At 41.0% G+C, this 455476-nt stretch overlaps 2 protein-coding genes across 22 annotated transcripts; both read right to left on the bottom strand.

Annotated features, from left to right (window-relative positions):
• Positions 1 to 13385: 13385 nt before the first annotated feature.
• Positions 13386 to 31214, bottom strand: Lamp5 (lysosomal associated membrane protein family member 5). 2 transcript variants are annotated; one of them, XM_028884527.2, is made up of 7 exons: positions 30818 to 31214; positions 25105 to 25393; positions 24412 to 24584; positions 23907 to 24038; positions 23677 to 23782; positions 22376 to 22564; positions 13386 to 14170 (listed from the first exon to the last, which is right to left on the bottom strand). In XM_028884527.2, exons 2-7 carry the CDS (start codon positions 25166 to 25168, stop codon positions 13992 to 13994), a joined length of 843 nt encoding a protein of 280 aa, XP_028740360.1. In that variant the 5' UTR covers positions 25169 to 25393; positions 30818 to 31214; the 3' UTR covers positions 13386 to 13991. The 2 variants fall into 2 exon arrangements, with proteins under 2 accessions (XP_028740360.1, XP_037061144.1); XM_037205249.1 differs by lacking the exon at positions 30818 to 31214 and having other exon boundaries at positions 25105 to 25654.
• Positions 31215 to 68367: 37153 nt separating this feature from the next.
• Positions 68368 to 453392, bottom strand: Plcb4 (phospholipase C beta 4). Of its 20 annotated transcripts, none has more exons than XM_028884514.2 (43): positions 452982 to 453175; positions 366112 to 366181; positions 357739 to 357784; positions 357477 to 357629; positions 340741 to 340826; positions 292712 to 292773; positions 212200 to 212298; positions 181079 to 181159; positions 180190 to 180249; positions 178350 to 178493; positions 157525 to 157604; positions 155222 to 155275; positions 149512 to 149593; positions 148523 to 148623; positions 147814 to 147871; positions 140953 to 141061; positions 137654 to 137864; positions 135285 to 135378; positions 132567 to 132646; positions 131977 to 132061; positions 129588 to 129678; positions 128570 to 128665; positions 125830 to 125930; positions 122494 to 122529; positions 120342 to 120483; positions 119551 to 119635; positions 119071 to 119195; positions 117223 to 117274; positions 115836 to 115938; positions 114642 to 114806; positions 110636 to 110840; positions 101218 to 101306; positions 100231 to 100381; positions 96721 to 96770; positions 96472 to 96537; positions 85849 to 85964; positions 82247 to 82322; positions 80387 to 80562; positions 77940 to 78041; positions 75400 to 75457; positions 74850 to 74936; positions 71915 to 71951; positions 69829 to 69917 (listed from the first exon to the last, which is right to left on the bottom strand). In XM_028884514.2, the coding sequence occupies exons 7-43, from the start codon at positions 212281 to 212283 to the stop codon at positions 69829 to 69831; spliced, it is 3621 nt and encodes a 1206-aa protein (XP_028740347.1). In that variant the 5' UTR covers positions 212284 to 212298; positions 292712 to 292773; positions 340741 to 340826; positions 357477 to 357629; positions 357739 to 357784; positions 366112 to 366181; positions 452982 to 453175. The 20 variants fall into 20 exon arrangements, with proteins under 20 accessions (XP_028740346.1, XP_037061142.1, XP_037061141.1 ...); XM_037205244.1 differs by lacking the exons at positions 366112 to 366181; positions 452982 to 453175 and adding exons at positions 274017 to 274076; positions 319463 to 319644; positions 320748 to 320871 and having other exon boundaries at positions 357477 to 359089; XM_037205240.1 differs by lacking the exon at positions 452982 to 453175 and adding an exon at positions 453260 to 453392 and having other exon boundaries at positions 357477 to 357784.
• Between the last annotated feature and the right edge of the window lie 2084 nt (positions 453393 to 455476).

Raw genomic sequence — 455476 nt, 5'->3', positions numbered from 1 at the left:
GGCATGGAGATTTATTATTAGTTATGAAAACGTGGCCTTTAGTTTAGGCTTGTTTCCAACTAGCTCTTATAGCTTAAATTAATTCATACTTTTTAATCTACATTGTACCGTGTGGTTCGTTACCTCATCTCCCTACTGCCCATCCTGCTTTCTCTATGTCTTGCTGGAGAATCTGCCTGTCTTCTTCTCAGAGTCCTCTCTGCCTAGAAGTCCCACATATTCTCTCCTGCCTAGCTATTGGCTATTCAGCTCTTTATTACTCCAAACACAGCAGTACATCTTCACACAGTGTACAAATATCCCATAACACTTAACAAATGTTAGCAAGGACCTTGGGGCTGGTATGGGGATTCAGTGACTTTGCTGAGCCCCGTGGTGGAATGTGATCTTTTTGAGGTAAGAAAGGCATGGGTGTAAATTGGGTTAATAAGTTGACAAAGCACTTAAGGGGGTGGAGAGGAAGAAGTTGGGGGGAACAGATGATGAGTTCTGTCTGTGTCACTCAAAAATAAATGTGAGGAAATTTCTGTTGAGCTAGAGTTCCTAAAGAAAAACTGACACAAGGCCAAATGTAGTGGTAAAAGGCCTCTAGATGGCTTCAAAGCCTAAGCAATGGTTCACCAAAGGAATGAAAAGGGGGATATTTTACAGAGAGACATAGGTAAAAAGATTAAGTTTGCCCTTGAGGCAAGCAATTATCCTCCTAAAGGATGATGTGTGATGGGTTGCAGGAAAGTATATGGGTAATAGAAATTGGCCACCCATCCCAGGGTCCTTTCAGAAGGCACATGTAGTCAGTGGAAAGGTAACAGCCACTGCTCACCTCACCTAGATTCCTATAAGTAACCTCCATAAACTCACATGGCTCATCAAGGTATCCTTTGCTCTGTCACTGGTACCATATCATTTGTTCACAAATGGCCTTGAACTCACAGAGATCCTCTTGCCTCTGCTTCCCAAGTGCCAGAATTAATGGTTTGTGTTACCACACTCAGCCTATTCTACATCTTACTATGAAAAGCCATACAACATCATAAAGGTTGGATGAATTAATTACCATTGTGGGCATTGTTTCTTTCCCATTGAAGAGCTAAGAGATACCTGGAAGTTGTCCTTCAGAGATGGGAGTGCCAGGGTATTTATCCACCATCTTCAATTCCTTTGTTGATTGACATTTGTCTCTGAACTATAAATGCCCAGACATTCCAGTTTACTCTGTACCTGGGTACAGCTGTTCAGGAGAGGGGCAAGAGGCTGTTGGAATTGTCAACAAATGACCCTCAAGAAGGATGAAACTGATGGAGTTCTGACACTATCTCATTCATAAGTAATCCTAATTAAGCAAAAACACAGACTTAAGGAAGTCTATGAGTTGCTGATATATGAATGAAAATGAACAGTGGCACCTTGTTCTGAAAGCTTTGCTCATGGAGCAAATGCTTTGATAGTTATGCCACATTGTTGTAAGAAGTGTTCTTTCTTTGTTTTTAAGACCCTCTCAGAATTTTATTTATTTATTTAACAAAATATTTTATTGATTCTTGGGAATTTCACGTTATGCACCCTAATCTGCTCAACTCCCAGTCTCCCCTTATCCTAACCTCACACCTGCAGTGCCTCCCCAAAAGAACATTTAAAAAAAATCAAAATGAAACAAAGCAAACAAACAAAAACAAGAATAAAACAACCCCCCCCAAAAAAAACCCTCTTCACTTCTTCTTTCCCATCTCTTCAGTACCTCTTCATTCATCCTGGTGGCATTAGGAGTGGTGTGCCACATATATACCCTTTTGTCCAATCAACTTGACTTGCAAATGCTCACTGCAATGAGTCACTGGTCTGGTTGAAGACCTCTGGTTTCTGGTACACCATCATCACTGGGTTCCTACTGAGACTCCTCTAGGATATCCAGTGGCTGCCCCAGTCATGGAGATCCTGTGAATATCCTTCCACAGGACCAGTCCCTTCCCCAGCTCCAGCAGGTCCTAGATAGGGCAGATGTTAGGGTGGGCCAAGCCAAGGCCTGGCTGTGAGCCTGGATAGTAGATGAACTGGTCACTGGGGTCACTCCCTTCAGGCGAGGGGACAGAGCCAGCTCCCCTAGGCCCATGCCATCAGGCTCAGCTCTCCCGTGCCTGTGGTGAGGGTGGACCATCTCTCCTGAGTGCAGGGGCCAGCTCTAGCAGTTTTCAAAACTCAGTTGTAAAGAAGTTCAGGATCTGTTTCTCGTGCTTGGTTACCTTGCCCAGCCTTGATGCAGGGGGAGGAACTCCATCCTACTTCAACTTGATGCGGCATGCTTTGTTCAAGCCCATGAGAGGTCTGCCCCTTTCTGAGTGGAGGTGGAGGAGGAGTGGATGCACGGGGGTTAGATGGAAGTAGGTGGGAGGGAATGGGAGGCAAGGAGAGAGAGAAAACTGTGGTCAGTAAGTAAAATAAATGAAAAAATATTAATCAAGTAAAAAAAATTTAAAAAAAACCTTCCCCTCAACCATAAAAAAGAGTTCAGGATTTTACTTGATCCCCTCTTAAATAACATGAACAAAGTCCCAAAGAGTTAGGTAATAATATACATTATATTGTATAATGTATAATTAATATATAATAAGTGTTATTTTATATCATATATAATGTATAATTAACAATCATTAATTATATTAATCATGATACCTACTTATACCATGTACACACACACACACACACACACACACACACACACACACACACCACATACTTTAGCCCTACAAAGGCAGGGGTGTTTCCCTTGTCCAGTGATAAGTCCTCCCATACAGGAAAGGACCTAGCATACACATAGTACCAATAAACACTGCCTTTATAAGCCCTTCCCTAATAGACAACCTAGAAGGTTTAGCTACTTGAAATGGCAGCTGAAGCAATCACTGGCTCTGCAGTTCCTTAGCATCTGGGTCCTCTTGGCTGTCTGAAACTTTCAGCTCTTTATCAGAAAAAAAAAAAAAGGTTTACATACACAAAGCAAAACATACATTGTTTACAAAGAAAGGCAATGAAAGTATGGTTATGCTTTCCATGATATGATTTTATAATGAGGTTACTAAATACCATAACTTCATTTTTAATTCTGTGTATGGGTGTGTGTCTGTGTAAGGGTGTGTACATTCGAGTGCAGTTGTCCATGTTGGATACCCTGGAGTTGGAGTTACAGGCAATTGTGTGATGCCTGATATAGGTGCTGGGAACCAAACTTGGGACTTCTGCAAGAGCCATCTCTTCATCGCCAGCTACCATAATTTCAAAGTAATTAATATGTTATTTTTGAAATATCATCAAAATGTAATATAATGATTTCTTTTATGATAGATTATAAGTTCTACAGTTGTTAGAAATCTGTATTCATAACTGAATTATATCCTTCTTTGAGTTTAGTAAATATTGGAGGGTTTTTTTTTCCTATCCAAATTTATAAGTTTGGACATTTCCCCTCACTACAAAAACACAACCCCATGATCAGTTTGCTTAGCTAAGGAAACCTTAGCATAGAAACATAATCTGAATTCAGAATAAGCTAGGAGAGAAAAACTGTGGATGCCTGTTTTTTTTAAATTAATTTTGCAAGATATTTGATTACACTGTGTAAAGATATGTCACGTGATTGGTTTAATAAAAAGCTAAACAGTCAATAGCTAGGCAGGAAATATGGACTGGACTTCCAGACAGAGAGAGCTCTGGGAAGAAGAAAGGGGGAGTCGTCAACTGAACTCAGAGGAAACAGAACATGCAGAAGGAGAGCTAAAAGTTGCCAGCCAGCTGAGGGGAAAGGTTAGGAGGGTTGCGGACAGGGTGGAGGGGAGTATAATGAGAGAGATGTCTTGATGTGAGGGTTTATTTCAGGGTTAGGAGAAAAACTGGTGCTAGGGAAACTCCCAGGAATCCACAAGGATGACCCCAGCTAAGACTCTTAGCAATTGTGGAGAGGGTGCCTGAACTGGCAGTCTCCTAAACAGGTTGGTGACTACCCTAGTCGTCATCAGAGTCTTCGTCCAGTAACTGATGAGAGCAGATACAGAGAGCCACAGCCAAGCCCTGGGCCATGCTCCGGAAGTCCTGTTGAAGTAAAAGAAGAGACTGGGTCATGACAGGGAGAACCCACAGAGATAGCTGACCTGAGCTCTGAGCTCGTGGGAGCTCACAGACTCTGGACTGACAGCTAGGGAGCCTGCATGGAACAGACGTACACCCTCTGTATGTTCATGACAGTTGTGTAGCTTGGTCTGTTTGTTTGGCTGTGGGATCAGGACCTGTCCCTGGCACTTGAACTGGCTTTAGGGAATCTATTCCTCATGCTGGATTGCCTCACCCAGCCTTGATGCAGGGGAAGAGCTTGGTCCTGCCTCAATTTCATGTGCTATGCTTTGTTGACTCCCATGGGAAGCCTGCCTCTTTCTGAAGGAGAAAGAAAAGTGAATTGGGGGGTGGGATAGATGGGAGATGGAGGGAGAGAATGGGAGGAGAGGAAAGAAGGGAAACTGTGGTCGGTATGTAAAATGAATGAAAAAAATTATTAAAAAAGAAAAATTAGCATGGAACTGAAACAGATAGTGCAAAATGAAATTAATTTTTGAAGAAATATATGAAATCCTGCCTATGTTCATTGTTAATCAAAGTACAATTTTTAAATAAAATATTCTCATTAATAAAAAGTAAAAAAAAAAGCCACCAGTCACACGACAGCACATGGATTAATAGAAATGGGTTAATTCAAGATTTAAGAGCTAGTTAGAAACAAGTCTAAGCTAAGGCTGAGCTTTCATAATTAATAAGAAGTCTCCATGTCATTATTTGAGAACTGGTGGTACAGAGAAAAACTTGCTACACATTAGTCCCTTTTGATCATGAATTCTTGTTTGTTAAGTAATATTGCAGTTGAGATGTTAAGGAATGTGCTAGAAACAAATGTCATTAACCACTCCTTTTATGGAACAACTGAGGGACCTTCCTGCATCCTCAAGTAACTTTGCAAGGATGAAGAAGTGAGCTCCATTTTCAAGTGAGAAAATGTACACATGCCTGCACAATAACTTGGATAATGTTACATCTTTATTAACATCTTCATAACTCAAAATTTTCACATTTCTGCATCAAATTACCTGGGAAACCACATAGAGGGTTTTATTGAGATTCACTGGGTGATGCCTTAGAGCTGGTGTTTTTCAATGCTAGGTTTCAATCTGCATTTTGAGATGACTTAAAGTTGTTTGTCTGGATGAGATTGTTCAATATTTGCAATGGTCAGAAATGATCTTTCAAGTGAAAAACTGTCTTTTTCAGTTGATAATTCCAGGAGAATGCTTCTGTCTAATGATAATTTGGACTTCCTCTGCAATAAACACTCCCATGCAAAAAGCACACTGCTGTCTACCAGAGGCGTCCAATACAGATGGGCATCTTAACATCTTTTCTCTCGTTTCCCCATTCATATTTCTTTGGTGTCTCCCACCTCTATGCAGCTTTGCCAAAGTTTTGGATAATAACTATATGTAGTTTGGAGAATATTCTCAAGCTTTTGGTGGGAAATAGCTGTCCTCTGCTCTCTGACACATTTTTCACTAGAAAGTGAAACTGTTTGTTTCAAGGAAGGGAATTCTGCAGAGCCATGCTCAAAATTTAAAGCAAAGTCACTCTTGGGGCTGTGAAGATGGGTAACATGATAAGACCACTTGTTCTGTACATATGAAGACCCGAGTTCTAATACCCACGGCCTGCTTTTTAAAAAGTTGGATATGGCCACAAACGTGTATAACCCTGGTGTTGAGCTGGGCAGTCAGAGACCAGCAGACTCCAGGAACTCACTGGCTGGCTAGTCTATCAGTAAGAGTAAAGTTCAAGTTTAGTGAGAAACTACTTCCTGTCTCAAGGAAATAAGGCAGATAACAAAAGAGGAAGATATCCAATGTCATTCTCTGGCATCTGTGTGTCTGCCCATGGGAAAACATATTTCCATACACATGTGAATGCATGTAACACAGACACAGACACATACACAACTTTAAAAGAAAAAAATCACTCCTTTCTCAAAAAAAAAAATATCTACATATACATCATCTGGTCTGGCATTTCCAGATAGGCAGATCCATCATCCATTTGTGCCCAGAGGCATTTAAGTTTCAATTCCCAGTAAAAAAGAAAGACAACAGTTAAAGAGGTAATTGAGCACCTGTGGCCTATCTGTTTGCTTTGTTGTCTTTCCTTTCTCTAAGAAATGTGAGCAGATGAGCCATTGCTTCTACTCCTTCTCCAATAGCATCGACAATGTAAGGCAATGGCAACAGGCATGAAAATAGCTCAGAGCTGGTCCAAGCTATACATTCAGAGACTTCAGGATAGAAATGCCCAGAGATCTGCATCCTGTGGCTCCCCTTTGTCTTGCTCAGTTCATGATCAAGACAGGGACATAGCTATAGGGTGTAATACTAGGTTCAAAAGAACTTATACTGAGTTTAAGATATGATCTTAGAATGGCTTGGTATAGATGGCATGGTGGGGAATGACCGTACTAGTAACACTAATGGTGAATAGTAATAATGACTTTGTATTTATTCCATGTGTTCCAGGTAGGAAAAAAAAGATACCTCTTAATTTTGAGAATTAAAAATTTAGATTCCAGAAACATTTAGTCAGTTCAGACACAGGAATTCAACTGTTGTTTTAAAGTAACACATTTGCATGTATTTGGTTTCCTGACAGTCCTCTCCCTATGGAGTCTAAATTGTCAAGATTATACATTCTGCCCAGCATTACTGTTTGACCCAGTAGGTGCTCAAAATGATTACAGATGTTCACACTCATTGTTTTTGAATGCACAAATGGATGCCAGTTCTAAACTAATAATGATCATATGTTTGATGAATACCAGTTGGAAAAAATAAAAGGGAATATTCAGAAGTTCAAATGTTTTGTTTGTTTGTTTTTGTTATTTCTGAAGAGACCACAGAAAGGAATGGTTGAAGTGTTTTATTACCCCAAATAAAACAGCAAGTCTTGTTAATTTAGTAAGAATTTCTGGGATAGGGAGAGGTTTCTGACTATAAGAGGTAAAACACTAGGACATGAACTAATGAGCTACCTCTTGTTTTGTTAAAGACTATAGGAGGAAGAGGAAATATTCTTACCCTAAAAGCCAGAGAACAGGGTTTCTTCTGCCTCTATTGTGTTTTAAAAATGGTGGCCTATGAAGTAGATATAATTCAAAACAGATACACTTCCCTAAGAAATTTTACTATATTATGTTTTTCAGCAAACAAAATTCAACATGCACTACTATACCACATCCAGCTTTTTAATCAAAAGCAAGTGAAAAATCCAAAAGCAAGAATCAGTGGCAGCAGAGGTGTCATTATCAAAGCTGTTTATGTCTGCCAAGATAAACCCTTGGCTTTCCACCTTAAGAATCTGTTTTCCCTGGATACGATGGATTTGCATCTTAAACATCCCCCAAAAACCCATGGGTTGAGGATGTGGTCCTAGGCCATGGTGCTACTGGGAGGTGGTGGAACCATTAGGAGGTAGTGCCTAGTAAAAGAATGTCATTTGAGAATACATCTGCATGCACTATTATGCATTATACATTGTTTATATGGCCTTTGCTGTGGACTGTAAGTCATACAACCAAGGCTCAGCCTCTCCCCAGGGAGAGGCATATAAGGAAAAAATTACAACAGGAAAAATACATATGGATGCTGCCCTCTGCCTTAGGTTCTGATTTGGTAGTAAGTAAGAAAAAGAAGAGGATGAAATGAAGGTGGAAGTTTGCCGTTTCCTACAGCTGGTGGGGTAGAAGGGATGAGGAGTACTAAAGAGACTTGTGCTATGCAGATGAGCCCTTCCTGGGACCCAAAAATTTAGGTTGTGTGGCAGGAATCAGTGAAGGAGGAGAAAGCGAGGTGCAAGTGACACCCTGCAGATCTGATTTTTAAGGAAAATCCATGATAATCAGGGGATACTCAGCATCTAATTAGGAAAGCATTTTGAACAAGAAAACAAAGAGCCTCTTACACCTGGCCACACCCCTGCCTGTATCCTTCTATTTGCCTTCCAGCTGTATGAGATGGAGACATCCTCTGCTCTAGATTTATACTGTGCCTTCATGGTTCCATTGTAACCAAGGACTGAAGCCTTTCACAATTGAACCAAAATAAACATTTCCTCTCTATAATGTGTTTGTATTTAGGTATTTATCACTGTTATTGTGGTGGCTTGAATAAGATTGGCCCCCATAGGCTCATATATTTGAATAATTAGGGAGCAGGATTAGGAGCTCTGTTGGAGTAGGTGTGGCCTTTTTGGAGGAAGTGTGTCACTGGGGGTAGGCTTTGACATTTCAAATGCTCAAGCCAGGTCCAGTGTTATTTTATTTTCTTTCTGCCTGTGGATCCAGACATAGAACTCTCAGATCCTTCTCCAGCACCATGTCAGCTTCCCACCAAGATGACAATGGCATTGCAGAATATTTGTTTAACTATGCAAAGGTGTGCTACAATTGTTTAACTATGTAAGGATGTGTTGCATTTGTTTAATTATGTGAAGATGTGTTGCTGTTTTACTTTGCCTATCTAAGGCACCTGATTGGTCCAACAAAAAGCTGAATGGCCAATAGTGAGGGAGGAGGTATAAGTGGGACCTCTGCATAGGAAGAGTAAGTAGGAGGAGGAATTTAGACTTGGGGAAGAAAGAAAAAGAGACACTAGGGAGATGTCACGGGTCAGACAGACAGAGATGGAGGAAGCAGGAAAGTAAGACACATAGAATGAAAAAAGCTCCAAGGCAAAATGTAGATGAATAGAAACAGGTCAAATTACGTTAAAAGAGCTATTTGGACAAGTCTAATCTAAGGTCAAGAATTCATAGTTAATAAGAAGTCTCTGTGTCTTTATTTGGAAAGCTGGTTGGTGGCCCAAAGAAAAACTTACAACTACAAATGGTGCCCAATGTGGGGACCAAATTTCCAGATAGGGACTGAGAAAGCTGAAGAAAAAATACAAATAAACAGATGTGGCTCCTGTAAGAGAAGCTGCTATGCAGCTGGTGTGCCAACTTGAGCAGCTGGCACACCAAGTAGAAACAACAAGCTAAGTAAAAATGCCTGCCACAGTGTGGCTATCAACTTCCTAGATCTGGGGCAGTTCAATGCAGCTCTTGGTTAAACACAGCTCCCAATTAAATGCAGCACTCAGACAGGCCTGTGAGCTTAAGGTTCAGCTCTCATGGACCCAACTTCCAGAACCCAGGGCAGAGGGCCTAGCTGCCACTTAACAGTTTAATGTTTGGCTCATGTGGTCAGAGAATGCTACAGGTATACAGTAAAACAAGAGCAGACTGAAAAAAACCTTAAACAGATTATAGTGTACATAGGTGCTTAAGAAAGAAAAGAAAATGAGTATAGACGGTCATAGGAAAAAATAAGTAGTTTAAAAATAATTAAGTAGAGTCTTTAAAGAAAGAGTAAAGTAATATAAAAAGAATAAGCCACATAAAGATGGGAAATGCATGAGGAGTTTGGATCCTATATGGTGCTTGATTGACTTTGAGTTTTTTGAATGCTGATGAGTGAACAGCAGCTGCTGAGAGACATGGGATTGTAAAAGAAACTGCCAAATTAAATCAGCCTAGACACTTTAAGGATGTCTTAACTTTAAAATAGAATTCAGAAAATTTGTTCCCTCAGGAAATAGAAAGCTATGGATTCCTTCAAAATTAATAGAGATCATATTTGATTACGGGAGACCCCCTCAAAATCTTGGCTAAAGAAATAAAGGTATAAACCTAGAAAAACGACAAGGCAGGTGACATATATGCTGATCTCTTGACATGGGAACATCTCAGACTAGATGAGACATGATAACTCTTGTTGGTTACAGAGTCCTTATGACTTATTATTACATGCATCCTTTCATGTGGCATAGATGGAGGTTTGATTATACAGTCCAAACAAAATTAAAAAGTTGACAGATATCTTTTACCTGCTCAAACATAAAACAAAAAAAAATCATCTTTGTCTGGCTTGTGTACAATGCACAGTCCATACTTGTGTTAGTGCAGATATGTATGTTACTTTTAGAAATTTATGTTTTCAAAGCAAAGGGACCAGATACCACAGGTGATCCAGTCTTTCAGAATACAGTTTCTGTTGCAGTTTCCTCAGAGTTCTGAATTCAGAACAACTTCAAAGCTGCTGGATGAGATGGTCCAGCCTCACAGACTACTCTAGCCAGGACTTCAGATAAGCCTTGTACTTTCCCATTACACAGAGACTGCACAACAAAAGATAAAGCTCGTTTTCTTAGGACTTGAACATTATCTCAATTTTCTCAAGGTACCCTTGGGATACTGTAACCCCCAGACAACACTGAGCAATCTAGAGAACACAACACAGATTCCCAAAAGGTGGAGTGGGTGGTTTTTGGTCATTTATGGGTGCTTGTCATTATTTAGTGGGGATATAGGATAAAAAGACAACTAATCATCTCAAATATTTTACATTGATATGGATTTTTGTATATTGATACAAATTTAAGGTTATTTTTGCTATATTGTATATATGTTTCTACTCTTATTTAAGATATTGTACTACCTATGCAGCTCATTTAAAAATGTAATATAAAGTTCTAAACTTTGAAACTTATTATTACAAACTGTTTAAGATAATTAAGAAATGCAGTTTAGTAGTTAGTCATCTATAACAATCAAACTTGTAGTCATGCTAGGTATGTTTTCAAGGTTAAATAGATATATTTTAGATAGATAGGTAATCTTCAAATGCTTCAGAAACCTACAGAATATGACACTTAAGATATTTAATAAGCTAAGGCTTTTCATGACAGTGAGAAATGTCTGTTTCTGACAGCACCAATCTACTTCAAAAAAGGATGATGAGCATGAAAGAACCTCCATTTGCAGTTTGCTTTAATTGTGGCAAAGATAGCCATTTGGGAAAGAAACTTCCCTTACCTTGACTGCTGACAGTTTACTGTACAAACTGGACACACAGGACATAAAGACTGCCAAACTTTGCCAAGACAAGGTGGGACAGTCTTTCAAAATTCCTGCTTCACAGAAAAGTCTGTCAGATATTCTAGGCCTGTAGGCTAAAGATGGATGCCTCAGTGTTGCAGAGGAACCTCAGGTGACTGTCCAGGCAGCTATATGTCTTTGTCATTTCTATAGTCTTGGAAGTTGCTTGTTCTATATTTCCTGTTTATTCACTCAGGTAATATTTTATCCTATTCAAGTCTCTGATGGAGTTGAAGATGAGATAGTTATAGTTATACCAAATTCAGAAAAGAAACTTACATAAAAGATGTAAAGTTTATAAGGTTGAGAAACATAAAAGTTTAAATTGTTTATCTAAGAAGATGTTTTGAAGTCTAAAAAGATAATTTTAGGTAGGTAATACAAGTTAGGATAGAAAGTAAATCAGGTACATAACTTTGGACTCATGAAGACAGGATATTTAATGAAATATTTTCTCTGAATTTGTCAAATGCAAATGGACTGAATATTGTAAATGTAATTTTTACCTGCTAATTGTTCTTAATGTATATTGTCTTATTATGTTAAAGCTAAAACCTTTCTTTTTATTTAGACAAAGAGGGGAAAATGTTGTGGAATATTTATTTAACTCTGCAAAGATGTATTGCAATTCCTTAACTGTATAAAGGTATGTTACATTTCTTTAATTGTGTAAAGATGTGTTGCTGTTTTACCTTGCCTGTCTAAGGCACCTGATTGGTCCAATAAAAAGCTGAATAGTCAATAGCAAGGAAGGAGGTGTAGGTAGTACTTCCGGGCAGGAAGAGTAACTAAGAAGAATAATTCAGTCTCAGGGAAGAAAGAAAAGGAGATGCCAGTGAGATACCAGGGACCAAACAGACAGACATAGAGGAAGTAGGAAAGTAAGACACACAGAATAAAATAAAAGTAAGAAGCCCTGAGGAAAAATGTAGATGAATAGAAACAGGTTGAATTAAGTTTAAAGAGCTGGTGGGACAAGCCTAAGCTAAGGCTGAGCATTCATAATTAATAAGAAGTCTCTGTGTCTTTATTTGGGAACAGGTTGGTGGCCCAAAGAAAAAAATTCTAACTATACAATGGACTAAACCTCTGAACTGTGAACCAGCTCCAATTAAATGTTTTCCTTTATAAAAGTTGCCATGGCCATGGTGTCTCTTTGTAAAAATTAAAACCCTAAGACAGCTAGGGAAAACCAACATTTTCTTTATTTCATTCCTGCCCCATCTTTGTTTATCCTCTTGCAAATATATATATATATATATATATATAAATCCAATCTGCTTCTCTGGTTACTAAACCATTGTAGTTTCATTTTCTTATTAAAAAACAAAAAACAAAAAACAAACAAACAAAAAAAAAAACAGCCAAAGACCAGAGTGTAGTGTTGTTGTTTTTTTTTAATTCATTTTCAAAAGCAAACTTACATGGATTGATTCTTTAGGTCCCCTCACTTGGACCTGACATATTATGAATTCCAAACAACTGTGCATAGTGACATTAGACAGATTCTTGTGCTGCAAAGTCACTGGACGCAGGTAGCAGTGAAACATTCCCAAACAACCACTAGACATGCAGAGTGCCAGCCAGAAGCATGGATCGTTCAGGGATCTTGCTGCAGGGAGCATGAGGTTGCATTTTGTGTGCATTGGAAACCATGTAAGTCCAACCCACGCTCAAAACCTTCAACCTACAATTTGTCCTGCCTACAAGAGGTGCTGTGGTAAAAGTGGCCAATCAATGTCCAGTCCAGCTTGAGACCCATGCCACAAGAGGGAGCCCAACCTTGACATTGCCTGAAGGGCCAGGAACCAGAGGCTAGGTAGCCCAGACACCTAGGATAGAACTAGACATGATAGGCCAAAAAAAAAAAAAAAAAAAAAAAAAAAAAAAAAAAATCAGTTAAGTGATTCCTAATAATATTCTGCTAAAAACTTATAGACAGGAGCTTAGAATAATCATCATCAGAGAGGCTGCATCTGTCAACTGATGAAAACAGATGCAGAGACCAGATGCAGAGACCCACAGCCAAACATTAGGTAGAGCTTGTGGAATCCTGCAGAAGAGGGGGAGGAAGGATTACAGGAGCCAGAGGAGTCATGACATCACAAGAAAACCCACAGAAACAACTAACCTGGGCTCATAGGGGCTCACAGAGACTGAACCAACAATCAGGGAGCCTGCATGGGTCTGACTTAGGCTCTGCATATATGTTACAGTTGTGTAGCTTGATCTTCTTGTGGAACCCCTAACAGTGGGCGTGGAAGCTGTCTCTGACTTTTTTGCCTGCTTTTGTGACCCTTTTCCTCCCACTGGGTTGCCTCATTCAGTCTAAATATAAGGGGAGGTGCCTAGTCTTATTGCAACTTCATATGCTGTGTTTGGTTAATATCCCTGGTAGAAGAGTGGATGGTGTGTGTGTGGGGGGGTACACTGGGAAGAAAGGAGGGAAGGGAAACTTCAGTAGGGATATAATATATGAGAGAAAAAAATTTAAATTTGTCCTATTAAATAAAAAGAAAGATAACAAAGAAAACCATATAAGTAAACCAGCTGAGGCCAAGGGAGCAAATAGAGGTCTCCCAAATGAAGGGTTTCCAGTTTCTAAATGTAAGGGCCATCTCTTCCTTTCTGGGCGATGTAGACTTACAAAGTCAGAGAGTCAAAGCTAAGCTACCATGAGCATGAAAGCTGTCTATTACCCAACCCACCCACCCCCACTTCCTCCCCAGCATGGAACAATAGTCACCATTCAACCCACAAATCCCAAGATCTGCCTGCCATCCCTGGGTTTAAGCGTGGACACAGGCCAGGCAAGACTCAAGTGCCCAGGCCTGTTGGAGTGTAGCTATGTTGGTGTATCCTGTATACAGGTGAAAAGTGCCATTGTTGTTCCAATTGATCCAGTTTGGGGGAGCAGGACCTGGAGGCTGTCTGCCTAATGGTCCTTAGCCCATGTGCTTATACTGGGATCGGTCTCTGGGGATCTGCACCTGGTTGGCAGTCATTTTATGGTGGATGTGGTAGATCACAAGTGTTATCACAATGACAAGGCCCAAGATGAGACCCAGAATCAGGGGCAAGGTCTCTTCCAACTGCTCTCGCTCATCCACTGGACATTTATGCTCTGAAATGAGAAAGAAAAAAAAAAAGCAGTGAGCTCTAGTGAAAATACTCTGAATCCTAGGCCCTCCTAGCAAAAGCAGGAAAGAAGCAGAGATGAAATAATCTCTCAGGAAAACCTTTACAGGTCATTTTTTTCTTTCACTTAGTCTTAATATTTCTACATAATATCAAGTAAGTATATACCAGTTTAGCAAGACCATATTCAGTTATTGGATTCCTAGCAGCCATCAAAATATCTGGGTAATTCATTCAATTTTAAATTTACTTGAATAATTTATTTAAATTTCTAATGTTTTAGAATTAGATATAGCCACTACCATTTTAATTTCCATATTTAACTTTTAATTAATATCTAGCATACACAAGAATACTTATAAGCGCAAAATGTTCAAGAAGACTGAAAATAACAAGTACTGGCAATGACTAGAATATGTGGAGCTCAGCACTTGCTGAAAACAAACTGTTAAAAGGGAAACTGTTAGACAACCTGGTTAAAGTGATAAATTGCTGAAGCATTCACCAGTCTGGTGATTCCTAGCAAAGACAAATGCACACTTGCCTTAGATCCCAGCACTACCTTTCTATACCATCCCAATAAAAATGAAAACATATGAACATGATGAGACTGAAATGAAAATATCCATAGACACTATGGAGAATAGTTCAATCCGGAAATGACCAAAATGTTTATCAAAACGGAATAAACTGCAGTCTATTCATAAAGTAGAATATTAGTCAACAATAAAGATGAATGAAATATGGCAACAAGTTACAAAATGAGTGAATTTCAGAATCCTTATGTTGGATAAAAATTGACGCAAAAAAAAGTACAGATTGTATTATCCCCATTTCTATGAAGTTCTTGAACAGGTAAAGTGAATTCCATGGTCCTAGAAACTAGAAATGTGTTCACACACAGGAAAAAGAACTCAAGAGAACTTTTGTTTCTCATGAGAATGGTTTGTAACTTAATGACTAGGTTTCAAGTATATGTAAAAATGTATTGAATTATATACCTTCCACTGTTCTTCACTTAAAACATGACACTTTAAACTTCATTACACATTTTAAAAGTTGAACATTTAGTACACTCAGATTGAACTATAATTTTAAATGAAGCACACCTTGATAAATATTTACATTTGAACAATCCATGTAGCTGACATTTAGACTGAGAGAGAACATGTCAGCAATACTTCACAACTGGGTCATATTTTCACTCTCTTAAAATCCAAAATAATATAATAGCCCTGTGTATCGAATGCTACCTAGAAAAGGGGGGAAGGGAACATGATGGGGAGGGAGGGAGGGAGAGAGGGAGAAGAAGGGAAGGAGGGGAATGGGAAATTCTGACCTTCTGATAGTCACACCTTTTAGATAACTGGGAATCTTTTCACCATATTTATGAGTCAGATGCACAGAAACTCAGCTTTTAATATCTCTTTCAGAGAACTGAGGTTTCAAGTCAGGATGCACCAGCAAGCATTTACTGGGTCACTACTATATGGTAGGCTCTTCCCGCTATACACAGGACAATTAGAAAGAACAGAGAATTCTCCTGAGTCCCAGAAACCATTCCTCTTGAATAATTGGGAACTTAACACTCCAGTATACAGCTTTTCAAAATTTTCCTGAGTCCTAAGTTTTTCTGCTTTCTTTTAAGATAGCCTCATTTGGGAACTCATAATCTTGTCGCCTCAGCCTCCTGGGATTAAAGGTATGCATTGGCACACCTAGATTATGATCCTTAAATTAGCATTCCATTTTAAATACAAAGGTGATCTCTTGTCTAGTGACATAACAACTGCACAAGGAAAATAACATTATTGTACCTTTTATACATGAAGCAATGGAGGCCCCAAGGGGCTAAGTACTGTGCCGGGGGTAAAGGAAGCCCCACTGGAAGGAAATGGACGGACTCAGCAGTGTAACTGCAGCACAGGGAAAGCACAGGGAGAGCGAAGGAGGCAAAGAGGCTGGGATGCTATTGCAGTTTCTCAAACATGTGTTCTTTGTTACTTTAGGAAAAACCCGAACTAAAGTGACAAGAAAGGGGAATATGAGACAATATCAAGCTATAGAGATGCCAAAAAAACATCATGGGAGGGCCAGCATGGTAGCTTAGACATGTAATCCCAGTCCTTGGGAGGCAAAGAAAAAAGAATATATGTATTTCTGGGGCCAGCCTGTGCTACATAGTGAGACCATGTCTCGAAATAGTAGGTTGTCTTGGGTATTTTGTTTCTGTAATAAAATGCTAACACATAATTTCTTCTGTTCTCATCACTTGAAAAAAATGGTGCTGCTTATGAGTCATTAAAGCACGTGTGATGAAACTGTGGGCATCTATTCAGAACAGTGCTTATAAATACAAAAATAAAATGCATGGAAGGCTGCAAAGACAATCATAATTCGTCTATCCAAGTATTTTTATTAATTTGAGATTCAGCAACGTATGTGTTTCTTTACTGACATATGCATGCTGGCTGTGATTGATACATGCACGTTGGCTATGATGATAAAGTGAAAATTATCAGTGTTATTCTACAAAGCCTGCACAGACTTCTGTGAGTAGAAAAACAATGGTTTCTATTGGTGACAAAGTCACAACTACTGCTAATAGCACTGTTTTTATGACATTAATTTATAACCAAAAGAAATGTTTAATGCTTAAAATATTACTCATTGGTTAGTGAAAGCAATACAGTTTTCCCATTGAATTTTACACACACACAATCAGAAACTCGCTATCCACAAACCCTGTGTGCTGCTGAGTTAAAATCCTGTGTAGTGATCTGATTATTAACTCAGAGATCACAGAGCAATATAGGCCCTAGCTCCCTCATAAAGGAAGAGAGAATCCTTTGGCTTAGCCCAAATTACATCTGGCTCTACATGGCCCAGGACCCTGCATCTCTGTCTAACTCACAAAATTTGGGATCCCTCACACTCTGACTGGACTAGACTTTAGAGTATACAAAATGCAGGACTGAATGTGTGACACATGACAAGAAAATGTGAACCGCAGCTCAGTGACTTGGGAAACAGACCAGACAATACAGGGCCCATCTGATGCCAGCTACAACAGTCAATTAGACTCCCCTCAACTTAACAATGTGCCCCCAAATCAGGTTCTAATTAGTGGGTGTGGCCTTTGTTTGTTGTGTTTCATTTTAAATCTGTATTCACTCCTTGAAAACATTACACTCTTCATTGTGCCCCAGCCGAGCAGTAGTAGGATAGGCAAAGTGCCAAAATGTCTGCCTGGGGCTCTCCTAACTTCCAGACTGTTTCTGAACAAATAGCAGGGTTGACTTTAGGTAGCTGGGTATCCCTCTCTTGTCTAACAGTGTCACTAGAGACAGGGCTTGGTCCTCTTTCATGTTGTGTGTGGGCTGCCTCTACACTCTAGCTTTGTTCACTGAGAAACTGTGACCTCGAATGGCAGGTTCATCAAGATTTATATATTATAGATGAAAAATAATGTGAGTATGATCATTAGTAGGATCCTCATGCTGGGAATGTGGTGTGTGCTGTATATACCATTTCTTACTAGACTGTATGCTCTCCCAACAGCAGGGAAGGTGTGTAAATTCCATCCCTAAGGATAGCAGACATGCACATGATCCATCCATTCTCCCCTTGGCCTTCACCACTTCCAATGGGCTTTAACTACAAGGCAGGCTATAAGTTCCAGAGAATAGATGTCCTCAAAGCACCTGTCAGTAATGGATAGCATTGGTGGGTAAATGCCAGATTCCCTCTACCCCCTTAGAGGGCAACTCGAAGGTATGCCCCACCTTAGCTTCAGAGAATATTGCCTGGAATACAGAACTCTATGACAGATTGCATGGCCCTGTGCACAGGTTCCACACAGAAGCCTTCAACATAGTTCTCAGTGGTAGCCTCTGGAATCACTTCCCATTGGCTGTTTACTCCAGAGGTACTGGCAAACAGTAATCCATGAGAGCAAGGCCACATTGAAAAATAACATGTCAAACACAAGTCTAAAATGTCTGGAATCTGCAGACTGTCGAAGTGCTTATAAGAAGGCATCTTGCCAATGTTTTCTTTGGGGAGGGTGACATAGAGAAAAGTTAAAGGTATCATCTCCAATATAGCATTAGCCCCCACAGGCAGCATCCCCTGGTCCAGCTGTTAGGGAAATGATACAAAAGTTCAGAGGTCAGTGGCGTAGAGTTACAGGGTAGAGCATTTGTCTAGCATGTCTCTGGACTCAATTTCCAGTACCGAAAATTGAAAATAAATAAGCAAAAAACAAAGTGTAAATGCTCATGAATTCAGGATTCTCTGGACCTCTGATACTCTGTGTATGTGGGGACCTTTGTGTCTTTTGTTTGACTGTTTTCCCCCTGAAAATTAAAAAATGCCCAGTTTTCTTGTAACCTGTTTTAAATATCTATAAATTTGAGTCTCTAATAAAGGAGACCAGAGACAAATTTCATAATCTACTATGTTTTCCTGACATTGCATGTCAAATTTTCCTTTCATTCAAACCATTAAAATACTCAGGATGATCCAATCCCTACCAGTGAAGAATCTCCTATCCCATCAGCCAGAAATACCCCAGACCCTCAAGGGGTTATACTGTGAATTAATTGCAGAAGGACAAGTTAATTAACCCCAACTGAGAAAGACGGGTGCTTTGAACAGCAGGTGACAGTGCTATACAAAGTGTGTTTGGTATACAAATGAGCCAATGGTCCCCTCTCCACTGGTTGTTTATTTCTTCCCTGCAGGCTGAGACCCTTTAGCTCAAAAGCCTGCTGGCACTAAACTCAAATTTTTACAAACCCAATCATTTTTAAAACAATCCATGTAGGCAAATGTTTAGCCATTTAGAGCCTGCTTGCTTTGTATAGTCCTTGAAACCTCACCCCACAGCTGCTTCCCATTGATAAGGGAGGACCTTGTTCCTATACAGCTCCAAGCCATGGCAGCCTCTACAGGATATCACACAGAGGGACCCCAAACCCTCCTCACTCCTGTTTTTGGTTGCTTACTGTTAATTTTTTACTAAGACACATAACAGTTGCTATCCTTCAGACCCACAGAAATGCTATTTCAATGAATACATGATCAATCCCTTTTTAGAAGGCAATTGTGCATTTAATCACACACAATCTCTTAATAGTTGAGTAATTTGAGTAACAAAACTATAGTACATTGAAATGGGTGGACCATACTAAATCATAATCAAATATATAAGCAGCAATAAAATATAAACTACAGTGAGCTCCAATATTTTCAGAAAAATACCCTGAGAACTGCTTACATTTCAGGACTTCACCAACATTGAAATAAGTCCAGAAACTATTTAATTTCACATTCTAAACTTTTTGAATTACGAAAAAAAATTTATCTTTCAAAACTTGTTTTGGACATCATCATTTTTTAATGCATTACCAATATTACTGATACCATTTTATAGTCCATGTAACCAGTGCATCTCACAGTGTGACATCTACCACTCAAAAGATGAAGATTGATCTCATTGCTGTAAATAGCATTAAAAGTTGGCTTGGGTTTAGACATTCATGAACTGCAATACACTCAAATTTTTCTGGTTTCACTAAAGCATTTGCCTATATCCCCTCATATTGCCAATCACTGCTATGCATGCTCCTACTCCTACACTGCTGCCACTAGACACATGGCCAGCCCTTTTCCTCAAGGAAATCTCATCCTCCTCCCCTCTCCTCTCCAGATGGAAGCTGATCTTCATATTATGAGTCTCTCCCCCTAGATGGGGTTAACCAAGGAGCTTCCCATCTCCTACAACCTCATCCATCTCCACTCACCAAAGCTTGTTGTATGTCTCAGCCTCTTATCCTACCAGCCCTCTATAGGATTCTGTAAATCAGCAGCAGCATCTGGAGCTTAGCATATGGGGCCCCACCTCAGGGTCTACAAGAAGCAGACTCTGCGTATTAATATCACAACTATATTCACTGCCATTCAAAAATCCTGTGTGCATTAAAATTAGGCTATGCTGGTGATTAAGATCAGTTCTGCAGCTAAGTCCAATGCATTTAAGTGGACATGTGTGATGAAGATGCCAACCCTCATCTGGCTGCTCTCAGCCCCAGTGATGGTCCTCTTACCCATTTCACCGATCCTTCTTTGCTTATCTCCTATAGTCAACTAAATAGGCAGCTGTGAAGACCATCAGGTAAAAACCCCCTGACACAAGAAATGGACTTTCACAACAAAGCCCTGGCCATTTTCAAACACACACACACACACACACACACACACACACACACACACACACACACCTGAAAGTGCATACAACAACCATAGTGGTTGTGTAGATATATATGACCAAACACTGTCCCCTCTAGCAGATCCAGTCCACACACACACAGAGAGAGAGAGAGAGAGAGAGAGAGAGAGAGAGAGAGAGAGAGAGAGAGAGAGAGAGAACACACTGGAAGCCCCTAGGTGCCCCAGTGCCATAACCTGAAAGGGCAATCCAAAAGGAAGCTTTCCAATTCCCTTAAATGGAATACAACAATCTCTCCCAAGACATTTGTGGGCAGATGCTAGGAAGCATAGGCAGGAGGCGCCAGGAACAAAAGAACATCTTCCACACAAAGGTGCAAGATCCAGTGAGTGATTTTGAATGATGCCTACCTCTTCCCAAGAGCACTAAAGCCTGAGCCTGGGGCACTACACAGGGAGACTATACTAATTACCAGCCTGAAGTGCCTGGGTAATACTGCAAATTGTCTACGCCTAATCTGTCTGTATTTAGGAAATTATGTGTGCTTAAAGTCTCCATGTGTGCCTAGTAATTTTCCCCATCTACAAATGAAATGGATAATAATTGTTTTTTAAACAAAATATGTACCTAATTCTATGCGATGAATTTCACTGATTTATAGTCAAGAGCTTTATTCTTTATTCAGTAGTTGTTTGTACTTTGTATACAAATAAACTTAAACATATACCAGGTGTGATTTCTCAGTCCACAGACAATGATCAACAACCTAGAAATGACCCAGAATGTATTTATTTGAGTGGGATAGTGTTGAAGAACTAGTAAAATCAACAATTGTAATACCAGAAGTGCCAAGAAACAAGGGAGAGTTAATAACAATTGACCAGCAGACAGCCAAGGCCACTGAACACCGCTAAAGATTCCCACTGGAACTCAAATGGGCTTGTAATGATAACTCTGTGGAAGGATAATACATAGTCCAGAATACTCATAATGAGTTCCTGGGTCTTCAACAACCATAATGTATCATATTAAATGTACTATTTCATCTCAAGAAAGACACTCACTGCTGCATTTTAGAAATGCTCCTATAAAAAGTAAATATTTGAAACTTTGGGATCCTGACCCCTCGATCTTAGTTTCTACTCCTAAAATAGGCTCATATGAAAGTCTCTGTAACTGAATATCAGGATATTATTTAGTCAGTTACCTGGACACCTAAACTGATCTAGTACTGTGTTAGATGTTAATAAAGCCAAAATGAATAATAACCAATGCCAAGATGAATAACTGGCCTGGGTCCTAGAATGCAGCACAGTGGAAAAGCACTAAGATGGGGGCCTGAATTCTATCCAAGAGCACCACGGAAAGCTAGACGGAAAGAGAGAGCAGGTGGAGGTGAGGTAGGGAGAGGAAAAAAGGAGAGAAGGAGGAGGAGGTGCACAAAAGAGTCAGGCCTTTCTCTCAAGAAAAAATTACCTTCAGAATTCTCAAGTGCTCTGGGGATGATTATTTAGCGGTGGTGGAGGCATTCTGTTGGGTATAGGGTGAGAGGAAGCTTGTTTGGGTGAATGAAAAATATCTTGGGAAATGGTGGCAGGTGACTCAAATGGGACTCTTCCAATATTATCATCATTTAAATAATTCCTTGTATTGACTTGGTAATTCCCAACCCAGTAAAAGTTCAAACAAACTAGAATCTGCCCATGGGAAATAAGCAGAGTATCAAACTGCCTTGAAATAATTTCTCCCATAGGAGTGAGTGAGAGAATAAAGAAATGGGGGCGGGGGACGCGCAGCGTGGACAGGGTGGGTATTGCAGAAAGTTGACACATTCACTGTGTAACCTCTACATCTTGTGAAAATTGCCTTTGCAGCATAGAAGAAATGCCAGTGAAAACATCCTGGGAGCCCATCTTTAAAACCAGCCCCTCTCCCTTTCCTAACACCAGTGTAACCTACCTTCACTGAAGACAAAATCAGAGATGATGTCAAAGGGTTGGATGTGCACTGCAGACAGAATCATGGTGACAGTTTTCTGAGGATCACTGGAGGCCAGAGAAATGGACTGTTGAGCCTGACATTCATAGGACATCCCAGATGGAGTTACCAAGGCAGCGAGGTGATGAGAGTTGGCCGTGTGCTTCCCAGCTGCGGGAAAACCAAAGTAGCAGTTGGGCTGAATGTGGCCTAGCCCAGGGTGATCTCTGCTAAGCCCAGAACCTATGCCTCCTATTGGTGCTGCAGTCCCAGGGCTGGAGCGCCAGGAAAGACACCAAGTGGGGATGAAGGACCAACTCCCCATCTTTTCTGAGACTGTCCTCATTAGATACTAATTTGGAATTCCATTTTGGAAGAAGTGTGCTGTCTGAAAACAAAACCCTTTTAACTAAAGCCTCAATCAGTAATTCCAAAGACAGAAAGAACAGTGATGCAGCTCTTCACAGTTGGCATTCCATTTTTTCTTCTTTCTCGTGCTTGCTGTTCTTTCTCGTTCCTTCTCTTTCTCCTCTCCTCTTATGAAAAATTCTAGATTATTTTGGTGAAAGAAAAAAAATAATTGTTTTACTGCAATTATCAAAACATAAAGAGGAAGAAATGATGCCAGCATTCTTTTGCAACCTCAGTAAAAATCCCTTTCCAACGCAGAGCTTGAGTGATGGTAGGCCTCCTTATGATGGAGACAGTGAATTTTGCTTTTGTTTTAAAATACATTTAAATGTATTTCTGGTCTTTGATAGTGCTTGCTGATAGGCACGTTTTTATTTCAGGTGTGGGTGCTCTTCTTCGAATGTTTTTGGAAGACTAGGGTGAGGCTAAGTGGGAAAAGCTAATGAATTAAGATACAAGATACAAATTCTGCCCTGAGGGGGCTGCAGTTAAAGTCCCAGAGAGCTATGCGGATGTGCACAGAAAGATCCTGCAGCCCACCCAACCCTGTCGCTGGTGTCTTCTTGCATTGTTTAATACATGAGAGCAAACCAATCCGTGATGAAAAAAAAAAAAAAGCAAAACTCATTGGTGCCCCTTCCATGGCAATGTCATGTTTCAGCTTGATTCTGAAGGATTTTTGGTCCAGGCTTTTCCTCGAGACACAGAGACCCTCCCACCTCATTGACCCTGGAGAGCAAGCAGGCCCTGGCTAGATTTGTACTCAGAGCACAAATCCCAGAGCTGTTCCCAAACCCCAGAGACAGGATGCATGTTTCTGGCTTGCTCTTACTCCTGTGCCCAAGCTTTCCCAGCCCCACTGGACTACTTACCACTCACTGGGTCTTTAAAGTGAGTCTTCTCTAAGGTATCATAGACAAACTGCACTTTGCTCAGCCTCCAAGTCGCCTCTGGTCCTTTGGAAGTGTTGTGACTTTCCTGCCAAGATGGGGAGGCTCCTGTGAACCGCTCCAACTGCTTTGTAATGGAAAACCCCAGAGGCCACTACCGCCCGCACCCACGCGGGCTTCACCATCCCTCTGCGTCCACCGCACCGAATTACCTTTACAAATAGCATTTTGAGTGTGTAGGCGCGATCTACCCAGAACACCTGAAGCTCCGACTCGTTGTGGCCACAGCGGCCATTCACCTCAGCTCCCCGGGTCAAGGCGATCTCAGCCTGTTCTGTGATCAGCTGGGAACACACACGCCCCGCGCCCCCTCAGCGCGTGGGGCCCTGGCGCAGATCGGGAAGGGCTGCGCGTCCAAACTCTAGCTTGCAGGTTTGGGCACTCCTGTGCACGCGCGCTCCGGGGGTCCAGTAACATGCGGGTAGACTCTTACGTGCATACCCCTCCAGGAGGGGAGTAGAGAGGGGGTTTACTTTTAAAGCAGGCAGGGCGAGCAGAAGGCGTTGCAAGCTGGAACCCCCATGCAGCATTCGGGAACAGCCTGCAGGGATTTGGGGGGAAGAGGCGGGCAACTGAGGTCTTGGCAGGGCCTGAAGGGAGGGTGCCCTTCGGCCCTGCAGCCCTAGGGGCAAGCTGGGGAGGAAAAAGGTTCCTTACATCCACGTAATTGTTGGCCCACACATCATAAGGTACAATAAATTTGGCTGCAAACTCTGCCATGAGACACGTCGTCCCATTTTCCCGCACCACAAATATGTCTTTCCCGGGGTTCGTGGAAAGGCCCGAAAGATTTTCCACTTCTTGTTCTGCCACGGTTTGGGCCATTGCATCTGCGGAGCAAGCAAAGCAATCCCATCGATTTCAGGCTCAACTAGCCCGAGGCTTTAGGACACCGGGAGACAGTTCTCTGCAGGCTTTGGAGTGGCAAAGTTCCCAGATAGAAGCTGTGTGCTCCGCAAGCCATTTCTCTAACTCAGCGTTACCAAATTCAGATTCACTGCCTCTGTTTTATAATGAAAACAGGATCTAAAACAAAATTAAATTCTTACTTACAATACGATTGGGCTTTAAAAAAAACACACTTGGGGATTAATCTTTCCTGCCAGTGCCATGCCCTCCCCTCCCCATCGTGAGTATGGTCTGTGTAGCGCGCTCTGTCTGGGTGATGCCACACAGGTGTGTGGCTCTTGGGGAGTTCTCAGAAGACACCGATGGGTCATCCCCACCGCCAACCCCAAATAACCACAACACATAAAGGCCAGTTTTAAACATAAAGCTACTAGGTTTACTCTGTGGATTGGATTCTCTGCAGAGTGCAACCCGCATTCCTGGTCCCCAGACGCTACTCACGGAAGAGCATCAGGAGAATCCGAAGTCTGTCTCCACTGAGAAGGGTTCTTCCTCGGAGATCCATGCTCGCAGTTGCCGCCAACCAGGCAGATGTGTTGCTGCTGCAAAGGCCGCCCCGGGAGGAAATCCCTCAAAGTGCCCGGTAGAGTGATCTAAGGCGGGGTGGGGGGAGCGCGGACAGGGAGGAGCGAGCGCGGGTCAGTCGCGTGCTGCGCCGGGCTCTGTGGCTCTCCCGCGGCTCACTGCAGAGGAAGCGCCCAGAATGCAGGAGCTGTCCACGCCGAGTGTGCTGGAAATGACGAGGTTGTGTTTCAGGACTTGTAATTTGGCTGTCTTAAGGGCCAATGGGATTGGGATGGTGTGTGGGAGGAAACGTCTCTCTAGGTCTGTTTTCTGTTCTGCAATGGTATCTGAAAGATGAGTCTGTCCTAGGAAACTTAATGCCACCCTCGGACTTACTAAACCCTCCCACCAGGTACAGTCAGTATGTAGTGTAGATATAACAGCACTGGAACCCTGGATCCTGGAGAGACATCTATCTGCTCCTAACAGAAAGCTCAGATTGTTCCTGCTTTGGAGAGGGAGGGTAGGCAGGAACAGAGATGGAAAATGCTATGGCAACAGTTTCTGGCTTTCAGAGACATCTTCTTTGTTCCCTCAAGAGGTTCTAAGTTTAAAATGACACCTCCTCAAAAGTGGAACCAAACAATGCAGTATATCCTTGTGGACCGAGGGGCTCGTGAATCCCACTCTCTGAGTGCCTGTGGCCTGAGCTAGCCTCGATCATTAAGTTGTGATCACTTTGTTAAGAGGGTTGCAAATAAACCCGAAGCTCTTGAGCATACAGGGTTATCTGGGGTCTGGTAGGACAGAAATTTTAGAACTATCCTGTAGGTGAAGACCCATAGTTATGTAATGAAAACACACGGGTATTACTCTAAAGCTTCTACTGGAGCAGAAAGGCAAATATTGCTGGATAATTCCTTTATTTGCTTTTGGTAGTTCGCTGAATTTTTTAATTCTTGCTCATAAATCAGAATGCACCTCTTCTGGGAGTAGACATGGTGCCCTCGTTAATTGTAATGATGTCCAAATATTTCTTTTATTAGAGGATATTGTGTTAGGTCAACAAATAATAATCACCTTAGATATACGTCATCACCAATGTCATGTTAAAGGACAAACTACAAAGCATTTTTACCTGTGTTGTCAGCTTGAACTGCCCCATGACGTTAGAAGCTGAGCAAGGGAAAATAGAGGTATTGTTATACCTACCCCAATGTGAAACACTGCAAAATTAAATGACCTTCTCAAATGTCATAGGCCCAGTTAGAATTAAAATAGAAAAAAAATCACGTGTTTTAACTTTATAGGGATCATATTCATTTCTCTTTACATAACACTTAGACTCTAAACACAGCACATTGTGATCGCCATTACAAATCTTTATTAAATAACAAACAGATTGAAACCTGAAACCTAAAAATATCAATAATCCACATTCTTGACATGTATAAAGTGCTGATTTAAGTATAGACATATTCTAACATAGTGTTTGCTTCAAACTGTCAATATATTTGGTTGCATTTAATTTTCTCCAAAAAAAAAAAAATACAAGAGTTAGATCACTAGCAGCTCAAATTATAAAGTAACACTTGAATTAATACTGAAGCTTTATATCTTTTTGTATATATCTGCATCTTGGTATTTCATCAAAAAATTCACAAGTCATATAAATGATTACATACACAAAAAATGAAGGCAAATTGTGACTAATATGATTTCAACTCTTATCATATATATATAACATATATCTTGTTATGTTAGCATGATTATATCACATTTATTTTCCTGTGATACCGTAAAACTTATAAAGCAAGGAAGCATTCATCCTCTCTGTGTGTCTTGTGTGTCTGTGTCTATGTTTGTCTCTCTCTCTCCCTTTCTCCCTCCCTCCTCCTCCTACTTTAATAAGGAAAGAAAAGATAAATTTATGAAGTATGTTGTACTTACATTTGTGACCTTCTAGAGAATTGATTTTTTCTTGTCTAAAAAATTGTAACATTTAAGGCAGTGGTTCTCAACCTTCCTAATGCTGTGACCCTTTATTACAGTTCCTCATTTTGTGGTGACCCTTGACCATAAAATTATTTTTGTTACTATTTCATAATTGTAATGTTGCTACTGTTATGAACATATTTATAATGTAAATATCTGTGTTTTCCAATGGTCTTAGGAGACTCCCATGAAAGGGTCCTTCAACCCCCTGAAGGGTCATGACTCACAGGTTGAGAACCATTGATTTAAGGGATGGTTGGTTAGGTCAATTGAGTCACTGAATTTAAAAACTATTCAAAATAAAATACAGATTGAAGCCATTCATAAACTTTAACTGAGTACCAACCACTTGCATTGTGTATAGTTGAGATAAACAAATAGCAATATAAAAGCAGGAGAAAGACTTGTTAAGGATTACAGTGATTTCTTTCATGGTGCATTATTGCAGATATGAATTGTTGAAAAATAAACTAAATTCATTCACAATGGTCTCCTTTCATAATAAGATAATAGATGTGAAATATTCTTGACCAATGATCTTAACCATTCTGTACAATTTGTGCAATGTGGTTCTTTGGTAATTATTTCTTTCCATTCCTTTTCGTTCCTGATAGAAATGATTCTTTGTTGACACCAAAGAGTATTTAAACAAGTTGAAAGGGGCAAGTGGAAGGAACAGTTTTAATTTTTTTCCTCCTGGGAGTATCTACACCTTCAAAGAATAATTAATTCAGTGTGTGTGTGTGTGTGTGTGTGTGTGTGTGTGTGTGTGTGTGTTTGATCTTAAACATGATAAACACGCATAAATATCTAGAAAGTCATTCAGCTTATCACTGATGATTCTTATTTGCAACACAAACTGGATTATTAAATCTCAAACTTGCAAATATATTTAATCTAACAACTGTTTAATCGTCTTAAAGAAAATATATTTAGGTCTTCACCGTAACCAGAAAAGTGACAAAAGAAAATTTAGCAATAAATCATACTTTGAGATATTGACAAATGGGGCTGGAAAGGTAACGTAGTAGTGGTTAAGAGCACTGGCTGATCTTCTAGAGGACCTAGTTCTATTCTAGGCATCCACATGGCAGCTCACAACCATCTGTGACTCCAGTCCCAAGGGACAGGATGCCATTTTCTCATTTCCATGGCATATACATGGTACATAGACATCCATGTAGACAAAACATCTATACCCATAAATAAAGATATTAACAAAGGTCTCCAGAATAAATTTGATCCATATCTCACCCCTGGAATACGAAAAGGTAGGAGAAATGGTGTAAATGTGTGCACTCTTATAGATAACGGATGTGTCTATTTTCAAACTCATTGCTACTGCTGGCCAACACTAAATGTCAGGTATAAGTATAATTCAAACACACTAGGTTTATGATTTCCAGTAGGTCTTCTGGGTCCTTTGATGGACTCACTCCAATTCATATACTTACTCATTGTATTAGTTTCTATGACTCTCCTGCCATCTGACAACCACTACATCATCCAAGTGGTAGAAATACCTCTCCAGTTTAGGTGGGAGAGAATAAGATCACATGTGAAAATATGATGGGGGTGGCATTAATGGGTGTGCAGTAATATATTGGAGCAAAGAGAAGAAGGCAGCCTCCATGAGAAGAAAGGCTGTAAATGACAAAAAAAAGGGGCAGGAGCCTCTTGGGAAAGAAGAGTCTTGACAGAAGACAAAGCAAGGCTATGCAGATGAGAGTATAACTTCATGTAAGCAAACAATGCAAAGATGTAACTCTTCATGTTTTCGTGTTCATGATTTTTCAATAAAAAGAAATTAGAACCCAAATCCATAGGGTTTTGTGTACAGTGACTCTCTGCATTGTTTCTCTGACAATCTGTGTACATATATATGCAAACAATGACATGTACAAAACTTGTTCCACATAAAATTAAAGTTGTCAACTTGCTGCATCTCTAAAATTTACCAGCATTGAATCATGACAAAATTATGAAAATTGGTAAACATTAATTTTTACAAAATCATGTTTATGTACTTCACAAAGGAAAGGCTGGTCTTTGTTCCAGCTGAAATTTGGGTATTGGGATTTCTATCCACCTTACAGTGAAATGTAAAAATGATTCTGCTGTACAACACCAATGTCATACCAGCCAAGTGGACACAAAAACACAACATGAATCACAGAAGCAGATTAAACTAAACTGAACTAGTCTCACACACATATTAAGCTAGAAATACTCTCACCCAAGCCTTTCCTTTGTTTAGCTCATCACAGAACAATTATCTCACAACATCAATCATTACAAACCTCAAATCCTTCCTAGGACAGAAAACAAGTGGAGATAAGGACCTAATTATAAGTTTTTATCAGAATATTTTGTTCATACGCTGTCAAACACCATGGTATTTTGAAAGGATCTGGAAATAGAGATTGGGTTTGAGCTGCACTCAGCTTTCCTGGTCTTGGTGTGATTACCTTTATCCTTTAATTTCGTTGATCCCTCACACATTTATTTCAACAAAAGCTGTTTTTACAAAGAGGGCAATCATTGAAAGAAACAATAAAAATAATGGCCCTTTCATTGGCTGCGTTCCTAGCAAGACCTGAAGAAATGTCATATGAGTTCATTTAAAACAAATGGCTTCACCATGGAGGGTTGAAGAGAAGAGACATGAGCATGCAAATCCTAGCAATGAACTCAAGCAAAGGAACAATTTTCATCTTTGTACCAGTCACTGGATAAGTGTTTTGGCTAGGTTTTAGTTGATTAGGTGGGGCTTCAGGTACCATCCGTGTAAGGTCTTAGCCCAAGGAGTACAGTCTACACTGCTTCAGTGTGTAAGGTCTCAGGCCATGGAGCACATTCTCACTGCTTCTTAGTAGCAAGGGAAACTTTGCTGAATTGGGGTAAAGTTAAAACAAGACATACAGGAGTTTGTGATTTTTGTTGTTTCATCCTTTAAGATATCTCTCCAAAAAATAGCTACATTAGGGACCTAAGTAAGATTTGGCAATCTGAGATTCATTTAAAAGAATTTGTTACCTGGCTTCTGAGATCATTTCAGTGCTTACAATCTCTTTTAGGAGGTATCAGTCCCTAGAGAATCTAGTCATTTTAGTTACTCTTAATTGTCTTATCTGAAATTATTTTCCTATTACCTTGAAGCTAGGCTAGAGTCAATAATGGCATTTGGGAGGGAGGACGACAGTGGAGACAGGAACCTTTTGTTCTCTAGTAGCCATTCAATCCCAGCAGCTGGGGTGTAATATGTAATATATGTCACACACACACACACACACACACACACACACACACACACACACACACAGTCAATCTATCGCCTGTAGTTTTGATGCCTTTACCCTAAGCTGATGAAGTCCTGAGCCTGCGAAAGACCGTGGCTCGTAGCACCGTATTGTTGGCTTCTCTACAGTCCTTTATACCCCAGGAAGACTTGCCAAATGAATAGATCTGGGAGAAAAGGGAATGAACCTTCTTAGCTCTCTGCTCTTGGTTCCTTAGGTTCCCTGTTCTGCCTGGGGTAGGTGAACAGGAGCCAGAGTAAGCCTTAAAGTATTGAAGTAGGAGAGAGATCAAGTTACAAAGATTTCACTTCTCCTTTCCTCCCCCACCCCAAACCCTCAGCTCCTTGCCTCCTCACCTCAAGGAAACTGCCCCAGCCATCCAGGTCCAGGTAAGAACTCCAATGCCAGAGGCGCTTGAGATCCTGACGGTGCTTGGATTTTTGTAGCACTCCAGGCTCCAAGTAAGGGTTTCAAAACAGACGATGGTTTCTGCTCAAAGACCTGGAAGCCGAGAGGGCCTAAAAGCGCGCCAGGAGCCAGGGTGGGGGTGGAAGCACAGAATCAGGTGGCTCAGACGTTAGGTGTTGTTCTGCTTCACTCCTTTTCTGGAAATCTGGGGATAAGGTATGGAGTTGGGGGGGGGGGGATTCCAGCTAGAAGAAAAATCCAGTCTTCCACTTTAAGAAGGGTGTCCAGGGACAAACCAGGGGACTGTCTTTGATCAAAAAGTCTTCAGCTCAGAGGCAGCTCCTGAGCTCAGAGACTGCAGAGCCCAGAGGGCTCTGAGCAGCTGATCTCTACACAGTTCTCCGGGTGTGCCGCCCTGCCCTACTGCAGGACGGGGACTGCGTTCCTGCAGACCCGCCAAAGAGCAACTTGTCCACCCGGACTCGCCCCTTCTGGATGGAGCAGATTATAACTCTGGGCTCTCACACTTGATACAAACCAAGGAGTCATTCTCCATATATCCTTGACATTTTATATATAAATTAGTACACATGGCTATGAACACATCGCGGTTTTGATTTGGTTTTCCCTGTGTGTTTACTGCTAGTTTGATTTTTTTTTTTTAATTTAAAAGCGAAGTTAATAACTTCTCAGGCTTTCCTCAGACTGTAAGACTCCCGAGGCCCCTGCCAGGAGAACTGAGTCTCTCAGAGGTTTTCTTCAGCCCTCCAGTCCAGGATGGGCATCTGTCAGTGCAGTCTCCAGGCTCAAATCTGTTTTCTCCCCAGGATTTCCCGAGCCCACTACCCTTCTGATGAAAATCCTAGACTGTGGATGTTTGGTAGCTGTCCACAGCCCCCCTGTCCCAAATGAAGTCAAACTGCCCTTGGATCCCAGACCAATGAAACCGCAGGCAGCTATGCACACCAACGCAGGTCACCCAGAGGTCCAGAGCCCCACAGCTATAGCCCTGCTATTCCCTGGTGACTTTGCCTAAGCGCACAGATGGGGCACGCCTCCTGCCTGGCGCTCCTAGCCAGAGACACTCCTGGGAGATGCAGGCTGATGGATCACCTCATTTCCCAATTTGATGGGCCGGAACCGGCTGGGGAAGTTGGGTCGCAAGCTGGAGGCGGGCTCCGGAGCACTCATCGCTGAATTTATCTGGGAGAATAGATAGGAACGTATCTAAAGATAAACCTGGAGTCCACAAAAAGTAGGCTTCAGTTTCTGTTCTCTCAGTACCGGTAAGGCACACGTGGGTGGTGTCTGTTAGCAAGGAAGCTGAGTGTGGAGGATGTTGCTAGGTGCTTAGGCATCCACTGGTACCCTGTGTCTCCCCTCTCCCTCCCCTCTCCCCCTACAGGCTGTGAAAGGAGGAGGCCTGGCTCTTAGGATGCAGGGAAAGAGGCACAGGGAGAGAATGAAATTAGTAAAAATCAAAGTAGAACAAAGATCTGGTCTACATCTCTCCAAAGATCAGAACTTGGTTCATCCTAGGCCCACGTATGTGCCACCACGCACATGTCATGACATTCAGTTTTAAGGAAAACAGCCTGAGGAGCCTATGTTGAGTTCAAGACGCCATTGGGATAGGTGCATAGAAGGCTAGAATCTTTTGTCTGACTCTCCCAAAAGATAAAGAAAGCTGTGCCCAGGGGACAGGGCAAAGCCGCTTATTGTCCTACCAATCAGAGCAACAAATTTTCACAGCATACAAAAAGACATTTCCCCACCAAGGATGGCAGCTCAAACAGGAGTTGGAAAGGGTGACTCCTAAGACTTCCATCCCCAAGATGGAGCTTAGGGGAGAGGAAAGTGCTAGGTTGGAGAAGAAATCAAGCCATTAGAGACTTCTGTTTCTGGAGTCTGGCTGTAGGGTTTGGGCTGTTTGGTTTTCTATAAGCTTTGGGGACTCTTCCTCCACATCCCTGGAGCTCCAATTCCTTCAAGGACGTTGTCCTAAATCCAAGGATTTAGCTTGGAGGATGCCAAGGGAATTAGCTTGGATTCTCCATGATTCCTAATCCAGGTCTACACACAACAGAATAAACTGTCCAGTCCTGACAACACAGCCTGAGAAGCTGCAACTCATTTAGGACCAGGGACCTCACCTGGCTCAGGGCATCTAAGTGAAACATTGCTCAAAATCTGGCTCCTGAACTGATAGCATCGCCTTTCCTGAGAGACTGCAGAAGAGCAAGGTCCAGCCAGAAGGATTACCTTCAAATGTGCCTTTTCAAATGATACCCAGGGAACTCCTGCACGTTGGCTTCACTCACAGAGCCTGTATTTAGCTGTTGCCAGCTTGTTGAGGTATTTCCCAGGATTCTCTTCATCTGTCCAGTGGGAATTGTTTTGAAAGTCCTGGGAGCTTCTATGCACACCAAGACAACATGTGGAACTAATGAAATTGAGATCTGTAGCTAGTGATACTCAAGGCAGGATTGTGTTTTTAAGCGTCCCAGGTAGTTTTCATGGAAGTCAGGAATTGCTAGCATGGAAATGCTTCAGGTTACTAGTTAGCTGAGACAAGAGACAGACACTGTGCAAGAGAATGTATGACACCCTGACTCATGCTCATTACAGAAGCATGACCTTGAACTAGTGAATTCACCTTCATAAGAATGCCTACCACAAAGGATATTGGGAGGATAGAGAATCAACCTCAATAAATGTTAGTTTATAAGGCTGCATTTCTGTTTCTATGCTGTGCTGTGCTGTGTGTGTGTGTATGTGTGCACGCACTTGTGAGCACTGTCCAGAGGAAAATAATGGGCATCTTCCTCTATCACTCTAGGCCTTTTTTATTCAAGTCAGGGTCTCTACCTGAATCTCAAGCTCAAGTTTTTCAGCTAGGCTTTTTGCCCTCCAGCCACAGCAATCCTCAAGTCCTGGGGTTCTGATATGGTGGAAACCATGCCTGACTTCTTGAGAATGCTGGGTTCCAAGCTGAAGCCCTCGTGGTCACATAGCAAGCACTCTCAACCACAGAGAGCCATTTCTCCAGATCTTCTGCTATGGTTTTGATATGGTTTGTTTCTACTCAAACTAGTGTTCAGGCTTGGTCTCCATTGTAATGGTGGTGAGAGGTGGTGGGGCCTATAAGAGGATTTGATATCATGAGAGATTCATGCACATGAAGGGATTACTGCATTTCCCATAAGGGAATAAAGGAGCCTTTCACTGTCCCTTGTTTTGTCTTGCATATGCACCATTTCCCATGGGTCTACTTCTCCTTTCTGTTTTCCCATTAGGAGTTGAACTGCCATGTGGCTCTGCAGAAGCTGAACACCATGGTTTTGGACCCCTATAACTGTACTTTACATAAACATCTATTCTTATAAATCACTCAGATTCAGGCATTGGGTTATACCAACAAAATAGATCAAGATATTAATTTTAAATCAAACGGTAGAGGGGGCCTGACTACCAACTTATTATACTCCATCCCATATTCTCATCCTTCAAGCAGCTCTCTTCCAGAGCACAGTATCTTATTTATGCTGAGGATTGATGGCATTCCTGTCCATCAGTTACAGAATACTGATGCGGAACATGTTCACAGCTTCAGAAGGCCCAACCTAGAGTTAGGGTTTGGGTGGGGCTCTTTGTATATCTAACAAGTACTCAGATGCTTCTGGTCAGAAGGGCCAAGCTGTAGCCAATTTTCTAAATGGCCTTATTAAATAAGAAACACAGAGCCAAATATAGGGTTGAGAGCCTTAGAGACTGGGGAAATAGTAAGAGCCACCAACCACCTTACCTCACCAGCTCTATCCTCTGCAAAATGTGACTACTTCCTGTCTAACCTGCACCTTTATTGCCTTGCTTTTCTGCCCTCTCATTGGCTCTTAGCTCAGCTACCTCTCTTCCTTGTAACTGCCTGTACAGACCTCTAGGTCTCTATAGTTGGTACTGAGATTTAAGGCGTGTGTCACCATACTTGGCTGTTCTCTAGCATGTCCTTGAACACACAGAGACCCTGACTGCCATGTGATTGGATTAAGGGCATGTGCTACCCCTGCCTGACTTCTATGTTTACTTAAAAATGGCTGGCCTTTTTTCCCTTGATCTCCAGGCATGTTTTATTTATTAACATACAAATAAAATATCACCACATTTCAGCACAAATAAAATATCACCACACCAAACCTTGAGAAACACATTGCCAAATGAATGAGGACGGGCTGCAACTATAACCCTCCAGCTTGGGAGATAGGGGAAACAGGTGGATCCATGGAGCTCATTGGCCAGCCAGGCAGCCAGCCCAGTGAGTTTTTGTTTGAAGTCTTTGAGATCTGGCCTCTCCAATATGGTTCAGTCACATTTGAAATGCACAAAAGCCACAAGTGTCTAGTGTCTTCTGTATTAGACAGAGCAGGTCTAGGAGGGGAAGCCTGGAGAATGAGAGGAGGGAAGATAGGTTGTGGTTGGTATGTAAAATAAATAAATAAAATGTTAAAAAAAAAAAAGGAAATTCCTTCAACTGGAAAAGAACACAGGATTGAATTTCCTTGTTCCCTTGGAAACTGTCTGGAAATGCACATAAGCCAGAATGCCGAAAACTTTGACTGTAAATAGTTACACAAAGATCAAGTGTCTGCATGGCTTGGCGATACAAAAGGCTCTTCCTGGCTTGTTGAAGAAACCACTGGTTGCCTCCTCCAGGGTGTATTCTCACATGACAGAGATAAGCATTTCTCTCTCTCTCTCTCTCTCTCTCTCTCTCTCTCTCTCTCTCTCTCTCTCTCTCTCTCTCAGAGCAAGAGTACCAATTCTTTCCCAAGGACCCCATCCACATGGCATCATCTGCATGGAACTATCTCTTTAAGACTCCACCTAAATACCTTTGCACTGGAGGCTAGGACTTCATTTGAATTGGAGGTATTATGAGCATATGGTTTTCATTTTCATGTGAAAGGCAAGGGAGATGTGAGAAGTGAAAGGACCCAGCAGGTAAGGCTATGTCAGTCCTGTAGGATAGAGACAGGAACTCCCCATGTTTCTCATATAATGATCAGCTGAATTCCTGTTTTGGAAGAGAGTTTAGTTGGCATCTTTTGTTTTGTTCTTGCTCCAACATGGACACTCACTGCCGTTTCCTTGAACTGTAACCTCTTCCTTCGGAGGAACTTACCCTTAACTCTCTCTTCATGAAATTCTGGTAATGTTAAATATGTCATTGATTCTTGGCTTAGGGATCAATTCCTGATGCTAGGAGGGAGGATAAGATATTTCGCAGTCTATGAGGAGGCATTCTTGCTCTTATTTGGTTTTGGTGAAGAGGATGTTGAGGTCTGGAACTGTTGGAAGATGACAGAAAGCTCAAACTAAGAGAGAATGGAAAAAGCAGATGGGTATTAACCATTGTGATACATTCTCAGACTCCATTATTACTTTGAAAATAACTATTGTAAAACATAACATTTAGGATAGAGCCCTGTGCTGGCTAATTTTATGTTAACTTGACACAAGCTGCAGTCATCTGAGAGGCAGGAACCTTAATTAAGAAAATGACTCCATAAGATCCAGCAGTAGGCAAGTCTGTAGAGCATCTTCTCCATTAGTGGCTGATGTGGGAGAGCTCAGCCCATTGTGGTTGGAGTCACTGTAGGCTGGTGGTCCTGGTTTCTGTAAAAATGTATACTGAGCAAGCCATGAAAGGCAAGTCAGTAATCAGTATTTCTCCATGGCCTCTGTGTCAGCTCCTGCCTCCAGGTTCCTGATCAGTTTGAGTTCTTGCCTTGGCTTTTCTCAGTGGATAAGCCAAATAAGCCCTTTCCTTCCCATGTGGCTTTTGGTCATGGTGTGTCACCACAGTACTGTAGGAATCTTTCTGGAATAAGCACTCCAGCATCAAATGAGAGTGAAAGAAAAGGAATACCACCAGTTGACCAAAGCAAAGGTGATTCCTTAAGAGCCTCAGTATAGGGTCCAGTTTTCATTATTTCATTTCCTACTTTAAAAGCACAAAGTGGGGCAGACAAGCAAGTAAGATTTTTACAGAAGCCTTTTTGACAGTCAATGGATTGTTAAGGACAACAACCCATTATTTCAGCTATTTCTCCAGGTCATTCTGTTCCAGGAACTTTGGCAAGTAGGCAGTACAAGCAGTGCTTTAAGTAAGTAAATCACTAAATAAACCAATAAACCAGTTCTAATAATTGGTCTCTTCTACCTTATTCTACTTCAACAGTCATAGCAACCCTAACTAAAACAAGTCAGTTTGGGGGGTATTATTTCTGTAAAATGTCCTGTGAACCACCTGCAATCTAAGGTACTTTTAAAATCAGAGATTAGGTTTAAAAAAAATCTAGTAGCTGACAACAGGATGCATTTGCTTCTCATAGCCAATAGTTTAACCCAGTTGCTAAAGGAGTCCTCCAAAAGAATGACATTTGAACTAGACCTTCACAGGAGTCTCAGTGAACACAGCTAATACTCCTTGTATGAGCAATACATTCTATACTTCCCTGTGTGGTGGTTATTTTCCCATTTGCTTTGCTAGTTAAGAAATCCTTGAGGGAAAAGACTGTATTTAGTTTATCTGCATCCTAAATACCTCTAAGAAGATCTAGAATACTGAAAATTAATTTATAAAAATGGTAAAAATATTTTATTAATTGGCACCTCTACAATATCCCTTTGTTACTTTCATAAGCTATATTAAGTCTGCATGGGCATGAAGTAAAAATACTCTGCAATCATGATCTTTTAAAAGTATCTGGTGCATTACCAATGGGTGAGGTCCTATTATATAATCACTTGTGGGTATTTATCAGAGATTGTCTTTGGTTTTTTTTTTTTTGTTTCTTTACAAAGAAAGCCAGGTAGAGGTGGTAAACACCTTTAATCCAAGCACTTGGAAGACAGAGCCAGGGGGAATCTCTGTGAGTTTGAAGCCAGCCTGATCTACAAAGTGAGCTCTGGGACACAGAGAAACCCCATTTTGAAAAACTAAAGTAAATAAATAAGAAAAAGAAAATATTTTGATTTGTGTATCAAGAACTCTAAGGCTAACAGTTGATGTCAACACACACAAAAAAAAGTTGGAGGATTTGTAGATAATCACTTTTCAACCTCCCTTTATTATTTTAGAGCATTTCTAGTATGCTTCCAACTGAATCTTAAAGCATCGTGTGTCCTGGTGACAGAGTTATTGTTTCCTCCCATCTGTCTTCGTTGTCATTCTTGTCTTTCTTTTTCTCTGGACAAGGACCTACTGGGCTGTGCTTGGCTCTTCCTCGGAGAGTGACTCTTCCTTATGTGTTTCTTTCTATGCTTTTTCTTTTTCTTTTTTTACGGATGTCCCCCTTCTATTATCCATTCTTACTTCTCTACTTTAGCTTTGATTTTAATCTTGGCTCTCTTTGCTGTCTTTTCAATAATTTCATCCTCTTCACCTGCCTCTTCTATTCTGCGTTTTATTAGAATAAGTTAGAAATGTGGAGTCACCAGAGGGGTTGTAAGTCTTCACGTCTCTTCTATGTTCCTTCTCTTCTGCTTTTTCTATTGTCTTTCCTGTTCCACTTACTTTTCTTGTTCCAGAGACTGTCTTGAGTGGTTCTAGGTTGATCAACAAGATGCTAGGTATTGACCTTGCCCTTGGGCCTTTGTCCTTGCTTTTTCCTTACCTGGAAAGTTCTTCCCACGCTGTTTCCTGTCCCATAACTACACCACTCCACTTTACCATCTGTCTTCAAATATTACCTTCTCGTGGAGCTTTTTTTCTAAGTATCCATTCCTGGTCAAACAACACTCCTGTCTCCCACAGCTACACTTTCCATCCTTCCAGATTTTCCTCTTTCCTTATCTCTTTCTGCACTTCATATTAACAGGGTCTGTGATGTTATAAAATACACTATTGATTTTGATACTATAAGAAAGGAAACATGCCATTAACTAAGCCATGGCAGGCCATTGATTAAGACTTCATTCAGATTGAATAAAAAACTGAAATTGTGGCTTGCAATCAATGGAATGTGTTCATTTATAGCATTTATTGTTATCTCATTCTGGGTAGAATGAAGATTTTATTTTTTTAACTACTACAGTGTGTTGAAAAAATAGACATTTAATCTTTTGTTTCTAAAATGATTTTTAATATTTGAAAATATTGGCATTTAATTTTTTGTTAAGTGTGAGAAAATAAAAATTCCTCTGTTTGGAAAGAAGATCAGAGCTAAGTAAACAGTTAGGAAACAATACTGTAAATGTTTCAATAGAGGATTGCAAGGAATGTTCTTTAGAAGCAGAAAAGAGTCACTCCCAAAGCCAGACTGCAGCCTCTGAGGGAGAAGCTGACCATGCTGGTGTAGCAGACTTGATAGACAACTGTTTGCATCTGGAGGCTTTTCAAGCATCAGAAAGAACTGCATCGAAGATTAGGAATGCAAGAGTAAGGTCAGAAGATGAGGGGGTTATTCCACATGAAAAACTGCATTGTATCTGAAGTGTACCTTCCAAAGCAGCAGTTCTCAGCCTAGAGTGGGCATTAGACCCTGGAGAACTTGTCATAATGGATTCTGTGGGCCTTGCCCCAGGGAATCTGATCTAGAAGGATGGGACAGGACAGCAATAGAATACATGCATTCTAACTGCTCCCTACCCGATGTGTAGAGAACCTGAGTTTCTAGTAAAGTCATGCTCTTACTCACTCACTCCCAAAAACTTTGCCTTGCCTTTCCATTTTACATATATATATATATATATATATATATATATATATATGTGTGTGTGTGTGTGTGTGTGTGTGTGTGTGTGTGTGTGTGTGTGTATATGCCTAGAAAATACTATCATGTGGCCTCTGCCGCCTTCCCTCCCTCAATCTCTTTACTCTGCTCCCATCTAAATATTCTCCTGCCTCAGGCCCTTTGCTCTTGCTCATCCTTTAGCTTAAAATGCCCATCATTAAAGATTATGGTTGGCTCTACAAGATGGAAAACTCAGTGGCTGTGGCTTAAGATTATCGGTGTACATCTGTCAAAGAAACATTTTCAGATGATTGTTAAATTTTTCCAGGGTTGCTCCCCATTCCCCAACCTGGCTTTCACAGCCTGTTCATTTGCCTTAATTTCATAAGGTTCAACAAGCACGAAAATAGCACAGAGAAAGAGAATGATCAAGACAGATGTTCTCAGGGGTGTGTGTGTGTGTGTGTGTGTGTGTGTGTGTGTGTGTGTGTGTGTGAGAGAGAGAGAGAGAGAGAGAGAGAGACAGAGAGAGAGAGAGACAGAGAGAGATGTTTGTGATAAAACCCAGGGCTCTGTGCATGATAGACAAGTACTTGTTCATTGAGCTAAGCTCTAGTCCTTGGTTCTTTGAGAACAGGTATTGCTATGTCATCTAGACTGGTCTGAAACTCATGGTTCTCTTGCCCCTGTCTCCTCCATGCTCAGCTGCTGTTTGTTAAGGAAATCCCCTTAAAGATTCCACTGGACACGTTCTATGATATTCCATTGCTCAGAAAGTAGTCATGAAATTATACTGCTTTCTAGAGAGTCTGGCAAATCTAGTATTTACTCAGAAAATCCACAATACCAGCTGCAGTTCAGTTCTATGAGCAGATGGCTACTGAGGGGGTTTTAGTAGATTTCATCACAACAGCAGCTTTTAAAATGGCAAAGATGCCCAGTGTAGCCAGAACAGAGTTCATGAAATGCAATCTGGCTTCAAATTAAACTATAGGATTATTGTGTAGATGTAACCAACTGCCTTATTAAATAAGACACACAGAACCAATGTAAAAGAGAAAGCCAAGAGGTCAGAGCTCAGAGCTAAAATCTTACTCTTCCTCCTGTTGTGCTCCTACCTCTCTGAAAGAGAGCTATTTCCTATGTGTATGTCTTTAAATAGTCTTTCTGTTCTGCCTTCTCATTGGTTGTAAACCCAAACACATGACTGCCTCGTCACTGCCTGTAAGTACAGCCCTCCAGGTCTTAAAGGCGTGTCTCTAATGCTGGCTGTATCCCTGAACACACAGAGATCTACCTAGCTCTATCTACCAAGTGCTGGGATTAAAGGCATGCGCCACCACTGCCAGCTCTTGCTCTGGCTCTAATAGCTCTGACCCCAGGCAACTTTATTTATTAACATACAATTAAAGTCACATTTCAGTACAAACAAAATACCACCATATTATTGTATATGGAAATTATTTCTGGATATTGATGTCACTAGATCTCTTCCTTTGCTGTACATTAATGTCTCTCCCATAATCAAGAGGAATGATGGGAGAATTGTATTTCTTGATCACATAAATACCAGTACAGGTGTTGAGATAGAATCTCCCTGCTAGATACCTCTGCTTTAGGCAATTGACTCCAGGATCCATGCTGTTCTATCTTATAGTTCTGCTGTCTTGTGACTTCAGTGTTTTACTGGTGTCATACACGGTCAGCAATTTTCAAGTTTCTGATTATTTGGTTCATTTCTTGGCCTGTGCTGAAAGATGTGCAAAAAGCCGAGCCTGAAAGATGCTATAATGTAGCCTCTTCTGCCACCATCCTGTAACCTCTTCATTTTGCTCACATCTGGCCATTATGCTGCCTCATACAAGACATCATGATGGGGTGTGTGTGGTAAAGCAAGGATGTTCACCTCATTAGAGCCAGGGAGGAGATGAAGGGAGGGATGGAGGAGGGAGGGAAAGAGGAGAAGTAGGGGGAGGGGAGAGAAGAAAGAGGAAGAGGGAAAGAGAGATTGAAAGATCTTTCTACGTCAGTCTTGACTGACTTTGTGTGTTGATTTGATCAATAGGATATGGTAGGAATGTTTTATAGTATAGCATTATCATAGCACTTTGGTTTTTGGTACTTAGCTTCCAGATCACCCCCCCCCCCAAAAAAAAAGAAACTGGAACTTGGACCTCTAAATGCTAGGAGATCATGTGGAGAGGGAGTGCCTAGGCATCTACTCCAACCACAGCTGACACATAAGTGTCATGGTACACATTCCTGCCCCAGCTGGGTTTGCAACCAAATGCAATCATGTAACTGAATGCAGTCCTGTGGATGAGCCCAGCCAAATGGGGCAGAAGAGTTGGCCAGCTGAGTCCAACCATGGTGTCATGAGAAATCATAAAATTTTGTTGTTTTAAGTTCTAAGCTTTGGGATATTGTGCTATGTTTACAACAATAAACAAATGAAGTAGCAGAGGATTTTATTCTTAACATATACAGAAGGATCACTACAGAGATTTGAGCAGATGAGTAACAAAATCCAACTTATTCTCTAAGAGAAGCATTTTTCTGCTGTATATGAGAAAGGTTTTGGATCCTTAAGAGTGACTAAAAATGCAAACAAGAAGTGGTTACAGTAGTCAAAATGAGAGATGACCACAAACACCAGATCTGAGTACTCGCTAGATACATAAAGAGTACCACCAAAACCCTAGTGTTCTATAACTGATGGAAAGGAATGGCACTAATTCTCAGCAAAAATGAAATGTTGTGCTCCACTCAAAGCACTGGGAAGAGGTTCCAGTCTGGACATGTTTTGGAGGAAGAGCTTTCACTGCTTACTTTTTAGACTATGCCAAAGATACGAGATGAGGTGCTTAGAATTTTAACCCTAGTCTGGGTTTAAACAGTAATGACTATAACATGGAACCATCCATAGCCCAAAATTCCATTGTGGATGAGTTTAAGGTGGCTATAATACATCATTGACAGCTGTGAGTATGTGAAGGTCAATGAGTAGGGCACCACAACCTACACATGCTGGTGAGTCTGATAATTAAAGAAGTTTCTTGCTACTTTTGGGGTGATGCTATGCTGCTTTGCCTTGCTCCAGTTTTGCAAACAAATGAAAAATATTAGTGAGCTCAAATGTTAGACTTCCACATTGAGAATTAAATTTAGAAAAAGCACATTGTCTCTGAGACAAAGCCCTGTGGCTTTCTTGGCACCCAGCATGCTTAGCTAGTGGACTTTGGGTGATTAATGGGCAAGATTGCTCATGACCCACTTATGGGCTATTTCTTCCATTATAAACCTGGAAGCATAGCTAGATTCAATCTCAACTGGGAATACAAGCATCAGCATTTAAAACTTGCAAATGAAAATAAACAGAAGCCATAAGCCAGACACCTCTGGAAGGTCTGTTGTCACTAGAGTGTGCCACATGTTATGGCACCTGCCTGGTAGCTCTGTTTTGTGTCCTAGTTCCTAAAATCTTCATAATGGAAAGTACATTTCTAGGGTGGACCAGATGGTTTTGGTGATCAATGACCATTGGTTGAAATCAAGTTGCCTTAGAGTATTCAAGACTTGTATTGACTTTTACAGTTCTTGCCAATATAATCCTTAGCATAGAATAGACAATGAAAGATGTTTGTTCTACTTTGATTTCTCCTGCTATTATGAAACACAGACCACAAGTGACCTGGGGAGGAAAGAGTTTGTTTGGCTGATAGGTTACAACTCATCATTAAGGGAAATCAAGGAAGGATCTTAGACAGAATACTGGCCACAGACATAAAGCAAAAGCCATGTAGGAATACTCCATACTGCTTTATGCCTCATGGCTTACTCAGCCTGCTTTTATGCAACTTAGAACTATCTGCCCAGAGGTGGCATCTCAGAGAGGGCTGGGTTTTCCACCTTAATCATTAATCAAGAAAATATCCCCATAGTCTTGCCACAGGCAAATAGCATAGAGGCAATTCTTTCTACCACTCCCTCCCTATGTAAATGTTACAGCTCTGGAGAGAAAGGTATCCTGGCTGTCAGAAGCCAAGCTATACCTGTAAGTGTTATAGTTCTGAAGAGAAAGGTATCCTGGCTATTAGAAGCTGGGCTATATCTACAGCTCTGAAGGGAAAGGTATCCTGGCTGTCAGAAGCCAGTCTATACCTGTAAGTATTATAGTTCTAAAGGTATCCTGTCTGTAGGAAGTCAGGCTATACCTCTATCTCAGAAGGGAAAGGTATCCTGGCAATTGGAAGCCAGGCAATACATATAGCTCTGTTCTGGTAGGGGATAGTTTCCCATGCATGAATGTAACAATCCTGGTCCTCTCCAAGAGAGCTGTTACAGCTCAGCTCTGCTCCACTCTGCTAAGGGGGCTTCACTGCAGAGATATCCATTACTTTTTTGATCCACTCTGCTAAAGGGGGTTCCCTGAAGTGTAGCATGTATCTTATCAGGCCTTATTAATAAAAACAAATCAGGGCTGGGTATTGGGGTGAATACTGAAAGATCAGAGAAGCAGAACAAGCCACAGCCACCTTACCTTGCCCCAATTCCTCAGCTGATTCTGTTTCCTCAGACTGGAAGCTTCTGTGTCCTCATCCAAATGGATCTCAGCTGAACTGCTTCTCAAAAGCCTGAATGCTTAACCAGCCTAGTTCCTGGTTTTCTTGCCTTATATACCTTTCTGCTTTCTGCCCTCACTTCCTGGGATTAAAGGCTCACTTCTTGGGATTAAAGGCATGAGTCACCATGCCTGGCTCTTTCCAGTGTGGCTTTAAACTCACAGAGATCCGAATGGATATCTGCCTCCCAAGTGATAGGATTAAAGGCGTGTGTGCCACCATTTTCTGGCCTCTATGTCTATCTGGTGGCTTTTCTGTCCTCTGACCCCAGTTAAGTTTATTAGGATACACAATATTTTGGGGAACACAATACCACCACACTGCAGAGATGTAGCAATTCTTCTCCTGCTCCTATGAGAGTTGTTACTTCTCTGTTCCTCTCTGCTGAATTTTGTGCTCAGGGATTGCTTGGTTTCATGCTCAGGAATTGGTTGGTTTTCATGCTGTTGGTCAGGTGTCGAATTTGTTTCTTTGGTTCTGTTTTCAGGGCCAAAGTGTGTTTCTTTCACCAACCCCTTTTAACCTTTTAGCTTTGGTTTTAGGGTCAGGGTGTGTTTCTTTCACTGACTCTGGTTTGGGAGTCAAAATATGGGGTTTTTGGCTCTGGTTTCAGGGTCAGAGTGGTTTTTTTTTTTTTTTTTTTTTTTTTTTTTTTTTTTTTTTGTTGTTGTTGTTGTTGTTTGGTTTTTTTTGGCTCTGATTTCAGGACCAAAGTGTGTTTCTTTCACTGACTCTGGTTACAGGGTCAGGGTGTGTTTCTTTGGCTGGCCCTTTTACATATATATGTATATACATAAATAGATAGATAGATAGATAGATAGATAGATAGATAGATAGATAGATATAGATATAGTTCTGCTGGTTATGTGTGTCTTATGTCAACTTGACACAAGCTGGAATTATCTGAAAGGAAGGAACCTCAATTGAGAAAATGTCTATATAAAATCCAGCTTTAAGACATTTTCTTAGTGATTACTGGAGGAGGGTCCAGCCCATTGTGGGTGATGCCATCCCTGAGATGGTGGAACTAGGTTCAATAAGAAAGCAGGCTAAGCAAATCCATGGAGAGCAAACCAGTAAGCAGCAACCCTCTATTGCTTCTGCATCAGCTATTGCCTCCAGGTGTCAGCTCTGTTTGAGTTTCTGTCCTGACTTACTACAATGATGGATTATAAATTCTTTCCTCTCCAACTTGCTTTTGAGCATGGTGCTTCATCACAGCAATAAAAACTCTAACTAAGACAAATTTGTAAGATAAAACAAAAGCCATCACACTGAATTTTGACAAGGCAAACCCACAAAAGGAATATTCAATTGAGGTACCTTTTTCTAAGCTGACTGTATTTGTTTCAAGTTGACAAATACTAACTAGCACAATATTATCAAAGAACTACTGAGGTTTCTTCACTAAATAATCCATTCTAAAAATTTCAGACTTAACTTTTTAAATTTACCTTTTAAAAATTTCTATACAGTGTATTTTGTTCATATTCTTTCTACTTCTCCCAGATACTCCCTTTATCTCTGTGGTGGCTTGGTTATCAACTTGACTACATCTAGAATTAACTAAAACCCCAAAATGGAGGCACAGCTGTGAGGGATTTCTGCTTAATTTGAAGTTGGAAGATCTACTTCTAATCTGTATCTTTGAAGTAGGAAGACATACCTTTAATCCAGATCTAATCTGGACCACAGCTTTATGCTGAAAGCTGATATAAGGACATGGAAGAAGGAAGCTTTTGTTCTTTGTTTGTTCTCACCTTGCTATCAAGTCCCTTCCTTCACTGACATTAGAGCCTATTCTGGCTTTTTTTTTTTTTAATTCCTCTTTAAGGACCTCTATCCTTTTCATGAAGTTAGTTTTATGGTCATTTTCTTGTGTTTCAACTGTGTTGGAATGTTCAGGTCTTGCTGTAGTAGGATAGCTTGGCTCTGGTGGTGCCATATTGCCCTTTCTGTTGTTGATTGTGTTCTCACACTGACATTAGGCATCTGGGTTTGGGATGATTGTAGTCTAGGTGTTGATTTCTGAGTTTGTCTTTGTTGGATGGGTGTTTAAGTCTTTGGTTTCTGTTTGTTCTTCTGGTCTAAGTGGCCAGGGATTCTGGTGATTCTTCTGGCTCCTTAGGGTATCTCTGCTGGGGTTTTTGTGTCCTGAAAGACCTCTGGTGTCTTGGGTGCCAACGCTGCCTCTCCAGTTCCAAGTACCTATGTTCCAAGTACCTCTGGGGTTCTGAATACCTGCTTGGTCTCTGGGAGTCCTAGTAGGGTGTGGCTTCCAGTACAGCAAAAGTTTTCTACTGAGATTTTAGGCTGGGATATGGAGCTCAGCAGAGTGGGTGTAGTTGTGGGTTGTTGGGTTAGCTTAAAGGGTGTTAATTGACTGTGGGCAGTGTCATACCTTGGATCCCTAGAATCAGCCTGGCCTCAGGTAAAGCAGTCTTCTGCCAAAGTTGTGAACCAGAATATGGAGCCTAGGGGATAGGGTGCAGTCTGGGCCTGCTGGGTGGTTTAAGGAGTATCAATGTACAGTGGGCAATGTCTTACCTGGGGTTCCTAGGACCTGCCTGGTCTTTGGTAAGGCAGCTGGAGTTGTGGCCAAAGCAATTTTAACTTGCATTTCTACAATGCCTAGGAATGTTAAACAATTTTAAGTGTTTATTTCTGCTGCTTGGGAGACCAGCCTCCAGCAGGGCAGAGCTCAAAGGGAACCCACAGTGTTAGCATACTAGTGCATGAATCCTAATTGGTCTTATAATAAAAACCCAGAGCCAGATATCAGGGTAAATGCTAAAAGATCAAAGGAAACAAGCCACAGCCACTTCTCCCCTCACCAACTCCTCACCCGAAAGGGTAAGATTCTGTCTCCAGGAATCCTCAGACCAAATTCTCCTGAGTCCTCAACCAAAGGGGGTTATGAAAGCGTATCTAGAAGTGTCTTAATTGAAATACTATTTGTTTAGTTTTTGTTTTTGTTCTTTGAGACAGGGTTTTTCTGTATAACAGCCCTGGCTCTCCTGGAACTCACTTTGTAGACCAAGCTGGCCTTGAACTCACAGAGATCAACCTGTCTCTACCTCCCAAATTCTGGGGTTAAAGGCAAGCACCACCACACCTTGCTGAGGTGAGAAGTGTTTGTGGCTTGTTTCCTTTGATCATTCAGCATTTGCCCTGATATTTGGCTCTGGGTTTTTATTATAAGACCAGCTAGGATTTATGCAACATCGGGCATCCAACTTGTGGGGCACAAATTCATGAAAAGCCACTTGCGTGTGGCTTTGCAGTCACCAGCTCATTCCAGAGCTGCACTCAGAGTCACTACCCTGCCAGCTAAGTTTCTGCTGCAGCCTATCTGCAGCAAACTCCATAGGCTTTGGGGCTCCAAAAGCCACAGGAGTTAGCCACTTTTGCATGTTCTCTCATGAAGACGGTTGGCTCTTTAGCTTCTTGGCTCTCCCAGTGGGTATGGCTTTCACTGGACCCCCTCCTCAGGCTGCTGCCATGCTAGGTAGCTGTCTCACTTCACCATCATCTGAATCATCATTGTCAGCAGATTTGGTGAGTCATTTGGGATTTCTTTCAAGTTAAAAAAAAAACAAACAAAACAGTTTTTTTTCCCACATTAAAAAATGCTAAGATAAAAGTTTTAGAAAAGACTTGCTAAAACAGATTATAGAGATATTGAGACCCAGACAAAGGAATTTAAAGGAGAACCAATCTCAACATTGCATTATAAGGTTACAGAGAGACAGCCTCAGGCTTTCAAACAGCCAACCTTAATTTATCCAGTAACCTTACAGGAAATATCAAATGATACATATCCCCATACTATGTAAGAGCTGAATGGACTCCTGTGCAAATGTTTGATTTGAGGAGACTTAAGGAATAGATAGTCTCATATGGCATGCACTCACCTTTTATGAAGCAAATGTTAAGCCCGTGGTCAACTTGTAAAAGAATTAGCCCTCGAGACTGGAGAGATTTGGTTAGGGCAGTCTTGGAGGCTGATCCCCAATTACAATGGAGGACCTGCCTGGTGGAAAGATGAGGCTAAGACCATTGAACAAGAAAATAGGGCTAGAGGTATTGAAATCTCCCAAGACCAACTTCTTGGGGAGGGAGATTATGCTAATGTAGAAAGACAATCTTTATACGATGACCACACCCTGGCTTTATGCTTGAATGCTTGAGACAGAATTGAAAAAGTAGGAAAGAAAATTGAGTCATTTACAAAAGCAAATTAACAAGTATTTTTTCCTAATTCTCTCATTCTTGATGTTTTCTTTCTCTTCTATATTCTCTCTCTTTATTTTCCCTCTACAGTTTATATACCCCAACAAAATCTTACAAGCAATATAGAAATTACAGTGTAGTTACATTCTATTTTTTCAAGTGAATGATTATAATGAATATAGTTTAAAACACATAACTCATCTCCCCTACATGATTAAAACAAAGTCATCCCAAGAACCCACATACATTTACATCTAAGTAGCTTGTTAAAGATTAACAGTATATGAGCAAGCAGGGCATTTTTCTCAGCCATTTATTTTGCTGGAAGGTGCATATTAAGGTTACATAGAAAGAATCCATCACTTTATTACTTATCTTGAAAGGTAATCTTATAAAGAATCTTAAAGGAATCACAAACCTAAACTTTTATACATGAAAAACAATCAACTTTATTTTAAATCTTTAGGGTGTATGCCCACTCATCAATAGTTTTATATATCAAGAGATTAAGGGCAAAAATAGGTTCAAGTAATTAATGATCATTTTTGATCACCAACCAATCCTAGCAAGGAAAGTATGTCAGCTAGTAACAATTGAACTGCTTTGTATTTTTGGCCCTAAATTAATGAATCTATAACTCAGTTGTGTGTCCTTGTGAACTTTAGATTGGTTTCTAGGGTTTTTCATCTCAAAACCATTATCAAAACATCTAATCTAACCTGAAGCTATTTTAAGGCTTTGTTTCAGCTATGATGCACACTGAAACCTGTGAATGCATTTTTCAACATTAAGATTAAAAGAATTAGAGCCAATTGGGTCCTGGACTCATTTGTTTCCTTAATCATTAACCTGAACTGTGATCTATACAGCACCTTAGGTGAAACTCATAGGTCCTAGCTGTGTGGCATTTTTTTTTGTATATATTTGTAATCATCAAAACTCTATTTAAACTAACACTATTATTATCAATTAGACAGTAGAGCTAAAGAAGAAATCATCTTTATAATAATCCACAGGTAAAAATGCCCAGTAGAACAGGATGTCTCCATGAGATAAATATACTTCATTACAGGCAGTGGGACTCTTCCCCACACCCAGTCACACCATGCCAGGTACCAGAAAAAGATGGCAGCAGCAAACATGTGAAGGCACAGTGGAAACAAAAGAAACTCTGGGGTCTGTGGTCCCAAGGCCTTGCCTATCCAAGATTACTTGTAGATGTGATTCTGAACAGTCTTATTAAATAAGAAACAAAGAGCCAAATAAAGAGTTAAGAGCCCATGAGGTCAGAGCACTAGCGAATTGTTTTTAGTTTATCAGCCGCTGCCATCCTTCCCCTGAGAAAAGAAACCTACTTCCTGTGTGTTTGTATTTTTTATTGACTTTCTGTTCTGACTTTTCATTGGTTCTAAACCCAACCACATGACTTCTTTGTCACTGCCTGTCTATACAGACCTACAGTTCTCTATGATTGGTATTGATATTAAAGGTGTGTGTCTCCATGCTGACCGTGTCCTTGAACATACAAAGATTCTGCCTGCTATGTGATTGGATTAAGGGTGTGTGCTACCACTGCCAGACTTCTGCTAAATGGCTTGCTATTAGCTCTGACCCCCAGGCAACTTTATTTATTAGCATACAAATAAAATATCACCATAATTACTCATTAGGGATTCACTTCCTGGTGAGCTGACACTCTGAAGTTAATTGCCATTTGCTGTTCTTCTGACATGGCCACCAGTAATAGACCTCTATTTAGTTCTATATCCTATTTTTAATTTTATTGTTTTCTTGGTGTTTAGGGTTATTTGTTTGATTGTTTATTATTTGTATACTCTACATACTAATCCTCTATCAGATGTATAATTGGAAAGATTATTTTCCCCATTCTGTGAGCTGATGCTTTGCTCAAATGATGATGTCCTCTGCCACATAGTCTTTCCATTGGTCTCGATGCCTGATCTATTAGGGTCCTATTCAGAAAGCGCTTTCCTGTGCTAACAAGTTTTAGTGTATCCTCGACTTTTTCTTCAATCAAATTCAATCCTCTACTTTTTCTTCTATCAAATTCAGGTTTTCTGGTCTTATTGTGAGATCCTTGATTCACGTGGAATTGAGTTTTGTTCAGGGTGAGATATATAGGTCTATTTGCATTCATCTGCATATGTTATCTAGTTTGTCCAGTACATATTGAAGATGTTGTCTTTTATCCAGTGTGTGTATTTGGCTTCTTTGTTAAAAGTCAACTGTCTATACATGTGTGGAATTAGTTATGTCCAGGTCTTCATTTTTATTCTATTGATTAATATGACCAGTTTTTGTCAATATCATGCTGTTTTTATTGTTATAACTTGAAATCAGGGATGTTGATACCTCCAGCAGTTCATCTATGTATTGCTTAGTCTTTATAATATTACTTATATGTTTCTTTTTCAGGGCTGACCATTTGGTATTGGATAACCAATTTGCCTACTCTTCCCTGGGGGAAACTATTTCTCCTATTCTAAGAGTTTCTTAGTTATTTTTAATTATACAAGTCTTTTGCTTGTATGGTTAGAGTTCATAGCATTTTTTAAAGTCTCTTGTGAAAGTTTTCCTGATTTCCTTCTCAGTGTGTTTGTAATTTATATACAGGAAAGTTTCTGATTTTATGTGTTAATTTTTTATCCTGATACTGTGCTGAAAGTATTTATTAGCTGTTGAACTTTTCTGGTGGAATCTTTACTGTCTTTTATATATAAAATCACATTGTCTGCAAATAAAGTTACTTCGCTTCTTCCTTTCTTATTGGAATCTCCTTGATGTTATTCAGTTGTCTTAAGGCTCTATCTAAGACTTCAAGGACTATAATGCACAGGTATGGAGAGAATATACATCCTTGTACCTGATTTTAGTGGAAGTGCTTTGAGTTTCTCTCAGTTTAGAATGATGTTGGTTGTGGACTTGCTGCAAGTTGCCTATCATGTTGAAATATGTCCCCTGTGTCATGAGTCACTTCAGTATTTTCATCATGAAGCGATGTTGGATTTTTGTCAAAGGTCTTTTCTGCATCTACGATCATGTGGGTTTTTTTCTTCAAGTATGCTTATATGGTGGATTCTTTTATTACTTTATATACATTGAACTATTTCATCTCTGAGATGAAGTCAATTTAATTGTGGTGAATGATCTTTATAATGTATTCTTTAATTCAGTTTGCAAGTATTTTGTTGAGATTTGTAATCTTTATACATGAGGGATATTGTTCTATAATTTCCTTTCTTTCTTTTTTATTTTGAGACTCTGTGTGGTTTTGGTATTGGGGTAATAGCAGCTTTGTAAGAAGAAGTAGGGCACTCCTCTCTCAGTTTCTATTGGGTAAAATATTTGATTACTTTTGTTACTTCTTTGAAAGTTTGGCTGTCCTTGGGTTTTTTTTCAGTTGGAGAGTTTTCATTACTGACTCTATTTCATGGGGGTTTATGGGTCATATATATCAAGAGTACTCCATTTCTTTAAGGTTTTCTAGTTTGGTGGAATACAGATTTTTTTTTAAATATGCCCTTATGATTCTCTGCATTTCCTTGGTGTCTGTTGTAATATCTCCCTTTCCATTTCTAATTTTATTAATTTCAACCCTCTCTTTTGTTTAGTTTGTCTAAAAATTTGTTGATCTTGTAGATTCTTTTAAACACTCAACTCATTTATTGATTATAGATGAATTTCTAAATGGTCTTAATAAATAAAAAACATGGAGCCAAATACAGGGGTGAAAACCTTAGAGAGATCAGGGAAATAGGGAAAACCACCAGCCAACCTCACCTCACCAACTTTGCAGCTTTCAAATTCGAGTTACTTCCGGTCTACCCACATTTATATTTTTGCTTTTCTGCCATCTGATTTGCTCTCTGTCCAGCTACATCACTTCCTCTTCCTGCCCAGCTCTGTCACTTCCTGTTTGTCTGTACAGACCTCCAGACCTCCATGGTTAACTAGTGCTGGAATTAAGGCATGTGCCACAACACCTGGCTCTGTTTCCAGTGTGGTCCTGAACACACAGAAGTCCTACCTGTTAAGTGATAGGATTAAGGGCATGTGCTACCATTGCCTGACTTCTTTGTTTACTTATAATGGCTGGCCTTTATCCTCTGATCTCCAGGCAAGCTTTATTTATTAAAGCACAAATAAAATATCGCCACAATTGATTCTTTGTATTTTGTTTGTTTCTATGTCATTAATTTAAGCCCTGAGTTTGATTATTTCTTCCCAACTACTTTTGTTAGATGTTCTTTCTCTTCTTTTCTAAAGCTTTCAAATGTATCATTGTTATTAATATGAAAACTCTGTTTTGTTTTTCTAATGTAGGTACATAGTGCTATGAACTTTCCTCTTAGAACTGCCTTCATTATGTCCCATAGATTTTGATATATTGTGTTCATATTCTCCTTTGATTCTAAAAAGGTTTTAATTTTATTCTTGATTTCTGTCTTGACCCAATTTTTATTCAGTAGCAAGTTGTTTAATGCTCATGAGTTTGTGTACTCTCCATTGTTCCTATTGTTGTTGATATCCAACTTTAATCCATCGTACTCAGATAGGATATGGGATGCATTTTCAATTTTCCTATATTGGTTAAGAATTGCCTTGTGTCTTAATATGTGGTCAATTCTGAAGAGGGTCCCATGGACTGCTGAGAAGAAGTTGCATTATTTAGTGTTTGGATGGAATATTCTGTAGATGTCAGACTTACCTTTTTGCATGGTGTTGAGGAGTCTGCAATCCCAGAGGGAAATTAAAACACAGGCAAAGGTATCTGATATATGCTGGAATAAGGAAGTACAATTTCTATATTTTAAAAGCATAATAAGTGTAATTTGTTCTCTTCTCCAATGCTATAAATTCTCCATGTTTGAGTAGAGTCAAATTTGGCATCGTTCTTGGTATACTTCTCATATTCCAATTTTGTCTCCTCTGTATTTGTTTGCTTTTCTGGTTGTGCTTGTGGCTTTCTAGAGAGTTTCTCTGATACCAGATGCTTGCTTTTCCCTCAGAAGTGTTGGGTAGTCACTACCCTCAAGAGCAACTTTCACCCACAGGAGGAGAAAGGTGGGATATGAATACCTCCTCTTTACCCTGGGTGGAACAATTCTCAGATGAATACACACTGTGCCTCACAGGATCCTTAATGGAACTGAACCCTCAGTAGTAATAACCTCCATGATTACATGTCTTTTAATCCCATGTTTCAACATCTCCTCATGATTCCTCCCTAACAAAACACTTGTGCTCTACTTCTTGGTAGTCAAATCTGAAGAAGCTACACTGACACACTCAGAGTCACTGATTTGTCTTTCTCAAAACCATATACTAGCATAAGGTCTTGGGCACCGAGGAGTGGAAGAATGCCTACATCTCAATCCCCAAGTGACTGTTGTCCTTGTCTCTAGTTCAATATGGCATGGACACACAGTCTATGTCCAAGTCAACCATCTGTATTGATGTTCCCTTCCTTCAATACTAACTTATAAAGCAGTAGAAATGAAGCTTTTTGGGTCATTAGTAGGCCTTTCCATCTCAGGTTCTGTTAGTGTGCTGGGCCTTAGAAGCCCGTGCCTTTGAGAACTCCCAGAAGCTTTTATGCTTCTGTTCTTCAAAAGCTAGAAAGCTGGTATGTTATGGCTCTGTTCCTCCATCTCATTGTCTAGTTTCCACCCCATGTCTTCTCTACTTCTGCTTAAGTGGACTGGGCCATGAGTTGGCAAAATCCTGTGTATATAGGAAAAGAGAGTAGATATGTTAGACTTTACCAGCATATTTAACACTGATGTGGCATGATAGAAATATGGATGAGTATGCTTTCATTCTGTTTTTTAGTAGATAAAAATCACACAAAAATGTAAAACACAGTCTTATTAAACATATGAAAGTAGGTGATAGACTGGATTTAGCTCATGGACCAGACCTTTTTGGCTTTTTGGTTAGGCTTCCAAAAGCAAACTTTTGTTTGGACCTTATTATCCTGCTGAAGTCCTTTCTAATAGGTGTTATTTAAGTCAAACCTAATTAATGTAGGGAGTGCATGGGTCATGTTCTGTATCATTAACAAATTCTTCAAGGATAGGTATAATATCACTTGAAGTTTCCTCATGTAGTAGTTTGCACAAATTAATTCATGATATCATGTAAAACAGGAAGAATTTTAGTTTTTCTTTGTTATGCCAAGTGCTGTATTGTAGAATTCATTCAATCATTTCCTCATCTGAAAAAGAAATGACAAAACCTATACTAATAGGTTGCCATGACAACTAAATGGCACCATGTTTTTAGCAAATGTTCATTGTTAATTATAATTATAAAATGTCAGGTGGCATTGTGATCATGGTTTTAAAACAATTTTTAAATTGGGCATTTCACTTGATTATATGATGTGTTTTGATCAAAGCCATCCTCTATTCCCTCCTCCCTCATTCTTCCTCTATTTCCCCAAATAGAGGCCCTTTGAACTCCATCTGTATTCCCCCTTCTCCACTGAGGCCACTAGGTACTACCTGTATGTGCAGAGGTATATAATCATCTGCTGGAGCATGGATAGACATTTAGGGGCTACATCTATAAAAATATTGCTCTGCTCCCTTCCAAAAACTATCCATTGCCTAGGGATGTAATTTCATGTGTCCTGCACTGTCCATGATAGAATTTTGGCTGGCTTGATCTTATTAATGCAGTCATAGATGACATAAGTTCATGTATGTGATGGCCCTGTAATGTCCAGTAAGTAAAGTTTTGCCACAGAGTCCACTATGCCTGTCTCTTATACTGTTCCTGTCCACTTCTTCTGAAATTATCTCTGATAATTATATCTGAGTGTGATATAAGTGTTTCATTTAGAGTTGAGCACTCCACAAAGTCCTTTATTCTCTGCATGCAACAGTTGTGAATCTTTCTGTTAGTTGCCAACTACTGTGAAAAAAAGCTACTGAGATTAGGATTGAGCAACACATTAGTCTATGGGAAGAGAGATAAAACCTAAGGGTGCACTTTAATACTATGTCCACTTAAGAGAATAATATTCATATATTCTCTCCTAGGGCCTAAGACCCAGCCAGTCACAAGTTTTAGGCCCAATTAAAAGTACCAGGCATGAGTTCTGTCTTGTAGAGTGGGCTCTGAATCCAATCATAAAGTGGTTGGTTACAAATATCATATTTGTGCTATTATGACACCAGTGGGCATATCTTTCTAGACTAGTTATTATTGGAGTTTGCAGAGTTCACAGCTGGGTGAGATGACTGAACACTCTTCTTGGTAGTGTGCATAGAATTTCTAGCACTATGAAAGGTAGCCACTAGGGATAAAACTTCCAGATCTGTACTTCTCCATGTGCTGTGACTCAAGTATGTGTTTTCCTGACCAATAAGGTCTTACCATCAGGTTCTGGAAGGTAAACAAGAGGAATGGTAACAGCCTGTAATATTTAAGAAGGATCTATGGGACCCCATTGACTAACAATACCAAAAGAGGTAGTCCATTCCTAGAACTGGGCATTTTATTGGATTGCCTGTGGTGTCTGGGAGAAGCATTGTCCTTTAAAGTTTAAGGTAACTCCTTTAAAACGCTTTTTGTAAGTGTATATTTTTAGAAATTTTCTCCAGTACTAGGTTTCCATGTGGCATTTTCAAAGGCTTTCAGTGATCAAGTCTCTATACACATGCCTTCCTCTACCCTACTGTCTTATCACCCACTGCATTTAAACCTTCCTGCTCTATTATTCCTTTACCCTTCATACCACCAGCAATCCATCTTCCTTCTTTTGAAATCCACCTATTGTCTTTTATGAGTTTCCTGACTTCTGTGGTGTCAGGGTCCTCCAAAGAAACAGAACAGACTATAGAATTATATATATTATAAATAGTTTTATTATATATGTTATATATGTATATATTTGTGTGTATATTTTATATATTTATATATTATATTATTAGAATATATAATATATATATATATAAATATGATTTATTAGAGTGGCTTACAGGCTGTAGTCTGAATATTTCAACAATGGCTGTCTACATTGTAATCTGAAAAGTAGGTTCTAATACCAGCAAGGAATACCATAGCAACAGGACAGGTGAACTTGACAGTAAGAATGACAACCAGCAGACAAAGCAGGAAAGCTTCCGACTTCTATGTGTGTTGCCACCAGAAGGTGGAGCTCAGATTTAGAATAGGTTTTCTGACCTCAAATGATCCAGATTTAGGGAGGGTCTTCCCACCTCAAATGATCCCATCAAGAAAATTCTCAGGCAGATGGTAGTGGTGCCCACCTTTAATCCCAGCACTCAGAGGCAGAGGCAGGCAGATCTCTGTGAGTTTGAGGTCAGCCTGGTCTACAGAGTGAGTTCCAGAACAGGCTCCAAAGCTAAACAGAGAAACTCTGTTTTGGAAGAAGAAGAAGAAAAAAAAAAAACAAAGAAAAGAAAATTCCCATAGGTGTGCCAAGCTGCTTGGTTCTTAGTTAGTTCCAGATGTTGTCAAATTGACAGCCAAGATCAACCATCACATATGGATACATCAATTTATATATATATATATATATATATATATATATATAAAATCAATTTATATATATATATATAAATCTAGCATTAAGAGCATGCGATGCTTGTCTTTCTGAGTCTAGGTTACCTCACTCAGAATGATTTCTAGCTCCATTAATTACCTGAAACTTTCATTTTTCTTAAAGCTGAATAATAGTCCATTGTGTATATCACCACAGTTTCGTCATTCATTCATCAGTTCAGTTGATAGACATCTTGGCTCTTTCACTTTGTGATTGCTGTGAATAAAGCATCAATGAATACAGACAAGCAAATATCTCTATAATAGGATACAGAGTCCTTTGGGAATATTTCTGAGTGGTATAGGTGGGTCATTTGGTAGACCTATTCCTAGCTTTTTGAGAAACCTCCACACTAATTTCCATAGTGTCTGCACAAATTTGCATTCCTATCAACAGTGAATAAATGTTTCCCTTTCCCACATCCATATCACCATAAGACTCAATGCAATCTCTGTCAAAATTCCAATGCAATTCTTCACAGAAGTTGGAAAAATAATCTTAAAGTTCATATGGAAACACAAAAGACTCATGATATATTCCAGAGCAACAGTCATAAAAACAGCATGGTACTGGCATAAAAACAGACTCATGGAGTCCCTCAGTCTTATCCACAGATTTGTAACAGACAATCTATTACAGCCTCTCTTTCTTCTATTACTGGGGTCTATTACTTCCATGACTGGGGTCTATGCAGATCTGATGCCACACCCAGCTTTCCTCCCTCCTGTGGACCCTCTCAACTTCCCTCCTTCTGACCCATTCCCATTCCTTAGTGTCAGTTCCCAATACCTAGAATCAAATTCTACCTGGGACCTGCAGTCGCCAAACCTTGCAGGGTCACATAACCATTCCCTACCAGGCAACTCACAGCCACCACACTCTCCAAAGAGAGAAACAGAAACTCATGCAACAAACACAAGACTAGGTATCAGTACCTAGAATTATAATCATCCCCAACCCAGATGCCTAGACACCAGCATATAAACACAATCAATAACAGCAGGACAATATGTCCTACTCTAGCCCAACAATCCTTCTAATGTAGGCCCTAAGAAATAAAATATAGCTAAGCACTAAATACGGACTTCAAAATAGCAATTATGAATATGATCTTAAAGAGAATATGAATAAATTGATTAATGAAATCTTTGAATACATAAACAGTGGAAGGAAATGAATAAAAACAACTCAAAACCTTTAAGTAGAAATAGAATTAATGAAGAAAACCTAAACTGAGCGAAATCTAGAAAAATGAAAAATTTAGGAACTCAAACAAGAACCTTACCAATAGAATACAAGAAATGGGAAAGAGACTCTCAGGTATTGAAGACAAGATAGAAGAAATAATTACCTCAGTTAAAGAAAATACTAAATCCAAAAACAATAAGGCACATGGGGTATGAACAGCCACCTAAGACCACGTTGGTGTACGAGGGCCTTACTGCTACCTGGGACCATGCTGATCTGGGTGGTCTGTGCTGCCACTGGGGCCATGGTGATGTCTGGCCCGAGCTGCTGGAGGGGGCATGTCTGGGTCCATGTTCCTGCTGTGGCCAGAAAATGTGATGATATCCATGGCCTGTGTTACCATAAGAGGTAATAGAACCACATGTGTTGAAGTCCAATGGCTGTATTAGGCCGGCCCCACACCTCAGTGGCCCTGACCCTCGCTGGACACTATAGCAGAGAGATGACCCTACACACCACCCTTGGGAGAACTACTCCCCATCCCCACACTTGGGAGAGGGTTTTACCCCTCATCACAGGCATGGGAAAGCTGGCTTCAATGACATGGGCCTAGAAGAGCTGGCTCTGCTCCTCATCTGAGGAGGAAGTCCCAGTGGCCTGGACTGACCAGTTCAACTACCACCAGACCCACATCCTGGGCCTTGGGTTGGTCCACCCTAACATCCACCCCATCTATGACCTGCTATAGTGCTTGAAGGGATTTGTCCTGCAGATTGATAACTGCAGGATCTCATGACTCAGGCCAACAGTAGGATATCCGAGAGGAGTTTCAGTGAGGATCTGGTGATGATGGTGTGCCAGAGGCCTTGAACCAGACCAATGACTCATTGCAATGAATATTTTACAGATGGGGCTAATCGGACAAAAGAATATACTCTATGATGCACTGAAGCTCCCGATGCCACAAGGATGAATGAAGAGGTGTTAGAAAGATGGAGGAGTAAGGTGGGTTTTGTTGATTGTTTGTTTGTTTGGGTTTGTTTTGTTTTAAATTAATTGGGGGGACATGTTGCATGGGTGAGGATTTGATATGGAGGGGCTAGGAAGTGAGTGGGAGTGGGGTACATGATGTGAAATTCCCAAAGAATCAGTAAAGAATGAAGCAGCTCCAAGAGACAAATTCATAGTACTATCTCCTACTAGTAACAACGGCACATATGAAAGCTCTAGATCAAAAATAAGAAATAATACCCAAGAGGAATAGACAACAAAATAATCAAATTCAGGGATTAAATCGATAACAGACAAACAAACAAACAATACTAAGAATCAATGAAACAAAAAGTTGGCTCTTTGAGAAAATCAATAAGATCAACAAACTCTTACTAAATTAAATAAAAGCCAGAGAGAGGAGATCTAAATTAACAAAATTAGAGATGAAAGGGGGACATAAGAACAGACACTGAGGAAATCCAGAAAATCATAAGAACATACTTTAAAATAACTGTACTCCACAAATTGGAAAACCTAAAAAAATGGGTTGTTTTCTTGATATATACCACTACCAAAGTTAAATCAAGAACAGATAAACACTTTCAACAGACCTATAATTCCTAGTGAAATAGAAGCAAAAATAAAACAAAATAAAAAGCCCAGGACCAGATGGTTTTAATACAAAATTCTACCAGGCTTTCAAAGAAGGACTGATGCTAACACTCTTCAATTAATCAAAAAAATAGAAATAGAAGGAACATTGCCCAATTCTTTTTATGAGGTCACACAGTTAACCCTAATATCTAAACTACATAAAGACCCAACAAAGAATTACAGATCAATTTCCCTTTTAACATAGATGCAAAAATTCTCAATAAAATAGTAGCAAACCAAATCCAAGAAAACATCAAAAAGATCATCCACCATGATCAAGTAGACTTCATCCCAGAGATGCAGAGATGGTTCAACATATGTAAATAGATCAATATAATCCAGGATATGAACATACTGAAAGACAAAAATCATATGATCATCTCATTTGTGCAGAAAAGGCATTTGACAAAATCCAATACTAGGGATACAATTTTTCCTCTGACCTACACAAGTGTGCCTTGGGACACATGCATCCTCACCCATACCCTCATGTAAATAAATAAAAAAGCTCTTAGAAGAAAATGGGCAATTTAGTAATGTTGAATTAAGTAATGATTGCTTAGATATGACCCACTCCAGAAACATAAAAATCAGCAAAAGAAACAAATTAAATGTCATTAATAAAAACCACAACATTTTTCTTCTTTTAGTTTTGGGACTAGATCTATGTAGCCTTGACTCTCTTGGAATTCACTATGTAGATCAGGCTAGCCTCAAATTCATGGAGATCTACTTGACTCTGTCTTCCAGGTTCTGGAATTCAAAGCATGAGCTACAGTGTTTGGCAAAACTTTTGTCCTTTAGAAGATACAACGTTATGAAAATGAATAGGAAGTAGAAAAGTCACAGAATGGGAAAATCATTTTTTTTTTTTTTTTGTTTTTTTTTCGAACAGGTTTTTCGTATTTTGCCTTTCTTTTATTTACCCTGCCTCGAACTCACACGATCCGCCTCTGCCTCCGAGCTGATAAAGTGCGCCACACGCCGCAGGGAAAATCATTTTTTAAATCACATATCTAAAAAGGTACTCAACCTGAAATGTATGAAGAATATCTGCAACTCAGCTATTAAATGAGTCAACCAATTTTAAAAAGACAAAGGTTCAGAAAACATATATCTGAAAAAGAAAAGAAAGGAGAAAATGAAAGACAAAAAAGCTATACAGGTATTGGATACGCACACTGAAGATGCTTAATACCAGTAGCCACTAGGGTAATGAAATCTCTCTCTCTCTCTCTCTCTCTCTCTCTCTCTCTCTCTCTCTCTCTCTCTCTCTCTCTCTCTCTCTCTCTCACACACACACACACACACACACACACACACACACACTCATTCACTTACTTACCCAGGGATAGCTATTACAAAATGGTAGTACTATGCTGCGTCACACTGATCTCTGAAAAATTCCATCTGTCCCAGTTGACAGGGCTTTTCCATTTCCTCTCTAGTGTTCCCATTACTGCACAGTCCCCTTAGGACTAGCTATGTCCAATCTGTTAACTCCTCAATTTCTCTTTAGCTGACAGCTGTCACCTCTATCAAGTAGTTATGTCTGTTCTTTCCTGAATGTCATTCTGTTGTTGTTGTTCCTTGTCAATCTCTCTTAGTTTTTCTTGGATTGGTTCAAATCATTTTCCATTGCTAACTTGGCAACTTGGCATGGGAAGCACTGGAACGAAGTGTTCTAGTTTCTGTTTCTGTAACAAATTCCATGACCAAAAGCAACTTTCAGAGGAGAAAAGATTTATTTTAACTCACAACTCCAGTTCACAGCCCACCATTGAGGGAAGTCAGGGCAGGAACTTGAAGTGGAAACTAGGGAGGAACACTGCTTGTAGTTTGCTTGTTACCCATGCTTAGCTAACTTTCTCAAACAGTCCAGGATCACCTACTTGCCCAGGGATTGTAGGGCAATTAACAATCAAGACAATGCCCTAGAGACACCTGCCCACAGGCTGATCTGATTTAGGCAATTCCCCAACTGAGTGTTTCCCTTGCCAAGTGATTCTAGCTAGGCTGTGTCAAGTTGACAATAAACTAACCAGCACAGAAAGAATAAAGAGAAAATACTCTTTTTAATACTCTGAACCAGACTCTCTGCCTCTCTCCCTTACCACTTCCTCACTCTATGCCTGCACCCCTAACCAAGGATTTCCTGCTCTTTCTAAAAGGGGGTGTGGACTAACCTCTCCATAAAGAAACGTTTTAATTTTGTGCTCCAAACTCTTAGATAAAGTAGGCCTCTTAGCTGGTGCCCACTTAGCATCAGACTTCAAGGAAGTTTTGTTATTTTGGCATAATTCCTAATGATCTTCAAAAAAATGTGTATTTCTGTATAATAAATTTATTCTGTCCAATTCATATTGTATCTTAAGCAGCTAACTGTTTTCCTATGTATATTTGAAACAGTTTTGGACTATGTACATGTAATGGGGCACATGAATCTGAAGTGCACACCCAGATCAGTATTACATCCACACAGCCTTCACTCAAGCCAAATCATAGTTCAACAACTCTTTTTTTTTTAAATCTTTTTTTTAGACTTATTTATTTATTATATGTGTACAGTATCCTGCCTGCATGCCAGAAGAGGGCAGCAGATCCCATTATAGATGGTTGTGAGCTACCCTGTGGTTGCTGGGAATTGAACTCAGGACCTCTGGAAGAGCAGTCAGTCCCCTTAACCTCTAAGCCATCTCTCCAGCCCCGTACAACTCTTAAAATCTTTAGTCTTGGGACTACTTCCCATGCTTATAGTTTGAAGAATTTGAGTTTTTGCATATATGACTTTTGTCTGTAAATATAACTCCTAGAAATTAAAATAGTAATTTTGAAATATTTTTCCAGTCCAATAAAAGTAACAATCAACCTTCCACATATTAACATGTAACTACTATGTGACTATTTTTAGTGAAAAAATGATATTACTAAACATTGGTAGAGTAGCACTGTTTACATCATCTCCCATCTTTCAACATCCAACTTCACAGAAATCACCTGCATTCTGGTGATTTTCCTTTCATTCTGTTGTGCTGTCATTTCAATTGGAATGTACACACACACACACACACACACACACTCACAAATCAGCTTTCCATAAAGATGAACTGGAAAACAGAGGTACTCCCAAGTCTTCATGCAGACTCTCGAGAACATGGGATGATTTAAGGGGTCTCTGTCACACATTCTGAGAACCACTTCTCCACAGCATTCCCATCACCCCAGGTCATCTCTTACGGAACCTTTTCTGACTGGTCCAAGATATCCTATGATTAGAATTATATGGAGTCCACATATGTTCATGCATTCTTCTTTTGATGCAATTGGTTTTTAGTTTAATATTAAGAGCATGTACCTTAGTGAACATGTAGACTCATTTCTTTGGAATGAAATTTCTTGGAACATAAGATGAGCAGGTGTTCAGCTGAACAGACTTTTGAGTCTTGGAAATCTTATTTGCTGAAGTTTATTTTCATTGCATTGTGATCGAGTCTAAAAACATCCAGGATGAAGCAGCTCAGGGACCCCACCTTTTATTTCTAAGAAAGTCAGTCAAGGAGAGGAAAGCAGAAGGGGCATTGCCTCTTTTATTGATACAGGTACATTGTTTTCTTTTTATGCAGAAACAATGATGTTGCCATTTAAAACTATCTTCTGTTCCCTCCTCTTAATAGTTTTCCTCATTCTGATGGAGCAGAATGCTTTTCACGAAATATTAGACAAAGGCTCATAAATTATTCATGCCAGAGGCATCACCTCAGATTTATGATATTAAAGGTACAATTATTAAAGTGTGCCTGGGATTCTCCAAAACTCTAAGTATCACAAAAATGTTCAAAGAAGTGTGGCCCTCTGTAAGACTTGCAGAAGTGATTACAAAGAAGCTTGCTGTGGGATGGTCTGTGTGTCAAATTGCTCTGATTGGTCAATAAATAAAACACTGATTGGCCAGTGGCTAGGCAGGAGAAAAGAAAGAACAGGAAGGCGGGAGGAGACACTGCTAGCCGCCGCCATGACAAGAAGCATGTGAAGACATTGGTAAGCCACGAGCCACATGGCAAGGTATAGATTTATGGAAATGGATTAATTTAAGATATAAGAACAGTTAGCAAGAAGCCTGCCATGGCCATACAGTTTGTAAGCAACATAAGTCTCTGTGTTTACTTGGTCGGGTCTGAGGGGCTGTGGGACTGGCAGGTGATAGAGATTTGTCCTGACTGTGGGCAAGGCAGGAAAACTCTAGCTACAGAAGCTATTTCTGGTTTGAAATGATGTATCCTTAAACAACACCAACAATAAAATGAGCATTCCCCTTTTCACTTTCCATAGCCCTCCTAATGTTGATAGTCACTTGTTAAGTTCCTGGTGGCTTTTATGATATGGTGGCTATTTTATTTTTTGCATTGCTGAAGATCATTGCACATCCTAGGTGTGTGTTTTATCACTGGACTACTTACCCAGCTCTGGACTACTTTGAAAGGGCACTAACATAATTGAGGTAGTTATTTTTTGCAGGGGGCGGGGGTGCAGAATTGAGAAGATATACCACAAAAAGCTTATTTTAAGATTTTCAGTCAGGTATTTGAAGGTATTTCCTGCTCATGAAGTTACATAATTATAAGTTGTAAATTTCACCTTACAGAAATACTTAATAATCGTATAATAGTTAAGAGCCATGTATTCTTTCAAAATCAAAGGCAACTTTGAGGAGGTGGCATTTGGGGGAGGTTGTTTCTTTTCTTTTCTTTCTCTTCTCCTTCTTCTTCTTCTTCTTCTTCTTCTTCTTCTTCTTCTTCTTCTTCTTCTTCTTCTTCTTCTTCTTCTTCTCTCTCTCTCTCTCTCTCTCTCTCTCTCTCTCTCTCTCTCTCTCTCTCTCTCTCTTCTCTCTTTTCTGAGACAGGGTTTCTCTGTGTAGTTTTGGTGCCTGTCCTGGATCTCGCTCTGTAGACTAGGCTGGCTTCAAACTCACAGAGATCTGCCTGGCTCTGCCTCCTGAGTGCTGGGATTAAAGATGTGGGCCACCACTGCCCGGCGGGAGTTGTTTCTTAAGGTTGTGCAGTGCACTAGAAAGGATGTGTGTTACCTATCTGTGAGCAAAGAATGCTAAATCGAATTGGGTTATGTGAGTAGACCAATTGAGATTAGAAATGGAATACTGTTTCCTGTTATTTGAATGTTATTCTTTAGTTGGTGGATAGGAATTCTTCACATCTGAATGGCATTGAAATCTGATTAGGACCATCTTTTGGTAAAAAGATTCTGTATATACAGAAGGGATCTGAAGGGAAAAGCTCAAACCCCTGGATGTCAAGGAAGCAGAGAAGCTCCAAGGGAGGAGAGAGAAGCTTCTCAGACAGGGAGGTGTGATTTGTTGATGGATCAGCAGTTGGGGATGGAAGCTGATGAAGCCAAGCAGAACAAGATTGCCCCAAGGTTCAGCACTGGCTATGGAATTGCTAAAACAAGTGGGGGAGGACAGATGGAGAACTGAGTTCTAATTTTTATTAATTATGCACAATGTGAACACTGTCTGTTTAACTCTTGAGGTCTGTAAGGGGGAAATCATGTAGAGGAGCAAAGCTCACCTCACTGGGGTAAGAGTCATCACACAAGTAGAACTGAAGGCATGTGATAGGATGAAACAACTAAGGGAAGACAGATTTCTTAACCTGTAAGAAATTATAGATTTCTTTCCTGTTTTGAATTACTTTTCAGGAAGCTCATTGCTGAACCTCAGACCCAGGTATAGACAGTTCTCTAAGTTTTCTGAAGGGTTATCTTGTGTCCTATAGTTGGAATTTCCTTCCTTCTTTAAGGCTTGGGGTTTGAAGATTGTGTATAAAATGTTTGAAATACTATGTTTGACACATTCTCTTGTGCATGTATTCTTGACATTTTACCATCTCTTAAATCAAGAAATGTCTTAATATTCACTGGATGGCATGTCATTTGACTGGCAGAGTATTTTCATTCTGTGAGATCTATAAATACATCCTGTGTCGATATGTGGTCATTCCTGATGTGCATGTAGCTTGGCAAGCTTCTTTCCCATAATGCTGTTCTTCATCTCTCGAAAATGGAAGATAAACCTACTTAGAGAAGAAGTATAACACTGTGTGGATATTCCAGTTTATCAAGAATGCCCACTGAGTAAAGGATAAAGATAAGAACCAGGCCCTACTCCACCAGACACTCTGGTTGAGAAACACTTTTGCAGGATACAAATTCAACACACATCTATAGCTTTCTATATACCAACTGTGAACAGGCTGAGAAAGAAAGCAGAGGGGAAAAAAAGGCCATTCATAATAGCTCAATGAATAAATAATATAGGAATAAATCCAACCAACAAGGTAAAAGACTTCTGCAAAGACTACTGAAGAAACTAAAGAAAGTACTGGAAGGTATATCTACCATGCTAATGGCTCAGCCCAGTGAATACTGAGAAATAGCTGTCTTGCCAAAAGTCACTTCCAGATTCAATACGATCTGCATTAACATTCTAATGACTTTAAAGGGAATAGAACAAACATTCTAAAATGCATATGGAAACACACATGCACACACACACACACAGAGACAGAGAAGGAGAGGAGAATCAATGGAATCTTGAGCGAAAGACAATGCTACAACTATCACAGTGTCTGATTTTAAATTATATTGCAGAGCCACATTAACACAAAAACACAAACAGTGCGGTACTTGTACAAAACAGACACGTGGATCAACGGAACAGTACAGACGACACAGACATATATCTGTAGACCTACAACCGCTTAATTTCTGAAAAAGATACACCCTTTCAAAAAAAGAATCAAGTGAAGTTTTCAGAGCCCTAAATTGGAAGTACATGTCCTAGATATAGAAGAAGCAAGATACAGTAGAAACTCAGGTAAGTCTTAGGGCTTTGTATAACCAGGCTCACTTTGTATGTCTTAGGGCATAGTTCCAGAAGACTTCAAGCCTCCTAGATTTGTGAGGATCCACTATATGGGAACAACATGGTACTATCGGTGACACTTTCAATGGTGGTGTTGTGATGAAAAAATCAGAGGTAAGATAGCCCAGATCCAAGAGGTCTGCACATCCCAGGAGAATGCCCAAATGAACAGATATGATGAGAGCCCTCTTCAAAGTGACAGCAGTCTTGAACCACTAGGTAGAATGGCCCACTTTCCAGAGCTTCAGAGGGCCGTGAGGACTGGCTGGTTGGATGATGGGAAGATCAGATGCTCCTCCCACCTGGCAGAAGACAGAAAGCTTCCTTTGTAGTCAGATCCTAGGGAAGGAAGTCATAGGAGATCCTAGAGGGCAGAGAGCTCTGAATGAAGACTGGGCACTTAGAGCAACATGCCCTGAATCACAGCAGTGATCTTAATGCTAGAAGAGAATGAGTCATTTTAATTGGCAAGGGTTTCTTTTTTTTTTCTTTAATAAGTATAGGATTTGGGTGCAATATAAACTTAAACAAATGTGTGTCTATGTGAATGTCTGCCACATGTATGTTGGTGCCAACAGAGGCAAGAGGGGATCATATCCCCTAGAGCTGGAGTTACAGGTAGTCGTGAGCCTGACATGGATGCTAGGAACCAAACTCTGTTCACCTGCAAGTACAGCAAGGACTCTTAGATGCTGAGCCACCTCTCCAGCCATGGGCAATATACATTTAATAACAAAACATCACAATTTTGCCATGTGATCTCAGTCATGCTTACTTACGTTGTTCCAATAGATCTTCTGTGGGTAAATATGTTTCAAATACTGAAAATAATCTGGGTTAAATAAAAAACTGTTTCAGACTCTAAAACTGCAAAACACAAATATTAATTATGGTATAGAAGGATGGAAACCCAGAGACGGCATGATCAGAAAAAAAAAATGGGGAAAATAGGAGCCTTCTTTATTTTTATTTTTTTATTTTACATCCTGATCGAAGTTTCTACTCCCTCCTCTCCTCCCATTTCCTCTCCCTACCTTCCCTTTAACCACCCCCCCTGATACCCCACAATCCACTCCTCCACTGGAACTCCTATCAATAGGAGCCTTAAAAGCAGAGGCAAGTGGCAAGTGGTGGCTTCAGTGCAGGGGACAGTGACAGCAGAGTGGAGCTCTTGGAAGGAAACCACTGGCTTGGAGGAAGAGAGCTATCAAAACCTTTGAAAACGGGAAACCCAAATGCGAAGACCTCTTACTAAATGGGATGTTGGTGCTAAACCCATGTGGTCTGATCCCACTCTTTTACAAAATAAGAAAGCCAAGAATTTGATGGTGTGTGTGTGAGAGCTACTCAAATCATAACCACGAGGAAGAAAAGAACCCATGACTTCTGTATGTGGAATCTGGGTGTTTTGTGTTGGGGAAAACCATAACGGGGATATGACATAAAGCCCCTTTTGAAATTCATGACAAGACCGTGTATGAAAAGGCAAAGGTTGTTTAGAAAGCATTGTGGAAGCAAATACTCTGACAACTCAGCATGTGTTTTCATTTTTTATTAGAGAAGTTGTAAGTTGAATTTCAGCCTTCATGGTATAATTCTCTCTGCTCTCTTCAGAGGAACACACAGAATTGATTTGTACAATCATATACAACCATTAAGTTGGCATTTTACATCCTACAATCAGGAATCTGATCCGTTCAAGGCCACCAGGTCTCTGCTGGCTCTTCTGGTCTTGGGTAGCGTGACTTGATCCCAGCATACCACTTTATGGGCCACCTGCACTGCAACTATAGCAGGCGAAAAGACCATGCAGATGAACACGGTAGCAAATCTTTTGGATATTCAACAGACATAAAAAGGTTATTTCCTGATATGAAAGTCTGAAAATCTGCATAAATATTTTTGTGTAAAATTAAATTAGTTATGTATTTTTTTCAAACTAGAACTTGAAGTATCAAGAATGCCCACATAATTCATATACACATATATATAGACTTTTTCATTATGCTAAAAGTCTTGATAGTCAAATAATATTCTGTGCCATACATTTACTTAACCAGTATTTATTTGGTGTTAGATTAACTGTGTCTGAACAGGTTAGTCATAATTGGTGCTTGTGCATCATGCAAAACATTAGGTCTATTTATTCCTGTTTACTAGTCTTGTCATGTGGTAATGTTTAGATGATTTCGCACTATAACCGTGAGAATTAAGGAGTATAAATACTTTGTACATGGTCACATTTACAAACATTTGCCAATAACCACTTCACAATCCTTATAGTGTATAGTGAATTGTAATATCTGGAATCTGCAGAAGCAATCCCTACAAAGCAGTGTCAGCTGTAAACTTTCTGAAACGAGCCTGCTGAGTTCCCCTTGGAGCTCTGATGAGCTTGGCACAGGTACACTCTTCTGGGTCTCTATTAGTCTAACAATTTCTGCAACATTTACAGGAAATTAGCATCTTATGGCATGGTAAAGACATGGCACTTACTGATGAGGTAACTTAGGTGTAGAAAATTCTGCAAAGTGATTTGTATAGCAGACCACCACTTCTGCTAATGAACTGTAGACAGAGTTGCTTCTTCTAGTGCATGCGCTTACTATTAAGTTACTAATGCACTATTTTTTTTTTGCAGCAGCTCAAACATGTCCTAATGCATCACAAAGCAGAGCTGTTAACACCAAGCCCACTGACTTGTGATGCTGTCTTATAGCAAACATGTTTAAGTTGTGTATCATGGTTCAACTCTGCCTGTCAGAAATAGATTCTTTTTTTTTTTTTTTTTAATTGTTGTAGATACATAGCTACTTTTGGTTGGCCAAAGAAATTCAATACTCAATTGTTAGTAGAAGAACATTTGGTCATCCCCAGTCTGTGGTTTCAGGTAACACCGTGTCTATACATAAAAGAAACACAAAAGGAAACAGCCTTTGTCCATGGAGTCTGTGTTTAGAAGCTGGCCATGAGCTCCTGATGGTCCATGGAACCAGCTTCAATTTGCACTCTGGAGTTTCATACTACTGTTGCTGGTCTGCGGTCCATCTCGGCTTCCAATTTCACCATCTGCTGCATCTCCTTGGCCTACAACACCAGAAACAGAGCCTTAAACATGGAAATCCCCTCGGAAGGCACCCACTGGCTCTCGTCTCTTTCCTCTCAACCTGTCCTTTTTACATAAATGTGACAAGTAGATGATAGCCTCAAAACTCCTTGGGCTCTTCTTGGAAATGCAGGATCTTGGAGTTTACTTAAGATCCACAGAATCTGAATCTGTATTCCAACAAGATCTTCTAGGAAATTTTAATGCACATAAAAGTCAGAGAAAAACTGGCCTACAAATTTCTGGGAAAATCACATGAAAAGAAGTTGAGCCAGATACTTAGATGATCAAACTGTTTGATTTAGTGTTGTGTGTTGCCAGGACTTTGTATAGATAATTCTATCATTTTTTTTCAGAATAGCATTGCTTATGTGCAACCAATTTCTCAAACAAGTAAAGCTTAATTAAAAGTAATTACCTAAGAGTCTTTTGATGGGGATAGGTAAGGTAAGCATATATACATTACACTGTTTTGACTAGAGTCCTATAACTATAACATTACAGGAGCATGTAGGATTCCAGAAATCTTACTATCCAAACTCTGGGACTCTTGTTTCTCTGGGGTAACTTACTTTTTATGGACCACCAGGATATAAGCCAGGATGAATTTAATATCATGAATGAAGATAGCCACTAAAGCAACCAGCTTATTGAAAAGGGACTACAGAAGCAGGTCACAGTAACAAGTAATTACTTGGGAACATGGGGAAACCAAGTGGTTCATTTCAACGTTGACTTTCCATCTGAAACCCAGAAGCCCAGCCCACATGCTTGCATGTTTTTATGTGGTAAGAAAACAGGTGCCCTTCCCGCTTTCAGTGACAGATCACTGAAACAGAGGACACGTAAGAGTGGAAACATGAAAAAATTCTATAAAGATATATTGTGGAAGGAAGATTCTGAAGTGCCCTGATGTTACTGTTCATGTCTTCTTTGATACTCCAGCTAAATCAGAAGTCAGAGGGAGGTGCTGGTCAACTCTAGATCATACTAGGAGTATCTACGTCTCCCAAATGAAGTTCCATAACAAAAATCGGTTTCGCACAGACAATGCAGTGCTTTTATTATTATGTTAACATTATGGCTTTCAGTTTCATTCTAGTGAGGGAAGATAAAACATCGCCAAAGAATTTTAGATCTGTGTAAATTTGAGGCTAATGATTCCCTCTCCCCATATAATTTTCAATGCCTGACATATAGTAATACAGGAGTATGGAGAAATGGAGAAAAATATACAAACATGAAATAATGACACAGACAGCATTATAAGAGATGGCCGTGAGACATTGTCAGTACTGGAAATTAAATGATTTGATGTTCAGTAAACAATAATAAAAGATTCCCTGTATTTTGGCCACTTTGCATTTAAGGATTCTACTGAACAGAGTATAGAATGCATAATTATATGCCATTGAAAGATTATCCTAAGAGCTAAATTCTTGCATGAGCAGGGTGACCATCCATTTCTATTGCCTGGGACAACTTAGCAGATGTCTGGCTATTATGAACAGACATCTTTCTCAAAAATATTTTATATCTGCTTCAAATAGTCAATTATATAGTCACCTTACAAGGGATGACTAGTTACAGGCAGGCCAGACTTAACAGATAACATAGCAAAAGGCATTGTATTATAACATTTCTGCACACAGACCACAATACTACATCACTGAAAAGCACCAACAGACATTATATATAAATAATGTTCTTACGTCTGGGTTTTCTTCAGGATAACAACCTGATTCCCAGGTTTACCACTGGAAATGCTGGCTAAAACACTACCACAAACAAATGTGACAGCATTTCAGATTAAGTAGGATGAGGAATTCAAGCATGAAATAGCCAGGGTTTTAAGTCTAACCCCTTCAGATATTACTTAGTTGTGCCAGATGGGAGTCATAAATGGAAATCAAACCAAGAATACTGATATAGGCAGAGGAAAGCAAGGTCTTGCTTATCATCAAAATTTTGGTCCTACCTTGTGTTTGGGACACTGCATGACAGGATTTCAAAAGCTGTTTGTACAAAAATAGTAATGTCAAAATTGAGTCATACATAGAAAACAAAATAAATGAATACTGAAGTGATTTTGAGAAATGAATGCAAAACCATACACAGAAAAGCAAAAAAAAGCTAAGAGTAAAACACATACACATCCATTAGCAACAACTTTCCCCAAGCTGAGCTCAACAAAGGAATAAAAATAACAAAACAAACAACCAATGCCTATTAGCCCAATGTGTTCCTCTCTCCTGTGAGGGGGCAGGTTGTCTGAGCCCTTACCTCACTTGAGTGAATGATAGGATTAATGACAGATATTAATTTTTAAGACTTGAATGTGACAGTAATGAAATCGTTAAATGTCTGAAATGGTACATGTCAAGACAGATGAAACACTGTGTAAGTCACACAAAAAAATTGCCCTGTCCCTTGGAAGTCTGAGTGAAGAAGTGGCTGATGAAGGAAGCAAGGCTAGGAAGTGTTGTACAAAGGACACAGGATCCAGAACCAAGACTGAGGGGAATTGTGTGAACCGGTTATCTGTTTCTCCCAGCGCCTCTGACAGTGGTCTAGTTACGTAGATCCACCAGGCTTTCTTATGGGTTGGTAGGGCATGGCTGGGAGGTCTACAAGAATAGGAAAAAAGAGTAAGAAACTACAAAGGGCAATACTGTATGGATGTTTAAATTAAGTCGTCTTTCGTCTACACATAGGGAAGAAATCTGGGGCTTAACCACGGTTTGGAAGACTGATTTAGACGTTGGGGTTTCATGAAGAATGCAAACTGCTTTGCTGAAGGAATGTTTGCTTGACTGTGAATGGAGTTCTATTACAGGGCTCCAGCCTTTGTCTTTATGAGGAAGCAAGTGGATATACACTGTACCCCCTGCACTGCGTCTAGGAGAGTGTTGTAACAGAGAAACTGAGTCTAGCACTGCTCGACCTTCGTGTTAAAAAAAAAAAAAACACTACAAAAACCTACTGTTTAATTTGCTATGGAGCAAGTGATATTTGCAAATTGAACCTTAATGTAGACATCAATTCCCAATTCTCTTTATTTGATATAATGAATGCCTTTTTCTTGAATATCACTACATTTTTACATCTGAGTATTTTTCATGTTCGGGGCTTTCTTAAGTTTCTGTGACTCAAAGTCTCAGCTGTGGGTGGTAGATGATACTTATGACATATTCATAGGCATTATATGAAGTTTAAGAACAAAAATCCAGCATCTTTACAACATGATCCAATCAATACAACTATCAGTAACCCCATCTTTTAATGCAAGTACTCTGGATTATCCATGGATAGTTCAATGCTCATAGTGATTTCTTCATTATGCTTTAAAAGTAGCAACACCTGAAAATTGTATTCTGTAGCTCTGATCTACACCACTATGTAGTGATGAGTAATTTTTAGCACATTTACATTCTTTAGTCAAACTTGTTGCTAAGCGACACGATAATTTCTAAATAGTTTCTTAATTTAGATAGTTAAAGCCTAACTGTGCCTTGCCTTTCATCATGCCCTTCTTTTAAAGCAGATTCTAAACCCTCTCAAAGATATCCTTTTCTTCTGCTTTCCTTGAACCCCTGAAGTGAGTTCTGAAGCTTTGGAAATGGTGGCTTTACCCTTTCTTACAGTATCATGTTGCCAGGGACACAGTCTGATAAGGGCTTTAAAAACAGAAAACATAAGTTGCATAATGTGTACCAAAATACGATGCATTTATGAGTTGGTCAGATGAACTAGACTTCTAGAACCAAACATATGTCCAGTCTTCTTGGGGATCAGGGCAAGTATTCATAACTAGAGTTGGTTAGATGAAAAGGAAACCAGAAACGTAATTCGGAACCATGAGAGGTCTGAGTTTTGTCCAACAGAGAGTGAGGGCTTGAAATCAGTGGCTAGGTTTGTTACCTAAGCTACAAGACAAAAATGACTATGGTTTTGTGTTCTTTTCTTAAGGGCCTTTTAAAATGTAATTCTTTCTGAAGCATTCTTCAGAGTGAGCTATTTACTCTGAAAAAAAAAAATCTAACATAGGATTGCTTTCTAGAGGGGAAGAAATTGAAAAGAAAAAATGCAGTAGTATTTCATCAAAAGCTCTTTATAGCTCCTAAATGATGTAAATTATCAACAAAGTACAATGTCCGAACCAAAAGTGAAATGAAACCAAGTGAGACGGAAATGTACACTTTGCTGTGAGCTACAGTGCCCTGTGAGCTAGAGGCTGAAAGGAAGGCTGGTGAGCTGTGACTCATATACTCCACTTCCGGGAAGCAGATTTGTCCTGGTGCAGGAGTTGGGCTAACCACCGTGTGCACACTTGAACTTCTCTAGTTGGTAATTTTCTTTTTTTTTTTTTTCAAGAAAAAAAATACAGTGAGAAGATGCAAAGCTGTTGCGTTGCTGTTGGGTTGCTTGTTGAGTTATGGAGGCAAGAATTTAGATCCCACTGTGAAGCTCTGGGAAGAATTTACAAGTTCACCTTTTAGACTGACACTGAAGAAAGATGGTCCTTCTAGTTTGCTTTTTGATATACTAACACCTACAGATTTTGCGCAAGCTGCACAGCTCCAAATGGAAATGAAGAGGTCATTTGTAACCTGTTTGCTCATATCCTCCCTTTTAGTAGTCACGCTTAGAATCCATCCCTGTAATAGATCCAAACGACAACTTTGCACCTGTGACACTCCATACCCACTTCCTTCTTCCACTCCACAAAAAGGCATTTCTGGTTGTTTTTGTTTTTGTTTTTTTATGAAAAGGAGGAAGTACAGTAAGTGTAGCAAGTCTCTCTACTGTCCACTGTACTCCCTGGCCACAGCCCTTCCCAGAGGGTTCCTGTGGGCCATGGCACCACCACCCTGAAGCTGACCTACGTCTGTTATGTGTATTGGGTGGAATACCTGCTCATTCTGTTTCTCTAGGAATTCTAGGTGCTCGAGTTGAACTTTTTTCAATTGATCCATTTCTTTTGACTGTTTCATTGCCAGCTGGGGGAAAAAAAAAAACAAAAAAAACAAAAAACATGATCAATTTCAAGTTGAAGTCTCAAAATTATAAACTATGGATGGCTTATTAAGCTTATCCTTTAACTGAGGGTGATCATACTTTTAAAAAAAGGAATGAAAAAGACCATGAAAACTGTTAAAGAGTTTAGACTCATATATTATATTGGGCATATCTTCCCTTTCCTAAATCTTAGAAAATAACTGAGCACTTCTGCATGACTGAAACTTGGCTTTGTAATCTACATAACATGCTGTCAGATAATTTCCATAATGATTGCAGTCAGAGATTGCTTTGGCTTTCAGGGAGGGGCAATGCTGGAATATTTCATGTACAGAAAAATAATGAAATTAAGCAAATTAGCTTGAAAGGTTGGGAGACAAGCACAAGTTATTATTCAGATTTTTTTTCCAAAGAGGAGTGCTGAGAAACGCATGAAATACTTACTCTCTTTCTTTCTTCTAGAAACTTTTTAGTGTTGCTGCTGTTCAACTCCCTGACTCGCCTAGAAACAGTGGAGACAATAATAGTGTGACATCATGTGGGACTCACTTATATCCATAAGAACCAGTCTTACCTCACTTCATTTTCTGGATAAGATTATTGCTTCCTTTCCCCTTAATTTTTATTGTAGCATTTTTTTTCCAAACATACAAAATACGTACAAAGATATAAAAAACTATGTACACAGCACTCAGACTAACCGACACTAATGTTTCTTTATGGTCTCCTACTTTTAAGATTTATTTTGTCCATGTAAATGTGTATTTTCCTGCCTGCGTTTATTTGCACCATGCATGTGCAGGAGCCCTCTGAGGATAAAGGAAGGTGCTGGAATTATAGGCAGTTGTGAACTTCCATGTGTTTGCTGGGAAGAGGACTGAGGTCCCCTCCAAGAACAGTAAGCACTCTTAACCAGAGAGCCATCTGTCTAGTCCCTGCTCTCTTATTTTTATAGAGAAGAGAATGTTACATATAAAATTTAAGCTTTTGCACTCCTCCAGATTCTATTTTCCCTTCTTCCTTTCCTTGGAGGAAGTCCTGGAGCTGCCAAAGGCTTACTTAGCCTTATTTTAATATTTTTAACTATATATGAAAGTGTCCATGTGAAATACATCTAAGTGTTCTCAAATTTTCTTGTTCATAAATCACATGGAGGATCTATCAAAGATAGACTGCTGGGCTCTCCGACCCAGAGGGGCTGAGGGGGCCCAAGCTTCAGCATTTCTAGTGAGATCCCACATAGCACGGGCATGCTAACATCATTCTGTGTGTTTTCAGGATTTAGTAGGGTATTTTTGGCTTCCTTCACAGACCCAAGTTCCCAGACTTGCTTGCTAGTAGGATATGGATAACGTCATCTTTATCCCATGGCTCTGTTTTTAACCCTAATTTTCATTTTTATATGTCGGAGCATTGGACTCTGCTTTCCCCATACAGCTGCCCAACCTTGCCTGGCCAGATACTGATGATTCTGCCCCATGGTTGGCGCATCATGATGTTTTAACGGTGTCCCTGGTTATAGGTGGGGCGTTTCACGACTACACAACATACAAACACGTGCACTTCTGCAATCATGATGTCTTCTCAGGCTTTTCCATCTGTAGTCCCTTCACATGTTTTCCTTTTCTCTTTTAAAATAATATTTATTCTTTGACAATTTATACATGCATACGTAATTCCCTATTTCCTTCCTCCAGGGTCCCCAGTGCCCTCAACCAGTCTTCTTCCAATTTCCTGTCTTCTCTTGTTATTATTAACATTATCAATAACCTCCAAATCCAATTAGTGCTGTTTGTATTCACATGGATGTGGGCTGTCCATGGGGGCACATGTATTTTCCTAAGTAATTCTCCACTCTATGCATATTTTCCAATTTACCATTAGCATTACAGTTGTCTTTAAAAATTATTTGCTTCTACTCATTTTTCAGTTTTCTTTCCACATGTCACTAGTTCATGCTGCTTCTCTCCTCCTGATCATTCTTGCCGACAGGCTAGGGAGCGGCTCATCTGTTCTCACAGGTTTTCAGATAAGCTATTACTTTTCCCGATGCTTTCTCTTGCTTCCCCACCACCACCACCACTTTAGTATTTCATGTATTTTGTTATTTATTTTGATCCAAGATCTTGGTATTCACTCTGGTTTCTACCTTCTTTGAGTGTTCATATCATTAATTTTGACATCTTTTAAGAAATACACATATTCTTCATGTTAAAAGTCACTGTAGTTTCTGTCCATGAGAAACAGTGCTTGCATTTTCATTTTATTATAAATATTGTACAATTTCTGTTCAAAAAGTCTTCTTGGCCGGGCGGTGGTGGCACATGCCTTTAACCCCAGCACTCGGGAGGCTGAGGCAGGCGGATCTCTGTGAGTTTGAGGCCAGCCTGGGCTACAGAGTGAGATCTAGGCCAGGCACCAAAACTACACAGAGAAACATCTTGAAAAACAAACAAACAAACAAACAAAAAACTTATTTGACTCAAGAATAGAATAACATTTTAGTTTCTATTTGTCTTGCTAAGTTCTATGATAACCCTTTAACTTTAGTCCTCAACAGTATGGTAAAACTGAAACCACAACCATATACATGTGCTACTTAGGGGTAATCGACTTTTTGGGACAGAGGTTATTATTATTTTAGAAACAGCTATTAGTTGATGCTTTAGAACCAGGTAATGGTAGATACGAAGTTTCATTCAATACATATACATCAAAATAAAGATAATTTTTTTGAGATGGGGTTTCTCTCTGTAGCCCTGGCTATCTTGGAAGTTGCTCTGTAGACAAGGCTGGCCTTGAACTCAGAGATCCACCTCTGCTACTTCCCCCTCCCCCCAGGGCTGGGATTAAAGGTGTGCTAACAGGACTCTTCAGAACATACCAGTGTTATATCTCAGACCCATGTTGAGTTTACACAGTCAAATGTTGCTTGATGGTGTCCCAGTAAACCAGACTGTCCCAGTGAGCATTCTCACACTTACCTTTCCCGTTCTGCCTTATTCTTGATAGATTTATCTTGACTGATGGCTTTACTATTTTCCATAGAAATCTTAGCCTGATGGGCTCGCATCTCCTTGCTTTCCCTGTGAAATAAAAATAAAAACAAATGAATGGAGAGGTATATAATGGAGGTGAAGAGTTCCATGAGGCTACAGTTGAAGGTTAGTGAGTATACAGATGGAGTTCTGGTGCTTACCATAATGTGATTGCTCTTTTTATCATATGCCGATAAAGAGTGCCTTTGGATATATAACACGAAAAACAAAAGACACAAAGGAGGTTCCTTCCCTCCTTTGCCAAAGTACACAGAACAACTCCATGAGCTCAGTCATGTAAAGAATGTGAACTTAGCCCTGCTGTTACACATCAGGAAGGAGAGTGATGACTAAGGAGAGCAGTGCCACCTAGTGGAGACATGTATTGTGGCTGGTCTATTCCAGCAAAGATGCTGTATTTACTCAAAAAAAAAAAAAAAAAAAAAAAAAAAAAAAAAAAAAAAAAAAAAAAAAAAAACCACAGATGTCCAACTTTACCATGCATTGTTTGGGACCCAGTGAGATGGAAGAGACAGGATGCGCTAACCTTCACAAGTGACCTTCCTGCTGACCAACAGCCCATGGGAATGAAAGGGACTAAATAGTTCCAAGTAAGAACAGGAAATAGCAGACCTGTATTTACAGCAGCCAGCTAATGACAGTGTAAGTACACACGTGTGCATGGCAGACATGTCTATTTTTGGATCACTCATGTAAAATAAAGGGATATAGTTTAGAGTACTAGAATGGATGCAATTACAAATAATTTTGAACTTCATAGTGATCTCCTTAGGTCTTTGCCCGGAATGTGCAGGCAAGGACGCTGGTTACCTAGGTCCAGTGGTTTACTCTGCATCAAGAGGGATGGGCAAGGCTAAGATGGAGTTTTAGTCAGCCACCTTGTATCCCATCAGCAGGACAATGAGAGAAACTTTGGACCCAAGGCAACATTGTCAGGGTTTTCCACAACTTGTTAGTAAAGTGATCTTTCCACCCCCTCACTTTCCCTTCCTGTCCTTCACTCAAGAACACTTATGAATGACCACATGTTGCTAACAAGTGCTCAATAAGCGAGAACAATTACAAAGCGAAAAAGAAACCATCCACCAGGCAGTGGAGGAAAAAAAAAAACACCTACTACTGCTGCTACTTTGATGGATGCTCTTACCACAGACTTATTTTTAAAGACAAATTAACAGCTGGTTTTATGGTTATTTTTTAATGGCTTTCTAAGCAATGAAAAATTAATTTTTTTATTTCTTTCAGGTAATATTTAACTTTGAGGCTAATAATTTTTCTCTATGTGGTTAGGAAAATGATGATTAGAAAGAGCCTCATACTCTTAACACATTTTGAAATAAGAGGAGGTGCCTACAAGCTGGCATTGTAGCAGAGATCCAAGGCAGGAGGCGATGCTGCAGAGACTTGCTGCATAGCACACATCCAACCAGCACTCCTGAAGGGAAAAGACAAGACAACCTCTAACCCTGTATAGGCAGACCAAGTACCCAGAACTCCACAGGGCACAGCACACTTTTTGACAGAACCAGACCATGTCAGATGCCATTTGGTTGCCTCACATGAGAAGCAGAAGCTATGGCAAACCACTTGATTTTCTCACAGCAGAATGTCTCGCCAAAGTAAGGTTGGGAATTTTCACATACAACCATATAATTTTTGCAGTTGCCATTTAAAAAAAAATGATCATTTTGCTTTATTGGTACCAAGTTTCTGTTTTGTATTATTCTGTGTATATCATCATATACTGTGGCATACAGTAAGTACTTGGTGAAGAGCAAGTAAGCTACATGCAAACCGGGATGAAAACATACAAGAAAAAGACACACTCTACTTCCCAGGGAGAAGTCCAGCTCAGCCTAGGCAGTATTTCAAGTACAATATGCACTTTGCTAAAGTAGGGATAGGCAAATGAACTGATAGACCTTTGCTACCTCTTGATCAAGTCTGTCTTCCTAAAATGTGAAGTCCTAACACCACACAGAAAGGAAGGAGGCTCTCCGAATGCATTGACACTGTGCCATGAGAGTCACCCTAGGAGTTCCACTGGCCAGGCCTCCTTTCATGTGTCTTATCTTCCTAAGAGAATACAGGTCTTTTTCACTTCCAGCTCTAATTTACTGCCGAGCCCCATAATACTTAGAGAAGGAAGACCATTTTTTAGTGTATAATATAAGCAACTTGCAATCTGAGCTCACTTTACATGATTGTAGTGTCTTCCTAACACATGTAAGCCATTGGCAGATGCTACTTCCTACAAATTAGCTTCCTCACACTAAGTGTGTGAGGTACACCGAACACATTTTTGCTTGTTTTGTACACACACACACACACACACACACACACACACAGAGTGGGGTGTTTGGCCCTCCCACCTGTCATGGGAGAGTTTCAGCTGCTGGGTCTGCTGCTCATGAGCATTGATGAGCAGCTTTCTCAGCAGCTCACACTGCTGGTTCAAGTGCAGATCCCGGATCTCTTGCTCCTCAGCACTATGGGTGTTGATCATTTCCGACCACTCCTTGGTGTGCTGGGCCACAATCTCTTTGACCTGTTTGGGGGAAATAGGATGGGGTCATCAGGAATCTCTGGGATCAGATACGCACTGAAAGAACACTATTCATGCAGGCCAGCTCACAATTTGTTTTGTGAATCAGTGGCCATCGGCAACCCACAAAAACAAACACTAGTCACTGTTTTACTGATAAATCTGTTGCTCTAGCTGGTAAGTATCTTACAATGGCCTGTTCTTCCACTGCCTGTCTCTTCCTCTGCTGTGTCAGTTTCAGCACATTTCATCATCTCATGCTTCTCTTCTATTAGGCCACAGGTCTGGACAGAGAGCTGAGTGTTCTCTTATTCCTGGATTATGGCTTACTCCATCACCCTTAATAGACACTAGGGTAGAAAGCCCTCCTCTTCTCATGGCCACACTTCATGCAACATGGTTTTTCAGTTCCCTGTCAATTGCTTGAGGCTTTTGCTCCAAATCCTGAAATCTGTCTGACTCTGTGACTTGCTCTAGTCAGTGAGGCAATAGTAAATGTGCCTAAAGCCGAGATCTACAAGATTTTCCCTTTTTTCTGTAGCTGGTGCCCTGTAAATGAGCCAGGACTGCCCTGCTGGAGGCTGAAGGTCACATAAGGCATACAACCATCCTGCAGGTGGCAGCCCATCAGATATACAAGTGAGGATAGCAACCCTCTGCTAACTGTAGATGCAGGAGTGAGCCCCAAAAAATCAGGGCCACCACCCATTTGTGGCCCACAGAATTATGAGCTAATAAATAATAGTTGTTTAAAGGCATTAAATTTTGGCAGCTTAGTACACAGCCAAAGCAAACTGATACCATTGCCAAGGCTTCTGTTTTATATGAGTAAAGTATCTAAAACTCATGGCATAGTACATAAAGCACTCATTCTCATATCCCAGCTAAAAAGAGACAGTGAGAATGGAGAACGGTGCACCGTCCCTGCCATACAAAATATACAACAAACAGGAGAACTCCATTTAGAACAGCTTGAGTGGTCCATATATGTGTTAGAGCCATGGGGCTGGATGATAAAGCTTTACATAGCCCTAGAAAGCTGCTGTTTTGAGCATGTGTTATAGTTGAGAGCCTTAACATTTTGTTTAATTTAAATTTTATTATTATTGAAATAATGTTTGTGTTCTTCCCGAGTCTTAGCATTGAGGTCTCCAAAGGCTCACAACCTTACTTAAGGTCTTTCAATATTCTAGTTTCATTTGACTTGGGGAAAATCGCCAGTAGTTACCAACTCTTAACTTGGGGGAAATCGCCAGTAGTTATCAATTCTTAAAATATCAACTTCATTTTTCTCACCCTAAAAGTCCTAGCAAAGATGCAGTAAAATGTAAGCCAGTACTCAGCCCACAGTCTGGCCACTCATGTGTCATAGTTGATGTTACCTCCGTAGGGAAGTACATTTGTATTTTTGTATTTGCAGTGTCTCCTCCCAGCCCATTTGCTCACTGTCTCATCAGGATCGTCAAACAACATATATATCTCATCAGTTTATTTCTACATGCAAGATAAAAAGATGCTCCGTGAAGTAGCCCCTCTCAAAGACAGTGAAACTGAGGCAAACACAGACCTCTGACCCATCTTCCCAGTCCAACTCCGCACTGCTCTTCCTGACCCCGGATGAATCCCGAGTGGCTCCTTCTAAAATAAACTTCCTCAGGTCACTGTGTGAAAATAGGTATTTTCTTACCTTAGATTTGTGATCTGATGTCAGGGTCTGAATTTTAATTTCTGTTTCTTTTTTCATTTCAAGACAATTACTCCCCCTGAAAATGGAGATGTGAAAATGCATGCCAGAAATTAGATATCTTTCAGCTCCCTTGGGCCTCTGTGACAACACTTTCTGATGAAGACAATACATTCATCAAATGTGTGATGCCATGGCCCATTGGGCAGCATCCATTTTTCCAGGAATACATTTATACCTTAGAAAATATTATCTGTGCCATGATTACTCAATTCAGCCGCACACAGAAATATTCCAGGCTTAGCAATTACTTCCTTGTATATCATCTGTTGTCGGAGTTTCCATTTTGGTTCATGTTTTTCTTCAAGCTGTGTTTTATTTGGTCTATAAAATGTTATTAGGGATGAAAACAGCCTGGAAGTGAATTTCTAATTCCTTCATTTTGGTCATAAAGCAAGATTTTTGTCTTTGAAACATGCCAGTGAGGAAGAAAATAGCATTTATTGGCACTACATGGCAGGGAAGGAGGTGACTTCTTATTCTCTTTTGAGCAGGAAATATATACCAGGCAACTGCCCAGAAGCCATTACTGCTTATTCCAGTGCTGGTATTTTCTGTTCCACATTATTGCTGAAACCAGAATGGACCTGGGCTTCTGTCTGCAGCACGAATGCTCTGGCTTATGATGATAGCCCAGCTCACAATGCATCAGTTTATTAACCACGCATCTTCTGAAAGAAACTCTCCCCTGCAAATGGGCTCTCTCATCCACCCATTGCTTCTCAATGACTGGTACTCAGCGTGTTTCTTCTCCAGTCTGTTATTCAGCAAGCTGAAATGTTCCTCTGGCTTCATTCCAGACAAACTTTCACAGTAAGTGCAATGGTGGGTTTTATTCCGCATTCTTAACCAGCTGGCATAAGCTAAGGATCCCTGTAATATTAAGAAGTCACGACTGCATAATTATTCCCCTTTGCACACTGCCTTATTCATTTTCTGCCCTTGTAGAAGCATTTATTTTGATTTCTCCAGCATTAGCTTTTTCTTTCTCTGCCTTCTCCAGTCACCATCTTCCTGCCACCTTAAACAAACTGAATGGAACATTCTTGAGAGATAGTTATCCCGTAGTTAGGCGGGAGCACTTCAGTAAAGCTCCTTTTTCCACTTGAATCATTCCCTTCAGTTGGGTACGAGGAGTAGGGAAAACTTCACTGATGATGGGAATGACGTCTGATTAACCCTCACCATAAGTTGAAGGTATCAAAAATGCAAGATGCATTTAGTCCAGCCAGCCTACCCAGTCTGTTGCAGAGGATCAACCATTCCCCTCTTTCATGTGGCTGACTGGGAGATGCTGATCAGAATCACAAAATTATCCTACCACCTACTAGAAATCCAGGCAAAGCCCAAGTTCACGTTCTTCTGGATGTGGGTAACGTCCTGCACCACTGTGAAGCTGGAAAATCGTAACTCAGACCATCTTCAGTCCAAAGTCACCTGCATGTGTTCTAGAAATGGATCTCCTTATGGAAATATCCAAACACATAATCAATTTCCCCTTTTATGGACATTTTGGGTACCTAGAAACACAAGGTCCAGGTAGTAACAGGAAGCTCTCCTTGTAGCTAGCTGTGTAGATGAAAACATGTGATAACTGGCTAAGAGGAAGCTTTCAATGAGTTTTTTTAGGTCTTGGATTTCAAGTACTGGGAAAATTCTCTCTGTAGCGCCTGGAGGCAGATCTGCATCTGGCAGCATGAACTCAGAAAGAAACCTACAGGCAGGCTTCTTCTGTCTCCTATAACTAGGGTGACATAAGGCGCTATGTACTGTGGGACCTCAACTCCTCCTCATGAGGATGGCTCCATGGCCAGTGTATCCTTTGGAACAACCAGTGATAAACATCACTTTCATTCTACTTTATGCTTGAGAATAAAAATAATGGAATAAAAGTGGGTTCTTATCTAATGTCTTGTTAGATAATAGAGACATTATTGTTATAAATTTAGGAGCCCAATATCATTCTTGGCAGAGAAACTATGTAGTTCTTGAGTTTGAAAACTTACAAGTAAAGTACAGAAAGAGCCCCTACCAACCCGTGCATATATGCACCATATTAATTGAACTTGATAGGCTAAAGAGAAAAAAAAGAAGAAGACATGAAATTGGGAGGGAGATGTGTTGAGAGGAATATGGCAGATTCAGAGGGAGAAAATAGAGGGTGGGTATGATTGTATTTCATTGGATACATGCATAACCTTCTCAAAGAAACAAATATTATTTAAAAAAAAAAGAAAATTTCAATACTGTAACCCATGGGGAAAATAGAACAGTTGTTAAAAGGTGATATATATATATATGTATGTATGTATGTATATATATATATATATTCTTGGAAAGAGCTGAAAATCTGTCAAAACTTCACCCCTTATAAACACAGTATTAGGGTCTACACCTCACATTCAACATTTTAAGATGTCATTAAAAATGAGAAAATGACTTTTTTTAAAGTTAATGGTGCTGATACGGTCAGAAGTATGTAAAAGTCATGCTTATGGTTTGAGTGTGACATGTCTTCAGAGGCTCGCATTCTACATCCCTTGTTTCCAGGTGGCATTATTCTGGAAGGCTAAGGACATTTAGGACCAGGACTTTGCTGGGGGAAGCAGGTCATTAGGGTCAGGACTTGATGGTTATGACTGCTGCTGGTGTCTGTTCTTCCCTCTGATTCCTGGTCCTGAGTGATGTGAACATGCTTTACCACGCTTCTGCTGATAAGAAAGACCTGCCTGCCTCCTCCACCACAACAGAGTGAATCCTGGAACCAGAAACACTCCTTCCTCCCATGTTTATGTCAGGTGGTGTTGCTGGACATCTTCACATTCACATTTACTCCCAATATTGCCATTAGTGCATAAGATGGGCTGCCGAACTTGTCCTGACTCACTTGAAAATATATCCAAATGCTTTGAAAGCAACAGGCCTTGGCTCTGCTTCAGTGAGACAAGAAAAACAATGGGATAAAAATGGAGGATTGCATGGACATTGTGCTTCCACATATACCACTTGGTTTGTGTTGTTCTGGAAAACATAACTGTAACAAAAATAAAGGGGCCTTCCAAAGTGAGCTCCCAGGTGAGTGTAGGCACATCACGACACAGAACGATCAACAAGGGATATGCTGTAAGAGAAATCATTTTTGGACTGTGGTGAATTGCAGTTAACTATATCGTTTGCAGCCTCTAAAAAATTACTTATAAAACAAAAAGTTAATAATCAATTCTTGGAGTGGAAGAGTTAATTTTGAAATTATTTTTGGATAAATCTACCTTTAATAAAAAAAAAAGCAGAACTAATTACCATGAACTAAAGGTTTTGGGAACTTAGCTGAGACCATCCTTACACCAGGACTAAGGTGATTGATGCCACACTCCACTGTGATGACACAGGGTTGGAGATGAATGGACCTCTTATTTTCTAGGAATACTTTTCAATGATGGAACCACACTACCACTAAGTTCCTCCGTGGTCGGAGGCAGCTGGGCTGTGCAAAGTCACACTACTCCAGGGAGGATGATGCCTCAGGAGTTAACCAGCAGTCTTACCCCTTCTTCTTCATCGCCTTCTCTAGGATTTTCTCATGAGTCGACTTCTCTTTGTCGTACTGGGCCACAATTTTGTCAACTTGTGTGCAGTGTAGCTTCTGCATGGTACTGTGCTCCTGAGCAGGAAAAATGGGCAGTTACGATCTGGCGTTCAATCGAATCTGAAAGGCTTTACATTGCCAGTCTGGCCTTGTGTCCATCAGCTTCCCCGGAGTGTTTGGGAAGCCAGTGTATAATGCAGTCTGAGAAGTAGGCAGACTTCTGGTCCCCGACCCAACATTAGTTTCCTACTCAAGAGCATCCCTAAAAGGAGAGTCCCCAGCCTTAGGCTAACAAACACACCACTTCAAAAGGGAGCCCTGGTTACAAATGGCAGCCCATATACAGTGCTGAAAATTAGCCATTTGGTCTCTTCCTGAACGAGGACAGTGTAGAGAAGTGGAATGTGGTGCCTAATGTGCCATCATCCCTCCAATCTCCTAGCAGAGGTAATGTTCTGAACACGGTGACTCATCATGAGTTACAACTGCTGAGTTCAGAAGCATCCTTCATGGTATTAATTACATTGCTTACAGAGCAAAGATAATTTTTTTCATTGGTAGCTTTACTAAAATGTTAGACTTTTGCAAGTTTCTGAGGTACTTTATTTGACTCATTTGATGTTGGTGACACAGCCTCAGGTCTACAGCTGCCATTCCAGCCCCCACAAGTTATTTAAAGAAAGGACTGAGCTGGAGGAGGGAAAAGCAGGTTAAGGTCTTATGGTTTTCCACAGAGCCTCATACTCTGGAGGTGTGGATACTGAGTCTCTCTTGACCTTGGACAGGAATAAGTGCTCCCACTTTTCTGACTATAGTCAAGCCTAGACAAGACCAATTCCCCCTAGTTACTTCCTTCTTAGTGGCTGAGGGTATCTGAATTCTCATTCTTCTATCATGTTACTAGTAGTATTTCTCTAACCTGGGGTTTAAAACATCTTTTAAGGATGTGAACAACATGGACAACTGAAAAGCATTCCTGTCTCTTAGTGAAAGTGACCCTAGATTTGGACCTTGAGACTTACATGCTAGATGGGGTTGCTGTTTACTTTTCCTGTGTCTAGTCTGATGGGCTCTTAAGAACCATGACCCTACTTTCCACTTCAAACTGAAAAAGTGGTTCTAGAAGTCCAGAGACAATTAGAAGGCGAATAACCAGCTGCATTCCGAGAGTCAAAAGCAATTGACCATAAACAGGCAAGGGCCGCTCCAATGGGCATTGCTCCTTTCTTCCCTGTCTTTTTGTCTCAATATCCTACCACTGGATCACAGGGCTATTTCCAGGGCTTTCTTTCACAAACACCAGCTTCTCATGTCCACACACTGTTTCACCTTGTAGCTAACCTTCATGTTTGGAAATGTACATAGGAGACATCCATGTTTAAAATGTATCTCCATGTTCAATGAGTTGTGTGGGCACTGTCTTCAGCAATATGGCTCTGCTGTCCGTTTGTGGAGAGTAACCTATAGTTTTGAAAACAGCCTTGGTTGTTTGGGGGGTCCCATGGGACTCCTTTGGACAATGACTCAATTAGATGTAACCCATTCTTGGTACTGGAAGCTTCATTTGGTGACAACAGATGTTCAGCTGGGGCTCTGTCTCCCCCATTATTTGGAGATTTCCTTCATATATGTATATATTTTAGGAAGCTTCTACTGTAATAGGTTTCCATACTATCCCTCCAATGGCCTTTAATTTTAGATGTCTTTCCTCGCAGTCCCGCCCTCACCCCCTTCTCCCTTTCCTTTCCTACTTGACCCTCCCACCACCTATAACTACCCATTCTATTTCCCTTTCTTAGGGAGATCTATCTGCCCCTCCCCACCACCACCCCCACCCAGTCCTTTACTCTATACCTAACTTCTGTGGCTGTAGATTGTAGCTTGCTTATTGAGTACTTTATAACTAACATGCACACATAAGTGAATAAATACCATATTTGTCTTTTGGGGTCTCAGTTATGACTTTTTTTTCTAGCTCCATCCTTTTACATGTGAATTTCATGACTTTCTTATTTTGTTTGTTTGGTTTGATTTGGTTTTTAACTGCTAAGTAATATTCCATTGTGCCTACAGAAAGGCTTCACCTCTATGTGCATTGGCACAGGAAGGTACTCTAAACACTGCCAAATGAGAAATGTAAACACAAGCCCAGTGGTCAGAGGTTTCACTCTGTCATGGCCTGGTAGTTCTCTCCGAGCTCAGCAACATGGAGGACTCCCTACTTCTTCCCATAAAGTGCCCTGTTCTCTACCTGACCTTATTTGGAGACTGTCTCTAGTTCCAGATGTCTGATTTATCTCTAGTATAATCCGTGATACATTTCCCTGTAGAAGCTTTCTCCCTGATGCTCAAATGGTAATTAGATATTGTGCTAGGAGCTTTATAATTGGATCATGCTTCCACAGTGCTGTGGAATATTCCTTCTATACACTGTGAATATGTATTACTCTCATTGGTTAATAAAAAGCTGACAGGCTGGTAGCCAGGCAGGAAATTAGGTGGAAAAGCCAAATTGAGAATGATGGGAAGAAGGAGGAAAGAGTTGGGAGAGATGCCAGCCAGCCACAGAGGAAACAGGACACGTTGGAAGACAGGTAAAGTCATGAGCCGTGTGGCAGATTATAGATTAATAAAAATGGGTTAATTTAAGTTGTAAGAGCTAGTTAGTAATAAGCTGAGCTATCAACCAAGCATTTATAAGTAATATAAGCCTCAGCGTGGTAATTTGGAAGCTGCTCCTAGGACAGAAAAACTCCGCCTATATTACAGGTGATAACTAAAACTTGTACTAGGAGCTTTATGATAGGAGCATGCTGTTTAATGCAAATTAGGTGATTCCTGAGCTACTGTCTCCAATCCTATATATCCCCTATACTCTGGAATAAAGCTGAGCTGTCTCCCTGAAGCAGCCTCCCCCAGGAAGGCTATTTCTATCATGTTCACAGGCTGCATACAAAGCTCTCTGTCACCGCTTCTACCACTTTGTCCTTGTGGACTGGTGGTCAACGGACCATGAGAAAAAAAGGGACCCCACAACGCAGCTACAAATTCTTTGATCTACAATGGTGTCCTGCCTGCAAGATATGTTAGGGCAATGGTGGTACAAGGCTTGTGGGAAAGGCCAATAAATATCTGATTTGACTTAAGACCACTCCACAAGATGGAACCCACACCCAAAGTTTCTTGAGTGACCAAGAACCTGACACTAGATAGCCCAGAAGGTAGGGTAAAAACCAAATATTACTGCTCTACTAAAAGCACATAGCAATAAAATGTCTCCTAATGACATTCTGCTATACTTAAAGATCAGTACTTTGCTCAGCCATTATCATAGAAGCTTCCTCCTGCAGCATATGAGGATACAGAGACCTTATAGCCAGACAGTATGTAGAGAGTGAGAGATTTTTGAAACACTCTGCCCTAAACCGAATGTCTCCATCAAATCCCTCCCTGCAGGGCTCAGAGAATCCTGCAGAAGAGGAGGTAGAAAGAGTGTAAGAACCAGAGGGGATGGAGAACACCAAGGAAACAAGGCCTTCTCAGTCAATGAGACTGACACACATATGACTCACAGAGACTGAGGCAGCATCCACAGGGCCTGCACTGTCCCTTAGGTATATATTGCAGCTTTCAGTTTAGTGTTTTTAATGGGATTCCTAAGTCTGTGATGAGTAGATCTCTGCATCTATGTCTATTTCTTGTGCCTTTTATTGTGCCTCTTTTCCTTCTGTGTGTTTGTTATATCCTATTTCAATGTATTAGTTTTGTCTTAATATATTTTATTTATCCTAATATATTTTATTATTATCAAATTGAAGCCTGTTTGTTTCTTAAAGAGAGACAGAAAGAGAATTAATCTGAATGGGGGGACTGGAAGAAGAAGAGGGATGGGAAATCATAATCAGGATATGTTCTGTGAGAATAACTTTTCAATAAAAGGGAAAAAAAGAAAAAAAATGGCCATGAGTAAAAAAAAAAAAAATGCATTCCCACACCTTGCTTGGAGACTTCAACCAAGTCTCAGCTGGCATAAGAAAACACATCTTTGTGAAGCCTTAGCCCAACAATTCTATGCTGAAAAATTAGTTCTGAAGAAAGACAGATATTGTGCCCTGACTGTCTCCATTATTCTAAAAACGTGTTCCTCAGACCATGCAGAAGACGAAGTATGGAAATAAAGGCCAATATGGGGGAAACTAGAGGCAGCTGGGTAAAGTAGCTAAGATCCTATATTTTCAAGTCAGGCTGAATTAGGTCCCATCCTGGCTCTACCATTTAAAAGCCAAGTGATTTAGTCAAGCTACACCCTCTATGAGGACAGATGATGCCATCTTTCGAGTAGTTGGATGAGTACCTGCAGCCACAGTTACATCTCTCTCTCTATTCACCCGGCTTTGTAATATGACTTGCTCAACTTTCTGATGGGAGAGCCTTTATCTCTTAATGAGGGTCAACCAGGGACTTTCTTTAGTCAACTCAATGAGGAGAAAGTGATGGAGAGCTAGGTCTGAGTTGGAAGCCCCAAGAGCCTGGTATGTTCCACTTGGTCTTAGGGATCTCTGCCATTTGAAGAGGTCTAGACTAGCCCAGAAGATGAGCAACTACATTACAGAATCAGAAAGTAGTTCAGGAGGGCCTCTCTAAGCCAGGCAGCCCCCCAACTGTCCACTGCTTGCTACACTGGCTGTGGCAGAATATATGAGAGAGTCCAGTAGAGATCAGAGGACGTTTCCAGCTGAAGCCATTCCAAATGGTCCTCAAAACTGTAAGCTAAACAGATGGTGTGTCAATATATTTCAGGATGGTTTGTTACCAAAGGAAAAGTTAACTAGTAAGCTAATATAATTATAGTGCCCCTTTACATACTTTCCTAAAGATGTCTAAAAATAAACATTTATATATACCTAGGTTGGCTCACCCACTACCCTCTTCTCTCCCCTATCTCCACACTCAGATGTTTGCTTTATTCTATAGCCCCCAAGTAACCCCTTCTTTCATATCACATGTAGTATTAAACTATTCCTCCAATTATATTTTTAATTGGGTTGTGAAATAATAGGCTTCACATAAGTTTTAACTAATAGCAAGCTAATCTCAAAATATTCCTTTAAAAAGTTCAAATCAAATTTCCTTGCATTGATATATAATATCATTCCCAGAAGACATGACTTATTAAATGGTAATTCCATTGTAAGGCATGATGTACCTCCCTAAGAGTTATTGGCCATGGAGTTCTCAGACATTTCCAAAACAACACAGATGATTGCTATTGACCTTGGTTACCAATCATAATTTCATGGTAAGACTCTGTTGCTGAAGGTACCACACATTTTGACTGGCTATAGGGCATAGAGAAATCAATCTCAAACTGATTGGGGAACTTCTTCCACATTGGGCTGCTTTCATAGTGCCAGAAAGTGCTATGTAGGCTGGTGGGAGATAACAGACATCCATACCTTACCCAGTTGGACCATGCATGATACAATACCAATCTGCTAGATAAAATGTGCCCATTGGTACAATCCTGGCATGACTGTTATAGGGTAGTTAGCCACTTTCTGACTGAATTTGAGGCGGGCTCCTCAAGAATGAATTTCATGCTAGTACTGTAATCCTTGTCAAAAGGCCAGGGCTTAGGAGATCACAGACCCCAGCATAAAACCTGCAATTGTTATTTTGTTAAATGGTCACCTTGTCAAATTGCCTTCTAAATATTTATGTTTACACCCATAGAACTGGGCTACTCTCAAACATGGTCAGAAAAAGTGGGCACCACTGTCAGTGGGCAGCATTCAATGCAGAGACTCATAATTGGTCAAAGTGCTGACTGAGCACGCAGCTTTAAATAGGGTGCATTGCTGTGGGATGTCTTTCTGTATGCTGTGAATATGTGTGGCTCCTGTTGGATAATCAATAAAGCTGCATAGGCCTATGGCAGGGCAAGATAAGGTTAGGTGGTACATTCAAACTGAAGACGAGATGAAGAAGGGTGGAGTCAGGGGAGATGTGAGCCCACAGCTCTAGGAGCAACAAGGTATCAGCAGACCAGTAACACCATGGCCATGTGGCAACATATAGATTTATAGAAATGGGTTAATTTAAGATGAAAGAGCTAGTAAGCAAGAAGCCTGAGCCATGGGCCATACAGTTTGTAATTAATATAAGCCTCTGAATAATTATTTTATAAGTGGCTATGGGACCATGGATGAGAGAGATTCATCCAGACTGCTGGGCAAGGCAGGACTGGAGAAAATTCTGTCTACAGTGCATCTCTCACAACTCTTGACTCCTTGCCAAGAAGAGGACAAGGAAAGAATATAAGAGGTAGAGGGTGTGGAAGAATGTTGTGAAATGCTATTTTCTAGACATGATATGGTCATCACTTTAATGAACTCATAGCAGCTGTGGTTACCTGCATAAGACCTGCACCATGATCAAGCCACCCAGGATTTTAGCATAGATGGAGGAGGTGCTTATCCTGGCCCCACCCCTTACTTAGGAGCTATTGGTAGTTGGTAGCATCATTCTTTTTGAGGTCTTCCCATTGGTGGGTTGTCCACATTCCAGTGGATGGCCCCACACCCAAGAACCTATTAGATTCAGTGGGCTGTTAAAAAAAAGACATGAAGCTAGGAGAGGGAGACGTTGGGAGAACTGGGGGAGATGGGATTAAATATGATCATATTTCATTATATACATATTTGGAGTTCTCAAGAATAAAGAAAGTTTATTTTTTTAAAAGAACTAATGTTTAAACATATGCATTGGCCAGTCATACTGTTGAAAATGTTTTGCAGATAGAAAAAACTTGTGAGCATTAAATAAGGTCAAATAGGATGAAGTACCAATATGCCCAGTGGCAACAGTCCATGCTCCTTCTGCGCTCTGTTAGTTTCCATTTGCCCATGTTAAAGACAAATGTGTTTGCAGACTAAGCCCAAATACATGTAAATATTCATATATTCTTTATCTGAAAAGCTGGCTAAGAGCATAGAAATATTAGTTATTATAGATAAAAAAATTATAGACTGTCTATAAACAAAAAGGTATAATTTTTAGAAAGCAATTCTTTGCAAAGCACTTGGGACAGTGCAAATAGTCCAGTAATATTCTTTATAAAAGTAGACAGTGTGATAAGTAGTAAAGGGTATGTAACCAGCACGTGACTAGTTACATTCCCCTCAGCAAGGAACACTCCTCTAAATTTCAGTTTATTTATGTCTAAACCTTGAAGAGTATTATTTAGGTTTTGGGTAATGCAAAGTGGCACTGCATAAATGTTAGTCTCATTTATCATACTAGCTTTATGGAAGACTCCCAAACTCAGACTTCATAAATATAATGCTTAGCAGACTGAGCAGCAAAGTACATATAATGGGAGAGAAGGAATTCATTCACAAGCTCTTAATGCACAGTAGGACTTCAGCTTCTGAAGTGTAAGAGAGCATGAGAAGGATGCAGAAAATGCAGTTTACTGCTCAGACAGGATCCCTGAAAAGCAGACATAAAGTGGAAAACATTTTATTATTCTTCAACTCTGTTACTTATTCCAGAGAATTCTGAAGGCTAATGTTTCCTCCAAAAAATGCACACTATCAAGCTATTATGGAAATCTATACAAAGTGAAACAGCAGGATTTAGGGAAATTTCAAATCTTTGTTTCCTGCTGAAGAGAGAGGGGAAGGATTGTAGGAGTCAGAGGGGACATCACAAGAAAACCCACAGAATTGACTAACGTGGGCTCACAGGAGCTCACAAGAGTCTGAACTGATGACCTAGGCTCTCTGCATGTATGGGACAGTTGTGCAGCTTGGTATTCTTGTTGGACCCCTAACAGTGGGAGTAGAGGCTGTCTCTAACTCTTTTGCTGGCTTTTGAGACCCTATTCCTTATACTTGCTTGCCTTGCCCAGCCTTAATACAAGGGGAGGTGATTAGTCTTACAGTAACTTGATATACCATGTTTTGTTGATATTCATGGGAGGCCTGCCTTTTACTGAACAGAAACAGAAACATGGATGGGGGAGGGGAGAAGTAGGGAAGATGGGGGAACTGGGAGAATAAGGGAGGGGAAACTATGGTTGGGGTGTAAAATAGATAAATTTAAAATAAAAAAAAAAACCCTTTGTTTACACCTTATTATAATGTAGGGGCTTTAAGAACTTTGAAGTTACTTTCTGTAAGGAAAGGTAACTTGGATTTATCTAGCCATATGGGGTCTAGTGATTAATAACTGAAAGGAATGTATTCCTGTCAACTAGAGAGGAAAAAATATATAGACTGAAACCCAGGGCATCCTGAAGTGGAAGAGAAGGTCTACTAGTATTTCTCAGTTTCACAGAGAAACAATTTACATTCTTTGCCTCTTTCCCATCAAGCAAATAGGCCAGACAAGGAAATCAACAGTTCTACATTTAGGGAGTAGATCCCATTTCAAAGAATTAAGAAAACCCTTATTATCTCATGTGTTGTCACTGTGTTTGACCCAAAGAAAAGGTCTTATTAACTTACCAAAGCGTCTAATGCCCTACATGATTAACATAAGAATGTCAGGCCTGGCCTCAGGTAGTTCGGGTTCAGTTACCAGCCCTGCTGCTCCCCAACTCTTGGACACTGGTTAAAGGGCTTGATTTAACTGATCCTTGGTTTCCTTGTGTGCAAAACAGCTCCTTGAGATGAACTCTTCCAGGAAGATACAATCAACGCAAATGAGCGGCGAGCTGGAAGAACTTTTAGCTGCTGCTCCCTTGATTGTTTTCACAGCCACAGTAGATTTCCTGCTTGTACGTTAAAGGATTGTTGAATGCACTCAAGGCACTTGTGTTTCTGACCAACACAGTGATGGCCAAGAGGCCACTGAAGGACAGAGGTTCAGTAAGGGAAATCTGTTGTATTATGCAGTGGTATGTGGGCACCAACTTCACTCCTACTGATTGAAGCAATTATTTCATTTTTCTCTTTCTGTGGCCTTTCCACAGTCCAAACTTTTACAAGTCAGCAATAAAAATAAAATCCAGACTTTAAACATCTCTGCCTTAAAAAAAAAAAATCTCTGCCCCACAGAAAAATTCTGTGTTGTCTCCTCTTTAGGCGATGAATTGAATCTCACAAATGGGGTACACCGGTTTGAAGGAAAAGTGACCCCATAGGCTCATATACATTTGAATGCTTGTTCTGCAGTTGATGGAACTGTTTGGGGAGGATTAGGTGGTGTGGTCTTGTGGGAGGAGATGTGTAACTGGGGGTGGGCAGTGAGGTTTTCAAAGCTCTCACCATTCCCAGTAAGTCTCTCTCTCTCTCTCTCTCTCTCTCTCTCTCTCTTCTCTCTCTCTCTCTCTCTGTCTCTCTCTGTCTCTCTCTTCTCTCTCTCTCTCTCTCTCTCTCTCTCTCTCTCTCTCTGCCTGGAGGTTGTTGTCCTAACATGTAAGCTCTCAGCTACTTCTCCAGCACCATGCCTGCCTGCTGCTGTGCTCCCCACCATAATGGTCATGGACTCACCCTCTGAAACTGTGAACCCCCAATTAAATGTTTTCATTTATAAGTTGCCTTGGTCATGGTGTTTTGTCACTCAATAGAAAAGTGACTAAGACATTGGTACTCATGAAAGTCTGTAACAATCTTTGAAGGCACCTGTCAGTAAACACGCTTAACTATCAATCCCACAGCACAGGGAACATTCACTGGCCAGGATAAGTTCTGGCCTCTCCATGGAGAACAAACTGAGGAGAAATAACAAGCTTTTCCACCAGGCCACTGGCACTTTAGCAAGTTTACCCCTGACTCCCAGCAGGAAGCACAAGTCTGTGTGGGGCCCCGGGGGCCTGGGAAGAATGGGAAGCAAGCATGCAATGTTGACATGAAAGAGCTTCAAAGTCCTTTCAGTCAAGGAGAGTTTCTCTGTCTCTCTTTGTGCCTTATGAGAAGGACACACAGGATCCTGACAACAGAGGCAGTTAGGCTTCTCAAGACAGAAAAGTAGTTCTGCATCTGCCCCCCCCACCTCAGTTCTGTATTACCCCACCCCGCCTCAGTTCTACATTACCCCACCCCGCCTCAGTTCTGTATTACCCACACCTGCCTCTGTAAGAGAAGACAGTAAGAAGCATGGTGTCTGAGAATTGAAAACCCTTTCAACTCATTGGGGAATTCCTAGGGCAACTTCGTGGTATTCTCTTAAACTTGTAACTACCTCTTAAGAATTCTTCTGATCCCTGTCTGACAGACTCCTTAGTGATGAAAAGTAGAAATACAGAAACTTCAGAAGTAGGTTATTAGTTAGGGTCTACACAACCGTGAGAAGAAAAGTGAGAGGTGTCCCCTGCGAGGCCCTCCCCACATACACGGATTTATAAACTATGGAGCGGTGACTGGGAACAAAGGCACCAGCAGTTAACAGTGAGGTAAGATGAGGGTCGTGCTTGCTTTCTAGCTGGCTAGAATTAGCTTCTAACTAGCATTCTGGGAAACCAATGGTTCACTGTACACAACACAAAACAGAAGTGGTAGGTCTTCATCAGATAGCTAAAAGTAAAATAAGAAAGTATCGACATAATGTACACTCATGTATGCGAAAACCACAGTACCTTTGCATGTTTCTTCTTTAAAGAGTTCAACTCTTTCTGTTGTTTCTTTAAATGCTTCAAGTAAGCCTGCAGGAGAGAAAAAGAGGATTCAAAATGAGATCTCTCTCTCCCATACCCCCCTTCTTTCCTATCCTCTCTTCTATCCTTTCTCCAGAGGTAGTCACAATAACTATATTTTGTGAGGAAAAAATACTTGTTTTATTAATGTGCATGTTACAAGGACATTTGAAAGTGGTCAAAACATTTTACCTTCATTTGCTTTAAATCTTCTATCCTCACTTGAGGGATAAGTTCAATACCTTAAAAAAAGTCACAAAAGGTCAATATGTATATTAGAAATTAGAGTGAATACCAGATAATATAAACTTCCATTCTAAAGCTGTACTTAAAGCTTCCAAAGCAGCGTACATGCTACAGACAAAAACATCTTACATTCTTTCAGCAACACACTGAGCTGGGCCATCATCAAGTTCTACAAACCCTGTTTCTCTAGCAGCATCTGACTCAGGCCCATGTAAGTTAGAGAGTGTAGATCACAAGAGAAAGCTCTAAGATAGCCCTCGGACAGGACATGGGAAGAAGGCAGGTAGGTGTACCCCAACCTTAGGCAGCCTCAGGCAGGTCCTCTGGAGTTCCCATGTGCAATGACGTAGGAGTTGCTCTATCTGAATGAAGGGAGCTTTGTGGTTTCACATGTGTCAGCAGAGAGTGTCGGAGGTTTCCTGAAACCTTTCAGGCACATCAGTGGGAAATTCCCAGTCTCAGGACAATTGTGCAGAAGTAGCTATAACTGCCAATCAACCAGCCTTCTTAGCACTGGGTATGGGCAAAGTGACCCCATAAAGAGATCAAGCACAATAGTTCTGTTGTAGCTATTTTTTTATTTCTGTATTTAAGGGTCACAGTATCAGTCAAGTAACTTTTGACTCTATTCCTAACTTAATCATCCATCACCAAAAAGCAAGACTTTGTGAGCTTCTTTTTGACAAATTTAACTTTGTATTTAAGCAGTATGCTATTGAGTATGGCAATGTCTTAAACACAGAGAAAACAATGAAATTGGACTCCCTATTTAAAGGATGCTACTTTGAGAACCTAGAGGAATACACTCGGCTTGCTTGCATGATGAGTAAAGGCTGGACTCAGAGTAGTCATGGTAAATACAATTGCAGAAGAATCACTAATGACTTCTGTTTGCAGATTTTCATCAGAGGCAAATACAATGAATGTGTACTTAAGCATAATTGATTTCTATTGGGATGCCAAAGGCAGGTAGGATGTACTTAAGAAAGACAGGTATGGATTCCCATGCTCTTGCCTTCAGGTCTTATTCATTTTAAGATTTACACAAATGGAGTCAGAGTCATTTTCTTACCAAGGTCATCCCTCCCTCAACTCTGCTGTTGCTCTTACCATCCACCCAGAGAGTGTGGCCCTGAAGTCTCTTGAAACACATCTGAGTTTTTTCTTGAAGCTCCACATCCAAACTACTAAGTCCTTTTTCCCTGGTTCTTTTCTCATGATTACTTCCAGCTTATCTGCTCAGTCATTTATTAGCCATGTGCTTCCTAAGAAAGGAACAATGCCAGATCTTTCCCAGCATGGTCCCAGGGACACAGTAATGGTGAAGGATGTGTCTGTATTAACCTCTTTCTCTGGTTAACTCTCTAATCATAGTAAGTGCTAGAAGATGGTCCGGAGTACCAGGGTTCTTGAAGACCTGTAGCATCTCTGCTGGTAATGAATCTTGATGTCAACAGTGTTGATGTTGTCCTCCATTGTCTTCTCAGTGGTCCCAGAGTTCTTTTCAGACCAGGACAAGTGAACAGCTTCCCCTTTCTACTGCCCACTCCCCTTCAGGTAACGGCCTTTCCTTGGTTTCCCTACCCATCTCCTTTTGGTTGAGCCAGACCTATGTTTCAAGGTCCAACTCAATGAGGATCTTATCTCTGACTTCTCTCTGGACCTTGCTGGCAGGGATATGGGGGGTCTGTCTCCTCTTCTGTTCTAACTAGTTAGTCCTCTTTGCACGTGCCTGGGCTGGCGATTGCGATGGAGGCTGTCCTTACCCTCCCCTGCTCATGCACATCCCCAAAGGAATACAGGCCTTTATCATTATTATCATCATCATTATTATTATTGGTAGAACCCAGTATGGTGGTGACGTCTTGTAGGTTCCCAAGTCTCCTCAATAAAGTACAAAAATGAAACAGCCTGTAAGTCCTACCTTTTGGGTGAACTGGGGAAAAACAAAACTGACAGCTGCTTGGTTCCTTTAAATGTAGCCTTGTTGAACAAAGATAAGGCAGCTGTAAACCCAAGTACAGACCCATTTAGAGCTTCAGACACCTTGAGCCTTGGAAGGCGGGTTATGCTGCACTGTTTTCAGGACTACTCTATACTATACTATCTACAGTCCCTCTGGCCTGGAGGGTGAGATAAGGGCTTTACCTCTTGCATTTTCCACTGTCTATCTTTGTAGGAGTATCAGTGCTAATCCTGACCAGGGCTGGAAAGGAAATTCCTTAGCTTGGCTCATTGCCTCACTCCAAGTTCTTTCCTGAGATGAACAGACACACAGCTGCAGGGCCAGTATAAACTGGGTTCTTTGTGCAGCTTCATTTTCTAATTTGTTTCACAAAGCTCAGTGCACACTTAAGTTTCCTGCTAAATAACCAGGCTGCTTCAGCTGGGAAAGACTGTCTCATCTTACCTTAAATTGTTAGCACTCTGTGTATGTACGTGTATGAACGACTTAATTTCCTTATATCATGGGCATTAATTTACTTGTAAATAGGGACTACATACATTAAGAAACCATTAGGAGAAAAAGAAACTACTATTCAAATGAATATAGTGAGTGTAGCAAATTATTTATGGTCAAGGGGATATTTTAAATATATAACTGCCAATATGAAATGGGGTTCAGTTAGAATGGATGCCTGGCCATCTTGAACTGAAGTCCACTATAAATACCCAGCATAGATTTTTCCCTATATACAGGCTGTCCAGTAGCACAGGGTCACATGATTCTGTATGATGACATTTCTTATGACAGTGGTTCTCACCCTTCCTAAAGCTGTAACCCTGTAATACAGTTCATCATGTTGTGGTGATCCCAAACCATAATTATTTTTGTTGCTGCTTCATAACTGTAATTGTGTTACTGTTATGAATCTTATTGTAAACATCTGATATATACAGAATATCAGATAGGTTATCCAACTCTCAAAGGGGCTGTGACCCACAGGTTGAGAACCACTGTCTTATGAGCTGTTATTTCACCCATAGAAACCCATTTGCAAATGGTCTTTAAATGCCTGTCTGATGGTTTTAAGAATAAACAGTCAAGCCAATCTCTACATATGGGGAAATTATCTATGATATTTGTGACTCTGCTGCTTTATCAGCCCCCTGTCTATTGTCGTCTGGAAGAAAGAGAGGGTGAGTTAGCAATCAGCACTGTCGCAGTAAGGGCTCCTCTATCTTGGCTGTAAAGTACACCAAAGTAAACACTGTACAGCTAAGGATAACACAGTGTTTAGTTAAGGTGCGTGAGCTCCAGCCCATGAAACACAAACGTTGATTCCCTAGTCAACTCCCAGGGAAGGAAATCAGGCAACTTGTCCACTAAGTCTGTTTTTGAGTCTCGTGTCGTAATGAAAGTTGGCAAAAGTGGCGATGCTAAATGCCTCACGAAGACTGTCTATAACGAGGCTAAAACTGCAAGGTTGATAAGGAGTCTCACAGCACACCTACCTTTCTTGGCTTCCTGGCCAGAGCCCAGGGCGGCTGTGGTGGTCGGTCTGAGCTCAGAGCTGCTCTGAGGGGTCACGTTCGTTTTGGCTGGGTTGGCCTTGCCTTTCTTGTCATTTTTGGAAGTGTCACTGGGCACATCTGCTATGTCACTCTGCAACAGAAACATCCCCAGTGACTGGAGTGCTTGACACTATAACTATTTTTACTTTAATGATAGACCCCTTGGCTTCCCAGACTTCTACTGTCTTTAAAGATCTTTACCTGAAGCTGGCCTAGGTGACCCACACTTTTAATCCCAGCACTAAGGAGTTGGAGGCAGGTAGATCTTTATGAGTTCAAGGCCAGCCTGGTCTACAGAGTGAGTTCTAGGTCAGCCAAGGCTACATAATATGACCTTGTCTCAAACAAAACAAAACAAGCTCTTTGTCTCAGGGGAGTAAGACTATGTGGTTTCCTTATGCTGGACAAAAAAATCCAGCCAAAGAAAAACAATCCAACTCCTTTTCAGGCAGGATATTTTCTAGTTCCTGGAGACTGGCTGATTGTGCTCCATCCTGAGCCGTCTAGCAAAGGAACAATGACAACAGAGAAACAGATGGACAGAGGGAATGTTGGAATGCAAGGACAAAGAAATGAGTATCTAGTAATAAATGCCACTTTAATTAACTCACTGAACTCAGATATTTGGCATTTCGGGGTTACAAAACATCCTTGATTAAAATTTCTAATGGACAGTCCCTATTTCATTTATTATGTAACAGATATGCCCAGATGTCTCACTGGTGACTAAGAGACTTTCTGATGGTGGGCATGTTTTACAAAACATGCTGCCTTTGTGTAGACCCTTCAAACTACTATTGAACTGATAAACTTGGTTTGGAAAACCATCTTTAAACTTCCTCCATCACCTTTCTCTTGCTTTTGCAGTCACTGTTTGGAAACCAACTCCCCTAACCAAACTGTCTTTAGCCCATGGTTTCTACTTACAGTTTCAATGCCCATAGCTCTCATTTGGTCTGCTCTCTTTTCTGTGATTGAAAGAAATTTCTTTGGATCGGATAAAGCATCCACAATATCTGAAAAAACAACCAGTAAACTATAAATGTTCTGTTGAAATGAACACAGCAAGAGAATGCAGCTACATTTTTAAGACATGGATGTGAAATACAGTTAGTTGTAGACAACAAAAACAAGGAAAAGCAAGAGTCAACACCTGGACAATGTTCTTTTTTTTCCCCACTAACAAGGACAAAAGTTATGGCTACCAGAGTGAATTGTTAGGGATCCTGTTTTTGGTTTTGGTTTTTTGAAGGAGAGTCTCACTCTGTAGCCCAGGCTGGTCTTGAACTGCATTGATCCTCCTAACTCACCTTCTAAGTGTTGGGATCATAGACATGAGTCACTGTGGCTAGCTGCCAGGGGTTGCTGACTCATTTTTTGTATAAGTTGAGCAAGCTGATCAATGTGACCAGCCCAAGTTTCTTCATCTGTAGGTTAGAGTTGCTATGGTTACTGGTGAACTTGATGTAATGATGAATATAAGGACATGAGATGTACAAGGGAGACACTGGATGTACAGCTTGGGATTGTATCATTCTAATATTAAAACCATATAAAGACACAATAAAAATGAAAAACTACAGGCCAATATATGATGAACATAAATTCAAAAATGCTCCATTAAATACTAACAAACAAAATACAGACATACACCAAAAAGATTATCCATCATGATCAAATTGGCTTTATCCTGAAATCCAGGGATGTTAACATATACAAGTCAATAAATGTAATAAACCACATAAATGGACTTAAAGACAAAAAATCACATGATAATCTCAAAAGATGCAGAAAGAGCCTTTGACAAAATCCAACATGCCTTCATGATAAAAGTCCTAGAGAATGTCAGGCTAGGTGGAACATAACTCAATATAATGAAACTATGTATCAGAAACCCCTTCCCTTCCTGTTCCCTCAATTCTCCTCTCTGTTAGCCCCACCTATACTTCCTGCCTGGCTACTGGCCAATCAGTGTTTTATTTATTAATACATTTGCCATACAGAACATCCCATAGCAAATCTCTACAATAAAAACTTTAAACTTCTTTATAAAGAGATAGAGAGTACAAAATAAAAACTTCCTATAATCATGGATTGGTAGAATTAAGTGTGAAAATGACCATTTTACCAACCGCTATTTTCAGATTCAATGCAATCCCAATAAATCCCCAGCTTATTCTTCATAGAAATACAAACTATATTAAAATGTATATAGAACCATCAAAGACCCTGGATAGCAAAAACAACCCTGAACAAAAAGAACAATGCTGGAGGGACTACCATTCTAGATCTTAGGACATATTACAGAGCCACACTGATAACAACAGTATGGCACTGTCACAAAAATAGACATGTAGACCAACGGAACAAAGCTAAAGACCCAAAACATCATTTCAGCCATGTAAGATTTGACAAGGATGTCAGAAACATAAGGGGGAAAGAGGAAAGCATCTTCAACAAGTGGTGCTGGGAAAACTGGATGCCCACATGTAGAAGAATGAAATTAGAACTATATCATCTTACATAAAAACTGAATAGCATAGCACTGCCCCCAACTCCCTGTCCACACAAGCGTTAGAATGTGATCTCACTTATAAGTAGGCTACTGGTATAAATTTCAGTTAAGGATAAAAATGGAATCATTCTGGATTGGGGGAGGGGTGTTCTAAACTCAATGCCAATGACAAGTGTCCTCCCATAAAGAGGAAAATCCAAAGACAAAGTAAAAGCCCTAAGCTGTATTGTTGATCTTTGCCATTCTGACTGGCATAAGATGAACTCTCAAAGTTGCTTTGATTTGCATTTCCTTAGGGACAATGGACAGGCATTTTTTCAGTTTTTTTTTTTTTCAGAACTGTCTATTCAGGTTCTGGGTCCATTTTTCAAATGGGCCATGTGTTTTTTTTGTGTCATGTTCTTTTGGTTAGAGACATGGCTGTGTATATGCATTGACTTTGGTGTGCTCTAAACAAGCATTGGTGGTGAGACATAGCTAAATGCTGATCAGCATTCATAGGCAAGTGTGACTACTGTCTGGCAGCCACACTGAGTGGCCAGCAGGATACAGAGCATACACACTAACTCTTGACCATGCAGAATCTGTCCAGTGAGCTAACATCTCCAGATACTAGAAGCCACAATGGGGTTCTAGAACCTTCCTTTTAAAAAAAAAGAAACCAATTTGCTTGCTTTCACTTGCTTTTTATCTTCTAGATTTAGCCAATGCTGTACTAAGCTATATTGAAAACAAAACAAACAAATAAAAACCCCACTATCTATTTCTGGGTTTGGTGTCATTTCCAAAAGGTTCAGTGAGGCTCTCCATTTTCCTCCCCCATTGCTCCCACCCTCCTCTCTCCCTTCCATGTAGCAATGAAAGCATTAATTTAGGCATTCCAAAGAGCTAAAGTTATAAGCAGACTTTCCAGGCGTCTCCCCTGGCCCCGCCTGGTAGGCGTGACAGTTGCCAGAGTCTCAATGGGGGTTGGAACTTCCAGATCCAAGCTGGAATGGCTACCCACTACACTTTCAGATATTAACTTTTAAGAGAACTCATGGAATTTTTGTTTGTACAATCACTGCAGTGGTGTGGTGCTGAGCACAAACTATGCCCTTTCTTTGTGTTTATTTTTGTTTGTTCCTGGCCAAGGTTCCCTCAGAATCCCCATTCTATTATCCCTGTTATCGGGAGATATGTACAGAAGTAAAATACATTGTTACCTGCTGCAAAGAAATGTAAATAAAGATTAAACAAGTCTTGTAACTATGATTTGGGTTAGCTCCTTCAACTTCTACCAAATTAAGCATGCCCTAAGCTGCAATACCCAGAAGATTCTATTGTACAGCAGCTACTCAGGGAAACAGGATCCAGGGCTAAACAAAATCCCCACATTACTTACTGCATCCACAGGGTAGCCTAACAATATGTGTAACAAGGGCCTGATAGATTTGCTGAAGCTAGCAACTTTCAATGTCTGTTTGCTTGTAGTGCTGAGCAAAGAACACAGGCTCTTCACTGCCCCCACTAAGCTACTTCTCGAGCCCTGCTGGCGTGCTTTCCATCATTCATACTGCTCCCTTCTTTTCCAGAGCTTGGAAGATGCCATAAGAGTGGGTACCACATACATATGGCCCTGGTTCAATCACCAGGATTCCAACCCTCACCCCACCTTAGGATGTTATGTATTGTATGTATATTGGTTTTTCAACAAACATTTAAGAGAGAAAACATGACATCTCAGCATCTATAAGGAGAGAGAGATAGGGCAACTCAAAATCGCATCAGGAAATCCCGAGATGACACTCCAAAAATGGCACCCTAATTGGGGATATTCCTCCTCTGGAAGTACGTGCTGTATGAAAACAGCTGACTCTGTGGAAGGTGGCTGAAGATGTGGGTTGAGGGAACAAGAAACACTTTTGTGCCTTCCTAGACACATCTTTAATCATAGGGCAGAAAGGAGAGATGGGCAAGCAAATAAAAGGTCATTGTATCTTTATTTACATGAAGCAGCAGAGGAGCTACAGAATTAAAGAAATAAATGTCCCTGTAGCACACATCTCAAGGTGACATTTAACTTAATGTGGATACTTCATATATACTAGACAAATCTCCTTTCTTCTACTCAGTAATAAAGGCAATTGCACATATAGGAAAAACCCTAAAAGCAACAGGGTAGTGATGGAGGATATAACATTACATCATTGTCTTTAGCACCAGAACTCTTTGCTGTCTCCAACAGTGATGGCTGATGTGGTGATGCTGTGTGATGAGTAAACATTAGCAGGACAGATGCACCCACGGATGAAGCAGCAATGACAACTGACGACTCAGCATCCCAGAATGAGGGATGAAACTTAGCATCAAACCCAGTAGTCTGCTTTGTGGCAGTAAAAGAGAGTGCTATTTTTCATTATGTTTAGGATTAGAATATTGGAAGACTTAGAATATTGGAAGGCTTAGACCTTGTTTCATTCCAGGGCATTTTTATTTTAAATGTTACTAGTTTTATTTAAGTAAAACTTTAGTTTCTAATAATTAAGATGGTCTAGTATTACTCTTCAAGACAGATACACTTTACATCTGGGTTGTGTAGAAACCCATCTTTTTTAGTCTCTGCACTCTGGTCCGTTGTGGGGTTGTGGTCTTTGTGTTAATTATCACCTGTTGCAAATAGAAGATTTTCAGGTAAGGGTTGACAGATGCACTGATCTATACACATAAGTATAAGTCATAACAAGTTCATTTAATACTATGTCCATTTGTCTGCATAATAATAGTAGGTTCTTTCCTGGGGCCTATGATCTGTCTAGCCATAGGTTCTTAGCCTGATATCAGTGCCAAGTATGGGTTGCATCTTGTGCCGCAGGACTTAAATATGAAATGCTCAGCTCTAAAGGGAACCACACCCCCCATCCAAGCAAGGCTCAAATCATTGCACAAGTGGGTGGGTACAGAAGGAGCCATAGATGGTGGATGATACAAGATAACATCTTCTAGACACAGTAGGGTGGCTGCTCATATAAACTTACTTGTACAAAACCTGTACAAGCTTGTGCCAAGCCAAATCCCAGCATGGAGAGGAGAGTTGGGCACACAGTATCACCCCTTGTCATGGAACAAAATCTAGTTGTTTGCTATTGGGAGAAGGCAAGACAGTTTTCTCTAAGATTGTAGCCTCTGATACGTTTGGTCATGCTCCCTTGGAAGCTCACACATCCGAGAATATTTGGACAGTACAAATTGGTTTTGAAGGGTTTTAATAAAAAGATGACCCAAAGTTGGATGAGTAGGGAAGGGGAGTAGTTCCAGAAGAGTTGGGCTGAGGTGGGTGAGTATGATCAAAATATACTATTTTTGAAAGTAAAAAAACAAAAACAAAAACAAAAAACCCAGATCATTCTCATGCCCATTATTATACATATCCTCCATTATAATCATGCATGGAGCTGCACAAGGACCTAAGCAGAAGGTGAGTGGAAGGAGCCATGCTGGCTGCTCATCTAGCTTTCAGAACTGTGAGTCAAAAACAAAAATAAAAACATCTCTTCTTGGGCTCAATGGTTAAGAGTACTTGTTCCTCTTGCAGAGAATCCAGGTTCAATTTCCAACTATCTATAACTCCAGTTCCAGGGGGTCTGATGCCTTCTTCTGACCAGGCCCAAGTGTTGTACACATACATACAAACAGGCAAAATATTCATACATATAAAATAAAACAAATCTTTAAAAACTACACCTTTTCTTTATAAGTGAGCCAATGCCAGATGTTTAGTTATAGTAAAAGGAAATAAACCAATAGGCCATCATTATTTCCCTACATCTGTTTCCTAAGGCTTGGAGTGGCAGGAAGATGAGGAGAGAAATAGGGATTCATGTGAATGCAAGAGGGTCAGGGTTAAAAGCAGAGCTGTTGACCTATCTTGTACAGAGAAGAGGCGGGGTCAGCCAGAGCGCAAAGTGTCTAAGAAACACTAGATGCATGTGTGGGTGGGTCGGAGAGGGGCAGGGCTAATTAGGAACAATTGCACACAGCAAAGTTTGTCATCTGTGAGAATCCACCACCATGGATAGGTGACTTTAAGAGCCTGAGTCTAAGCCTATGGAAGGGCGCTAGCTTGGAAAAGACTCAAGAACACTTTCCATATTTTTATAGAAAGGATTCCGCCCGCATGCTATGACTGCAAATGAAAATACATTTAAAAGTCAAGCAGAACACAGAGCTGTGGCACTGCCAACGCACCGGAGTTCAGAAACTTCTCAGTGGGTAGGAATTAAAATGATTTCCCCCCTGAGGATGATGAACTGCTTATGATATAGTTATTTCCTGTGCTGTTTTATGTAAAATACAGGGTAAGTTCAGGTGAAGATTCTACAACCAACAGATTTTTCTTTAGAATGTTAAAACTAAATAAAATACCTACAAGCAGGGTGTGATGGCACACACCTGCACTCTGAGCTACCCGGGATACTGAAGTTAGAGTGCACATGTTTAAGATCAGTTAAAGCAACTTAGTAAGACCCTAACTCCAAAACCTCAGTGGTGAAATGCTTGTCTAGCATGCATGGGTCCCTGGCTTAATCTTTAGAACTGGAAATAAATGGGGGAAAGAAAGAGAGGGTGAGGGAGGAGAATGAGCATGAGAAGGAGGGAAGGAGGGAGGGAGGGAAGGAAAGGAGGGAAGGAGGGCAAGCAGGGAAATATTAGAGTAGTTCACTGCTGTGGACATCACTCTGTATAAATAAACACTGATTGGCCAGTAGCCACACAGGAAGTATAGGCGGGACTAACAGAGAGGAGGCTTGAGGGAACAGGAAGGGAGAGGGAGAGACTGCCTGGAGCTGCCACCAGGACAAGCAAAATGTAAGGTACCAAGAAGCCATGAGCCATGTGGCAAAGTATAGATTAAAAGAAATGGGCTAAATATAAGAGTAAGAACTCGACAATGATCGGCCTGAGCTAATGGCCAAGCAGTTTAAATAATGTAAGAGTCTGTGTGTTTATTTTATAAGTGGGCTCCAGGACTGGTGGGACTTGGCGGGAGCTGGAGAGAAATTCTCCAGCTACAGTTCACTCAATGAGTGACGCTTATGCCTTGCATTGCAAGCATCTCTCTCTCTCTCTCTCTGACTTCCATTCTAGTATCTGATCTATTATGGAATAACCCTATTGTATATACTTGCAGAATGAACCAGTGAATTCACACGAACTTTCTTTAGCCAAATAAACTTCTAATGATGTGTATACAGCACTTTTCATTTCTGTGATGGTATAGTTTCATTTGAACTGGTCCTTATGGAGTCAAGAAGAACATCAACATTCTAGGGAACATGCCCTGACTACACAGGTAAACTCTTAGATGTGACTGTGGGAGGTTACCTAGACACCAAACATGAACTCTGTAAGTCAGGAGACTCAGGATCAGAGATTCAGGAGAAAGACAATCCTCATATTCACCCTGTGTTATCCTTTATGAAAACCGCTAAATCTCCAATGTCTTCCCCAGGTATCTCTACTTGTCTGTGAGATGACCAGAGGGCTGAGGATGTTGTTATTGAATATCAAATCTGAAGTTAAGACACTGACCACAGAACCTCAGTACAGAGGTTCCTAGAGACCTGACCGAAAGGCAGTGGGCGAAGCCACAGAGGAGACTACACGCAGGGCTGTCATGAGAGACCAGTTTGCATGCTATTAAATGCCGACCCTGGCAGAATGCCACATTACAAACATAAACATTTCTCAGCACAGACCTGCGCACACCCACATCCTTGCAGATCAATTCCACATTTTGAGGTTCTGTTAATGTAAGTGCTTGGCACAAACTAGGAGCTTAGCAAATGATTTCTTTTCCCTTTTCTAATCAAATGGCTCATTTCCCAGGATGAAATTATAGTTTCATTTGAAATGTGGCCCATTGCAAAGGAAAAACTTTAAAAAGTTTTTTTTTTTTTTTAACCAAATGGGTTTGTGTAACACTTTCCGTAATGTAATGTATTGATTACACTTTGATTTCTTGTGTTGTGTGTGTGTGTGTACAAGTGTGGGGCATGCTTGTGTGGTGTGTGCTCATGTGTGTGGATACCTCTGCTTGTCTTGAGGCCACAGGGAGAGCAGTGGGGCCGCCCCATCGCTCTCTACCTTACTCCTCTGGGGCAAGCTCTCTCATTGAGTCTGGAGCAAGGGTTCCTTTGTCTCCACCCTCCACAGAGAGTTCCAGAAGCACCCAGGGCCATGACCAGCTTGTTCTATGGACGCTGGGGCCTGAACTCAGGATCTGGCATGTGCGCAGCCAGCGCTTTTACCCACTGAGCCATCCCCACAGCCCGTACAGTCCCCGCTTTCTAACTCAAACACAGAACAGGGTTCTTTCCGGCCTTCAGTCCATCTCTGTGTCTGCGCTGCTGGTAGCTCTGGAGAGTGGTGTGGGCTAGACCGTGGCCTCCAATCACACCGGACAGACTCCTGTCTCACTCCGTGACCCACTGCCCAGCCCCAAGGCACTGCCCCAGCTGCTTTGATGGGTTCCTATGTGTGTTACGTTGCAGCCTCCAATTGCTACCTTTTTAAATGACAGGCAAAGGGTACAAATGAAGAAATAATTCCTACCCATTCTGATTGAAACTCTCCTGGCTTAGTTTACTTTTGAACCTTTAATCTATCATGATATTAAAATTGACGGTTAGTTGCACCAAAGCTGCCCACCAGAGAGGCATGAATTCCTAAGAACATTAAAACCACCTAGCCTTATTCCCTCAATAAAATAATGTATTTCAGTATAGTACAGGAATTTCATTCTATCAGTGGACACACACTCGTGTTCACAAACATTTGTGGGTGGGATGTTTCTATGTGTGTAGGCATATATGTGCATGTGCTTAAAGAGGCCAGAGGTTGACATGGGGGTATTTTCCTCAATCACTCTTGACCTCATATATTGAGACCTCATACTAACGGCTCTTTCATTTAAACACAGAGCTTGCCAAGCCGGCTGGTTTAGCTAGGCAGGATGCTTTGGTGAGTCCCAGTCTCCACATCTAGAGCACTAGGATTTCGGGAGGACTGCCACAACTACCTAGCATCACAAACACCCACATTTTTGAGCCCTGTGTATTTTTGTGTATTATTAGGATGAGAACGTTCCCAGAATGCTTAGAAGGAGAGAGGTAGTCATATTCCCTTCATTTTACTGGTGAAGAAAAGAGGGAAATGTTCTGTTAAGATTCCCAGGCTGCCAGCCAGCAGTGTGGAGCTGGGACTTGAACCCTTGGCTAATGTGATGCAGTCATACCGCGGCACTGTTTTCTGTGGTCCAAAGACATTGAAGCTAAGAAGCCTTTCCTTTCCTTATGATGTTACCGGCTGACTGGAAGCCACGGAGAGTCTACCTGTTTAGCTGTAAGCAAACCCCTATGACATGGCCTAGTGTGGCTTCCTACCATTGATTTTCTTAGTGAAGGAGCCTGAGATCTTTTTATGAAAATGAACTCTCTGATGGGTTTGCAAGAAAATTCCAGCATATTAGTAACTGAGTTCAACAAATCTTTCAGTGATAATAACTGATAAGATACAGTTTCTTAGAGTTGTTTCTTTCACTTTGACTGACAGTATAAATACTATTTTCATAAAGTATTTGTAAAATGTTAAATAATATAAAATTATGGTGTTTTGAAATTAATATCTATGGAAATATCACTTGCTTTCCTCAAAGCTACCAGGGTTCTCAGCACAGGCAGGAAAACATATGGTCATTTTTGCTCTTTTTAGGAATGGGCAAAATGATTCACACTCTTGTAATTTAGGACCTTATCTGCATTGTATTCTGGGCCCAAACATTTATCTTACCTCCAAATCCATCAGGCACATATGTTTTAAGAACAATATTGCAGAAAATGGTTGGCAGTGATAATGGTTTGTTCCCCTCATTTCTGAGGGAGATATGTCGGTAGCCCGCTTGGAGGCCATCCAAAGGAAGGATTCTCTGGCCAATCAGCTTGTTGTTGTCATCATACACTGCGATTCTCAGGACAGCCAGGTCGGGCAGGATCACCTGCAATTAAACGTTTGGGTATTTCATTGTTTATTGTAATAAGGATCCCCAGAACTATGACTCCAGGAATCTGGACCAAACCAATGCTGCTCCTTAAATGCCCCTTAATGATGAAAACAAACCAATGAGCCATTAGCATTCCTAAAGTGGTCAGCATAGGATGGTGCCCACAATACCAACAAGGCAATGGGTACAGGTTTCCTGAACATCATCTCCTCAAATATATTAAATGACCCTAGCTACTATTCATGTCATTTTCCCCCATGTACATCCAACACAAATACAGAGACCCTGAAAAACTGAATGACTTTGTTTATTTTAGAGATAATCAATGGAATCTGGGATGGGGACTCGTGACTTCTAGCCCGGTGTCTGTCTGCCACATGGGCTACTTGCTGCATTTAGTTCTGCTTGTTTTTAAGAACATGAAGAGTTTTGCTGAGGAAACACTTCATGTATAAAAGAAAATTTATGCTCTACTTTTCAGTCTCTTTGTTTCTTGTGCTCTAAATCATTGACACAATTTGGGATGTTAGGTAGCAGAAAGGAAGAAGTCCATGTGTCCTTATTTGTAGATGAAATGCTTTTATGTATGAGCAACCCTAATGACTATAGCAAAAAAAAAAAAAAAAAAAAAAAAAAAAAAAAAAAAAAAAAAAAAGGTAGCTTTGATGGATGGTTTCAACAATAGCCTTTGTCTATACCAGTAGTTCTTAACCTGTGGGTCCCAACTCCTTTGGCGTGCGTGTGTGTGTGTGTGTGTGTGTGTGTGTGTGTGTGTGTGTGTGTGTCAAATGACCTTTTCATAGGGGTTGCCTAAGACCATGGGAAAACACAGATATTTACGTTATAATTCACACTACTAGCAAAATTACAGCTATGAAGTAGTAGTGAGAATAATTTTATGACTGCGGGTCACCATAACATGAGGCACTGTATTACAGAGTCACAGCGTTAGGAAGGTTGCAAACTACTGGTCTGTACCAAAGACAAACACACTCAGGAAGAAATCAATGAAATAATCACATTCACAACCGCTCCAAAGGCAAAACAAAACAAAGCACTTTGAAATAAATGTAGTAGAAATAGAAAAATCTTAGCATTCATACAGTAGAAAAAAAGACACCAGGGAGCCAAAGCGGTCCTGAGCAAAACTAGTAACGGTGGTGGTGTCACTACACATGATTTCACGCTCTACTACAGAGCCATCTTAACAAAAGCAGCCTGATATTGGTACAAAATTACACATATGGATCAACAGAACAGAGCTGAGCATCCAGATATAAATCCAAACAGCTATAGCCACCTGGTTTGGGGGAACGATGTCAAAAGTATATATTGGAAACAAGAGAGTTTCATTAGCAAATAATTCTGAGAAAGCTAGATATACAGCTGAAGAATACTGAAACAATATCCCCAACTCTCACCCAGGACAAAAATCGATTCCAAACAAATCAAAGACTGTTATGTAAGATCTGCAACCCTGAAACTGTCAGAGGAAAATATAAAGAAAACTTCCAGATATTGGCACAGGGAAGGACTTTCCAAACAGAATTCCACTTGCTCAGGAAATAATGCCAACAACTGACAAAGGAGACCCATGGAATTAAAAAGGTTCTGAACTGTAGGGGAAACAGTAAAGAGCATTCAGAATGGGAGAGAAATCTTTGCTAGCTATAAGTCAGATGGAGGATTGATATAACTACAATATACAAAGAACAAGCAAAAACTAAACACAAACAGCAAGGAATCAAGCAACCTAGTCAATAAATTGCCCAGTGAAATGAGCAGGCAATTCTCAAAGAGTCACAAGTATATATGAGGGTTGGTGCGCTGACTCAGCAGTTAAGAGCACTGGCTGCTCTTCCAGAGGGACCCTGGTTAAATTTTTCGCATCCCAATGGCAGCTTACAAACCACCTGCAACTCTTGTTCCAAGGAATCCCACACCCGCTTCTGGCCTCCATCGGCATCAGGAATGTACAAGGTACACAGACATACATGCAAGTAAAACACTAATACACATAAGCTAAAAATAATTTTAAAGAGAGAGATACAAATGGCAGATAAACATGAAAAAATTTAAACTTCACAAGTCATCAGCAAAATGTAAATTAAACAATACTGAGATTCGATCCTACCTCAGTCAGAATGGCTATTTAAGAAAACAAATGCTGACAAAGATGTGAAGAAAACAGAATCCTTATAGAGTGTTGGTGGGAATGTAAACTAGTCCAGCCACTCTAGAAATCAGTATGGAGGTCCCTCAAAAAGCTAGATGCGTCATATGACCTAGACACACCACTCCTGGCACTTACCCAAATGCCTCCAAGTAAATATACTATGGAGGTACTTGCACATCCGTGTTCACTGTAGCACTATACATCACAGCTAAGTTACAAACCAACCTAGGTATCCAAAAGCAGAGGATCGAGCAAGAAAGCGTGATACACACCCACACACACACACACACACACACCCACACACACAATGGACGTTTTCTCAGACAGAAAGAGTTATGTTGTTTACAGGAAATGAGGCAACTGGTGATAATCATATGAAATGGAAAAAGCTCAGCACTAGACAGACAAATGTCATACACCCTTTCTCATGTGTGGTTTCTAGATTTTATACAGACACAGAGAATTATGAATATAACCTGAGAGGAGAAATGAAATTGTCTAGGGAGAGAAAGAGGACTATGGGGAGGGAACAGTGAGAAAGAGAGCAAAGGGGACCATAGTGTGAGCTGTATGTGTTCAATGCACATTACATGTTTGCATGAAAATGTCCTGAAATAACAGTCCACACTGACAATTTTTAAGAGTTAAAAAAAACAAGTTGGATATTTATTTATTAAAAAGTATAAGTCTGGGAAAATTTTCTGACTTTCTACAAACATCGGTAGGGATTATTCATCACATGAAAGAGTTCGTTTTCATGGCAGCAATTGAAAAATTGAAGGAAGAAAAAAGGCGGAACAAAACACAATACACACTGTGTCGGGAGTGAAAGGACGGGGGCAGGGGGTAAGGACAGTATTCTCATCACAGGGGGAAGCTCAAGTCAAAGGGACCTGTTTCATCAGCCCTACTTTGGTTCTCTCAGCCAATAAACAGTCCCTGTTTTGTTAGGAAAGACCAGAAGCTGATTCCCTTTGTTTCCTGACAAATGGATGAAGCAGAAACACCTGGAAAATCTGTGTCCAAAAAAGCAAGAAAACATTTTTGCTTGACAGCAAACCAGGCAAGGGAAATAATGGGCATTCTGCAGTGATCTTTGCCTGTGTGTGGATGTTTCCAAGCTCCTCAACTGGAGAGATGAAAGACTGATCGTGAGAGAGGATGTCTGCTTGCTTTCTGAACCCGACAGGCAGAACTGGGAAACAACACTGAGGCCCTGAACTGTGAACTTCACTGCATGTGAAACACAAAAATCCTGAGCAGTGGGCCTTCACTTCTGAACACAGGACCCACCCCATGTCACAACACTGACATTAGTTTTGGTGCAGCTTTTTGTCTGACCTCTGAACTATGAGAACAGAATGCAAACCCTTCGGTGCATAATGGTGGCCACCACAGCCTGAAAGTATGTTATACCCAACTGGATGTGGCCAAGGAGGGGGCAGAGCCAAAATAGCTAATTTGTTAAGCATAATCATAGGACAGGGACAGAAGTTTGCTATTAGATGATGGAAAGAAGCAAAGACAGTGTGGTGAATGGAGTTCCTCTATCTTGTGGGCTCCATGCAGAAAACCAGGCCCTCTGGTTACTGAGTAACAGTGACACACGGCTGTCTTACCTTCCGAAACACAAAGGATTCTTCATTGTAAACTGGGTTGAGTCCATTGTTCATAACCATGCGAGTCCGGAACTCCTTCCGTATGGTGTCGGTGGGCAGCCCGTACATATCTACTTCCACGTATGTGCCGATCTTCTTATCTGATAGGAACTGTCCTGATATAACCTGCAGTAACACAGACACAGGGTGGGTGAGCAATGGCCTCTGTAATGAAGAAATGAAAAATTTTATTTGGGGAATTTCAATTAATATAAATAGTTGATCTTTTCTAGAATTTTCTTTATTAAAACAAAGCATTGTTGAGTGGCTATTCTTTGAAGTACAAGTTCTTAGGTAATGTTCGATAAACATATCTTGAAAAAGAGCAAGGAAATAAACACACATAATATCTATGAAGAAATCGTGCCCTCAGCATGGTTTTATCACGCAGGTGTCCAGATCTGTGGAATGAAGCAATGGCTGTGGATATGCCCTAAGATCTCCTCTAGTTCTGGGGTTCTATAAGGCTATACACTAACTCCTAATTTTTTTTAGAAGTCTTGGAAAGAAATATAGCAGAAGATTAGTGCTAGACTCGGCCTCTGTGCTTTAGTGACATTAATACTGGTTAGCAGTGAGAGAGTTGTTTAATTGTAAACATCAGTATTAAATTTTATCTCCTATAAAGCTGGGAGTAACTCCATTTACATTTACTTTCGGAACAAGGATGCCCTTCATTTATTTATCATTTTATCCAATTCTGAAACAGCTTTTTGAAGTATAATCAACATACGCAAAACCAGATGCATTTAATTATACAGTAAGATCAATTTTTTCGGACATGTACGCATATCTTTAAAACTCTCCACAGAGTGAGGAAAGCAAGCACTTCTAGGAGCCCCTCCATTTCCAGCTTCTTTGCGACCTGTTATAATCCTGCCCCCTTCCATCTGTGTTCAGGCACAAGTGCTGTTTTGCTTCCTGTCATCAGAGCTTACATTTCCTTTAGAATTTTATATGCATGTAATTAGGTGGGGGATACTTTCTGGATGGTGGATTTCACTTAAAGTTGCTCATAATTTTAGTATTAAGTCCAAGTTGAGAGCTACATACAACTCTTACAATGTGATGCTAAGCATTTTGACTGTCATTTTCTTCTAGATGGACTTGTATATGTATGTGTGTTTACAGAGTCTGTGATGAGCAGGAGCATACCTGCACTGAGCATGTGGCTGCAATAACCCCATCCACAGGGGTTTCAGAGAAGGGATCAAATGTCCGATCAGGCCGCCTCATGAAATCTGGCTTGAGGAGATACCTGGCAGGACAGAAGTACAGGAGTTTATTCTAGGGTGACTTGTGCAATGACTTAAATACCAGATACTTCCTTTTCGTTCTTCCATAGCTTAGGAGTTAGACTTTCAGGTAGATTCTAAGGATTAAAGACAACGACCTTGCCCTTTGGAGACTCCTGAAGAGCATCAGACAGGCAACACAGGCCACACAGGATGTGCTGTGTCAAAGGAGAGACTGTTTTTTTTTGCTTGAACAAGGGGAAGAGAGTGTAGTGACAGAGCTGTCTCCTTTGACCACAGGCTTGGTTCCTGAGTCCTTTTACATTTGGCTAAATGTCAGTCTCTTTTCCTTATAGAATCCAAGCTGAACAAGAACCTTGCAAAGACTCCTTGGGGTAGGCAGGCTTTTGGTAATGTATGGGCACTCTGGCAGACAGCCATCTGTCATACAGGCACAGGTACAGAATATACAGACAGGAGAGTTGTTCTTAATGCATAACTGCTGAAAACCTTTTTATCTTGCCTTGTTTTCCATGGTGGAGATTAAGGTATCCCACTATGCAAGCCACCACAAAAAATTCCTAGACTGGACAGCACAGAACTCCACTGGACAGCACAGAATTCCTGTGCATCTACCTGGGAGCCACTGGGCTGTGGTCTCGGCAGAGTCTTTCATCGTTACATAATTTGAGTTCTGTACTTTGACTTAACTTCTCAGTATTTCAGAAGAATTAACATTTCCTATTTTGCTACTTGGTTCACAGATTTTTAAGTGTTATTTAAGTAAAATAGAACAACATTCACATCATTATATAACTGCTATTTATAAACATGCAAAAGAATCAAGAGAGGATGAAAGTTTATTTCCGGATGAATTAAATTCAACTTTACACCCACAGCTTCATTTAAAATGAAATTTACTTCATTCCTATACTCATCAGCAATAAGGCCATACATATTTGATGCCCACATCTCTAGCTAATGCCCAAATGAGCATGCCCCACTGCCTGTCTCAGACACAAAAACATCCACTACTGAAATTAGAGTGAAACGAACAAACTCTAGAGTATATATGATGAACTGCATAGTTTGTGGTTAAAAGAAAAGGAAATCTGCTTAACAAAATGATAAAAGATAAAAGTTGTGTAATTGCAAATATAATCTATCTAGAGACTTCAGTTACTTCTATCTATGCTTCAGAACCAGCATACATTCAGCTGTCGCTAATTAAAAATGACATGGTTTCATTAAAGCTGAAGTATGGTATCCGAAAACTAGGTAGTAACAGTTTAAATAATATTACTCACCCGCAGGATCCATTATACTCAAATTTTCCCTGATTCAATTGCATCGCTAAATCTGTCAAAAGACAAAATAATTTAGCATCTCATCCCTCTGAACAAAGAAGATCCTGACAGGGTGGCTGGAAACAATGGAAGCCATATTATTCCAGAGGTCTCTTTCATACCACAAACTAGTACTGGCTCAGTTTAGGGTCCATGACTCTCTTCCATGTTGAGATAACCTCATATTTAATTTATAGTAAACACTAAGTATGTTTTCATAAAGATTACCCTAGAACTGCGCTAAAAATTGGATTTGGTACATGAGTCATAGGATGTTTACTTGATGTTGAGAATAGAGATGTATAACCAGCTTTAGTTAGAGAATCCACGAGGGCATTGCCTCGGTGCCCATAGGGCAGGGATGCTTGGGCCACAGTAGAGCTATTAAGAACATAAAACATGATTAAAAGGAACATACAATAATCTGGGTAAGAGTCACATAAAAATTGATGGCTTATCTGTGTGAGACTTAGAATTCTTCTCAGAGGGCTACTCTGAGAGGGCCTAAATTATAATTTTTCTCTTGTAGGTACAGAAACTCTTTTCTTTCTTCTCATAAGCAAAGACAAAAATGGGCAAATGAATGTTTTTTCTACTCTTCTTCAGAATAAATTTAAGGATGCTCAAAACACGAACTGCTTTAGGATGCTTCTGTCCTTCATGGGCTTCTGAGAACACAGCTTGAATCACTGTTAAGTAAGAGCAGTGGCATCTTTTTGTTCCAACTGATCCTGCTTAAAAAAACACTAGATCCTACCAGAACCTGCATATAGACTCTTCTAGAAAGGACTGTTGGGATTCCAAGCAGTGATGCATATGTAAGGAACTCTGGGTACCAGGGAGGCTCCCCCAGAGGTGAGAAATACACCCAGCCCACGTTCATGCCAAACGGAGGCAGGTGAGTCCAGATCAAGGGCAGGAAGTTGGACAGGGGTCCTTGGGGTAGATGCATGAGAAAAGGAAAGAGTTCCACTGCTGGGAAGTGTTGGGAAGCATCCTCTTACAGCAAGGGACCAAAAAGAAAAGAGTTGGAACTTAACTATTTTACTTTTATTTTTCTTTCTACCAACGTTAGAAGCCATGCAGAAGAATGTATCCTATAAAGCTAAATGTAGTTTATGTCATTTGTCTATTGTTGTGCCTATTTTTATTTCACTATCTGTAGTCACAGAATTATGACCAGATGCTCCTAAGCAAACTTTGAACATTTGTACATTTATCAAAAGTTCTTCCTTTTAGGAAAGGAAGAAAAAGAATCACTGTATTTTGGAAAGCTGCCCGTGAATATACTTTGGAAGACACCTCTGACGACATCTCACTCCTCATGTAGCATCTTACAGAGTTGATGCCGTAAGTCTGTGCTTTTATGGCGAAGTGCTGTTGCCATCAGTGTTTGCTGAAGGGCCACAGTGGTCAGGGTATTTCCCAAAGGGGAAAGAGTCTCAGTTATCACACAGACATACTCAACTCTTCTCACTAAATTCCATCTAGAAACAAAGACATAACCTTGATCTAGAAGGAAGAAAATTTAGAAATATTTTAGAATAGGAACTACTGTTTGACAGCCTAGTCATGACATTGATGAAAGAGATTAAAACTGAAATATTATCTTCCACGATGGCTTCATTGGGGTTTTAATCTTTTACCATTATATAAAGTCAAGAAAACCATGCTCTGTCACATGGCAGCTTCCTTAAAAAAAAAGAAAAAGAAAGAAAGAAAATGCCTCAAGCAAATGGAGGCAGCTGCCAAGGCTGCCCCGTCCCAGTGTTCTTGTGGAATTTGGGGTCACTGGACATTAGCTCCTACCTGGGGTTTGATAGTTCAGTGAAACCATCTGGCAACCAGCGTTCCAGAAAATCTGAGGCATGTAATTACTGGAATCAACTCGGCCTCCCTTGGGGTAAATGCGGCTCATTTGTCGCTTATTGTAACTGGGTAACTTATTAAGGAAATCCAAAAGCAGCCTAGACAAACACAACAAAGAACTAAAGCGGTGGGGTTGTGGAACACCAGTGACACACAGGTAGACAACACAGGACAAACCCCATTATAAATGATGCTCAGAGGAAAACCACACTCACACTGTGAATTCTAGAAATCATTCACGTCTGGAGAGGTCATCACAGCTGCCATGGTCTTCTTACACACACATAATTTTATCAGCACTACAATAAAAATTACATAAAAACCCCTATATACTAAAATTTCACATAGCTGCTAATCGACTGTCAAGACTCCTGCTGCCCCTAAGGAGTACCATCCATCCCATTTAGTACGTTAGGATACTTTACAAATTCAATCGCGTGTGTCTTCAAGTAGCCAAGGCCAACTGACTCGTTAAAAGAAGACATGTTATAATGAACATTGCGCTCTGTAAAAGAAAAGCAAAGATATATTCAGAAGCTCAGCCATCCAATCCCTAAAAAAGCAAGCAGCCGATACAGTCATACCCTGAATCTTACACCACAAATCAGGAAGTGTTTGTAGCCAATACTGTATGACTGTGCCAGTTGCTCTGAGTTTCATTAACATTCTGTGCATATGCTGAATTAAACATGGAATAATTAAACAAATGATATGTACCCCAATTGTCATAGTCACTGCTGAGATACATAGTTTTTTTTATAGTAATGGATTCTTAGGAAATGGTTAGGATGCATTCTAACTACTTTTGAACCAGCTTTTGTGGGGAACTAGCTTTGAATAGTTGTTAAGTGCCACAGATCATCAAATCTTATTACCCCTATCTCAAGGTTACATTGTACCCACTGACTAACTTCTCCTCACACTCTTGCAGCCAGAGAATACACAATATACATACAGGAAGTAAGACAGATACTGTGCTTCATAAATATTACTAATATATTTCGTCATAACCAAGTAAATAAAGAAGCCTTATGAAAGCATATGGAATGCTACAAGCTAACAAGTCATGGTCTTCCACAGCCACCTTGTGGATGATGTAGAGAATGACAGCACAATACCACATCAAGGAAAATGCCACTAAGTCAAGTGAGAGCCAATCAGTGTAACAGAGAAGCAGACAGAAAGCTATTGTATTTAACCTGTAGTGTTACCTTCAGCCACATGGAAACCTTGAAACTTCACAGGCTGTGCGTAGTTGATCATTGTGGACAAGTACGGATGAATGTTTGTGGTAGCACCTACGTATTTATAAGATGCCATCCATGCTTGCTCATCTTCTACAGTGACCAGGCCCTGTGAGCACAAGGACACACTGGTTTAAGTTGATGGCTTCAAAGGGATTCATGGATTTAGCTTTAGGCATGCTAACTAAAGAGCATTTGTATGTACATAAATTCAAATGGAAAAGACCTTGTTGCTCTCTTAAAGCATTACTTTAAAATTCATAGGTCTACTTAATGCAAAAGGAGGTAACCTGAAGACACTCATCTTATCTGTTAGATTTTCCAAAGGACTTTAAAATATCCAAGAAACCATACTGGGGTCTCATGGTAAGCAACACTGACAATGATAGCAATATTACCACTCAGACTGATGCACAAAGCTTAACATGAATGGCTAGCCAGCATTTCGTGTACATCAAAATCACACACAGGCTTTGTAGGCACAAACCCTTGGGCCCCACTGGAAGAGATCTGCTGGGGGAGGCCCAAAGGTTTGTCACTCTACAGCCCAGTTTTCAGGCACCGATGGAGGGGTGCTGGAGACCACACTTTACAGTAGAACTCTTCTAGAACTTTCAGCACACACACATATACATGGTTTAGGGGTTTTTATCACAGCATTTGCTATTAAAAAGAAGTTGATAACTCACTACATAGGATGTATTATTTTGTACAGAGAAAAATGAACTCAATTATTCTCTTTATTTCTTAAGAACTCAAAGCAAAATGAACACAATTAAGCACAACAAAATAATGTCCCACAAGTGGTCAGTTTTTCTTGAGAACTTTGGAGTGATTTGAGACCTTGAAGAGACTCAATCTAGGAAGAAAAAGAGCTTATGTACAAAATGAGTCAGATTATATTTTTTATCTTCGCTGATGACTTAACCTCTGAGTCTTTGACATCAACCTGCTTTCACCTGTAAAAGGCTGTGACAGGTCATGTAAACATGTAACCTGCTTTTGTTTCCATCTTTTCCCACATAGGTCCCAACTCTACCCACCACCCTAAATGCCAGCATGAGCCACATCTGATTTTGTCCCATGTGTTTCATGCAAATAATACCAGTGCTACGTGGTGGATTCCTGACTTGCTGTCTGCAGGGTCCTGTTGCATTTCGGCTGAGCCCTTCTCTTCCTATTGAACTTGAAGGGCTATGGAATGTATCACTGTGGACCATGAGGATTCCCACTAGTCACAGAGCAAGACTATGGGGACTAAAATCCTTCAGTAAACCTACGGCAAACCTCAAATGGGTCAGTCTGTGTACAGCTGACCCTACCATCTTATGGAAATCCAGGCTAAGCACAGAAGGTCCTCAGAAACACAGGGAGGTATTCCTTAACTTGGAATAGTTAGGAAATAAGAAGACACATCACTCCAAATGCAACAGGGCCTCACAGACAGCAAGGCAGGATTTCCTGTGCTCTGAATTGTGAGTGAGAATCCATGGACAAGTCAATTCTGCCTGTGATTGCCATCAGGCTCTACATTATATAATAAAACACATGCATAAATTTGAACAACATGAAGAACCTTGAAGAGAGGATAAAAGAAAATTAAAATTTAATATTTTTTGTTCACAGTAAGGCCAGTGTCTGATACCACTGAATGAAGACCCTCTAAGATATGCGGTGTGAAGCTAACCTTTCCTAATGTCAGCATCCTCCGAACCAAGATCACTTTTCTTCTATGCTATGATATGGCTCTGCTGCACAACTGGTTATTTTTATTTTCATGTTTAATATGTTAATGATTATGTAACTTTCTCCTTTGACTGAAATCTCAGTCCACATGAGGAAATACCTTACAGTATTAAACACTTACTTTTAGGAAAATTGTCCTATCTGCCTTAGTTATGTTTTAAGTCAGATTTAATAGTTTTATTGGTATGATTTTTTCTTTGAACTCTTATAACAAGATGAATCAGACACTACCCCTGACATTGCATGGGCTACGAAGATTATCAACACTTAGTAGAAGTTGTTAATAATGACTATAATAATAATAATGTTAATAATGAGAGGGCCACATGTGGGTGTCTCCTAATGAAAAAATGCTTGAGAAGTATTTTGTTACCTTTTTGTTGTTTTCATGTTCAAGGTCATCTGAGGTCTAAATTAGAGAAAGAAAATGATTTGTTTACCTCTCTAAAGGGCAAATTTCCAAACTCATTAGCCGGTATTTATGTAAGTAAGTGTATGTAAACTTGTTCTTTTTATTTGTTTATATGATACATTATTGATGACATAGAGCCATCACCAAAAACAAATACTGCAGACATGCGAGGCTCACTGTCTTCTCACTTTAGAAGTTCTAATTTTGACACTTCCTCCTCTGTTAATAATCTTCACTTAGATGCTTCACTATAAAATTTTCACTAAGGATTAATGCATGAGAATTGAAATGAATTACCAATGTGGTCACCTTCCCTTAAATGTAAAGGGAAGCACAAATGGTCATTTTCGGTAAGCCAACGTTCATGTTTGTGACCCTGCCATGAACTCAATGTTTGCAGCCCCACCAGAAGCATATGGTGAAACCCTAATTCCAGTGCGATAGATTGATGATCCCCAACTTAATGATGGCTTGATTTATGATTTTGTTTTGTTTTATGAGGGTGTGGAGTGATAATCATTCAGTGGAAACTGTATTTTCAGTTTGATCTTCTCTTGGCTAAGCATACACTGTTTGGTGTTCTCTTGTGATGCAGGACAGTGGCTCCTTGTTAGCCACATAATCCCAAGGGTAAATGACCAGAGCTATACAGTGTACTATGCTGCTCAGCTATACTGTCAACCAGTTAAGTGTGTTAGGTGCATTTTTAACTTATATTTTCACCCTTTAGAATGGACTCATCATAGTCACACTGTAAGTCAAGATACATCAGAAGTTGGAGATGGGGACTGTGGGAGGTAATCGGGCCATAGGGTGGAGTCCTCACAGTAGGTTAGTGCTCTTATGGAAAGTGATAGGAAAAATCTTACTTTCCCATTTTCTTTCCACAGTGGGAAGATATGACTACTAAGAGAGCTTTTAAGAATATATTGGCTGTCACACTGACCTTGGCACCCAACCCAGAAAGCACCAAGAAATAAATTTTAGGTATCTGATCCAACCAGGCCTGATATTTTTGTTATATTAGCCCAATTGAAGACAGGATTGATGAGGACTCTGTGTAATACAGCAACATTCTTGACTCTTAGTGGGCAAAAGCATTCTCAAAATACTCCCAGTTCCCTATTATCAGAAATGATAATATTTCCTTGACTTTTCTCTCAGACAGAAATAAATCTATCTTCCTTCCATCAGATCCTCCTACCTACATCTTTGCCCACAGTCTTCACGAAGCAAGTATCTCTACTCTACCAAGGACCGCACCTTCACATAGCTATGATCTCATCTATTCTCACCTTCTCAAGGAGTTCCCAGGCAGCTGGTGCTTCTCTCTCTTGCAATACTAGAGACTCCCTTTCCATAGCACTGAACATCACCCAGATTGTAAAAGAGCATCCCTTCCATATTCACATTTCTTTCAGACACCAGCCCATTACTTGTTCCTTTCAAACAAAGCTCTCAAAGGCCTGTTCCTTTCAGCCTGCCCCCTTTACTCCAAGCGCTCTACCAAAACTTCTCTTCAACTTGCCAACGACCTCCACGCTACCAGTCTAGTGGACACAAGTCTTCATATCCAACCACTCAACAGCATTCAAATCCTGCAACTGTCCCATTCTCTTATGTTTTTCCTTCCTGGTTCCTCTCCTGTGAGCCCACTTCTGACCAGGGCTCCACTCAGGCCTTCTTTTACACCTCTTATGACTCATCTCCGCCATTTCCAGGACTTCAAACACCATCTCTTGAACTTACATCTCTTGCTCATCCTCCCTTCTAGAGACAGGTGCTGGTTATATGAGTGATGTGGTAATGACGATGAGGATGAAAGTAATGACAGCAGAGCAGAATCGCTACCTTTACAGGGGCTACCATGTATGTGGCACCACTGTAAGTTCATTTAGTCTTTGGGGAGTACGTGGTGAAATAGGCATCATTACCCTCATTTGTCAGAAAAGGAAACAAAGGCAAAGAGAGGTTAAATAACTTACCCATGAGGCCAGGGAATCAATTTTCCTCTTGGTACTTCCACTGGAATACAGACATCTCCAGTTGCCTGTCCCATTTTGAAACCATGAAGTCCTTTCCCATCAATGTTTCCCACTCCAGTAAACAGTACCACGAACCCGCTCTTCTAACAAGGATTCCAGGAGGTCATCTTCTCATTCTCTCACCTCCATGTTTAATCCACCATCAGTAAGCTGTACCACTGTTTATTTCCTTGATACCCCTTGGAATATTTTATCCTCTCTCTTCCTAGTTTAACCACTAGGGGCTGTTTCTGACCAATTAAAAGCCCATTCTCAATGTTTTCCACACTTCTGCCCTGCTACTTTCCTCTAAATGAGCATCCACAAAGGACTATCATAGTCTTCTATTAGATTACACTCTCTCCCCATTTTAAAGTTTTATGTGAAACAAATCATGTTTCACCTAAGCTTTGAATTTCTCATAGAAACTTTCGAAGTTCTAAAGTAGTTAATTCCATCCCAGCACATCTCATCTCGCATCACTCTACCCATCATTCACTCTACTATACTCACATCATCTTTGCTTTTATTGTGGTCCTCCTGTGTGAAATATTACTTGGCATTTCTCTGCACAGTGAATTCATCTTTCCCTTTTGGGTTCTGGTTTCCTTAGTCCTATTACCTCATTTTCTCATCATTTTCCACTTTAGTACTCATTTTTATTTTCATAAGAACTGTACAATTACTTGACTCTTCACACTCTGTTTCCCACCCTTTCTCCTAAACTAGGAGACCTAAAGAAGCTACCAAAAGGCAAAATGAAAGTACATTTTGACCTGTTTAGAACAGCATGGCCTATGCTGGGACTGACCAAGTACCAGGAACCTAATAACATTCTTTCTTAGCTTAATTGCTGGAAACAATCTGTAGTTTTGTTAGGATAGTTTTCTCACCAGCTGGACCAACTCTGTGCTGAGGCTTGGTTTGGAATGCTCAGGATTGATTTTCCTAATGGTTCTAACAGGCTAACCTTTGGCTCTGACATACTGCCTTCCTACTCACCAACTATATGGCAATAAATTGTGATATTTCTAAAAGCCTGACCAAAATGGGTGGTGGCCAGAAGAGGGTGTAATCAATAAGAAACTGAAAGGTCATTTTAAACTTAATATTGTGAGTGTGTCAGATTCAGGTCCCACAGCAGAGAGTTTTGTCCTATATAATTAGAGAGAAGACACAATACCTGATTCTCCTGTGGTTGTAACAGCCCAAAAATTCCACAAAAACTACCACCCTTAAAAATCATGAAGAATAGGGACACAAAGCCTCTGACCTTCTTGACACTGTTTGCAACTGCTTCCTTGTGACTGAAGTCATCAGCAGACAGTTCACTTCCAAATTTGTACTCAGGGTGGGCTTCTTCTTCTTGATCAGCTGCTTAACAGACAGGAAAAAAAAAACAAAGCAAAACAAAACCTATGGAGCCAATGTACTGCTGAACAGTCAGACCGTGCCCATAAGCCCTGGGAAGACATGAGAGAAGGTTCCCAAGACCTACAACATGGAACCAGGATTTGGAACCACGCACTGTCACTATGGAGTCTCTGCTCCATACACAGGTGCATTAAAGAATGAGAGCACTTGTTTTATTGGGCTATATGATGACAAGGCAGTGACACAAGCTGCCTGTACCACAGCTGGTATACAATGACACAGTTATTACTAATGGTTTTCATGTTGATTTATTCCATTATTTCTGCAGTTTGTCTTACTGGATTATAGTTCAGCAACACCAGACATGCATTTAGTTATCTTCTTTGAAATTTAAGCTGAATTAAAGAACCAGTTTTGCTTAATGTTCCTTTTCTAAATTCTAGGACTATTGTTGATATATATATAATATATACACACACATATATATATATCAATACTTTATATATTATTTTTTAAACATCTGAACTATACAATTGTTATATACTATATATCCAAAGACAGCTGCATTGCTAACTGACATGTTGCTTACCTGTTCTCTTGAACATGGGCAGCCCTAAGACTGCTTTGATGAACAAAGCAGAGACAAAGTGGTCCACTGGACCCATGCATAGCTCTTAAATAATATAACGGCATCTACTTCCTGCAGCTAGGGCCCAGGTCCTTAGATGCTGCAACTTAGTCAATATGTTGTGAGATGCTGAAACTACATAGGGCCACAAGGGGATACACTGGTCAAAAGACCCAGCTAAGCTCCACAAATAGTTCAACTAATGAGCAACCTTGTCTAACTTGTCTATAATTTTTAAGATAATGCCAACTCCAGATGTTCACCTGCTAGTAACTGTATGAAAAACCCAAGGAATAACAGCCAAATGAAACCCTGTGTCTCACGAAATTGTGAGAGGAAATTATAAACCACAGTCTTGAGTCTCCAAATTTGGATAGTGCAATATTTAGGAACTAACTGAATAATACCAGAGATCTTTCGCCTCTTTGATCCTACTAGGCACAGAGAAACACAAGAAAGCCAAATGCTGTGTTTTCTCTGGGACTGGAGTTAAACCCATGGACATTCACTTTATTTATTAATGGACTCTCTCCCACAGTCAGGATTTTTAATAAGAGACAATGAGTAAAATTAGGTAATTCTGATAGCTCTTAATTTAGCCTATATCTAATCTCCTAAAATCAGACATAGTTCAGATGTGTGGGTAAAAAAGTTTCTCCATGTACTTAGTCCCAAGTCAGTCTATACATCCATGTTTCTGTTAAATCAATGCAAGTTCAAGTCATTTGGGCAGTTAATTATCAGGATACATGATCAACAGATCATTATATGAAAACACTCCCAAACTTTCATAAGGCCCATTGATTACTGTTATTAATAATTATTTTATCACTACTTTTCAGTGTAAGAAACTAAACTCAGGGCTTTGTTCACATGAGGCAAATATGCTACTCCTGAGCTACAACCCCAGCACCAGTATTAAACAAAACATCATGGCTCGCTATATAGAGGAGGTAAAACAGGTGATGGTAAATATTCAAGTATTTTAAGTAAGGTTGCTAGAAAGTCTGGTGAGAAGGCCTCTTGCATGCTAGGCCTGTGCTGTATCACTGAGTTATACCCAGTGTAGCTCACTAACTAACTAATTAATTAAAATTTCAATATATGCTTTGACTCTCAAGTTCACGTTGTGCACACCAGCCAATCATTTCATTAGGTTTCTCTTACCCTATGTTCTTTGTCTCACTATAATCACTAACAAGACTGAAGTTCATGTTTTTCTTTATAGAAAAAGATCATGGAATGGACCTTTCAACGGGTCCATTCAACCCTTGCCTAATATACAAGTGATTCAAGACCTAGTCTCTGACTGTATATCTTTTCCAAAGAGCTCAGTGCACAATGGGAAGGGAGACAACTAAGCCACTAACATCCACTGTCCAGATAAACTGGAAACAATAGCATCTGAAGAAAAGACCAACCCCCTCAAAAGATTAAAGCTAATGAAAAAAAGTACTCCTGAATACTAAGCAAGATAATGTCACTGCTATTCAAAGGGGTTCATTAAGAGAGATTAATGTTTTTCTTATTTCTAATAAAAACATTTTGTAACATGAGCTTGAAATGGCAACTCATTACTCTCTCTCTTTCTCTCTCTCTCTCTCTCTCTCTCTCTCTCTCTCTCTCTCTCTGTGTGTGTGTGTGTGTGTGTGTGTGTGTGTGTGTGTAATGCTTATGTGTGCTAATGAGACTATGTGAAAGAGGTTGTGTATGTGCCCACAGCATGCATGTGGAGGTCACAGGACCACCTCGGTTGTCAATCCTCCCCTTCTGTCATGTTTTGAGGCAGGCTCTCTTGCTTGTTTTCTGTTGCTTTTGTCTAACTAACTAGCTGGCCCACAAACTAGTAGAAATTCTCCTGTCTCTACTTCCCATCTTCACGCGTGTTACAGATGTTCATTATAAGAAGCATGTGGTTTTCACATGGAGTCTAGGTATCCAGACTCAGGTCTTCAGGTTTGCATGACAGGCATTTTAACCATGAAGTCCGTTCCCCAGCCCCACAACTCACCACTTTCTATTTCCTCTTCATTGTCATCTTCTAAGATGCTAGCCGGGGCAGCTGTCTCTCCAGCTTCCATCATGCTTTTCAAAGCTTCAAGCTGTTCTATTAGTAAAATCAAACAAGGAGATGGCAACAGACACTAGGTCACTTATAAAATGTGGGGGTTTAACATCAACACTGAGGACAGGAAGAGGCAGCATATTACATGGGCACCTACTGGCTACACTCATATCTTACACATTCCTACTCCTTGTGTCTTTGTAAGCCTTGTGAAGCCAGTGTGTTATACACACAGGAGGAAAACTTACTGGACCATGGGTGAATGCCCTCTCCTTTCTGATTGCCAGGTTTGGAGAAGGAATCAGTATATAAAGACAGATATCAAATGTTCATAATTTAGAGAATCTGGTATAGACCAAGATTTATGAGCAACAACAATGACATCGTAGAAACCTGGCATGCACGCTAGAGATTAATAGAACTTAAGGATAAGAGTATTTGCAATGAATACAACTGGGATTATTATCCTGGTAAATAAAACACAAATTTCTCTACATTTTAGAAATGGAAAAACACATAAAAGGATGAAGTACAATATACAATTTCATTGTCATAAACAAAATAAATCAAGTCATATTATTTTTTCTTTTACTAGACATACATGTCAAAAGTGGACCATAGCCAGCACTATGAATATTCTGGGAGAAGAGATTTTTAGATACTACCAATGTGAGCATAAATTAATTCAACTTTTATGAATGAAACTGTGACAAGATATGCAGCAATACAAGCACTTTCACTGCTTTTCCTTTTGTATTTCAGCACATAAGCATATGAATAGTTGCTTCCCACTGCATGGACCAGTTGCAGAAATTAAAGGTAAATTGGAACGTAGTGACAAAGCCCTGAAAAGTAAATGTAATATCTACATTCCACCTTTCCCTTTTCAAATCTCTAAGTAGTTCTAAATCACACTTCATCTAGACAACTAAGCTGACCAAAGGTATATGTGCATTTGACTTACTTTTTTCAACTTCAGGTTTCAGCCTTTTATTTTTGATGAGTATTTTTCTCTTGAGGTCATTAGGGGATGGCAAAGGCCTGCCTGGTTCAAGCTAGGGATATACAGAAAGATCTCAGTTAGTGGCTTCTCCATTAGTTTTCTAGCCCAGAAGAGCCCCGAGGCCTGGAGTCATAGCAGCTAACATCCACTAGATGTCAGTCTGCACGGCTGTGCTTTCCACAAACTTCTCACATCAGTTTACTGAATCCAACTTGGATTTCAATAACACTGCAAACTTGGAACTCCCAATTTTCTGGGGTGTACAGACTGGACCCAACTTCCCTAGTAGGGTAGGGTATGACCTGAGTGGTTCTGGGATGTGCCAGTCCTGCTATACGGTAGGCCTTTCACATTTCAGGTCCACCAGAAGGTACAGGGTAGCACTTGAAAGGCCCCAGAGCTCCCCTCCATCTGCACCAGATCATAACACCAAGCCTGTCTTTGATCTCAACAGACTGACTTGGGATTTTGACAGGTCCACTGAAAATGAGAGAGGTTTGAATTACTGCAATCTGAGCTTCACTGTGGCTTCATTTGCTTGTACTTTACAGGAAGTTAAGTCTGCTTAGGTCATTCTCTGTGGTCAGTGGGACCTTCTGATATATAATTATTCACTCCCCACCCATCCAACCACACTCTTACCTATGCAGTTTCTACACAGACATTTACTTCAAAACTCATTATTTTATCCTATGTATAGCAAGCAAGTCTGTGTCTTACATTGTGAAGACCTTTAACAGAATGCTGCCTGCTACAAGCTGTCTGGTGGAACTGGTCCTTTCCCTGGGGATATACATACATAATACATACATACATACACATACATACACACATACATATACATATATATTCCTTCATTGAGAATATAATGACCTTTCCCAAAAAGAAAGCTTCTTCTCTTGCCCAAGAAAATAGGAAGAGGGTGCAGGCTAAAAAAACAATAGTAATAAAATAAATTAAGGATGCTTCTTAGTATGGCATCCCTCAGAATCAGCTTCTTGGACAAGTTTATTTGAGAGCTAGCTCTTGCAGACATCAACAGAGGAGTGGAAAAAGAAGACAAAGAAGAGACAGCCAGTGAGGGATGTGTTATTTAGATGCTATCATTGGGGTCACCTGAGGGTGGTGCACAGGGAGTCCTGCTGGGGATCCCAAGGGACAGAAGAGAACAAGTGTTCAGAAGTAGCCGCTGGGAATACAGTGAGGGGACTGGTGGGGGTGTTCATTCTCAAACACTCCGGCCTGTCCCTCTCGTGTGAGGAGAGCCTGACCAGTGACCAGAGGTTACATTCCAGCAGAAAGCTGTAGGTACTATCGGCCAACAGTCAGGTCAGGGGGTGGAGAAAGAGGGAGTGGTGGGAGGACATGGGCAGCACCTGCCACGATGCTTCAGCAGGCTGCAGAGAGTCAGGTGGGGAACAAAGGATGCAGCCTTGTCTCCCACGTGCTTTCGGCTGCCACACCTTCCTTTGGGAAAAATTCATGGTTAAAACAGACAAATTATTCACACAGAGCAAATACCCTCTTGTTGTTTGCTGCCCTATCCCTCTCCTATTTATTGTCTGATGCTCCCATGTCTGCAGGAGGCCTGAACACCCCAATAAAACACTAATTTTAGTAAGCCTGGTCTCTTGTGACATCTTTTTATAGTGCATCTTATCCTCTTGGACATTATGTATCCTGACAGAAATCCAAGGAACTCTCTGGAACAATTACACACGCATTCTTTAGACTCCATAAAGCCCTTCTATGGACCACAGACTCAATAATAGCGCCTTTATGAAGAAACTGGCAGGTATACAATGAAGCTCAAACATGGCCATGTGACTTTGCCTGAGTATTTATTTTGGAGTTGGGAACTTGAACTTTGGGTCTTATGACATCAGTTTGGAGCACTTCCCACAGCAACAGGCTCCCATGAGGTCTGAACCCTGGGTGCACATTTGTTTACCTGGAGGGCTTTAAAAATACACCTGCTTGAGCTGGGTCAGTTAGAAACAAACAACATTGTAGGTGGGAGCCCTAGTGCAGGCGTTTTTACAGGTGTCTGAAGTGACTCAGTATGTGGCCAACACTGGGAAGCACAGAGAAGCCTGGACTCTTGGCTTGGAAGCTTTATGAAATTTAAAACATGAGACCTCAAGAGCATCCAGATTAAACTTGAGCCACATGTTTACTTTATACGCCTCTCGACATCCCTCTGAAGCACGATAAAAGCTTTTTGTACCAGAGAATCTAAATAAATATGAAAATCCTTAGTATTCATCCTCCAGTGCTACTTGACCCCTGAAAAACACATTTCAAAACAAATCCATTCATGCTGGAAATATGGTTTTCTAAAAATACATACTGGATGTGATTCGAGTGCTTGTTTCAACAGGAGATCCCCAAATAGATCTTCACAATACTTGGACATCTTGTACTGTTGATATTTGCTGGGGAGAAAGAAGTGGCATTTGTAAATTCAAATGTCCATTAACTCTCCAAGAATGAGATATCCATCCCTATAACTAAAGACTCTCGCTTTGCTAAATTCAAGGCTGTTTTCATAACATTAACTGGAGTCATACTTTTAAGTACTATACAAACTTTAACTGGTACAACTTAAAATTAAAAATTGGCAAGAAAAACATAAAAATACCATCCAAGTTTATTGCCAAATTTTTCATCTCAAAGGAACTTTAAACTAGGTGTCCCAACTTCGGACCTTTTGTTTGGAGAAAGCATTACTGAGCCACAAGATGACTTCTTGGTGGGCAGGGCTGGAATAACTGTGTCCTCGCTGGAGGATCACTTGCTACTTAGCCCATCAGACAGGAAACTACTCAGTTATTAAAAAAAAAAAAAAAAAAAAAAAAAAAAAAAAAAAGAATTAGCAGCAGGAGCCAGAGACCTGAAACACCACCAAGTAGAGATGGGGAAAAGAAGGTGCTGTTATACCTGCAGTGGTTTTCAAAGGAGAGAATTACAGGATATTCTGACGTGACAAACGCTGTTTCCTTGATGGCTTGGATTACATCCTTTAAAGACAAAGAGTGTTTATGAGAGAAAAGAACAACAGATTTAAGGCACCTGACACTATTCAGAGACCACTAACTGGGTTTCTCAAGGAAGTCAACTTAAACAATTCGACCTGGAGAACACATCTGCTTACGCACCTAGGACACTGCTTTTCAATGAACGCTCTCTTTTATTTCTCCAGTGCTATTAAAATGATATTACTTGAGTGGTCTGCCAGCTCTCACTTGACAGTGTGCAGAGCCAGGGAATCTGGTCTACCCCACCCCCTTTAAGTGGTACTCAGGTTTGAATCCAGGGTTTTGTGTATGTGAAGCAAGGGCTCAACCACTAAATCATGCCCTTAGCCCTCATCATTCTCCTGGAGGAGAACATAAACTTTGTACAGGAATTTTCATCGTAGCCCAATCTTCAATTCCTCCCACCTCTGAGGAAATGTGTTGGTAATAACACAAGGATTTCAGGAAGCTTCTAATTGGCCTTCCTCTGAGTTTGGAATCATTTTTGAACTATCATTCTTTGTTGATCCCAGTGTACTGGTGTGACAACTGCAAAATCATTATTTTGTGTGAGCCTAGTGAAAAGTGGGTCTCTCCTGTGGTCAAGTAACAGGGGAGGCAAAAAAAGAGAGGGCTCTGGCTTCACTTTTACACTTAACACCCACTCCTAAGAGGCACAACACCTTCCTGTACCTTGCATCACATGAAATAGAAAAGCTGTAACCAAACGTTGGCTCACATGACTGTTTTAGAAAAAAGGACTTCAAACCAGTGCTGCTACGGAGTATCACACTATAAAATCTACAAGTTCTTACTGGTCTGTGGCAAGCCGCATCACTCAGCAAGTCATAAAATATTTTTACAATAATTATCCATGGAAGTGCAGTTGAAGTGATAAACCTGAAAATATTTTATTGAGACATTCTTATGAATGCAGCAGTCATTTCAGTACTATTTCTTAAAGTTTATTCACAGGTAAAAATGACCATGAACTTAACTGTCTAGAGTAAATGGTAAAGAATTACTCCTGGAAGAAAAGTTTGCCAATGCCTTCGGAGTCTGCTTTCCTTATGGGTGACTGTTTTCCATGCTGCTTCCTGACTGGGCTTCTTAATCTCCTGGAGAGGACACCACTATTCTTTGTCATTTAATGACCATATAAATTCACACCTTGTCACTTTAATATACTCTTGATTCTTCTTAGGATGCATAATCTTGAATTGTTGCTGATTAAAAGTCACCAATACCTTGGCTAAGATGGATGCAATGTTCCACGTACAGAATTGAGAGAAGCATCATGGTTCTGGAGACACTGATGATTTCACTAGTAGGCAGAGCTAAGAGCCATTGTTCCAGACATTCTTATTATCTTTCCTGAACTACACAAACCAGCAGGCACAGATGTATCTGACATTAGCCAACAGAGTTTATTACCTTTGGTGGGCTACCATGGACATATGGAAGAAAACACTAAGAGTCACACAAAGAGACCACCCAAAGGTTGTAGGAGGTGCCTTGTTTATTAACTACGTATTACTTTTGGAAAGGAGCCTTGGTTGTGGGGGGATTTCTCACTGGTCACAGTACTGAAATGACCATGCTTTCTGATGGTCCTGTGAATTATGGTTTATTCCTTATTCCAAATCTTCTGAAAGTGTCGAGCCCAAGTTATGGTATGTCTTCCAAATTGAGAAAATTTCCTAACAATCATTCACAATACCAACCTCATTATCTCATTATTATAAGGCTCATTTATAAACTTTCTCTTTCTATGCTACCTTGGAGTCTTTCAGGAATAACAGAAAGCCAGCAAGAAAATAGGCAGATGTGGAAGCCCAAATTACTCAGGGTCAAAGAATCTGAGCTTGCTTTACCCAGCAGAGTTGCATAAGGGGATGATTTGACCACAGGTGTAGTTACCAGGTGTTTGGAAGAGTCTACACTTGGCTGTACGGTGTGCTTTGATTTAGCAAGGGGGAGGAGTTTTGCCCCACCCCTTGGCATTGTTATAAAAAGCCCTTTTGAAAAGACAGGAGGAGCTGGTGGATTTTGATCCAGGTCCTCCCGAAGCTATCCTGTGTTTCTGTCTGTCTCCTCTCCACTATCTTTCTATCTAAAAGTTTCTTATTCCTCTCTCCTCCTCATAAGAACATTTTAAAAGGTGAGAGTTGGCTTCCCACAGATGGTGCCCTGAACAGGGACTTGGGTTCAGCGACTCCCACAGGTAGATAAGAAGATTTTTTTTTAAAAAAAAAAAAGTTTTTGTTTATTTTGATGAGAATAGTTCTCACTATATTTCTCAAAATCCTGAACTAAAGCAATCCCCTACCTCAGGCTCCCAAGTAACTAGGCTATATGTGTACCCAACTGTGCCAAAAAAATTGTTTTGGGGTAAAACTACTAGGTAGTCTCTGCTAAAGGGCCTCATTACATTATAGTCATCATTTGAAAGCCAGAAAAATACCATGAAGGGAATATTATATGACCAATAATATTTTTTCTTGGCTTTCTCTTTAAAATGAGAAGATAGAAACATGAAAGTACACTGCTTGAGAAAATGAAAAAAAGAAAACTGTTTCCTTGTTTCCTGCATTTGCACAACAGTCTGGGAAAGCTCTGACTGTGAAATTTTAAAACCCACCTTAAAAAGGATGTCTGTACACATTGCTTTTCCGTGAGTTATTATTGGCTCCTGATCTTCACCTTTTCCATCCCAACAGTCAAGTTCAACACACCTAGAAACACAGTCAGATTACAACACTGAACCCTTACCAGGAAACAAAGCACAAAGTCAAAGACACATCAAGATAAGTCGCTTCCTTATAGGTCAGAAAACTGAATGAATAACATGGGTATTTCATGGATACACAGGTTAAAACTAGATTTCACTCCTCAAAATGGTGTCATCAAAAAAAGGGCAGTGGACGAGATTCTGAGATGGAATGTATATAATAAGCTGCCTGGTTCTCAATAAAATTGTATTGAGGACCAAGCTGCAATAGAGGACAATGGAAAAATTGCAATATAGGCTGGGTTTGGGTGATATTAAAATTTATTTATAAATGCATTGAGTAGAATAATGTTACTTTTGCCATGCTAGGGAATTTTCTTGAGCTGGGCCTGGTGGCACAGGATGGTAACTCCAGTTTCTTAAGAGTTTATGGCCAGCTTGGGCAAGTAACTGAGATTCTTTCTCAAAATAAAAAGTGAAATGAAAGCCTGTCAGGAGAAGAGCCCTGCCTCGCAGGCAGAGAGCTCTCAACGCAGACCCCAGGACTGAGCAAGAAATGCTCATGCTGTTTTAAGATTCAGACACGGATATTGAGACAAAGCACATCCATGAAGTAAGTAAGGATAGAGTTAATCTCCTTTGTAGCACTTTTATATACAGAACACAGTGAGCTTTAAAAAAATATTTCCAAAAAATCATAGTACAACTACATTTCTTTTTTTTTGTACAAAAATCTATTTTTGTAAAACTTTAACATTAAATATTTGCTTACTTCTATAAAAATCACTTTCTGTGATCTCTCCTTAGAAAACTAAACTTTTGAGCTTTACATTAAGCAGCCACATTTTATTTTTTTTATTTTGGACAGTGGTAAGGATTGAACTCAAGACCTTGCACAGGCTAAGCAAATGCTCTACCATCAAACTAAATTCCCAAGCTCTTTTGTACATTAAATAAAACTAAATTTGTAATTACCTACAACTAGTAGGAAATGTAACATGGCTTATTAAAATATATGTATTTTCTTGTTTTATGATTTTGAAGTCGTATTTTAAAGTCACAGTAAGTAAATGCATTTTGACCCCTAAGATGACTCAAGACTTTTATGTGATACCTTCTATACTCACTCAAAATAAAATGAACACAATCTGTTAAAGAGAAATGTAAATGTTTTTTTTCATTCTGTTTATAATTTTTTATTTCAGAGAAAAGTAAATTGCAATAATCCTCCCTTATCTATGGTTCAGTTAACTAGGGTCAACATTGGTTTGAAAAATATAGAATGCAAAGTGTTGTAGAATATTATTTTAAGGCGTGTTACTTTTGTTTATGTTGCATTTGTTTAACTCTGTGAAGCTGTGTTACTGTGCCTGACTAAAACACCTAGTGGTCTAATAAAGAACTGAATGCCAATAGCAGGGCAGGAAAAGAACAGGCGGGGCTGGCAGGCAGAGAGAATAAATAGGAGAAAGCTGGGAGAAAGGAGAGATCAAGAAGTGAGAAAAGGAGGAGGATTCCAGGGGCCAGCCACCAGCTACACAGCAAGCCACGGGGTAAAAAACAAAGAAAGGTACACAGGAATAGAAAAGGGAAAGCCCAGAGGCAAAAGACATGAGATGATTTAAAGTTAAGCAAAGCTAGCAAAAAACAATCCAAGTTAAGGTTGGGCATTCATAATTAAGAATAAGTCTCCGTGTGTGATTTATTTGGGAGCTGGGTAGCAGGCCCCCCAAAAGACCAAAACCAACAACAACAAAGTTCTAGAAATAAACAACTTCTATGTTTTAAATTGCATACCAGTGTGAGTAGTGCAATGGTATCATTCACCAGCCAACTGTCCTGCCTAGGAACTGGATCAGTGCAATGCCCAGCGCATCAGTCTGTTTTCACTACCACCTGCCAGCCACTTAGAGGCCTTCCTTGCTATCAGAATGTCAGAGAACTACAGTGCTTGTATTCAAGGAACCCTTACTTTCACAATGGCAGCTGCAAGGTGAAAGGTAGTGATGCTACCAATGTTATCACAGTATATCCATCCTTGGAAAATAATTTAACATCAATGTTGTTAAGCTCTCTGTGCCTAATTTGTAAACAGAACTTCATCACAGGGACTCATAAATTGGGGGGAGCATCGATATACAGAATTTGGTGTGAGCCATGGCTTAGCAGATCCAGTGGGCATCTTGGAACACTGGGGACTGGAGGGTCAAGGAGAGGACAACGACAAGTCTAAAGGTGCCACAGGTAGACAAAGCAAATTGCCATCTTGAGTTCCAGACCTGCAACCAGCCAGGAGAACTTGTCGGTACATTTCCACTGAAGACTTTCCGCCAAACTGCCGGCCGGTAAGATAGGTGTTGTGGGAAGAACTGATGAAGTAGTGAGCCAGGGGGTGGTCCATCTCCTGGTAGAGTTCTAAGCGATCTAGGAAGACTGGGGCATTTTCATCGGACATCAGATACCTGCAAAACCCGTCACTTGATATGAGGCCTGCAGAGAAAGAAAATCTGAGTGGCGCCATGGCTCTGAAGATGCTCGTCTTATATTCTACCCAGCCAAGTTGAGGCAGCTTAAAAATAAGAGCAGAAACAACTCCAGTTTTTTTTCCTCGAGAATCTACACCTTTCAGAACTTGAACAAAATACAAAATTACACATTATAAGCAGCACAATCTGTGACAGTCCTCCAAATGAAGAGCTATGCTGTGAACCACAGTGGCGAGGGACCTCTGGCTCTGCTATGATCACCCTCGCTTTCTGCTGCCCATCTCCTGCTTCCTCTGGCCAAGTGGGGAGCGTGCTGGCCCAGGAGCATCAGGATTGGTAACTGAGAATACCTGTAAGAGTCTAAGTCACTGTTATTTTCATTCAGTTGGAGGGGCCTTTCCTAGAAATGGTTAGCTCTCCACCTTTAAACAATTTAATTCCTCCCCCCTTTCTCTCTCTCTCTGTCTCTCTTTCTCTCTCTGTCTCTCTTTCTCTCTCTGTCTCTCTCTCTGTCTCTCTCTGTCTCTCTCTCTCTCTCTCTCTCTCTCTCTCTCTCTCTCTCTCTCTCTCTCTCTCTCTCTCTCACACACACACACACACACACACATTGTTTTTTCAAGACAGGGTTTCTCTTTGTAGCCCTGGCTATCCTGGAACTCATTCTGTAAACTAGGTTGGCCTGGAACTCACAGATCTGCCTGTGTATGTCTCCTGAGTGCTGAGATAAAAGGCATATGCAACCAAAGCCCATATATTTATAAATTCATAAAATATATATATATATTCAAAAAATATATATAAATTCAGTTTGTTGCTAGATATGTAGGCCATTTCTAATTACAACTCAAGTATCACAATGAAAGTTCCCATGCCTCTGTCCTTGACACATTCATTCATTCTAACAGCAAATACTTTTGAGACACTGGGATAGGTGCAGAAAAAAAGAGCTACATTCCACTTCTACAAAAGTCACATATTATAGGTAAGAAACATGAATATATGAACAATTAAATATAATGCCATATTGGAAATAAAAGCTAGAAAGATGAAAGCTAAAAAAGAATGGTGGGATGCTGGTTTAAACCTGTGGTCAGTGAAATCTTTTTAAGACTTCATACATGCATGGGGACAAGACACACAGACACATGGGGACAAGACACACAGACATACAGGAGTGGGGCTTTCCGGGAGAAGGATGAGCAAATGCAGAACTCTTGATGCAGGAGTGTGTATTCTCAATCCACTTAATGAATACCAAGTGGAATGAGCATCATCTGGTAAAGTGGTGGGCAATGATGCTGGAGAGCAAACCAAAGGCTGCATCTACCAGGGTTTAGTCCTAAGTACTTGAGAATGTTGTGTCGGGAAGCTTTGGTGCAGTAGAAGAGTGCACAATACCATTGGATAGTATTCTAAAAGGCTTACTCTGGATGCCGTGTGGAGCACAGTACTGGGTAAAAAGCAGGATAAAGATGTCACAAACCAATTGGCATTGCCCCTTGAAAAGCACTGTGGCCTTGAATGTCTGAGAAGGAGAGAATGAAGAGAAGTGGACCTCATGTGTTTGGTGACAGATCATAAGTGATGTGAAAGAAATAAAAAAATAATAATACAAGGTAATTCTGACTTGAAAAGCTAAGTGAGTAGTGCAACCATTTTTTAGGCTGTGAAAGGAAGAGGGATGGAGACAGGAAAATCAAACCATGCTGCGAATGCGAGCCTTTAACATGCAGATGAGCAGGCCTACCCCAGGCCCCTGGTTTACAGTAGAGATTAGGACCGGAGGATTTACTCTGAATGTCCTATGTATACAGCAGACACTTGGAGAGGTACCCTCTCTCCAAGCAGAAAGCATGGAAGCAGCAGAGGTCTAGGCCCGAACTCAGTACTACTCTAACAGCCAGTATTTGGAGACTATATGGGACACTCTCTAGGGTCCATATCTGCAAGTGGAAATGCTGAACTACCAGAGAGGTACATTTTCTACTTTATGAGACCCTGTCCCAATCCCAAGGTTTGAGCTGTGTTCTTACACTCATTAAGTTAAAGACAGGCTTTAAATTTCTGTCATTTGTGAAAGAGAGAAGCACATTTCTTAGGTGGTGTCAGTTATAATTAGACTTCTAGGTCTTGAAAGGACTTGAGAAATAACAAAGACACACATAAATCATTACATTATCACATTGCTGAGGAAGAGTTTCACTTGTCTTTCGCTGGAACAGAACACGACTGTCTTCCAGGTGGGTGAGGGCAGGAGGCACTTCTTATTCAGTCTTGAGTTCCCAGTGTTACAGGTTTGAATGTGAAGTGTCCCTTGCAGTCTGGTTCCTAGTGGGTAGTACTGTTTTGGATGTTATAGAACTGACTGGTACAGGTAGGTCGGTCATTGGGGGTGTGTCTGGGATCTGGATATTTCTGCTTGCTAGTTCTGCTAGGATGTGACCAGGTCCCTCACACTCCGGACACTATAGGCCTTCCTGCCATGACAGACTAACATTTCCTGAAAATGTGAACTAAAAGAAATCCTTTCCCTCACCAATGTTGCTTCTGTTAAGTATCCTGGTCACAATGACAAGGAAAAGCTGCACAAAGCAAGGGTAGTGGTGCCTGCCTCCCCCAGTGGGCTCATGGGAGCCAGGCTCATGGGAGCCAGGCTCACAGGCATGCCCCTCCTGCAGGGATGCACATCAAATTAAGTACTAAATGTGTCCAGTTTAGCAGAACAAAGGGGGGCCAAGGGAGGTGTGGGTTCTTGTGTGACAGAGATTCTTTTCAAAGATTGCAACAGAGACTGCCTTTTCAGCACTATGCGAAATTAAAACAATGTAAGCATATTACAGGGGATTATCACTACAACGTGCTTAACAACACAGTACATTTTGTAGTGGTATACTTCAGACAGTGCGGATTCACTTGATAGAATATACAAATTAACTTAAGAGCAGGAAAAGAATAAATCAATTACTAATCTTTGGATCTACGCTGCCCCAAAGCATTAAGATATTTTAATTAAAATTCAAGTATTTTAAATGTACATTTTCTTGTCTTAGCAAAAACAAAATTTAATTTGTCTTCTTTTTCAATTATATTACCTTTTTTCTTCAAATCTTCGTCAGGCTCATACATCTCAATGATCCGCATTGCTCTTTTAGCATCATAAAATGGGAATAAAATTTCATTCAGCCGAGGATCTCGTTGATGCTATGATGAGAAAATAACTCCATTTAGACCCACGCTCCTCACCCTTGAATCAGGTTTCTAAGCATATAATTTGTAAAACAAGATTCATCTAGACTATCATATTTATAATTACAAAGATCAGATTTCCCTGCCTTCCTGGCTCTCTCCCTGAACTATACTTCAAAATGTTCCTATCTGAACTGACTTTGTCGGGGCCTATGGTGAAAAAAGAGGAGATGTGTACTTCTCTTCCATTTAAATTTTGAAGAATGCATGACAGAGTGAGAATGTTAAGCACAATTTTCTACTTCCTAGACCTTAGTAAGTGACTTGCCACAAATATGTGCAAAAAAATGAGAGCAAAGGATCTTTACAGCACTTAAAAATTTACTATTAAGGCTAGTTTTAAAGAGTGAAACAAAAAAAAAATTAAAATAAGCAACCAGATCATATACTAACTGGCACAAAGCTCCAAAACAGTAACAACAAAAACTCTAATGTCAGAAAAGTAAATAGTTAAGTTTTAATCTGTCCTTCTCTAATAATAAGAGGTTCTTGAACACTCTGCAAACTTTGTTTTCTTGGGTTCACAGTTTTCCAAAATGGTATAATTGTAATGATGAAAATTAATCAGCACAGAATACTTATAAGTATATTTTATATAAAAAACAAATTTAAAAGACAACAGCTGAGAGCATCTTCACTCTAAAACTGCACTCACTTTGCCCTAGAAGTCCCCAGTAGAGCGCATGGAAGAAGGCTCTTATGGAAGCTGCTGGTATCCACCTTTCTGAATCAGCACTCAAGATGCATTTTGCATTGGAGGAGCAACACACTTTCTGCAGTGAGGCTGCCCTGACTTCCTGGAATGGTGAGAAGCCCATTTACCCATTCACTACCTGACTAAGCTGTGTGTGTGTGTGCATGCTTCTGTTTATATGCCTGTGTGTGTGTGTGTGTGTGTGTGTGTGTGTGTGTGTGTGTGTGACTATGGGTACACACATGTCATGGCACATGTCTGGAGGCAGTGGGTCCACTAAACTTTCTTATAGTTCACTGTGGATGATAAGATTGCATTGTGTTCTCTCTCAAATGAATAAAAAGCAAACTTTCATAGAATGATAACCAATAAGTAGATGTGAGCAAGAATTGGTCAACAAATCATACTTTGGCAACAACTCTTTACCCAGATGCATGCACAGACTTTGCAGTTTTATTAGAAAGATGCCTAAGAAGCAATTGGTACAAGTTCATATGGACCTTTTATCCCTTTTTGCTTTCGGATGTTCATCTGAAAAGGGAGCTATGCACAGAACAATATTTTTGGCCAATGGAATGGAACACTTGATTTTAACTGCTAAAGCACAGATGTCTCTAGATTCCCCTAGTCCAATTTAGTTAAAAGTGCTAAAGTGAAGGGATCAATATCTTTTTGACAGTCTATCCTGATGAAGCATCTTTCTGTTATACTATTAAGGAATTATTGATTATGCCCATGTAGATGATAGACTGGAAACTGTTACACTAACAACAGGCCTTGATACTGTGGAGAATAGTGATGGGATCTGCAGAGAAAGGGAAAGTGATGTGCACAGTGGGATGCCGGGCAAGGGAAGACATGCTATACCCTGTAAGGATCTGATGCACCATGCAGCAGGCCCCAGTATTCAAGGGCATGAGGGTCTCCTCTGGGGGGAGAAGAATCATTTAAAAGCATTCAAAGAAATAAAATCCCAACCACTCTCTAGAGATCTTTTCCCCTATAAACAATAGCACTAAAGAAGATGGATAAGGGATGGAAATAGAGATCTTTCCCCCCCATAAACAATAGCACTAAAGAAGATGGATAAGGGATGGAAAGAATTCCTTTCATACCCAAGTATAGTTACACCCAGTTATCCTCAGTACTTGCCCTAGTGAAATTAAGTCTTTTGACTTAAACATAAGATTACTGTTGAGCATTTGGGACTTGGAGAAACGATGGAGCAAATTCATATGACTTAAGAAGTGGGAGAAAATGGGATATAGCTATGGGGAAGAAAACAGATGACAATGAGAAAAAGGAAAGGAAATTCAGACATTCTTGGGTGTTTTTACACTTGTACATACAATGTGGTGCTACTTAAAATGGGGTATGTGGATGGCAGTAGCAACATTATCATCACGTGGGAGATTTTAAAGAATTCGGACTCTGGGGGCCTCTCCTCAGATCTACTGAAACTGATTCCCTGGGTGGGAATTGTCTAGGGTGCAAGGAGGTCTAGTACGGTTCCCAGGTGATTCTGACTTGCTCAATTTAAGCATGACTGCTCTGGAGCCGGAGGAATGCCTGCTCAGCCCTGTGGGCTTAATCTCCAGTACTGCACAGGTTAGGTGTTGTAGAACTTGTCTGTGTAATTGCAGCACTTGGAAAGCAGAGTCAGGAGGATCAGAAGTTTAAGGGCATCATATGCTACATAGTGAGTTGGAGGTCAGCCCTCTTAAAAACAAAAGAAAGAAAGAGAGAAAGGAAGTGAGGGAGGGGGAGAGAAAGGGAGAGAGAGAGAAGAAAAACAGCAAAAACACTGCTTTAATCTGTAACCACATGCATTTTAATTCACTTGCATATCCATGACAAAAAACAAAAGAAAGAAAATCCCAAATAACTAAATTCTGCAAGGTAGGACTAATCATTTGACCTGTGTTCCTAATTAAGCTTTATCCATTAAAATGTAATTAGAGGGCATCATATTCATAAGACCACCCACCTAGTAGAAGGAATAGCCAGAAAAACAGTACCTATTTATATTTGCTACCTAAGGGTTACAGTTTTAGCAAAAAGCTTTAAGTGCAGACAAAATAAAACTCCATTTTGTCTTTGTACCTGCTCTGCCAGATAATATAATCTTTTCTTTCACCCAAATCTTCACATTTTAAAAGGTAACAGAGCCTAGACCCTCTGGATAATCCAGAGGCAGGGAAACAATTGGTAAGGTTTGCTTGATTGCTCATAGTAAGAAACAGTGCTGCACACAATCACATCCAGGTAACTTCAGAGTAACAGGATGCAGAAGAGTTCGAGTCAGAAACAGGGCAGCATAGAAGTTCTTCACGGCTCTGAAACACCATCAGCTTCCACTCAGATAAACAACATGCCCAGGATCTCACTTCCTGGCACCCAGAGCTTTCTAAAAAACGAGGTTCTAAACAGCTCTAAAGAGTAGGTCATGGAAACCTGTGCCAGGCAAATGAGATCTACTATGGAGTCTCCACAACTCTGTCCTTAGCTTTACTGAAGAAAAGGCGTCAACTGATTTACTACAGGCACATTGGGGGAGAAAGATGCTGCTCTAATATTTAAAAAATGGTATAAAATGCTAAATGAATGATCAGCAAGGATAGGCTCACTCCCCTTTCCTCTCTCTTTTATCTTTCCATCAAAGAATAAAGAAAGAGAAAGATTTTAATTACTTTCTTACCTATTTCCAACTACAAAAATGTAAAAATCAGCTTCTAATGACAATGTGGTGACAATGTGGTGTGGTGACGTGTGTGAGGGAGTTGATAACCAGTGATAAAATAGAGCCATGTTTTGTTTTTTTTTTTTAACTGTCACCAAGTAAGACCTATTTCCTCTTTCTTATTTTGGCTTTTCCTGCTCTCTATGCAGCTCTCAATTCTCCAGGACCTTAGCTGCTATTATGCTTATAGGAAATGAAGTAGAAATGGAGGCGGCACTGAAATCAATGTATCTTATTAGCAACAGGGAAAAGAAAGCAAAACCACCTGACCCTAGAGACTGCATTAGTCCTGCTACATAGGGCTGAGCTTAAGGCAGAGCCTGACACTGGCGGCTCCCAGCATGTGCCTCCCCTAGCTCTCCATGATTCTAACCTGCTATACTTCATGATTCTGCAAAGGAAGTTTCCCTCTATCCCGTGGATAGAACCCAGAGACGGATGGTGCTAAAAGTTTAGATGTGAGAAGTGAACTTGTCTGACTAAATGGAGAATCCAAGAATATATATAGTCTGCTCAGACTCTCCTCCACTCCACTAAGCACCCCAAGAAGGAATCCCGTTAGCCTAGACAGTGCTGCACAAACTTCCATGTGCACACATGTTGCCTGGGTATCTTGTTAAGTACAGATACTGACTCAGTGTATCTGCATTGCTAATAAGCTGCTAGGAGATATTGATGCTGCCTGTCTGGGGAATCAGGTTACGGCCATCTGTGACCAAGAGGCCCTGAAAAGCAGATGAAAAATGAATCCAAAGCTACCACTGAGGGAAGAGGAGCACATACTCCACACAAAGCAACTCAGGGACTCAGTCTTCCTCTCCTTCCTACCTCTTGAAGGTAGAGATTAGCATACTAAACAGAAAGAGGGAGCAAGATTCCAGTGGTCCTCATTTTCTCTTGTCTTGTTGCACGATGCTGGGTTCCATGTAGCAGTGAAACTTCCTGTTGAGGTTACAAGGCTGAGGTCCTTAGAAAATGTTGAGGTCTGATCTTTTGAATGTCACAGACCTTTACATTCCAAAGCCTGTTGCTTTCCAGATGAGCTCTGTCTCCTTGTGTTACAAGATTTGAAGTTGCCCTGCCTAAAGCTGTTTTGATTCTGGAGAAATTAATGGGCTAAGGGTAGAACTCCACATAGGATGTGCAGGAAGCCGGTGGGGGTGGGGATGTGGAAGAACAGTGGAGGAAGAAGAAAGCACTGTTTGGGGATGACACTTTGATTGAAATCCCAGGGCATTTACTTTTCTGGATTATCCTGTAGTCTCTTTACAACCTACAGAAACCACGCCGATTCCATCAGTCTCATCCAAACATTCAAGGTATCCCCTTGCATAAGGAGAAGCTAAGAAGAAGGAAATACCAAGAACAAAGCCTATGACTTTCCACAGTGACAGGGAATGGCTTGCCTCCTCATAAAGAATATGGATGACAGAGCCAGAAAAGCATGAGACATCTGTTTTCTTTAAATACTTCAATTTAAAAAGTAAAAGCTTCCAAAATTTATGAGTAAAATTTTAAAAATCCTGTACAGTTATGAAGTTGTTTATTAAGCAGACAAAGAAAAGCCATCTGTGAGAGGAAATGAGTCCTCCAAGAGGAGCAAGAGTAGTACCTATCCTCAAGACCTTAGAACAGGTTCTGAACTACAACAGCATACTGCAGTAGGAAGCACATGCTTAGTAGATGGCTGGCCCAGGAAGTGATGAGGAACTGACCACGTGGTAAGGTTTTCTCTTCTCTCTTAAAACATTTGCCACCTAGAAAGCCAGATTCCCACCCATCTCACCAGATTTAAGATGATGAATGAACCAAAGTACATGAAAAAGCTAAGGGAAACAAAACTCAACAAACACAGAAGGAGGAGGCAGAGGGGTTAAGGAAATAAAGGGGGGCTAATTAACTTCGGAGAACTGTGGCACAAGAATGTGGATAATATCTGGGTAAAGATTACAAACACAGTAATCGGATGACTACCATGAAGTGGGTGGGAATGACTTAAAACCTTTTCAAGTAAAAGAAATACTGTATGGCACTGAACAGATTCCTCAAAGGTGGAGGCATCTGTGTGGATATATGAAGTCCCTCTCTTGTCTCAGTGCATGTATGCTTGTAGTAATAGTTTCTGATGTGTGGCCCTATGCACTGTAAGCCACTGAGCCTACGCGCATCATGAAGAGAAGACCTTTGGCAAAGACATGATTTGTTTGTGCAAAGGGGCAAACCAGGCACTGCCCATTCTCTTTTCTGAGGCACTACCTAGTGTCTACCATGATGCTTCCTTTCCCTCCTCTTGCTGGGGATTGAACACAGGACCTCATGTATGCTAAGTATGTGTTCTACCACCGCACAACTCCAACAGCTCCGTCCTGCCACTTCAAGCATGTCCTTCTTATATGGTATGATTGTGAACTTAAATGCTTTCCAAACAAGACTGTGTTCTCCACTCCTTACTCAAACTTTTCTATTTATGTGTGTTGTGGGGAAAGGGTGATTTTTTTTTCTTTCTTTTCAGATTAAAAAGAGCCTCTGTGGGTTTTGCTAAAAAAATGTTTTGTACATGAAAAAAGTTCATTTTAGTTGTAACCAAAGTTGTGATCTTTGCTTGTTCTAAAATACTTTTCCTTGCCCTTAAGCAAATTTTGTTGCCAGTTGTAGTTGCTAAGTGAATTGTATTCTAAATTGAGCTCTGAGCTTGTTTTGAAAATAAAAAGTAAAAATTTCACCTGCAATCTAGTTGGCCTAACACTATATTTTGCCTAAGAGCTCAAGAGTCAAATATTTGAACCTACGAATTTTTCTTACATGCAAACCCTTAAAAGACAAAAATACAGGTTTCTAGTCCATGCAAAGGTTTGAGGAAAAGTTAGCAATGGAGAATCCAAATATAGTGTCATAAATTCAATCCATTCTCTTTCCATTTATGAGATCAATAGAATCAAAGTACCTTAAAAATCATCTTGCAAAAAAAAAAAAAAAACAATACAGACACATTTAATTAAATAAATACATGACAAGTTTCACACATACACACAGAACCGGAGCTTACACATCACAGCGTGAAACCAACAGGAAGTGGTGTGCAAAGCCAGCGTGGAGGAAGCACAAGGACACACGGGCAGCCGCTGATGTTTGCACCTGGTCAAGCCATCATGGAAAGATCAGCAGGTCAGAAGGCAAGCGAGGAAGGGTACGTGACGCAAGCATGCAGTGAGGACACTGGGGAGGCAAGCCACTGCACACAGACTTATGGAGTTAATGTATGAAAAAGCTTACTTCGTTTAGAAAGCTCACTAATTGGTCTACCGTTAAATAATCAGTTTTGTCTCCATTGCTGAAAAGAAATGTATTAGAAAAAGTAAGTTTTTGTATATGACGCTACAGTAGGTACGATTTACATGTTGACATTGGTTCATAATTCTATACTCATTTTCTAACCCTGGAGTAGGTGGATTCTCAGCGTGGTCAGGGACTGCAGTGGGGGCAGGAGGAACCCGACAACCGCGACAAAGGAAAGATAACATTCCCACTAGGTCACAGAAGTTGCCTGCGATGTGCAGTTCTTTAGCATTATCAAAAGACATTCCTTCCGAAACAACATGTAAGTCATCCATTTGAAATAACTGGAATGAATGAACTTCTCAACAACATATTAACATTCCAAATCGAATCTAGTTAGTTCACATAATGGGTTAATACCTAAAGGAGCAGGTTAAAATCGGAGGTCGTTAGTAAAGCCAATGCCAGGGGGGGGGAATAAACGTTCCAAGTGCTGTAATTAATCTAAATCAAAGTTTCTAAAAATAAAAAAAAAAACAACCTCAGAGTGGGCTTCTATGCTAATAAATTAAGGGGTGAAAATGTAACCCTGACTAGACATACTAGAGCTAGCAACATATATTTAAAGATTACAGCAAAAAATGGTTTCAAAATTTACAGGGGCAAAGATAGTACTATATAACACTTCCCCATAATGAGAACTTACATTTTCTTAAAGAGGTCTTCTATATCTGTCCGAGGACAAATCTTTTGTGTCAGTTCATAGAACTTTTCATAAGTAAATGCAGCAGGCTCAATTTCATCATTCTGTGGAGAATAAAAAAGGACAGGTATTAAGGAACATCTTTCTCCTTAGAGAACGGCTATCTATAAGGACCTGAAGTAAAGCCCTGGGCACTTGGAGTAACCACAGCAAATGAAATAAGGCTTCCCCAGTTATCCACATGGCATGGATGACACATGAGACACTTAGTGACATCTGCCTCCAGCATAGCTTTCTCTGGGAAATGCCTCATCAACTGAATACACAGAAAATTTTCTACTCTTCTTGCGGGAGGAAAGTAAGTATTCTCACAGAGGATATGGGATAATCAAGCCCAATATTTAATTATATTTATTTTGTGAATTTTTAGAGGGTCACAGAAAGGGACAGGAGCAACCAATAAGATTTACCTGTCACACTCTGAAAAGTAACTTTCAAACAAGACTTTTAAAGGCACACATCTGAGGCACAAGTCTCTCTTGCAGTAAGAAAAAAAATTAATTTCAATGACTTGAATACAAAGGGTCATGAACATAAATGGACGGGATAGAAAGGAATCCTTCATGACATCCTGCAAGGCTGTCTGGAGGAACTGAATTTATTAGTTAATAATTCATGCTGATGCTATGCTAGGTTAAGGCAGTGTGGCTGGGTGTTCTAAAGTAAACTCCATAAACTGTATAGAGAACAGCTGCCCTTCTTTCCTATCACCTTAATAAAGTTGACAAAAATTATTTTGAAGTGAAAGAGTTGGATTTTAAAACACTTTGAAAAGTGTTAACATGATCAGTGAAAGGGAAGAAAGTTAACTGTTCTCTGTCAGTGGCTCTAACTGATGCCAGTTTAACACAGTAACCTGGTCAATCACATATGAATGGATAAACAAACAACAGCATCAATGGTTTTAGAAATATGGTTAAGTCAGTGAATACCTTGCCACTGGGCAGACCTAATTCCTTGAGGGCTTGAAAGATCACCTTTTCTGTTTTCCCCGATGCAAAGGTTCTGGTAATACTACAGCAGGAGAGAAAGAAAAAACAAATCAAGTTACTGCTCCTTCTGCTTTCTCTGATGCAACGATCCAAATATTTTAGAGATGGTGGGTTGAGGGCAAGGGAAAGAATAAAACTACCTTTTATTTGATGTTGTTTTATATAACCAAATTAACTCTTCCCTCTGGTTGCCAGGGCCAATTCTAACACAAGTAGTCCCTTTTGGTGCTTGTGAACAAGTGGGTGTTGGACAAATGCAATGATACATTTGGATCCTGGAGCATGGCTGATGGTATAGAGGCTCTAAAGGTGCATGTGAATGAGGTCTGCACTTAGAGAAAGCCTGTGACTCCTATTCTCCTGGCTTGCATGTTTACTACAGTGTAGACCCAGTACCAGACATATTTCAGCTGTCTTCATCTAAGCACTCTTGAGACATCCTGCCATGCTAGTCATTTAAGAGGTCTGGGTTTTACCATGAAAATGGTGGGGAAGGACCCAGTTAATTATTTCATCAGAATCATGGCTCTTCCCAAGACATGGTATTTCAGAATAGCCTTTTAGCTAGTAAGTACAGGGAGCATCAATGCTTGTCAAATTTTAACACCTTAATGGCCAAACTTCCTTATGTAAAAGGAGGAGATACTGACCCACACACATTATAAATGCATTGGAGATACTTAAAATGAAAATTATCTGAGTGGGAGAGGTTAGGGGATATTTGGTATCCAGACACAGTACATATGACTCTCAGACTTGTCTCTGTCTTTCAAAGAGGTCTTACTCACTTGCTGATTAGAAACTCAGGTCATGAACTACTATGGTTATTGAAAGGCTAAATTCAGAAGGGCAGCCTTGACTTGAAAATGAAGATGACTTTCACCTGTGAAATGTGGCTTTTCAGTGGCGCATTAGCATCTCACACCCAGCCTTCACATACACCCCACTGTTTATATTCAATGAATGTAAGCACTGACGGCCAGTTCCTCTTGGTGAGTGTGAGAAAGCACCACTTCAACTGCAGAGTACAGCTTATCAAATTAGACCCAGAGGAAGGAGCTTTACATAAATGCATTATGATGTGTCCATTTAAACCATTACTATTTTATACGAGGCCCATGAAGACTCCAAGAAGTATTTTTAAGTGTCCTTGAGACAATTGTATTCAAACATAAGGGAGGCTGACAATGGAGCCCAGGTGTGCTCTGAAAGCAAGAAAACCAGATAACAGGTTTCTAGCAGAGTGTGTTATGTCTATATTTTTCTCATGTCTTGAGAGTTCATTCAACCTTTAGACACTGACTTGGTTGTAGATACCATTTAACCTTTTCAATTTAAGGGAAAGTGTTTACTCAATGTGTCTTTCTTTATGAAAGTATTCATTGATATAAGAACTAAGGGTCCAAAGCAAGGTTAGGTGCCTGTAATTCGGGGGAATAATCTGTGCATAGCAATCTCACGGGTTTCCTAGCTGACTCAAGGCTGCTGGCTTAGACAGGACTGGTTGTAACATGGTGAAAACTGACCACTGTGGCCATAAGGCAGCAGGTCTGGAGTCTGAGCCACTCCTGGGAAGCAGAACCAAGACACCATGGTGGGGGCAGGGGATGAAGCAAGTAGGGAAAACAGGTTTTTGGTGAGTGCTTGGCTAAATGCCAAGAAGCAGGACTTGGAACAAAAAGGTCAAGGAACAAGGAGATGAGATAGAGAGTTGCTGACTTCTCAGACGTGGGTAGGCTTGGGCCAGGCAGCCTACAGACACATTTTCTCACTGTACGTAAAAAGAAAAGAAACCCAGAATGGAAAATAGGCACAGAGGCATTAGTCAAACTATTTCCCCAGAGCAATGTGTATTGCCTCTGCTCCAGACATCTTTCAAATCATTATTGAGTCTGAAAATTCGTCTACTGTGATATGGAGGCTAAGAAGGGAGTCTGAATTCTCTGGTTTCTAGAAAGATGCACTTTAACTAGGGTCCAACACACTAATCACACACAGTTTGAGACACTTTAGACATCATGCGAGCATTTCTTGTCAACATACATACTTTACTGATGGTTGCTGATTAAAAAAGGCAGGGCTGTATAGCACATTTATTCACAACAGCCATCTATATGAGTTCACCTGGCCAAAGAGGCGTATCTGGCTTTAGTGCTCTGTCAAGCTTACCCAGGTGCCCAATGAGAATTTTTGTTTGTTTGTTTTGAGATAGGGTCTCTAGCCTAGGATGGCCATAAACTCCCTAAAACCTTGCAGTTCTGGGACTATAGGCATGTGCAATCAAACCTGGATTTAGGGAAGCCAAGGCTTTGAACACAGTAGGCAAGGTCCCTACCAACTAAGCTACACCACAAGTTTCTTAATGAAATTCTATTCAATCAAAATAAACTGTCATTCCTTCCCTTAAAGGAATTTACAGAAGCAAACACACTGAACGCACTGGAGCTGTGCTCAGTCCTACCACAGTTCTGGCTAAATTCTTATTTCAGGGTACTCTGAAAACGACTAGGAGAATATGAGCCTAGAAACCAAGGGAGTCCATTTTTGCCCATATGTGAACATAAATATTTCTAAGACTTTTGAACACCAACTTCTGACACAGTCACCGACTACTAGTGAAGGAGCAGGGTACTGCCCTTTGTAGGGCACTGCAGCTTTAGGGCATGGATGGGTGGATGGTGCAGGCCAGGTTGCTGGCATTATTAGACCTGAGAATCTTGGCCTTCCTTTAGTGGCCCCTCCAGTCACTGTCCACCACAATGCAGATCTCCATCACTCAACTCGCTAGCCATAGGTCGCATTCTGGGTTACAAGGAATGTGAGACAGGACAGTTACTTTCAGAGCATGGTCTAAGAGGGAGGATGAATTGTAGCAGGCTAGGGAGTTTGAGAGAATGGCAGAATATGCAAGATCATACACATAAAAAGAAAAGAGAAGAGGGAGGCAAGGAGCAAGGCACCTTCATCCATCATTCCTGCAGTTTCCTGGGAATTATATTTTGATTTAATGTTCAAGGGCAGGGGCCTTTCCCAAACTACATAAGGACTATGAAGCCAGATCCCTTTTTAACACAATATGCACTATATTAATACTTTCCATTTTAAAACCCTAGAATGATGATGACGAAGTGACATTTTAAAAAGTGTTTATCCTTCACATCCATTAAAACATTCAGAACAATTTCTACCTAACCCTTGGCAGATCGTCTACCAGGAGAGTTATCTGCCTTTTGTTGGCTTGGTATCAATTCTACATCAACTCTGACTAACTGCCCCCAAGACACAGATGGCTTGTGTTAAGCACCTATTAATAATGACAAGCACCAAAAAAAAAAAAAAAAAAAAATCATGTCAAGGAGAGCTAAAGATGATGCCAAAATAGCTAGGCCATTTCTGGCAAAATGGTGGTAATGGCTTTATTTGTGAACATGCTGCCCAGGGATCCACAGAATCAGAATTGTGATGTGATGGGCATGATGGATGGACGGCAGACAAGCGAGACCAGGACTGCTGGTGAGAGATTCTGAGATCATAGTCGCTCTGTTTCCACGGAATCTGTTTTCTAAATCTTTATTGTGGAAAAAAAATGAAATGAAGCATAATAGACAGACTGCTGTCTCCCACACTACCATATGTACACTCTAAAGTATGGCTGTGCACTGTCTATATGACAAGAGTTCTAAGACTGTTTGGAAACAACAAAATAATTGCCTTTTTACTGCTCAAGTTAAGGGAAGTTTTCAATGTAACAAGAATCCTTCTGAAATGTCTTTGGTAACAACGACTAGGCAGGGGTGCTCCCAAGGCTTTTTCATAGACCTGACTTGTTAGAAAACTATTATGGAAAAACCGCCTTCACTTGAGTAGCAGCAAGGCAGCAAAGAATCCTATACATGGACCTGTTAAACACCACAACAGACGTGTGGGGTCTGTGACCTGGTAAGCAGGCCAGGTTGCTGGCATTATTAGACCTGAGAATCTTGGCCTTCCTTTAGTGGCCCCTCCAGTCACTGTCCACCACAATGAGATCTCCATCACTCAACTCTCTAGCTATGAAAGGCTGAATAAAAAGGATACTGCACAGGCTCATCCTCGTGTATTCTAGTCTCTCATAAATATGATTGCAGACACGTCACTTAGGTACTTAAGTTCATGATCCCCACAGCTATGGAATTAAGAAAAATGATGGTGTCTAGGATGGTTCTGCTCTGTGTGACAATGTAAGGGAGTGTGGAGACATTTGCACAGGGGTACAGAATAGAAGCTTTTGGGTAGAATGGAGTATATAGATAGAGAAGCGGGGAAAGAACTCTGGAAATGGTCAGGGGTGGCCAGAATGCCACAGCTGGATTGTATCCATCCATTCAAATATTCTGCACTTGCTGACTTGTTTGTCTTCTGTGTTAAAGATGGACAGTCTAAGACAACACTCTCTAGGCTTCTTTGTTTTGTTAGTCTGTGTCTTTACTAAAGTCATTTCCAGAGACAACATCAACATGAACTTGAGTCAAAAAATCCTGGGAAGAGTGGGTTGGTACACAGGGTGTCTGTGTTTGCTTCAGGCTAAGGACACGTATCTCCTGGCCTCATGTGGACAGATGATGCTCTAGGCTGAGCCCAGCTTCTTTGATGTCTGTGCATGCTTACATAAACATCAAGTAATATGACCCTGGAGAGTTTAGTCAAGAATTTCCATAGCTACCCTCACAAGCCCTGACAGCTACACACAGACCATTAGCAAACGCTGAAATGTGAAAGGAAGTGAAAAGAAGAAAAGAGGAATGCTTGGGGACTCCACCTAGGATGAAATATGTCAGAACTATTAAAGAACACAGGGGAAAGATGCATCTGGCTCACACCCTCTTCCTTTTAGGTTCCATCTGCCTTTTGTTCTCTGTCACTGTTCACTAGGGCGGGTGAGGGAAGAATCTCATCCAATATGAAAATCTAACCGGACTCTACTGTGCTGGTATTAGGGGCCTCTGGGAGGTGGTTTTATTGTTCTTGGGATTGGTATTAGAGCATGATAAAAATCCATCTGAGACAGTTCTCTAGCCCTCTTTCCTTGGGTAAAGGCACAGCTAGAAGAAATTAATCTGCAATTTGTAAGTCCCATGCTGGCACCCTGGTCATGTATTCCCAGCCTACAGGTTATGAGAAATGAACTTCTGTTATGTATATACCAAAGTCTATGGTACTTTAGTGAGCAGCTGAATTTAGGGAAAGCCCCACCTTCTCTGGGGACCAATGAGGAGCAACCTTGGATGAGGAGGCGCTGGCCAGAGGCACAGACTTGGCAGAGTGCACTTTCCTAATCGGGGTTTAGCCAGAAGGAGAGAGGTAGTTGTTGCTCAGATAAGGGGGTGGGGGGTGGGGCACAATATAAATTAGGAAAGCCTAGTGATTCACAGATGAAAATTCAGTGCTACATTTTCAGACATCTTTTACCACAGTTGATGCTTCCTGTTCTGGGGGAGGTGCAACTTTATTTCCACCAGTATTTTTTACAAATTTGAACTACGAAATGACAGAAACTAAGCTTCCAGAAATATCTTAAAGGCAATGAGCACATGCAATGACATTATAGCAGGCTGGGTCTTTGGTTTGGGATGGTGACCGTAAGGAGAGCTGCAGAGAATGTCTCACTCACCTTCTCACTGGAATTTTACCAGTCGTGTTGGTCAGAAATGCCAGTTTCATCCAGCTGGAAAACAAGAGCAACACTGTCTCAGAGCGTCCCACCGGTACCTGCTCCAGCTCTGTAAGAACTTGGAAGAAAAGCTTCTTCATAGAAAACATCTATTCTAAAACTCCTAATTATGAGATGAATTTTGAACCCTCAGATTTTAGTGTGCTCCGTAAAATTTGAATTTAATTCAAGTTACATAATATTTTAATGCTTCCTGGTAACATTTACAATGTATTTACAGTAAAGTATCTTATCGTCTGAAATTCAAATTTAATCAAGAGTACTATTTATTAAAATCTGACACCCATAGGGGAATGAGAATTTGAATGTTTGTACTGAGCAAAACATGGTGCCTGTCCATGCTCGTGTTGGTTTTGCTCTTCATTAAAACACTCAAGTGACAAGAAATGCGACTGTCTCGCCTTGCTCTGAGGGGCGATGGGAAGTCACCACTCCCTATTCTCAAAGTTAGGATGAATAAGGAGTAGAGCCCTCCTTAATCTTCAGTCTTCAGGGAAGGTCTCAGAATGGTGGGTAACTCTGCTTTCCCCAAGTTCTCAGGACATGTAGGGAGCCAGAACATTCAGCACATGTCGGAATCAAAATTTTTCTCAGCTAACGACTTCTATTCCTATTATTTCTAGGCACTAACAGTCTAGCAATTTGCAGATCATCATGTCTTTGGGAAAGTTTCCATCTTAAGTTCCAGAAGCACAAGTTGCTATTATGTCTGGGAGATGTTTTAGGGACAAAGTATCAGGGAAGAAGAACAGGCAAGGAGCTGGCTTAAGCAAACTTGTGTTTCAACTAGTTTTTACACAACCTCATAGGATATGCACCAGCCTTGGTGTCATAGGGGCTGGCTCTGTTATCCTGTTTCAGTGTGTTGTAGAAACAGGAGTATAACCTCCCAGGTATGGGGACTTCCTCTGGAGACACATCCTCTGGAGAAGATGCAGGTCTGCACTCTTGGTGAGCAGCCTGTGACTGGGTGAGCAATAGCTCCTCTGCCCAAAGAGCTGGTGTCTGCATACTGGCCATTCAAATATAAGTAAGCTTTCCATGACTTTGATCCCTTGAAGCCATCAGCAGCCCAAGTCACAGCATGAAACAGTCTCTACGTTCTCTCTAAGGAAATATGCACAATGACTCTGAGGAAGGAGAAACAGCTACACAGCAAATAGGAATCTACAAGCCAGACACTGGGTGAGGTGCTTTCTGCTTTCATCCACATGGCAATCTGGTTCTCTGATGGAGGACTGTGAAGCTAAGGAGTTGCCCAAAGTGGTAACGCTGAGGTTTAGAGCCCAGAGACCACACTGTTAAGCACCCACTAAACAACCAGGAGGTAAGAGAAGCAAGTGTCTATGGGACTGTTGGCCCATCTCTTGGTGTGAGGGCCTCGTTTCACAGAGATGGAAGCTTATCTCTACAACGTCTATATATGCTTGCCTTGGGACCTCATAGCTACCTGCCACTCACAGCCCCTATGAAAGCAGGCAGTCATACACAATTATGGACCACTGATTTTCTAGGATTTCTATTTAAGAAACTTTCATTTGACTCTCAGCAAGGCTACAATTCTGTCAGCACAGTAGACCACTTGAGATTCTAGGAACAGTGAGCTGCAGTAAGATCTTCAGGCCTTGACTAAATCACTGACTGAAATTTAGAAAGACATTTCAAAGAACTCTGAAATCCCAGGCCACATCTTAAGCAGGAAGTGGTACTGCTGGGGCAAGACTTCCTGTTTTACTTCTGTAGCAGATGCTTTTTCAAATGCTTCTTTGAGATCCCTGATTACATATTAAACAGGAAGTGGTATTGCTGGGGGCAGGACTTCCTGCTTTACCTCAGCAGCAGATGCTTTTTCTAATGCTTCTCTTGGCTATACCCTCAAATTGTCAGCTTTACACAATGGAGACCTGAGATACCCTAGCACGCAGCCTACAGGCCAGGCATGCAGAGGTGTCTATCAGAAGATAGACACAAAACCAATGCTTGAAACCCTTCGAGGACTGAGTGGCCAGTGGCTTTTGGCTGTCAATCTTTTTAAAAAAAAAAATACAAGTTTCGTGAAGAGGAGTCATCACAAGTGCCTTGCTAAGTGATAGAAATACAGTAGGTTGGTCAACTTCCAAACTCAGATGTACAGAAGGAAAGGCAGGCAGGAGTTGGCTGATCAGTGATGCACTCTTTACCTCTTAATCAGAACACTTAGCAGAGAAGTCCTAAAAACAAGGGGCATTGCAAACAAAACTCACTGTTTCTTGAGGCATGTCATCGGACTGACATTGTTTGCTCTGAAGTTATGAATGATTGATCTCAGGCCTTCTACCCATTGCTGAAAAAAGAAAAAACAAAGTCCCAGTGAGCAATCTTCTGTTGCCAGGTATGGTGTTTTTATTAGACAGCCTGCCTCCTCTGTGCAATAAAACTACAAACTCTTCTTTATCCCCTTCCTGCCACACAGCCATCTATATTTTACACAGTTGTATTTTATTCTTTAATATACAGCTTTCATTCTTCCCATTAAGATAAATGTGGCATCTGCACTGCATGAAAGACTGGATTGCCTCAAAGGGATGCCACCCACTGGTTGACTTGCTAAGCTTTCTACTTGCAGCCTGTTTAAATAGAAGCCTTATTATTTTAGTTGCTCAGCTCTTTCTAAGCAATGCTGTATAGTACATGCTGATACATCTACCTATTCCATTTTAGAGGACAATGTGATGAGGCCCTTCACTGCAGTGTCTGATTTGTTCCATCCGGGCTGATTACATAGCTTAATCTGTCTGCATTTTCCAGCAAAGCTTTAAAAAGTAAAAGATTCCTTGCCTGCTGCCAGGGTACCCAGAACAGGCAGGGATGTGCTCACATAATTTCTGTATAAGGACTTGGACCTCAGCTGGAGTTCATACCATCACTCCATGGGTTTACAAGGAAAAGTGAAGACAGACTGAGCATGGCAGGGAAGAACTTTGGGTCTGTAAAAGGGCATTTTACTAGAAAAGGCTAGCCCATGAACTAAGGCCAATACTGCTCTTGGATCCAATATCGATGCTAATCAATGCCATGAAAGAGTGACACCTTGGCAACATGCTTTGTAGCAAACTGGTACTTAGGAATAAACAGAGTTAAGACTCCTCTCAAGCCCATTCCCTACCTCCTTAGGTTTTCAGCTAGTGCCAATGGAAGAACGATATGTTGGAATGGGTAGTAACATAAATGTGAACTCCACTGTCATTGATCACATGATTCCTTAAATTCAAATTGAATAGATCTAAAACTGGATGTCTCCGCTGGCACGCAAGTGCTCTAAACCCATGACCAGGCTGCTAGGTGCTGAGAGTGCCCTAGAGAAACACTGTGGTCATCACAGAAGTTCCTGTTGCACAGCACTTCCCATGAGTGCCAGGCTTCACACCACAAGGACAAAAGATTTTATCTGTGCAAGACCTGAGTTGCTGACTGAGTTATAAGGGTGTGATTTGGGGTTTTGGTATTTGATTTCTTCCCATTTTAATTTTGGTAAAACATATAGAACATAAATGTATCCTTCTCAGGGGCATTACATAATTCAGCGAGTCCTGCATCCACCCATTGGCCCCCACTAGCTACCATTCAGTTCTCCGTGTCTATGTAAAAACACAGACTCTGCTAGGTATCCCAAACAATAATAATCATCACACAGAATTTGCCATATTCTCACTGGCTTACTTCTCTAGGCATATTGTTCTCATTTAACATGTGAATGTCATGGCTCATCCATCCATTCTTCTTTCGATGGACACCTGAGCTCCTTCTTCATTTTGGACACTGTACATCATGATATGAATTATTTTGCCTAAGTGCCCAGAGGCAGAATTGCAGAATCACATGAGAATTCTCCCAACTTTACAGGGAAATGCCACACTGCTCTCCATGAGAGCTGTGCCATTTCACATTTCTACCAAGAGTGCATGACGGAGCTAACTTCTCCATCCTCGCTAGCGCCTATTTTTTTTTTTTATAGGAGCCATCCTGTTGGGTGTGAAGCTAATGCCCTTTGCTGCCTCTGAGTGTCCCAGTCATTGCTAACAGCTTTCTGATGGAAGATGGAGGAGCTCTGAGAGGCACCTTCCCTTTGGCAGCTGGCAAAGGCCATTTTCTGAGAACTGTAAATAGCATCAAAAGCTTCAACAAATAGGTGAGGTCTGGGCACTGAGAGAGAAGCAAGAAAGGAAATAGGAGCTTTAAAGAACTGCTTCGTTTCTCATCATCAGACCTCTTGTCCTCTGTCAGGCTAAATATGGACTTGGTTCCCGGGAGATTATCGAATATCCTGTTATTGGCCTAACAAACCACAGGCCCACACAGTTTCCCAGGAGCAGACAGAAAAAGCACAAATAATTTGGATGGCATTAACGGAGGGCATTTTCTGAACCTGAAGGCTTGAGACATATTCCAAAACAGAACAAAGTCCACAGTTTCCTGGGGCACAGAAGTGGCTGGTGCAGAGCAAACGACACGGCTGTTTTTGATTGTGCTAATTTAGTTGTTTCTAGAAATAACCTCCAGACACTGAGGGGAGGGGGAGGGCGGTGTTGAGGAGGCTTAAGTTGCCTTCATCCACTTTTTGAAAACAGCATTGGGGAAGACTGTTTTTATTTGAATGGAAAGGTGATGACCTTGGAGGTCACCGCAGGACCCATGTAGCAGCCAATGCCACCACCATCCTCAGGGCCTGCTCAGCGCTGGGCAGGGAGGCGAGGCTATATTCACAGCTGGCTCGGGGCAGGCCTTCACGTTGGGGTCTTTTCACTCAATGGCTTGTTCCATCTCTCCCTGTCTAATGAGGGGAAGCTCTTCCACTCCTCTCCATCTCCCTGTCAGTACTCAGGTCAAACACAGGAAATAATGAGTCCCACCGACTACAGGACTTGTTTGTGGTTCTTTGTAAACATAAAATAGATGAGAGGCCAGCAGGTGTCAGCAGAGTCCTAGAGTTTTCTTGGAAGTTCGGCCAGGCGTGAGCTTTGGTTATTTCCAGATTAACAATTTTAAAATGGTGATGTAAGATATACCTGTTTGAATTGCTTAAAGTAAGTTTGAAAACTTTATGGGCATTACACCTTCAAAGGTAGGTGCATCTCTGAGCCCTTGGATAACAGACGTGCTTTGTTGGGGACGCAGGCCTGTGATAGTGGGTACTTTCTGGTCCTACTGTCCTGAGTGGACACAAGCAGCCTGGGTGCAACAGAAAGAACTTGGCCATGGCATGGAACAGCACCTGAACACGAAAGAAGGGCACGGTTCCCCCCACTTTCCCAGCAGGCTGTAGCTTTACTAAACTCTCTCACCTTTCTTTCAAATTCTAGTTTTATTTATTTTATTTGTGCTGAATATTGAAGCTAAGACCTTGCGCATACTAAACACACATTCTATCACTGATAACCCCTTTATTCTCTCATTTTTTAATGCTTTCTAAATTAAGACTTATTGTATCCCTTCTCAGGAAAATGGAAACCTTGAAGAGACTTCTGAAGGATTTTGCTAGGCATGTAGGAGAGGGGGAGGTTCCTGGGGACACTGGGCTTATCTTCTAGCACTTGACCTTGACCTTATTTTCTCCATGCAGACAGCCATGACAGCCAGACAGCACCCAGCCTCCTAGCAAGTGTCTGGGTCTTCCTCTGTATGTCTCTCCTTGCTATAGAACACTAGGAAACATTGTACCAAACAAACAAACAAAAAAAACCCTCCTCACTAAGAGGATGCAAAAAGACACAATTACAGGAAAACTAGACTAAAACCACATGAATTTTAAACAGAGCAGAAATGCCAATGTTTTTCCTTTAAAAAAGTAAGGCACAGGCAAGGGGTTCACTGCAAATTCAAGGTCAGATTGCTCTACAAAGCCCAGGAAGCCAGGCTTGTGGTTTAGCTTCCTCCTTCCTCCGCCCCATTCCATGTCCCAGATTCCAGTCCAGCTCTTTCTAGAGTCATCATCATCCCAAATCTCCTTATTCATCTGAGGAGACCACCAACAGAATTTCATTCCATTCTTCAGTCCCTACTCTACATGCAGTGGGATTCATCTGAAGGATGTATGCCCAACAGTAGCCAGAGATCTGCTAGTTAAAGGATCCCAGCACAAGGAGTGCACACCTGCACTCCCAGGGGCCAGCCTAAGCTATACTGTGGGAGCTTCTCCCTCCCTCCCTCCCTCCCTTCCTCCTTTCTCCCTCCCTCCTTGGCCCTTCCTCCATCCCTCCTTCCCTCCCTCCCCACTTCCCTCCTCTTCCCTCCCTTCCCTCACCTTCTGAACCAGCATCAGGATGACTTGGAAGTTGTTAAAATATAAGTGATCACGTCTAACCTCCTGACTCAGTGTGTAAAGATGGGGAATCATAGAATGGGGAACAAAAATCTGTTTCTTTTTAATTTCTAATTTTTGGGGATAGAGCATGTAAACTAGGGTGTCATAAATGGGAGGTGAGTGCTTTACCACCAACCCATAGCCTCAGCCTTCAGAAATCTGTTTGTAATAAGTTTTGCAGTTGATTCTTCTGTAAACTCTGATAGAAGAATCAAGTTCTAAACACACACACACACACACACACACACACACACACACACACACACAGACAAATGGCCACACACATACACATACACAGACACACACGGACAAACACACACACGGACACACACACATGGACACAGACACGGACACTCCACCCGGGTGTGATTCCCAGTCAAAGGGCAGCAAGTTTTCCAGGGAACTTGTTAGAAATGTAGTCTTAGGTGTCATCATAGATGCCCTGGAACAGAATCTATGTTTGCCAGGTGAGCCTGTGCATATTCATTTGGGAAGCATGGGTTGAAAAGAGTAGTCCTTCCCAATCTGTTAGTCTCCCACTGCCCCATCCAGGAGGCTCTAGCTAGGCTGTTTCTGTCTGAATGTGTTTAGGCCATAATAAAATGCCATAACTAGGTGGCCTATAAACAAAATACATTTATTTCTCAATTTCTGGAGGCTGGGAAGACCAAGACCAAGGAACCAGCAAATGTGGTGTTTGGTGAGTGCCCATGTTCTGGTTTGCAGATGATGCCCTCTATACATTGTGGGAAAATAACATGCGTCTTTCTGGGCTGCCTTTATTTCCCCCAAACTTCCCACTCTCACAATCCCATCTTCTCCTAAAGGCCACACCCCCTAATGCTATTGTCTTGGGGATTAGAAGTTCAACACATGAACATAGTGGGACTTACAGCTTCAAAGGAGCTGAAGTTGTCAGTATGCTTCAACAAAAACTTAAGGGAGAAAGTGTTTATTTACTCTGGCTTAAAATTCAACTACAATCTATCATGCCTAGGAAGTCATGGTACAAGGACATCCCTGAGACAGCTGGGTGCATCTATCCAGTCAAGAAACAAAGGGTAATGAATGCTTGCTAATGTTGAGCTCCTTTTCTTTAATTTATTCAGTCCAGGTTCCTCTGCCTGTGGAATGGTCTTACCCACAATTAATATGCCCCCACATTAATTAATGTAGTCAAGATAACCCCCTACAGGCATGCCCAGAAGCTCAGCTCTCAGATTCTAGATTCTATGACATTAACCATCACAGAAGTTGCACAACCCTGGACTGAACTTTCTAAAACCTTGAGACAATGAGCCCTCCTGTTTTTGTTCCTTTGTGTATTTTGGTCACAGTCATGGATGGGAAGGCTAATGAATACACAAGTAATTTTGGAGCAGGTTTCTCCAGCTGGTAATTTCAGTACCCCCTAGGTCTTTATCAGAAATTCCATATCCTGAACCAAAATAATCGGCAATTTCATGAGTGGGTCCCCATTATTTTGCACTTTAGCCCTGCAGATAACTTAAATGTAATAATCATTATAGTATGCTTATGTTAATGAGAGAAAAAGAGAATTGAAGGGGGTGTGATCACTGGACAATAAGCCTGAATTAGGAGACTGGTGCCTTATCCATCAGGAACTGAGAGCCTGTCTTATAATAATTTTATTTTTTTAATTCATTTTCCTTATGTATAATTTATGTATAGTAAATAATCACTAGGCTTTTGAATCAAGTCTATTCAAATGAGAAATAACCACCCTCAGAATGAATACTGCCAATCAGGACATTTCTATATTTTAAATCTTCATTCCCTAGTTTTCAATAAAGCTTTTCAAGTACCCATATTCCCCACTGCATTGATGAAGTAGTTTATAGAGAGTTTCAGAAGCCGCAGGCAGCTTGGTTAAGGAGGTAGAACACAGACAGGGAAATGCCGGAGCTGTTGGTTTCTAGGATCCTATGGGCAGCAGGAGTTAGCCTGGAGGGAGCATATCAGAGTACCAGTATCTCCTGTTAGAAGGAGGTGCCCAAAATTAAGACAGTGGCTTGCTGTGGGATGTTCTGTATGTTAAATGTGTTGCTCTGATTGGTTAATAAAAAAAAAAAAAACACTGATTGGCTGGTAGCCAGACAGCAATTATAGGCGGGACAAGGAGAGAGGAGAATTCTGGGAAGTGGAAGGCTGAGTCAGAGAGATGCTGACAGCTGCCACCACGAAAAGCAAGATGTACGATACTGGCAAGCCACGAGCCACAGAGCAACTTATAGACTAATAAATATGGGTTAATTTAAGATATAAGAACTAGATAAACAAAAAGCCTGTTGCGGCCATACAGTTTATAAGCAATATAAATCTCTGTGTTTACTTGGTTGGGTCTAAGCGGCTGCGGGACTGGCGGGTGATAGAGATTTGTCCTGACAGAGGGCCAGGCAGAACTGGAGAAAACTCCAGCTACAGTGGCTAGTGTAGAAAGAGTGGGTTTTTTGGGAGAATGCTTACCAGACTACCACATACAGAAACCAGATAGCAATACACTTCCCGGGACAGTGGTAGTGATCAGAATATGACTTGGGCCAGTGACTCCAGTCAGCAGGAGATTCTAGAGGCCAATGACCAACAATCCAAATTCTCAGCACAGGACTGAGGTTCAAGAATTAAGAAACTGCAGAGGGTAGAGGCTGAGTAAATAGGAGCTGACTACAAAAGTTTATAAGCCAAGGACCAACCACTAAATTGTGTTATGACATAAATATCTTATATTCATGTATGAAATTATGAAAGACTACATAATAATAATAATAATGTAAAAGTAAATAATAATAAAGTAAAAGTTAAAAAAAAAATCACATCAACTACTTTCTCGTGACTCTACCACATAGAAAAATTCAGGCACTAGGCATATCTCTCAAGGTGTTGGGACTCCTGCATGTAAACAGATAGACAATGGTAGTGCCAAAGGCAAGAACAAACGAGGCAAGGAAACCCGAAGGTCACCACCAATGATGCCTGTGTAAAAAGAGAGTAAGATAACAGAGTTGGGTTATGACAACAGAACCAAGACACAGCCATCTGAAAGCCCAGGACAAACAGTGAAATTCTGAGTTGTGGTAGCAAAGAGCAAACTGCCTCTGAGACCAGTGAGCAGGAAGGTAGGAGATGTCTGTCCGTAACTCAGCAGAAGAAAGGCAACCCACTTATAATCACAGAGGCCCTCGGGAAATGATTGAAATTTTCACCATGTGTCCAAATTGGGAAGGTAGATGGGGGAACTGAAGAGAGTAACTGGAACCTTTTTCCTTGGCATGGTCTGAAAATCTCCATATCTTCATCCTTTCCAGAGAGAAGCTGGAGAAAGTTAAAGAGGGAACAGATTCCTAAATCACTTTCTGAGCTTGGAGGATGAGCGTCCGGGTAGGAAGTAGGCTATGCATATGGTGGTGTGTTTGACAGACAGATCTGGCAAAGCTTGGGTTGTAGTTAGAAACTCCTGGTCACAGTAAGTTCAGTCACTGAGACGGTCAAAACAGGCTGTCAGTCTGGCTGGCTATCTTGACAACACTGGATGGTTAGGTCAAAAAGGACCTCTAAATAGACACTAGAAAGGAGAGGGCAAAGTGCTGTTCTCGGTAATAACTCAGGCAAGTGTCACTTCAAATGCCATCTGTCCACTGGCATTACTCAGGTTTTCTTTCTTTTTTCTTTTTTGCATTGCGTGAGCCTGATTTCAATGGTATCTTGTAACATGTCCTTTTGAATCTATACAATCTTACCCCCACTTACTCCACATATTGTTACATATACAACAGGAGAAAGAAAACCTGGGCATACTCAGTATATGTAAAGGCCTTGTGCTTGCTTTTTATCTCCTGACTTCAGATAAATGACATGTGTTAATGCTTCAAAGTCTGTGGTGCACCTATATTCCTACAAAGCCCCAAACACATTTGAAAGAAAATGAGGTAATTCAGTTTATTTCATACAACACTCATTTGACATTCATATGGAGAGCTCTAAAATATTTGAGGAACTTTAAAATTCTGAGAGAACCAAAAGCATCAATCTTCGACCACCAGTTTGGTTAGGGCTATATTTGTCTCAACTGTTGATTCTGCAGCATCCTGAAGACGAAGAGTGAGCAAGCAGCTGGTGAATTCAAGCCCATACATGAAGATGCATCTCCACAGAAGCCTCACCTACAGTGCCCAAGGTCACATTCCTCCAGATAATGTACCAACTGACACTGTTTGGAAAATTATTTCAGGTCAATGTAAATGTTATTTTGACCTGCAGATCATGTTACCTACCCAGTTTCTATGATACAGAAAGTTAGCCAGGGGTTCTCGAACTAGTTCTGTCCAGATGGCCAGCACCAACCTGTTTAGTTCAAACAAGTCAGATCTATAGGTCAGCCTACAAATTGTGACTTTCAACATAAGAGGTGTTAGAAGTGAGATAAAAACCTCTGGCCTTGGATTTTGTTATCTAAGATTCTATCTTTTAAGGAAAGGTCCCCACCATACACTCATCCAATAGTGGGGAACAGAGAGCACATTGACAATAAATAGAATGTTTATGGTATAATTAATAAATGAATGCCAAGATTGCATCATTGTTTTGGTACTGCTGGAATAATCTCTGGCTGAATGATGCCTCTATAACATCACTGTTCTGTCTGCAGAGAAGCATCTCTGAAAGATTGAAATTGGTACTTTTTCAACAGAAAAAGAAGGAAGGAAGGAAGGAAAGAAAGAAAGCAGAAAGAGAGAGGAAGGAAAGAAGGAAAGGAAGGAAGGAAGGAAGGAAGGAAGGAAGGAAGGAAGGAAGGAAGGAAGGAAGGAAGGAAGAAAGGAAGAAAGGAAGAAAGGAAGAAAGGAAGACAGAGAAAGAGAGACAGAGAGAGAGGGAGGGAAGGAGGAAGGAAGGCAGGCAGACAGACAGACAGACAGATGGACTGTGGGAAACAGGTGAAAACCTGAGCTTCCCATGAGAATAAGAGTGCCTCCAAATGTGCTCTCTCTCTCTCTTGCTTGACTAGGCTACAGATCAACAGTGCTGAGATGGTAGATGTCTCTAAGCACATACCTTCCACAGAATACCAACCTCATTATTCACTTAAGCACTACATTAAAAGCATACTGGTTCCACTTCTGTCTTCATACTGGTGAATAAATTTTAGCTCTGTGAGCAGCACAGCACAGTGTTAGAACTCGAGATCTGGAGCAGAGCCTGGCACCAAGGCTGTAGAACGTCTCTAGATTAGGAGGATCATCATTAACACTCATGCAGTTTAGTTGTTCTGACATTAAGTAATACGCACAACACTTTGAAGAGTGTCTAACATACATCTACAGTGCTTGGGACTAGAGGTGTTTGAGCTTTCTTCAGATTGTGGAATATTTGCATATGCATTTTTTATTTTTTTATTTTTAATTTTTTGAGTCAGGGTTTCTCTGTGTAGCCTTGACTGTCCTGGAACTCACTCTGTAGACCAGGCTGGCCTCAAACTAGCAAAGATCTGTCTGCCTCTGCCTCCCGAATGCTGGGATTAAAGGCGTGTGCCACCACCACCTGGCTTTATATTATTATAGCTATAATATATTTATATTATGCTACAAATATAATATTATATTTATAATAAGATAATAGCCTGCCTTAGTTAGGTTTTCATTGTTGTGTTAAAAACACCATAAATCATAAGCAACTTGGGGAGGAAAGGGTTTATTTCATCTTACATTTCCAGGTAACAGTCCATCATACCAAGGAAAGTAAGGGCAGAATCTCAAGCAGGACAAGAACCTGGAGACAGGAACTGATGCAGAAGCCATGGGGGAATGCTGATTGCTGGCTTGCTCCCTTGGCTTGCTCAGGCAAGGTACCACTCAGTGGGCTGGGTATTCCTGTAGCAATCATCAATAAAGAAAATGCCCCATGGGCTTGGCAGGGGCAATCTTGTGGGGGACTTTTTTCAACTGAGGTTCCCTCTTCTAAAATGACTCTAGCTTTTGTCAAGTTAACACCAAACTAGCCAGCATATATGGAATAAGATATCTCTGGGATGGGCCCATCTACAAACATAAAGTTCATTTGTGTTTTATATATGCCATATTCACATACCTTGATGGTAACTTCCCACAATATTTTTACTGCAACTATACTGTGACTATAATCTGTCACACCAGGCACCCAGCCCCATTTCTCATTCATGCCTGTACTACACTGTAGAGCATTTCTGATTTAGAATTCTGGAATTTAGGATGTTCAACTTATATCAGTACTAGGGGTCAGTACAATTTCTGAAAAGTATATTTTCAGCTTTGAGGACCATATGTGTTCTTTGTTGCAAAGTTTTCATACTTTGTTTAACAACAGACTGAAAAATAAAGTAAGCTCAGCTCTTCATTCACTGGCTATAAGGGCTGTGCTCCCAAACCCCGAATTATAATAAAATTACTTACTCCAGATAGTAAAGTTCAGGGGCAGCTGAGCTGTACTTACTCGTGTTTGTAGAATTGTGAGTTACCAATTATATAAAAGCATTTATGTGTGCCCATGTGCGCGCGCGCGCACACACACACACACACACACACACACACACACACACACACAGAGAGAGAGAGAGAGAGAGAGGAGAGAGAGAGAGAGAGAGAGATGTACACATAGTATGTTCCCAATGGTAGTTTTTGTTAGCAGTAAAAACTGGAGCTGTATGGAAAATGGAGAAGCAATTTAAAGCTAGTGACATTTTTCCTTCCACAAGCCAACAGGAGAAATCCAAACTTCACGGTATCTTCTGTGGTGATGAGTCTAACTCATTCCGCACCTCCTGCTGGAGGCATCTGATAACCTAAATGAGCTGCTCTTAGAAAGGCCTCAATTCTGCTCCTCAACTAGTAAATTCCAGAAATACCACGGTGGGAGGGCATCAGCAAGGAAAGGTATGTCCTTCATGAAGACCACAGCATTTCAAAAGGAAGTGCCCCAGAGGCTGGACACTTTGCAAAGAAAAAAAAAAAAAAAAAAAAAAAAGAGCTAAAACAAGAAAGTCTATCTCAAGGTCACAGGAACCACATTTTAAAGGCCAGCAAATGAACATGCTGAAATTTCCAGTGAGAAAATGAGATACTTAACGCTCATAAACAGTACGAAGTCAACTGATAAAAGGACATACTCGGGCTACACACAGGGGTTGTGGAGGCAGGATGGGCCTCTTCTCTGGATGAAGAAAATGCTTTAGCACTAGATGGTGGTATGGTCATATAGCACTATGGTGCAATAAACAGCACTCATTCATTTTGAAACGGTTTTACATAAAGCAAATTTCATTGCCACTTTAAGGGATGACACAGAAGCTGGAAAATTCATTTGAAGTGATTTCTGGTTTCGTTTGACTGTTTGCATCCTTCTGCACTTCTATGCAGAGTGCAGCCTTAACTCCAACTCGAGCTTTCTAATCACAGAAGATGTACCTAAGCCAGGTGACGAGCTCAACAGGACCACAGATTGATTGGCAGCCAACAGTGGCAACTGTATGCTGATACTGATGAGAGCTGATGTATGGGACTTGTTCCCCCACAGCTGATGACTGGAAGTTGAGATAACATAATTTCGGGACTCAATGAGTGCCTTCAGACTGCCATCTGAGACAGCTCCCTGGGACTCACTCTTGGAGCATTTATGCAGAGACTCCATCTGAGTGACATCTTGTTTCCATCATTCTGACAACCTGGCAGCCAGCTTTCTAGACCCATCCAAATGTCACTCTGAGGGCCTGTTCTCCCACCAACTGGAAAGGTCCTTCTATGCACAGTGTTGGGTTCATTACTGGTGCTTGGCACTAAACAATTTTTGTTCACTTTTGTCTATATTTTCATATATGCTTTTTGCTTGGTTTGGTTTATTCTCTTTCTATAGGTGTGCATCATAATAGACCTATTAATCCAGGAGCCATTTTATTTCACTTTACCTGCCATTTGACTAGGACAGCAAAAGATGACTTCTCTTATAGAAACTTCTGTCACTGAGGTTAAATGTTAGCAGGTAGGGAAATCTAGATCACCTTGATTGATTCAGAGCAACCTCTTTTCTCTACTGTCAACCAGGGACAAATCTGGACTTAACATTCTAACGCCTCCCGCGTCTTCCTCCCTGTAACTCACGTGAAGGAGAAACAGATTTTTTTTCACATTCTCCCACAGAACCTCTCATACCTTAGTGTACAGAAGAAGTACCTGAGCATCTTGGCAAAATGCAGGTTTTGCCTCAATAGCTCTGGGATTGGCTCCGAAGTGATGTGACTTGCTGAGCACTAACCGTACTTTGAGCAGTAGGGTTCTTAGCCCCATGGGCTTACATGGTCAATCATCTCCTCAGAAGGCAAAGCATCTGTGGTATTCTTCTTTGAGCACAAGTAATGACCTTTCAACACCACCTCCACAGACTCTTCAGCAAGTAGTGTGGCTTGGCATTCAAAACTAGCTCTGGTCTTAGCCAAGCTTTGAGAAACACAAAAATACTCACTCCAGTCTTCTCATGGGATCTAACACTTTGGCATGAAAATGCCAACTGTTAGTTTCACACACACACACACACACACACACACACACACACACACACACACACACTCTATGCCTGCTATGTTTGAGTCTCACTGTGGGTGTAGCGAAGAGACTTAGTGAATATTGTGGGGTGGGCAGAGGTTCAGATTTACAAGTGAGCCACAGACGCCAGGAGGTGGTGGTGCACACCTTTAATCCTAGCAATCAGCACCTAGCAGGATCTCTGTGAATTCAAGGCCAGCCTGGTCTACAAAGTGAGTTCCAGGTCAGGTTCCTAAACTACACAGAGAAACCCTGTCTCAAAAAATCCAAAAGAACGCAGCAGGCACAACTCACACCAGCAGGTGAATGTTGGTTCCCTCAGATTTTCATAGGAATGGGGATGTTGAGGCTAGTGATAGAGTGTATTCCTACAGTCATGGTTTTCATACTCAAGTGTGCAGCACAATCACCTGTAGGGCAAATCAGGTGACTAGAACATGAATGTCTGACTCAGAAGGGCTGAGGCTGTGCTTAGTAAGGTCTTTGGGCCTCTATGGGAGCTACTAGGGCCCTGGAAGCCACTAGCTTACAATCCACAATTGAAACCACAAGTTAAGAAACGGCATGGTAACAACATTTAGGGGTATAGCTCAATGGTAGACCATAATATGCCAGAATTTGCCTAGAATATGTAAGGCTCTGGCCTAGATCTCTAACACAGCAAAAACAAATCAAACCCAAACTAACAAAAACTCCTTTAAGAAACAGGATTTTAACATGGGATGCTTTGAAAGCAAGCAAGGAGAAGCTGGTTAGCCCCCAGGTGTCTTTTGTTTATCTGCCTTGGTGAATTCATGTACAGGCTAGTAGAGCAGGCAGTTCCATATACTATAGACATTTTTACACTTTGAGGGTGTAGTAGTTTGAATGTAATTGGCCCCCATAAACTCATAGGAGTTTATGAGTGTGATTACTATTAGAAGGTGTGATTTTACTGGAGCAGGTATGGCCTTATTAGAGGAAGTGTGTCACTGTGAGGGCAGGCTTCAAAGTTTCTAATGCCCAGGTACAGCCCAGTGTTTGCAGACCATTTCCTGTTGCCTAGAAGATGAAGGACCCTCAGCTACTTCTCCAGCACCATGTCTGCTTGCATGCCTCCCTGCTTCTTGCCATGACGATAATGGACTGAACCTCTGAACTGTAAGTGAGCCACCCCAAACAAATGTTTTCCTTTATAAGAGTTGCCATGGACATGGTGTCTTTTCACAGCAATAGAAGACCCAACTGAGTCGGGGGTGGGGGTGTAGGGGTGGGGGGTAAAATTGCTGATCTGGGGCTTAAATCTATTATATCAAAGGGGTCTCAAACACCACGTACTGCCAATCACCAGGAAGCCTGTTAAAAACTTTCCTAGATGCCACATGTAAGTTTCTGATTATTAGGCAAGGAGGGGGCCTAAGAACTGGCATTGCTCAAAGCCTCTGGCTGAGGCTGAGGCTGAGGCTGAGGCTGAAGGCCTGATCCCTTGGACTTCCTCAGTGCTTGAACATCCAACAGGAACTAGATTCAGGTCTTGGAGGCTATGCAGGATGTTAGAAGAGCCAAAAGAAGGAAGTTAAGTCGAGAACCTGTTTTCCCAGTAAAACAAAGACTAAATCCCTTCTCTGGGAACCTCTGTAGTAAGCCTTCCAGTCAACATAATTCAAGTTCAAGCAAAGTAATTTTAACATTCAACTCAGTTTCTTAAAACATTTTATTGGCTGTAATAAATTACACACCCGACTATCATTTGGGGATCCAAAAAAGAACACATACTATTTTTCATAATTTAATCTCTACAGTAGTTAGTCATGTGCTTATTTGGTGACTTAGTCACAAAGTATAATTTATGAAGTTCACCAAATATTTACAACCTGAAGAAAGTATAATGAGCGGTATGGAAAATTGTCTAAACTCAATTCCAATCTCTGCATTTTGAACCTCACAATAACAGCTTATTTTTGTAATCAAAGGAAAATTCAAGTCGCTATAAAATGACAGATTTATTTGTGGAAATGTTAAATGAGGGCTGTGCTTGAGTCTGGTACATAGCACAGTGACTGGGGTTTCAGGCGGCTGTGCAGCACCAGCTGTAACTTAATGAAAGACATCTGAACTTCCGTTTGCTGGAGACTGAACCCCTTCTAAGCTAGCTGCATTCTGAGAACCAGAAAAAAAAAGTACGAGGAAACTAGAGTGGTTCTTCTAACTAAATAAGTTGCTGTAAGCTGGCTATTAAATAATTTGCATGGTTTATGATAAAATAATGGTTCAGTGGGAAATAAAGAGCTTTATTACAGTTTATTGAAAAATGGGCCAAAGCTTTTAGCATGAGGATGCTTTTCTTCTCGAGTGTTTCTAGCTGCATGACAGATGAGACACACCTATTACCTGGCTGCATGCTGGGCTTGGGGTAAAAGTGGTAGCAATTTGTTAGCAACTCCTTTTAGCAGAGGGTTTTTCAGGAGAGGAAATGAAAGCTAAATTTCCTGACTGTTAGGACAGGAAGGGTTTAGGTAAGCAGGATATAATGATCCAGATGGGGAAGAGGCCAAGACGGCAGGGTCAAAACCTCCGTCTTGTCATGGCTGCAGCAATCTCATTACGTCCTGAAAAATCACTCTAAAAATAACACCCTTGGATTGTAGATCATTCTGTTCCCCTTGGACTGCCATCAAATCACATTTTCTCAGTTTGCTTGTCAAAGACCATTTTCCTAGTTCTTCCTAAGCTAATCTGTATACAAATTAAAGTGTAAGACACCGAGGTGACAGGGTTGCCCCCCCTTACCCCTCATTTTACTTTCAATGATGTTGGTGACTCATGTCTGAAAATATTAAACGAAAATTGATGAATCAAACTACCTATAATTATAACTTGCAAACCCTCTGGTAGCATAATCAAACCCCATATTGTCCCATTCTGCATACCTGGAATCTGAGTCATCTCTTTTAACAGTGGATCCACACTGCATGTATCACCCTCTTGGTAGGCACTCATAGCTACCTTATTATGAGATGAGCTGTGCTCAAGTAATCCCTATTTTACTTAATAATGTCTTCAAGCATAAATGTACTGATGCTGGCAATTTTATCACCATATATTGTTGAGTTTTTTACTATTGTTATTATGCATTGTTGCTTCCTTTACATATTAAACTTTATCAGATGTATTTATAGGGGTGGGGGTGGTCCATACAGAGCTTTTGTAACATTTGTGGCTTCAGACATTCACAGTGAGATCTTGGAACCTATTTCACCAAAATTAGGGCAAGAGTACTCTATATCTTAACCACCTGGGTTAGAATTGATTGAAGTGGCCAGCATAAATGTCTTCAGAAAACAAGTGTTTACAAAGTTTTGGACACTGTTCTGGAAAGCAGGATAATGAATAAAGAAAAGCTAAAGTGTTCCAGGGGACACAGCTAAGAGTAACAGTCCAGCAGAGACTGGAGAACCAGGAAAAAACAAACAAACAAACCTTCCCATAAGCAGGGGAAAGAGCAATCCCCAGGAGTTGAGGGCAGGCAGGGAAGCCTAGCCTTAGAGGTTCCCAGGTGGTGAAAGCCCCCAGCTGAAAGGGTTTATCTTCCGCTGCTATTCTGAGGATGGACTACAAGGGGCAAGGTGAAGAACCAATAAAAGATGCTGGGAGAAGAGGAGGGAGAAGGCACTTCGGTCAGGACCACAGAGCAGAACAGTGGCGGAAAGAAGCAACTATACTCTATGTACATTGGGAGACTGGAGCTGGAGTTACCGGTAAGAGATGGTTCGGGAAAGTGAGAGGAAGCTGTGAGTGTGGTCTAGGCAGAGCAGCTGAGAAACTACTGTTTCTGGAACAGGAATGGCAGAAGAGAGGTTTGGCCACGGACTTGTTTAAGATACCATGTTAGGAAGGGCAAGGAGAATGGCATGGCGCACAAACCTCCTCAAAAAGTGAGAGTGGCAAGGCTCCTTTAGTCAGCATTGAGAGCAGATGAAAAAGGCACAAGATGAGCTTCCAGAATGTCTTTTATAAGAAGTGCACCTCTGGAAAAAACACAATCACATTTTTTTAAGAGTCAAATGACAGGAAAATACTTTGTAAGGATTTGAAGCCTGAACTTTGAGAAAGCTGAATCATCTGGATTTACTGACTCATTAAAGAGCCACATAAAATGAGGAGAAAAAAATCAGAGACACTACTTGAAAAGAATATAAAGGATTTGCTCAGAGTCAGAAAGTCTCTCTTGAGTGAAAATTGGTCCTTTCTGGAGTCTGGATTAAGATAAAGTTGGCTCCTATTAAATGTTTAGAGCAGTGAATTCTGAACAGTCAGAGTGCCTGTAGGATAATAGTCTAGGATCTGGGACAAGACTCAATGTCCCCTCATAATCAAATGCAATGCTAGAAATTCTCTGCCTGTACCCCTCATTGGTTAGAGCAAGAACTACTGGATGTTTATAAGACAACCAAAGCCCATGGGTACCCAGAAACTGAACTCAATTGAGAGATCACATGCTGATGTAGTAAATCTTTTGCCCCAACCTTAAAGGCCTACAATGCATCACTTATATTATTTTCCCAAAATGTTTATGTCAGTTAAAGTAAAATATTCCATAAACAAATGAAACATTCTAGTGAAAAGAAAAAGACCTATTTGTTGTTTTTAGATCTGAATGCTCAAGAAATATTTTTTTTAAAGCAAGTTGCTATTTTTTTCCTCCAAGTGTTATATGGACTAGACAAACAGCAGATTAAGGGAAGAAGTCACAGAGCTATGGAATTTGGTCTTAGTTGCATTTTACTCCATATGTATCCTTAATGTCTGAACTGTGTACAAGAAGCTACATACATAATGTCCCATCAACAGACCACACTTAAAGTCCGCAGCTCTAACACTGAAAGAATGGCCAACAACTGAAACATACTTATTTGCTTAAAAAAAAGCATTCAAGATCTGTACATATGAATTTAAAAACTGATTCTTCGTTGTTACTAGCTTTTGTAATAAACTCACCACACACATCTTTCATATGTGCTAAGTGGGTCATTAACACATCCTGTGACCCAATAATTCAAGGTCATTTGGTTGCACTCATGTGTGATTTGTATCACCTAGTCACATACACCTTTCCAGGTAGTCTACTCTGCTTTTCTCATTGGCCTGATTTCATTTATGAATTTTCCCACCTTTTCAACCTAGTCTAATCATACTTACATTTCATATAAATACATTCAGTGGCTTGTATAATCTGTTAGGGGTGCATCTATCTAGGACTGGGAATAAAATGGTAATGTACTGTCAATATTGAAGGCAGTATAGGTCTTGATCTTGACCAATATAGTCTTTTAAATCTTGATAGCAAGATATGGGCATCATTATCCATCTACATGCATATTCACTGAAAAAATAAGTGAAATTCGGGGAAAAATTATTACACATAGTTAGGAAAAAATGGGGTACTCAATGATGTCAACAAGCACTCATTAACCAGAAGGACATGATGTAATAGACTATCCAATCTGAACAAGGAGATTTATTATTTGTATATTATACCATTAGTGAAATATAAACTTCTAAGTAACAGTTCTGAGAAGCTGAAATATTTTCCCACTAATAACAGTAAGGTTAAATAGCCATGAGTCTGACCTGAAAATCAGAACAGAATTATTGATAGTCTCTACTTCCTGGCAACCTGCTTTTTTTTTAATGAAAATGCTACTAAAAGAAAAACAGTTGAATTTTATATTGGAGTATATACTATCCACCTTTTCAGTACTCTACATATAACCTACTCATTTGTGTATATTCCAGAAGGAGATACTGAAACATAACAGGCCGAGATTGGCAGCAACCAAATTGTAAGGAAAAAAAAAACAAAAAACTGAGATTCACTGATTTGTGCCATCTTCCCAGGACCTTACTTGTTTAAGGCTTAAAGTGATATAGCCAGCATCATGTTATGGCCTGAGTTTAAGACTTGGCTTGGGTCTAGCCTCCTGAGTAGTCTTTGGAATTCCACAGTTTATCTGTTGTGAGAGATAAGACTCTGGGAGGCCCATGCCCAGCTCCCATCATAGCTTACTCGGACTTTGGGATCATGGCAGCTAACATGAGGATGCAGTGCACAGGGTATTTTCAAAGCAGTAACTCCAGCAATGCTCACAATCCCACAGAAGAGATTTTTGTCCAATACCCATTTTACAGAAGAAAAAAAAATGAGACAAAGAAGGATAAATACTGTGTCTATGTTCATAGTTGGTAAGAGGAAAATAAAGGATTTCTGCTTGGCTAATCTGAGCCAAGTATAGATTCTTGAGTTTGGAAAGAGTCACATTGTTTCTTCTTACAGGAATTGACAATACAAGGTGATGAAAGCCAGATACACAAGTTTGCAAAATTGTATTTTTGCAAAACTTCAAGTAGCCAAATATCTGTATCTGATTAGCTAGTCTTCTTCACAGTTAGCCAGACTGGATCCCCCAGATTCAGTGTTGCTATGGCAAACAGCAATGAGAAAGACCTTTACAGCAAACATGCAAGCCTGAACTGTAAGATGTGGCAACACTGTTTGTCTAGATCAAGGTCAATAATCCATTCAAATTAGTTTCCCATCTGAGCAGAATAACAAAATCTTGAGAGGCCCGTAAAAGCTGTTCTCCCCAACTGAGATGACATGAACAATAGCATAAAACCTACAAAGCCGCTAACACAAGGTCAGTGCCAATGGCTGTTATGCAACTTGGAGTGCCCATTCCTGGTTCCAAAGGTACAAGGCAAGAGCCTCTCAAATTTCTGCACACACATGAGTTACCGGAAGTTCTTGTTACAAATGCAGATTCTAGATCAGTCTATCTGCGTGGCCCTGGGACTAGTGTGTAATGAGGCCTTGAGTCAGGCCAATGCTTCTGGGATGAGAGCATGCCATGCAAGTGATGGAGAATGAGCCTTGTGGTCTCAGAGTGAGCAAAACTCAATTCTGCCACTTGTTACACCCAGAGTGCTTGCTTGTGTTACTTCTGTTTCCCCAAATGATATTTGCTGTATTTCCTTCTAGCTACAAAAGTCAGCCTCTCCAACAATGACTTTCTCACTAAACCTACACTATGTTTCTACTTATGAGCTTAATGGAAGACGAAAGACCTCTCCTTGTTCCAAACCCATGACTCTATAATGGAAGAGTAAAGGCTTAGTGTCCTTCATATAGATTACTTATGCTCGGAGGTCAAGTCCCTATAAACAAAGGATTTGCAGAAAAAGATTTAAGTTTGAAGCTTCTTTGGCCAAAATCTTAGAGTAGCTTGCTAGGGCAATGGTTTTCTGGATGTCATAATGCAAGATGGATCTTAACTCAATACTTCAACAGCTTATCGAGGAGAAGAGTTTGGGATTTTTAAGCAGCTGTGTTTACAGTCTTCAATATAGTAGCCATCGGTTGTCACAGCTACTTTGCACTTTTAATGTGACAGGGCTGATGTGAAAATACACACTAAAATTCAAACACCATGAACAAAAGAATGTGAACTATGTGACACTAGTAAACTTTATGCTTATATCTTACTAAGATAACAATGTTTGGGATATGTTGGGTTAAATACTGTATTTTATAGAAATAGTTATACCCATATACCCATGTTGGTCTCTGGCACTTAGGATAAAACCCAGGGTATTAAACATGCTAGGCATATTCTCTACTACTGAGCCATTCATTAATTTTTCTAAATTTTCATTCCATTTTTCACTAGAACCTTATCTATGCCATGCATGCTTTCTCCCACAGCTTCACCTAAACCATGTATGTGGTCTACATTCTGTCTCTGGTGGGTGGTACCAACAAAGATACATGCTGTTCAAACAGAAAAGGAGCCTCTTGTCCCCCATTCACATCCATTGATTCCAGTGATGCCAAAGTGCCAGAGTACATTCAAGTGATAGAAAGCCTGGACTAGCGTTCCCACAGCTAGTTTCACACCAGGTATTCAGGTGTTGACCCACATGAGTGACAGGTGACAAAGGTCTTGTGTTCGCTGAATTTTCCACACAAATATGCCAGCAGAGCAGTGGCATTTTAAAAGGTTAAAATGATCAAACAGTTCTAAATGTCATTAAAAACTATATTAAACATAAAAATTGCACACATATAACATATACTCATTGGGGAGGGAGGCCGTTGGGATGGTACCTTAGTTACTTCTGGGTTTTCGGCCACCATGTAAGTGAAGCCAATGTTCACCAGATCTGTGCCACTGCAGACACACAATATCCGCCCTTCCAGATCATTTTCAGATTTTCCAACAGCTTCCAGAGCAGCCAGGATTTTGGGATCCTGTAGATGTGTAAAAATAGGAAAAAATATGTTAGATCACAGAGTGCGGAGAAAAACTCAGTGAATAGAAACCACATTTGGGGTAAAAATATACCTTAAAGGGAAATGGCTCCTACACCCATTTAAAATCCTAGTGAACTAGCATTATTATAAAACCTGGAGAGATGAAGTTTCCAATATTACAGAGTATCAGAATCCCCTCAGGAGGGTGGTATGCTTTGTTTTTTTAAACTTTAGAAGACTTGGTTCAATAGTCTTTGTGTAGATTTTTAACATAAATCCTATTTATTTGTTTTGACTGTACATATGTCTGTGTTTGTGAGTACCTGGTGCTCAGATGGTTAAAGCCATTATGTGAGTTTCAGGAATTGGTCAGAGTCCACTGGAAGAACAGCCAGTGCTCTTAACTGCTGAGCCACACCTCCAGCCCCTTTGTCTGGATTTGTGATTGTCACTATCAGAGAACTTCAGATTTAGCAAAGTTCAGGAAAGATCATGACTGGTGTGTGTTTGTATCTATAAATATCCAAGGGGCCTCTTACCACAGAACACAAGCTTACTTACCATGAATTAGCACATCACCACAGCTACTACCACAGGCTATACTTATGCAATGAAGTTGAGACTCTTAAGCAGCTTGGATACAAAGACCAAGCATTTTTATTTCTACAATCTATGCATCCTCACATGGAAGGAAAGCTGTGAAAGTTACCCTAATCCCTACATAAAATACCACACTTGTTTTCCAGAGGAAATTGCAGCAGGTAGATACACAGAAAACTTAGCTAACAGAAAAGAGGCCAGCTGAAAAATAAATAAATAGGAACAGAATTTTGTTTTGGATATCTGAAAACATGCAGGGCAGGTACACGAAAAAAAATCAATACTGTGGTAGAATATTCTATGAAGAGACACCTTTTAAATTCCTAACACCACTATACATATAGCTTCTTATTCAAACAAACCAATCTATGAAGATCAATGGTTTCTGAACTCTGAGAGCTTTTCCTCTCAGAGGCGAGCCAAGCTTTCTATGTGAACAGTGTCCTGAGTGCACAGGTGAAGAAATACGAGGTACTTCAGCCTTGGAAACCTCCACATTCGTCAGCCACACATGAAAAGCAAATCGCTGATAGCAAGAGGATGGGGTGAGTTTTCAAAATTAATTTCTGGATTAAGGGATCTGTCACTCTGACACTGACACCATGCAAAGCTTTTAGTTTTCAAGGCTATATATTTCTATTTCTATATATTTCTATACATAACTGAAAATAGTGTAATCAAAATCACCTAAGAGTTAGAGATGAAATGTCTACTCTGTGCCTATCCTTAAATCCAAGTTGATGATTTGAGGGCAATAAGAAATTAAACAGAATCCTGGAGATCATTTTTCAAGCCTTGTAAACCTATGTTGAGAAGAACTGCAGGGCTAGTGAGGTGGCTCAGAGGGTTCAAGTGCTTACCGAGCAAGCTTGATGACTCAAGTTTGATTGCCAGAGCCAGGTAAATAAAGGTGGATGGACAGAACCAATTCCACAGGAATATCATGGTCCACATACACTCCCATCTCTCTCTCTCTCTCTCTCTCTCTCTCTCTCTCTCTCTCTCTCTCTCTCTCTCTCTCTCACACACACACACACACACACACACACACACACACACACACACACACATGAATGACACCTATCACATTTACCTTTGGTATGGCTGCCAGCCGAATACTGTTGATGAGGGAACATTCTAGCACTTGTCCTTCCTGAAGAGAGAGCACACACCCCAGAAATGAACTTAAATTCTGCCAGCCTCATGGCATGAAGAGCTTAACAAACATTTCTAAATATAAAATCAATGTCGTTCAGGGAAGTGACAAAATGCAAATCAAGTAACAGTAATGATTGCTAGTGATTAGAAAGAAAAGACTAAAACGTCTTATTTCATATATATGAACATACTCATATATAGATACATATAAATGCAACTCTGAATGATTAATAAAATATTTACAAAACGTTACTGCATTTATACATACAATAATGCCTATATATCATTAAATATGTGCATATAGAAAACATTAAGTAGGAATAATGCCAACTTTTATACAATTCCAATTACACCTTTCTTGGTTTGGGCTCCAATGCTCATTAAATGGGAACACTGTGCCACACATCCGATTTTGCCCCAGGGTCTAAAGAGTTGAACTCTCATTTCATGTGCCTTTTAATTTCAGCTTGGAAATTATTTTCTAGAAAATATTCCTAACTCTCAAGATTAAATCAGACCTACTCTGTCTAAGCTTTCATAACAATGTCATTTTCTCTTTCAAGCTCAGTGACTTGTAGCTCTTTTAAAAATGCCCCACTTTATCCCTCCAGTAGACTCTCTTAGAGTTACACTACATAAAGTCTTTAATTCCCCAGTGTCCTCAATGCCTGGGACAGAAAAGCAAGTAGGGAAAAATTTCAAAGGGATGAATAAGTATAGCATCCATGCTCTCAAGAGGAGCTTGGAGCTTGGTCTACCTATGGCGAAATGCAATGGCTTGAGCCAGAAGGCAGGCAGGACAAGCTGCTGCTCTTAGGCCATACCTTGCCTTCACTCTTCCAGGTCAGGAAGAAGCCAAATTCGTCCACTTTGAAGAGGCAGTTGGGCTCAAACACGAAAGATTCCTGTTAAAAAAGAAATGTGATGGATTTTGTGACTTACAACATTTTGAATTCAATAAAAATTCAAGTACGCTTGAGCATCTGAACACCCTTTGCATCTGGATCCTAATACCTCCATTTCTGATGATACTGTGTGCTGTGGATATCGCTCTATAAAAATAAAACATTGATGGCCAGTGACCAGACAGGAAGTATAGGCAGAACAAGGAGAGAGGAGGATTGGGGAAACAGGAAGAAGGAGGGAGAGACACTGCAGCCACCGCCAGGATAAACACCGTATAAAGACGCCGGTAAGCCACAAGAGACGTGACAAGGTATAGATTTATAAAAATTGGTTAATTTAAGATATAAGAACAGTTAGCAAAAAGCCTGCCACGGCCATTCAGTTTATAAGTAATATAAGCATCTGAGTAATTTTTATATGTGAATTGTGGGACTGCGGGGCTTGGTGGAACCTGGAGAGAAACCCTCTAGCAACAACTGTTGAACCTTTTTATTTAGAGCACTGTGAGGTCTTTTTCTATCTCAAAAGACTGATCTGTTTAATAGACAACCTTCCTCTAGAATACATTCAAATTTAATGGCATTGATGTCCTGGATTTATAATGGAGAGAGTTTCCTGAAGGTCTCAGGAGAGGAGCTCCTGAAAAATAACCAAGTGTCGCCTGTTTGCCCTCCATACAGGACACACTGCTGCCTGTAATTGATCCATATCAACACTAGCCCTGGTGATGTGTCACCATAAACCCTCTGGGGCTTCTGATACACAATGCATTGAGTACTGCTGTGGACTTTGGCTCCAGAAACTCCATGAAAACCACAGAATCAAAGCTTCAGTTGAGAAGGAGTATTCTCCAAACTCATGCACCACAGCAGATCTGCCCTATGTGCCAGTAGATTCCTGGGCCATTGCATTTAGGAATGCCAGGAAAATCTGTCAGTGAGAGAAAAAGAATGTTTGGGAAATGAACCCAGATGCTCTGTGCCCTCTGTTTGCATAATACCAAGGCATGACTCTGTGCTTCGACAAATCTAGGCATTCTTCTCATGATCTAAAGAAGCCAACTTCCTAGATCATTGTAATGCCAACAATTAGGAACCTGTCCTTTCGGCAGGAATAAAGCATCACTAAATAAATAGCAATTACAAGATTAACGTTTTGTAGAAAGGCACACATTAAGAAAGGCACTTCAGATGCTTAGTTTCTCGCATCCAAATTTATCTTTCTAAATTCCAGGAAAACAGCAACATTCATCAAAGCAAATCCAATGTCAAGAGATGGCCACTACAAGGTGGCAGAATCCGGAGGCCTGGCAGCCCTGAATGATGCTGGCCGTTACTTTGGGTAGTTTACAGCAAAGGATCATTGTATGTATCCAACTTCACACCAGTTCTGGGGAATGCAGACAGAGCAATGAATAAGACAGAGGAAAAGGCAAGACCACAGCCTTTGGAGACAAGATCCAGTTCCACCATTATCTGTTTACTGGCTCCGAATAGACCCTTTCTGTCTCAGAATCCTAAAACTACTTCATTCATGAAGGGATGAATGGACAGATAATTTTGTCAAATAAAGTATTTTGCTACAGGCCAATATGTAAAAAGGATAAAAATTAACCTGTTCATATTGAAGGGATGGCACCACGGTGGCACCAGGCCAGGGCCATCAGTTCATGTGGAACTTCAGGGAGAGAGGGCAACATGTTGAGCTGGGCTTTGTGGAAGAAGGGACATCTTTTCCTAATTCATACACACTCATTTCAGAAGTTGGGGTGGCTCTGAGGCACTGACTGGGGAAGCCCCCCTTGGGGCAGGGGCACCATTTGAATGCCCTTGAAAGAAGTTATTTCTAGGAGAGCCTGATGGTCCAGACATGTAATCTAAGCTACCCAAGAGTTGAGGCAAGAGGATCACAGATTCAGTGCCTGCCTGTACAACTTAGTAAGACCATCTCAAAAGCAAAAACAACAGCAAAAAAACATTCAACTGACAATCAGGATCAGTGGAATAGTTCTCAACTAACATACTCAGGGCCCTTGGTTCAATTCCTGGGACCTCAAAAATGAAAAACAAAACAAAGCAAAAACTAAAGAAAAAAAGAAGGAAAATGAGGAGGAAGAAGAAGAGGAGACACTAATTTCCAAAGCAAGATAAGAAGATTGAGCAAAAAGAACAAAATAAAGCAGAATGGTAAAACGGGGAGAGAGTAAAATGTAGAGACCCTCAGAGAATGCTGCAGGATGATCCCTCCCAATTAGACAACAAAACCTGTTTGTCTCTGGGGTCCTCAGCAACTAAAATAAGATGAAATGTTGATAAATGGCCTATCTGGATCATGAGACAAAACCCTATTTGTTATTGTGAGAAGCAATGGTCAGGGTAGAAATCTTCCCAGGACCTTACCTAGAAACCCTAACTGATGCTCAAATAATAAGCCTACAAGAAACTCCTTGACTTAGCTGAGAGGTTTCCTTACCAAACATATGCACACATCTGAGGGCTAACTGACAACCAGCTGAAAGGAACTGGAGTACACCTACTTAGGTTTCTACTTCCTACCAACAAGCCAAGCACTGGGCCTCCACTGGTGGTAAATACACACAATCTCTGTTCTTTTTCTCCAACATTATTTTTATATTTCACATGGGTACCTTCAGATTAGAACTCAGGCTGTGGCACCCTGGCCAGACCATAGTGATATCTAAGACCCATGGTCAGGTACATTGTCTACAGGGAACTGTGGATGAGAAAACTGTAAAAGGAGGCCAGGCTTTGTCTCCTTTGCAAATCTGTTTGTCTTCTAGTTAATAGATAGTAACTGAATCTGCTGGTAAAGAAAACAAACCATAGCAGAACTTCTTCCAGGAAGCCTGGTTTTCAGTTCTCTTATGAGAAGCTATTACTTGGAGTTCAAGGGCCTGGTTGGCTACCCAGCCCAACTGTTACTTTAGGCCACAAGGAGTCCAGGCTGGAAAGGGCCAGGAATTGTTGTGGAAATTCTGAACAAGTGGCAGCTAGAGGTCACTTTTCTAGAGAGGCAAAGCATCACTCTAGCTGCCCATAAAACTGTCAGAATTCTATTTCTGGCACTAGGATCCCTGCTCAAAAGGCTGTGTGCCACTCATGGCTTCTACAGACACCTACCACCTCATCAAACATGGAGTGCATGATAAGCTCTATGCTATTTTTTAGTCTATGCTATCTTCACAGTATTCAATAGCATGGCCTAACAAAATATTCAAATTGATTTAGCGTAATATATTTCCTTTCTTTCAATTTCAAAAGATATTCTGTCAAGTAAAATTTAATCCACTTTCTTCTTTAAAGGAATTACAGAGAACTCAGTGTGCTTAATAAAAAGGAGGGTGGGTAGGTGGCTATCCAAATAACAGAACCTTGAGTGTGTTTGTGTCTGTACCTCATGTGTATGGTTACACATGTACAAGTGTGCACATGCAGGTGAGCTCCAAGAGTTGATGCACCGAGTTTACTTTGATTGCTTATATATTGAGACAGGGTCTCTTGCTGCACCCAGAATTTGCCATTTTATCTAGTCCAGCTAGCTAGCTTACCCTGGAGAGCCCCATCTCTGCCTCCCAGGAATGGGTGGTGGAGAATCAGAACTCAATTCCTTACACTTGTGCAGCAAACACTTTACCCACTGAGAGATCTTCCTAGCCCCATAACTTTGAATTCAAGGTAGACTAAAGTTCTTCCTTTCCTACTTTCCCTTTCACCACAATTACCCAAGTTATCCCTAATGGCTATGTTTATATTGTAGTCTTTGCAACACAAAGTATGGTAGAGTCAAGCATTATTTCCAGCTATGGCCAGTTTTTCTGGATAGCCTAATATGTGGTTTAATGATACTTTCATTTAAACAGGAATGGTGCAGGACTCCTCTTTTGCATTTGTGACTGGGAAGATTCAGACTTAGAGGAGAGAATGGAGTTAGGGCTTTTGCATTACATCACAAGTTTTACACTTTTGAGAAAGAGGACTGGGGTGATTTGAATGATAATGTCCCCATAGGCTCAGATGTTTGAATATCTGGTCTCCAGCTGATAGTACTGTTGGGGTAGGTTTAGGGGTGGCCTTGCTGGAGGAAGCACTTTACTGAGGATGGACTCTGAGGTGTCAAAGACATGCACTATTCCCAGTTTGCTCTCTCTGTCTCCTGCTTGCAGTTCCCTATGTGAGCTCTCCACCTGCCAATCCAGCCACTGTTGTAGAATACTAGTTTAGGATGTGTTAGATTTATTTATGCTGAGGAATGTTTGTTTAATTCTGTAAAGTTGTGTTACTTTGCCTAAAACATCCAATTGGCCTAATAAAGAGCTAAACTGGCAAGAGAGAGAAAGAGGCAGGGCTGCCAGGCAGAGAGAATAAATAGGAGGAGAAAACTGGGCTTGAGAGAAGAGTGAGAAAAGGAGAAGGAGAGGAGAATGCCAGGGGCCAGCTACCCAGCCACCCAGCCAGCCACAGAGTAAGAAGGAAAGAAAGATATAGATATATAGATATAGAATGAAGAAAGATAAAAAGCCCAGAGGCAAAAATGTAGTTAAAGAGAAACAGGATAATTAAAGTTAGAAAAGCTGGCTAGAAACAAGCCAAGCTAAGGCCAGATATTCATAAGTAAGAATAAGTCTGTATATTTATTTGGGAGCTAGGTAGAAGGTCACCAAAGAGTAACACCATGCCTGCACCTTCCCTGCTATGAAAAACTCATATCACTTTGGTACCATAAGCCTAAGTAAACTTTAAATGTCTCTAACTTCTTTCTTTAAGTTGCCTTGATTCTGGTGTTCACAGTGATAAAAAGTAACTAGTACAAGGATATTCTAAGGAGGTGGCACTCTACAGTAGTTTGGCGACTCCAACTTCCTTGCTACAGAAAACTGCTGAAGTATCTTGGCAGCCATGCTGATTAACCTTGAACTTTTCCTATTTACCTGAAAAATGAAGAAAACTGACCCCAATCTCAAAGGACATTCAAAGAACTAAACAGAGTCTAAGGAGTTGGGAAAAGGTGAGTGCTGAATAAACAAACGGCTGTGAATATGAGAGAAGAGATGCAAATGAGTTTTGGATAAGGCGTTTCACAAATACTGTCTCACTTAAAACTAACAAGAATTCTACCAAGTTTTACTAGATTTGCCACAATAATGCAAATGTGCCATATAATCACCATGAGCTACCCAGGGCTGTGGAATACTTGAAATGTGGTAGACAACAGAGGAGCACAATGTTTATTATGATTTTAATGTAAAGAGCCACATGAGGTTAATGATTACCACCACAGTCAGTGCATTTTTACATAGGGGAGAAAATGGTCACAGTAATTTCTTCAAAGCTATAGCCAATGAGTAACAAACCAGAGATTTGAGCCAATTTCTCTGAGTCTGAATCCCTGTCACTTTTATTCTTTCAACCCTAAATAGAAATCCATTATGTATACCACATTTTCTTTATCCATTTATCAGATTGACGCCCAGAGTACTTCTGTTTCCTAGATATTGTGAATAGAAGAGTAATGAACATGGATATGCAATTACCTCCATAGGGGAACACAGATTCCCTTGGTCCAGGAGTGATATAGCTAGGTCATATCAGCTTTTTCTGAGAAACCTGTCTTAGTAGGACAGGCCCATAGGGTTGAGGAAAATGACTCAAACTAGTTGCCAAGGCGTGCACGTAATGTATTTCCTTATGAGCCAACTTGGAGTCTGCCTAAGGACCTAGCAACAGACACTGTCAGAGTTCCTGATCATGCCTAGCTAATGAGGGGTGACTATGTAATTTCACCAGATCACTGTCAAAGTTCCTGATCATGCCCAGCCAATGAAGGATGACCATTCAATGTCACTAGTTTGGGACATAGTCTGGGTGCAGGAAGAAGGGTATATAAGGCCTTTGCCATTGAATAAACGAGTTTGCTTTTGGCCTTCATCAGACTCCCAGTATCTGTGTTGGTGACACTGCACCTTCTTACCCCCTCCCCCAAAGGAGCCATTAGGACCAAGCAACACAGACTAACTTTCTAAATTGGCCGCTCTACTTTATTTTCCTACCAATAGTGTGTGGGGTCTCCCTTTCCCACATCCTTACCAGCATTTGTTGTCATTTATATTTCTGATGATGGCCATTCTGACTGCGGTGAGATGGAATCTTAATGTACCTTTAATCTACTTTTCCCTGATGGCTAAGGCTACTGAACATGTTTAAAAGTATTTCCTAGTCATCTGTATTAATTGTTCGAAGAACTTCCTGTTCATTTTCACACTATGTTTTGTTTGGATTGTTTTTCTTGATGTTTATGTTTTTATTAGTTCTTTGTATAGTCTAGACACTAATTCTCTGTCAGATGTATGGATGGCAAAGATTGTGTCCCTTTTTGTGGACTCCCTCCTACTCAGTTGACAGTTCCTTTTGTTGTAGAGTCTTTTAGTTTCATGTTACCTTATTTGCCAACTAATAGTCTTATCCTGTGTCGTACTCCGTGCTACTCAATAAGTTCTTACTGTGTCTCCATGTTGAAGTAGACTGCCTAGTTTTCCTCTAGCAGTTTAGAAGTGTAAGGTCTCATGTTGAGGTCCTTGATCCATTTGGAGTTGAATTTTGTGCATGCTCAGAGATAAGGATCTAGTTCTCTACATATTCACATTGGTTTTCCAGCACCATTTGTTGGAGATGCTGTCTTTTCTCTAACGTATACTTTTAGTATCTTTGTAGGACAGGATTTTTAATGAGTGGGCATTCGTAATTATGCCATTATCTTGTAAAATTTTTCTTTCAGATACTAGCACCAGGAAAAATATCCCACTGACCTGCTGCTTTCCCTCAATGTAATGGTTCCTGTGACCTGTGCCCATTCCTCCCCCTCTGTGCTCTAGCAACAGGACATCTGAACTCCACTTGCAACTCACCTCTTCCAACTTCTTAGGATATTTGCTGCTCATAATAGATTCCTTAATTTAGCATATTTTCCTATGCTTTTTCTACAATCCAAAGTCATGTCCCTTTATTTTACCTAGAAGTATGTATTTTTACATTATAGTTTCCTTTAGACAGTGACAGAAACATATAAGGATAAAATATCTTATAATCACTAGAAACAGCTTTATGATCAGATAAATCCAACACAAATGTGGTGGTTAGAAACTCATTTCTTCATTACTAACTAGAGATAATAACATCAAGTACACCTCTCCCAGGTTACTTCTAGGTACTAGAGAATTTGGCAGAGAGACTGAACCAAAGGCAGACACAGTGGCACACACCTGTGATAACAGCAGTTGGAAGGCTAAGTGAGGCAGGAGGATTGAGAGTTGGAAGCCAGTCTGGGCTATATAGTCAGACCCTGTCTTATTAAAATAAAACAAAAGCACAGTATATTATTAACCAAGTAAATATTTGTCAATTGTTACTATAGCATACTAATAATTCTTAATACTCTAATAGAGAGTATGTATCACCAAATAAAGAAATAATGTAAACACCATCATCCCTATTTTACAGATGAGAACACTGATCCTAACTGAGGTCTAGCCAGCTACCCAAGAGAACACAGATAACAGAAGGTGAGCCAGAGCTGTATCTGCATTTTAACAGGGAATGCATCTTTGTTTTGTGAGTTATAAAGAGCAATATTCTTGCTATGTACATATTTCCCCTAACCTAGGAACAAATCTGTGTATAGTGAAAATGCCAAATTTATAAATTATTGTTGAATTAGACCCACTGAAAGTTTGTTTTCTATGGAATGATCAGCTTGAGTTTGTTCTTCTCCACCTCAGACGTCTTTATTCGCAAGCCAGTCTCTGGTCAGCGATCATGTCACACAGCGGCTGGCACAGATAATAAGTCATCAAATATAATGCATATTTATTTCCACAGGGTTAGGTGTGGCCAGTGCTCTTAATTTTCAGCACTGTGATCACCCACTGAGACCCTAGTGAGATTCTGATTATCAGTAGCTTCTCATGGTGGCCGTAGGCAGGCTCAGGGAGTTGACAGCTTTCACAAGGTACTCAGGTCTCTTTGCTCCTTGGGGTTATAAAAGAGGTAAAGGACTGATTGGGGTAGGATTTTTTGGAAGTGTAGCTGCTCCCACATAGCCCAGTAATGTAATTGTAATATATAACCAAAGCCTTGGACAGAATCTTTCTTTTGTCTGCTAGTGCCTTCTCTACCTGGAATAAATGGTTGTTTCTTCACTTCTCTCCTTGAAAATTTGCTCAACAGAGTTTGAATTTCCTTCTGTTTCATTGATGGTTAGTGACAGTGAGCTGGAGAGATCAGCCCTGGTAAGGAGCCCATGCCCTGTGCCTGACATGGAGATCACGCTCAGGGTGGGAAGGAGAGCAAGCCCATGAGTTACAGAGCAGGTGTCAGAGGTGAGAGACCTCTTGTTTTTCTGGCCTTTCGTACCTCATAGAAACAGAAACAAAAATCTCTCAAGAAGAAACTGTGAGCCTGTCAAGTGCTCATTTTTAGCTGGGACTGTGAGATGTGGAGGATGCTCTAGTCTGGTGTCAAGTGGAAGATGCAATCTTCTCCTTTCATTTCTCCCAACTTCAGAAATGAACGGCAGCATTAGCCTGAGAGGTTACTGACAAGGAAGGCAAAGCACCTCCCCTGAGTTTTCAAGTTACGTTTTTTGGAGCTCTGAAGTTGGTCTGATGCTGTGTAACAAGGTGCTCTGATCCGGATATGTGCCCCACCACACACATTCATATATTGTGTTACTGACCTGTAAAGTGAGGGTAACTGAAGTGGGAACTTTGGGGAGACAAGTGGATCAGAACCCATAAAACAGGCTCCACAGAGACCCCTTACCCTTCTACCACATGAAGACTCAGCTCTAAAGTACCATCTATATACACTGAGACAATGTTGTTGGCAGATATCAATCTGCCAGGGCCTTCCTCTTGGACTTTTCAGCGGCAGGAAATGTGAAAAATATATTGGCTGTGCACAGCTGTCTAGAGTATGGCATTCTGTTATAATAGTCTGAAGAGACCAAGATACAGGTCTTGGCACTATCCTTGCCTTTGTGGGACAGGGGTGACTTCTATGTGATTAGAACCTGGCGGGGAAGAGAACTCTCAGTTTAGTTACTGACAAGGGACAAACTGTTCTCAAGGCTTATCTTGGGTTCATCAATAGCAGTAGATTTCTGTCTTTTCCTTTACCTCAAAATAAAGATGCTTAATCTCTTGCAGCCTAATTTATAAGGGTAGTCAACTGGAGAAGCCACTATCTCCATGTCTGTTTCTCTTTGTCCTTTTTTATTTTTCCAGAGAACCTCTGATGTGAGCATTTTCAGGTAAATGGATGCTCAGATTCCCAGGGGCCTCTGTGCTATAATGGGACACTGCTGTGGTCCACAATGGAACACTGCTGTGGTCTACAGTGGGACACTGCTGTGGTCCACAGTGGGACACTGCTGTGGTCCACAGTGGGACACGGCTCTGGTCCACAGTGGGACACGGCTCTGGTCCACAGTGGGGCACGGCTGTGGTCCACAGTGGGACACGGCTGTGGTCCACAGTGGGACACGGCTTGGTCCACAGTGGGACACGGCTCTGGTCCACAGTGGGACACGGCTCTGGTCCACAGTGGGACACGGCTCTGGTCCACAGTGGGACACGGCTCTGGTCCACAGTGGGACACGGCTCTGGTCCACAGTGGGACACGGCTCTGGTCCACAGTGGGACACGGCTGTGGTCCACAGTGGGACACGGCTGTGGTCCACAGTGGGACACGGCTCTGGTCCACAGTGGGACACGGCTCTGGTCCACAGTGGGACACGGCTCTGGTCCACAGTGGGACACGGCTCTGGTCCACAGTGGGACACGGCTCTGGTCCACAGTGGGACACGGCTCTGGTCCACAGTGGGACACGGCTCTGGTCCACAGTGGGACACGGCTGTGGTCCACAGTGGGACACGGCTCTGGTCCACAGTGAGACACGGCTGTGGTCCACAGTGGGACACTGCTGTGGTCTACAGTGGGACACGGCTGTGGTCCACAGTGGGACACGGCTCTGGTCTACAGTGGGACACGGCTCTGGTCTACAGTGGGACACTGCTGTGGTCCACAGTGGGACACGGCTCTGGTCTACAGTGGGACACTGCTGTGGTCCACAGTGGGACTCGGCTCTGGTCTACAGTGGGACACTGCTGTGGTCTACAGTGGGACACTGCTGTGTTGCTACAGTGGGATACGGCTGTGGTCCACAGTGGGACACGGCTCTGGTCCACAGTGGGACACGGCTGGGGTCTACAGTGGGACACGGCTGTGGTCTTGACAGAAGAAGCATAAAGAAATGCTTGCTAAAGCACTCAACAACTACCTCTGCAGAAGACGGAACAACAAAACAAGTCTTCAAACAAACCAATAAATTACTCACGAGAACTTTCGAGGACAGGGAACTGTCACATTAGTCAAAATTGGTTGTCTAAGTAACTAAGGGAAGGGTAAATTGAAGGGGGGCAGCTTATTCCAAGCTCTGGAGGCAAATAAGTATGATCTGTAATAAATATTCCTACCAATATCAGAGAAATATGTCCTGTTCCCCCCTCTCCTGAACCTTCAAATTCTACAAACAACAGATGTATTTTCTAGATGTATTTCAAATATGACAGAAAGATAATGAACTCCTTTTTATGGTAAGCATCTCTAATTAAAATTATTTGTTCCAGAATAATACATTATACCAAGTAATTAAAAACAGTGACAGGGAACACTTGTATCTGAAAAGGTAGATATAACAAAGAACATTTTCAACTCTTGCTCTGTGGACATGACAATACTCAAAGGGTCATGAAAAGACTGGATTTCATGTGCTTTTCACAGAATGTACCCAATTCTTCTTAACCACATGGCCTCTGAAGCTGCTCTTCTAAACAGCTCCATAGGAAGCTCCTCTCTTGCTCTTTGTGTTATTGAATGGCTCCCACTGGGTCTCAAATACACAGTCACCACCAGAGCCTGGGACCAGTGCTGGCTCTGTAACTCTTCTTCCTGTGTAAGGGAGGTGCAGTGACGGCTGTAGCAGCATCCATAGACACTGCCACCACCCCATGGAGGGACTCACAGTGAGCAGTCAGCCTTGGCTCCTGGTGACCCTCCCAACGGGAGAAAGGGCAGCTGAGTCCTTTAGACCACCGAGCCAGAGACACCACGAGAACTGAGCTTGATGGAAAAGCTGGCCAAATGCCTGAGACTGAGGAAGCAGGGGAATCAGGAAGAGGCAGCAGAGCATTCTGGGCCATAGTCCAGCAAGAACATTCCAAAGAAGAGAAGAGAAGAACAAGAGTGGGCCCCGAGGTCTCACCAAGCAGTACTTCTACTTCTTGTAGAAGAGCTGCATCGGGTGGAGGCAGAGGGCAGAAGGCTCTCTAGGGGAGCCTCAGGTGGGCCAGGACGGGCCACCTCTTAGTTATGCAGTGTTTGTTCATTGTGAATGTCCAAAGGAACCATGGAAGAAGCAGCAACCCCACTGCCCCACATGGCTGACTATCCACTTCCTGGCAACTTTCTTGTGAAAGGAGGTTCAAGTCATACCTCTACAGCAGCCATGGGGTACATATTTCCACCTGGTTTCTTTCAATATTCAGCTCCAGTTCCCTGGTAGCCTTAAAATCTTCAAAATTAAGTAATCACTTAAACTGTCATAAGTTTGTATCTGGAATTCATAACTTAGGAGTTGGTAGATCACAATAAGTACTTCTTAAACATTCACTCGGTAGTGCCTGAACTCCTTGCTGGGATAGAGTAATAAATAAATAAAAAGTCTCTGCGGTCGGATCTTACGCTTCACAGAAATTCTGGAAATAAATAGAAACCAAAGAAATATTGGATAGTAATAAATGTAAAGATTAAAAAAAATTGGAAGAGTGAGGTAAAATGGTCAAGAAGGCCTATAGGAAGTAGCATCATTTGGGCAGGAAGGAGGAGGGATGGAGAATGAGAATAAATGTGAATAAAAATAAAGGCAGAATGCCAATGCCTAGAAATCAGAACATGTCTACCATGTTCAGGGAACAGTAAAATGGTGGGTCATATAGACAATTTATACACCACAAAAAGGACTTAGAAAATGATTTGTAGTTAGGTATGAAACTACTGAACGTGCATACTGTGGTTTACATTCTAAAATGGCCCATCTCATTTAAGCCTTATAAAGGCAACACTAGGTAGGTATTTTTCACTCCTATTTTTTAACTAAGGAAGCTTAATCTTAGTGAGTTTAAGACAGACAAGGTCACATCTCTGCCCAGCAAAGCCAAAATTATGCCTGTTTCTGTGCAGTTCCAAACCCATCCCTTAACTAACTCTATATTTTAAGCCTTTGGAAAGAACTCTTTCGCAAGCCGGGTGGTGGTGGTGGTGGTGGTGGTGGTGGTGGTGGTGGTGGTGGTGGCGGCGGCGGCGGCGGCGGCGGCGGCGGCGGCGGCGGCGCACGCCTTTAATCCCAGCACTCGGGAGGCAGAGCCAGGCGGATCTCTGTGAGTTCGAGGCCAGCCTGGACTACCAAGTGAGTCCCAGGAAAGGTGCAAAGCTACACAGAGAAACCCTGTCTCGAAAAACCAAAAAAAAAAAAAAAAAGAACTCTTTCGCAAAGACTAAAGACCATTTACTACGAGAATCCTTTCTTTACTTGTAAACGCCATCTAGGTAACTTTGCTCTGGCGAGCAACACCAGCCCAGGAGCCTCTCTGCACCTCACCAGAACCACAGCCATCACCTTCCCTACTGTGAGAAGACACACTAGGCAGGAGACAGAACAGGGGCCGAGGAGCTGTTCTCAGAAGATGCCTTAGTGGGGAAGGTCAGCCCAAACTCCTGGAAGATGTCTCTACCCCCTGCCCCCAAACACTTGGACAAACGCTTTGACGACGGGCACTTCCTAGTAATCACTTATTATTTGTGGCTTTCAGAGAAAGAAGAATAGAAATCATATACCTCTTAATGATTTATTAAAATCACAGTAAGTTATTAAAAAGATAGGCTTTCTTGCTGAAAAGGTAGTAAGTCTACTCCCACCAACTGAAAGAAAACATCATGTTCATTTTACCTACCTTTCCCTCCCCGAACAATTAGCAACTGAAAAATCCCTGGTTAAGGCTTCACTATCCTTATGGCTCATTTTATTGATCACTAGGGAGCCAGTTGGTGCTGCTAGGGGCATTTGGGAGCAATTACAGAAAAAATAATTTCTTTCTGTCTTTATTTTTCTAAAAGAATTGGATTAAAAACCTGGCAACATTATCATTACCCTCAAGAATAGCTAAAGTAAACGGTGACTAAAAGAGTTGAACAGCTCTGTGGGGCCTTAATGTAGCTCAGTGTACCTGCTGGGCAAGGAGGAGACATCAAGTTCACAAAAAGAAGCAAGGCATAAAAATCCATCTACACACAAACAGATCCTTGATTCTAGCTTCTTTTATTCAATTTAAGAAAGATTGCTTTTAATTATATATTTTTATATTCATATTTATCATCCAAAAATGGTTCTGGGCCAGCAGCCATTCTGTGTCATAGATGTAGCTGTGATGAGTGGATATAATACCAATAGCCAGTTCTGGACCACGGATCCACTCTTACTACATGCTGGCTGATACATAGCTCTTCAAATGACCCAAATCTAACTTTCTTATAAACTCTGGAAAATAACCTAATTTAGCTCTCACAACTTCACAAGGTTGTTGTCAAATACTATGTGCACACTGGTCCCGGCACATAGAAATGCTCAATGGACTCTATTATGTCCAGGGCTAGGAAGAGAGCTCAGTTGGTGAAGAGCCTGACTTGGAGGCATAAGGATCTGGGTTTGGATCTCTAGAACCCATGAAAAAGCCAAGCACAGTACATGTGTCCTGTAAGCCCAGTGTGGGAGAGGGCTGAGATGGGCAGTTCTGAAGCTCACTGGCCAGCTAGCCTAGCCAAAAGGACGACTTCATATTAGGGGAGAGACCCTCTAAGGAAATAAGGCTGGAGAACAATTAAAAAAAGACACCCAATGTCTGCCTCTGATTTACACACACACACACACACACACACACACACACACACACACACACACACACCTCCATGCACTGACAAGTACATATAACACATGCACACAACACACACACACTGAAAAAAGAATCTGTATGGACCTAGGAAAGGAAGTTTGTTTGTTTGTTTTCTCAGAAGTTTCTCTTTCTTTATCATGACTTTCTGCTGGAGGAAGATTAGCAGTAAAGAGCTTAAGAAGCATTTAATTTTGTATCTCTTTCTAGTTAGTCTAAATTCCCTCATCTTGCCATTGCTTCATCGTTCCCAAGCTTGAGCTCCATCTGTCTTTCGAATCACTGGGACAGCTCTTGAAACACAGACTGCTGGAATAAGTAAGTCCTCTGAATGTCTCATTCTGTAAGTCCAGGGAGGGCCTGAATATCTGCTTTCCTAACATGTGGGTGCTACTGCTGCTGAAAGTAATCTCACTACACTTGGAGACCCACTGTAGACTGGCTGGCATGAAACCTCTGCTCAGCCCCTGACCAGGAACCTCAAGCAAGGAGTTTAACCATTCTAAGGCCCTGTTTTGCAGACCACAAAATAAGGCCAACAAATCAAATTAACAGGGTTGTTATGAGGCTGAAATGAAATGTTTGAATACCTTTTACAGAGTACTAAGTCCAGATCTAGTGGGAGTGGGTGTTTACTCAGCAAGGTACCCATTTCTCCTGAAAGCACTAAAGGAATAAATGCCCATGATGGCTAATTGATACATTAACTTGAATGGGCTAAGGGGGATCCAGAGAATTGATACAGTGTCTCTTTGGTGCGTGGATGCAGGGGTATTTCTGGGAGACATCAGTCATTGTGCTGGTGGATTGATTAAGATGGTCTATTCTCACTAATGTATGGCACCCAGATCCTGTGGAGGACCCACAGATCAGATAGGGAAGTGTCTGCTCTTTCTCCCCTGCTCTTGGTTACTGGTGCTTTGACCCTTAGACCTTCAGGTTTGGAAGGGATTCACACACATTGGCTCTCTGCTCTCAGACATCTGGCGTTTAGACAGGCCTCCAGCTTATAGAATGTAATATAGACAAAAGGTCACAGATCTCTCAGCTTCTGGATTCAGGAGCCAATCCCTCATAATGAATCTCTTCCTATGGATCACAAATAGCCTACTAGTTCTTCTGCTAGAGAACCCTGCCTGACCAGTGCAGTACATCCTCTAAAATCCCCAACAAGTGGCAGTAACTAAAATTATCCCTCCCAAATTTTAGGATTAATTAACAGAATTAATTCACACAAGATCACATGGGAAATAAATAATAGTGCAATTTTCTTAAGAAAGGATTTAAAGTTATTTTTTGCTTGTTTGTTTGTTTTTGCCAGACAAGGTTTCTCTGTCTAGCTCTGGCTGTCCTGGAACTTACTCTGTAGACCAGGCTGGCCTTGAGATCACCCGCCTCTGGCTTCCCAAGTGCTGGGATCAAGATGTGCGCTATCACCTGGCTAAAGTTACTTTTAAAAGTGTTGTATATTTCAACGGACTCTTTACCTACTCACACCCAAATGAGTGCTATTAATTCGATGGCTAGACCATATGCACTAGCAGAGAACAAGATAATAAAGCCGGGTGGGACTTGAACTTCCTCTCCAGTCTGGAGACCACAGGGGTGCACTCATCTCTATAATCAAAAGCATGCCCTTGCTACCATTACCCTGTTTATTCACCTGTAGCCCAGACTTATGACCTGAACTAACTAACATCAAGCTTCTCTTACTTAAACTGAAGGCTGAAAAGGACCCAGAGAGAATCCAGCTCTGTAATTTTGCCATTAGAGTTTTAATTAAATCCTTTAGCACAGCAAAGTGACACGTGCAAGGCCCAAGCAGCAGAGCTACCCCTTACATTTTAATTGTACTGACTCACTGTTTACAGACTTTCTTCCTGTTTTGTTTCCACAAGCTCTGTGTAAATGGAAGTCATCCCAGACTTCCTTCACACTTTCCTAATGGATGCGTCTAGTCTCGCATCTTCTCATAAACAAGCTCTCCTTGTTCTCCGCTAGTGGCCTGGATCTCAAGTCTTAGGAGTTCTCCCCAGTGCTGACTTTCAAACTATTCCGTGGCTGAGATGTTTCTATTACTGGAAGGAACACAATTACCTTCCACCTTCAAGAAGAAAAGCCAACTCAGAGAAACCAGAGAAGAAAATGAGGTGAGCACACAAAGAAAAGTAGACAGGAGGGACTTCACCTGAAGCAAAGGCTGACAAAGAGACATAAAGGGGAAAGGAAGAGAAAGGGTTGAGTCCAAAACGTATCAGACAGAAAATGCAGAGCTAGGCGGAAGGGTGCGAAGGGAAACCACCCCAGCATTGTCATCAAAACTGACTGGTTACTCATCTTTGTCATCATTTCCCCTATCTCGCCTGCCACCCGCTTCTGAAAGCACCATCTCATGGGAGCACTGCACTTATTTCCTGTGTCTTCCACAGCTGCCTTTGTGCTAAGAGGACAAGGTACAGCAGTTGTGACACCATGTCTCATCACACCTAAAACATGCACTGTTTATTTTATTGTCTGTTTCTTTGTATGTATTTTACAAAAAGGTAAGTTGACCCAACTCTACACCTGGTCAACTGACCCAGGTCTATGAGGGCACCTTAAGAAATTGAGGTTAGCAGTAAAGGGGTCACACCCTTTCATCCTCCCTGCTTTCAATCCTTTGCCATCTCTATTGTATTCTCCCATCTCCAATGCCTGAGACTTGCTATGGGCTATTGAACAGCCTACTATTGGACTTAAGAACAAAGCTGCCCTGCCACTTCCAAGAGGCTATGGGTGATTTTGGTGAGATGTAAGTGTGGCCATTTGCTACAAAAACCAACCCAGGCTCACCCAGAGCACTGATACTCAGAACGACAAATCACATAAACAACCACTTGTCATTTTGTTTCGTTCCACACAACCAATTTTATTCATGTCTGCCACCATTTGGATGGGGAATATATCATTCAGCAGAAGCAAATTTAGAAACAATAAAACAAATCTTATGTATAATTTTTAAACTGCAATAATGAGCTCTCTTAATTGCTCCCATCATACAGGTCTAGCATTATCATAGTATAAAAATAAAAATGATTGAAACTTTTAGGACCATCTTATAATGGAAAGATTGCTAACTTTTCTTTGTAACTAGATCAAGCACCTCAAAAATACAAATCCCTATCAGTAACTAAGTACTTCATTTACAGAAAACACCTGAAGTGTGAGGACAAGCTGACATTATTGATTTGGCAAGACAATCAAGAAATAACAAACCTTAGTGCCAAGTAGAAAAAGAGCAAGTTGATATTTGAAACTAAGCTCATTTTTATAATCAAATATAGAGATATATAGTTATTTGACAAACATGTGATACACTAATACCTCTGTACAAAGATGAATATTTGAACATTTATAAGTGATGAAAGAGCCTTAATGGAATAGTTTAGGGCTGGAGAGATGGATTAATGTAAGCACTGCTCTTGCATAGGATACCCAACACCCACATCAGGCTCCTCACACCTGCCTGTAACTACAGCTCCAGGGGATCTGGTGCCCTCTTCTGGTCTCAGAGGACATCTGCACTCATATGAACACAGACATTCACCCATACTCATAATTAAAAACAAAAATAAGTGGCTAAACAGCAGCATGCAGTGTGAAGGACCAAGCATGGGGTGTGTCTATCTACACCTCCCAATACTTTGAGATAACCGCACACATGCATTTTCAGTTTTAAAAGATGTATACCACAGAAAAGTTTGAAGATGCTAATGCGTGAAAAAAATTATAGGACAGACTACAATAGGTATTTTATGCAATTACTTATAGTTCCATGGAATAATAATTTTGTTTCTATAAAACATATTTTCTAGAGGAACACTTCTACAACTCTGAATGCATTTCTTTTTTCTCCTCCTTCACCAAATTATTGTGTTCTGTGTAATAATGTGTGTGAATCATGCTCTCTGTGTGAATGTTTGCTGTCTTAGGTTATTAGTCCTGGCAGTAGTTTGGTAGGCAGCAAAAGTTGATGAGGTTTGTAACAATAATGCAGTTTTTTCAAACTTCCTTTCTTTACATTCCTAATACATTCCTTTTTTCTCTTCCAAACCTCATCAACAGATTTGAGGTCACAAACCAGGCTCATCCCCATCCTCAGAACCTCTGTAACATTCCCTGAGGTTGGCAAATCTTCCTCAGAGAAACCATCTCTGCCCACTCCTGCAGTTTTAGGTCTGCCCTTTCTTCAGATTCTAGGATCCCTGGACACGCAACTTAGCATTCTTTACCACGTCTCTCATTTAGTATTACACACATCTTCTCACCCCAGTCATGAGCGTCTCCTCCTATCTCTAGCTCATATATAACTAGATTTTGGGGACCGAGAGTGGAACTAGAAACTTTGGGTCTTGAAATCACTCTTAGGATCTTACTTATGAGTAAAGATGCTCATGTGTAGCGAAATGTGTGCAGCAAAACCCACCGTTGTCCTGGATTTCATCACTCAACTGCTCATGCTGAAAAAGGCAACTGAGCAAGCCAAAGGTGTGAGAGGCTAAAAGCATTTATTTACACCATTCCTTCAGAGTGTGGTTCAGGTGTCTGCTTAGTAACCTACAGGAAGATCAGCAATAGCTCTTGTCAGATTGTGCTCTTTACGGGCTCCCTGATTGGTTACCCTAGTATTTTTAAAAAATATTTATTTATTTATTATGCATACAATGTTCTGCCTGCATCTGTGCAGGCCAGAAGAAGGCACCAGATTTCATTACAGATGGTTGTAAACCATCATGTGGTTGCTGGGAATTGAACTCAGGACCTCTGGAAGAACAGCCAGTGCTCTTAACCTCTGAGCCATCACTCCAGCTCCTTGCCTGAATATTTTATTTACTCTGGGTAAGCACAGCCAGTGCTCTTAACCTCTGAGCCATCTCTCCAGCCCCTTGCCTGAATATTTTATTTACTATGGGTAAGCACTTGGGACATAAGAAAACCCACAATGTGTCAAGTATGATGAAACCTTCAAGCTGAAGAGACATATACATATTTGGTCCTTATACTCTGAGAGTCTGGGGTCTATCTGTCGTTTGCATTTGAAGGGAGACCAATGACCTAGAGGGTGAAAAGAGCCACTCAAGGTCTTAACTTGTAAATGTCAGGGCTATGGCTCATACCACAGTCTATTGTCTTCAGACCCATATTTGCCAGGACTTTCCAAACCACGGGAGTCTTTCTTTAAATATCACATGCTTAGATGACAAAGAGCCGACTCTGAGCCCCAAGGCAGGACAGCCCAGATAACATTATCAACAGTGTTATTTCAAAGGCTGGTCTGGAGGAAGGAACTGACCTGGGTGTTTTTACAAGAGCCTGGCAGACATTTGCCCTTGCATTTCTGCGTTGTTTCAGAGATTGGGCCAAGTGACATAATGCCCAAGTGCCAGGCCACAGCCTTTATTAGAGGAAGAAAAAGTCACTTGACTGTGAAGACAAGAAAAATGGCTGAAGGAGGGGCACAAAACAGGAATTACTGGGTAAAAAGACCCATGCTTTTCAGACCCTCCCTCTTTATGCCCTCATTTTCTACCACAGCACTGTACAGAAAATTGCCTGGGCATTCAAGGGACATGGCTGTGTCAGAGTTTAAAGCCCCAGAGCTGGGTGTGTTGGCACAAGTCTATAATTCCCTGTTACTCAGGGTGTTGAAACAGCTGCAACAACTTTAGGTCACTGGGAAGTGCCAGCTCCAACATGTGCTTCCTATCACTGCCACCTTACGCCCAAATGGTCACCTGACCTGGTACCAGACCCTTGAAAATTGTGAGCCAATATAAATTGTCTCTGCCTTGCTTCCTTTCCTCCTCTCTCCCTTCCTTTATCACTCTAGTACTGTGACAGATTGAACCCAAAACTCTACTAAGCAGGAGCTCTACTACTGCTCTACTCCTGTTCCCCAACCTAGGAAGTTTTGAGAACGGATTTGAGAAAGAATCCTGCTATGTAGCACAGGCTGGCCTAGAACTTGTTTCATAGCCTTAGCCTCCTGAGTGCGTAAATTAGAGCTTGGCAATTTACCAGTTAATTACATGGATATTTTATAATGATGGAACATTGACTAACATCACATGTTATAAACCATTCTTTAAACAGCCCAGAATAGCTGTCTCCAAAATGCAAATCAGACCACGTCAGTCCATGTTGAAAATAACTTTGCACACAGCAATGAGGATGAAATGTAAGCTTCTGACCTAGTTCCACCATGTTGATCTCATACTTGAGTGCACAGCAACTCTCTCTACAGGCTTCGTTAGAATCTAAGTGGCTCAGCCCATCCCTGAAGTCTCTTTAAGGCGGCATGTTGAGTGGGTCCAAAGCTTTGCTGGTACTGAAGATGCTGGTCTGGGACCCTCACTTTGTAACCTCTGCTCTACAGGAGGCAATCCCCCAGCACTTTTCTAACTATGCTACTGTTCTTGACTCAAGTCCAACTTTGGTCCTGATCTTTAATATTCTGATTCGTTCTGCCTTCCAGCCTTGCATCTACAGGTTCCATGTCTTAGAAGGCTTTTTGGTTTGCTCTTGACCAAGCTGGTTCTATCTTATCAATCAGCTGCTCCATCATGTCACCTCCTAAATCAAGTCCTCCTTCCTACCTAGCCCATCCATACCAATGCCCTTTCCTGTACTCCTGAGAGTCCATCTCTGCTGTCACTCCTTTTAGAACCACAGCTAACATTACTGGACATTTATTTGCTTATTTGTGTCCACCCATTTATTGTCTATCCTGCCACTAAAATATCAAGTCAACAAAGTCTGAGACTTTATCTTGTTGCCTGGATTATCTCAGGTTTGTGAATGTTGGCTGGCCAGCCCTGTATGTTTAAATGAACCTATCCTATTTAAGCATAACTGGCAATGCCTTCAAGAAAAGGCCTTTATGTCTTCTAACCTACTCTAAATCTCATCTAAGAAAATATTTTCTCATTTCTTTTGCAGAACCTTGTCATGATAACAGATGTGCCATCATGGTGCCTCTGCTAGATCAAAGTACATTTCTGGATCACAGAAGGGTCACATGTACTGTAGGGTTTGTTTTGTTTGTTTCATTTCATTTTGTTTTGTTTTTTTTTTAACACTGATAAGCTGTACTAGGGGACTGTTACGGCCAAATGAGCTACATAAAAATTCATATACAGTATTCAGAATGTCTGATATATTCATGCAAATATATACAGTATCATAATTAGAACAGTTTAAACCTGAAAGTTTTTTTTTCCAAATTTTCTTGCATATCTGACTTGTAAACTTCCTGATAAATCTACAACATCAGCTGCTTACTCTGAAATCATCATCCAGTAAGCACATCAACATTCCCGAAGATTTCTTCTTTAAGGCAATGGCCTCAGTCTTAGCTGCACATTAGATTCCCCTACCCAGATTTCCTTTTTGAAATTCTGTTCATGGCTGAGCCTTACGCCAGTAAGAAATTTACAGGCATCTTAGGAGGACGCAGGAATCAGCATGGGAAAGGCTCTCCAGGTGACTGCAATGTGTGGACAGGTAGAGGGGAAGATTTTGAGCACTGGCTGTGTTTCGACCCTCAGCCTCCAGGTGTCTAGATTCCCTTCCTCTCTTTCTCATGGCAGGGGAGAGGGGAGAGACCAACAACAAGATCTTCTTTAGAAAGTCTAAAATAGCTGTTTGGCATACACCACATTTTTTAAAAAAAACAGTACTTCAATATTTAAAAGAAAACACTTCTGACTTCTGCTGGTGCAGCACCACACACTGCCAAGGCCATGTGGAGGAGGCCCTAGAGGGCCTGTTCTGAATCCCACCCACCAGGACACCAATGATCACCCTGGAGGGAAAGAGGAGGAGGAAAACGCACTTGCTCTTTTTTGAAGGTGTTTTACTGCCTTCTTCAATGTCCTTTCTATTCACCTTATTTTTGACTAAATTCTGTGGATTCTGGTTCACGAAAAATTGCTTGTTTTTTAAAACCACACATAGAAAAACTTCTGTCCTTGTCTACAGCTTTTCCCCCACTTCAGGGATAGAAACACCCTAAGCACATCCACAAAGGTCCCCTCCCTCTGCCTGCCTACATTTTTGCTGCCTTGCATCATCATAACTGCCCGGAGTCCTGTGTCAGTTACCACATCTACCTCTGCACCCCTATCTCTCATCACTCTTATCTTTTCCACTGTGTCAGTTACCATAGCTACCTTCTGCACCCCAACCTCTCTCACCACACTCTGCTCTACTCATCAACTCCAAAAGCCCATGGCTCTTTATACCCATACTCAAAATCTCCACTCTTTCCCCATGTGTCTAACCAACTTTCCAATTACTCCTTCAACCTACCTCAGCTCTTCTAGGTGGCTGACATGGAGAATCCAGCCTTGTCTCCTTCCATTCACTAACCAGACCATTACTATTCACTACCAAAAATATACCAAAGGCTCCTGTGGCATTAGGATCTAATCCCAGCCTCAGCCTGGGTCCCAGGCCACATTATTCTCTGCCTCCACTGGATAGATACTCTCCAGTCACACACACCCAGCCTTTGCACATGACATTCGAAACATGACATTCGAACTTTGTTTTGTTTTTAAATATGAAGTTATTTCACGGACTAGAGCTTGAAAAACAAAGAATTCATACCAAAAAAAGTTTGTAACTGAACAAATTATGCCCTAGACAACTGTAATCTTCAGCCTCATAGAACAAAATTAGAGAGATTTTACAGAGACAACTGAACCAAGCTCATAGGAACTCATGAACTTTAGACCAACAGCTGTGGAACCTGCATGGGACCAGACTAGGCCCTCTGTATATGGGAGACAGTTGAGTAGCTGGGTCTGTTAGAGGGGCTGCTGGCAGTGGAAGCAGGATCTATCCCTGGTGCATGAGCTGGCTTTCTGGCACCCACTACCTATGGTTGGACACCTTGCTCACCCTTGATGCAGGGGAAGGGGCTTGGTCCTGCCTCAACTTTGCTGTCCCCCCATGAAAGGACTTACTCTTTTGGAGGATGGGATGGAAGGGCGGCAGGGAAGGCAGGGGAAGGGAAAAGGAGGAAGGATGAGAGGGGTATCTGTGGTTGGTATGTAAAACGAATTTTTAAAAATTTAAATAAATAAAAAAAGAAAAAATTTAGATTTACTTCCATTCAGAGTCCTTTTTTAAAAAAAATTTCTCAATATACTCTAAAATAGAGAATGTATTACTATTGTTGGCATTCTGGCCCACCCCTTGGGGACCCACCCTGCGTCCTGACAGAAAGTACCCCTTAAAAAAGAAAACTCCCTCCACCTCTCTCTTTCTTTCCATTCCCAGGAGGTGTGCATTCTTGCCCCCTTCTTTTTCTTTTTCCCTATTCCCTCTCTCTTCCCCCCACCAAATACAACTCTTCACTCAGCACTGCCTGCATGGCATTTCTGTCTCTCACCCACCATGGGGCACCTTGACTCCAAACCTGCCAAAGGCCCCCTCCCACCATATCATTACAACCATTCACTTTCTTATTGGCTACCTTTGACTCCTTTTACATTTAAAAATTAGACCTAAGTTCTACGTTAGGCATTGGCAGTCATCAACCTTAACTCCCCTGAGCATATAAACCTGTATTCTCCTGCAGTTTTTGGCCCCTTTTACTTTCCGACATCTGCTGGAACCTTACTTACAATGTTTCTTTGTCGGTTGGTTATTGGTGTGGTTCTGTTTGATCAGTAGTAACTAAACAGTACACTCAGCTCGATTCTAAAATTTGAGAACTAGTAAGCACAACTGTGGTGACCATGGTGTGTTCTAAGTACCCTTCGGTGGAAACGCCAGGTGCTACTACCCTAGTCCTTACTCTTGTCACCCAATATCCAGACCTTGTAAGATACAAGCTAAACTAGCCAAAGTTTGGAAACAAGAAGGATGATCACATATTTTTTTCAGTGTCATAGGGGCACTATTTAAGAGGCCCTCCTCAAATGGTTTCTTTGTATAAAAGAACTAACTATTATTTGACCTGCTGCCCATTATTGTATCAGTTACAAATACAGGATTTGTTTGTTTGTTTCAAATAAAAAATCATGTGATTTGGGTCTCATAGTAAAAGAAGGCCCTCATGACTAGCTTTCCATCCCGGAACTGTCCTTTAGGGGAAGTTATATGTTTAAATCAAAATATTTCCATGGAAACTATGTTGGGAAAGGCTTCCTTGTGGGGGAATGCCAGGGCGTCTCCTAAATTGCATGCTGTGTTCCACAAGGTGGCCTGGCCCCCTTGTCTGCACTTTCCCCTGCTTCTGCCTCTGGCCCCAGCATCAGCTGCTTCCATTTTCCTGGAAGCCATTGTAGCCACCGGCTGCCTCTCCTTCTATTCATGTAGAGGGGGAGGCCTGGGGGCAACAAGCAGATCAAGCCTGCTTGAGCCCAACAGACCAGACAAGAAATCAAAATGGTATCCCTCATGCCAATGTACCAGCTTACCAAATACAACTCTGTTATCCTACCTTCCCAGAATCCAAGAGAGATGGGCTTTAGCCAGCTCTCCTAGACAGGCTGGTTTCTGAATTTATCCTCACATGAAAATGTGACCTGAAGTCACATTTATAATAGTAAGCACTCATTTTCCCCTCCTTACAAGGAAGTAACTGCAATGCCCAATGCTTTTGTCTTTTCAGTTTCTCCTTTCTTTGGCCCTTTTTGGTCTGCAAAGCCAGCTTTTCTACCTAGTAAAACACTGACTTTCAAACATGGAATGAAGTGTTGCTTGACTCTAGAATTAAACTACAGCCAGTCTAGGAGCACAGCTCAGTGTGAGAGCATTTGCCTAGGATGTGTATAGGAATTCGGAGAGGAAAAGGGGGAGATTAAAATAATGAAGACCCTTAAACTAAGTCAGTGTGATTTTTGCCTATTGACACCAGAATAAAAAAGAGAAGGAATCTCATGAGTGAGATTAAGGAAATTTGGGGTATGGGAAGGGTACTGGTGGCTGGCGAGAGACTGCTATGAAATATTTAAATTCCTGTTCGGACTGTCCCTAGGAAGAAGGAGCTGGAAAGGCTTAGCAGATTCAGATGAAGGGAATTGAGTGATTTCTTTGCCATGGGAGGGGAGCAGGAAGTTTTTAAATTTTGGTTGTAATTTGATATAACTGCCTATATAGTCCAATGATAGTCACAAGCTACAAGAAAGTAGCTTATGTAAGTTTAAATTTAAATTTAACTAAAATAAAATAAAACTCAAATCTTGAATCTTACTAGCCACATTGCAAACCCACAATGTCCATGCATGGCCCGTGGCTGCTGTCATGGGGAGCCTGGTTTCTGACCAGATTCAGCACAGAAGTTCTGTAGAAGAAGTCTAGCTTAAGACAGCAGGCAAAGGACACAAGGGAAGGGCAAGGTTCTTTGTAAAATCTGGACTGTTGAGCAGAATGCTGCCCTACAAGCTACTGTAAGGTGAAAAGGTGGAGATCCTACAAGAGTGTTTAACTCTGGATGGGGAGGGACCAGAATGTTGTTCTCCCTTGGTTGAGATGGAGATTTTTATCTTTTATAAGTAATTGAGAGTCATATCTGTAAAAGATGAAATGAACAAACTGAAAGAAGATTCTAGAAGAGTGACTACATTGTAAAAGGGTGTGGGGAGGAGATGACCCAGAGGGGTAAGGGCACTTGCCACCAAGCCGGACAATCTGAGTTTGATCCCAGACCTCCACAAATTCCAAAGAGAGAACCAAGTCCAGCAAGTTGTCCTCTGACCTCTACACATATGCATGTGCTCACACACACACACACACACACACACACACACACACACACACACACAAAATTACTGTTCAAACATTTTAAAGGCAGAATATAGAGCATGCACCTTGGTGGTAGAAGCAGACAACAGCACCCTTCACAAAGAGGTTCTGGTAGTGGAACTTACTCCACAGAGTGTTGCGGTTTTGTCATGAAGTGCTTTCACTCTCGTCAGCTGCCACCACATCTTTAGTCAAAGTCATTTCCAAATACACAACACTCATGTGTTACTGGGATTGGGTGTCGGAATGGGTTTTAGGGACAAAACAATTTGAAGCAGCAACAGAGAAGGAAACTGAGATTGAAAACAGTTTGGAGGGCAGGAGGCACCATTATGCAAGTGTGAGCACCAAGGTGTTAATAAATAAAAGTGCCTGGGGGTCAGAGCTAATAGCAAGACATTTAGCAGAAGTCTGGCAGTGGTAGCACATGCCCTTAATTCCGATCACATGATAGGCAGATTTCTGTGTGTTCAAGGATACAGACAGCATGGTGACACATGCCTTTAATCTCAATACCAACCATAGAGGCCTTGAGGTTTGTATAGACAGGCAGTGACGAGGAGGTCATGCGGTTGGGTTTACAACCAATGAGAAGGCAGAACAGAAAGTCATTATAAAGACAGAAGAATGGATTAAGAAAATGTGGTACATATACACAATGGAGTACTACTCAGCAGACAAAAACAATGACAGTGTGAAATTTGCAGGCAAATGGATGGAACTAGAAAATATATCATCCTGAGTGAGGTAACCCAAACCCAGAAGGACAAACATGGTATGTATTCACTCATAAGTGGATTTTAGATATAAAGCAAAGAACAATCAGATTACAACCCACAGAACCAGGGAGGCTATATAGCAGGGGGGACCCTAGGATGACTGTGACTTATAATAAGTTTTGGTTTTATTCAATTACTGGGTAAACCTCAATAAAACATTTCACTATCACTATTAGGATAAGAATTTATACTGTATCAGGCTGATAATAGAAAAATAAATAAAAAGGAAAAAAAAAAGGACAGACACACAGGAAGTAGGTCTCTTTCTCAGGGGAAGGAAGGCAGAGGGGCGGGGTAAGAAGGCAGTCTTGGTCTCAGCTCTTAGCTACTGCTGTCTGACCTCTGGGGCTTTTAACTCTGCATTTGGCTATGTTTTTCTTATTTAATAAAACCGTTCAGAATTACATCTACACCAAGGAATGCTGGGACATACAGACAACACCGAAGCCCATGGAGAGAAATCAGAGGAAGTCAAGGAGACATCTCTTCTGCAAGAGGAATTCTTTTTTTTTTTTTTTTTTTTTTTTGGTTTTTCAAGATAGGGTTTCTCTGTGTAGCAGCTTTGGCTATCCTGGAACTCGCTTTGTAAACCAGGCTGGCCTTGAACTCACTGAGATATGCCTGTCTCTGCCACCAGAATGCTGAGATTAAAGATGTGCACCACCATGCTCGGCCACAAGAGGAATTCTTTAGGCACTTATATTAAACATTTCTTTTTAGTTAACAAAATATATTTTGCACCTAAGTAACTTATAGGTCAAGCTGAGTTAGGAAAAAATAGATGTGTTAATAGGAGTTGTGTGGCAATAGAATTGGATGCTACAACAGATGCTCTTGCAGAGTGAAGTTTTTAGATTTCTGTTGACTCAAAAGAATTACCCCAGAATATAGAAAGAACAAAAATAATGCTTAAATGCAATGTATGCATTGACAATTATTAAAACAAAAACTCCATAACTATTCAGCATTGTCCCATAGGGAAGCTAATTTATTGAGGCAGACTCGATAGGCATTATCTGGAGTAGAAAACATGTATGTTCCTTCACAAGTCAGCACCATGTGTTATGACATTTCTAAATGCTTGGGTTTCCTTTTCTCTAGTTCCTGTTCTTCCCACTGGCAGTCAGCTGTCATGTCTCAGGGTTGTTTACTCACAAACCAGAGAAACAACCTTTTTCTGATTACATTTTTACAAGTGAACAGTTTAATGGCCATGTCTCCAAAAAATAAAATTGCATCTTATAGAACTAGAAAGTGATAAGAAAAATTGGCTGCCACCCAGCTTGAAGCATTATTTGGCTTTCTGGTTTGCTGTGTTACTAGGGTAGAACACTGTTTTTACTCTATAAAGTTAACAGTCTTTGTTTCATCTTTCACTGCAGTTCCTTGTGAAATTGCTCTCTGAAAAGGTAAGCTTAGCTAGACTGATTTTATTACCTATTTGGGTTTCTTCCTTCCAGGTTCTCTTCACCCTCATATTTAGGGAAAATGCACATGCCCGGAGAAGCAGAAGAAACTAGGATTTTCAAAATACGAGCTGCTCTGATTCAAAATCAAAGGGAGTCATCTCGAGAAACACAGGAGCATGAAGGATGGAGCCCCTTCATCCATCAAATCCTGTTGCACTTTGTTCCCCAAACAAGTGTCTTTTCTCTTGTATACATCTGTTTACCTGGCACCAAGAAAGATCAAATTCTGCCAGTGGTCACATTCAGTCTCTTCCAGGTGACCCTCTGGCTTATGAGAAAACAAGTAATATTTTTAAAATAGCGTACAGATTTCCTAAGGCTGGAAAATTTCAGATCGCCTTAGAAATCTGAAAATCATTTGGGTCACTTTAAGAGTCAAGAAGTGATGTCTCACACTGGCCCACACTACAGAACAGGGGTTGGAATCTACTACCCCAAAACACAGCCCCTAGCTACTTGAGAGACTGGTAGACTTAGGAAGATCATCTCAACTTCCAACTTCACTTTTTCCCACTTTCCCAGAAGCAGGCCATACAAGCGTATCTGACATGGCATAAAAGAGGTCAAAAGATTCTGATTCCAGAGGGGTCCTCCCTAGCCTGGGGAAAGGAACATCATGCTCGAAGAAGACAGAGGGACACAGAGAATCTGAACCATCTTGCTTGCTGAGTCTCTCAGTTTACTAACATTCCAGAAATCACACACCCTTGTTGATCTCACTCCAGCATGACTGTCTACTCCCCACAGAGCATACAAATGTTTCTCTGTAACTTCAGCTCTCTCCATTTGAGTGTTCGCAAGGCTCCTATCCTCATATCAAACAAGTTACATAAATTCTTATGTTTTTTTTTTTTTTTCCATTTTTTAAGTCTCAGCTTAAAAAAAAAGGAGTCTCCGCTACTGCCTATCAATGAGAGAGAACAGTGATTTTTGTTACCTGCACTGCCATCAGGTCAGTGGTACCCAACTTAGAGCAGTTGATCAGAAGGAAGGCTTGAATAGAAGTTTTAAGTCCCTGACCTTGCCAAATTGTGGGAAGTGAAGATAGTCAGTTACATAACTTACTCTGTGTATGAAACAGTTGAACATAATATGTTATTTAAATGATACATATTTCAAGTAGTTTACCCTAATACGTTGAAGCTGTAGAACTTCAAGGATCCCATATGAGCTTCAAGGATTATCAAGTCTTATTCTTATTTCAATTATCAAGAAAAAAATCTAGGAGTAAATTTCAGTTGTAGACCACATGTTTGAGGCTCCAGGTTCAACCACCAAAAAAGAAAGGAAGGAAGAGAGGGAGGAAGGGAGGAAAATAACCAAACAGATTTGGTTTTATAAAATCCTTCAGGAGGTTAAAGATTACAATGAGCTTGACAGTTAAGAGCATTCAGCTTGTACCTGGGAAGAGAAAAATAAGTAAAACCTAGCCTGTGGCCTCAAGAAATGCAAACTACTTTTAAAAAGAGAGAAACATTAAATGAAGTGTGATGGCAGTGTACCAGTTGAAAGAAGCCTTCTGCTGGCATAAAGGAGCTATCACTTAGTGAGTGGGTCAAGGAAATACCCCACAAGTGAAGATGCTCATCTGAGTCCTGAAGGATGAGGAGGAGTTCACCAATTAAACAAACTCGAACAGGTGTATCTCAAGAGGAGAAAACAGTCATGAGGGGCTGGCTGTGATGAACACAGCGGATATGTGTAGGAAACTGGGGGAAATGAGACCATGGGCAGCAGGGCAGTGTCAGGTTACAGAAAGTGTTTACATCTTCTTTTCTTATGCTTCTTTTTCTCTTTCTTTTTTAAAGAGTGCAGACTATGGAAACCATTTAAACAGTGAAGAAAGAGTACCCAATTTAATTCTTAAAAAAACTGACAGGCAATTCAGTGATTGATTCTGGTGGTGGGGTGCTGTTCTGATTTATCTGATTTACAGTTGAAGGCATTTACTCCATTTGTGCTAAAGTTATAGACATATGAATACTATCATTTCAATAACTGAACTCAAAGTAAGAAACAATGACCTCATTTTGGTTCAACATTTGCTTCTTAGATTTTGTTTTCTGAAAAAAATGTGACTCTCATAACACATGGTGGAAAGAATGGGGTGCTACCGAGTTCCCAGGGGCAAAGGCATTTTTGTGTCTGATGTGCTGAACCTCGGGGGGCTGCGTACCAGACATCACATTTCAATGATTTGAAAGCAATCAACTTTGGCTCTAAATGAATCCGTTTTACCTTTACTTTCCCTTATAAAAATACACCACTTTCATCATATACCCTTCCTTAGGTCACCTCAAATTCAAGCATTCAAGGTAAGGCTTCAACCCACTTTCCTGGCCCTTCTAGCACATTGGTGACCTCAATGCCTGGCTGTATTGGAAGCCTGGCACCATTGGTATTTTCCAAAGGCACAGAGGTGGAGGTATGCAAAGCTTTGGTCATAACAGCTTGTACAAATGAAACAAGCAAACAAACGACTAGCAACAAGTCCAATCCTTGCTGCATTTATAACGAATAGAAAGGTTTACGAGGAAAGCTTGCCAAAAACACTCCATTAAACTAAACCGTTTCTGCATGAACCCTATCTGTAAAACCACAACAGTAGCAACTACCTTATAAGGAGTTTGTTGGTGAAATGAAATAACACACATGGAGCACTGAGAAGGCAGCTTGGCATGAGGAAGTCACTCAATAAATGACACCCCGCTATTGCTATTATTTTATCGGGGCCATGGTGATCATTGAACAAGTCACTGACAGCATATTATTATTCCATCCCACAACTTACCTTCCATCCATTATAATTTATAAGCCTCAAAGATGCTGCTTACATGAAAGAATGCTCAGGACTGTGATTAAAACTAGATAATCATTAGACTGTTTTGAGAGAAAAAAAAAATAACAGCGCTTTTTTACCTCTTCGTATCTGTCAAAAACTGCCCCTTCCTGCAAGAAGGATGGCACTTCCTTCTGCCAGTTAAATTCATAAGGTTTGGCCATGATGATATTCAAGACCTGGGGAAGAACAAAATGTCTCATTAGTGTACAAAATTAAAGTGCAAGTGCTTGTCACAGCTCAAACGCTTTGTATTTATTTTCCTTAAATGTGTGGTAAAGGTCGTACGTTATCTTCCTTCATATGCCTTGGCATCATCTGACCCCAACATTCCTCCTCCTTGTCTCTAAACTTGGAGACACACTTCACATACTATGAACTATCTGCAGAGAGAAATGCTCCCATGGATCACCTCAGTCACCACACACAGGAAACCACTGCCAGCATGATATACCAAAAAACATTATAGTGAGGGTGGGGTGTAACTCAGTAGTATTGTGTGCTTAGCCTATGTGAAGCCCTGGGTTCAACCCCTATAACCACAAACAGATATACAAACCAACTTTTTAATTAAAAAAAAAAAAATGTAGTGAGGCAGAAACGGCAGCACACACTTAGAATTCCAACTACTTGAACTGCTCAGACAGGAGTTCAAGGTCATCAGGGCAACAACAAAAGACCCTAGCTATGGAGAAAAGGAAAGGAAAAGAGAGGGGAATGGAAGAAATGCAAAAGAACACAATAGATACCAAGGAGCCTTGGGGGCTTACCAGAGTGTACATAAAGAGACAAGGGATTTCTCTGTAGAATGTCTGTCTCTAGGATGTTCTAGCTCATGCCAAATATCCGTTGCAGTTTTTAACCCTTGTTTTAATTTAGAGAGGAATAGAAAACAGAGACATCTAATATAAAAGGCTCATGTCAAACATGAAAAGAGGGTTTCTAGCTATCTCTGTTGTCTTTCACTAGTTTAACTCTGATTCTCCCATGATAAATGCAAGTACCCATGGACAAGCATCCAGAAAGGGATTGATTCTCAGCCTTCTCTACTGTTCCCACTACTGAAATATTCACCTCCCACTGAAGTACTCATTCCATACAGATGGCCTAATTACATGAAGGCCTCTGGGGACTGCGGTAGCTGAGGGTACCTAGGGACTAAGGATGCTGGCCTCTGGCTCTGCCTTCTAGGGAGAACACTAGCAATGGTGATGGAAGCCATTTCCGATTTAATTTTTTTCAGAGATCTAGGGATCAGACCAAGGAAAGAGGCATTTTGGGAAAATGGCAGTAGAGTACCCCAAATCTGTCTGATTTTTAAACTGGGGGAAATGCCATTCTCTGAAACACTTCTTAAGGCCAGACAACAGGGGCAGCGGCTGACTTATTTTACATTGATGACACCATGAAGACAATGATCGAGCACTAGAAAATGTTGACCCAAGCAATTGGTTTTTAAAAGAAGAAGCCAAAAAGGTATGTTTACCAATCCAATTGGGTGCAGAAAAACCCCAAAGGATGAGTGGCTACCTTTTGAAGAGATGGGGAAGGGACTGGCCATTATCCCCCTTTTGTAATCACCATAAATCCCTCAGTTAAATATGGTTACAGTCTGTGCCAAATGTTCTTCCATGCAGATTCTCAGCTTGCCTTGGAAGACCTCACCTACAAGGGACCTGATGGTTTACCTACCTCCTTCTCTTTCTCCATCCTGCCAGAAGGCATTACCTCAGTACCCAGGCCCCAGGGGAGAGGAAGCACCTGAGGAGGGTGCGGATTTCAAGGGGATGACCATCAAAGAGCTGACACAATGAGGCAGCCTTTCCAGTGTAAACACATAGAGCAGCTACTGGAAGGAAGCCAGTGGGCTTTGCATGGGCCCATTGTCTGCATTCTTACACAACTGGACAGATTCTTTTACACCGGCAGCTGAGGACAATCTCCCAAGACTGCAGAAAGCTTGGAAGGGACAAGCTAGGAGGGGAGTCCCAGATGGGCTGGCTCACTTCCGAAGAGATGGCAGAAAGCTCTTTCTAAATAACATGATGAGAAACGGGCGTCTAGCACAAGAGCACAGAGGACCTGAGAGGGGCTGCTGAGAGGCCAAATATTCAAGGTCACGTACAGTTGCCATGAAGAAGGCCTGACACCATACAGCACAGCTGGGTAAACTGAGGAAGAAAGTTGCTTGTTTGTTGTTTGTTTGTCTTACTCTGTCCAGCATCTTTATTTAAACCTGTTGAATTGCTAAGCTTACAATGGGATTTTAAAATGTGTCCCTTGGACATAACGTCATCTTCAAGACTTGCCAGTCTGCTGTCACCTAAAGTTCTCTGAAAAATCCATAGCTATGTTCAAGATTCTGCAGTCTGACAGGCTGATTAGGACTTCCTGACTGTAGAGTTAGAATGCTGCAGATGCAGAGCCAAATTTATCTTAGGCCATGTTGATGGTCAATCGTCATCCAACTCTTTACCTGACCTAACATCCTTCTGACGATTAGAGCTACTGTCTGCAGACTATTAGCTTTCACCAACTCCAAACCTCAAAGAGAGCAAAGGAACCCTTTAACAGTATTTGCTGTAACCTACCTACCTGCTGTCACCACCAATGTATTTGGTAAATACATTGATTTATGACTGTCTGTGTTCTACATCCATTGAAGTTCATACAACCACTGGGCAGGGGGAAGGGAAATGCCATTCATGGCAAAGAGAATTCACATTTCTAAGGAAAGGCTAAAGTCACTAATATCTGGCTGAGAATAAACTGCCCTTCATTCTTTATGGAGGGGTTACTGCATTTGGCATTGATAGTGCTACCCCAAGTGTACAGGATTAACTACAAAAAAAAAAAAAAAAAAAACAACAACACTGCTTCGCCACTCCAAAGTCCTAGGCCAGCTCTGATCAAAATTTTGGCAAATAATATTTGTTATTGGGCATATATCTTGGTTTTAGGTATAGGATGAACAGGGTACAGCATATAAAATCAGGTATATCCAAGGTACCTGGCTGGGATGGTGAGCTGCATAATGTCCCCCCAAACACACTCACATACTAAGTGCTATGAATGTTACCTTACAGGGCAAAAAAAGAGCTTTGAAGATGTGATTAAAGATCTTGAGATGGGAATGTAGTTCTGCATCATTCTTGTGAGCTCTAAATATAATTAAAAGTGTCGTTATAAGAGAAACATGAGGTAGAGGCAGAAAAAGAAGCAATGTGGCCATGAAGGCAGAGACCAGAGCAATGAAGCCACCAGTCAAGGATACCAGAAGGTGAAAGAGCCAGAAATGAATTCTCCCTAGAGACTGGGGGAATGTGACCCTGAGGACACCTTCATTTCAAACTTGTGTAAGAGGAAATTTTCTGCTGCTTTCAGCCACTCATCTGTGGTGACTCTTCACAGTAGCTCTAGAGACACATGCACTGGACTCCTGCAGCTGCACAGGGTTTCCAAAAGGCCTAGCACATTGTGAAGGGCCTGGGAACGGAGCAAGAAATGAACACAGACAACACCTCTGTTGATGGTATTTCGAGTGTTTCTAGGGCCCATGTCATCTTAACAGCTTTGTATCTAAACAATAAATAGGAATTTTAAATGAGTCTTGCGGCTTCCCCTAACCAACCATTTTGTGTTTTCTGTTTGGGAACAAAACAATATGTTTGCTTTGACTTGGCAACATACAGCTTTCTTTTCTTTTTTTCTTTTCTTTTTTTAAATGTTTTCAAGACAGGGTTTCTCTTCATAGCCTTGGCTGTCCTGGAGTACATCTTGTAGACCAGGCTGGCCTCAAACTCACAGAATCCGCCTGCCTCTGCCTTCAAGTGCTGTGATTAAAGGCATGTTCCACCACTGCCAGAAACAATATATAGTTTTCAGTGGACAACTGAATATTGTCAGGTCCCAAAGAAACTGAGGACAAGTGGCCAACTGTAGTACCTATTAGCACACCAAACTGCATGTTGGATGCCAGGCTCACTCAGGACCCACGGCAATTCTCTGTTCTTCTCCAACCTCCACAACCCCTGCCCCCTACTCATCTACATCCCATGTGCTTCCTTCCCTTCCCACAGCTTCTCTTTTCTAGATAACCCTGCCAAATTGGGCATGTGCTCTCTTGGTTCTCTCCCTCCTGGTCCTCTCTTTTCTTCCTCGCCACTCCACCCCCCAGGGCCCACTCTCCTCTCATTGCCCAGTTCCGTCTGGACTCTTCCAGCTGTCACTGGCTGTGCCCTCCATCATATGAGCCGTAAAAACCTTCTCCTCAACTATACCTTAGAGTAGTCACGTCCATTTTCATTCAAATATTCCATGTTGCACGTAAGAATTTTATTAACTGCAAGAGTTATATTTCAACTTTAACCTTGTGATGGAGACATTCCATGGGGAATTAATAACCCCATCCCCACCTTAACCATACAAACTGAAGTAAACCCAAATAACCCCTAAAACCCATGTTGAAAACGTCTAAGATCATTTTTCAGAGATGAGAAGTTGACATAGAATTTCCACTGACCAAAAGTGAGTTGATTGTTTGAATCTTTAAATAAGAATGTCTCATATTTTTTAAATGGACTGGGACTAGCATCAGACAATTCTGAACTCTCAAATGCCTGGCTTTACTTCAAACTGGAATCCAATTCGACACTGACGTATCATTAATGATAATTTCCTCACTTGCTAAAAATATCTCCATCTTCATCAAGCCATTAAATAGCCTTTCAAAAAGCACTCATGGAGTACAGGATTAAGAAAATGGTAATAAATAATGGTATTGAGAGTTGAGGGTAAGAGTATTCTTGTATAATTTGGGGATAAAGAATTTTGCAATTAATTTCTATGCCCTTGAAAGGCCCCAGTCACGGGTAGCAATTTCACCAGTAGGACTTATTCTAACTCAATGTATGCAAAGCCTGTGGACAAAGATACTATTGTGCCATTCAAGGTAGAAAAATATTGCCTGTCTACAATCCTAACCAAGCAATGGCTTAAATATACTACACATTTAGATACTCTTGTGCTTATTAAAAACGGAAGTAGAAAGGAATGGTTGTTTGCTTAACAATGGCAAAGCAGAGGGGTTCCTAAAAATATTCACAGCTTTTGTCAAGCAAATACAAATACTCCTAACATGTTATTAAGCAAATAAAAGAGCAAACATGATCCAAGCTGGTTCATGCTAGTGTAGTTTGGATGTTAAATGTCTCTCAAAAGCTTATGTGTGGGAGGCTTGGTCCCTAAGTTTCAGGAGGTGAATGGATCCCCAGGCCTCTGACCTCATGAATGGATTGCTACATTTCTAGCTTCACAGCCTGCTGGGTTAGGAGGGGTTCTGTTAGAAAACTCTTTTGTTTCTCTGTGCTTCTTCATTCTGCCCCACAGGGTGGTCTCTGCCGGAAGTCCTGCCCCACCACAGACTTACATCCTTTGGCCAAAAGATGCTAGACTAAAGGTTTCAATGAAACTGTAAGCAAAAATAAGGCTTTCTGCCTTTAGGTTCTTTTTTTCCCTCTCTCATAGGGATGCAAAGCAGTTGACACAGTATAGACAGACATATATCTAAACATAAGCATTAGTTAAGAGATGGTGATAAAGTTTTTTTGTGATTTAAAAAATACTTTCCTCTATTTTAAAATACAGAAAATTCTACTAACCACAGATTTTATATTTAAGGAAAAACACTCTCTAAACTGAAAGAAAGATGACATTTAACAAATGATTTCTCTTCATAAAAATCTGTTTTTAAAGTGTCTGTAGTTTCCACCAGTGTTCTTGGCAAGAACGAACAGTAAGACAGGACACGTAAAGCTGTCAACTGTTTCCTATGCTTTTCTGGGCTTTCAAGTCTTCACTGTCAACAGGAAGCTTCTCACACATTGGCTGTGAGGACTTTTCATTCAGTACCTAGCAGCGGGTTCTTCAGTGATGACACTTGCATTAACATTTCAGAAAGCTATGTTGTACTTTAGGAAAAAAGATACTCTTTCAGAATTTCATGCATGTATATAAGAAAATATGAACATATCTACCCACCACTGATTTCCCCCCAACTCTTCCAGGACCTTTCCCAATATTTTCCCCCAACACACACAAATTCCATGTCCTCCTCTCTTTTTAATAACCCACTAAGTCCAATTAGTGCTGCCCATATGTGCATGGATATGGGGCTATCCACTGTAATACAGGCATCTAATTTGGGACCACATCCTCAAAGAATGAGGCTCCTTCACCCAGAAGCTACCCAATAGTTCCTCAGGTAGAGGAACCATCCCTATCTGTGCTACAATTGTGGATGGATGGTTTGATCTCCTGCAGCTCTTATATAAACAAGAGCCACTGTGAGAGTTAATGGTTACTCTGGCTATTTCATGTTCAGAAGACAGCCTTTGATAACATTCCTCCCCATCCTCCATTTTGTACATTCTTTTTTAAAGATTTATTAGGTATACAGCTTTCTGCCTGCCAGCCAGAAGAGGGCACCAAATCTCATTACAGATGGTTATGAGCCACCATGTGGTTGCTGGGAATTGAACTCAGGACCTCTGTAAGAGAAGGCAGTGCTCTTAACCACTGAGCCATCTCTCCAGTCAGTATTTCCTAGTCAGTATTTTCCTTTTCTTTGATGATGTTCCCTGGGCTTCATGGGATAGAGGGTTGGTTGATAGGAATGTCTCATTTAGGGCTGAACACATACAGTCACTTATTCTCAGCTTTGGCCAGTGTTGCATTGGCTGATGCCTACTACAAAAATGCTATGGGATAATGCTCTTGTACACTGTAAAGATTTGTCACTCCTATTGGTTTAATAAAACGCTGATTGGCCAGTAGCCAGGCAGGAAGTGCAGGTGAGGTGACCAGACTAGGAGAAGGCTGGGAAGAAGAAAGGCAGTGACAAGAGTGGCCAGCCAGACACAGAGGAAGTGAGATGAGAATGCTGGACTGAGAAAAGGTACCAAGTCATGTGGCTAAACATAGACAAGGATTATGGTTAATTTAAGTGTAAGAGCCAGTTAGTTATAAGCCTGAGCAATAGGCCAAACAGTTTATAATTAATATAAGCTTCTGTGTGTTTATTTGAGACTGAACGGCTGCAGGACCAGTCAGAACAGAAACTTCGCTCTACATAAAAAGAAGCTTCTCTGGCCAAGGCTGAGAGGCTCTGCTATTCTTGCTTTTGGAAACAAAACAGATTATGATGTGTTCTAGACTACTACTACAGAAACCCTATGGCTTCTGCCATGATGAATCTTGTATGACGTCAAGTTGATGGAGAATAATCTGCTAGAGTTCACAAACCTACAGCCCACAGGAGCAAAATGAGAACGTCAAAACTGATCAGAATTATGATCAAAGTGTGACTTGATTTGAGATAATTAAAAAAATCTGATGAATATATAATTTAAAAGAACTGTCTTATAAGTGCATTAGGTGAACTTTATGATCACAATATAGGCTTCACTATATTAGGAGTTTACAAGGTAGGTGGAAAACATGCTGAGTTATTGGGGGGCAGTTAAGAACAAGCTTGACTTGAGTAGCTGCTAGCATGTTACAGGGAGGATGTAGGAATAACCTTCCTTGTCTAAAAACAAGTCTCACAACTGACACTTCTACAGCAAAAGATATATTATATTCAAGACATAATCAATTTATTTAATAAGTTTTACATGATATGAAATTCTCAGAAATCAATACTCACAGAAATGGGAGAAAACTATGTTTTACACACAGGTTTCATTTTAAGTGGGCAGCCTTGTAGAAATTTTAAGAAATGTAGCTGGGTAATGGGGTTACAATTTCAGGTATTTATCAAACCATGTTTGTTCATATTCATCTTGTCAGCTCTGTCTCTCTCTTCCTTTTTTTCTGGGTATGAGAATTTCCAGAGGAAAAGAAGAGAATTCAGATGGTGACCTTCCTGTATTTTCCTCAGCTTAAAATACAGTTTATGCCAAGGTATCGTGTGTTAGGGCAGCATGCTCTGAGCCCAGCAACATAATGATCAGTTTTCAAAGAAACAGAATACGACCAAGTGCAATTGCTCCCCAAAGGAAGCTGATTCATTTCCCCAGATTGCTTGGATGTTGATTGTTTGACTGTAACATTTCTCATGCATGACATCTGAGTTCATCTCTCGGCCTCCCAAATCCTCTTAATCAGGTTAATTGGCTGAAACTGTATTAACGTAGTTGTCCATGACTGAGGATTTTTAGTCTGATAATCCACTGTTAATCCCTTCTTGCCTGGAAGCTCAGTCCCTCTGGAAGATGCAGGTAACAGCTCATGTTGGAAGCCATAATGGTGAGAGAGAAAGCCCTCTACAGAGGTTAGGAGTACCCACCTGTGGCATACCATTGTACAGTGCCTTCTGAGGTGTGTACTCCTAAATGCATATTAGGTCCATCTCTGGCTTAACACTATTTTGGTATTGTAGAAATTACATTGCCATTAACATATAAATCCCCTTTATAGTAATGAATTACAGAAATAGAGATGAAGAAATTTATATTTATTATGATACAAAGAAATATATAAGCACAATTAGAATACTCACACATATACAACATGACGGGCCAATTAGGGATGGCAATCCCATCAGAGTGTAACAGAGACATAAAATTCATATCACTTAGTATTAATAAAGCCATCATATCAATACAACACCACATAGTACTCATATGTTTGTGGTGATACCTGTGGAAGCAAACTTACTGAAATGCCAGTCATGTGAAAGCACAGACATAAAATTATCTGCAGTGCATCAATAAAGACAGTAGGAGGAATTTTGGGTATTTATTACACAAGACTTTTTAATTCTTGATATATAGTGGATTCCTTCCAGTGACAATGGTTACCTTCTGTGCTGTGCTTCACTGTGCCTCATAGAGCCATGTCTGCCACCTCTCATCAAGGGACCATGTGGAGTGACTGACCTAAAGCATGTGAGTTTGCATTATTGCGCACCACAGGGTGTTCACACACTAAAAACCATCTAACCGTCTTAGAAAGAAACCCATTTCTCAGAACATGATCCATGGCTTTCTACACGTCAGAATGAAAGAGAATACATGTGTACGAGGAGCTCGAGGAGGAAAGAAGTCCTTGTCCTCTAACTTTCTAACTTACTAACAACAAACTTGGTTTTTTGTTTTGTTTTTGTTTGTTTGTTTGTTTTGTTTTTCTAGAGCCGAGGATCGAACCCAGGGCCTTGTGCTTGCAAGGCAAGTGCTCTACCACTGAGCTAAATCCCCAACCCCCAAACTTGTTTTTATAGACCTTTTACATATTGTAAGGATTCTTCGGAGTAAAGCTATCACTTCTGCCTCTGAAATAAATGCATCTTACTGACTGTGGGGTACAGCAAAAACCAGCAGCACTTTATTATGGCTTAGTACTAGGATGAACATTGTTAACCTCAATGGCCCTGAGAAATGAAATTAAGCAACTGTAGGATACTTGTAAATCTTGAAGAACTTGTAAATTAGTGAAGAACCTGCTGTGACTGGGTTGTTTGTTGTTTGTTTTGGAGACAGAGTCTCACCATGTTGCCCAGTCTGGCCCTGAAGTCTTAGACTCAATTAACCCTCCTGCCTTAGCCTCCTGAGTATTTGGGACTATATCCACATGCCATTGCCTCTAGCTTAGAGAGTAATCTACCCTCACACCCTTCCTGCTCCTACCAAGCCCCCCTAAACCCCAAGCCCAACAAATAAACAAAACAAAATCAAAAGAATTCCCTAAAATATTCAGCAGGGAACTATAGTAGAAATAAACCATCCATCAAAACAACTTCTCCCTTACGGGTAGGTGTCAGGCATACACAGCTGTGGGAAGAAGGAACATTGGGCCCACCTTGTTCTCACAGTTGGGTATCCTATTAGGTTTGGGAAAATTATCAAACAAAATGCCCATGTGCATAGAAAACCTTCAGTTTGGGGAAGAGGGTACAAACAGATTATACAGAAGTCCTTCTGGCTTTTGGTTCCAGGTTTTTTTTATTTGTTTATTTCATTTTGGCTTGTTTCTATTGTTGTTGTTTGTTTTTGAGACAGGGTTTCTCTGTGTAGCCCTGGCTTTCCTGGAACTCACTCTGTAGAGCAGGCTGTCCTCAAACTCACAGAGCTCTGCCTGCCTCTGCCTCCCAAGGGCTCGGATTAAAGAAGTGGGCTACCACCTGGTGGTTCCAGAACTCCTGTGCTTGAAAAAATAAGGGTTGTCAGGGTAGAGATCATGAGAAAACCAGCTTTGGTTAACATCTGCCTCACCTCCAATTTCATCCCTGGAGCACTCTCCAGGCAGTTAGTAGTTGGTTCTGGATACTACTGATTAGAGTGAGGATTCAAACTAGGAGCCTATGGGGGGAAATCCAAAGAGGACTCAGGCTCTCTTAGCTTACCTTAAATCAGTGCTTCTCAGAAGAAGGAACTGTGATACTTAATTGGCATTGTCAGCTTCACAGGATTTGGAATCACTGAGGAAACATCTCAGGGTGTCTTTGAGATGTTTCCAGAGAGATTTGACTGAGGAGGGAAGATTCAACCTGAGCATGGGTAACACTATGAGCAGGGGTGCTAGACTGACCAAAAGGAGAAAAATAGGAAAGTCCTACGCATTATCCCTCCTCTACTTCCTGGCCTACTGAAATATGAGAGGTCCCAGCCATACGATTCTGTTTCCATAAACTTTACAGAATCTTTTTTTTGCCACCACGATGGACTTTACTTCCCCAAACCAAGAAACTAACACAGGTACCCAGACAGCAACCACCAATGGTGAGCTTCTCACAAATGTAGAACTGCAGATCCACTGGTTTTTTCTAAGAATCCTGGGGGACAGAGCTCTGGAACCCAGAACATAGCCCGCTAGGCAGGAAGATTCTGATATAGACTAAAACTTGAGAACAGCTAATGGAGTCTTTACCTAACAGAAGAGGAGGTCCAGAGGAGTGAGAAACCAGATGGGTACCAGGGAATAAAGTGCAGGGAAATAACAGAGATGGTCATTTGTCTATAAGGTACTTCTTCCCAGCCTGAGAAATCAGGGACACGGTGACTGAGCACAGGCAGGTGCTATCCAATCAACACTGAGTCAATGCGGAGGTCTGGAAGTTACTGGGTAATTCCTTTAAACATTTCTTTCAAGCTTCATTCTTAGGAGTTAAGTCAGAAAAAGGGAGCTGTGGTCTTTAGTTTTAATTGTCAACTTGACACACTCTGGTATGACCTAGGAAGAGCTTCTCACTGTAGATCAGGTTGCCTGTGGGTATGTCTATGGGAGAGTCTCTTGATTATGCTAATTGAGGTGCTAATTACTGGTTACCTTTAGAGAAGCAGAATCAGGTCAAGTCCTGCAAGTTCACTGGCAATCTGTACTCCCTTCTCTCTAGGGCTCCACTATCACACACAGTTTTGCAATTAGTTAACCTGTATCTTCACCTACAATGACCTGGACCCTATGTGCTATCATAGTGTCAATATATTGGATATCAATAAACAATGAGTGATTATCTTTTTTTTTTTTTTTTTTGGATGAACTCCCAACCAACTAACTCTAAAAAGGAACTAGGACAGAGGAAATGAATATTCGAGAATTGACATTAAAGCGCCTTTAACGTGTGTACCTGTTCTTCCCTCCGGAGTCTCCAAGTGTCCCAGTGTTCTCTTCTTAAAGGACAAACCCTGCTGCTTGCCTGGAATGCAGTTTGCAGAAAAGTTTTCCATTCTCTATGCTGCTCTGTAGCTGGTTAGGCTTATGAATAACTTCTAGGCTGGATATCTCCTCCACAGTTTTCTATGCCCTGCACCACACCTCAACCCAATCTCTCCAAGTGTGTAGAGTTCACATTGGAACCTGAGTCCTAAGGAAGAGAAATAACACCCTGACCTTATCCTTATGGAATGCCTGGCTTTTTTTTTATCCCCTTTAAGAGGATATCCTTATCCTCCTTGTAAGATCTCCTATGTGTGCCCTCCCAACTTTGCCCTTCATTTGTCCTTGGACTAGCTCTCCCACAATTGGGTAAAAAAAATGTCACCAACAGGAATCAAACTTCTCAAAAGAAAAAAAAAAACTATTTTACAGGCTCAACTTTTGCTTTAATTATCAGAGTATTTCAAAGGAAAGGTTTTAACTTTATCTTTCCTTGAATAATCTTTCTGAAGTTTGCCTTAGGCATGAATATGTGTAAAGTCTGAAGACTACAAGGCTGGGTTGCATAAAACAGAGAAGAGGCTGTGGATGGAGCAGGCCCAAATACAAGGACTCAAAGGATCCTTTCTTTTAAAAACTATTTTCTTATTAAAATAAACACACACACAATGGACTATTAAATTTAACCAAGATTCCTTGTAGTTACACACTGGCTATGCTGTTTTATAAATAGGCCACTGCTGTTATTACGAAGGAGTCAGATGATGAGAATAAAGTTTAGGACTATGCATAATGGAACCAAGTCCAGACCATATATGGAGAAAATACAACATATAGGCACTAAATGTGTGGGAAAGCATCAGTTGTCCCATGTCTACACCCCCAAAGTTATTACTCTGTGGCTGGAAAATAAATAGTTAAAGAAATATAGCATAAATAAACCATTTTATGTTCAAAATGGCATCATGTGAACCCATCAAATGCTTAAACTAAACTCAGCAATCGAGCTAATAATAAAGACAGTGTGAAGAAAGTACATGGAATGTAAATCTTAGGAAAGTTATTTCTACTTTTAAATTTTTTAATTAAAATAACTTGATTTACTTATTTTTGGGGTGTGCCTGTACGTGCACAAGTGTGTGTATGCACATGAGTGTAGTTGCCTGTGGAGGTTGGTCGGATCTCTTGGAACTGGACTTACAAGCAGCTGTGATATATCTGAGTTGGGCACTGGTGTGTTGGTTGGTTTTGTTTTGCTGTTGTTGTTTTGCTTTTTTAGTCATCTTGACCCAGGCCAAGGTCATCTGGGAAAAGAGAGCTTCAATTGAGAAAATTTGTCCATCTGGTTGGCTTACAGAATATGGAGCATTTTCTTGATTGATGATTGAAGGGGGAGGACTTAGGATACTGTGGGTGATATCAATCTTAGGCAAGTGGTCCTGGATTGCATAAAAAAGTATGCTGAGCAAGGCACGGAGAAAAAGCCAGTAAACTCCATTTCTGCATGGCCTCTGCTTCAGTCCCCGCTCTAACTTCCCTCCACGATAGACTACAATTTGAGCTGAAATAAACCCTTTTCTTCCCAACTTGCCTTTGGTCATGATGTTTGATTACAATAATAGGCAAACCAGGAGTTTTGGGAACTGAAGGTAGGTCCTCTGCAAGAGCAGTCCAGGCTCTTAGCTACTCTGCCACCTCTCCAGCCCCATTCATTCTACTGTATAAATCTAGGCAAATTCTTAAACAAAACCAACAAGCTTTTCTTCTAGCTTTGTTTTAGCTTTTAAATGCATAAACCTGCAAACAACCTGGAAGAAAAAATACAGAATCCTTTAACTCAGTTAATTTAAAGGTTACATATTACTTTAAAGGATGATCTTTTGGATTCCTCTCTCTAGTTTTGGCATTGGTTTTTAACCACTGTGTCAGAGAAGTTGGGGCAGTCACTAGTGTGCTAAGTGGTTCATATTATGTGGTGAGTTAAGAATGTTCCATCTGGAAACAGGGGTAATGGCATCTTGTATATTCCAGACTGAAATCACTTTAAGGCAATGGGACCACACAGTCACCTGTCCTGTCTTTTCCTTCATAAGGACTTCACTGGATATGGAATGGGGATGCAGTGGCTTGAATAAGACTGGCCCCCAAAGGTGCATATATGTGAATGCTTGGTCACCAGGGAGTGGCACTATTTGATAGGATTAGAAGGATTAGGAGGTATGGCCCTATTAGAGGAAGTGTGTCACTGGGGTTGGCTTTGCTTTTAAAAGCCCATGCAAAGGCTAAGACTCTCTCCCTCTGTGCCTACAGATCAGGACCTCAGCTACTTTTCCAGCACCTGCCTGCTTGCTGTCATTGTCCCCACCATGATGATAATGGACTAAACTTCCAAAACTGTAAGCAAGCCCCCAATTAAATGCTTTCTTTCATAGGAGTTGCGTTAGTTGTGGCCTCTCTCCACAGTAATAAAACAGTGTCTAAGGCAGAGGGTCTACAGTATCCTTCATGAACACAGTGAGGTGGCTCTGATCTAGCCTTCCTACCTTCTTCCTTATCTCTTAGAAATGACCTTCTCTAGAGACCTATCATGATTGCTTCACAATCTTATTAGATGTTTTGCCCAGAAAATATGAAAGTATCTTGATTTTGTCATTTCTTCAGACTTCACTCCATTGTGAAGATCCCCATTTACATATAAATTAAAATTTGCATGCTTTGTAGTAATTTGGTTTCTAAGTCAAGCCAAACAGATGACATATGAACTAAGTGGAGCTAGTGGCAAACTCTTTTTCCCTGACTCAGGAATAGGCACACAAATGAGGAGTGTGGCTGTGGCTCTGAGGTAGAGTGCTTGCCTTGTGTGCACATGGTCCCGGGTGGGTTCCGACCTCAGAACCCCAAATGGCAGGAAAGCTCCAGGTGCACACAGGAAACACTGGTGCGCAGGCTTTGTCTGACAGACCAGAGGGGAGACTGAAACTGGGTCTTCTTCCTTCACTTCAGACACGTGCTTCCTATGTTTATGTAATGAGATAAACATCCCAGTGTGACATTAGAGAAGTGAACAAGAAACAGCCCGATTTTACAGTTCTATAAGCAATTTGTCCACGGCTTTAAAAGTGGGGCTAACTGTAATTACAGATTAAGCTGTTTCCACAATGAATATTAAGCCTTCCAAATTGGAAACAGACTGACAATCACAAATGGACTGTGTGTCTAGCTCAGATCCACCCCAACCAGTTGTTGAATGCTGAGGGAGCATTTATTTAACCTCTTTAGTGTTTTTCTTGTGTCCTTGTTTGTACAACAGGCACGATATATTGATATATTTTCCCGGACTCTTCGAGCTTAGTTGGATTAAGCATTGTTTCAGCTATAACATTAATGTGAATAGATTCAAGTCTATACATGCCCATGTTATTGAAGACCACACATATCCTTCCTGGAATATATTTATTTCCCAAAATGAAAGCCACATTAAGATGGGTCCAACTAAGATGTCAGACAATGTGTTACCATTGTGTATTGAAGAGCAAAGGGCAGAGTAATGACAAGGTGACATTCCCAGAACAGCCCTCCAGTATCAAAGCACACTTACAAGATGCCAAACATTTCCCAATCCTTGTGAAGGTCAACAACCTTCAAATAATTGTCCCTTTCATAAGATGTGTGCTTTTATTGGAGTGTTTTAAAGTGTGTTTGCTTCTCCAGCTGGTATAGGACCTAAAAACAATCCTTCCTTCTAACAAGGCCCAGAGGCAGCAGGAAGATACCAGAGGTCAGTCACATGTGAAGTCATTCCCAAGGATTTGTATCCTATACTATTTTAGTAAATGTCTCTGACATTTAATTCAAGCCAGGCTGGGAAAAGAGAGCAAACCCCGGGTTTCTTCAACTGAGTTCGCTGCCCCCTGTAAGACAAGGGCTGGGTTTCCTCAAGTGTCTGTACTAATAAGCAATGTTCCTGGAAACCACTTTGGTCCTTGTGTCGTCTGCGATCAATTATTCTGTTTCCTGAGGGAAAGAGTTTGGAGTAACAGATTCTAAAATGCCACAAGGCTACAGGCCAGCAGGAGGGAGTTGCAGCATGTAAGACATGCCAGCTTCCTGCAGTTACAAGGAGAGAATGAGCTGGAAGAGCACTGAGCTCGGGAGTACTGACGCCAGGACCATGGACCACCATCCCTCTGAGCTTGATGTCCCTAATGAGCACACCCAACATAGGCGGGCGGAAAGCTTTATTTTACTAAGCCTTTTCCCAGGCTCTATTCAAGTCAGAAACCATGTCGCCAACAGCAAGTTGCGAAAAACAGAGTTCAGAAAATTCCATGTCCCTTCGAACTAGAATTTAACCCTGTGGTGGCTTTTCCTTCACTGGGCAGCCTCCATTCTCAACAGCAACATTCCTATAATACAGTAAAAGACTCTGAAGGAATGGCCTTTAAAGAGCATGACTGAACATGACCTTTTCCTGTGGGTGACTTTATGCTGCTTTATATCAGGTAGCTAAACTAAAACAAAAGACTGCTTCACTGAGGGAAGTATGGATGATCATCCCCTCCAGTTTCCTACCTAGGCATTACCAAGGACAGATTCTTGCAACTTCCACATCAAAAACAGGCAGTAGAAAAAAATTTTATATTATCCATGGGAAAAAGGCAGTTTATTTTAAATGTACTCATAAAATAACTGTTCATTTGTAAGAATCACTTTTCTAATTTTTTTTTGTTTTTAGAGTATTCTAAATATAATACAGAAATTTTAATTTGAAGGAGAAAAAGTAGGCTCTACAAATTTGCTGCATGGCATTAACTGACCTACAATGCTAATTGAGGGCTATCTGTAATGGACATTGTAAAAAATTTAATAATTACCTACATTTAATACTGGTAAAATCACAACAGGATTCAGCCATTACATGTGTTTTAATTTTATTCTTTTCTTTTCAAAACCAAAGGGAATAGCATCCAATTTGACCATAACTTGGAGAAATCAGGTTTTACAGATAATAAATCTACTGTCATTAATGTTTGTGACATAAAAGTTTGCAAAAGAAGGCTTATAATGAAGATATATTTTAACCACCAAGGATGCATCCTCCTATGGCCAAATTTGTTTCAAAAAGAAAGAGGGTTGCTTTTGATATTGTCATTTCCTAACTACTCATTTAATTTAACTATCTTAAAACATGGGATCCACCTCAAATGTTCTACTCAAATGCTTTTGGGCACCTAGGCCTGGGGCTTTCAATTTCGATCATTATCTTAGCTATAATTTTCTTTGAGCTCCTTGAATCTAACTCTGACCTTCTCCTTCTATTCCACATATCCTCTTTCTACAGGAAGTGCTGCCCCATCTCCTGACCTTTATCTTTTCTTGCTTCCATGGAAATAAAGTGCCATCACCATTCTTGTCTCCTTTTTAGAACTTCAACCCCCTGTATTCAGTGTATTCAGCCACATCTTAAACCATCTCCATCAGCCTTCTTCTGGAATGTCAGGTGTCCAAACATGCCCTGAGCTGAGTCCACCACTAAGAAAGGGCTATTTGGAAGAATGTATCCAATATAATCTAATAACAATAAGCAATGACAACATCTTTGGGAATGCTGCTCCTAAGACCCATAAGCCAAAAGGTTGGTCTTCAGCTGATTAGCTTCTGGGAAGTGATAGAATTTTTAAGAGTGGTGATGCAGGCCTTTAATCTCAGCACCAAGGAGGCAGGGGCAGGCAGATCTCTATGAGTTTGAGGCTGACCTGATCTACATAGTGAGTTCCAGGACAGCCAGAGCTACACAGAGAAACCCTGTCTCACAAAAATAAAAAAATAGAATAAAATAAAAAAATTAAAACAAATAAAAACATTTTTTAAAGAAAAATTTTAAAGAGGAGACCTCCTGGTGTGAGGTCTTCAGGTTACTGGGGCATCCTCTTGAAAGAGGACAGTGGTATCCTCTCCTCATCTTCTTCACCTCTTTCATTCCAGGCCAGTCGTTGAGTGGCTGGAGTCTACCACATAATCACATAATGCCTAACAAAGACCGGAGGCAATGTGGCTGGTTGGTCATGAACCAGCCTGCATCAAATAGGAGCCCAAATGGTTTGTTTTTGTAACTTGATTATTGCAGGTGCTTGTTACAACAACAAAGAGCAAAGCCAGAGGTTATCATAGAAAGCAACCACGAGACAAAGGAAATTGGCCTTTTCATATGACAAATACCTAAACTCTGGGTGAACTTCAACTTTAATGAGCTAGTGGTGAGGAGGCAGCTGCTTAAACCTTAATCAGTTTTCAGGAGTACTTGATCAAAAGATATGACAATATTGGCCAACCACCGGATGCCACCATTTAAGTATTTCGTGACCCCTATGCTACCATCTTTAGAAGGCTATCAACACTTACCTGAGGAACAATATGAAAATGAACCTTTTATTTTGTCATGCAAGGTAAGACTCTAAGGGCTACAGAGTTCCAATGAGCTCTCCCTGTGATGGAGTGAGAACCGAAGCCAAAAAACTTCAGGCAAGCTGGTCATTGTCCCATCTTCAAGCCCCTGGCCTAACCTCTCAGGCCAAGTCAAGAGAGACTTCTTCTTTGCAGACGATATGATAGTATATATACATAAGTGACCCCAAAAACTCTACCAGGGAACTCCTACAGCTGATAAACTCCTTCAGTAAAATGGCAGAATACAAGATCAACTCAAAAAAATCAGTAGCCCTCCTATACACAAATGATAAAAGGGCTGAGAAAGAAGTTAGAGAAACATCACCCTTTACAATAGCCACAAATAATATAAAATACCTTGGGATAACACTAACTAAACAAGTGAAGGACCTTTTTGATAAGAACTTTAAATCTCTAAAGAAAGAAATTGAAGAAGATATCAGAAAATGGAAGGATCTACCATGCTCATGGATAGGTAGGATTAACATAGTAAAAATGGCAATCTTACCAAAAGCAATCTACAGATTCAATGCAATCAACATCAAAACCCCAACACAATTCTTCACAGACTTGGAAAGAAAAATACTCAACTTCATATGGAAAAACAAAAGACCCAGGATAGCTAAAAGAATCCTATACCATAAAGCAACCTTTGGAGGCATCACCATCCCTGACCTCAAACTCTACTATAGAGCTATAGTAATAAAAACAGCTTGGTACTGGTATAAAAACCGACATACGGACCAATGGAATTGAATTGAAGACCCTGACATTAATCCATGCACATAGGAATACCTGGTTTTTGACAAAGGAGCCAAAACTATACAATGGAAAAAAGAAACTAATGGTGCTGGCATAACTGGATGTCAATATGTAAAAGATTACAAATAGATCCATATCTGTCACCATGCACAAAACTCAAGTCCAAGTGGATCAAAGACCTGAACATAAATCCAGTTACACTAAACTTAATAGAAAAGAAAGTAGGAAGCACTCTTGAACGCATTGGCACCAGAGACCATTTCCTAAATTAAACACCAACAGCACAGACCCTGAGCACAACAATTAATAAATGGGACCTATCGAAATTGAGAAGCTTTTGCAGGGCAAAAGACACAGTCAATAAGACAAAAAGACAGCCAACAGAATGGGAAAAGATCTTCACCAACTCCACATCTGACAGAGGATTGATCTCCACAGTATATAAAGAACTCAAGAAACTAGACATCAAAATACTGAACAGTCCAATTAAAAAATGGGCTAAAGAGCTAAACAGAGAATTCACAAAACAAGAACTACAAATGGCTGAAAGACATCTAAAGAAATGCTCAACATCCTTAATCATCAGAGAAATGCAAATCAAAACGATTCTGAGATACCACCTTACACCTGTCAGAATGGCTATAATCAAAAACACCAATGACAGCCAATGTTGGAGAGGATGTGGAGCAAAGGAAACACTCCTCCACTGTTGGTGGGAATGTAAACTTGTACAACCACTGTGGAAATCAGTATGGCGGTTTCTCAGAAAATTAGGAATCGAACTACCTCAAGACCCAGCTATCCCACTCTTGGGCATATACCCAAAGAATGCTGATTCATACTATAAAGATACATGCTCAGCTATGTTCATAGCAGCACTATTTGTAATAGCCAGAACCTGGAAACAACCGAGATGCCCATCAACGGAAGAATGGATGGAAAAAATGTGGTACATATACACAATGGAGTACTACTCAGCAGAGAAAAACAATGAAAGCATGAAATTTGCAGGCAAATGGATGGAACTAGAAAAAATCATCCTGAGTGAGGTAACCCAAACCCAGAAAGACAGTCATGGTTTGTACTCACTCATAAGTGAATTCTAGATATAAAATAAAGAACAATCAGACCACAAAAAAACAGACAAAAAAAAAAGAGAGAGAGAGACTTCTTCATGTATTTGGAAGAGGAAACAATAAAGTCTGTTTTCAGTCAACAGTAAAAATCACAAATAAAGACCAATGATCTCAGGAGCACATAATTCATTCTTTCTTTCTTTCTTTCTTTCTTTCTTTCTTTCTTTCTTTCTTTCTTTCTTTTTTTCTTTCTTTCTTCCTTCTTCCTTTCTTTCTTTCTTTCTTTCTTTCTTTCTTTCTTTCTTTCTATCTTTCTTTCTATCTTTCTTTACTTATTTCTCTGTCTCTCTTTCTCTGTCTCTCTTTCTTTCTATCATCTATCATCTATCTATTATTATCTATCTATCCACCATCTATCTATCATCTATCTATCTATCTGTTCATTCGTCTACTTATTTTGTTTGCTGCTTTTGAAGTGCCAGGACTGGAACCTAGAGTCTTAAATATGATAGGTAAGCTCTCTATTATATAGGCCATATGCCCAGCCAGGAGTGCAAACTATAAATCATCAGGAAACTAGGAATTGTTTTTACAATGAAGTGAGCTGTTTCACACAGGAGATACTTCTATCCACTTAAGATGTGGACGGTCCCTTCTTAAAAGTGACCAAAGACTGGTTGCTGGGTGACTGATGTGACTAATTCGCCCTCTGTTGTCTTTCAGAAACTAACGCTGGTTTAGTACAAGCCACTATGACACCACTGGCTCCTTACAAAGGCCTGTGAATCAATGTCTAACCATTCCCTCACACAGATAAGCAGTAAACTGTGTTCTGCTGTTTATTCTGGAAAGAGTATTAGTGACAGCTCAGGAGTGAGTAGTTAGCTACAGAATGGCTGGCTGTTGGGGAATGCCTGCCCGATTTTCCATCTGCAGATAGTCTTGGAGCTACTACAAGAGACAACTTTTTACTTCTTTTTTTTTTTTTTTTTTTTTGTTTTTTCGAGACAGGGTTTCTCTGTGTAGCTTTGCGCCTTTCCTGGAACTCACTTGGTAGCCCAGGCTGGCCTCGAAACTCACAGAGATCCACCTGCCTCTGCCTCCCGAGTGCTGGGATTAAAGGCGTGCACCACCACCGCCCGGCCAACTTTTTACTTCTTAAGGAGACATCATCCATTTGGTTTACGGTTTGAAAGGGTCTTGAAACAGTCAAGCCGTTAAGAAGAGCACAGAAAGCGGTTGAGAAATCATGGTTCACACTGACTACATACCTCTTGAGCCTTTTCCTACTCTAAACTAGAACTGATAACAAATCCGAAGTCGAAGCCACAAGCTTCAGATTTTAGTCATTTTTAGCCATCTTTGTGCCAGTCTCCAGAAGACAAAGAACTCTGATTTCAGGATTCTAGCCAACATTCATTTTGGGAAGTCACAGTTTGTGTGCCAAATAGTCATCATTTTGTTTTATAAACTGAATACAATATCCTGAATTAATACTTGTCACAAACCATTACACGCAGCTGCTTCAGGCCCCCGTGCCCAAAGTGGGCATATTAAAATTAAAAGGCTAAAACAAACTGATGAAGTGTCCTATCTGAACTCATTTCTAAAGCACAAAGCCTGTTAGACTCAAAACAGCAGTCTCATCGACCACAGTCAAATGAGCTGGCACAAAATGAAAACATAACTTAAAAAAAAAAGAACCCCCCTTTTCCCCCAGCTTAAGAATATGAAAATTTCTGTTGTTTGGCCTAAACGGGGGAAATACAAGGGATCTGAAAAGAAAATTAGATACAAGATAAACCACAAAATGCAGATCAATCATGTGTACTCTCAGTTCAAGAAAGTTCCCATCTCTCTGGCAGTTTATATCAGAGTAATTTTGTGAAGGCTATATGGAAAGGTCACTGGTGCATTTCTATAATATTAAAATCTATGTTAGCATACAGAGATTCCCCAAGAGTCTGAAATATGAGAAAAGCCTAAGGTTATTAAGATTTTGGCATGACTCAACTAAGTTTTCTCCAAATATTAAAACCATTTTCACATCAGATAAATAGTGAAAGATAAAACTAGGGCTCATAAAAATAAAATCATGAAAACAGCTTCACTGCTTATTAGCTCTAAGACAGTAAGTCTAAAAATACCCTAAAATTGTGAAGGAGCTTATCAAACAGTTCATTCTGTATTGGCATTTTCCCTTCACAAAGGAACGATATGGAAACACAGGTTAAGGTCTCCGTAGATAGCAAAATAAGCTAATGTTCCTAAGATAAAGTCCAATGCAAGTGCCAATAATAACTTTGGTTTTCTCCACAACTCCTCCTGTCTCCTGAGACCCTCTTGGGCAAGCTGAATGATAATTTAGTTACAGCCATGTCCAGTATGTGGGTACATGAGCCTGAGTCTACCACCTTAAGTTTTCTAATTTTTCTAGGAAAAAAATTGTAAAACATATCCAATATGATCAGGAGGCTGAAGCGTGGTGTTTGGCAGTATGTGAAATTGTTGTCATTGTTTGTTTTGTTTTTGTTTTCCACAAATAAAATCATTTTTAAGTTAACTTATGTGTGTATGTTTAAGTTAATGTGTGTGTGTGTGTGTGTGTGCGTGTGCGTGCTGTCTTTATAAGTATGCTCACAATGTTTTGGTTGTTCAGTGCTCATAAGCATCAAATCTCCTGGAACTAGAGTTATGGATGCTTGTGAACATCATGGGTGCTGCACACTGAACCTGGGTCCCTACAAACACAACAAGTGCTCTTAACTACTGAGCCATCTCTCCAGCTATAAAGTCCCGATTGACAAGAGGCATGTTGGAACATTATGATTCTTGCTGAAAGAAAGGTGCTGGCTCAAGTTCATAGAGGACCCGTAATCTCAACACATCACCAAGAAGGATACTATTCTTTGATTCACGGACAGGACACCCGACAAGAGCTTTAAGTGCCTTGGCTCACAACCAGATGTGCAGGAAGCCTTTTTGGTTAGATGACATACAGGTCTCAGGAGATGTTACATTAACAAATAGATCCACTCAGAAACTGACTGGTGCCATACTTCAGGCCCTCTAGTCCTGATTAATCTCTGTAGAAGTTTAACAGTGTCTAGAACGTTCTGTCCTTGAAATCGGGACTCATTATAACCTTACTGGCAAAGTACTCAACTCTCTTACTCCCGTAGCATTTTGCGGTTCTGTTTTCGGGCAGATGTAAAACCTCGAGACACATTCAAAGTTTATTGCAAAGAAATGTGTCATAGACATCTCAAGGCTTAAATGACTGTGCACAGAACTGCCACGTCTTCTTCTGGAACAAAATGCTTAGATAGCATGTATGGAAACCTCCAGCCTAAAGAAATAGATGATAGGGTGCAACCAGAAGCCGAAGAGCTTTTCCTAAAGGCTACCTCCCACATACACCATAAGAAACAAAGTGATAAACAATGGCCTCCTTCTTGAGCACCAGTTTGACAAAGTGCTTTTGTAGAACACCGACCATCCTCTGAGAAACACCGCTGTCATTTTCATCTGTTCAGCTGTGCCTGCCCACAAGATACCATGATGGGTAGAACAGTTTATTATTAACCTTCCCTCAGAGAAGGAGAGTATAGGGAAGGTTACAGGGACCCTCACTTGAGACTGGCTCCTCTCTCTTGCATTTCCCAAACACTTGTATGCAAATCTGCTTAATTCCACTTGTGCTCTGGGAGCTGTGGAAGCCTGAGGAGGGACCAGTGCAGTGCACATGACTAACTAAAGGAAACTCCTTCTATACAGTTGTGGGAAAGCCATCAACCAGCAGGGGTCATGACTTTCTGGTGTAACAACTTTGGGATCAGGATCACCCACACTCCTAGGAGCAACCCTTCATTCATGCTCTTTATGTAAGCCCAATAAACTTGTCAGTTCCCCAGGGAAAACCCTAATCATACTTTAGATTGTTTGGTGGATATTATAAGGAAGGGGAGAGACATGGTTTACATCTCTCCAAGGAAGGCGTTTTCACAGAAGGTGTGAAGGCTTGTAAGCAGAAACAATCCACAGATATGTTTATTTCCACCATTTTAAATTGTAGACGAATTACTCAAACATAGACATCTACATTCAATAAATAAATAGGGGAAATGTCTACTCTAAACTCCAGGATAATTTTATTTTATTTTATTTTATTTTACAATACTATTCAGTTCTACATAATAGTCACAGATTCCCTTGTTCTCTCCCTTCCTGCCTCCCTCCCTTCCCCCCAGCCCACCCCCAATTCCCACCTCCTCCAGATCAAGGTCTCCCCCGAGGACTGGGATCGACCTGATAGACTCAGTCCAGGCAGGTCCAGTCCCCTCCTCCCAGATTGAGCCAAGCGTCCCTGCATAAGTCCCAGGTTTCAAACAGCTAACTCATGCAATGAGCCCAGGACCTGGTACCACTGCCTAGATGCCTCCCAAACAGATCAAGCCAATCGACTGTCTCACCTATTCAGAGGGCCTGATCCAGTTGGGGGCCCCTCAGCCTTTGGTTCATAGTTCATGTGTTTCCATTCATTTGGTTATTTGTCCCTGTGCTTTATCCAACCTTGGTTTCAACAATTCTCGCTCATATAAACCCTCCTCTTTCTCACTAATTAGACTCCCAGCGCTCCACCAGGGGCCTAGCCGTGGATGTCTGCATCCAGATCAGGATAATTTTAAATACCTGCCAATACAATGAGTTACATATGGTATCTCATAATTCCAGGACACATGAAAGCAGTTTAATAAAAAATTTCACTCAAATTAGAAAGAGCTCATTCAAGACGTGACTTGTTTAGCTACTGTGAAAACATAGAGAATCCCACAAACCATAGTGGAGGAGTTTCTCCACCAGAAACACTCCTATAAATTTACACTGAAGAGGATTCCACGGTAGAAAGGATGATGGACAAAAAATGTTGTCAGAATGTCGTACCACTTCCAGAACCAGGCATTCACACTGCTTTAGCAGCTGCAGAGCATCCTAACCTCCACAAGTAACCCTGACTTGGACTTGGATTTGGCCACGGACATACCATCACAGAATTTATCTGCTGGCTCATCAGCTCCAAGGAGCCACACTTGATCCTGTCTTTGCCCCTTCCGCCACCCCATTCCACTCCCCACTAAGAAAAATAGATTAGAAGAAATACTACACAGTGCTCTTCCTGAAGCTACAGCTAAGAGCCTTTGTTGCTCATATTATTTTCAAGCTTTGGGCCAGGAAAACTGATTAGTGGGTCACACAGAGAAGCAACTGTCTTCTGTAACAGTAATGTACTTAACTGATTTGCTGACAAATGCCTTAACCCCAGGAGCCATTTCTTTATCTCAGCAATAAGCATACATACTAAGACAAATCAATCTATTATACTACAGGATCTAAATAGTCTTCTACATTGCTTATGAATTCCGGCACTAGGAAGACTACACTCTGCCAAAGTGGTGGGACTACAGCTGTATTTCCTGAGGACAACAGAAAGCAAAAAAGATGATCATTTAATTGTGTTTTCAATTCAACGATGCATCCCGGAGCCCAGTGTTACTCGCAAAAATGCCCTAAGTTAGAAATAACCAAATAACCTTGAAAATAAACAAGTACCTTCAGAATAAGTCTGACTGGTCTGTTTAAAATAATGGCATTATATACATTTTTCTATTTTTATTATAATGGGTTACTTTTAACTTTTTTAGAAAGTTATTCCTACCATACCTCCCCCAAAAGCTTCTTGTCCTCAATGGCTTTCTTCATGGCAAAGAGGTTCATAAAAGAGAAGCAATATTAATGTAGACTGTTTTACCACACTGAAAACCCAACCCCTGCCTTCCGCATCATCTTCCTCCCAAGGAGAGCCACCTCAAAGCAAGGCATGTTAATTTAAATAACTGTTGATATTTTTTAGTGCAACACAGTTACTGAGTTTTACCCAAAGAACCTAAGCAAAGCTGTCTCAACTTGACCTAAAACTTAATCTTCGTGATACCTTAAATAATATGAAATCAATGCATAATGAAGAGGCTCGCTCCTTTGACAGGACTGTTAACCTGGTCGATGGCCAGAGCTACAGAAAAAGCTGTCTGATGGACCCCCTCTGGATCTTGTATCTCTTTCTTGTGGAAGTGTGCATTTCTGCACATACCGGGAGATCATTGTGTAAAGTTTCATCTGCATCAATGATTTTTCTAATGGAGATTCAATCTCAGACATAGATTCCCCACATGAGGAAGCAGGTAAGCAACCAGTAGAAGCTGGACAGCAAAGATGTACAGGTCATAGGACAGAGGCACATTTGCCTGTCTCTTCCCCTTCTCTCTGGAAGCCCATATAATGAGTACAGTTTGGTTCTTTATCCTTTAATTATGAGTCCTCTTCTCCATCGGGATCTAAGCCTGTCTATACAGTGTACTCAAGGTTAACTAGCTTCTAGTCTCCCACCTTGTTTCTTATTGCTTGCCCACTGTTTGGATTTTACCCATTTGGGATTTCCCTGGTGCCTCACGGAGGCTATTCACAATTCTGCTTCTAAAGCTTTGCATATCCCAAAGGGCAGACTGCTTTTCTGTGCATGGTTGACTAACTACCTTCAGGTCATAGTTTAAATGTCACTGTGTCTGAGAGATCCTTCTTGGTCACTCATTAAGATACAACATCATTGTACCACTGGAATGTCTCCTTTTCCTGTCTTTTTCTACTCTATTTTTCTACTTAACACATACCTTCAGTATGTTTTATGCTTGTTCAAGATGTCTCTCAACCAGAACAGCAACTTCTCGAATTTTGCTTTCTATTTGTGTTTTGCCACACGTACACATGTGGCCCAAAGCTGACACCTATGCTGTCTGGAATGGAATCCATGGAATCGATGAACATCTGCTTCTGACCTTCCTTCAGTGAAGGAATTAACAAGGCAATGTCTCTCTGACAGTGCCCTAAAGTGTTGGTGACCCAGAGAAAGAAAACAATTAAACAGAATGTTAAAATATGCACTATAAAAGAACAAAATGAAAGTTAAATATGGACTCTTCCTCTTCTGCTAGGTAATCATTTGTTAATGATTTTGCTGTCCCTGTGAGTCAACATACTGTGTAGCCTTTTGGAGAGCACTGGGCATTGATCCCACAGTCAGGATGTCAGATGCAGCAGAGCATACTATGAGGGTGGACAATCCATCTCAAGGGACCTGATACTTTATAGGCAGGTGAAGATGACACTTGCCAGGGAAGACGAGGGCAGAAAGGCTTTGGGGAACAACCTATTCATCTAGCATGGAAGGAGAAAGACCCGCACTTGACGTAAGGTGAGATTGGAGTCTGGCAGATTCGAAGTGATAGGCAGACAGTAGGCACAGCATCCTTTTCTTTCTGAGAGTTGGAACTGCTTCCTACACACACTGTCTCTATCCTAGTCCCCACCTATTGGAAGACTGGCTTCTGATCACATAGGGGTCAAGGATGGAAGCCATGGAGTCCAAATAAGACCAACTCTCAGAGGCCTGTACGGATTCTGTCGAGGTTAAGAAGTGAGATATAATTGTCATTAGAGACAAATGGAATCGCAAAGTGCACAGAAGGCTTTGTGTACCAGCCCCACTTTCATCCATCCCTTACAGAAATGAACTTCACTTGTTCCAGTCAGTGGGCAAAATGGGGCTCTTCTGCTCTGTCTCTTTCTCTGTGCATGCCAGCACATTAACATAAGAGCTACACAGCAGTCCCTTCCCTGTGCTATGCTCCTTTGCATGTCTCTGCAACTTCTTCCATCAACACAGGGAGACTATTTCTCTACATGGGTTTACACATGTGCTCAGGCATATGCCCTGCGTAGATGCATGCCATGTCCACTGGAGCATCCTTGCTTGCTTCTGTTTGGAACCTTCCAGGCTGTGGGAGTCTATATCCTCACTCACTCAATCATGACAGTTTATGGCCCCAAATCTGTGAACAAGGCCACCTTTTGTCATCTATTCCTTACTGAACTGGATCTGAACAGTGGAATCACCCAACCTACAAACCAAGCTATGAAAGAAAAAAAAAATACTATTTTCTAATTCCATACAACTTTAGAGTAGTTTGTTATGCTGAAAAAGTGAGCTTATGTATCTTCAAGAACAAGGAAGAACAAAAAGATAGACTGGTTTTGTTTTGTTTTGTTTCTGTAGATTCTAGAGGTTGAACACCCATTCTTATCAGGTTATAAAGAATGGTGTTATTAGCTGGGCAGTGGTGGTGACGCCTTTAATCCCAGCACTTGAGAGGCAGAGGCAGGCTGATCTCTGTGAGTTCAAGGCCAGCCTGAGCTACAGAGTGAGTTCCAGGAAAGGCACAAAGCCACACAGAGAAATCTTGTCTCGAAAAACCAAAATAATAATAATAATAATAAGAAGAAGAAGAAGAAGAAGAAAAAGAAAAAAAGAATGATATTATTAAAGAACACAAAGAAAATAAATCCAAGCTGGGTATGGTGGCACATGCCTGTATCCCAGTACTTATATTCAGGAGATGCAGCCAAGAGAGTCGGGAGTCAAAGGTCATTCTTGCATTGAACTGGGTACAAGGCTAGATTGGATTGCATAAGACCCTATCCCAATGCAAACAAAGAAAAAAGAAGATTCAGGGAAGGGGAAAGGACATCCAGAGACAGAAGGGGGTGTGCAAGTAGAAACTAGCAAAGTGATCTTGGGCAGAAATGCAGGAATACAGAATACTAGAATTAAATCAGTGTTGTTGTTTTTTTTTTTTTTTCCTTCAAGCAAGCACATAAAACTATAACATCACTTTTAGGATGGCACTAATTACTATGAATACACACATTTTCATTTTAGCATGAGCAGCCTGACAGAGAAAGATTCCTAGCCTTATTTATCTGTGACCCCTCCCTCTCCATTCTCTACATCCTGTGCCTAGCAGTAACAGGCACTTTAGAAGACAGCCAGAGAATATCGAAGAAAGGAGTAAATAACTGAATGAACAATGAAATGGTGGCCATTATTCCCCATGAAAACAAAGCAAATTTTATTCTGGATTCTGTTTGATGTCAGGCTTTGCTTTTTCCCAAATTATTCTTATTCATGAATTCTCTTCTCTTCCAAGCAATGAGTAAGGGGAAGACCATGAGATTTCAGGAGTGACTAAGGCTCTGAGTAAGGGCATCTGGATTTTATAACAGCATTCTGTAGCAGGGAATGTCTAACAGTCATTTACAACATTTAGCTGCATATTTTGTTGTTGTTGTTGTTGTTGTTGTTTAACTTGAGTATCTGGTATTGTGGGTAAATCACTAGCCATATAAAAATGGTGTGTGTGTGTGTGTGTGTGTGTGTGTGTGTGTGTGTGTGTGTGTGTGTGTGTGTTATGAGGGTCAGGAGTGCATGTACACCACTGCATATGTGTGTTGGTCAGAATACAACTTTATGGGGTTGATTCTTTCCCTCCTTCCACCTTTATATAGGTTCATGAAATCAAACAGATCTTCAAGCTTGAACCATCAGGTGGCAATGTCTGTCTTTATCCACAGAGCCATCTGCCAACCACTTTCCCCCCAATTAAACCAAGTCAGAAGGAAAGATGCATTTGCTATATACAATTTTCAAGGAAGCCTAGCTTTTTTTTTTTTTTTTTTTTTTTTTTTTTTTTTCGAGACGGGTTTCTCTGCGTACTTTGCGCTTTCCTGAACTCACTTGGTAGCCAGGCTGGCTCGAACTCACAGAGATCCGCCTGGCTCTGCCTTCCGAGTGCTGGGATTAAAGGCGTGCGCCACCACCGCCCGGCTCCAAGAAGCCTAGCTTTTAACTCATCCTCAATTTAATTAAGAAAAATGTTCACATCCACATTTCACACTAAATAGACTATTACTTTAAATGTAAGTGTCTATATTTTTTAAGGGCAATGTAGGCAATAAGATAGTATGTAGTAAACATTAGAGTAAAACATTTTACAATTCTGTTTTACTTAAAGGTCTATTTAACATCAGGGTTCAAATGCATTACTTTGAAATTCTTCTAGACCAGCACATTCTATCATTCATACCTAATAAGCCATGAATTATTTTGAATATGCTATTGTAGCCAGCTTAACAGACGTGGCTCATAGCTAAAAGAACACTAATCCAAAAATGCTATTTTACATGCATCTAACTTGGTAATTTCCAGATTTGTAGCAACGTTTGGAAGTGTTAAAACTGACTTCAAATATTAGGTTCTGCCATGTTCTCTCTTGTCTAACCTGAAGAAAGCAGCCTTGTGACTGAATTGCATTTGAGGGAGGAAACTGAGGCCTCAAGCAATTATATCACAGAGCCGCCAAACAGTGGAGCCCAAATTTAAACAAGATACCCTCATCCCAGGGTAAGCATACTGGTATTATGAAACTCTTACTTTTTCCACAAAATTTAACAGTTCCTTTAAAAAGTCAAGTTCCTGAGAAAGTCTGAGACATGATTTAATATGGGAAATTAATTCCAGAGAAACTTTCAGAACAGCATCTATTATGTAAAATGTACTATGCCTCTTTTAATTTTTTTTTTTTTTCATCCCATGGGGCAGCTGTCTCTTTACTTTAACCCTAGCTCAAAGTCCTCTGCTGAACCATTGCAAAGGATGCCTCTGGGCGTTTTGTGATTAGGACTGCATGCTAGTCTGGGAGCACCCTGCCACAGCACCAACTTCTGTGGAGACTGAAGACATTTTTTTATGGCTGGATTGACTTCGGAGTGATCATTGAGGACCTGTATTTCTTCCACTTTACTATCTATCCATGGAGTAAAATCTCAATAAGGAAAGGCAAACATAGACAAGAACTGCTGAAATGTATGCCAGGGTCACAGAATCCAAAGGGCAGGCCACAACAAAGGTGCTGGATCTCACTGGAAACCCAAGCAAGGCACCATGGTTTCTCTGTCAGTGAGTGTGTCAGTGTTTTTCAATCTGAGAGAGAATGCCTTGCTGATGCTAATGTCAACTAAGAAGGGATGAGGACCGCCCCCTCCCCATACTGAGATTCTAGCTTCCCTCCCTGTCTTTAGTGCTCTATCTCCCCTGCCCACATCATCTTTTAGGTGAGCAAAGAACATGATATCTTTGTCTCCCTCTTCTTCTCAACTAGGAGATGCAACGTGAATAGCCTGTGTCTGAGTCCTTTACTAGTAATCACAACTTTGACAGGAAACAGAAGGGCACCAGAGGGCTTTGAAATGCAATGAGTCTCCTTCCCATGGGCCAGAAGATCTGTGGCCCACTCAGAAATTCTCTGAAGATATGACATAGGTTGCTAAATAATTGGTATCCCTAGAAGTCCCGCAATGTCCAGATACTGCTAATTTAAGGGTATAGAAATCTCTTGGCTTCTCCTGGCTCCTCCCAGCAGGGAAATAATTTGGTCTGTATCTCAGCTATGTTACAGATGCTTTGCCATTTGCAACATGCCAAAGGTTGGGTGGCTAGCCAGCTTGCACCTGCAAAACACAGGGACCACCCAAAACCTCCTACACCAGGGCGGGGTAGACTAAAGTGACAAAGCCCCAAGATGAAGCAGGGCTGGGTCATTAAACACAATGCTTTCAAAGAGCTTTGCACAACATGGGTAATGCTTCTTGGATTATGTTCAGTGAAATGGTAGCATGTGATATGTGCTATCAACTAGTCAGAAAGATGCCCAGAAACAAAATGCAATAGCTTTCAAATATTCCAATGGTAAACATGGTTTTCATTTTGGTAAAGATTTCTTACTAAGTTCTTTCTTTTTGTGCTTTCTGAAATATATTCTAGAAATTATTTTTATTGACTCAGTATCTGATATTGAGGTACAAGGTGATGTTCTAATTCATATATACTTTAAAAATGAAATCTTGTTTGTATAATAAAATTCTTTTTTTTTTTTAATGATTTTTTGAGACAGGGTTTCTCTGTGTAGCTTTGCATCTTTCCTGGAACTCGCTTTGTAGACCAGGCTGGCCTCGAACTCACAGAGATCCACCTGTCTCTGCCTCCCGAGTGCTGGGATTAAGGGTATGGGCCACCAACACCTGGCTCTATAATAAAATTCTAATTGTCTTAAGTGATTACTAAAATGATGGTGAACTCCTAGGAAATGACTTTTAAAACTCAACTCTTGAATTCTTTGATATCTCTAATTTCTGCTTTACCTGTTTGCCAGTCACTTTTTTTTTCTATTTTCCCCAATATTTTCTATTTCCCCTGCCTAAGATGAACCAGTCCCACTCATCTCCCTACTTTATAACTCTATCTAATCTTTCAAGTCTGGCTCAAAGTTCATTTCCTCTTCAAAATTTCTAATTCTCCCTTTCCCTAAGTCACATAGCATTCTCACACTCTTTCTCTTTCTAATGTGGAATGATCCTTCTGTACACTGTGAATATATATTGCTCTCATTGGTTAATAAAAAGCTGACAGGTAGGTAGCCAGTGAGGGAGTATAGGCAGGACAGCCATTCACAGAGGATGCTGTGAAGAGGAAGGGCAGAGTGAGGAGTCCCCAGCCAGATGCAGAGGGAGCAAGAGATATGTGCCATGCTAATAAAGGTACCCATGGCAGAGCATGAATAAGGAATATGAGTTAACTTAAAATGTAAGAGCTAGTTAGTAATAAGACTGTGCTATTGGCCAAGCATTTTGTAATTAATATAAGCCTCTATGTGGTTACTTGGAACTGATGGGCAGGAAGAAAACATCCACCTACACATTTCCACCTGGTGCTATAATTATTTTGAGCTCATGTCCATGTCAGAAATAATTTTTGGATGCACAGGAAAGTGAATCATTTTTATATGCTGTATATACCTCCCTATACAATAGAAAATACTCAATGTATTCATATATATAAAAGAATAAAGACAAAATATACAGCTAAAAAAATAAATTAAGAAGTGATTCATGCCGGGCAGTAGTGTCCTTTAATCCTAGCACTCGGGAGGCAGAGGCAGGCAGATCTCTGTGAGTTGGAGGTCAGCTTGGTCTACAAAGTGAGTACCAGGACAGGCTCCAAAACTACACAGAGAAACCCTATCTCAGAAAAAAAAAAGATGAAGGAGGAGGAGGAGGAGGAGGAGGAGAAGAAGAAGAGGAGATTCACTTAATTTTAGGTATAATTCTGCACTCTGTCCTTAGAGATTTTCTTGTCCTCCAACCAGATAACAAACATCAAAATTTGCCCAGTTTCATAAAGCTCTTAGCCATCTCGTTTAACAGGCATCAAGTGAGTGAGAGAACCTGTGGAAGTCAGGCCACCTAAGGACACATCAGCTGCCATCTGGTGCTCATAGTGATTACTCAATTATTGCCTAAGACAACAACAAAACCCCAGCTATCACATCAGCCAGCTGTGAGATCTATGCAGCTCCCTCTGGCTGGAAGCAAGAGGTACTAGGTACTTGTTAGGGTGATTTTAATAAGTGTCATGAAAAATCACGAATGTGTGAAATAATCATGGGTGAATTAATAAGCAAGTACCCTTGCCTGATTTTACTTCATGTTCAACTTTAAAACTACATAAAGAAATACTTTATATTCATTTCTTGAGTAAAAGTACTTAAGAGCTTTGATTCTGGGTGCCCTGTCTAAGTAATACACACCTTCATGGATCAGGCCATTGTTTTGAATGCAGCTGGAAACCACGAATATTATTTAGTTTTCTGTTGCTGTGATAAAAGACCATGACCAAAAACTCATCAACTGAAGGGTTTGTTTGGCTTTCGGTTCTGGAGGGATGAGAGTCCATCATGGAGGAGAAGTATGGCAGCAAACAACATGGCGGCTGGCTTACAACCTGAGGGCTCACATCTCAAATCACAAGCAAGAAGCCAAAGAAATGGAGAGAATCTTTTCATTCTCAAACCCAGCTTCCAGTGACATACATTCTCCAACAAAGCCACACCTCTTAAGGCTCTCTAAACAGTGCCACCAGCTGGGGTCTAAGACTGAAGCACCTGAGCCAACAGAAGACATTCTCATTTAAACCACCCCGTACGGAAACTTCAATATCAACTCTTTCTCAGCTTGACTGCAATGAAATACACCAGCATAAAAATTGACCAATCCCTTCCTTGCATCGCAGAGCATTTAAGCTTGTAGCAGTTCACCAGGATGTATTAAAGACTTGCAACTCACAAGCCGCATTCCCCATTCGTTAGGGAACAAAGCTGTGAGTGGGCCAGTCTGTATATCTGCAATTATTTGTTCCGACTCTAAGCATGTTTCTGTTCTCAATATTCAAATCATCCAGAAGGCAAGATAGAAATATTTGCTCTGAATGGCTGTGATATTTAAATGAATAAAAATAGCACGGGTGACCTTCCGAGGCAGTGGGCATGTGGTAGGCGGATAGGGTCATGCACTGGACCTGAGGTGCCTGTTCCTGGTTTGTTCATTCTAGGGAAACCTCAGATACAAGAGGCAAAGAAACAAGAGAATAAACCTTTCAGGAAGAGGCTTGATTATTCCCCAACAGCTGTCTGCCCTGTGTGTCTTTGCCCTAAGCACATTGGATCCATTCCTCCCAGGGAATGAGGCTGTTCAGTCTTGTGCCCTAGCTCTAGTAACTACTCCCTCTCCCTTCCCCTTTCCAGTAATGGTGGGCTACGGGTAATAACAGGGTAGTTCTAAATTCTCACAGAGGGAAACAAAGCTGCTCTTTTCAGAAAACTAAATCATTGCCCACACATCAGAGCAGCAAAGTTCTCTTCCTTTGCCTTTGGCTTATCCGTGGAAAGAACTCGAGGCTTAACAAAAAACAATAGGGAGCAAACACTCAATATTGTGTGGCTAAGTAGTCCTTTCTAGGTTAAACATGTTTACTAGTCATAGAAGGTGAAGTTTACACAATGGGCTATAACCCTGTGTGGCAAACATGCCATGTCTAACCTCTTTCACATGGCATGGGGGGGAGAGCATGAGGGGGATGGGAGGGGTGGGCGGGTGTGTGTGACAGTCACACACTCAGTCAGGGGGAGAAGCTAGCCTCCAAGAGCCCGATGCAGAGCTTCTCAGACTCTACCACGTGACCAGATTACAAGTGGTCCTTTACAAAGACCATGGTGACTTTTATCGGGTCTCTGCTGGCAATAGAAGTGACACATTTCTGACATGCTCACTGTGAAGTGCCAGTGCATGGCCATATTTTGAGTAGAACAGAATTATTTGGAATCTGCATCTCGCCTTCTGGGATTCCTATCACAGATCCTCTAGATTATGGTAATGATGCAGAGGCAGAAAACTGTGTGCAAGGAATACTGGGAAGAGCAAGACTGGGGAAGAGCACAGACTGTCTAAGAGCCACACGACCTCAGGCAAATCCTGTTTTCTCCATTCTTCCCTTTGTAAAGTGACACAATAATTCCTCTCTCAAAGTAGACTAAAAAGTGTAACTGTACACACAGCTCTGTTTCTAGTAGGAGCTCATGATCCACTATTTCCCCACGTGGTTCCTGCCTCTCTGAAACCCACACTTGGGCCTCTAAAATCTGAGAGGAAATGATCCATGTCTATCTATGTCTTTGTGATCTACTCCTTTGGAGCGCATCCCAGGTGAACTGGAAACTAAATGTTCATGACGACGGCACTCTCACTAGCCTGGATCCCTGAACAGAGGAAACAAAGCTAAGAGCCATGAGTGGCTGCTCTACTGACCCCTTCTCCTGTCCAGTATCCTGGGATGAAAGGCATAAACGCGATCCATACTGCAGCCATTATGCCAATGGGGCTCTCTTCGCTCAGCAGCTAACTCACTTACATAGACAACACTTCCCACCCCTTCCTTTGCCTCCTGCCTCTTCCCTCCCTCCACATCTCTGCACTCTCTCCTGGAAACCTAACCTGTGGTGTATGGGTTAAAATGAAACCTGAAAGTCAGATCACATCAGTCCAAATTCACCTCTTTCCTTTCTATATATCATACTGGACATGTGAGCGGTGTCTGTTAGCTTTCTGCCAGGTTTTTGTGATAAAACATCTGAACAACTAAATTCAGAGGAGGAAAGGTTTATTTGGGGCTCCTTGTTTCAGAGCTTTCAGTCCATGGCTGGCTAGACAAAAGCAGGATGACAAAGGAAAGCTGTTCACTGCAGAGTATCTCCCGGAAGGAGAGACAGGACGAGACAGGGCCAGTGCCTAGACAAGACTTATTCTTTAAGGTATGCCCTCAGAGGCCTTCTTCCTCTGGCCTCCAGTCCTCTCTTCCTAATAGCCCATCAGCTATGAACTCCTTCATGGGACAGTCCATCCTATCAGTGAAGTTAGCACTCTTAGGAGCCAATCACTTCCTAAGAGTGCCACTGACTGGAGGGTGGGAGTAGAGCTAAACTTTCAACAGCCTTGGAGACTGCCATAGAAAGGGCTGGGGCCATGGTGGGACAGAAGAGACAATCCAAAGGGACCAACGTAAGCCCCTCCATCCTGAGAATGCAATCTATAGAGGCAACCCAGTACCCAGTAGCCTTCAAGGACAAGGCTGGTTTAGACATCTCACAATCAATTTATACGTCTTTTGGCCTTTGCCTCTCCATGAGTTATAAGATTGCCACAGGCACATTGGAGAGGAAATTAGTATTTTTTTTTTCTATGCCCAGTTTGGCAAAAGTATAAATAGATCCATTTTTCTCTACCAATTCTTATGTACTGACTTCTTTTGAAATACAGGGAAATGAAAGCAACAGGTTTCAGTGACTGGTAACAGGGCCGTTTTATGTCCAAACATCACATGAGCCTAATGTTCCCAGATCTCTTATGTCATCTGTGGAAAAAACCGATCATATCACTGCTCAACCAACACTGTGTACGGCCAGGAAATAATGAACGTTTAGCAGTAATCATGTCACTAGGACTGAGTAAGTACTCGATAAATAGTACCTCTTTTTCTCCTAATCTACCCATCACATAAACAGCATTTCATTTGATAATATGCCTCCTATTTCAAACCAACCAAGTATGCTATTTCATAAGAAATGCAAGTCTCTGTCTTTAGGACTGTAGAAATGAATATCACCCTACAATGTGGTACAATTCTAAACAGTTTTCTTTGTATGCAGAATTCTAAATTGAAAGAATATTTTCAAGCATCATATGTAAAGTTCTGTCTTCTTACAATTGGCTGGATGAACACTACAAGATGGAAGGGGGATAAGAAAAAGGGGATCAAATGAGTAATAGAGATTTCTAAACCCTTAAAGGCATGGACTGTGTCATCTGAAATCCTGAACTGTATGGAAAGGGCAAGACTGTCAGATGACGAGGGCTATGTGTCTGACACCACTCCATGGCTCTGAACTGTACACAGAACCTATGAGGCAAAGGAGAAGCCCTTGTGGAGTGGGGTAGCCCAGTTCACCCAGATAGCCCAACTGGGGATCAAAGAACAGAGGGAAAGCCCAAGGCACGGTTCTCAGGACATAACAACTTCCCTTTAACACTTTTCATGGTTATGGAAAAAACTACCATTCTAAATGTGTATTAATTAAAAACTGTGGAAGTAGCTTTACTGTTCCCAGCCATACACATACAGGCTCACAGCTACAATAACTAACTTTTTTTTGAGACAGGCTTGTTATGTAGCCAAGGCTGGCCTCCAACTTGTGATTCTCCTGCCTCTAATTCCTCAGTACCAGGATTACAGATGTATGTGACCATCTGTGTATCATACATGCAATTTGTAACATGTAATTACAAATATAAGTTGACAGGTTCAGAATCTCATTATGTGGAGGGCAAAGATCCTGACTCATCTCAGTGCCTCAGAAGTAAGGCACTCTTCATAAGACAGAAGCCTGGCCTGAGATCTCTCTTTCATTGTCTTTCATTCTGCTCTCACCTGATGCAAATTAGAAGGACCAGAGTTGCTGCCCTGATGAGGCTGCATGCAGGAAAGGTTTCCTAAAAGTCAAATGGGGAAGGAGTCCAAGGGAAATACGTGGATCTGGTCCTCTGACAATTAACAAGCCCTCTGCTCTATGCAGAGATGGGAACTGCAGAAATGAAATGCTGGCTTGGAGCAGAAACCATGAAATGAACATTTCACTCCTTGTAATACTATATGAACAGCTGTCTCCCTCCATCTCTTCTCTCTGAGCTCCTGGGCACTCTAACCTCCGCAGATCTCTGTACCAGCTCCTTTCTCATTCAGCCTGGGGTGAGTCAGTATCACCCTTTCATGGGCTGCTGCCAAACCTTCAAATTAAGGTCTCAAATCAGTTTTCCCTGGTCTTTCCCTGCCATCTCTACACAGAAGGCCAACAGCAGTGCTACCATGCCATCTGATTAAAGTCTGTCACTGACTCACTGGTATCCACAAGGTAGAAATGCATACAGTTTGACAGACTTACACAGCCTGGTTCTAGCATCACACACACACACACACACACACACACACACACACACACACACACCACACCACACCACACCACACCACACACCACACATCACCACCACCACCACCACCACCACCATTTGTTTGACCGGCATTAATCGTCAAACAGCTTCTTCCTTTTTTGCTTTTCTAATTCTTTTTTTTTTTTTCCAGAGATGAGGACCGAACCCAGGGCCTTGTGCTTGCTAGGCAAGCGCTCTACCACTGAGCTAAATCCTCAACCCGCTTTTCTAATTCTTACCCATCATCTGTGACTTAAAAGGTGTTGCTGATTCTGGGAGAACTCTTCTAAACACACACACACACGTAGAGACACAGGCACTCACGCATGCACACGTTCTGGGATCACACTGCCGGACTGACGTGACAGGCACGGCTTTTGATGGCTGTGTCATCCTTAGTAAGTTATTTAATATCTCTGTGCCGCTGTCCCGTGTCAGTACAATGGAAAAAGCTGTCTTGCCTAATTCAGCAGACCTGCTTTGAGGGTTAAAGAAGCTGCTATACAAATGACTTAGGAGTCTGACATCTTATGAAAGTCAGTATCCTCAATCTGGAGATGCAACTGTATCCTACTATTCCTATGTACTACTTGATGTGTGTCTAATATTCAACACATTATTTTTTTTCATCACTATATCAGAGGATTAAACTCAACCAACAATTTCTACCTTCCTGTAGACTTTCCAGCCTCCTCTGAATTCCTTGGACACATTCCTCCCTAGAATTCTGAAGCCTTTAAAAAAACAAAAACAAAAACAAAATATAGAAATCACCAGCTGGCTGGGCAGTGGTGGCACATGCCTTTAATCCCAGCACTCAGGGGGCAGACGCAGAGAGATCTCTGTGGGTTAGAGGCCAGCCCAGTCTACAGAGCTAGTTCCAGTACAGCCAGGGCTCCACAGAGAAACCTTGTCTCAAAAACAAAACAAAAAGAAACCACAAGTTATATATCCAAGAGAATTAAAACGAAAAAAGAGAACCGTTTTCTCTACAGCCAGAGCTGACAAGGAAATCAGGTTGAACATTAACAGTGATCAAGCTTCAGTGACTGTTCATTAGACCAAAGGACAAGTGATCTCAGATGAAGTCAAATAAGCCATCTCCTTATTCCAGCTTATGCTCACTAAGAAATTTGCCACAACCACTGTACACACTCAGGAGCAGAATATACTCAGACAAAATCTGAGCCCTGGCCTCTAAGCATACTTGTTTTGCACCCAAGGACAAAGGGAATACAAAACTTCCCACAGAGCAAATCTAAAACAACAGTCCAGACTTGCATTAGTATGTCAGGGAATGGGGATGGGGGAAGGTCCTAAGGAGAAAGGAGACCATGAGGGCACACACACAGACTCTTGACAGTGCAAGATCTGCAGCTCCTGTAGCATCTTGATAGGCACTAGTACTGTAGTATCTTGATTTCAGATGGCCATGAGCATACTCTTTAGCAGACCATGTTTGTGTGTTCACTGAAGTACTTGTAATGCGTATAGACAAGGCCTTCAGATGATATACAGAACCTTATTGCAAAATAGTTGTGTGAAATGTTTTCATTTGCATCAAGTCAAATCAATTTTCTCTAAAATCCAGTGAGTCTGTGTTCTAGAGGCCTGGCTAATATAGTTATCCTATACCATGACCTGTGACTTTAGGTACAAACATTAGAAAGAATTCTACAGCATGCCATCTCAGCAACCCTCCTTTGAAGACTCTCACTAGTTCATGAAATAGTTTATGCAAGAAGTATTACTTTCCCAGAATTCACATAATTCAAGAATAATTTCTAGAGGTTAAGTAATCTAGACAAGCAGGCATCATCCTAATTAATAGAAACACTGAACTATGGATGCACATAAGTATATGTAATAACACTGACAGTCCATATCTCCTGAAAGACACCAAGCCTAAATACAAAGGAAAACTAATACTCAGTGGTTATATGCAGACTTTGTTACTAGACAGCCTCAGAATCAGAAGTTCTTTGTCAATGAGCATTGTGAATCTAAGCAAAGGTCCATAACTTCCTTGAATCTCAGTCTCCTTCAGTGTTGGAAGGTGATGATAAATCACTGGCTTCTGATAGGGCTGTGAGACAGTGAAAGCAATAATCAGATATCTGGGGTGGGGCTAGCCAAAGCAAACATATTTGTTACCTTTCCCCAACTAGTTGAGCTGAACCTGTGAAAACACAGCACAGCCAGGGATCTGCTTTTAAGTAACTCGTCAAGTAGACACTCAGGAACTTGAGACAGTGACCATCACAGACCCTTTGGGAGAGATGGGAGACAAGTCCTCAGGGATGAGTGAATCCGAAGCTAGATAATTATATCCTGCCCAATAAGAACACTAGAAACTGAAGACTAGAATTACCAACTCTCTTTTTCTTAGCTGTTGGCTAATAGAGCTTCTTCTGTGGTAAATGGTAAACCAATTTCTATGATGAATCATCAAAATTTGCTGCTTTGTGTAGATGAAAAACTCCCTGTGAATAAAGTAAAAGGATTCTATTATATTGCCAATGAGAATCTGGATGGCCTTCACTGGCTGTTCAACGCTAGTCTGGAACCAACCAATGATTCATTAGAAAATTATTTCCACCATTTGGAAAAATCTTAAAGGCTAAAGATGGGCACTTGTTATGTTCTCACAGCACAGAGTCTCAATACTAGAATAGAGAGAGTTCTATTTCTTGAGATGGGTCTAATTATTTGGCTCCAATTCAAGTATATAATAATAATTAGGCTACAAAACCTCATTAACCATGATAAAGAACACAAACTTTGAATCACCCAGGTAATGGAGGACATTCATATTTCTTCATTTAAAAAATATTATGAGTAGGAGACAAAATAGAGTTGATAAAACCTGAGTTAATTAAAACATATCTGCAAGAGCTGATGTACTGCTCAGCAGAGGAGCACTTGCTTATCATGTACAAACTCCTGGGTTCTTAACCCAGGACCAAAAATACTAAAAAATAAAATATAGAGATTTTAAACAAAGAGGAAAAATATAAGTCATAAACCCTGTATACATAAAAATGGGGACAGAATTCATTAAGAAGACATGGGTTACTGATACATTTAACAACACAGATGAAATCAAATACATTCCATCAAGTCCAACTTGATGGGCACCATGTTATTCCCTTTCTATAACAGTCTGGGGAAAACAGAGCCAAGGACGATAAAGATCAGAGTAGTGGTTCCCAGGAAGTGATGAATACACTGGCAGCAGATGGGGATGCAGTGGTGAACTGTTCTGTGTCCCAAGTACACCAGAGGCTGGAGGGCACAGCACACTTGTCAAGACACATGTAAATGACATGACAATGCAAACACAGCTATCTATACATTTAAAAAAAATGAATCTTAATTTAAAAGGAAAAATGTGATCCACTGATGAACAAGCATCAGTTTCAACACTGCATTAAGCTGCCATAGACAGGTGGTTTCTCTTGAACAAAAGCAGAATCAACTTTTAGGAGAACACACTTTTTACAACTGCAGTATGTACGATGACTTGTCTCCTCATCCCTCGGCTCCCATCTTCCTCTGTTCGAGGGGCCACAGAGCTGAACACTAAACTGTGAGCCATGTTCCTTCTGCTGCCTCTTGAGACAATCAAGCTGTAAGAGTGGATGAGTGGAACAGCAGCAGAAGTCAGGAGTGACCCCAGCACGGCTCCTTCTCTGTCACTCAGGCCATTTTGAAAGCATCCTAATCCTGATATTAAACCCTCTTTGCCTGAAACACCTAGAGTGGCTTCTTTCCTTGCTTTCGTCTATCTCTGCTGACACAAATGCCACTTTGAAATGCCCCTTGCCTTGGTCCCCAACAGTAAAATAATTCACGAGTCAGAAAATATTTCATGGCCAAAGGGACACAACCCTTTGATTCACTCGATTTTTCACTATTACCTACTCCTTGCTCACTAACTTGAAATCATAACTCATATCAATTTAGCAAGGTATCTTTTATAGGGACAGCTTTGGGCTCACATGCATAACCAAGAGTACTACCCTTAAAAGCACAAGAAACAGTACTTTCAGAAGCCTCAGCAAAGGCTCAGGATTGAACTTGTTCATTCTTACCAGTCAGGTCTGGATACTCTATCCACTCCCAAACCAAGAACACACTATTGCCAGCTCCGGTTGGTCATAGTTCATGAAAACAAAACATAAAACCCTTCATCTACTAATCAACTATCAGCATATTCATAGTTTTCTGTTATCTATTACATGATGCTTTAAACTATGTATCTTTACTTCTCCATTAGCATGTAACTAGATTAGTTTAAACTTCAAATAAGCACTGTAGACTTGTTTAAAGAAAAAACTTCCCATGAGGCTTGGCAAGTATAGCCTGCAGTCTTAGGAATAAAACTCATTCTGGGATGCCTAGGGACTGAGCAGACTGCATTGTGACATCTCCTGGGCCAATATGTGAGCAAATCCAACCCGTTTTCCTACCCTGCTTAGATGCTTACATAAGCAGAGCATTTTGGACATGATGTGTGACAACAAGTTTCAAAGGGAAAGCATTCAACAAGAATAAGGATCACAGATGCAGGGTTGAAAATGCTTTGCCAGGAGGCGCCCAGTACACGTTCCCTAAGGAACGAGTAAGACTTAGGTGCAGATTAGATTGTATGGGACAGAGTTTGCATGAAGTAGACTTCATTGCCTACAAAGCCTGAGCTTCTGGAGGGGGTGAACGGTAAAAAGAAGCCTCTTCCCACTACTGACTTTTATTAAGAGTGCCTGCATGTTCTGTTGTGAAAGCCTTCCCTCTCCTGCTCTCAGATCCTAGGATCCCTGAGATACTACTGAGGACGAGCTTATGAGTAGAACTTCCAGCATCTGGGGAGTGAATGATCTTGTAACAGTTATCCTTAGAAGGCACCTGCTACAGGATTTCCACATCCTAAGTGGAACATCCCTTCCCTCTTATATTCATCCATGTGACTACAAAAGATACAAATATGAACACTTGATTTCCATATACTTCCTTTTTTTTTTTTTTCATGCCGGTGAGACTCTCACAGGTGGAATTCACCTAGATAATGCTGGTTTAGGCCAACTGATTCATTAAATGTAAACAAGCTGGCCAAGAGGAGCCGGTAGCCTTCTGCCTCCTTGAGAAAAGGACAGAATGTAGACTCACTTGTGCATTATGCAGTTTCTGCCTTTTCACCTGTAGTGGGTACAGAAGTGCATAAACGGCTTCTTCTTATTAAAGATGTGGCTTTAATATGTTGCATATCTGTAGGTAATGCCATTCTCCTAACATCAACAGCTTGGAAAGTTGCCATTGATTATGACAGGGTAATGATTTTATTATCTTTTACTTACAGGATCAATCATACAATCAGAGTCAAGTACAGGAATAAATGTATTCAATTCTAACCAGGAGATCTATTCACTTCTGATTTAAACTCTTTGATTGTCTAATTGATTTCTCCAAAATTATCTAGTTTAAAGTCAACTGCACTTACGAAGAACATTCAAGGCTGTGAAAGAGCATCCATAATATAACATTTATTGGACAAAGCAGGATAAATATATATACTATGCTTTCTACGTTTTGAAAATGGTTATACAAATATATCTAGAAATCCTAGAAATAAATACAACAAAATATTATCAGTACTTACATGGAGATGTCAGAGGTACTTAAATATTTGATTTCTTCCTTGTAGTTTTGAGTTTTCTACATGCTTTGCAACATACCGCACAGAGATGATCAGTAAAGTAAACATCACCAACACAGCCACACATCCTACACTCAGTCAATAAAATGACTCATGGATCTCCGCTGCTCTGCCTGGCCTGCCTGAAGCACAATTTGTTACATCAGTGTCATTTGCTTCAAATGCCCAGAAACTCTGTGGCAGTGGAGCACAAGGGAGGAAGCCCACCTAGGCTCCCAGGACCAGGTAAAGAACTGATTTCTGCGTCAGTCCAAAAGGGATAAGACTTACCTGTCCAGCGAATAACTTGGAGGGAGGAGGGTGATGGCTTTAATGTTTCTCCTGAAATCTATCCTCTTTTTATTTCTAAAAATAAAAAGTGTTTCTTTCTTCCTTCTAAGGCAATGCGTTCTCTTCTAAGAAAATTCAACTGTTTGAACATATCTTTTAACTTATTTTTATCTCCTGAAGGAATTTTTATTTGTAGAATATAAAAAATGGCAAAACTAGACAAATAAAAACCCTAATTATATAATTATTATTTTTCTCTGAACATCTATGAAATAAGAATATGAATTTATTCCCTGTGGTCTTGCAGTCTCAATCCCAAGACTATGGGATCATATCTATCATACTATCAGTGTATGAGAATGATTATATATTCATGTATACAAAAAGTATAAAGATGTATAAACAGACATGTTTTATAAAATTCAAAATGGCATCAAGCTATATATGTTATATATGTTTATCTGCAGTTTGCATGTTCAGGACACACAAATTGCATATGCACTCTAACTTTATACTGCCAAATTATGCAAATTATAAAAACTACATGTGATACCCTTTACTTTGAAACTCTCTTTAGGATCTAGATAGAAGACCAGAGTTTAGTTCCCAGCACCCAAATAGGGCAGCTCACAGTCACTGAAACTGCAGTTCCAGATCTGGTATCTTATTCTGGCCTCTGTAGGCACCCTCAATCATAGAGCATAGCACACACATACACAGATACCCACACATACATATAAAGATAATTTTAAAAACTTTTTTTAAAGAATATTATTTTTACTATTAAAATTATCACAGCCCAGTAGCATATAGGTAATGATAAAATGCATTCAAAAATCAAAGGTGTTTTCTCTCTTTCTTCAGTTGGGGGTGATTAGGGGTGTCTGTTGTCTTGTTATTATCCATGCCCTCTCATTACCTACAGATATTGTATCCATTAAATAAGAACAGTTTTCTAAAAGAAATGAAATGCACAGTAAAAAGCTATCCCTACTATGTCACAGGCTCCCTTTCCAATGGTGTAAACAGATCACTTCTGATTCCAATTCCTCTTATGTGCCTCTGTACAGTCAGATCAGAGATTAGTCAACAGAAGTATGAGACACAATTTGAACTCAAAATCTTTTGGTAGTCACACTGAAAACAATCAGGACTTCACAGATGCATATACAGAATATCCTCAGTATGTGCAAGGCCTGAGCTCAATCCCAAACACACACACACACACACACACACACACACACACACACACACACACACACAACACGAGAGAGAGAGAGAGAGAGAGAGAGAGAGAGAGAGAGAGAGAGAGAGAGAGGAAGAGAGAGGTGGGAGAGAGAAAGAGAGAAAAGAGAATGGTAAATAGTAAAAATTGTTGTTAGTAACATTTATTATTTAACCAAATATATCCAAATAGTATAATATGGTACAATGTGTAACCATTATAAAAGTCTGACATTTTATACTGCTTTCTTCAGACTGTCTAAAAGATGGTATGTATTTCACTTAGAGCTTATGTCAATTTGCATACCACATTTCAGTGGCTCAGTAAACAAATATGGCTCATGGCTACTTTGTTGGGAAGTTACTTCTAGAAAATACACTAAAATTCTTCATTCTTGATTTGCCAATTTAAGAACATCCTTTGCCTCTATGCTATACCACCACTGCCTCCTTGTCTGCTCTCCAATTTGCCAAGTGTCTTTTTTTTTTCAAAACTAAATTTTTCCACAGAAATCTATAGTAGTTGTTCTCAACCTGTGGGTTGCGACCCCTTTGGGGTCCTAACAATCCTTTCACAGGGGTCGCCTAAGATCACCTGCATATCAGATAGTTACATTACAGTTCATAACAGTAACAAAATTACAATTATGAAGTAGCCACGAAATTAACTTTATGGTTGCAGGTCACCACAACATGAGGAACTGTATTATGGGGTCACAGCATTAGGAAGGCTGAAAACCACTGATCTAGAGCCTTGTGTTTAAACCTCTTTATCAGCTCACCATGCTGAGAAAGAATGAGCAAGGGTCCTGCCTTCTCCTCTTCTTTCTTTTTCCTTTCTCAAGCAGACTGCTCCTTTCACACAGCAAAGTTCCATCATCAATGCTCTCTTCCAAGGAGTTTCTAGGTTGTATCAATGTACAGTTAAAACTGACTGATGTACATCCCTAGAAACATTGAAATTAAAGAATGGAGTATCTTACTGAAGCTTTAAAATAATATGACATCTAAAGTTCTTATATATATAATTTTAGGACAAGGATTTACCTGACCTATAAAGAGTCATGGTTATACTTCATCATAACAGCAACATTGAAACAGATCCGAGAATTAACTCCGCAGTACAGAACCAGCTGGATAAAATTTATCTCACAGTTCAAGTCCACACAGCAAGTAAACACATTCATTTTCATACTATTCCCACATCGGCCACTTTAGGACAGACATCACACCAAGACAAAGACACAGTTGAGACTGTTTAGCTACCTCATCCTTTTTTATGGGAAGTCTATGACAAACAGCAAGTGAAGTGTGCTGCTACCACAAGGAGAATAAATATTACCTCAGAGCAAGGACAAGAATTTCAAAACACAGGAGTGAGATCTAACATGGGATCCAAGTGCACATTTAATTGTCTTTCTGTCAAGCTCACATCCGACCCATGTTATAACAAAGCTACAGGACTGAGTTCAACCTTCCTTCAATGTGCAGCCACCCCCAAGGAAAAAAGACTTACTTAAGAAGAAGATCAGCATGTGGACTGTGTCCCACTGATCTCAACTCTGCTTTCTCCCCAAACCTTGTTCACTAAATACTAAGAGTCACCTCTAATCAAAGTCCCAAAGTGAAATCCTTAGGAAAATGTATTTCTGAAGAAAATCATTCTCAAGTAATTATACATGTGTATTAGACAACATTTACATAAAAATGTGAATAACGTTATTTAATTTTCCAATTCAGGAAAACAAGCTGCTAGTGCTGGTATGGTTAAAAAGATATGTTACTCAGGGGAGATGATGATACAATGTTAAATATCTGTAATGAAATATAAAGGCCACCAAAACAAGAACAGATGCCGCGGCAGATGGTGTGCAATTTGCCTACCCAACATTCTTGTTTCTCATTTTGGAGGGTGATAGCAATGATCTCAACCAAAATGCTGTGCTTCCTAAGGCTTTCTTACAATGGCGACCCTGTTTAGTCTAACACAAAGATTGCTGAGATATGGAAGCCCCTCAAATTTTCTAATATGATGTAATTACCACCACCACCACCACCACCACCACCACCACCCCCCCCCCACCCCCCACCCTCCCCTCACCCCCGCTTCTTTTTCTTCCTGCTGGGAATAGACACATGATACCTGGAGGTGCCGCATCCATCCTGACAGTGAGGACAAAATCCAGCTAAGAGTGTCAGAGAATAAATCGGGACAAAGCCTGGGTTGCTTAGGTTCACCTGTCTCTTACATCAGTTCTGCATGACCTACCTCTGACCCAGATGCAAGAATAAATATGAATCACTGTGCTAAACACTGTGGCTCAGAGCTCCCTCAGATGAGTACTCTGGAAATACTAGAACCTCAGTGTCCCCCTAGTCACTTCAATAACTGACCATGGCAGAAATGGCATTCCCTTTTATAATACCAAATCTTAAAAATGAGTCCAGAACCTCAAAAACATCAAAAATAAGACCTAGTGGTCTGACATGTTTACAAATGTAGAAAGCTACTATTGTGCTAACACTAAAAACAAATGATAGTGCTGACAGATCTGTGCACCACCCTGTAGTCCAGGGCTGGATCAACTGGCCAAAGGACCATATTGGGTATGTCATGAGAACTCAACAGCACCTTCATTAGCAGATTGTCTGGGATGCTTTGGTGACAGTGACAGAGCTGAGAAGCTGCAACAGAGATAATGATCTATGTATTAACTGGCCACGTCCCAAAAAATGTTGATTTTCAAATACATAACTATTTATGGAACAAAACCTATGGCTATTTACACTGAGCAGGTAAGTACTTCTATTATATAATATAACCTTCTACTAGTTCAAGCATTATCTTGCTCTTATATTCATGCCAAACGGGGGGGGGGGGGCGGCGGGCGTACAGGGGACTAAATTTTTAATGTTTCAATGTCTTCAAAATTATGAACAAAGAAAGTGATGCCTTGGAGTTGGGAGAAGGAAAGAAGACTTCTCAAGGCTGCTCTGACTGGCCACACACTGTTTAACATCTGGCAAGTTCTCTAATGTACAAAAATCCAGCATGCTTAAAATGTCCTTCAATGGACAGTGTTAAGAAATAAAATAGAGGCCCACTGAAGAAAAGCTCGCCACCTGACCAGCAGGAATGGACTCATCCTGTTACTCCTGGGTTAGCATATCCATCCCTCTGCTTGCCAACCCATACATGGTTGGAGTCATTTGAACCCCATTTCTGGAAGCATTGCTGACTGGGTACTGGGTCTCTCTTGATAAACCTCCAAATAATCCATGAGGAAATTACCACTTTCACTTGTACTGCTTCTGAAATATTAGAGACTTATGCAAGATTTCTATGTTTTTATATTAGATATTTTCTTTTGAGGCAGGTCTTACTATGTACTCCTGGCTGACATGGAACTTTCTGTATAGACTAAGCTGGCTTCAAACTTCTAACAGTCCTCCTGCCTCTTTTTACTGGGTGCTGGGATTGTATGTATGCTCGTTAACCTTATCTTAGAATATCTTTTAAGTCTTACATTACATTTAAGTTTTAAGAATTCTATTGTCTAATCTGAGACCTATTTATGTTAGGATCTAAATAGTGAAAATATGAGCCTCACTGTCAAATGTAAACTAGGAAACTGATCATATTAAACCTCACTATTCCTGCTAGTGCTTGGTCTTCAGAACTTTTAAAGTACAATTTAAAATAAAAAGATACAGACCTGAATAATGGTAGTAGAGTTTTTCTTAACATTTAAGTTATATTGAAATAAACAGACTAGTCTACAGGTACCTCTCTAATTATACTGCATTTCACAGAGGCCTTCACACAAGCCCATGTAATTTCATGGGCTGGGAATGTGACGTGAGCAGGGCTTCTCTACCAAACCCACGTTAGACATCAAGACTGGTACTCAGTCCCTGTGTTCTTAAATTCAAGGACATGAATGCATTTCTGCTTGAATATGGCTATGTTTGCACCAAAAAGCCTCCGTAGGAGACGCCTAATAGGAAAGTAATTATCTTTTCCACTATGCCCTTCTAAAGCTCCCTCCTCCAAAGAGAAACCCAGCAGGTTGGGCTTGCCAAAGAAGTGTGTCAATCTACAAGCCTGTGTTCTAAGTTATGTGCATGCTCCCAGTCCCCAGGGGCCCAGAGATATGCACATGGGCAGCTAACCACACACCCAATTATGGTAAAAAATCACATCTAAATTCTGACTCTAAGAGCCAGAGATGCTTTAAATGGGCAGATGGCAGGCTAAGTTCACGTGATCTCAGTATCAAGGAAGAAGCAAAATATAACTAGAAAAGCAACCGCAGAGCTATGAGTACCTGAGGAAGCCAGTTCTGGAATGAACAAGGCCTCCTGTGTAAGGAAAAACATTGAGAAACAGGCAAGTTCCTGACCACAGACACTGCCTCAGAGAACAGCAAGGCAACACAGGAGGGGTGCGTTTGCCACAGGAACCACAGTGGGTATCAGGACCAAGAAGGAGCTGGCTTGTGGCACAGATGGCTTCCAGGTTAGGGAAGCTCAGCAGGATACAAGCCCCACCTGCCAGCCACATGGTACAGATAGGAAGGAAAGTAGTAAAAAACTGGGACAAAGATGGAGTAGGTGGAGTCAGGTCAGGCATTTGCAACTCTAACCTGTGCAACACCCAGCCAGACCTCCTGCGCTGCTGGAAATGGCCTCAGGCTGAAGGGAAGTTTCTGTGGAGCCCACTGCTGGCTACTTATTCAAGAGCACCTCCTACTGTGCTGCCTGCTGGGCACTGTGTCCCCTCCGGAGCCAATGGGTCAGGACTCTCTGCAAGGCTGGTGGTTCTCAGACCTAGTTGCTATGTCAATTGGCCTTCCCCAGACTAAGAGAATCAACTGAATGGACAGATACAGAAAAGGCTACTTTGAGAGACTGACTTACATTATCATAGGAGCTTAGAAGCCCCACTGTCCACAGCCTAGAAGCTGAAACCAAGCAGAGCCAATGGCCTGAGAACCAGAAGCAATATCTATGTCTCCTTCCAAGTTCAAAGAATCAAGAACCAGCAATGCCTGTGACCAAGGACAGAGGACACACCAGCTTGGGCAGACTGCGTCTGCATGCTTCTTCCATTCTGTCATTCTAATAGACTTTCCCTGGATTAGCTCAGTGATTCTCAACCTTCCTAATGCTGTGATCCTTTAGTACAATTCCTCAGGCGGTGACCCCCAACCATACAATTATTTTCATTGCCACTCCATAACTGTGATTTTGCCACTGTTACTAATTGTAATGTAAATATCTGTGTTTTCCAGTGATCTTTTTAGGGTCCTGACCTACAAGTTGAGAACCACTGGATTAGATGGGGATCCCTGCTCACAGTGGGGAGCACGATCAGCACTCATCTGGTTTCTTTTGGGAAATACCCACAAGACATCCTCAGAAATCATGCTAACCAGCTGCCCGGTACCCCTTAGCCCAATCAAGCTGACACATGTAATAACCCTTGCAGAGGCCTTGCTCCTTAGAAGCTAGTGTGGATGGAGTATTAGAAATCATCCAGTTTAATGATGTATGGAGCTGTTTGTGAGCCCCTTTTCTCCTGTGACTCTTCTGAGGGCTAAATACAGGTCAGTAGATCTGATGAATTGGGTATCTGGTGTCAGCATTAAACAGACCTGCTTCTGCTAACTCAATGTCAAATCAAGTCTATAAAACATCTTATTAAGGGTTTTTGCACATTTTTTTATGTTAAAAATGATGTTAGTATGAAATTTTGGGGGCAAAGCACTGTTAATATTGATTTTACTGCTTTCTTTTTTACTTTTTTAAAAACATAGCTAGTATAAACTTAAAGGTCTGTATGGCTAACCTGCTGCTTTTAGAGAGCACTACTCAAGACTAACTGTGACTGAGATCATTGTTGTCATGGATTACTTTATGCCAGTGTGACCTACTCGATAGATAGGTGACCAAGACGTAGCTTATAGGAGCTAAAGAGAAGCCTGACAGTGATCTTTCTGAGCAAATACATAAATAAATCACACTAAAAGAAAAAGTAGGAGCCACAAAAGAAAAATGTTCTACCCCACTACCTCTTCCTATCCCGTGTTTAAAGGGATTTCTTAACCAGCAGAAGACATAATGCACAGAGCTTTGACAGCCATTATACCGCCACGAGGATGTAAAAGCCAGGGTCATTGATTCTAGCATTGACTTAAAATTAAAATAAGACATTCCACCTCCAAATTTTGTGTCAAGTAAAAAAGTAAATATAATTTTAGTGAGGCAGAGCAAAATACATACAAAATGTAAGCTATATAAGGAAGGACAAGCCACTTATACTGCACAGATCATGAGACAGGAAAAAAAAGAAAAAGAATACCTGCCTATGCCACAGAACTATGGCAAGAATAACATGCAGCCCTGTCTCAAATGACATTTATATGCACAAAGCTAAAACTTAAAAAAAAATATGATTTGACCAAACAAATGCCTCCAGCATGCAGATGATATCATGAGGAAGATATGAAGGCTTTCAGAATGGAAGAGAGTTTTATAGTGCCATAAGCAGCCTGAAGAAGCAGAAAGAAAGAAGAATCAACTCCTAAAAAAATACAAGAAAGTAAGGCAGTTCTAGTGTCTTCTGGGTTTTAGTCCTGATAGATCCATCTCCACCTTGGAATTGGATAACAAGTCCATTGGGGTTGTCCTTAACCCTAGCAACTGTCAAGAGTAGTATGGGGACATTATTACAGGAGTCAGAGAGATGGTGAGGGAAGGTGTACTGAGGGTGGGCCTTGAGGAACTAGGGCACAAATGTGGCACTCATCTAAAAATGAAGAAGTCCACTGCAGTGTTAGAACATTCACTAGGTTGGAGTAAATATTTAGTGTACAAACACAAAGCCAAATAACACAAATTCTAACCTTCCAAGAGAATTGCAATAAAAGGCAGATGACTTGCAGTTAGGTGAGAAGTGTCAAGACTAATAATAATCATTGGACTTCTCTATAAGCCTCAAGTGATCACAGCGTCTATTCTCAATCTTACCAACTATTCCTTTTTCCCACTTCAAGAATCTATTCGTGTTAATCTGGTGTATTAAAATATAAGCAAATTTGGCATTCATTTCAACCAAATAAAAAAGCCTGAGAGTCAAGGGGACTTAGATGGCTTGGAAGACAGAAAAATGCAAATGTCAGCCACATGAATGACAGCAGGGTTCAAGCGGATACATTTCACACGTGCTCTAATCAGCATATATATGTGCTCTCACTCTGGAGGTGTACATAAGCACACAGAATTATAGTGATGGTTCAAAATACACAATGCAGATGTCAAGCAGACATTCCTCTCATTCTCATGATTCAGAGAGCTAAAATATCAGGACACTATCCATACACCAGTAAGTATCTCAAGAACCAGCACATTAATTCTGCTTGGCCCAAACATTATGTACTGTGAAGCAGTGATTGACACAATACAAAGATCAATGGTGTTTCCTTGTAATAAAGTAAAAGATGAAGAAATCCAATAGTTTGGATCTTAAACACTACCTACACACCACATGTTAAAAGCTCATAAGTGGATATTAGCTGGAAAGTAAAAGATAATCAGGCTACAATCCACAGCCCGAGAGAGGCTAGGTAACAAGGAGGGCCCAAAGAGGGATGCATGGATTTCCCTGGGAAGGGGAGGTAGAAGAGATCTCCTATGTAAACTGGGATGGGAGGGTGGGGATGGGAACATGGGGAATTGGGCAAGATGGAGCGGGAGAGTAATGAAGGAGATGTCTTGATGGGGGAGGGAGTATTTCAGGGTTAAGGAGAAACCTGGTGTCAGGGAAACTCCTGGGAATCCACAAGGATGACCCCAGCTAAGACTCCTAGCAATAGTGGAGAGGGTGTCTGAACTGGCCATCTCCTGTAATCAGAATGGTGACTACCCTAATTATCATCAGAGAGCTTTCATCCACTAACTGATGGAAGCAGATTCAGAGGTCCACAGCCAAGCACTAGGCCAAGCTCCAGGAATCCTGTTGAAGAGAGGGAAGAAAGGATTGTAGGAGCGAGGGGTTGGGGGGTCAAGTTCATTGCAATGGAACTCACAGAAACAACTAACCTGGGTTCATAAGAGCTCACATAGTTTGGACTGATGCCTGCATGGGACCAACCTAGGCCCTCTGCATATGTGTGACAGTTGTGTACCTTGGTCTATTTGTGGGACTCTTAGCAGTAAGAGCAGGGCTTGTCCCTAAAGCTTGAGCTGGCTCTTGGGAACCTATTCCCCATACTGGGCTTCTTTGCCAAGGCTTAATACAAAGGGAGAAGCTTAGTCATACTTCAACTTGATGTGCCATACTTTGTTGACACCCATGGGAGGCCTGTTTCTGAACAGAAACAGCAGAGGACTAGATGGGGGTGGCAAAGGGGAGACGGGGTGCGGGAACAGGAGGAAAGGATGGAGGGGAAACTGAGGTTGGATTGTAAAATAAATGAAAACAATTTAATTAATAATCATTTTTTAAAAGCTCAGTTCTGAGCCCATGCCTACTGGAAGGCTCAGAACTCAAAGAGGTGGGGCCCAACAGAGGTCTTGGGTCAATGAAAGTTTGGCTTCCAAGAGGGCAGTGGGATCCCAGCCCTTCATCTTCTTCACTTTGCCTTTCTATTTATGAGGTAGGCATAACCCATAAGCAATAGGGTCAGCCACCCCCTCACTGAGACCTCTAAAGTCACAAGCCAAAATAAATCCTTTCTTTCTACATGCTGATTGTCTCAGGTTATCGTGACAGAAAGCTGACTAATACTGAGTTCGTAACAGTATTCTTGTGTAAATTCTATTAGCAAGAACTAGAGGATGCCTTCACAAGCTGCCTCCTATTTTATCTAAGCCCAAGGGAATGAGACCAGGCCTGGAAGGAGGAATGGTATACTGTCATGGGGGCCTGGAGCACCTGCCTCCTCAGGAACTCCAGATGTGGCTTATCCTAGAGTTATCTCTAAATTAGACTTTCAGGACCCTTTGTCTGTGGCTTAGAGAATTCGAGTGGCCTATGAATGAACTAGTGGAAATAAAATTCTATCTTTAAACTAATCTGGCTTTAAAGTATGGGGTTCTTTGCAAATCTGGGAACAGGTAACAAACGACAATTGTTCTAAAAGAACCTGTGATTCTGTCATCCACATGTTAGTGTCACACTATGGCTGCTGTGGTGTGTTGTGGTGCTACTTTGAAATGCTGGAAGCTGAATGAGCTAACTGCTAGATACTAAAGTGTTTAATGTATGAACATAAAGATGCAGAAATACTATTCTATCACAATTTATAATACTTTTGGAGCTGGTTTACAAGATAATTTCCTTGGTAATTCTATTTTTATTTTATGCATTAATAAGTATTATTCTAAGAAGGATCTACAGATTTCTCCAGAACTCAGTGACTCCATAGACAAAAGTATTGAACAGCCCCTCAGCTCAAAGGAGTCAATTCACCTAGCAGCTCAAATTTAGTCAAATGAATAAAGAGGATCAGATGATAAAACAAGCCAATAGAATTATTTCACCTTTCTAACTTATGTTTTCTCTTGCACAGTGGGTACCAAAGTAACCAGACCTTCAAAGTACCAGGGCAGATGATACAGAAGACACACATTGGAGAAAGCAACTCTGCTCTCAGTGAGCCAGCCTCACAGAAAAACTAACAGCAACCGTGACAGATAACTGTTCTAGAACAATTTTACTCCAGAGATCCTAATGCTGTCTTAGAGATCTAACAGCCACAATTAAATACCATTAAATGTTCCTAGCCAGAGTGATTTAAAGTGAGTTCTTGGCAAAACTGGTCTGGGAGAGAAGTTGGTGTATTTGCTGGAAGGAGAATAAGATCATCACCAGATCCTTACAGCACTCTCAACATGAGACGTCGTAGGCCTGCTAGAGGTGAGTGTTGAGAGACAAAGAGAATGGTGGTCCAGGTCTCAAGCAATGGCTCCATCTCAAAGTGTAATGTGACCACGCATTATGTACTTTAAAAAGTGTTTTCACCAGTGGCATCATAGTACAGAGAAAAGTTTTGTCAGACTAAGTAAGAAGGCATGAATTAAATTGCATACACTTACAAATGGATGACTCATTCTTTAGCTGTCCCCATATTCACACCTGCTAGTTTCCTGGGGGCTGCCACAATAAATTGGCACAAACTGGCTGGCTTAAAAACAAAACAACAGACACTGATTCTCCTGCAGTTCTGAAGGCAGATGTCCCAAGTCAAAGCAGCAGCCCTGACAGTCACTCTTTCTACAGAGGCGCCAAGGGAGATTCCATTCCCTGCCTTGCCAACTTCTGTCCTTGGAGACATTCCTTGTCTTGAGGTCACACCAGTCCAATCTCTATTTCCATCATCACACTGCCTTCCTCTCTTCCATGGGTCTCCCTGAAACTCCCTCTGCCTCTCCTTACACATATAGAGATAGATGATTTACCTAGCACCCCCCAAAAAAGTTATCACTCTAAAACCCCTTAATTTAATAACATATTTTGTCACATGTGGATTGCAGGCCAGTTTTGACCTAACACGACACCTGTTGTGATGCAAAGTTATGGTTCCTCTCATCAAGAAATGAAATCTGTCTTCTTACCCATGATCTGGACTAACTCTGGTGCTTTCATTGCCTGGTATAATGCAGAAGAGGTGACCTTGTACCAATTCCTAGCCTTGGTCACCTGGCTTATTTCAAAGGAGTCCACTTCTTGGGGCTGGAGGTGGTTCAGCATTTAAGAGTACCTGTTGCTCTTCTAGAGGACCTGGGTTTCATTCCCAGCAGGCCCATGGTGGTTCAGAACCTTCTGTAACTCCAGTCCCGGAACATCCAGCACCCTCATCTGGCATTTATGGGCACTGTATGCGCGTGGTACACTACATACATGTAGGAAAAACATCCATACATATAAAATAAAAATAAGTAAATGAAAAATAAGAAAAGAGCCCCCTTCCTGTCCTCTTGTCTCTTGAAACTGCGCTTCTACTCTATGAACAGGTCTGGACCACCTTTCTTGGAGCAGAACCTAGGCCAGCTGCCCCACCTTCAACCCACACATCCTCAGGTGTGAAGGAGGTGGCTGTTCCAAACACAGCAACCACTAGCCAAGCACCAACGGACCTGCAAGTGAGCCAACTGCACCAGCTTGGCTTCTGTGCTTCACAATTAGTCAGAGCCCTGCAAACTAATGAAGACCAATAGGTAATGTTCAAGTCCATCGACAGAGGTATTGCAGTACATCTTCCTTACTGGAAGAACAGGAACAACCCTTAGTACTTCCTGTCCGCCTGGAAGCACTGCAAGGCCGAGTGCACACCAGTCTACAGATTCAAAATGGAGCTTCACTGAAGAGAAAGGCTAAAAGTTTCAGTCAAGTAACAAGAAGTTACTTAAACACTCATTTTATTAATTACCACATAAATCCAAAAGGTGCTGAAGTTACCAGCTAAAGGGACGTTCTACTATCAACCTGAGGCTTATTACATGAGGCTTCGATTGAGTGTGGGCAGAAACTTAGTGCTGTATAAGACCAGTATTAGCTATTCTTCCCTGTGCCAAAAATACTTGATTTCCATCTTCAAAATTTAAAAGTGCCTAATCTCAGTTGGATTCATAACTGTGATTAAACTAGTTGTTAGATTAAAATTTTTCCATGACTATATCTGTTTCCTTACTAGCAGAACTAAATGGACTGGGAGTTCAAGTTTCTCAAAAATATTTTGAAAATGTCATTTTGTTCTCCATGACATTATATGGCATTCTTTTATAGCATTTTAATTGAATTCAATTTGCAATGGGAAATGAACCCAATTCTCTTGGGGGTTTCTGGAAAATGTGGGAAAGTTCATTTCAGAAGAGAAAAAGGAAAGATTCATGGTTAGATGCAGTGGTAACACAGAGCAACACCCAAGCAAGATCAAGCTAACACCTTAAGATGAAAGGTCACAGAGACAAACAGAGCAGGATTGCTCGCAAGGGACAATTTTTCACTACACGGCAATGAACTTCCATTCAACACCAGTTTTCAGCTATAACAACCACCAAATGCCCACGATAGACAGATTTCTGTCCTTAATAAGATAAAAATAATACTTAAGAGTATGTTTCTGTTCTCGAATTTCACATGGATAAATTCAATTAAATCTCACAAGAACCCATGAGATAACTGTTAATAAGAACTTAATTTCACAGATGAGAAAGCGTAAACTCATCATCTAAGAACACACAGTTAGGAATGGCATCATAGCTGGGCTCCGAACCCATGGAGTGCCACTCCAAAGCATCCTCTTCACAGCTCTGCTCTGTTTCCTAAAAGCCAAGTTCCAGACAATCTCAAGCACAGTCATAAGAGGCCTTGAGAAATATCTGCTCCAACCTCCCACTGGCCAGCATCTCTCAGCTGTTCAGGTACAGACATCAGAGGCCAAGCTTCATTACAATCACATAAAACTTCAAAATGCACTTGAGGACCTTTGAGAATCACAAAACTTACTCAGAACCCCCACTGATGTCACTTATTGGTGAGAAGCCTTGCCTTGTTCTAAGAGAAATCTCTTGTAGGTTAATTTGAGCAGCCATAAGAAATGGCTCAGCATTATTCCCTTTAAATAAAATCTTCTAACCCATCCTCCCACCCAGGCCTTCCTCTCTGGGATCATCAAGTCCACTTTTAACTTTTCTTTCTAGGATTTCAATTCCATTAAAGACTTTGACTGTTCTTTGAATCTTCTGTAATTTTTCAACATCTCTCACTAGGGATGTGGCATAGAACACATGACCCTAGTTAAATTTCATTTTCAGATCATCAACAAATACATACTAAACAGTAAAGAGAGCTTATTTGTGCTAAAAAGTAATTTAGCCATTGATGACACAAAATTCAAACATGGCTGGATACCTTGTATTTTCTCCTAAATTTGTTTAGGGAAAAAAAAAAAAAAAAAAGCCTTTAAGCCTGTCAAAATTCACACAATTCTAATTCAGATCTCAAAATTACTGGGAGACTACTGGATCCCAAGCCCATCGATTCCAAACCTTGTGGGGCCTGACGGAGGTGGGGGTACTTAAGAGCCTGGATTTGTAGCAGGCATTGCAGATGCTAATCAATCTGGGGACCACTACACTTTGCTAAGTACTACTCTGACCCCCTAACTCAGACAGCATGAGGAAGAAGTACCCCAACACACTTAGAAAAACCAGTAAAACTGAGCATGCCTCGCGAAGAGCAGGTGTTCACTGAGGACTCAAGTTCCACTAGCTCAGAAAAAGGCTAACATTCAAGAGGACCAGATGGGTCGTCCTCTTGAAGATCAAGTAGATTATCACCTTCAAACAAACCTGTCGTGTGACTCACAACTCATCCCTGTGTTTTCACTTCCACTGAGAGAACTTGTCCCTCATCCTTGGAAGAAGCTTAGGAAAGGATTCCATCCCACATCTCCTTTCTGAAAACCGATCTTCTCCTAACAGCAATTACTGTTTTAACCTCTGAATTGTCTCTGACCTGTGAGCCCTGGTAAGTCTCCCGGCTCCATGAGTCTGACAGTACAGTTGCCAGGCTCCTCGGGCAGAAAACTGGGTAGAAATCTTGGGGCACATCTGTTGCCTTCAACTAACAACTTCTCCTGTCCTTTCTCCTGTACCTAACTCTCTTCTCATTCAGACTTACTTTAGTCTGAAGATGCTGTAGGCTGATGTCTGGTGACCTGATGGGGCCCCGCTGCAAGCTTCTATCCCTTCTCTGGCAACTCTGTTCACATGCCATGAAGCTCAGCCTAACTTGATAAAACAGGAGCGAGCACACTAAGAGAGCTGAGTCATCACACCTGGAGCTCTCCCAGCCTGGCCAGCCCCCTACTGACCCTCTAGCTGACTACAAGTGCACAAGGAAGCACAAGTGGGCAGAGCCAAAAGCAGTAAAAATGCTCAGCTGACCCAGAAACTTGTGAGCAAAAGTAAGGGTTGATAGTGACAAACCAAGGTTCTAGAGGGAAGACTATATAGCATCACTGTGGACTCATTTAGTCTTGACATCACAGGCCTGCCTGCATTAGCCCAACTGAGTATCCTGACTGTGTCAGGGTGGCATCCATATACTTTGTTCCTACCAAGCCCTGCTGCTCTCTAGGGAAGGAGCTAACTCATTTCAGGCTCCTCCTGGCTTTGCCCTTCCTCATCGCCACCCGTCTTGGACAACTGTGTACAGGGTTGGTCCACACCGATCAAAGTGCTTTCATTTCCTTTTCTTTCATGGTTGGCCAATTTTATTTCTCATTTTGCTTTTGGCTCAGTGGTTTCTCTTTAAAGGTTTTGAGTTATATGTATGCTGCTACTGTTTGCAACAAGAAAAATAAAAACATGATTGACAGACTGACTTGTCAATTCCAGCTTCCCTGACAGCAGGAAATGCAGAGGGGATACGTGTAAGGGCAAGATGAGCAGGCAGAGGGGAGGGCGACTGCATTTAATGCAGCCAAAAATCATTTCTGGTATCAAGAAAATCAGACAACTGTCATTCAAGGAAACACCTCCTTTGAAGTGAAATAATATGCCTAAAACCACCAGAAATGTCTTAATTTTTTTTTACTTCCTATTTTGCTTATAGTTTATGAAAAGCTGTCTATCTCTGAATATTTCTTTTACAGGTTAGTATCTTTCTTTCTACAACCAGAAGAAAAGGGAAATAGAGGATGGCCTCTGGCTGGTTCAGGGGATTTGGGCGATGTTTTATTTGTGCTGAAATGTGGTGATACTTTATTTGTATGTTAGTAAATAAAGTTTGCTTGGAGATCAGAAGAAATAGCAAGCCATTAAGTAAACACAAAAGTCAAGCAGTGGTAGCACACGCCCTTAATCCAATCACTAAGCAGGCAGGGTCTCTGCGTGTTCAAGGTCACACTATGGAACAGAGCCAAGCGTGATGACACATGCCTTTAATTCCAGCACCAACCATAGAGACCTGGAGGTCTGTACAGACAGGCAGTGACAAGGAAATGAGGTAGCTGGGCTAAGAGCCAATGAGAGGGCAAAACAGCAAGGCAATAAAGGCACAGGTAGACAGGAAGTAGCCCACTTTTGGGAGCTGCAGAGCTGGAGAGGTGAGGTTGGTGGCTCTCACTATTTCCCTGATCTCTACGGCTTTCACCCCTATATTTGACTCTGTGTTTTTTATTTAATAAGACCATTTAGAAATTCATTTACAGGGATTTCCGTGAATGCAACAACCCTCTGCCACCAGGAAGACACATGGTAAGAAAAATGATGTGTAGTAGTCCATCGGAGCTGACAGGAAGAGAAGACGGAGGTGACCAGGGTTGTCGGATAGAATTCCTATTTTTTGCCTTCTTACCACTGTGCAAGGACCTCAACAAAATAAAAATACAGTTGATTCATAAGAGAAGGGACAGGCCATGTAAAAGAAGAGAAAGTGGCAATGGCAAGCAAGAATAGAAGACAGAGTCAGAAAATCAGGGTGATACATGCTCCTGAGAGGTCAAAGTGGAGAAACGCTAGCAGACCAGAAACTGGCCACAGTGGGTGGGCCTGCCTCGGGGCTGGCAATGGAACAAGAACGAAGCTTAGAGATAGAGCAGAAGACTTCATAATGCTTCAGAGGCAGCAAATGGGAAAAGCTGTGTGGTAAAGCTATGTACACAAGGCATGCCTAGGCTCAATTCCTTGACTGTTCAGACAGCACACAGAATAGAAGGGCCAACCACATAGAAAAGGGGCAGAAAAAAAATAGTATTCTTTTGGGTTTGTTTCCGTTTTGTTTTTGTTTTTGAGACAAGGTTTCTCTGTGTAATCCTAGCTGTCCTGGAACTCGCTTTGTAGACCAGGCTGGCCTTGAACTCATACAGAGCCACATGCTTCTGCCTCCCAAGTGCTGGAATTAAAGGCATTAGCCACCACCCCTGGGAAAAATATAGTATTCTTAAGGGTATATTAAGAGCTGTACATAATAATACTACTGTCAAGTCACTGAACAGACAACCCCAAAGACAGCATCTTTGGAGAAACTTTCTGGCATCTTCCCATTTCTCCAAGAGCACAGTCATAAGTTCTCTGAACCATGTCCCCAAGAAGAAACTTAGCAAATAAGCATTGCTAAGCTCTCTGGTTGATTATCATTAGATCACACTCTATTTTTTTTAAGTGCAGGGTCTCACAGCATAGCTCTGGATGGCCTGGAACTCATTAGGTAGGGTTAAATATTCATGAAACAGTCATTTGTTAAATAGGTTCACAATCCGTTTGCAAATTGATAGGTATTAGAAGCCAGATGCAACCCAAATTACATCAATGACTAACAGAAGATTTCCAAACAAAAATATTTATAGTGGCCAGTTACCTGCAAGGATTAGCACACGGGACAGGAATCAGTCCACTGCACTGTCTTCTTCACTGTTTTCTTTTGAAAAAAAAAAAAACATGTAAACATATTACTCTTATTTAGAAAATAAAAAAAGACCTGTCAAAGGTCTGTTCAACATAGGTGATCAAGTAGGCTATGCAGAGGTACAGAAGGGCACATTTTTAAGATGAATCAGAAAGTCCTTTAAATATCATCTGCCTTTGAGTGCCACCATTTATAGTACAGAAAATGGACTAAAAGGTTCAGAAATGAGGAACTACTAACAATGTCCTCTTTCCTTTTATGCCCTGGGAAATAACAATGACACGAATGTGTTATGTGGCAATGCCTGGTGACACCACCATCTGTGCAAAGGACTAGTGTGGCACAGTCAGATTTGGAAATCAAAAGCCATGCTATTCCCACACACACACACCCTGCAGTGCATCGACACACAAAGAGTTGTGCACACAGAGGGATGACTCTAGGGTAATTCTACCTCTTCCTCCCTGTCCAAGCCCAGCAGCAACCTACATCAGTCAACACAGCCCAGCAGCAACCTACACCAATCAACACAGTTAGCTCAGGCTCTGAGGAAAGCATACTGGCACCTGGAGGAACCAGCCTGCTGAGCTCTGAGCTGTTCACCTACACTGAAGGTGAGAGCAAAGTGTTCCACAGTTGAATATTAAAACAGAGTATGTTGCTTGGTACACATGCAGACAACTAGCCCTTCTTACACCATTCTCATCTCCACACACTCCAGCACCTCCAAGCTAACCCAAGTGCTCTAAACTGTGGCCTGGGATACTTGGGATACTCCCTACTATGCCCAACCCCATCATTCTCTCTAGCCCAAACTCAGTTACTACCAACATTGTTGCTGAAATTACTCACAAAGCTTGGCTCTTGTGCTACTGTACTCCTGATGAAAAATTTGCTCATCACTACCCTGAACAGCATGTAAATAAGAGTTCTCCAAGCAAAGCTAAATCATCTATTACTTATCATTAAAAAAATTAAAGTGCTATGCATGGTGACTCATACATATAAACCCAGCACTTGGGAGGCTGAGGCAGGAGGAATGCTGTAAGTTTGAGCTTAGCCTAAGCTATAGAGTCAGACCCAGTTTCAACACTTCAAACACACACACACACACACACACAGAGAGAGAGAGAGAGAGAGAGAGAGAGAGAGAGAGAGAGAGAGAGAAACAATTTTGAAAACCTCATATAATATCACAAACTTTGGGGGAAATAATAATTTACATTAAATTAACCCACATTAGTCGATCTTCTAGAATCAGTTTAAACAAATTCTTGGCCATTTCACTATCTTTACCTTCAGACTTTACAGACATTAGGACCATTCATCCTAGTTTTTGGTTATGTAGTTGCATTATATAACTTTTAGTGTGTTGTAGAAGCTGCAGGATGATATATTCTGTCTTAGATTTCTGTTTATAGATGACCGTATTTGGCAGAAAATTTTATAAAACATATGAATTCAACAGACTCACAGTAGCTGTGGTTAAGTACATAAGACCTCCACAAGACCAAAGCTGTCATCATTCTAGCATGGAACGGAAATGGTTCATGACACCTACCTATAACTGAGGAGCTATGGACAGCTGAGTGCTCCTGGAGAAGGAAGAGTCAGCTTTCTTTAATGGTGCAGTTACTGGCATGCCAACCATGCACCAGGGATGGTCTCATACCCATAAGTATATGCACAGTGCAAACTAGAGTCAATGGGTTATTAAACTAAAGAGAGAGAGAGAGAGAGAGAGAGAGAGAGAGAGAGAGAGAGAGAGAGAGAGAGAGAGAGAGAGAGAACATGAGTTTGGGGGATAGGAAGGCACAGGTAGATTGGGAGGAGTTAAGGTAAAAAATTGGGGTGAATATGATCAAAATAGACCATGTGAATTCTCAAATAATACAAATAGTATTTAAATGTATGGGTTTAATAATCATTTGATGAGTAAACATGCATAGCTCTGTACTGAGACTTCCTTCCTCACCCCACACTGCAAGACACATGTGCAGCCAATGCACTGATGGGAATTCTCAGTGAAAATCTGTTGAGCGTCTTTGAGAGCTCAGAACTGGGCTACTTCACATGTACAAAGATATACATACTGTACATACTTACATACCACCATATACAGTATGAATAGCATATGAAAGCCCAGGTCAGGAATGCAGAGAAGTGATCCTTAGCATTTAACCTCTAGAATACATGTCTGTAGAGATGAGAGGGGGATCTGTGGTTGGTATGTAAAATGAATAAAAAAAAAATTTAAAGAATATATAAGTCTGTGTGTTTGGCATGACCATGGTCATTTGAATATAAACATAAACATCTTGATCATGGGTGTATTATATAGGGATAAAACATCTATAAACTAGATTTTTTCATTTCTTCCATATGTAAGTTATACTGAAATAAATGAAACAATGAAGAAAAGTAGGGAGAAAGTATAGTACAGAAATGTTGATATTTTAAAATTCCTACTGAGTCATTTTTCACTCTGTCTCTCTCATGAGATGATGTGATGATCTATATTTGGAACATATAGTAAATGCATCATTAGAGTTGTCATTTAGTGAACTTAATAGAATAAAAACTATGTTCTAGGGTTGGGAATATACGGGATGGTATATCACAACACATGTCTGCAAGCTATCAGGAAAATAAAACATATTTGACTTGTTTATGTGAAAGAAACTATCTTATTATTGGGTTTTTTTCAGGCACACCCTTACTCAAAATCATAAAACCTAAGAAACCTTGGAAAGAAAGAGCATTCAGCCATTGATCTCATATGAAATTGTGAATTTCCATAGAAAGTCCCATAGAATGCTCCTGCTCATCTGGAATAAGTGCTTCTCCCACAAATTCCAAATGAGTCCAGGAAAGTCTTGCGTGGGTGTCTGACATGTTCTGTTACATGGGCAGGGGAGCAGTTAGCCAGCATCTGATCCCTACAGCAGAAGGGCCATCTCTATTCAAGATGAACAAATTAAAGATTAAACACCTCCTAATGCAATAAGCTCTAGTCTAAGTAAACAGCTCATCACAGAACTCTTGTTATAAATGTCCTGAGATTCATATTAAAAAATGAAAACAAAACAAAAAGGGAACAACCTAGATATAACAAATGGCACCTGTGTCCTACCCATTTACAATATTATATAACTTTCAGCTGCCTGTGTGGATAATGTTATTATTCATGCTGGAAGATTCTTCCTTGCTCTGGGAGGGAGAGAATAGCAGGAAGAATTTCAGGACTAAGTTTATCACATACCTACAGATCATTTTAATGTTCTTTGTTTTATCTGTGCTAGCATATCTGCTCACCATACCATGGTACAAACAGGAAGAAGCTGTGGTTTAAAAAGTCAAGAGATAGATTACGGTTTGTGACCTAGGCTCATGTTTTGAGCTTGGTCTGAACTCTGTAGCACTAATTTGAAAGCTGTGGACCCCTTGGGAAGTGAGGCATTTCTAATAAAAGTAGGTCACTGGGTGTGGACATGTGGTTACGGCTCAGCCCCTAATTCCTGCCATTTCTGCTTTTTGGCGGACCACCATATAAAGCATCTCCACCTTACATGGACTTTGCTATGACTTCCCCACCATGATGGAAATAAGGCCCTCTGAAACCAAGAGCTCACACAGTTCTCCTTTCTTAACTTGTTTCTGTCGGGTTTCTTGTTATGGCAATATGAAAAGCAATTAATATACCCTAATGGGAGGGGCAGTAACCAGAAGAATTCCTAAGGAAGCTCACAGGGAATTGGCAAGTCCTACCTGGGAGCACTGACTTCCTGAAAGCAAAAGAAGCTGTTTATTCACTTGTGATTTGTACAGTTCTCCAACTGTGTATTAGATACACTTCAATAAAGAGATTTTTACATACAAACCAATTAACAGAGAAGCCAAGGCATCTAGGCAACTGAAATATTTGGCCTGGAAACACAGAGGCAATTCCAGCCTGTTAAATTCCCCCTTTGAACTCTACTGGGAAGGTAAGTTAATAACAGGATCCAGGCTGCTCGAGAAAAGTGCCAAAAGCAGTGAATAGGAGTTTAAAATTTCATTCTTCCTCAAGAAGAATATGTTCAGGAAGTGAATCTTGCCTAAGCCTTTCTTGCTCAAGTCATGATGTAAACCAGCTGATACTTGTAAAAGGCATTTATGGGATTATTTGTCCAACAGCTCATCTCTGTATCTCAGGATTCTTCTAACCACGGCTAAGTGGACCCTGGTCCCACATAGGCTTCAAGATCAATGGTATGCCATCTGTTGTCTTCCAAGGGATTTTAGGAAACAGCTCATCTCTTTAAATGTCTATGATACAATACAAACATTCATTGGCTGCTAGAAATTAGGTTTCCCATTGAACAGAGAAGTCTGGTCTACAGGAATAGTCAGTTTATATTATCTATAGCCAAAGGGAGCTAGATCCTATCAGATATTTCTGGAACATGATCAATATATCACAACATATACAGCCTTAAGAGAAACAAAGGGTTTTGAGATTGATAACTTTCAGCCTCCAGGGCTACGCTGTCCATCAAATTCTGTCACTTGTACCTTTGCTTGATGCTGTCTTAACCAGCAACTGCACTCTTTTCAAACTGCATCTGAGCATCTCTTCCCTGCCCAGTCACCATTATCTTCTTCAGTTAACCATCTTTCCCTTACCTGGAAGGCTTGGACCAGACATGTTTCAGAATTCAGATTTCTATTTAGGCATATTTGCATATACATAAGACATCTAAGATACCTAAGTCTAAACATCACACTGATTGGTCCTTCATATAAACCTTGTGCACACAGTTTGAGTGTAAGCATCTATAATGTAATTGGATGCCTGTGTTCTGATTGCAGTCCGTCACATGAGGTCAGGTCTGGAATTTCCCAATTTGATCATTGCAGTGCTCTAAAAAGTTTGAGATTTTGGAGCATTTCAGATTTTAGGTTTCTGTATTCAGTTTTCTAGACATGTACTAACTCCTGACCCAACAATGCTACCTCCCACTTGAGACCTATATACTCCAGACCCTGCCATTCCTTTTACTGTGTACTACAGTCCATGGCCACCCTCTCTCCTGCCTCAGTGAAACTATCCTTATGGTCACACTTCCCGTCCTTGCCTCATTCCCTCCCTCATGCTCCCTTTGCTAATTCCTCACATGGTCTGACCCATTTTTGTTATTCTTATAACTGATTATGGCCACTGAAGTGATCTAGACTAGAGGGGAAAAAAATCTCACAGCCACACTATCCAGCCTTCATTCCTTATCACATCTGCAATGGAACACAGTAACACTGTTCACAAAATGTTTACTCCATTTCCCAAAATGACCTGAAACCTGTAGCACAGTGGTTCTCAACCTATGGGTCACAACCCCTTTGCTAAAACCCCATTCTCCAGAAATACTTAATAGTATGATTCCTAACAGTAACAAAATTACAGTTATGAAGGAGCAACAAAAACAATTTTATGGTTGGGGGTCACCACGACATGAGGAACTATATGGAAGGGTAGCAGCATTAGGGGGTTGAGATCCACCATACCAGCCTCTTTTTCCTGTATCACTATCAACGTTGTCTATAAACTGACACAGGCTTGAGTTCCTCCCCCCCTTTTTTTTTTCTCAGACTATGTTGATCGGAATTCCTTCCTGTCAAGAACAACAGTGGCTTTCATGTTGTGAGATACAAGGGTTACACGTTGTGAGCTACAAAGTTCCCTTTTTGTCTCCACCAACCAATGGCCGTTTGACCCAATGAATTGCTCTCTCCTTCCCGAACACTTCTTTTTTTTTTTTTTTTGTATGACAGTGATTCTGTGTTTTTTCTGACTTCAACAGTCACTTGTCCTCAATCCTAACCTCTTTCCATTGAAGTGACCCTCCCCTGTGTATTTTCCCTTGCTAAGTGATCACATGTGGCCCAAAGCATTAAATACCATCTTTCTTTCCATTACCCACAGCTCCAGACCTACCTCTTATCTATCCAACTGCTTCTGACCAAAGACCCAATTGTTTACTTGACATTTCCACTTGCATACTTACAAAATGTATTCAACAGCAAAGCTTAAAGAAGAACACTTTCATTGGTCTACATTTTCCCTGTAGGCTCTCTAATCTCCACAGATTCCTCCCACCTCACTTACTCTAGTACCTAAGAGCCAACCCAATGCCTCTTCTGCCATTATCTTCCCTGTTGAGTTCATCTAGTGAATTCAGGTTAGTTCTAAATCCTGCCTAAACTCTCTCCCCGCTCAGTGACATCAGACTTCTAACTGGATTTTCTGTTTCCACTCATATCTTCAACTCTATACTCCCAATTAATTTATCACTGCAGGGGTGATTTACTAAAATGTGAACTTGATCATGTCTGTCAAAGAATTGTTCTTGTTCTTAAAATAAGCAAATAAGGAACATCAACAATCAAAAGTAGTTCCTTCTCTAAGCCTAAAAGGTAACACGAGATTGGCTACTGGCCAACTTAAGACTTCACCAGCCTTACATTCCCTACGTTCCTTCCTCTGACTACTGATATCACACTAAGATGATCATATCATGTCTGCTTATGACCTTTGTATATGCTCTTCCCTCTGTCTAGAAAAGTCTGCCCACCATTCTTCACATTCTTGCCTTTTCATCAATTTGGTCTCTGCTTAAAAGTCACCTTCATAGTCTAACTGTGTTTGACCCCAAGTGCAAACGAATTATCTATGTATGCTGCATGATCCCATCATCCAAAATGTGCTTAGAACCTTGCCAAAAACACGGCCGACATTCAACACATATTTACTAAATGGATGAACCAACAATAGATACAAACATAAAAAGCAACCATTTAGAAAACATTAATGAACAGGAAAATAATTTTTTCTAGGCCTATATCATTGTGTTTAGTATTAAGCCATTAAGAAGATGAAATCTGAAACTCATTTCTGGATATTCAAAATAAAACTAAACAGATACATTTTATTCATTCCAAGTAGACTATAATTTGGCAAAGAAGTAAAACAAAATATGCTTTCCATTTTAGCACCACCAGCTTTTGACAATATAATCACTGTCTCAAGCGCGCTGGGGGCATAAGTGACATCTGGGAATTAACAAACTCTTTGATGTTCGAAGAAAAGATGTTGTTCTTAATAAGTTACATGCAGCCTCGACAGCAAATAAGACACAGCAAGCCAATCCTCCTCTTGGATTGTCCTTTCAACAACTGGAGAGCAAACTGGCCAGTCTGGATGTTAGGGCTATAAGCAGAGCAGATAGTCTACACTCTTACAGAGGGTCTTTCTCTTCTCCTTCCTTTCTTTCCTTTTTTCAGTGCAGTAAAATTGCTTTATTTAGAATGAAATTTGACAAAAGTACAAAGTTGAAGAACTATATACATCATGCATAAATATATATATTTAAGCAATATCACATATATTTTTTAAATTACTTGCTGCCATACCCATATAATGTTTTTTTAACCTCATGTTACAAAAATTCTCTTTTCTTCTCTTCTCCTTGTGTACAGTGTCTTATGCAGGGCAAGCTCCACACAAAAATAATCAGCTACTTTCAACATGCTGATTTCCATCCAAGTCAGATTTGTTTGGTTGAAATAAACAATCTATGAACCACAAACTGACCCTGGTGCCTAAACACTGCATCATATGAGGAAAATTGCTTACTAACTTTACCCACTGCCACTACCATGGTAGCAGAATACTTTATAGGCAGAAAGGATTCACACTTCTGACACTTCCGTTTAAAAAAAAAAATTCTCCAAATTTGGTGTTAATGAAAAAGACACTTGCTAAATACGAGCCAAGTTTGCAGCGTGATCAGCCCAAATGATTTTCTTGGATGTTCTTGATTGCTGTTTCTATCACTGCACACATAATGAAGGAAAGGTGCAGCTTAAAAACAGATTCTAGAAGTCTTTAGTATTTATCTTTTTCAACCTTAAATCCCCTTTAATGGTCATAGACATTTTACACTGCCTGATGTAAGGACTTGTGAGAAGCCTGGGTCATTCTTCCCAAATTGATAGATACATCTCAGTGTGTAGCTTCATAGATGTGAAGTGTAGGTGCTATCCACGATAAAATTCAGCCAGGCAACTAGCCCCACAACTCAGCAATTAGAGCCTTACCCATCAGTTCAGGAGTCTCTTTGCCATAACCTGATAAAGACTCATGCACGCACAAGCATGAGGGAGAGAAAGAGGGAGGAGAGAGAGAGAGAGAGAGAGAGAGAGAGAGAGAGAGAGAGAGAGAGAGAGAGAGAGAGAGAGAGACTGAGTCTTTTTAATGTGTATTTGTGTGTGTGAAATATGCATATATACCTGTTGATGTGTGTGCAAGTGTGGAGGCCAGACCTTAACGTCTGGCAAGCTCCACAGGTTTGCTTGTCTCTCCAATCCTCCTACCCTCAGCACAAAGGTTACAGAGGTAAGCCACTATTCCCAGCGTTACATGTGCGATGAGGACCCGTAGGTCCTCGTGTGGTGCAGCAGGAACTTTACCTGCTAAGCCATCTCCTCAGCAGCCTTGGATGCCTGCCAATTGCATTTCAGCAAGAGACTCAAACATTCACACTGTCACAGTGTCCAGGGGTTAAAGCAGTTTTCTCCCATCTACCAGGAGCAAGTGCTCAGCTTCCATTAGATGAGGACTTAACAGACCATCTGGAAATGCTTAAGGAGCAGTTACTGGGCATTCATGGCTACAAGCTCTTTCTAAAAGGAAAATCCCACACAAACCCTGCAATTCTCAAAGGAACAAAGCAGAGGTTAAATATTCTGGAAACAAGTGTGAGTCATTCCAGCAACTGAGTCCAGCAAAACCAGCAGCCTTCTTCCTTGCTCTGCCTTCCACACTTCTAACTTCTTCCTGATTTCATGCCTGTATTTCATCTTTCCTATACAAAATAGAGAGTTTTTCCAATAGCATTTATGTAATTAAAAATGGCAACTAATAATACAGTCAGAACACGCACAAATCACAACGATGTCTAGCTGTCACTGCAAAGGAGAAAGGGGTTCTTTTGCTCTATTTCAAAAGGCTCCTAGAACAGAGGTTCTTAGATGTCTGATGGGCAGCTTAAAACCAGCAGGTAGGAGGTTTTTTGTTTTTTGTTTTCTTTTTTTCAGAAGTCATTCATGTAGAATTCACCAAGGTTTCTGGAGAGTAGCCCTAAACAAGAGAGTCCTTTCGATTGTAGCATCCCTGTAATATGCCACATGTACCAAGAAGCTAATAGAGCTGCTGGCTTCACCTGCGGTACACTGCCATAGCTAAGAATCAGTACAAGACAAAATAATGATGAAGGCAGAAGCAACAGAAGGCACAAAGAGCAAAAATAGCACCAGAAAAAAAAATATAACTGGAAGATTTACATTTTCAGAATTGAAAAACAACTAAAAAGATATAATAATCAAAATAGTGTGGTACGGAGTAAAGGAAAGGAACATCCAACAATAGAATACAATTGAGAAACCCATGCTGCTAGGCCCAGTTAGTGCTTGAAAGGGGTGCCAAGATCATACAATAGAGAAAGAAGTCTGCTCAACAAATAATCCTGGGACTGGGCATCCCAAAGCAAATGAATGCTGCTGGACTCCTACTACCTCATATCCTATCCAGAATGGATTGATGATCAAGGTATACCACAACCTGCGAACTAATGACCGTAAAACTTGGACTAAAACAGAGAGGGGAGCTTATAGTAAATTGTTATGAGCTCAAGAGTCTTATAAGGCAAGTGTGCTAATTAGCAGATCCAGAATCAGCGAAGGAACAGACAAATCTTAGCTTAAAAAAAAAATGAAAACCCTTTGTTTATCAAAAGGTATTTTCAAAAACACGAAAATGCAACCTAAAAAAATAGAAGAAAAGCCCTCCCAGTTACATCTGCCAAGGATCTAATATCCAGAATATCTGTAATAAACCTCTGCAACTAATTCAATAACCCAGAGGCAAACACACCATTTTAAATGTAGGACACTTGTCCAAGAAATCGCCAACAAGCAAGCAGAAGGATGCAGGGTATGATTAGACACTAGAAAACAGAGATTAAAAACTAGGACTGGGGGTGCTTGTTCTGCCATGCCCTATGGACAGCATGGTGTAGGCCTGAAATCCAGCACTCAGGAAGTGAGACAGGATTTGAAGTTCAAGGCCATCCTGAGCTATACAGTGAATTTGAGGCCAGCCTATGATGCAAAGACCCTGCCTTTAAGAGAAAAAAGAAAAAAATGATTACAACCACAACCGGGTACGGTTTCATACCTACTGGGATGGCTACATTTTATTTTTAAAAGTAAAAGGCAAACATCTGCTGTCAAAAAGAGCAACGAAATTGGAAAACCCGTGATTGCTGGCAGAAATAAAAAAGGTAAGCAGGCACTGTGAAAAAGAGCTGTAGTTCCTCCAAGAGTTAAATGCTTACCTAAGGAGATATTCCAAAGAACTGAAAATAGTAGCAGCTCCTATATACAACAGCCAAAAGATGGAACAAACAATGGTTATCAGCAGATGAATAGACAAATGGCAGCATACACATATGATGGACATTATTGTTTAGACACGTAACACAGAATGAAGTATGGATACATGCTAACATATGAATGAACTCTAAAGCATCAAGTCTCACAAAAGAAAGTAGGCACAAAAGGTCCCACACTGCATGATCCTATTCCTATGAGATGCTCAGAGTGGGCAAATTCACATAGATACAGGGCAAACTGGTGGTTGCTGGGAAAAGATAAGAGGAAAGGACCGGGACCCCGTAAGTGCTGATGGCAGTGGGTTTTCTTTGGGAGTGATGGAAGTGTTTGGAGTTAGGTAGGGGTGGTCGTTGTATAAAAATGTGAATTGTAGCATTTATAATGTGAATCTCACCTGGATTAAAAAGAAAGCAGAGAGAAGAAGGGGCAGGCACAGCAGCCCGGGTTTCCCAGATGGACTGACATGAACCAGCCCCACGGAAGGGTGTGTTAGTGCTAGTTAATGGGAGAGGAGGGTCCAAGGGGAATGGGGGCATGTGTGTAAAGAAGGTAGTTTGAGATGGTCTTGGTAATTGAAGAGAAGCATTCGTATGTAGCCTGAAGCACAAAGATGCCACTGTGCAGAGGCCCAGAAGGCACAGCATCATCACTGGGACAGAAAAGAGCACCAGGGTGAGGACAGCAGGCACCCTGTGCTCCTCAAGGACATTCCATACAGATGCTTTCCTTGACCAGAAGAAAGGGCAGATAGCTACAGAGAAGAAAAGGAGAGCTCGTCAGAAATCAATCCTGAGCCTCCCGAGGTGGCCTAGTGTTGTATCAATATGCAGAGGAGAGAAAGAAGAGACAAACAGAATGAAGAAACCCAGTACTCACTCTATGGCAGGTCCAACACGCACCATCTCACACCAGGACCATCAAAGACACCAAAAGCAATGGCGCTGTGCTCACCCTATGCACAAGCAAACTGAAGTCCAGGCTTCAGGACTAACATTCTTCTTCCAGTTCCTTATAGATTCCCTCCAGGTGACAAATTTGAAATCACTAGTTTTTCAGTAAATGTAATTGCATTAGGAAACTACATTTGGGTTCTGTTTTTCCGTAAGTTCAATAAGGATATATTTGCATTTTCCAATAAATTCCAGAGGGCCATATGAAACACACATCACTGCATGGATTTCTTGCCCTTTTTTTTTTTGCCACATAACTGCTCTTGCCTAGCAAACTGAAACCTTGCTGCAAAGTCACAAGTTCTCTAGAACCAGAAGATCATGTCACACTGTCACGGGGAGCCATTGGAGTTGTCCTCCAACTGTTCTCTTTCTGCTTTGATGACACCAGACTCTCCAGACAGCCCACAAAATATGCAAAGGAAGGAAGCAGCTGATCTTCCAGCTGTGGGAGCCCAAGGACACTGGTGGTTCATCTCCTGGGAAAGTTGACGTCAGCCCTCAGTCCTGGGCCAGGTACCTCCTCCCACCTGAGGACAGCAAAGACAGGGCCTCTGCCCTTCTCTAACTACAGAAAAGCAGGTGCAGGCATTTCAAATGCAACTATTTCCACTCACTTAACCACTGTATTGGCACACTTTCCACAAAAAGAAAAAAGAGTATTAGCAAGTTTTTTGTTACACTTTGTGTGTGAGGTGCATGTGTGCGTGTGTGTGTGTGTGTGTGTGTGTGTGTGTGTGTGTGTGTGTGTGTACTTGCTACAGTGTCTAAGGTCTTACACAGTGTTCCATCATGGAACAACAGTTCCAATCCCAGATTTTATTTTATTTTTATGGTACTGGAGATAGAAACAAGACCTTGGACATGCTAGGCAAGTGATCTACCTCTGAGCTACATTTTGTTAATTTTCCCTCATATTTTATAGAAATAGACCAAAACCAGGAACCATTTCACCTGTTGGTAAACCTAAACTTCAGGGTAGAAAAGACTCTGGACATCCAACTTAAAATGGGCAAGTGTAAAATAGGTAACAGTTCTTACTGGCAAGTAGCCCTGCAAGCAGCACTGAGCAACCACATCCCAGTGACTTCAACAACAGCATGGCATGGGCAGTGGGTGACATCTGCTCAAGCAGACCGCCAGCTACAAAAGCTAATGTTTTAGAGGACTTTCCTGTGGCAGGCTTCCAGGCCTTTTCCTGTTTCTTCAAAGCTTGAGCGGAAACTGAAATCAGAACAAATCACAACGTACACATAGCCGCTTGCATGCTTAAGTGAGAGACAGGACAAGCTTAAGCCTATGCTACAGCACAAAACTGATATTTTGTTTTCAAATATATCCGGTTATAATTTTTGGTAAATGAATCTCTTCTCCGGGGTTTTATTTTAAAATAAACACAAGTTCTTTTTGTAAACAGTACATATATTCTTACAGTATACAGGTATAGCACGTACCTGCCAACCAGATTTCTATGATTAACATTTTATCCTACTAGCTTTGATGAATATCTAGCCCCTTCATGCATTTCAGAATTAAGTTCCAGGGCTGAGAGCACTTTATTTAAAGGCTTATACAGTTGGCATTTCAATCATTTCTAGGGGACGGTGGTGAATTTGCAAAGGAAGGTGAGGCAAGGGAGCAAGAGAATGCGCACTGTGCACCCAGTGTCAGGCCCCACGTTGGGTAAAGGTGACACTTCAGAGGACGGAAATGCCTGTGAAACCAGAGAAACACAACCTGACACAATGCTGACCTTGGCTCCCGTCAGCAAAAAGTATCTTTCAGAGGTCACAGTGCTTGCTTCCTGCCCTTTTCCCCTCCATCTAATCAGCCTGGAAAGGTTGAACAAGGAGAAGAGATGGAGCAAGAAGGAGCCACCATGGGAAGACCAGGAGAGAAACCCAGACACTAGCCAAGGTGAAGAACTGTGTCCTCTGAAGATGCCATGCGTGGGTGATAAAGGTACATCCTTATAGTAAGAGAAGTAAGGAGTGAGAAATTTGTCTTCCCCTTCATTTTGCTATGTCCTCTCATATTTCCCAATTCCTCAACAAATCACGAGAAAAAGAAAAAGATTTGGGATGTGTCCACTGCTTAGGAACAACTCTAAAAGCAGAAGGAAGGATGGATAATCAAAGATAAACAGAGGGACACAGTTGGACATTCAGACCATAAGCAACTTTAGATTTTGTTAAGTGCCACCTGGCCTCAGTTACCGGGCAACAAAAAAGGAGAGATCTGCCGTGCAGAATTACGAGTTCTGGCACAATGTGAGAGCATTCCCAGTGCATGACTAAAGGGCCAAGATGTGTACAGCAGTGCAGGAAAGGCCTGCTGATGGGAGCCATGAGGCATCAGCTCCAAGGCCAAGTCGTAAATTGACCGGACTTGTGTCAAATGGAAAAATCACCCCAGAGCTCAGCTCAGTTGCTCCTGAAGAGACAATCCTAGAGGACAAAAAAAAAAAAAAAAAATGGGGTGTGTGACAAGAGAGATGCTCAGCTAGCCCAGGACTGCTCCAACCTCTGACCCCAGTGTCAGCAGCCAAGTGTGTGGTGCACTGCAAGACACTCTGGGCACAATCGAGGCCTTCCCAAACTGTGGACCCGGAAAAAGGAAAGCATCAAAGATGTCAGTCACTGCTCTTATTCCAAGCCCCACGTTTCATTATAAAGCAATCTATAACTGGAGTAGAACCCAATAAATTATGGGTTGTGGTGATACTTTACAAACTATAAAAACCCCAGGAAATTGGTCACGCATGAGAATTAGCAATGCTCTTAAATGTGTCTACCTGCAGGTATGCAAACTCTTCTAGAACCTTCCACTAACACACAACATACACATACACACACACACATATATATATTCAGGTCTAAAATACTGTCCTTTTTGTTAGTCTTTCTATAGGCAACTCACATTCTACCAAAAATTCATCCCAGAATACTCCACTCCCGAAGGTTATCAGTAACATCTCACCTAGAAAATCCAGTTTGTTTGTTTTTTTTTTGTTGTTGTTTTGTTTTTTTGTTTTTCGAGAAAAGTCCAGTTTTTGTATCCCCAGTTCTTGCCTGCAGGGCTCTCAAGCAGGCAGTGACTGAACCAGAGTGGATCAGCTCACTTCGGTTGGACCGCAGTACTGCCCTGACATCTTAACTGAGTTGGGATCCAAGCTGGGAGAGTCCACAGCACTGGTAAACAGTTTGGTTAAAAGTCGTAAGCCTTTTTAGAGATTTCTGTGCCACTGTGAAGTTGCACTGTATAAATCGGCCTGCTAAAGCCAAATATTACTTTCTGAACCCTTATAATACCACTATTCTGAACTGAGATTTGATATATATTGGGGGGAGGGGGGAGGGAGATGGCTTGATTGGTAAAGCACAAAGAACTAAGTTCAATCCCCAGAACCCATATAAAAATGTCAGACATGGATGGAGTCACTGGGAGGCTGAGACACGGAGACTCAGAGGGGTTCACTGGCCAGCCAGCCTGGCCTGCTCAACAAATTATAGGTTCAGTGAGTGATCTTGTCTCAAGGAAAATGTGGATGGCACGAGGTGGGCGTGGTGGTGATGGTGGTGATGGTGAATATTAAACTTGGACTTGTCTCTGGAAAGAATGATTTTCAATCATATAATCACATGGTAACTTTGTCTCTTTTTTCAAAACACCGAGGTCATTATTCATGGCAACAATGATTTATTTAAAGGAAGCTTTGAAATTGTAAATTTTTCTAACCCTAATTCCTACTAACTGAAAACTATCTGGGTGTCTTTCAACATTGCAGTCATTTAAGGATTTGGGGATTTGAAGGAATAGTTTATTACATTCTCCAGGGAAGAAAATGAATTTCATATCATTTCTGAAAGTACTTAACTTTCACTGGGAAAGAACAGAAGAGATGGGGGTGTGACCGAAACTTCTTAAGAGGAGCCTATTCCACCCCTGCGGCGTCTTCTCTGGCAGAGGCAGACAGCAGAGGGCTGCCTACAGCCACAGGCTGGGGGAGGAAGGGAATCACCCAGCTCAGCTGCCCCTAGTGAGACAGACTCTCCAGAGCCCCCGCCCCACCTCCCAGTCAGGCTGGGCAGGCATCTTGCTTCTTCCCCTGGCTCCACTCACTAGTGTCCCCTGAGAGAACTGATTCCTAAATCACCTGTGCAGAAATCATCAAGTTCCATACACGATCTTGATGCTGTGATTTGTTTTTGATATGTGATCTTGCTATACAGCCCAGGCTGGCCTTGAACCCACCATTCTCCTGCCATAGCATCCCACGTTCGTGTGCCACCACACCTAGACTCAGTTTGAGAATCCAGACATGAATGCTCTGAAAATGTAAAACCATAGTCTTCCATGGCTGTTCCTGCTGCCCCATGAATCACAGCATCTTTAACATGCAAGAGTTTGAAATAAATGCAGCTCTACCATCTAACAATCAGTATTTTGCTCCTGATGAACATTGCATTTGCCCTACAATATAGATTTTTAAAAACAGAACAGAATAAAAAAAGAAAGCTGCCAGTAACTGAGGTAACATGTGCGGGTTTCCAGGTCTAAAAGAAGTCAGGATGGCATAGAAAATTTCAATAAGGAAAGATGAAAGGAAAGGAGAAGGAGGGGAAGGAGGGAGACAGAGACACTGGTGAGTTACACACATTACACTGTTAGACATTCTGAAGGTAGTTAATAGTTAACGAAAACAATTTAAAATAATTCAGAAAGAAACAATGTAACCCTAACATTAGTTTTTTTTTCCAAGAGCCACATTTTAGTGATTTTTTTCTGAACTAAAATCCCACAAGGAAGTTTACCAAATTTGTTTTCTTTTTCCAAATTTGAAAATTATCTGTGGTTTGATCAGACATAAATTTTTAACAATATAAAAATGAGGACAATTTACCTAAAAATAATCATTGTGTTCACCGTATTTTTTTCTTTTATGTGTATGGGGTTGCTGTCTACCTACATGTCTGTGCAAAACCTGTATGCCTGGTGCCTACAGTGGCCACAAGAGGGCTTCAGTTGCACTGGAATTAAGAGTAACAGTTATGAGTTGCATTGGGGGTGCTGGAAATTGAACCCAGGTCCTCTGGGAGAGCAGTCAGTATTCTTAACCACTGAGCCATCTCTCCAGTCCAAACCATATAGGTTTTTAATTTTTAAAGTCTATTGACTAATACTTGTAATAAGTTAAGTTTGGTGTGCTATAAATAAGCAGAATCTAAACCACACCACCACAAGAAATAAAATACACGGAATGTACACTGTGGACATGAAAGAGATAAAAAAATAAAAAATAAAAAATAAAACACTGGACCACTGTGCAGTCTGAAATAACTCACTGTTGTCATCGAAGGACCTAAAGCATCATTCCAAAACACAACCAACAACACTCAGATTCTGGGTCCTAGATGCTTTCTACTTTTTGTATTGTACAAAGAATTGTACAAAGAATTCATTTAACGTTTTAAAGTATTTTTTTCTTATTTTCTGTGCATTGGTGTTTTGCCTGCATGTGTGTCTGTGTGAAAGTGCTGGACGCTCTGGAGCTAGAGTTACAGACAGTTGTCATGTTGTTGTGTGGGTGCTGGTAACTGAACCCAGGTCCTCTGGAAGATCAGTGCTCCTAACTGCTGAGCCATCTCTCCAGTCCCTCATTCAATATTTTTCAAAGAATCATAATTCATAAGATCTAACTACTGAGTGGTGCTTAAGTGAGATCAAAGGCTTGTCTTTTTAGGAGATCCTTGGGGGAAATATAAAAGAACTCTCATCTGGACGTGAGGGCAAGAGTAACTCAAGGATTCCAGCTGACAACCAGGTAGCCAATTCCAATCAGGTGCTGTGGAGACGGGGAAGGAAGATGCCCCATGGGATATCTGCCATCCTAAGGCCTGGAGCCACCCAAAGTCTCCATTTAATCAAATGCCAGGACTCAGACCATGTGACCCAGAATCATTCCTCCTTGAATCTAGAATGTGTAACAAACCACTTCTACATTCTGGTGTTGCTGTGACTCTTGACCCTAGTATTTCTACTTATTAGACACAGATATCTTCATCCACACAACATATAATAAAATTAACAGAAAATGACCCACCTGTGGATAATGTAACTGAAGTGTGGGAAACGTGGACAGACCAGAAAGATAAAATGTAAACACAGTAGAAAGCAAATGGTGTACCTATACTGATTCAAAGTCTTTTAAATTACTCAGTATCCTTAACTGGACTGTACCGACTAAGACAAGCTTATGAGTCACCCTTCAGAGGGTAGTAAAATATAGTGCACTGGACTAAAAATAGGTAGGAACATTCAATAATAAATCTACTTTCTTGATATTCTTATATCATTAAAGACTGGTCATTTGGAGACGGGGTTGGGTTATGCAATTCTTCCTTCCCCTCACAGAGAGGCCGGAAGAAAATCAGCCAGAGTCAGAGCCAGGAGATAATGACGAATCTGGCATGGGGTGCAGTGTCCTGAAGAAGACTGATATGAAAAGCTTGGTATTCTGAGTGCACCTATCATGAGGACCAGGGAAGACACTGGTTCGTGGGCATCACTGAAAAACCACTTCTTGCCTCTTAAAGGAAGAAAGACAAGCAGTGCGATGTTGTAACAGCAATTATAAAACAGCAATTTGTGGAAGGCAGTCTGTCATTTTGGTTGGGATTTAGTACTAGGATAAAGCACTGACAGTGTCCATTTGTAAATAAAACCAATGGGCCATACAAAGACAATTCTGGTTATCTGGGCATTTCATGAAGGATTTAGGGTAAAGTCAGGGGGGTATAGATGGAATTAACTGGCATCACTCTCACAAGCAATTGCCCCCAAATAATGGTTTCTCACTGGGGAGCAAGTGGAGCTGTAATTTCTGATGATGGCGCGAATCTCCTAAACAAAACCTGTACCAGACAGAAACTTACACAGCTTTCCCTCAATGACACCAAATGCTTTCTAAGGCTAGGCAGTATTGTCACAAGCAGGAGAATACAATGAGCGAAAGATTAGCAGCTGAGTCAGTAGCTGAATTAGTGGGGTGAAACCTAGAAAATCCTGCTTGCCTCTCCACCACACCAAGAGAAACGGTCACACATCACTTTTAACAGACACTGGATGAAAAGACTTGTCTCCTGAGTCTCAAGCTCCAAAATGTCACCAGTATGATTCTTCCCCAGGGGAGATGGAGTGGGTACTCACCAGGCAGCTGGGAACAACAAACAGCAAGGGATGTCTACCTGGTCACACCTGCGCACAGTTCCCTGCAGAGAAAGCATGCACAGACAACACAGAGTCAATGTGAAGTTCTTTCAAAGTTCTCACGGAGATCAGCAGTCTTTGGTTTCAGAATCAGAATCCAGTATATATTTTTTAAAGCACATCAGGAGGCTGCATTAAATTACTAATGACACTGGATTTAGACAATAAAGATTTCAAGTCATCCAATCAGAAATGTTTACTGCTACATGCTCCATGATTTTACACACGCTCTACAATGATGCTATCTCCCACCAAGTTCTTAACTTAGTAAACTAATTCAGCAGCAACTGAACAACAAGGCTATCTAAGATCCTCATAAATAAATAAACTCATAAATAAAACTGGATTATCTTTTCCTGATTAATAGGAAAATGATCTTAGATGACCTGCAACTACAAGAAATCTTTCAAATGTTTTTAGATGAACTGTCACTGAAAGAAATATTTTCAGGTACTACAATGCTGAACAGAACAGATTTGCAGTGGAATTGTATTTACAGATTTACAATGAATTGCACCTATAAGCAAAGAGCCATCTTTGTTTCCATATTTTGTTTATTAATAAGCTGTTCCCGCCAGGCGGTGGTGGCGCACGCCTTTAATCCCAGCACTCGGGAGGCAGAGCCAGGTGAATCTCTGTGAGTTCGAGGCCAGTCTGGGCTACCAAGTGAGTTCCAGGAAAGGCACAAAGCTACACAGAGAAACCCTGTCTCAAAAAACCAAAAAAAAAAAAAAAAAAAAAAAAAAAAAAAAAAAAAGCTGTTCCCATCAAGTCTGGGTTTAGTGTTCGAGTTTTGGTTCAGATAGAGTTTAATCTTAAGACCTGTCCAATTTGTAGCAGGAAAAAGTTCCAGACGGTATCAGAAGCACATGGGAATAAGAGAACCTGGGCACATGGAGACAGGTAGAGGTATAAAAACTGGTGACCAAGAACTGATCAATGACAGTTTGAATTTGAAATCTTGACCATCACCTTCTGTGATGAGTGTCTACAGCATGGTAGAAGAGATATCAATAATGACTGGTCAAGCTATAGAAACAAATCTGAGTCTAGAGCGACAACTATGAATATAATCCACAGGTCACAGATTAGTGTGAAGTAGTGTAGAGCACTTGTGACTACTTTGTTAAATGAACTTCCTGGTCCACATGCAAATACTGGAGTGAAAATTGACCATGAAAGAATCTACACTTGAAAAAGTAGAAAGGAAGGGTAAGTAAAGAAAGGAGATGGGTGAAAAGGACAGAGGTGGGTGAGCCTTTGGTTTAAATCTAATATTTAACTATTATATGTATTTAAGAAGACATACATTTAAAAGTGAAATTTAGAAAACTATGGAATTCACCCCAAAGTATACATGGAAACATTCCATTTGAATGTGATGTACAGAATTAGAGAATATAAAGTGCTGCATGCATGGAATTTATGGACTTAGTGACTACTCACTAGAAGCCATACCATAAGGTTGAACTGAATCACGACGGTGCTGGCTAGTTCTGTGACAACTTGACACAAACTGGAATCATCGGGAAGAGGAAACCTCAACTGAGAAAATACTCCCACCAGATCAACCTATGGGAAAGACTGGTGCATTTTCTTGATTGATTATAGATATGAAAGGACCCAGCTCACTGTGGGTGGTGCCACCCCTGGGTAGGTGGTACCGAGTGCTATAAGGAAGCAGGCTGAGCAAGACATGGGAAGCAAAATAAGCAGCACTCTTCCAAGGCCTCTGCATGGGCTCCTGCCTCCAGGTTCCTGCTTTGGTTTCCTGTACAACTAAGTGATGGACTGTGATGTGGAAGTGTAAGCAAAATAAACCCTTTCCTCCCCGAGTTGCTTATGGTCATGGTGTTTTATCACAGCAATAGGATCTCACACTACAACAACGATACAGAACTCACACATAAACTCTCAAATGATGTGCTATGATAATTCCTATTTTATAAGAGAAAACTAAGAAGAAGAAATACTCAAGTATCCCACAAATGCCAGGCTCTAGACAACACTGGGGTTGCTCATACATGGCTACCCTGATCAGGGTTAATCTTGATGGTGCTACCTCCCTCATGGAACATACTATATTTTTTCTATTACATGTATGTTTGTAATTGTATATGAATATGAGACTGTAGCTGCCAGGAGGATGAGAATTATTTATGTATGTACTGAAAACCATCATCTACATTTCCTGCATTTAGCACGGGCTCTGGCAATTAATAGGAGCTCAGAAAAAATGCTGTGGAATGGAATAAATAATTAAGTGTTCCAGCCAGAGCTGAGACATTAAATTTCATAACTCTCTTCTGCTTCTTGGGGCTATGAAACAAACCTAGGTCCTAAGAAGCTCATCAATTAATTACCCTGCCAGATCTATCATTTTGTAAACAAAGACTTAAAGACTAGACATATATTTTCCTACCTTCCCTCTATTTCCCTCTGACCCCAGCATAGGACGGCAGCACATGGGAAAACCAGTGTCTTAAACACCTTATAGACCAGCTCATCACAAGCTATTCTAGTACTGACATACCATAACCAAGTTATGATCGGATATCAGGACTGGCTGTGTGCCCTCTCTCTGTGCCTTTCAAAACAGAAGAAATATGTTTTCCTACAATGTAAGAGGGAACTTAATAGTTAAACAAAATGCCCAAATCCCAATATTGTATTGATCCTAGAAGAACAAATCGTGCTGTACATCAAATACTCAATGAGAAGAGACAAGAACATGTAGACTCACAGGCAAAACAAGGAAGGTGGCCTGCTACCTCCTACCACATACCAGACACTAAGTCCATCACAGACACAAAAGTACAGCACCCTCCTACCGCTTACCTCTGGGTCCCCACTCTCCTACCCATGTGCCAAGCCCACTTCATCAATGAACCCTGGAATCAGGGATCTCTAAATGCAGGCCTCTTCAGCAAGGCTTATTGGGAACTTGAAAGGAAGGGAGGTGCTCTACCTTCCCACTCCGCCTATCCTGTTGCCAAAAATTTAAGGAAATGGTGGGCTCAGCTGTGAGAACAGCTGGGAGGTGAGATAACGGAAGATTGGTCACTAGCTCCAGGTCGTACTTGGCGGCGGTGACATTGCGGAATTTCGCAGACGTACAGCAGAGTGCCGTGATAGTTAAGTGCTGAGACCTGTTCAAGGCAACAATATAAAACGATAGTTAACACATTCAATATTAGATCTTAATTACTTCCGCTACAGTTTGTGGCTGCTTGGGAGAGATGGAGAAAAAAAAGGATGCCTCTCTTCTAGATATTTGTCTGGTGGCACCTAATAGATGATAGTTAACTTTAGCCATCATCTCGTTTACATTTCTGTGGTCATAATTAGAACGTCGGGGTTAACACCAGCGTAAACATATCTCAAGATTGATAAAAAAGCACTGCAGAATCCAGAATGGATACAAGAGGTTGTTGCATTTCTCTACACAGCAGAGGTGTGCTTGAAGAAGAGATGGGTTTATTCTCCTTTTCGTTTCATAATATGGAGTGTCTTCTTCTTGTTGGTGGAATAATGTATCTATGAATTAGGATTGTTGGATCTTTGAATGCCAGTATATTGTTGGGGCCTGTTGGCTCATAATTCATTCTGGTTTCTCTTCTTGTCAGTCGCTCTTCGAAGATTGCTCCGCTTGTTTTAGTTTATTTCATGTTCTCTGCTGGATCTTCTAAAACAATTGTGTACGACCTATCAAATGTTTTTACAGTGTCTTAACACACGTAGCTCAGATTTGGCTCGAATTTCTGATACAAGCTTGACGTTTAAAAAAATTTTTTTAATTTCCTCGGATTGGTTCAGACAGCAGTTGGGAACCATTTCAATAGGAGCTGGAGTATGTCTTTTGGATTTAGTTTTTATCAGAAGGTCTGTTAATAATCAGCTTCCTCTCTTACCATGAGCGTCTGGAATCTCTGTGCGTGTGTGATGTGTGCATGTGTGTGGGGGTGTGTTGGTGTGTCGTCGGTGGTTAGGTGGAAGCTAATGTGAGATTCACTGCTTGTTAACTGTCGGTCGAACTGATTTGGGTTCCATGTTGTCAATAACCCAACGCCTTCTAGTGGTAGAGTCCATTAAGGGGATTTCAGAGATTATAGTGGAGGCTAGGGAGAAAAGGAGAGGGGCAGGGAGTTATGAGTGGAGGGACAGGGCACCCACAGCCTCATCAGACATCAGGGGTAACATTATGCATCTGAATTGCAGGCTCATTGCTAAGACTAGTTGAAGAGTAGAAGTTGAATACAACTAGGGAATAGTTAGATCTCGGTGGCTGTTCTCGGAGGCTATTGTTTGGTCTATTTTTGTTCTTGCTTATGGCTATACATGCTATCCCCATATCGCAATCCCGGACAATTGAGACAACTCATGGGGGAGAACCGGGCACGGGGTTTTTTAACTTTTTGGTCACCACAGTTTCCTATAAACAGTTGATCTGGTTTGATCCGATCATTTCTCAACCACACGATCGATAAACACACATACAAGTTTTGTGTGGGGTGGGGCGATGGAAGACTGTTAACTAGTCTGGCGAAGGGCAAGGGCAACTCGGGGAGATGCGGGATTGAGCTTGCGGGGATCGGAGGCCCGGTTACATTGGAGGAGCTCGTGGGGTAGGGGTGCGTCTGTGAAAGCCGTTCCTTCTGGTAATGGGTCTTTCTTGTGGCGTCGTTCTAGGGCCTTGGCTCATGAGGCGCGCTCAGGTTCCCTTTTATATTTTATGGAACGGGCCGACGGGACTGAAGGCAGAAATTGTAGACTGGGAAGAAGTCGCACGCAGTGGCTCCCAGGGGTTGGCCAACAGCGGATCGCAGGTTAACACAAAAAAAGCGGGGTGGGGGTGGGGGTTGGGGGAAGGGGGGGCCGTTAAGGCGATTCTTGTGAGGAAAGGGGAAAAGGGGGATGGGGCTTGGGGGACTTACGCCACTGGCGTTTAGGGTCAACCTAGATTACCTTCTTCAGCGATGTTTTGGATGGGCCAGAGCGTGCTTATTGTGAGTTACGCACAATAAGTTCGGCCACATAGTGGGAAATGAAGCCCTGGACACGCTGGTAAGTTAGACACGGTGCGACCTCTTGAAGGCTGACCTTGGCAGAATATGTTTTCTAACACTTATTAGTTGGAAAGATGACTACTTTGGTGCTATCTTCGCCTGGTTGATCGGTGTTTGGGATGGTTTGTGTTAGGAAGAGGAGTAGCCCAGAAGAGACGAACTTTGGAAGAATAGAGAGAATAGACTTTAAAGAGAGGAGGTTCTGATTTGATCGGCAAACCGTCGGGAGCACTATTTAAATGCACTATCCTAGGGTGAGAGAAGAAACTATTATAATACGGATTTCATGTTGGGCAAAGAGTAGAGGTTAAGACTGCTATCTGTTCATGTTGCTTTGTCATCGCAGTAAGTTGGGGGGCGTACACTTATGCATTATATTTGTTAACATGTTCAAGGAATATAGAAACCTATATGAAATTGAGGGTTTTGGTTTTTGTTTAATTATAAATAGATGACAATCTGTATTGTATCGGTACTTTATTAATAGCTTGGGTAGGGCTGCATCGAGATCGGTTACAGCTGGGGTGCTTATGCGTTTAGGTGGGTTGAGAGGAGGCATTACTATCTTGTTATTGGTTCCGGATTACTGTATGATTAAGTAATACGTTAAGTTATGAAAAAATTGTTAGAGAAGTGGGAGAATTCGATTGTGTGACATTTATTTTCACTTGTTTAGCCCTTGGTGTTTAAGCAAAGTTAATAAGCAGAGAGGGCGAAGAGGGGTTTGGTTTTGAGAGGGGGTCGTTGTGAGATATCGGTCGGTTGATACTCTCTGAAATGTTAGTGGGATAGTGAGGTAGTATATCTGGATGTCGCTGTTGATATCGTTATACTCTACATTGTGGCGCCAGATCATTGAAAATCACTTTGAGCTATAATTCGATCTGTCGCTCTCTCACACAACACACTGTGGTCGCTGAGAATTACGTATCTGAGGCGAGCTTTCTCCAACGGAGCGGATCAGGTTTGTACTTGAGGCTTTGGAAATAAGACTTACGCAGTTTCCTACTAGTGACTAAGAATCTTGAGAAATCATGCGGGCTGTCGAAGGGCGGGGGTTTGGTGAGTTCTGGAGTTTGAGATGGGCAAGTGTGGTTTGAGACAGAGGGATTGGGTGAAGATTTTTTTAACTTGGCAAATTTTGTGCCATAGTGTTTATTCTATGAGCCGACTCAGTTTCTCATTAAATCATTAATTTAGAATTGAAGCACAGTGCTCCCCTTCTACAGGACTGCGGTTCAGGAGGCTTCTCTTCGTTATCGGTTCGCTCACTTGCTGGACTTCGTAAAAAGCACACTGTTAGTACGGAGAGCATCTTAGTCTCTGTTCCAGTCGACGCGCCTAGAACACATTGGTTCACTTCCCAGTATTTTTAGGAGCAGTGGAGTGGAAATGGGTCTTTATCGAGGGTACGTTTATCACACAACATCACATACTGTGCGATGTTCTCTTATTAACAGTCCCCTCCGTTTTATTTTTTGGAGCACCCTGCTGAGATTGGAGACTGTGGGTGACTGAAGACAAGAGCAATTTTTTTTCTTCTAAACGGCCCTGAGCATCTTGTTTAAGCAACTACAACATCTTTGATTGTGTCAGGCTGGCTGTATCCTTCTTGCACGTATGGGTAAGGGGGGAGAATACCGGGCGTTAGAAACCTTGGGCCATTCACATTCTAGATTCGGCGTACATTATGGCGAAGGGAGGGGCCTTGGCAGAAGGAGATGAAGCCTATTATTAGATGAGCACTGTACTGGCTATCATGACGACGCAGATAGAAAACATGGAGAGGAGGTTCTAGGCAGTTACTTGCTAGAGTTGGAATTATAGGGTAGGGTGGCAGGGAAGACAGCGGACAGGGCTGTGGGGTTATACTTCTGTGAAGATACGGTGCCACGGCTCGAATTCCGCGTTTACTTATAGAGGGCTTCCCTGCTTGAGGTGGATGATGCGAGGAGCGGTTACTTTCATTACCGGATTTTATGGGTTTGCGATTCCACCTAATATAGAAATCCTGCTGTGGCTCTGCCCGGGAGGTCAAGTTATGGGCTTTTAGGCTGAATCGAAATGGTGAGATAAATCGGGGAACAAAGGTATTAATAGTCATAGCGCTCTCCGTATGCTGCACGGGCGAAAGTGTTTTAAAAAGCTCTGTCCCTTCCTAAATGTGGTTCATTTTAGAATGTTTATCATTGGAGAAGATGGCCATTGGAGGAACCTTGTTCGTGGTATGCGGGAGTTTTAAGCATAAGATGCAATATCGCTTTTGTGGGTCGCCGCATTTCACTCAGTGTCAAATTTTTTTAAACATGTGGACCCCTGGAGAGAAACTATCAAGTGTATGTATTCGCGTTTAGCGGTGTTAGTGCAGAATGCTATCCAGCGGGGTCTTTGCTGAGAGGAGGTTAACAAGGTCGATGATCAGTAACTTGTTGGAGGCTGAGTCTGAGTGAGACTCTTCGATTCTTTTGCTTTAAGGGGCTGTTCTACTAGGATGTATGGAATGACGGAGACTTACGATTATACTCAGCGGTTGATTCTCAGGCAGCCTTGGCAGTTCTGGGGGACGAGTGATCATGGGAGGGGAGAGCGCAGGAGTGTGGTAACTGATTACTTTCAATCAGCGAAAGCGGCCGCAGACAAGATCTGAAGTCATTGACACTGCGAGGCGAGGGGTGTATAGCAGCACCATAAGCCTTTTATGGGTTTATTTGCTTTTGAGGGCTATGCGGGTGGGTTCGAATTATCATGGTCAGCAGTACGGTATGTTCAACATTCGTGGGAGTGAGACTAGGTGAGGAGGAGTGGAGACTCACGCTCAGATAGTGAGAAAATATTTTGGGCTCGATTGTAAGAAGGGTTGAATGTTGGGCTGAAGTTGTGGGTGTGCGTCGCACAGATTCTGACGGCTACAGCTCACCAGTGCGCAATACGTACCTGTGATGGTCACGCTGGTATATGGTGACTCAGGTCGCTACTGTAATCCCCATTTCATAGGGACCAATTTTAGTTACTTAGGCGGTGAATAGTCGCCTGGAGTTGGACGGCACAACAGGTTGAAGTCGGTGGGGTCGTTGATTTGAAGGTTACACTACCAACTTTATATCTTGCAGAATTCAGGCTCCTTTCCCATCTTAGCTTAGTTCGAGAGTCAGTGAGATAGCCTCAGAGAGAGACTCGTAGAACAATAGTTTTTTGTGGTGGTAAGTTTCTGGCGTAGAACCAGGTAGCAACGAAAGCTCTCGTCAATCATTCAGTGTGCGCTTGCTTCATGGTGGTTTCTTGTGACGTTATTGGGGGATTGAGTTCAGGTCCAGCAAAATGAAAACAAGTATTGATGACACAATTGTTAGACCTTATTTTGATTATTGTCTTCAGGAGAGGATTATTGAGAATTTTCTCGATCATTTGGCCTTTTTTCATCGTCTTATTTCACTTAGGGAGGTGGTTTAATCATTTCGCAGGGGCAGTTAGAGTGGTTTATTGTGGTGTTTCCTGTGGGTGTGGGATTATTTTTTGTGTTTCTGTGGGATTATTTTCTTACAGTAAGAATAGACCTATCACTCATTTCGGGACGCTTAACAAAATGAGCTTGGATCTAATCATCTTACCATCTGTCACTAGCTCAGACGATCAATGATGGATAAAGTTGGGACGGAGTACTTCAAAGCATACTTGGTTCTGACTAATAATATAGCCATTGATTATAACATAGAATACACAAAATGCGTGTTCTGGTAGGTCTTCTCTCTTATTTTGGGTCGCGACGACAGGTAATTGGAGTTGCTTGCGTTGAGTGGACGAGCACCAGTAACAGATAAGAAGGTATGCAACTATGGCCTCACTAGAGGGTGTCCTTAAGTTTTTTCAGCAGCATATCTCCTCGCGTATTGTCCTTGCGGCACAATACTACTCACAGGTATGATTATTACTGTGCTGTCATTTGTCTTCTCTATTTTTGTGTGGCTCCTCTCTTAGATCTTTACCCTTTGTGGGAGATGCTAATATTTCTGCTCCCATTCGATTACCGAGCAATTTGTTCTCTTCATTTGAAAATGATTCTAAGTTTTAAAAATCATGATAATGAATTTTAAATTTTACCGCATATATTATTTCTCTCCCGTGTAACAATTATAAGCCTTTGGTGACTATCCTTTAATATTCTGGTGCTCGCTAAGCTTACTATTGTTTGTAGATTTCCTAGATATGTGCTTGCTTCTGGAGATAAGTGCTGTTTCTCGCGTTAAATATTCGTGTTGTTTCGTCTTTGTTATTTCTTGCTGCGTTTACTTTTTTCCTGTAATAAATGTTTATTGATTATTCGCTAGGAGTCTTGTTTCTCTTTTGTTTAGTAAAGACTTGAAGTAGATTGATGTATGATAGGCAAGCAGAATCTATAAGTTCTTTAATGTTTGTTTCCAGATAGAGGTAGGGTTTGGTAAATATGTTAGTTATGTGTCTAAATTGGAATTATAGGATAATCGAAGCCACTTCTTTAGGTTAGCAAGGAGGTCATTGAAACTATTACTTAGCGTTGGTGGGTAATTAGTGGCACACTCTCCTGAAGTGTTTTTGTTTTCGGTGATCAAACATATGTATTTGAAGTGAAATGAAGATCAAAACTGCTTTGCTGAGTTACACCGAGTTGGGAGTCTAGTTGTTCTTTTCTTGTGGAGAAACAGCTATACTTGTTAGGAGACTGGCATGTTTTATTGTTATGGTTAATTTCTTATAAGAATCATTTTGGCACGCGACTACTCCTTGAAAGCAATCCAAGTTTAGCTCTGTTAAGCGATTTGGAATGTTACTTTCAAGCTGCATCACTTAAACAAAATTAAAAGAAAAAGCAATTAGGCTTAATGCCAAGACAACATTTGTTTAGCATCATAAGTCCAGCCATCCCACACACACACACAACAGCACACCTGCATTACACAACCAACACACCAGCCGAGTACGAGAGAGAAGAGAGAGAGAGGATTTATTGCAAGAGAGAGAGAGGAGAAAGAGAGAGAGGAGACACGACCTTGACATTATTTGTATTGAGTCTTTTAGTATATAGACCTGGTAGCGATTAATTTAGAACATCAACAACCACAGCACACTTAAGTAAGAATAAATAACTGAAACTTGAATGGATTTAATTTATAAAAATAAATGAGCTTATATTGTTTTGCATAAGCTATAGCTCTGGGCATTAAGGTAAGGGCACAATTGCTGCAATTAAAGTAAGCTTCTAAAACCCAACAACACACATACATATAGACACAACACAGGCACACACACTATTAAAGAACAGGGATTAGCAGTTTAAATTTAAATTAAAAAGCGTTTATTATAACACAAACACTATATAATACATCACATCTAATCATCTAATAATTTCCACATCATTCACTAACCACATCTTACATCACAATACAAGTTCCATTATTTACAGGGAACACAAAACCCATACCGAAAATAGAGAATCATAAAGGGACCCAACACACATTTTACAAAATACACTTCTCTTCATCCAGACACTTACTGACACAATATCACAGAATCTTACCACACAGGCACCACTCATTACGGGTTAGTATACCACACATCACACCAAGTGCGCATGCTAACAGGCTAGAGAAAGGGATTGGGAAGGACACTGGTAGAATGCATTTTTGAGGTATTTCTCTTTAATTTTTGTTTTATCAAGTCTAAGCAATTTTGTAGTGGGCCTCAAATAATTGTGCTAATGCTTAATTCACTTAGTCATTAAACAAGGAAGGTAACACAAGCTTAATCATAGATTGTGCTTTGAACTATCACAATCAGTGTAATAAGTTATGTCACATAGCACACAACATTACATGCGATATAAGTAATTGGGAGAGATAGGATAGTTGCCACAATTATTCTAGAAGGGAGCGTATTGGGAGGAAAGAGTAACGGAAAGAAACGATAGTGTATGTAATCTCCAAATGTAGCTGAGAAAACATATCAACTAAGGAAGGAATAAAACTCGCTTTTCATGTCCACAAGGATGAACATGTTCCTGACAGTAGGGCATAAAGTACTCATTGGATTCTAAATTGTTGTAGACAGTTACTATACAAACTGAGCGTATTTTACAGCCTTCGCTCTTCTGTATGTATGGATATTTATACAGGTTTTAGTTCATGCCTAGAGGAGCGCATGGAACAAGATGTAAGAGAGTACAGGTATGAAGCACTCAGAAATACACTTTAAGGAATGGTCGTCGTGTGATTCAATTCACATAATGTTGTTGTCGGTGTTGGTGTGGTTAGAATAGTATTTCGTGATTCACATATAGTTGAAATGATGTAATGGTTAGGTAAGGTGATGTTTGGTGTGTGTGGCTAGATGGACGCTTTAACGGGGCATCCTGCTCTTCTCCTTCTGTGGGCTGACTAACCTACCCACTACGGAACATTTTTGACTACATTGGGACTTTTCTGTGTGACGAATCGAATGGATACTTAGATGAGCATTTGATTTACTTATATTCCTATCTCTCTAGTTAGGAAGATTCATGGTGATGAATTATTTAGTTGGCGGATTGACAGTAAGTATTGCAACGTTAGGTAAGAACTATATCATTGGCCTTACGAGAAGAGACAGAGAGAGGAGAGGGCGAGGAGATGCTGATCTATAGATCCAAACTTAGAAGTTGAGTGTCAGAGTCACCAGTGACGAACATACATTACCAACAATGAGAGGAGGAATCACTGAGAGCAAGAATGCGTACTTTGTGTCAGGTGGTTGTAGCAAAGTGCGGAATGTGTGGACGGTGATTAGAAGAGTGCATATTATTATCGCTGTTGAGATAACGCATTATCGAGTGTCAACATAGCACGTAGTGAGAAGTTTAGTACTGTTGGGTTGATTCGTCGTAAGTGGCGCGCATTTATATATCCACACAGTCAGTATTCTCGCAGATAGTGGGTGAAGATGATGGTAATCTACTGTTCTGATAGATAGCAAGTAGTAGGCACAGCTGGTGGGATTTTAGGGCTAAAGGTCCAGGGAGAAGGAACTTGAGAGAGGACGTAAGGAAAAACGCACTGGACAATGGAGATACTCGGGAGGGTACGCTTGTTAGGATAGTGCTTTGGTTGGACGTTGTAAGGAGGGCTAATGGCACTGCACATAAGGTTCTGGATGATTGTGACACACTGAAAAGCTAGACGTTTAAGAAATGAAACAAAAAGCAGTAAACGATGTTAAGTTGAAACTAGAGAGACTTTGTAATCTTTCTTTGTTATGGGTAAAACGTGGTATTTTTATTGTTAGAATGGAGTGTTTCAATGTTCTCTCGGCTTGGGATTTGGACTGGTCATATGGCTTAGAAAGTTTTGGCAGGGTTTAATGGATGTATACATATACACTAGGCACTGATGTCATAGAGTTAGGAGGGTAGTGTTAGTACAACTGAGAATATAAGGAAGAGGGAGAAAATGAAGGACATGTTTGGGTTATGTGTCTTACTGCGTAGGTTTATAGGATGTTCAGAGAACCATTTTACTGACTATTCACAAAGGGGATCTTTTGTGGATATATATGTCTTTTTCTTAGAAGAGCGAATGGCTCAGTCCTTCTTAGTTTTATTTTTCGAGTGTGTGGCTAAGCTCTTATCTATAATTCTTTTGATAACACAATCCATGATTCTAATTTCTGCTCCTTAGTAAATGCGCAAGTTCGAGTCAAACCCCAAAGCTTATTTGAATATTGGTGTGGTTTGATATTTCTAAGAGGCTCTCCTAGTGCAGTTGTTGGGTACTTTTATGTACACTAATGCAGTTTTTGGCTACGAGGTCACTCCTCATTAGGGATATAATTTGGAGAGGCGCCTCAGGATTTGTCTGCTGGCCAATTTATTCGTGGTTGACTTTTATGGTTGTAAAGATGTCAGGTTTCGGCTTATTATACTCTATGATGGGACAGGGAGGTGTTGATGAGTTCTCCTTTGGCAGTGGCAAATCTCCAAAGGCATGCTCGATTGTATGTGAATCTGGATCTAGTCGAGACTTCTCATGAGTGATTTGACGCGGAGAGGTTGAGAGGTGAATAGACATACTATGGGATTATGATTATTCGGTTGGTGAGATTGGAGAATATCTCAATAGGAGGACTCGTGCATGTGCTTCTTGGGCAATCGTGCGTCGTGCTATTGTCTCATAGATGTGTTCTTTTGCATTTATTGTCCTTTTGTTTGTTTTAATTGTGTAGTTCTGTAGTATGGTGTATAGCTACTCTCTTTATTGGACACAGTATTGCCTCTCTGGATCACTTGCTGTGATGGCTCTTACATTGTGGTTCTCGTTAGCATGATGCACAGGTCAAGGCTTTAGGTAGCGTAAATAGAGTAAACTTGATGGAGCGGGTCAGGGTTTGTATATGTAATATTCAGTCTCTCAGTGGGTCGCAGGTCGAGTGGTCGGAGAACCCATCTGAGCGTTCAATATCTGGCCGAGGGGATGTATATCGAGGCAGTGTCTCGGGTCTCGCACTGTCTATCGAGTCAGAGGAGCACGCAGAGGGTCCGATGTAGGCGATGAGCTTTGTTGATTGGGGAGTGGGTATATTGTGGCGTTTTGTATTAATGGGAATAAGATGCTCAGAGCGAAGACCTTCGTGGATGAAGTGGTGCTGTGTCGCTCCGTGCGAGTGGGTTGTTGTTCATCTAGACATTGTTTGAGCTTTGTGGTTGAAGTTGCGAACACGATTCCATAGATTGTGGTCGAGTGGTGAGATATTAAGGAATCAAGAGATTAAGTTGACTGTGTTTAAATGACAGGAGATTTAGTCATAGAATTCATGCAGATAAGTTGCTGATCATAGTCACGGATAAGAGTCATTATGGAAATTTAACAGAAGCTTTTACAATAAGAGGGAGGTCTTGTGCAGTATACAGATTGAAATAACATGGTGTGGATTACAGACTACGATCACGTTCTTAGGAGGAGTAGTTGAGAGTCTGCTCTATGAGTTCAATGGCATGACAATAGGAATTACTGCACGAGCTTACTTCAGCCAATCTCCCTTGCGCCAGCATTGTTGTTTCTGGGCGGCAGACGAGGGTAGAAAAACAGAAAGGAAAGAAGCTTTGAGAATAACTGGATAGTGTAGAACATTTATGATCCCTCACTGGAGCTACGCAGCCAGCTCGCTCATAGAAAATATTTGCAAGACATCTGGGGTGGGGGTTGCTTTCGCTCACAAAAGGGAATAGTGGCTTCTTGGAGTTAGAGTTGAATCTACTTGTTTTTGTTGCATAATGGCTATAAGTCAATTGATCATAATCCATTATTTTTTCTGTGATGTTAGTATTTGTTCTTAGTGAGTTTTTTGCCGCATTTTTCGCCTTTGATTTAGATCCATATGACTCTATGTCTGAGACAAGCATATATATTCATTTTTATGCAAGAAAATATGCATTCTTCTGACACTTTTCCGCATAGTGGTGGGTGTTTGGTTATATCAGATAAGACACTGAGACTGCTAACATAAGGTGACTGGGCACGCCTGGCAATTTGTAGCTACAAGTCTCCTTGGTATATTTCGATAGCATTAATGAGCACTTGGTTCTTCTCTGTCTGCCTAACGTACTCTCGAGATCTCAGTAGTGGGCCTCTGCCCGGACTGTTTGTGGATGTCGCGGTAATAGTCAAGAAACCTGTTGACCTGCGGGCTCAATTTGGTTTATTTGTCTCCTTTTTCGCTGGCACTTGATATTGGGCCCTCGGGTTATGACACCCTCTCTTTTTATTCGCGTGCCTCGTAGAGATTCACTAGACGAGGATGCAGAGAATGATCAATGCAAATTAAACTAAGAATAGTAACATGGGAAACTCAAGAGCTATCGCTCCAGAAAAATGCCAAAGAGAGAGAAAAAAAACCTGTTTTGCTTCAGTCTGTTGTGATTCCCTTCTAATATGCTGCTAGGAAACGGGTGTCATGCTCAATCTAAGTTTACGGATTCTTCAGACAGGTGCAGAGTGGAAGCACATGAAATACATGAGGCATATGATCCAAAATAATCTAGAAACATAGAAAACCACAAATCCATGGCCTCAAGATTCTCTATGAACATATTCTTCACAAGCATAAAATGCTGTCTTCCATCCTAAGATAAATACTGAGTACGGCATAGCCTATCAGCACCTTCCAAAGTCTGAAGTTCTCTTGCTATTTAAATTTAGATTGGTATTTATATGATTTATTTTGTTTTGCTTTGCTTTTGTGCCACACACAGTTGGTCAACCATCTGTACCATGAGAGAGTATATATCATGGGCTGACCCACTGGGTCCCAATGATAGTTTGTTTTTTACTGATGCACTTGACTACTGTAAACATCTCAAAGCCAAGAACACAGACAGCTACTAGTACCAGACCACCAAAACTGATACCCAAAGAAGGGCTGAAATGCATAGATAGATAGCAGCCAGCTCTTATTTTGTTCCCTATCCACTATGTGGGTCTTGGTAGGAACTTAAGCAGCTGGTTTAGGTACGGTTCAAACACATAAAAGGCCCCAGTCTTTACCAGCATCATTTCTGCTGATACAAGCTGGTCAGCTAGAATGGGGCATCAGTGATACGCAATAGCTTCTAGGACAGCATGGGAAGAGTTCCCTTGTTGCTGCTTCCAAAATCAGTCAAGCAACCTGAGACAAGCAATACCTGAAGCAGGACTAAATTACTATAGGAACCACAGCAACTGAAATCAAATGAAATGGAGAAGTACTTAGATGTTTTCTCCCACTAGGAACATTCAGGGCTCACCAAAGCCTAGATTCTAAGGGAGAAGTGTTTTAATGATAAAGATAATAAATGATAAAGATAATAAATTCAAGAGAATAATTATTATTGTGCATTCATATGATAAAATTCATTCTTTCTGGTGTAGTTCTGTAGTTTTTACCAAATGTATACACTCATATCATACCAATTAAGTCATAAAACTATTCCTCTGCTGCCCAAACAACTTCGTATTGCTCCTATATGTCGTGTCCACCACCCTAATTCCCATACCAATCATTCAACTCCTTTCTCTTCCTAGATATAAATCCTCTTAGACTAATTCAAGGGTCTTTAACCTAACATAATGCACTGTGTAACTTATCTAAAATAATGTATCCATCAAGAGCTGATTTGTTTCCTCTGCTAAGTAGTTAACTCATTGTATTGGATACAGCACAGTTTGTTTTTTCATTTCTTCATCCAAAGATATCTAGGGTGCTTTTACTTTCTGATGCTCATAAAAGAACTAATGTAAATATAAGTGAAAGGTTTGGGCTTAAACAGACATTTCCATTGCATTTAAATAAATAGCCATAAATGTCTCTTCTTGATTAGATGCCTATGTGTTTAACCATGAGAAACCACCAAACTATTTTCCAAAGTAGCTCTATTATTTTGAATTCCCAATAATGTGTTCTGTATCCTCACCCACTGGGTACTACAGTGTAGGATGTACAGTTCCTTCATATTTTAATCATGTTATATGTGACGACTGGGAGATGTCTATATAGATAAAATGCTTACTGCAGCATCATGAGGCCCTGAGTTCACATCTTAAGCAACCATGTTAAAGTCAGGTGTGGTGGCATGTGTCTATAACCTCATTCCTAAGAGACAGAAAAAAGTGGATCCCAGAGGCTTGCAGGCTAGACACCCAGATACAACAATGAGCTCCAAGTACTGTATAGACCTGAGGGCCCACTAAGAGAAAGCTATTTCCTCCTAGCCAAAAGGATAAACTGCATCTGGATAGAGACCTAACATTCCAATTGGGTTGGCCAGTCACCTACCTGGCCAAGGGACCACAAATCATAAAGGCAAATTCATTTACCACCATGCTAAAGAGATGGGAGGAATAATTACCTTTTTTAATGAAAGAACATATTTTTTTCCTTCACAGAAAATTCACCTCTGTGCAGTTGCTACAGAGCTGAGCAACTCTGGGTAGCTGCCAAGATTTACATCTTGTCTACTCTGTGACTTTTCTTTTAAACTCTAATAAAATTGTTCTCAAGCTTCCTTCTAAGCCCATTCTTAGGAATTAAAACACTGAACGAGAACCTCAGTTTCCCTAGTAACATGTAACACTCCAGATGGGGCTCCAAAAAATTGCTGGTAACATATGTAAAGTGAGAGATGCTGTCTCAAAAAAGGTGGAGAAGGGTAGAAGATGACACTCAGTGTCTATCTCTGACTTCCTCTGGTAAGTGCACACACACACAAATATATATACATATATAGTATATATACATAAATATTATATATACTATATATAGTATATATACATAAATATTATATATACTATATATAGTATATATACATAAATATTATATATACTATATATAATATTTATATAGTATATATACACACATAAAAATAGATATATGATCTCTTGATGTGGTGTAAAAAGTGTGAATCATTGAGATCTACTCTATTTCAGAGTGCTACATTTTTAAATCACTACCATAGTCTCTCTGTCTTGGAGATTAAGCAAAGACCTGAGTAAATCCACACAGTTAAAACATAAAGATGACCTGGTAGTAGAAGAAAAATTCTTTCTACAACTTTTCATATATGCACTCATTCATGTCTACAAATAATATCCACATACCTACAATTAAATACTCACAAAAATCTTATATTAAATGGTATGAAATAATTCCAATGCAGTTAAACTCATTAGCATAGTAAACCAATAATTATAAAACTATATAATACACACAACACACATTTCATAATCTAAGGCAATTTTCTAAGTACACCAATAATTTAAACTTAACACAAAGGATTATATGGTATTTTATAAAACTGAGATTCAAAATTATTCCAGCCAGCCACAGTATATTTACAAAAACTAATGATTTGATTACAACTTAAGCTATTCCGTGGACATTTCCATTTTTTAACAAGTTCTTGACTCTTGTGCTGACACAGTTTATACTTTAAATTAAGAACACCAAATGTATGACTTGGAGGTTTTAACTATGCCTGACTCACTACTGCTTTGTGGAGATAGTGTCTCATTTTCTGCCACTAAAATTAATTTATAAAGTCCTTATCTACTCTGTGGATGGAACAGGAAATTAAATGCCTTTCCATGAAAAACAGCTATTTAATTCACCCAACAAATATTTATTGTGTCACTACAAGCTAAAAGGATAGTTAGTGGCTATTACTCTAAGCAGTGCCCCCCCCAATGGTGTAACAAAGTAACATCTCAGAAAAAATCTCAAAGGATAGGAATGCATTTCATGGAGCTATGGAAGAGGGCTCGAGACCATAGTTCAACAGGTGCATGGGTCTTGAGGGCATGGTATGTTTTGCAATACTGAACAGATCAACAAAGGAAGACATAAAAACAGAAAGGTTAAAGTCACATCATGGACATTTGGTCACTGTCTCTATTGGCGAGACAAAAAGTCATACATGCTTTCAACAGTACAGTCATGTGATTTAACCTACAGTTTAAAGGACTTATCTTGAGAATGCTGGAAGCACATCAGTCAATTACTATGATAAGCCAAACAACTCAAAAGAGTACCTTGGCCAGTGATGGTCATGGCCTATAAGCTGAACAATTGTAGGTTCAGTACACAGTCTGAATAGAGAATATCAGGACTGGTTACTGGACTGAAATTGGAATGTAAGGAACACAAACTACTTCAAAGTTGAGAAGTTGCAGCAAAAAAGTTGAAGAAGCAACATCCACTTAGTCTGAAAAGCAGTAAGTAGTTTAATGTGTATCTCTAAGAAGCTGGGATTCAGAGGCTGGCTCAAAGAGGGCATCTGATCATCGAAGAATAAAGATGGAAAGTAAGAAGCCAGACAACACTTTCAATAACTAACTCTTGGAACACTTGCTGTATATCAAAGAGGAAGAGGTTCTGATTATGAATAAAGATCAAAATCAGAATGTCCTTTTCTCTCCTCTGCCCTTAATGACTTTGGTGTAATAATACTCCCTATGGACTGGTGTCGGCTGAGCATGATGGAATTATCCAGATGAATGCATTAACAATGGATAAACAGCTTGATTGAAATGTAAATAGAAAAAATTAATACAGTCAAGAACATGACCTACCTTTCATGAAGAGATAAGACACAAAGTAAGTAAAATATAATTTCAAAAGTTTCATACACTTGTATAAATTATTTGAAGTAACAAAAATGTAGAAGAGCAACACTTCTGAGTACAGAATTTTATTCTTTTCTCTCAGAAAGTGAAGGATGCTGTCAAAATTAAAACCATCCTTTGTGGGACTGGAGAGATGGCTCAGTGATTAAGGATGCAAGGTCCGTTCCAGCACCTATATGAAGCAGCCCACAACTGACTATAATGCCAGATCTAACATCTTTGGCATCTGTGGGCATATGCACTCGTGAGCACATACCCACACATAGAGACACAAATAATTTAAAAGATAAAAATATTATGAAGTTAACCTAGTGTTTCAAGGTAGTAAAGTAAATAATTCTGGTAAAGAAATGGTATTGTTTCGAAGGGCCAGAGAAAGCATAATTATCAATGACATTGAATAACTTCTCTTTATTGTTTTAAATTTTCCATATTTGACAGCATATTTGACAATATAATTTCTCCTTCAATTCTTCACTGATTCCCCACCCTCCCACCCACCCACCCACCAAGTTAATATTCTTTTTCTCTCTTAAAAAAACAAAACAAAGGAGCTGAGGTATAGCTCAGTGGTAGAGCACTAGCCTAGCACGCAGATCGAGCCTACTGCTGTAAGAAAGAATCTCTAAGGCAGACAAATCTCTGAGTTCGAGGTCAGCCTGATCTACAGAGCGAGTTCCAGGACAGTCAGGGCTACACAGAGAAAGCCTGTCTCAGAAACAAACAACACACACACACACACACACACACACACACACACACACACACACACACACGGAAGAGGGAGGGAGGGAGGGAGGGAAGGAGGGAGGGAGGGAGGGAGGGAGGGAGGGAGGGAGGGAGGGAGAGAGGGACCCTGACCATAGAGTCTTGTTTGTGCTGGCCAACTACTCCTGAGTATGAGGTCTGCCCTGGAGTGTGGTTGATACACTCAGTGTGATTCCATTGAAGAAAACTGATTTTCATTATCCCAGCATCTGTTAATTGCAAATAGCTTCATGTCTAGTGGGTAGGACTTTGTGTCAACTTTCCCTGCTCTGTGCTGGGATTTTGTCTGGCTTGAACTTCTATAGGACTTGTGCATGCTGTCACAGTCTCCATGAGTTACATATGTATTAGTCTTGCTGTGTCTGGAAAACACTGTCTCCTTGGAGACATCCACCACTCTGGCTCTTAAAATCTTTCCACCTCCTCTTCCACATATGAAACAAAGTATGATACAGACATCCCATTTAGGGCTTAGTGCTCCAAAATTCCTAACTCTCTGCATATTGTCCAGGTGTAGATCTCTATGTTCATTACCATCTACTGTAAAAAGTTTTCTGTTGAGAGATGAATGATCTATGGGTATAGAAATATGTCATCAGGAGTCATTTTATAGCTATGTTCATTTTGCAGAATGATAGTGGTAGTTTTTCCTCTAGAGCCCACAACCTATCCAGTCTCAGGTTCTTGGACTCATTAACTCATTAACAGTATGAGGCATAGGATGCCATTTCAGAGAATAGCCTTAAATCTAATCAAAAAAAGTGGTTGGTTGGTTACTTCCATAACATCTGTACCACTACTGCACAACAGGGGTAACTTCTCTTTAGACCTCTGGGTTCCTGCAATCTGAGGTCCAAGGGTGACAGAAATAGCTAGTGCCCTGCTAACGTGGTTCTTGGAGTGGCACTAGAGATGTGACATATCTATATAAATATAGTCATAATAAACATATCTATTTGGAATCAAATATCTTGAATAATGTCCTTTAGGCTAATTCTCAAATCTACCTTAGACAGTGTTCCTACCCCCCCTTACAGTACTACATAGGTGCTTGGTGAATGAATGAATAAAACCCTTCACTACTAATGGGCTATGAGCACAGGAGAAAGGCAAGGACATACATTTTTCACATCCTCCTTTCCCCCAAACAGGCCCAATATACTTCCCTGTTTATAATTCTAGGGTGTGATAAAGTAAAACTTAAAGCACTAAAAGGAGCAAACAAAAAGTTCAGACTATTTGGGGATATTTTAACAACATTAATGGACTTTAATTTTAAGCAGCATGAATCCATGGGCCCACTACATCTTTCTGTCTTACCCTCCACTATGTTAAGAGAACAAATCTACTATACCTAAGGTATCCCAGAAACCCATGAAACACATTATGGCTCTTTCACAGTCAAGAAGTCATGAAAGGCTGAATGAGATTCAAAATAACCTTCTACTATTTTTAAAGGTGGTCTTCAAGAAAATAAAATGTTAGCTCAAATTTTGACTTACTGGTCTAATAATTCATAGCCTGAGTTTCGATTTGAATTTATCAACACACTAGCCCGTCTATTGCTCATGAGTCCAGTGTTAATCACTCTAATCTGTAGAACTAAGATACCAGAAGACAAATGAGCACCCAAAAATATCTCACTAATATGACTACTCAGCCACATGGCAGTATCCATTCCGAGTTGAAAATCAGAACTCTATTTACTAGCACAAAGCCCTCCAGTTATTTGCATCTTACATGCAATCGTTCAGGAGACTGAAGCAGCTAGCTAAATTATCTTGATCTTATTTAATTTGCATTCTCCTTTCACATTAGTTCTGCTACAGAAATAGGAGCACAATTTCCTTTCAATAACTCCCTGACAACTTAGAACCAGGAAGAATCAATTTACTTTGTTAACTCCACTCCTTCACTGAAAGCCAGTAATTATAAACCATTTAATTAATGCAAACCCTTCCCTCTTTCTTTTATTATTATAGCAAGATAAATATTGACCAAAGGTGCACTCTCTGATTTTCTTTTTGTTTCAGTGTGCTTTTATTGTATTTGTTTTGAACTAAGGCAATGTATTTTACACACAGGCACTCCTTAGATAAAGCTTTGCTTTTTATATAATTGTCAGCAGGTGCTGACTGAGAACAAAGTAATATTATATATAACAAAGGAAACTTGAATAATGTGAGGTACACATTTTTTTCCATTTTTGTCTTATGGAACACATCTAAGAATAATGTGTTACATAATATGGGAAGACATAATTGAAAAACATACTTTCTCCAAGAAGATACACAGGTCCAAAACAAGTTGTAGAGATAAAAAAAAAAATAAATCCAGATTTATACTACGTATATGAGGGACTTGATTCAGGTGTGAAAGTTGATTTGTCTCTCATTTTGTTTTTCCAATACTATATGAATTATATTGAAATAATAATTATAATAATACCTGTTTTATTTTATTTAACTGCTACCGCTGTTTTTAGAGCCGGTTTTTAGAAGCTACTTATTAGCAATTGTGCTCTGTGTACATTAATTTGAAACAGGTGAGTTTTCAATGCAGTCAGATAAAATTTGTGGCATTTGCATAATTTTGGTCTACAATGGAGAAAGGATAAATTGTGTCAGTAATAAAATATGATGAAAATTCAAAATAAAGATATAAACAATGTAAAAACTGGAGGCTGTGCCAATACTTGTGGAGACCTAATATATCTACCAGGAGTACTCAGTCTTAAACTCATTCACACAACGTCCTACTGAAGGAAGGCAGATCTCAAACAAGGAAGCACTCTGAAAATGGTATTAGGTTTTGTTTTGATTCCTGTTTATGACAGGGAACTTTGATAATGTATTCTCTATAGAAAAGTCCTACAGAGGTACCAGGGTCCTCTAGACCAGTGTTGGCTAGCAGAAGAACAATGTGAAGCATATGTGTAAGTTTAAAAATTTTAGTTACCACATTAGAAAAAGAAAAAACAAGTAAAAATAATCCATTTTAATTTTCATTAGCCCAATATATCTAAAGTATTAGCTACATGAGTATTACATATGAAAATTAGTAATGAGATTTTAAGTTTTTTTTTTTTCATTCCAATTTTGAAACCAGATGTGTAATTTAACCTGGAATCACGTCTCAACTTGAACTGGTCTCATTCTTAATGCCAAATGGCCACATCCAAGTGGCAGCTGGAACATGGGACATCGTATATCCTAGGAACTTATGAACAGGTAGCCATTGAGCTGTGGGGTAGACACAGCTGAGTCCCAGTTACAAGGTGACTGGGAGAAAACTAGAGAGACATTAAGTTCTCAGTCCTGAAAAGCATCCAGGATTTCTGCAAGCTCCTGGAGTAACCCAAACCCAATGGTCCTCTGATTACTTCTGCTCCCGTCATGTCAAATTACCTCAATGGCCAAGAGTTCTGTAAATAAACTACTTCCTATCTGTGGTAAATGTTAACTCAATGCTTTTCTTGCTACTTGAGTATCCTTCTTTCTTAACATCTTATATTCCCTACAACAGCTTTGTTGCTGTATCTAATTGATGAAATACAAGTTTAAATTCAAATCAGAACCATACCTATAATCTTGAAATCAGATCATCAACTACAACTCAATGGATCTTTCTAAAATAACACCTCCACTTACCAAGATCTTACCTATTAAATGTTATGTTAGTCATCGCCAACCTTGTGACACCAGTATTGGAAGGTGCCCATAAAATGCACAGAGAAGTATTCTGACTAGCACTTTTCATGACTTTTGTTTGAATAACAATGGCCATTGTCTTGTTATTCTTGGATTGATCCCTCAGATGCTGGATTCTGAACACCAAACCCCGCTTAATTCATCAAGGAACATAAATGATCAAGAAAACAATAGCCATGTAATAATGTGTTTGCAAGGAGCACAGGAAATCTTTTCTCTATCCAGAGACCAAGAACAGCACCCACATTACACAATCTTGCAACCCAGGTGCATATGCATAGTCAACAGTCATTTTAATTGCAAATTAGAGGTCACCCCTGGAATACTAGCCCTCCTATTCAATTCAGAGGGCACTCTGGTCCCCAAAGTCATTAGTGCAAACTTGTTTCAATTGCTTTTGGACTCTGCCTACACAAAGAGTTCTCTGTAGGGACTACTGCTATTCCAGGCCTCTGCTCCTCTCAGAGTCTGTCACTTAGGAGAAGAGGGCTCTGCTTGCCTTTCTAATTACTTGAATTTCTTCTGCAATCTCTTCCTGAACATGGAGAGCCTCTACTATTTAGAACTATAACCTCTGCTTTGTACACAACTGAGCAAGGCTCAGCAATTTCTATTTGAAGTCTTAAGCAACTCATGTCCCCTCTACTTGATTAAAAAAAAAAAAATTCAGTTTCTCCAGAACCTCTGCACTTTGAGGTAAACTTTACTGAACTGTGAGTTTGGGAGGAAAAGTAGTTTAGAGTTCCTCAAACCTGAGCAGAAATGCCAGGAGCTTTTTCCCTCTGCACAAACTCACTTCACCTGACCCTTGAAAAATAGCCTCCCTATAGCCACAAAAGCTGGTGAACACTTTGATCCCAGCACTTGAGAGGCAGAGGCAGGAGGATCAAGGTCATTTTCATCTACTTACCAAGTTGGGGGTCACCCTGGGAATAAGACTATGCCTCAAAAAACCGTAAGGGAAGGAACAAGACAGGAAAGGGGAAATGAAGGGGAATAGAAAAGAAACAAATTAAGAAATGTTTGCCTGCATTTAGAAATATATTTAGCTAATTTTATCTTTAAAATAATTAATCTCCTTATCTTCCAAAGCAGTCAATCCCTCCTCCAAGACACTTTTGTATCCACAGTCCAAAAAGATGATCTGAAAGCAAGTTTTCCAAGACAGTACTAGGTGAGGTTCTCCAGAAAAACAGAACCAATAAAAAGCATACATCTGTGGGTGGATGGGAGGGGAAGAAAGAGACAGAAACAGACAGAATTCGAGAGACAGAGACGGGCTGACTTACATGGTTATGGATAAGAAAAATCCCAGATTGCCTGCTGCAAGCCGATAAACCAGACAACTCAGTGATGTGATCTGATCCAAGTTCAGAGACCTGAAAAGCAGGGCAGCTAACAGAGATCCCAGGAATCTTGAGCAGTGGAATCCAAGGGCAGGGAAAGACTGATCTCTCAGCTCACACAGACATGGTTTACCCCGCCCCCTCTGCCCTTTTGTTCTTCTCTGGCCCTCAAATGTGGGTGATGTATACAAAGGTGAAGATGAGAACCAGGACTAGGCCTACCTGACCAAATGCTAATTGTCTCCAGAAACAATTTCACCAACACACCCGGAAACAATGTTTTGCCAGCTTGCGGGCACCCTTTAAACCACGTGAAGTTAAGCATCATAGACCTGGCTCCTTTTAAAAGGCACGCCCAGACTGGACATATCAGCATAGTCCTAGACATATCAGCATAAGATTGTTAGAATGTGGAGCCTGAAAAGATTGTGGTCTCCAGAGGTTCATGTCCGAGCACAGGACACAAGCAACTTTAAAAATAATCAGGTAGTTGATGGAAACAGCAATTTTTCATTTAACTGCCAGTTTGCTAAGAATGGCGTTTTATTTTTAAATCTTTTTTTTTTTTTTTGGTTTTTCAAGACAGGGCTTCTCTGTGTAGTTTTGGTGCCTGTCCTAGATCTCACTCTGTAGCCCAGGCTGGCCTCAGAGATCTACCTAGCTCTGCCTCCCAAGTGCTGGGATTAAAGGCATGTGCCACCTCATTTTTTTTTTAACCTAAAACTAGTGTATTAGTTACTTTTCTGCTGCTGTGATAGAACACCATGACCAAGGCAACTTATGGAAGAAAGTTTTGTTTGGAACTTACGGTTCCAGAGGGACGGAGAAGAGCTCACACTTGGACTGGTCTTTAAACTCTCAAAGCCCTCTGTCACTGACACACTTCCTCCAATAATTCCACAGCTCCTAAGCCTCCCCAAACAGTTCCTCCAACCGGATATCAGGTACTCAAATGCCATAGACTATGGGGAACATTTCACTGAAACCATCATAAATGGAATAAAACTGAAAGAGTTTTTTTTTTTTTTTGGGGGGGGGGGATCAATTGTTTTTTATGTGGTCCTAGGATCCTGTTGACACTTCACTTAGTGAAGTCAAGACTCAGAATCTCCTCTGGGGCTATACCACAGAGGAGTTCCCACAGCAAGGCTGCAAGTGAGTACAATGACCATGCCTGAAGCAATTGCCCAACAAGCAAGCAGCGAAAAAACACCTGGACTCAATCGGCCCAATGCACATTCCTTTATGATCACTGAAAGGTTAGAGAGTCTTACAGGAGACACAGACTTCTGAAATTACTGACTCAGTTTGAACTGAAATTAGGTAAATTTAAAAACAGGTTAATTTTAAAGCTTTTTGAAACTTCTTTACAGAAAGGAAAAAATACCTAGATTTCCTGAATTTACCATTCAGCAGTCTTTTGGCTGGAAAATACATTCATAAAATATCAATATTTTAACTGAAGCACCTATATACCGATGTGACAAAGTGAGTCACTTTATCACTGGAGACATTTTATCGTTAAACAATACTCTTATGATGCTATGCCATCAAATAAGAAAGCGTCATGTTTGCTTCTAATGTGGAAAGGCTTCTGTTCTTTCTCAATCCCAAATGAAGCAGTTGTTTTCTCTATTTTTATTACTTTTTTACTAAGCCATGTGAATGCTGCTGGGGAGAGGAGATTACGTGGAGGCCAGAAGGGACACTTTTCTTCTTCTAACATGTGTGTCCTGAGGATGAGCACGGATCCTGGCTTCATGACGCTACATTTTCCAAGCCATCCATCTCAGAGGCCGGCAGTAATTCCTTTATACGTGCAGTTGTCTACCAACATGAAGAAGTACCAAGTTAACCACAGATGAACAGGTACAACAAGCACAACACACAGCTGCCACTTAAGAAAAAGGCTCCTGTATAAGGACGAGCAGACACTGCTCTCTACACTTTAAAAAAAGAGGAGACTTTCCATTTGAAAGGTTGAATGTTCTGATTGTTAGAGATGAGTACAGATGAAAACGCGTCCCAATAACGAGAGGGTGCCAAGAGTAACAGCAGATGATCAAGTACTGCTGCAAATTGTTTCTAAGAACGCACACTTCAAAGGATCACAAACTATCTCTGTCTTTTGTCTGTTACACTCTATTTGGCTTCAGAATCATATTTTCTTGCAGAATGCCTGGATTTATTTTTTTTAATTATGTCTGTGTATATGTCTGTATGTGTGTGTGTGTGTGTGTGTGTGTGTGTGTGTGTGTGTGTGTATCTTTGTATACATGTATGGGACTTGAGACCCACGCATTCTCTTACTTCCACAGGGCTAACTCCCCACCCTGCTTCCACTCCTTGAGAGAAGACACAGGTATCTGCTTTAGTGTCAGCTCCCTAGAAAGGCCTCGTCTCTCAACTTAAACTGGCAGCCCCAACTCTTCCTAGCCTCACCATTGGCACGCACTAACCTCACACTCACTCATGACTTTCTAGTGCACATGTCTGGAGTCCGGTCAAAGGCCCAGCACCTGTGCTTTCTTACACAGGAGAGTGAGCTTCAAATGGCCCGGAGGTGCTCTCTCCCCCCAAACTGACTAGAGTCAGTAGATAGAAAATCAAGCTCATGCAGTTGGGGCATGTTCCAATGTGTGCTTCACATGTCTCCCTGAAGTCCCAAGTGGGATGGGCCCTAGCTGCACATAGCGTTAATTTCTATAAAGAATACACTACTTGGGGCTTTCTTCGTTTCTTTGTGTGGAGGTACTTCCTGGCATTGTCATCACTGAAGAATAAGTCTCTCGCATTCAGATCTTTGCCTTGGGCGTGTGCTGCGCAGGGGATGGAGATTAAAATATGCCCTTCCCCACCTCTTCATAGTCTACCACAAAATAGTCAATAAATATTTGTTGCAAGAATAAAGGAACAGAGCTAACTTTCACCTGGACAGTGCTGCTGATCAAGCACACTGTGTCTTCCCGAAAAGCTTCTTTTACATGCCGTCTAGTAACTCTTGTGCCAGCTAGAGCAAAGACGCGGGGAGAGGTCTGGGATCCACTCAGCCTCCTTTAAAAAAAAAAAAATGGCCATTCCTAGTTATTCCCCTTCTGCTGACATCCAAAGTGGAAACTCCACTCAGAAATCGCTTCCGTCTTTGAGGTCAATGATCGATCTAACCTTAAACTTAGCATATCACTAAAAATCATATTGCTCCCATATGCCCCCAGGTTGCAAAAGACTAGTACGTCTCTGGGCTTCTCCTAGACACTCTGAAATCTGTAGCTGGGGACTGCTCTTACAACTAGGACTAACTCATCTGTATGGTCCAATTCTACTAAGAATACTGTTCGTAAGGGTCTCTGTGTTATTAATAATTTCAAGATGGTGACAGGAAATTATGAAATAAACCACAGGGCCCTTCTATGCTCAGGACTTTGCATAGTTGCACAGGTCACACACCCATGAAGTTGGCACTGGAAAAAAAAATCAGCAAGGATAAACCATCAAAGACCTCCAAAGACCTCTTGGTTGGCATCGATCGTTTTTAGAGAACAGAGACAATGGTGTTCTCTTTAGTGTAGGTTATGACATCATAAGGTTATGACTGGGCACAACAAAAGTGCAGAGAGGCCTGCAGGCAGCTATTTGCAGCCTCTTGGCTCCTATCACCTTCACAGATACCCACAGAGTCACTCATGGTGCCCAGCTCTCTACTGCCTCCTCAATGGCTCACTCTGTTGATTCTATGCCTACAGTTACCTTACTGAGTCACCACAGTTTAAGCACACATTATATAATCAAAGAGATAGAGTATGTACTTTTAGGTCAGGGAGTATGCCAAAAGTCTCAAGATCCATTTCAAGAAAACATATTCATGGTAATGTCTCAGGGGTCTGGTATATAGCTAAAACTCGGAAGAGCTTGGCATATAAATCAAAGAAGAACAAGATGGACAGCCAGTGTCACCCCAGAATCCAAGAATTTTAATGTTTGAGAGGGCTATGTACAGACCTGACCACCACAGGAAAACGGTTTAACATTGCCTGGCCCTGGATGATGCTTCTTCAGTCATGCAGCGAGAATCAGGGAAAGCAATTCACAGTTGTGGGTTGTTGATCCCCAGAGAGGGCCCTGAGGTGTGTTCCCAAACATAAATCATCACAGAGCTCTGACTTGCCAGACAGCTGGTGTGACTAAACAGGAACAGGACAATCCAAGAAACAGCAACTAGAGCTTAAGTAAGCTCAACTGAACACCAAACCTCGTCTGCCAATTGTGCATATCTGTGCACGCTGCAGGAATGAAATTCCATAGCCTGGTAATTTATACATAGCAGAAACTTATTTCTTACCGTGCTGGAAGTTAAGTCTAAGATCAGAGTGCCAACAGACTCGGTATTGGTTAAGGACCCAATCTCAACTTCCAAATGAGGCCTTGAACATTGTGTCCTCATGTGCTAGAAGGACCACAACAAGGCAGAGATAATTTCTTAAGACCTTTTACAAGATGATGAATCCCATTTGTGAGAGTTCCACCCTCAAAACTTATTACCACTTCTTCATACACTGGAAAATCAGTTCCGATGTAAATTCTTGAGGCACACGCAGCATAAACTGCTATCTCAGGTGATGTGTTTTATTACACAGAATCCTTCTTAAGTTATACGCATATTTTCAGCTATGAAATGCAAGTTACTATACTAAATTACTATATTTATTTGAAAATGTATTTAATCAGAATTGCATTTTACACAAAATTACCAAATTAACTTCTTGCAGGATTGGAAAATGCTGCAATATCTTTGTCTTTGGGGGCTTCTAGAAGCTTAATGGCCTGGTTTTGTTCTCTACAGGTTGTGTGACTTGGGGCAGTTAACCAACATCCGTGACCATCAAAGAGGGAGAAAACACAATAGTCTAAGATTACAATGTAACATATCCACCCCAAACTTAATGTCCCCCTAACACCAAACCTGCATCTTTCCTTCCTAGGCCAGCCATCTAGTAGCTGTTTCTACTATGCCTGGTATCTAGTCCATCAGAATATCAAAATGGCTCAGTATTCTAAATATCCAAACTCTAACCGCCCTGCAGCCAATCTAGAGTCTTTTTCTGGTACCCACTCCCTCACATAGGCTCTGCTTAATTATCTTCTGAGTTCCTGCCTTCACCCTCCTTCACTTCCAATCTATTATCAACATAGCAGCCAGAGGACTCTTTTGAAAATGAACTAACCACTCCAAGTAACAGAGTCATTACTGTGATCTAAATCAATGGTTCTCAACTTAGTGAAATTTTGCGCCTCAGCAGACATCTAATAATATCTAGGGACACTGTTCGCTGTCACAACTTGAGGTGGTACAGAGAGGTAAATATGTGTTAAGGTTCCAATGTTCCTTTCAACACCAGCGTAGAATCTTATTGCTCAATGGAACAGTCCTCAGAGTCAGGGTCTGGGAACAGTGCCCCCCAACCTAATGGGCAGTGGTCCTAGATGTTATAACAAAGCTGGCCAAGCAAGCCAGGAGGACAAGCCAGTAAGTAGCACTCCTCCATGCCCTCAATATCAGTTCCTACCTCGAGTTTCCACCCAGAATCCACTAGATGATGGCCTACAAGCTGTAAGGAGAAATAAACCCCTTTTCTCCCAAGTTCTCAGTCAGCGTATTTTTGACACCTCAATAGAAAAGGAACTAATACAGGTGGGGCTCTTGAGGGTATTCTAGAATATTTAATGAAATGCATGAATAAATGTATTAATGCTGGTTTTGAGATGTGCCTGAGTTGTGTTGGAGAGAAAGCTACCAGATTTCATGTGAAAGAGTCTGCCTCTAGATTTATTATCAGGCTTGTATTCAGAACTGGTTTGGTAACAAACACAGACTACAAGAATAATTCCCAAAAGGACTCCTAATGCTATCATGAAAAATGTAAAAGGGAAGCCAAGAGGAACCTGGTCCACCCACCCTAAAAGTTCTTTCAGCCAAATCCATGTATGTAAAGGATGAAATTTCTGGAAGCTCTTTGTCTACAGTAACTACCCTATTCCAAACTAATCTCACTGTACATTGATGTAAAACTTGAATTGTAACCTTTAGAAGCTAAAAAGAAAAATATTTTAAAAGTCAAAACTACTCTAGAAACTTTTTTCCACCTTTTTCAGTCTGTTTTATTGTTGTTCCCTATGTCCCCCAATAACTAACATTCTATGAGTCCAAGAAATATTTATTTATGGACCTGACAGCAATGGCTTGCACGTGGGTCAGATAAAACAATGAAAAGATGTAGCCATTGTCCTCTAAGGGGTTAGAGTTTGACATGAAAATTCAAACAGTTGTGTTGCTGATCTAATCTGAAGCACAGCAAGAAAACAGAAGAAAGGCACATGGCTTGCAATCTTAAAGGAGGAAGACACGTGTGTAATAGACATCCTCAGCAGGACAGCAAGAAGCAATGGAGAAGAAATCCTGATGTGGAAGCCCGATGCTACCTAACGAGAGATCATGTTGGTAACATGGCTGTGTTTGGGGAGCGCTACGTTTTCTGATTTGGTTGGAACAAGGGTCACAGTGGGGGGAGTGGCAAGAAGTAAGCAAATGGGTTTCTGTGGCCAGAGCCCTGGCTTTTACGCATCTGATTCAACTGGCTCAGGATTGACCTTCAAGGACAGGCAGAGGCTGGGATACAAAGCTCAGAAGGCAGCAGGGCCCCGTTTGTTTCTCTGGGTCATCCTACCCTACCTTAGTACTTAGTAGGCAGAGTAGCCAAAGAGGATTTAAGTAACCAGGCTTAGAAGAGACAACTGCATTATCCTAAGTAGGAGAAAGGACATGACCAAGAGAACAGGGGTTGGCCTGCAAAGATCTTGGAAAAAGTGCTGGAGCTTTCCCACACTCAGATGGCACAAAAATGGTCAGTCAGGGAAGCCACAGATGTGAGCTCAATGGATGCCATGACCTCCAGTACTATTCAACCACTCCATAAAATTACAATGCCCAACATTTTTATTGGGTTTATCAGTTGGTTTCAGAGAAGTGGATTCAAAAGTACATGATTATTTTTCTACAAATGTTAGAGTGGCCCTTTCCTGCAGAGAGCCTCACCCCAATTGAAAATGTCTAAAACTCACATGGAGGTTTCTGGAATAGGTTGGCAGAGGCTAATCTGTCATTTACAGAACAAAACAACCAGAATAGGTTATGACAAATAGTTTTTTTTTAACTTTATTTTTACTCTTACATCATGATTAGGCATGTAAAATGTGAGGTCTGAATCCAAGATATTATCAAATGGCTTTAAGTTGCATTAAATCTGATCTTTTAACAATAGGTACTTGAGGTCAAGGGACAATAGAGGTCCATCCATCAATCCCCTGTACAGTAGTATTTACTCAACCGCTATTTGTGGAGCTGCTATTGTGCCCTGGGCTCAACTGGAGAGCATGAAACATAACCATAAGTAAAATGCAACTGTCCCATTTCCATGCTTATAGTTTGAATGGAGGAGACAGAATTAACATGAAAGAAGTAATTAGTAAACTGAAAGGTGGCAAGTGTCATATTAAAAAAAATTTTTTTAAAGTAGAGGACAAGGCAGGATGGCTATCAGGAGAAGTCTTAGGCTTGGAGGTGAAGTCATTAGCCATGTCTGTGGGTGCAGCAAGAGAGAGGATTCCTAGGACAGAAGAGCCGAGGCAGAGACCTTGAGGTGAGAGCACACCAGTGTCTCCCAGAAACAGAAAGGAAGTCATTTAGACAGGAAATGAGCAGAGAAAACCTAGGACGTGAGGGCAAAGCGACAATGAAATGAGTGGGATGGTGCAGGCCAAGGCAGAGACTTCAGCTTTTGTGTGTCTCTGCGGTGCTAGGAATAGAACCCAGAGTCCCATACATGCTAGAAAAGTGTTCGGCTACTACTCCACCCCCAGCTCATGACTTAGAGTGAAAGTCAAGTGAGGGCCTACAGGATGATTTGAGGCAGGATACAAGGGGTCTGGGTTATAAAGAGCAGGTGGTTCTGGTGTTAAATGGGAAAAAGGCAGCCAGGTAACCCAGAATACAGATCACAATCCAGATAAAGGAGAGCAGAGAACCCCACTCAGACCAAAGCAGTGGAAAGAGTGGATGGGTACATCTGAAAGCCAAGTGGACAGAATTAACAAGACAGCATGCATGCCATGAGAGCAAGCCAGGATTTAAGAACAATTCCCAGGGCAACATTGAAGAATAAAATTTTGCTAAATTTCTGCAAAATTACAAAACATAAAAGTTCTAGAAAATGTTATCAGCCAGTCAAACCCTGGGTTTCTGTGTAGCACCTGCTATTTAAAAGGAAATACATTCCAGGAGATTTATCCACAAAGAGCTGAGGACCATAGTCAGTAAGTTGCCCGTATGTGTGCCCACAGCAAATGCAGAAAAACAAAGCAAAAACAGGGCAAGCATATGCAAAGCAAGACTTGGCTTATTAATGGAAACTGAATCTATAGTGCTACACTATATGTTTGCAACAAGAAATACATAAAGTTACCTGGCACACACAGATCAGTGGTAATGCTTTACTTCTTTAAAAGTCAACTTTAGTTCCCAATCAATAGTTTTATACTATTCTGGTTTTAAGCTGTGGACTTTTTCTGAGGTAGAATGACAGATTACAACCTTCATCAGACAGTTTCTTTTGAAATGAATTTAACTTTCAAAATACAATACAGAATATATGGTGATAGTGGTGTTATCGAGCTGATCATTTATAAGGCCAAAGAACCCACAGTGACTTCCTAAATATAGCACCTTCAAAGGCATCATGACCTGGTGTCCATCATGCCAGTGATGCTTCTCCTAGAACAATTTTTTTTAAGTGCTTTATAAGATGAAGGAAAACTGCCGGGTGGTGGTGGCACACACCTTTAATCCCAGCACTCAGGAGGCAGAGGCAGGCGGAACACTGTGAGTTCCAGGACAGCCAGGACTACGCAGTGAAACCCTGTCTCAAAAAACCAAAACCAAAACTAAACAAACAAATGAAGTAAAACTACCTTGAGTTAAACTGAGCTAAAGGAAACAACCGACTCTAATGAAGTAAAAAGTCCAACTCCAATAAACGCAATCACAAGGAACATAAAAGTGGACCCCTTTGTCATCTCTGCAATCACGCAGCACTAACTGCCTGAAGCCTGGTAGTGTTTTCAGCATGAGTGCACACAGCACGGGATGCTTTTCAGCTTCAATTGCACTGCTCCTTTGAAACTTCCCATATTCCGGTACATCCTGGTGGCTTTAGATATTTTTTTAGGTAATGTTGCCTCTTTTAAAGGAAATTCAGAAATAGAAAATGTGAACTTGTAAAAATGATAGAAAAGGGAAGGTAGTTTATTTGGAGGCAGATAGTTTGCTTTACAGTTATAGACAACAGATTTGGTTTGGTCATTTTTTTAAATAGATTTAATAGCTGTGGGTATATGTGCAAGGTGCACACATATGTGTGCATATGCTACCCACTTTATTTTTTTGAGAGTCTCTCAATGGACTGAGAATTTGCTGATACTTCTACATTGGCTGGCCAGTAAGCCTTGAAATCCTCCTGTCTCTACCTCCCCAGCACTGGGATTAGGGACATATACCAACATACCTGGCTTTTTACATGGGTACTAGACATCAGAACTCAGGTCCTCATGCTTGACTGGCAAGCACTGTACCAACTAGGCTATCTCACCAGCTCTGATTTAATAGCTTTTGTTAGAGGAACCCACTAGCCTCCAGTAATATGGTACATATATGTACATACATACATACATACATACACACACACACTCACACGAATGATTACCCACAAAGTCATTATCAATCAATCATTGTGATCAAGGAAAATCAGTAATTTCATATAGTTTAAGCTAAGATTTCCATAATATATCAGAATGGACCAGTAACCTATCTGTATGGTCTAGGACAAAGACAATAGTCTTAAAAACACACATGGACAGAAAAGAGAGACCCCATTTTTATTAATTCTATTTTCCTGCAAAGATTTTTAAACATCTATGTACAAACTTAACAAAAACCATTTAGAAGAACATGTCATCTTACTCATCACGTTCTAAATGCAACGACGCACAGGAGAAGTGAAAAGGAATGATTGAATAGACAGCCTTCCTCTGCAGACGTCTCGAGCTTGATAGTCTTCCTCCATGCTGTTCCCAAGCTTAACATTTAACAAATTTTAACACCTTAAGCTCCAACACAATGAAGTCTTATTTAACCATACCGTATGAAATAATTTCATTTGCAAGAAAATAGATGGAATTGGAAATCTTGTGTTAAACAAAACAAGCCAAATTCAAGAATACAAATATTAGGTTTTTCGACATATGTGGAGTCTACACTTCCAAATATACATATAAGATATGATGATTATGGTACTATTTGTGCAGAGGAAATGACCTGTGGGAGGAGGCAAAGAGGGCAAAGGAGAAGAAACTATGACTAAAATACACGATTTTTGTGTACGAAAATGTAATGAAATCCATTGTTTTGTACAATGAATATACACTAAAACATTCTTTCTTTCTTTCTTTTTTTTTTGGGGGGGCGGGGGTGTGGGTGGGTTGTGACAGGGTTTCTCTGTGTAGCTTTGTACCTTTCCTGGAACTCACTCTGTAGCCCAGGCTGGCCTCAAACTCACAGAGATCCGCCTGCCTCTACCTCCCGAGTGCTGGGATTAAAGGTGTGGGCCACCACGGCACAGCCAAAATACACTAAAACATATCTAACAGATCTTTCTTCTATTTTACCTGTGGTCACAGAGAGAAATGTCTCCTTTACTTCTGTCACAAGGTTCTGATCTCTTGAGAAGACAGTAAAGTGCCCAGCTCTGAACAACATAAATACTACAAGTAAGCTCTCTGTAATAATTCATTCATGTCTAGGCTCCTGGGTGGGTTAAGATGGTGGGTGATTGGGCAAATTTTACCAGGCTTCACTTCCAAACTAAAATGAAGACTACATCTCCTTAGGCACTTCAGCCTGGCATAGTGGACAGAAGCCAGGAAACCAACTTCAAAGGTTTATTTTAATTATAAGAGTTCAAAATACAAGTGATTGGTCTCCTAAGGATGGGAAAGAACTCTTAACCCTTTACAAACTTTAATTGGTTAAAGCAAGAGCTGTCAGCTAGCTAGAAGAATGCAGCCCAAGAAACCCCAGTTTTTCAAAAAGATAATTTTACTCCTGTAAAACTGCTCCAACTAATGATGGGCTCACTGATAGAAAACTTAGACTGTGGACATTCCCATAGGCCATACCATGAATGAGATGCTGTGTAAAAAGTGCACACACACAAGTGAAGACTAGCTCTGTTGCTGCTGCCAGCACTATCCTTAAACTCTACTACTCAGTTCTGCCCTTCTGGATTCAGAATCACTTCAGGAAGTCATCCCAAGACCTAAAATTCTCAAATCCACCTAATATTGTCTTGTTCAACTTTCTCTAGCAAAGGAAAAAAGATGAAAGGTATCTTTAAGAACAGCACGCAAGCATTATTCTAAGACAATACAGAAAAATGGTTTGTCTTAGCTTGTCCTCGTGACAGTGAGATGGACTGAATGTTTGTGTCATCCCAAATTCTTGGCAGTACAACTTTTGGAAATCATGAGACCATAAGCATCACTACAGAATTAATGCCCTAATTAAAAAAAAAGGGGGGGAGAAGAGAAGCCAAGTCTCCCATCCTTCATTCTAACTACAATGCTATGTGGAGACTCACCAAGAAGATGACTCTGCAAACTAGGAAGGGGACACAAACCAAACACATGACCTGTAGGAACCATGGCCTCTAGAACTGTGAAGACAAATGTGAGACCTTTAAATATGCACGCTATAGAATTTTGTTACACTAGCTCTGGGTGGACTGACTGGGAGGAAGCTCAGAAGGCATGGGGGGCATGGGATACAACCAATTAGTCCATGGGGGGATGGGGGGAATAGTTTTAATTATCAGCATCTTCAAGGATTACTCTAAGATAAACATTGAATGGTGATCAAAATGGCAAGAGAAAATGATGCTTGGCACCTGAGTTTCTTAGGGCAGACAGGTCATGGCATTTATAGTCTCTCTGCAGGAATTCTTAAGATTCACCCCAATGTTTTAAAAAGATAGTACAGTGTTATGGAATGTTATTTGTGCCTGGTCCATTACGCCACAGTCACATGATGGCCCTCTACAAATGGTAACTGTTTAAACAACTCTGATAGCCTCACCCTGGTTACTTATCCAAAGTATAGTCAAGGTCATAATCTTCAAAGGCATGCTCCAACAACACAATTAGATGCAACATATGGGCCATGTGGCTTAAGTGTCTCACTCACAGTAGAGTTAGGATCTCCACAAGTCTTGCCACAGCATTTGGCAAGTCCAGTCTGCTTAACAAGTTCAAGGATATTTGTTCAATTACTGCCCAAGGACTTGACGGTGTTGGAACAAGATTTTAGCAGCAGATGATCCACATGGAATCACATTCCAAACTCTCTTTTAATGGGATAATTCTTAGGACATCTGTAGATACTTTTCCCTGCCAAGTTTGCACCTCGAGTCCTTGAGAGGATAATCATGAATGTGACCTCCCACCAGCGGACAAACTGACAGCACTAAGCTGATCCACGAAGTTGGTGTGGCAACACTAAATGAAGTCTGTTCTTCAGAGGCTCTAGAATGTCCCACCTCAGGGCTAGAAAAAGCAACTTTCCCCGTGCACATGAGTTTTGCTCAGTGCCCTGTTCATACAAAGATGAATGTAGGCAACAGGTCACCCTAAAGAACTGAATTCCATGTGCATTCATCTGTACAGTAACCACATGTAATTATTTCCTAGGAGATTCCTCATGCTCCAAATTCAAACAGTTATCATCAGCTTCATATTGGAAAACTTTTCTCATCAAGGGGCTAATTCTGCTTATGAGATTTAAACCTCTAAGCAAGTTACTAGTGCTCATTTAAAAAAATGTTTTTGACAATAGTGAACAACATTCTAGATAAGAAACCACTGAAAAAATAAGACAGGGGTTTTTGTGATGATGAATCTTTAGGCCATATGGTTGTTATGATAATACATGGCTTTGTCCAGAACCTCATGTTTTACTTTCTTTGATTCAGATAGAACACTGCAGCAAGAAGACTCCAAGGCATATGCTAATTTCTGTCTAGCATTTAGGATGCTAGAGTCCTAAACAAGATAGTTGAAGCACAGCACACACCAGTGTTTCACAATGAATAGCACACGTCTTTGTTTACGAATAACTCTTGAATGTGGCTGCCTTCATTGTCCCGATTCTCGTGAGAGAAGTATATGAATTGCCAAGTACAATGCTATGTTTGTTTTATTTTATCTGAGAATTTTCATGCTGAAAGGAATCTGAGATCATTTATTCTAACTCCAAATTTTGAGGAAGAGGACACAAAAGTATAAAATAATTGAGAACAAGAAAATTCAGATGAAACATTTCTTCATTGCAGTTTTTTGATATTCACTGAAGTGAGCACCTACTCAATGAGACTAAATGTCCTCAAGCAGACTGCTAACATTGGGGCATCTAACAGTATCAAGTATCCCATCTAACTCCACCATTTCCTCAATGAAAGTGCTAGGCAGACCTAGCAGAGAACTCATACCTAGCAATACACAGGGCCCAAGTTTGACCCCTGGTACTTTAGAAAGAAAAAGGAAAGCTGTGAAAATATGCTGAATAAATTTCCTATTGTTTCTCTAACAAAAAAACAAAAAACAAAAAACAAAAAAAAAAAAGAAAAGAAAAAAACACAAAGCAGTGGCTTTAAACCCCACACATCCATTAAGTCTCTTACAGTCCCATAGGTCAGAAATCCAGCACAGGTCGCAGCAGGCTAAAAAAATCAGGGTGTCAAGAGAGCTTTTCTATGAATTTGAGACCAGCCTGGTCTACAGAGTTAAGTTCAAGGACAGCCAGGGTTACACAGAGAAACCCTGTCTCAAACCCCTCCCCCCAAAAAAAAGGAAGGAAGAAAGGAAAGGAAAGAAAAAGAAAGAGAGCCAGCTTCCTTCCTTTCTCTGGGGTTTAAAGGCCACCTGTCTCCTTGTCACTCAGCTTCTAGGGGCTGCTCATATCTCTCAGTTTGTGGCCCTGCTTTCATCTTCAAAGCAGCCGTGCTGAGTTTTTTTTTTTCCTCTGAAACCCCAACTCACTAGCTCTCTCCGAATCCCTCTCTCTGTCTTTCTTGAAATGATCAGCTAAGGTTCTTTATTGTTAAAAACTCATAAGGAATATATCTTTCAGATTATCTAGAATATCACCATCTCCACCTCCAGGTTCTTTACCTTAAGCCAGTGGTTCTCAACTTGTGGCTCTAGACTTCTTTTTGGGGGGAGAGGCAAATGACCCTTTCACAGGGGTCACCTAAGACCTAAGGAAAACACAGAGATTTATATTACAATTCATAACAGTAGAAAATTTCAGTTATGAAGTAGTTATGAAACTAATTTTATGGTTGGGCTCACCACAACATGAGGAACTGTATTAAACGGTTGAGGCATTAGAAAAGCTAAGCATTCCTGTAAAGTCCTTTTTTTTTTTTTTTTTAAAGCATAACATTTGCAAATTCTAGGGACCAGGACTAAATATCTTTGAAAGATTATTATTCTCTGCCTACCTCCCCATACTCCCGACACCTCATTGAATGACCCCACAATCTATCTGGGGACCAAACCAGAATCCATCCTATTTACTCTTACCTCTAGCTAGTGATTAAAGATCACACAATGATACTCTGAGCTTCTTTGGGTTTTATGCTCATAGATAGTAATCTCATATCAAATGTGTCTTCAACTTTTTCAAAAGCACAACATCCTTCAATTCAGGACTTAGAATGCTTTCACAAGGTAGGACAATGCTAGTAACATTTTGTGAAGACAAGAAGGACACCTTTCAGCTCTGAAACAGGAAAAGGGCAAGTGGATCCTCGGGCAGCTTAATTATATACAGAAGTAAAAGAACAGGATAGTCAAGCTGTGAACAGTCTCAGCCCTTCCATGCACCCTATTACAATATATTTGATTGTGCCCAAGGGTATGCCTAAAGCCATTTTTGAAACCTGTAAAATAAAATCAAATTCTCTTCTCCTATCATACAATGCCTTCCATGCTATAATGCAAGCTTATCCCCTGTTTCCCTCTCATATCCATTGACGTCCCATTCCCCACACCAGCTTGAGACACTAAATTACATGCACTGGGTCTAAGCTTGTTTGCAGGGGGAACATGTGTCAAAAAGACTTCCTCCCTTGAAGACACTCTGCCCCTCAGCCTGCTGCTATTTTAGACCCAAGAGATGAGTCACTGAAATTTATACATGCACCCTGCCCTTGGCTCGGGCTGGTCACAGAGTCTCTGCTTGCCGTGTGACATAAATTAGCAGTAGTGTTTTAAGCAGTCCTCACACCTTTAAGAAAAAGGCTGTAAAGTAAATCACCTCACCATATGTTTTATTCCCAGGAACACTTCAGCAGACACAGCATTCCACAAGAATGGATGAAGATTATATTACTTAGCTCTTCAATTCCCTACTATTTTTCCCCTAAACCTTTCCCCAGTTCTCCATCTTCCACCCCAGAGACACGGTCAGCCACTGTCTTCCACAGCACATTGCTTTTATATCTACCTGAAATGTTCCCTGTTCTGCTCAGTGTCACAGTGGTGTATAAGAAAGTCTGGTTTCAAGTCTCCATGGGGTCACTTATCCATTACCTCCATCCTCACTGGATTCCTTATTTGGTCCCTGGGTCCTGACAGGTGCTCTTTGAACCCTGTCCCCTTATGGTTACTTTTTCTTGGTATTACAATTTGAATGTGGAATGTCACCCATGGTCTCAAGGGTGTGAACACTTGTTTCCCAGCTGGGGACAGGCCTTAGGTGGAGTCTACCTGGGGGAAGAGGGTCATGGGCGGGGGAGGGAGGGTCCCCACGAGGTTTCTTTGCCGGGCCCCACTTGCTATCCTTTCTCTCCTTTACTGTGGGTGTAACCAAGCACTACACTTCCGTGTCCCCACAGCTTCCCTGGCATGAAGACCTGTGCTCGCTCCAACTGTGAGCCAAAGTAAACCCTTCCTCCCTTAACATGCCCCTTGTTGGTACTTGATCTTAGCAAGGAGAACAGTAACTAACACACTCAGGTGTCCTCATTCACAACCCTATTGCCCTCTATTCATCTCAGAGGTTCTTAAACTTTGCGTAGTGTGGTACCAGGGCTCACAGACTAAAGAGCATGATGGCTCTAATTTCTTTATTAGAGAGAAAAGTATTTCAATAACAATTTCTTCACATTACAGTTTCCTTTATTTTCCTTAGAAGTTAGCTACTGGATTATCAGTGATGGCCAGAAAGAGACTCAAGTAGATGACGATTAGAGGAAACACAAGTGTCATCACCATTTAATTAAGGGGATTGGGTCTATGTTCATGTTTTGGAATTTTATGGAATATACAAAATAGTATAAGTAATGTTTCTTCACACAACATAATAAATAATGTCCACATCTACCCCCTTTTGATGTATCCTTACACGTGCTTATAATGTATACATGCATTATAAACAAATGTATTTTATCTAAACTCACAATATATAAAAATGTCCCAGTGGAACAGTTCAAGAGAATAAAGGAGAAAATGCAAAATAGTGGAACTATTTTGAGGCCCAACTGGCAGTTTCTCATGCACCTGAATATAAGACCAAGCCATTACAATCTTAGATATTTACCCAATAGAAAAAAAAAAAACCCTCAGGTAGAAATAAGATGCTTATGAGGACTTTGCTCTTAACAGCATGAAATTGGGGCTATACATGTCTATACACAAGTAAATAAACCGTATATGCACCCAAGTGAGTATTACTCAGAAATTTTATTTAAAAAACAACTACCAAAACATATGAAGAATTGCAAAAACACAATGCCTAAAGCCGAAATCCAGACAAAAAGAATACACAAGTGTATTTAGCAAAAGCAAAGTGAAATCTATAGTAATTGTCAGCAAAGCAGTGTTTGACTCTCTATGAACTGGGAATGCTGTACAGTAAGAGCTCAAACAAGGCTTTAGGAATAAAAGGAAAACTTAATATTATTACTGTGGCAGTAGTGACACTGGTGAACACATGAAATATAAAATGAACACTGACAACAGATGCATATTGTTGCATGTAAATTTTCATTCTGTCGTGCTAATACTTCTAAGTGGACCAATGAACTTTTCACCAGATTTGGAAACAATGTTAGGAATGATCTGATTTGATAGGAATATAGGCTTAATGGTATTGATCAAATTCAGTTTGAAAGATCAGGCAGGGGAAAGGAAGATGACCCTCATGTGGAGTATGTTTTTTAGGTGTTGTTTAGTATGTTGTTAGGTTTTCAGTGTGTTGATACATCAACACATACTGAAATTGCTATAATCTAATGAATGTGACCTGGGCCTACTTGAGATGGGTATGAAATGTCAGGCTGTGCAGAGTGATATCTATATTTACTTTGGTACTACCTGGGTCTTCAGCACTGTGAGTAAACTATTCGCCTAAGGACTTAGTTTACGCTGATGCAAATTCAGGTTACCATTTTCTCCACAAAATACTAAGATGACTTTGGGCAACTTATGGAAATTGGGACTCTGAGAGCACCATTGGTCGGCACTGCAAGCATTTGGAGGACGGAGCTTACCGGAAGTCACAGGAGGCTGTGAGCGCCAGTTAGTGCCTCAAATGACCAGGAGAAGAAGACCTGGGTGAAGTAGACCTCCCTGGCTCCTCATGTGCCTCTGAAAGCTCTTCACCTCCTGTGGAGCTTTTGAAAGCAGAGATTTCAGGACCCTCTCCCCAGTGTCTCTGCCCAGCAGGGTAATATCCCTTTATACAAACTTCCAAGGTGCACCTCTTACTGCTGGCTTTGGAACCACATAGTGAAAGTCAACTATATATCTTGGTCCCAGTGTCCCAGATGTAGAATGGTCATAACCATAAAGTAAGTTAAAAGAAAAAGTCTTATTAATATATTCCACCAACTATACTCTTACAATAGCAGTAAAAATGTCAAGAGAAAGTTTAGTGTCTCAGAAAGTAAGACGTTACTTCTTAGGTAACTTCTGTATTAATGAGTTTATTTCAATTCTTAGATTACTATGCAAGCTCTCTATTTCTGACATTATTTTTGTTGCTCTTTAAGAGCAAAAGTGAAGTATACTGCACTCTGGTGATAAAAGACAGAGTCAGGGTTCAAACTGTGTTTCATTTTCCATTGTCAAATGTAAGAGAATCCTGAGGGAAAATTAGAAGGCAAAAAGACGAGACTTCATTAAAAGCCTGAAAAACAAGAAAGAAATGCACAGTTTAGAAGAGAAGCAGAAAGCCTTTGAGGAAAGAAGCAAGAATGTGGAGATATCAAGCAAGAAGCAAGAGGAGGAAGAGAAGCATGTGAATAAAAGTTTGCTTCAGGTTGAAACGAAGACCAAAACCCACACAGTCAAATGGGCTTGAAACATGAAACACTGCCAAGAAATGGAAGAGTGGAGGGGAAAGAGGAGGTTATCAAGCTAAAAAAGAAGACCTATTTATTGTTTGTGATCTTTAAAGGGAGGATTTAACAAAAGATACAGCAATATGTGATGATCTGTGAAGAGGGAAAAAATCCCATCTAATGTAATTCTCATCTTAGCTGCTGGGTGAAAGCCAACTCAGGTGGAACCGGGCTCACAACCTGAAGGGGTCGGACATTTCTCCACAGATGACAGAAAGAGGGGATGGGGAGTGAAATTATATCCCTCTGCCCAAACTGCCTCCAACAACCACACCCGAATTCATGGAACATAAGAGTGTGTCATCTTACAGCAAAGGAGGACTCTTCACACATGACTAAATGATGGCTTTTAAGATAGGAGAGGGATTCTCCACTATCGAGGTGGACCACTGTGATCACAAGGGTCCTGAAAACCAACACAAATGAAAGGAAGGCAGGCCATGCCAGGGCTCAAGGGGGTGGGGCAATGGAAGTGAAGGTAGGTGACGTAGGCAGGAGCTCCAGAAGCCAGCCGAGAGCTGCTTCTCCCTTTGAACCTCCAGAAAAGACACAGTCATGCAGGCCTATTTTAGACTCCCGAGCTCCGGAACTGTAAAGGTCGTGCTGGAGCTTCTTTTCAGTTACTATCATAAAATACTTGGACAAAAGCACCTGAGGTAAAAAGGGTTTATTTTATCTCACACTTCCAGGCACAGTTCGTTCGTTGTGAGGAGGACGTCAAGGTGGCAGGAGCTTGAAGGAACTGGTCACATCACATCCACCGGAAGTCAGGAAACAGAGGGACTGGTGAATGTACTGCTTCTAGCACTCGGCTCATTTTCTGCATTTTACACAGCCAAGGTGCTCCTGCCTAGGGAATGTTCTCATCCACAGTTAACATGAGTCTTCTCACAGCAATTAATTGTAATCATGATAACCCCCATAGGCACATCCAGAGGCCCAGCTTCCGGATGCTTCTCTATCAAGCAGACAACACTAAGCACCAGTTTATGACAATTTCTTATGGCATCAGTAGCCAACTGATACAGGGGTTTTACAGACGCTGGGTGTAACTGAGGAGCACTGTAGCCCAGGAGAACTTCTATCTGTGCTTTGCTAGTTCATCTAATTGACTAGATGATGAGTTACAGCTGTTTGTACAAAACTGGAAACTGGTTCCTGGGCACATCCAAAAAAGCATGCCCTAAACACAGACCGCTGTGATTTGTTTCCTTTACTGGGTAAGCCCCTCATGTGATTCATACCAACTAAGGAACAAAAGACAGATAAATCAGTAGGATGGCTTTTTCTGACTCACTTTTCCTCTCCCCAAATACCTGGCTGGAGCCAAGTGCTCAGCTGTGGACAGAGTGCCTGCATTTCTGGACTGGATTTGCTGCAAGCAAATGTGCTCCATCACCTGTTCACAAGTTATGGGGAAGCTGAAGGTCGGTGTCAGATTTTTCTTACACTCTAAATCACCAGTGCAGCCAGTCAGCTTCATACAGCATTGTGGAATTTGTTTTAGAAAATCACCAAGTTCTTGCAGCTGGAAGGGATTATTAAAGTGCTAAATGTTAAGACTATTACTGAAACGTGGCCAGACACATGGAAATAAGTTTGAAAAAAATGAAGAGAAAAAGAAAACTTGAAAAAAAAAAAAACAAACCTTTGATATAATCCTTCTGTTAATTCTATTCTTAAGGCAAAAGGATAGAAGAAATTGGAGTTATCTCATTTACAAAGACAAGTGGCTTCTCTCCCTATTGAGACAACTGGCCAACAGTTGTTACTAAAAGGTGGTTTTCCAACACACTACAGAAAAAGTTAGGGGAAAAAAGGAGGAAGGGAAGAGAGATTTCTTGCACATGGGATTTTACAATATCACTGAGAGGGTATGGAGGTCAAAGTTAGTTTATATAATAATTAGAGAGTAATTAACACTCATTACCTGCACTGACGAATGATGCTAAAGGGATATTACACTAACACAAGATATCCCAAAGAGAGCAAAAGGAATTGGATTTATAGCAGTTAGGAAAGCTTTGGAATGGTTAGGATCTAGGGTAAACCTTCAAAGACAAGCGGGGTGTACACAGGAAAGGGGAAGGGGATCCATTCTCCACTTGCCGAGCAGAGAATCAGCTTAGGGACTTCTCCTGTCTTAGAACCTTGAATTTTTAGTTGAGGCTGAAGACATCAAAGTTGCATAAATCATCAGTCGAATGTATAGCCCACTCAAAGACATAAAGACGAGAGAGAAGATTAATTACCATTTCTTTCTGTCCAGTTGGGGCTCAAAATCAGAAAAAAAAAAAAAAGGCAGTGGTCACCATTTCCCATAATTCTCTACTTCAAGTGACATAAGACATGAATGTACAAATGAAGGCAGCTGTAGCCTCTGAGAACACCATTAAACATTTAAATAATGATACATATCAGATACTGCTGTAAATGCAGTAGAAGGCACAGGATTTATCACCTAAATTTATTTGTCAGAAAACATGAGTTTGTGAATTATTTGTCAGAACTAGCCACATGGAGTACTGATGGAAATTGCTCTCAGGGAAAAGTAACAATAAATTAAGCACTTGGTAGACAGACACATACGGATTTTCCTGCCATATAGGTAGCTAACATTGCTCTAAAAAGAAAAGTAATCAGTTTCTGGGTTTAAAGAAAAAATTTAATAAGTAACTACTGAGTATTGGTCAGTTTGGATACATAAGGAAAACCTATTTTCTTTAGAAACTGGCAGGACATTTCTTTGCATTTCTAAGTAAAATAATAAACTTTTTAGAAGATAAGGCAGCCTTGAAAAATCACTATAAACACCTACATAGTACCCTGAGGAAAAGAGTCAAAGAACTGAGCCTCAGTGTGCAGTGGATTTTTCTTACTGAAAGGAACTGAATCAATCCCCTGTTCTTGGGTCCATATTCGCCAACAAAGCAGACAGTGGCTGTTGGAGGAGCTGTATGGCTTTATCGATGATTAGACTCAGTTTCCCCAGAGGGTGCTAAAGACATTCATGTAAAGGAGTCACCCTGCCCCCCACGCACCCTCACCCCACAAAACAACCGACATCTTAGGACTCTTTTACAGAATGGAATTTGGGCACTCTGAAGTCCCTGAGTAACTTTACGGTATCAACATAGTCTTCCCTGTGGCCATTGCCTTTCTGAAACTGTGGGCACCTGGCATTTCTAATGAGTTCTTTTGTGGATAGCTGAGGATTTACACAGATTTCTGTCCAAGTGGGTTTGTGGACTTGCACTTGGCAGACACAAATGTAACATGCCACTACATAAGACTGCCACAGAAGCCGGGCTTCTGCTTGTGAAAAGGGTCTGAGCGTCGACTTACATTGCAGGCTGTGCCAACAGGTGAATGTACCTACTAGAAACTTCACAGGAAGGAGGCAGTGACCTGGGTGTTTTTCCTCTCTTTCCAGGGACACCAATTGATAGCCATAAAGATGGCTCAAGAGAAGATGGCTACTACCCAGGCCTTCCCATTAGTATTTTATTAACTCACCAATTATTTTGCATAATTTAAGAACCAAGAAAGTCACTAACTTCCTAATTACTGCATGTTTGAAATTTTCATACACAATGCTGAGAGAGGAAAATATGAAATGTATTAATTACTAAAGAGTCTGAGTGTCACTCCAATTCCCGACTGCTGGCTCCTTTTCCTTCCAGAGTTCACAGCTATCTAGTGAGAGCATTTAAAGTTGAAAGCTCAAAGCACAAGTAAATCAAGTTGAGACTTGGAGGGGGATTTTGTTTTGAATAAAAATCAACGGTCCCAAACTTGCTGATTGCATTGGAAAACTGTGCACTGTGCAGGAGGGAAAAAGTAGCTTGCCACAGGCAAAGTCTCTGTGTTAAAATTCCCAGAGAGCTGAAGTGCAGCACCTGCAAGCCAGGCTTTCCAGAGGAGATTCGGAAGAGTCAGGTATTGAACAGGAATCAAACAACACATAAAAAGGGCTCCTGGTGAGGACATAATACAAGGGGGAAAGAGAGGTAGTGGATGAGCACTTGACGGTGGCCATGGTGAGAGCAACAGGATAATTGATCTGAGCATCAGGTTAGGTCACCAAAACTGACAACTGCTGAGAAGGACTGCTATGAGTTACATCTCCCTGGTCCCATTATTCCCAAAGCTTGAGCGTTGACAGCAGTTACTTCACCTCCATCATATTCACAGTCACTTGTTAACACCTACCATAATTTCCTAGTGTGATGTAGGCAGTGTCTGTGAAATTAAGAATAACACTCTATGTAATTATCTTATTTCATGGTATAGTTTCTTGCTGGGAAAAGTGGGGTACCTGAGCTGGCATTAGCATCACCCTACACCTCACCTTTACCTGTGGTAACTGTGAGAAGCAGCGGAGTGAACTGACAAGTCTGCAGAAAAATCCTCTGTAACAAGTCCTCTCTACAGCAGCTTTACCTGCAGACAGGATGATAAAAACAGGTAAGCATCATTAAGCCTTGCCCACCTGTCTCCTGCATGGTCTTCTCTGGCAACTGCTGCTGCTACTCTATAATGTGTCTGTCTTAGCCTCCAAACCCTTAGAGAAGGCTGCAAAAATAAACCCTCACTGAACGAATCTGTTTTGAAAATCTCAATCTCACACACTGCAATGAGTCCGGCAACATTCTATGTTATCTGCAGAGCTAAAATCCTTTGCATATAATTGCTCTTTAACATATAATTATATACAATGTTTCTCCAACAGGAAAACTCACTGGAGTTCTCAGGCCACCGTCCCTTTCCAGCTTTAATATGCAGTTAAAAACGTTCTTCCCAGCACCTTTAAAACACTCTCACAATGTTGTGTTTGATCCACATATAAATTGAGGGGGGAGCTTATTTTGATCACAGTTTGTTTATGTGAAACAATACAATAATGTCTTTTTTGCTCAAGCAACCTTATGAGGTTAGTCATAAAGCTAAAGGATTTACCTTTTAGAATTCACATGCTTTCCAAGATTCTAAGATCTTACTAATTAATAACACAAAGAATGAAACATGAAATTCTTTTCTAACACCATCTGGTGCTAATTATTCTATATGATCTTTAACTTTTATACCTCAATATCACTCCTTCATTCATGAATATGTATGACTTCCATGAAAAACATTTTGTACAATAACCAAGTCTCTATGACAATGAATAAATATATTTTCAAGATGATACAAAGTCTATTTTCATTCTTCTCACTCAAGAAAAGAGACTTAAAAAACATATCTCTTAATTAAACCAAAAATGGGGATAACTGAAATAAAATACTAGATCCTGCTCCATCCCTTCATTAATTATGAGCAACAGACAAAAATAAGCCTGCTTTTTGTGGTCATTCCTGCATATGAAAGTTACTTCATGTCACCTGTGCTTTCTTGTATTGTACTAACATATTCACAGGAAGCATTATGAAGACAGAAATCAATTTTTAACAATAGGCCTTATTTCTCAGAGTAGTTTTATATTCACAACAAAATTTGGCACCAAGTATAGATATTTCCCATATGCCCGTACGGTTACATACACAGTGTTCAATAACAAACATGAGAATCCCATCAGTCGGGCAAAGGGCATCCATGAGTGCCTTATAGAAAAAGCTATTGGAGTTACAGTCAAACTTAGGGAAATTTTACGACAAGAAATAATAAATCTGTATCAGATTAATGCCAGAAATACCACAAAATGATAGTACCTAATATATTTCGCTAAAATCTGTCATAAATTTCTCTCATTAGAAATCAAAGAAAAACAACCCACAATCACACACTCTCTGAAGTCTGGGTGGCTCGTGCCATCAAAAACCACAGCATCTACTTGCACCTGCTCATCAGAAGAGCACAGAATAACTTACCAAGCTCTCCCATACGGTCTTCCCATAGTACCACTCCTCACACACTTTCTTACCTGAAAAGAAATAGGCTTCACCCAGTCACAAATGGGCTTCAGAGCACACGCCTGAGGCAGGTGCAGCACCCGGGGCAGTAAGAGTTCGGAACAAGTGCCCTCCAGAACAGGAGGAAGGGGCAGGGGGAGCCTTGGATGAGCAAGTGCACACAGGCAGCCACAGCAACGGGGAACAAAAAAGTCCCACCCCTTGGTCACAGAGTGAGAGGCTGGGCAAACTGTCCTTGGCCACAACCAGCCAGCCAGACGAGTGGCTGAGAGGGACTCTTTCAACTATTCTAAGCAGAACAGCAAACAGAGAAAATGCTTTTTACAGGCTGACTGCCGAGGAACACTGCCTGGGAAGGAGTGAGCAGCCAGGAACAGAACCAGAAGTGCCTTTTGGGGAGAAACTGGTGTCCATTACAAGAGGAAATTTGAAAACTACATCTGCATTCTTTTAAAAAAAAAAAAAAATCTAGTCATTCTATACTGAAGGCTACACAAAACTCAAGATCTAGCCCTCAAGAAAGAAGGGTACAGTGAAGAAATGCGGCAATTGGGTGACTTCTCCTAAGCTGTTCAGAATCTCTCTGAACTGCTGCCTGCCACTCTTCCATCCATTTCCTCCTGTACAGGGCCTGGAGGCTATAAGAAAGGGCATGAAACTTTTAAGCTTGTAAGTTTCGAGTAGTGACGATATAAAGAGAAATCAATGTGAACTCAAGTCTAAAAGGAGCTCTAGAATTAACTTTCCTGCATAGACGGTAAACTGTTGAGGCTTTCGCCCTATAACTAAATCTCAGGAGTACAAGTCTATGTCAGATTAACATGCTAATGCACACACATACAAGTCCCCAGATGTGCCCATCCACCAGTGGTAACTTTACAACAAAAATTTCAGTATTACCAAATAATACAAAATGTGTAATAATATGTCAGGTAAAATTTTAGGATAATCAACCTATACAAATATAAATATATTTCTACATTGCAATATTTTGAGTGTGATAATTGAATATTACTGATGAATCCATTAGATGGCGAGTTATACTCTTTATCTCCCAGACTTATTTAATCACAGGACTCTTTATTTGAGAATATCCAGGGAGAACTGTATTTTACAATACCAATTTGGGAAAATGCTTATAACTCTAGATCCCACTTGCTAACTTTTAGTTCACCAAGCTCACGCTGTGATAAATTCCAAATCACTTAGAAAAGTCACTGAATTGGGTCCCTCATATGTCCCAACTTGCAATAATATCTCTGAAATAACAGTATGGTCAGTTTCCACATTTTCTATACTTCAAAGCCTGAGTGTTTTTCCCCAAAATGCAGGCATATGAAAAGAAAGCATAATGTACAGATGGTCGATAATTATCATACCGTGCAGATGCTCAATGACTATCATACTGTGCAGATGTTCGGTGACTACTGTCTGAGCAACCTGCCAAATTACTTGACAAACCATGTGACAAACGCAGCTTAAGAGATTATTTTACTCACAGTTTGAGAGTACTGTCAATCACAGCAGGAAAGTCATGTGACAGTAGCTTGAGGTAGCCAGTCACACTGTGTCCATAGTCAGGAAGAACAGCAATGAATGGTGATGCCCACTTAGCTTCCTCCTTTTTATGCTTTCAAGACCCAAGCATAGGGAATGGAGGGTGGGTCTTCCCATCTCAATCAACCTCATCTAGATAGTTCCCCGACAGGCACAGCCAAAGTCTTTTCTCCTAGGTTATTCTAGATCCTGTCAAATTGATACTAAACAGTAACTATCACAACTACCAACAACATTATTATGTCAGATTTAGAAGGTAACATGGCCTTCATCCACCAGAATTTGTATATCTACTTTGAAATTCAGCAGTTGCCACAGTGGGCGTGAAGTTAACTTATGAGAGTCTGTTATCCTCAAACACTCGTGGTTACATGTCCATCCAAACACAATGCTATTTGCATCCATGTGAAATGCATTCACAACCACATTTAACTCCAATTCCAACAAATCTGATGACCTCTTCTGACCTCCTAGGGCACTAGGTACACATATGACAAACATATTCACACAGGCAAAACATTCAAACATCAAATTAAATAAATAAATATGAAGTATAAATAAAAGGTTGAAAGCTTTCCAAGCCCAGTTGTACCCTTCTAATTTTCTAACAAGAACACATGCAATAAACTTAACTATTGAAATATATATATATATATATATATAATGTATATAATATATTATATATATATATTTCGAGACAGGGTTTCTCTGTGTAGCTTTGCACCTTTCCTGGAACTCACTTGGTAGCCCAGGCTGGCCTCGAACTCACAGAGATCCACCTGGCTCTGCCTCCCGAGTACTGGGATTAAAGGTGTGCACCACCACCGCCTGGCGAAATATATTTTCATGCACTAATCTACCACCAAAAATGAAAAATCCAATCTTTAGGATATAGAAGTTCAGTGATATGTATAGACTTTAAGTCTGGTTAATTTTAGCGTGAGCTATTTTTTATCTGCATATTTCTTAACAACAAATTTTATTTTAAAATTAAATTAAAACCTGTCTTTTTGATTTTCTGAGACAAATATTACATCATTATTTCACAAATATAGCTTCTAATGAATAGAGTAATAAACTGTTCTATTTGAAAAATATGACTAGATATTGAAAATAATAATTTTATTTAAAAAATGATTAAGGGGCTGGAGAGATGGCTGAGCTGTTAAGAGCATCTGGCTGCTCTTCCAAAGTCCTGAGTTCAATTCCCAGCAGCCACATGGTGGCTCACAACCATTTGAAATGAGATCTGGTGCCCTCTTCTGGCCTGCAGGCATACATTCAGACAGAACACTGAATACATAATAAATGAATAAATCTTAAAAATATGATTCAGTAAGAAAAGAGAGCAAAAAATGCTAATCATTATGGGATGAGGAGGAGCTGAATGCAGGTGATACAAAGTTATGAAAAGGTTCTAGAGCTAATTGTTTTTCTAGTTCTAAGTCTGTCATGAATTTTTTGCTTTTGATAATAGATAAGTGTATAAAATATTTTTATATTAAAAGTATAAAAAAATCACATTAGTGATGCTCCAAACTTCCATTCTGAATGTCTATTCTAACTGTATAGGAGTTCACTGAGTAGCATGGACTTTTGGTCTAGTTAATATTGATGTACGATGTGTTCATTTATTTGCAAGGGTATTTATAATAAAGTTTATAAGATTAAATTATGTATATTTAATGTATACTTTAATATATAAAATTTAAATATAAAATTAAAAAGAAATGATTAGGGAAGATACAGGATGTTGAGCTAGCAGCCTAGTTTCCCAGAATCTTAGTCATTGTTTTTAATCTGTAAAGTAGAACTAAAACCACTTTCCTCACAAGGGCACAGAAGAATCAAAAGAAAAACACAGAATCCAAAGCTTGGGATGTACGGAAGGCATGCCCGGCAGTGTTCTAACATACTGATACATGCTCTCAGCCTGCTTTCTGAGGACACTCAGCTGAATTAAGAGGAGGTCACACAGTCACTCTTTATTATGAAGATACAGCTGAGTCTCATTAGACTGGATATAGACCAGGACAGCATTAAAACTCCTTGTGGAAGTACATGAGTTCACTTAGAATGTTCAGGCCACAGAAGGTGCCAAAGTAACGATTTTTCCCCTTCTCCCCTACTGTGTTTCGGGTTGCATCTGCTCCTATCTCTCTCTGTCTAGAAGGCCAGGCCACCGGTTCCCATCTAATAAGTGAGTCACCCCTTCCTCCTAGTTCCCAGTAGCCATGGGATTCTTTGCCCTATTGCTGCATTTTCTTGCTCTCCTTGTTTGTATTTTCTCTAGTTCTGGCCTTAGCAACATAATGTATTTAAATATGAACGGGAAGCCTAAGATCTATGGTATTCTGAGCATAATAGAAGCATTACCCATCTTGCCAATATGAAAAATGAGGAACATGATCAAGCGATTGGAGAAGAGGGAAGTGTAGGAGCGGAGCGCACTATCTTCACCTCATATCTTGGCATCAATAAATACTTGCTAAGGCTAATAAAATCTATAAATGAAGGATTTCATATTGCTGTTCACATTTATAACCATTTGCTACCACAAAAAAAAAATCCTGGAAACTGAAAACACAATATAAACAAATTACAGAAAAAAAAAAAAAACAGAAATAGAAAAGAGGCTAACTGACTAATTGGGAAATAGCAGCAAAGTGGGAGCCAGCTTCATTTACCTGGGCCTCAGCCTCTCTGTTACACCCGAGGACTCTCTGCCTTGCCCTTCATCTTGCATAACCTCTACTGTTGGGATTCTAAGAGAGTTTTTTTTTTTTTTTTCTAGATTGGGTCTCACTATTTAGCCTTGGCTGTCCTGAAGCTCATGCTGTAGACCAGGCTGGTCTCGAACTCATAGAGATCGGCCTCCCTTGTCTCCCAGGTATTGGATTGAAGGAGTGTGTCACTACACCTGGCTGATAGAGTGATTCTGATGTCTCTGAGTATCACCTGTTTGGGCTGATATTCCTCAGAGGTTTAACACCAGGATTTAAGCCACTTCCTTCATAGAGTTAGGATTTTTACTGCACTCACCTTCTTCTTCAGTTTCAGGAAGAAACTAGATCCCTTCACACAGAATCTCTTCACAAAAACCTCCACCACCCGGTGTTCATTTTCCTCTTTCCTACATAGGCTAGTGTTAAACTCACAAAGTAGCTAACATAGCTAATGTAGCCTCTGCCTCTGAAGTGCTGGAAGTGTAGGCCTGTGGCCATGCCCACCCCTCCATTCCTTATTGTCTTTGCCATGTCTCCCTCTGGTACCCACTTACTTCTGGTTTCTGGTCCTAAGCATTTGGGCACAGCCTAGAGATGGTAATTTTCCACAGCTCTAGGTTTGATGATACCAAACTGGTAACTAGTAACTTGAAACTGGCTGTGGCAGTGAAAATTTCACCAAAGAAACTGGCAAATGGTTCAAATCAGGCTCTCTCAGCTCCTCTCAGGCTACCTGTGGCCACTGGCAGGATACCACTGTAAAGGCTGGTTCATCCGACAAGACACAGAAACAACAGCTGTTTATAGAGTGGTGTGTAAAGTAAGAGTGCATGCATCTTTTCCCCTAGGGGCAATTCATCCTTTAGGCTTTTAAATGGTACATTGGTTCATAGGGTTTAACTTCCTTGATACTGCACTTCCACAAGACACACCAGGGTTATTATAAACACTACAGAGCCTGTGAGCACAAACGAGGCTGTGTTTCCAGAGTGAACACCATTCTGCCCAGCTCTCTTGGATGTATGCACACAGCATGTTTGACCTTAGTAGCTCTAACTAGTACATCTAACTTAATTTCCATCATTCTCATTACTGGAAAACTTAAGAAAGCATAAGCATTTCATCTATTGTAACATAATAAATAAAACCTTTTAAAGATGCAGATGCAGTCACATCTCTGCCTCTTCTACTTCTTTTTTTCTCTCATCTCAAACACACACACACACACACACACACACAAAATAAATGATAATAATAATCACATTATGTCTCCCTAGCTCCCACCTATAGATTAAAAATAAAAAGTTATTTAATGGTGCCCTTGATCCCTTCAATTTTCCATGGGTCAGTTCTAAAATCAACATGCAGTATACACAAAGTCAACTCAGTGGGACTGGAAAGAAAAGAAAAATCATCAGAAAACATTATTGTACAGCATGGTAAAGTCAGTCTAATAAGCACAGCCAACTGGTCTACCTGGGCCATCTACGCAATGACCATGAAACACAACTATTTTACAGAAGGAAAAAACGAGCATACCAAAAAAAGTATCAAGCATATCAGTATTGTCTGAGACAATATTTTCACCAATAGCACTCTAATTCTTTTTGCTCAATGTTCCAAACATGTCATTGCATCACTAGATAGTAGTGTTACTAAATTCTAGCAATAACATCATTAAAGAAATCTATTTCACTAATGATTGTCAGTAAAGGGAGGGAAATCATTAGCTTTAAAGAACAGAGACCACAGAATAAAAAATTCTTTCTAAATTCTCTTATCTAGGGTTTGGGGAAGGGAAGGGATTTGAGACAAGGTTTCTCTGTATATCCATGGCTGTCTTGGAACTTCCTCCATAGACCAGGCTTGCCTCAAACTCACAGATCCACCTGCCTCTGCCTCCTGGGACTAAAGGTTACCTAGTTGTTTTTAATAGATTTATTTTCATCTTTATTAATGTGTGTATCTATGTGTGCAGGTGCCCTTGGAAGCCAGAAAAGGGTGTCGATTCCCCTGGACCTGGAGTTATAGGTAGCTGTGAGTCACCTGACAGGAGTGCTGGGAACTGAACTCAGGTCCTCTGTAAGAGCAGCAAGTGTTCTTAGCCTCTGCACCAGCTCTCCAGCTCCCACCTAAACACTTTACTGTACTCCAGTGAAAGCATGCAGTGCTCAGCAAAAGTAATGTTGGGTGCTATTCAGAATGCTGGAGCTGGCTTTTATTTCTTCATTTGAATCACAAAAATAAAGTTTATTTTTCAGAACACAACTTCTGGATTAGCAATGTGTTGTGCTGGAAGTCAAATTTTGCTATCACCTGTCATATGCTGGCAATCAACAGCTCACAGCTTAAAGATAAGCCCATAGCACTAATATGTAAGTTATGAGCATTGAACTAGAATTAGACCAACCTTGGTTGGGATCAAAGAGATTTAACTTTCACCAAGATAGGATCCTTCTACTGTTCCATGTTCTCATTTCTACAATAGAGACAAAAACTATCTACTCCAAAGGATCACTATAAGGAATACTAAGAAATTCTATGAGAAGTACACAGTCAACTATTTAGTATACAGTAAGCGCTCTCTAAGGTGGGACAATTCACTGCCACTCAGTACTATGCTGTGACACACTATGTCCAATCAGCTCAACTACACAGGCATTTCTGGTGGTACCTTGAAATCACAGCAGTTTAAACAAGAGCATATCTGTCTGCAAGCTGCACACAAATCACTGGAGGACATTGTTAAGAGTGTGAGTGGCTTCTGGTGGGGCCTGAAGCCATGCATGTCTAATAATCTCTTAAAGGACACAGATAATTGGCCAGGAACTGCATCTAAGCATCAGATATCCAACAGTGTATTCCACCACCACCGCTTCTCTGGAAGTCCAAGCATGCTCAACAATGTCTTGACTTTGAGTCTATCACTCAACATGACTTCCCTGCAAAACTAGAACTCTTAGTCAAACTATGGACCACTGAAGATAGCTACTAAACATAGAATATAATCATAAGAAAGTCCAGGAACCTATAGAAAGAATTTGAGCTTTCAAATCAAATAGGCCTAGTGTCAAACTCTAGCTGCTGGACTACTAGTTGGTTACATGACTTTAGATTGATTACAAAACTTAACAGTTTAAGTTTCCTTATTTGTAAATTGCCAATAGTAATCTATCTAAAAATTTAAGATATTTCAAATAAAAATATGCATTTTTAAGACAGATTTTTGCTTTGTATACTAAGCTTCCCTGGAATTTATTACGATTTTCCTGCTTCTGCCTCCTGAATGCTAAGATTATAGGCTCCCTCATTATACCCAGCTAATAAGACATACCTCAGAAAAATCAATATTAATGTTAATATGCATATATTCCCATGGGCTGACACACAGTATGCAATAGGAAGATGAGAGTTGCCTTTCTGACTCAAGTGTTTAATCACTTACTCACATAGACCTGGCCTGTTGTTGACACTCAGCTCAGAGGACTCCCTCTCCAGCAACCGTATGAAGACTGGCCACTAATGAAAGTTCTTTTCATACTATTTCAAGTTGCCACATTAGTGATTTCCCAAGAGAAGGAATCTGATTTCCTCATACATCTAATCATCAACACCTAAAGAGTAGAAGCAAGCTGTCATTGACACAGCCATTCTCAATACTGCAAACCTCAGGGGCTTCTCCTCCCACACAGATCAAAGAAAACAAACAAAAACAGAAGTCATCTCCATCATGGTCTTGAAAACAGACTACAACATTATTTTTTCAATTAGCAAAATGTTATGATAAGAAATCAGCCTGGAGTAACAAGATGGCTCAGTGGCTAGGGTACTTGCCACCAAGTCTGCAAGCATCTCACGGACGACCTGAATTCAATCCCTGGAACCCACATAATGGACAGATGGAACCAACTCCCTCAAGTTGTCCTGCACACATCTGTGCAGATGTGCACACATATACATATACACAAATAAATAAAAAGAAACTTGTCACTACTTCCATAACAATAATTCTCTATGTTCGTTCTCACTTCTAAGAGCCAAAACGATTTCTAATTTTATTATTTTTAAGAATTATGTATATGCACATGTGTTTGTGTGTGTCTTCGAGCTGCAGTTACAGTCTATCCAACATGGTTGCTGGGAAATGAACTTCGTTCCTCTGCAAGAGCAGTATGTCCTCTTAGCTGCTGAGCCACCTCCCTAGTTTCTAGATGCTGTTTGGGAACCTGCAAAACACCAACACACACACACACACACACACACACACACACACACACACACACACACTGTGTGGGTTTTTTTCTCTTTAAAAAAGAAATTAAATTCTTCCAAACATCAGTTGCATAATTTGTTTAATGTGAGTTTGCCACTATGTGCTGGCACTGGACCAGGAACCCGTATACACTAAAGAATAAACAGATTATGTCTGTGCCCTCGATGATCTCACTACTTAAAACAGCTCCCACCTCATGTCCAAAGCAGGACACATTGCCAACTAGCTCTGATCCAAACCCTAGCCCTGCAATAGCAGACACTATAAACCACCTCTAAATAAACCAAAGCAACGTTGTTAAAAGAATTGACATGGTCATACTCCCTTCCTTGGCACTCAAAAGGCAACAGACAAAACCTGCCAACAAAGTGGTGTGGAATGTACCACCAAACGGTGATGACCAGCATACCCCACTTGCAGGATACAGTGGAGCAGCAGCCCCTTGTGATATGGAGCCTGTGATAGCTTTAGTATGTATACACAGTCAACGAATCTTCTTGGAATACGACCACCTTTTCTTCCCAACCATGAGCTACTTGGCAGGCCTAAGACCTATCAAAAGCTTCCTGATGTTCACCAGCATACTAAACAGATGGTGGGACTCATCTGACCTGACATGCAAGCCATACTTAACATCTTGCTACCTGCTTACAGCTATAATAGAAAATATAGATACTGAATATCTACCTTGGAAATAGGAGCACTAAGCGAGAATGAATTCAGTTTTATTCACCATCTTTAACTTTTTAAAACCCTGTCAAGCTGAGAACTCCCCGTTCCTAGAATCCCCATGGATAGATGATTTATTGCCTACAGAATCATCTGAATATGAACTCACATTAATCATAGAAATTGGATGATCTGTATAATATAAAGGATTCCAAAAAGACATAACCAGGGGTTGGGGATGTAGATTAGTTGGTAGAGTGCCTGTGTACACACACACACACACACACACACACACACACACACACACACACACACACACACACAACACGTCCATGTATAAACTAGGTGAGGTAGCACTTGCCTGCTATCTCAGCATTCAGGATCTGAAGGCAAGAAGATCAGAAGTTCAAAGTCATCCTTGACTACACAGTCTGCTTGAAGCAAGCAAAGAACACATGGGACCTTGTGACAAAAAAAAACAACAAAATTACATTCTCTCTCTTCCTCTCGTTCTCTCTCTTTTTCCAGGAAAATTATGTGATCAATCAGTAAAACCTTCAAATGAGGATTAATTCACTGTTCACATGGATGAGTCTTAATTACATCCACGAGCTGTTCTTACTGAAACCTAGACACTAACAGGTCATTCCTCCCCATCATATGAAAACATTAAATCACAGCATTTATCTTAAACTGGCACAAGAAAAGACATAGTCTACCTTTTCGGCATAGTCAGTTTAGAATAATCCTGTGTTAACCACAGCTACTGTATGTGCAGAGACTATCAACTTTGAACCAGTGTCTCTGGCTTGCGTCTGTGCACGCTCGAATGCATCACCCAATAGTTATGTGCTGCTGATCAAGCAGGATCAACATAAAACTATGGTCTAAGCAGTCGGACTTAACATTAAAGAGTATCCACACCTTCTCAGACGTAACTTAAGTAAAGTTTACCCGTGGTCCTCTCCACAGACAGACCCAGAAGTGTATACTAAGGCAGCTATGAAGCCATGTGTGGCTTTAAGGCTGATAATTCAAGCAACATCTTACCTGCCCTGGATGAAGACACAAGACCTGAATGCCCTCAACTCCTCTCAGCTTTACAGTCCCTGAGGGAATTCTGAAGACAATACATCTTCATGTTTTAGACAAGCTATTTCCAAAGTAGGAGAGTCACTAACACTGATGAACTGCAAAGCAAGTTAAGTGGGTTACAGATGCAGTGGGGAAAGCCAGAAACCCCTTACAGGAAGTTTGACCAATCACTCTGATCTGATGACATCACATAGTTTCAAAACCCCGTATCACTTTCTCTCCCTTCCCCACCCCCTCCGTTCCAACTCTGGGTTTTAACACACAGCAGCATCGACTTCACAGTGAATAACACAACTTGCTTTCACTTTTTTTTAACACAATGATGCAAGGCTTCCTATTTAAAAACATTTACTTGTAGATAATAAGCAATGAGAAACATTGACTGACAACAGAATCAAAATGTACTCTGAATGGCTGTCACATGGAAAGTACTTTACAGATCCCTATAGGGTAGGACTGAAGTGGCAGCTTTGTGACATGCTTTGTCACTTAGGATCCCTCTATCTCTCTGGAGACAAAGACAGTTACTCCAGAGAATTATCATGAAGACATATGTCATGTAACAAGAATTCAATGGGAATATTATCAACAAAATTACTAGCATTTTATAAATATACCTAGAGAGTAATTACCTTCTCACATAACCCCCAGCTTATGAACTGGAACACAAAGATAAGGGACTTCATGGCTTGAGTGCACATGCAAACAAAACACTTTTCTGTTTTGTTTAATAAAATAGACAAATAAGAAACATGGCAGCCGGGCGTGGTGGCGCACGCCTTTAATCCCAGCACTTGGGAGGCAGAGGCAGGCGGATCTTTGTGAGTTCGAGACCAGCCTGGGCTACCAAGTGAGCTCCAGGAAAGGCGCAAAGCTACACAGAGAAACCCTGTCTCGAAAAAACCAAAAAAAAAAAAAAAAAAAACATGGCATCCATCCAGGAAGAAGTAAATCAAAGGTACTACCCTAAATTCCATATTATATTTCTATTCCTTCCTTTACTGACATTCAAAATTGCTATGGGCTAGGGATGAAGCTCAGTAGCAGGAGCTTTGCCATCATGTTTAAGACCCGACTTTCTTATTTTTTTAAATTTATTCTTCTCTCATATATGTCATCCCGACCATGGTTTCCCCTCCTTCCTCTCCTCCCAGCTTCCCCCACAACATCACCTCTCCCCCAGATCCACTCCTCCTCCTTTTCCATCAGAGAAGGCCAGGCTTCTAGGGATATCAACCAAATTGGCATGTCAGATTACAATAAGACTAGACACATCCCCTCATACTAAGGTTGGACGAGGCAATCCAGTAGGAAGAAAAGGGTCCCAAAAGCAGGCAAAAGAATCAGAGAGAGAGCCCCTGCTCCCACTGTTGGAGTCCCACAAGAACACCAAGCTACACAACCATAACATATATGCAGATAACCTAGATCAAAGCCATACAGGAGCCCTAATTATCAATTGAGTCTCTGTGAGCCCCTATAGGCCTTGGTTAGTTGATTCTGTGGGCCATTTTGTTGTAATGCCATGACCCTCTGGCTCCTACAATCCTTCCTGACCTCTTCTGCAGGATTCCCTGAGTTCTACCTAATGTTTCTCTGTGGGTCTCTGCATCTGCTACCATTAATTGTTGGATGAAGCCTCTCTGATGAATATTATGCTAAGCTTCAGTCTACAAATATAGCACTGTATCATTAGGAATCATTTTATTGACTTTTTTTGTTGATTATGTTTGGTTCTATCCTTGATCTCTGGGCTATCCAGACTATCTCTCCTGGCCCTCCACGACGTATCTGGCATGGGCTTCCTCTCATGGCACAGACCAGTCATTCCTTCAGTCACAGAAATTCTGTGCCACCTTTACCCCAGTACATCTTGCAAGTAGTACTGATTGTAGGTCAAAGGTTTTGTGGCTGGGTTGGTGTCCCAATCCCTCTACTGGAAGGCTTGCCTGCTTATTAAAGATGTTAAGGCCATCCCTATTTTCAATCTCCAGCACCAATAAAGGCAAGTAGGCCCATCATTCCTTACCCAGTTGACATATTTCTTGATTCCATATAAAACATCCCACTAAGGTTCCTGTGTTCAAGGTTTGTTCTACAACTACTGGGGCAATTAAGAGGTGACTAGATACTGAGGTTGCTAACTACATCAATGGATTGTCATCAATGAGTTCATATCTACATAGGCTATTCATAGAAGGTGGGGCCTTGTTGGAAGAATAAATTAGTGGAAGTTTGCCCTTGAAGAATGTATCCTGTCCCTGGCCTTACTAGGCTTTCCTCCCATCTCTGTGTTCTCTCCTGTTGTGGAGCAATCTTTCTGTACTGTGAAGATGTATTGCTCCCATTGGTTTAATAAAGAGCTAAATGGCCAATAGCTACACAGGAAGAGGTTAGGCAGGACTTGCAGACAGAGAGAGAGCTCTCTGGAATGAAGAAGGGTGGAATCTCCAAGAGATGGAGGGAGAAGCAAGATGATCATGCCAGGTTAAAAGAAAGGTAACAAGCCACATGGTAGAACTAAGATAAGAAATATGGGTAAATTCAAGTTGTAAGAGCTAGTTAGTAACAAGCCTAAGTTATTGGCCAAGTATTTATAATTAATAAGTCTCTGTGTAGTTATTTGGGAGCTGGCTGGCAGGACAGAATATTATGCCTACACTCTCCCTCCATCCATCATCTGCCTAGGCACCATTACATGAGTAGCCTCTTCACAACACATAATACTCTGCTACTCCTCAGTTCCAAAACAAGAGGCCAACTAACTCTGGGCCCAAACCATAAGCTGAAATAAACATTCCCTTCTTTATGTTTATTACTCTCAGGTATTTTGTCAAAGCAATAGATACTGTTTTCATGAATTTTACCACAGCAAATTTAAATTAAAACCATTGTACATGAAGGAAAGTTAAAAACTGGCTTGAATACAACACACAAACCCATATCTCCTCTTTATAATTTTCTTCATAAGGTTTTTCTTTATTTTTAATTTCTAAGGAAATTCCTCTATTTGTGCATGTACCCTAAAATAACCTCCTAAAATTAGTCATAAAATAATGGGGGAAATCACTTCAGATTAATGCTTTGTGCCTTGTTCACCCCACTACATTTAATGGACATTTTCACCAAAATAATGAAGGAGAGAAGGGCAACATTGTGTGGTAACATGGACCAGGGACCTGAGAGGTTCAACCAAAGCCATGTCCACTCATAGTGGACTAATCCTACTCAATTAGCAACTTGATCACCTATTCCCATTAGTTATCAGCTCCCCTAGAACTCAACTAGGGACCCCTGCAAACAGCAAAGACAAAGGACCCTGAAGTTAACATGAAGAACAATGGTTAACACTGAAATTAATGCTGATTGCAACTGTAATCTTCAAGATGCCCAGAGCGCAGTAATCCCTTAAAGACCAGATAATGTGGTCTGATTGCTTTTGAATGTCACATGTATCTGCAAGTAACAGCTCTGTAAATTGTCAGGGCAATTAATGAGCAAGGAGTCCAAAGTTAATTTCTAAAATCTAAACCATGGTTACCTCCACTCTCAAGTCTGTCAAATTAGCCTTTTATTTCCTGTATGCTTTATAAGATCTGTATTCACACCCAAAAACAGTTTTCAGTATGAATGTGAGACAGGATAGCAAAACCTTTTGCCTGCATGCAAACCTCTTGAATATTTGCATATCACAACCTTTTTTTCCATTATCTAAGAATGGTATTATAAATGCATCATCCTCTTGGGGTTGTTGAAAGTACATACAGCACATTGTTAATACCATTGTCGGTGTTAGCTTTCTGAGTAATGGCCACAGGTACCCTTTACATGACTTCTTGAACAATTATCTATGAGCGATGACTGAAGACACAAGAAAAATCTACAAAAAAGTCTTCCTGTTGGCTATCGTAACTGTAAAAATTTATATAAGCATATTCTGACATTAAAAAGTATGTATAAATAAAACAACTTAGCAGAGTAAGAAAAAAGAACTCATCCTCTGAACAAAATCTTCATTCCTGGTATGTGCTGCTAAGGGGCTTAAAGTGTTTGTTTCCTAGTTTAGGACTTAAGACTGACACTGTACTTGTTGGTCTTACAGAATCTGGAACTCTTAACGTGAATCCCAGCAAAAGTTAGGTGATGATCATGCTGAGCCTTGGCCTTTGTCTCAGATCATGCAATCACCATGAGAGCCTAGGCTGCCCTACTGGACAAGGAGACACGGCATGGAGAAAAAAATCACCCCATCCCAGAGCAGCCAGCACACAGCTACACCCAGCTGAGCTACATCCTGTGCCCGACCCAAATCAGCAGAACCATCTATCAACACACAGCTGACCTTAGATGTGGTCAGTGATCCAAACAAGGCCACAAGAACCATTGGGCTCATCCACAGATTTGATAAAAGGCTATGTTTTCCCACAGCAATGAATGACTCACAAATACTTTCTCTTCCTGCTGATGAGCCCCTCTAGATTAATACTCACCACACTGGGGTCTTCAGACATTATTTCCTTAAAACGGTCACAGGATAAACAGCCTAACAGCTGTTCTAAGGCAAACTGGCCCAAGTGGCCAGCGCAACAAGGAAGAAATGGAATCAGCACTCAAGAAGGCAGGAGAGAGGATGGGGACCTGGGCTCTTAACCATACTACGTAATTATGGTGTGCTTCGACTCCAAATTTCCTTACCATGAACTTGCATCTTCTTCAAGCAACTGTTAATTCGTACTTGGCTACTGAGAATAACCAAAGTCAACTCAATTCATCACTGAAATTGGGCTCCTCAGAAGAAGCTCTTAGGAATTAACCTTTGACCTTGCCCTCCAGAGACTTGTCATCAGCATCCTTAGCTCACCTGAAAAATCATGTCTCCAACAGAAAAAGAAGCGTTGCTTTTATCTCAACAGCTTAGCAGGAGCCGGCTTTCTCTATTCTCCCAAACAAAGGAAGAGCACCTATTCAAACATCACTTTGCTTGAGGCGCTATAGCTGATTTTCCTCTTCATTCCTGATGAAGAATGGAGAGCTAAGGGCAGAAGGAGGGAGGGGTGCTGAGGGATTTCTACCCTTGGGCACACATGCTCACCCTGGTAGCGTTCACGGAATGAAAAATGTACCTGGGCTCCCGTTTTCAACTCTTCCTCTTGGCTCTTCTTTAAACATCTAATTAGGAAGAAATGTATGTGTTTAGATCTTTTTTCCCCTCTCTGGGGAATCTAGAAATCAAATCACTTTGCCAACACGGCCAGCAAAACAAATCATTTGTGTTGTGGCTGAGCCATACGGCTCCCTCCACAAACACCGGCAGTGCCTGCACAGCTTTGCTCTCACAAAGCCATTTGGGGGAAGATTTTTATGGCAACAGAGGAAATGTTTCTACCAAAACAACACCTACAACTTTGCTGGAGATATTTTCAGGAGGTTTCCCCTACTGCCGTTTAAGTCGTTCGAATATCTAGTTAAAAAGTCTGGCTCACGGTGAGGCTGCAGGGCCCCACGGAAGGATTTCTCGATCAGTTATTGAATGAGTAACCTGGTCACTTAACCTGCCCAGACCTCTGGCCAGTCATAAAACAGAAATCTCAGTCCTTTCTGGAGTCTATGTAATGATGCACAGTTAGCACCCAGCTTACATAATAGAGTTCAAAGACATGAAGGGCACTGGAAGGATTTGTGGCGAATTCAATGCTGAATTAACCTTAAGAATCTTAGAGAACAGAGATGTGCTATAGTCACTGTGGTCCAGTGAACAGACCCCACCTCAGGACCCAACAGTGCTTCCAAAGCTGTTTGAGGGAGGCGGACAGAAGACTCACAGCCTTTTGAGACAAAGCTCGATTGTTCCCCCATGGTTAAGTACCTCTAACAGTTAACCAGTTAACATCAGTGAATAAAGTCCTCACCTGCTTCGGAGCTGCCTTCTGCAAAGCCTGAATCCCAGCACAGCTTCTCCCTGAGTGCCATCCTGAGTCTGCCTTCCCTCCACAGGCTGGATAGCTCGAGCTTTCCAGAGTAAACCTCTGTTCAACGATCTCCAGCTTAAAGTCCCTATCGCAGGACACCCAAACTGAGACAGCCCGGACACATTTGTTGCTCAGATGTAAAAGTAATTCCCACAAAGGTCAAGAAACATGTTGAATCACACAAACCATGAGTGGAACCCCTAGAACTGGAGCCCAGAATCTTCATCCATCATTCTCAATCATTTGATGGCATTTCCACCTTTTTGACCAATAATAAAACCTAAGTAGTTGGATGTCATCCTCACAGTAGACTGCAAGAAGCAAATTAGCACAAGGAGAAAAAGGTTGGAAAAATATAAATAAAAATGAAAACTAAAAAGGCAACTTCCAGGCTACCAGTGCAGCTCACGGGTCGAACATTTACTCCGGGCACAGTAACCAGCAATGGGGACAGAGGGAGAGAGGAGTGGGTTTGATAACAGGGTGTGATGTTATTAGAGTCCAGGGGCTGAAGGACCTGATGACCACAGCCCAGGCTTCCAAGAGGTGAGAGCAGAAACCATGTATTGACACGGCTATTCCTGCAGGCACTGAGAGGAGAGGAATGGAGAGATGATACCCTAGCCTTCCTTCCACTCCAACTTTCACCAGTGCTCACACCTGCAAACCTACCCAGGTGCCAGAGGACAACAGAACAGCAAAGAGGCATGGACTAGATCTAATGAACAAAACTGTGCTTAAACAGCCCCAAACTACAGTGGAAATCTAACCAGCAGTAAGCATCAACACGCTGAGAATAAAATCCAACAGTGTAAAGCATGAGTCTACCTCAAGCCTCTGAAATGGCAAGGGACCCCACACATTCAAGCAGCCCTATGCAAAGGGTGGTCGGAATCATATGGACTCTCACACTCACTGGCTCTTAACAAGCACAGGGCTTTGTTACTGCTCAGCTCAAACCCTGAGTTCTAAAAGGATGATGCTGCTGCTGCTGCTGCTGCTGCTGCTGCTGCTGCTGCTGGGCATGGTGGCTCACATCTTTGATCCAGCACTGGTTGGATAGTTCAAGGATAGCCTCAGCTAGGCAGCAAGTGAGACTCTGTCTTCAAAAAAAAAAAAATAAGTAAACAACATAAAAATAAAAACAATGGTTGGGATACAACTCAGTAGTGGAGCACTTGCCTTGCATGAGAAAGGGTCTGCGTTCTATGCCTAGAACCACCCAAAATGAAAAATAAAAAATAAAAAAAAAGGTGTGTGTGGTGGGGGGAGGGAGTTTAAATATTTCCCATTATTATCAGTTAAATAAAACTTTAAAAATCTAATACTTCAAAAGCATTTCTGCCGCGAAAATAGTTTATCTGACAGTGCTTGAGTAGGTAGAAATTCATTATCCAAATTTGACTTATTCAGCTCGAATTGTTGCTCTCAACAGTCTGCTAAATCAGCTGCTGATGTCCCCGCGATTCCAGCAGGCTAGATTTACCTTTACGGTTTCATATGCTATTTGACAAAGTAGGCCCTAGAACGTAGATGCTTCTTGGAAGTCCTATGCGGACTCCTCATGCAGCAGGTATTTGAGAAGGGAGGGGAAGGGAAAGGAGAAAAAAATGGAAAACGAACTGGATTCCCAAAGATGGGCAGTCACAGTTCAGCGAGCTTTGCTTTTCAGAAACAAGCCCAGCATGGCTGCTCTCTAATCACCCTACTTCAAAAGGCTCTTCTGTCATGGTCCCTGCGGAGGGAATGTGATTTGCTCTTTCATAGAGACTGTAAACACATTTTAGTCCTTGCAACCCTCCAACAAAACTTCTTTGAGGTCATTAGAGTCCAAAGGGCATGAGAGGGGTATCTGAGGATGAGAACCAGCTTTGCTTGGAGCTGGCTGTTTGGCATTACAATGGCCAATTTATCTTCTCCGTGCCTCTGGTTTCTAGTTTCCTCCTGACATGATGGCAACCATGACAAGATGGTATCCACAATCCTTTCAGCCCTGAGTGGGATGACCCCACACAGAGATGACAAAAACCCCTTACAGAACCAGATAAACTCTTTCTTCCTTAACATGGCCCAGACGGCTGTTTGGGAGGCTGCTCACCAGAATTAAAAGTCCAATCTGTGGTTGTGGCCGAGGAAAAAGTCTGACCTCATTCCTCACTCAGTTGACTGTGATCTCATCCAGCAGTTCATACACTGGTGATCTGGCTGCAGAACAAACTCAGTCCTTCTTTCCTGTACCCACACCCTCTGCCATGTAACTTTCAAGGGCCTTTCTCCTCTGTCGCAGGCCACATCTGCCTTTGAACAACAGGATGTTAGCAAATGTGACGCAAGAAAAGGCTTTGGAAGTACTTCTACAGCAAGCCTGTCCCCTTCCATTCTTGCTCCTGTGTCACACCTAAGCAAACATGCTAGCTCTAGTTGGCTCAAGGACGAAAGACACACATTGCAGAAATAAGTCACCCCAGTCTTACTAGCTAAAGCCATCCTACATCACCAACAGACAGACTATGTCACAAGGCACATAGGCCAACCCAGCCGAGGTCAGTAGAGCTGCCTACCCAATCGACAGGGCCACCGACAGAGCTGTCAGCTGAAGTCAGCTAAGCCCAGATGAACGGGAACCTCTAAACTTCTAAGATGTGGACATTAAAAAAAATTTTTTTAAAGTATTTTCAGGGCTGGAAAGATGGTTCAGTAGTTAAGAGCATTTATTATTCTTTCCTAGGACCAGGGTTTGGTTCCTAGCACCTATATGATGGCTCACAACCATTTGTAATTCCAATTCAAGGAGATTCAACCCTATCTTCTGACCCCCATGGGCACCAGGCAGGCACAAGGTCAACATACATATAACATACATGCATACAGGCAAAACACTCATACTCAAAATAAAAAACAAGTCCAATTAGGCTTTTAGTTTTTGAAAGAGGGTTTCTCTCTGTTGCCCTGGTTGTCCTGGAACTTGCTCTATAGACCAGGCTGGCCTCAAACTCAGGGATCTACCTGCCTCTGCCTCAAAAGTGCTGGAACTAAAGGTATGCACCATCATGCCCAGATAATTTTTTATATTGTAATATTTTTTTTAATTTTTGTTTTTAACTATGTGTGTGCATGAGTGTGTCTGTGTGGATATGTGCATGTAAGTGCCTGTGGGAGTCACAGACATTAGATCCACTGGGGCTAGGGGATACGGATGGTTGTGAGCGCCTAGGAGAGTTCCGGACACTGAACACTAGACTTCTGCAGGAGCAGTATGCTCTGCACCATTCTCCACTAAGCTAGCTCTCCAGCTGACTCCCCACAGACGCTTTCTTTATTGCCGTGGTAAAGAGCACACACTGTACTTATTTATTTATTTTATTCCCCTGATGTGTGTGGTTGCTTCTTATGCAGCTTATGATAGCGATGCATAATGAATCACATTCCTGAGGGTGCATTCAGCCCACCTGTAAGGATTATTCCTAGAACTAAAGTTCCGAGTGGTGTTATCTAACTGCACACTTTAAATGCATCAGTGCTTTCCGAGCTCTCAAAGTCCCAAGATGAAGAAACTGGCTGAACTTTGTCTAACTTATACTTCACACAACTGGTTTTACCACAGACCTCCAACTTCGATCCCTAATCAAATGACGCCCCAGCCTTTCAGCCCAAGTCTAGGCTGAACTCCCATCCAACCTCTTTACGAAATATACCATGTATTTTATTTTCTCTTCCAAGATAGTTAATGGGCCCTTCGCAACAAAACAACAAAAATCACCCCACAAGCACTGTGACATCACAAATCCTTATGCTCATAAACACATATGATAGAAATTAAGGGTGGACGATCAAATAGCTAAAATCCACCTACAGGGCAATTGTCTGCTCAAATAAACCCTAAAATTTTGATATTCTCATTTGTCTTTGCTGGTCTGGCCCAGACTCTTCATGCACTTCATCCCCTATCTCCTGGACTCCTACCCCACATGTACTGTGCATCTGTAACTATCTGCAACTACTTTGGATCCCATCAAATGGGCCAGGACCTTCTGCTCTGACGCCCTCCAGGGATTGGTCACGTGTGACACGAACCTGAAATCACAGTTGTACATTGCTTGGAATCAGCAGGAGTCCCCTCAACATGGCAAGGTTCTTTATCGGTTGCAGTTTTCCTGCTGGCCGGGGCTAGAAAATACTAAATCCCCCCGCATGCTCAGTGGCCACAAGGTGGCACCATATAAGCTGCTAAATAGAAACATCTCATTATATTTTGACACTCCTATTTCAGGTGCACGAAATTTGTAATAAGTTCAGGAATACAACCCCAACATAAAATTTGACCTCTACAATGTAAATTCTCTTCTTTGAAGTCTCCAGCTCTTACTCACCTACAAAGCTGAACACAGGCGGAACTCATACAACTAACTTCATATCATTCTTCCTGTACAGATTGAAATAATGTTTCTCCAAAGCTTTAACTGGGAACCTCCAGACCATGATGCAGGACCCACTCCTGATAGAATTTACCTGGCATTAGTGTTTTCCTATGACCAACACCGACCATTTGGGGCTGACTCCATAATGATAAAGTTCCTGGCGTACTGCACTGTAGGTGTGTCAGAGATGAACAATGAATACTGAATGCGGGAAGTACGAGGCTGAAGGGAGAGAAGGACAGTTGGGAGGGGAAATGAACAAGTAAATGGGGGATGAATACAAATCTGACTGAGGTTTCTGACTGTTCTATCTTTATCGTCTCCTCTGCCCCAACCTCAGAAAGAGATAACTACAAACACTATACAACAGGGGGGAGACGCTTGATCCCCACATCAGCCAGTCAAAGTGACCACTATGAATTTAGAAACAATGTGCAGCCAGACTTTCTAAAATATTTTAGTTTGATTCATTTTTAATTATGTATGTATGTGTGTCTGTGTCTACAAGCAGGCTTATGCATGGACCACAGTGCCTGCAGAGGCCAGAAACGGCACTGGATCCTCTGGAAGGTGAATTTCAGGCAGCTGTGACCCACCCAAGGTGTTTGCTCACACGGAACTACACGGGAGTCCTCTGGAAGAACAGTGTGTGCTCTTTACCACTGAGCCACCGTTCAGCTCTAGAATCACACATTTTTAAAAGTTAGGGCATTTATCAAAAACATAAAAGACATCCAAAAAAAACAAAAACAGGATATGCCTATGTATTTTCCTAATCAAGGAAAAAAAAAAAACAAAACCCTTTTACTTTTGGAGATAAATATTTTAAGCCATTTGTTGAGCATGGAGGACTTATTCCCAGACTCCTGTTATGTCATGACCGACACACAAAGAAAGACTTTCAGAGCCCAGTGATTCCGATCTCCTGCCTCACATCACTGAGGACACCAGGAAAATACTTCTCCTCCCACCTTGGACACAAAGTTCTCTATTCCAGTCACCCACGGAGCGGTCATGCTCTCCAGGACCGAATTTCATTCGAACTGTCCTTGGCCGCGCCCCACCCCTAGTCACTGCATCTGAAAACTGGGGCTACCCAGGATTTTCAGCACTAGGAAAATTCACAACAGCTAAGAACTGGTACAACCCTAAAATCTAAAATGAAGAACAGGCATATCCAGCCACTGTTTTATCAGTCTACCTCACTCACACCCCACACACCCATGTGTGTGTGTGTGTGTGTGTGTGTGTGTGTGTGTGTGTGTGTGTGTGTGTGTCTTATTTCCCTTCTGGCTGAAATGCTTTTTAAAACTCCGTGTAAAAGTATAAGCCATCACCAGTGGCCACCAGTTGTGTCAGGAATGAGACAGCAGGCACATTCTGTGATTGACACTCCCTTTTGTGACGAGACCGTAGCTCAGTAACCCTACTTCTCTGGGGAACTCTATACTTTGGAAACATTCCAAAATTCATTTCTGCCTCCTACAGCCTGATTTTCTGCATGCATTCTTTCAAAAGCCACCTCCATCCCCTGGGAAGAAAGAAAACTGATACTAAATTAAACAAAAGCAGCCTTCCGAAGGCCTCTCAAGCGAGGCCTTGCAAATGAAAGCGATTTCTCCACTTTGTTCTCCCTTTTCTCTCCACACAAAGTTAAATCCCTCAAGGTTGTTTACTATTTCCATTTATAGAAGTGCCTCCAGGTAGGCAAATCAACATCCCTGCTGCAGAAGGAAGGAAGCCTGGCCAGCTAATCCCTAACACATGAACCACAGCGACAAGAACTCCCACAATGCACAACTGCATCCAATCCGCCCCCAGTTGCTTGCCAATGCTGCTCCTTAATTGGCCATGAATAGTTACAGTCAGCCCCAGCAATTTCTGCACCCTGGATAACATAATCTCCTAAAGCATCAGCTGCAAGCTTAAAGTCCAAATTTTGAAAAAGCAGCCAATTAATAATCATAATAATGATGATGAAAGAGATGCCAAACTGCAGTGCGGATTTCAGTGTTCATGGTGGAAGCTCGATTAACTGAACCAAATTCTCCTCCTGCTCGCCTTCCCCAGTATCAGTTCTTTCTAGTCCCATTTTTCTTAATTTTTTTTTCTTTTGAGATACTGTCATTATGCATCTCAGGCTGGCCCAGATCTATCATTTCCTTTTTTTTATATTTATTTATTTATTTATTTATTTATTTATTTATTTATTTTATGATATAAAATCATGGTCTCATAACCCAGACTGGTCTCAGACTTGCTATGCAGTCTAGAATGGCCTTAAACTTCTTATCCTCCTGCCTCCACCTCCTAAGTACTGGTTTACAGGTATGCAACACCATTATCAATTCTCAGCTAACATGTCTTAAATGGTCTTTTAAATAAGGAATCTTTCTGGAACTACATAGAGCCAAAGGCCGTGATTTCCAACGTGATTTCCATTCACTAACCAACACAGATTGAACAAACACACCGTCTGAATATAAAGATAACTGCCGACAGCTGATCGCAGGGAAATCACAAGTCCAATCAAAAAGAAGTCTCTAAGTGAATCTGTTACATCCGTGGAGCAAACGTTTCCTGAATGCTTGGCCCACACTAACTGCCACAGTGACGATACAGCCATGAACCTCCCTTGCTCTCCTGGAACTTCATCCTGGAGGAGGCGGTGAGAGCAGACATAGGAAAATGGTCTGGATCCCAGAAGATCCTACAGGTAGAATTACAAATCTCAAGGACTGTAATACTAAGAGAGGAAAGTGAAAAAAAAAAAAAAAAAACAAAAAACCCGCACATGGCAAAAATGTTAAGGAGGGTGGGTCATCAATCTAAAGATATTGTAAAGAAAGGGAGCCAGTCAACGACAGAATGTGCAAAGGCCTGGGTGAGACAGGCACAGCGGGCGTGCGTGAGCAGCAGCACTTGGCAAGAGAGCCAGCAAGGCAGTGAACAAGGTGGGGAGCAGCAGATGAAGTCAGAGGCAACAATGAAGGGATCGTGCCAGGCCACACGACTCTTGTTGGGGCTTTGGCTTACATTCTGAAGGAGGCAGGAAGCTACGGTGGGTTCAGAGGAGAACGACATTATCAGACATGGTTTAAAGACTCACCCGGGCCGCTTTGCTGAGGATCCTCTGCAGGCGGCTGACAGCATGCAGAGAAAGACTAGCTGGAAGGCTCCTGTAGAATCCAGGCAAAGGAGAGCAGGGGTTAGGCCTGAAGGCACTGGTGAAGGCAATCTAAACTGGCTGCCTTTGGGACACATTTTCGTGTCAAATAGAATCATATACTGTTTTGTTTTGTTTTTCTCTGCTACACTGCTGCCTTAGTTTATGTCTTAGGCATTGCCCAACAGTTTTTGGGTTTAAGGCTTGGTCCTCAGCTTGGTACTAATGGAAAACAGTGAAGCCAAGTCAAAGGAGGCAGGTAGCTAGGGACATGCCATCAAAAGGGATCTGTGACACTGCCTGTTTCTCTATTTCCCAGATGCTACAGGGCAACAGCTTTTCCACCAAACACTCCTGCTCCTGATTTCTGACTCACAAAACCAGAGGCAATGGGACTAAGTAATCACGGGACCAAACTTAGGAAACTCTGACCCCAATCGGAACAGGTATTTGTCTAGTGAAGGGAAGATGACCAATGAAATGCTCAATAAAGCTTCAAATCTGTGTTCCCTGTGCTGTTAGTCACATGGCTTGTGGTTATATACTGATTTATACCTCCATTCTCTATAAACTGAGCCAACTCACAGTCAAAGCATTCCTCTGTCTTCTCCACTGAGAATCCAAATGTTTTCATATTCCTGGCCTCTACCTCTTCCTCCCTCCCCTTTCCTCTCTCTCTTCTAATGCCACCCCTCTGGGGCAGAGCACAACCATATCAATGGTTGAAAGCAAAACTACCTTATCAACCACAGAGAAAATGATGACCCTAATCACATATTTTATGACATGATGCCAACACTCAGTCCCGGCATCCTGTCCCCAAGAGGCTATATTGCCCTCCATCCTGTGACTCCCATTATAACCCATATGCCTTCATTGCCACTGGAGAGAAAAGGGCATCCGTCATTCTCATTTTAAGTCTCCTATGAAATACTCTCTCAGCCTAGAAAGTCCTCCCCTGCCTCTCTTGCACAACTTTTCTTAAATGCGCTTATCTGTGCCCTCTGCCCACATTCTGGCCTCTACAAAATACTCCATTCAGGTCCCACATCACATGTTCATTCTGCACTGCTGAGCAAGTACTCGCCTTGAATACACAGGCCAACTGCTTTTCACTTTACAGTCTCCACTTAGACAACAGAGTATTTCATACGTGTTAAGTCTCAGGAAGTGACCTTGTCTAGAAAGGACAGTCTTGCCTCAGCTCAAGCTGGACTATAGAAGGATTTTTGGTGGTTAAATGAAAGACAACATTCCTCAGGAACTTTTGAAATGGGTTCACGTTTGCCAAAAGGAGTCACTTCCCTTGCCTCTGGCAGAAGGGACATGGTTCTCCACTGACATATACCTGCGGTTGTATATCAAAGTCCATGCAGGCCTCTGGGCTCCCCCAGTCCCTGTTCACAAGTGCCTGCTACACATTTCAAAGCTCCCATGCTAGCATCCTGGCCTTTCTCACCTCCTCTGCCATGAACTGCCAGGTCTGCCACAGCTCAGGGCTTCCCTCCCCTCAGCTACTCACCCTCCTTATAACCTGCTAATCACATTGTTATTTTCTCTTTCCATATTCTTGCTATTCTCTTCCCTTGCAGAAAGCCCTTGGCCATGCCCAGTCTGCTTTTATTTTATTTCTTCTGTAGGTTCTTCCAGATGCATCTGGTTGTCCTCTCTCTTATCCACAATACCTATCCCCACCCCACCCCGCACCTAACCCCCCAACTCCCCACCCCACCCCCACCCTGCATCATGGAGGGGCCATTTTGGTGGTGGTTTCTTTACTGTGCCCCTCACATACAATACGCAGTTACTAAATTACTCACTGTAATGACAATAAATAAACCGAAATAACACTGCCCCCTCTTTATCTAAGCCACCTGAAAATAGGGCCCAACAAATAGGGCCTAAGAATTCTGAGTGTTCTCCTTGAGTAAGATGGAATCACAGTTACTTCCCACTCCATCCTTGTGTTCCCCCTGCCATTTTGATTCCACTAATGTTCTTTTTAGACAAACAGCATACCACAGAAAAACAAAACTTACACCTAGGCTTATCTCCTAAGAGTGGGATCACAAGCACATAATCAAACCAGTATTAGGCTTACAGTCAAACAAGTCACTGGCTTCATGGGCTAATAATTGGAAACGGAATGAGCAGCTCTGGACTGCCGGTCATCACAGCTCTGCCATCGCTGAGATCTCAGGGTACAGACACGGGGCCACAGACTGACAGAAGAGAAAAGGAGAAGTGACGGCTTCTAGTCAACCACTTACATTCCAAGCAGGAATTCCTGCTACATTTCAAAACACCATGCTTCCTCCATCTTTATATACTATGTTCCTGGGGCAAGACCTCACTGACTCATCACTACCAATGGCAGAGCATACTCCAAGAAACTATGTCCTTATATTCCCCAGAAGAGAGGACGACTCCAAACCTTTAATATATAAGTATTCCCTCTATTAATCCTTTCTTTTGCAAGGCAACTACCTCCTATGTTTAATTGACATAAATAACAAATACTGGTGAGTGCCTAACCCAGAAGAGGACATTCACATTCCTTTGTTTTCTAGAGCCTGGAGCAGAGGATAGGTAGAACCTACAGCTCATGTCAGGAAGTGACATTTGCACTTAGAGCTGAGAAATCAGTTAGAAGTTGCCAGACAGACCAAAGCAGGAAATGAAAAGTGAGTCTTCTTTCTCAAGGGCAGGGAAGGACACTGGGCAAAAAAGAGAAAGGGCTGGCACTGTGGTGCATATCTGCCATCCCAACACAGGGATGAGGCTGAGGCAGGGGGATTCCGAGTTCAAAACCAGTAGGGAAATCATAAGAAAGCGTTGTCTTCAAAAATAAAATAAAATAAAATAAAGAAGGAAGGGAAGAAGTGAGGGGTGAAGAGAGGGGACAGTTACATTGGAGAAATTTAAAATAATAATAATAATAATAATGATAATGATAATAGTGGTGATGATGATGATGATGATGATGATGACATCACTGGAAATCCAGGAAGAGAATGGCTCCAGAAAAGTTAGAAGTCAGAAGATAAGTCAGGTGGAGCTTTCTGGCCCAGGATAAGTAATATTGAGTTAGATGAGCCGGCAGTGAGCGTTCCTTCCAATAATCCTCAGTGTGCAAATGGTTCTGTATCTCCACTTCTCCGCCAACATTGATAACGGTGTGTTTGAAACATGCCCACCATAAGCCCCTCAAAATAAAAAAAAAATCCTCAGCAGCACACACTTGCCCCCTCTGAACCACAGATGACTATGGGCCAGACAAAACAAACTTGAGTGCCTCTTGGGAGCATTTAAACTGAGATATAGTGGTCACAAACAGCTGGTGACTAACACTTAACTAAAAGTTTCCAGAGTGGGGAATAATGGGGACTAAAGGACATGGCAGACTAGGTGCCAAAAAGGAGGCGGGGCGCTGCAAATTATTTGGTACTCTTCCTGATCAGATAGCAAATCTATTTTCCCTCTTCTCAAACCTGGCCCTATGGCTGGGTGGACCTACAGAATGCAGTGGGGACTTGTCATCCAGGTCTTCCAAGTTCCATTCTTAAGGACCTTAGTGACTTCTGCTTTTGCACATTGACAATGGCCCCCCTTGGTACCTCGTCCTCATACTGTGAGAAGCCCAATCAACATGGAGGGGGCAGCCCAGCCCAGCCTGGAGGCGTTCTAGCTGACATCCTCACTGAACTCCTCTCTGAACTCAAGTGCTCATGTTCAGTGAGTCATCTCAAACATTCTGAACTGCAAAGAACTGCAACCCGTCAGTCTCACAGGGAGCAGTGTTGCCCAGCTGAGACCAGTCAACCTACAGACTCCTGAAATGGTTGTTGTTTCAAGCCAGGAAGTTTTGGTGTATTCTGTTACAAAGCAAAAGAGGGCTAAGTCAATGAAAGACCAGAGCAACCAACAAGAATCGGAAGGACGAAAGCAGATGGAATCCCTGCAGGACAGGGAGCCTGAGCATAATTCTAGAATTTGGCACTTAATCTCGAGTTATCAGGCAAATCGAGGTTCTTAGTCTCATTAATAAAAGAAGAATGGACTCAAAAGGAAGCTTGAGGACCTCGTGCTAGAGTTGAAAAGAAAATCCCCAAGGCAGGGAAGCTATAAATCTCAAGAAGGTGCCTGGAAAAGAAAAATGGAGAAAAGAAAGAGAGAAGGAGTCCAAGCTGTTTGAGTTACACCAGCACAAAGGTCAGACACGGGGCAGATAAGCCACGTGCAGGGAGGGAAACTCAGAGGAGGGGGACTGTGGGAAGGCCAAGGTACCAGTCAAAGTAGATTCAGGCTCTGGCGAGCATCAGAAAGAAAAAGAGAAGAAAGAGAAACAGCTGCTGCTCTTCCCAAAGCCCCCAGTTTGATCTGAGCACCCAGGTCAGGTGGTTCACAGCTCCAGAGGATCCAACACCATTTTCTTGCCTTCATGGGTATGTGCACACATAAACACACACACACACACACACACACACACACACACACACACACACACACACACACACACACACACATGAATTAAGAAAAAAACACATATTACTCTACAGAGCATTGCTATAAGAGGACAAACAATGTTTCCCAGTAAATGTCCAAAGACTTTTTTAAACAGTTTCCAGTTTGCTTACATTTCTTAATATTTTTAGAGTGAATACAATCCATATTATCTTAAGTGATAATGATTGTTAAGGATTTGATTACCATTTACCCTTGGCCTCAAGTCCAGGCATTCCTCCAAAGGCCACTGGGCTATGGCTAAATCATGTTTCACTCCACCTCAAAACCCTCAGGTAACCCCATTAGCACCCAGCCTCTCCTTCATCTTCCTGCCAAGCTCACTGATGGCCTTCAAAAAGCAACTCATGGGACTTCCTGTCACTCCCCAACCTCTTTGCCTTTTCCTGAAAGACTTAAGTACACCCTCACTTAGATACCCCACTATGTGCTTATGTAGTACTTTAAAAGTCTTGTGATAATTACTTGTTCAGACTTCTATTTTCCCACCATATTGTAATTTCCTTGAAAGCACACATCAAGTACTATTCATTACCATAGTGCTCAACAAAGTGCCTGAGTCATGAGGGTCCCTGCAGAATGACCAGTTCTGCTGCTATAGAGACACCTTCGAGGTGCTTGGAATGCTTTACACAGCAGCTTTTAAAAACTCTCAAAAAGTGGATTATAACTCACTAGAGGGATGGGAAATTTTAGAATCTACAGAGGAAAATATATACTCATCTAGAATTAGAATTCATGGGATAAATCTGAAATTTCCAGATGGAGACAGACCCAATGTATCTTTCTGTTTCCCGCATTGCATAGTTTCCATCTTATACAGTTAAGTACATTATAATTAGCTATACACATGGTCATAATAAGGCAGTCTCCCATTTTCAATTTACTGCTCATACGGGGCTTCCCACAGAGCAGAAAAGAAAACATTCTAATTACAACTCAAGGCACCTGTTTCAAATACCTTTTGGAGCAAATACTCCTGCTTATGGTAAGACATCCTACATGCTGAGCTCTAGGACAGCTTATGCTTCCTGATCTATCTTCATAATGTCTCTGGCTCTTCACTTCACCCAAGTATTTAGGAAACAAAAGACTCTTAGGATGGTGTCTCAGTCAGGGTCACAGCAGGAGGTAGATGGGAACTTGAATACACAACTAAGGGGCAGAGGGTGAATATGGAGTGATTTACCAGAGTTGGCAGAGCTTAGGAAGCCAACCAGGGAGCATGTCATACCTCAGGTCTGAAGGAGAGCAGAAATGTAGGAAAGCACATAGCACAGCTATAGCAGAAAGCCACGTGACAGATCCTATAGCTTCCAGGAGGGAGATGTATTCTCATCTGTAAGTTTGCTGGTAAGAAATCTGAGCAGTGAGCACCCTAACCTAACAATTCTCCCCTCATGAATACCCTTAGAACCTGTCAGAAGTTCGGGATGTAGCAATTAACACCTAGCTAAGGAACTGAAGAGAATAGCTCTGGAAGGTCTGATGAGCAACATCCTAGACTGGCAGTTTCGCATTTACTTTCTTCCTAGTCTCACTCTTTCCTTGGAAGAGCACTGGACATATAAGTGTAAAACCCTGCCCAGATGCTTAGCATATGGCAACAGCAGGTACCTGGCAGCTTCTTCATATTCTTTTGCCATGTGTTCATGCAAGAAGCTGCTAGTGACCCACCCAGGTCCTTCTCACTTCCCATGACTCAGTTTGCCTATGTGGAAGAGGTATTATTCTATGAGCCAACACTCTCCTGTCAGTGGACCTTTCAAAAGTCCTCAGACCACAATCAGAGGTTGGTAAACAAACAGTCCAGCTCCTACTACCCAGTACAACAACTTGGAACATTCTGCTGTTTTCCTATAGGCCCCCAGCAAATAGGAAATCACTTACCTACAGTGGGATCAGAATATAGTAAGCTCAAAGTTTATAAATTTCAATTGTTTCAGTTCTGGTCTTGGACTTTATTACACTTTGCCCAGTGCATTGTTCTCATAGCAATGCCTACCTACTCCCTGGCAAAGCTGCTGCATCCTAAGCATCTCAAAACCAATTCTTAAAAGGAAGCTTAGGTGCTAGACATACAGTGACATATGGTGACATTCCATTTTCAGCTCTCCAATTTAAAACAATAGCAGAGCTCATCGCAGTGACCACTCACAAGCATGACAGGTGGTCAAGACTCCTTAATACTATTTGAAAACGTATTACAGGCAAACTGAAAGCATGAATGAGTGCTGGGGAGGATGCTGGGGGGGCGGGGATAGAAATGACCACAAGGGATTCCAAAGTTCCTTCATTTGCCATCTTAGCCAGCTCACTCATAACCAAAGTACCATGCATAACTACATAGGAGGTCAGAAAATAACAAGGAGCTTTCTAGAATTTCTTCAGGGGGTGTAAGGGCTCTTCCTCCTTGTCCTGGGACACAAGAGGCTGTGGATGTTAGAAATAGGCAAGGCAGCATGGGAACCAAGGAGAAATTCTAAATTTGTACATTACAGGCACATTATCTGAAAAATGGTTTCCTTCCAACTTCCTCCAACATGAAGGATGGTCAGCTGTTTCTCTGTGATAGTTGAGGGGAGGGGGAAATATGAGGTCATACAATGTCATTTGCCAAAAAGTTATAGTATCACAATTACAAATTTGAACAAGGTATGAGTACTAATTTTATGCATATAAAAATCATAAAATTGCTAAAAGTATTAAATTACCAAGACATAAAATATTAAATTACTTTGGAGATGTTAACACGAGTAACTTTAATCGACCTGATTATTGATATCAGTGGCTCTCAAAGCTAGGTTCATAACAGGATTACCTGGGAACTGAGAAAATTTCAAGTGCCAGGACAGACACACTCAAGACCAAGCAAAACATCTTTTTAGATTGATCAAAAGGAACAATATTATTTGAGGCATATTTGCAACACTGGCGTGCAGACAAGACTGAGAACTAACCTGGATTATACTAAATGCTAAATTAATGCTAATGAGACTTGGAGCAAAAGAGCCTCCTTTGCCCCTCCCCTCACATTTGTTCATCTTCAGCACGGAGCTCTGTCTCCTCCACCCATGTCTATCTGAAGCAGCCACTTTAAGCCACCCCTGGATTGATACCGATACCAATCGGTAGATACTTTGATCTACAAAGGAGATAAATAAGACTGAAGAAGAGACATCATCACGTGCAGAACATTTAAACCACGTACATCAGGGAGAAGGGTGTCCACGGAGTCTTTACTGGAAGGACCCATCCAGTGAAAAGGAAGCTGCCTACCTGAGAGTAGGCTACACACTGCCATCAACACGCTCGGCTCTGGCCCCTTTCCAGTTGTGGTATCATTCACACATTCATCCACTCACTTACATGTTGAATAGCCATGTATCTTGATCCTACATCACTTTGAAGGTACAAGTGTCTAGGGACAACAGAATTTAAAGAGTACCTTCTAGTGAGAAACATGGAAGCATATTCAGAGCAGACTGAGAAATCCATCACAAGGAACCATTACCTGTGGGGAAAGGGGAGACACTCAGACTGCAGCAATGATGTAAGCAAAGGCCTGTGAGAGCAAAACTGTGGCATCAGGAAGCTAAAATCAGGAAGAGAGAAGGCAGGCCAGAGGTCAGGGCTGTGAGACCCTACAGGGTAGCAGCATGAAGGAGTGTGGTTCTTCCCCCAAGGTTGGGGTTCCCAATGCTATTGACAGGTTAGATAACTTGTTGTACAAGACTATCCTGAGCATTTAGAGTGTTCAACAGCATCCTGGGTCTATACCTAGACAAAGGTAGCAACTTGCTTTACTTTGAGTTGGTTTGTTTGTTTTACAGTCAGTACAGTATGACATAGTAGTACCCTCATATAGTCAAAAATGTTCCTAGATACCACAAGACACTGGAATCAAAACTGGCCCCACTGAAGAATCACTGCCTAAGAGTCTTACTTGCAGTCTCATCGATGAAGGACACTTACACCATGGTGAATGAAGCCTAGGATGAGTGCCTAAGTCAACAGGATGTGTTTAAAACAACGGTGAGTTTGGAAATTTCATTTGGGTCAACCGATATTCAAAAAGAAGCCAGAAGCCTCAGAGCTACCAGAAGACCTTGTGGTGCAGTACAGGAAGCATCTATAACTGCAGACTCAATGAATCCAGGGTAGTCTAGTGAGGGAGGAACGTGACTTTGGAAATATGGCTCAATGGCTTTCTGTGTGTTCTTGGTAAAAAGGCTAAGGGCAGAAGGTATGGTGAGGTGGGCAGCTAAAAACTGCCTTAGAGCTCAGGATTTCACACAAATACCAGTTACTTTAACTTTTCGTTAAAAATATGCTATGACTCATGTATCCTAACATGTTCATTTTATAACTAGGAAAACAGGCACGTAGCTGGATATAGGGGTATAGGCCGTTAATGCTGTAATCTCAGCACTCTGGAGGCTGAGGAGAACTCACCTCCTTGTTAAATTCACTTCCCACTGGAAGACAATAGGGCACCCTTATATTTGCTATTGAGCATGTGCCTGGCTCACTGTAGGCAAGGGTGCTTTTTCAGTCTGTTAGTGCCAACTTCTTCACAAGTTTGTAGTTTTGTATTTGTTCTATGATTTGGATTTTTAAAATGGCCAATAAGACTAGTGTTCAAGTTTTTCCAGTGTCTTTATGTGCCAGGAGACTGCAACATGCCTCATGGAGAAAGTACATGGGTAAAATAACCTAGAGAGAAGCAACTTCGTGGCTGCACCAACACCATGCTTTTTCTCATGGTCAATGACACCAGCTGTACCAATTATAAAAGAATTTTTCCATCTTTTTATTCACATGGAAAGCTTTTAGTATTTTTGGAGTGTTACATAATCCAGTAACCGTATAATAAGCAAAGGAGTGCTGTGGATATCACTCTATATAAATAAAACACTGATGGCCAGTGACCAGGCAGGAAGTATAGGCGGGACAAGGCGAGAGGAGAATTGGGGAAACAGGAAGAAGGGGGAGAGACACTGCAGCCACCGCCAGGACAAGCAGCATGTAAAGACGCCGGTAAGCCACCAGCCATGTGGCAAGGTATAGATTTATAAAAATGGGTTAATTTAAGATATAAGAACAGTTAGCAAGAAGCCTGCCACGGTCATACAGTATGTAAGTAATATAAGCGTCTGAGTGATTATTTATACATGGATTGTGGGACTGCTGGGCTTTGATAAAAGCGTAGACCTACTATTTCTGAGACTTGATGACTCCCAGAGCTGGCGGAAAATGTCCCACTGCCATGTTGGGAAGCTGAAGTGGGCGGAGCCAGCAGCCACAGCGCCGTTTCAGGTTTAAAAGGCTATAGTTTAAAGCAATAAGTTCGCAATAAGACTGATTCAGATGAAATAGTTTATAATGCATGTAAAAATGTACATAGGCTTAAAAGAAAAAAATATATACTGTTATATAAACAAATAGTATCTAAAAATAAAGTGTTTAAAAAACAGTAAAGGTAATAACCCACATAAAGATGGCTATCACACATAAAATTTGGATTATGTTGTCTTTGGGATTTTTAACTACAAAAAAACATTTGATCGAAAAAGATGTTAAATTAAACCAATATGTATATTTTAAAGGTACCTTGACTTCAAAATTTGGATTTAAGGATATGTTGCTTTGGAAAAGAGGTTCTGCTTTTGTTTCCACAGAAAGCCAGAGGCTATGGATTTGTTCCAGATTAAGATACATCAGGTTTCACCAGCCAAGACCCCCTGAAAGGTCTCCGATGACACCATGGCCCAGATGATCCAACATCCAGAGTGGTTTCAAGGCAACTGTTTCACACAATACAGCTTCACGGACTACCCCATAGGCCTAAATTTTTCTTTGCATCCCCCTAAGATACAGCACCCCCCTCCAGCAGGAAGTAGTAAGAGATGCTACGCCCAAATTCCCAAATATACCAAGCTGGCTTTAGAGGTGGAATTGGCTCGCTCCCCCTCTAAACCAAGACATATTGCTTTAAAAAAAAATGGTTAAGAGATTCTTGTGTCCCAAATCAGAAGAGCCCTCTGGTGTGGGACAGAGAAAAACCAATATTTTTATTTAAAACAGGTTGATTATAAATGTGATCTCTTTCTAAAAAAGGAAAGGGGATATGATCTAGATATATAGGATATAGAGATGATAAGATAAAAGGGTAGATTAATGAACCTACTTTTAAAGAACAACTTGTTTAAAATGTTTTACATTGGTATAGATTTTAGTTTATGTTTAAAATGTTTTACATTGGTATAAATTTTAGTTTATTGATACAAACTTGAAGTTAATTTTGTTATACTGTATATATATATATATATATATATATATATTTCTATTCTTGTTTGAGGTATTATGTTTATGTAACTCATTTAAAATTGTTATGGATAATTAAAAATAGATTAACAATTAGTCATCTATGATAATCATATTTGTAGCCATGTTGTTAAGTCTTCTAGGTATACATAGATATATTTCAGATAGATAGGTAATCTTCAAACACTTCATAGACCTAGAGAATATGGCATTTAAATAACTTAGAATTCTGTTGACGAGAGACACAATTGCTCCTGGCTGCACCAATTGATCCCGAGAGAATGTTGGACTTCTAAGACATTTCCATTTGGAAGTTTGTCTTCTCGGCACAAAATGGCCTACTGGGCAAAGAACTGCCCTTGCCTTGACGGCTGACAGTACGAATGCAATGCTGTCCTTCCTGGACAAGCGGGACACAAGGAAAGCGACCACTGTACTCTGCCAAGACAGGGTAAGATGGTCTTTCAGAATTCCTGCTTCTGAAAATGGTCTGTCAGATACTCTAGGCCTGTAGCCAATTTGAATGCACCAACAATGCTGAAAAACATTAGGTGGCTGTCCAGGCTGCCAGCTGTCTCTGTCTACTCTTGCAAGACCCCCGAAAGTTGTTTGAATCCATCTTCCATTTCTCAGGTACCATTATGTTCCTTCTTAGGTCTTTGATGTGGTTAAAGACTAGATAGTTGTAATTTCCTCAGTTATGATAAAAAATAAGTTAGATATAGAACCTTAAACTCACAAATATAAGATAGACAGGACATCTTCTTTAATATTGTAACTGTAATTCATGCTCGATAATTGTTTTGTTATATGTAATTTTACCATGTTAAAGTTAAAACCTTCCTTTTTAAAAAAAAGAAGAAAAGGGGAAGTGCTGTGGGATGATCTGTATGTCCTGTGGGAGCCCTTCTTGGGTTCTTTGTGGCGTTACCCAGCAGGTCCGTATAGAGGATGATTAGGACCATGGGCCTGAGTGCAGGTGTTTGAGATGGTCTGCACTTGGCTGTGCTGGGGGATGGTCTGTATGTCAAGTTGTTCTGATTGATCAATAAATAAAACCTGATCGGCTGTGGCTAGGCAGGAAGGATAGGCGGGACTAACAGAGAGGAGAAATAAAAGGACAGGAAGGCAGAAGGACTGGCTGCAGCCGCCGCCATGACCAGCAGCATGTGAAGACGCCGATAAGCCACCAGCCACGTGGCGAGGTATAGATTTGTAGAAATGCGTTACTTTAAGATATAAGAATAGTTAACAAGAAGCCTGCCACGGCCATACAGTTTGTAAGCAATATAAGTCTCTGTGTTTACTTTGTTGGGTCTGAGCAGCTGTGGGACTGGCGGGTAACAGAGATTTGTCCTGACTATGGGCAAGGCAGAAAAACTCAAGCTACAGGGAAGTGCTGTGGATATCACTCTATATAAATAAAACACTGATGGCCAGTGACCAGGCAGGAAGTATAGGCGGGACAAGGAGAGAGGAGAATTGGGAAACAGGAAGAAGGGGGAGAGACACTGCAGCCACCGCCAGGGCAAGCAGCATGTAAAGACGCCGGTAAGCCACCAGCCACGTAGCAAGGTATAGATTTATAAAAATGGGTTAATTTAAGATATAAGAACAGTTAGCAAGAAGCCTGCCACGGCCATACAGTTTTGTAAGTAATATAAGCGTCTGAGTGATTATTTTATACATGGATTGTGGGACTGCAGAGCTTGGTGGATCCTGGAGAGAAGCTCTCCAGCAACAAAGAAGAAAAATCATAGCAACCACCTAGTCCACAGAGTACCTGCCTGAGTTCCACAGGCCACCAGAAAGGTTTATGAATAGAGTGAAAGTGGCAGAACCTGGGTGGGGAAAATATCTGCATGGTTGTCTTCCCTGCGTATGGGAAGGGGAGGACATCATCTAGCTGTGAATAAATCAACAGCCAGGGTAGTATTTTGAAGCATCTGTAACTTACTTTTCCATGGAAATTTCAGTTATTTTCATTCTATGTTAGAATTGTTGCAGATAACTGAGCATTACAAGAAAGTAACATCATTTCATTTGTTACCAAAATGTACATGTTATCACGGCACAAGTTTATGTTGGATTTCAATAACCATATTTCCATATAATGGCTTCCAATTTAGTTCTGCTTTGCTTTGCTATTTAAACCAGGTCTGAAAGAACACACCAACAGTTACAGTATTTGAGAAGCTAAAGCAAGAGCAAATTCAAGACCCGCCTGGGCTACACAGCAAGAACCTTGTCAACTTTTAGAAAAAGAAAGAGAAAAGCCTTAAAGAGATGGTTCAGCAGGTAAAGACACTTGCCTCTAAGCGTGATCCCCAGGACACATGCAGTAGAAGGAGAGAAATGGCTCCTGCAAGCTGTCCTCTGGCCTCCACACACAGGCCATAGCAGGTGCAAGTGTGCACATGTACGTGCGTGTGTGTGTGTGTGTGTGTGTGTGTGTGTGTGTGTATGTGTGTGTGCAAACACGCACACACACACAAACTAAATGTAATTTAAAAATTTTAAGAAGTAAAAGGAAAAGTTATTTAGATTCCAGCAATCAAAGGCATCTATTCACATCTGAAAACAAGCCTCTCATTCCACAGACAAATGACCAAGAGAAAGGGAGGAAAGGAGCTGCTGACACCCCACCAACAGGTAGAAGTAGGCCCAGGCTCGAAGTCTCAAATACTCAAAATGGGTTCTGTGTGCTTCCCATATACTAAATCACAAGAATAAAGAGCACCTTTTTCCCCCAAGCATGGCCAATACATGGGGATATATGAACCCCAAAGTTAAACATTAGAATGTGAGCTTTGTAAACATGGGCAAAGGAAGATGACAAAGACAAAAAAAAAATCTATATTGATTCATCTTTACTGATGGGCAACAGCAAAGTTAATATTTATTGAGCCTTAGTATGTATTAGGTACTATTCTAAGCAATTTATACATATTACTTCATTTCTCTTCCTAACAGCTTTTAGGCATAATAATGTACTTAATTTCAAAGATGAGAAAACAAAGGCCCAGTGAGGTTAAATGGGTAACCAAAGATCCCATCCTAGTTAGATTTCCCTTGCTGTGATAAAACACCATGACCAAATGCAACCCAAGGAGGAAAGGGTTTATCTCACTTACACTTTCAGGTCATAATTCATCACTAAAAGAAGTCAGGGCCGGGTCTCAAAATAGGCCCCTGAAACAGGAACCAAAGCAGAAGCCATGGAGGAGTGCTGGTTACTAGCTTACTAGATCAGCCTATTTTCTTATAGCATCCAGGACAGTTTGCCCAGGGGTACCACTGCCCACAGCGAGCTGGGCCCTCCCATAACAATTATCAATCAAAAAATGCTCATAGTTAAGTCTGGTGGGAACATTTTTTTCAATTGCGGGTCCCTCTTCACAAATTAGCTTCCCAAACTCTAACTTGCTTCAAGTCGACACAATACTAGCCGTAATGCCACCAACAGGAAGTGGCGGAGGTGGGACCCACACTGTGAACTCTAACCCAGTGGCTGTGCCCTTAAGTGCTCACAGCACTGGAAGGGGTGGCCTCGTTTTTTCTATTTGACAGGTGAAGCAGCTATGGGTCACAAAGATTCTATATCTCATTAGCAGGGGCCCAAGAAAAGACTAGAACCAGAACCAAGAGTTCAATATCCAGGAGGATGGCTGACTCAACCTCTGGCTTAGAATCTAATCTGAAAGGATAAAAGGAAAGGAAGAGGAGGAAAGTGAAAGACAGGTTATCAGCAAGTCAACTGCAAGGTCAGTAGAGGAAGAGAAAAGCAACAGCTAGACAGAAAGCTATGCTTCTGCTCAGGTATCTCCAGCAACATCTCAGACCCGAATAGAAATCAGTCACGGCTCCTTGAACCATGAAAAATCATCAAGACAAGCTATTAATGTCACCCCAAAGTGTCTTCTAATTTAATGTAATTTCATGCTGCTATGAACCAGCCAGAAGGCACACAGTTGAAGGGAAGAGGCTTGGAGACAGTGAGCTGCCTTCCTAAGAATCCCTTTTATGGAAAGGTGCCTTATTTCACCATTTCAAATCATCCCGCCTACATTTTGATGGACATAATAAATGTTCTTAGTTAGTTCCGAGATGCACTGAGCATGTTTTCTTGCTTGGGCTTCACATAATTTTCATATTTTATTATTTATCCTGAGAAAAAAGAAATTGCTCCCTGCTCCCCAAATAGCTGTCTTTGTGCAAGCCCAACAAATATTTCTAACTTCTAATATACAAGATCTGATAAGCTTGTTCCTAAGGCAGAGAACTACGCCATCACATGTACACATGATCCTTGTGTATTGTAGTAAAACAATCCAAACATAGAAAGCATCTGCTGTGACTCCCCTGACAGCACACAACACCTGCACTGCCTGTCAATCCTTCTGTAGCCGAAACTCCTCCTGCGTTAACAGTTACTCATTTGCTTCAAGCCAGCTAGATGATGCAACCATGAAAATAACTTACCTTCCAAACTGAGAGGAGGAAGAAGCAAGAAGCATTCTAGATTCCGCAAGAATCTAAAGGCTACAAATTTCTCTCTGGTCTGGGGAGTGTGGGTGAGCTGCAATCCTCAGACACACGCATGTTTTTCCCTTTGAAATCACAAGCCCGGGACTTGTGGTTTGCAGTAGCCCTTAAATCGAGTTGGCTCATAGGTGCTCAACCCGAGCACTGCACTAAAAACCCTCCAAGATCAATGAACGTTCACACCCTGCTAGAAGCCACACTTCCTCAGAGACAACGAAGAAGAGCTGTGATGGCTTAATCCATCTTCCAATTGAGTGGCTACGTGAGTACAAGAAACTCATCTCTTTCTAAGCTCACCACCGCTAAAGACACAGTTTCATGTTGAGAATACAATGCATAAAGAATACAACCAAGAGAGATAAAAAACAACAAGCTCGATACAACCAAGAAGAGCCCCTGAGGTCACATATGATAGTGAAAGCCAAAAGCTCGCATCTATGTATAAAACATGACTGTCCTAATAAACAAGAAAACTATTACTTCTCAAAAAAGAAAGAGAGAGGGAGGGAAAAGGGGAGGGAGGGAAAATGGGAGGGAGGGAGGAAGAAAGGAAGGAAGGGAGGGAGGGAGGGAGGGAGGGAGGAGGGGGGAGGGAGGGAGGGAGGGAGGTGCTACAGGATTTAAGTGCTGTTGTGAACAGGTCTTGAACCTGCAGTTGAACAGGGTGAGAAAGAAAGATGGACACAGGACACAGTAAGACTCCACCATAGTCACCCAGATTTTCCCACAGTTCTCCAGCTACAGAGGGTGAGTGTGTGTAAGTACAGGTGAGGAATTCTGCAAACCACTCGCCTCACTTAGTCGAGCTTCTCCTGAGCCAAACACTACTTGAAGATTTTGGAAGGGACAGCTCATTTAGAAAGTGATCCCAGGAAATGCCAGGAGGAGAACGGAGAGGTGAGACAGGACAACAAGGCAATACAGACTCTCATATCCACAAGTTGAGACTCTGGGAAATGGTGTCTGACCCCACTGCGGAACCTGGAAGATGGTAACAAAGTCCTCCTTTCATCCAGAAGCAATGGGGCTGGGGTCTGATATAGCAACTCCTGCCCATGGAAGGACAGGAGTGACTTCTCAGCCCATTCGTGTATAGAATGGATGGCAAAGAAACAGATACAAATGAAGAGAGTTGAACATGGTCATTCAAAATCTTCAACACCAGTGCAGGGAGTAAAGGCATACACTTGCATGTCTGCATTCATAACAGCAGCATCACACATCCATATTCACAGCAATAGCCAAGACATAAAAACATCTCAGTGCCCATCATGTGAATGGATAAACAAAATATGGTCTGTATGTGCAATGAACTAATGTCCATTCTTTAAAAGGAAGAAATCCCTAGCACATGCTAACCACATGGGCAAACCTTAAAGGCACAGCTAAGTGAACTACTTCAGCCACAAAAAGACAACCCCAAGGAGTCAATTCATGGAGGAAGAAAATCACTACATTGCCAGAGCAAGAAGGGAAATAGGACAGATATTGTTCAATAGATACTGTTTCATTTTATTAAAATGAGAAAGTTCTAGAAATCAATGGTGATGGTGCAAGCCCAATAATCTGAATGGATTCAGTGCTTCTCCACAGTTTTCTTAAAAGTACCCAACATGCATGGACACACATGCATACAAGCATCATACACAAGCAAATAACAGTAATAAAATACCTAAGGTGGAAGAAATGAGTGCAACTTTATCACAATAAAGGAGATGCCAAGAGTTTCATATAACCAGAGGACCTACAATGTCTACAACACAATCAAAGCCTTAAAAAAAAAAAAAAAAAAAAAGACCAGCCAGGCAGTGGTGGTACATGCCTTTAACCCCAGCCCTCAGGAGGCAGAAGCAAGTGTATCTCTGTGAGTTCGAGGCCAGCCTGGGTCTCTGGGTCTGCAGAGTGAGATTCAGGAAAGGCACCAAAGCTACACAGAGAAACCCTGTCTCAAAAAAAAAAAAAAAAAAAGACCAAGAGAAACAAGTGAGGCATCAATGGGAAGCAGGCTATGAAACAATAAAAAACAGATATACTCGGGGTTATTTTTTTTCGTCTTCTAGTTATAAACATAATATGCAGCAAAAGCTTAAACACACACTGGGGAAGAATTTCTCACCTATGACCCCCTGGTATGGGTGGTGCTCTTAGAATGTGCAGCATAGAGCCCCACGTGCATAAAGGACATCTAGAGAAATTCCTTCCAACCCCAGCTGCCAGTAATTGGGTTATGCTGCTACCGACCTAGAGCCCCCCCCCACACACACACACTGTCTCAGAACACCTTGCCACTCAAAGTGTGGTCCACAGACACATCAGGAGCACCAACAGTCCTAAAAAGTCTAGCATACACAGTCTCTAGACACATTCTGGATACGCCAGTGTAGGATCTGTATTTCAGCAAGACTGTGGGGGGGGGTGCATCTCATACACCCAAGAGTTAGAGAAGTGCCACATTAACACAGCCTTTTGACTTTTCCATCCCTTCTGAGGAGCGGTAGAGAGCTCTTATACCTTTCCGGCCTTCCTGTTAAAACTGTGAAGCTTCACATTTTGTTCCTACTGTGCCTCAGCCACCGTGGCCTTCTTACTGTCATTCAGCTTCCCAATCTCATTTCCCTCTTGCACTTTCCCCTGCCTAGCACACTCCCCAAATATGTATGCTAACCCCTTCCCATCACTCATGTCCCGGAACAGATAACACCCCCTCTCATGTTCTAGTTTGATTTCGTTGCTGTGATAAACATTATGACCAAAGGCAAATTGGCAAGAAAGAAAGACTGTCATCCAGAATGTCACCTTACAGGTGACAGTCCATTATTGAGAGAAGCCAGAGCAGGAACTCAAGGCAAGAACCTGAAGCAGAAAGCACAGAGGACTACTGATCACTGGCCTGCCCACCTGCCTAGGGGTGGTACTGCCCACAGTGGGCTGGATTCTCCTATATTAATTAGCAACCAAGAAAATGCCCCACAGATATACATACAAACAAATCCAATTGAGGCATTCCCCCAGGCTCACTACCTCAGATAATTCTGTACTGTGTCAATTTGAGGGCAACGACTGACCATTACATCAGGGAAGACCCTGGCTAGCTTTCAAATGAAGAAATATATTTGGCAGATTAGAGAAGCTATGTAATATATAACAATATTAATATATATATATATATATATAAATTTTCAAATAATGTTATCTGAAAGAATACCAGACAAATATAACAGCAGACAAAATTTTCAAACAGTAATTTTATTTAATTTGCTAGAATTGAAAATTCTATCATAATGCAAGCTTAAAAGAGCAAACTGGTTTTCTTGCAAGAATGAATGCTTCTTTTGTGATTCAATTCAATATCTTAGATTTTTTTTTTCAGATCTCTAAAGGAAAAAAATAGATAAAGCAAATGAAATGGCATGTTGAGACTCGCTCTGAGCCTCCCGCGTTCCCAAGGATGCCGGTTTGCTAGGCTTAATATCTTTCTGTCTTTGTCTCATACCAACTTTGTGAGCAACAACAGGGCCTCCTGAGCTTGCACAGTGATGCAATTCTAAGTGTGTTAGCCCTCTTGTCTTCAGAAACAAAATGAAACCACACTGAAGCAGCATGTTGTCATGGTGGAGTTCGTTAAACCTGGAAAATATTACCTGCTTTTGCTCAGAGGGAGAGTACAGAGAATGAGAGAAGGAAAATGAACTGAGTTATGAAGCAGTCAGAAGCCAGAAATTTTAATCTTACAGGCACATATGAAAATCTGTGTCTAAGAATTCTGCTCCTAGGAATGTATCCTAAGGATATACAAACATGTATATGGTCAGTGAGTGACATCACAGCCTTACTTGTAATTGGAATTAGAAACAAAAATATATAGTTAAACAAGTCTTTTTGTTCATATAAAATAGACAAGCCATTCACAGTGGTGCTTGTTTAGAACTCTTATTTAATAATGTGGAAAGTGTGCCAGGGCCTTGTGCTGCAAACCTGTGGTCCCAGCTACCCAGAGATTGAGGTACCAGAGCACCACAATCTATAGGGAAGCCTGGCTCTAGAGACAGTTCAAGGCCAGACAACTTCATGAGGGTGGGAGCCACGGTTCAGTGGCAGAGTATAAGCTCTGCCTATCATCCCCAGTGCTATGAAAGAGTACTGACAATGTTAAAAAAAAATCAGCTGCTGTTTGTTGTTGTTTAATTTAAAAACCAAGCTTTGTAAATGTTGGACACTACAATCCGACTGATCTTTAACTTCAAACCAGGCCCTCCCTGTCCCTTCACTTCTGTTCTTCAATTCTTCACAGAACTCATCACCATCGTGACATAGTGACACAGAGGCCACTGTCTTTCTCCTGCCTGAACCTTAGGAAAGGAGAGGCTGCTCTGTGCCCAGCTCCTCACACTGTGCCCAGGCACACAGAGCCCTGCCACAAGTGTGACCCGGGAAACAGAGGACTGGCTACAGCATCCTGCATGCATGGGAAACAGACACAGGGCATGGAAGGTACTCTGAAAACTCCACTAGTGGCTGTGGCTGGATAGTGAAAACACACGTTTCACTTTATTCTTACATTGATCTTATTTTCCAATTTTTATATCATGTATAAATAACTCTGTCTCTTTTAATTGTGTGTTTGTGTATAAATAAATATGTGTATATATATGTATATAAATGTAGATGTATATTTATATATGTAAATACATATGTCAAATACATACTTATATTTAAATAAATATAAGTACTTCCCCTTCTTTTGTAATATATGTAACACCTATATTTGGCTATCTAATAAGAATATTTTTCATTCTACAGCTGCCAACTTCTACAAAATGAAAAATGAACTAAGAAAACACTATTTTGCTCTTCATATGAAGTAACCAAAATGAAATCTGGAACAAGTAGTTCAAAAAGCTCAATACATCCTTTCTTGCTTCTCACCACACATACCCTCATCACTCACACACAAAGCACAGACTCAGAGCACAGTCCTTAACAAGATGCCCAGATGCAATGTTCCTCCCTCTCTGTCTTGTGGGGCACTCTGTGGTTGAGGTGACAGTCAAAGGTGTATCAGTCGGTGTCCACTTTCAGTCCCATTGTATTAGAAGCAGAGAACAATCCAGAAGGCAGCAGAATGGCACCACCGTGTCCTCCCTGCTCTGAAAGCAGAAGTGCCATCAGGAGACACACCTAGGGAGGAGTGGATGGAGCCAGGAGGAAGCAGGCTTTCAGATACCCCTTAAAGACAGCCAGCAGGCTGGGCTTAACACTATTATTATTAGGTTATAACTCCTATTTGCTGTGGATAATTGATTGATAAATAAAATGCTGATTGGCCAGTAGCCAGGCAGGAAGTATGGGAGGGACTAACAGGGAGGAGAATTGAGAGAACAGGAAGGCAGAGAAGAGGAGACGCCAGCCTGCCGTCCAGAAAGCATCATGTAAAGGCAGCAGGTAAAGCCACAGAACACGTGGTGACATACAGATTAACAGAAATGGGCTGAGTATAAGAGTAAGAGCTAGACAATGGTAGGCCTGAGCTAATGGCTGAGCAGTTTAAATAATATAAGCATCTGTATATTTATTTTATAAGTGGGCTAAGGGACTGCCGGGGCTTGGCAGGACCCGGAGAGAAAAACTCTAGCTACACCTATTCCTTATAAAGCATTTAGAAGGTTTAAAATGTACTTTCTGGACAATGGTCAATGCTTCCATATTATATTCTTTTAATATTAGTATTTTATAATTAGTAAACCTTAAAAAATAAGATGTTCTTCAAAGTCATCGATTGCAGATGTATTACTTGTCAACTAATAATGTAGAGCAAAATCTGCATAAGGAAATGGTATGTGCAGACAGAAGCTCCACACACAACCAACGTCAAAAAGAATCGGGGATATCCCAGTCCTTTACATGGGGAGTGGTGGTGAAGGCTCACTCCAAGCCGCCTGCCTGGGCACCACACCTTCTTCATCTGCCTCTTTAATATTTCCCTTTATTCATGGTCTGCAAAGAGTCAGACAAGAATCCCATTAAAGAGGGGCTCTCTTTGTTGATTTGTCTGACATCACCCATCCCACTCTGAAAGTTGTGTTAGGATTCCTTAAGTATTTCTTTAAAAACCATGATTTAGTTTTGTAAGTGATTTTTAATGTTTAAAGGCAGGAAAACTACCACTCATCAAGCAAATCATCGGGGCTGACATTAGCATTCATAGTGCACACAAGCAAAGAATGACTTTCACACATTTAAGTGGCTGAAACAAATCCAAAGAAGAATAATTCATGACACCTAACTATATAAAATCAAATTTTGTTACTCAGAAATATCCATTTGCTAGGATGCAGTCATCCTTATTCATCTAAGTATTGTTTATGGCTACTCTGGGGCCCTAATAATGAACAGCTGAAATGAACATAATATGGCCACAACATCAAAAATACTCATTTCTGGCTTTTTAAGAAAAAGTTTGCCAACTCCACCTCATATCACATGTACAATATGACAGCCACATTCATTCTCAAATCCTAAGCTGCAATGCCACAAAGCTTTATATACATTATTTAAATGAAATAGGGTAATTTACATAGGAAAACTCAAATCTTTATATCAGCATTTACCTGTTTTTGTAAAAGTGTAGAGGACAGAGCTGGAGAAATGCTTGCAGTTGCTGATAGATGACTGCCTTTTAGAAAAAAGGACGAAAAAAGGATGGAACTAAATAAATCTTAAATCTTTACTTTTGTTTGTCTATATTTTTTCCCTGTCAAACAGCCAGGTATTACTTTTCTGTTTATTAATAAATGGTGACGCTGTTTCCTGTATTAAAATATCAATAGTCTCATTGGTTTCTTTGGGGATTGTTTTGTTTTGTTTTTGTTGTTGTTCTTGTTTTCTTTTTGAGACAGGGTCTCTCTTTGAAGTCTTAGCTGTCCTGAAACTCACTATGTAGACCAGGCTGGCCTCTAACTCAGAGATTCGCCTGCCTCTGCCTCCTAAGTGCTGAGAATAAAGGTTTGTACTACCATGCCCAGCATCTCACAGGTTTCTTAAAGTGATTATTTGTAAGAGGCACCTTCAAAGCAAGGATCTTCACTGTGGAAACATGAACTATTATACATTTGTGCCACAGTAATAAGCAGTAGTAAAGTATTTTAATAGTTATACATTATGGACTCAGTAGTAAGTGCAGGTGCCTGCTGCCAAGCCTGGGAGCCTAAGCTTCAGGACCCACATAGTGTAAGGGAGAAATGACTTCTAAAAATCATTCTCTTACCTCCATGTGTGCCACGGCCTCTGACCCAGACAGACAGACAGGCAGGCAGACACACACACACACACACACACACACACACACACACACACACATTTTTAAAACTAGTACCCTGTTAATAATCTAGTGATAAACAGGATACATTTTTAGTACACTGAAGCTTTGCTGAGTCCCCTATAAAGGCAAAGCACTTTTAAGTTAGCCGTCCACTTCATCCTTGTGATCTCTCCAAGGTATCATGACTAATCCTTTCTATGTTTAATAAAGAAATACTTGTCCCTAATTCTTGCTCATAAGGTTTTTCCAATCCATATTATAAGAACATAAAAAGCTATATAGCCATATGCTCAATTATACTACTATATTTTTATTGTCTCTTAATTTTTAAAATTAAATCTTACAAACTTAAAGACTTTGGGTCAGTACCAATCAACAAACTTCTATATAGTTAGAAGAGGCATTCAAAATGGAAGCTGTGGAGCATCACATTACATTTTATATATACGCTCAGGGACACACATATAAAAATAAATAATTAAACATTAAACAATTAACACTTTCATTATAAATATATTGTATACACTTATCCACCACCCAAACCAAAAATCCATGGTAGTATTAGAACTATAAAAACACCAGGCAGTGGTGGTACATGTGGATCTATTTGAGTTCCAGGCCAGCCTAATCTATAGAGGGAGTTCGAGGACAGCCGGAGCTACACAGAGAGACCTTGACTTGAATAATAAATAAATAAATAAATAAATAAATAAATAAATAAATAAATAAATAAATAATAAACAGAAACACAATTAACTTTACATCCTCTTTCATAACTTGTGTCCATTATAAATAAATAATAAATAGGAACACAGTTAACTTTACATCCTCTTTCATAACTTGTGTCCATTACCTGCGTCAGACCTCCCTTCTCCCCCTACATTGAGCCTTTCTTTTATGCTTTTCTACCAGTTATACTGTACCCACAAGTACATTTGTTCACAAATATACATATACTAGTGACTAGATTCTGCATGTGAGAGAGAAAATTCCTTTTTTTTTCCTTTCTGAGATAATGTGACCTCACTTAATATTATACATTCTAAGTCCAAACATTTTCCTGCAAATTTTTAAACTTCATTATTAGATGTATGTAGTATTCCATTATATATATATTTTTTCATTATCCATTCACCTATTGATGGACAACTAATTTGATTCCAATTCTTTGCTATAGTGAATGATGCAGCATGGGGTGTAAATATCTCTATGGACGGGCATGGAGTTCTCTTGTGTTTCTTATTTTTAAACAAGTAGTAAAATATTTCAGAGATAAGATACTACATTGACAAGGGCAGGGCATGCTTCCTCACCGAACCTCATTTATAATTCAATTCCTGCCAATTCATGTTGGTTTTTAAACTGCAAGCCAAATAGTCCTTTTAACTACACTTAGATGCACAATAATTGACAGCTCATTACAACAAGTGGTCCCAAGAGTAAAGTATTAGTGGTAGTGGTGTGTAAATGCTTTAGTCTCTAAACATGGGCCAATATGAAGACAAGTAGAAACCACTCTTTCCTTAGATACATTTGATGTTTAAATGTTTCCACTGAACAAATCAATATCCTTATTTCTGCCTTATATATTGCATGTTGAAATCAAAAGTATATGTAAAATTAATCTGTGTTTTCTTCTGAAATATACAAGAATGATGATTTCTATATGTCCACATCTTTAAAAAAAAAAAGAGAGAGAGAGAGAAATTAGTGTTTTGTTTTGTTTTATGAGACAGGTTGTCCTGTGGCCCAGGCTGGCCCTATACTAGGTTTATATCTAAGCATGACCTTGAACTCATGATCCTCCTGTGTCTACCTCCAAAATGTTGCGATTACAGTCATGAATCAGCATACCATACCTCCAATAGTAGGGCTGAAACCTAGGGTTTTGGAATGCTAGGGAAGCACTCTATCAACTGAACATCTTCCTGCCTGGCCCCTAATAACAATTTTTAAAATAATGAAATGAAAGATGCCTAAATATGGAACAAAGGACATTTCTAAAGTAATCACTAAAGTCCACATTTAGCTAAATCACACTTGCAGGGTCACAAAAGAGGTGATCACAATCGAGTGAGAGCTGGGCAAACTGTGCTCTCTCAGTATAAGGCATGCAACATGAAGCTGGGGCTTTTGTGGGGATGGAGAAACAATAGCAATGTTCATCTTTCATTTTTCTGAATTTTAAAAGTTATCTACAACAAACACCATTTTTACAACAAGAAAAAAATTAGTACAGTCTTGTTTGTTCATCTCTATTCTCACTGGTAAATCAAACATCATCAGGAAAATACTGCACTGTTAAAATACGGGCCTATTCACAACCAGGAAGAACCAATAAGCAAATTTTCTTTATTGTTTTTCTATCAAGGCAAACACTGACAGAAAGAAAATATTTAAATAAATAACATTTCTTTTCAAAAATTGAGGGGAAAACAGAGAAATACTAGTGATAATAAAGGATAATGTTTTCACCTAGTATTCTCAAGTTTGATCCTAAAGACATAAACCTGATTTCAGCAATAGGCATTAAATATAATCACCTTGACATCAGTCGCTGGAAAATACTGAGTCTATCCAAGTTAACTTTGAACTTATGACCTCCTGTGTCCGCTTTCAGGTGCTGGAACTGCATGTGTGCATATGCCACCATGCCCAGTACATGGCTCACAAGGGTCAGAAACCTAGCCCAACATCACATTTAGAAGACTAATGTTCCACCCACACTTGTTAGAGCTCCAGTGTTGGACACACATCGTTCAAACCTTCACTGACGTGCTATTTCTACCAAGGACTTTCTTTTGCCTTTCAAGGCAAAACAAAAACTCTCCCTGGAGGGTTTTAGAATATCCCAGTAGCACACTTTACAGCGGTTTGTTCCTAAGTGGCCTACTTGTGAGAGGAAATGTGAGTACACACCACTTCCTACAGTTAGAGCACACACAAGCTGGCCCTGGCTCAGAGAATGAGAAGGTATGATTGATGCTACTGAATTTGAAGAAATGATGTGAAACGACAAAAAGGAGATGGGGCTATAGGGAGCAACACATAAGAGGAGCCAGGAAGGAGGAGGAAGAAGGGGAGGAAGAGGAGGGAGAGGAGGAAGAAGGTGGTGTGATGGAAGACTCAAAAGGGAGCTTAGGGTCCAGCCCATAAAGGTCAAGTAAAAGGTCATGAATTTGGACAAAGCGAAGGCAGAGAAATAGGAGGAAAGAAGTTAGAGGCAGAGGAAGCTATGCAGGCAAGAATCAACACCCGTGAAGGCAGATCAAGCCTATGGAGCAAAGAGCAAATCTAGAAGTGCAATGGTGTGCATGTGGGCATTACCTCCCACTGAGGAGGGATGTTTAGCAGAGAAGCATGGCAAAGGAGGAAGTCGGAATCCGAAGTCAGTCTTTCCAGAGCCACCTGCATCCTCCTACACCCTCCTTCTCACGGACTTGCCGCAGTCTCATCCAGCATACATACGGCACTCGGGAAAGTGCCGGATACAAGATGAGGTTGTCTTTCTTGGGGCAGCGCCCAGAGCTCTGTCTCTAGGGCTGGATAATCACACAGCTGCCAGGCGACCAGCCAGTTAAGCAGACCACTAAAAGAGCAGACTGACAGGTCTAAGTCTGACCAGCTCACTCCCAACTGTGACAGCATCTGCAAACCCCTCTGGGTACTTAGAGGTCCATCATCTGATCTCCCTAACAGGCTGCCGTGAGCTGAAAAAATTAAGAACAAGAATTCTCACATCACCTAAAACAGCAGCGTGGCTCTGCTTTAAAAAATGGAGGCTTCCTGATGAAGGAAGCCTCCTTAGGAAGCATGACAAGATGAGATAGAAAACTCACTTCCCTGAGAAAACATGAGCAGATGGCTGCCTACGAATCTTTAATTATCTTCAATTCATTATGCAGACATTAACCTTGACAAATTAATAAAGGTGAACTGATACATAAACTTATGGGCTTATGTAATTTAAAGAGTTCCAAAGCGCAGCAAGTGTACGGCAGTGGATGTTATCAAACCATTCTGCAATGGGCGCTTTCTCATCCTTCCGAAAACTACGGAGTGAAACTGCAGTGGAGCGCTGCGTCCTTTTGGATTTTTACTTTCCTTTTCGACACTGCAAAGGAGACGGAGTAAGGTTCCAAGCTATTAAACTATTTGTGATGTAGAAGTCACCATCATAATTGGGGGCACACTTTCTCCTGACCTTTACAAAACTTTCATTTCCCAGATGTGACAGACAGGAGGCACATTCGCAGCACTGGTAATGATGGTTCCTCTGGGAACCTGCCAATTATAAGTTGAATATGCAAGAAATCTCATATTGGTTATCATTCAGACCCCTGACGTACTTAAAATACTGCAGAAAAACTTAAGGATCACACTTGGATGAGAATCCAGGGGCCCTGAAAGTCTAACCTAGAGAAATGTTCATTGAAATAACACTAGGGATACAAACAACTGCCCACCAGAGCCTGATGCCATGTGTCCAGAAAGTGACCCACAACCACACTGCAGCCCTTAGTTTACAATTACGCTTTTAGACACCAGTAGCATTAAGCCATGAAATACACAGCTGTTCCAATAACTTATGACTACTGTAAGTAAGGCACCAAGCCCTGGCCAGCTCACCAGACTTCGGCCATCTGGAGGCCTTGGCTTAATGTTTCTCACTGCCTAACACGAGGGTCTTTATAAAGTGCAAAGGAATGTTTCCTAAGGGTGGCACTCAGATCACACCATTCAAATGCCACTACAGTACTTCAGTAAAGGATATCTGAAAGCCCTAAGATTTTTTTTCTCTAATTGTAAATCACTCCTAATGAGATCTTGATCTTATTCTTAATTTGACTCACATTCTCTTTACTTATACAGATGGCCCCCCAACCTACCATGGTTTGACTCTATGATGGTAGAAATGCAATTCCTCTGAAACTGCACCCTATATTTTTAATTTGTACCATTTCCCTGGGTTCCCTGATATCCTCTTCCCTGAATCAAGACATCAGCAGTTGAGTCCAGGCTCCCAGTTAGCCAGGCCATCTACAGCAAGGCTAAGTACCCCCTATTTAATAGCATACTGTGTTGCCAGGCCACAAGAGCAGAAGACTGGATGAATTACAGTCACGGTCAGCCCACAACATTTTCAATTTTAAGAGGATGCTTCAAGAGGTAATGCATTGTAAATGAAATGGCATCTATCCATGCTAAAGCAAATTACTTCACTCATTCAGTTATCCATCCATTCAGCAAGTATCTGTGGATTTTTCCCAACATCGTAGTGTTCTAGCCCTCCAATATGCCCTGAGTAGCCACAAGTCACTTACACCTGACTAATGGTCGTCTGAAATACAGTTTATGGAAAACTGAGATGTGCTATTGTTGTGTGGCAGTTTACTTCAGGACTGAAACATTCCATGGTACAGGAAAACACCTGAGATAGAAAGTAAGCAACTCAAAATAGCTTCCGTAAGTCCTTGAAACTGACCAGATTCACTAGGTCCCTCCTCCCCAAGAGTAAACAGTAAAGACTACTGAGAGTCACTCTCAAACAAGCCAAGTTGCAAAGAAGTCTCTCAGACATGGTTGGTAGCCTAAAGGAGCAGAGATCAAACTGCCTAAAAGAAACAAAGACCAGCCCAGCTGCCTAGAAGAGGCTCTGACCTCTTCCAGGTCTGAGCTACCTGGAAAGGACACCCTCCAACCTGCTGATCTGCCTGCAGGATGTACAGTGTGCTTGCTCAAAGTTCCCAGGTTCCCAGCTTCTGTGAACTGTGACTCACGCTGGTGTGGGCTTTGGTGATGCAGCTGTCTTTAAATGATTTCTGCACCTGTAAGTAATTCCAATAAAACTCACTAGCTTACCAAATTGGACTTTGGTTCTATGTGTACTTTGGTCTGGCCTGGGCTCCCTATCTGGGGTGAGTAGACGTGTGTTGCATCTCCCCAGGAAAAGTCTGTCACATAACAGCCATATGTTTTCACAATATATTTTGAAGAAATTACCTGAGAAAGTATAATATAAAATATTTTAACTATATAAGTATAAATCACAGTTTAATCACATTAAAAGTATAATTATATTAATGTGTCCTTACCTGTAATCTTTTAAATATACGACTAAAATTTTTGTGTGTGACGATTGAGAAAATGGTAAAGCCACTTTCTCAAGTCCCTTAACAACCTACTAGAGGACAGAAAGGAAACAAAGAAATGAATGCTAAACAATATCATTATCATTTTAGATTACTCCTAAGAGTATGTAGTGAAAAGACACAAGGTAGAAAGGGAATGACCAAACGTGGGTGCTTTAGATAAGGGAGCCGCAGACATCTCCACGGAGGGAAGAGGACAGAAAACATAAATGATAAGAACAGGCTGTTTAAGAATCTAGAGCAGAATTCTAAATGCAAGCGTTAAAGCCCTGAGGTAGGAAAGAGATGAAACAAAACTGCCACAGCAAGAAGGCCAGAGTGGCTAGGGACACGGCACAGGAGGAGAGAACATAAGAAGGCAGAAAGAGACAGAATTCCTGATTCCTGATGAGAACTTTTGGCTAAATGGCTTTGTGTAAGGTTTTAATGCTGTCTATAAATTCATGGATCCTGAGCTTATTCTAATCAAAAAAGTGAAAGATAAATAATACATATAAAGATATGGACTGCAATCCTTTTTTTTTAAACAGAAGAAACCCAAATGAAGGCTGAAATATTACACTGTCATTAAACTGCCCGTGCATAAACCTGGTGGCTGCAGAAAGTAGATTTCTCTTGGTGAGAACCCCAAAAGAATCCCCAGAAAGACGGCTAGAGCAAGCGGGGGTCGGGGTGTTCAGCAGCTTGTGGGAGAAGACAAAGAATAAGGGGCACTCACGGAGCAAGAATGCAAAAATCCAGATAGAAATGAAAACAGAACCGCAAGAAGAGTTCCTTTGGGGGAATGAGAAATGGAAAAGTATGAAAGAGTTAAAGCCATGTGCACAGCATTCTCAAGTCACCTTGGGCTTAACATCAGAAACACAACTTACCAGTTTTAAGTGGCGAGTGTCTAGACAGCCACATTTTCAACTATAAATACATATGGTCCATATGGAGGAAACGCACAAAACTACGTTAGTGGTTTTGCTAGGCTATCAGGACTATGGACAGCTTTCTACTTTTCCAAATTTCTGCAGTATTTAAAAGTAGTATTAACTATCTGCTTAAAGCAAGCATATGACAAGCCTGAAAAACACTAGGTGCAGAATCTAAAAATCACACTTTAAAATTGTAACTTAGGACAAATTTCATTAATGCTGAACAGCAACCTACCACACACAAGTATGCACTAGGATGAGAGCCTATCAGATTTAAAGAACAGTCTCCTCTTCATTACAATAGATTTACATTTTAATTACACTGTGCGCAGTTTTCTGAAAGAGTCTGTTGTGCACATGACAGTATGGAAGCACCTTCATTAATGAACAAAATGCAATACCTCGTTTACAAAAATAAAAATGTCTTCACATTGCAGGTGTATGAGAACCTTCGGAACTGTTCAGGTTTTGATTTATTACTTAGAGGTTTACAAAAAGAATAAAGTAAGGATTTAGGAACTTTTAAGGTTCACATCTCACAATGTGGATGTCTCTAGAGGGAAGGTGTATAAAATAAAGTCTATCACCTTTGCGCAAGCCAAGAAAGACCCTCAAAGGCTACAAGTGGTGATTAGTGCCTCAGCAAGCATGGCAGGGAACAAAGGGGCTTCACAGCAAAGCATTAGCTACCAAAGGCTTTTGTCCAGCTCACCTTCCCCAGGCAGCAGATTCCTGCCCTGTCCTGTCACAAGGTTACAACTGCACCTTCAGATGCTGTGCTAACTCTCTCCAGGTCTCACTAAGGGTTCTGGAAAACTGCCCTCTGAGAGAAAACAAGAGGCTACTTACTACCCTAAGTAACTTGGTATCGTCCCTCCCCAGGGTAACTCACCTTTACAGTCACCAGTCATACCCCTGCTAAATATGAAACAGGAGAAAGGGAACTCACAATATAACCCCACATTTAGTATTTAACACTCTTCCAATGCAGTATGCTCAGACCTCCACTACCCTCCGTGACACACTCCAAACCCACACTCACCTCCAAGCCTCCACTTGGGCCATTTGTTTACTTTTGCAACTTCTTCAAATTGGGTTGGTGTCCTGTTCAAAGCATCAGTATCTTCCTATCTCGACTCAGAATCTAGCATCTGGTCACCCCCATTGGAACAGAATATTTATTGCAAAGGGTCCTCTGTCAGTTTATTAGAAATGGATTTATTAGAAATCCTTCCTGGGGTCAGTGTGGTGGTACCAACCTTTAATCACACCACTCTAGAGGCAGAGGCTCTCTGTGAGTTTGAAGCCACTGGTGTGGAAGAAGAGGAGGAGGAGGAGGAGGAGGAGGAAGAGGATTGCATCTCAATGCAATTCCCTCCCATTCTTGCTGTATACAAAGCTATGTGAGGTAGACAGACATGCCAGGCTAGTGTTTAGCATTCTCTTAAAAGGGACACCAATGACTAGAATTCACATTAATGCAATGTCTGTAACAACCTGGAGGCACTGAAAACTGTCCAGAATCAAATGAGAGTTTAATTATGTTTGATATTATTTTAGTAATTTGGAATATTAGATTACTTAGCAATTTAGATTATTAAGAAACAAATAAAATTAAGCATTTTAGCAATTTTGATTATGAGAAAGCCAAAAAAAAATCCACAAAGATAATTAAAGTATCTAGCAAGATATGATTTCTCCACAGTGCCCAGTATTTCCTGCCATTCATTTAGGCATCCGCACCTCTAACACAGCTGGAAAACGCTGATGCAGAGGACAGCAGGCAGCCTTTGAGGACACCAGCATGGCACAATTGCACAACCCTAAGGCCAAGTTCCCTCTCCCCGCTCCTAGGGAGGTCCTCAAAGAATGTTCCCTTGGGGAGCTGCCAGAGTTTTGTGTTGCTATCTGAGGAAGCTGGGAGGTGCCCATGAGCTAACACAGCCAAGTTCAACTCTCAAATATTTCAGGCATTTTAATTTTTATTACAATTTAAACCGTACAAGCACAGCCCTCAGAAGAGAAGAAAACTTACTTCCCAAACTTTACTTTTGTGTAGATGAGTCCATTAATTTTCCCTCTGAGCACTGGGCTGGCACCCAGCAAACTGGTGTGGAAAGACCTCACTCACTCCCTGCCCCCACACAGCTCTCACTGTGGCTCTTGCAGGGAGCTGGCATGGGATTTTTCAGCCTTCAAGTCCTTCAGAAAGGCCTGCCTTTTGTGGAAAAGGCAAAACCTTATACCTGTCACTGAGAAGCTGAATTTAAAAAAATAAATAAATAAAGAGAAGGAGGAAATAGTTCTAATTACAGTGAGCGAGCGCTTTTACATGCAAATGCAGTTTTCCTTGGGGAAATTTGCATGTTCTTAATAAGGAATCCCCAAGCCAAACATACACATTAAGCTTTTCCTCATCTTTAAAGCAGTGCTCTTGCCCAGAAACTGTACAGGGGAACAGTCTATGAACGTGCTCTAGGCTTGGCCCAGAACTGCTGTTTATAAAAGAAAGAACTTCATGTTTTGTGATGTTCAGAAAGAACACTGCCATCCCTAAAGAACAATACAGTAAAGGGTTTCAACAGAGTCTCCAAAACTTTTCTAAACTGCTGTTTATCAAGGTTAAATACATTTTATAGGTTATTCTCAAATCCTGGGCACCTCAAATCAGACAACAAAAACTGGTCATAACAATTGGGGAGTGTAAACACTCGCAGATAATTTTGTGATAATAGAAGTAATTAAGGAATAGATAGTAAGGAAAATCCAAATTGAGACCCATTTTTAATTTAGTTTAAGTACAGTCAAATATATGTTTTGTGTGGAGCCTGGTGGTCTCTCAGATACTCTGGGGACTGAGGCAGAAGGATCACAGATTGACAGGTCTGCATGAACTACATAGGGAGTCAAGGCCAGCCTGGGCAAAATGGCAAGACAGTCTCAAAATAATTTTTTTTAATATTTTTTTAAAATGATGTGTTTGTTTGTTTTTGTTTTTGTTTTTTATGTATTATGTATCTGTGTATATGTATGTGTACTTGAGTTCAGGTGCCCACAGAAGACAGAGGTATTTGATCTCCCAGGAGCTGTAGTTACATGCAGTTGTATGCCACCCAGTGTCGGTACTTGAACTTGGGTCTTCTGCAAGAGCAGTACTGACTCTTAACTATTGAACCGAGAGCCCACCAGCGCCAATTAGACTAAGAGATACAACTTACCAAAAGGGAACCTCCCCAAAATTGGGCTTGAGAAAGGGTTTTTGCTTTTGTCTTTCAGGAGAATGAAGGCTAAGGAATCTGAAGAACATTGGACAAATAAGACATCTGAAGAAAAAGGACAAATAATCTAGAAAGAATGTCCCAAGAAAAGGAGTAAATTGGCCTATTGGTATATCACATATAAAATTTCATAAGTCTTCCTAAATGTTTGTTTCTACTCTTCTCTACAGATGCTGAACACAAATGGTCTTTATGTAGTCCCAGTTTAATTAAAAATTAAAGCTGGCTTTGGAGTTGGAGAATGGCTCTCTCCTTCTCTAAATCCAAGCATATTTGTTAAAAGGAAAAATGCAAAATCTCTGTATCACATTAGAAGAAAGAGCCATCTGATATGGGACAGAAGAAAACCAAAATTAAGGGACTATTCTATTGCCACCAATCTCAATTCATTGGTTCTATTTTGATTCTTTAAACTTTTGTTAAGGTATGAATTTAAATCAAAATTTGTAAGATTTATATATATTTTAAATTTTTGTTATGATATTAATGGTCATATTGAGTATTAATTCTTTAAAAAAAAAGGGGGGGCTTCATTTAGCACCTATACATGTTTTTATGTTGGAGTCTCTATGAGTTTTCTGCAGAGAATCATTACCAGGCCTAACAGCAAATTTGAAATCTCCAGAAAGATGATGGGGCCCCACAACGATGATTCCACATGTACAATAATAATACCACTAAGCTGACAAACATCACTCAAAGATCAGCTTTAGACTAAAAACTACTCAGGACAATTTTGAGATGGCTGGCTGAGATGATCCAGCTTCACAGACTACTGGAACAAGGATTTGAGATAAGCCCTGCACTTTCACATTAGGCAGAGACTGGACAAAAAAAAATGATACCGCTACCTTTCTCAGGACTTGACTATTAACCCAAAATGTTTCTTTTCAGGATCCCCCAAAGATGCCTTTGCCTACAAACAGCAGGAAGCAATTTTAAGAACTCAACACCCATATTCCCAAGAGGTGGGGCAAGTGGTTTTGGTTTTTCAGTGGGTTTTGGGTTTGGGATAATTGTCATTGTTTAGGATAGCTGGTTACAAGTTGTAATTGTTAATGATGAGGAAAAAAGCTAAACGAAGAAGATTAAATTTAAGGTTCTTGATTGAAAAAAAAGAAAGAAAAGAAAAGAAAAAAAGGATATAAATAAGAGGTAGATTATTGAATCTACTCTGAAAAAAATACAGAAATTGAAGAATAAAGGGTAGATTATTGAACCTACTCTGAAAAAAAAAAGAGAAGATATAGACATGATACAGATAAAAAGGTAGATTACTGAATTTACTTTTAAAAGGCAACTACTAGTTTTAAATATTTCACATTGGATTGGATTCTTATATTATATATATATATATATATAATATATATATATATATAGAGAGAGAGAGAGAGAGAGACAAATTTGAGATTGATACTGTTAGAAAATGCTGTATGTATATTTCTAATCTTGTTCAGGATATTGTACCTATACAGTTCTTTTAACAATGTAATGCAATTTGCTAATCCTTGAATGTTATTATTACCAACTCTTAGGATATAAAGAAAGTTAGTAGTTAGACATTACAATTGAACTTGTAGTCATATTAGGTATGTTTTCAAGGTAAAGCAGAGATATATTTAGATAGACAGGTCATCTTCAAACCCTTTAGAGATCCACAGAATATGGCATTTAAAATGTTTTAATAACATAGATTTTTTTTCTTTTTTTTTTTTTTTTTTTATGACTATGAGACATGTCTGCTCCTGGCAGCACCAATCTACTTCAGAAAGATAGAGGCATTGAAGAAACTGCATATGGAGTTAACTTTCATTGTGGCAAAAGGTAGCCACTAGGCAACAAAATGCCCTCGCATCGACTGCTGACAGTATGCTATCCAAAATGGACAAACAGGACACAAAACAAAGGACTACTGATCCTTGCCAAGACAAGTGTGGTTGCAGCTTTGGCAACAGGTGTCCTCTGAGGCCAGGACAATATGGCACCATCACTGAAGTGGCCTTTGCAATCCGGAAAAGATACAGTGCCCCTTTCTTCAAAGGTAGTTGAACAGGCAGTGAGTGGACTGATGACTTCTGGTGTGCAGTGGAACAGTAGCAGAAACAGTTACTCTTGAATTTGTAACTAGGCTGACAGAGTCTAACCTCTCAATGGTAGACTGGCATTTAATAAAGGAGATGAAGCCACCCAGAAGCTGAGAAGAATGGGAAGCTGAATTCCAAAAACACCAGCAATTTCCAGACTTTAAAATCCTGAATCATGACAGGACATTGGCGAAATTCAAGTTTATCTGGTACACGCACAGAATGTGAGGTTGAGTTGTAGGCCTTGCATACATCCTACTTCACAAATGAGTCTGTCAGATATGCTAAGCCTATAGGCCAAATATGATGCCTCAACATGCAGAGAAACCTCGAGTCCAGGAAGCTGACTGTTTCTGTCATAACTCATTTTTTAGAAGTCACTTGTTTGCACTTCCTGTTTTACTAGGTAATATTATTTCCTTCTCGAGTCTCTGAGGAAGTTGAACATTAGATAGTTATAGGTACAGTTTTCCTTGTCAAGAAATTCAGAAAAGAAACTCACTAAGAGGTGTTAAGTGGTAAGTCTGAAAGACATCATAAGATAGTTTTCTGTTGGTAATAGAAGTTAGGATAGAAAGTGAATTAGGTACACTTTGGACTCACCAAAATAGGATAATGGAATATTTTCTCTGAATTTGTCAAATGCAAATGGACTAGCCAATGTTGGTGCATTTATTGCTTGTATATATTGTATATAGTTATTGTACTTATTGTATATAGTTTTTCTTCTCTTAGTTATAACTTTTTTATACTTTTATTTTTATTAGACAAAAAAGGGGAAATGTGATGGTATTTTATTTGTGCTTAATAAATAATGTCTTCCTGGAGATGGGGGGGAGAGGGAAGCCAGTCATTTTAAGTAAACGAAGAAGTCAGGCAGCACACACCCTTAATCCTATCACTTAGCAGGCAGGATCTCTGTGTGTTCAAGGACAAACTAGGGAACAGAGCCAAGCATGGTGCACACACCTTTAATCCCAGTACCAACCATAGAGACCTAGAGGTCTGTATAGACAGACAGTGATAGAGCTGTGTAGGAAGAGGAAGTGAAGTAGCTGTGCTAAGAGCCAATGAGAGAGCAGAACAGCAGGGCATATAAGCTTGGGTAGACAGGAAACTGTGCTCTTTTGGAAGCTGTGGAGTTGGTGAGGTGAGGTGAGGTTAGCTAGTGGTTTTCTGTATTTCCCTGATCTCTCTAGGGCTTTAACCCAAATTTCTGGCTCCATGTTTTTTATTTAATAAGACCATTTAGAAATTCGGCTACATCTCCAATCCTGGATTCACGGAATCTTAAGACCTGCAGGAGTTTAAGAGGCTACACACCCAGCACTCCTAAATTCCAAGGCTGAAATTGTTAGGTGGCCCACACAAAGTCACACAGAGCTACTTAGGGATATCACAAAGCCAGAGGACAATCGCCAGAAGACTAAGATCTAGAACCCATAAGTGAAAAGTCTCTAGCAAGAACAAAGAGATAATATTTACAAGAGAGTGAACTCAATCCATCTGTACCTGGCACAAAAATCTCTCCCTGTGCTGTATGAGGCTGATGCTGTAAAAGAATCTGCTACCCTATCTGAATCCTGCCCCTATTTCACAAGCTCCAGAACATGTATGTATATACCACGGGCATATGGAAGGGAAGAGGCAAGGATGCGAAGTCAAGAAACAGTAACTCAACACCGTACCGCTCTCCCCAAAGCACCACTTTAATTTCCACCTTGACTCATTTTAAGACAGGGCAGGAATTCTCTACCAGCAAATGGTTAGGCTGTCCTTTCTAAACAAAGGATCTATTAAAATGTATTTGGAAGTTTTACATTTTTTTAAAAAAAATTAATATTTTCTAGAAAAGGGGCCAGAAGTGTGCCATGTTTATTTTTAACAAATCGACTGGCCAAGTGGGGGAGAAAATGCACGCATAACTATGTTCTTATGGTACCAGCATGTTATAGCCATTTACAGCTCAGGGCCCAGAGTCATGAATAAACATTTTGTTCCGTGTGGGATTATGATATATTGGTTTAAGCAATAGGGATGCTACTTACCTACAAAGAACGTGTGTTTTCAAATTTGGTCAGGCAAAGTTATTGTGAAAGGCAGTTAAATGTGGTTATTTTATTGTTACTGTTGTTGTTATGTTTTGTTTTGGGCTTCTTACACTTCTGGGCTCAACCTTTACCAAGCACCTGGTTTTTCCTAAACAACTACTTCAGTCTCCTTCTTCCCCCCCCTTCCTTCTCCCCCGCCACTTCCATCCTTCCCCATCCCTCTCCTTGTTTCTCTTTCCTAGAACTGATGTGACTTCCTCAGTGGAACAAAAGCCCACGTCTGGGGTAGCTACATGTGTATCAGCCAACCAGACAACTGAGAACTATTTTATGAGATATAGAAAAGTTGCCTTCCCATGAGGTTACTTTATTCTTCTTTCTGATTTGGTTGCTGTATCAAGGTAGCTATTTAAAGGTAGGACATTGGTCACTTCTGGTGATAAAAATAAGAAGACATTGTTTGTTGTTGGGCTTTTTTTTTTTAACTCTTTTGGGGTCTCACTACCCAGCTCCCAAATAAATAACACATGAAAGCTTATTTTTACTTACTTTAAATGATCCCATCTACCTTTTGCCTCTGGGGTTTTCCCTCTGGGCTTTTCCTGTTCTCTTATTCTGTAAATTTTACTCTACTCCGTGGACTGCAGTGCAGCTGGGTGGCTGGCCCCTGGAGGAGTCCTCCCTCTTCTCTAGTGCCTAGATCTATGCCTCCTCCCAGATTTCTCCCTCTATATATTCTCTCTGCCCCACCTATCCTTTCTTCTGCCTTGCTATTGGCCAGTTCTTTATTAAATCATCAGGTGCTTCACAGAGTTAAACAAATGCAACATAAACAAAAGTAACACACCTTAAAATAATATTCTACTACAATTGTTCCTTTGAATGCTTAAAATAATAGCATTCAGCAGCAGCAGCAGCAGCTCACACTTCATAACTCACATGCCAACAAGAAATGTATGGTGTCTGTTGACCCAACCTTTGCACTTTGGCTGAGTTTCAATTCTCATCTTCTTTAACAGCCCTCTTATCATGCCTCCTTCTTGACACACATGTCAACTGGCATCTAAGATGCTATACTCCCTTGGTTTTCTTCCTAGTCTTCAATTTTTCTCTTATCCCTGATCTTTATTATTGATTCTCCCTAAGCACCCTATTCCAACAGCAAGTTCCCTGAGAGTCAGTCCTCAGAACCCATGGTTTCCTGTATGCATTCACTTTTTCTTGTCCTCACTCACTTACAGCTCTCATATTTGCCCACCTTCTGCCCCATCTCAATTCCTGTATCTAGTCAATTACAGGTTATATCTAGCTTCACTTGAACATCTATCTAATGGGAATCTCAAATCTTGCAGATTTCAAACCAACTTCCAAACTTGCACCACACAAACTTCTTGCTCAACCCAGTGATGCAGAATCTTTTGTTCTGCTTTGGAGTACTTACATCTACCATCACCACCACTAAGAGTTTTAGGGGTTATCCCCCAGATAACACAGATTTCTATTTTAGCACCTTGGAACCTCAACTCAAAGACTACCTTCTCAGGAACTCCTTTCCTCTCTGTGCTTCCTAAAGCTGTAACATGCCCCTTTTCTATCTGATACAATTACCAATAACTACATACACTAACTGTGTTATTTTTAGTTCTAAAACATAATATCAAGCTTTTTAAATTCCTGTTTGAAGCCCCAACTCCTAGATCAATAAGGCAACAATACATAATGGCTGAGTGAAGAACTAAATACTCCTCTACGGCTTGTCTCTTTCCACTGACAAATATCCATGACCTGCACAGCTGTAAAGATATAAGGACCAGATCAGTAGGACAGAGGACTAACTGCAGTTGGGTGTGTTTGTCTGATGTTTCCTGCTTTCTGATGGCTACACAACATTCTGCCATCTGACTCTACTCTACATAATTATTCAACCACTGGCTTACCATAGCATAGTCCATCTTTTTGCTATCATCAAAAATTCTAGAACTAATCACCTTCCTTAAATGGCTATCTGATTATAGCCTCATACTATATTCCAAGAAAAAAATTATACACTTAAAATGTTATGCACACCATTCACCTGCCTTTCAGTAATTCTGAATCAATCAATGCTAGCAAAAACACATTAAAGCAGCATTATTCAAAGAGAGGTCTACAAAGGGCAAACTTCATTACTGGTCCACAATATGGTAGGTAAAAGAATTGAGAATAAACATTTAGAAAAGTTTGCAAAATATTAGGCAAGGCAATTTTTTTTCTTCTTTTAGGTAAAGTCTTCCTATGTAGCCTTGCTGGCTTGGAACTCTCTTTGTAGACCAGGTTGGCCCCAAACTCACCAAGATTCACCTGTCTCCACCTTCTGAGTGCTGGGATTAAAATTGTGTGCCACCATGCTTAGCTTTCCATATATGTATGTGTGCATACACAAACAAAACATAATAAACATATCTATACATACATATAAGACTTCATGTTGCAGACTTTTCATTTTCTTTCTCTGGTTTATGTTTTATGGTCTTACAGAAGTTTAAGTCAAAAACAGACTGGGAAACATGACCATTCACCACAGCTTGGGGAAGAAATGGTATTTTATTTTTACCAACACCATCATAAAAACGGAATCATCTTTTTAACTCTCATTTGAGTCAATGACCAATACTATACCATTACTGCCTTAATTTGCATTTTAATGCTAATGTTTGCCTGTGTTCTCATGTCACGGATCAGGTTTTCATTATTTTTTTAACTATCTGTTTAATGTTTTCCATATAACTCTAATTCGGTACTTAGCTTTGGACAAGGTTTATTTTTAAAGTCTTTTGAACCTGAAGGATATTAGCTTTTTGTTTGAGATAAAAATTGCAAATATTTCCCCAGTATATTGTATATCTCCCAACAGCTTGGGATGGTTTTCCAGTGTACCAAACTTATAAAGATGAAAATAAAATGTTTAAATGCCTTTGTAGCCACAAAGTTGAGGCATTTTTTTTTCACTGTTTCTACTGAGAGATACCTCCCCCACCACCACCACATCCAGACTGAAAGAAGATCTCTCTACATCTGACCCATCCTTACAATTTGCATTGTTTTGACTCCTTGGATGCCTTTTACATAAATAGTGTGGCAGAGCTCCTGCTGTAGCCTTCCAGATAACAGGCAAGTGTTCCAACACTTTTCATTAAATAATTCATCTTTTTCCTACCAATCTGAAATATCAAGTTTATCAGGTACTAAATTACCATAAGTTTATATCTAAAAATAGATTCTCCATATTTTATTCATTCGTTTAGACTTGTGTCTGTACCCCTGCTCACCAGGGCTTCATATACTATAAATGCCTGGGGTAGCGAGGGGCTCTGATGCAACTTTCCTATAATCTGCAAGACAAGACAGGTTCATTCTTCTAGGCAAAGCTCCAAGTCATTGTGTCAAATTCCCTGGTTTTGACAGGAGTGGAACTAAGCATATCATGTATTTGAACACAATTAATATTTTAATCTAACTGCACTGAAGATGGCTTCCCAAGAAGAAGATATTTCTCTCTAAGTTAAAATGTATTTCATGTCCTAAAATTAAGTTTTTAATCTTCCTATGCTTAATAGCAAGACATTTCTAGGTAAATTACTGGCAACTTTTGTATCATTCTTTATTTTGTACTATTATAATTACTGAAAGTGAAAACTTTTATTTTATATTCATAGTTCAATCATCAATCAATTTTTACATAATTTGCTTACTTTTTTATGTAATTTGTAAATAGCTGTGATCCACCATATGGGTTCTGGGAACCAAACTTAAATTTGTAATTTGAAACTGGGCCTCCCTATGGAGGCCCAGCTGGCCAGGAACTCACTTTGTCAACCAGGCTGGCCTCAGACTCATAGAGATCTGAGTGCTTCCAACTTTTGAGTGTTTTAATTAAAGGTGTGTGCCACCATGCCCAGCTACTCATTAAATTTATTTAAACACACACACAAAATCTTAATCAACAATCAGTATATTAGTAATAATTTTTAGGTGAGTTTAAACATACTACTTTATTCATATTTTCATTCTTCCAGTTAAGAAAAATCAAACACATGTTAAATGTATCTTAGGTATCAGCACAATTGAAAACTAATAATTTAAGCATTTGAATAGTCTCCAATAATCTAGTAAAATATATAAAATATGTATACATATATTATTTTATAAGATGGGATTTGAGAGGTCTTAAAAGGGGAAATGGATAAAATAGAAGGACAAATAACAGCAACTGGAAAGCTTAAGGAAGCCTTCCACATGACAGGTACCATTTATTTTGATTGCTGGGTGTTAAGATGTGAAGATATCAAAGTGACAGTATTCTAGGAATAGAAATATATAAATATCCAAAGGAGGCCAAAGTTGTGCTGAAGCACAGAGTAGGCTAAAAAGGGAACAGAGCAGTAAGCAGGTCATTTGGAACACAAGATTCACTTCATTCATGTCTGACAGAAATGGGAGCTGGTGATGAACAAAGCTCTGCTTTGAGGAAAGGAATCTGGAGACAGGACGCAAACCCAGGGCAATTTTGGATGACTGAGGCACGAAGTGGAACAGTTTAAAAACAAGATTCCTAAGTTCCAGACATTCATTCCCTTTGTTGAAGATAGGGTCTGAGGATTGGAGAGCAGGCTCACTTGTTTAAAACAATGGCTGCTCTTCCAGAGAACTGAGGTTTGAATCCAAGCACCCACATGATGGTTCACAACTATCTGTAACTCCTATTCTAGGGATCGGATGTCCCCTTCTGACTTTCACAAGCACATATGTGACACACAGCTATACATGTAGGCAAAAGAGTAAAATATGTAATAATAATAATAATATGAAAGGTAGGGTATATATTTGCTCTCTTTAATGCTAGACTTTGTGACTTAACAACTAATGTAGCAGGAACAACACTGGACCTGTCCTCAAGTCCTGACATTACTTTTTTTTTTTTAAACCACCAATCTCTCAGGACACTTTGTCTTGCAACTCAGCTAGTGTATGAAGAAGTCCCAGGCAGTCCACAGATAGCCCACATGGTACTTCACTCCAGGCTGCTCACAGCAATGTGCAAGTATATGAAAGGATCTCCATCATAGAAGCATATCCTCTGGCAGCCAATCAAAAGCCTCCAGAAGACGCAGCAAGATGTCTCTACCCAACTCCACCCTAGCTGCAGATCTGAGGCCACTGCTGTTGTAAGCACTCAGGACTGGGTTGACTTGCCCAACTCCACCCTAGCTGCAGATCTGAGGCCACTGTTGTTCTAAGCACTCAGGACTGGGTTGACCTGATGTACAACAATAGTAACTGCAACAGTCTAAAGATCAGTTCAGATCAATGAGGGAAGCAGCAGTGAGACCGGGAGCAACTGAGGTCAGGCTAATTGACACTGTGAAGATGCAGTCAATGGGAAAATGTAGACTGAAATGAAAATAACTATTTGTAGGGTCTTTTTTTTTCAGTCTTGATTTCTTACCACAATCACCCTCATCGGATGGAAGTGGACCTTTTGGATAAGTCCACTTTCCATTCCTTGACAAAATACCTGAGAAAATTTCAAAGGATACAAGGTTTATGTTGGCGTGCGGTTCTCAATGTTTCCAGCCACGGTTGCTTGGGCCCTTGCTTTGGGCCTAGAGAAACGCAGCATGTCATGCTGTAGGCACATTGCTGCGGAAGTCCATTACCATATCATTGAAATACAAATGGTAAAGAGGTAAAAAACCAGGGCCCTGCAGTGTCCTTTAAAAGTATGCACTGGGGAGGCAGAAGTAGGTGGAACTCTGAGTTGAGGCCAGCCTGGTCAATGGTGAGTTCCGGGACAGCCAGAGCTACATAGAGAAACTGTCTCGAAAACAAAAAACAAAAAAAGCATGTTTCAGCAATCTAAAATTTCTTGCCAGACTCCCCCCACCAGTTCTCATAGTTTCTGCCACTCTCTAACCAAGCCGGGCACTAATTCCTTAACATGCAGGCTCTGAGGTACATTGAAGGTCCAGATTGCAGCAGTTACAAGGCAGGTAACATAGGAAAAACTGGAGATACTCTACAGACAACATTTGGGCATTTAGTGTACAACAGTGGTTCTCAAAGTGTGCACAAGACCACTTTAAGGGTCCATAATGTCAAGGAAAAAAAACTGTCACAACAAATTAAATCGTATTTGCCACTTCTCACTCTCATGGTCTCACAAGTCAGAGTTGGGAAGAGGTTTGGTCACCTTTGAGATCTCAGCAGACCGACTGCCAGGGAGAGTAAGAGAAGCCAGGTAACTTCTGATCAACAAGACACAGAAGAGATTAGCAGAAATATTAGGTGGTATCACTCTTCTCATCAAACTTTCACTGTTTGAAAACCCATTGAACAGAGTGTAGGTCTTTAATCCCAGTATCTGCAGAGGCAGACAGATCTCTGTAAATTCAAGGCAAGCCTCGTCGACATGGTCATTTTCAGACCAATCATAGTTACATAATGAGAGACACTATCTCAAAATAAACAGATAGATGGATGAATGGATAGACAGACAAACAGATCACTATGACAAACTGCTGGAGAAGGAAAGTCATTAATGATCTAACCCAGCTGTGGACTCTATGTACTATAATACTGATCTGTCATTAAAGCAAGCCAGACACACAGTTATTTATGTTAACATAGTATGGGTTTATTAAAGCTAGTTAAGTATTTTAATATTCTCATTTTGCTATCTAATGCAGCAAATATTGATGACGTAAGCCATATGACACAAGCTTTTTGGATTCTAAGAGGTTTTCCTAAGAGTATAGAAGGGTTTGAGATTAAAATGTTCATCCTATGTTGACTCACAGAGTATATACATGTATGTTAAAAACACAATGAATGAAAGAAGCCTTGGGTACATCCTAAGCTCACAAAACTAAAACAAGTATGAAAGAAGAGCAGATATTATTAAGAATGAAGATGGGAGAGGGAAGTATGTGGGATTTCCACAAGAGTAAGTCCCAGCATGTGGCATCATCAGCTTTATAATTTGGGTAGATGGGATTCCCAGATGGCTTTTTTATACAAATGTTTTATGTACTTCATAATAATTTTGCTGAGAAGCAGCTCTAAACTACAAAGAACATGATAGGGACAATCAAATCATCTGTCTCTGGTTACATATGCCAATAGTAAAATGTCTTACCTTTGTTCCAAATGACACATGGCCCTAAAAATTCTCGGACATAATGAACAGGGGGGAAAGACGTGTAACAAGTCAATAGACACAAACTGTTAGTGTAAGTTGTAATTTGTGTTAAGAACTTTCCTCGGGCTGGAAAGATGGCTCAGCGGTTAAGAGCATTGACTGCTCTTTCAGAGGACCAGGGTTCAATTCCCAGCACCCACATGGCAGCTCACAACTGTGTGTAACTCCAGTTCTAGAAGATCTAATACCCTTTTCTGGCCTACTTAAGTACTAGGCACACACATACATGGTCCACAGACATACAGGCAAGCAAAATACACACACACACACACACACACAAACACACACACACACACACACACTTTTTTTTTAATGTAAACATCACCCCAAATGCTAAATTTTATGAAACTATTAAATTATTCTTCTAACAAAGCATTAAGTTTTTCTAAAACATAGGTCTATCTGTGACCAATGCAGAGAAGTATGAGGCAAGATTTCTTCAAGTCTTTTCATAATCATGGGTAAGCCATTCTACTAAGTAGTGCAAGAACATTCCAGCAATGGGCAACTGCAGAAAAGAAGATGTTAGCCTGTAACTGACAAGAAAATTATGTGAAGGCTTCAGTGTACCCCAGCTTTCTGAAAAAGCTGCAAAGGCATGGTCAGTGCACTGATTTGTTTGTCTTATCCACTCGACTCCTTCTTCTACCACATAGAAACTCTGTGTGTGTGCACGCGTGCGCGCATGTGCATATACATCTACACACACATGTGCACAGATGCACACACATGCACAAACATATAAAAGTATGTTTGTTTGTTTGTTTGTTTTGCTCATTTTTGGGCGCCTAGTTTGGAGACCTCAGTCATATAACAATTGGAACCCAGATCCCATGGATTCTATTTCTCACCATACACTGAGGCCTCATAGTCATCATCCATATCCAATACAAGGAGAAAAGAAGGAAGACAGGACACAGCGTTTCCTAAGCATTGCTTTAGATATGACGCACTCAGCTCACAATCTGGTGGTGAGGCAAAGTCATTACCACAGTAAGGCTACATCATCAGTCCCCATGGCTGGGCAGTCGGGCACCATTCTAGCTCTTTCTGTAACTCTTTTCTAACCAAGGCTTGTAGTATGATGGACAGTTGGCATGTGTCCCCGGGGTATTGGTTCCACTGCAATGCACATCTCTGACACTTATGAAATGTGAACACGCCACAAAAGACTTCATCTCCAGAGCAGGAAGCCTAGCCCTGTCCAAACCACACTTGGGATAAGGAGTTACCCAATGGGATGCACGCACAGCATTGCAGAAAGGAAGCTGCAGCACTGCAGACCTGATACAGACAGTCTCACAGCTGCTGTGCACACCAAAGCAGGGAGGAAGCATGCAGGAAGCACAGACAATATGCCTAAGGATTTACAACATAACATGAAACAGAATGCACCTGCATGTGTCGGCTCTTTGGAGCCCACTACCTATGGTGGGACACCTTGCACAGCCTTGATGCAGGGGGAGGGGTCTGGACCTGACTCTACTGAATGGACCAGGCTCTGCTGACTCCTCATGGGAGGCCTTACCTTGTTGGAGGAGGGAATGGGGGGGGTGAGTTGGAGGGGGAGAAGGCTGGAGGGGTAGGAGGAGGGAAGAGGGTAAGAGAGGGCAATCTGCAGTTGGTATGTAAAATGAATAAAAAAATACCTTAATAAAAAAAAAAAAACAGAATGCAAGTCTATTTGTCCTAGAATGCAAACGAAACAGGGGCAGATCAACCTAGCTACAGGAATCAGAAATACAGTGGCTGTTCATAGACAATAACTTTGATTAGATCGTGAGTGTGGGAAAAAAAATTATAAACATGACTCCTTACAAAGGAAGCAAATTGTTCCTCAACTAAGCCAAAGAGGATTGTTTGAAATTCTGATACAAGAATTCATTCCTTAAAGGATGCTCCTTTCCATAAGGAATGCCAGGAGATCCGATTTGTGTTATAATTGACTTAAGGAATCACTGATATATGGTCTACCCCAGAATCACACACTATGGAAGTGTTCTATCACAGAGCCACACTCCCAGCTTGGGAAATGCTGAAATTTAAAGGGCCTTCATACTTGAAGGCTCTATCTAGCCAGCTCAGCATGGAAGGAGGAGACTGACTGTAGTACTATAAAGGGAACTCCTCTACCGTGCCCAGTCACTCAGTCAGTCTGTAAACCTGAGTGGTCTTTGCCTAGGAGATGTATTCACTCAATGTGATGACAGGGCTAATTATTAATGCGAGAGTGGAGTGACTGTATCTTTTATATTGTGAATCTGCTTGCTGTAAGTGTGCAGATTCAAAACCCAGGGGTGGTCAAAATAATTGAACACATGTTTTCAGTTTTCATTCACAGTTCCTGCTTCCTAAATTCCAGCCTACAGTACACAAGAGAAACTAGAATTTCTTCTTACTAAGGCACGTCACAGACTCTAACCTTACCCTCCTTTTGGTCTTCTAAACAGCCCTAAAAACAAAACAAACAAACAAAACAAACCTCTACTGACCTACATCATAACCACCAAGTTCAGATGGCCCCCTTCATCATTCCAGAACTACCCTGTCTCACAGTCTAAAGAGAAGAATGCTACATGGGTAGGTAAGAAGAACCTGACCAAGGCAGGCCTGCTGGGTATTATTAACAGTCATGCCTTTGGAATCAAGTCTCCAGAAAAGCCCAAAAGGTTTCTAGTTAGCTGAATACTTCCAAGTTCCTGGAAGTTGGAGCAACCAGGAAAGACACGCAAGTTCCCCATCCCCTTCCTATCTCTCACCCTAGGCACACCTTCATCCTTCTTCTTATCCTTCATAGTGTATCAGTTAGCTCAGGCACATGTTTTCTTGAGTTCTGTGAAGTTTTTGAGCAAATTAATCAGGACCAAGGAAGAGAATGAGGGAAACCTAAGTGGTGGGTAGAAAGCCCAGGGAATGGAACCTGAAGATTGGCAGGGACAATCTTGAGAATGGAGCCCTGGACCTTTGTAATCTGGTACTCTGCTTTGTGTTGAATATCCGGGTGGAGTTCACTGCAGAAATAATTGCTCGCTGGATGGGAAGAAGTCCCCACAGCTAGTGGTGGAAGTCGCCTACGTTTGCCTGAGGTATGAGACTGCAGGGAAAACTTTGTTTCCCCTGGTGTAACAAACATGCAAAAAGCAAACAAGTAAGTGTTCATTAATCCTATTTAAAAACACTGTGGCCCTGTCCTGGCTCAGTCCTAACCTGACTCAGGTACCTTTCCTATGTTCAGGAATATAGTCCTCTTCCTCTATTGTAAGGACCTTTTTTTTTTTTTTAGATTTCATTTATTTCATCTATATGAGTGCTCCATCTGCATGTACGCCTTCATTCCAGAAGAGGGCGTCAGTACTCACTACAGATGATTGTGAGACACCAAGCAGTTGCTGGGAATTGAACTCAGGACCTCTGGAAGAGGAGACAGTGCTCTTAACCACTGAGCAATTTCTCCAGCCCCAAGGACCTATTTTTAACATCAGTAAGAATCAATAGCCATTTACAACAGTTGTGCTCTAAGAAAACACATTGAAGTAAAAAGTTCCTCTTAATCAGTAACCCTTTTATATTAATGTATATTCTTCAAATAATCAGCCACTTAGTATTGTAAATTGTATGAATATACATGGGAGACAGTATTTATTTAGTATGTAAGGAATCCTGGTATGGACATGGACTCTGGGACTACCATAGAGCTCACAGTTCGTTTCCTGGGCTCTGCAATCTGCACAAGAGGCTGCAACAGTCTGGCCTGTGTATTAAAGGTTCAGTTTCCAGCCTGTTGTGTTACCGGGCAGACATAAATCCTAGTGTGTGTGTGTGGGGGGGGGGGTGTTGTCCATCACTGGGAATGTGCTTTGCAAGGGGTTCTAAGGACCCTTTCCCTCCCGGTGTCTGTTTCATCAGGGCCATGAGATAAAAAGATTCCCTATCACGATATTTTGCCTCCCCAGAGATCCAAAACACTAAGACAAACGAACCATGGACTGAAATTTCCAAAACTATAATAAACCTTCCATCCTTTTTAGTTGATCTTCTCTGGTATTCTGTTGTAGTAATGGAAAGCTAAATAATACAGAGTCCCCTAGTAAAAATTGTGCCCCTAAGTATCCAACAATCTCACAGATGTTATTTCTAAGAGGTGCTCAGGGGGTGGTGTTAGAAAGTGTGAAAAAGCAGCTTTCCCAAGAATCTACAGGCCAAACTGTCTCAATGTATATCTGGTGGCAGAGCAGATATATGAATTATTTATGGTAGCAAATATATAACAGATACTCCTACCTTTGCTGTTAGGTGGAACTAGCATTTCAACTTTGATGAAGATCAATGTCTAAGATTCCGATTTCCAAAAACCACACTTCTGTAATTCAACATTATACCTATCACACTCTCGGCACTATTCTGATCAGAGCTCATCAGACATTATCCTCATTCTGTAATTGATACACAATTTTTTTTCTGTGTAGCAACTTCGGTGTCAAAATCTACAGAACAAAACTTCAGGGAAAATGTAATCACTTTCCTAATTTCATCATACTAATTGCACAATAAGTAGTCTGCATGTAGCAGACACGTGAAGGCCAATTTTGGAGCTCATTTCTGCTATCACTAAAGTTCACAACTGTAGCACACTCACGTGTGAGATGAATGCTGAGTTTACACCGTTGGTCCAGTTTATCGTAGATAAGCCAACTACTTCAACTCCTCCGTGTCCAATTCCAAGATCAGAAAGTGATTCTTCCCCACACCCGCCTGATTTTCAGTCTTCTAGTACATGCCCTGGTTTTCCCTTGTACTACCTAGAGGTGGATGGATGATTTGTAAGATATGGACAACTGCTTCAGGAACTCTTGGGCAAGCAGAACTGAGCCTGTCCTGGGGGAAGATGGCCTCACACTGCACACTGGAGGGCAAGACCTAAGCTCCCATCAGCATCACAAATATGCCACTGTAAATAAAACAAGGAAGGGTCCCACATGGTAACTTCTCTACCCAGAAGTGTTCGGAGAGCAACAACCTCGCCATCAAGACCACACTAGAGTAATGCAGGTAAGAACACAAGGCCAGAATGACCAGTTATTTTGGAATACTCTAAAATCTAAGAAATCTGTTACTTGGGGTGACAGCTTCATCCAACACCCACCCCATAGCACGCATGCCTGGATCTTTCTTGGTATCCACAGCTGTTTTCCTGAATGTACACTGTCTTCAGAATCAAAGTTCCCAAACACTCTAGGCACGGTGGAAACATGGCTGCCATCGCAGCAGAAGCCAAAGCACTGTGATTTAGAGACTATCTGGGCAACATAGAAAAACTCTCAAAACAGTAAAAAATAGTTAAAAGGGTTTTTCGTTTGTTCGTTGTTTTTTTTTTTTTTTTTTTTTTTTTTAATGAAGCCCCTAAGTACTCTTTGGAGCCTTCACAGTAAGCAGATGTCATCCATTTTTTAGAGCAAAAGGTACCAGTTGAAAACTAAGGCAACTGCCAGGCTAACATTAATTCTCTGAAATTCAGGCACCTTTCCGAAACTATGAGATTACAAGAAAACACACCCAGAAACACCCTCAACCTTGTTATAGACAATAACACCAGACAATCACAACTCATGCTCTGAAAACAGAAGTCCTAATCCAAAAAAAACACAAATGAGCCGATTTTAGTGAAGTGTGTCCATTATCCGAGCACTACAAAGACTGGGGGGTTCAAGGCCATTCAGAATTATACAAGCAGACTTTATTTCCCAAAGGCTGGAAAATATGAAGATTTGACAAATTGTATTGGTCAACACCATCTTATATTTCTAATTCTTGGTTTCCTAGAAAGATATTCCCCTGGGAAAAGAGAGGGACCTAGTTAATCAAGATGGGCTGATGGGCTTGATATATTTCAATATAAAAATGTATGTACTGAGGGGCTTTCTTTATAACAGCTCACACGCATGAGCGCTGCAGCCATCAGCTATTCTTATAAAATAGTCATTCTTCACAAAGCCTAGCAAGCACCGATTGTAAATTGAGTAATTTGATGTTTTAATTCAGCTTCCAGTGGCCTATATTAAGAACATAAAAATGGCTTCTTAAACAGTTTGGGTTGTAATTTATTGAAAACAAAAAAAAAATTAATCAAAGGTTAATTCATTAATTAATTTTTTTAAATGCACACCTTTTTAAAGAAACACTGCATTATAGGATTCTGTATTACAGAGAAGCCACCTCTTCCTGGGAGGAGGGGCTGTAAGAAGATGGACTACTCCACACTAGTAATTCACAGCCACAGTAGCCTCAGTGTTGCATATTCCTTCCCAATAACAAAGAGAAGCCTTAAAACTAGACTTAAGGGCTGGAGAGATGGCTCAGAGGTTAAGAGCACTGGCTGCTCTTCCAGAGGTCCTGAGTTCAATTCCCAGCAACCACATGGTGGCTCACAACCATCTGTAATGAGATCTGGTGCCCTCTTCTGTCTTACAGGCATACATGGAGGTAGAATATTGTATACATAATAAATAAATAAATCTTTAATAAAAAAAAAACTAGACTTTAAATATCTCTTCATAGAAACCTAAAGGAGACAACAAAAGACTTTTGTTTCCAATGTCTTGATTCCTAAGAAGCAAATGGAGAAAGCCAGGTGGGAAACTGATCAAAGGCAATGAATTTCTTCAAAACAGAAATTAAAAGCATTGACTTCACACCTATCCCGATAACGTATTTCCCAAAATGTTGCTGAATTCCATGGCATCAATGGATAATGGAGATATAAACGTGCCAACCTCCACTTCCATCTCTCCTTTCCCGGTGGGAACAGGGAGGAGGAGGCTGGGCGGGGCTGGTTTGGCACACAGGGTAAGAGACCTTAAGCTGCCCTTCCCATCTTTTCAATTTTCATTGCCAAGGCAATAATAAGCTCCACTCGGGTGGGGCCTTTGTTTTTCTTAGTGAAGAATCCTGATCAAGAGAAATATGTCAGGAAATTTAATAAATAAACCTATGATTTTATTTTACACTTATAGTACATGTTTGGTATAAAAACCTCAATTTCTGGGGGCTGGGGAGCTAGCTCAGCAGTTAAGAGCACTTACTGCTTTTCCAGAGGACCTGAGTTCAGTTCCCAGCATCTACTTCAGATAAGTCACAACTACTTATAACTCCAGCTACAGGGTATCCAATACTTCTGGCTATAACAGGCAACCATACACATATGCACATAACCCCCCCCAACACACACACACAGATATATATAGATATAGATATATTTATAAATAACAAAAATAAATTATTTTTTAAAATTCCAGTAAGTAATAAACTCAATAAAATTGAGTAAAACTTTTTCTTCAAAGTTATTTTATGTTATTTAAAGTTTTGGGGTTTTTTTTGGGGGGGGTTGTTTTGTTTTTCTGTGTAGCTTTGCACCTTTCCAGGAACTCATACTGTAGCCCAAGCTGGCCTCAAATTCACAAAGATCCACCTGCCTCTGCCTCCCGAGTGCTGGGATTAAATGTGCGCGCCACCACCGCCCAGTTTTAAAGTATTTTAGTATTTCAAGTAAAGTAAGAAAACGGTTTAGTTTAACTCAAGCTAATCATCTTCTACTATGTTATTTCTAATCAAATCCAATTTAAAAGGACAATGTAATAATGTCCATAGGCTTGTAATTCTGACTCTGGCCCCGAACCTGTCATTCAAATGAGAAAAGTGATATATAGATTCTGAAACAGTGTCTGAGATTCTGACCCAAGAGAACCCAAGGCCCGGAAATGATCCAGATGAGTCATTTCCAGGAGCCCGCACTCCAGAGGAGTGTGTGATTCAGGAGCCACCTTCTTTTCAACCAAGACTCTTTTTCAAACTTTAAACTGAAAAATCCCCACAGCACCTTACCAGAAGGACCAAGAACACAATCCCACGACCACAATGACATCTGCAAACAGTCAAGTTTGAGTTCCGCCCACTGGTCACACTTAGCTCCAAACTCACTTCCTTTTAAGCAACACAATTTCTGAACAGGGTCTCTCATAAGAAAGCTGCATCTAGGGTCTTTCCTCCCCTGCTTTTCATTGCATCGAATATCAGCCAGCATTACTGTGACCCACTGTGTGAGCAGAACACATGGGGAGGGCAATAGCTGCCTACTCTTATTTTCTAAAATGACAGCTGTAGGCAACCTGTGTGAGCAAAGATCCTGACACAGCTTGATAACTGACATGTGAGTATGAGTCATGACATGTGCTCTGGGCCAAACTATGGCATAGTAGCCAGCTGAGATGGAGCTTCTTGTCAACTTTTAGTAAAACCGGCCCAAATAGTAGTATGACATACAGGATTTACTTAGGGTCCACTAAAAGCAAAGAGTAATGGAGTCATTTAACAGACTATTTCTGAAAGTCTGAGCTAATGCTCATACTGCAATTTTTGTATATTTAAAGTGTACATGATGAAATGATTTTTAAAAGGTCATCCTATAAAAGGTAAGTGAAAAGATGGAGAAACGTATAAATCAAAACTGTAACTATTTTCTATTTTCAAACACTCCCTAAAGAAAACAGGGGAGACATTAAGGAACTAGCCCATGAAAATAATAAATATCAGCATCACGCTTGGAGAATGTAGTGTGCTGGCAGTGACTTTAAAGCTGCAATCCAGTGTCCAAGAGCAAATCAGCGAGCATATGATAGACAACATGGTATCTCAGTTAGGGTTTCTACGGCTGTGTTGAAACACCATGACCAAAAGAAAAGTTGGGGAGAAGACAGTTTATTTGGCTTACACTTCCATATTGCTGTTGATTATTGAAGGAAGTCAGGACAGGAACTCCAACATGGCAGGACCCTAGAGGCAGGAGCTGATGCAGAGTCCATAGAGGAGTGTTGTATACTGCCTTACTTCCCACGGCTTGCTTAGCCTGCTTCCTTAGAGAACCAAAGACCACCAGGCCAGGGATGGAACCACCCTCCATGGGCTGGGCCCTTCCCGACAATCACTAATTGAGAAAAAGCCTTGCAGCTGGATCTCATGGTGGCATTTCCTCAACTGAGGCTCCTTCCTCTCTGATGACTCTAGCTTGTGTCAAGCTGACACACAAAACCAGCCAGTACTTGTGGCTCAATGGTTAAGAGCACTTGCTGTTCTTGCAGAAGACCAAGGTTTGGGACCCAGCACCCACATGTTGGCTCATACCCACTCTAACTCTAGTTTCAGGAGATCCAACACCCTCTTCTGACCTCCCAGGTGTACACACACATATAATACATATTTTAAAAAATAATAACAAGCATAAGTTTGCTTGCAGGAAAGCTTTTATTTTTTCAAATATCTCAGGTTCTGAGAAATGGCTGGTAGAAAAAAATAGATTTGATTAATATAATTGGGAAAATGGGTAAATGATCATTACTAATTACTAGCAATGTGATATGTTTTATGAACAAAATTCTTTGTAAATAAGAATCCAAGAGAAAACAATTCTTTGAGAAGATGGTTTATTGGCTCAAGCTCTGGGACTGCAGATATAAACTATTAGATGTACAACCTGCTAAAGCTGGCTAAGAAATCTATGGCTGGGAACAGAAAAAAAAATGGGCAATCCATGGATTATTCCGCTGATTTTGACTAAAATTTTCAAGAGACAAAAGGGGATCATATGAGGCCAAAGCACAGCTGTTACAATAAGCAGGAAAAGTCACACTCCAAGTAAATGCATCCTCATGGTTTCAGAATATGACTTACTGACACCCCACCCTCACCCCCGACCCCAGACACCACTACTGGAAACCTAACCTGGACATAAAATAAAACCTGGGATTTATGTCTTGATTTGAAGTAAGGCTATGTACAGCTGTACAGCTGTGCCAGGTCTATTTCAAAGCCAAACCCAGTACAAAAATCAAACTTAGCATCCCTTTAATGTGCAAGACGCAACACTAAATCCTAACATGATTTAAGAGAAAGGAGAATAAAAAAACTTTCCAGCAAGACAGCAGATGAGAAACCTTATCGACGCACTCAGGGAAAGGAAGCAGTCAGCATAATGTACAATACCCCTCTATTTTTGCAAGAGTCGGTAGCTGTAAAAGAAGTTAGCAAGCCAGGTGAGATTTCCATGGGGAAGCACGCAGCAGCTGCGGGCTGGAGTCACTGCCAGCCAGACGCAGCTGAGCTAGATGGAAACCCCCGGGAAGTACTTCCTATCACACACAGCAGTGCTGGTGCCATAGACAGATGGATGATCAAGGACCGGATACCTAACTGCCAGGGAGGCCCGGGAGCGGAAGAAGCCAAAGCAGAGGTGGGGCTCAGCTGATGTCAACAGGCACCTTCAGACAGCAGCCTCTCCACCCTCCCTTCCCATACACACTGGTTCCTCAGGGAGGTGCAAGGGAAGAACTTCATCAGAGCCTTATACACTAACTTACAACCCCCGCCCCCCACCTTGGCAGGGAACGACCCGCTTTAAGCATGACTAGAAAGCATGGCAGGCTCCCCCTCAAGGACTCCACTAAAATCATCAGGAACCCTCTGCAATAGCTCCTGCCCTGCCCTGCCCAGCCCTGCCCTACACAATGGAACCGATCTAGAGAGAGTATCAAGCTGGGGTGCTGTGAGATGGTCTGTATGTTAAATGTGTTGCTCTGATTGGTTAATAAATAAAACACTGATTGGCCAATAGCCAGAGAGGAAGTATAGGTGGGACAAGGAGAGAGAAAAATTCTGGGAAGTAGAAGGCTGGGAGGCAGGGAGACGCTGCCAGCCACCACGATGAAAAGCAGATGTTAAGATACCGGTAAGCCACAAGCTATGTGGCAACTTATAGATTAATAAAAATGGGTTAATTTAAGATATAAGAACAGCTAGCTAGAAGCCTGCCACGGTCATACAGTTTATAAATAATAAAAGTCTCTGTGTGTTTACTTGGTTGGGTTTGAGTGACTGTGGGACTGGCGGGTGAGAGAGATTTGTCCTGACTGTGCAGGACCAAAAAACTCTAGCTACAGGGGGGAACTGAGAATCAGAGTTGAACTCAAGGAATCTAGACCAGACACCATGTAACTGGGCTATACTGACAGTTTTATGTCAACTTGACACAAACTAAAGTCATATGAGAGGAGGGGAACCTCGGTTGAGAAAATGCCTCCATAAAATCAGGCTGTGGGCAAGCCTCTAGGGCATTTTCTTAATTGGTGATGGATGGGAAGGGACAAGTCTATTGTGCAGGATGCAATTCCTGCACCGGTAGTCCCGAATTCTATAAGAAAACAGGCTGAGCAATCCCTGATGGGCAAGACAGTAAGCAGCACCCCTCCATGGCCTCTGCATCAGCTCCTGACTTCAGATTCCAGCCCTGTTTTGAGCTCCTGTCCTGCCTTCCTTCAGTGATGAACAGCAATGTGGAAGGGCACGCCGGGTAAAGCCTTTCCCCACCTACTTGCTTTTGGTCATGGTGTTTCATCATAGCAATAGTAACCCAACTAGGACATGGACTAAATCCCAAATCTGGATTAATACATTTGAACTAGAAGCAGAAACTGCACCTCCCCCATCAGCATGGCTTGCTCCCAGAAACATCACCAAGAGGAAAAGAATTCAAATCCCATCCCACCAAGGAAGGAATAGTGACTGGTGTGATTTTTCAATCTACTTTTATTATATTATGAACTATGTTTCTCTTAATTTCATTTTTTATTTTTAAATATTTAAAGCATCTATCTTAAAGAAATGTTTTGTAATGATCTTGGTTTAGTTTATAGCTTGATCAGTTTGCTATAAGGTTGCCCTATTTATCTCTCTACCTACTCTATTATGTATCTTATCCTTCCTACACACAACCCATACTTTCTCCTTCACACCTCTTCCCCTCTCTCCCTCATCCTCTTCTCTTTTTACTTAACTGTGATATCTTCCAAAATTCGGTGATCTCTAAACCCTGCAGAGTCTAAGTTTCTCAACTTTGGCCCGTATATTTTTTCCTCAACTGGAACACTGCTAATCCCTAACCTTCCCCAGCCTACATCCCTTCCATTCATGATCTTAGGACCTACTAGCCTAGTATACACATCATGCTAGCCTTATCTGCTGATCCTCCAGCAGTTATGGTACTTAAAGAGATTACTGTTTTAAAATGGCTGGTATGGGATTTGCAAAGTGGGCCTACCCAGCTGCTGAGTTGCCTCTGTGGTTAACATCTTATTCCAAGAGTAATATAAGGGTCATACCAGATCTCCTGAGCATGTAGACTGCATGTTTAAACTTCTGAACTATGAACCTCGACTTTTACCACAATCTATTTCCACTTTAATATTGCAAACACTTGAAATGAAAGTGCACAGCTTGTTAAAAAACAAAAACAAAAAAACAGGAAATTGGTGAAATAGCTCCAGATATGTATCAGTGCAGTAACATAAGAAACATGACAAATAAAGGCAATACAACCCCCTGAAAAAAATATCAGTTTCATAGTGATGGCACCTGTTTCAGTTTGTCATCTTTGTTGTGATAAACAGCATGACCTAACACAACATGGAGAGGAAAGGGTTTATTTCATCTTACAAATTACAGTCCATCACTGAAGGAAAGCAAGGTAGAAACTATGGAGGAATGATGCTTACTGACTCAATCCCCAGCTCATATTCAGCAGCCTTCCTACAGTATAACCCCGGCCCACCTGTCAGGGATGCTACTGCACACAGGGGACTAGGCTCTCCTATACTGATCACCAATAAAAATAAGTGCCCACAGATGTGCCCACAGTGACTGAGACAGTTTCTCAACTGAGTGTTCACACTTCCCAGATGTGTCAAGGTTGACAAGCAACATTAGCCATCACATCTCCCAGGAAGAGTAAATTAGATATGGAAATCCCAGAAAAAGGAATTTTTAAAGTATCATCATAACAATGTTTAATGACATTGAAGATTATACAAATAAACTCCTAAATGAATTCAAAGAGCATATGAGAATCTTGACACAATATATGAAACAGGAATTTAATAAACAGAAGTACAGAAGAAAGACAAATTAAAATTTTAGAAATGAAAACCTCAATAAGTCAAATAAAAACTCAAAAGAAATTCTTATTAATGGAGTGGATTAAGTGAAAGAAAATAAAAAACAGAATTAGAAAATAGACAATTTTTTTTTAAATTATGGACAGACCATGCAAACTCCATAGGACACCATTAAAAGACCCAATTTACACTAGGGATTTATATACAACAACAAACAAACAAGCCAGGAAAGGATCTCCCCACCAAGAGAAAAATACTAAATGTTTTAGCAGAAAAGCATCAAGTTACAAGTTACATATAAAGGTAACACTATTAGAATTATAGCAGATTGTTCAACAGAAACCCTAAAAGCCAGAAGATCATGAAATGATGTATTCCAAACGTTGGAGGACAGTAATTGCTGGTCCAGATTACGATACTCAGCAAACTGTCTGTCTGTCTTAGTTAGGGTTTTTATTGCTGTGAAGAGACACCATGACCAGGGCAACTCTTATAAGAAAACATCTAATTAGGGTGGCTCACTTACAGTTCAGAGGTTCAGTCCATTCTCATCATGGGGGGGGGGGGTGGCATTCAGGCAGACATGGTGCTGGAGTAGCTAAAAGTACTACATCTTGCAGGCAAAAGGAAGTCAACCAAGTCATCGGGTGGTATCCTGAGCATAAGAAACCTCAAAGCCAACCCGCATAGTGACATACTTCTTCCAACAAGGCCACACCTCCTAATAGTGCCACTCCCTGTGAGATTATGGGGGCCAATTACATTCAAACTACCACACTGTCAGAACAGAAGAGAGAACTGTCCATGATATAACCAAGTTGAAGGAATTCACGAACACTAACCCAATATTCTAGAAGATGCCTGGAGGAATCCTTGGAGAATGACAAACACATTCAGGAATGACTAATGCCCAGCAGAAGACAAATACAAATAGGAAGAAATCAAGTATCCAGCAACACATACCTTTCAATAGTAACTCTGAAAACTAATGCACTAAATTCCCCCAATCAAAGAAGGAAGATTAGCAGACAAACTTAAAAACAGGATCCATCTATTTGTTGCCTAAGAAAAGTAACTTATCATCATAGGCAGATAAACATCAGGGTGAAAGGGTAGAAAGGAATATTCCAAGCAAATGGAAGTAGAAAGTCAGCATGGATCACTATTGTAATAACTGGAAAACTATACTTCAGATCAAAATTAGAAGAGATAGAAAGGGTCACTTCATATTGAATGAGGGAAAAATTCATCAAAAGAAAATTACAATTCTAAACAGATGTGCACTGAACACAGGTGCACCAGTAATTTTGTTAAAACTAAGACACACTAACCATTAACAACAGGTGATTTCAATACCCAACTCACAACCCACAGAATACAAACAGGGAAACATCTAAGTTAAATGACAGCATGCATCAAATGGACCCAATCATTGCACAATATACATTCTTCTCTGTAGCCTATGGAAAGTTCTCTGAAATAGATCATCTATTAAGAAATGAAGCAAGTCTTAACAAATACAGGGAGACTGAAATCAGTCTTTGTATCCTGTCTGATCACAAACAAAATACAAATAAACAGCTAGAGAAACTGCAGAACAGGCACAAACAGAGATGAATGGATCACTGGAGAAATCAAGAGCGAAAGCTTAAAGCCCTAAAAATGAATGGAGATGACAATACAACATACCAAAACCCTCAGAAGTCAATGAAAGCAGCTCCAAGACAGACGTTTATAGCTGTAAGTGCCTACAGTAAAGAATCAGAGAGATTTCAAATAAATATCGTAATCTATACCTTGGGGCCTAAGAAAAACAAGAAAAAGCCAAACACCAAACCAGAAAGGAAAACTAAGATCAGGGCAGAAATTGGTAAAATGGAAATGTTAAAAACAACACAACGAATCCATGTAATGAAGAGTTGATTCTTGATAAAAGGTAACAACTGGCAAGTGCTTAGCCAAACTACCCAGAAGAAAGAAGACCCAAATTAATGAAAGTATAGAGTCTATACTTTTTCATCTATATTATAGAAGAAAAGAAAGCCATTACAAAAGGTACTGGTGAAGTTCTGAGACATATATTCTAATAAGTATAGAAATCTAAAAGATATCAATGAATTTCTAGATGCATATAGCAAATCAAAATTAAACTAAGACAAGATAAACAAACTAAACAGATGTCTAACAAGCAACAAGATTGTAGCAGCAATTAAAAAACAAAACAACTCATGACTAAAAGAGTTCAGGCCCAGATGGATTCAATGGTGGATTCTATCAGACCTTCAAAGAAGAACCAATGCTTCTCAAACCATTTCATCAAATAGGAAAGGAATAGTACAAACTCAAAGGACACAACAAGAAATGACAGACCAATCTATCTGATAACCATAGATGAAAAAATCCTCAACAAAATACTGGACAAACAGAATTTAAGAACAAATAAAAAAAAAACCTTGCAAACTAATTCAGCCACTATGGAAATAAGTATGAAGGTTTCTAAAAAGCAAACTGATAAGTCTATCACGTGACCTGTCTACAGCACTCCTGGGTGTTTAACTGAAGGACTCCAAGCCACTACAGAGACACTTGCATATCCATGCTTACTGCAACACTACTCACAGTAGCTAAGTTATGAACCAACTTAGGTGTCTGCCAAAAGAGAAGAAATGAGGAAACTGTGATTTACAGACACATTGGAATTTTTATAGCCATAAAGAATGAAATTAGGCCATTTACAGGACAGTACAATTGGAAATAATCACTATGCAAATAAGGTCAGTTTCAGTAAGACAAATATTGCCTGTTTTCTAGTCTTTACAGCTACTTAAAGTCAAATGTACAAATGACATGAAAGTAGAAGAAAAACTGTGGGAAACAAAGGCAACTATTAGGAGGGGGAAGGGTTAAAGAGAGAGGAGCAAGGTAAAGCAGGGTGGGAATACCGTCAAAGTACATTATATAGCAGCATGAAAATGGCCTTATGTGGGCTAGGGTGTGGCTCAGTTGGTAGAGTATTTGCCTAGCATGCAGGAATGTCCTAAGTTTAGGTCCCCAGAACTGCATAAATGAGTGTCAGCACTCAACTCCCTTGCAAAAGTGGCCTACCCAGAAGAGCAGGTAGTGCTTCTGCACACAGATTCTGGAGCAACTGGACCCATGAGACTGTCAAAAGGAAGGAAGGGAGGAGGCAGGGAGAGAGAGAGAGAAGAGAAAAGAGGGAGGAAAGAGGAGAAAAAGAGCAAAAAGACAATGATCTTATGTATAATTTCTAATAGGAAGAAAAGAGGAAGGTGAGGAGAAAGAAGGGGAGGAAAGAGAGAGAGTAGGCCATCGTTTTGTTTTCCTTTTCAATTTTTCCTGTCCTACAAGCTGTGTCCCTTCTAACACAGAAAGAAAGCCAAACTTTACAAAAAAAAAAAAATGTATCTGACTTAGTGAGTAAGCATACAAAAGCTAGAAAGAGGACACAAAGGAAAACCAGAGCAACTCGGCTTTATGAGGCAAGCTTCCAGATTTATCTGTGAAAAGATGGAAGGTCAGAGAAGGGAGTGTATGGGTAATAATTATGAATGAGTTTGATGGCAGAGGTCAGCTAAACAAACTTTAGCTGTTTTGAACTTCAAAATCACACTTCCAACAATTTATTCCAAGAGCTAAGAGAAATTTCCATTATTTTACAACCATGTGTAGAAATTTTTCACTCCTGCAGCCATAATTTAAAGTCTGGTTTTATTAGGTTGGGAGTGATCTATTATGGACTTCACGCATTCCATAAATAAAGTAGCAACTCATAATTGTCAAGTCACGAAATCGAGGACTAAATCCATTTGAAGTAACAAAAATTAAGTTCCCAGGTGTGATGTCATGACTATTTGTCTCCCAGTTACAATCCTGACTTCTTTCTGGGAGGGGATATGCCAAGACAAGAAGATGTGTTGCCCAGATTTCCTCTGAAGCGGATGGCAGCCATGTGACACCGTCTTGACCAGTGCACTGCCACAGAGAAGGCCCTAAGGAAGCTTGCTTGCTACCCTGACAGGAATGCATCCCCTCTCTCTTCCCTGGGAGACTCAGAGCCATGCCCTACCTCGAAAACCAAAGAAGGTGAAGAAAAGCAGCAAATCTGGCGTTCGGGTGACCTTGCTGAAAAGCTATTGACCTCCCAGTTTTTCATGTTAGGCATGACAGATTTCTAGGTGCTGAAGCTGGTATTTCTATAATTCACTGCCAAATGGATTCTAAGAAGCTACATATAACTTGCTCTTCCCTTTTGCTGTGTTCTCAGAGGCTATACCACTGCTACTGTGATGCTCTGCACTGCTGTCTAGGAACAGGTACATAATCACTGCTGACCTCATGAACAGTTTGGAAGACGATGCCTTATACTCAAAGGCCAACAAGCTGCTCACAAACGCTCAAAAGCAACAAGCCATGTCCACCAAGCTCTGCTGTGCCTTCCTGTGGACCATGGGATGGAACAAAGAAAGAAAAAGTATTCAGTGCTGTTCCAATGACCAAAGAAATGGGGACTCTTCAGGCATAAGGTAAGCTCTCAAGACCCTATGTCTCAACAGAGAAAAGCAAGTACGTGTGGGCATGACTAGATTAAATGGCACAATCAAATCTTCACTAACAAAAACAAGAGCTCAAAGACACTGTTCAGAACTTAAGGGATAACCTTCCTTCTCCTATGGGTTTCAAGGTACGAACCTTTTGTGGTAGGTAAAATTCTGTTTTTTAATGTGTGTGTATGTGTGTGCATGTGTACATATGTGTGTACACAGATGTGTGAACACCCCTATACACACTCAGAAGCTAGAGAACACTGGCACTGGGTGTCCTCTCTTGTTTTCTGCCTTATTCTCTTGAGACATGTTCTCTCAGTGAAGCCCCAGTAATCCTCCTGTCTCCAGCCTCCAACCCCTCCCACCCCTCAACGCCCCCATACATTCCTACCCGCCCCTCCCCGCCACCCCCCCCCCCCCACCCCCACCCGTGTGCTGCTGGGGTTAAAGAAGGATGTCACCAAACCTGGCTTTTTACATGGATGCTTAAAATCTAAACCCACGCCCTCAGTCAATGCCTCAAGCACTCTTACCCATCTCCCTACCCCCAAGCCATCTCCTGTCGTGAAATATTACTTTAACTCTGCAAAGATGTGTTACATTTGTTTATGCTGCTTTTGTTTAATGACGTAAAGATGTGTTGCTTTGCCTGTCTAAGTCACCTGATTGGTCTAATAAAAAGCTGAACGGCCAATAGAAAAGCAGGAGAGGGATAAATAGGGCTGGCGGGCAAAGAGAGTAAGTAAGAGGAATCTAGGCTTTAAGAGAATAGAATGAGGAGAAAATGAGGGAGAAAAAAAGGGGGACACCCTGGACCAGTGAGCCAGGCAGCCACCAGCCAGCAAGACATGGAGTAGGACACATAGAATGAAAGAAAGGTAAAAAGCCCCAAGGCAAATGTAGATGAAGAGAAACAGGTTCATTTCAGTTATAAAGGCTAGTGGGACACGCATAAGATAAGGCCGAGCATTCATAACTAATAATAAGTCTCCATGTCTTGATTTGGGAGCTGGTTGGTGACCCAAAGAAAGTCTACTACAATCTCCCAAACATCTGGAACATAAAATTCCATAGTAATTTCTCGCTACTCATTTACACTGACAGAGCCCAGGAAGCTGGCTGTAACTATCAATAAATGCTAAATAACTGAATGAGTAAATCAATGTATAGATTACTTTTTAAGAGACTTTATGGAGAGTATACAACCTTCCAAACGAGCTGCATCAACAGGTCATCTGAACCAGCATGGAATTTAAATTGCTGAACGTGTCCAGTAAAAAGGACTCTGCACCCAATAATGGCTATTCACCACAGGAGTACTGTTCTGCACTTTCCACCTAGCTTCTTTAGTCTTCCTTCACAGCTCCACAGTCACCAGCAGCACCCCTTAGATGAGCACACCTTTCGAGGGAGCTGAAGAGAGCGGCTGAAGCCACCACATACCTGATAAAAGGCACACATAAGGAAGGTCAGTGCTCATGTGGCCGGTCCGCCACACCTCCCACTTCAGCCTTTTATTAAAACAGTATTTGCAAGCGACACATAGACATTAGCTCAGGAAACACTCGCAAGAACCCTCCATGTATGGACCCAAAAGCAACCTCAAGCACAGCTAGCATGTGCCATATCCTAAGGCAGACACTGCTGCCTATGATCCTGACAGGGATTTGCCAACGTAGCTGAGCAACTATGGCATGCTTATGAAAAAGTTACTTGTCCAACCTAGACAAGCTGAAGGCTTCAGTGTCCCTGAGAGTCAGGTGACCGGTTAGAATGTGGATCTTAAATGTCTTCCCATCATTTTTAAGGCTTGGTCATACTCTCCCCATGCCCGCCAACTCCCCCTTGAAGCCCCCCTTACCCTCTCTACCGCGCCCCCCCCCCGACCCTGGCACTATGCTGTGAGATTGGAATCTTTAAGATGTGGCGCTTAGTAGGAGGTTTTCAGGTCACTGGCCTGTATTTGAAGGGAACAATGGGACTTTAATCCCCTCCTTTCCTCTCCAGGCTCCCCACCCCCACCCCCTTCCTTCCCTCTCTGCCTCTTTTCCTATTTGGTCCTGGCCATGACAACAGACTTCTTTGACCAAACATTCCTGCAGTGCAGCAGAATAGAAGTTCCTTTCTTCAGCTGCGAATGTCAGGCATTTGGTCACAGTAACACAAAGCTTGCACAGATTCCCTCCTCATATATGGCACACAAATACTAAAGCACCCTTGTCATGGTTGGAGAACATACACCAAGCCCCTGGAGACCCCTGACCCCAGATGGCCTTACAAAGGAACTCCACCATTCCTGAGCAGATGACAAAAGCATGTAAGACAGTGGACTCCACTGAACTGAACTGAGAATGGGGGAAATTCACCCCAGAAAGAGACTTATCAAAGGCATATGGAACTACATTCCTAACACTTTTCCTTGAATAAATAATACCTCTTTAAAGCTGATGAAAACCTCAGCAAAAATATTTATCCAGTCAACATCTTAGTGACATAAGCTGTTAAAACACACACACACACACACACACACACACACAGTTCAACAACTTCATCAATGCTCATGGAGAAGAAACAGACTCTCCACCCCCAAAACACTTGCTAATTATTTTTACACAATATGTGCACAGTCTACAATATTTGCTACTGAAGGGAAAAGTTAACCACAACACATTAGCCAGAGCCTTCTGCTCTGCCACCCAGGTGACGCAACCCTGCCATTCTGTAGCAATAATGAGTATTTTTCCAAGTCATCATCTCTATCAAAATAAATGCCAAATCCCCGTGTGGATATAAAAACTGAAATGTGTTAGAAGCCAAATTTATTTGAAATTATTAAGTGACAAGGCATTGTTTTCTCACCCTTTCTGTTATGTCTGACTTTAAAATTTTCCACACACAGATGCTCTTAAAAAAATCTCCATTCAGTATAAGGGTGATGTGGGGTTTTTTTTCCACCCCAATAGAACCTTCCTTTTAAGATATAAATACATTCTTTTTCTTTCTTTTCGTCCTTTCTTCCTTCCTTTCTCTTATTTCAATGCTTTCCCCACAATACAAAAGGGAGAAAATTGATCTCAAATAGCGCCCTGGTGTTCACAATCCTTCTGGAGTTATTTCTCTAGGTGTTCAACCTCCAGGTAAGGCCAATGACTCTAAAGGGCCGTATCACAAAGAAGGAGGAAGAGGCTTTCAAAGGCAGTGTCTGGCAACGCAGGTGAACTCTGTTCTCAATTTCTTTTTCAATCACAAACTTCAGACTTCCTAGCAAATTGGGAATCCTTCATGAAAGCTCACCTGGCAGGGAGCACACCCTGAAAAACAGGCCAAAGGCACTGATATTCCCCTTCACATTCGAGCCCCTACCAGAAAGACACTGTCCCATTTACACAGTGAAATACTGAGGTCCACATGAAATTAGCTGCCAAACACGATAGATACCAAGACTGGAGCTAAGAGACACGTGTGTTAGAGTAACTCTTTCATGCATCAGCTACCTTTCCTTCTTTCTTTCTCTGCATCTTAAAGTAATTAGCAACAACTGACTAATCTCAAAAAAAAATTATACACGCAGATACTCTACAAATAAATATGAGGAGTTATACTTAGCAAATTTCTGATTATATTGGACAGCTTCCTAGACATACAAAGTCTGAACATAAAAAGAATTCTTGGTTTGCTTGGGTCTCTCTCTCTCTCTCTCTCTCTCTCTCTCTCTCTCTCTCTCTCTCTCTCTCTCCCTCTCTTTCTCTGTGTATGTGTGTGTGTGTGTGCGTGTGTGTTTTTGTTTGTTTTTTTTTTGTGTGTGTGGTGTGTGTGCGTATTATGACAATGTGGGGGGGTGTGACTGTTATAGACAATTGTGAGATGCCATGTGGGTGCTCAAGACAAAACCCAGGCCCTCTGGAAGAGCAGCCAGTGCTCTTAATCACGAAGCTAGCTCTTCGGCCCCTTTGTTTGTTTTACCTTTTTTTTTATTTTATTAAATATAAATTAAAGACATTCCACCATGAAAAGACAATGTTTTGGACACTCATGGAAAAAAAAAAATGTACCAATAAAAAGCAATGTGCTATTTCACCGCCTGGCCCTGGGCGGCAGTGATCAGCTGTATCCTGAACTGACTGGAGTGCCACTGTTCCTTCATGCTTTCCAGTTTTCAACAGTATTTTCAGAATGATCATATAATATGTTTATAAGCTCAAAGTTAGTTGTAAGACTCTTAGAGACTGGGGCTGGAGAGAGGGCTCATCAGTTAAAAGCACTTACACTTTTTACAGAGGACAGAAGTTCAATTCCCAACACCCACATCATGCAGCTCACAGCCACCTGTAACTCCAGCTTCAGGGTTATCCAACACCTCTGGTCTCCTTGGGCACCTTCATTCACTTGTACAAACCCACAAACAGACCATGCACATACACATAGTTAAAAATAAAACTTTGAATTAAGGAAATTCTTCGATACTACCAAGATATAATCATATTTTTATTCATATCATAATAATAACTTATACATGTTTATCATTTTTGAAGCATAGTGACAAGTAACTTTGCTCAAAATTAAATTTACAATTTTAAAATGACTTCTCATCATGTGTCACCAGAATGTACCAGATTCTGGGACAAAATCATGTTAAGTATTTTGAAGTTCTTTCTAAATCAATAAACTAATATATGCATTTTATAGCCATCTATATATGGATTACAAATTAAGAAAAAACCTGTGTGTTTTATACTTTATGCCATTTATCTTGGGCCAACTATTAAAATGTACTTGTTATATTTCTGTGCTGGCTAATTTTATGTCAACTTGAAACAAGCTAAAGTCATCAGGGAGGAGGGAGCCTCAACTGAGAAAAGATCCAACTGCAGGCAAACCTGTAGGGTATTTTCTTAATTAGTGATTCCTGGGGGAGGACCCAGCCCGTGGTGGGTGGTGCCATCAGTGGGCCGGTGGTCCTGGGTTCTATAAGAAAGCAGGCTGAGCAAGTCACAGGGAACAAGACAGTAAGCAGCTCCCTTCCAAGACCTCAACTCTTGCCTCCAGGTTCCCATCCTGTGTAAGTTCCTGCCCTCGCAGCTTTTGGTGATGAACTGTTATATGGACCTCAACTTCCCATGTTGCTTTGGATCATAGTGTTTCATCACAGCAATAGTAACCCTAACTAAGGCAATTTCATACACAGTATTACATTGTATGTTATTTGCAAGCTATATTGGGACTATAAAATACACATTTCTATTTACATGTATAAATACACAGAAATGTATAGTCATCATATAAACAAACATATACTAAATTCAAAAAATATAATGTGTATATAATGTGTACAGCCTGCACTGACTAAGATTTCTAGCAGAGACACCTGCCCATCCAGTTCAGCGTTCATCTACCTTGATTAACCTGACCGACTAGTTTGAGCTAACAAGAGTTATGAATTATTTTTTCCACTTCAGTGGCCTATTATTTAACCAAATAAGCAGAGAATATTGCAGATTAGAAATCTCACTCCTCCTCCTGTATCAGTCATCTTTACCGTACCCAGACACCAATACCAGCAATCACTTTGTGTTCATTAGTCACTTATTTGCTCCTTAGTATTTTTTGTTACAGAGTAGAGAAGTTGTAGAATGTAGCAGCTCACAGATAATGAGTGTTTCTCGAGGTTTAATACTCTCGAACATCTCACTGCTAAAAACCTAATCTCTAAATTCTTTCCAAAAGAAGCAGAACAGGAACTGTCCTGGTGTTTCAGATTGTCACCTTAACTCTTGATACGCCAGACAATGAGAGGTATTCTTTTGCATACTCACAGACTTTGCTGCACGTGGCCAGATGAGACCACAACCAACCACACTTAAGAGCCCACAGAACAGCAGAAGACTCTTTTCTAAGACCATCTAATTGTTCCCATTCCTGCCTTCTCTACCAGCCCCACCAAGTCCACCAAACCATCCTCATAAATGGGGCTATCTGCAGTGCAGAAGCATGATATCCCACGGGCTGTCTGAACGCATGCCTACTCAAAGAAACTCATGAACTGATCTAGGGGCAATGTGAGGGTGGAGCACCCATACCTGGCTGGTGCTGCCTGTGGTTACAAAATAGAATAACAGAGCCCTAGGAAAAGTGGAGAAGGGCTGTACTTCAAAGTCTGATAGTAGAAGACGTGCGTTTCCCTGTGAACCACGTGTATTCTTCATGATACAGTCATTTTTGGTGATTCTGTTAAGTGCCCCACCCAAGTAAGCTTCCTGAACAGAGGTACAAGAACAATCCAGTGAAGTACCACTAGAGGAGAGGTGCTAAATTCTTAAGTGGTTATCCAGACAGGGACCACTTTAACCAAAGCCATAATCCAGTGATCGTTCGAGAAACTCCAAAGGGTGGATCAGGTACATATGAGGAAGAAGAGCCATACAACCAACAACTCTTCTAAGTGCAACAGCTTTGGCTCAATCCTGCTAAAGATTGCCTTTCTTCTTTATGGCTGATGACCAAGCCAGGGGTCAGATAGAAGAACTGATATTGGGAGAAGACACAACCAACTGGATGAGAGAATAGATGCTCTGATCGACATCCATGTACATTTTTTTTCTAGTATTTGAAATTAGGTTGCTCCAAATTTACATTATGACTCCAAATTATGGGGTGTGCCAAACATACCATACAACGGAGAGGATGGAGAAAAATAAAGCTATTTTCTATTTGTTTTGTAATGTGATCCAGTCAGCAAACCAGTTACACTGAGAAGCCAACTTGTAGATTTGTTTCCATAAAGTTAAGTCACAAAGAAAACTGAGACAATATTGAAAAAAGTGGAAGTCCAACACATCTCAGAACCCTTCACACCACAGTCCGACCTTATCAAAGTGACTTTTCGAGGAAAGAGACTAAACATTTCACCCAAACAGTCAAGCTTGCCAGAAGTCCAATTATTCAATCAATCAATCTCTACAAAGAGATTCACCCACCCTTTGGGTAAGAAATACACTACACTAATGGTTTGAAAAAGAAGAGGCAAAATGGACTTGAACAGAGCTTGGGATGTCAGAAAGTAGCACTTCCTGGTAATAAAAACAGAGACCTTACAAAAAGCTCTGGAAGCCTAAGCCTTCACTTATCTTACCCTCTCCACCAGGAGAATGACATGGCCTGCTTCAGAAGAGTCTGTCAGGGCATGGCCAGCTACCAGTGAGATCTCCCAACTCCCTTCTTAGAGCCTTTTTTCGCATTCTGAGAACCTCCAAAATGAGTCTTTTCATTAGGAATACAATACTCAACTTGATCAAAATTATTGGTTGGGTTGTTAGGCAACCAGAGCCTTGGAGGAGAAGGCTCAGGGAAAGGACACAGAGGAGGAGGCCTTGAGAGGGTCTGACTCCAGCTCAACCTCTGCAACAGGCTTCCTTTGCAGCCCTAAACAAACTATTTCAACGAGACTGTTTCCTTATCTACAGAATGAGGATATTGCCACGTCCCTCATAGGACAGACAAGAAAATCAATGAAGAAGGAATCAGTATTGCCCAAGGTCATTTGGCCTGTCAGGAACAATTCTGGGTGGCCATGACACACACACTCCTACCCAGTTTGCTAAGCCTCCTCCAGAAGACTGCTCCAAGTTCTTGGCTTTCCTTCCCAGACATCGATGCTGTACCTGAGAATAACTTCAAAGAGCTATTTTCTGCACAGGAGCTTGGACTACAACACGTATCCTCTTGTAGCGACACAAATGAGTTTCAGATGATCACATTTTGAGGCTTTGCCTCACTTCACAAGAGCAAAGTAAACAACAAAGAGAAGAGAAGAATCCCAATGACGACTTAATTCTCAGCACCTCCTGTGTTCCAAACTGAGTCACGTAATGGACATGTGTTCAAACATCCCTCAAACAAAAAAGTTGAACTGTTGAGATTTTTTTCAAAATTATAAACAATAGTCCCATTGTTCTAAGCTACAATAACCAAAGAATCATGTTGTCCCCGGAATTTTCACCACCAACCTACAGAATGGAGAATGGTTCTTCAGAAAATGAACTATTTCCAGTGGATAAATCCATGATGCTTAGGGTAATCCCTAGCTGAAATGTTCAGGTCTTGGTGGCTTTCTGCATTATTTTATTTTGTAGTTGAAGATGTTATAGGAATGGACATTTACAATCCCAGTGGGATTTATCTTTTTAGATCATCAGCCATCCTAAATATCAAAGTCATAGTCAAGGTCACCATACTTCCCACTGAGGAAAGGAGGTGTCAGCAAGGTGGACAATGCCCATTTATGCTGCTTCACATAACCACATGAAATTTAAGACTCAGACAAAACTTGATAATTAATGTTAAAAAATGCATTGCTTAGATACCAATTATAGAAACAGCAGAATACATAAAAATTCAAAATAAGATATAAAAAAAATGAACTAAGATAAGATGTAGAAGAACAGCATGTGGCCTCTCTCCTCATCTTATATATTAATTTTAGGGCATGTATAAGAACCTACTGTGTGCTAGCTACTATACGATTCTGACTTAAAAATTGGAGCTTCACTGTAACTGAAGTCTTATACCACACATCTCATGCCTTATTCAAATGAATTCCGATGACAAGAGCTGTTTAAGTGAATCACCGAAATGTTATACATATACTGAAAGAAACTATATGTCCTATCTAACCTCATTCTGTGATGTAGCTAAATCGGGCTCCGGGTAGAGTGCTTTAAATACACCATCATCTCTACACAATCAAATTCTCTATCACTTAGCAGTACAATATTTCAAAGCTTACTCAGATAGTAATGTTTCATAAAATATCTGTGTATTCCTTTGTAATTTAAAGCATAATAATATAATGCTTTGTATTTATGATACCTTTATAGTCAATCTTTAATATTTTTAAGACTATATTGAATATAAATCACTTAGCAGGTATGTTCCCTATTTTAAAACCTCAACTCCATAAATATTTTATTTCTGTATCAGTAATTTGTATAGATGTAATTAAATAAAATACCACACTCATAACAACTCTATTCTGATGAATGTGTTCCCCCAATGAATATCAAATCACAAAAACGGGTGTACTGTACCTAGTGAAAGTCTTATGATCATTTATTTTCCAAAAGAAAAATCTGACAAAAGGAAACCTTCAACTACTAAAAGGAATTTAAGATATTCCCTAGACTATCATTAAAATGCAAAGAAAAAAAACTTTTATAAAACTATCCTAGAACTTAAGCTAACAGCAGAGAAATTCCACAAGTATTGGAATTATAAAATTATTAGCAAGACAATAGTTTGAATTAGTAATTATGGAAAAAGATTTAAGACCATTTAATACGGCATCTTTCAATTCTGGGATTTCTCAAAGAAATATGTGAAACCCACACAGTAAGAACATGTAACGAAGACAAGGACTTACCTAAGCCCCATCCACCAAACCTTAGTAAAGCAACAAAAAGCACTGTAAGGCAAGCTTTCTGAAGCAAGGAGCTCATGCTCAAAGGCCAAAATTAATATTTCAAGATAAAAAAAAAATGCATGTTTCTATTTATTAGGCTAATTTCATCATTCTGTTCTAAATCACCAAGCACTTTCCTTTATATACCTTACTCAACAAGCAAATATAAAATGCTTGCTTTGTGTCAAATATTGTGCAAGGTCAATGAGGAAACAGAAACAGTCAACCTCAGCCTGAAGGAGCTGTGTGTGTGTGTGTGTGTGTGTGTGTGTGTGTGTGTGTGTGTGTGCTCATGTGTACGTGTATGTGTGTGTCTGTGTGTGCACATGCACATGCCAACAGGGGGTTAAGACACTGAATACAAGTAAACAGTAAATGAGTAAGTATTGAACTGTACAAAATCACAGGCTCTCAGGAGACAGCACCTATAAAATGTGTTAAAAATGAACCAGTATAACCAGCAAGTCATTTCTGTTACTGTGTGCTCTGTAATATGTGCGGTGTGTGTGTGTGTGTGTGTGTGTGTGTGTGTGTGTGTGTGTGTTTGTGTAAATATATATTATATATTTGGGTTACTATCTCAATATGACCCTATTATATGATGCTGCTATGTATGCTGTAACAAAATGCCACAGACAACATAGTTAAAAAGCAGAAATTGTATATTATCACAGTTCTGGTGGCTTGAAGTCCAGGATCAAGGTCCAGGCTGTCTTGTTTTCTCCTGACGCCTGTCTCCTTGGCTAAGACTGCTACCTTCTCATTTGTGTCCTCATGTGACCTTTCCTCTGTATTCATGCAGGCACAGATACAGCAGTGTGCACTCAGGTCAACCTTATTTTGAAGCCTATCTGTGCTGTAGATCAATCACAAGACCTTGAATAAATGTTTTAATCACTCAGTGTTCTCCGTATCAAATGATGATTATGCCTACCCTGCCGGATTGCGGAGAGAATGAGGTTGCATTCCTAAGGCCCAGGGCACACAGAACAAACCTAAAGCACATTGGGTTCTGAGCTGGGTCTCAAAGTAACCTGGGACATAGCATTATAAAATACTGCAATATTACAACTCTCAATTATAACTCTCAAATATTATGATTTTGCAAAGTAACGACTCTAAAATACCATAGAACACTCCATTTCTCTAGTGTGATTTCTTGTCTATCCCAATTCATACTGGAATGCTAGTGTGTGTGTGTGTGTGTGTGTGTGTGTGTGTGTTCCACCTTGAGGGTCTCAGAGTTGTGGGAAGGTAGGGGAATGTAGAAAGCAGTGACTCCTAAACACTGTGTTCCTGGTATTTCATCACTTGTGTGGTATAAAGGCTGCTCTCACTTCCACAGGGAAATGGGTGAGTTTCTCTTCAAATATTATAGAGCAAATATTTTGTTGAGATTGGAAGTATACCTTCCAAATAAGTGATGTCACCACTTCTCCCACAAAGCTGGGAGCACCTTGGTTTGGTACAAAGAGGAACATTTCCAGAAGGTTCGACAGACATCTGCTGCTATCAGTTAAGGGGCAGACTCCCACTTTTCAATCATTCTGAGAATTCTGTGAGCTTGCCCTGTTTATAGAATCCAAACTTAGAAATCAAGAGCTGGCCTGTAACTGAAAAGTTCAGAAAAGAGCAGTTATACTGAGTTACCATCAGGATGGGCATTAACACCCAAGTCATCTGTGTGTTTCAAATTCTTCCTTTTCCCTGGGAGGATGGAGAAATCCCCTGCTCGCTACTTATGACAGATGGAGAGGAGCTTTAGCAGTTACTCTGATTCCTTCAACGGGAACAGAAAATGGACAGAATGAGGCCAGGCTCTTGATTCTGCAAGGGCCTCACAGATCCAAAAGACTCTAAATAAAAGGAAATATTCTGTGCATTTCCAACTGCTGTTCAAAGTATTTTCTAAACAGCTGCAATAACTAAACTAAAATCCTCCTAAATATTGTCACTACCGAAACTTGAATAATGTTCTATTTAATAATTAACATTCTCAGCAGCATTTTTTCTACACAAAGCTAAGAGATTTGCTAAGTCAAAAAGATGTGAATTGGAAAAAGGAAGAAAGAAAGAAGAAGAATAAGAGAGAGAGAAAGAGATCTCTTAAACATTACCACCTCACAAGTGGTGAGGGCGGAGTTACATTTCAAAAGCTATTCAGAGTAATTCAAACCACTGTAAACAACATGGTCCCCCACTCTGGAGTACAAAAGACACTTTCAAAAACAGCATTCAGTGGAATATTTCCTTTCAATTAAGTGTATTTCCATTTGGCAGTGATATGTTCACAGGTCGTTTTGAAAATAAAATACAATGCAAAAAGTAAGTACAAAGCATTTTACATCACCCTGGGCCTGACTAAATAAAATAATCTCTTTAAATAAATCACCTTCCCCTGAAGTCCCTGCAAGGTTGAAAAGGGGAAATTTCTCTAACTTGGCGCTATAAGGAAATACACTACACATAACAAGCATAATACATATAAACTGAACTTATAATACAGAAAAGACAACACAAGCGTGTGTCCTCCAGGAGTAGATCATCAACTGTCTCCCAGGAAACGTCTCTGAGCGTGGTTTGCTATTATAACATTAGACTTTCTGTTAGAGAAATAATGAACACAGAATTTTCAGATTACTGATCACCTTTCCAAAATGGTTATTCTGCCATCTGTCAGCAACCAGTGATTCCTCTATAATAAGTGGATAGATGGCTTCATGTTATTAACTGTGGCACTCCTTTGGCCTGCTCGTTCACTGCTTTCCTAATTTACTTCGTGGGCAGAATTTGCAATGATTTAATACTCACTCATTTAAGCAACGCTTATTTAGTCCCTAATATGCACTACTTTTGTTTTTTCAATGCATAAGAGTCGTGCTATAGCTAAAACGCTCACAGTTGGCATGGAGACAGAGGTGCAGCACCCACCCGCAGAGGTTGAAATCAAAGCTGGTGTTGAGGGAAAATGGCCCCCATCCAGAGTCTATGAAGATCTGGACAGATTCAGCCAGGGGGAGGGCTTGTAGTTCAAAGTCAGCAAATACGCAGCACCTACAGCATTTAGATTCTTAGAATTTAATAAAGTTTAATATAGGTTATACAAATAAAGGAGTTAGAATTTCACTGCAGAGTTCAGACCATGGATGGCTTGCATTTATAAAATAAAGGAAACAGAAATTAATTCTAAAAGCACTAGGGAGTTGTGGAAGGGTTTTATAGATAATGCTACAAAAGGTGATGCACACCTTTGATTCCAGCGCTTGGGAGGCAGAGGCAGGTAGATCTCTGTGAGTTCGAAGCCAGCCTGGTCTACAGGGCAAGTTCCAGACAGCCAGTGCTACACAGAGAAACCCTGTCTTGAAAAATAAAATAAAATAAAATAAAATAAAATAATACTACAAGACTTGTTCTGTGCAGATTTCTTTAAGTGATGTAAAGAACAAAGTCAAAGGCAAAGATATGATATAAAGTTATGAAGTGGCTATTTGTGTGTCTCTCTTCCTGCAAACTGTAAACCCCTAAGTGAAAAAAAAAAAAAAAAAAAAAAAAGGACAGCATCATTGTTAAGAATAGCTGGTGCTCACTTTGGAGCCAACAGAACGCATGACTAATGGATGAGGGACAGAGGGAGGATTATACAGCTAGAACAATTAGGGCTTGAAATAATAAGGATATGGTTATGGTTATGGTTTGAATTTGAAATGTCTGCCATGCATGCACGTATTTGAACCCTTGTCCCCAGTTGGTGCTGCTATTTTTGGAGTCTGCAGAACCTTTAGGAGGTGGAACCTAGCTAGAGGAAGTTGATCACTGAGGAAGAGGTCTCATGCATTCAAGTCCAGGTTCTAATCAAAGGCCTTCTTGGTTTCCTGATCACCATCGATGTGCATTAGCAGCCTCACACTCCTGCAGCCCTGTACCTGCCCTCTCTGCTATCACGCCTTCCTGCCCAGAGGGGACTGAACCTTTCCAAACTGGGAGCCAAAATAAACCTTCCCTTCTTTAAACTGTTTCTTCTCATGCATTTTGTCTTAGCAAGAAAACCACGATAGTCATAAACTTGGGCAACGCTATCAGAAGAAAGGAGAAAAGTAGACAGACCTATTAATGGGGGCAGACTCTCTAGATAAGTAACATAGTATATAGAGATTTAGAAACTGAGATAAAACACACATTTGGAGTGAATTTGAGAGTTTTCTGTTTGGGGCATTCTGACCTACAGGCAAGGTCAAGATCTCTAGCAGACAAAGGATGCTTTTGAAGCTCAGTCATAAATGTACAGCCACGGGAGTTTTCAGTAAACAGTAAATTGACAAATGGTAAAAGCAAAAGAACCATCTCAAAGAAAGACTTTGAGAAAGAGCTGATGCTCACTCTGTAGAGCAATATAGAAGCCTCCAGAAAACACCAGGTTAAGTGCTACTGCATGGCAAAGGTTACTCGTGAAGCTCTGCCCCAACACATGAAGAAAATTCTGTGTCCGAGGGGCAAGTAAGCCCTTGGAAGCAGGGACTTCAAAATCTACAGCAGGAACTACAAAATTTGTTTCCTCTGAAGTGAGGATGTCACACCTCAGTCACCTCCTCTGGGACCACACAGCAGCTCCTGCCTTGGATCCTGAAACTATAAACCTGGAATAGAAGGAAAGAGGAATTCCTTCCAGCTGCCCAATTTTAGGATTCTAATCAAGTTGCATTGCTTGCTCACAAAGAGCAAATGCACAAACCCAAGAGGGAGCAGGCGTCACCTTTTCAAACAACAGGATCAGAAACACAAGAAAGCAGATGAAGCTGATGTCTGGTGTCTTATTGCTGTGCTGAAGACATGAGAAAACAGAGCTTGTTCATGTCTACCTTGTGAGGCCAATGATTTCGTTAAACTAACTTCCCTCATAGTTTCTTCCCCTGTACCTGACATTTTAGATAAAAATCTCTTAGTAAAATATTAAAAGCAAAGAAATGACATCCCAGGTATCTAACTTGATGGTGACAGATATTATGAATCCCTTTTACCTCTAACTCTAGCCTACCAGATAAACAGATGAAGGTTACCATTCTATGGCTTTACCTAGGAAACTATTCCAAATGACACTTAAAAACTGTAAACAAATGCTATTCCAAGGGTGACCACAAGTCTTACTGATAGCAGCCATATGATACTATTGAAGAATCTCAACTTGCAATTTAATTGTTACTGCTAAAGTTTTACTTTTTCAGAAAACAGACTACAGGTTTTCTGCCCTAACCTGACACCTACCCCATGTGCTTCCTGCTCTAGCACAGGGAGTAGCTGAGCTCTGCCTTCGCCTCTCCAAACCGTATGGTGACTCTTCCCATCCTGCCCACCATTGCCCTGTGACTTTTGTCTGAGTTCGTCCATCTCGGTGACAGAGGTAGGTACACTCACACCCCTGCTTTCCCTGCTGCAATATGACAGGGCTACTGTGTCCCCCTACAAAGGCTACAGCTCCTGATGAACAGTCCTTGCTCCTTCCCCAAAAACAATCAGAAGTACCCAGTCGTCCTTGCTAGGCCACCCTTTAGCACACCCCCTCACTGTGTTCCTACACCAGCCCACATTTTCCAAAAGGTCCCTTTTTAGAGCCTTCCCCAAAGGACTTGGTTTATACATACCATCTAGCTGGGTCCCGAGACACAGGTTTGAAGAGTGAGTTTTCACAGACATTGTCAAAGGAAATTGTCTGTAAACTGTGAAATACTATAAGGTTTCCAGGAGCAAACCTAGCACAGACGTAAGGTTTCAATGCCAAGGAAACCCAAATGAATGTTGCCATATTTCTACAATTCACAGTGTGCTGTAAAAATAAACACGCAGAAGGCATACAATCAGGATCTGAATGCCACTGCCAAGCTAACCAGAAGCTTGTTTGGAAATGGGTATTTGGAGAAACAGAAGAAGGATTCAGACCCATCTCTGGAAAACAGAGAAGATTCCATCTTCCTGCCACAAACTCCCATTAGGATATCTTGACCCTGACACCAAGAAGCTTTATGGCAATCCTAGCTCCTGCCGGCATGCTATCAAATTCTGAACAGCAACTACTAAGTGGATGTATATTATTGTCAATAATTGCAATTATCAAAACTGTCACTTCTGAAAGAGTCTAATATCAGTGACCTAGATTTACTATGTTTTTCTCAATAAGTCTTGAAATGAATATACAATGTAGTTTCTAAGGTACACAGTCCTTTGTATACAATTTATTCCTCAAACAAATGAAAATTAACTTCAGATACCCACGAAAGAAACTCATTGAGAGAGCATTGCTATCTATCTCTCCAAATCTCTTAGGAGAAGGTATTAGGGATGACTGTTTTTCTTGGTTTTGTTGCAGGCTTGTTTACATTTTTTTGGTTTGGGTTGGGTTGGGTTTGGGGAGTTGGTATATTGAGGCTGAGTCATGCTTATGTAACCCAGGCTGGCTTCAAACTCAAGATCCTCCTGCCTCAGCCTCCTGGGTATTAAGCTTACAGACAAGTACCACAATCCTAGCTTACAGGGGATTCTTTAATAACTCTATACAGCTGTTGTTTAGTATCCACAGAAGTCTATATTTCCAGGATTCCATAGACACTCAAGTCTCTTATATAAAACACCGTGGCATTTGTTTACATATTCTCCTTGATACATTAAACCATCTCATTAGTTATGATACCTCATATAGTATAAATAGTTATAATACCGTGTTGTTTAGGGAATAACCATCAAAAAATATATCTAAGGCTGGAGATGGAGCTCAGTTTCAGAGGGCCTGTCTGAAATAAGTATGTACATGTCCAGCATAGATACTTTCCCCCCTAACAGTTTTGACCTGCAATTATTTGAACACAGGGACTCAGAACCCATAGCACGGAAAGCAGACTACATTAGCCAATCTAAATTTACCAATAAGCCCAGACAGACATTTTTAGCCCCCAAATTAGCTTAATTGTCCAAGGTCAGTATCAATCTGTATTATGCATCTGCCCTGTAGTCCCTAACTTCTCTGAACACAAATTCATGATGCTTATGGAATGTCCCTGCCGGGAAGTCTCAAAGCTAACCAAGATGATCAGAAAACAGACTTTTAACTCTGATTCTACAAAATATCTCTTTATTAAAGGGCTGTCAAATTAGCCCCTTAACTAGAGAATACTTTTTTATTAAGTACTGTAGTTTAAGTACACGATCTATTTCTAAAGTCATTTCCGGGTATACAGCATAAAACTGAACTGTAATTGAATTAGTAAAGCTCTGTAGCAATGTGAGCTATGTTTCGGTTAGAAGATCCATTCATATGCATAACCTGAGGTTCTGTGAGACAGAAATTCCATTGGGGACCTTTTTAAAAGGCAATTTGACAGTGTTTTCTCCAAATTTTAAAAGTGCATATGCCTTTCTGACCAAATAATTCTATTTCTTGGAATTTAGTAATAAGGACTTTTCACACATATTCGTGAAGACCAATGAGAAGGCATCTTCTTTCACCAGACAGTTGTGAGAAAATGGTTAAAGCCTGACGTTTAAGCACTCCAAGACTGTATGTCATACCAGACTGTGTACAGTGTTACAAAGATGAGATAACCAGTATACAGACAAGATTACCATGATATACAGTTATGAAGACAAAACAAGTCATAGAAAGATGTGATAGGATCCAGTTTATATAATAAGGAAAAGCATCTGCATGTACAGTATGATCCACTTTATATAACAAGAAAACCACGTATATGTATTTGAGTATGTAAATGAATGGACTGAGGGAGGGGAGAGAGACACTTGAGGCTGTTGCCAATGGCTATATCTGGGGAGGGTGTAGGTGGGGAAGAGTGCTTTACATATTGCTTCTGTATTTCTGCATTGTCATTTCAACTGGAACATATTAGTACATCACGTACATCATTTTAGAAACCAGTAAAAACAAAATCTTCAACTCCAGAGAGGGCTTTGGTGACCTATTCAATAACAGAACATCAGTAGAACCCCATCTCAAGAGATTACACGTTTATTTGACCCAATATGCTCTCCCATTGAAGAGTGGGAAGGAAAAAATTAGGGCAGGTGCACCTTGAAACACTCACCTGCAGAAACAGATCTAAATTCTCTATGCTCAGGATAAATATAGCAACTGTCGATACAGGAAGGGACATCCTATGATTGACAGAATTCAAACCAGTGACAGAGGCAAGGGAACCTCTATGACCCCATAAGAAGGGAAATCACTCATTTCCCTATGCTAAACTGACCACATTTCAAAGCACTGTCAAGAAATGAGATAGAAAACAATGTCCTATATCTCTCAACTCTGCATACTTGCCAATACCTTAGAAAACAGGGAGAGAGAGAAAGCCAGAAATTCAGAATCTGAACTCTATGCTCACACACACAAAAAAAGACTATACAACAAACGTAAACCCTCCCCCTCTTAGAAAAGGTTTTAAAAAGCAAATAAAACCAATGGCATTTTCTAGGACACAGTGTATCTGAGAACTTACACTTGACGAAAGGGTCAACATGGGAGCTCTCAGGCTGAATTCCTGCCACAAATATGTCTGGTTTGGCACCAACATAGGTAGTGTGTGAACAAGTGGAGGTCGGGTGTCAATGGTCACTCCTCATTTGCAACAACCTTGGGTTTTGTTTTCTGAGACAGGGTCTCTCATTGGCATGGGGATCATGGATTGGGCTGGGCTGGCTGTTCAGCAAGCCCCAGCTTCTGCCTGTCTCCACCTCCCCAGCTCTGGGATTCTCTGTGATAACAAACAAGAAGCTTCGTTACATGATTCTTGGGATCTAACTCAGGACTTACATATTTATGTGGCAAACATTTTACTAACTGAGCAATGTCCGCAGCCCAATTTCCAAGCACTTTTTAGTTTATTTACTTATCTGTGTTATGTGTGTGAGTGTTTTGTCTGCATGCATGTCTGTGCACAATGTACATGCCTGGTCCCCACAAAAGCTAGAGTGGGCAATCAGATCACCTGAGACTGGAATTACAGATGGCTGTAAGACACCATGTGGGGGCTGGGAATCAAACCTGGGTCCTCTGGAAGGGCAGCCAATGTTTTACCTATCTCCCCGACCCCATCCAAGCACTTTCAAATGGGAAGATTTCACATTCCCAATACTCTGTATTCTATGCTCCTTTTGAAAATGGGCGTGCAGTGGCTGCCCCTTCCGACAGCTGCTCCTGGAAAGGGAAACACACCTTAGGTCCCTGACACCTGTTTAGCACCTCCTGTGTATCTTGTTTACCTGGCACCTAAACCAGAGGCTACAAGAGCCTCACCAAAACCACCAAACTGTCAGGTGAAAACTGGCCCTCTTTTGAATGCTGATCTTACGTTTTTAGCAAGACCCCCTCTACCTCAGACTTCCAGCCTCTGCAGCTACAGAAAAAGTTCCCAGAATAAGATGTGGAAACAAGGGCTTTATCCTCAACTTGCTGTTCTGATTCCATCTTTACCGCAGTTGCCAGAAGCATGTCTGTTACATCTCAGCCCAGTCACTTAAAACAACTGCCACACTATGTTTTATGGTAAAATAATAATAATAATAGTAATAATAATAATAATAATAATAATAAATAAAAATTTTTAAAACCTGCTTTCTACAGCAGGCATTATACCAACTACAGTTAACACAGAACCAAGGTTTAAAAGTTGGAGCTAACACGCTGCTTGCCTATAATCCCAGCCTTTGAGAGCCTAAAGCAGGAGGATTTGTAGTTTCAGAGCACCATGTGCTACACAGTTAGACTCAAAAACAAAACAAAAAGGGTTTAGGTGTCAATCTCCCTGGATTTCAATCTCAACTCTAAGCCCCATCACATGATTAACCTCAAAAATATAAGTTCTCCCCAAATGTAAACCTAAGAGACTATTATTACTCCGTAGTCCCAAAAAAAGTGTCTGGGGAGAGTAAATGGAGCAGCACATTTCAAGTTCTCAACAAGTATCTGTTTTCGGGTTTCTGTTTTTTTTTTTTTTTTCACCTTTCCGCTTGTTCTTACTACTCTGAGCAGAGAAGTTGAATGTTCCCACTAATGCCCGTGGGAAAAGAGGAGCCACGATGTGCCCCTAAACATCGGCGGTCCCCAAATTCTTCTCATGGATGTTTCTGTCCTTGCAAAGCTAAATGGCTTAATATGATCTATTTTAAAGCCTTGCTGAGGGACAGAGGCCCTGGGGATAGCATCTGGCTCCTGCATTATAGTTCAAAACCCTACTAACAGTCACAGAATCTTAAGGCTATTAGAGCTGAGTAATGTTGTACTTCTCTATCCCAATGCAGTCCCAGGGTGAGGTGAGTCCAGAGGAAGACCTGGCACCAGGAGGTGGCCTGTGGGGTCACTGGAACTTTCCCTGATTGCAGGATGGAGGTGCAAGCACCCCTTACCAGTTTTAAATAAGCTTCCTCTGGGCAGGCTTAAATGAACAAACTGATTGTCATCTGCCCCTGATGGAGGAAAGTAAGGACCATGGGCAATGATCTTAGTAGCATTGGTGGGAGAAGGGGCAGAGTGGTTGTCACAGCAACAGGAAAGCCGTCCCCAGCACCAGTCATCATGCAACATCACCCTTAGCCTGGGGTTGGGGGTGGGCGGGCATTCTTTAAGGTCAGAGTCAACCAAGGCTGAGTGGATACTCAGGGCACATGGCTAACTCAAGGCATTGTCAGGATTGAAGATGAGGTGTGACCGATTCCAGCACTGTAAGATCTCAAATGTGCCACTTCCTGCTGAAGGGCAACTCAGAACACAATTCCCCACCTACCCATCCTCCAACTCGGAGAGGGGTCATGGCTTAGGCCAAAAATGTTCTTCACACTGTGAGGGTTTTGCACCATCTGTGCAGCCTGGTGAATCCTAGACTCTTCTAAACATATTTCAAATGTGTAAAAATTAAATATTCGAGTATCACAGACACAAATCATTCTTATCAAAACAATAAGTTTTAAAATGAACTCACATTGGGCTGGAGAGGTAGCTCCTCGGCTAAGAGCACTTGCTGTTCTTCCAGAGGACCAGGGTTAGGTTCCCAGCACCTACATGATGGCCAGCTAACACAACCCTCTGCAACTCCAGTTCCAGAGGATTCAATGCCCTCTTCTGGCCTCCTAGGACACTGCACACACATGGTACTAAGACATGCAGGCAAAACACCCATACACATAAAATAAAAATAAATGAATCTAAAAATAACAAACAAATAAAATAAAAGGAGTTCACATGAAGTGCACTTTTTTTCAACCCATGAAGTGCCAAAGGTCAACAATGAATGGCTCCAGTGAGGGCTGTAACTGTCACTTGGAAATAAGTAAAAATTAAAAACCTGCCAGGGGTATTCACTTAAGGTAAACCGGAGTTACTCTGTTTTTCCTGCCTCTGAGGAAATGGCTACTTCAGTTCAGCTGTGCTGAGGAGCTAAATAACATCCTTTAATTGTTTAGGAGGAAAAGAATGCTTTGCAAGGGTGGTGTACACAGAAGTAACGATTTGCCTGTCCCTCTCAGAGGCTAGAGGTGGAATTCCCCAAGGGCTCATGTGAGCAGAGCTGTGAGGGAGACTACCAGTCAAGGAGAGAGGATAACACTCTGTGGTCACATGATGTATAATAGTCTCATTGCAGGTTTTGTAAGTAGTAGGTGTGAGAGGTCTTCAGAGAAGACCCCTCTTCTGACCTATATCCTATCCACCCATTTTGTTTGTTTCCATAACGGAAAGCAAAAAAAAGGGAGGGGGGGCACCATTCAAACTGAGAAATTAAAAAAAAAAAAAAAAACTAGCCATTCATTCTCTACTCCCCCACAAAAAAAAAAAAAAAAAAAAAAAAAAAAAAAAAAAAAAAAAAAAATCTCCCGGCTAAGATCTGAAAGGGCTAAGATTTGAAAGGGCGGACATTATTACTGCCATCCTCTAGGAACTATGGTTACACCTTCCACAGAGCAATAGCATCCAAGGGGAGGAAAACCCAGGCAGGGCTTTTAGAAAGTGAGGTTTGAGATCCTGTGAAATGGGTTTTTGCAAGTAAAGATCACTCAGGGATGACTTTTTGAAAGCAGGTTTAAATACAAGGACAATACAAGATTTTCACTCATCCACTCACTGATGTACTCAAGTCTTCTCACACTGCAGGTGGAATAAGCCCATTCTTAGATCTGGTGGAGGTAAAGAACCAAAGGCATGAACACTCAAAGGCAGAACGAGAAAACAGTATTACAGCTTGAGGAAGCAGCTGTACTTTCAGGGAGAGGCTTTATCAAAGGAAAAACTATTAAACAGAAAAACAAATACAAAGGAAGAGAAGCAAAGCTAGTAGTCTATGCCCTGAGTGTGACGGGGGGAAAGGAAGGAGACATGGACAGCCCTGAGAGCTTAAGCAGTGTCCTTGCAAACAAGGTTCACATTTGTGAGCTGCAAAACCAGGTGCCTGTCAGTGCTGGACGATGTCCTTATTCTTCTTTTTCCAGAGACACATTCGCTTAGGAAGCGAAAAGTAACTATTTCCCAACTGCAGTCTGGACATGAACTACCAATAGTAGCCATTAAACATCCTCCTGGGTCCTTGACCTCATTCTAAGTAGCAAATGCAGAGCTTCTTGCTTTTACGGAACTGGGGGTGATAGCGGTTTTTTTTTTCAAGGCCTGGGTCATCCCTGCTAATAAACATGCTGTTTTGTTCTTACTCTGGAAATGGTCCCAAATGACACTAACTAAGTCCTAATCCACCTCATAATTTTCATTTTTTTCAAGTAATATTTATATTTTCCCCAAAATATTTGAGTTCAGTATTAGGGCATTTGTTGAAAGTATGAAAATTATAAAAATTACTCCTTCGCATAGCACTACTACCTAACTGCTCTGGTCCAAAAATATGTAATTTATTTGCAACGTAAGATTCTAAAATTTAAAAAAAAAAAAAAATCTAGTGTGGCAGCTAATTATGAACGTTATGAAAGCCCACCCAAATTATTCATTAATTCTGTCATTTGGGTTTGCTACCTGCATCTGAAAAACCAGGGGTGACAACCAGACACTGTCCCCAGAAGCTTATATCCCAGCCTGTCACAACTTAGTGCCACTGTAGTGGGTTCACAATTAACATCACAGCTGTGCATAAGCCCAGTTTCACATGAAGGGAAGGTAGGCATGAATGCAAAGCAAGCATTGAGTCATTCAACTACCAGTAAATCAAATCTTAAAAGAGGTTAGCAGTAGCCTAAGAAAATACCATGTCTACTAGGATTGCAAATATGTTCCATGTTGCCCAGATCAGCAGTATCCATTGATCTAAAGGCAGCTGGATACATTCTTGGAAAGAAACAAACAACTGCATTAGCACCAGCACTAAAGGGTCTCTGCTGGGGACAGAATGAAATATTTCAAGGGTGGTACAAATCTTTAAAATCCACCTCTTCAAAATCTCTTCTGAAACCTCTCAGGGTTTTTTAATTCCTGTATTTCCCTATCTGATAGGGCAACAAGCACCCAGCCTGGATTCCCGGGCATGTAAGTTGGACGTCATTCACATTTTAAAGCACACAGATATAAAGCTTGCAAAAGAATATTGCAGTACGAAGCCCTTCTGTGTGGGTGTGCATTTGTAAAATAAAAGTAGAATTATTCCAACAGATGTAAATGTGTTCTCTGTGATCAAATGGAGTCTTTGAAATTCTGTTTTGACAGTTACTTGTAAAACAGCATTTCCACAGCGATTAATTCAGAGCTTGGTAGTGATATCATCAAAGCTAAATCAAAACCAAGTTCTGATGGCTGAGTAATGAAAGTTGGAGGGAAGCACAATTAGGGACCTAACACACAGCACCTTGCAGCGTACTGCTCTGTGTAAAGACATACTAATTCTGTCAGCAAAGTTTCATAAACATAAAAATGCTATTCCACTTTAAATGTAATTTTTTTCCTTACAGTTGTTCCCCCAAGACACCAGTCATTTATTAACTGTCTACAGTTTTAAAAGATGATATCATAGATCAATACACCAGTTGAAAAATATGCAAGACTGTTCTGTGGGGGAAAAAAAAAGCATGCTAGATTACATAACACAGACAGTCAGGGATTACACCACATGGTCCTGGCGAGCTGAATTTCTGATCCTCGGTATGATTCTGTAACTTAGGTTATCAAAGTTTGAAGGGTTCAGTACATTAGGTTCTCAGTTCAAACACACCTCTTAAAAGCCATGAGCCCTGAAAACACTAAAAAGAAAAAAAAAATAAGTTAAAATTTCACACACACACACACACACACACACACACACACACACACACACACACACCACCATCCTTTCCTGAAGAGCAAGCCCTCCCTCACTTTCAGAGCTCATGGGAATATGCCCAGGTAAAGTCACTGGTTGCTCTTCCTGATCATCTTTACTTTATGATCTGATTTCTCCTTAAAAGAGAAATTCAATTCTTTCTGAAAACGTTATACACCTGTGTTTTTGAAAGCACAATGCCTGTGTTTGGACGTTATTGCCAAGCAAACCATTTAACACATAACTCCACAAATGGAAAACTTAAATTTATGGACCACCATGTATCCCACTTACACTTTTAAAAATGGCGACTGTCTACGAATGTTTTGCCCCAAATTAAATCTCAAGCACTTTGCTTTGGAACAGTAGGAAGAATCACTATAGGAAGTTTTTTTTTTTAAGTCATATCTCAAATGCATGCATATTTGTGGAATTATAATGAACACTTGCCTTCCTTTCTACAAAAATGCTGATTTTATGAATCTAAAGTTGATCATTTAGAGAATTCATGTTTTCACACTTCGATTTAGTAGTTTACAAAGTCTAAACTCGGAAATATTGTACAATATAGACAGGATCCAATTGACTAAGAAAAATAACTTTAAACTTCTGAAAATAAAGCAACCTTCATTTACATGCTTTTAGGAGGCCCAAACACTGCCCTAAAGGAGCGCTTAGCCTGTCAGTGTCAAGTGGAAACGCTCTATCATTCGTAAGCTGTCCCCAGAAGACGCTGAAGATGCACACGCACACACATTTACATGCGTTGCACGGTGCCAACTATTTCCAACCAAAATAATCATATACACGTCGAGCCGAGCTATTTCTAGCGCAGAAGCGGGTGAACGTCCGGGTAGGCAGAGGAAACCCAGTAGCAGATGATTGCCGGGGAGGCGGGTGGCGGCGGGGTCCCCTGCCTCCCGCGCAGGGCGCCTCGCACCCCGCACCTGCACCGGGTCCCCGCCAGGGCATCCGGGGGCGCGCGCGCGCGTCCGGGACGCACCCGCGGGAAGCCGAGTAGCCCGGCGGGCCGGGAGCGGCCGGAGCATCCCCGGGCGGGACCCGAAGCGCCTTCTCCTACCTGTCACTTCGACGCGAGTCGCTGGCGGGGATGCGGCGGCCGCCGCCTCCGGGAGCCCCGCTGGGTGCGCGCGCGCGCGCGCGTCTGTGTATGTGTGTGTGTGTGTGTGTGTGAGTGAGTGTGTGCGCGCGTGTGAGAGCTTGTTTGCGGCGCGGCTCCTCAGCCGCTCGCACACCGCCACCCCCTCCCCGCCGCCGCGGCCGCCGAGCCCCTCCGGCGCCGCCCCGCCCTCCGCCGCCTCCGCCCCCCACCGGCCTGCGCCTCCCCGCCGCGCTCACCTCGGCCGCCCGCTGCCCGGGGCGCCGCCCGCCGCTCCCGCAGAGCCCGGCCTCGTGCGGCCCCGGGCCCGCCGCCCCTGCTCCCGGCCGCGACGCTGCCTCCGGAGCCCAAGTCGTCGCCTCGCAGCCCCAACCTGCCCAGGCTACGGAGCATGCCCAGTGCGGCGCCCGGCGGGGCTGGGGGTGGACCGGGGCCGCGCGGGCCGGCCGTGGGGGGCGGGGGGGCGGGGGCGAGTGGCTGTCCCGGGGTCGCCGCTGCTTTCCTGGTGCAGGGTCCCGGCGCGCGCCCGCGGGGGCTGAGCTGAGCCCGCAGCGGGGCACTACACGCTGGTGACCACGGAGCCAGCGGGTGCCCTGCCCGGGAGGAGGGGGCGCGGCCAGCCACAACCGGGAGCGGGAACTGCGCTTTCGTCTATGTTACATTGAACTAACACGGAGAGCGTATACACTGCAGCAGGCACGGCGAGATAGGCATTTTATTCATTGAGCCCGAGAAACAATCTGCCAGAGGAAGTACGACAACAGGCTTACACTGAGCCAGAGAGAAAGTGATTTCCAAAGTCTTCCCCCAAGTGATCCTGAGACGTGCACCCCACTCCACCCACAGACTTCGGTCCCAGGGATGCTGGGGGCCGCTCTGGCCAGGTTTCCCTGACCCTGCCACGGACACCCGGATGTCCCAAGTCCTGCTCAGGCGGCCTGGCGGTGTTGCATCCAGGGACACCCTTTGTGAAGACCCTACTCAGGAGCTGCTCCGGAACTCCCCGAGGGCTTCCTCCTACCGAGGACACTCTGCTTCCTCCCCCTCCTGCCTGACGGCGGCCACCAAAACCCGGAGACGTGGCACCTGCGCACTGGGGACTGGGGCCCATGCTCGAGGCTGAACTGGGCATGCTCAGCTGCCTGAGTTGGTCTGGCGGGTCAAGAGGAAAAAGCTTGGCTTGAAGGATAGCTTAAGAAATGGGGAGGGAGGGGAGCAGGGTGTTAGGGCAAAGGACAGACCAGGCACTATGGGCACAAGCCGTTAAAAATGCAAAACAGTCGTTCACCTGATTCGTTCCAGCAATTTCCCGCAGGGATAAAAAGGAAATAACCATCAAAAGTTGACCAACTAGTGTGATGGCACATGCCTGTAATCCCTCGGTATGGCTTTGACAGCAGCCTAAACTATAATGTACGGTGGGTTCAAGGCCAACCTGAACCTTGTCTCAAAACAAAAAGAAAAAAACACTTTACCACCTTAAAGGAGATGGGCTTAGAGCCACTGACCACTCCCTAGCTAAACACAAAGCTTCAGTTTTAAGTGAGCCTTGAAAAGGGTTTCTCAGCACTGAGCCTGCCTGCCTGTGACAGAACTGAGAGAAACATTCACGAACCTGGATCAGCTTTTCCTGCAAGGTTAAAAAGACACAAGAGATCCCAGGAAAGCTGATACTTCACTGGTCAGGGGGCTTCAAGATACACTGGTTTTGGCCCATGCCACAAGACACACAAACTGCCTGGGCAGCTTGTTGAAGTGATGATTTTCATTAGGCAAGACAGGAGGAAAAATCTGGTGCTCTTGCGTCTCTAACCACTCATTCTGATAATGGTGTTCACAAACTGAGACTGGATAGTAAGGTGTTAGGGCAATATTTTAGGGCTATTCTCCCTATCTGTGAGAAAACAATGGCTGAGAAAGGGTGAGCAGTTTGCCCCAGGTTGTGCAGCCAGTAAATAGCGTAGTTAAACTCAAACCCAATTCTTCGAGACTTCCTTTGTATGTCCTGTATTCCTCGAGTATTCCCGCAGAAAGGTGAGCTAGAGGCGATCATTTATGTGACTGATAGTTCTTAACAGTAGAACTTAGTACATAAAGCACTCAGATATAGTCAATTAGTTTTTGATGTCTCACAAAACCCAACACATAGTACCTTAAATCAACTAGAGCTCGATTTGCTCTGGATGAGCTCCTGGGACTGGAATCAGCTGAGCAGCTCTGCCCTGCAGCCACACCACACACTTGTGAGATGACATGGTACTTCTGCATGGGTTCCATATAGCGAGCCACTACCGCCAACAGCAAGCTAGACCTAATTCAAGACAGTGCTTCATACATTTTATTGACTAAAGGAGCTCACATATTCATATCCAAATGCAAAGCATGGGAAATATACTGCATTTTTGATAGGAGCTTATGAGAAACGAGATGGCCATTTCAAAGAGGTCTGCCACATG

This window comes from Peromyscus leucopus, chromosome 4, assembly GCF_004664715.2.
Source record: "Peromyscus leucopus breed LL Stock chromosome 4, UCI_PerLeu_2.1, whole genome shotgun sequence".
Taxonomy (NCBI): Eukaryota; Metazoa; Chordata; class Mammalia; order Rodentia; family Cricetidae; genus Peromyscus; species Peromyscus leucopus.
This window is presented reverse-complemented; position numbering and strand designations above follow the sequence as displayed.

Coding starts and splice junctions, on each gene's coding strand:
- Plcb4 (XM_028884513.2), bottom strand. Junction 122,530..125,829: donor TTGCAAACAGTGTCAAGAAG/GTCAGAGGCTTT, acceptor TCTCTAATTTAG/ACCTCAGATGACCTTGAACA. Junction 120,484..122,493: donor AACATGAAAACAACAAAAAG/GTAACAAAATAC, acceptor TTGTGCTCACAG/GGCCTGGTCACTGTAGAAGA.
- Lamp5 (XM_028884527.2), bottom strand. CDS start 25,168: ATGGATCTCCGAGGAAGAACCCTTCTCAGTGGAGACAGACTTCGGATT. Junction 22,565..23,676: donor CTTTAAAGACCCAGTGAGTG/GTAAGTAGTCCA, acceptor GTTTTCCCGCAG/CTGGGAAGCACACGGCCAAC. Junction 14,171..22,375: donor TGATTTTGTCTTCAGTGAAG/GTAGGTTACACT, acceptor TTCTCATTTCAG/AGCATAAATGTCCAGTGGAT.